The following is a 576,716-nucleotide window of genomic DNA, read 5'->3' on the forward strand; positions in this document are numbered from 1 at the left end:
ACCACCCCTTAATCCAACCCCCAAAGCAAAGCCTAAGGACTTTAAAAAACACTGCCATTAATAAACTTAGTCACTGTTTTGGGAAACACCATGTTAATTCATTTTAATTTCTTGGATAATTCTTCCAACAAATGCTTGTTGTGGGAGGTTGTCAAATGTAGGGCTGTAAAACATGACTGCTATGAAATATGGGTTTTTTTTCCCATTACTTTTGCTGCATTATTGACTACCAGTCAAGGAGAAGTGGTAGCCTAATTAAGAATAGTGATACAGGTTTAGACTTTGCTCTTATTGACATAAACATTGTGTCTTAGACAATTAATTACCTAATCTTGACAGAGTTTAAAGGAAATTGCATGTGTAAAATGGGTAAGTAGTGCTTTTTTTCTATCATGGTATGAAATAAGTCATAAAATAGCAAGGCTTTGGTTTTTTTATAAATTCAGCTTAGTGGCTGCATCGCTACAATGTACATCTAGTTATATATTTAGCTAAAGTAACAAACAAAGTAATTGGTGAGTGAAGATGAGTGCCCACATCTAACCACGCAGTAAGCCTTGTAAGCAAACATGAGATCTCAAGAGTTTTGGTGAAGCCCAGCAGTGGAGTGGCTGTAGGAGGGAGGCTGAGTGCATGCCCCAGTCATCCCACAGCGGAGAGGCAGCTGGTCAACACCATGATCTCGGGCAGGTCATCATCACTGCTGCACTTGGTCAACGCAATTTGCAACTTCCATGATCATAGACCCATTTAGGTTGGAAAAGACCTTAAAGATCATTGAGTCCAACCGTAAACCTAACACTGCCAAGTCCACCACTAAACAATGTCCCTGAGTGCCATATCTACACATCTTTTAAATACCTCCAGGGATGGTGATTCAGTCACTTCCCTGGGCAGCCTGTTCCAATGCTTGACAACCCTTTTGGTGAACAAATTTTTTCCTAATACCCAATCTAAACCTCCCCGGTGCAACTTGAGGCCGTTTTCTCTTGTCTTATCAGTTGGTACTTGGGAAAAGAGACCAACACCCACCTCGCTATGAACTCCTTTCTGGTAGTTTCAGGTAGAAAACAACGTTGATGTACTGTAGAAAAGCATGGTTATGGTTTTCCTGCATGGAAGGTCAGCAGTAAAAGAGGGAGCTGGCAGTTACGTATTTCTAACAATGTGAGAACAAAGGCTGGCCTCCACTGGGTGCTTGAATATAGAATGACCATGTTATACAGCCACAAAGCACCACAGAAAACGTCTTCCCTCGCAAACGAAAAACAGCCCCATATTGATAGATCAGCATGAAGATGCTTTGCTTGAAATAATGCCAGTGACAGTTGCATATTTTTTGGTTCATTTATCTCTAGAGACTCAGTTCTGCACCCTAAATTGTCTTCTCAAATTACTCCAATACTGCACAAGATATTAAACAGTCTATAAAGCACTCTGGGCATTCTTGCAGAAAAGAATCAATCAATCAATCAGAGTGAGAAACAACGTAACATTTATTACAGAAATCTGTTATTTGAATCCAGACTTCATTTGGAATTACCCATTGAGAGCTTCTGTTTATCTGTTATATGACATGCAGGTTTATTTATAACTCTAGATTTACGGAAGTCATGTATTTGTACATTTCTGTCACTTCTACTAATAGCTTTTTCACAAACCACACTGCAGTTGGTGCAGTTGTGCAGGCTCAGTGTAACATCTTCAAATTCTGGGAGAGGACAAAGATTCCCTAACAAGCGTCAATGGACTTGCCTACGGTGGCAGCTCATAAAGTGAAATAGCTGCAATATCCATACCTCTGCTATTGCTAATACTCATTTCCACAGGCTGCTTCTCTCCTCTGTGTCGCCCATTTATTTTGTGCAGTTTATACAGCTTGCGTCTCCTATGTCTTTGCTCAGTTTGCTCCCTGGTGTATTGTCTCATTTCACTCCTTGCATATGTATCTCACTTGGACCTTTTAAACCTTCTATCATTTTTTTTTTCCAATAAAAATAGCCTTTTTCCATTTCATTCCTCCCCCTTCTTCTTTTCTTTCTTTTTATTTTTGATTTTAGCCAGTAACATATAAATACTCAATTTAAAAATGAAATTTCAAATAATGACAATCTGTGTAACTCCAGATACAATGTAGTTTGTTCAGTGAATAAAACTAAAAGTAATGAATTTTTATACGGAGAATCAGTGTCGTCTTCAGTATTTTTATACTACTGAATAGTCCAGTCTACAGAATTCCCAGGAAATACTTTTAAGGCATGTTGAATCAAACATGTTATTGTAACCTGGGTTACAGGTGAAGGTGAAGAGAAATCAGTAAGTAGCTCTCAGTGCTTCCTTGTCTTTCAAACTATTTAGTGTAACATTGATATAGAAAATAATTACACTACATCTTGGTACTGGATTGGTCATTTATTTTGATGCATCTGAAATAATTTTGTTTCAGATGATAGAAGGCGGGACTTCTGGGCTAACATAATATCTAGTGTAAAAAACAGTGGTTTCTGATATGAGAAATAAAGCATGTGATTTTCCTTTAGTTATTTATTTAGACAGAAAGAGACTGAAAGAAACACCAACCCTTTGTGGATGGAAAGGAAATGAAGAATGACTTTATTTTTAAGACCTATTTAATACTTGATTTAAGACACCAGGGAAAAAAACCAAACAGTCCACACTACTAATGAACTAAGAATAAATGAGGAACAAATAATTATGTAGTAAAAGATGTTCAAATCTTAGATTGAAGTAGAGAAAGAATGGGGAATCCCTAGGTTTCCACTTTTTTTTTTCAGGCTTAGACAAGCTGTAACAGTTGAGATCAAGCACAAAAACATTATTGGGAAAATCCCACCTTGAATTCCAAGGCTAGCTTAAAAAATAAACATAGAGGGGTGAACTGCAAGAATGTGGTGGAATAGTTCTCATTTATAAAAGAAGTATTCAATACCAAATGTTTAAGAAGAATAAACAATTTCTTGACTACTCAGTAAAGAATCTTTAGTATATTTCTTAATTAATTTCTTATTGTAGTTTCTGTACAGTAATTATGTATTCCTTTATGAATAGGTTTAGATATAGATGTTTTGCCTCATCTGGAGGATGTTACAGTCATGGCACATGGTATTTTCCCTTACACATCAGAGTTAAAGACCTCACTGCATGTTCTGCTTACAAGACTTGCTCTCTCCTTGACTTTGGTCGGAGCATCTTACCTTTCTATATACATCACCTTACAGACAAAATAAGTAAATAACTTAGAAGAGAATGTACTGAAGAACCAGTAAACAATTTTTATGATTAAAAAATTACAAATGATGTTTTAAATCCAAAATAGTTGGGATGCTAATGAGAAATGTTGAAGACAAAACTCCCAGCTGGGCAATTGATACTTACGATGACTGAAATCTTTCTGCAGTGTCTGGTTTTCATGTTCCAGGAAGTCTGTCTCTTCTTACACGCTGGAAGCAATAAATATATTTCCTGCTTTGGGAACTCATGGCAAAGCAGCTTTGAGGCAAGCCAACGCACATTGATGGGCAGAATCCACTTATGGTCCTAAACTGGCAGGTGGTTTTGAGCACAGTTCATGAGGGATTTAGTTGTGTGGTGCAAAATGCAGCGTACAGGTCAATGATATTTGAATAAGCAGTGATTAATAGCTAATGGCCAATACTGCTATCCTTGTTTATGCCAGATAATGCCATTCATTTTGAGTTGTCCAACTGAAATCAATTAAAATACTTTCAGGTTGAAGACATGTTTGCTGTGAAGTAAAGGGATGATAAAATTGGCCTCGTACAATGAGTCAGATATTTCGGTCTTTTGTCAGGAAACAGTATCAGAACAAATGCACAATTACTAGGGGGACACCCCCCACCCACTGAAAACCCAACATCATAGTTTTTGAATGTGTTTTTAGATTTTCTATTATTTTCTAGAAATATTCTACTATGGTATATGGCTTGCTTCTGTTCCCACTGAAGTCAATAGCAAAATTGCTAGTGACTGATGGAAAAAGCCCATGAAAAATGTCTCAAAAGCATTGGTTTAATTTTGGTAAATTGAATTTGTTGGCCAAAAAATTAGATTTATAATTGTTTGCTTCAATCTTAGTTACAGAGAGACTGGCGTCTATTTACATACATTTCACTGCATTTATTCCTTCTAACATGCTCTAAACAAGATGTGTTACCCAAATTTTAAGCCAGAATTGGAAGATAAGCTCTTAGCAATATAGAGAATCAGAATCCAAATTCAATGTGCAAGAACAGTAACAAAAAGCTCAATGCTAGCTCTTGCTAGTTTGCATTAATATTTTTGTTGTGTTTACAGTGCTTGTTTTGTCAAATATCCCACTTACCTTTTTTTGAACTTTTAACCCTGAACTGTTTCTTGATCAGAAATTTCTATGTATAAGTGATACCAATTTTGTGTTGAAGTTATTTTTGCTGTTAAATAAGGCAAGAAGAAATGTTTTCTTCTTGTAGTGTGAAGGGGGGTGGTTTAGTTTTATATATCTTTTTTGGGAGACGGCTATCGATAAATCAGTGTGGTTTGAGCAAGTTGTTGGTTAGGATCAGCTCTTAATGCTTGGGCAATGCCACAGAACCACTGTGGAGTTTGGCTCAGGTGTAAGCCACTATTTTATTTTTTTTAAATACTTTTCAAAAGAAAAAGCCCGTACTTCACAGAATCTCAAACCTGGCAACTATTTACTGAACTGTTTTTCTTGTGTACCGCTTGCTAGCATTGTGTTTGCTTCTTACAACAGCACCTATGCTTCCCGAGAGCCTTAAAAACACACTTGAAGTGCCAGATCACTGTCCTCCTGTGCCAATATAATTTTTTCCACATAAGTCAACTGAGTGAAGATCAGATGTTTTAAAACTGATTTGATTTTCATTTGCCTGAAGGCTGCTCCGCTAAAAAAATTTCAGTGACGTCATAGCTGCAAGTGACTGAAAATTTGTCCTTTTAGCTATTAAATAACTCAACTGTGCTGCACAGCTTTGTGAACTAGGATTATAATTTTTATGTTCTAATTTTTGTGATTTGATTTTCGATTGATATGAGAATTGCATAGACCTGAAGATATCACTGTTGCCACACCTCTTTGGCTAAGATTTGCCTAATGCACTTCTAGGACATGAAAATGCTGTTAAACTAGATCAGCAGTCCCTGGTATGCTAGGATAGAAGGAAAAGCCTCTCTTTGGGTGCAACTTCATTATGTTTTCTCTCTGAAGTTCTGAAACAAATGTGCTGTGCAGCCTGTTTCTTTCTTCCTGCAACCTCTGTGTTGTTATAGCTGGCTCTAGCAGCTCCAGCATAACACATCTTCTTAGGCTTCTTCTAGCAGGAAGGTGTCTTCCTGAAAAGAATAGAGAATTCACCAAGATGTTCAGGCTATGTGGACAGCTTTTGCTGGTGGAACAGCCATGTCCTCCGGGTCATGCCACTGGGATGCTATGTGGGCTCTGTGGATATTAAGTGGGATCTGTAATTCTATGGGAGGCTCCTTGATGGAAGCTCATCCATAAGATACGGATGAGATTTGTACTTGCAAAAGTGCTGATAACTAATAAAGTGAAGTCATTCCAACATAGTACAGCAAGCAGAAAAGGTGTCTGTCACTTAGGAGTCATCACAGATCTTGGCTCCAGCAGGAAGGTGTTTGTTAGGGTGCAGTATCTGGAAGCTGGTGGCCGCAAGGCACAATGTAATTAATTGTTTAGCTGCCTCTGTGCGAGTATCTGGGTTCAGGGTGATATTCTTCCATGGATATCTGTTGTCATTGGAGAAGCTAGAGCTCTGTCTTCAATAAGTCATAATTTCTTGAGCCTGCAGTCATGTCTGAGTGTTAGTTAATGTATTTTTGTCCTGATCTCATTTAACATGGTGCAGGACAGCACCTTTCTCCACACTCATCTAAAGCTAGCTGTGTTGTGCTGACCCTTGGTGTGCTGTCATCACAATGCATGTGGAAGGGTGCTATTTCAAAATTAGAGAGAGGGTGGTGGAGAAGATAGATGTTAGCTTCAAGCAGACAATGTAGTTCAGGGAACAATTTTATCTAAGGTTAATGGAAGATCAGACACAGTATCTATCAGCTGAAGCAAGATCAAAAAGTAATCTGTTAAGCACTGAGACATAGAACTCTGTTCCTGAATTGTCATGATGTACTGGTGATGTACTTGCAACAATTTGGTAGTGTTTGACAAGTAGTGTTTGACTGTTTCTTGACACAAATATCCTCTGTGCTGCTCTAAGTATCTATTTTTCTGTTCTTGGATGGAAATTAAAGGTTTGGGTAGAGAGAAGTAAAGTGAGAGAAAGCATCTAATACTCGAAAGAGGTAGTACACATAGCAGTGGCTGAGTAAACAGGAAAAAGAACGGCCCCTGTAGCTGTGGTGGATTAGCCCTGGCCAGCAGCCAAATGCCCACCTGGCTGCTCACTCCCCCCTGCCTCAGTGGCATGGGGGGAGAAAGTAGGATGAGAAAGCTCGTGGGTTGAGGTAAAGACAGGGAGACTGCTTAGCAATTACTGTTGCAGGCAAAACTCAGCTTAGGGAAATTCAGTTTATTGCCAATTAAAATAGATTTGGGCAGTGAGAAATGAAAGACATTAAAACACCACCTTTACTCCCATTTTTCCCGGGTTCAGCTTCACTCCTTCATTCCTGACACCTCTCGTCTCCCCCTGCCCTGAGGGGCATGTGGGGTGGTGGTGTTTGTGGTCAGTACATAGCAGTTTTTCCTCACCACTCCTGCCTCCTCACAATTTTCCCCTGCTCTGATGTGGGTTCCCCACAGGCTGCAGTCCTTCAGAGAAAAGTCTGCTCAGCGTGGGTGCTCCGCGGGCCACAGTTCCTTCAGGACTATCCATCTCCTCCACGGGCTGCAGAGGCGTCTCTGCTCTGGCGCTTGGGGCACCTCTTCGCCCTCCTCCTTCTCTGACCCTGGTGTTCACAGGGTTCTTTGTCGCTTGTTTTGTTCCTCCTCTGCCTTTATGGTGTTCTCCGCCCTTTCTTAAATACCTTCTTGCTGGCAGGCTCAGCTGTGCTTTGCGGTGGGGCTGTTGTGGAGCCGGCTGAAACCGGCTGTGTCCAGCTCAGGGCAGCCCCAGCCTCTCCTCGCAGACCTGGGCACTGCACCCAACATGGCAGCCCGGAGTATCTGAGCTAGGCCCTGGGTAGCTCCTGCCTTCATCAACAATTTTTTTTTTTGTACCTGGGATTCAACAAATATACTGAAGTTTTTGTCCGCATGAAAAGATTAATACCCCCTGGCCACAGTCTTGTGGCTGAGAGTGTTTTCTGGTCAAAACATTTTGTATTGTCTTTCAGTCGTCTTTGAGAGCAAGACGTGAGCGTGTGGTGACCTCTGCACCCTCTGAAAGGTGCTGGTTTGTGAAACTGGGTTGTCCGCCCCTTCAGTGAGGCCACCATCTTTGAAAGAGGTGCTTTTAAAAACCAGCTTGCCAGCGTCCTTAATCTAACTGCAGGATTTTTAAGAAGTACTGATTATAATGGGGTGTTCAGTGGTATTTGTGTTGTACTGGAAGTCCTGAGGAGTTACATGATAATGTTATTATCCAAGATAGGATAATGACCACTTGTCAAGGATTTGTAAACTTTGCCTGAGAATTGCTGTGAATTCCTTAAGCCTTCCCATAGGGGTTTTTGCAATAATGCAATACCACTTTTATCTTTTGTGAGAATGCAGAACAATGTGTTTGTGTTTGTACTGGGTAGTTGTTAGGAAGAGAAGTAAAAAACTGGGAGATGTGTTGGATTAAATAGTGATTGTCAACAGATTTCTTTGCTGCAGAGCTACTTTGGAGCTAGGGTGTATTCATTCACTCTTTCTCTCACATTTTTCTTTATTAAGGTGCAGTTCAGCTGAGATTGGATTCCTCTTTGGTTGTCCATAAATTGTGAAACAGAAGGATGTAGAAGACTATTCCTTGCCTTTTTGTACATGAGTGATCAGAGCACAAGATCATTACTACAAGTTTTCTGCAAAGATGAGTTCAGAGGAGAAGAGTATATCTCCAGCTCACAAAACATCCACTCCATCACATAGAAGTGCCTCCTCTTCATCATCGTCTCAGAGGGACAGGAGGCAGGTAAGGAAAAGATGTAGACATTTGTAACATCTGGTGAAATGATTCATTTATTCCTGTAATGTGGCCACTTTCTAAAGTGGCTTGAAAAAGATTCAGAAACAACATGGACCCTATGGGTAGCGCTGGAGTGGGAAGGATATAATTACATCAACAAGTAGGAAACATGCTCTGAAGTATTTCGGGCAGTGGTTTCTTTGGCAGCATGAACTTACCGTTGCTTCAAACTGTTTTGTGTCCTCTGTGAATATCTCTTTTTGTAAAGCTAACCACAGAGATGTACTACCTTTTTACAAGGTGATATTTCAATTCAATTTAAACATCATATTGTTCATCCTTTATAGAAACACCTAACATTTTAAATATTATTTGGTTTACTACAAATTTACACTGATTGTCCCATGTCATATAGCTCTAGTCCGGTTATGTTAGACTTCCATTTTCAAGAGATCCTTGTCTATGTGGATGTAAAATGTCTTTTCTCCAGGATCCCTTTGAGCTGAGGGCTGTGTTATTTCCCCTCAAAACAACTTAGGCATTCCTGTGATTTTTTGAGGGCTGGATGTACAGTCTGGCCCCAGCATCAGTGGGAGCACTTCACAAAGTATCAGAGCTACCCACTAGATTTCAGATAGGTTGTTACATGTATAGTTACAAATGCAAATGTTGATACTGAAAATTTGATTAGAACAGAAACATACTTTAAAACTTCAATCCATGGAAACCTCGAACACTAAATCAGCCTCTGAGTTAGTTTGACATCATTATGTTTAAAAAAAGAAATGTAGAAAATGTAAGAATATAACAACTTTGTAATTTAAAATATTGTGAAAATATTTTCATAAATGCAATACTGGCTTCTTTTCAGCTTGACAAGGAAAAGAGGCAGGAAAAGAACTTAAATAGTTGTTTGCTGGGGTATGCATTTACTTGAATGGCTGTAGCTTAAGAACATTTTCCTAGCTACTTGTATGCCAGCTGTGACACTATTTTCTCAGCTGCTGAAGTAGTTTTTTTCCCTTACCTGACTTATAAAAATGTTGAAAACTGAGAATTTTGATGAAAATTGTAACATTTATAGTTCTGAATATAAATAGTCTCACCGTAAGGTATGTTTAAAATGTTAAACCAGGAGAACAATTCTGATGTGTGTTTGATAACAGGCAGGAAATGTGTCTGGAATTTTTTTAATCATTTCCATTGCTTTTCGGTGAAGCCAAAAATGATGTTCTCACAGGTGATAAATATTTTTCCTTTCATGCTGTACAGGATTTGGGATAGCTGTACTCAGTTAAGTCCTGAGTTAGCATATGATCTCCTCTTAATTTTTCATTAGTTCCATCTGGAGCAAGAATTTTGACATGTTTTGTTTAAAGCATCAGTATATTTTATCTCCTGCATTTAAACCTGAAGAAGGTGAATGCGAGACTGGTAGGAGCTGCTGAGCTCAGCTAAGAGCATATCCTCTGAGTTCTCTTTGTAATTAGGTGGTTTGGTATGATCATGCAAGTGAGAATGAAAAAAATTACCTTTAGGGAATATATTTTACCATAAATCTAATGACTACCATATCTGTTACCATAGCAACGGGGTAGAGCAAGGTATACCTCTATCATAATGAAATGGATGCTTAACTTTAAGTCCATATTTGGGCACTGAAACATGAAGCATGATTTTAAAATAATGCTGAAGAGGTTGATGGTGTGATGCATCCAGAGCTCTCTTGGATCCAATAATGTCTGATGATGCTTAACAAGTATATTTAGGCATGTAAATGTGGACTGGAAAGGCTACTGCTAGGCATTAATTTTTTTGCCTTAGTGCTTTCAGTGTTAAAGGCAGATAAATATCCAATATGCAATTTCTTCTGCAGTGAAACTGAACTACAGCATGCAACACATTGTGAGGTGCAGTGGTACTATATCCAGGGAAATAAATGTACAAATGTTTCCTTTGTGCATGTAGTCACAGTAAATCAACCAGCTTCATTGTACCATCTACTATAACAATTGTATTTCTAATTTCTTTCCTTACTTGTGGCATTATTTGTCTATGTTTTAGTTTTCATAGGCTTTCCCCCAAATGCAATGATAGCTAGGGGGTAGGGGATTTTGGTTTGGGGGCTGTTGGGTTTTACTTTCAAAAGGCTTGAAAATTCTCTCTTGCTGCCTCCTTGGACTCTTCATAGCAGCTAGAAGAAAAGCACCCTTCCTGAAGGGGTAATATGTATGGATATGGAAAGTGATGTGACTGGATGAGGTGTCAATGTAGCTTTCATTGTCGTGTGTGAGGGTAACACTTGATATTTCTAGATTCTTAATGACTGAAATCTTCTCATTGTATAATTCTTGTCAAAGTCATACCAGCAATTATGGAACCGTTTCCCAATAAACTAAGGCGCAGGAGGCTGAATGAGTGTGAACATGACTATGATAAATCATTTCAGGGAGAGTGGAAAATGTCGTGCTGTATATAATGCTGGCATTTTAATGTAGCTTCCTTATTTGTGCAATATACATCACCTAAGAGAATTAGCAGTCAGCAAAAGCTTTGACATTGCCAATTTGCAGGCTCTATGACTAAATAATTGATTAATGAACAGACTACTGAAGCCAGCAATAACAAAAAAACTGGGTTCAGATTTTCGTTGTTGTAGGAAATTTAGTGTCATTCATTTTCATCAAAATCGTGGTTAATTTCGACTATTAGATAGAAAAAGGCCCAGGACCAACCTTTTTTTTTAACCCCTGAGCTGAGCAGGGTGGCAGGGCAGTTGTGGTGTCCTTGATAAGGAATACTTTAGAATGGAGCAACAGCAGTTTCTCCTACTGTGGAGCTGTTGCAGAGCATAGAACCCCTGTCATTTCCACTGTCAGGGGATCTCCCTAAGAAAACTAAGAGTGTCCCCATACAAAGGTGAGCATAAAAACTGCAATTCTGACAGCCTTTTTTGTGGGCCATGCTGGAAAGGGAGGTTCTCGTTTTTCATCCCTCGTGAAACCCTGAAAAGGCTATTCATATTCTGTTGCACAACAGAAAGGAAGAAAACAAACACTGTTTTTAGAAAGTACAGCTGAATATGATAAAATCATATGTTGTGTATTCAGTTTGATGGGTATAAGTTCTTTATAAATTTTCCATATTTTATTTATTAGTAAGTATGCAAATCATACTGCAGACTGTAATATGTTATATATTCTCTGGAATGCATGGGTAGTAATATTGTGCTGAGAAGGCAGAAAGAAGTAAATACATTATATGGTTAACAATGTGCAGTTTGGTAAATTGGGGCCTGACCCCAGGATATTAAACAGAGGGAGTGATACAGAAGGAGAGTAATAATAATGAAACTGAACAAAGGAGAGATTTTGACTTTTCTGCCAACCATCTAAAGGATAGTTAATACATGATGTGAAGTGGATTTAGCAATGTCTGCTATTTTAAATGCGAGGATTTCTCTTCTAATGTCTCAATTTTGGTTTTGGTCTTCTAGGGGGGAGGGATGATCAGCTGTTATCTCCTCCTCTCTCTGTTTCTCTTTGTAAGATTGCTGTTTCCACAAGTCCTTGGTTCTTTTCCCACACAGCAAACACAAAAGGAGAAAAGCTTTTAGTCCTATTGCATTTAGCCTTGTGTGGTCACCTTTTTACTCGGAGAGTTCGCATATTTCAAATGACTATTGTCTTTCAGCCGTATTTAAAGAGTGAAAGATAGGGGCTTTGAAGGAAAAAGAAGAAAGATTTTCCAGAGCAGCAGTCATCTGCTTTTCAGATTTTAATGTGATTATTTTTTTCTTTCTGTAAGAGAAATATTGACTAATAGGAGAAGGGGTGTACTCAAGGCATGCAGAAGGGGCTCAGTTTGGGCTGAAGATGTTTACCTGGCCTTGAAATTCAGGAGCAGAGCGCGAGTCCAAAGTCAAGGCTCTGGTCTTGCCTAGAGGTTTGTGCTGGAAAATGCCTAGTTAGCTTTTTAAAACGACTATTTTTTAATTGTCAAAGTAGTCTCCTGAAAGCAGTATTTCCTAAGGTGGGTATCACCATTTTGTAGATATAAAGACTTTAATGATGATGGAAGGATTGAGTAATTTGTCTGCAGCAACTTTAACCAAACCTTAGTTTATAGAGTAATTGGAAGACTATAAAAAAGTTATTGCAAGGTGAATCTGGGGGTGAAATGCATGGTACCTGAAAAAAAGGACTAACAATTGTTATTTGGATATAAGAATGCAGTAGAAATCTAGGCCTCACAGTGCTATGCACTGTATTAAGCATGTAATAAAAGGCAGTTGCTAGCATAAAGTGCTGATTAGATGAGACAGACATAGATTGGGAGCAGAAAAAGAGAGAGGTGACTTGTCTGTTGTCTCTTTCATCAAGTAATGATAAAGCATAATGAGAAGAGATATGCATAACAGGAATAGATCATGGGTTCTATGTCATATCTAGAGTTTCATGCTTTCAGCTAACATTAAGAAGAGTAAAAGTAGAATTATGAAGGGAAGTCTCTTCGCTAAGAAAACTGTCATCAAGTTTTTCCCAGGAGTTAATGAGCTGCAAATATTTCATAGATGTACTACAGGGATCATCGGGTTCTGTGAAGCTGAGTTCACTTGGGCAATCTGCATGCCACAGCAAGTGGGTGGTGCGGGAGGGAGAAGTAACAAGTGCCAGGAATGGAGTGCTCAGCTGTGCAGTGTAGAAAGCAAAAGGTACTTGATTTAGAGAGTGAGACTCTCGGTCAGGAAATGAATAGGTGAAAGAAATGAGTAGGGGAGAGAGAACTGGGTGGGCCAAATACTTTGTGAGGTTGTAGAACATGAAACTAAGAAGCAAGGACTGGTTTGTAGGGAGAACAACAACTGCTGAAGAAGTAAGGGCAGAGTAGAGAGAAGGAACGCAAGGGGAGAGGTGTTTTTTTCATGACCAGGAGTATCTGGGAGAGCTGGTTGATGTGTAGAAGGAAAAAAAACAGTTGGAAACAATCTCATGTTCTAACTGCTTGATGTTTAAGAAGATCTTTTATGTGGTTATTCTAAGCAACAGCAGATTTACTTTTTATCTGTCCCATAGAAAAAGCGGTCTAGTATTTGAGACTGAAGCTACATAGTGCGAAATGCTGGGGCTTAACATGAGAGACCTGCTGTTGCTTTTGCTTTGACTCCTGTTGCTGCTACGCTTGTCCTGGCAGCTCAATGGGAAGTAGCAGAGCAATGGTAATGGGAAGGGTCATGGCAAGAGCCGCTGTGGTGGCAGCAGCTGTGGGATTTCAGCCACTAGTGCTTTTCCCTGGTAGGCTAGGTTGGCAGGGTAAGGTGCATCTTGCCTGCTGGAAATTGAAGTCCTTTGGGAGGGTCTCTCTCTTTTCATTATGCTATTTCATTAAGGAGTTTTGGTGCTTTTTCTGGGAGACTGAGAACAATTAGATGTGTAAGTGTTTGTGAAGGGGGTAGGAGGGAGTGTTCATGCTCATGTAGTTTAATTTTTTGATTTTAATATATTGAGATACCTCAAACTCAACTTTGTCTTTGTTTATGACCGGTTACAATCAGTGGCACAGTATCAAGGGCACTTTTGTGGCTTCATTATAGATTTCTGCCTCAAACAATGACAATATAATTGATTGGCATTTTTACTGTACCTGCCTATCTGTCCAGTGTACCTCAGACAGTGCTGCTTATACAAGATTGCAATATAATATAACGTAATATATTCCATCTGTAAGAGAAGTCTGAGCACATTTATATCCCTTCTTTATTCTTAAATTGAGTAGCAACCTACACGCTCGCTCACTGCTGTCAGCCTGATGTGACATCTGGGAAAAAATTCTTGGTTGTTACCTGTAAATTTCACTTGTTCCTGTCTCTCCGTGACTTTAAAAGGATTGCAGGCAAGGGTGGACAGTTGTCTAGTTAATATAGTACAGACCTGAGAACATGGAGCCTTATTCCTAGCTTTGCTCTGTAGCAAAGCATAGACCTTTAAGAGCATTTTTACTTCTCAGTAGTTTCTGAGAATTATTTCAATAATAATTATTAATATCTTTGAGAGTTTCAAACTGGAGATGCTACTAAATGCCAAGTACTGTTATTACAGTGATGTAATTCTCTTTTGCTCTCTTTCCAAATCAACTCTCTTAACATAATACAGCTGAAGCAGCATTAGAGCAGGAAGTGTTAAATAAGTAAGTACTTTAAAAGCAACAACTCACTGGAGCAAGCAAATGTTCGGAGGGAGCCGAAGAATGAAGTGGCAAAATTGTTAACGAAAACATGCAGTTATTCTTTAAATTGGTTAGCTGCTGCTACTCTACAATATTTTTTTTCCTGTGCCTTTAATAGAGTCTGAAAATGTTCCTTAGGTTCAGGAGATAGTGGGTCTTACTTCAGTATCTGAAAAAATGTCTGAAACTTATGAAGCTGTAGAACACCCACGTGACTGTTACATTAAGTTCAATGCCATAGCCCTTGTCTTAAATGAAATCATAAACCACAGGCCCATTAGATTCCTTTTTCATCACTCAAATGGATAACAGTGAACTACTTGATGAGTGAACATCTACACATGGCACAATCAGACCTTCAGAAGAAGGTAAAGACTTTCAAAGTGAAACTCTCTGGACTACAGATTTGTCCGGGGATGGGGTAGGAACCTGTGTAAGTGAGACTCAGAGGCAACTGGTGCAGATTGACCCCTGGGGTGAGGCAGGCCCCCCCCAAGCAACGATGCTGATGGATGCATTGAAAGTATGAGGCATTCCTGCTCCAGCACTGGGAATCCTTGGGGGCAGGGCTGCTGGCATACATTGGCAGCAACACATGCCCAGGAGCCCAGTTCAGGCTGAATGCATCAGGCTTGATGTCTGTATGTTGTGAAGCCAGCCTGCAGGCATGCAGCACATGTCCCTCGTCTTGCACCTGTGTTTCTGCCTAGAATTTACATGGTAGATACATGGCAACTAGAAGAAGTACATCTGTGTGTATGTGGACAGGATGGGCCGTGTCCAATCAATAGATACTTGGATCATGAGTGCCCCTGCCCTTGGTAATATCTGTAGTGGTTTGGAGACAAGATTTCCCAGAGTACAATCCTGGAGATTAATAGATGGAGATGCTGCCTCTTTCAAAGAAAGACTTGGCCATAAAGCTGTTAAAGAAATAAAATGGGCTGGAGCAATCAAGGAGATACAGATAGCCTGGTCTATAAGGCAAGCCAGCACAATGTCTGAAAGACCTGTGAGGAAATAAAAGGCTGTGCAGGAGACTTGGTTTGGTTCTTGGCAGTGATAGTGTGCATGCCAAGCTGTCCCACAGGGTCATGTGTACACGTTCTCTGAGCTTTATAAACATTGCTATCTGAGTTATCTTACCTCTAGGAGTGCTTTGCAGACAGCATGGAGAATGCTGAAGTTCAGATATGTGCTATGAAGAAGGATTTCTCTTTCTAAACTGTGTCAGTTTGATTAGAAATGGTATATGGAGCTATCTTCTATTACAAAACATGGGAAATTGCTCACATAAAAGCTTAATTACCGATGCAAATTATGACATGTAATTTTAAGTGGTGTTTTCAGAACATGGTCACTCTTGCATTCTTCCTGTCTCATTTTTTCCCCTCTACCATGCATGCATGTCCATACCTACATGAGCATGTCTCACTCTACTTGAGAATATAAACTAAAAGGTCAGCTTGTGCGTTTTAAAAAAATGAATATTCATACAATTCAAGTGTCCTCAAACATTGATTGATATTATCATAATATGCACTCGTTTTCTAACTGCAACTTCATCCAAAATGGGCTGTCTGGGATCAGTGAGGAATGTGTGTGAACACACACATGCACGCACTCAGAGGGAAGAAGTGCAACTCTTCTGAAGTGCCATTTAGGATTTCTGGGAAACAAATGGGGGAGAAGAAAGAGAATCATGATTTTATTTTCATTTCCTCAGAGGAGAGGAGACACAGAAGTCAAAAGTAGAGGGAGGGTAATGGCGTGTATGATATGAAGCCTTCTGTTTTCAAGCCACTTGTGCATGATTGGGATTAGCCACATTCAAGACATACAAATGTATTAGGCAGAATAAACGTGTGCCTTAGTAAAGCTATTTGCTGTTCTGACATCTCTCTTTTTCTGTTTTTATTAAATACTTTATCCTGGAATTGAAAATGAAGCTGTTACATCCATACTTATTTTTTTCCCAGTAGAATAAGATTTCATGTAAATAAAAAAACCCTGATAAAAATTTTTTCAACCCCCTTTTTTTCCTAGTTCCTGTATTTTTGTACTGCATATATGAAAGAGTATTGAGAAAGTCTAAGGTAGCTTACACAAGGATGTGAAAGAGAGCCCCAGGAAGAAAGGGCTATCTTTTTTTGAACCTATGCACTTTTTTAGGTGAATGTCTTACTTCTTTGTGTATGATTTGTGTTAACTTAGACTCCCTTGCAAACATTTATTAAAGTGAAGACTGCATATATTTTCTGAAGAAGGCCATTCGACATGTCTAGAATGCTTTTATTAGTTAACAAATTAACATGTCAAGGAATGGTTTTCTTTTGTGTATGTAATTTTATTTTCCCTCCTTTTTTTTGTAAACTGTATCAGCACTAATAAAAAGAATTGCTAGCCTGAGACTATTTAGCAAAATATCAATCCTTTTAATTGTGATTATTTGATAGTCATAAAAAAGCTTCATATCATTAGCAAACATTTGAATTCTCTCTGTCCGATCTTGTCAATTTATCTGTTTGCTCTGTTTTGAGGAAAGCGTGTCAAAATCTAAAGTGTGAAAGGAGAAGATTGTCATTAAAGACTCAGGCTGCGACTTAGTAGTCATTCTAAACCATCACTCTGGCAAAGAGAAGATTGCTGTTACAATGATAGCTCTTTTCTGCTTTATCTAGTTGTGCTAATACTTCCCTCCAAGAAGCTCTTCAGAGGAGCAAAAGCTTATTTCTCTTCAGAGTTTGTCAAAACGTATCTTGAAAAGCAAAGGTTTCTTTGCTTCCAGAGCCTAAAAACATTGATGTGAAGTGCTACGTACAACACAAAGCTGGAGTTCCGGTAAGGGCTGACAGAGAGCTCATGAGCTAACAAACCCTTGACATTCCTGTAACAAAAGAAGTATTTATTTTGCATATTCCAGGAAAGAAGTAGAGACATACATACCTGTATGTTATTAATATGCTACAGAACTGCTGCTTAGATATACTTGTCTTTCAGTAAAAAGGTTACAAAGAGAAAATGTTGCTCTTAAGCACATTTCTGTACAAGATGAGCATGTGCTGCAAGAAGGAAAAAGAAATTAACTACATGTGCTGTTCATAAAGTATTGTTAAGTTCCTTCATATCTTGATTGATAGCTGAGATTGTTGAAAACAGCTATGGAGCAGTGTCAATAGGAGAGACTGAGGATCAGAATAGGACCGTGATTGCTTTATACAAATTAAAAAAAAAAGTGCTAGAAGAAATAAAGGAGAAATACATTGATGGAGACATGATTTTGCTTTGCACCCACCCTTCTCTCACAATATTCAAGACTCTGTCTTTATTCCAACATCAACAGAAGGAAAGCCAGAGCTGACTGAGAAGCAGCCTAAGGTAAAAGCAAGTTTCAAGGTTATTCCGTTTGCAGATAATATTGCAGATTAACTCAGCATATATCACAGCTTTGTTTAAAAGGTAGTAAAAACTGGTATGTCTGCAGTCAAATCTGTATCTACCTTATTACTGCTGCTGTATTTCAGGTAACTGGAGAATGCTATGTTTTTAGTTGAGAGAAAGCAATTAAGCATTGCACTTCATACTAAATGGAATTCAAATAAGAACACAGGTCTGTGCAGGGGTAGCTGGGTTACAAAGAGAATGCCAGTGAATAGCAGATAATAAAAGATGCACTAGTTAGTCCTTTGGATTGAAAAAAAAACAACACAAAAAACCCAGAGAGAAAAGCTCTATTTTGAATTACTGTTGTAGAACAGTGTATGTCTAGGCCTCATGGTTATGGGTGTTGAAGACTGCTGAATGCTGCGAGCAAACAAAATGATGCACCAGGTCTTTTTCATTAATTAATTGTTAGCCACATGTTGTGTACATTTCTGAACTAAAGAGAGTCTGTGTCCAATGTGAGTGATAAATTCCTCACCAGCTTGTCTTTTTCTTGGAAATTAATAAATTATAAGTTAGAGAGAACTCATTGCGTTAAATATAATTAATTCCATTAAGTAATTAAGCAGTGAAGGAGAAAGGGGAGGCGTGAATGCCAGACTTGTCCTTCACTGGATTTCCTATCTCTACTTACCCAATATCTCTTTTCTTTCCTTGCCTTCCCTTTGAAAACAGTTGAATGTCTTTTCTTTTAATGGGAAGTCAGATTAAGTTAAGAAACGTTAGGGTCTTCAGCCTCTGGCCTGATGGAGACCAGATGCTCCATGTGCTAGTATTTGTTCTGGTGGATGAGGTAGTCACTGAACTCTTAAGTGAGAAACAAAGTTGGCAAGATATATAGAAAGATACTGTAAAATATGTTTTCCATTCTTCCCTCCAGAGAAAATGGAATATGAAACATCATCATATTGTTACTCTCTCCATCAGCTTCCTTCTCCCTCACATGTCTTTCGGAAGCAATGTGAAAAAATGCAGGGCAGAAGCAGCATTTGTGTTCCCCGTGTGTAGGCTTGGTAGAGGCATTTTGGGGCAAATGTGTGCTCACATATATAATGTATGTTGTGAATAATCTCAAAGCTGAAGGAAGGACTGTAGTTAGGACTAAGATTTAGCAATGGAATTACAGAGCAATTTCAGTTAAACTTGTAATCTTGTCGAATTAATTTCCAAGAGCACACAGAATTTGATGGTGCTGGCATTCTTCTCCAGGACAAGCCAGCTATAGTGCACGGTTAATCCTGAAGCATGAGGGAGGTCTGGAATGGAGCAATGCAGAGGTTGATTTTGTCTGCCTGTATTCTTGGGATGAGAGGAGCGAGAGTACCAAGTTGATTGATAGGCCTAGTTTAATAGATTGTTCATTTTTCTGTTCAATTATAAACAAAACCCAGAGGCTGTATCGATCTCCTTCCTTCTTCCTTTTCTTCTCATCAGCTTTTTTTAACTGCGCCCTTTACCAACTCTACTTTTCTTATTAAAACAAAAAACCCCTTCATAATAACATCAAGATCTAAATAATTTTTATTTCTGTGATGCTAAATAACTAAACTCCTGCATTATAAAAATAGCTGCTTTTCAAAATGTCAAATAATTGTGTAATTTCTAGCTGTAATTTTGCAGAAAAATAACATGCATTAATGGAAAACATTTTGCACCAAGTAATGTCTCTCAATATTATGCTAGAGACGTGTCACAAATTCAAAGAAGTGATTTTGTGTCAGTGTAATGGTGGTCATGACAGAAAAGAATTGGAAAGCAGACATTTACAGACAACAAGACAACACTTCTTGAAGTAAGGAACATAAAGAAGGCAATTTTATTTTAAAAGTGTTAATTTTCTTATTTCCAAACAAATAGTTGAATAAGCCAGCATTCATAAAAGTGCTGTTAGCTAATAATGTATTTCTCAGCTGAAGTGGAACTGTAATGACTGAGGGCTGCTTAAAAAAAAAAAAAAGGGACGAAATCGCCTTGCCTTAAAATCATGTGATTGAAAATGTCACTGGAAATCTGGCAAGCCAAGGGCTGTTGGGTTACTCCACTCTAAATATTGTACAAAATGAAATTGCAGTTATGTAACAACAAACTGCACTGGCTGCTACATATGAGACCTTCAGAACATCTGTGTTGGGCATTGCTCCATCTCAAGATGGAGGGATTCCTGCCTGCCAAACAAAACTGGCAAGAAAGTTGGGAATCGTCCTGATTATGCTAATCAAGTGACATTTAAATCTTCCTTGGAGGAACAGATTTACGTTTTCTTGTATATTGTTTAAATGTGATACTGTGTGCGTAAGTAGCATTTAATCTATGCAATGAGAAAACTTTATTATAGTTTATCATTAGTAACTTTGTGGTGCTCAGCTCAAACAAGCATATTAAATTATTTGACATGTAATGTAGGAACTTGTGCTACATAAATACAAACGTTTTTTCTCATCTGACTAGTAATAGACATTGGGCTAAGTAATAAGATTAGCCTTTCTTTGACAAAGCAGAAGATTTCAAATCATCGATGACAAAGCTTTTGCTGGGTGGCCCTGGGGAATGTGGCAGGTAACATAATACTGCTGCTCTTCCACACTCTTCACTGTAAAATTAAATTAAAAGTAACTGAAAATAAATGCCAATTATTGTTGTATGGTGGCAGGGGTGCTTATTAATCTTCACTGACAACAGAGACAACCCCTGTTATTTTCCTATTCTCATTCATAGTTGCAATTTGAAAGACAAGAGTGAAGGTCTGTGTGTTGCTCTGCAGCAAGATGTGGTCTGTGTTATATATGTATTTATATGAATAGCTGTGTTTATTTTCATTTAGTTGGGTTATGGTCCTTATGTACTTAGTTATCTGTATAAACAATAATATTTACTCTGCTGTTTGTATGTTTTTTTTGTATTCCCTGATTGTTTCTGCTGTCACTTGTACCTGTGTAATCTCTTCTTCAGTGAATGTAAAGAAGCTTAATTGTGAACAAAATTTAGTTGTCTTTTTCAGTTGAGAAAACCTTACCCTTCTCAGAGGGTAACTGCAATTGCAAGTTTGTCATTGTGCTACATGTCCTGGAAATGAAATAGTTTCATTTCATGCCAAAGAGATACTACTGACATGTTGTGGTAGAATTCTTACCAAATAATAATATGAGATGTAGCAAAATTTCACCAGAGAGCGAAATCCAAATCCAAGCAGGCAGAATGTGGTTATTTTCTCCTGTAGCAAAAATACTTTTTCTTTTACAAAATATGAATGAAACATTTCTGGAAAATGGGAAGACATTTTTAGATGTCTTTTTAAGAATAGCAGTTTTTTCAGGGCTAGTTGTGACATTATGTGTTTCATTTTTCTACCATGCTTCGAAGATACAAAGTGTTATAGTATTGTCATCCATAAAAATAGCTGTAATGGTTTAAGATCATTGTGTTTCGTAAATGCTCACCAGCAAGCCCGTCAGCTGAGACTCAGTAACTGATCTTGTAAATATCTGTAATCTATTAAAAGCACTCATGTAATGAGTTACTTCACCTCAGTTGAGAAGCCAATAACAAAATGCTAAGGTGTGATTATGAATATGTTAGAGGCAGTAATGTCTTACGTGCGATGGTTTGCTTCAGAAGTGAATGTAGGACAGTGCTGACTGCACGATATGTATACTCGGTGTCTTGTATCTTAGCAGAAAACATAATAGGTCTGGTTAGGAGCACTTTGCATCTCTGTGGGTGAGAACTGCATTATTTGTCTTTCCTGGCTTTTTTTAGTTCCCAGTCATTTCTAGGTTGAACAGAGTAATTAGTTTAAAAACCAATAATAAAAAAAGAAAAACAGGAAGGAGAGAGAGGTGTGTTGCTTCAGAAGACAAACTATTCGTTATGTCATGCATGGGTAGTACTTGGTACGTTTTGAGCCATGATGCTGATACTTTATGTAAGCAGGGTAATGATTGGTCATTCATTAGTTAATACATATTTTAAAAAGTAACATTGAATAATAAGCTGTTCCCTTTAATTACCTTTTTTTTTCTTTTCTTTAGAGCGCTCATATTTTAGAGCGGAAGGCTTCTTCGGGAAGCACAGACCTTTCTTTGAGCAAACAGTTCCTTGAAAGCGACCCTATCTCTCTATCCAAGGTAAGCAAAAGCATGGGCTGTAATCTGGGTGATGAGTTTCCCTCTGTAGTTACAAAGTAGTTTGACTAACAGCTTTGGGATATTGTTTTGTATGATTCTACCACTGAGTATATTGTGAGCCTGCCCTGGAGCCAGTAATCTTTAGTAGATGTTATATTAACAAAATTAAGGATTTGGATGGTGGCAGTGGTCTGGGGTTTTTTTGCCCATAGATGGCCCCCAGGAACAAGGGGACTTCGAGAAATGATCCAGTCCAATCCTTTTATTAAGGTAGAGCAAATCATATCTAAGTCCAAAAGCGCTGCTAATCAATGACATTATTAATTTAAAAAATATGTCCTAATGACATTCCTTGTAAGTAGTTTCTTAAGGTTTGAAATTTAAAATTTCTTTCTGAGACCTTCTTTCCTGAGGCAGAGAAATGGATAGAACTGTAGGGGTAACACCACCAGTTCCTCAGCAGCCTTGTGCAGCCTTGTATGTGGTGCTTGGCAGTCAACTTCTTTCTGGTGAATTCCTCAGTTTTGGACTCAGTTTTGGAATAACTGAGTCCAAATAAGTCTAATTCCACATAAAGAAGGCTTAATTTTAAGATACTTTATATGAAGAAGTAAGATTGTTACTGAAAAGGTGAGGATGCTGTGATGGAATATTTGGTGGAAAAGAAAAATTTGACATTAAATGTCTGTAAGTTCTGAAACAGAACTGTTAAAGCAAAATCAAAAGGAAACAGTCTATTCATCCAGGGAAAATGAAACGGTTCATTCTGTTTTATTTGGAAAAGAAATACTTTGCAGTCAAAAAGACTATGTTCAGAAAACTGTTGGTAGTGACTCCCTTACTCCCAATACCTGGGGCATATGCAGACCCAGGGACTGTAAGTTGTGCTTATGTTCCCCTGGTCCTGCTGCTTTGTGCAGAGCTGTTTCTCACATAGTACGTAGGGAATCTCAGAAGTCCTAAAATACTAACGCTGTACTTGAGAATCAGCACTGGATGCAGACCCTTCAAGCACATCTCTTTCACTCTGGTTTCCCCCCATTTCTGTCTGCTTTTGCATAATGTCCCTTGTATTGGGCATATCTCATCACACCAAACCTGTGGGTGAGGCACAGTTAGGATTGTTAGCATGGTTTTAAGAACAGCTTGTAGCACTGGTGCAGCAGAAGACCGGTATCCACACTGCACTGAATAATGGCTCATTTTTCCTTCTGTATCAGGCCTTTTGTTTAAATGAATAGCTATATGAGATTGTGTGATTTCTAGTTGAGAAGTAATCAATACTCATGTTATCTAGTAGATAAAAGACTTATGCCTGCAGCTGATCTTCTAAAGGAGAAATCAATATGGTGAAAAATCACTTGGCAGAGTTGTGGAGAGAGATTCTCTGCTCACCCCAGGGGACTAATAGTTTAATTTGCCCCCCTCAAGTGCCAAGTGGTTCTTTGTAGGGAAAAAATAATGCATATGTGCTTCCCTCTACAGTAGTGGAAATAAAATATCCAAGCAAAACACAGGGAAGTAAAAAACGTGGGTTTTGACTATGGCATTTACAGGCACTGGGATAGTTCCAGTTTGTAGTTATGCAGGGAAAACTAAACTGGGTAAACATTTCTATTAAAATTTACTGCAGTATATAATATTTGGCATAGAGCTTTTCATGCTTCTCAAAATAACAAGACCTTATTGAAAATTTTAGATTTTAAATTTGCTGTTACTTTTGAAATTGTATTTTCATAATAGTAATGTTAACGTTATCACAACAGTGTAACTTACTTGGAGGTGTTATGAAAGACTGACAGTGCTTGGCTTTGAACCGTTTTGTGGGAAATGGAGGAGGCAATTTTTTTCCCTTTAAATGTTTGATGCTGTATTACCTCCTTCTTCTCTCGATAACTTTTCATAACATTGCTGGGAGTTGTAAACTTGCATTTTCTTAGCTGATCTGTCATAACTTTGTAGGGTACAATTAGTAAAACAGAGTCTTAATGAGCAGGCTATAGGAGATTTTTAAATTGTAATCAACAAAATTTTGTACCAGTAGTAGCAAGAGGATAGAAATAAAGGCATGATGTTTTTTTCTCTTTAAAAATATTGTTCTTTAGCTGTTCACTGTGGTACATTTTAAGTCTGGCTTGAGTTGTACAAATTGTCATCCATAAGAAGTAGTATGTACAAGAAATATGCTTTAATTGGCTTCCTGAAAGGGGCATACAGCTGGTTATATCTGAAATGATACAGTTCCTATTCTTTTCTCCAGAAAGAAAATTAGTTAGCTTTCCTATAAATTTCTCTTAATACAGTGAAAATGAATGCAGGAAAATATTAAAAAAAAAATAAAATTCCTTTTTCAGATTTCTAAAAGCACAATTAGCCTGTGAAACTTTGTCACAAAATTCGTTTGAAGACAAGAGCTGGCTACATTCAAAACCAACAACAAATCAACCTCTTCTGCTTGTTTTTCTGATTTTAAGGAAAAATTAGATCAGGGAATACTACAAAGGGCACTGTTAGTATATGCCCATATATTTAACAGTATGGTTTCTTCCTCATTTTGTCTCACAATCCCATCTTTTTTTAGAGAAGGAATATTCTGAGTAAGGGTACATTTTTAACATGCAGATTCTGCCCATACCCCACTTGCAAAATCTCTTCAGTCCTTTTAGTTCTTACAGTGCAGTGCTAATTTGTGGGGTTCCTTCTGGATAGACGTAACAGGTGATCAGAGCCACCTGCACTTTCACACCGTTACCTCCAGTAGCAGGATCTGACCTTTCTTACACTTAGCTCAGCCACAATTGGATCCTGTTTTGATGTATTTATTTCATTGGGACGCAGTCCTTGTTGTGAACAAGACCACCCTCAGACTGTCGTTCAGTTACAGTGTCAGACTTTTTTAAAAGCTTCAACTTCCTTTTAGTTACCTGGTAAGGGTTAGACTTCCAAAAATACTCATATTCAGTAGTTTTAAATGAGATACAGCCGGACATAATACAGTGAGCATGTAGTTTGGTACCTAAATAGGCTGATTTAAAAGTCTAGCCCTCCTTTACTCTTTATCTTGCACTGGAGAATTTGTGCAATATAAGTGCCATTTTTCATCATGTGTGTGTGCAGTTAATTAATCAATGTGTCTTCATACTTTTTCACCAGGAACCTGACAGCTGGGAAATCATAGAGGGTCTGAAAATAGGCCAGACCAATGTCCAGAAGCCTGACAAACATGAAGGTTTCATGCTGAAAAAGAGAAAATGGCCTTTAAAAGGTTGGCACAAGGTAAACGTCTCATAAAACAGTCAAAAGATTATTACCTCATTTTATGAGTTGGGATTTTTTTGTCTAGAGGAAATTAGGATGTCAAATAAATGCCAGGACTTTAATGTATGACTTTTTCTTCAAACTGTGTAAAGAATTAGTTTGTTGCAGTGTCTGCTGCCTAACGTTGTATTCAAAATCCAGGCAGAAGTTGTAAATAATGCAGCAGATGCCTTGTGGTTTAAGAGGTTTAATCAATATCCCTTTCGTTCTTTCCAATATATTATTATAAAATGTAGCTGTGTACTGTAAGATTGCATTGAGTTTACATTAAAGTACACAGGACTTCATGATAGCAGAGGAGAACTAAGGGGCTTTTGCATGGACCCAAGGTGTTTGTATGGGAGAGCACTCCCCTTCAGGCGTGCTGACTGGGCAGATTTGCTCAGCTTTGTCCCTGAATTTTGTTTGTCTTCTTGATTGCAGTCTTCTGTGTGGGCCTGCAGTGGGAATATGCACTTCTGCCGTTAGATGTCTCAATTTAAAAAAAACAAAACAAACCACCCCAAAACTCAACCCCGAATCTCCTGTTTCTATTTAGTTAATTTGGAGGCATTTCTCCATGCGCAGTTCTACCTTGTTAGCCCTAAACCTGGTGTTTATAAACTCTTTTGTCTTTATTTTATACCATAATAATTACATTTTTCCCCTTTTTTTAGCTACAAGATGTGTGTGGTGTTGACACCTGTCTTTTCGTAGCTGAGGGTGCTTGAAGCAGGATAATTTTCTAGGACAGAATGCGTTTTACTGCAAAGGATGGTGAAACCATTTGTTATATATGGCGTTTTTTCTGGGAAAGCATTAACTTGCTTAGGTTTTTTTGCTAAACACTGTGGGACTTACTCAGGTCTGAGTCCAAATGCAGTCCATACCAGTATAAATGACACTTTTTTTCTAATTTCTCTGTTCTTTCTGAATGTTATACTAACTTATACACATGCCTGCCACCCTTTTTTGTGCATGCCTATCTACCTTAGATTTTTTGGTTTTCTTTTACTTAACTAGAGTTTGTAGTTTTGGCAACCAAATACATAAGCACTACTTGAATTTAGTCGAGGGGGATTAAAGGATTTCAAACTGATGTACCTGAAACACTGAAAGAACAGAAAAGGAGAGATTATTAAAAAAAAGGAAACACAAACAAGCACACTAAAAAACCCCCAAACAAACAAAACCCCGACAAACCATCCCCACCCCGTAAAAAACACAAAACAATTAATCAGATATGTAAGCATATATGGAATAATCCACTGCTTCCACTCCTTTAAAATACATTATGTTAATGTGTTGTTTCTTGGACAAGTGTCTGTTTTGGTAAGGAACTTTATAGGAGAGCATGGGGAATCCAGCTTTCACAGTTCTATAAAGGAGATCACTACTGATGATCTGTTTTTCATGCCGACTTTAGAACAGTGACCTGTGTAAATAATTTTTAGTGTGATTAAGAGCTTCACAGTTCAGCATCCCCCTCTACTCTGCCTTACATTTCACCTAAGGATCTATGCTGAACTTATGTTTCAGAACTGTGGAGTGCTTTATAAGTTTGTTGTGGTTTTTTTTTTCCCCCCAACTGCTGCCTCGATATCCTGCAGTTTCCATAACAATACTTTGTGCTGAGAGCCCAGTGAGGAATTCCAGAGAGTAATTGTAGCATGTGCTGTGTTAGTGTTCTGCTAGCAAAGCCATAGCATCCTCTGTCTATTGAATATGGCATGTCATATTCTGACAGTTCTGCATGTGCTTTAGTAGCATACCAGGTATAATGTGTACAGCTTGGAGTGTAGCTTATAATTTTCTGAAGTGCAGTATGCTTTGGAACGAAATATGAGGAAAAGCCATTTTCTTTTGTGTGTGTGGAACTTAGAGAGGCAGAGCAATATGAAATGAATATCATGTTCTTGTGAAGTCTATTAATGACCATAGCTAGTTAAAAAAAAACAGAACCCAAAACCCTCCTGTTGTTTTGACATCTTATTCAAGAAGTTACATCTCCAGGAAAGCACTGTTTTCTTGCCCTGCGTGAGATATTGGTACCATCTGTTGTGCGACTGACATAATTTCCAGAGCCATCTTCAGGAGGTATTTTCTGCCATCTAACTACTGACCCTGCTCATAGTGTTGATTTAACAGGTTCGCATCATGAAAACATTGTCCTTCCCTTCCATGTCAGACAGCTTAGAGAGTCTAGGATAATATTTTGCTGTGTTCTAGATTTTTAATATGGATTAGTGCTTTAGGTTAGACTCTAAAAATATGAACTAGTTTCTATTAATCAACATATTTTGAAAGTTACTAGTGGTAAACACAAGTTAGTGAACCTCATTTCAAGTCTAGATTTCCTGTTAGGCTGTATCTTTATGCTGTGCGCCGAAGTCTGTGATAACTTGTCCGCATTGCAGCTTGAGTGGTCTGGTACACACAAGCTAGGGCAACTTTAATTGCAGGAGAAACACATTGTGAATAGGGGATTCTGCTCTCTGCTGTAAGTAAGAGCCACTCAGCAAAATAAAGGTGTAGCAATGGCACAGATAGGCATTGTCAGGTTAGCCTAGCCCTGGTTACTATGTCAATGAAGATATAGTGGCTCACACCGTTTCAATGACTAACACCCAAAACATAAGTTCTCCCAGCACTTGGGTGTGTTGGTGGGAATGCTGTAATATTTACACTTGTACTAATACCTGTATTAGCTAAATTACAGCTATAAAAGATATAATCAGCACGAATTACAATTTCATCTTTACCTCACTGCATAGAGGTCTGCCATGAGGCACAAAGTTTTGGATGGTAGAGCAGTGTCTCACAGCCTGCATTTTTTTCCCAGCTGGAGATCAAGGAGACCACAAGAACATCCATATGTGGGTCTTCCTTTTGGGATGTAGACCTTGCACTAGGTAAAACTTTTCAGTTTCTGGATAGGGAAGGTAGGTTCTTAATTTGAAATGTGACCAGCTTCTGTGGGAAGAAAAACTGGAAGAAAATGAAGAAACAGACATAACTCTTTCAGCCTACAGTGTCTTTCCTATAGAGCTTATTGAGTTGACTGGAAAACTGAAAAAATACCCTTCATTATCAAGGTTTGTTAAGTTAAACCTAGAACATAATGTTGAAAATAGAGAATCTGTTTATTCTTGCTTAGAAGATAATTGTTGTCAAAACACAAGCAAGAAAATCATTCAATACTGTATTTATCCTCTCTTTCCAACCCACAAATATTCCTTAATTGCTGCAGAGTAATCCTTTTCTTTTGCAGATGAATTATTGTACACAGTTTAAATTGCATCTGCTCATTAAGAAAGATTTTTTTTTTCTTTCAGAGGTTTTTTATCCTGGATAATGGAATGTTGAAATATTCAAAGTCACCAGTTGATGTAAGTAAAGTTGAAGACCATTTGTATTGGAATTCAGCCTGCCATGGTGATGAAATCTCATATGCACTCTAGGCATATTTATGACAGCACACACATGAAAGTTGTTGATGGATTCAAAGAGAGATCTGTGTATGGAAAACATGTAAGGTTTTGGTTGAGTTCTGTCCTCAAGAAATCTACCATTTATTACTTCTATGAGAGATTAGCCTGACCATATATTTTTCTTTTTCAATTTTTATGTCAGTCAGAGCTGATTATTCTGAGATATGTGGATAGGACAGAGAACTGATTACAATGTACTCAAGAGATATAAAGGGTACCATTAAATTAGTTGGATCTGATACCAGTAACTATCAAGCGGTAGCAGCAGGGAGCTGAGTACTGTCTAGTTTTCTCTGCTTCACACTTACCTGTAGCTGTGTACTGGTGTGAACCAACAACTTTAACTTTGGAGTTGGCTCTGCACCAAGCACTTCTTGTGAGATGCTTTTCTCTGTCTATAAATATAATAAGTGGTTAGTCTGACTACAGGTTTTATTTTTTAAAATGGCTTTATATTAAAATGTTCATAAAATGGGAAAACATTTCAGCACCAGATATTTTTCTGTTAAATATAGTGAAGAAGTGCATGATACTACCAATTTCTTACCCTGCTTTTTGATTTTAGATACAGAAAGGCAAAGTCCATGGGAGCATTGATGTTGGTTTATCGGTTATGTCTATAAAAAAGAAGGCTCGTAGAATAGATCTTGACACAGAAGAACACATCTATCATCTGAAGGTAAACAGTGGTGCAAATACTTACTCTCTTTTCATCCACAGGGGAAATAAATAAAACTGTAAAAGAGGTGCAGAAAAGTAGCATTTTGAATGCTTTCTTGATGGTGAATTTGTTTCCAGGTGAAGTCCCAGGATTCATTTGATGCATGGGTTTCAAAATTACGCCACCACCGGTTGTACCGTCAGAATGAGATTGTGAGATCTCCGAGAGATGCTAGCTTTCATATATTTCCTTCAGCCTCTACTACAGAGTCTTCACCAGCTGCTAATGTGTTGGATGGAAAGGTATGTAGTGTTCTTTTGTTGAAAACTCATGCCCGCTGGGCTTGCTCATGGGCAGTTTCAGTGGGCTCTGCTTGTATTGCCAACAGAGAGGAGTTTCCACTGTGGGAACCAATAGCCAGCAAAAAGCTGTGAGTGTGTGCAAATGAAAGTGTCTAATTTAACCTTACTGCAGCCTTCATTAATGGGCTGCTGTAGAGATCTTGCAAAGAATTCACCATCCCCAGAACAATTCGCACTTGCCTTTGTCATCAGGGATAAATCTGCCTCTTTACTGTTTGATAATGTTCTTCCTCTTAAACAACAGCTTTTCTAACTGGTGGTTAGCAAACACAGTTTGCTTGTGAAGTTCTTGGTTTGGTTCTCCAACATGCTGTTCAGAAAAATCTGCATCTTGGGGAACTATATAGTCAAATCACAGATGTCACTGAAATCACAATGCATATTTTGTTTTCTTATTCTGAAGCAGTATGGACATTACACTGTCTGAGCAACATAGCAACAGTAAATGTAAGCATTTTTATTATGCCTTAGGTGCAACAGAATAGCTTCCCCTGGCAGTCTCCTATACCTTGCAGTAATAGCCTTCCTGCCACTTACACTACTGGTCAGAGTAAAGTAGCAGCCTGGTTGCAGGACTCTGAAGAGATGGACAGATGTGCAGAAGGTTAGTTTTTACCTTTTCATGCCTTGTTCTTTCAGCAAAACTTCTTGTTGATATAAAATAAGAAACAGTCAGTAAAGTGGTGAAGTTGCATCTTTACATGCAGGTAATTAGATACTTGATGGGAACTTCCCTTTCTGCATGTTTTGGGATGTTGCTTTTAAAATTTGTCTTAATAATCTATATTATCTTAATGGATATAACTGTTAAAATGTGATCAACCATTGAGGTCCAGACTTGTTGCTGACTCCCATAGAAATAACAAGTGCTCAACATCTCTAAAAATAAAGCTTTTACTTAGATGCCTTACTACTAGGGATTTGGACATTTAACTTCTATGATGCATTAAAGTGCCAATGACAGACATCATGGCAAAAAAAAAAAAAAGTCCAAACTGAAGCACCTGATGTATTTTTGTTTTATGTCTGTTAGATCTTGCTCATTGTCAGTCAAATCTTGTGGAACTCAGTAAACTTCTTCAAAATTTAGAAATACTACAGAGAACTCAGTCAGCACCAAATTTCACAGACATGCAGGTAAATATGTTTGAACATAAATCATCACACTGAAACATTTGTTCTTTGTGTTAAGGGAAATATAGAGATGTTGTGTGTTAACTCGGAATGATTTTCTGAAATCATAATAACTCTTGGATGAAAGGTTTATCTTACATGTTTATCTTAATCCTGTGTAATAATGTTTCATGTGTAAACAAATAATTAAGATGCCTTAATTTAAGTTAAATAGGATGAATCAAATGATTAAGTCATTTGCAAAGCAAAAATGAGAACTGTTACAATAGAAATACAATGTCAATGTATACATGTATTTAAGGAGTTTTTGTTGTGCTGAGTAAGATATCATTTTAAGTTTTTAAGGAGTGGTGACCCAAAGACCGTTAAAGATGAAGTTGCATGCTATAGAAAAGAGGGCATAATACAAAGGTCCCAAGGGTTAGACTGTTTCCCAGTTCAGGGTGAGTTTTCCTCTTGACGACAAGAAAGCAACAGCAGATCCTAAATACTTTCTTACTTTTTCACTCGGTCCCCTTGAGGACACAAATCTCCCAGTGGTGTTGGTGTGTTTGGAAGTCTAGTTCCAATGAGGTAATGAGATTTACCATTGATTTCAGGAAGAGGTGAACTCTGCATTTCTCTGAGTAGTACCAGAATAGAAATCCATGAGGATTTCAGTATCTGGTCCTAAATATTGTGCACTCATGAAGAAAGTGTACCAGTAGTTTTGCTAAATGAGCTGAATATACCATGTGTTTATAGAAGTGTATGGATAGCTACAGCTGATCACTGCTGTAGTTGCAGGCCCCGGCAGTGGCATTCTTCTCCTTACTTTCTAATTTGTAGATGTCTAATGCTACAATTCTTTACTAACTTGCTGTACTGTCTGTGTTGCTTGTGTCAACTTAATAGTACTTTGTCGCTTTTAACTATTTGTGTAATGTAGGCTAACTGTGTAGATATTTCAAAGAAAGACAAGCGGGTCACGAGACGATGGAGAACAAAAAGTGTCAGCAAAGATGCAAAAATTCAACTTCAGGTACTGAATGCACAATGTTTTACTTTTCACTGTACTTTTAGATTAACTTTTAAGCATGAAATGATATATTAGCAGAAAGTAGGAAGTCAATGTACTGTCTCTTACGTTCCTGATGAAGTAAATTAGATCTGCTTGTTGTTTAAAAACTGAGAGAAGATAGTGAGAAAAGTATCGATTTTACTTGCATTCATATGAAAACATTGCCATCTAGGGAAAGGAGGGGGATCTGAATACTAGTCAGTTAAGGTGCAAAAAAGGCAATGTGCATGAAGCATGCAGGGATACTGATGTTCTATCTCAGACTTGCCAAGAAGGGCAGTTGAACAGGTGACATCAAGCTAAAAGCAGAAAACATGAATGAAATACTAAACACACCAGTTGTCTTTGTCAAGGCCTATACTAGGAATGTTACAAATGAGAAGTATTTTTACAAGCCTTCTTTTATGGAAAAGGCTAGGAACACACTGAATAAATCAAAGACTAAATTATGTGAAGAAAGAATTTACTCCATCCTGCCTTAGAGCTGAAAAGTAAAAGCACAGAAGTAAGCATAATACACTTGTATTACTGCTAGATCCAGGGTGTCTTACTGTGTTTTGTCAGAAGTAGCTGTGTGTTTTAAGGCCTAATCCAAAACTTAATCTTTTTTATAATTGAACAACTGATAATGAAGACTATATTCAACTGACTTCAGGAGCTAACAATCACCACTGTGCTGTCTGCTACAGAATAAATAAATGTCAGCAACTTTTGATCCATTTAAATTCCTTGAAATTCATGCAAACTTTGAAAGCCTTTAATATGTCCCCTAGATGCATAATGAAGAGTTTTTTCTGTGACTCATTTAAGATGAATAATGTTAAGGAAAGAAGAAATTGTAGTTGCATCAGCTTTCTCATTGCAACTGTTGTAGGTGATTTTTCTTTTTACCTGTTATACTAGATAAATCACAATAGGTTGAACAATGAAGCATCTGTTAGGATTAAAAAAGTTTATTAACAAAGGAATTTTGGTGATTGATGTCATGTCCTATTACCTGCATTTGAAGGACCACTGTGTTTCCCTGCTACTGAATAACATAGGCAAATAAAAATGTTGGGAAACTGGATGCAAGTACTTGGTGCCTCTTAAGAGACAGAGTCAACACTGCATGTTCTTCTTTCATGCCACAGTGGTCTCAGAGAAATTCCTCTCCACAAAAATGATGAAAGCAGTCAATGTATGATGATCTAGGGTGGGTCATAAGGAATTACTGTGTTGCCTGCACTTTGCCAAAGTGACACTGATCTGGGCTTCCATAATTTTGTCACCTGACTCTCAAACTGCTGTTTGTGGCTTGGCAGGAGTTGTGCCTCAGCTCCTGAAATTCTCAAATATCGTCAGTTTGCAGGTTGCCCTGCGAGAGTTTGTGTGCATAGCACTGCTCTACATGGGTCTGTCACTTCTGGGTTGATAATGAACTCTGCCTAACCTGGGTCAGCATTAGCTCCTGGCAAGCTTAATGCTGGAAATGTGAAGCTTGTTTTGTTAGAGCAAAGCATTAAGTTGTTGATGACTGTTTTATAAATTAATTTGCAGTGAAACAGAAACAATAAAATTATTCTGAATTATATGGAAGATGAAGACTCCTTTTTGGCTGCTCCATTATCTTGCCTAGTTTGATGGGCTCAACACATTGTTTATTCTTCCAAGGGCAGTCCTGTCCCATGAATGGTCTAAAGCTGTGATCTGTGGAAGATGGCCTCACTCTGACTCATTGTGTTAATTCCGAATTTGCTCGTGTTGCCATTCCACTAGAATGTGGATTTCCTAGGTGCTTTTTAAGCTTACAGTCACATTTTGTTCTTCTGTTAGCCATTCCGTCTAGCTTTATTGATGTTCCTTATAGGTAATTTTTTCAAGACTACTCTAACTCTTTATAAACTGTTTATCAGGGCATCCACTGCTGAGAATCACTTTGTCTAATATGTGATCATTTCTTCATGGTGCCTACACATGATTTGCTTTTAAATGGTTGACATTTGGTACTAAGAAAACTTCTTTTGTCCTTTTCCTTTCCCCATGCCTCCATACATCTCACTAGTTTTAGGGGATAATGCTAATATTAACATGCTAACTTTAAGCTAGTTGTGCTATTAATTCCATCTGAAGTACTTGCATCTGTTTATTTTAGAATGAGCAGTCGTTAACTACCATCAAAAGACCCTCTGATAGTATGATGTTGAAAACCCTCCTTCTGGGGACCATAAAAATTAAGGAGCTCTATATAGAGCTGTCTCGTTCATGAGTAATGGGGAAGGAGGGTGTAATTTTTGCTAGCTCAGCATCTGCTGTGTAAGATGCAAGGAGAGAATTCTTCCATCCAGATTTTGTATTGTACTTGTTACCAGTTTTTTGTTAATAAGATAGCTTTTTTTGTATTCCTGCTAACACATTCTGCAATATGAATGCCAGGTCTATAATGTATTCAAAAAGTACTTTTTCTTTGCTTTGTTTCTTAGAAATACATACTTATGAATTAGCTATACTAGTTCTGTATGCAGTTAACTTTGCTCACACAGCTAATCCCAGTGACTAGAGTGGGGTCACTCCCCGAAGTAAAATTGAGCGTAGCATGTATATACACATTTGCAGGTTTGGGGGTTTAGCATTGCTAATTTGTTTAGAATTAAAAGCTTAATTTACAGGCCTTTACTCAAGAGTGAACTGCTTCTCTGAAGAAAGATTGCTTTTATGAAGGACGTTTATTTTGTTTTTAAAAAGGCTATTTAAAGTCTTATGAAAATGGCCTGCAACAACAGGTTAGTTGACCTGTATTCATTCATTTTACAAATGATGCTTTTGTATAAAAACTGAGTTATGGGGGTTTTTTTCCCCTTTGGGTAAAAGATCAATTTGTCATTCTCATGACAATCTAAAGATCTTCAAAAGAAGAAAAAAAAATATTACTGAAAAGCAATAAAATGAACCAATGTTGATTTCATTTCCCTCAAACGCTCAGAGTTGTGAAGTTCCAAGACTGATTTTTTTTTTCCTTTTTTTTTTTTTTTTTGGGGGTGGGGGGGGAGTAGTTTAATAGAGAACTATACAGTATGGAGCAACCTGAAAAGTCATCTTGTTCTACTGAGGCTTTCAGCTGAGAAATGAAACCAGACCCAAAGACTGGCTTATTACCTTTTTCCCTAAATACGTATTTATATCGTAAATCAGATTATGAGCTCATTTTCTATTGTACCTTTTCCCTTAAATATGTATTTATATCGTAAATCAGATTATGACCTCATTTTCTATTGTGTTGAGGGGGTGTGTGTGGTTCTGCAGACATCATTGTTCCCATTTTAATAATGTATGCCTGCATTCATAATCTTGCATAGATATATATTTGTGCATGTCTCTCTCTCTGTACATGTATCTATGTCCCTAGTAGTTAAACAAGAATATTCTTCCAAACTCTTATTCACTGGACAGACATACTTCTGTAGAGCACAAAGAGCTTTTCATTATGCATATGATGCATTCTCTGCTTTAGCAAATTTTGTACTCTGTGTTTTAGAGGTTATGTACATATTTTTTAACGTGAGAATTTTATAAAATATTACAAAGCAAGGCTTCTCTTGCTGTGATCATTAGACAACCTTTCCATTGTCAGTAGCACTGCCACTAGTATCAGCCAGAGGTTGAAGGGTATGGCCATTCTCAGATGCAGCAACCCTACCAGTGGGAATGTTACAGGAGCAAGACACTTCAGCTAATAGTTGAACTACAATCTCCTGTTCTTCAGCATGGTGTCCATGTATCCAATCTATATCATTGTTATTTATATGGCTCCCAGGCTGCTTTCAGAAAAAGGAAAAATGTATATACATTTAAAAATACTGAAGTGGCTATAGGTGAAGATATAGGGGAAGAAAAATGTAAAAGAATTGAAAATTGTGTTTCTAAAAGCAGAAAGGTGGCTTTTCTAGTCTTTAAAATCTTAAGGTGGCTTCAGAGTAATGACATTTTGATTAGACATTAAATAGAATGACTTTATGATAGGTGTGGAGCTCCTCTGCATTAGACAATTACTTGCTTGACTTTAATGTACCATGATGAATTTTCTTAAAAGTAAAATAAAAGTGAAATTAAGCAGGATGAGGCCACAAGTTAGGCATGCAGAAAAGGAAGTAGTTGGAATACTTAGTTTTCATTTGTGGTGCTTTACCTGAGTTTTTGCATTGCTTTGGAAGCCAAGCCTTCAGTAATGTATGGGAGAAGTAGTTGGAACTCAAAAAGTGGCGTGTAAAGAAAATGAACAAATAGGCTCAAGGTTGGACACAGAAATGCTAGAGCTGTGCACAGGAACGTTTACATAAGCAAGTTCACTATAACATATGCATTGAAAAGTTTTACCTTTGAGATGCATGCATCTTTAATGCCCACAGTTCATGCACTTCTACTAATGCAAAGTGATGTCTTTCAGAATTCATCTTCTAGATGGTCAAGTGACCCCCAGAAAGAGTTTGGGTTTTGTGTTTTCTGCCATGCCATAGCATCTTTTTTGGTTTTTTATTCCATAATTGCCTCATGACTCTGAATGGCAATGCTAATAGATTTTTTTTTTTTTGGTAGTCTTAGTGAGTGCACTGCAGTCCAACTCATCTGGAGATAATTTTAGTGAAGTATCTAGCTTTTTTATGTCTCTGGCATACACAACTGAAAACATGTGAAATGTCCTCAGAGTGTGTAGGCCATAAGAGTTAACAAAATTGAAATCCACTTAAAGACTCTCCCTCTCCCTTTTCTGATCACCTATCATGTTCCTGTGTCCCATCACCCCTTCCCTTCTCTTTCTCTACTTCCTTCTCTTCTTGCATTCACTGTCAGGAAGGGCCGGCACCGAAGGGCCAGTTCAGCACAACACGTCGCCGGCAGAGACTAGCAGCTGCAGTGGCTACAACAGTGAGTGGATTTAAAAATCAAGGGATAGCTCTAAAGATGGGAAGCTGTGTAACTTGAATATGTAATAAGCTTATGAAAATGTTTCTTGCACTTTTTGGAGGTGTCCATGCTACCCACTTTCATCTCAGTTTCTTAGAAGTGGTCAGGCCTGACACAAATGAATTCCATAAATGTGGGTTTGAGCTTGTTTACATGGTACATGTCCCCCCTCCTTTATGCAGGTGCAAGTGACAGTTAGACTCAGGCCCTGCACTATTTGAACGTGTCTTTGACATATTCTGCTATATACTGTACCAAATGGAAAGAAATGATCAAATTCTGTTAAAAGATTCTCATGATGGTCTATAGCAAGACAGCAGAACCAAGGAGATTTGTTACAAACAACCATGGAATTAAAAGATTTCCTGATTTTTTTTTTTTTTTTTAAAAAGTAGTGTAAGGTTAGCCTTTTTATTTGAGACACTTTCTGTTTACATTCCATAATCCCAAAAAGTCATATTACTACCTCTAGTGTCTGTATTTAGTTTTGCTAATTCTCTAAGTCTCTGATGCAAAATATGGAGCTATGAAATCAACACAGGGGCTGGGAATTGGGAGGGGGAATCACTGTTTGTGAAATCAAATTAGCGTCAAAAGGATATCTTCAGCTGCTGCTTTATCAGGGAAGAACTTACTAGGAATGCACAATATAGACGTTAATACTAATCCATCAACCGATTAGTACAACAGCTAGATAGGGAAGACTCTGTGCAGCCAAAGATTGAAGTGAGCTTTAAATGCATACCCCTTACCTAGCCCAAGCAGTGAATGTAATGTCTTCACCAGGCTGAAGTATTTCAGGGTCTGCTGCTCCAGCCATAGATGAAATCCCATAGATGAAATCCCATAGATCAGACATAGTTTCTGCTTCAGCCTGAATACCTTGAGTTCCTGCTCAAGTTCAGTTACTCTTAGGCCCTCCTAAAAAGCATGAGAGAAATCAGTGTTTCTGCAGTTCCTAAATTAACTTATCTAAATTTAATCCCGCGTAATCAGTTGATGCTGAATGCTGTGCTCAGTAATTGATTGATATTCTGACCTCATTGGTCTGCCTGCCTAACAGAGAAATCAACCCGCTTCTCAGTTTACGTGGCTGAGCAGTATCAGTGGGAGGCTCTAACCAATAGGTTCAGTAGTATTTAAACAGCATTGGCAAGAGCTGTACCAAGGAGTGCTTAAGTGGAGCAAACACAGCGGGACTTAGATTGCAAGGCAGTAGGAGTCCAGGGAATTACTGAGTTATTACCTGCAGCTGAAGTGAGGACCTGTTGAGGGAGGTCTTGGAGGGGCTGGAAAAAGCGCAGGAGGAAGGAAAACTAGAGGCACCAAAATGACTCTGCAGCTGTTGCAGTGGTCATTGGCAATGGCCCATTCTTCCCGGCTGATACAGCAAAGTGCTTGTCTCTCCCAGACAGTGAAGCTGTGTGTATAGACTGAGGGATAGAGAATTACATCAGTTAAATGCACAGCAGAAAGAGGAGGTTTTCCTTACAAGCCACTCTACCAGGAACAGTCTGTTCCTATGTGAACATGTAATTCTGAAGAAGGTGATGGATGAGTGGGTATTATGCCCTTGGCGTAAAGCAGAAGGTCAGGACAAGGTACATTAGAGGTCATGTCTACAAGAGTGTGTGTATGGAGGAAGCCAGAGTGATGCATAAAGAAGCTAAATATTTTTAAAAAAAACTCTAAAACAGCAACAAAAAACCCAACCAAAAAAAGAATGGATAATAAAGTCAGAATCAAGTCACCATGGATATAGAGAGAAAGCACAGCAGTGAAAGGGAAAAAAGGGAAGAGATGTATGTTGGCAGTGTTTCTTGGACTGTTGCCTATTCAAGAGAATGAAAGAGTTTGTTCAATGTGGATTTTTTCATCTGTTGTGGAAAGTAGCTTGGAAACTTTTCTAAAAGATTCATATGAGGAGAGTTCATGTTAGTCAACAGTTCAGTATTTTTGGTTCTTGTATTTAAAGCAGTCAGCAAAGCAGCTACTTGTCTCTGTCATGTGAATGTATATTTCTTGCAAGCAGTGTGACAGTATTTGTAGAACATGTAAATGCTGTTTCTAGGACATACTTTAAAATGTTATTTTTCCAATAAACCTCACCGCAGAAACATTGCTTTTCAGCCTGGCCAGCTGAGGTATGAGGCAGAAATGATGAATCTAAAGCAGGTCTCTTCAGCAAGGTTCATCACAAAGAGACTAAAGAGCTCCCCCAATGTGTGGGCAGCCTTCCTGCAGCTCTGCCAGTCTATGTGGGGCTGGGGCAACCTGCCCCATCACCACAGGCATGTGGGTCTGCGGGGACTCTCCCTCAAGCTCCTGCATTATAGGTGGGATCAGGTTTCTTTCCTGCCTTCTGGATGGGCTTGAGGGTTGGGTATGTGCTCCCTGCACACACAGCTATCATGTAGCCACCTACTCTGCCCTTCTGGAGCCGCCTGGAGCAACTGAACCTTTGCAGTGCTCCTAGTCAGAAAGTTCTGGGAACATGCTCTCCGATTTAAGAAGTGAAAATGTTTTGTAAAGGAAACTTGAAATTAACTTACATTTAGTCACATTAGTCAATTAACCTAGTTTTGTTGGGCTGTTGAGAGAGGCAGTCTGGTACTTGTGAAGAAGATAATGGGGTAAATATCCAGTAAGAACAGAGGAAATTTATTCTACATGTCCTGTTAATGAAGTCTTCTTGATATGAGGCTAAAATGAGGTCCAATAAAGAATACCTACTTTCTTGATATAGCTGGAAATCAAAATACATGAAAGAAGAGAATAAAGTTTATACTGGATGTGTGCCATAGACCTATTATTTTATGTGCTATATGTATCTGGAAATTGAGGAAGAACAGGATAGAAAATGGTATTTTGCAGAATATGCTCATGAGTCGAATGAGAGGTGATGAATAGATCCAACAGGATTTCGAGGGTTTCATTGAGGAATCAGAAACCTAAAACATATATTAATGACAACTTTTACGGAACGGATTGATAAAATAATTCCCTGATCTAATCACATAACAAGGTACCATTTTCAAATACTGGTGGTAGTATAGAACTTATCTGTTGATAAAAATTCTTAGTAATATGACTTTTTATGTTATCTGCTGCTCTTTATCATGCCTTGGAAGACACATTTTGTGTTTTGGCCCCATTTTTCGTATTTGAATAATTACATTAGGCTGCAGTGTGGAAATTCTTGATTTATACATTTGATCAATATAATGAAATAAATTAGATTTAATGTGTTCAATGTGTTTAACAGTGCTTAATATTTAAGTAACAAAATGTAGTTCTGCATGCCTTTCCTTTGCATTTAAATTTGAAAATTGGGTTCTTGGCCTGATTTTTATACAAATGTGTGTAAATCGTAAAATTAAAATAAAATACAACATATGCTCACACACATCACATATATAACAGTGGTAGCCATACACTGCGTATGTAGCATATAGGTAACTGTTCAGTACACATGATATATATGTGTATATAACTTACAAAGATTTGCATGTATATTTTTATTACTGTACCTGAAAAGTATAGAAGGAGAAAGGGAAGTGGAAATGATAATAAACTAATTTCTTTGATCCATCTTACTAAACCATATGTCTTTGCATTTATTTATGGTTCGTGTACTTTAAATGAAAATCAGGTGGAGTTTTGATTTTTTTTTTTTCTGGCTGTTGTTTATTTGTTTAGTTAGAAAGAATATACAAAGACTGTATGCTTTTTCCCTCTTCATTGCCATTACAGTGAGTTTCAACTCAAGATTTGCCAGGAGTTTTGAAAAACTTCAGTGATATATTTGATAACATTATATCCTATTTCTAGATCTGTGGAGGAACTTGCATACTTCAGATGTTGGTTTTATAACAACAGAGTCATACTACATGTACTTTCAAATGTCCAAATATAAAGCAGTATGTGTCATGGTTCAATTTTTCAGTCATCTTTTAAGCATTAGGAAATAGTCCATTTTTGTAAACGTTAGAATTGAAATGCTTCATTTTTAGTTGTTAGCTATGGATTTAGGCCTTCTTTTGTCTGTTTCAGTGAAAAATTTCAAGATAATTCTGCATCAGCTGTGCTGAGATTTAGGAGAGTAAAAAGTTACATGCTCACTCTTACCATGTTCTTCCCATTGTGAACTAAGTCTTTTGTTTTCAAAAGAAATTTGTGTTTTGCTTCAACAGAGTCAAAAGGTCGGTTGCACCTTATACAATATTTCTTCACTGTTTCTTGCTGTAGGTCCCTTTCAGTGCTACAATGTCACCTGTTCGATTGCATTCATCCAATCCCAACCTTTGTGCGGACATGGAGTTTCAGACTCCCCCAAGCCACGTAACGGACCCTCTGGAGTGCTCTACTGAGTATATGAAGCTTCAAGAAGAATTCTGCCTGATGGCACAAAAAGGTAACTGGAAATGTCAAGCCTTTCCTTTATTGTGCTTCTCTGTTGTGTTGCTGTATTGCCTTCACTTAGTTACGGCGAGGGCATTCATCTGCATTAGATGATATTGTAGAAGAATTTTTAGCTGGTCAGGTGGCTTACGTAAAGATGACATGTATTCTTACATTTTCCATGGATGTCATGAATATAGAGATAGGTAAACTCCATCTAATAAGATTTTTTTTAGAAGTCTTCTGAACTGCTTTTGGCATCTTGTAAATACGTGACTGAACTTGCAAACATTTTGTTTCTCAATAAAATGCTTATTTCTCCCCAAAGATGAATCAGAATGTCACTGCTACTTACAACGTTGTGCAATTAACTTTTGTGCAATGTTTTTTATGTCAGTGGAAACAACAGAAGAAGAGCTTATTACTAGAATGTACTTTAGAAATGCCATTTTATGGCCAATAAATGAATGGTCCTACAGACTGAAAAATACTATTTTTAAAAGGGTTTGTTATCAGTTTGCTATCTGTTATATAACATACGTAGGAAAAACGTGAGACTGATATCTTAAAAAATGTCCAAAACCTGCTTAAAGACCAAGTAATCCTCTTTATTAGTGCAATATTAAGTCTTAGCCAAACTGATTTTTTTATTACTCTGAAAAGAAGAATAAAAAAACAGAAAGAAAAGAACACACATTGGACACAGCTTTTCCAAATATGCACCTTTCCAGACGTTCAGCACCAGGAATATGCTCAGATGACATATGTTTGAACATACAATATGCACATTACAACCTCAAGCTCTAAGTGTTTGTACTTAATTTGGCATGGATTTTCTGAAGTTCAGATCCTTGTTTCAAATTTCCATAATTGTGGGATGGAAATCTCACTCTCTGTTGCTGAAATATTGTAATAGATGTCAATGTGCAGTTCTGTAGCTGAGAAAACACTTGTTTTCTTTTTTTCTTTTTGCTTAGTGCATTCTCTTTTGAAGTCTGCCTTTAACAGCATAGCTATAGAGAAGGAGAAGCTTAAGCAGATTGTTTCGGAGCAGGATCTTACAGGCCACAATGCTCAAATAGCACACCTCAGACAGTCCCTCTCTCAGGTATGTTCTTGATTTGATTTCAAGCACATCTAGCTTGCCAGATGCACTATTTCTTTTGTATTTTGGCCATTTCCTGAGGTGGAAGGAGCCAAGAAAAAGCCAAGTTCTTGACCAGACTATGACATATGCTCTGTTGTAACATAGGTCTAACTAATCTGGATGCATGTTGAGGTTAAGGATATAATTTGTTTGTGTAAGCATGTATCTGTTATGGTTTTCTAAAGTACAGAAAAAGGATCAAATGTTTTTATACAAATGCTAGATATCTCTCCTGGAGCTGTTTGCAGCACGGCCAAGGAGATATTCTTCTTTTCCTAATTAAGTTTTAAATTTTGACTGTATATTTTCAGATTTGTTTTATATGTCCATGTCTCTAACTGCAAAAGGAATCATGGGTTACAGGATAATCATGGGTAAATTGGATTTTCAGATACAAACCTGTTACTGTTCGATGTCTCTCCCACTTAAGCCAAAGGAAAAATTGTCATTGGCTTTAGTGGGGAAGAAGAGGTAAAGCGACAGTAAGTCCTCAGGTTGCAAAATAACTCAAATTTTTTAATTCATTGTCAAGGAAACATAAAAGCTTTTACTCTGAAGAATGGGTTGGTGTGGAGTACTGCATCTGCAAGAAATGTGAGCAGAGGTTTAAAGGCAAACAGAACTTCACCCAAATGTGTATATAATTTTATACACTGTTACTGGGTTGGAGGTACTTGCTATGAGATTAAAATTGATGCACAATGTTTTCATAGATACAGATGCATATCAGGTTACGCAGATTGATTACTGTGTGTTGTAATAAAGAAAGGTTAAGGGTGAGAGATAAGGGTAAGCATTTCTGGTTATTGGTACACATTTAACTAAGACCTGTGGAGACTTATTAGCAACTTGTATGAAATAGGGGATCATGTTTTCATCTTGTTCCCGGCCTCGAGTGTCAGTCTAAAAGTCACTGTCACACATTAGTTCATATTCTCAATATGGAATAAGTGGAAATTTGACCTTAGTCAGACAGCTGCATCTGACCAGTCTCATGACCAGGTTTGAGCAGTTTAAGAAGCTACTGCCAGGCTGCTGTTAGACATCACCTTCCCTTCCTGGTAGATGGCAACTGTGAATATGCCCGGACCATTTCAGAATAAAGCAAAATGGGGTAATTTAAACTGTTTAGTGACAGTTTAAGCTAACCTATTTTACTTTGGTCCTACAGTACATTCATGCAATCTATTGCTGAGTCTGCACTAAGGGGAGGCAGAAGACGACTCTTACTCCGTTATAACAGTCATTTTCTACTAAAACAGTATGTCTGTCTGTTGTTCTTTTCTATAATCCTCAGTGCTGGGGATATATTAGGGTTAAGTCAGTTCATGTTCTAGGTATGTAACATATTATACTTTTCCTGGATTTCAGAATCTTGCACGAGTCTTTCTAGATAACAGACAATATGTATATATGCACCCAAATTTATAATGTAGGTTGAGCTTTAAAAAAGGAGAAAAATCAGCAGATACCAGACACCAGTTGAATTCTATTGGTATTTGTGACACTCTAATGGATCAGTAGTTTGAAATGAGTATACACATGCAAATACATCTGGATGGGCAAACACCCAATGATACTAGCAATTATGTTGGTTTTGCTGGAAAGGAGGCAATTTCCTTTTGCAGGCTCTAAGTGCTGATAACCTTGGTTCAGAAAGGGCTGTATAGTCATAAACCAAGAATTGCCTCTTGGGCATTTTGCAGGTAGTTCCCGTTTGTTGTTCTGCAGTTTCATTCTTTCTTGCTGTATTCACTCCCTTTTTCCATAATGTACATAATCCACCAGTATACCTGCCAAAGAGCTATCTGAGGAATTAAGGTAGAATGCTACTGTTACATTGTGGGAGAATATCTGTCCGCCCTGCCCCCTGAAAATCACTGAAGGCAAACCAACCAAAAGATTAAATCATGTTAGGGAGGATCTTAGAATAGGTATCTCTGTAGAAAATGGAAGAAAGGAGGTTCTGTGATTTCTTAGGAAATTGCTGGGAAGAAGCTACCTTTTTTTTGCTGTTTAACGCTTACTTTTTAATTTTAAATGAAATGTGCAATTTTTATTTTAAGGCTCTCAACCAGAATGCTGAACTAAGGAGTCGCTTGAACAGAATACATTCAGAATCTGTTATTTGTGATCAGGTTGTCAGTGTAAATATTATCCCTAGTCCTGATGAGGTAAGACTTTGGCCTTTAACGGATTTAGAGTACAATCAAACCTTGCTAATTCTCACTAATAGCTGAAACACACCTGGCAAATTATAGAACTTTTCATATTGGCAAGTGTTCATTTATAGAAAAAGTCAGATTATATTTTTCCTACATAAAATAAAAGTTCTGTCTTTTATTTTGCATATGTCAGATCTCAGGAAAGAAATCCGTTTGGTTTCTGCAGACTCCAGTTTTGGATATTAATTGGTGGCTGTGGGAATTAGTGAGGTTTTACTGTATTTGAATGTAACGCACAGTAGCTAACCAGTTCTGTATCTTAGTTTTTTGCCAAATCAACAGGACAGTTTAGTATTTAATGGCCTGATCCTGCAAGTGCTTAAAGGGCCTGATCTTTAATATCTTGAGTGGCACTGCTGAAATCAAAAAGTTCAGTGTATGAAGCAAGCACTATACTAATATCATGTTTGCAACATCTAGTCTTCCATGTTTTGCTTTCTTTGGTCAACAGATTACTGAACATTTGTATTAATAACAAGTCAGCTTCCCTCATGAGAAGGACAGTCTGAATTTGTGAGCTGTAATATGTTATAAATAATGTGGTCACTTTGACAACTGTTCTGCTTGCATTTTACTAAAATATTTTTCATTTGTTATTTCCACTGTTTTTTTTCTATGCATATGCCATTTCAATTCACATACTCTTGTCTCCTAGTTATTTCTTCCAACAAGAAAGGAAGGTGAAAACGTGTTTCCAATTACTTTTGTTTATTTGCTTTTTGAAAATGTCCAAACAATTTTTCCAAGAGTCCAGCATGTTGGAGACTAGCAACAGAAGATAGAGGTGAAGTTGTGCCACAGCACAGCAAGCTGCAGTGAACTTCTGAGCAATGACCATCCCTTCTATTTTGTATTTTTTGTTGGTTAGCTGTTTCTTTTTCATATGTACATCATTATCTTGGTACAAGTGTGTCTGACTGACAGAGTTTTTCAAAGAGGTTCCCAGACCTCTCATTCACTTCTTTTTATTGCTTTATATATATAATCTCGTGGTGTGTGGATAATGCCTATATGAGCATCTTTTCAGGTAGGGGTATATGTATTTTTCCAAGTACCTCTAGGTTATACAAAACCTTAAAATTTTAATCACTTCCGGTAAAGATAACACTGAAATGAGCTTCTGATCCATTATAATTCACCAAACATCGTAAACCATCTACAAACTTACAAGCCCCAGTGAAAAAGGAATGGGTTTTGACCTCTTGGCTTGTTTATGATTTTTTTTTTTTTCTGTTAGTGCATTTTGAGGCAACTATATATAATAATTCTACAGGATTAAGATGTCAACAAAACCATTTGCAGGACTTCTGTAGTAAGACTAATGGGGGTGGAGTTGCAATCTGAAGAGTTAACTGTATTTAGAAGGGCTTCAGTAGTTTCATTTTATTATCTCCCAGAAGCAACATGCTGTATAAATTAAAGGATTAAGTCAGAAGCCTGTTTCCCTCCACAGCAGCAGCTCCTTTGGTGGAATGGTACAGGGAGAGAATCTTAATTTTTTTACCTCCTTCTTAAAGTGATAACCTGTAGAGTAACACGTTGAAACCTGGTGTTCCTCCCATCGATAGCAGGAAGAGGAAGATATGTTCCACTATTTAAATTAGCTTGCCCCCCTACTGATACACACATAACACAATTTTGAACCCTTGCCTTTGCTGTTAAATTCTCTTTATGATAAACCATAGAGAGTTCATTCCCTTTAGTAGTATTGAGCCAGTGTTAATGGCATAATTCAAATGAGATTTGGAGTACAAACGTGGGCTAAAAGCACGTAAATATATATTGTAGCCATCCTCCTGAATATTCAGACATTTCAAACGTTTGTTACTGAACTGGTTCGCAAACACAGTTATTTTCAAAGTAGCTTATAACTCCCTGACCTTATAAAGCTTTATATTTGAGTTTTGGTTGTATCACAGCTAGCTCCCAGTGATGTAATTTGTTATGACCAGGTGTCTTGTCATCTGAATTTAATGGTTGAACTTGTCTGACACAATCCAGCTATTGTCAACAAATCATTCCTTTGGATACAGAACTAGATCTGTGATTATTCGCGCTGCTAAAACTTAGCAGTTGATGCTGAGCGGGCCTCAAATGAAGACATGTATCTTGCTGCTCAAAATGCACTTTATTTTGTAATTGTCAAAGTCTCATCTGTTAGGTACACACAAAGCCCTACTAAAATGCTGTCTTTACTGTCTATGCTTATATTTGGCATAGAAGAATTATTCAGGTGATTTACCCCTTCTATGCATATTTCTTTTATATTGGAAATAATACTTTTATTTTTCTGTGCTTTATTTACAGACGGGTGAACAAATTCATGTCAGTTTGCCACTGTCTCAGCAAGTTTCTAATGAGAGCAGGCTGTCTATGTCTGAATCCGTTTCAGAGTTCTTTGATGCACAGGAAGTGCTTCTATCTGCCAGCTCGTCAGAAAACGAGGTAGGTTATGACAGCATGCTAGAGCTTTGCTGTTGGACAGATTCCAGTATTGCTACCACTAGTGAATGATTTTTTTTTTTTTAGTAATGCTACTTAGAATAAAAAGGTATCAGAACGTGTAAGGTGTAGGGAAATGAACCTGAGACTCCCTTGTGATAGGGTGCGCAAGTTCCCTGAAGTGTAAAATTGAGTTGAAAGTTGTTTGTATCGGTAGCTTATGTTCAGTACATGTCATTGCTAGACTATGGCAGTTTCAGATAAGGATGACATAGACAGGAGAAATTATGTCTGACTATGCAGTCAACTAATTTAGATTTTAAAATATTCTTTAAGAAAAAGTCTTCTAGTGTACATATATTCTGTGTAATCAGAGAAGTAGACAAAAGCCTGAAAAATGGGCTCACTCAAGCTTAAAGTTGAAGCAGTCAGATACAGTTCAGGCTCCTGAATCATGTTGCTGTCCACAGCTTTCCTGTGCTATCCTGAATAAATTCTTCAATTTTTAATTTATTTTTTTTTAAAGACCTTTTCGTAAAGCCACAGTAGTGCTGTGGTCTACCACAACTCTTCTGTAAGAGGAAATAAGTGTGCCACCATATTTTCTCTTTGACAAGGATTGCTCATGTGCCACGAGTAGGCACAACCACGGCTAGAGTTGTTCATCTAAAAAATGGAATCATTCCTTATCTTACTGCTTCTGGCTGGTGTGAAGTACATGTTATCTCAATAGTCTGGCTTGTCTATATCAGCATGGAAAATTGTTCTGTCTATATGGTATAAACAAAATGCAAACTTTACAAAATCACCCCCCGAATGGTATAGACCTTGTAACAAATACTCTGTCATCAGTAAATACTGCAAAATATTTTGAAAGTAGTAATTCTGCAAAAAAAAAAAAAAAATTGTTAAAAAAAATTCTTAAAAAAAATCTTAACACTGATGTAGTTCTTGTTTTGCAAAATGATAGGTCGATGTTTATATAATTTTTTGCTGAAACACAAGCTGCGTTTTATTGTTTGGCTCTTTATAAAGAGCACAAATCTGACTATCTCTTCTCACCTGCCATCCCCAGTGCGTTATGTTGTCAATTTTTTGTTCATCTCTGATCTCATTTGAAGTCACCCTTTTGCAAATTTAATGTCTGTATTTGGCTTCATAATAAGGAATTCAAAACATAAGGAGAGCATAGCATTTGTTTTGACACTTTTAGCATCAGTGTGGGCTGATTGAAACATCCAGTTGATTTAGTTAAAAGCTCTAACTGGATAGAGATTATTTCTTTGAATATTTGTGTTTCAATTAATTGTTTTTGTCTAATTTGTCAGTATATTTTATATGTATTTGACTTAATTGATACTTTATTTATATTATAGGCTTCTGATGATGAATCTTATATCAGTGATGTGAGTGATAACATATCTGAGGACAACACCAGTGTTGCAGACAACATTTCTCGGCAAAGTATACTGCTGTGTTTTAAACTTTGGGAAATTATGTTGGTTATGTTCATGTACCAGATTTACTGCATGTCTGTACGAGACCAACTCAGCTGAAATCAGTGAAGTTGGGCTTGCTTGTTCTGGTGGTGATTTGGCTCAGTGGATAACTCTTTTTCTTAATCTGGTGCTTTCATATGATAATAGTTTTCTCTCTTCCCAGTTCTTAATGGTGAGCTAACAGGAGGCGCATTCAGGAATGGACGGAGAACTTGTCTCCCAGCTCCCAGCCCTGACACCAGTAACATCAATCTGTGGAATATTTTGAGAAATAACATTGGCAAAGATCTTTCCAAAGTATCCATGCCAGTTGAGCTAAATGAACCTCTGAATACCTTGCAACATCTTTGTGAAGAGCTGGAATACAGTGAACTCTTGGACAAGGCTGCTGAAACAGATGATCCTTATGAACGCATGGTAATAAATCTAGAGTAGCACTTCTTATGTCTGTATTAAAAAGGGAGCTGTTGAGTGGAGGTCTGTGCAGGGTCCTCTCTTGCTCTTCCTGTTCACAGACAGCAGACCTCCCTGCTGTGTCAAATGAATGCTGTGAATAATTACAGGTGGTAGGTTTGATCTGAACAAGGCTGAGGGACTTTTCTTGACTTCAAACCAGGTCCTGCAATTGTGACTTATTGAGGTGAAGACTGATCTCACTCTCTAGGACTGTGTATGTAGGCATTGGCAGTTTCTAACCCTGCAGCATCCTTTCCTGGCTTTCAGTGATCAAGTCCAGCAGCCTCCAAGAGCTACTCAAGTCTGTGGATGGCTTATGATCAATGTAGGTATCAATAAGATGTCATCCTAGGCAATTTCTAATAGAGCAGTTCCAAAACACCAAAACAAAGTTTGCCTGAGCAGCCTGACTTCAGCTCCCCTAAGTATGTCTTTGGTTTTTTAACTGACAGCCAGCAGCCTGTGTTCAGCTCTCAGGGTGTTTTGATCTGTCATGTCTCCTTTTCCTCAGAAGAAACAGGGAAAGGCTGTTAGGGGAAAGTTGACAGTGTTGTTGCTGAACATATCTACTGTTCCCTGGTATGTGTTGGCAGCACTGTGGATAACTGGGAGAAGAGAGGTTGCCTGTGGCTGTCATATAGCCGCACGATCAGGTCCGTGAACTGTTATGTTCATGTGGCCTGCAGGAGAGCAAGGGGTCCTAAAACACTGGTATTTTTATCTTGCCACTGAAGAAGTTGGACCTGTCTTATGATAGGGGGTTGAATTACTTGTTACATGCTGTTTTCCCACAAGTCCCCTTATGTCCCTCACAAAAGGGAGATCCTTTAAGGACTGGGCAGGGTTGTACTGAGTAAAGCAGGCTGTTTGCCTGTAGGACTCTGCCTCCTTTGTTGAAAAGCTTGGAAGGTGAGTATTGAAGGAGTCAGGAGAGTTCAGGAAGGAAAATCCGCAGTGCAACCAAAAGCTTCCCTGGAAACATGGATTCAATCCCCTTCTCTGCTACGGATATCTAGTGCAATACTGGGGATACAAGCCAAACTTTTAACAAGCACCTTAAAAATGCAAATTGCACACCCAAACTGAGGCATGTGGGACTACATGGCAGAAGTGCTGAATACCCGAAGCATCAGTGGTAGCAGTGCTGAGAATATGTTACCTGGTTCTTCACCGTTCTCTGAAAAATCAGGACTTTGCATCCTGAAATAAGCATCCAAATGTAGTGGAAACTTTTTTCTTCTCATTCCTCTATATGTCATACAGATAGTAAAACCCCTTATTTCTCTGTAGTTTCTTATAGTTAAATTAATGCAAAAAGGTTTTGGAAGAATGAAGGTTTTTACTGTCGAAGAAAAACCTGTGAAAAGAGCGTTAATTCTGTTGATGCTGCATTTATGAATAATACAAAATTAATAGAGAATGAAGCACCCATTACACAGTGGGAAGAAAACAAAACATGTAAAAGCTCACGAGTGTTACGTCCTCACTAGCGTGAGGAGAGGGGGACCTGGTTAAGGTTGCAGAGAGGTGGGTGTTGGTCTCTTCTCCCAAGTGACAAATGATAGGACAAGAAGAAATGGCCTCAAGTTGCACCGGGGAGGTTCAGGCTGGATATTAGGAAAAATTTCTTTACTGAGAGAGTGGTGAGACATTGGAATAAGCTGCCCGGGGAAGTGGTTGAGTCACCATCACTGGAGGTGTTCAAGGAATGTGTGGATGAGGAATTGTGGGACATGGTTTAATGGGCATGGTGGTAGTAGTTGATGGTTGGACTTGATGATCTTACAGGTCTTTTCCAACCTTAGTGATTCTGTGATTCTGTGTGATTCGTCCCGCTGTTAGCAGATGATCTATAGCTGAGTGATTTTTATCCCTGTACTGCTTTTCTGAAGTTTTGTTTGGACTTCTGAGTGCCTGTTGCGGTGTTTTTTTTAACTCTGCTGAAGGGAGCTGTAATCTAAATTACCATGGCATGTCACTTAGCTTATTACTCCCATCTAGGCCTGGTTTAGACATTACTAAATTTTGGTTGTACATGTAGACAAGGGGGCTGATAAGGCCGCACATGTGTGGAGGATCCTGAGATAACTCAGATTAAGCACATCCTGAGTGAAAGCTGTTTATGTTTGGCACTAAATAAAATAGTTCCCATAGGAAAATGGTATGTGACGTTGTTACTAGAAGTTATCATATGATATTTATTCACAAGGATCATAGACTAGAGCTGGGTCTGTGTTTTAGATCATTAGTGATAAGCCTGGTCAAAGGTAGAAAAACAGTATCTTGTCCAGATTGTTACTGTAGGGGATTGTTGAAAGAGACTGGCTGAGGCCATGAAGGCCACAAATTATATTAACAAAAGACATACAGTTTATACTGGTTCTGGCTGGGATGTATGGCTTCAGTCTCAGACATGCTTCATTAATCCAGATTTCACTGTGAGTGGAGTGAGTTGTGTGATACCATGTAGTGATGACATATACGCAAGAGTCTCTGCCTGTTCTCACTTACATTCTTGTCTGTATTTCCACAGGTTCTCATAGCTGCTTTTGCAGCATCAGGCTATGCCTCTACATACTTTAGAGCAGGAAGCAAGCCATTTAACCCAGTGCTTGGTGAAACTTACGAATGTATTAGAGAAGACAAAGGATTTCGATTTTTCTCAGAGCAGGTAAAGCTTGTTTCTAGATAGACACTCCTGTTTAGATTTAGATTTTGGTGTCCTTGTTTTATAAAATAATCTTGATTTTTCTTTCTAGTTAGAATGGTTTGTTTTCTTAGTAGTAAAGAAAGGTTGTTAGTACAAGTGAATTTCATTAAATGCTAGAAGGTATATATTTTTATAGTAATCACAAGGAAGTGTTTTAAATACATAGTGTTTTAAGTACAAACTTAAGTTGTGTCTATCTTCATAGCAAAGATAATAAATAGTGTGGGCCATTTACTATTTTCATATTGCAGTAGCAATTGTGTTGTCTTAGAAATGAAAATTAATTGTTTTTAACTGAGCCAAACTGTTTTCCAGGTTAGCCACCATCCTCCCATTTCGGCCTGTCACTGTGAATCGAAGAACTTTGTGTTTTGGCAAGGTATGCTTTTTTAATTCAAAAGCATAAACTCCTTTTTTATTAGCAAGTAAAAACTTTGTACAAGCTGAGATTTGCATTTGGAACTTACTCAAAATTTCTGTACTTACTATTTTTGTAGTAACATATTACAAACTGATGCTCTGAATTATTTCACTCCAAATTCTCATTCTTAAGAGTGAGCAGACATGTTACAACTTCCCTTGTCACTGGCAGTTTGTTTATACTTTTCTGCTTAAAAGCTTTTAACTAAGAAAATTATTATTTCTTACAAACACAAGCAGTTCTTTTTACACAGTTGAACAAGCATCTCTTTCTTTCCTTGTATCTACTGGCATATACATTTAATTTGTACTGAATGTTTTCATGAGAGATTTGACAATAATGTAGCACAGGTGTGACTCCTAGAAGAAAATGAAACTTACTTTTAGTTTTTCTGACCTAATACAATTTTCTAGTTTTTTTTTTTTTCTTTTTGATTTTCATGGCAACCTCATACTGTCCTGTTTTAAACTGGATGGTCTAGCGTAGAACATCTCGTGTGCCACACAGATCACTGCAAGGGGGAGACTTTGGTCTTTTCAGTTTTGTAAATCTTTCGCTATTATATTCAGATATCAGGTGGAAAAACAAATTCTGGGGGAAATCAATGGAAATTCTGCCAGTTGGAACATTGAATGTGACACTTCCAAAGTAAGCTACTGTCCTATTTCCTTTTGTTTTCAGTCTTTGCTTCATTCTAATCTGTGCTGCCTTGTGAATGGATTGGGGGAAGTGTATGCAGACATCACATGAATTGTACTGGTGAGAGTTAGTGCCTAGCTCAAATCTCTCCTTAGTGTACAGGTGGGAATACTGAAGCATTTTTGAGCCTGAATATCCGTTTGGATTTTTGGAGGAAAAATATACAAACTCTCTAGAAAGCGATAGACAGAGGGGACAGAACCCAAGTTTTACATGTACAGTAGTGATCAACTGTTCAGAAAAAGGCTGCACTATAGGACTGTCAGCAGCTAGCACTGTCCTTACTAAGGCTCTCAATACTATGTGTTGCCTCAGAACAACCACTAGTAACAATGTAAGGTCATTTTTCAAAATGTAGATAACCCAAAACATGTTCTTCATATGCTGACAGAGTAGTGAGAATAAGAAGTTTCACCACAGGTAAGACTAGTTGCAAGTTGTAAATCCTGAGAATATGCAAGGAGAGGATACTTTAAACATGTCTGCTGGTTTTGCAGTACTATTCCTGCTCCTGTACATTGCAGCCAGCCTTTCTTTCTGCCTCTGACAGAATGGCATCACTCCACTTCACGTCTTTATCCATCTCATGAAATTGAAATAAATGCACTCAGGAGCATCTTTGTCTTCTGTTTTCATGCTTGCCCCTCAACTCTGAAGGAGAATATGCTTTGCACAATATAATTCCCTCATTTTATTCCCTTGTTTGACAATAGAGATGCTCTGACTCTGAGTAGTTGTTACAGAGGGAAAGGGGTGATGTGCCAGTCAGTTTGTGCTTCCTACTTCCCTTCTGTTATCTCCTTTCCATATTTATTTTGTTCTATTTGTAACTTAATTACATTGTCTGCTTATAGCCTCAATTCAGTGTTATGTTGATCTTTGGATCACTGTCCTGTCCCTAAAGGAATTCTGGCCAAAGCACTTAATGCTCTGAGGACAGTGAATATGCCGTCCAGGACTTCGGTGGTTCATAATGTCTTGATTTGTGGTTCACAGCACCATTCCTCAGTTCTCTGCACTAGAGCTTAGGTGAGCTCCTCCATGGAGGATTAGTAATGTACCCAGCAACAGTGCTTTAATAAAGTAAGCTATTGTTTCAAAAGTTTTTGAGGAATATACTCTTGTATTCATGATAATGGAGCTATGTTTTACTTTTTTTGTTCATAATGATCATGACTAATATATATTATCAACTACTTGTTAATCTGTTCTTAGGTATGGAGACTACTATGTCTGGAACAAAGTCACTACTTGCATACATAATATTCTTAGTGGAAGGAGGTGGATAGAACACTATGGAGAGATAACTATCAGAAACACAAAAAGCAGTGTTTGTATTTGTAAACTCACATTTGTCAAGGTAACATATGTATTCTAATACATATCGTATATTCATAAAACTGCATAGTTTAAGCATACATCAAGCTGTTTCTTTAGTATTCCTGAAATCCACATTCCACATTTTGTCTTATCAACATTTGTAAATATGTAAATTGTCAAATGAGACTGCTGTCAAGTAATATGACTCTATTCCATTTAACGTTTGATGTCGGTGTGTTGCATTGCTGTATAGCTGTGTGCTATACTGTTGTTGGTTTTAGGTTAAAAATGAAATGTCAAAATTTCTTTTCTATTACCACAATGAAAACACAAAGTCGCTGTAGACTTCTGTGCCATTTTACTTCTGCCTTTACTAGAATTTGGCAGTCAATATTTTATCTCTTTAGATTAAATAATGCTGCTTTGGTTCATAGTGTTTTAATATCAAGGCAAGGACCATATATAAAAACAGATCACTGTATAGCTATGTTACTATTAATTATTTTCCCTAACAATAAGCTTGTCTTCATATTGCAACAAAATACATCAATACCACTGCAGTGTTAGCAATGGTGCATTACTGTAAATCCGAAATTCATGTTTTGACGGATGTTCTGAGAATGGGCAACTGGCTCAGTAGGTGAAGGTGTAAGAAATAAATGTGTCTAAGAAAAGCAAAACAGAGAAGAGAAACAGAAAATAACAAATAACAATACTGGCTGCAGTCTTCCCTGCTGCAAACAGTAGTGTGCAGCGCCTGTCAAAGGATACCCTTACATGTACAGGTATATTCAGTATTTCTCCATACAGAAAGAAGAGAGTTGGCTGGCTCTGATCTTGCAACTTTCAAAGTGTCATTTTTGCTGAATTGTGTGTGATTTGGGTTAATGAACAAGACTATAGTTCCCAGATGTGCAGATAATTTAAATACCTGTATACCAAAACCACATATCAAATTATTCAGGGTTTCTCATATACTAAATCAATTAATATTCAGATCATCTGAATTTTGAATTCTGATATTCTTGTTTCCAGGTGAGCTGTTCGGATACAAAATTTGGACAGTCGGTGCCACGTATTAAGATTCATGCAGTATCTGTATTGGTACAATGGGTAATGTGAAAAATAGTTTCAACTACTAATTCTTTGTTAAACTTGCAGGTGAACTACTGGAATTCAAATGTAAATGAGGTCCAGGGCGTTGTGATAGATCAAGAAGGGAAGGTGGTTCATCGCCTTTTTGGAAAGTGGCATGAAGGCCTTTATTGTGGGGTTGCACCTTCAGCCAAATGCATATGGAGGCCAGGTAAGAAGTTTGTAATAAACTCTGGCAGGCACTGTAGTGTAATCGTAAACTATGTAAAGCTGTTTTAGCCATCATTTTAAATACGCAAAATACTACTGGAGAAATTAAATTTCTGGCTAGAAAAATAAACAAGAGATTACATGAGTTTATAATAATGGTAAATGGAAATGTTCTTACACGGCATAGTCTTCTACATTTCAGTCTGACTCCTGGTCAAATATTCTGGGGTCTTGGGGTCAACATAAGAATAAAATTAAGAAAAAAAATCAGATGTCTGGTCCTGCCTGCCTGCCTTCTCACAGAGAGCAGGGTAGCTTATTTGGATTCAACAAATAGGAGGTGCTGGTTTACTGAGTTTGTTGTCTTAATGCTTTATTAGCCCAAAGGATTGGTCTTCAGAGATGGCAAGCTCCTGTGATTTCAGGAACTGATTTCAACTTCCTTACTGCTTGCTTAGAGGCACTGAGGTTGAATTAGTCATCCTTTGCACCTATAGTCTCTTTCATACATGCAGAGTGATTATCCAGGAATTGTCATTATTGTTACTATTTTGAACCCTACTCCGTATTGATAGTTTTTTGAACCCTACTTTGCACCCTGCTCTCTGCAATGTCTGCTCTGACTGCCATTAGTGCTGAAGGTGTTGGACAGTACCGAATCAGTTTGCGAGTGAGCATTATGTTCCAAAATTAACTCTGAAGATCAGTTAAGGTTAGCTTTTATAAAGACATTTGATAAGCCCACTTTCTGGGGAACAGGAAACTGTTCAACTTGAAAGTCTTGAAAACAGTGATTTTTATTTAAAAAGGAAGGAAGATCATGAAAGTTTTGAATCTATTAGCATGTAATTACAACCTCTGCAGGATAAGCAGTTGAAATTAATATTTAGTGAATGTTGTTCCACCTAGGGAATAGCTTTAGATGCTTTTTAATTGTATGTAAGAGTAAAATATATGAATATGTTTGCTGTTATAATTTAACAAATAAATGAATCTCTCACATATTTAGAGTAATAGTTTAAAAAACTTTTTTCTTTCTCATACATATTCATACAGGCTCCATGCCAACCAATTATGAACGTTATTATGGCTTCACTAGGTTTGCTATTGAGCTCAATGAATTAGATCCTTTACTGAAAGATCTTCTTCCTACAACAGATGCGCGATTCAGGCCAGATCAAAGGCAAGAATGCTTATTTATACACTTAATATTTGGTGGTTTTAAGGCTGAGTTTGTCTGAGTGTTGAATTTTGTCTATGTCTTTACTTCAGTCTGAACTAAGCTTTAGAGGATTCTGCTAGCAGAGGAGATACTCAGTATTGCAGTCAAATTTCTGCTTTACCCAGTTGAGGGAAAGTAGAAAGCGTCTTGTTGGTATAGTAGACCTATAGTGCAATATTTGGGCAGAGGTAGGATTCCTCATAACAAACTGGAAATACAGGCTCTGAAATGTCATGCCCTCCTGCTGTGAATGGAAGCAGCATTAGTTCCCTCCTAATTCTCAGTTCGTAGTATTTCAATGTTTGTGATATGCTGAAGTTACTAAAGAAAGTGTATGCCTTAGGCTATAGATCAGGTACATGTAACTGGGGAGTCACATCTTGGTTATTCTTATTTTATGAGGTTATGCCTAGATCTGAAAGTGGGTACAACACAGACAACAGGCTTGGCTTCTGCTTGTCTTTTGTGATGATTGGTGCTAGAAAATCCCTTGTTCTAGACACTATGTGATTGCTGTAGGACCTGCTGTTATTCATACAGGCTTCTGGAGGAAGGAAATATAGAAGCGGCAGCATCTGAGAAACAAAGAATAGAGGAACTGCAGAGAGGTCGGAGGCGGTACATGGAAGAAAACAGCATTGAATATGTACCCAAATTTTTTAAGTGAGTTTATTCACTTCAGTAGTAAGTCTCTGTTTTCTATAGTGTGACTGGACAAAGTACTACAAGAATTACCACAAATGTAGTCTGTTAATTGTGAAAGCATGGAAAATGGCAATTGTAAGAAAAATAATCAGATACCTGATCTCTGCCTGAAGCAGTTTTTACGTAGTTTAAAGCTTCATAATTGAAAGATCATTTTCTCACAATGGGCAACAGCTATACAAGCCTGCTGCACCCCATGGCCAATGTTTTTTGAACTTTGAAGTGGAATAGAAGTATAATGTTAGGATCTAAGATTTAACTGTAATTGTTTTAGGTCATTGCATAAACAAAGTAATAAATAGTGACCCGAACAACAATATCATACATATATATAACTCTATAAAATGTATATATAAATGTAAATGTATACACTTAAATTACAATTTATTTCTTTTTGAGTGGAAGGGGTTTGTTTTGTTTGTTTTTGGTTTTAATTAAGCATTCTTCTGAAACAAGGGGTATTCATACCAAATAGCCTGATGTTTAGCATGGGGAATCAAAAGTGAAAATGCTGAACGTGCTTGATGCAGTTTTGTAGTGGAAGATGAGCAAAACGCAGAGGAGACAAACACTATAAATGGTAAAAGGCTTGCATTCTGCAATCTAGATCTCTTGGTTGATCCCCTGCATGTAATCAGAATCTGTAATGGCCAAAGAGGCTTTATGTGGCTCTAAGACCTGCTCACAAAGATCAGACAACAGATTTGCGATCTTGGCTGTTTTCTAAACCTTCCACTTTTGACACAGGTAGACGTTAATTTTTATTTTTAAATCCCTGACTGTTCTTGTGTCCTTTAGAAATATGAAATCAGGTTTAGTATTGGGTTAGATCAAAGAGTTATGGAATTTGATTTCATATTGCATAAGAGCAGAGATCTATGGTCAGAACTTTTTTTTCTCTCTCTCTCTCTTTTTTTTTTTTTCTTTTTTTTTCCTTTCTGCAGAAAGGTTATCGACGCTAATCAAAGAGAAGCCTGGGTTACCAATGACACCTACTGGGAACTGCGAAAGGATCCTGGCTTTAGTAAAGTAGAAATTCCCGTACTCTGGTAAACTGAGAATGTAGATCTAGTAAACATATCACTCTGAAGAAAAAAATAACTATGCACAATATGTTTCTTATAGCTAAGCGTGGTTTATGGGTCTACGGAAAAACCTATCATTCGCGTTTATATTCATCTTTATAACGGACTTTTGAAAGTGCATTAGACCAGGCCCCTGACCACTTCTGGATCTTTTTAATTTTGCAGCGGCCATTAAAAAAAAAAAAAGAAAAAAAAACAAAAACCAGAAACCTTTTAAAGTTTCATACACTGAAAATTCAGAACAAAAGAAGCAGATGAGTTATCCAAAGTCACTCGGAAGAGGTGGTAAATGCAAAACTGCAACCGGTGCTTTAAACAGACATTAAGAGTAATGTAATTTAAATTAAAAAAAAAAAAAAGGAAGAAAAAGAGAAAAAAATCCATTTTGTTTCAACTATTTTTGTTAAAAACTCTTGGGTCACAACACTGTCATTTCTGGCTTCAGGTTAGTCCTTTGGTGTGATGTGCTTGGACTGGCCTTTGTCAAAAAGATATGCTTTTCTGGAACCTGTTTCCATTCATATGCCATTGTTCATGCCTTAAACAAAATATGAAGATGTACAGTAAGTAATTTTAAAATATGTATGCTTAGGCTTGTGTGAAGGGCAGATTTTTAAAGCACTAGAATTTTATCATGATATAAATATCGGAGAACCTGCATTATTTAAAATCAAAAGACAACCAAACATCTAACTGTATTTCAGAGGAATAAGATCTACTGTACATGCTTTAGCTTTGGGAAGCTGACTGTATAATCAGACTGAAAAGAAACTGCTAAATGGTTGAATTTGAGACAATTTTGGTAAATGCATATGAATTGCTAGTCAGAAAGTTCATATTCTAAATGACTGATGCTGAGATGCAATCATCACTTTTACCACTGGCTGGACATAGTCTCACAGTGAGTCTCATTTCCCCATAACTGTTTATACAATTAGAGTTCCCTGAAGCTTTGCAAAAACATTAAAAGCACAGAAAGATTTCAGGGGAAGGTCTCTGGCTTCTCTCCAGAAGCTGGATAGTACTGTAAATGCAACTATTTTATGCCACACACACTGTTTACTTTACTGGTTCTGTTTTTCCCCCATCCATTTTTTTTATCTAAATTTGTATTTGAGAGTATGGCAGAGTCTCCCATGTGTTGTAGCTAACAACTACTACTTGTGTTGCCAAAATAGCTTTTGTGCAAAATTGTATTTTACAGTTTTTCATAAAGTGTTTCTATATTTTTTGATTAAGAACCAAGTCTCTTATGTGTTGCTAGGCCTCAGTTAATATATGTGGGAGAAGGCTTGGCACTTTCTATTTGAAAATCTCTGAAACATTAAACAGTAGGAGGGCGGATTTTAATAAAAGGAAAAAAAGTAATTTTATTAGGTAAAAACTGCATTCCATGTGGTATGATCTAGTCTTCCATTTATGCATGTATTCTATATCCAGGCACTGATGATAAGTTAGATTTCGTGCATATACACTGTATTTCTTTCTACACGTACACGGCATACATATTGCACTTGAATTTTTCTATTTAAGATTGATTCCAGTACTGACACCTAAAAAAAATTATTAGATAGGTATGTGATCCTGCCAGCAGAGCTGCTTGAACAGTTCTCAATAGATTACCACACATACCCAGCTCTCCACCTGCTTCTTCCTTTTGCAGTGTCAGGTCCCTACAGAACTGAGATTACTTTGATTATTTAATATGCATTTAGTTCTCCCCCTTGTTTGTATTGCAAAGCAACTGGCAGAGCAACTAGCTACTAATAAATTCCAGTTTCTCCACACAGTTCTGTTACCAGGAAGAACTATGAAAATCTAAAGAAAATATGAAGTAGACTTTTTAAGAATTCTGAATGGTCATGAATTGCTTGTGAATATTTGGTATAAAAAAACCTGTGCAGATTAACAGGATTTCTTCCAAAGGAAATTTTGAATTATTCAAAGAACGATATCTTTTTCTTTCCTAGTTGACCCTAGTCTGATTTTTTTTTCTTTTTTAGTTCTGCAATTGTTATTATAAGAAAATGAAAATATATCATTTTGGTTTTTTTAATCATATTTGGTTAACTTCATCCTACTTGCTTTAATGATGTTACAGTATGAATCTAATTGGTACATTGTGTGCAAAATAGCAGTTACTTTCCTTAAAAACAACATTATTAAACATTTGCCCACCTCCCGCTCCAGTCTTTGTGTGCAGTTCGCAATGATAGCATTATGTGCGTATGACTGCAAGTACATTTGAGAGACAGAAACTCTATGTCCTCAAATTTTTTTGAAAGTCGGTTTTTAATTTAAATACAGAGGTAAGGCCTTTAGTTTTACAGTGTTCTGCTAGTGCTTTGTGAATGCCATTATTTGCAATGCAAACTGAAACTTGGTGAACACTAAGGATGTTATCACTGATTTAATTATTTTTTACAATTGTTTATTTAACACTCATTGAAAGAAAAATAACATTAACATTTTTAGAATTAAAAAAAAATCTGTGATATGCTGTATCTTTCTATTGAAAGCACTTTTTAAGCCTGCTGAATGTTAAATTAGTTAATTAGTAAGTAGAGGAAACACAAAACAATGCATCACAAAATATTTGCAGTCTTTATCAGAAATTGAAAAGTGCTAGCAGATGTTCTGTAAAACAATTCTTATAGTGCAGAATTATATGGATTCTGTGCAAATTTTTATTAAATTTTTCCTGTAACCTTGGGGGACATCATGACATATTTTGTGCTGTTTCTGAAGAGAATGGGTTAACAGAGGATAGATCTGGGGGATTCTATCCAAATTATAATTTCTAGACAACCTGTGAAATTTCACCACTACTGAGTCACGGGGGATAGTGGGCTTTCCACATCCCCTGCCAGTGTAGCAGAGAATGGGGTTTCCCATGTTGCAATGAGAATGCACTGTTAGCCTCTTTGCAGCCTGGCACCCATTGTAAGTGCCTGCTGCCCTTTGGCAGGGCTGCTGCTTGACTATCGCTTCCCAGCCCATGGGATTTTCCTGCCCCGCGTGCAAACCTTTGCACTTCTTTTGAACCTCATGAAGTGTCTCCTGGCCCAGTCCTCAAGCTGAGCAATGTCTTGCTGATTGAAGCCCTGCCATTTGGCATGCTGTCTCATCCTCCTAATTTAATGTCATCTGCAAACTTGTTAGCATGTAGTCTATGTCCTTGCCCAGGTCACTGGTGAGATACTGACTGACATGGGCCACAAAATTGACCTCTGCAGGGCTGTCCTCGTTGCTGGCTGCCAGCAGGGTATAAGCCATTGATCAATACACTTCAAGCCTGGGAATTCTGGCAGTTTTCAGCCCACCTCACTCCATTCATCCAGCCAGTATTTCCTTTTGAAAGGCATGAAAAATACTTACCAACTCAATAGATTTAATTGCTATGGGTTTGGTATGTGATGAAAATTAGTGCAAATCATTTGACATTTAAAACCTTTTAAATAATTTAAGAAGTTCTAACTTTCACTACAGAGACATATCTTTTGCTTTTACATGTGTTGTCTCAAAACACTTATTTTTGTATAAAATACACAACCCTTATGCTTTAGTTTCACAATAGTGAACTGTACTTTCAATTAATATTTTAAAAGAGTACCTTAATTTGTTCCCTGTTCAGGTACTGCGGATATGAAAGGGTAATAATAGAGATTTTCATCAAATGTAATGTCTTATAAAGACTTAAATAGCTTCATTCCTATTTTAGATCTACATTAACAAGGTGGTAGATTTTTTGGCATATTAGAAATTGTTATCTCACTGGGAGGTACAATTTGAATATGAGTTGATTTTCGTACAGTATCATTGTGATTTGAATAGCACATGCTAGGCATATGTCGAGTATTGCAGTACGTATACATGCCACAGTTTTGAAAGATATTGCCCTTAATTCCCTACTGAACACTGTCAGAGCTTTGTGGAATCAAATTACACAAACCTTAAGGCATGCTAGGAGCCAGTGCTGGTCCTGCCCTCATGGGCACCTGGTGAGGACCTTGCATCTGGGCGATGCCCTCTGTTTCCCATGGAGTTAAGATGGGATTTTCTCACCTTCAAAGCAGGCAGAGTGGAGCCCAGCACAATCAAAGACAAAATCAAAGACAAAATCAAAGACAAGGACAAAAGTCTTGCTTGTAGAGTTTCTTTCAAAAAAATCTGAATTTTCAGAAATACCCTGGAAGGGAAGGGAGGTTCATTTGCACTTGCACAATAACCAAGAGGGCTGAATATGCCAATTCTCTGAGTTTTGCAAAACTTGCTTTCACTACCAAAGCTCTGTTAGTTAGGGAAGATTTCCTAGCTGTGGTCTCCTTGTTTTACAGGATTTTGAATATTGTCTGGTGCAGAGATAAACAGTAGCTGTCTAACATGCTGTTGGCTGCAGTCGTAATCTGAGGAATTAACTCTATTTTAGATGTCATTACTAATACTGGAGCTGCACAATGAAAGTAAAGAAGAGTTTTGAGATTAAATCCACCTGAGAAGAAAGGGTATTTGTATTCATATGCTAAAATGACAGGAGGGGTTAAGTTAGAGAGTTTGGCCCAGCTGGGGGAAAAAGATTAATATCGACAGAAGTGTGTAAGAAACACTGGAATGGCCTCACCGGTCACCCTGTGTTATACACAGACTGGGGAGAAAGATAATAAAGTTTACCATGTCATAACCACTTACCTTGGCAGCTACTGGGGCTGAAAATACTATCTTGGGTTTTTTCCCTGTTTGTCATAAAGTAACAGTCATGAAACTTGTATAAAACTTGAATTTGCTCTTTTAAGCATATATTGATAAAAGTCAAGGTACGCAGCGATACAGTGGCAACTAAGCTTTTTTGTTAATGTGCTCAAAATTGCAAAGGTATTATTTAGTATAAAAAGTAGTATAATTTTCTACTTTACCATCACTGGTTACGTTTATTATAATTCTGGTATCACTCAGAAGTAGTTTCATGGAGAAAGGTCTTTTGTGGGTTTATTTGGTTTTTTTTTAATTTTTATTTTAAACAGAAGAATCTAGACTAAGTGTGTTAATAAAGGGGGAGGATATCTCCCTGAGCTCCATTAGAACAGTGAATGGCACCCACAAGAATGTTGCAAATCTCAGTAAGCTCAGAGAAGTGGCTTATTTACACCGATTTATTTTATTTTTGTATTATGTATTGTAAGGAGTCTACTTACAAAAGCAAATACATTATTTGCTCTTTAAACTAGGGAATGTAAAACACCTCCATCCATTAGCTTTGGTGTAAACTATGTCTTTCTTCCACTAAACTGAAAAGCCTTTTTATAAATGGATTTCTATATGGTATCTTGCAGGTTTAAAAAGTTATAGCAATTGTAGGTTTTTTATATACCTATCTTAACCTTTGTCAAGTTTTGTGGTATTACAAACCCATCATATCTTTAATTTTTTTTCCCCTTCCTTGCGATCTTTGACAAACCTCAGAAAAGGGAGGGAGAGACTACAATGGAGAACAGTGAAACTAGTCACAGCAGCTCTGTTAGTGGCACAGCTGTAACAAAATAGAAAGTATTCTAACTTTTATGAATTAAAATGTCAGCAGAGCTGCTGAATCCGTTTCAGGCAGGTTATCTTAATACCATTTTTCTTTCCACGGATCCATGACACCATGAAAAAAGGGAAGTTTGGTGACATTTTCTCAGAATTAATTCTGAAGGTGAAGGGAAGTTTTTATTGCTTTTAAAAATAAAAATGACTGTAGCCAGCATTTGGCTGAAGGTGTATTGGTAATGTGGACAAAGAGAGTTACATGTTTTATAAATAAGGAAACCATAAAGTTGGAATATATAATCAGCAGTGTGTAATATATCTGTCTTGACCTATGAATATTTCATTGAAGTGTGGTAAAGCTACTTCTTCATTCTCCTGGAGCAATGATCCAGATGTTGTCTCCTATGAAACGCTAAAATATATTTCCATATTGACTGCTACTGTTAATAGTCTGCATTAATGAAAGAGGGATATGTTATGCTAATGTATAATGTTGCTGGCCCAGAACATTAGGGATGCAAAAAGGGAAGAGGTGAGGAGATTCCTTCAGAAAGTCAGAAGTGGGTAACTTATCTTAAACACCTTGAGCATCAAAATGATGTAAGTGCTATTCAAGAGCAGCACACACAGTGATAATTATTCAATCAGAAGTATTCTTCTTCATTGAGGTTCTCGCTCCTTGTGCCAGTCAGTATAGCCACCCATGCAACATCTATTTTTTAAGTTGCATAACTATTTATGGTTGTGCTTGTGGTCCAGGGGCTGATTTGTCAGGTCCACCGAGGACAATCAGTGTTAGAGTCAGGATTGCAAACTCAGATTTCTTTTCTAGTAGTCCTGTGCTGAATGCTCTCTCTCTCCCTTTGTTAAATTCACCTGAACAAGGAATATTACAGTAACATTAACAAAATTAATATAAGTTTAATCCTCAGGCAAAGGAAGATTCAGGATAGCTTCTGTAACTGAGTTGAACAAATATAGATGAGATCTTCAGTTATCTTTGTATTTGCTTAATATTTTATAAAATATTTTGAGATTAGATCACCAATAATAAAATGATACATAAATATATTAAACTTGCTTTTTCACTTATCTTGAAGTCAACATTGAAAATTATCGTTCCAATTTGAGGTTAGAAATTAGGTCTATTTAGTTCTTGAAATAAATGTTACTGGTATTCTTTAGTGGTTGAAATATATAATAACAAATTGAGATCACAAATTTTATTTTCAGCTGAGTTTCGAACAAGACCTGATTATGAGCTGAGAAATAAATGCTGATGAGTTTATTTTGGTATGCAGGCATAAATGCAAAAATGGCAACTTCTCCCTTAGTTAAGCTTTCACTCTAATTAGCAAAAGCACTGTTCTTGTTCCTTTATGATTATTTCTGAACTAATTATTTTCAAACGTTCCTTCCTCACTAAGAATTAATTACATGTGAGGTTTGAGTTTCAAAAATTAAACAATGTTTGGAACTCCACAGACGTGAAGAGTGGTGCTTCTGTCTTGCTCTTAATGCTCAGATCTTGCTAAATCTCCAGCTCTCAGAGCAGGGTGGACCTAGTGCTTGCTCACTAAAATTTCGACCTTGCACCAGAAAGAAATATCAGTGGGCTTTTCCAGATAGGATTCTTCTTTGTATATCGATTTGTGTCTGTTATTTACTACAAAATGCGTAAGAAATGAAGCTGCTAGCATCTGATGTCTGAAATCTTTTCCTTCACCAAAATGCATAGCAAACTTCTTGTTCTTTATCTGTTACTGCTAGATTGTCTGAAGCAGATACTTTATTTAGCATGTAAAAAGCCATCATAATATTAAACTACTGTGGTATCCAGAGAGATCATTATGATAGTTCTATATTAGATTATTAAGTATATTTTCTTTCTTGTAACCAGTAGCAAGACTCTTCTTTGGGTCTTCATCTACTTTCCTTTGTATAATTAACTGTTTGGTGAATTATAATTTCTCAGTATTTCAACAGCAAAGAATTCTATATTTTCCCTCATTTTTGCACAAGGTTAATATGAATTGGGAATAATGTCACACTTTTTTGGTGAGATTAGATCCCATACGCACATGTATGAAATGTAGTAAATTTTAGTATTTATACCTTGCTCAGACTCTGAGAATGCCATTAGAAGAGTAAGCTTTAGATTAGTTGTCGATTTTACATTGCCTTACTGAGCTTCTTTGCTTTTAATAGCCTTTAATTTCAGATGGGAAATAGCCCTGCACCAATTCTTTAGCAGGCCAAAATGTCAAAACGTAAATAGCTAAAAGAACATCCTTTGCTGATTGCCCATATCCCTGTGCTCATTCTACAGAAAAACCCCAAATCTGTTGATTTCTTGTCCACCTCTTTGTGTAGCATATTTGTAAAAGGAGGTCCTCAGAGTCTTTCCACTGTGATCATGCTATTATGTCAGCTAGAAAGGTATACAGAAACTTGCTTTGCAGTTTTTAAGATGAATTTTAAAGGCAAATAGTTGCTTTCTAGAAGCCTAACATATAAAGTCAGTACTACTTTTGAGTACTGGGTAGACAGTGTCTGTTTTGGAGGGAAATAACAGACTGTGACTAGAAAAGGTCTGTGTTCATAGATGCACCAGACAAAATCTTTTCTGTTGTTTGAAAGCAATAGAAAACTGTTACATAAGGGAAAGAAAGAAAATAGGAAGCATTTATGTACCCAGCTACCCAAATGTTGTAGAAGGCATTATTTTTGAGCACTGTAATGCTAAACCTCACCTGCAGCACCCTTAATTTTATGCTCTGAAGTTCCATGAGATGAAGAAGAAAAGGATACTGGAAAAATTTCAGTACCATAATTTCTAAATAGCTCAATAGAAAATTGATTTGCAAATATTTTGAAAACTGTATAAGCTACTTAAAGTATCGCAAATTTTAATCCTTCATAGTACATTCAGTAATTTAACATTTAAAAAAATAGTCTTGATTGATCTCGATTGCTTTCCTGCAAATGCATTCATTTGTGCTTGACTATTCACAAGTTTGGGATATCTTTCAGGATGATTCTTCTTTACATCTATTGCTTATGGTTACTAAGTATCAACAGCAGAGGAATAACATAGGTAGGATATAATTTCTATATTCCAAATCTATAGACTTTTATTTGACATGCAAGAGTTAATCAGCATTGTATGTCTCAGATTTTTTTTTCTGCTTCATCTGCTTGGACTCTGATCTTGCACAGTCATCAATAAGTACTTAGCATAAAGTGAGCTTCCAGGTGAGTGGATGATCTAGCTGCCCAAATCTATTTCAACTGTAGGCCTAACGGACAGTCAAGACTAGGTATTCAACAAGTTACACTAAGGCTTAATTTTGAACATGTGCACTGTCTTGTGGAAGATAAATGTGTGAAATACAGCTGGTTTGACTGGTTGCCAATCAGAGCAATATATTTGACTTTCCTTTGACTCTCTTGCATTTTGGGACCTTATTCTGGGGCTTGTAGTATTTAAAAACCAGTTAACTTCAGGTCTCTGAAAGGCTCAATTATGTATGACATTGGGGAGAAAGAACAGGAGATTAAATCAATGACAATTCATCATATTATGTCTTACTCTGGCAAACTTAGTTGTAAGAATATTTGCAATTCCTATCCCTGTTTCCCTGTACTTTCCCCAGGATGATGCCAGCCCAGAGTGAGGGTTGCTAGTACTGTATGCCAATGAAAAAAGGAGACTAATCTTTCTGATTTGCGAAGAATGGGGTGGCTAACTAAGAGCATGCTCCTAATCTCAGCCTGGAAAAGCATGAATGTGAGAAAGTGCCTCCCCTCTCTCCTTCTAGGCTTTAGCACATAAATAGAATTGATTTTTTTGGTATATCGAGTTCTCTGGCTGCTTCAGAGATTGAACCTAGCCAGGAAGGAGCAGTAAAAAAACAGTTTTAAGTTCTCACATAAAGCAGCTGCAACACTTATTCTGTGTCTTTGCACTCGTGAGTTGGTTTTGAACATACTGTTGTAGTAATCCGGGATGCAGATGAGGCCTCACGCTGACTACCTCTCATGCAATAAAAACCAGGCTCATATAATAGTTAATGTTGATTTATAGTCAAGCATCTTTTGGCCACATGATTCAGGGAGGTGGTAGTGGGAGGAATAGTAAACAAAATAAATTAATTTAATTAAGACTTTATTCTACTGAGGTATGTGGTATACACAATACCCATAATACCAACTCCAGCTGAGGGAGGTCCTACAGCTTCTGGTAGGAAATAAAGGTGAACTTGGCTATGCTATAGTTTATGTTGTGCTCTAAAATGTAACAAAAGATGTCATCTGTTTCCTTCAGGCTGGGCCGGATTTACCAGGTTATTGTGTCCAAAAAACACACACTCAATTCTAGTTTTTGAGGAAACATGATGCTCTTTTACCTGTTGCAATGTAATTGGATAATGCATGTACAAATGACTTGTTTAGCCTGCCAATGAATGTTGCTAATGCCTTACCAAAAAAAAAAGCATATTTTTTGTATTTTTTTCCTCAGAGGCAAATCCAAACAATGCTAGATTTGGGAAATTGTTTACTGAAAAGCATTTTCTAATAGATCTCTGAAGAAGTGCAATTGTATAATTATTATTGTTCAGTGCATACAGTACATTGTCTCCATCACTCTGTACACTGCTGCTATTAGTGCTTGTTCTAATAAATCTCAATGTACACTGTTTAAACTGCTGTCATCTGTGTTCTGATTTATTAACATAAGCAACACTTGAGATTATGGTTCTTGAATGAACTGTTTGTAACTAGTTAAGTGAATTGACTATTAATCATAAAAATCTTAATATATACTGTGCAGATTGATTTTGGAGAGATGGGTGCTAGTGGCAGCAATAGCACTGAAACAGCGGCTTCTTACTAGCATCATCCTGTTCCTTTCTAACCTTTTTCCATTGCAGGATTATTTTCATAAAATTTTTCCCATGTGACTCTGTGCAGTTCCTTTAAATTGGGCAGGAGCTACCAACTGCAGTCTCAAAGAAGATAGTTTTCTTTTTGGCAGTTCCTGGATTTATCTTCATGCTACAGCTGGTAAGAGCCTCTTTCTTTTTTTTTTTTTTCACTTCAGCTTGCTCTTTATGATTAAAGGGAGCTTGCAGTATGTTTCTCAAGTTTTGTGAGAGGGTGTAGGGAAGATGGTTCCTGATGTTCTCTAATAGAATTGAAAAAAAGGTGTGGAAATGAAAAAAAAAAAAGTACATTGCTTGACACCCACCCCTTCTGGCATCTTGGAAAAATAACAGTATGTGGGATTTTTCCATTATGTGTTCTTGTCAGTTGTTCAGCCCTTAAATCAATTACATTTTATTTAAAATGAAAGCATAATAGAAAACAAGAATTTGGTTGGGAAGAGAAATTAAGGTTTTTGTTGTTTCTTGGCATTGTAAAAAGAACGAGTGTTCAAACAGTCTGGAATGCTGCCTGAGTGGAAGCAAAAGCAAAGGAAAGGAAAACACTTTTTTCATGAATGGCAATGCTTTCTTTCCTGTGTCAGAGTACACACCTGATCTCATCCAAACTGATGCTCTGAGCCAGGTTGTACACTGGGAGCTTACTCCTGGTTAAACAATTCTATGAGTGAAATTCAGCTCTGGTTTCACATTTGTGTAGTTGGGATCCGTACTTTGCCTCTGAATGCTTTGCAAAACAAATCTAACGCTTTTTGATGACTGTTGCTCAGCAAAATTACTGTGCATAAGTGAAGTATGAAAAGCTACATGTCATTACTTAATTGATTAAAAAAACAACACAACAAACCTTTGGGAATAGATTAGAGTGCAAGAAGCCTGTGAGGCAGGACTACCAATCTGACATCTAATTTAGCATAAAAACTATTACTTAAGTATGGAAGTAAATTTTATATTTAAATTTAATCTAACCAAGAGACAGATGATAGTTCTTAACCGCAAACATGTAGGCGCTGTGGTGTGGTGAAGTGAGACAGTGTGGGAAGCTATTGACAAGATTTCATACTGACTCAGCTAAAGGAGTTGCCCACAGAAAGCTGTTCCAAGTTTCACTGCCAGTACAAAAATCTGTTCTGATGTGATGATACACAGCATTTTTGCCCAGCCAGCATATCAAGCCACATGGTTTTCCAAGTCCTTATTAGCTTATTAAGTATTTAAGTTGATCTAAATGTTAAAAACCACAAGTATGCAACATTGACTGTTCCTGCACCTGAATATGCAAAATTATTTTTCAAGTAAGTAATCATTACTAAATCAGATTAGAAGAAACTAACCTGAAATATCATTCAAAATGAATGAGGTACTGTGGGCTAGCTGAGGAGGTACTCTATAATTTATTTCGACTGAGTGGTTAGTGTAGTTTTACTCAAGGACAGTAAATAAAATGTCTTATATTTAGATTGTGCTTTGTATTTCTGAAAGCTATGTCTAAGATGTAACTATTAGGCAGAGTAGCTGAGAGACAGGCTAGGTTGTATATCCCACATCTATATCCCAAGCACATATTAATAATGGTAAATTTAAAAAGAATTCAGAACAAGTTAATAAAGTATGCATACATGCATGTTACAGACGTGAATCTAGTATGAAGACGTTTTTTACCTGTGATTAGATTACATTAGATTACATTTGTAATCACATGAAAAAGTTCCAACGTAAAATCAAATGTGTAGTTGCTTTTCTCACTGATGACTGGCTATATTTCCTTCAGCAAAGAAATGAAACTAATTACTAGCTCAAATGTCATGAATACCTCAGGTTTCTTGAGCAGGTTTTTTGACAAGTCAGTGTAGGAAAAAAGTGTAATTAAACATTTCCAAAAGGTTACACTTGTTGGACTGCAAGTGGACTACAAGTTCTGGTAAGGACATTGAGTTATTTTTTTTAACTGATAAAATTTAAGGTGTAGATTGTCTTTTAAGTTCCTCTTTAAGTAGGTTATTTTTCAGGGCCTGGCATTACATTTAGCAGTCAAAGAAATTGAGGTGATACAGCACAAGGGCACATCCATTCTTCAGTTCTAGTTCAAGAGCTGATTTCACTTAAACGCTGGATCAGCCAACCTAGTACAACCATATTAGGCTGCTTTTTATGTTTGGTGGCAATAATTTTTTATGTCACCTGTCTGTTAAAATGTTTAGTATCTGGAAACCGCTCAAGTATCTTCTTGTTTTATGCCTACACATGTGAAAAAAAAAAAAAAATTAGGAAACTAGATGAGGAAGTATTCTCGTAGCATGAAAAGGAAGAGCCTGAATAAACATAGAGGTGATTATGAAAGAGGATACTGAATTCTTGCATGCCCTACAAACACCTACTTTCTCTGTTTATAAATACTCTATATCCAAAGATCTGAGAGTACTTTATAATACTAGTCAGTTCTTTATTACCACAGCCACATACAGTAGGTTTCATGGACTGAGGTTAATTGCCCAGTATCACAGAACAGCTAGTGGCAATGCCTAAAATAAATCCAGTTCAAGCCTGCTGCTCAAATTAAAACACAAGGAAAAGAAGCAAGGAACAAGATATGTCTACTACTGAAGGAAGTATTGTATAGAGATAACTGTACCAGTGCCCATCAGATAAATTAGCATGGACAATGTGAATTATATCACAGTAGACAAATCCTTTGTTTTATAATCTTTCTTCAGACATAGTGGCACAGCAGCAGCAGCTACAGTTCTGCATCCTCATACAGTTGGATGTGCAAGCCCACAAATCTGTCCTCTAATACAGACACACCCACTCACAGATGCTGGAAAAAAAGGATTTAGGCATTTGTGCAGCATCCACCAAAGGAAAGGCAGCATTAAACCTACTTTAGGTCACACTGGCTTGTTTGTTTCCAGATTTGTCTTCACAAGCCAATAATGCTAGATGATTAAAGTAGCTTCATTGTATGCAGTAATGTTTATGTAACAAATGACCACTTCTTCTGGCTGAAAGATGTGCCAGCTTCTCATAGATAGTAAGTTTAAATCCAAACATACTATCTCAGCAAATCTCTCCCTGGAGGACTACTTTTGCATTTCTTACTAGTAAATGCTTCACAGCTAACACATCTATCTTCCCATTAAAAATACTGCCAATAATATTAAGGCAATTACAAAGAAGCAAAAGCTGGGGTATTTCATACATTTCAGCCAGTGATAGTTGTTTAATACCATATTATTTAAAGATGGACACAGGAAACACAGATTAAGTAGTCTGCACATCCATGAACAAAGGTCTGAAACCTGAAAGGTAAGTGTGTGGAAGAGCATATAAAACTATCACCAGAATGCATGCTCCTTAATCTCTTTTGTGTTTCCTTTTCATGATTAACATGGCTCTAGTGAGAAGGCAGTGAAGTGGTACAAAGGAGCCAACTGTGTAACACATTCCCTTTTCATCAAGTCAACAGATGTTGCTTGTATAAAGGTGAAAGGGGGATGATGTCAACCAAAAGCCATAGAGAACCCAGCTGAACTCCGTATCTTGTAGCCTTTCATTGATATAACGTTTACAGTACAGTGCAGTGCAGCTTTTAATACTTTGATTGCTGGGCAAGTGTCACGCTATAATACAGCACCTCCTAGCAGGGAATCTGCCTTTTATGTGTACTGTAGCACGGATTATGAATATGTATTATCTCAGTCTGTTCTGTGGCAGAGAATAGAAGAAGGTTCCAACAGAGTTTACTTGAGCTGTAAACCTGAAGAGTATTATATAGGAAACGTAGTGAGTGTGTGTATCTGTCTTCCAAATGGACTGTTAAAAGTGACCTTGAAAATAATTTAGAACAGCCCTAATGGTATGTTCCAGGTATCTGTGTAGAAAAGGACAACAGTGTTTCCTGCACCTTTTAAATTTTTTTTCAAAACCATTCTAATTGGTGAAGAAACTGTTCACACTCAAAAGTCCCATATAAATAAAACATAAAAGTCCATTAAAATACTTAGCTCTAGAAGCTTCTTATTAAAGTTTTCTCCTGAGACTACAGATAGTAGTGGAATATTCAAAAGGCTCTTGCTCCACAAGAAGTAAAACATACTTTAAATGTGGGGAACTTAAAACATTTTAGGACTAGGCTTCTGATGAGTTGCCTCCTTGAATTTCTGAGGTCTCTAATTTTGATATGGTCTGTTTAACATGCTGCCCAGAGAGGTTTCCATAAGGAACCAATTAAGTTTCAGATACACAAAAAGTGACTACATTTTTTTACCGCTTTACCAAATTGAGAGCTTAATAAAGTAAGTCTACACAAAATTAAAATATTGCCATAGCTAATTTAATTGTTTCCCTATATTGCATAATTAAAATAGCATTTGTGAACTGATTTAAAATTTTCACTGCACTTGAACTATATAATAAAGAAATCCAGCATGGGAGTATCTCTGCTGAAGCTAAGTCTGCTGAAAACCTTCATCTTGCTTCAACTTCCTTTTCTTCCCCCAATGGTCTCTAAATACAATGCTTTGTGAGCAGCCATCACTGAACATTATGCCAAGTGATCCCAATACCCCTGCAAACTGCTAGACCAGGAATTCAGCATTACAGTGGTACACTCTTCATACTCAGGAGCTCTGAAGTGATGTAAGTCAGGGTATTAAACGGACTGGTTTTGCTTATACAAGAGAATCTCTAGACAAGCTCCACCTTGCAAAAAAAAGTGCTGTTAAAACCACTTAGGTAGTAACCCCACAACATTTATGTAATAAGGACCATATTTGGTCCCATAAATTGTTATTTTTGTTAATTCTCGAAATATGAGAGGGTCTATATTGCACAGATCCTTGCTTTCTAGGGAAATATTCATGTCATCTGCTGGTAAGTTACGGAATTTAACAAGTAATTTTTTCAGTGGCATTTTATTTTGCTGGTTTTTAGGTGTTAAATTCTTGCAGTTGTACTTTTGTAAAGATCTGTCGGTAAATGTAATATAGTTCAAAGGCACTTAAGTTTGGTGGTCTGGCAACTGACAGCACCTTTTTGTATACTAAGAAGGTATTAAACAAAGTACCAGTGTAATTTGGAACTGATTATGTGGGTTTAACCCTTTCAAGTGAAACACAAACTCAATTTATCCAGTCAATTAACACTTAAGACTACTTTTCTCCCCTCAACTGACTGGTTAATCATACTCATTTTATGATATGGTTGACTGTGATAAAAAAAAATTAAAATCAGATCAGTTCATGTGGATTACAGAAACATCAAAATCATCTGCAGATGATTCTAGATTTCTGGATTGAAATTAGTGAGATAATTCCACATTTTCAGTTCCTTGGACAAGCCTCTAGCTTGCATGCACCTTAGGTCAGCCTATAAATGCATCTTTAGACACCCCATAATTACAGATATCCAACACTCCTGCGGGGATAATGTAGGATAACTATCTAATAATAAAACAAAAGTCATTATGGAGTTACCTAATAACTACAAAAAGGATTCTGCATCCTCAAAGGTTATGCGGAAAGCAGGACTGTCCTCCAGATTTTACTATTAAATCTCCAGGTTCATATCAATATGATGTAAGGAAAAAATACAGTATTTAAGGATCAATGTTCTCAGCTATATTTAGCTAATACTTGCCTGCTCTGTTACAACTCCATGGCTGAGACCCATTCTGAAGAAACAGAACTGATCTTGCATATGAAGTAAACTATCTTGCTATTCATTTCAGGTGAAGATCACAGAATCACTACACTTGGAAAAGACCTGTAAGATCATTAGGTCCAATCATCAACGAACACCACCATGCCCATTAAACCATGTCCCACAGTACCATGTCCACACGTTCCTTGAACACCTCCAGTGATGGTGACTCTACCACCTCCCTGGGCAGCTTGTTCCAGTGTTTCACCACTCTCTCAGTAAAGAAATTTTTCCTAAATATCCAGCCTGAACCTCCCCTGGCACAACTTGAGGCCATTTCTTCTTGTCCTGTCACTAGTCACTTGGGAGAAGAGACCAACACCCACCTCTCTGCAACCCCCTTTCAGGTAGTTGTAGAGAGCAATAAGGTCTCCCCTCAGCCTCCTCTTCTGCAGACTGAACAACCCCTGTTCCCTCAGCCGCTCCTCATAAGACTTGTGCTCCAGACCCCTCACCAGCTTTGTTGCTCTTCTCTGGACACGCTCCAGCACCTCAATGCCCTTCTTGTAGTGAGGGGCCCAAAGCTGAACACAGTATTTGAGTTGCGGCCTCACCAGCGCTGAGTACAGGGGCACGATCACCTCCCTAGTCCTGCTGGCCACACTATTTCTGATACAGGCCAAGATGCCATTGGCCTTCTTGGCCACCTGGGCACACTGCTGGCTCATATTCAGCTGGCTGTCAATCAGCCGGACCCCCAGGTCCTTTTCTGTGGCGGAGCTTTCCAGCCACTCTTCCCCAAGCCTGTAGTGTTGCATGGGGTTGTTGTGACCCAAGTGCAGCACTTGGCCTTGTTGAACCTCATACAGTTGGCCTGGGCCCATCGATCCAGCCTGTCCAGATCCCTCTGCAGAGCCTTCCTACCCTCCAGCAGATCAACACTCCCGCCCAACTTCGTGTCATCTGCAAACTTACTGAGGGTGCACTCAATCCCCTCATCCAGATCATCGATAAAGATATTAAACAAGACCGGTCCCAAAACTGAGCCCTGGGGGACTCCGCTTGTGACCGGCGACCAACTGGATTTCACTCCATTCACCACAACTCTCTGGGCTCAGCCGTCCAGCCAGTTTTTTACCCAGCGAAGAGTGCACCTGTCTAAGCCACGAGTCGCCAGCTTCTCCAGGAGAATACTGTGGGAGACAGTGTCAAAGGCTTTACTGAAGTCCAGGTAAACAATATCAACAGCCTTTCCCTCATCCACTAAGTGGGTCACCTCGTCATAGAAGGAGATCAGGTTGGTCAAGCAGGACCTGCCTTTCATGAACCCGTGCTGGCTGGGCCTGATCCCTTGGTTATCCTGCATGTGCCCTGTGAGCGCCCTCAAGATGAACCTCTCCATAATCTTCCCCGGCACCGAGGTCAGGCTGACAGGCCTGTAGTTCCCGGATCCTCCTTCCGGCCCTTCTTGTAGATGGGCATCACATTGGCAAGCCTCCAGTTGGCTGGGACCTCCCCTGTTAACCAGGACTGTTGATAAATGATGGAGAATGGCTTGGCAAACTCCTCCGCCAGCTCCCTTGGTACTCTTGGGTGGATGCCATCAGGTCCCATAGACTTGTGAGTGTCCAGGTGGCATAGCAGGTCATTAATTGCTTTCTATAGCAAAGAAACTGCAGAACACAGAGCTGAATAAGCTACCTTGAAACTGCTCCCCATGTTGAGGCTTGTGATGTCCGTAGGCAAACTTAGAAACACCTTCAGTCTGCCAGGGATGTACAACTCAAACAGAAGCGGAACAGAGTTTGGTAGTTTGGAGCAGAGAGCAGAGTTAAGCTAGAGTTATAGAGCCAGGAAAATCAATTAAAAAACCATAGAAGTAGAGTATTATATTTTACATCACTTCATATTTTTTTCTGCACAGAATTCCACCTTCCAACTATAGATGAACCCGCTCTGCAGATGAATCAGCAAATGAGGCTTCTGCCAGTAGGAATCTTTATTTATTTATTTATTTACAGGGATCGGAGGGTATATAATTAGAGAGAAAAGGGGTAACACAAAGAAAGTGTGTTCTCATGATCAAGAAAATGGGGAAACTGGAGGAATAATTTTGTCTCTGACACCAACAACAAGTCTGTATATGATTCAGGGGGGCTCACTTAAGAACAAAGGTCATCGTAGATGGATACTAGGCAATCGGAGAGGGGATTTTTTTTGTCATACTTTTTCATTTGGTTTTTTAAAAGGTGCCTGGGTCATGGTGAGGGTTCAAGTCTGGCCTCATTCCAGTAATGTATAAAGGTGGGCTAAGATCGGGCTAGAAAAGTCCTTTTGTTCTTCACTGAAGGATCCTGCGTAGTGAGGGCAGATGGGATGCCTTGTCACTATTGTTATGTGGCTCTGTGCTAAGGGTTACGGAAGGTTACAGCCCTGTCACTCTCCATGGCTAGCCTTGAACCTGCATGTGAGCAAGGATTTTCACCTGCACAACTTGGCGAGACAAGGCAAGATTTTTTTTTTTTCAGGTGCTGACTCAGGCACAACGTATATACAGCATGTTTTTCATTTATTGGTTGCCCAAAATGAGAGAGCGCCAGGGCTGGAGAAATGCTGAAAGTTCGGAAGTACACTCGGGTGCCAGGTACAAAAATGCCTAGTACTGGAGGGGCGGGGGAGGTATCTTAGGTTTCTTCACTTGGATGTGCAAAATTAGTGAATGTTTTCTGAACATGGCAATGTTAATGTAATTGCACTCCTGTTTTCTGACCTGTGGCATGAAGATGATACAAACAGCTGCTGCAGCATTTATGGTGGATTATAGGGTGTTAGAGTAACAGGAGTACCACATAACAAATAGTTTCATTTGATATGTTTATCAGAATTATTGCGAGGATCAGATTGAGTATGATCTATGACCACATACTAAGCAAGAGAAATACAAATACCTGTTGAATAAACAGTGCCAGCTAAGCTTAATAACCTGTAGAAAAATAGTATCCTGTCAAACAGTTATAAGACATTTACAGGATAAATCTCAATCAAGACTGAATGGGCAATTTTAATTCAAGAATTTCCTTAGCTTTTCCATCCCTTTAAAACCTTTTAAGTTCTGTTAATGTATTTTGATTGGGTAAATATGTACAGGTTTTTTTTGTTAGTGCAGTGTAATATGAATTAGTCAGACTGAATTGCAGCATTTCACATGATTTCAGTTCAAAGTCTACCTATAACCAGCTTCAATTTTTCAGCACCTCCTAGAGTAAGCAGAAAGCTCTGGCAGCCTTTCCTTTCATCTTAGATAGCTGAAGTAATATAGTCCTCTTTTTGCCTTTTTATTGGACTTCCTGATACTCTGAACATTTAAAAATAGTTATGGAAGTATTGGAAAGAACTAAATTGAAACATGTTACATTATTAAAGAAGTGATCATATTATAAAAACAGTCCTTAAAATGCTTTCCCATGAAAACCCTACTTCAGAAAAAAAGCCAACCAAACAAAAGCTTTTACCTGGCAACCAGGGATAATATTAATATTAAAGTGTAGCTTTACAAGCCCGTGGCTGATGTTTTACCTACTGTAACTGCAAAAGGAGTCTCTGGAAGATGTGCTACAAGGTTTAGCAGAGTATGCTCACCACTCTTGCAAGAAAATCAAGTTATCGTTAACATGAGGATGGGTTGGCTCCTCCTGCCTCCCTCATAGATCTTCCACAGTGCTGTCTGCTGACCCTTTTTTCCCTTTACAATTTTGTATCTTTTTACACTGGTGTTTTCCCTCTTGGATCCTTGAGCTGCTCCTTAATCCTGTATCAATAATCTCACTTCTGTCTGCAATTTTACTTTTATTATTTTGCATAATTCTCACAATTTAGCGAATTTCTCACTAGTCTGAGCCAAATACGTGCAGCTGGCCTGTCTCAAAACTAGTCCTTGGGTCACAGACAGCTGAGCCCATAGGAGAAGACTAACATATAATGAAAGCCCACCGCTGTTTCCCCCCTGCGCCCGGACATCTCTAATCTCATGCTTCAGCCCAGGTGTTTCCAAAGACCTCCACACCACTTACTCCCCAGCTGAGCTTTCACAGGTAGGTGTGCTGGTTTTGGCTGGGATAGAGTTAACTTTCTTCATAGCAGCTAGTATGGGGCTGTGTTTTGGATTTGGGCTGGAAACAGTGTTAATAAAGCAGGGGTGTTTTAGTTACTGCTGAGCAGTGCTTACACAGAGTCAAGGCCTTTTCTGCTCCTCACACCACCCCACCAGCGAGTGGGCTGGGGGTGCACGGGAAGTTGGGAGGGGACACAGCCGGAACAGCTGACCCCAACTGACCAAAGGGATATTCCATACCATATGATGTCATGCTCAGCATATAAACCTGGGGGAAGAAGAAGGAAAGGGGGGACATTGGGAGTAATGGCATTTGTCTACCTAAGCAACCGGTCCGCGTGATGGAGCCCTGCTTTCCTGCCGATGGGAAGTAGTGAATGAATTCCTTGTTTTGCTTTGCTTCCTTGTGCGGCTTTTGCTTTACCTATTAAACTGTCTTTATCTCAACCCACGAGTTTTCTCACTTTTACTCTTCCGATTCTCTCCCCCGTCCCACCTGGGGGGAGTGAACGAGCGGCTGTGTGGTGCTGAGTTGCCGGCTGGGACTAAACCATGACAGTAGGTTATGCAACTGCTGTTGAAAGGCAATACCGTCTCAGCAGACCTACCAACTTTCACGAATGCGTAATTCAGGCAGTCTCCTGGAGCGCGCCTGGGCTGCTTTGTTGATTGTTGGTAAAACATTAGAATTCTGCTGCAGCAAGGACCCAATAAACAGTAATACATCAATAACTCCGAATGGGAAGCTAAAGGTTGCAGAAGTTACTGTCTTCTCTTTCTAAGATCGTAAATTTTGTTTTCAAACAGTGGCATTAAACTGCCAAGAAAAGGGCAACCATTTCCCTATCAGTTTACACTGGTAATTCATTATTCATCATACAGAATTACAGAGCTTAGCTGAAGATCTTTGAGAGAAGCCTCGAGCAATACACCATAGAAGCTTGGCAGCTAAGATGCTGTTGATTCTTTCCAAGCAAAATATAACTTGATTTAAAAAAACAGTTTGACAGCTTTTTTTTTTTTTTTAACATGCTAATTTGTTTGAAAGAACATTGTAAAAAGAATTGAATATGGGCTTGACATCTGGAAGTTACACTTGAGCTTTTTATTATTATCATTACTAACGTCATAATATGTTTGCTGCTGCAACCAAAAACTTTGTTAAACAGGTTGGTGATGGAGGAAGATTAGTTCCAGTGCCCAGCCTCAGTGAAGCTGATAAATACCAACCTCTGAGCCTTGTGATTAAGAAAAGAAAATGTTTGCTCTCAAAAAAATCTAAATTTGCTGCAACACCTTTCACTTTAAAAGACATTCTTCAAGGGGAGAAAGAAATTTCTGCAGGTAAGATTTCTGTCTTTCTTCGAAGTGGAAAAATGCATGTTTTCTAGTAAATACAGGGTAGTAGACATAGTTTAAACTGTACAAGTAGTATGATGGTTCTTTAGTAGATGGATAATAAAATTTGTCTTCCTTAGTCATGTAATAAATATTTAAGAAAAAAGTACAAGTCAAACTGGTGAAAAAAAAAGAAAAAAGGACTTTCTGGAAAAAGAGTCTATAAAAAAAGTCAATTATACTAGAAAGCCTTGGTATTTTCTGAACTAATATGAAACAAATTCAGTTAAGCCTTGTGTTTTTTCAGAAATCACAGCAGATTCCTGATAGATGTATTGATGTATGTTGATGAATTGCTAATTAAAATTTGTTTTTAATGTTTACCTTTCTATGTATACTCGCTTTTAAGTATGTAAGAATGGCCTCAATTCTGCTGTTGTTCCATGCTAGTAATCCCTGGTGTTGAATTGGGCTCTGCACAGGCAGAAGCATTTGACAACAGCTATCTGACTGAAGTAATTGGATTTCTATAAGATTTTTCCACATTTGTAATCTTTTTTGTGTATTAAAAAAGCTTAACTGTGTTTAAATTGCCTTTGCTGTGCAATATCAGAAATTTTTGAGGCGATTCTATGAGAATTAGGAGGTGCAAAATTGAACTATACTGCCTATATTTTCCTGTACCTTCCTTTGAAAAGTCTGTGTAATTCTTGCCTACATGCTATGTTTTCTCAAAACAGTTTCATTGCTTTGGTTTTTTTTGAAAAAGGGTCCATTTTGACAAAAGTATTGATCACTTTAATTGCACAACAATAGCATTAAAAGACAAACCAGTATGAGCACAAGAAGACAGAAATACTGGTTGACTCCACAAAGGGGTGATTCCAGGATGCAAACATGATGAAAAAAAAAATTTGAATCTCACTAATCCTACTAGTCCTACATTCAGGACAAGTCAACTGGCTTGTCCTGAATGAAAAGAATTGAAAAATCTCATTTAAAAAGTCTGAGAAAAAGGTTGCAAAATCTCATTAAAAAGTCTCACAAAACCTTACTAGTCTTTTCTGTAAAGGTTAGATGTCTTGTGCAGAAAGTATTGTCCTTTAATGTATGCAAAGAACTTTGTAATTGAATTTCCTTTTTTATGTGACAAATACAAGCATTGCAATCTTTTTAGAATTATGAAAAATATATGAACCTTTTTTGGGGGTTAAAAATAAAGACAAACAGGATTTATACTAGGTGACTTCATAATGTCAGTTTATCCTAAAAGCTTCAAAGGATTAGAAAAAAAAGAGTAAAACCCAGACTCTCAAATGTATTTGGATGCCTAATCCCTGTGGTCTACCAATTTAATTCTCTTCTTGCTGTGTAAAAATACTGCGTTCAGACTTTTCATCACACAACGGTTATCTTCTTTTACTCAGGTGTCTCATCTTACCAGTTGCTCAACTATGAAGATAAATCAGATGTTTCGCTTAATGGTAGAAGAGGAAATCAGATAATGAATGATGTTGGTTTTGATGTTGCTGGATCAGATTCTGTTGCCTTTAAAGCTTCGTTTGGCATAGTGACCAAACATGAGGTTGAAGTACCAACATTACTTAAAGAACTTACTACAAGGTTATATATTTTGTTTTCTGGTTTGATATTTGTATTTTATACAGTTAGTTTGAACCTCTGAAATGGTTAGGTTTTGATTATTTTTAGCTAATCAATAGCAGTCACCATCTGATATTTTCCAAGAGTCTCAGGCTGGATCACTGGGATTAGATACATGACCTTCTGTGTAACACAGACTAGAATTTTTCTGAATTAATTCTTGTTTGAATTACAGCGCATCTTTCAGGGAAAAAAAAAAAAAAATCCAGAGAGGAAGAGGCCATCCAAGGTCCTATCTATGTTATTCCATACTATTGAAAATTTAAAATTTACTTCAAATGACATTACCCAACTTCAGGTTTGAGAAATAGGATGTCTTTGCCTTTGTCTGATGAACTAGAGAGCCATATGTATTATTGCCAATGTAAGTACTTGAAGGTTTTATGAGGTTATTATACAGCCTTTTCTTTGAAAAGCAAAGTAGGTTTATCTACTTGAATTTTTCATAACCTTCTGTGGCTCTTCTTTAAATGCAGTCGCCATTTTTCCAACTTCCTTGTTGAGCTGTGGACACGGAAACCTAACTTGGTGTTCCTGCAGTGCTAGCACAAATACCAAACACACAGAGATATGATGTGACTAATTCTAGGTGTAATTCTCTAGTTTATATTTCAAAGATTACCCCTCGGCCACAATGTCATCCCAGTGAATCCCAGTGTTGCATCCCAGTAAATTATTTACTATCCATGATGTGACATTTGATATTTTCAAATATATATTGTTTCCTTGTAGTTATTTACCAAGCAATGCATGTCATTTTGTATCCGTAACCTCTTTTGTACCTACCTGTTCCTGGTTTATTTGTATCCTCTAAACATTATCATGACTAATTGGGGGTGGGGTGGGGAAGAGGTCCTAGCCTCCTTATAAAAACATTCAGTGTTACACAACTAAGAGCCAAAGCCTGTAGAAATTCTTCTACAAAGACTTTTTTCATGATTGTTCCATGTTTATAAGTGATACAGTTTTTTTCACTTATAGTTGACACATATCAGTTAACCAGTTTTTAATCCATTCGGTATATGCCAGCTTGTATAGGCATCATTTAGGCTTCTAACCAAAACATTGCATCATCATAAGCTTTATAGAAGCCCAAACGTAGAGCATTACAGCTATTGCTTTTACTGTCTATTTCCACAAATTCTTACTGACTGACATTAATTATATGACTTAAAAAAAAATATTAATTAGGGTGTGTTGACAGTTCCTTACTGTCACTAAGAAGAGTGTCAGACGGACAGACTTGGAATTTTCCAGGATGTCCCACATATCCTCTCTAACATTTGTACATTACTGGCTTTCCTTGAATTTTTTAGTGCTTCTGTTCTCAAACACTGAAAATCAATATTAAGTTTCCAGAGACCTCCCCAGTCAGTTGTTTTACTGCTATGAGACAGAAGTTATGGTGATTTATTTACTGATTTAAAGTTGTTATTAGCTGCTTTGTAAATTGCGAATAATCTCTGAATTTCCTTCCTGCCTCCCTCTTAGAAAAATAAACTTTGATCATTGTCTAGTCCATCAATCAAGAAAAAGTAGGATGGAAATTTTGTGCGTGGTCATGGAAAGTATTAGAACTACAAGGCAGTGCTCATTAACTGTCCATACTGGAATGCGTGGAGAGACAATGAGGGTAAATATATTTGACAAAGTTCTGTAACTTAAATGAACAAAGATAAAAAGCTCATTTTTATAAATTTTTTGGTTGGATTTAATTGCAGAAAAAATCTGATGTAAATCAATATTATTGCACTGATGTAAACTGAATTAAAAGTTGGTCTTTTGTCAGAATTGCTTATGTGGCTGAGGGATGGGAAATGCATGAAAGGATGGCTAGACAATGAGCCATTGCTTTGGGTGAAGCCTCAGCAAAAATGTGGAATTTACCTCTTCTTAGTTTGAATCTCCAGTAAATGTATAACCTATCTTTCATTATTATATTAATCTTCTGTAACACACTGGAACTTCAGGTTATTATTTCAAAGGTCAGCATCTTACTCCCTGCCTTATGTTCTTCCTCCCTCTCTCACTTCAGTGTGTTTGAGTAATTGAACCTACAAATCTTCTGATGTTTGTCCATTACTAGTATTTATAAATCATTCACATAATTTTCAACGAGTGATGCAAGTTAAGTTACTATCTCTGTATCAAACTTCATTAAAATGCAAAGTTGTTAATATAAAATTCTTTAGTTGTGAAATTTGATCTTCAATTTCAAAGCTTCCTCCTGGCATTATAATTCTTAAGATATACAGTTAAGATATTATTTTGTTTATTTTTTCATTTGATGCTTTTCTAAATTATAGTTTCACATTATTGAAGATCAGAATTACAAAGGGCGGGACAAAGCCATTGTTTTTCCTGCGCATACAACTATTGCTTTTACTGTATTTGAACTTTATATTCATTTGGATGGTAATTTCGGTAAGTGATGTGCATTACTGTCATTAGTGCTATTGTTTGTAATGATCTGAGTTTTGAAAACAGTTGTCTTGCTCTTGATATACATAAGCCCCAATCCCATACAATGGCATGCTTTAACTTTATGCACATAAGTAATCTGACTTTCTAAGGGAAACAATTCTTGAAAAGATAAACAAGGCGGGTGCTAGAAAATAGTCTGTTACGGAAACATTTTTAAAAAGTTAAGTATGATTTTGTAATTTTTTTTAAATCCCACAGTTGCATGGAACAAAAAATCACTTCCGTATATTTCTAGCCTGTAAGGAACAGGCTTATGTGATCATCTGATCAGTTTTGCATAAAATAGGCAAGTAAAAATACCTAAGTGTGTAGAAATTCTAAACTAAGCTAACATTTTTTTCTGTTGGGTCTTTAATTTCAGTCTGATACATCATTACCACATATGGATATCTGAAGATATTTAGGAAGAAATAATCAGAATTACTAGAAACTAATAAAAAAAATTGCAGAGGTCCTGTAAGATTTTTCTCCTTTTGGGGAAAGGATAGCGCTTATGCATTTACATTATTTGTACTAATTAAAATGTAGCCTACAACATTATCAATGTTATCAACATTGTTTGTAATAAACCAGAAAGTCATTTTAGAATTTGATCTACTACTTGATAATATCAAATGCAAAACTCCCCATCAACTAGAGTAGATAAAGCTTTAACCACCAGATTCATGTGTACTTAAATAAAGGAACCTCTGTGAGAGTCACTCAACTGTTTCAGGAATTGCTTGACTCTCTATAACATTGTGGCTTTCTGTAAATAGCAAGATAAAAGACCTGGTTAGGGAATTAATCTCTATCTCTGCAGATCTGTACAGCACTATGTTTTGAAAGTTGCAAATAGCTCCATATCCTTTGGCATACACAGTATAAAACTTCCATGACAGGTACTCTGCATTGTAAAGCGCCTTTTTACTGAACTGTGAGATACCTTCACTCTTTTGTAAAAACTTTAAATATACTCCAAACCAGGCATAATTACTGGGTTGAAAGTAAAAAAGATAAAACAGTCTGTTAGTCCTTTATATTCACTTCCATAATGCTCAACATTAATTTCAGCTTTGGAAGTGTTTTAATTTTATTTTACCTTTATGCAATGGTAGGTACATGCAGTGTTTTTCCTAAAGTCATTATCAGTGAAATAATCAATGAAGCTGATATTCGTATTTGCATAATTCAACAGACTTCTCAATTGAGAAAGTTTAAAACATGTTTTTTCAGTTCCTTGTAATTGATTATCCTTATATTTCTCTTTAAAGGTTTTCTTTCAAGTTCTGGATAGAAACTTAGGTGATACTTATATTTATTTTAAAAAAAAAGTTTTAGTGGTTGATTTGGTGTTGGAAGAGATGACTACAGAACTCAAAGCCTTGCTTATTATTTTTCATTTTTAGTTTCAAATGAGATCATAGAAGTGCAGCTCCTTCAGAAGCAGGGCTCCCATTTATATATTGACTGTCTTAGTCCCTTAACATGGCCATAAATAGTGTATAACTGAAACAAACTCCGAGGATGTATGTTGAAAGCCACCAACGTTATAAAATTCCCATTGAATCTGTGTCACTTGATTCTATGGGCTATTACTGTGTGCAGACTTGTATTAAAAAGTGGTACTAGCCATTAAAAACATTAGCAAAGCTCAATTCAATCACTGTTAGCTTTATAGATTACAAAGCATATTAAACTCTGTTGTGCAATTATTGCTTTTATATTTTGTTCTTCTAAAACCTTATTTTTAATCTTTACAGAACTCTGTGTGACTCCTGTTTCAAAAGGAGGATTTGAAAAAGAGAAATCTGGATCATCTTCACTGACCAAATTAAGGAGGTTAAAGAGTAATCTGTTTCATCGAAGTATGACTTTTGATATTTATATCCAAATGTCTTAGTTAATGCACGAAGCGTGTATCTTTGTTTCTTTAATTTGTGTGCAAGATGAACGTTTAAAGTGGAAAATTTCGATGGAAAATGTACCCCTTTTAATTTCTTGTATATTGAAATTATTGTAAAGTTATTAAAATTTATATTTGAGAATCTTACTCTTTTACAAGTAACAAATTTATGGTATTGCTGTTCATTAAAACTCAAAGATCTTAAAAAAAATTATGGCTGATGATAAACTGGTATGGAGTGATTATACAACTAACTTCAGTTAACATTAAGCCTATTTCATGACCTTGCCATTTACAGCTCGTGTTATGCAATACAAGTTATAATCTATAAATAGTATTTCAGGGCGAACTCTTTAAATATCAAACAATATTAATTTAAATATTTGACTGTACTGTTTAGGCTATACATTCACATGGCAGGGACATGGGCAAGATACCATCACAGTTCTCTTTTCTCATTCTGATATGAACACAACATCCAACAAAACTGAATTATCACTGTATATAGTTGTATTTTCTTCAGAACAAGATGCTATACCTATCCTTGGTCTAAGTGTTTTGGAAATCTGCAAATCTGAGTGTGCAGATAAATGTTGAGCAGTAAACACATCCTTCTAAAGGCTGCTCTGTATAGGTGTCCTTGCTCCATTGTATCCCATTCTTGATCAAAGGGCTTTTATGGACCAAGCCTTCAGTGCTGCTCCAGTCCACACTAAGGGAATAAATCTTCAGTGGGTATGATACATCTCAGTAGCTGTAGCTGCCTAAAAGTTTGTCATCCCATCTAAACTAATCAATCCCCAAAGAGAGAAGAAAAAGGTAGGTAGTTCCAAAAGTGATTTCTTCCTGGGGTGTTTGGATGCTCAGGAATCAGCTAGGAGGTCAACATGGAGTCCTCCAAATTTTCTAAAGTTTTTAACTATTGGTGGTTTTTTTGTAAATAATAGGAAAAAAAGTGAATTTACAATTTTTAGAAAATAAAACTATAAATGCAAAAATAAAAATGGTTAAACAGAAAAGTATGCAGCTATGATTTGATTTGGCACCAATTTTTCAAAAGCTTGCCTCATGCCTATCTTTTAGGTGCATTTCTAAAAATATTATAATTATATAGGTCATACAAAAAAATTCTGGCTTTTGTCAGTGTCTTTTGTGAAATTAAAAATTTTCATCACACAGGGCTTTTGATGGGAAGTAATCTACAACGTGGCATGTTTAGAATGGTTTAATGAATCAGTTCTTACTTCTGTAATCAGATTGACAGGTTGTTTTGTAAACAGTTGATAATGTAATGACAAATCATTGCTTCTGGTTTTTGTGTGTTTTCAGATAAAAGAGTAGTGGATACCATTGCTAACTCTGATGCTTACTTGGAGGACCTTTTTACAGATTATTATGAAAAAGCTGCGAGCATGACTGATCTCTCTACAAGCTATCTCAGAGAAGGGTCTCATATCCGCATTAATTTACTTAATAACAACATCCCCAAAGGTCCCTGTGTCCTTTGTGGAATGGGAAGTTCTAAAAGGGAGACAGTCTACGGATGCCTAGAGTGCTCTTTTAATGGACAAAAGTACGTACGATTGCATGCTGTGCCTTGTTTTGACCTCTGGCATAAAAGAGTAAAGTAACTGAGCTAGGTAAGTGCCTGTTGTTGCAGACATGGGCCTAACTGTGCCACAAACTTTTCAGGATTAGTAAATATGACTCAAATTGTTGAAATGCAAAATAGTGAAAGTGCAAAACATCGTATTATGCTATTACCTTCACATTATTTGCTTCACAGTCAATGACCTTTTACTTGAAAATGCCCTCGTGCATTCTCTGACATTGCTTTTCTTCTTTCTAGAACCTTCTCCTTTCATTATCGTGATAATGAAAAATGTACTTTTAAACTGAATTTTCATAATGTCAAAATATATGCTAGAACTTACTTTAAGTTGTTTACACAAACTTGTTAAACCCCCAAATGCTGCCTTTATCTACACTGGCATATGATGGTAAAATGATAATATTTGTTAATAATTTAGTGTTCTCATGAATGTTTAATTGAAGTATCCCATTAAAACACATGCTAAAACTTAGCTCAGTCTAATGTTTCATTTACAAAAGGGAACAACTAAAACTAGGGATAGGCATTTTGTATTAGGATACCATTACTGTATGTCAACAGTTTGTTTAGATTACTAAAAAAAAGTACCAGCCAGCCCCCTTTCTGCATTTGGATTTTAGGTCACAGCTGCTCTTGACTTTCTTTTCTGTGTTCAGAAAAAATTGCTTAGCAGAAAACATTTTGGAAGCTTACAAAAACCACAGAACTACATCCTTCCAACAGGACTTCAGGGGAGAAGGTCTTTAACCGGTAGATCTCAACCACAGAAAATTAATTCTGTTGAGAATATAAACACCAGAGGGCACTACAGAATTGTGTCCAATACTGAGATAGGGAGTGCTGTTGGTTAGTATACTGTTGAAGCTCTCCCCATGCTATCTTAAACTGGGAAAACAATTACAAAATATTTTTCTACCTTTTAGAATTATTTTAAGGATAACCCAGGTATGGAAGCTTTTTTACTTGTGCTGCCACTTTCACTGCATATATCTGATTATTACATGTTGAAATAAAAACAGCCATTGCTTTTCACATGAGAAGAGTAAAGTATGTTACACAAGTATTATGAGGAACATAATACACAAGTATTATGAGAACAGTTAATAAGCCTGAAGTACTGTCTATTAACTATTGCTACTTCTTTGCATTTTTCTAAAGTGAGGGAAACCAGAATGATGCCCAAATAATTACTTATGTTTATATAGACTATCTCTCATCGTCTCCCACCTCCTCCAAGTAAATCATCATAGTGCAGATTTTTAAATTGGTGCTGCTGAATAAATCGGCTAACTTAGTAATTTTACTAAGTCAAAGTTTAAAAACCCACTTAAAATACTGCTTTTTCCTGAACACTAATTATTCATGTTAATATTACATCAAAGAGGTTATTTTAAGTTCCCTTTTTTTTTAATCTTGACACTTCATAGCCAGTGTTCATTTATTTTAAGGCCTTTTATAGTCAAATTTGCTGCAAACAGCAATTCTTTAAGAAGCTAGCCTAGAAGCCTGCAGAGGTTTAACAGTTACCTTCCTGGGATTCTGTTTTCCCCTTTTATTTTACAGGGGATTGAGAAGTTATGTTCTAACTATGTCAGCTGGATGGTACCGGAACCATTTTTGTGTGCTTGATAGCACAGAAATAATTATTTTCATCAGTATTTTACACAACGAGAAAGACTACTGAGCAATACTGTAGATTAGGACATGACGCAGGAACCACTAATAACAGATCATGGTGTTTTCCAATTTTATTTCTTTCTTTTGAAATATCTAACATATTTTATTAGTTGAATGTTAAAAGTAAGATTTTTACAGTCACCTTAAGAGATATAAAAAGATGCCTCTATAAAAAAAATACAAAAAATTCTGTGACAAAGTATTATTCCTTAAAATTCAGTGTCCAGAAAACAGCCACAGATTTTTTAAGATCTTTTTTTAGAGTTCATCATGCTGGTAGACATTGTACTCCTTTGCTGATATGAAACCATCTCCATCATGGTCATTCTTCTTAAATATATCAGCTAAGATTTCATCATGGACTGAGGGATGACGTTTTTTGCCATCTCTTGCAAATTCTTCTTTCAAATACTGGCTTATCTAGAAGAAAAGAAACAAGTCCAACCATTGTGGCTTTTACACCAGTACTGAAGAGCTATCTTCAAGGACACTTGGGGTATATGTGTAAGTTATTGTGGCTCCAGTGCAGGCACATTTAAAGTTTGTCTCCCAGCAAGTCTGAGACATACTAATGTATTAATCAAAGCAAATTTCAACGTTGCACAATGTAGTTTGTGTATGCATACAGAAGCTTTACATGATAAACTGCAGCAGAGGCAGGTCATGTAAAGATAACACTGATGCAAATATACTATAGTTTTTTAAATTATTTAATCCAAATTAGTTACATCATATTACCTCAAGTTCAGAGAGTTTCTTGTCACTGTCCTTGTCTATTTGATTAAATGCTTCAACACTGCGAGGTCCCTTATTCACTGCATAAAGTTCAATCTCAAAGATCAATGTTGCATTGGGTGGTATCTTGCCCTGTGCTATGAATAAAAGAAAAAAAAAAACATTTAAGAAATCAGACACTATGGTCAGGGATCACACATATGATAAATTTGCACATAAAGCATCTTTCTTTTTTTAATTACAAAAGGCTGTGTTAATATTCAGATTAAACTCTGAATTTAAATATTATACAGCTAGACAGGAAGATTGTTCAGATTGTGTTAGATAAATGATTTTGAGAGAGATTTGCAAATAATATACTTCCCTGAAACAAAATTATATTGCTTGTATCAATTCAGGTACTTTTAAAAATTAAGAGAAGGGTTTGTGTTATCATGAAAAACAAGTATTTCTGAAGTTCTCACTCTTTCACATACTGTCATATGATGGGGCTTATTGAGAGACTGATTCTAAGACATATGCCTTTTTAAAATACCTGCAATCTGATTTAAAAGATTACATTAATAGACCAATGCTTGTATGTATTTTCTGTCTGAAGAAACAAGTACGCAATATCAGGTTTTACCAAATTACTATGAATTATACCTATGGTTAAAGGACTTAATGTAAAATAGTGTTTAAAATATACATCTCATTAGAAAGAAGTAATAGAATGCAAGTAAGTCATCTGATTCACCAAAAACAGCCCCAAAACCCCTGGAATATTTTGTTTGGTCTCTGAAGAAAAAAAAAGAAAAAAATCATGTTAGACTTTATTATTCCTGTGTCAAAGCATTTTCTGATATCTGATGTAAAAACACCACTGCCTATAAACACAGGTCACTGTATCATGTATCTGGCAAAAAAAGGGGAACTGGAGAGAGACAGTAACAAACTAGCGAGGTCTAAAAGTAGCATCAAAAAAGCATTAAGAAATCATGCAATGTAAAATTAAAACGTAAACATGCAAATTGCTTCTATTCATAGCCAAAGCCAGTGAGCATGACATTGTAATGTCGGAATTTTGACAGACTTTTGAGCTTGTGCCTGTCCTTCGTAAACTGAAGAAAAACTAAACAATTTACTTTGTTTATAAACAGAAGGTAAAAAAAAACTATTACTCACACTACTCATCTAAAATGTCCATAGTAAAAATGACAGGTTTCAGAGTTCAAAAGATTTTAATCTTGCAAGCTTTAAAAATGTAGAAGTTTTAAATATCTGAATATATATCTGAATATAAATCATGGTTTATATACTACTTATGAGAGAAAGATACAATACTAGAATTCAGCACCAGTAGTTTACAAATATACATACCAACAAAGGCAAGATATGTAAAGATTTAGAAAGCTACATGCATCTTTTCTAATGCAAGATTAGGCAGGCATCTTCCCCAGCATGCAGGAATACGCTGAGACAGAGGACACGTATGCTGTAGGAAAATAATATTTTCTTGAAGTCCTACCTAGAACAAACAGTTAACACTAGCATTAGAGTTAAAGAACATGCTTTTATTTGTGTCAGTGGTTTTCACTGTTGTTATGAGACTTACTTATTAAACATTATGCTCAAAGGGAAAAAATTATTCCCAGTAAACGTCACTGGCTACTACGGAATTGTATGAAAGACAAAACTGGTGGATGGAATTCTGACATAATATCACTACCAAACAATTATTACAGAGCAGGAGCTACCTTTTCACAGAAACTACTACACCCAAGTCAGAGCTGAATTTAAGTTATCTACAATTATGAGTGCTGAAGCACTGCATAAAACTCTGACTGGAACTATTTTTCTTTGAAGTAGACTGCACAATTACGCATCATAAATTCAAATCAGATTTCATGCATTGTACTGCTGCAATTATGTGATGATAGCATTCATTAACTATCCAGAATGTAAGCAGTATTTTAAACAAATCATTTCTACTTAGATTAATTCTGTAGCATGTACTGGATTACATTCTATTTTGCTCAGAGGACGCAGAATATCATTAAAAGGCTAAGCAGGTAGGAGTCAAATAAGAGAAACTAAACATGAATAGAATATAATAGATTAAGACAAAAAATGCTGATATTAATCATGAAGATCTTCCTTTTGCTGCCAATTTTTCGTGTTATGGCAATACTTGGAAAAACACATCGGGTGCCATGTAATGAATTGTAATGCAAACTGCAAGGCCTGGGTGTGGGTTTATGATGAGGACGGACTACTTAAACTGCATAGGAATGAGCAGGATTAAGCTGCACAGCTGCAGTCATCACCTTCAATGCCTCCAAAAATAACAGGAGCACCAATCCTTACAATCATTTACAATACTGTATGTTTGAAAGGGTAAAACAGAGGAAAGACAAAGTTTAGGCTTAAAACTTCTTTTTTACCGTATCCTTGCTGTCCATATGCTAATGATGGAGGAATAATCACTTTCCGTTTTTCTCCAGGACACATATTCATCATAGCAATATCTAACCCTTTTATGACTTGTCCAACACCCAGGACGAACCATTTTGGATGACCTTCATTTTGCGTCCGACTATTAAAAAGAATTGTGAGTGGATAACAGTGAACTTAGTATTTTATTTTTTTTTTAATATTAAATAACATTAAATTAGCAGTCAGTAAAAACATACATTAGATTACTAGAACACAATAATATTTAGAGTGCAAGAATATAAAGTATCTTGAGATGTGTAAGGGGCAACCTCCTTTTGAAATCAGAAAACCAAGTAAAAAACCTAACTTCTTACAAAAACATCCTATCTTCCTGAGCATATACGCTGCATGCCAGAAACAAGGTGCCACCACAGGAATTCTGTGAGAAGAGGAGCGCTGGGAACAATTCACTGCTAGAAAGGGAAAATGTCTTCAGCAGTTCACATCACTGTAGGATGGGCTGGGACGGAGCATGCAGGGGTATGTTGGGGGAACCTGGCAATCCTGGCTACAGTACTGTGTGCTCACCCACCGCTCTGTTCAGTTTAGATATTCAGTGCTTGAGCCAGCTTCTGGCCATGAGAAGTCCCCAGGATGGGAGCTACCCTGAACAGGGACGACTGAGCAGCATGTAGCTCAAAAGTCAGAAGCCAGCACTGTTTGTGGCAAAATCAGTCACTTTCAACAGGCAAAAAAATGCAAGTAAAATGGTACTGTTAAATGTAGAATTACCCTACATTAATTTTTTCTTAAATGATACAAGTGGGGGGAATGAATCAAGATTTTGTAATAAACTAGGCTACTGTCTGCTCTGTCCAAATATGGGTAAGGAATGAGCCAGGTACCTGAAGGAAAGAAAAGACACTCCTCCATAGTTCTGCATAGATGAGCCCCGCCTCACTAGTAGGATGCACCACCATTAAAAGCAAGGCACTGTAAAAATACAGCTTTTGCACAACAGTTTCTGTGCAAAGCAAGCTAAACCAAGCTGAAGCAGCCTGAAGATAGATGGGACAAAGTGAAAACGCAAAAGCCTAAATGCTAACACTGGGGCAAAGAGGAAGGCAGCACAGATCAAGCAGGGAAGCAGCAACAGGGAAGGGGCCTAATGACTGCAAACCACCTGCACAATCCTAACTATGTAGAAGTACATGCTGTACTCAAGTTTCTGCCTAAAATAGTCAGTCTGCATCCCTACCAGGAGCTCCTCCTCCAAACCCGAATTTTTCTGCACAGATTACAGCACAGAACATGGCAAGTGATAACATGGTGGGGGTTTTTTTTGCCAAACCCAAAGGGGTTCTCCATGTGAGGTGTGGGCTACAGGCTCTCGGCGACCCTCTCAGCTGATCCCCTTCACGGGCGACTGCCGCCAGTCTCAGGCCTGGCTCTGGTTTCCAGCTTACCTCAGCGCTGGTCCCTCTTGACCCCTAGGTAAATCCTACATCCTTCAACACTGGGCTGAGAAAAAAATAAAGCCTGAGATGGGGGAAATTACTAACGCTAACGTGGTTAGCGTGGACCCCAAGCTGTGCCAGCGCTGGGAGAGCAGTGGGTCCCGCTGGGACCGGCCTCAGCCGGGTAAGCGGGACCTACTGCTTCTGGGGGCGGGCAGGCTGTGCCACACACACCGCCGGGCTAGGGCCTACCTTCCCTTCCACCCTACCCGGTGCCCTGGGGGCCCACCTGCAGTAAAACTTGGATCCGTCGCTGGCCAGGAAACCGTCGTAGTGCGCGTTCAGCAGATCCCCCTTCTTGCTCTTCGGGCTGCAGACCTCGGGGAGGTGCAGCACCTCTATTTGAACCTCCGCCGCCGCCGTGCCGCCTTCGGCCTGCGGCAGGGCCACCAGCAGGGCCAGTGGCAGGAGGAGAAGCGTCAGCCCGCGGCCCATGTCGCTCCGGGGAGGCCGCCGGCGTGGCACTGTCCCCGCTGGGCCGAGGGGCAGGGCTAAGCCTGCGCATCGGCGCTGTCTCAGCCTCTCCGGGCGCAGGGACGGGCCCGGCCCAGTCGGCCACGGGGCGGGCGATTCTTCGGGCCGGCCCCCTCCGTCCAGGAAGTGAGAGGGACGTCAGGAAACAAGCACGGGGGGTGGCGGGGGCCGGGGAGCGCGGCCGGGCGCGCATGGGAGATGCGGAGCGCCCCGCGGGGCGGGTGGCGCCGCCGCGGGCCGCCGCTGCCGCCGTGCCTGAGCTGAGCGGCTCCGCCTCCGCCTCCGCGCGCGCAGGGAGTAGTAGCGGCGGGGACGGGAGGTGAGCGATCATCCCCGTGGCGGCGGCGGCGGCGGTTGCCCTTTCCCCGCGGCGGAGCAGGAGGATGCGGCCCGGCGTCGGGCTTTGAGCGATGGAGGGGGTCCTGTACAAGTGGACCAACTACCTGGCGGGTAGGCGGCGGGGGCCGGGGCCTCGGGGCGGCGGTGGGGGCTGGGGCGGCCGGGGCCTGCGGCGCCGCGCGGGGGGGCGCTTGGCCTCGTCCGTGAGGCGCTGCCGCTGCCTCGGGGGTTCCCGGCGTCCCGCGGGCGGCCGGGAGCCGTTTTGAACGGGCTGGCTGGGAAATTGTTCGCCGTTTGCGTTCAGAGCCAAGCGGCTGGCGAGCGGCGGGGGCTGCCGGCGCCCCTGAGGCGGCTGGCGCGGCAGGCCGCCTGGAGCCAGCTCCGGGGGCTGGGCCGGGGGACGGTGCGTGACGGCGGTCGCCGGCGGTCGCCAGCGCTCCCCGCGCGCTTCCGCGTGTGTGGCGTGGGGTGGCGGCAGGCCTCTCCGCCGGGCCGAGCCCCTTCGCGCTTCCCTCGTAGCCAACGGCGTGGGCACCAACGCGGCCCCGACAGCCTCACTGCCAGGATGTGCCCGGTCCCCGTGGGAACTGGGTGGCAAGTACCTCTCGAGACCTGGATTGCGCCTTGCCAAGTTAGTCAGGGACTCGTAACAGGACAGGCTGCAGGGAAAGGCCGTCTGAAGTGTCTTACGCTAGCGGCCCAGCTACGGGGTTTTCCCCCCTTTCCTCTCAGAAGTAGCCTTAATTTGCAGCACACAAACTTTCAGGGTGCCCTTGCTTGCATTTAGGATTACATCTTTAAATCTTCAGTGCTAAATGTAGAAGTCTGAATTCTCTTTTAATTTGCTTTTGGATGGTAATTTTTTTTTTAATCTGAGCTCCTGTATCCTAACCTGTAAAACAGATAAAAAAACTTTAGTCCTAGGTGAAGTATTCACAAAATGTACTTTCAGAAGTGCTGCAGACAAAAATGCGCTGAACGCCTGCGTTTGCCGTCAAAGCTCTGGTTTTGTTTGTCTCATACTCTGTTGTAATAGAGATACCACCTGTCAAGGTGAAACAGATTTCTCTTCTGACACTGTAATAGGACTAACTGTCCCTCTAGAGCAGATCAGTGTTGGACCGTATACTGTGCTTAATCACGCCTCGTGTTTGACTGCTTTGGCAATATCTTCTTTGCCCTCTCCTTCTTCAGCACTTCACGTGTGCTGTTCTGCTTCAGCATATTCGGATTCTGAACGTGGAGTTCAATTCTGAGGGTTTATAAAATGTGGGACACGTTGCAAGAATTGTGCACGCTTGCTGTGAATTGAAGCGTACAGAGCATAATCTTGCATTTTTCAGAGCAAATGTGTGTTCGCGTATAGTGGCCTTGTGTTAAAAGAGAACAGTTGTACTGTAATTAAATACATATTTGATGAGATATTTTGGTCACTTCTTCACAGTGAATGTGGAGGAAAAACATATGGGAAAAATTGTGGTTATGAAAGAAATAATGAGTACAAGTTTCTTTTTGAAATAGAATGAAAAGTGTCACTCTCACTTACGTGACCAAAAATGTTACTGTAGCAAAAGGTAAAAAGTCACAGGTAATGAGCCGTTGTGGTGTTTGATACAAACTTCCCATTTGAAGTCTGTTATTTAATAAGTAAATATTCAACAATAACTGTGAATGCCATACACACAATAGACTGTTGTATCAACGTGCAGCTAACTTCTGCTAAAAGTCAATAGCTCTCTAAAATAGCAAACTGCCGAACCCTTCCTTCCATGTGTGCTGGCCGACTGAGAGCATCTGCTCCTCTTGCATTTCAAAATTACAGTGTGTCAGGAATTCCCTACAATTCCCAGAATATAGGAGGGCAGCAAATTAAAAAAAAAAAAAATCTAATCATATTACTGAAATTTTTAAATGTTATTACCAACTTTCTTGTTACTCTGCTATGTATTTTTGTAGCCAGAAATAGGCTGTAGTACTTGTTGTCATTAACAGTAGAAGCCAAGCAGCAAAGGAGCTTGTTATTGTTGCTGAAACATTGTGGAAAACATTTAGTTTCCTTCATTAAAAGCAAATTTTTAAATTAGTGTTAAAACTTGTAATGGCTTAATGTGAGTAGTATGAAGCCTTTAGCTGATTTTCAAGAGTCTGGTACCTGATTATACGGTGTTATAATACACGGTTGCTGGATGGCTGCAGCTTGCTCTGTTGGAATGGCAATTGGTAAACGCCATGGACCACACTGTTATATCGCCAAATACGCTGAGTTCTTGGATAATGCAGTTATTGCCGTTCCAAACCCTAAACCAAGCAGGAAGTTAAATTTTGGTGTTGAGTTGTAAAATAGAGGGATAATCCGCTCCTATTGTACAGCTGACCCAGACTGTAATGGGCCAGTGTAATTGTTATGCTCTACTGGAATATTTTAGTTCGATGTTATTTTTGGAAACAAAGGTATATTTGCATCTATGCATAAACTGCTCTGTTTTGTAGATGTAGTGAAGTCAGAAGTCATTACCAGCTTTGCATTAGCAAAATTATATGAAAACCTTAGTAGAGGAGCTGGTGTATGCTGTCCTCACAAATGGACCTGGGAATATAAGCCATGTCTCAGTTCCCCACACAATGCCTGACACTAAATTGTTGTTCAGTGATGGAGCTGGCCTACTTTCAGAGAAAATGGTGTGTCAGTAGTTAAGTGTGAAATATAGAAGTTTTCGCTGAAATACGGTAGGCAGAGAAGACCATAGCATAACGTTTTGTGACATCAGTCATTTATTCGTGTCTTACAAATAAGATCCTACAATCTTAGGAAAGTCTACCTGAAAAATAGGCTTGAATGAGAATGGTTTTTCAGAGATATGTAATTTATCAACCTTCAAAATAGGATTCCTTGGTGGCTAAATTAAAATTTAATTTTGCTCTAGAATGGAATATAGTGAAAACTGAAATACTGCTAATCTTGCATCCAAAAAGAATGGGAGTGAAATATCTGGACAGATATACTAGTTTGGTTTTAGAGCGGCTCTGGTCTTCAGACTGCGCAGATTGTTTACTTCCTGGTGTGTTACATGAGTAGTTTAATGTTTACATTTTTTTATAAAAGTTTCAACAGCCAAAGAACTGAATTTGATTTGCAATTGAGTAAATTAGACTAAACTTTCCTTTTCATGTTTTTTGGTATCGCTAGGTTGGCAGCCTCGGTGGTTTGTTTTAGACAATGGGATATTGTCATACTATGATTCACAGGATGATGTTTGCAAAGGCAGCAAAGGAAGTATAAAGATGGCTGTGTGTGAAATAAAAGGTAAGAGTTAATAGATTTCTGCTTGAGGAAATTTTAGCTGCCAGGGAAATAGAAACACACATTTTGCATCACAAGTTTTTCCTCCTCTATTTTTGTTTATCTATAGTCCAATGTGACTGCTTCATAGTTCACAAATAGTAATGAATGTGAATTATGAAATGGTGACAAAGAAAAATGTTTCTGACAGAGCTCTGTTTTGAGATTTAGAACCCACCATATATTCCTTTTTGTTTTAAATAGGTGTGTGCATGTGGCTTATGCTTGAAGTTACCTCGGCTAGTTACTTAATTGTACCGCTTATCCCTCTTAAGACCGGGGTAAGAGACTGTTTCATAAATGCTAGTTTTTCAGAACAGCAGCAGTGACCCAGAAGGGGAGATTCTTATAAACCAGAGATGTTTAGTCTTTTGTTTTTCTGTGTCATTTTTACTTTTGTCACTGTTAGCAGCTGCCCACATGCATAGGTGATGGGTGTATATGTTAGTAAGTGAACTGTTTTGTGTCAGACTGTGAGTTTAGGTTTTAGTGTGTTCTAAGCTGTAGGTCAACCTCCTTGGCTAATAGCAAGGCATTGTCTAACTCTCCATTTTTTTTTTCAATTCTTCACCTCTTTCCAGACACCACAGATGACTGGCCTTGTGATGTGGGTACTTGTATATTAAAAAGTGGGACTTCTTATTTTACATAGGCCTCAAAGTATTTTTCATGTGGTAACTCCTTTTTGTTACTGTTTCCTTGGTGTAGATGAAATCAGTGATGTGAAGTGGAAGATCCCATTTTTTGGCCATTTCAGTCATTCATTTTGCATGTCATCTTGTTCTTTTGGTGAAGGAAAGATAATAGTTGAAGTCTGGATTTGGTGCAGTCTCCTGCATCCGTGGCTAGTGGGGAGTGGGTCTGGAGGAACTGTGGTTGATAACTGAATAGTCTGCTGAGCTTCATGTTAATGATGTAGTATTGAATGTAATAGACTGTAAACAAAGTCCACCTCAGTTCTTGGTTCTAGGACTCTGTGACCTGAAGCCAGATTTCATTTAGAAAGGAGATTATTTCAGTTTTTAGCCTAGTCCTCCGTAAATACTTGTCCTTGCAACAAAACTATTCTGTTTGCCATGTTTAGACCAGGTTTGGAATCCAACAGTTATTACAGATTCATATGCAGTATATTGTTAATGCAGAAAGGGAACCCCATTGTACTTGAGTCTGGCTGCTGTTTGGTGTCTCGTGTTCCTACCTGTCGCTGGGGAGAAGGGTTGAGCACCTTTGGGCTTTTTGTTATTTAGCAGTGGTACATTGTGACTTACTGTATTACTATGGGATTGTAATAAACATTTTAAAATACTTTGATTTGTATTTAATAAATAATTGTTACTGAGTTGAGGTGGTTTTTTTCCAAAATTGTTTTTTTCTCCTCTATCATAAGTTCATGCAACAGACAACACAAGAATGGAGCTAATCATCCCAGGGGAACAGCATTTCTATATGAAAGCAGTTAATGCAGCTGAAAGGCAAAGGTGGCTGGTAGCATTGGGGAGTGCAAAAGCCTGTTTAGCAGATACCAGAACGAAAAAAGAAAAAGGTATGTGTGTTACCTAGAGCATATACAATCTTACCACTTTTTCAAATGGTTGTTTTCAGATAATGATAGTGCAAATATTGTGGTAGAAAGTCAGTATTATTGTCTTCAAATATAAATCGTAATTATTTCTAGTAATCTGTATGGTAAATTTCCCCTTGATGTTTGAATTAGAGGTCACCTCCATTGACCTCTTCTATCTTAAGAAGCTGAAATACTAGCAACCTATTGTCGTTACGAGAACAAACATGCTGTAGCTGTTGTGAAGCCGTTTAATTTCTGCTGTTTTGATTCTTTATGGTTACTATTGTTTTTTCCATAATTTTTTTTCTTGGATGGCCTAATGTAACCATTTCCAGCCACTCTGGTGGGTGTAAATTTCATCCACTAAATTTTTTCTACATTACATTGCAGCTAGGAAAGACTTCAACTTTATCTTTCCTAGTAATGTGCCTCTTTCTTAATGGTCATTAAATTAGCTGTTACTTTTGGATAGCTGATGCTATTATCTGCTTCGTGTGCAGTTCTTGACTCATTGTGGAATCCAATTTTCCTCAAAATTAAGTGAAAGTTTAAGTGAATTTTTAAATTGATATTTAAATGAAAAATGCTTAAAAATTAAAATGTGTACATACATTGTATGCAATAAATTGATATTTCCATTATTTTTTTATAGAAATAAGTGAGACCAATGAATCTCTTAAAACCAAAATGTCCGAACTTCGTCTCTACTGTGACCTTTTAATGCAGCAAGTTCATACAATACAAGAATTTGTTCACCGTGATGAGACTCACTCTCCTCCCAGCATTGAGGTACAGAATTTCTAGTATGCCGTTGGAGAACCTAATTATATAATACACTTGAAGTTTCTGTTGACATCTTACACCTTTTTCATCTCCCTAACGTTGGGAGATTTAACCTAAGGTCAATTTTTGAGTGCTTGTGCGTATATAATGCTGACAGTGATTACATGTGCATAAAGTACCTGGATGATTTAACAGTAATTGTAACATGCATTAGGAAGCAATTGTGTTACTGAGTCATTTGGTTAAAAGGCCAGAAGAGCTGCCATATGAGTTACACAATAATTTGTCTTGTTTCGCATATCTGTTACACGAACAATTTGTTTGTCCATTCTTTACTTCCTTGTGTAGGAGGGTATTCCATTTTGTTATCAGTGAAAGCTAGTGTTACAGGTATTGGAAACCTGCAGTGTAGATAAGTCTCTCTGAATACACACAAGTAAAATTGTTCTAGTGTTTCTGCTTTTGAATGAAAGTTAGTGCTGGAAATTATGAATGGCTTCATTCTTTACACTCTTGAGCAGTGTGTGGACAATATTGTTGTCCATTTAGGACAAAGCAAGGGATTGATGCTTAGTCACAGCACAGCAAATTGTTGTCGATTTACAGCACGGTGAAACTGACCTGCAGGCTCCTTGCACTGGAGCAATAAAGCTGTTTGCACATTCTGCTGCAATTCATTTGTTTCACTGAATGATCTTCTGATACCAGTTCATCACTCTGAGACAAGCTTTGCAGTAAAAACGTTATGGCATTGTTGGCTGATACCCTAAAGTAATTCAGATGTCAGAAAGAAACTACAATGCTGTCACATTTGTTTCCTTAAATTAACCTCATTGGAAGGTGTACATTTGATTAAATAAAATAAGAAATGGAAGTTCTTAGTGATAAGGAGGGAAGTTAGTTTGTGTGAGTGGTGGTGGGGGAGAGTTGTATTTGCATATTTTCATTTTTTTTCTTGCTTATGCTTGTATTTTCATTTATTTTCAGAACATGAATGAAGCCTCTTCCTTGCTTAGTGCCACATGTAATACATTTATCACAACACTTGAAGAATGTGTGAAGATCGCTAATGCCAAGTTTAAGCCAGAAATGTTCCAGCTGTCTCACCCTGATCCCTTAGTTTCTCCTGTGTCACCATCACCTGTCCAAATGGTTTAGACATTTTGAAATACTATTTTTTTCTAAGTGTCAAATTGTTGATTAGATTGGGGGGAGGAATGGTAGAAGACTATACTATTGCTATGTGCTATGATGTCAACAGTTGAAATCTTGACTTTGTTATGACCGGTACTGGTCCTAAATATAAATCAATAATTTTCCATTCCCACTCTTTGTTTTCTACCCTTTGCGTAATCAGAATAATTTATTGTATATGTCAAGACCCTGTAATGAGGTATCTTGTAAATGAATGAGGTTTAACTTTTCCTCAGTTCAGCTGTTTTTGTTTCTTAGAATGCTAGCTGTAGACTGACCTTAAAAAGTTTCATAATCTTGCCTCCTGTTTAAACAGATAAGTGCCTTGTGGCTTGAAACACTTCAGCAAGATAGCATGTTGTTCAGTATATATAATTCAAAATGTTTGTATTAATCTAACATGCCCTTATTTAACAACAAAAAGGTAAATAATGGTAAAGATATTACTTGCATAACTCTTCACTACTGATTATTTCCCTTAGAAGGGCAGTGTATTGTGGAATCATCTTAAATGTCTTCTCGATTATCAGTATAGATTCCAAGATGAGCTGTATTGTGGTATTTTGTTGTGGGAATCCTTTCTTTGCACTTGGATCTCTTGTCTCTTTATCCTTGATCAGTTTAATTACAAGGCTGATCATTATTGATTTAAATTAATAACTTTATTTGATATGCATAGAGATTTGACAGTGATATCAGAAGAACCACAAGGAATCAAGAGGCAGGATTGGCTTTATTGTGTAATAGGGAATTTAAGCTGGCATTTGGTAGAGGAAAAATGTCTTGATGTTTCTGTACATCATAGCAATTGACAAATAGCTCCATGAGGAACTTTGGAGCAAGAGAGAATGGATTCCATAGAAACTAGGTAGTATGCTTTGTAGTAAACTATTTCGTGTGTGAATGCTTTAAAACTTTTAATATTGATGGCAATCCATCTGTTTTCATGTAGTTAAATCAGATTTTTAACTGAGAATGGTTGCTTTTAATTAAAAAAACCCGATTGCCCTCCTTCTTTGTAGAGGGTAAATAAAGTAAAAATTAATGTAGGTATGCATATTATTCTTGTAAGTAGCTTGTGACATTTTTTATGTGGTTTGTTGTTTGTGGGTTTTTTGTTTTATTTGTTTTTTTTTCCTAGATGAAGCGTTCCATTAGCCACCCTGGTCCTTGCTATTCAGAAAGGTAATTTTCTATTTCATTAAGCTTTTTTTCTTATGTCTCAAAAAGCCTCCCTGAACCTGCTAGCATTAAAATCAAAATGTGAGAGGAATTGTTCGCTTGGGGAAAAAAATTAGACAGCATAAATTGATCTAATTTTGAAAATCAAGGGTGCAGATTATCAGTGTCGGTGGGAAGTAATGCAGCTGCTGTCTCTAATACACTATAAAAATTTCTTCATGCCGGAAACTTTATGTGAATGATCTATTCTGACAAGTTAATGAAATTAAACATAGAGCTTGAAATGCTAACATTCTTTTTGGGTCAGTATTTCAGATTCTCAAATTATTTTCTTCTGCATGCAAAGATAATATTACATTTTTATTTCCATTTTCAGGCTTTATAGTTGTGAAAATTAAGAATGTTTTCTTGACTGTGCCAGTTTTAGTTTAGTATAGTGAAAAACACTGATACTAACAGTTTAATCTAAGCACCAAAATGATTTTAAATTTGAAGTATATTAAGTTTGTGTGGGCTGTTACAGATTTTGCTTACTGATAGATATAATTTCTTTTGTAGGAATAATCACCCTGTAAAAGAACCAATTTCATCCCTTCACCGATTTTCACAGCGGCGCAGAAGAACATACTCGGATACAGAATCTTATAATGATACTCCCTTTGAAGATTCTCAGAGTAAGTTTGGAAGAGGAATGGTTTTCTTTTGTATCTTTCTGTACAATTTTTTACCCTGTTTACAGCAGCTGTTCTAGTGCTGATATCAGCATGAGGAAAAAAGTTTTCTTAGTTACGCAAAGTTTTGGTTGTAAGATTCCTCTATTATAAATCAAAGCACTTATGTAGTTTGTTATGTGGCTGACTTTTGCTGGCTTTCCTTCATATTGAAAAGGATCTTACAGCTGGAGTAGTTGTATTGCAATCAGTGAGACTACGGGCAAGATAAAACAGAGACATAACCAGAAAAGGGATGTTTGTACTAACAGAGTCTTACATGAACGATGTTCTGGTAGGTGATGTTGGAATACTGTTGTTTGCCACCTGCTTGTTATCACAAAACAAATTCTCCTTTCTGTGACCCCTGTGACTGGCGGGGGGTAATTTCCACCCAGTGCATTGTGGAAAGATGGTTCATTTCAGTGACTGATTGCCTTTTGTAGAGAACAGCACTGTTCTGAAAGAGCGCAGTCTTGCCAATAATAAATAAAAGCAACCCAAAAATTATGAAATGATGTCATGATCAGAATATTATTCCCTCCTGATTAGATGGGCCTACTGAGTTAGTAGCTAGTTCTTCTGTGTTACTTCTTTTTGAATCTTGCTGACATTTTGACTCCATCTTAACTCCTCTCAGGGAGACTTTAACTTGACTAGTTCTTCTTGACTAGTTCTGGTTTAGTCTTGCTTCCTTTTGGAGTGCCTAGTGCCTCACTTGGATTGAAAAAACCTGAGGCCTGTGCATTGCTGAAAGCCCACGTGAGCACAAAGAGGTACTAATGCTTTACATAAGAGCATGAAGCCAGTATTAGCACTTCCACACCATTTCCCTGGTTCTTTGATGCTTACATGTTGCAGGGTGACCACCTCTTTCACCTCACTCATCTGCTACCAGCATAGGGTATGCCAGCATGTATCCCAAGCTAATAAACTTAGTTTAGATCCTATTCTGTGTCTCATTGCTAATGTAGGTGCACATCAGTCTAGCTTCCTATAATGCAAGGCCTTTGTTATTACCATCTGGACCTTCTAGTGTTGGTTACCCAGTCTGACTCTTTTCAGGACTGCTGAGAAGAGTCTTTGTCTTGTGTGTTTCTGCTAATACCAGGCTTTTTTGGTTCCTGACTATGTAGCTCTAGTTTCTAGCTCAGTTTCTCTGTTTTTTTGTTTTCTTTTACTGTGTTAGAAGTTCCCTCTGCTGCCTTCCAGTTATCTTAGTTCTTTCTCTTCCTGTCAGGTAGCCTAGCAATACTCAACTTGCAGTGAGTTATCCATTTAATTTTAATAACAGAAAATGTTTTAATTAAATGCTTATCAATGCATCAGTTCTTTTAAAAAAAAGTTCATGTGTTCTTCCTTGTACAGAATATGTCTGCACCTCACGGATTACTGTTCTTCATGATGTAGAAATAATTTGTGTGTTTAAAAAAAAAATTTAAAAAATTACTTAATACTAGCTGAACATTCTTCATATCCATCATCCTTGGTCATGATATTGATTGAAATCTTTCAGGAAAAGTCCAGAGTGATTATGCTGCTGATTGCTTATGTATAGGAAATAGTTAGCAAATAGAATAACTGACAGATTGGATGAGGTTTTGAGCTTTTTGGGGTTGAAAATTAAATGCTTACTGATATCTTCATAGGATCTGCTCACTGTTCTAGAAGTGCTGCCAATGGAGATCTGGTATCATCAACCATTCCTGAAGAAAATAGATCTGTATCAAAGGAAAGATCTGAACTGGAAGAGACTCCCTCATCCTTTTCTTGAAGAAGCTGAAAGTATTCAATTTCCTATAAATAATGCTATGCAAAGGCTGCTGTAATTATACTGTTGTGATAAGAAGTAGTCATTTCCCTTTTTAGAAGGATTTCTCTGCACTTTATAGAATAACATAAAAACTCTTTTTGAAGTGTATTTTATCTTTATATAGTTTATTTGCAAGAGTATTTTCCTAATATTTCACAGTTTGAATGTGCATTTTTTTGGAACAAATGGTGGCTTAACAGATAAGCATCCATATTTGTAAATGTAGCTCTTTTTAAGAAGTGTGAAGGTCTGACTGATACATTAGTAAACCTGCAGGTTATAAACTTTGGCAAAAAGGTTGTGGGGTTTTTTTTGTGGTTTTGGGTTTTTTTTTTTTTTTTGAGAAATTGCAACTTGTGCCATGGGCCTCTTGGTCATTTGTACCAGGTCATCCACCAGGAGCTGTGATTAGCCCTGCAATGGCTTTTTTTGCCTGCGTAAGGGCTGTGGGAATGGGCACTAATGGGTCTACTCTAGCAGCTTGACTGTAATTAACATTGCCTTCTTTAAAAACTTAAGGATATACATAATCCGGTCCTTATTTTTAGCCAATGAAAGTAGAAATAGTTAGTGTATTTTTCTAAACAAATGTATAAAAATAACTTAATATGAAGCATTTGTACCAAACATTGGATATTTAATAATTTTTATTTATTCTTTTTTGCATCAAAAATTTCTACCTACTTTCACTTCTAAAGATCTACTAAAGGCTTCAAAATCTGCATAAATTATTTCTGGGGTGTGTAGCATCACAAATATCTACTGCAGCACTGTTAAGATTTACTCTACTCACGTAAGATGTGTTTTTTAGCAAGTATTATAGAAGCAAGTGCTGAAATATTAGACCATTAAGCTGCTGTTGTAATGAGTATTTGTATCTATACATATTTTATTTATGACATATTTATACAAATGGGAGCTTCTGTTTTTGCGACTCCTTTATATTATTTGAGGATGGTATACATCAGGAGATAGATTCTGCTCTCAGTTACATCAGTGTGAATTTGCATTAACTGTAAACGAGATCGGAGTCTGACTCTCTTAATAATTAATGAGTAATATAGTATAACAGTGCCTACTAGCACCTTGGTCCATAAGGTTGTTAGTGTTAGCATTGTAAGCTTTTGGGGATTTTTTGGGTATTCATTTAGCGATAAACTTGGTCTATAAAGTCTCAGCTGTAGAGCACTTTAAGCAAGCTATTTACTGTTTTTGATTTAAACAATTGTTAAATAAATGTACAGGGTTTTTTGCACTTAAGCACATACCAAAATCTGTTTTTATAATCAAATCTCCTTTAATTTGGTTTAACTAGTCTTCCTTTTGTGTATATGAATAATTTGGTGTTTTTGAAGCAGGCTGGAAAGGACAGATGGGAATGGAATGGAAGCTTTCCTTATAAATTTCTGGAATGTTGATTTATCTAAATCAAAATAGGTCCAAACATTGAGGAAAAACATATGAGCTGTTGTCCATGTATGAAATAGTAGTTTATAAACCATTATGTCAGCGTTGAATGGAATGGCTCCTACAAGTAAAGTTTTTTGTGGATACTAGCTCAGAGCTGTCATTTGTGCTCAGTTCTGTCAGTTTTCATGCAACTAGCATTTGCATATGCATATCAGCCACACACATGCTTGTACCTTTTTTCTGAATGTTTGCTTTAATGTATTCTGTATGACACTTATGACTTGTAAAAATAAGTATTAACTAAGATGTTCAGAGAAGTAAACTACATATTGCAATGAGAGTGTGTCTTGAGTCATACGCTGTCTTAGAGCTGCTTTTTGAAATTTCACTGAGGCTTCTGCCAGCTTGTACATGTCACATTAACAAATATCTTTTTCTGGCTTTCAACTGCTACAGAGAAAATAGTTTGGACTGCACATTGTGCAAAAAACTCTGAGACTGATCAGGGCATGTAGTAGTAAATAATTTTAAATACTGCCACAGGTAGGATTTTTTTTTTTAGACAAAAGTTGTAATGATTAGATTCAAGCACAAAATTTGCATATAACAACTTCAGTACTGTTTTGGGTTTCTGCATGTCACTAAAGCTGGACTCATGGCTTTGTATATATGTAATGTGTTCCTGCTAAGGTTAAATCTGCTCTTTTTATGTATACCTGTGCCAAACTCTGTGGCAAAAATCTTAAAATGTATTTCAATGAAATCAGTGAAGATGATATGCCATCATACTTCTGGTATCTGAGTCATTTCTGAAAATGATACTTAGCTGGTTGAATCACAATGATCCATGTGTAGTAAGACTTAAAAAAAAAATCTGGATGCTCTTACACTTTCATTTCCAAGTTTAGGCGAGAGCTTATCGGGAGTGTCTAATTGTATCATTATTCTTTCCAGTGGAGAATGGTAGCTGAACCTCAATGTAGAATGTTCTGATCTCAATTGCTTCTGAAGAGATAAACACTATTTAAAAAATTGAATTGGTTTCAGATTTATCTCATAAAGAATATGAGCATACTACATCAATTTAGGTGAAAAGCGATAGCTTCTAGTTACTGAGTTATATCTCTGAAATCTCTACCATCAGATAGTTAGAAATGGAATGTGCTTAAATGGCTTACCAGCTGGTACTATAAAGAATTAATGATCAGGCACGCAGTGATTTGAAGGTTTGTGAATACTGAGATTACAACATTCAGAGGCTTTAAACTTCTGAAAATTAATGTTTGTTTTTCTTTCCACTTAGTGTATGGTAAGTCAGCTTGATTGTTCTAATTTTTTTTTTTTCTCCCCAGAGAAAGCAATCTTTGGGTTAGGAATACTTCAGAGGTTGGTTATGCATAAAAAACAATGTACTTAATTTATTTAAAAATCAAAATCACAGCTATTTGTATTAAGTTTATTTTCACAAATTGTAAACTTCAGTTTTGCTTGTTATGCCACCATCAGTTTGAGTATTGTAGTGTAGCTGTTGTTCCTGCTGGTGTAAGTTAATAACTTTTTAAAGGGGTATAATACCTGAATGTAGGGGGTGTCTGTGTCTGAAAACTATTTTTTTTTTTCAGATGTTCTTCATTGTCCTGCTTTAAAAGAGTTAATGTGAAACCTGCCTGTTATGGGTGTTTCTTTACTGACTACTTTGAGGGCTGAACCTAAGAGTTTCAGATCCAGATCTGGAAGAGAATCTTACTGCTTAAAGGGGTTTTATGTAGAACCTGGGTGCCCAAATCACCAGTTGCCATCCTGAAAATCTCTGCTGTTTATGGTCCTTTGGTCTTTAATGTTATAGATTTTTATTTCACTGGTAAAGCTCCCCATGTGACTGTAACTGTATATACATCCTTGGAATTGCCACTGCCTTGGAAGGACTTGGCCCCTTAGCAGCTGACTTAAGCAGTGAACTAAGATTTGGAAACTAGGCATTCCTCTGCCCATACAGCAGGGGAACTGGGGCTTCACTATTTTGCAAAGGATGTCTAACACACTGACATGAACAAGCTTACTAGAAGATAGAGTAAGGGCCTGCACTTTAAAACATGCTAAAAGAAATGCTTTACCTCTGCTCTTCCCACTGTGTATGTACAGTAGTGATTAGAAGGTGTCATTTAGGAATTTAATTTACTTAGCATGTTGATAGTTGTTAAGTCTTGATGAACAATCCAGAATGTTGTTTGGCAAGTGATTACCGTAAGAAAATAGTCAGATTGTTTCCCAGCTCTGCTGTCTGGTGCCACCTTCTTCTTCATGGTAGGACATGATCATCGTGGCTGTTTATGCACCAATATACATAGGTATTGCCATAGCCATATCCTGACTGTTCTAACCAGCAAGCATATGGGAGAGAAGGCTGAAGATGAGAGCACAACTGTATCTTACAGATGTGTTTAAAAAAAGAAAAAAGAAAAAAGGCCTCCTTCAGCTTTTTCAAAGGGAAGGAGAAATGGGCATCTCCAAGACTGTCAGTTGTGGATGTCAAAGGTAATACTTTAAATCCTGGCAAGGGACAGGTTTTGAGAGTGTGTCCTCCTTTTCCCTGTGTTTCATATTCTTTTGTGATAAGTATTGCTTTGGCTACTTCTGTACCTTCCCTTTCTCAGTGCACTCTGTAGGCTGCCCAGGCATTTTCCACAAAGTTTGGGTTACAGTGGCAGAATCAGGTTGTAGTTACCTTACATGGGTCTGACTCTTATTTTTCTACAGCCTAGCTGTCATTTTCTGACATGTCAGTGTACCTTACTTTCTCTGTCATCCTTTCTCCTTTGTACTGCTGCTGTTAGTACTATGGCATGTTCTACTGTGGAAATAACTGAATGATTTATTTGTGACTGTGTTATGCTTTGGTGTTTGTTTTTTTTTCTTACGCATCAGGACCCAGGAAACATGAAGTCCAAATGCCTTCGCACACGTATCAGTGGTAGGATATTTTTCTGAACTTGGTCCTGTAGTGCAATAGATTTTTATCTTTTAAAGAGAGCAAATGTCAGTATGTACAGTTAAAAATCCCAATATTTGACCTGATTATAATAAGCAAATAATTTGAAATGGTCATTGCTCATTTTATGTTTGTTTTATGTTTATTTTTATCCAGAGACTGCTTTATTGTCATGAAAAATTTTACTGTTTAGGGATGTGTTCTGTGACACTGAATATTGAAGCTTTAGGTTGTGACTTTATCAGTGTCACTCTATATTAGCATTTGCTTAGCAGTCTTGTGAAAAAATACTGGCTCAGCAGGTTGGCATGTAAAGTTATCTATTAAAGCTGTGCTTCAGCAAAGTCTGTAAGTACTTTAAATCCTAGTTTTAGGCACGTGACTGACTCATCTGCTTAAAGTTAGATGTGCTTGCTTAAGTACTGTGCAGGGTTTGGCTAGAGAGGTACAGGCAGAATGAACTTGCTTACACTGCCACACCAGTGTGCTTTCCTCTTGATCAAGTAAATATGTCTAAAGTCAGTAGAGGCCACAGAAGGGTCTGCTTCTACTGGGAGTCTTTTTGGAATGGGTTTTTAAACATACTACCTGCTTTACTACTTCTGATGAATTTGAGCTTTTTTTTTTAGTAGTAGTAGTAGTAGTAGTAGTAGTAGTAGTAGTAGTAGTAGTACTAGTACCCTGGGAGGCATAGTGTTGCTAACTAATGCTCTTGCTCCAGGTAAGAGAATGTTACACCCCCTGAAGCAGTGTTGCATTTCTGTGAGTGTATTTGCTCTCAGGCTATTTCTGCTGACCAGAGTGAATTCTAGAAGCAGAGTTGCTCCTTTGACCTTGATACTCTTTTCCCATAGGTAACCAAAATTGTGACCTGGCTGCATGGGATTTGTGATTCCCCCCAGGAATGTAAAGACAGGCTTTGCTCTTACAGATATGTCAGCTGACGTAAGGGATGAAGTACTGATGGGTCATGGGCCCTTAATCACCCATGGGAGGTGAGAACTTGCAGGTCCAGGCAATTAAGGTCAACTAGTCTGTACTAGTGGCAGCTGCCAAAAAAAGGAGGTAATAGCCAGCTTTCCTGGAGGCAGTTTTTTAACCACTTTCAGCAGAGACAAGCTATAAAGAAGAGAGATTAGCGATTTATCCATATCGGGTGTAGTGGAAAGCCTGGAAATTAACTTAACAGAGGGATAATAAGAACAGTATAATGCTTAGGCATATGCTAGAATTTATCCTTTGTCAATGAAGAACCTATGAAGAAAACTTTTTTCTTTTTTTAAGTCTGACTTTTTTTAAAGGCTGACTTTCTGGTGGCCAGGCTGTTTCTGATAGATGGATGGATTTTCAACAGTTAGCTAGCTACCTGGTTTACATTGGAGAATTGCATTTCTAACCAGTCTTTTCTTTCAGCAGCTCTTTTCCTGTAGTGTAGTATGGGAACTGTAAAAACAGAGCGTGATAAATAACAAGGAGTCGCCGATTTTATGGTGCAGAAAGCATGCTTTATTTCAAGTGAACAATTCTATTTGAAGGAGGTTCAACAGCTAACAAGATTTATTACTACATTAGCAGAACTAAAGCAAATTGAAGTGCAGGGTGGTATTTGATGTTGCTACAACAGTTTGTTTTTAAACTGTGGTTCATTCCTTAGTTGCCTGGAAGTGACTACTGGATGTCTACTACTACCACACAAACTCAATCACTGCACCCTATGAACCTCCAAGAGGGGTACTGCTGCTGCACTTGAGTACCTAAATAGCTTTGTTGATTAAGGGGATGGCCAGGTGGTGTTACTTTTTTAAAGCTATTTAGGCAGTCAGTATGTCAGAAACAGTACACAGACACTGGGTGAACAAAGTGCTGGCCGCTTGCACTTTGTCCAAAAATTGTCAGTCAGGTATGAAAATTATGACGTAATCAGATCCAATGTAAAACATTAAAGCAATGCTTACAGGAGGGTAAATGCAAACATCACCAATGCCTTACATTTCTGATTCAACATAAATATTCGTGCATGTATGAAATACTATGCACAGTATCATCTCTTAGGTGTAGGTAATCTTCAACAGGGAGCCTCTCTACCTGTTGAGGCATTCTTAGACATCAACAACGAGTTGAGGCACAAAAATTAGTTAAATGTTGAGCAGGGTAGTCGTTTGCTAGGAAACTTTCTCCTACCAACCGTTAGTTCCAAAAGTTACATTTCAAAATGTCGTAAAATAAATGGTACAAAACTTCATAACCGTTAACTTCGGCTATATACAGTATGTACAAGTCAGTGAAAAAAGTGTTTAAAATTCTTAGGTCAATAATGACTATAAGTCATAATGTATAGCTCTGCACTTTGTCTCATTCAGGTAGGTACAAAAATATTTTTTTTTATATTTACAGATCAGATATTTCAGTCCATATATGAATCACTTGTAAAAAGACAAGTGTAAATAATACAGATCAAGCTCTCTAAATTGATCGAATATTAATATTCACAGTGGCAGAATCGGTACCAAATTCATTTCCTAAATTCAGGGTATAAAGTCCACTGTCGTTCTTCTGGACATCCATGATGATCAGGGTGGTTAGATCTTCACTGGTTTCAATGTGGAATCTACCTTGCTGCTCCTGACTGGTAATTTTTCTTCCTCTGCAGTACCATGTTATTTCGGGAGCAGGTTCACCCGAAAAGGCGCAAGATAGTGTGAGAACTTTTCCTTCATCAATGCTGATATCAGATGGGAGAGCTTCAATTTTGGGTGGTACTCCTTTACAAAACAGGAGAAGAAATACCAAGTTAGTCTGTTTCCACTAAGCCATGGGGCAGGTTTATTCTGAGGACTACTTTAGGATGTTTAGAAGCACTCACTCTACCAGTAATTGTGTTGCTCACCTCTCAGACCTGATTTAAGCATTTTACTAGTTGAACTCTCCAGTTGAGCCATACTAGATTTCCCCATAGTACTGCTGGAGCTCATCTCTACAAAGGATTCTTTCACGGAGGACATGCTTTTGGCAGACATGCTTGCAAATTTCATTTCAGTCATGCTGCTACTGCTGAAACTGCTGAATGAAGCCTCTTGTTTAGAAGAAGCCATTTGAAAGGACTGAGAAGAAAAACTTTCGTGCATGCTTGCGTCGCCACTTGTCTTCAATACTACCTCTTTTGGAGGTTCTTCTATTAGAGCTGAGGAGCATTGCAAACATAGAAGGAAAAACCAATAATGTCACATTAACGAACAAAGTCATGCAGTTCTAGATGGTTAATTTACAGAAATGAAGAGATGGCATAGTTTGCTTTCAATGGAAAGCTGCAGTGGAGTATAAAATTGTTTACACTCATTTGATTCACAATGTCCAAATCGCAAACAGTAATTTATAAATGAAACAAGTAGGAAACAGAACTGTTACTATTATATATGAGCTTGAAGGAAAAAAATACTTAAGAAGAAACAGGTCATCACACAGCGTTTGCTGTTAGAATCATTACTAGAATTAGACACTGAGAAATTGTGTGTTCAGTTCATGTTTGTAGAAGTTGTGCAATATTTTCAAGTTCTTACAAGCATGGTATAGGAAAGTCTGTATTTCACTGCATTGTTCTGTAGCTATAAAAGGCGACAGAAAAGCTCGATCACTGTAGCTTTCCTTTAAACCCAAGCACAGTCATAGAAGCAAATCATAGCAACCCCTTGATGCTAGGAACTGCAATATGGTACAGCCAATAAAATACTAAACCCAGGTCAGTTATGGCTAAGTTACCACAAAAAATTTTAACTGTGGAATTACTTTGTTTTATTGGAACAGATTTTGTTCCAATGAGGAAAGAGTAATTGCCAGCACCAAGGTCTTAACACAGTCATCCTAGAAGGAATGCTCATAGCCTTGCGTTAACATGCATCTATTGATGTAATAGAGCATTGGTGTGCTCCTCTTTGTGTGTTTTAAAGGTTTCTATGGCTATTTGAGTTCTGTATATATAATCTAAAAAAGAAATAGGAACTTGTTAAAATACCTAAATCAACATTACCAGTGGCTTCTATCGTAAGTCATTTTAGTAGACACACCACAGCAAAAAGTTGTGATTAGTCTGAACACAAGACCCAGAGAACAAACTTACGGAGTACAGTCAAAGATGCTGTAGCAGAGCACTGCCCGTGGTAATTTTTTGCTTTGACTGTGTATTTTCCAGTGTCACTCACTACTGCATTTTGAATCTCAAGAGAATATATGTTTTTAGAGCGTGTTACTCTGATATGCGATGAAACAGCAATCTGAGGAGAGGGAAAAAAAAAATCATTTCATTAGAATTATTCATAAAACTGATCTTAGTTTTCCAAGTAGATATATTAAATAAATACTTACAGGTTGATTATTCTTAAACCACTCAATTTCAGGAGAAGGATCCCCAGAAACTTCACAGGTGAACAATACATCTTGTCCTTCATTGACATTTTGAGACTTAGGCTGCATGATAAATGCTGGTTCTTTGGAGCGTTCTTTAGAAAAGGTCAGAACATACTGGCATTTAATAATGCCTTCATCAGTTTTACCCTCACAGGTGAGTATACCTTCATCTTTATTACTGGCCTTTTTGATAGTTAGTGTGTGATCACTTCCAGAAACACCGTATCTGTAATCATCTGAATTTCTCAGCTCCATTCCATTCAGCACCCATTTTACTTCAGAGGCACCAGGAATGTTGGCTTTCAACGTCACTTTCTGCCCTTCGGACACTGTCATTTTAGTTGAAGAAGTTTTAATTTCTGCTTTCAATTGTTTGATGTCTTCAGTAACAATTGACTTACTAATGACTTCTTCAACTGCTGCTTTTTCTTCAGTTGCCATTGCTGATTTCTTCTGGGTAGAAACTGTAAGCACCTCATCTTCTTTCTGAACTGATTTATGAGTTTCAGATACACCTCTTACCTGGGAATGGATATTTTTAAATACTTGGCCAGTAAACTGGAAGTTACTTTTTGAAACACCTCCTTCCCCAATAATTTCACAGGTGTATTCTCCTTTATCAGATTCCATGAGCTCATGGATTTTGAGCTCATAGGTGCCATCTGCTGCATAATGAAACTTGAAATGATGGTCGTCTTTCAGTTTTTTGCCATCCTTATACCAAGCCACTTCTCTGACGCTTAAAACACTGCTTTCAACTGCACAGGATAACTTTACCTTATCTCCAAGAGTTTCTGCTTTCAGATGCTGTTTTATCTTTGGTGGAGAAGGAGTTGGTAATTGTACTTTCTCTGCTGGTACTGTTTTGTCTCCAGGTGGTGACTTTGCTTTTGGGGGGCCGCTGATGGGTTCAGGAGATTTCACTCGTTTAGGAGACTTAACTGGCTCTGGAGACTTTACACGAGGCTCAGGAGATTTGATTGTTGGTGGTGATGTAATTGTTTTTTCAGGAATTTTTGTTCTTTGAATGGTCAAAGTAAAATGCGCTTCCTGTCTTCCTTCAGAGTTTTCCACCACAACAGTGTAACTTCCTTCATCTGACATCTGGACCAAAGAAATTTCAAAGGTAGACTTGTACTGTGTTCGTGTTACTTGGAAGCGCCTCGAAGAAACAATGGGTTGACCTGCACGGAACCATGTTATTGTTGGTGCTGGTTCACCATCAACATCACAGGAAAATCTTGCAGTCTCCCCTTCAGAAACTGTGATTGACCGTGGTTTTGTAAGGATTGTTGCTGGTAGAGTGCTTTTAAATGCCTTGTGTACAGTCCTTTCTTCCAATGATTTTTCTTCAGCTGCAGTGATTTTTTCTTCAGAAGAAGCATAGTGTTCATATGATAATAGTGATTCTCTTGTTGCTGACATTTCTGATTTGACCTCTCTTACTGAGGAACTTGCTTCTGTAGCAGATGCTTTCTTAAATGAGGAGACTGCATATGCCTCTGTTTTTGTCAAGTCAGGTAAAATTGACCTTGGTACTTCTTCATCTTTCCGCTGGGAAGAGTATGTAGTGTAATCTCCTCCAGTAACATCTAGTGTTGCATAATCAGAGCATTCCCCTTTGTAGTTTGTGCATACAGCCCGGTATGTTCCACTGTCATCAATGTGGCAGTCGAGAATCTCCAGAGTTAATACTCCGCTCGTATTAGTAAAATGTATCTTACTGCTCTCCTGGAGCTCAATACCATTATGGTACCACTTCACTTCAGCAGTTGGTTTTGACTGAACATTTAAAATGAACCTGGTATTATGGCCACATGGTACTCGGTGTGAGCGCATTCTCAGGGTAATGCGAGGAGCATGGTCAAGGGTGAAAGGCTGCTGAGTCAGAACTTCATATTTCCTTTCCATAGTTTTCTGAGTTTTCAAAGCAGATTTCATGGACTCATATCTGGAAAATATATCAAATCTTGCCATCCTCTCAAACCGAGAGAGTGATCTTTCACTAGAAACTGGGCTAGGTGAGCGTGGTCGAGTTCTCTCTGGTGTTGGGGATCTTCTCTCACTTTCTTCAGGAGGCCGTGATCGTGGTCGAATTAATTCAGATACAGGACGCATCAACTCAATGTAAGTTGGAGAAAGAGATCTTCTTCTCCCTAGTAATCTAGAGGGAGGTGAATATTCCCTGTGAACGTGTTGCACCATTTCTATTTCTTCTTCTTCTTCTGATGTGATCTCAGTTATTTCTCTTTCCCTCCTTCTCCTGAGTCTACTCTTTTCCTCCTCTGCCATGTATTCGAGTTCACTCCTGTATTCAGAGAGTCGTTGAGCAGTGCCCACAGGACGGAGCAATTCTTCATCCTCTCTTTCGTCCATTATTCTTTGCTTTTGTTTAGGTGGTCTGTAGGTAGCCCTGTCATGGCGTTGACGAAGCTCTGCATAGCTTGCACTGGTCTCAGCTTTAGTTGGGATGTGATAGGTTGAATACCTCAGCTCTCTTTTTCTTTCTTCCTCTGAACTGACCTGTGCTCCTGCAGTAGAATACCGAAGGGCAGACAGTTCAAAGCGTGGGGGGCTTCTACTTGGTGGGGAAGCAGAAAAGCCTAACTCCAGCTCTTCTTCAAGGCGCAGTCTTTCCTCTTCAGTTCTCTTCATGGCTAAATAGTCATCAATAGGCAGGAGTAATTCCTCATCAGACAAGTCACCAAGCGATCGCCTTCTTGGTCTATAGTAATATTCATAGTCTGGAGATGGGGTATGCCGACGTGCTGGTCTCACAATTTCAAGATCATCTTGTGTTAGCTTTGGTATGCGCCATTTAGGCTTATACTGATCAGAAATGCGTGGCAGTGGCATCACGTAGAATTGCTCCCACCTGGAAAGACGAATGCGTTTCTGGCGTTTCTGAACAGTTCTCTCAAGTTTTCCTGGCATTTCATACTGGTCTCGCAGCCTCTTGTACCACTTCATGTCTGACAGAGGCACGAAGTGTTTAATGTTCTGATCTTCCTCAAGAGTAGCGCGCACATGTTTGCGAGGCTCTGGGACCTCATACGGCATACGAAGTCTTCTTTCTTCCTTCTTTTCTTCTTTCTTAATTTCATATTCACCTTTGACGGTCTTAGTGCTAACAGCTGGTTTATATAAGATGGCAGCTTCTCTGAGAGCCTCTTGTGCAGTTTGTGTCAGTGGAACAGCTTCAACCCCAGAAAGGATTTCTGCCATTCGTAAAGTCTTGTCAATTTGTCTCTGTACATGCTTCTCCCGCTCTTCTTCAGTCTTGTACTCGCGCTTGACATATTTCAAACGTTCAACTTTTAGATAAGCCTGACAGCTTGTAGATCCAGCACTGTTTGTAGCAGTAACTCTGTAATAACCACTGTCTTCTGGTAAAGTGTCTCTGATATGCAAAGCATAGTAATCTAAACCTTCATGAATTATATCAAAGTTAGGACCAAAGGATAGAGGTTGACCATCTTTCTCCCACTTCAGTGTTGGTTTTGGTACACCAGATACCCTGATCTCAAAACTGACGTTTTGGCCTTCTTGACATTCAGCGTTTGCCAGCAGTCTTTTAAACATTGGCCTTAGAGTGGCATCTGCTGGAGGTGGATGCGGAATCACAGTCAGCTTAGCTTTGCAGCTGTCTTCACCATATTTATTGCGTGCCACAATACTGTATTCAGCATCGTCCTCTTCAGTGACATTATTGATGACGAGTTGATAAAGACCCTTGTCTGATTCGAAAGTGTACTTCTTATCATCATCACCAGGTTTGATTTTCTGGCCTGATTTGAACCATGTTAAGCGAGGTTCTGGGTGAACTGTTATAGTTACTCCGAACCTGACATTTTCTCCAACGTATGCAGTACGGTTATACAAAGGCAGAGTAAATTCTGGTGGACGCTCTAATAGTCTCATGGTATCAACCCGTCGTTTCACTTTCCTAACAGTTCTACATCTGTAGTGCTCAGAAATTTCTCTCACACCTTTAACAAAAAGTTCTGCATAAGAGCTGTCTTCACCATAGTCATTTACTACCTTGCATCTGTAGGTACCATCATCGGATTTAGAAACATCTTTGACATACATGGTTGTCACACCTTCTTCGTATTTGATTTCATATTTCTCATTGCTTTCTAATTGCCTCATACCAAAGTACCATGTGACTTGTGTGGACTGATCATAGTTTTCAATCCTACATACATATTTGGCATGCCCTCCTTCTTCTGTAACAGCATGCTTTATCTGCCCAGCAATGGGACCTATGTCTATTGGTGCAACTTTAACTTTAGCCACCGTTACGCCTTTCTGAGATCTAATCGCGCCTCCACAGGAAATGCGGGCTACTGACACAACTGTGTTCCACTCCTTCTTTACTAGAGTTTGGTAGTAACGCCTGTGCCTCAAGGTCTTGATGACTTTAGTGCTGGTCTTTTCTGTCTGCTGTTTTAGCCACACATGATTAAGCGCTTCAGCAGCTGTCATTCGAGCTTTTCTTTCCTTTACTAGTAGGCGATCAATGAAGTCCATGGCCTCAATGCTTATGTCTTTGAATGCTTCATCATCAAAGTTGTATTCAGCATTTAGAATATTTTCAATAACTTGTTGGTTTGTTTCAGCAATGAAAGGATTAATGCCACTGAGAAGTATATATGTTAGAGCACCAACTGACCACATGTCAGTAGCTGTGCTAACTAAGTCATGATGATGTACTTCAGGTGCATAATATTCAGGAGACGTGAACTGGAGTCTAAAGCTGTCTCCAGGCTTCAGTTGTCTGGCTTGACCAAATTCAACAATTTTAACTACAGAGCTTCTTCTTGTGAAGTAAATAATATTGTCTGGTTTAATATCAAAATGTCCGATGCTGTGACGATGTAAAAATTCTAATGCATCGCAGACCTGGCGTACGTAACTTACTATTTCTCTTTCATTTAGTTCAAATGAAGCTGTACTGATTCTTTCAAAGATGTCAACTCCAGAAATGAATTCAAAGATCATGACCAATTCTTCTAGGCTCTCAAATGATTCATGAAGATACAGGATATTTTGGTGCCTAGCAATGTTCAGAATGGAAATCTCTTTCTTTACCAAAACTTGGTCAGCACCCTTTACTTTGACAAACTTGGCCAGGTAAGTCTTTTTTGAAACTGCCTCAACACAGCGGTGTGCAATGCCAAACTGCCCACGTCCAAGCTCTTCTGCAATCATATATTTGTCATAGAGTTCCTTTGTAGAATAGTGAGCTGCTTTAACTGTGGTGACTTCTCTGGTCTCATCAACTTCTTCATCGTAGTTCATTACTCTGGTCTTATCTTCCTTTGTTATAATTGGATCAGTAGGTTCAGAAGGCTGGCTTTGGCCAAACTTGTTTTCTGCAATTACACGGAACTGGTAGGTGGTTTTGCCAAATAGGTTCACCACTGTGTATCGTGTATCACGAGCTTGTGCAACACGAATCCATCGCTCTGCTGTTGTAGCACGTTTCTCAATAATGTAGTTTATGATTCTGCTTCCACCATCAGTAGCTGGTTCATTCCAGGTTAAGTTGACAGAATCCCTTGAAACATCTGTTACCTTCAGACCTCTTGGTGGATCAGGCACATCAGCCACATCTAATTCAACTGTTTTTTGATCAATTCCAAATCTGTTTTTGGCACAAACAATGTAAAAACCTGCATCTTTTCTGTCAACACCATTTGGGAAAACAAGAGATGTGAATGATCGCGTAACAATGACTTGATAGTGTCCGTTAGTATCGATTAGGTCTTGTCCCTTCTGCCATGTGATCACAGGATGAGGCTTGCCACTAAACGGAATCTTGATGCTCACTACTTCCCCTCGGAGGGCATGAACAGCTCCCATGCCTTCCAGGTTTTTGGGCAAGTGAATCTTTGCAGGAACTGGAATAGAAAGAGGAAGAAAAAACAACACATGACTAAAAGCACATGAGAAGAGCACCAATCATCTAAATATTCAAAGTTTGAAAAGAATTTGTCTTAGGAATCAAGACCCTTCATTCACCTTCAACGTCCAAAGAGGCAGTGCCAGACACAGATCCTCCTTGGTTGGTAGCTCTAACTTGATATACTGTGGCATCATCATCTGTTACATTTGTGATGACCAGCTGATGATATCCACCCTTGAATTCCTGTATCTTGATCTTTTCACCATCTGGCATGATTTCTTTGCCCTGTCTGTACCACTTGACAACTGGTTTAGGATGACCGGTGACTTTACAGACAAATGTGGCATTAGCTTGAAATTTCACATTCAGATTCCTTAGTTCTTCCTTGAAATGTGGAGCTTGAATTGGTACATCAGATTTTGGAATGACTGGTTGTGATATCTCACTCCACTCGCTTTCACCACCAAGATTTTCACATTTTACACGGAACTCGTATTCAAGACCTTCAATAAGATCTTTCACAGAATAGACAGTTTCACGAATTTCATCTGTTGTTACAGAAATCCACTTGTTTTGTTTTTTCTCACGCTTCTCCAGATAATAAGTTCTAATCTTTGCACCGCCATCACTTGCAGGTGGCTTCCATGAGACAACACAAGAATCCTTTGTGACAGCACTTGCTACTGGCTGACCAGGTTGTCCTGGTTTTTCTGTAAAGAATAAAAAGGTTCAAAAACTGAAGTGAGCTTGCCTTAATAATTACAGGGGCGTACAGAAATTGGTATTTTGGCATCCACTTACCAAATGGAGGCTTCATAACAACAACTGATGAAACCTCCAGTGCTTCACTAATGCCATATGTATTCTGAGCAGAAACACGGAAATAATAGCCTGCATTTTCAGTTAGGTTAACAATCCTACAGGTTGTGCCTGAAATGCTTGAAGATACAAGTTGCCATTCTGCTCCTTCCTTGGCTTCACATTTCTCTATGATGTAATTGGTTATCATAGCACCTCCATCATCCTCTGGAGGTTTCCAGCTTATGACCACAGAATTCTTCAGTATAGACTCTATAATAATTGGTCCTACTGGTTTATCAGGCTTATCTGTAAAAGAAAAAGCACGATATTTTTAGTTCTTTTGCCGGTAAATATTTGAGAAAATATTCCACAAAAATAGTGAAAATAAATAAAATTAAGTACCTTGTATTTCCACATTAAGTACAGTGTCAACTGTTCCAAATGTGTTACTGAGTTGCACTTTGTACTTCCCAGCATGAGTCTTGTGCTGGACGTTCTTAATAGCAAGATGAGTATAATGCTCTGTGTTCTCAATAGTAACTGTTTCAGATCCTCTCAAAGGTTTGTTGCCGTGGAACCAAGTTATTGCTGGTACTGGTCGGCCAATATACACAATGTGAAGGCGGAGGGTGCCACCTGCACCTGCATAGTATTTCTCTTTCAATGGGAAGCCAGGATGGAACTGAGGAGGAGCCTGTAATAACAGCTTGCCACTAGTTTCAATTTCTCCGACATCATTGGTAGCCATACAAGTGTAGAGACCTTCATCCTCCTGTTCATCTGTTATTACTGTCAGTGCATGGTTGCGTCCATCAGACGACATCTTGTATTTTCGGCTTTGCACCAGTTCTTTGCCAAAGCGGTACCATTTAATATCAGGCAAAGGTCTCCCAACAATCTGGCATGTCAGCTGAGCTGCTTCACCCAGTTTAGTTGTAACATCCTGCATTTCTTTTTTTATGGCAGGTGCTTCTCCAGCTGTGACAAAGAAAATTCAAAAATAATGAAGATTACTATGAAATTTTCCTCTATTACTGTATTACTTGAAAGACTGTGCTTTAGGACAGTCATGTTGGCAAATAACATGTAAAACAAATAGGCAGCATGTTAAGTGCAGCACTGTAGTTTATGACACAACAAATCACAATAATATCACAGCAAATATGACAGTATATTTTTGCTTACATGTTAATTTAGTTTTCACTGCCATAGCAGTCCTTCGAGGTCTGCTGAGGCCAGTCTGATTTTCTGCAAAAACACGGAACTCGTATTCTGTAGCCTCTAGTAAACCTCCTGCGGTAAACTGCCTGTCCTTGATGCGTTCTTTATTGCATTTTTTCCAGGTGCTTTCTCCAGACTGGCGATATTCAACCCAATAGCCAAGGATTTCTTTGCCACCATCGCTTTCAGGTCGTTCCCATTCTAACGTAATGCTGTCCTTAAATATAGAAGTGATCTCAATTTCTCCAGGTTGGCTTGGTTTGTCTGAAAATTGAAATAGATACAGAAAATAAATTTCTCTCTAAATGCCAATAAGTTGCTCTTCAGAAGATCTGTTAATGCAAACATTTTCTTACCAAATGGATCCTTGCATACAACTGGTTCAGAAGCAGGACTTGCTTCACTTTCACCAATGTCATTTTGAGCAATGATACGGAATTGATATTCAGCATCTGGAACAAGTCCTGTGACTGTGTACATTGTAGTGGTAATCTGTGTCTTATTATGCCGGACCCATTTTTCTGTAGATGTCTCTTTACGTTCAATGTAGTAGCCAGTTACACGAGAACCACCGTCATCTTTAGGTCTGGACCAGGACAAGTTGACAGAACTCTTTGTAACATCAAGCACTTCAGGTGGGTTGTTTGGAGGTTCTGGAGGATCTGTTAATAATTATAATAACAAAAATAATAGAAATAATAGTGACGTAGCATTAAAACATTTGCATATACTATTGCACTTTTAGAACCATAATGTAGTAATTAAAATTATTTTTTTTAAAAAATCTAAAAGGGGACTTACTTAGAGGTGTCTTTGGTACTGCTGGTTCTTCAGATTTGAGAGATTTGCTAATACCGAAATGGTTTTCAGCAGAAACACGGAAGTGATATTCCACATTTTCTTTGAGCCCTTTCACCACTAGTGATGTCCCTTTCACTCTAGAGTCAACAGTGTACCAGGCAGTCTTCGGTACTTCTCGTCTCTCAACAATATAACCTAGGATATCTGCACCACCGTCATCTGTAGGAGGTCTCCAGCTTACTCTGACAGAACGAGCTTGTATATCATCATACTCAAGTGGCCCTTCTGGTGGATTTGGAATGCCAATCACTCTGACTTTAATATACACGGCTTTTTTGCCACACTTGTTTTCAAGTGCCAAATCATAGGTGCCTGAATCTTCTCTTTCTGCATCTTTGATCACAAGTTCTGTGTGAGTGTCAGAAGTCGCAATCATGGCCCTCTTGCTGATGTCATGACCTTCTTTCGTCCATTTGCATATTGGGATGGGCTTACCCTTAATGGGTATTGTAAGCCTGATAACTCCTCCTTGTCTCACCATGAGACCTTCCTGGTATTTTTCATCAAGTTCATAGTCAGGATATTCTGTAAACAAAATTAACATATCAAGCTATGTCTGTTTTACAGATAACATCATACCTGCTTTAGGCAAATACTTTTTTAGGACAACTTTCAATGAGAGTTAAGACTTGAAGTGTCTTACCAAGCATTTCTGTGATTTTGACTGTTCCTGGCACTTCAGCAGGTTCTCCTGGCCCACCAGCATTACAAGCTAGCACACGGAATCTGTACTCTGCGCCCTGGGGGAGATGTGTCAAGGTGTATTCACGAATCTTAGTTGGCGTGGTATTGCATTTGGTCCATTCAAATTGATCAACCTTCTGCATCTCAATTAAGTAGCCAGTAACTTTAGAACCACCTTCATCTTCTGGTGGACTCCAAGCCAGGGAGACAGATGTTCTTGTAGTATCAGTGACTCTTGGGTTCTGAGGTTTACCTGGAGGAGCTGGAAGACAAGGTCAGATGAGGGGGTGGGATCTTTTTTACGAATATTTAAAAGATGTAACAAATGCTAACTTGCAACGTATGATCTCTATTAAGTCTACAGGATTTATACAGAAAAACTTAGAATGAAAGCTTTTCACTAGTATTTTCTCTAATATATTCACTAATGTTTTCTCCAGTCAGAATCTCATTTGTTAATACACCCAGATAAATTTCCAGATTAGAAAAAAGAGTAAATTTTACTAGTATCATTCCCTTCTACCATAATGTGTTTAATCTATGTAGGAAATTACTTACCAATTGGATCCCTGGCGACAGCAGGCTTAGAAGGACGGCTGGGTTTCCCAGTGCCTCTGGCATTGATTGCTGTGACTCGGTGTTCATATTCTAATCCTTCAACCAACCCAGTGGAACGGTAACGAGTCATAGTGACTGGAACTTTATTTACACGGATCCATCTATCTGCTCTAACTTCTTTGCGTTCCACAATATAACCAGTAATCTGTGAGTCACCATCATCTTCTGGAGGATACCAAGTTAATGTCATACCATCTCGAGAGATGTCAAACACTTCTGGAGTGCCAGGAGGACCAGGAATACCTGTAAAAACATAACACAGCATTAGTGAAGAAAATGTCACATGATTCTACACATTAGTAATATGCAACATATTGTGTATGACAATGTAGTATCAACATCCTATCAAACTCTTTTTATCAGTAGATATCAAAGTACTTTACAAACTAGGTCAGTGAAATACTCCTGTTTTTGTAATGGGGTAAAGCAATTTTTAAGGCTACTGGTAGACCTGAGCAGAAAATCCAAGTTTACCATCTAGGTTCTGTGTAGTGCATCTATAATACCTATATAGATTTATAGATGGCATTTTTCTCCGGAAATATAACAAGACTACTGTGCACCATAATGTACCATTTTATTTGGTGAAAACAAGCAGTAACATCTAGAAAAATGTTATCTATGTGTGGATATAGAAGCCCATTTAAATATATATTTTTATTTTTAAAGGTAGAGAATAAGCAAAAATTCAGACTTACGGATTCTGCTCTTGCATTCTATAATTTCAGACTGCAGGTAAGATCCGATTCCAAAGCGGTTTGTAGCAGCCACACGGAACACGTATTCTGCACCTTCAACAAGCCTGGTGAACTTAAACATTGTCCTGGTTACTGACTCTGAAACTGGCAGCCATCCAGGACGGTGAGCATCGCGCTGTTCTACCACATAGCCGCTAAGGGTAGCTCCACCATCCAGCTCAGGTGGGTCCCAGGAGATGGTTACATAATTTGAATCAATTTCATCAATTCGGATAGGTCCAACAGGTGGTCCAGGTTTGTCTAGGAAAAAAAGAAAATTAAAAGACAAAAAAAAAATGTGGAGAAAAGGAATCATATTGCTGATGTTAGAAAGTTCAGATGGAGAAAGATCATGGACAATTATTTTCACAAATCCTTACCAAGGATTATAACCTTTATTGTATCAGTAACTGTTCCAGTTGAGTTCTTCAGTTCAAGCGTATACTCTCCAGTGTCATGTATGGTGGTCTCACGCACAGTTAATTTAGCCATTTTGGCAACAGTCTCCATTTTGATGCGTTCTGATTCTTTTAGTTTAGAACCAGCAAAGAACCAAGATGCAGCTGGAGGTGGTCGTCCTTCAATTGGAATAGCTAACTCAATGGGCTTGCCAGCAGGTACGTGAATTGTCTTCTGAGGTATTCCAGTGAAGTCAATTGTTGGTAGAACTAAGGAAAGCAAATCATTGATATTTTAAATATCCGTTTTATAAATATCACATTTATTTGGTGTAAGCGGCACCCTATTACTTTTAACAGTAGATACCTACCTTTTTGGTCTTGTACTGTCACTGCTGTGACAATCTCTCGTGGTTCTGACACGCCCTTCTGATTCTGTGCTCTGACCCTGAACAAGTACTGTTCACCTTCATTGAGAGAGATAATTGTATGCTCGTAAACGGTAGGCTTCAGTGTCACTACCTTCAACCATCTTTCTGTTCCAGCTTTGCTGGCCTCGATAACATAGCCAGTCAATCTGCTGCCACCATCATGTGGTGGTTTCTCCCATGCAAGAGTAACAGTTGATTTCGTGGTGTCAATCACTTCGAGTTTTTGTGGTACCATGGGGACATCAGATACTAATACTGCATCTGATGTTTCACAAGCTTCACCAATGCCGTAAATATTTTCTGGTAGTACTCTGAAATAATACAAAGCTCCTTCTAGAAGTCCAGTAATTCTATAAAATGTCTTGCTGCATTTGGTAGTGACAGTCTTGTAAGCTCTCATGGAAGCTTCACGTTTCTCAATTATATAATTGTTGACTGGGGCTCCACCGTCAATGGTTGGAATATCCCAAGTAAGTGTCACAGAATCTTTTGATACTTCCTTAATTCTCACTGCAGCTGGTGGACCAGGTGTATCTAAAACAAAAAAAAAGTGTTGTTTTTTTCCTTTTGGATCCTTTCCTTTTACAGTCAATGACTGCTTCTGCATAAAAAAAAAACAACACTGGGATTTGATTTATAAACTAGCACAGCTTTAGAAACTCTGTATTTTCCTTTGGATTAGATTGTTTCTCTGACTTCCCAAACATTCTCATGTTATTTAAACTGCAGACTTCCTTTGGAAATGAATTACTTTCTTATTCCTGAGCAATGTGCACTATGAGTGATGTAATGCCCATATACAATTGTAGCAGTACTTACCATACACTTTTACAGAAATAGTTGCAGATTTTTTTCCTGATTGATTTTCAGCCTCAATGACGTATTTTCCAGCATCGTACCGATTAACTTTATCCACAATAAGCAGAGTGTAGCTGTCTGTAGTATCAATAATCGCTCGACTTACAAGGTCAACACCCTGCTTGCTCCATGTGATCACAGGAGCAGGTCTGCCAGATACAGAGACCATTAGGCGCAGGGAACCACCAGCTCTGACTGTAACTGTCTTCTTCAGATCATCAGCAAGCTCAAGCTCAGGCATTTCTGATGAAGGGTGTGAGAAACATAGAATTAATTAATTTTTTAGTCGTTCTAAAGGAAAATATATAATTATTCCTTAAAATATACATTGTCTTCAAATTACCTATTCTTTCCACAGGTTCTATTTCTGCTGATGATTCACTAAATTCACTCATACCATTCACATTTGTAGCAGCAACTCTGAATTGGTATTTCTGGGTTGTTTTAAGACTAGTCACGGTGAACTCTGCATTCCTCAGAGTGGCAGTTGTATGTGGTCGATACCACTGTTCAGCACCTTCTTCTTTCATTTCGAGAACATAACCTAAGATGTCAGCACCACCATCATATGTGGGCTTTGACCATGCTAAACTTATACTGTGCTTAGTGGTATCCACAACTCTTGGAGCTGAAGGTGGTGCAGGAGTATCTTTGAAAAAGAAGAAAATGCATTTCACATTGGTGCAGGAAACATTTTACAGTTAAAAACAATTTCTAAACATGCTAATGCCAGGAGATGCATTTAAAATGAACTATAACTGCATTTAAGTTTATTCTAATTCTAGCTAGGTCAGTGAGATCATATGTGGTTTGGGGTATCTTAGTTGAAGTGTCAACGTGGGTTTATGCTCCATTATTATAAGTAAATATTAAAATATGTTTTAAATGTAGTAACTTACATGATGGTTCTTTACATAACATGTATTGTGAAGCTTCACTAGGCTCACTGTTCCCAGCAGCATTCACTGCAGTGACACGGAACTGGTACTGGCTGCCTTCCATGAGACCAGTGACTTTCAGTCTGGTATCATAAACAGTGTAATCTCTGTTCACTCGTGTCCAGCGCAGACTTTTCCTTTCACGTTTGTCCACAAGATAGTCTTTAATCTCACTGCCACCATCTGATTCTGGTTTTGTCCATTGAATAATGATATGTTCCTTGCCGACACTCACTTCTTCAGGAGCACCAGGCTGTGTTGGGATCGCTGTTTTTTTTAAAAGGTGAAAAAAAAAGTATTATTTGACAAATTGTTTATCTATGAGAAATATTGAATTCTGATGCAGAATGGAAGGCAGTAACACTCACTGAAAGCATTCCTGGCAATCACAGGTTCTGTTTCAAGTGGAACACCTGGTCCGTATTTGTTGACAGCTCTCACACGGAAGATGTATTCGTTATTTTTAATAAGTTTTGTTACCACACATGATAAAGTCTGGCATTCAGCCTCAACAATAACCCAGTGAAGCCTGCTGGTTTCACGCCTTTCTATGATATAGTGAGTGATTTGTGCACCTCCATCTTCCTCAGGAATGTTCCATGCCAGAGTACATTTCTCTTCCGTTACTCTGCTAACAGTGATTTTGCCTGCACATGGACCTGGTGAATCTGGGTAGAGAAGAAAACAAGTATTGTTATTAGCAGCTAAGGAAAAGCGTCTCACTCTTATTTGAAAGAATGTGGGGTTTTTAGTATACTAAGTGGGAATATTAATCATGGGATACATACCAAGCACTTTGACAAGAACAGAAATTTGTTTCATCCCACTGGCATTTTTAACTGTTAGAGTATATTTTCCACTATCACTTCTGTCACAGAACTTGATAATTGCAATGGCTCGTTTGCTGGTGTATTGCAGAGATATCTTTTCACATAGATCCAATTCCCTTTCACCTTTGGACCAGAAGACTTTTGGTTCTGGTTTCCCACCAACAGCCGCATCGAGAACAAGATCCGATCCAGCCCTAATTGTCACAATTTCTCCCTGCAGTCTGGCATCGAGTTCAGCTTTTGGTGGTGCTGTCATAAGGAAAAAGAGATTAAAAACAAATTACATGACAGTACTAAAAATAGAATATTATGTTTTTAATTGTTCCTGAATATTTCTTACAGTATTCATCTTTGCAAATGACAGCACCAGTCGATTCAGATCCTTTGCTAATCACACCAGCAGCATTCTTTGCTAGTACACGGAATTCGTATGCTTCATCTTCACTAAGAGCTGTCACAGTAAAAAAGTTTTCTGAGACAATGGTATAATTGCATTTCAGCCAGCGTCCGTCACCAGATTCATTATATGGTTTGCGCTCTATAATATATCCAATAATTTTACTTCCACCATCATAAAGGGGTGCTGACCAGCTCAGTGACACTGTAGATCTGGTGACATCTGTTACTTCTGGTCTTCCTGGTGGATCTGGAGGAATCAAACAAGAAAAATGAGAAATGCAATTCTATTTTAGCTTAAATAACAACATAACTCTAAAAGTAATACTTACCAACTGGATTTTGAGCCACTACAGGTCTGGAAGCTTCACTAGCTTTGCTAACACCTGCAGCATTTAGAGCATAGGTTCTGAATTGATATTCTAGGCCTTCCACCAATCCCATGACTTTGTAGCTGCATTCACAGCATGGCACTTTGTTTTCCTTCACCCAAAGGATAGTGTTGCGCTCCTTCTTTTCAACCCAATATCCAATGACTTTGCTGCCACCGTCATGATAGGGTTCCTCCCAGCGAATGGCCATGGCAGTTGCAGACACAGAATAGACTTCTGGCCTTGAAGGTGGGCTTGGTGGGACTAAACACAAAAAAGATGGGGAGGAAAATGTTAGTTATTAGAAATACCTCAGTCAGAGGAAAAGAACAAATTTTGAAAAGTGTTTCACTTACCGAATGGATGCTCAGCAACAATTGTTTTTGATTCAGTAGGTTTGCTGACACCAAATCTGTTTTCTGAGCTTACTCGGAAACTGTACTCCTGGTATTTTGTGAGACGAGTGACTGTGATCTGTGTACGTTTCACACTGGAATTTACCAGCTGCCATGCTGTTGTGCCAGATTCACGTTTCTCTACAATGTAGTTTGTAATGTCACTGCCACCATCATCTTCAGGTTCTTTCCAGGTCAACACACAGGATTCAGCAGAGACAGATGATATTTCAATTGGGCCAGTGACAGGACCTGGCCTTCCTATGACTACAACTGTGACAGTAAATGTTTTCACACCAGCAGAGTTTTCAAGTGTGAGGTAGTATTTACCAGAGTCACCTCTCATACTGTCCTTTACAGTCAGTGTGGTTCTGTCTTTTGTTGTCTTGATGGTCACTCTCTCAGTTTCCTTCAGCCTCATCTCCTCAAGTTTCCATGTCACTTTTGGAGCTGGGCGCCCACTAATTGGTATATCAATAGTAAAGGTGCTTCCAGCCTTGCATGTTATGAGCTGTCTGCTTATTTCACTGAGATCTGCTGTTGGTTCAATCTGTGGCTCCTTAATGATAACAGAAGAGAAAGCTTCTCTTGGCTCACTGTAGCCAGCATCATTCTTTGCCTTGACCCGGAACTCATATTCAGTGTTCTCCACAAGGCCTTCTACAGTGAAAGTAAGTTGTTTGGTTTGTCCAGCTTCAATCCAGGAGTCAGATCCTTTTTGTTTCATTTCAAGAAGGTATCCGGTAACACGGCTACCACCATCATGATCAGGTTTAAGCCAAGCTAAAACTACAGAAGATTTAGTTGTGTCAACAATATCTAGTCTCTTAGGTGGAGCAGGTTCTTCCGTGGCTACAACTGGTTCTGTTAATTCACAGGGTTCACCTACACCATATTCATTTTCTGCTGACACTCGGTAGTAATACGGCACACCTTCTGCCAGATCAGTGACCTTAAAGATTTGTCGAGTGCATTTTGAACTCACCACTTGCCAGCTACGACGGCTTGCTTCCCGTTTTTCCACAATGTAGTGATGGATACGTGAACCTCCATCCAGAACAGGAGCATCCCACATTAAAGTAATAGATCCTCGAGTAACATCTTTAAATGTAATAGGACCAGGTGGACCAGGCGTGTCTAAAACCTTGACAGTAAATGTGATAGCCTTACTCCCACTGTTGTTTTCCACAGTAAAGACATACTTGCCAGCATCATTTCTATTGCATTCCTCCACAGTCAACGTGCTGAATGAATCAGTTGTTTGAATGTCAGCACGCAAGCTAAGATTAGCATCTGCTTTGGACCACACAGCAGTAGGAACAGGTCTTCCAGAGAAGGCAATAAATAGACGAATGCTTGCACCTGCTCTTACAATATGAGTCTGCTTGAAGTTTGCATCAATATCAATTTCAGGTGCAGAAAGCCTGTCCACGGTTTGGACTGAAGCAGGAACTTCGCAACTTTCTCCTTTGCCAGCACCATTGACAGCACTAACTCTGAATTTATAGTGTTCTCCTGCCTCCAAATCAACAACGGTATATTTAGTAGCAAGAACAGTCTCTGCATTGACTTTCTGCCATGCTTCGAGATCAGCTTTGCACATCTCAATGATGTACCCAATTATTTCCATGCCTCCATCAAAAACTGGCTTGGTCCACTCTAAGCTTACACTAGTCTTTGATGTATCTGTCACCTTTACAACATTAGGAGCACTTGGTGGGCTGACTGGTTCTCTACATTTAATCAGCTTTGAAACGTCACTTGGAGGTCCAACTCCTGCAGCGTTTTCAGCCATGACATGGAATTCATACTCATTGCCTTCAATAAGGCCCGTTACTCTGTATCTGTTCTCAATAATGGGCCTCTTACTGGATACTTTAACCCAGCGCATACTCTTCTTTTCTCTCCTTTCTAGAATATACTCATTTATCTCGCTTCCGCCATCTGATTTTGGTCTTGCCCATGTGAGTGTGATACTGTCTCCTGTTACATTGGTAGGCTCTGGAGTTCCTGGTGCATCAGGGAGAGCTAAAAAAAGAAAAGCGTCATGAGAAAAACAAGATGGTAACTCCACAGTTCTTTCTACAGAATGAGGTGGAAACTTACTGTAAGGTATTTGTGCAGTAACTGGATCAGACTCCAATGGTCTGCCAACTCCAAATTTGTTCACTGCAGAGACACGGAACTGGTACTCATTGCCCTTAATTAATTTAAGTGCAGTGTAGCTGCAAGCTTCACATTTATCTTCAACTAATGCCCAAGCAATCCTGCTGGTTTCACGTTTTTCAATTATGTAGTGGGAAATAGAAGCACAACCATCGTTAGCCGGAGGCTCCCACCATAATGTGACTTTTTCTCCAGTAATGTTTGTGAATCGTATAGGTCCACCAACTTTTCCTGGTGTGTCTGCAATTTTAAAGGTTCAAAATTATAATTTGCTGGCACTTAGAATAAAATAGTATTTTAAAAGAGCATGCTGAAAGTGTTTGGTGCAGTACCTTGTACTCTGAAAGTAATATCTTCTCGTTTAGTGCCTGATGCATTTTTGGCTTCTACTGTGTACACTCCACGATGATCCCGGGTAGCATCTCTAATGAAGATTGTACTGTATCCAATAGCTGTAGTTATTTCTATATTCATTATTTTCTCAATCTCCTTACCATCCTTAAACCATGTCACTTTAGGTACTGGACGTCCTTTGATTAGAGCTTTCAGTCTAATGCTTTCTCCAGCTTTAACATTAAGGCCTTCAAAGTGCTCAGGGCCAAATTCAATTGTTGGAGCAACTAAAAATGGAAAATATAATTCAATTCCCATATAGCTAAGTGTTTTTTCCTGAAACTCTTTTTAATGTACTAATTATAAAAGCTTGTTATATATAGGATTATTTCACTTAGAAAATGGCATTCTCTAAAAAGCAGTTATTATATGAACTATAAACTTATTTTTTCTGTAAGCACACAGTGCAACATATTAACAATAGATGAAAGACACTATTAATATATGCTGTTACAGCATGCCAAGCTACCTGAGGCACATTTTCATTTCTAAATTATTCAGTGCATCAGAATATTACAGTTTATGACTTCTTTCCAACTTTGCTGCTGCTGCTTATCCAACACAAATGTAGAGTGCCATGCCTTTCAGCAATTGATTATGTACGTATGCCAGATTTGGGTCTTCAGTTTAGACCCTTCTACCTTGGAGTACAAACGGAAATGTTCTGAGTTGACTGGAAGTACCTCAGTCACACGTTCTTCCACCCTTGGCCTCCCATTTTCAATCAGTACAGCCAGAAGCTCTAGCTGGTTTCAGTACCCAAATACAAGCATATTAAGAAATAATTCTTACTGTTTTCATCTCTGGTCATGATATAGCCTGAAGATTGTGAAGGTGGGCTGATTGTACCAACAGCATTTCTTGCAAGCACTCTGAATTCATATCGGTCGCCTGAACTGAGTCCTGTAACTGTATATTGGCATTCACTGACATCAGTAAAGTTACATCTGAGCCAACGGTCTTCACTTCCTTGCCGTTTCTCAATGCTGTAGGCCACAATCTTACTGCCTCCATCACGCAGCGGGGGTGTCCATTTAAGGGTGACTGTTTCCCTGGTGACATCAATGTAATCAGGAGTACCAGGTGGGTCTGAAAGGAAAATAATTAAAATTTATTTTTATTGCTGCTCACCATAGTCCACAAGACTAGAATTTTCTTGGATGGGTGATTGATCATTCACTTACCCACTGGAGAGACTGCCAAAGTGAATTTGCTCGGCTCGCTAGCTCGGCTTAGACCTGCAGTGTTTTCAGCATATACTTGGAACTGGTATTCCAGGCCCTCAAGCAGTCCGGTAATCCTGTATTCTCTGTTAGATATTAATGCAACATTAACCTTCTGCCACAAAATACTGTTTCTTTCCTTCTTTTCAACGTGGTATCCAATAATCTCTGAACCACCATCATAAACGGGAGCATCCCAAGATATGGTCATTCCATCAGCAGTTATGTTGTATACAACAGGCTTGCCCGGGGCACCTGGTGGTCTAAACTGATGCTTTGCCACAACATCTGCTGAGACAAGAGGTGGGCTCACTCCATATCTGTTTTCCGCACGAACTCTAAACTGATATTCAGTGTCTTTAACAAGGTTTGGTACTCTGAAAGTTGTTCTGGAGGCACTCGAACACACCAGCTTCCAGTTCATTTGTGAAGTTTCTCTCTTCTCGATACTGTAGCCAGTAATTTCTCCTCCCCCATCATCTTCAGGAGATTCCCATGACAAAACTACACTATCTGCCTTGATTTCATCTAGTCTTAAAGGTCCTTTTGGCTTAGATGGAGGGCCAAGAGTGATGACAGTGATTGTGAATGTTTTTCTGCAAACTACATTATCAAGAATTAAAGTATATTTGCCACCATGCTCCTTTTTCACGTTCTTGATGCTTAAGCTTATCTTGTTTTCAGTTTTCTTGAAACGAAGATGTTCAGTTTCTTTAAGAGGAAGGTTGTCTTTGAGCCAGCTCATTGATGGCTTAGGTTTACCTTTATAGGGCAATTCTATGTGCAGGTTATGTCCAATTCTTACTGCAATTTGACCTCCAGGAATATCAGAAAGGTCAGCTTCAGGTGTTATTATATGTTCTTTCACTGTAATGGGTCCAACAGTAACACCGTCACTCATGCCTTTCTCATTTTTAGCAAAGACTCTGAATTCCATGACAGAAAGCTCTTTAAGTTTTTCAACTTCAAATTCACAGCTCTTGCTTGTGCCTGCATATGTCCATTCTTTTTCTTCCTGCAGTTTCTTTTCAATAACATAGTCTGATATAATGCTACCACCATCATAGTCAGGTTTGCTCCACTGTAATTTAACAGAAGTCTTTGTAGAATCTTTCATGGCTAGGTCTTTCACAGGTGCAGGTATGTCCGCAGCTTTCACTGGTTCAGATGTCTCACAAGGTTCACCCAGTCCAATTTCATTTTCAGCAAGAACACGGAAGAAGAATGCAGTCTTCTCTGACAGGTTAGTTAGCTTAAAGGTGGTATGAGAACACTTTGTTGTTACAGTTGACCAGGCCCTCTTTGTAGCATCTCTTTTTTCAACAACATAATTTGTTATTTCAGAACCACCATTAATGAGAGGTGGCTCCCATACCAGTGTAACTGTGCCACGAGAAACATGCTTAAGCTGCAGCTTCTGGCAGGCAGATGGCGTGTCAAGTACTTTTACATTCACAAATGATGACTTTGTTTCTCCAACTCCATTTTCAATTGTAAGAATGTATTTTCCTGTATCATTTCGGGTAACTTGAGGAATAGTAAGTAGTGTAGATGATTCTGTGTTCTGGATGATATATCTTTCATCAATCCCAAGGTTCTTGTCACCCTTTCTCCATGTGACTGTTGGAGGAGGTCTTCCTTTGAATGGAATCATTATTTGCACATCTTCACCTGCTTTAGCAACAATAGAGGTCCGGAGAGCAACATCCAGATCAATCTCTGGTGCCACTGTGGAAATAAGTAAAAATTAATATACATACTTGGAATGTAAAATAAGAAATGCTTTGAAAAAAATAAAACACAGAAAAATGATAAATCACTGAAAAGTATAGTACCAAGAACATCTTTAGCTTGAATGGGTTCCGTCATTTCAATAGGCTCTCCTTGTCCAGCACAATTTATAGCAGACACGCGGAAATAATAATTAACACTTGGCTGAAGGTGGGATACAACATACTCAGTTGTTCTCACTTCTCCCTTAGTACTGACTACAGTCCATTCTTGCTCTTCACCTTCCCTTTTCTCCACCACATAGTTGGTAATTGGACTTCCTCCATCATAAGCAGGTTTAATCCAGCCAAGGGTGACAGATGTCTTGGTTGTATCCACAACCTTCAGTTTTGTTGGCGAGCCTGGTTTATCTGTAAGTGATAGTTTACAGAGGTGGGGAAAAATCAGAAGCTGTATTTACAATTAATCATAAAGAGGAATAAAATCTGCCCTCAGTTACATTGATGCAATCCCATCCTAATTGCTCATTGTCCATTGATTTCTAACCAATTAGAAATACAGCATGCTGTATCTTACCAACAGGATCTGCGGCTTTGTAGAAGTCAGAAGCTTCAGAGAACGGACCTTGTCCAGCTGCATTGACAGCACAAACTCGGAAATGATATTCGCTGTTTTCAGTCAGACCAGTTACTTTCTGTCTGGTGTCCCGAATGGTTTCTTTAGTAACCTTGAACCAACTCAGACTCTTCTTGTCACGCTTCTCAAGAAAATATCCTGATATTTCACTGCCTCCATCAACAGTGGGCCTATTCCAGACAACAGTCATAGAATTCTTGGTTATCATTGTGACTTCTGGTACACTAGGTGGTCCAGGTGTAACTGAGTAAGAAAAATATATGTCAGTAGATCAGTACTATTTACGAATAATACAGAAGATGATTCAGTTGCATAAGTTATTCTATATGTTTCTTACCAAATGAATTTTTGGCTATAACAGGTTCGGACTCCAGTGAATCACCAACTCCAAACTTGTTCACACCACGGACACGGAACACATATTCATTTCCTTTGATGAGTTTTGTTGTAGTTATGATACATCCCTCCAGTTTTTCAGAAATTAACGACCATACAACCCGACTTGTCTCCCGCTTTTCAACAACATAGTGTGTTACAGGTGCACCACCATCATCTGCTGGTGGGTCCCACATTATTGTAATCTTTTCAGCAGTGACTGTCTTAAATTGTATAGGTCCACTTGGGGGTCCTGGCTTGTCTGTGGAAGGCAGAAGAAAGATGATGTTAAGTATTTATTACTGAACTATTGTTTAATAGTATAATGCAGTTGTATCTTAAGACATACCAAGTATCTGTACTCTAACATGGGCTGATGCTGAACCCATGGCGTTCTTCAATTTTAATTCATAGGTGCCACTGTTAAGTCGAGTTGCATCCTTGATGAGTATAGAGGCAAATTCTGTTGTGTTTTCAACAGACATTAGTGCACTGGTTTGTACCTCGTTGCCATTTTTGAGCCACTCAATTGTGGGTATAGGCTTGCCTGAGATGCCTAGTTTTAGCTTAACTGAAGATCCTGCTTTATATTTCACCACTTCTGTATATTCTGGTGGCACATCGATTTCAGGTGCACCTTCAGAAAAAATAAGAATAAGAACAAGTTAAAAACATAGTTATTTTAGGCTAGTATTTAATAAAACAAAAAATAATATTACTTTATTTAATCTAATAGTTACAGGCATTTTATTAATACAGATCAAAGTAAAGATAGCATATGTAACTTAAATCATAAACCTAGAACAAATTAGAAGTAATCCTACCAAAAAAAAGGCAACCATATGTATAAATATAACCACTTTGGCAGGGGCAGATTTCTGTTGCTCGAAGAATAAAGATACTGTAAGGCTTTAAAAATGCAGATACAGCCAAAGATGTTCATTACAACCATCCCCAAATAGCTCACAGTCATTCAAGCTTATTGAATCAATCACTGTAAGCTAGCCTTCCATATTTAAAAGACTATTGTTGTACAAAACAATGCTGCCTTTAAGCTTCCTAGTACCACAAAATGGTACCGTTATATCATTGCAAAACACTTACCATACGTATCAACACATGTGATAGGACCCACAACATCTGAGGGATTACTAATGGAACCAACGGCATTCTTAGCAAAGACCCGGAATTCATACCGGGAATTTTGTGTCAGACCAGATACTGTGAACTGAGTCTCAATAACATTGGTGAAGCTAGCTTTTGTCCATCTGCCATCCGGAAGATCACGTTTTTCTACGATGTATCCAGTGATCTTGCTACCACCATCAAATGCTGGCTTCTGCCATGACAGAGTGATTGCAGTCTTGGAAATATCTGAGACACGAACGTTTCTTGGTGGTTCTGCAGTAGGAAACATAAGAGTATTGCTAATGAATAACAGCTGTTTTGGATACTGGCTTACTGTACAGGACAGCATATCACAGGGGGAAAAAAATCCCAAACACTACTTAAACAGTTGGGCTTCTTTATTTTCTAGGGAATACATACCACAAGCATCAATTGCAAGGACTGGATCAGAAGGATGACTTGCTTTTCCAATGCCAGCTGCATTTTCTGCATAAACTCTAAATTCATAGATAAGGCCAGCGCTGATAGTGGTGACTTTGAAATGAGTTGTGCGAATGACGGTCTTGTTAGCCTTCTGCCATAATATGCTATTCCTGTCTTTCATTTCCAGGTGGTATCCAATGACTGCACTGCCACCATTAGTGACTGGTTCATGCCATCCAACAGTAATACTCTCTCGAGTGACATTCATGATCCATGGTGTGGAAGGAGGACCAGGGGTAGCTGATGATATCAAAAGAAGCGGTTAATTGTTAAGAAAATTATATTTTCAACATCAGAGCATTAAAACATTGACCTATAGTGTGAGAAGCATATTACTCACTGTAAGGAAGCTTGACAACCACACATTGTGAGTCTATGTGATCGCTGATGCCAAAGCGGTTCTCAGCTTTGATGCGGAATTGGTATTCTTCTCCTGTTGTGAGCTTCATAACTTTGATAACAGTTCTAGCAACGGTTGCAGACACTTCGGACCAAGCAGCAGTACTTGTTTCTCTTTTCAGTACAATATAGTTGGTAACTTGACTTCCACCATCATAAGCTGGTGGCTGCCATCTGAGTGTTACAGTCTCTTCGGTGATTTCACTAAGGACAACAGGACCAACAGGAGGACCTGGTCTATCCAGCACAACAATATTTACAAATGATTTTGTGGTGCCACTTGAGTTGGCAGCAGTAATGTCATATCTGCCAGCGTCAGCAGCCACACTTTCTTTAAGATTAATGATGAGACTTTCTGCAGTGGTTTCTGTGTGAAATCTCATGGTAGGTTTCAGTGGAACACCGTCTCTAGACAATGTCACCTTTGGCACTGGTTTTCCAGAAACTGGAATTTCAACTTTCAGGTTTGATCCCGCTCGAATGTATACAGTGTTATGAGGGAAGCCCTTCATGTCAACCTCAGGAGATTCTGAAAAAGAAAACATTTTCAAACCATTAAAAAATGTTCTCTCTTTTAAAATATGAATCCAGTTTAATGTGTATCAACTTCTGTCTCATTTCAGGAAGCATACCTAATTGTTCTTTAACTGTAACAGGGAGCAGTAATTCCTTAGGATCACTTAAACCAGCTTGGTTTTCTGCAGACACCCTGAAGAAATAGTCAACATTCTCCTTAAGACCATGGACAACATGATGAGTTGTCTTTACGACTGCACACTTAACCCATTTTTGCTGTCCTTTCTCAAGAGCTTCAACGAGGTAGCTCAAAATTCTGCTTCCACCATCATGTTCTGGTTTTAGCCATGAAAGAGAAACACTGTCCTTTGTGACATTTGTTACTCCAAGTTTTTCTGGTGGGCTGGGTTTTTCTGAGAAAAGAAGTGCAACAGGTTAAGCAATATAGCAAGTATTTACTTTTTGTATTAGCAATTGCACAGGAATGCCATCTACATTGAGAAAATGTGTTTTTGAGTGAATTTGTATATTACAAACATTTTAAGTAAAATGCAAGCAAAGCTTAAAATTCAAGCTATTGCTTAGCTCTTTTTCATTTGTAAAACCACAGATATACCTACCACAAAATTATCTTTTTTACTGTAAACGGATTTAACACTTTTTATAGTATTTTGAAGCAAACATTTTAAAACACATATTATTTTAAATATTAACAAATATTTTTCTTAGTAAAACATACCTGTTATTTTTGTTCCCTCCTTGGTCTCAGAAGGCACTCCAACACCATACTCATTTTCTCCAGAAACCCGGAAGTAGTAAATGGCACCTTCTTGCAAGCCAGTCACTTTGTAGGACAGGCGATGGCAATTGTTTGTCACAGTGACCCACGCTTTTTTGCTAGCTTCTCGTTTTTCAATAACATAGTTCTTTACAGGTGCTCCACCATCATTTTCAGGAACATCCCAGGATAACACAACAGATTCTTTAGTTACATCTTTCGCTGCAATATTAGATGGTGGGCCAGGAGTATCAAGAACTTTGACAATTAAAGTCAGGGTAGCAGTGTTCAAGATGTTTTGCAATGTTAATGTGTATTTTCCAGAATCGTTTCTTGTTGCTTTTTCAATAGTAAGAGATGTGCAATTATGTGAAGTATCAATGCTTGCTCGTGTACGGAGATCAGTGTCTGCTTTGTTCCACGTTACATTTGGGACTGGTTTGCCTCTGAAAGGAACAGTCATTGTGAATGATCCACCAGCCTTTACGATTAAAGTCTTCCGCATTTCACTGTCAATATCAAAGGCAGGTTCTTCTTCTCTTTCTTTTGCCACTTGAGGTTCTGAGACATCACTTGGCTCACTGACACCAATTTTGTTAATGGATTTCACTCTAAAGACGTACTCAGAGCCTGACACTAATCCAGTTATGGTGTATTCTGTGCCTCTTAAGTTCTGAATAGCAGTTGTCCAGTCAGTTTCATCAGTTTTTTTGTATTCAACTGTGTACCCCGTTACTTGAGCACCTCCATCAAACAGTGGCTTTGTCCACCCAATTGTGATATTTGACCTTGTAGAATCCATAATCTTAGGTTTAGATGGGGGAGATGGCAAGAAGATTGGATCTTCTGCTCGAATCAATGGTGTGGTTTCGCTCGGAAGACTGAGGCCAGCAGCATTTTCTGCATAAACCCGGAATTCATATTCACATCCTTCACGGAGACCAGATGATTTCACTCTTAAATCATAAACTGGCTTTTTGTTTACACGAATCCATCTTAGGCTAGTTTTCTCACGCCTTTCAATTACATAGCCAGAGATCTCATTGCCTCCATCAGATTCAGGTCTTGCCCAGCACAGAGTTATTGAATCTTTGCTCACACTGGTGATCTCTAAAGATGTAGGTGGACTTGGAACTGTAAATGGGTCTAGAGCTTTGACAGCAACACTTTCTAGAGGCTCACCAACACCATATTTGTTAACTCCCATCACTCTGAAAATATACTCATTACCCTTCAGTAGTTTTGTCACTTTACAGGATGTTGTTCTAAGCTCTCCTTCACAAAGTGTCCATGCAATTCTGCTGGTCTCACGCTTTTCTACAATATAATAATCAATATCTGCACCACCATTTTCTTGAGGGGGTCCCCATGATAAATGACACTTTTCAGCAGTAAGGCCATTTATTTCTAATGGGCCTGCAGGTGGGCCAGGTCTATCAAGTACTTTGCAATTAATTGCCAAAGATCTTGTTCCTGCAACGTTTTGTAATGTTAGCACATACTGTCCTGAATCACCTCGGATACAGTCCTTAATTGTTATTGCAGTAGTGTGATCTGTTGAGGCTATTTCAACTCTAGCTTTTCCTTCAAGCTCCTTGCCATCCTTTGTCCATGAAATCACTGGTATTGGCCGTCCTGCAATATCAGCATTGACTTTAAACACTTCTCCAGCCTTCACAACTACAACATCCCTGAATTTGGCATCCATCATAATTCTTGGAGCCTCTACATCATCTTTTACAGTCACAGGTCCAGTTGATTCAGATGGCTGACTGAAGAGTCCAGCAGCGTTCTTTGCAATCACACGGAATTCATATCGCTGGTCTTCTGTAAGTCCACCTACGTCAAAGTATGTTTCTTGCACATTAGTAAAATTACACTTTAGCCAACGACCGTCTGGTATCTCTCTGCGTTCAATAATATATCCTGTTACTTTAGCTCCACCATCATATTCTGGTTTAGTCCATTTCAGTGAGACACATGTTCTTGTAATATTAGTAACTTCTGGCTGACCAGGAGGATCACATGGATCTCTTGCAGCAACTGGTTCACATGATTTACTGCATTTGCCTATTCCGGCAATATTTTCAGCATACACACGATATTCATACAGCAGTCCTTCATCAAGCCCTGTAACTTTCATTTGCGTATCAGGTATAAGGCTCTTGTTGACTTTTGTCCAAAGAATGCTGCTTCTTTCTTTACGTTCCAAGTGATATCCTAGTACTCTGCTACCTCCATCATTAACTGGTACCTGCCAAGTTACAATCATGAAAACTTTAGTTGCATGTGCCACATGAGGAGTTCCAGGTGGTCCTGGAGGCTTAAATGGATACTCTGCCACAACAGAAGGAGAATTAGTGTAAGTGCTTTTCCCATAACGGTTTTCTGCACAAATACGGAACTGATATTCAGAGCCAGTGGTGAGTCGAGATACTTTAACTGATGTTCTTGCAACTGCTGCAGATACTACATCCCATGTTGTTGTGGTAGTTTCTCGCTTCTCCACAATGTAATTGCTAATATGACACCCACCATCATATGCTGGAGGTTTCCAAGACAGAGTTACACTATCAGCACTAACTTCATCAATATGCACATCAGTTGGTGGTCCTGGTCTGTCAAGGACAACTACAGTTAATGAAGCTGTTGTTGATCCAGCAGTATTTGAAAGGTGTAATTCATAATGTCCCAAATCTTCATTTGAAGCTTCCTTGATGGACAGTGAAGTTGAAGTCTTTGATGTCTGAACATTTACCCTGGTTGTCTCTTTTAAGGGATTCCCATCCTTCTTCCAGCTAACAGTTGGAAGAGGTCGCCCTCTGAATGGCACATCAATCTTAAGATCATCTCCAGCTTTCACAGTGAATGTGTTGAAAAGGAGCTCAGCAGATGGCTGGATTTCAATATCTTTTGCAATGACTGGGACACCAAGTTCTCTTGGATCACTTTTTCCTTTTTCATTAACAGCAATTACTCTGAAACTGTACTCTTCTCCCATACTTAAGCCTGTTACTGTTGCTTCTAATGTTTTCACCTGTGTACATGCACTCCATTTTATACTTCCTTTAGTTTGCATTTCTACTATATAACCAGTAATTTTACTACCACCATCACTCTCTGGCTTTTCCCATTTAATTGAAGCAGAGTTGCGAGTCACATCAACAAGAACAACCTTTGCAGGTGGAGCAGGTGGTTCAGAAACCTTAATTGGGTCTGGTGTTTCTGCTGGTAAGCCAACCCCATATTCATTTACAGCTAGAACACGGAAGTAATAACTACATCCTTCTTGCAGTTGAGTAATTTTGAAGGAATTCTTAGTGCAGTTGTTTGTAATTGTGGCATATGCCTTTCTTGTGGATTCTCGCTTTTCAACTACATAGTTGGTAATTTTAGCTCCACCATCAATAAGTGGCGGTTCCCAGGCTAATGTTACAAAATCTTTCTTCACTTCTCTGATTGTCAGGTTTATAGGTGCACTAGGTGTATCAAGCACTCTGACGTTAACAAAGGCTGATTTTTTGCCACTGTTGTTCTCTAAAGTAAGATTGTATCTACCACTATCAAATCTATTTACATTGTCAATGACCAGCATTGTATAGGAACTGGTGACTTCAATCTGAGCTCGCTCACTAATTATTCCTTCTGCTTTCTCCCATTTAACTTCAGGTTCTGGTCTTCCTCTGATGGTGACAAACAGGCGTAATGTACCACTAGCACGTACAGTGACTACTTTTCTGAGATCTGCATCAAGTTCAATTTCAGGAGGTTCAATCTTGTCTGCTGCTATGACTGTACCAGGTATAGTAGCAGGTTCTCCTACTCCTTCTGAGTTGATGGCACAGATGCGGAAGTTATACTGCTGGTTCTCTTTAAGTTTTGTTACAGTGAACTGTTTTGCTTGTAGACCTGTTGGTGGGGTGCAGGTAGTCCATTCGTCAGCAGCAGCTTCTTTTACTTCTACTACATATCCCTTAACCGGAGCACCGCCATCATAAATGGGCTTACTCCAGGCAAGGGAAACTGATGACTTGGATGTGTCTGTAACCTTTGGATTGCTTGGTGGACCTGGTGGATATAATACATCACAAGCACGATAGAAAATGGATGGCTCACTGGGTTCCCCTACCCCTGCAGCATTTTCAGCAGAAACTCTAAATTCATAGAAATGCCCATCTGTAAGACCTGTCACTCTGAATCGCAACTCTGTCAGACTTTTCTTATTGCATTTGGTCCACCGGATACCATCTTTGTCTCGTTTTTCAAGTATGTAACCTTCAATTTCAGCTCCCCCATTGTCTTCTGGGCGACCCCATGTTACCACCATAGAATCTTTCGTGATTGCTGAAACTTCAGGTGTTGAAGGAGGACCAGGGGGTTTGTATGGATTACGAGCCACAATTGGCTCAGATTCCAAGGGTTCTCCAGTTCCATATTTGTTCACTGCCATTACACGGAAAATGTATTCATTGCCAGCAAGTAGTCTGGTTACTTTGTGGTTAAGAGCCTGCACATCTGTTGCTACTTGTGTCCATGAAAGCCTGCTTGTCTCTCTCTTCTCAATGATATAATGTGAGATACTAGAACCACCGTCATGTAAAGGTGGAGCCCATGCCAAGTAGCATTTTTCTGCAGTGACACCTGTAACCTTCAAAGGTCCTTCCGGAGGTCCTGGCCTGTCAAGCACTTTTACAGTGATTGGTATAGATTTTGTGCCACCAACATTTCTGAGGTTAAGAGTATAGTGACCTCCATCTACTCTTATACAGTCTTTGACAGTAAGAGTTGTTTTCTGAATGGTAGATTTAATTTCCGTTCTTGCAGTTGTTTCTTCAAGGTCTTTACCATCTTTTGACCATGTAATGTCAGGAATAGGTTTGCCGTGGATATCAGCTTCAAGAACAAAGGTTTCTCCAGCATGAACAACAATGACATCTTTGTATTTAGGATCCAGTGAAGCCCCTGGTGCTTCAATTTCATCTCTGGCAGTAATGGGCCCTGTACTTTCAGATGGTTCACTCAAGCAACCTGCTGCATTTCTTGCAATTACTCTAAATTCATATCGTTGGTCTTCAACAAGACCGCTTACTGTAAATTCTGTTTCCAACACATTTGTAAAGCTGGCTTTCATCCAGCGACCATCTGGTAGTTCTTTCTTTTCTATGATATATCCAGTTATTTTGCTTCCACCATCATATTCTGGTTTTTTCCACTTCAATGTGATATTATTTCTTGTAACAACAATGGCCTCTGGGCGGCCAGGTGGGTCACAAGGATCTCGGGCAACATACAATTCTGATACCTTGCTGACTTTGCCAATACCAACAATGTTTTCAGCAGAAACTCTGAACTCATATTCAAGACCTTCTTCAAGGCCATCTGTTTTATATTTGGTGTCTGCAATGAGTGACTTGTTCTGTTTTGTCCAAAGAATGCTGTTCTTATCTTTACGTTCAAGATGGTAGCCAAGAACTTTGCTTCCTCCATCATTAACTGGTTCATGCCATTGTACGATCATATGGTCCTTGGAAGCTGCTGTTACAAATGGGGTTCCAGGTGGCCCAGGCACCTTGTAGGGGTATTGCACAATGACTGGTTTAGAATCCAAAGGAGAGCTCTTCCCATATCTGTTTTCAGCAGAAATCCTAAACTGGTATTCAGAACCAGTTTTAAGCTTTGTTGCTTTGATAGTTGTTCTTGCAACAGTTGCTGACACGATGCTCCACGTGGTAGTGCTTGTGTCACGCTTTTCTACTATATAGTTGCTTATCTGACAGCCACCAGCATAATTAGGTGGATCCCATGATAAAACAACAAAGTCTGCACTAACTTCGTCAAAACGGACGGGTCCTTGTGGTGGGCCAGGCTTTTCCAGTACAATTATGCTCAGGTGCTCTGTTGCTGTACCAGCTGTGTTTGTTGCTGTTACTGTATATTTACCGAAGTCTTCCTTGTTGCTTTCTTTAATATGTAAAGTAGTTGATGTTGATGTATCCTGAATATGTAATCTGGTTGTCTGTTTCAGTGGCTGCTCATCTTTTGTCCAAGTAATAGTAGGTTTGGGTCTACCTATAAATGGTACTTCTACCTTCAGATCTTCTCCAGCCTGTACACTGTATGTATTAAACATCAGTTTGAAACTTGGCTCAATTGTCAAGTCTTTAGCTATCACAGGAATTCCAAGTGCTCTGGGATCGCTTTTGCCTTTTTCATTGTAGGCAATCACATGAAATTGATATTCCTGTCCTGGACTCAAACCAGACACAACTGCGTTGCATGTTTTGGTCTCACTAACAACACTCCATTTTTCTGTTCCTTTAGGCAGCATTTCAACAATGTATCCCAAAATTCTGCTACCTCCATCATGTTCAGGTTTTTCCCATGCAAGTGACGCACTTCTCTGAGTCACATCGGTGAGTGTTACTTTCCCAGGAGGCAGAGGTGGTTCTGAGGCTTTGACAGCATCCGTGGTTTCAGCTGGAACACCAATTCCAAATTCATTTTCAGCCATAACTCTGAAGTAATAAATTGCTCCTTCTGTAAGATTTTCAACTTTAAAACTTGTCTTGCCACACTTAGCACTCACATTTGCAAATGCCTTCCTGGTTGACTCACGCTTGTCTATTACGTAGTTCTTTACCTTTGCACCACCATCGATAATGGGCGGTTCCCAAGATAATACAGCAGAATCCTTCTTTATCTCCTTTACCACTAAGTTTTGTGGTGGTCCTGGTGTGTCCAAGACTTTTACTGTAACAAATGCAGATTTAGAACCACTGCTGTTCTCCAACTTAAGAATGTACTTTCCAGCATCATTTCTATCACAGTTGTCAATTGAAAGTTGTGTGTAGTTTATGCCTTTATCAATCTGAACTTTTTCTGTGAATTCACCTTCTTCTCGAGACCACGTGATGTCAGGTGTTGGTCGTCCCCGGAATGGTATGTGAATTCTAGCAGACCCACCAGCTCTTACCACTATTCCTTTCCTTAGCTCTGAATCAATATCAAGTTCTGGAGCTTCAAGTTTATCTTCTGGTTTAATAGTACCAGGAACTGATGCAGCCTCTCCTACACCAACCTTGTTGAGGGCACACACTCGTAGTTTATATTCTTGATGCTCAGCAAGCTGTTTGATTTCAAATCGAGTGGCACGTACACCTGTCTGTGGAGTAGCAAGTGACCATTCATCTTCATCTGCTTTACAGATTTCTACAAGATATCCCTGGATTTCACAACCACCATCATAAATAGGTTTACTCCAACCAAGTGTAAGTGAACTTTTGGTGGTATCCACAACATGGGCATTTGTAGGTGGGCCAGGCTTAAACATGGGGTCACAAGCTCTAAAGTAAGGAGAAACTTGGCTTGGTTCACCCACTCCGGCAGCATTTTCAGCAGAAACTCTGAATTCATATTCATGATCCTCTGTTAATCCTGTAACTCTTAATCGCAAATCTGTAATTCGTCGTTTATTGCATTTTATCCATCTGATGCCCGCTCGGTCTCTCTTTTCTACAATGTAGCCTATAATTTCACTACCTCCATCACTATCTGGCCGGCTCCAGCAGACAGTCATAGAATCCTTTGTGATGTTGGTAATTTCCAAGGCCTTTGGTGGTCCAGGAACCACAAATGGATTTTTCATCATTACTGGCACAGATTCTAATGGCTCACCAACCCCATATTTGTTAACTGCCATAATACGGAAAACATATTCATTTCCTTCCAAGAGTTTTGTTACTTTCAGCATTGTAGGTAAAACTTCTGAAGCAACAACAGTCCATGCTAGGCGACTAGTTTCTCTCTTCTCTACAATGTAATGAGAAATATCACTGCCACCATCATGAAGAGGAGGAGCCCAGGCCAATGAACATTTTTCAGCTGTAACTCCTGTCACTTGGACTGGGCCCTCTGGAGGTCCTGGCCTGTCCAGGACTTTTACATTTACTGGTACTGTCTTTGTTCCTGCAACATTAGAGGCTTCTAAAATGTACTGTCCACCATCAACTCTAATAGCATCTTTTACAATTATTAATGCACTGAAATCTGTGTTCTTTATTTCATATCTAGCAGTTTCCTCAAGCTCTTTATCTCCTTTGTACCACTTAATGGTTGGTAGTGGCTTTCCGTGAACATCAGCCTCAAGTCTGAATGTTTCACCAGCATTTACAACAATTGTGTCTTTGTACTTTGGATCCATTGAAATTCGTGGAAGTTCAACTTCATCCCTTGCTGCTATTGGTCCTGTACTGTCAGATGGTTTGCTTATTGCACCTGCAGCATTCTTTGCAATTACTCTAAATTCGTATCTTTGGTCTTCAGTAAGCCCTGTTACAGTGAACTGAGTTTCAATGATATTTGTGAAGCTAGCTTTCATCCAGCGACCATCTGGTAAGTCACGTTTCTCTACAATATAACCAGTAATCTTACTTCCACCATCATATTCTGGTTTGGTCCACTGTAGAGTAATAGAGCTTCTTTTTATTATTATAGCTTCTGGGCGACCTGGAGGATCACATGGGTCGCGAGCTACATAGCACTCAGAAACTTTACTTGTTTTGCCTACACCAACAATATTTTCTGCAGAAACTCGAAACTCATATTCAATTCCTTCTTCAAGGTTAGTTGTCTTAAAACTTGTGTCCTGAATAATAGTCTTGTTCACTTTAGCCCATAAAATGCTGTTTTTCTCCTTTCTCTCAAGGTGGTAGCCCAACACTCTACTGCCTCCATCATTTATTGGTTCATGCCACTGTACGACCATGGATTCTTTTGTAACTGTTGTCACAAATGGTGTGCCAGGAGGTCCTGGTTCCTTGTAGGGGTACTGTGCTACAACTGGAGAAGATTCCAATGCAAAGCTCTGCCCATACCTGTTCTCAGCAAATATTCTGAACTGGTATTCTGAACCAGTTTTCAGTTTAGTCACCTTCAGTGTAGTTCTTGCAACAGTAGCAGAAACTGTTTCCCATACAGTGGTTGTTGTATCTCTCTTGTGAACAATGTAGTTGGTGATTTGACAGCCACCTGTGTACGCTGGGGGATTCCATGATAGGGTAATACTTTCTGCACTTATTTCATCAAACTTCACAGGTCCTACTGGAGGGTCAGGTTTGTCTAGAGTTATAATTTCAACAGAGGCAGACTTTTGCCCAACAACATTAGCCACAGTGATTTCATAAGTGCCACTGTCCTCTTTGCTAGTTTCTTTAATATTCAATATAGTGAGATCAGTCAAATCACTAACATTGACTCTTGTTGTCTGCCTTAATGGCTGGCCATCTTTTACCCAGGTAACAGTTGGTTTAGGTCGACCTGCAATTGGTACCTCTACTTTCAGATCTTGTCCCACTTGGATACTATAACTGTAAAATGCAGGTCTTACATCAGGTTCAATCACCAGGTCTTTGGCAACTACTGGAACTGCAAGTGCTCTAGGATCACTCTTACCCTTTTCATTTACAGCCATTACTCTAAAAAGGTACTCTTCCCCTTGAGTTAGATTAGTAATAACTGCTTCAAGTGTTTTTACATGAGCACACTCTGACCACTTCTCACTACCCTTTGCTTGCATTTCAACCACATATTGTATGATTTTGCTGCCACCATCATGTTCAGGTTTTGCCCAGCTTAGTGAGACACTGTTTCTTGTGACATCATCCACTGTTATTTTCCCAGGAGGCTGTGGAACTTCAGCAACTTTAATTGGGTCACTGGTTTCCGCAGGGAGGCCAATTCCATATTCATTCTCAGCAGAGATTCTAAAGAAGTAATAGCAGCCCTCCTGAAGTTGATCTACTTTCCATGAAGTCTTGTGGCAGTTTGTTACAACAGCTGCATATGCCTTTCTTGTTGCTTCACGCTTTTCAATAATGTAATTTTTTATTTTTGCTCCACCATCCAAGAGAGGAGGCTCCCATGAAAGTGAAACAGAGTCTTTAGTGACCTCTCTGATTTTTAAATTAACAGGTGCACTTGGGGTGTCCAGTACTCTTACACTGACAAAGGCAGACTTTGTTCCACTGCTGTTTTCTAAAGTCAGAGTATACTTTCCAGTATCAAATCTGTTAACATTGTCTAGAACAAGGGAAGTAAAGCTGCTAGTGGTATCAATAATAGCTGCCTCCCTGATGTCACCATCCATTTTACCCCATTTTACTTCAGGTGTTGGACGACCTCTGATGGGAACAAACAGTCTTAAGGAACCTCCTGCCCTCACATTTACAATCTTCCTTAATTCCATGTCAAGGTCAATGTCTGGTGCCTCCATCTTTTCTTCCACAATAACAGAACCAGGAACATCTGCATGCTCTCCAACTCCTGCTTTATTAACTGCACATATGCGGAATTTGTATTCATGTTTTTCCACTAATTTTTCTACTTCCATGTGAGTATTCTTAATTCCAGTTGGAGGGGTACAAATTGCCCATTCACTGTCACTTACATCACATTTTTCCACAATGTATCCCTGAATTTCAGCGCCACCATCATAGATAGGTTTACCCCATGAAAGGAAAACTGAAGATCTTGTAACATCCACAACTTTAGGATTATTGGGTGGACCTGGCTTGTAAATAGGATCACATGCTTTGTAGTAAGTGGAAGGTGGGCTTGGTTCACTAAGACCAGCAGCATTTTCAGCTGAAACTCTGTACTCATAATCGTGATTTTCTATAAGCCCAGTCACTCTGTATCGCAGTTCATTTATCAGGCGTTTGTTACATCTTGTCCAGCGAATACCTTCCTTATCTCGTTTTTCAAGGATGTAGCCTAAGATTTCACTACCGCCATCTGAGGCTGGCCTTTCCCATACAACTATCATAGAATCCTTGGTAACAGCTGTGACTTCTGGTGCCTTTGGTGGAAGTGGCACTACAAATGGGTTCTTTGCGAGTACTGGTTCAGACTCAAGAGGTTCACCAATGCCATATTTATTTACCGCCATGATGCGGAAAACATATTCATTTCCTTCTAAAAGTTTTGTAACTTTGCAGTTTAGGGTTTGCACATTTGATTCAACGATCGTCCACACCAAGCGACTGGTTTCCCTTTTTTCTACAACATAGTGAGAAATATCACTACCACCATCTTGTAGTGGAGGTTTCCATGACAGCATGCATTTTTCAGCAGTAACACCTGTAATGTCAACAGGTCCTTCTGGTGGTCCAGGTCTATCAAGAACTTTGATGTTAACAGGAACTTTCTTTTCACCTGCAACATTCTTTGCCAGTAGTACATACTGACCACTGTCAACTCTAATGGCTTCCTTCACACTAAGGCTTGTTGCAAAATCAGTACTTTTTATTTCCATACGAGCAGTGTTTGTCAGCTCACGATCACCTTTTAACCACTGAATGGAAGGTATCGGTTTGCCATGAACATCAGCATCCAGTTTGAATGACTCACCAGCATGCACTACAACAGTGTCTCTGTATTTTGGATCCATACTTATATGAGGTGGTTCTACTTCATCTCTTGCTGTAATTGCCCCTGAGCTCTCAGATGGTTCACTAAAAACACCTGCAGCATTTCGTGCTATAACACGGAACTCATACCTCTGGTTTTCAACTAGACCAGTTACTTCAAATTGGGTATCAATGACATTTGTAAAGCTTGCTTTCATCCAACGACCATCAGGAAGCTCCTTCTTTTCAACAACATAGCCTGTGATCTTACTTCCACCATCATATACAGGTTTCTTCCACTGAAGTGTTACTGAGCTTCTTGTGACAATTATAGGTTCTGGACGACCTGGAGGGTCGCATGGGTCATGTGCAGTATAGCATTCAGATGCTTTACTTGCCTTTCCAATGCCCACTATATTTTCTGCATAAACTCTGAACTCATATTCAAGACCTTCCTCAAGGCCAGTTGTCTTAAATTTGGTATCTGGAATAGGTGTTTTATTCAGTTTAGCCCACAGAATGCTGTTTCTTTCTTTGCGCTCCAAGTGATACCCAATGATCTTGCTACCACCATCATTGACCGGTTCATTCCATTGTACCACCATGCTGTCTTTTGAGACATTTGTTACAAAAGGTGTTCCAGGTGGACCAGGAACTTTAAATGGGTATTGCGCTATGATTGGCTCTGAAGTCAGATAGGTACTCTTCCCGTATCTGTTCTCAGCTGCAATTCTGAACTGATATTCACAGCCAGTCTTTAATCGACATGCTTTTATAGTTGTTCTTGCAACAGTAGCTGACACCGACTGCCAAGTGGTCGTGGAAGTGTCCCTTTTTTCTACAATGTAATTATTGATAGAGCTACCACCATCATACTTGGGTGGTTCCCAGGAAATAGTAATACTATCTGCTGTTACTTCATCTACTTTTACTGGTCCAGTTGGAGGTCCTGGTTTGTCAAGGACAACAATATTTAGGGTCTCAGTTGCTTCACCTGCAGAGTTTGTAAGTTTAACTAAATATGTCCCCACATCTTCTCTGCATGCTTCTTTTATTGTTAACACTGTGTTATTTTCTGAACTTTCTGCATTTACTCTTGTAGTCTGCTTCAATGCCACATTATCTTTATGCCAAAACACTGCTGGTTTGGGTCGACCAACAAAAGGAACATCAACCTTTAAGTCCTCGCCTGCTAAAACACTGAAAGTGGTAAACAGTAGTTTGAAAGCTGGTGGAATCACAAGATCCTTTGCAACAACCGGTATACCCAGGTGGCGAGGATCACTGATACCTTTCTCATTCTGAGCTGAAACACGGAAGGTATATTCTTCACCTTGGATCAATCCTGTGATAGTGGCTTCAGTAACTTTTACCGTAGCGCATGTTGACCATTTTTCACTGCCTTTGCTTTGCATTTCTACAATGTAGCCCAGAATTCTGCTACCACCATCATGTTCAGGTTTTTCCCAAGATAAGGATACACTGTTTCGTGTCACATCCAACAAAGTTATTTTCCCTGGTGGAAGTGGTCTTTCTGATACTTTTACAGATTCTGAAGTTTCAACTGGAAGGCCTATTCCATACTCATTTTCAGCTAGGACTCGGAAGTAGTAGTTGCAGCCTTCTTGCAGTGAATCAACTTTCCAGCTGGTCTTGTGGCAATTGGCATTAACAGTTGAATAAGCTTTTCTTGTTGATTCACGCTTTTCAACAATGTAATTTTTTATTTTAGAGCCACCATCTATGAGAGGAGGCTCCCATGCGAGTGTAACTGATGATTTTGTAACTTCTTTTATTTTCAAATCTTGAGGTGCCCCTGGGGTATCAAGAACTCTGACATTCACAAATGCTGACTTACTACCTGAGCTGTTTTCGATTGTCAGAATGTATTTGCCACTATCAAATCTATTTACGTTTTCAACAATAAGTAGAGTATAAGAGCTTGTTGATTCAATGCTCGCTCTATCCAAAGATTCCCCATGCTCTCTTGTCCATTTTACTTCAGGTGCTGGTCTTCCTTTAATTGGGACAAAGAGCCTTAGAGTACAGCAGGCTCTAATAGTGACAACTTTACGTAGTTCTGCATCAAGTTCAATCTCTGGAGGTAGCATTCTTTCTTCAGCTTTTGGAGTCCCAGGAACAAGAGCAGGTTCTCCGAGACCTTCAGAGTTCATAGCATATATCCGTATTTTATACTCTTGATTTTCTTTCAGGTCAGTGATGGTAAAAGAAGTGGCCTTTAGGCCTAGGGGTGGAGTTACAATCTTCCACTCGTCTTCTTCAGGTAGTGCGATCTCAACCATGTAACCTGTGATCTCTGAACCACCATCATATATTGGTTTGTTCCATGCTATTGTAATTGAGGACTTGCTGCTATCCAAAACACGAGGATTACCTGGGGGACCAGGCTTAAATACAGTATCACAAGCTTTATAGAAAGGACTGGTTGGGCTTGGCTCACTGACTCCGGCAGCATTTTCAGCCATGACTCTGTATTCATATTCGTGGCCTTCTGTCAGTCCAGACACTTTATAACGTAAGTCAGTAACAACCCGTTTGTTACATTTCACCCACCGTAGACCAGCCCTGTCTCGACGTTCCACAATATAGTTAGTTATTGGGCTCCCACCATCAGAATCAGGATGGCCCCAACAAACAACCATAGAATCTTTTGTAATTGCTGTAACTTCAGGTGTTTTAGGTGGATCAGGTGGCACATATGGATTTACTGCAAGAATGGGCTCTGATTCCAGAGGCTCACCAACTCCATATTTGTTAACAGCCATAACACGGAACACGTACTCATTGCCCTTCAACAGCTTAGTGACCTTCAATTTAGTTAATGGAACTTCTGTGGCTACAGCTGTCCATGCCAATCTACTGGTTTCACGTTTTTCAACCACATAATGGTCAATCTTTGCTCCTCCATCATCCAGTGGAGGTAGCCATGACAGCACACATTTTTCTGCAGTGACTTCAGACACAGCCAAAGGCCCTTCTGGGGGACCAGGTCTATCAAGAACTTTAACATTGAAGATATGCTTGGCAAAGCCACCAGGATTTGTTGCAGTAAGTGTATAGGCACCACCATCTCTTCTTGAAGAATCTTTATTGATAAGAACAGTAGAGAAATCTGCTATTTTTATTTCTAATTTTGCTGTGTCTTCCAGTTCTTTTTCTCCTTTTGTCCATGTCATAGTTGGTGGAGGGCGACCTGAAACATCAGCCTCAAGTCTGAAAACTTCACCTGCTTTCAGCACTAAGGTGTCTTTGTATTTAGCATCCACCCTTATCTTTGGTGCTTCAATGTCATCTCTACAAGTTATTGCATCGGATGGCTCAGAGGGCTGACTGACAGCACCACCAGCATTCCTAGCAATTACACGGAATTCATAGGCAGCATCTTCTGTCAAACCACTTACAGTGAATTCAGTCTCTAGTATATTGCTGAAATTAGCCTTCAGCCAACGGCCATTAGGAAGGTCTCTTTTTTCAACGGTGTAGCCAGTTATCTTAAAACCTCCATTATATTCTGGTTTAGTCCACTTCAGTGTAACTGCATGTCTTGTGATGTTCAGAGGTATCGGCTTGCCAGGTGGATCTATTGGGTCTAGGGCAAACACAGGCTCAGATGGCTTGCTTGGCTTACTCTTCCCAGCCAGATTTTCTGCTATAACACGGAATTCATATGCAATGCCATCGGTAAGTCCAGTTGATTTAAAGATATTGCCTGATACCATCATTTTACTTACAGTCTGCCAAAGAATGCTGTTTCGTTCTTTTCTTTCAACATGATATCCGAGAATTGGGCTTCCACCATCAGTAACTGGCTCATTCCAGCTAATGGTCATGGTTTCTTTGGTGACTGCAATCACCTGAGGAGTGCCAGGAGGCCCAGGTACCTTAAATGGGTAGTTGGCAACTACAGACTCTGAGGTAATGGCTGGACCAATTCCATATCTGTTTTGAGCTTTAACACGGAACTGGTACTCAACTCCAGTAGTAAGACGAGTGGCTTTAAACGTAGTACGTATCACTGTGGTTGCCAATTCAGTCCATGTGGTACTGTCAGTTTGACGCATTTCTACAACATAGTTACTTATTGGTACTCCACCATCATTCAAAGGAGGCTCCCATGAAAATGTTAGAAAGTCAGATGAAATTTCATCAAATTTTATTGGTCCAGTAGGAGGTCCAGGTATGTCATGAACCTGAACTATGATTACTTCACTAACTTCTCCAACAATATTTTTAGCTGACAGTGGATATTGACCACTATCACTTCGTTTACATTCATTGATGGTTAGTATGGTTGCAGTTGCAGTATTTTCATAATTTACCCTTTGTGTTTGCTTAAGTATCTGGTCTTCTTTCTTCCAAGTCACAGTAGGCCTTGGACGACCAAGCACAGGGATTTCAATCTTGATATTGTCACCAGCTTTGGCAATGACTGTTTTCTGGTAGATACCACGGAGGTCAAACTCTGGTAGCATCATTTGCTCCTTGATAATAACTGGCCTGCTTTCTCTTGGGGCACTTCTTCCAGCACTGTTAACTGCCATAACCTGGAAAGTATACTCTTCATTTTCAGTTAGATTCTTTACTACACAGTCCAATGTTTTTACAGTGGTGATGTGTGCCCACTGGTTGGTTCCTTTTCTCTGTGCTTCAATTACATACCCAGTGATCTTGCTGCCACCGTCATGTTCTGGTTTTGGCCAAGCCAGGCTAACTGAGTTCCGTGTTACATCCATAATAATAAGGCTCTCAGGAGGGGACGGTGCCTCAGAAGCTCTTACAGGTTCTGCAGTTTCAGCTGGTTCACCAATACCGTACTCATTTTCAGCCAGCACTCTGAAATAGTATTCACACCCCTCAGCCAAATTAGGAATCCTGAAGGAACACTTCTGGCAGTTGGTTGTGACTGTTGAATATGCTTTCCGAGTTGATTCACGTTTCTCGACAATATAGTTTGTTATACGTGAACCGCCATCTATCAGAGGCATATCCCATTGGAGGGTGATGCTGTCTTTAGTTATTTCTCTAGGCTTAAGGTTTATTGGTGGGCCTGGTGTATCCAAGACTTTTACATTTACAAAACCAGTCTTCTTACCAGCAGCATTTTCAAGAGTCATTACGTATTTTCCTGCATCGTATCTGGTGCACTCTGTGACAATCAAGAGCGTAAAAGAGTCTGTATTTTCAATACTGGCACGTCCTTTGAGTGAAACATCATCTTTTGTCCATGTAACTTCTGGAGTTGGACGTCCTTTAATTGGCACAAAAATCCGAATAGTTAATCCAGCTCTAACAACAAGTGTTCTTCTTAGCTCAGCATCTAATTCAAAGTCAGGAATCTCTTCCCGATCTTTGATTTCCACACTTGGAATTATTGCTGGTTCACCGACACCTGCAGCATTCATGGCAGAGATTCTGAAATTGTATTTGGCTCCTGTCTGCAGATGAGCAACAACAAACTGAGTGATTCTTAAAGCAGTCCCTGTTGTGTCTTTTACCCACTCCTCTTCTCCTTCCTTTTGATGCTCGACTATATAGCCAATGATGTCAAGACCACCATCATAGTGAGGCTTGCTCCAGGCTAAAGATGCACTTGTCTTTGTAGTATCAGTCACTCTTGGATTTGCAGGTGGACCTGGTGGGTCTGAAAAGTGAGAAAAAGATAAAACATTACATTACAGAGGAAGTCACTCTTATGCTGTCTGAATGTGCTCCCCACCCATCCTACCCACCCCCAAAAAAGAAAAGGCATGATACTAACATGCAACATCCTTGCATATGACTGAGTTTGAAGCATCACTTGGTGGTCCAACTCCTGCTCTATTTTCTGCACTGACACGGAATTCGTATTCATTTCCTTCCAGGAGACCAGTTACTTTACATCTAAGATCTGAAACTGGTTTCTTTGTTGCTCTGACCCATCTTAAACCTTTCTTTTCTCTTCGTTCCACATAGTAACCTGTGATTTCACTTCCACCATCATCTACTGGCCTTTTCCAGGTAACTGTGACAGTATTTTTAGTCACATTTGTTACTTCTGGTTTTCCAGGAGGACCTGGGGGACCTGGTAAGGAAGTAAAAAGTACAGTTAAAACAAAAATCATGGTTTCAAAGTTTAATAAAAACACACTGGAACTTCTTAGCTTGTTCTACATACCAAATCTATCCACCATCTTAACTGGTTCTGATTGTACTGGTTCACCCTTGCCATATTGATTTACTGCTGAGACACGGAAAACATATTCATTTCCTTGAATAAGCTTGCTAACAACATGCCTACAGCTTTCAATATTTTCAGCAACCAATGTCCAGAGTAGTCGGCTAGTTTCTCTCTTTTCAAGAACATATGATTTGACTGGTGATCCACCATCTTCTGCAGGAGGTGTCCATGTAAGAGTTGCTTTTTCTGCTGAAACATTGCTGATCTCAATAGGCCCCGGAGGTCCTGGAACATCTAAAACTTTCACATGTACGCTCTCCTGCTTAGTGCCAAAAGGATTGGTTGCAGTGATTGTGTATTCTCCAGAATCTTTTCTGGCTGCATATTTGACAGTTAGAGTAGAAGAAGTTGGTGTGGTTTCAATGTGCACAAGCTCTGAAGGTCTAAAATCTTTTCCAGCTTTTGACCATGCTGAAGTTGGAGGTGGTTTGCCACGGATACTAATAGCAGACACTGTAATGGTGTCTCCTGCTTTTACTGTTAAACCTTCCTTCAAAGTGGGATCAATAACAATGCTTGGTGCCTCTGTCAAAACAAACAGACAAAGAAACAAAAACAAACCCCCAAATGTTATAATAAGAACACAGAAAAAAAAAAAAAAAAGAAAGATGATTTGGTATTAATTATTCAAATAAAATTCTACATTTTTAATGCCATCTACATACCATACTCATCCTTGCATATTATGGTTCCTGTGGATTCAGATGGAGGACTGATAGCTCCAGCAGTGTTCTTTGCTCTAATTCTGAACTCATATTTGGAGCCTTCAGTGAGGTCAGTTACAGTAAATGCACAGTCTGGAACATTCACATGATTAGCTTTTGTCCAAGTCTTTGAGGGTAAATCACGCTTTTCAACAATATAGCCAGTTAACTTATGTCCACCATCATATTTTGGTTCTGTCCAAATGAGTGTTACTGAGTTCCTAGTTACATTGATAACTTCAGGTTTCCCAGGGGGATCTAGAAGAAAAAAATAATAAATAGTGGTCAAACAAAAGTTATTTCAAATTTCAGAATTTTCCTTTTTATTCTCCTGATGACTTACCAATAGGATCAAGTGCCACAACTGGTTCAGATGGCAGGCTTGGTTTACCTACTCCAGCCATATTGATTGCCATTACTCTGAATTCATATTCCAGACCTTCAGTCAGCCCTGTCACTCTGAAATCTTTCGTTCTTATTGGTGTTTTATTTGCTCTTTTCCACAAAAGACTATTTCTTTCTTTGACTTCAATGTGATAACCTAGAAGATAAATGGTGAGATGAAAATATGAGGGGTTTCCTAGAAGTCTTCATTTCTCATAGCATTGTGAAACATCATACAGCCTGTATGGCATGTCACATAGGCACTGTGCAAGAGGAACACTGAAAACCAGATTAAGAAATGGATGTGGACATACATCACAGATGTATGTAATTGCAATGATGAGGTGTTTGTAAATGCAAATTGCTAATTTTATAGACCCAAGTAATGTAACATATAGGTGAGTTTGTTTTTCTTTCTTTAGATATTTTGGCTGTGTGCAAAAATATTATTTCTCAGTTAGTCTTTTCCTGACTTTTAAGTTAAATTTTTTTAAAAATTCGTCACAGAGAAAGAGTAGGAAGTAAAACAGTGAAATCAATCAATCAATCAATCAATCAGTCAATTTAAAGCATAAACACCTGGTAGTTTTATCTTACCCTTTGACAGAGAGAGAGAACTATTAAGAACTGAAATACTAGGGAGGCTTTTGGGGATATACCTGTGATTGGTGAACCTCCAGTTCTTCTGGGATCAGTCCAAGTCAAAGCTACAGATTCATGCCGAACACCAACAATGTTGGGAGGTGGGGGAGCATCTGGCACATCTAAACAATATAAAAAAATGCAGTAACATTAATAATAAATATCCCCCTAAAACATTTTTTTCAATTTTGAAAATTGTAATGGATACTTACCAAATGGATGTTTTGCAATGACAGGGTCAGATTTAAGACCTTCGCCTACTCCGTATTTATTTTCAGCCCTGATCCTGAATGTATATTCATTTCCTTCATGAAGTCTTGTAACTCTGAACGTTGTTTTCTGGACTGCAGAGGCACAAGTCACCCACTTATTGTTTACATTATCTCTCTTCTCTAGGACATAGTTAGTGATTTCTGAACCACCATCATCTTTTGGAGGGCCCCATTTTAAGGTTATGGCATCAGCTGTGACTTCTTCAAATTTCACTGGACCTGTTGGTATGCCAGGTTTGCCAACAACTTTCACAGAAAGTGTGCCTTCCTTGCTGCCAACAACATTCTTCAGAGTTATTGTGTATTTTCCAGCATCAGCTTTCTGACAGTCATGTACTACAAGTGTGGTGTTAACTGCTGTAGATTCAAATGCAACTCTTCCACTCTCAGTAAGTGCCTGGTCTTCATCTTTCTTCCAGGTTACAGTTGGGACAGGCTTCCCTTTAATTGGGATTTTAAGACGGAAATTGCTACCCTCTTTAGCTATATAGCACAAATCAGGTAGATCTCTTAAATCAAGATCAGGTACCACTGTAAAAATAAAAGAAACCCATTATTCAACTATGCATAAATTCTGTGATAAAATTAAGATGCTGTTTTAAAGGCATCTGATTTGTATGTATGCATAGCAATGACAGTAAGCATAAAATAAAAGTAATTTGGGTAAGTGAAGCATTGAATTAATGATCGTAAGTTGCTTCTTACCAACATCATCTCTTGCCACAATTGTGAGCTCTGTTGGAGTTCCATATCCAGCATCATTTTGGGCTCTCACTCTGAAAGTGTATTCTTGTCCTTCTTTTAGATCTCTCATTGAATAATGGAGGTTCTTTGCCTGCATGACTTCTTGCCATTTATCTTCACCGATCAGGACCTCGACAACATATGCAAAAATACGGCTTCCACCATCACTGATAGGTTTTTTCCATACTAAATTGCATGATGATTTCGTTACAGCTGAAGCTTTTAGATCTACAACTGGCCCAGGTGTTTCTAGAAGGAAGAAAAGCATAGTAAGTGTCTATTCAAGCTAAAAATAAAAATTATTTGAATAGCAAAATAGGTAAACTGGATTAATTTTTCTTACCAGAAGCTTTAACAGCATCACGAGTTTCACAGGGGTCACCAATACCATATTCATTTTCAGCAAAGACCCTGAAGAAGTAAGATTTGCCTTCTTCTAAGTTAGTTATCCTGCAGCTTGTCTTTGGACATTCTGTTGTTACTGTGGACCATGACTTTCTTTCTGCATCACGTTTTTCAACGACATAATTTGTGATTGGACTGCCACCGTCTATTAGTGGAGGTTCCCATGTAATGAAGGCAGAATCCTTAGATGCTTCCTTTACAGTCAGGTTAATTGGAGGGCCTGGAGTATCTAGATAAACACAATAACCCCACATTTGATTTAGCTAACAAAATACAAAAAAAATCAGTTAAAAAGTTAACAAATGTATTATAATGGGGAAAACCCTGACACTTACCAAGTACTTTTACAACAATGGTGTATGCCTTTTTGCCACAGCTGTTCTCCAGACTGAGGACGTATTTTCCAGCATCATATTTGTTTACATTTTCACAACGCAGGAAGGTGTCAAAATCAGTTGACTTGATGTCTAATCCTTGTCTATCTCTTAGGTTGGCACCCACTTTAGACCATGTGATCTTTGGAGGTGGACGTCCTCTTACTGGCACGTAAAGTCTCATTGTGACTCCAGCACGCAACACAAGGACTTTCCTTAGTTCTGCATCAAGTTCTCCTTCAGGAGGAACTGTGTGTTTAACAAAACCCATGCAATTAAAACATCATCTTTAAGACTATCAGTAAAGTTACTGTGACAAAAATTCCCTCTTTACTGGCATTTCACTGGATTAAACAACTTGTTCTCATGCCTGTGATGATGTTAATGAGTTAGTGTCCTGACTTCCATTTCAAGATCATTTGCAAACTTGGCATTTTTTTTGCACTGATTTCACTTCCTTTTTTTCTGCCTTTTCCACCATTTACATTACTTATCATATGAAGAAGTCTCCTAGTTCCTCTAGAACTCAAAGGAGTTTCAAAACCTTCTGGACTGTACTACTTATCTTGAACCAAGACGGTTCTGTGAAGCAATGGTTTTGCAGATACAGTAAAATGCATACAGAAGCCAGCATAGCTTTTAAAGAATAAGTGTCATACAATTAAATAGTGTGCCACACAGATGCTTAGAATAATAATCTTGGCTTCAAGTTATTTAGAAGACATGAAGAAGACTGAAAGTTTTAAGAATGGAAAAGAGATCTGAAAAGTCTAATTTCAGGATTAGAGAAAGAAAAAGTTCTTGTAGACCCATAATAGGGGGCAGAAGAGTATCTAGCATATAAATGAAAAAAGCAGACACCAGTCAGATTCTACTCAGTTCCTAACTGCCCTATTCTTTTCCAAATTAGCCACTTTTAACCTACATTTTTTGAGAAATTACATATTCCAAATTAATCTGCTTCTGTGATCTGTGACAAACCCTATCTTTGGAACCCATCCCATGAATTAAAACAAAAGTCAACAAGGTAATTTGTTTTCAGTGAACATACTTAAAATGTCTTTGGCAGTGTGTTTATCGGGAACATCACTTGGATCACTGTATCCAATCTTATTGACAGCATAAACGCGGAACTGGTACTCTGTATCTTCTATCAGCCCTGTTACTACAAATCGCGTAGCCTGTAAGTTCTTGGGTAGATTGCATCTGACCCAGTTGTCTGTGTCAGCTCTTTTTGCTTCCACTAGATAACCAATAATAGGGCTTCCTCCATCATATGCTGGTTTGCTCCATGACAGGCTTATCGAATTACGAGTAGTATCAACCACTTTTGGGAAAGCAGGTGGGCCAGGAGGATCTGAGAATTAAAATTACATAAAGTTATCGTATCAAATGCTGTACAAACGTATTTGGAAATAATAATGGAAAATATCTGAGACTTTTGGCTTACATTGAGGATCACGAGCATACACTGCTTTAGATGGTGCGCTAGGCTTGCCAGGTCCAGCCTTATTCAATGCTATCACCCGGAACTCATATTCTGTTCCTTCTTGGAGTCCAGTAGCCTTAACAGTTCTTTCAATGACAGGCTTTCTGTTTACCTTTGTCCAGTTAAGAGCCTTAGTTTCACGCTTCTCAAGTATATAACCAGTTATTGGCGATCCACCATCACTAGCTGGTGGCTTCCAGCTAACAGTCATAAAGTCTTTCGTCACATTGCTAATTATTGGTGGATCACAAGGTCCAGGTACATCTGTGAAGATTTATTTGAAAGTTATGTTTACATTCATAAATGTACACAAAAAAACAGTGACTAATGAAGCTATCCTACAAAGCACTTACCATATGGATTCTTAGCAACTGCTGGTTCAGTCAAGATAGGGTCTCCAACACCATATTTGTTTTCAGCACATATGCGGAACTGATACTCATGTCCTTCTATTAGCTTCTCCACTGTGCAGCTTGTAATGGGTACATTGGCACTGACTTGGGCCCAGTTTGGTCTGCTTGTTTCACGCTTGTCTACAATGTAGTTAGTAATTTCTGAACCTCCATCTTCCAGAGGAGGCTCCCAAGAAAGCATTGCACGATCTGCATACATATGTTTGATTTTAACGGAGGCCGGTGGACCAGGCTTATCTAGAAGAATTAAGATCACATTGTTATAGCTCTATTTCTTGCTATATCATTTAACTATAAACACATTTATTAACAGTCTTTAGCTTACCAAGTACTTTAAGCTTAATGGTTGCCGACTTTGATCCACTTGCATTTTCAGCAGTAATAGTGTAGTCTCCTGTTTGTTTCCTGTTAACACTGAACAACTCAACTGTAGCAAGATTTCTCTTAGTGGTGATCTTAACACCTTCAGATGGCTTTAAAACTTCTCCTTCTTTCTTCCAGGTGACTGTTGGCATTGGCTTGCCATATACATTTGCCTCCAGACGCACATTAGTTCCAGCTTTTACTGTAAGCTGTGATTGCATAGACAGATCCAACTCTATTCTAGGGGGAACTGAAAGGAAAGAGCCCAAGAGTTAATCAACCTGGTAAGAGATAAACATCTCATTCTTCACATGAGCATTAGTTCAACAGGCATAGATTTTTATCAGAGTTCTCAAATGCTTTTATATTTCTTACCGTTTTCTGGATGAATGGTCACTGGATCAGAAGGTTCTGAAGGTCGGCTTATGTTGACTGCTGTCTTGGCAATTGCTCTAAATTGATATTGAGCATCTTCTTCCAAATCAGTAGCAATGTACTCTTCTAGGGGTATTTGATGTGGAGTTGTATTGCACCGAACCCACTTATCACCAGGTAATTTGCAAGCTTCAACAAAGTAGCCAATAAGCTTGCTACCACCATCATGCTTTGGTCTTGTCCATACAAGTGATACAGTACTCTTAGTGACATCAATAACTTCAGGTTTTCCAGGGGGATCTAAGGCAAATAAGATCATGTTATAGTCTGCTTTTCCAAAAAAGCTAACATATTAAAAAATGGCTTTAATAGTGCTGGATCCTATTTACAGCATACCAACACAGTGCACTCACAGTGCAGTCATGATAAACATGAAAATATAAACATAAGGGCAAACTGAAGATCATAAAGAGTTGCAGATATATTGAAAATGACCATAAAAACAGTAGTCTGTTGCAAATTATTGGTATATTTGGCTTACCAACTGGTGCTCTTGCTGTGACAAACTCAGTTGGTTTACTAGGTTTACTTGCTCCAGCTCTGTTCAATGCATAAATTCTGAAAGTATACTCAAGACCTTCGATGAGCCCCACACAAGGGTATTCTGTGGAGCGCACAGCTGTGTCATTAGCTTTCACCCACAGTAAACTGTTCCTTTCTTTGCGCTCAATGAGATAACCAGTGATTGGACTACCTCCATCACTGTCTGGTTTATCCCAGGCAACAAAAATGCAGTCCTTATTGACCTTGGTAATACGTGCATTCTTTGGTTCACTAGGAACATCTAGAAAGACATAGAAAGATGGATATCAATCACATGCTTTCTTGCTAGGAGGACTAAGAAGAGAAATGCTGCTATCAAAAACTGACATACCAAATGGGAACCTTGCAATCATCTTGCCAGAAGTAAGTGGCTCAGAAATCCCAAAACGATTTTCAGCACGAACGCGGAACATATACTCTTCTCCAGGAATCAGTTTTCCAATTCTGCAGCTTGTCTTTGTGACTGAAGCTAAAGCTGTTACCCAGTCTCCTCGGCTTACATCACATTTCTCAACTATATAGTTTGTAATGTTGCTGCCACCATCTTCGAGAGGTATATGCCACGCAAGAGTGCAAGCATCAGCATCTATTTCAGAAATATCAAATGGAGGCTGTGGTGGACCTGGTTTATCTGCACAAAAAAGTATATTAAGAAAAAAGGGATGAAAGAAAATGTCAACCACTGGAATATACTAAAACTAGTTTTGTCTAAAGCTGGGTTTAAAAATAATCAAATGGAACATACCCATGACTATCACTCTGATTTTCTGACTATCAGTACCAGAGCTATTTTCTGCAGTAAGAGTGTAAAAATCAGAATCTTTTCTAGTCACATCCTTAATGATAAGAACAGAAGACTTTTCTGCTTTATGCACAGCAAGGCGACTGGATGTAATTACGTCTTGATCTCCTTTCAACCATTTACAGACTGGCTGAGGCTTCCCATACACATGAGCTTCAATTCTCAGTTTCTTTCCAGCTTTAATGTGAACATGATCAGGCATCAGGATCTTAGGTGGGACTGAAAAAAAAAATCACACACAGTCACACAAATTCAACTTCTGTGACATAGTTATATACTTTTTCTTAAGTTTTCATGTCAAATTTCTCTGCTTCTCTCTCAAGTGGAATCACCATTAAGAATGACTTGATAACTTTAAATTTAGGTTTCACTTAAGGACAACTAGAGATTCTTCAGTGGGCAATATCTATTCCAGTCTTACTTTTACATTCTTGTACAGTTTATAAGGAAATATTTTTGAGTTTGGATTGCCTTCTTACATGTTTATGTAGAGACTTGTGCACTATTAATTCATGACACATAATTCCTCTTTATATCTGGAACTTGTCATTGCTCACTTATTGCTGACTTTCTACAGGACAAACATGAAGGAGGAGAAAAGACAGACTGAAGTTCTTGCTGAATTAAACCCATTTCCACAGTCAATCTTTTTATACTCTTGAATTATTCTTCAAGTAAAGCCCCTTCTCCTGCTTCTTGTTTTGCACAAAATCTTTCCGATTTCTTCCAAAAGAAACTTGGCAGTATGTTTGGTGCACTTTTCTTCCTGCCTTTGGCTAGTTTTCATTCTCTTTTGCTTCTGTACCTCTCTCTTCATCTTTCCATGTCACAAATGAAGAAGATTCTTCTCATCTGCTCCTTACCCCTACGTCTTCCCATGTTCTTAGGGAGCCTACTACCTTAATTAGGCCAACCTGTCCTCTTTGCCTTCTGTTTTACATTCTCAAACAACCCTACAATATAACCACTTGTTTTCTGTTATCTTAAAACAGCTCCCACTTTTGGCTCCATTTATCTCTCAAACTTCCACTCTGGCTCTTTTTCTCTTTCATTTTAAGTTCATTTAAGGTATTTATTATTTCTCCTTAGTTCCTACCTTCTGGTTCTAACTGAAACTATACCTGAGAATTCTTTAATAATTCTGAATTAGTGGTCAACTCTCATCCTTTCTGACCTGTCAAAAAATTCAATACTATTAACCATAATCCTCCAGATGACTTCATAAAGCATATGTCTTTCTGGGACTCACTCAAAGAACTAGAGTTCTTGCTCTTTTCATTATTAAAGCAGAATATTGCAACACAAGTAGTATTTAAATTGTTACTTACTGAGTTGTTCTTTAATTTCAAATACTCCTTCAGTTTCTCTTGGCAAACTTACTCCTACAGCATTTCTAGCTGCCACTCTAAACTTGTACTTCTTTCCTTCTTTAAGACCAGCTACAACAATGGAGAGATCTTTAACAACTGAATATTCTGTCCAGCGATCTGCTGGTTGATCATCTTCTTTATAGCTAACAATGTACCCATCAACTTTAGAGCCTCCATCACGCAGTGGTGGCAGCCAACCTAGAGTAGCACTATTCTTTGTAATTTCAGTAACTTCAAGTTTTCGTGGTGGATCAGGTTCACCTTTCAGGGGAAAAAAAGAAACACATTAAACATTGAATTTCCAAGATTTTCGACTATTGAATACTTGTTGAATTATTGGATGCTATCCATGCTAGTTCAACAAGGACAATATTGAAAAGAGCAAAATTCTTAATAATTGCAAAGCTACTATATTCATAGATTGTATTATTTTAAAGAAACTGACACAGAAATATTTAAGTTTATCATTGAGAAATTAGTAGCACTGCCCAATTTAGAAACATCAAGTTTCAAAAAATGCAAAACCTTATTAAAATTAGAGAAAAAACATAAAATGTGCATAAAGGCGTACTTACTTAGGGGATCTGTTGCTAGAACGGGTTTTGGTATGTCACTCGGAACACCTGACCCGTATTCATTTACTGCTGTTACTCTAAAGAAATATTCATTTCCAGGTACAAGGTTAGCTATTTGGAAACTAGTTTTCTTTAGTTCTGCAGTGACTGTTCCCCAGGTCTTCCTGTCAGCCTCACGTTTCTGTAGGATGTAATGAGTCACTGGGCTACCACCATCATTCTCTGGAGGGGCCCATGAAAGATGGCATGACATCTTGGTGACATCTGAAACCTTGAAGTCCGACACAGGTCCAGGAGTATCTGTAAAGAAATTTCAATTTATGCTAGTTTTCTCTTCTTTAATAAGTTAAAATTAAAGGGGGCTAACAGCTTCCTATGCAGGGGGAGTTAGTGTTAGCTGATACAGTTGTGCTCAAAAACTGTAGCACCTGGGGGTCATTAAAATTCCTGCAATGAACATTCATTATAGTTAAAAAATTGGCTAGAGGTATTTCTCTCATTACTTACCCAGGACTCTGACATTCACAAATACAGCCTTTTCTCCAGCTGCATTAACAAGTGTCAATGAGTATTTGCCTGAGTCATCACGTGTTGAATCGGGGATGACACAGAAGGCCATAGTATCAACCAGATCAATTTGTCCTTTTCTGATAACATTATCAACACCCATTCTCCTCCATGTGACTTTTGGTGCTGGGCGACCCCTAACAATGGCAAAAAGCCTAATAGGGCATCCTGCCCTGACAGTGACTAACTTTCTCATGCTTGCATCCAACTCAATCTCAGGAGGTTCTGAAAGACAAAATTAAAGAAATAAAATGCAAAGTTTAGCTCATAAAATAAAATAAAACCAGAGCAAATAAAGATTGTGTGCAAATATTCATAAAGTGAATGGAAAAACTCACCAAGTATTTCTTTGGGAGACACAGCTTCTTTCAGTTCAGCTGGTCGGCCAAGGCCAACCTGGTTTTGGGCAGAAACTCTGAACTCATATAATTGGTTCTCATCCAGGCTGGTGGCTGTAAATTCTGTGTGAATAACTTGGGCAGCAACATTGCATCGTTTCCATCCTGCTTCAGGATCAGCACCCTCAACTTTTGGTCTAATTTCCACAACATATCCAATAATTGGAGCACCACCATCATACACTGGTTTTCCCCAGCCAAGGGTTATGGAACTCTTTGTACTATCAACCACTCTTAAGTTTGTGGGAGGACCAGGTGGTTCTGAAAGACAGTAAAAATTACAGATAAGAACACAGTTGTGCAATTTAGCAATCTTTTATGTTAACATTAAACCAAAATATAGTAGAATACAGTGGTATAATACCTATTGGGTCTTTTGCTACTACAGGTCTTGATGGCAAGCTTGGTTCTCCAAGTCCAACTTCGTTTTCAGCACTGACGCGGAACTGATATTCATGACCAGGGATGAGATTAGTAACCTTCTTGCGTCTCTCTGGGATTGCAGTCTTAGTAACAGGAACCCATCTTAGTGATCGTTTCTCTTTCTTCTCTAAAATGTATCCTGTAATTGATTTTCCACCATCATATTCTGGTGGATTCCAAACTACAGTCATCTCTTCTTTGCTAACTCTTGTGACATCTGGAGGGTCGGGGCGTCCAGGTCTATCATATTTCGTTTTTGCAATAATTGGGTGTGTTTCTGTTGGTGGACCAGTGCCCATTTTATTTTCTGCACGAACTCTGAATATATATTCATTACCTTCAATGAGGCGTGTCACATTTGCATAGTTTGTTAGGACAGAGGAAGAGTATGTAGACCAAACCATACGCTTGCTTTCACATTTTTCCAGGATGTAGTTCTGTATTTCACAACCACCATCATCTTCTGGAGGGTCCCAAGTAACAGTACACCTATCACTTGAAATGTCAGTGACTTTCAAGTTTCTTACAGGACCTGGTTTATCCAAGACTATAACAGTAGCATATGCTACAAAACTACCAGCTGTGTTAGTTGCAGTAATCACATATTTCCCACCATCACTACGCCTTGATTTTGTGAGAACAAACTTAGAAGTGTCAGAAGTTGTTTCAATACTGACTCTTGGAGATCTGGTTAGATCTGTGGCATCTTTGTCTTTTGTCCATACAACTTCAGGCTGTGGTTTTCCTCTGACTCCAGCCTCAATTCTAATTGTGTCACCTGCTTTCACAGTTAGCACCCCACTTAACTTCAAGTCTAGCACCGGTTTCTGCAGATCTTCCTTCACAACAACTTCAGCTGTTTTTACCCAGTCACTTTCACCTGCTTCATTCTTGGTTTGAACTCGGAATTGGTAAATCTTATTTTCAACACATTTATCTACCATGTAGTGTGTTTCCTTAATGCTGCCTTTGTGAACCCTTTCCCACTCATCTGAATCTTTCAGTTTTCTCTCAACATGATAACTTAAATTGGGACTTCCACCATCATAATCTGGCCTTCTCCATTTCAGATATACAAATGTCTTTCCTTTCTCTGCAATGTGAAGATTTTCTGGCTCTCCAGGCTTGTCAATAGGATTGATGGCAAGGATGGGAGTCTTGGTCTCAATGCAAGGACCTGGACCTATTTTGTTTTCTGCGCAAACTCTGAAGAAGTATTCACGGTTCTCTATAAGATTTGCCTTTACTAATCGTTTAGTGATATCAGAAGAGACAATTGACCATCCCCTCTGGTTTGGTTGACGGTACTCTACTATGTAATTTGTAATTTCAGAGCCACCATTATCGACTGGACTCTCCCAAGCGATCATACAAGAATCTTTTGTGACATAGCTTATTTTCAGGTTCTGACATGGTCCAGGTCTGTCAAGTACATTAACAACAGCAAAAGCTTGTGCATGTCCACAGCTGTTCTTAGCTGCTATTATGTATTTGCCATGATCAGATCTTTTGGCTTCTTTCACTTGCAGTTCAACATTAGGTAGATCATGGACTATTTCAACACGCTTTTCTTGGACTAGTACTTTGCCATCTTTAGACCATGTTATGTCAGGATCTGGCCTGCCTTTTACTTTACCAGTAATACGGATTGTTTGGCCTACTCGGACAGTAATTAAGTCTCGACAGGTCACATCTAGGCTTACTTCTGGAGGAGAAAGAATATCCTTTGCAAGCACAGTTTCTGCCAGTTCTCGTGGTTCTCCCTCTCCCACAATGTTGACAGCTTTTATTCGGAATTTATATTCATTTCCTTCTATTAACCCAGGTACTCTGAAAGCACACTGTCTAATGAGTTCATCCTTATTAATCCTGTTCCACTGCGTAGTTCCAGTTTTCTGACATTCCACAATGTATCCCAGAATGGGGCTGCCACCATCTTTGAGGGGCTTTGTCCACACAAGATCAGCTGTTTCTTTGGTTTTGTCTTTTAATTTTGGATTTATAGGTGGTCCAGGAGGAGTGATAGGACGTGATGCTTTTATTGGATCAGAGCTTGGAGATGGTTTGCTTAAGCCCACCATGTTTTCTGCAAAAACTCTGAATTCATATGTGTTGCCTTCAAAAAGACCAGTGACTCTATATTTCATATCAAGTATTGGTGCCTTATTGACACGCACCCATTTACCAGATGCTTCCCGACGTTCAAGTATATAACCAGTTATTGGAGTTCCACCATCAGATTTTGGTAGGGTCCAAGACACTGTTGCAGCATTTTCTGTAATATCATAAACAGTTGGTTTGCCAGGTGGGGATGGTAGATCAAACATATGTTTAGCAACTGTTGGTTCTGAATCAAGGGGTGCACCAATGCCTATCTTATTTTCTGCCCGAACACGGAAAATATATTCACAGCCTTTCTGCAGTCGTGGAATCTTAATTTTTGTGTGACTTGTTCCAGAGCTAACCACGCCCCAAGTTTCTTTCTTTGATTGACGCTTCTCAACAATATAATTTATTATAGGACTCCCACCATCATCTTTAGGAGGGCGCCAAGAAATAACCATATGTTCTGGTGTTACTTCAAGAATATTAATAGGACCAGTTGGTGGGCCAGGAACATCCAAAACTGTAAGATGTAGAGCAACAGTTTTGCTGCCAGCTGCATTAGATACTGTAAGTAGATATTCTCCTGTATCTTTTCTTATACAGTCTTTGATGGTAAGTACAGTTGAATAATTGTCCGTCTCAATCTTGTGTCTGCCATCTGTTTTAATTTCAATGCCATCAGTAACCCATTTTGCAGTGGGAACTGGCACACCTCTCATAATCGCAGGAAGTCTCACTGTGGTGCCAGCTTTAACAACAAGACCTTCAATTAACTTCACATCTAGTTCCACAGATGGAGGTACTGAAATTAGAGAAAAATAGAAATCACCTTTTCAGGGGAAATGCTTAAAGAAAGAGAGAAAGAATCAGTGAAAACAACATGAAAAACTAAAAATTACCTAGTTTTTCTTGACACTCTATTGGTATAGTTGTATCTGGAAGGCTAAGACCAACAATATTCTGAGCTTTCACACGGAATTTGTATATTTTTCCTTTTTGTAGGCCTGTAACAACACAGTCTAGCATTGGGACTGTCTGGAACTTTGTCCACTCATCTGCACCATCTTCTTGATATTCCACCAAATATCCAGTTATCTCAGCACCACCGTCACGATCTGGTCGATTCCAAACAAGGGAAACTTCAGTCTTGTCAACATCTACATGATGCAGATTCTTTGGTGGCCCCGGAGGATCTTTTAAAATAGAAAAACAAAATGTTTCTAGGATGGCCAACCTATAGTAGCAGTGTACCATGTTCACATTAGTACTAACAAGATAATCTCAAAAATTACCAAGAAAGAACAATATGAACAAAACAGATCATATAACTGAAAAACACTTACGCAGTGGATCTATAGCTTTAATAGGCTTGAGTGTTTCCACATATGGACCTCTACCAAACTGATTCTCAGCTGCAACTCGGAAGAGATACTGAGTGCCTTCCATGAGATATTTAGCCATGTGACTGCGTTTCTTGGAGGATGATGAGATGGCTACCCACTGTGCAGAAGCTACATCTTTCCTTTCGACCACATAGTTGGTAATGACAGAGCCACCATCATCTTCTGGTTCCATCCAAGTGAGATAGCAAGAATCGCTTCTAACTTCACTGATTTGCAGATTTCTGGGTGGACCAGGCTTATCTAATATCAACAAAAATTGAATCTGGTTTTTATTTGATAACCAAAGCATTTTTTACAAAACTTAGTAAATTTCAAGAGATTAATATATTTCATGTAACTTTTAGTCCTTTTTCTACTGTGTATTTCTAATAACCCAGTTTATTGATATTTTCCAGACATTCCTTTATTTCTTAATCTCTAATTATAGAACAAAAACATGCACTATAAAAGGAACATCGAAAAGATTACCTAAGACAACAACTTTTACTGAAACAGTCTTTGAACCAGCTGGATTTTCAACTGTCAGGGAGTAAATTCCACCATCTTCATGGACAGTGTTACGAATTTCAAGCTTACTGCCAACTCCTGTAACCTCAATATCAGCTTTGGGTGAGACCTCATGATCTTCTTTCTTCCAAGAAACTTTTGGGAATGGAACACCTTTAATAACAGCACTAAGTCTCAGGGTATCACCAGCTTTTACATGCTGTTCTCGGGCCATATTAGCATCAAGTATCAGCTCAGGAGGTTCTGGAATCAAAATGATATGTTTTTAGAAAACGAGGAAAAAAAAATCTCTTAGGTAAACTTACTTGATTTTATTAAACTCACCAAGTCTGTCCTTTACTTCTACTGGATCAGGAACATAGGCTGGTTCAGATTCACCTGCTGCATTGACTGCCTTGACCCTGAACTTATAGGTCAAACCCTCAGTAAGGCCAGTGACTTTGTATTTTGTTTCCGGACAAGAATCTGCTGTAAGATTGGCCTTTTTCCATTCTTCATCTCCAACTTTCTGATACTCAACAAGGTAGCCAATTATCTTGCCATTACCATCATGGCGTGGTGGTTGCCAGGATAAATCAACTGAATTTTTAGTTTTATCTACTGCTTCCGGATTAACAGGTGGACTTGGTTTTGCTGTTAAAATGGCAAAAAAAGAAAGAAATGGGGAAAAAAGTAAATGATTAAAATGATTTTCTAACTGAAATGAAGAGTTCATTAAAATTTCAATGAGAAATGAAATTTAATACTTTACCGATTGGATCTCTAGCGAAAATTGGCTTTGATGGTGGACTAGGATCACCAACACCAATTTCATTTTCTGCTGAAACACGGAATTCATATTGACAGCCTTCAAGGAGATCAGGTACTTTGAACTGAGTACTGGGGAAAATCGGGTCTTTGGTAACTCTGACCCATCTTGTAGCCATTGTTTCCTTCTTTTCTACAATATAGTTTGTTATTGGCTTGCCTCCATCATATGGTTTGTTCCAAACCACTACTGCAGAGTCTTTGGTAACATCCTTAATGATTGGTTGCTCAGGTGCATCAGGAACACCTGGAGGGAAAAAAAAAGGGTTTATGAGCACTACAAACAGAGTAAAGATTACAGTACCAAAGTAAGATAGCAAATGAATAACATACGGAAACGGTCCTTGGCTTTCATCTCATCAGAGATGAGAGGATCACTTATGCCGTAAAGATTTTCAGCATAAATTCGAATTTGATATTCTCTTCCTTCAAGCAGCTTAGGAATTTTGCACGTTGTCTTAACTGTGGCAGATGTAACTGGCATCCACAGGTCTCTGTGTGCATCCTTCTTCTCAATAATGTAATTTGTAATTTCACTGCCTCCATCATCTAATGGAGGTTTCCAGGAAACTACCATATGATCTTTATGAACTTCATCAAATATAACTGGGCCTACTGGAGGTGATGGACGATCTGTTTAAGAAAAAATAAAGCATACTCATGCTTTTATATGAATTTCACATAATGACATAGACTAAACAGTGTCAATACAGTAAATATATTATGAAATTAGAAACCTGGCATCACAGTTTTAATAAGGAATCAATACCTCAAGACTATTCCTCTGTAATATGTGTTTGACTCACTGGACTTAATTCCTTAATGTTTGTAAGATATTTGGTGATTGACATATTCTACGTTGTTGACATTCTCCAAATGCATGTAGAGACATCAAATTATTCATGCTGAATAAACTAAGCCAGAATTAACTATGTACTCAAAATTGATAAATAGTATTTCAGTATAAATGAGAATGCAGCATTTACTGTAATAAGGAACACATTTTAATATTTACATTTTATATAATTCAATGAATTCTAATCACTACTAAAAACCACATACAATACTGTTGTTCAGTAAAACCTACCAACAACATTAACTTGACAAAATCCTTTTCTTGATCCTGTGCTGTTCTCTACAGTAACGCAATATTTGCCTGAGTCTTCACGGACAGATTTTAGTATCCCCAAGCAAAGAGTTGTAGGAGTTGTCTTGATCTTTGTACGGTCATCTTCTTTCACAACAATATCATCCTTTAGCCAAGTAACCTTTGGTGCAGGCTTGCCTGAGTAACGTCCAGTCAGGCTGAAAGCTTCACCAACCCGAACAATAAGCTTGTCTCTAAAGTCAAGGTCAAGTGTTGGAGGAGCTGAAAGACGATATTAAAAACCACAGTGCCCACAAATGTCAGCAATATTAATAAGAAAAAGCAAGGAATCAGTAAATGTAATCACTGTTTTCAAAAGACATATGAAAAAGATACATACCAATTTCATCTTTGCATGTGATTGGTTTTGTGCAAAACGATGGCTTGCCTTGCCCCACAATATTGCAAGCACTCACACGATACTCATAGGTGTCACCCTCTTTCAAGCCTTCTACAGTGTATTTCCTATCAAGCATTTTCTCCTTTGTAACTTTATGGAATTTCTCTTTTCCAATAAGACGGCTCTCTAGAACGTACATGGTGATATCCGAGCCTCCATTATATTTTGGAGGGTTCCAAGTTAATGTAACAGAGTTCTTCGTAACTGCTTTTACTTCCAGGTCTTCTGGACGGTCTGGAACAGCTGTGAATAAACAAAAGAATACAGTAAATGCATTTTTCTGCATATTAATCTCATATGACAGTAATCCAAACCTGAAAGTATACTTACTTATTGGATCTCTAATGACAATCTCTTTTGTTGTCTCTGTGAATGGACCCATGCCAATTATATTCTCAGCTGCAATTCGGAAAAAGTAGGCTTTCCCTTCAGTCAGTCCCTGAACAGTAGCATTCTGTCTTGTAACTGTGTAGCTTACTGGAGTCCAAGCTCTATGGTCAGATTCACGTTTTTCAATTATATAGTTTGTAATAGGAGAACCACCATCATCTTCCGGAGTAAACCATGTCAATTTACAAGAGTCACTAGTTAGGTTCTCAGTAAGGAATGGCATTCCAACTGGGCCTGGCACATCTGAAAGCAAAGAAGAAATGGAGTATTTAAGTATACATGATGAACTTTATGAAATTTTACTTTTTCACAACGGCTGAAGTTGCTATTTACCTAGCACATCAACAATAATAGTCTTCTTCCGCTCACCACCGGCATTTTTAGCAAGAAGAGTGTATATACCCTGATGGCTCCTTTTGCAATTTTTGATGACCAAAGAAGAACTAATAGCTGTTTCTTCAATTCTGGCTTCTTCTGGTAAAGCCTGGTCATCCCTGCTCCAAGTCACTGTTGGAGCTGGTTTTCCTGAGACATATGCTATGATCCGAATTACTCCTCCAGCATGAACAACAATTCTGTCCCTGACGCTTGCGTCCAAATTAATATCAGGAGCCACTGTGGGAGGTGAAAAAAAAAAATGCAATGATTTTTTTTCCTCATTTTTACTTAGAGGTACTAAAAATGTAACTGTAAATGATAAATACCAATTCTGTCCTTCATTTCAATAATGTCTGTAACTTCTCCAGGCTCTCCGATGCCAGCAGCATTCACTGCTCTAACTCTAAATTTGTAAAAACATCCTTCTTTTAATCCTGTCACAACGAACTTGGTTCCTCTAATTTCTTTATCTTTTACCTGGAAAAAAATATTATAACATCAGCTAACATCAAGGTATCATCAATTTCTTTGTGATGTTTGAAATAAAGCTTAAATCAAATGTTGTTTCAGATTTAAAAGCGCAAGACAGTCTTAAGCATATGTGGATCTAGCTCACATAGAATTCTTCAGAATCTCTGTGAAGAAATACAGGACATGGACATACAAGCTATTCTGAAGATTCACCTTTTTGATAATTCTAACAGAAAAGGATGGCACCGCAATTACAATAGTCTGTGGTCTCAGAAGAATTACATGTGTTATTGGACAAATAAACTCATATACGTGAGAGTGGCAAAAAAAAGGAATTCTTTGTTCTTTTTAAAGCCCAATACAAAGCCTGTTTACCTGGAAACAGTGCAGAAAATTTAGGTATTACTTAAAGTGCACCCAAATGTTTATGGAGATACAAAAAATAGCCAAGGTATGCATCAGTTAAATTGTCAGTAATGTATTATTGAAAAAAAAATTTCAGTAATGTGTTATTGAAAAAAAACTTTCAGTAATGCATTATTGAAAAAAAAAAATCAGTAATGTATTACTGAAAAAAATAGGAAAATGTAGGGACATAGTAGTTGCAAATGATTTGGCACAGTCTGATACCAGCGAGACTTACTTTTGTGGCAGTTCTGACTTGGTTTTGTTTTCTGTACTTTTATCACAAATTACCTACATATTTTCTCACACCTTTAAAAATAAATTTAAAAATTCTAAGTTTAGGAAACTGCAAAGTTAACTTGATGTTGTGGAGGGGCAATTACTGACTTTTACATTTGGTCTTATATTTTTAACATATGAAGATAATTATGGTGCAAAAATATGAACTTTTAGAAAATAACTTGCAGAGTGAAAATTTGTAAAAAAAATATATTTTCTGGAGGGGTTTCTTTTGGTAGACACACAGAGAGAAGAAACACATATTCTGTAATAGTTTTCTACCTACCTTTTCCCATTCTTCCTTTCCTTCCTCTTTATACTCAACAATGTAGCCAGTGACTCTAGAACCACCATCCTTTAGTGGTGGAGTCCACTCCAAGTCTACAGAAGACTTTGTCCAGTCAGTAACTTTTGGAATAGGAGGGCCAGGTGGGGCTGAAAAATATCATCATACAATTACAGCATAACATTATACTCTATGTTCTTATTTGAATATTTTAAAATTCAAAAATAGTAATCCGAATTATTTACCAATAGGATCTCTAGCAATTGCTGGATCAGATGGCATGCTCGGTGGACCAACACCAGCTGCATTGATAGCTGAAACACGGAACTGATATTCAGAGCCTTCAATAAGACCTGTAACTTTGTATGAAACCCCCAGTGTCATAGGTTTGATAGGATCACGGTTAACCCTGGTCCATCTCTTTCCAGTAGTTTCTTTGCGCTCCAACCAGTAACCAGTAATAGGAGAGCCACCATCATGTTCTGGTTCTTCCCAGTTTACAGTCATTGAGTCACGTGTTATACTGCTAACTGTTGGCTTGTCACAAGGTCCAGGAACAGCTGGGGGAAAAATTCACACGTAGCTTGTAAAAAAAAATGCTAAAGGAATACGGAGATAGCTAGAGTGCAAAACAGAGCTATGCACTCACATGGTCACAGTTGCATCAGGTAGTTACCTATCTGCACGAGACTCCTTCCCTTGTTCACCCTCCTATTCCTATTCAGGTACATATACTTCTGTGAAACATAAAATACCTTTCCTTCAAATAACAGTTGTCAAAAATGAGTTTTTCTCGCCTTCCTCGATCAGTGCCCAGCCTAATCTTGTAAGTTTTAAGAATGATTTTCTCTTGCCAGCCTAATATTGCTTCTACATCAGAGCTACTCTAATTTCTCTTTCAAAACTGAAGGCAGGAAATTGACTCTTCCTGATCTATAAGGTCAATAATGTCTCAAATACAACAGAATGACCTGAATCTTACCAGATAAACCTTTATTTGTATATTTAAACCTTAAAAAAGCTTGAGATTGTATTTTAATATATAGCAAGGAAGGAGAAAAGTATTTTTAAGTACTACATATGCTTTTAAGAACTAACTACTAATGCTAAAACTCTTCAAGCTGTTTTTGAAAATTTACGTACACAAAGAGAGAAAATTAGTAGTGGTATTTAACAGATGCTGTGCACATGCCAACGTACAAAAACAACTGACATAATTTGAAAGCATATTCCTACTTACTGAAAAGGTTTCGTGCTGTTTCTGGTTCACTATCCAAAGGTTCTCCAATACCATATTTGTTTTGTGCCATAATGCGAAACACATATTCATGGCCTTCCATCAGCTTGGGAACAGTGAATAAGCATTCCTTAGGTTCATTAGTAACGGGTACCCACGTCCTCCTATTTGCTTCTTTTTTCTCTATAACATAGTTTGTAATCTTAGAACCACCATCATCTAATGGAGGAAGCCATGATATTGTCATTTTATCAGCCAAAATCGATTCAAATTTAATAGGTCCTACTGGAGGTCCAGGACGACCTAGAAGATACATTTTTATAAAGAAGAATTAATTCAAATGCTATTAAAATAAAGTATCACATGAATGCTATCAATTTATGCAATGCATAAGGGTTCTTGATATCTACCCAGAACATTTAGTCTCATCTCCTTTGAAGCAGTTCCCAGATTATTTACAGCTGTTATAGTATATAAGCCTGTATCACTTCTGCGAGACTGTTGAATCAATAAAGTGCAAGTATCTTCACCAACGATCTTGTTGACATGTTGATCATACAGCACTGGTGTTTTGTCATCCGGTTTCTTTGGAGAAGCTTTTAGCCATGCTAATGTGGGGAAGGGTACACCCTTTATCTTGGCCACAATGTTAACATCTGTTCCTTCTTCAATCTCCATAAATTCTTTGAGTTCAATAGATGGTGGGCCTACAATGAAATGTTGAAAAGATGAACATACAAAAATACCTCATAATTTTAAAATGGAATTTGTATTTACTGGTATCAGTTAGTACTTACATGTCTGGTCTTTGACAACAAGTGGGCCAACGGTGGCTGAAGGCCTACTAGGACCTGCTATATTTACAGCTTTGACTCTGAATTCATATTCTCCACCTTCTACAAGATCCTCAACAGTAAACTTTGTTTCCTCCACGTCACGTCTGTTGCATTGCTTCCAAGTCTCTTTCACTTCTCCAGTACGATCCCAGCGGAGACATTCAACATTATAATGTGTAACAGGAGCTCCACCATCATTCTTTGGTGGTTTCCATGTCAAGCTCACCGTGTTCTTGGTTACAAGTCCAATCTTTAGTTTAATAGGTGGATCAGGAGGATCTTCACAAACAGAACAGAAATGTTAATAAATCCACTGTACAGTACTATCTGTTTTTAAAGAATTTGTTTGACTTTGATTTCACTTACGGATTGGATCCCTGGCTGTGGTCCGTTGGATGGTTTCTGCAGGAGGGCCAACACCAAAACGGTTTTCGGCACGTACCCGGAAGAAATACTCTTGGCCAGATATCAGATCAGGCACAACAAAGGAAGTACTTCCACAGTTTGCATTGACTTTGGTCCAGGCCTTCCCATCAATAGTTCTTTTCTCTATAACATAGCCTCTGATTCTATCTCCACCATCATCATCTGGCATCTTCCATGAAAGTTTACAACTACCTCTTGTGATGTCACTTACTTTTAGGTCTTTTGGTGGACCTGGGACATCTGTTAAGGTAAAAGCACAACAGAAAAAAATTTACGTAAGTATGTAGAAAAGTAAGATTAAAACCTAGTATTTGAGTACTTCAATATGTATAAGCCATACCAAGCACATTGACCCTGATATGCACAGTTTTTTGTCCTGCTTTGTTCTTTGCTGTAATACTGTATCGTCCAGAATGACTTCTGTTGCACTCAGGAATGGTAATCACTGAACGTGTATCAGTTGCTTCCACCTGTGTATTATAGAAAGAAAGAGAATTTATACATAAAATTTAAATACTTACGATTGAAAAATGCAACAATACTAAAGTTACAAAAGTTGTTTGCTTTACCTGAGCTTCTTCAGGTACATTATGACCTCCCTCCTATAAACAAAGGGAAATAATGTAAATATAGGAGATAGGCTTAAATGTCTAGAAACACATGTAGAAAAAAGCTTTTTCCTTTACTAACCTTGACTGTTGTCTTTGCTTTTCCTTCAAACTCCCAAAATGTTTTTGGAACTGGACGACCCTTGATAACAGCTGGGATTTTAATTGTTGTGCCCGCACGACAAGAGAGGAAATCCTGTGCTCCAATATCAAGGAAGATTTCTGGTTCCTCTGCAAAAATATTTTAATATATAAATTTTAAGAGCTTCTGAAAGTAAATTTCTGTTAGCACTGAGCTAAAACCCCACAGAAACATGCAGAATGCATGTTTATGTGAGAAAGGTTGGGTGTGCAAAAAGGAAGCTGGGAAGTATGCGACTAGCAAAATTTCTTGTAGTCATTTCTTCATAAACACACATTATTTCCTTAGTATGACTGTAAGTGGTCATCAGTTTTCTAATGCATCCTGCCCTGGTGATGATCATCATGACACTTTCACAAACGTGTGTCAATCTTTTGTTACATTTTTGCATAATTGTTTGCTCTGTTTTGACTTTGGCTCGCTTGGCATCCTGCTTGAACATTCACAGCAGTAGGTGGCATTTAGATGTAAACATCTAAATTAATTCCCAGAACACTTACCTAAAATATCTTGGACAGGTATTTCTGATGTTGCAGGACTTGGTTCTGATTCTCCAGCAGCATTTACAGCTTTCACCCTAAATCGGTATTTTCTGAGCTCTTTCAAGTTGGGAATAACACATTCACAAGTAGGAAAGAGTTTGTCTCCTTCATTCACCTTCTTCCAGTCAGTACTACCTTCGTCTTGCATTTCAACAATATATCCTTTTATAGGACTGCCACCATCCTTTTGTGGAGGCTTCCATGCAAGAGCTACAGATGATTTGGTTTTGTCTTTGACCTCTGGGCAAGATGGTGGACCAGGCACAACTTGTAAAACAAAAGCAAGTAAAAATTACCTGAGAGTTAGTGTCTGCCTGCATTTTTCTGAATAATTTCTGGAATTAGCAAGTATTTTCATTTTCTTCTGTCATACATAGAGTGTATAATCCTAGAACATGCATACTAATTACATATATTATATGTATTATTAAGGGATGCTTAAGGTACAAGGCATAAAGATTGAACTCTAACAATAAAGAAAAACAGTAATATAAAAATGTGATTCTGAACTGAAGTTTATTTGGCAATGTTTGCATTGGTGTAATCACAGTTTAAGGTTCATAAAAGAGGTAAAAAAATTAAAGCAAAGCTGCTTATTTTTAAAATAGTGAAAAACAGCAAATCAGGAAACTACTTTGTGTCAATATATTCTTTTTGGTTTAATGAAAAAACATTGGATTAATTGCACTAAATTCAATATAAATAATAGTAACACATTTTGGTTCTGGTGTGATACAGTCCTTAAAATTAGTCATACAAATTATATACTTACATATGGGATCTGCTGCTAAGGCAGGATCTGATGGTTCACTGGGAGGGCCAATTCCAGCAAGATTTTCAGCCATAACTCTAAACTGGTATTCAACACCTTCAGCCAAACGAAGCACATTGTACTCTAGACCTTTTACTGATGGTTTTGTCACAGGAGCCCTGTTAACACGTGACCAGTAGACACCTCCTACCTCTCTCTTCTCCAACCAATAGCCAGTTATTGGGCTACCACCATTATTCAAAGGAGGCTCCCAAGTCACCAGCATTGATGATCTGGTGCGATCTAAAATTTTTGGCTTTCCAGGAGGTCCAGGAAGGCCATAGGGATCCTTAATAACAACTTTTTCTGAGAGGCATTCATCACTTATTCCATATTTGTTTACAGCCCGGACTCTAAATTGATATTTTTCATTTGTTGCAAGATTCCATACCTGAAAAATAAGATTTAAATCAATACTTGGATACTTTCAGAATAAACTTATTTGAAGTTATGCAGCAGTTTTTGCTTTAAATTGTCTTGGAATCTCATTGACATACCTATGTTTATGTACTACACAGCTGTATGTAATGCCCTAGGGATATTCTTATTTCATGTGCATAAGACTGAACATAAATAAAAATGACATCATGTTTGTTTTTGAAGTTCACAGAATCACAGAATCACTATGGTTGGAAAAGACCTGTAAGATCATCAAGTCCAACCATCAACCAACACCACCATGCCCATTAAACCATGTCCCACAATGCCACGTCCACACGTTCCTTGAACACCTCCAGTGACGGTGACTCTACCACTTCCCTGGGCAGCTTATTCCAGTGTCTCACCACTCTCTCAGTAAAGAATTTTTTCCCTAATATCCAGCCTAAACCTCCCCTGGTGCAACGTGAGGCCATTTCCTCTTGTCCTGCTAAAGCTATGAATAGTGCTGGGAAATGGAAAGGAAGATGTCTTCTAAACTCAGCTGAGATTAACTAGCAAAATAGAACAATTTCTTTTGTTTTGTCACATGAGGAAAACATACGTACATAGATGGGCAACATTCATCCAGTGATTCTGGAGTGTAAATGGAGCACGAACACAGGTGTCTATACAAGTAGCAGTTTTCATTAGATGTGTACTATTGTTATTTTTTATGCGTACTAAAGTATGTAATAAAGAAAATTTATAAATTACCCCAAATCTTCTCTCAACAGCACTTTTGGAGACTTCTTCCCATTCAGATTTCTTCCTGCTAGCATCACGTTTCTCAATAATGTAATGGGTAATTTCACTACCACCATTATCAAGAGGCGCATCCCATGTTAAATAGCATGATTCTGCTTTAATATCAGAAACAGCAAGATTTCTTGGTGGAGAAGGACGATCTGTATGAAAGCAATAAAGCATAGAATTATATTAAGAAAAAGGCAAAAGCATTTTATTAGTTGCCATTTTATTAAAGTGTTGCATCCTTACCATACACTTCCACATGCACATTGCGAAATGCAGTGCCAAGACGATTGGAAGCTCTCACAGTGTAAGTGCCTTTATCATCCCTCACTGCTGCAGGCAGGATAAGTTCAGTTTTTGCCTCACTTCTAGATACCTCTTCCTTGGTTATCTTAAGTGCACTGGATGTTTGGTCAATTAAAACTTCATTCTTGTCCCATTCAATCTTTGGCATTGGCAGACCTGTCACATCAGCAGGAATATTAACTGGTTCTCCTGCCTTCACTTTGATAGTATCTCCTCTCACAGCCAAGCGTAATGTAACAGTTGGAGGTACTGAAAACAAGAAGAAAAATGACAGAGTGAAGATGGAGATGAAACAGAGAAATTTCTTTGCAGTGTTCTAGAGATATTTGTATGGATTTCTGTAAAGCAGCTATACCTTCATCATCCTGTATAACTACATTGAGGGGTAATGATGGTTCACTTTCTCCAATAGCATTGACAGCTTTGACACGGAATTCATACATATGAAGTTCATCAAGTTTTTCAACGAGAAGAGATGTTGTTGGACAGAGCCTTGCATTAACTCTTTCATAGTCTTTTGAATCATGTCTCCTTTTCTCAACAATATATCCTAAGACAGGACTGCCACCATCACTACGTGGAGGCTTCCAATCAAGTGTAATGGTTGACTTCGTCCTCTCTGTGTACATGAACCTCTCAGGTGCTGTTGGAGGACCTATTAACACAGATAAATCATAATTAAAAAAACATTAAAAAATTCAAGAATTTTTAATCTTATGAATACAGTAGCTCTGACTTTTTAAAGCCGTATCTTTTGCATACAAAGTATCTGAGTATGGTTATGGATAGTATAAAGTTTCTCATGCATGTGGATAAAAAGGTAACAAGCAGTATCTCAGCAGACATCAGTATTTTGTTACATAAAGAACGATAGTAGTTTATAGAACTGATTCAGAGATCTGGCTGAAGTAATTAATCTAAGGCAGATGCCTTATCCAGGTAGTAGAAAAGAAAATACACTTTCTGTATAGAAAGCAATCCACACAACAATACTGGTTTATTAACCTATAATTAAAAATTGTTTAAAAAAACCCCATAAAATTAGTCATCTTACCTAATGGATCAACTGCAAGAATGGGTCCTATTTCAACAGGTGGACCGGTACCAAACTTGTTCTTGGCACTAACACGGAATTTATATTCCTGCCCTTCAACTAGACCTGTAATATCACATTTAGATCTGTCTGTGTCTATAGCTAGTCTCCATGTATGCATTTTGGCATCCTTCCGTTCAACAATGAAGCCTATGATATCACTGCCACCATCATCTTCAGGATCAGACCAGTTAAGCAAACACATCTTTCTGTTTGTGACCACTGGCTTTAGGTCAAGGACTGGCCCAGGAACATCTGAAAAAAAAAATCAAACAAGTAGAATAAAGCCCAAAGATTATCTCACCAAAAGAAATGCTCAGTTGATTTCAGAAAATATTTTTCTTACCAAATACTTCTACTCTGGTTCCTGCAGATTTGGAACCACTGCTATTGGTAGCAGTAATTACATATCTTCCATGGTCTTTTCTCAATGCATTCTTAATTGTTAACTCAGATTTTGTGCCAACATTTTCAATAACAACTCGATCTTTGTCTAATTCACCCTCCTCCACAGCCCATGTAATGGTGGGAGTAGGACGCCCTGTCACAGTAGCAGGAATTTTAATAGTTTGCCCAGCCATGATCTGAATGCCTGCTTTGACAGAAACATCCAGCTCAACAGTGGGAGGCTCTGCAGAAGAGAGAGAAACAGTTCATTAGTTCAAGGGAGAGATTCAAAAACACCTTTTAGGCAGCTGAACATTGCTTGAAAATAATACAATTGCAATACCTTTAGGTTCTGCAACTGTTACAGGTTCGGTTTCACCAGGTGGTCCTTCACCAGCTGCATTAAGTGCAGTAACACGGAGTTTATAGTCTGCACCTTCTCTGACTTCTTTAACAGTATACTGTCGAACCTTAATGGGTTTCTCTGTGCAACGTGACCACTCTTTTACTCCTACCAGTTGTTTGTATACATGGTAACCAGTGATATCTCCACCACCATTATACGCAGGAGGTTCCCATTCTAACTCAATAGAAGTTGCGCTTGTATCAGCAACCCTTGGAATCGGTGGACCAGGTGGCACTATAAATAAATAGGTGTAAATCAAAGTTAAGGGCTATGAATCCTATTCTGTCACCCATCTGCTATTAGCTTCTGCTAAGCTACTTACTTATTGGGTCCTGTGCAGTTTTTGGATCTGATGGTGGACTAAATTTACCAGGCCCAGCTGCATTTTCAGCACATACTCTAAAGATGTAGGTTAATCCTTCCAACAGTCCTTCAACTTTTATTTCCAGAGCATTCACAAGGTTCCTGTTGACCCGAGCCCAATGAGTACTATTGATTTCACGTTTTTCAATCCAGTATCCTATGATTGGACTGCCATTGTCTTTTGGTTCATTCCATTTAACCACCATACTGTTGCTGGTAACATCTTGCACATCAGGCTTATTAGGTGGATCTGGTGGAGCTGAAAAAAAGAATTGTAATTCTGTCATCATTGCTGTCTTCTTCAGAGCTTACTTAAAGCTAAGAGAGAACTAAGATATGAGAAATGACTAATTTTAAGTCATTCATAGTTCTTCTACTCTCTTTCCTAGAAACTTTGATTCCTAACTGCAATCAGTAATCAAATGTGCAGTGGTTCTCTCTTTTGGTAAGAATATTAGTCTATTGAACACAGAGAATGTTACTATTCAGATGTTAAGTGTTTTAAGCGTGAAGATTTATGACAGTGATTGTCATTCTTATTTCTTTACTACTGAAATTAGAATGTTTTCAAAATTTCCCTTTATTTCAATGGTTTAAAATGTGCAATAAATAATAATTACATTGCTCAAGTTTCTTCTGGGAAACATTCACATAGATGAAGCTGAATGTTCTAAGAGTCTGTGTAGTTTTACACTGGTTTTCTGAAAAGATTGTATTTCAATATTAAAACTTACAGAAAGGATCTTTTGCTGTCATTGGTTTTGAAACACACGGTGGCCCTGATCCAACTCTATTTTCAGCAAATATACGGAAGAGATATTCTTTTCCTTCAATCAGTTTTGTTACATGGAATTTGCAATGCCTGAGTGTTGAACTGACAGTGACCCAGCCCATTTCAGCTTTTGTATTGTCTTTCTTTTCCAGCACATAGTTTAGGATTTCACTTCCACCATCATCAAGGGGAGGCTCCCACTTGCAAATGACAGAATTTTTCCTCACATCTTCAAATACAAAGTTGACTGGAGGCCCAGGTGTATCTGTTAATAAGGCAAGAAAAATGGTGAGTACTGATCTTGTGCACTTCTTAGCCAATACTCTGAACAACTAGGTGCTTTTGAGGACATTCATTACCTACCTAACACATTGACTTCACATGAGGCTTTTGCGACACCATGATCATTTTCCACTTTAATTGTAAATGTGCCATGGTCAGCTCTGATGGAGTCACGAATTGATAGTACAGACTCTCCTTCTTTATGGTTGTCAATACTCATACGCTCTGGCAGTGAGAGCTGGAAAGGTTGCTCTTCTTCAGCTTCACCCTTCTTCTTCCTTGTATATGTTGTTACTCTCTTTTTGATTTCCTCTGGTCTGACAACTTCATCATCCCTCAGCCAAGTGATAGATGGATAAGGTGACCCTGAAATATGTGCCTCAAGTATAATCTCATCACCTCTCTTCACCTCAAGGCCAGACTGTAGGTTTGCAGCAAGGAAGACTTTCGGAGCCTCTGTAATAACACAGAATGATAAAAGGAGAGTAGAATCTTCCAGTATGTTTGAGCATGTATGGCAATTACTACAAACAATCAAATGAGCAATTCATACCAGTAGGATCCACAGCTTTCACAAAAGGAGTAATCCGAGAAGGCTCACTAATGCCAGCAGCATTCTCGGCACGAACACGAAACTGATATTCCTTTCCTTCCTCAAGACCTTTCACTGGATAAGTTAATAGAGGTACCAGATAGTCATTGCATCTCTCCCACCTCTCCTTGCCCTTAGCGAGCTTTTCTATTATATAGCCCATAATCTTGCTTCCACCATCAAACAGGGGTGGTTTCCATGTAAGTGTTACTGATTTTGATGTTGGATTATGGACCTCAAGGTCAACAGGAGGATCTGGAGGCTCTGTGGAAGAGTAGCCAAAGAGGGATCATATGAGAAAAGAAAGTATGAAGATATTAGTTAAAATTCAATTTGCTAGATTATTTAGTAGTAAAAAAAACCTTACGTTTTGGGTCTTCTGCAATGATTGGGTTTCTTAGTTCAAGATATTCACCTCCTCCAATCTTATTGACAGCTTTAACACGGAAGTAGTATTCACTGTTTGGGATAAGATCTTTGACTTGCCATGAAAGCTTATTTTCACCAGACATGACTGGGATATATGTTCTACGACCAGCTTCTCTGCGTTCCAGAACATAATGCAGAATAGGAGTACCACCATCAAAGTCTGGAGGTTCCCAGGATACTTTGCAAGAATTCTTAGTTACTTCACTTGCCTTAATGTCTTTACACTGTCCAGGTGGACCTGTTTTAAATAAGAATAATAAAATTAGTTAACTAAATAGATGAGAAACTGTATTCCTACAAATATGAAATTATATTGCGTTTCTTTGCTTTGCAGAAAGCAGACCAAAACCGCAAATGTTGGCTACACAGCATATATATGAATTTATGTTCCTAAAGGTGAAAAATATTCATAATTCTTATAGGCTTTTTATATTTATATGATGACTATTCATAATAATTTGGCTTTGAGCAGCCGCTGACTAGTTAGACCAACTTGGGTTAAAGTTGTTTTTTTGTGGAATTTTGTAACATTAATGTCTGTATGGCAATCTGCATGTGTCTGAGTTGAAGTGATTCCTGCACATGGCAGAAAGGGATTTTTCTAGTCCTTTCTTCTGTCAGCTGCAGGGCTCAAGTGAGGATAAATATCTTTCTCAGAATGGAAGAAACCTGATTACCTATGACTTTGACGTTGACTGAGCCAGTTGTTGATGACAGCTTGTTCTCCAATGTGATAGTATAAACACCAGCATCAGCATGAACACTGTCTATGACTTCGAGCAATGCAGAGGTGTAGTCACTCTTCATTGTTGTTCTGTCACCAGCTTTCAACTCTTTGCCATCTTTGTGCCATGTAATAGTTGGGGATGGAACAGCTCTGAATGGTACAGTGATACCTAATTTCTGTCCTTTAACAACAACAATGTCACGAGTTTTTAGATCAATGGTTGGATTACCTGTAAAAGTAAGTGTAATATTACTAGAAAGTTGCCAAACACCATTCTTTTTTCAGTTATGCATATCTGAAAAAAAGGGATCTATTCTTACAGTCTGGGTCCTTGGCAACAACTTTTTCTGAGATGTCTGATGGCTCACTAGCTCCAACAGCATTTACGGCTCTGACCCTCAGCACATATTCCTTGTCTGGAACAACACCTTCCTCCACTTTAAATTTTAGATCTTTTATTGGACGAGAATTGATTCGCATCCATTTTTCTGTTCCTGCTTCGCACATCTCAACATTATACCCAATAATAGGGCTTCCACCATTCTTCTCAGGTGGTTTCCATGCAATGCAAATGTGCTTTCGACCTGCATCTGTGACATGTAAATCCTGAGGAGGTGAAGGAGGGCCTGCAGAAATGGAAAAGATTTGTGTAATCTTTCTCCCAGAATATCTGTTCTACACAGTACACTGCTTCCATAATCCATACACTGTACATTACACTACTACTTACTTGTTGGATCTTCAATATGAATGAGGTCAGTTGGTTCACTGGGATGACCGCACCCAGCTTCATTTTCTGCACGAACCTGGAACTGTACATCTGTACCTTCAATGACATCGGTCACTCTGAAATTGCAGTCTGGACCAGCTGTCTTGCCAGCTTTTACCCAGCGAGTGGCTAGTTTTTCTTTCTTTTCAATAACATATCTGAATAAATTGGGGAAAATACTATCAGGCACTTGAAACATTAACACTTCAGACTTCTTGCTCAATAAAATAGATAAAGAGAGATTAGAATAGGTTGGCCAATGGAAAACTAGAGAAAGTCATGGGTGGCAGATTCAATGAACACATCAGCCACTTAGTCCCAGTAGTCCTGATAGGTCTTGGGCATAATGGGGCTGACATTACTGACAGACCCAATTCTGAAAGCCAGTTTCTGAACTTCAGCTGTGTTCTCAGGTTTTAGAGAGCTGCAAAGGTAAAAGAACCTCCAAGCTATACTCGTATCTTTGCTAGTTTGGATCTCAGTGATTAGTCCACTGAGAATAGTTGTAGATGTTATCTGTGAGTTACTCAGCTGTCAAAATTGTGCCTATGATATGCTATGGGAAAGTAATGCAAATTAAGTGGCTTATGTTGATTCAGGCAGATCTCTGTAGTTGTTAAAGATACGCTTACTGTGATTGGAAAGGAGAAGAAGAATGAAAATATAAAGAAGAAAAATCTAACTGGCATTCAAGGTGAACTTCAGAGGACAGATACTTTAGAAACCAAAGAAAAGGACAAGTTAGAAACAACCCAAAGGAGTAAAACAGTCTGTTTGAAAAGTGTAATAAAGAAGAAAATGAACACAAAAGAGATGAGGCTTCATCTTAGCTGAGTGTATACAGTTTGAATGAGAAACTAAGGCAGAAGGAAAATCACAGAATCATAGAATCATTTAGGTTGGAAAAGACCTTTAAGATCATCAAGTCCAACCGTAAACCTAACACTGCTAAGTCCACTGCTAAACCATGTCCCTAAGTGCCTCATCCACATGCCTTTTAAATACCTCCGGGAATGGTGACACAACCACCTCCCTGGGCAGCCTGTTCCAATGTCTGACAACCTTTCAGTGAAGAAGTTTTTCCTAATATCCAATCTAAAGCTTCCCTGGTGCAACTTGAGGTCATTTCCCCTCATCCTACCACTTGTCGCTTGGGAGAAGAGACCAACACCCACTTCTCTGCAACTCCCTTTCAGGTAGTTGTAGAGAGCGATAAGGTCTCCCCTCAGCCTCCTCTTCTGCAGACTGAACAACCCCAGCTCCCTCAGCCGCTCCTCATAAGACTTGTGCTCCAGACCCCTCACCAGCTTCGTCGCCCTTCTCTGGACACGCTCCAGCGCCTCAATGTCCTTCTTGTAGTGAGGGGCCCAAAACTGAACACAGTAGTCGAGGTGCGGCCTCACCAGTGCTGAATACAGGGGCACGATCACCTCCCTACTGCTGCTGGCCACACTATTTCTGATACAGGCCAGGATGCCATTGGCCTTTTTGGCCACCTGGGCACACCGCTGGCTCATATTCAGCTGGATGTCGATCAACACCCCCAGGTCCTTTTCTGAGGGGGAGCTTTCCAGCCACTCGTCCCCAAGCCTGTAGAGTTGCCTGGGGTTGTTGTGACCCAAGTGTAGGACTCGGCAACTACTAATACTGTTACTAATGTAACTAATTGTAACTAATATAACAATATTATTTGGTAGATGGGTCTAGGTGGCTACTGCTCTGGAGGAACTGGAGACTATGGTTGCATTAATTTTTTAAATTTTATATATAGTTCAATTTAATCTGATTTGATTAGATGCTGTTTTGAAGGCGTTAACACATGTTCATTGTTCATGCACATTAGGTTATTCATATTTGCGTAATTTCCACATTTTAAAATCAAACCCTTAATTGCTTTGACCACATGGCTTCTCTTTTACATCCATACACCTCTTTTTCATATAAAAGTTGTCCATTTAAAATTTAAACATTTTGAGAGAAATGTCTTCATTCATGAAAAGATCTTCGTCTACAGGAAACACTACACAAACTTAAAATGACCTTACCTTTGAATTGGTCTGCCACCATCATTCTTAGGTGGTTCCCACTTCAAATCAACATGACCTTTTGTCACTTCAACTATTGTAAGAGCATAGGGAGGCCCAGGGGTTGCTAAAGAAAAAAATACACATATTAGAAGAATAGGAATCCATTACATATGAGCTGTTTCTACTGATCACTCGGTAAGCAAACCTGAAACTTACTGAAAGTATCTTTAGCAAGCACTGAATCTTCAATTTCACAATAGTCACTCTGTCCAATGGCATTTTCAGCAGCCACCCGGAACACATACAATGAGCCTTCAGTCAATGGGCTCACTGTGTACTTGGTATCTTTCACTGTCGTATCAACTGTCTGCCAGCCTTTTCGCCTTACATCTCTCTTTTCAACAATGTAGTTGGTAATTGGGGACCCCCCATCTTTTTCTGGTACCGTCCATTTAAGATCTGCTGTGTTTTTAGTAATATTAATAACTTCAAGCCACCGAGGTGGTGAAGGAGGATCTGTAAAATAGAAGAAGAAGGTAAAACAGGTTAGTGTATTTCCCGTCAAAGATCTTGGAAGACAGGGAATACACCAAAACTATTAAAAGTTTGTATTTTCTTAGCTGAAGCAGGGCAGATTCTAATATTTCATAAGCCTTCCAGGAGTTCATTTGGTACCTACAGAGACAGGCAGATGTGGAGCTTTTTTGAAGACAGAGACAATGTATTTGCAGTAGCAGCATGTTTTGAAACAATACTCACAAAGCCTCTCCTTGCACAGCACAGGGTCACTGGGTTCACTGGGCTCACTCTCACCAGCCTTGTTCACAGCTCTTACACGGAATGAATATTCTTGTTTCTCCATAAGCCCTTTGAGGAAATGTTCAGTTGTGGGAACTCCTTCAGCCACTCTCACCCACTCGTCTGTTCCAGTCTTTAATAGTTCAATAACGTAAGATTCAATCTTTGCCCCGCCATCATGTTCTGGCTTTGTCCAGTTCAGGAATAATGATGTCTTGCCAACATCTTTCACAGTTGGCTTTCCAGGAGGCCATGGTGGATCTAGACAGGAGTCCAATATTAATTGTGTAATTGAAAACAAAGAAATTTTTTGTTGTTGTTAAATTAAACCATTAAAAAGGTGTTTATTATACCAATTGGGTCTTTCACTAAGATTGGCTCTGTTTCCTTGCTTGGTTTTCCAGGTCCTGCAAGATTCTCTGCCAAGACACGGAACTTATATTTCTTCTTATTTGTAAGGCCTTTAACTCTGGAAATAGAAATCAAGTTTGATTAAACCTAATCCATGCATTAACTCATGCCTAAAATGTTATTCTCTCTACTCTTACTTGGAAAATCTGAAAATACCCAAATTACTGCTAATGATGTTTTATGAAATGGTGAACATTCAAAATAGGTATATTGTGAACAGTAAAATGGTGCACCATGACACAGAAACCAATGTTTTGAGAGCCATCTTGCATTTTTGCATGTTTCATTGTTGTTAGTTAATATGAGTATCAGGAGAAAAAAAATCCCTGGGTTTTGGCAAATTGATACTTGAGATGGCTAAGTCTGCTATTTTAGAATGTCTAAATAATTACATAGCACAGAATTTATTAAGCGTAACATTTAAAAAAAAAAAAAGAGATCATTCACTCTTCTGTAAAAACATTCTTCTTTAGAACTAATTATCAAAAAAAGTATGCTACCAGGTATTAGTTGGATCTAAACTTACGGAGGCAAGGAAAAAATAGGAAGAACAATGTAAAACTTGTTTAAAATGCTACTGTTACATTTCTATGTCTCTGCGACCTATTTCAGACTAAACTGACTATAGTCTTACTTGAGTGTTGTATCTTTCACTGGCATTTTATTGCATTTTATCCATTTATCTTGCTCAGGGTCATATCTTTCAACCCAGTAGCCAGTTATAGGGCTGCCACCATCTTCATCTGGTTCATTCCATGTTAAGGTGACTGAATCTTTAGTGATCTCTGTAGGCTTGAGACCAGTTGGAGGGCCTGGTGGATCTGTATAAATCAATAAATTAAAAAAAAATCCAAACAAACAAAACACAAAACCATCACAGATATGCTCCCCTCCCCGCCCCCCCCCCCCCCCGTTAAAATATTGTAAAAAATTAACATTAATTTAATTAACTAACCAAATGAATATTTTGCAATGATGGGGTTACACTGTACTGGCTCCCCAACACCATACATGTTCTCAGCACTGACTCGGAACACATATTCTTTATGAGGAGTTAAATTGGTAGCTCGGAATTTTGTATCCTTAATAGTTGATGATAACTTGTGCCATATTTCACTGTCTGTAGCTCTTTTCTCAAGGACATAGTTGGTAATTTTAGAACCCCCATCGTCTCGTGGAGGATTCCACGTCAGAAGGCAAGATTCATTTGTGATTTCAGATACATCAAATGCAGCTGGTGGACCAGGTTTATCTGTAGAGGACAAGATGTGAATGTTAAACTTTTGCTTGCATACCTCAGTACATTACTAATGATTTTTAGAAATAACATAAAATACATGCATACCAAGAACATTAACTTCAACAACAGCAGTAGCACGTCCACTGGAATTTACAGCTTCTATAATATATGTTCCACTGTCACTCCTCTTGCTGTCTGTAATAGTGACTGTGGAATGATTAGGTTTGGTTTCAATGGTGATTCTGTCATCAGGTCTCAAAATTTTGTCAGCCTTGGTCCAAGTAATCTGGGGCTCAGGCTTTCCAGTTACTTTAGCTGGCAGCTCGATTTTAGTTCCAGCTTTCACAGTAAGTCCAGCAAGAAGCTTCACATCTAAGAAAATTTCTGGAGCCTCTGATTTAGGAGAGAATAAAAATGTTGTTATAGAAACAGTATTTCAGAGACTGGTAAAAATAAAGCAGCTATTGTAATTCAGTGATTGAAGTAATTACCTTTTGCATCAATGGCCTGAATATCATCTGTTGGCTTACTTGGCTTGCTAGCTCCTATTCTGTTCAAAGCCTTAACCCGATATGCGTACCACTCTCCTTCCTTGAGTTTTGTTACTTCCATTCTGTTTGTTTAAAAAAAAAAAAAAAAAATTGAAGTGGTGAGGATGGCTCATTTAGTTGAAAGGATATACCTTCTGATGTTAATTTACTTACTTTGTTTCAACAACAGGCTCCCCACATGTCTCCCACTTGTCTGTGCCACGTTGGGATTTTTCTACCAGATAACCCTTAATGCGGGCGCCACCATCATATTTGGGAGGCTCCCATGTTAGGAAGATTCCTTTTGATGTTGGATTTCTCCATTTAACGTTCTCTGGTGGATCAGGCACCGCTATTAAAAATTAAAAACATATGGGGTCTTAGAAACCAGTCTAAGGAAGATTTTTTTTTACATCTTACTTTGAAGAAAATCAGCAAGATTTCAGAAACAGAAAATCATCAACCATGTGAAACAGTTGACTCACTTGCTGGTGCTGACATATTTACAGGTTCATCAATATATGCAGGTTCTCCTGGGCCACATTTATTGCATGCAGAAACTCTGAATAAATATTCTTTTCCTTGGATCAGGTCAGGTACAGTGAACTCTTGGTCAACAACATGATCCATAACCTAAAGAGAAGGAAGGTTCCAATGTGTTTCTAAAATTTATTTCCAAAGAGCAATTACCAAAATAAGACACAAAATTCAGTAACACATGTGGTAACAATATAGCAAATAGAAATTGAAATGAGAAAGAATGAACTTACTTTGTTCCATGTTTTCCGGCTTACTTCACGTTTTTCAATTATATAGCCAGTAACTGGACTTCCACCATCATCTTCTGGAGGTTCCCATGACAGCTGTACTGTGTTCTTGATTACGTCTAAAACTTTAAGCTCTCTTGGTGCACTTGGACGAGCTAGAAATCACAGAAATTGTGTTAATTATTTTGTAATCAGAGTTTGACAGATGATTTTTATGTAATCTGTCTGCCGGAAGACTTACTCTTCTTAGTCATTCTTCCTTAAACAGCAAAGTTGGATCTTGCAAACCAGAAAAGAGTTATATTTTATATAGTTATATTATATATATAGTTATATTTTAATATATTTGGTTTACTGAAAGTCATGTGATTTCACATTATTAACCTAATTAGGTTTTAGCAAGACAAATATAGACTGTTATTGCTAGAATATATAGATGCCTGCTTACCAATGACTTTAACATTAATTTCTCCTGAAACAGATGACACAGGGTTTTCTAGTGTTAAAGAATAAATTCCCTTGTCTGGACGTTCACTTGGAGTAATTACAAGTTCTGCAAAGGAGGCAGTGGTCTTCATTGTTACACGATCACCTTCTTCTAAGACTTGGTCACCGAAAGACCATGTGGCGTTTGGCACAGGGTAGCCAGTGATAGGAACACGGATCTTGATTGGCTCTGGAACAATAACTTCCAGCCCATCTTTAAATGCACTTAGGTCCATTGTAGGTCCAACTGGAAAAAGTGGAAAATGGATTCAATGAAATATTTTCAGATGTTCTGAATATGGCTAATGACAGCTGTGTTGAGAGGCCGATTCTGACTGTATCTCAGCCTGCAGGTTGGAGCTGTCTAGGCCTAGCTGTAGCTTATCACTCCCTACCACTCCTGGCTAAACATTTTTTAGAAATATTTGAGATGATAAGGCAGCTTAGCATTATCAAGTAGGAGATCTAATTTACCCTTTAATATAAAAACTCTGTCCTGTTTCGATTTTTTTTTTTTTTTTGGTCTTCTCTGCCTTTCTTTCCTTCTGTTACCTCCCACCTTCCACAAATCGAGGTCAGGAGACAAAAGGTCATGCCTTGCTCTTCAGTCAATCTAATAGGTCTCTACCTAATAGTAGAGCTAATTATCTGCAGAATTTGTAATGGAGGAGAAATAGCTCAGAATCTCAGAGCTCTAAGGCTCTTTATACTAGTTGGCATCACAATTATCTAGTGAAAAATATACATATTACCCACATAACCCACAAGATTCACTTTAATTCTGTGTCTTATCTGATTAATTATCTTTAATAAATAGCATACGGCTTACCAAAAGTATCATCTGCAGTTAATGGCCCAATAGCCTCTGCTGGGTCAGACACACCAGCTGCATTTTCTGCTGAGACTCTGTAGTAATAACTGGATCCTGGTTTCAATCCAGTTACCTAAAAAGCACAAATAATCACTTAGTAACTCATATTAAAGATGATCTACACATTTTGAGCACTTTGTTGATGAACAAAACATCTTACCTTGAAAGTAAGAGCAGGTACTAGTTTTGGGTTACAGCGAATCCACTTGTCTGTTCCTTCTTCTTGCCTTTCAACAATGTAGCCTAACACTGGACTTCCTCCATCTTTGAGAGGAGGTTCCCATGTGAGCTGCACTGATGACTTAGTTTGATCTGAATGATCAAGGTTGATGGGAGGACTTGGTCTCTCTGAAAATAATTTGAGAGAAATACATTTTCACAATTGATAAAGGAGTTGTTTATCAGCTGTCTATACCTTAAAGTACTCTTTTTAAAGCCTTTGCATAGCTCTTTCTAAACTAGTTTTTTAAATTGAGGTTGGATCTTAATTTCAAAGCAAAAATTTTTTGAGTTCTTACTGAACCAAACGGTAGCAAGGTAGTTCTGATATGTTTGAAGGACAAAAGTAGGAAAAATCTAACTGTATGTGGTATTTGCAGCACACATCATTCTCAATTGAACTTTCCTGTGCACATAATATATAAACTGCCAAAATGTTCCTGTCTCATAATGCAATCACAATCAGTGCTTGTGTACTCACCGATTGGGTCCATAATTTTTACTGCACGTGTAGCAGGACTTGGTTTGCCAACTCCAACCATGTTTTGAGCTCTTACTCTGAAGAAATATTCTTCATTTTCCACAACATCAGTCAGGACAGCTGACAGTTCATCAGCTCCAGTGGTCATAGTTGGCTCCCATTTGATGGAAGCTCTGTTACGCAGTTCAATAACGTAGCCAGTAATTGGAGATCCTCCATCATACTCAGGTGGTTCCCAGGTAAGCGTAGCCCCAAACCTGTTCACATCGGTAACTTCTACATTTTGAGGAGGACCAGGAACTTCTGAATTTTATTTTAGGGAGAAAAAGGAAAAACAAGGTATGTGGTTTTTAGCTATTGTTAGAGTTTGTACTGCTTTTCCCACACTGTCATCAAACACTGAGTTTTTCATAACTTCTGCTCACCAAATTTGCTCTTAGCTTCCACAGGTCTCTCTGTTTCCACTGGCTCACCAGTGCCCACTCTGTTCCGTGCACTAACACGGAAGAGGTACTCAACTCCTCCTTTTTGAAGTCCCGTAACAGTGTATTCACAATTTTCAGCATGATCAGTGACCATAATCCAGGTCTTACGCTTGATATCACGTCTTTCAATGACGTAGCCTATTATTTTACTTCCACCATCACTTTCTGGTTCTTGCCAGGCGAGGCCAACTTCACCATCATAAGTTTCAGTGACTTCCAAGTTTCTAACTGGACCTGGAACATCTAACAAAGATATGACAATATTTTAGGGCATTGCATTTTTTTTATTTTTCCCCCCTCTGGCTTAAATAAATGTAAGCTAGGTTTTAATTATGGGAGTACTTACCAATGACCTCTACATTGATGAATGCTTCTGCCTGGCCATGTTTGTTTCGAAGTATAACCTTGTACCTTCCCTTATCTGATTTCTTTGCTTCATAAATTTTGAAGGTAGTGCAGTCAGTTGTTGTATCAACAGTTGTTGTGGGCAGACCTTCCTCCCCTTTCAACCATTCAGCTTCTGCTCTTGGGTAGGCATCATATGGAACAGTCATAGTTAAAGGCTTCCCAACATCAACCACAAGGTTTTGATCACCAGTCTTGATTCTAGGTGCAGCTAAGGAAGATCAATGTGACAAGTAAGTACTTACATATAAAAAAAATTTGATAATATTTGTGTAGTCAACAAAGAAGCTAACACAGAAAAGTAAAAGGAGCTGTTGTGTGAATTCTAAGCAAATCCTTCATATACTCATTGTACTGCTCCAGAGAAAGAAAAGTAGGCTGTGTATATACTGTGTCCTCCTATAAAATCAGGGAAGAGGGATTTGCTTTTTGAGCATTAATTTAATAATGTGTTTTCTTGGTCTGATCCTGTAAAATAGACAAATTAGGAATTAAATGTCTTACATGACTGAAATGAGTAGGCCAAATAATTCTCACGTTTTAGATCTGCAGTGAACTAATGAGAAGGTTCTGTTTCCTTTAAGCTCAACTCATGCTCTTTGGAATAGACACTGAAAAGTGACCTATATTTTCCTCAACAGCTGAATCAGCATGGTAGAATAAAAAGTTTGTTGCCTGAATTATAATTCAAACAGTTTAACAGACTTGCACTTGTCTCAGCCTGATTGTGTATTCATTTTAATTCAACTCTCTGAAAGAACAAAAATCAATTTTTTTAAATAGTTAATTCACTAATCTAAAATTTTATAAAAGAAACACAAAGCAAGCAACTTACCAGCTAATTCAAGCTTAGCTTTAGCTTCCTTATCTTTGGCAATAAATCTGTATTCCCCTTGGTCACGGGGCTTTATCTCACACACCTGCAGCCTGTGCACCTTTCCTTCACTCATCATCTGATGTTTGTCACCTTGGACGATAATCATGTTGTTTCTCAACCACTTGACCTCCACACCATCTTTGTTCAGCTCAGCCGTGAAGATGACATCTGCACCAGGAGCTTCATAAATATCTTGTGGTGGTCGGATGATCTCAACAGGGATTTCTTAAATAAATGTCAATTCATTTGGTGTTATTTGTGTATTGTTTCTATTATTACTAAATAATGAAGAAATAAATCCTATTCGATTGTACTCATACCTTCAACAAAAAGTCTTGCCCTAGATTTCCTGTCATCCACTCCACAGGAATATTCACACTCATCATCCAGTCTACAGTCTTTTATGATTAATCTGTGCAGATTTCCATCCTTTTCAAACTGGTATCTTTATGGGGGAGAAAAGTAAGCAGTATTTTAGTTTCCAGACAAAACAACAAATTAAAGTTAATATGCTAAACATGCTTACAAGCATAATAAAATATACATACTTTTTTCCTTCTTTTATTTCTCTTCCATTTCTGTACCATCTTACACTGGCTTTCTCTTTGGAAAGCTGGCATGTAAAGACAGCATCATCAAATTCAGTAACGGTCTGGTCCCGGAGATGTTCAATGAAGTCTGCTGGTGCTTCTGTAATGAGAAGCTCTGCAACAGATTTGTCTTGTCCAGCAGTAACAGTGTATTCACCTTCATCTATAAACCCACAGTCTTTAATGATGAGTGAGTGTTTGTATTTATCAATTTTGTACAAAATGCGCTTGTTGAATGTGATCTCTTCACCATTCTTTGTCCATTTGAGGGTTGCATTAAGGCGATTGACTTTGCACCAGAACGTGACAGTTTTCTTTTCCATGGTCTCAATGTCTTCAAGGGGCTCAACAATTCTGAGATCCTCCTCTGTTAATACAAAATACCCAAACTGATTAATTTACATCCTCATGATCCTAATGTGATACTGAATGTAAGATGATGAAATAAATTTAATACAGTGCAAGTTATTTACCTAATACTGTTAAGGCAGCAGAGCTTTTGACGTGTTCACCTCTCTGGTTTGACAGTGAGATGGTATAGGTAGCTTGATCTTTCAACTGTGCATCTCTGATTCTGAGAGTGTAAACTAAATCCTTCTGGACAATAATGTATTTTGCACTATCAAATATTGCCTCATCGTTTTTGTACCATTTCTCTTTGGCACCTTCTTTATTGACTTCACAGTTGAAGATAATTTCTTGACCCTCATTAACTTCTTGGTCCTTAAGGGGAGTTATAATCCTGAGTTTTTCTGAAATTGAGAAAATAAACGAAATAGGACATCATGTAGTATAAGGAATGCAACAAAATATGCACCTGCACATTGATAAAATAAAGCTTACCAATCACTGTTAAGCGTGCTGTAGCTTTAGCTTCACCAACCATGACAGTATACTTTCCTGCATCTCCTAGAATAGAGTTTTTAACCACAAGTATTCTCTTTTTGCCATCTGAAATGATGTCATACTTATCACCAGGCTCCATGACTGTGTCACCCCGCAGCCACTGTACTGTAATTGCCTCTTTGGATACTGAACAGACAAATTCAGCTTTGTCTCCTTCGAGCACCTCAAGATTTTGTGGTCTGGTAAGAAATTCTGCTGCAAGTTCTGAAAGAAAACATTTTTGTAGATATGTATGATTTTACTTCATTTTTTACTTATGAAGAGAATAAACCAAATTGTGTATTCTTGCTGATTTTTAAATTTTTTTATTTTTTAATTTTTTTCCAGAAAACAAGGCCACCAAAGTAACTCTCTTACCATGTACTGTAAGTTTTCCTGTTGTGCTAGAGCTTGGGAGCTTGCAAGTGTATTTGCCAGCATCTTCAGGATGAGCATTACGTATGAGAAGAATTCTCTTTCGGCCATCAGAAATGTGTTCAAATCTACCACCATCAGGCACCTCCTCATCTCCTTTAAACCAAGTAACTTCGGCATTAGGCTTTGAAACTTCACAGATCAATTTTACAGTGTCATTTTCATTTGCTTCAAGATCAGGAAGATTTTTTGTGAAAACAGCCTCTTCCTCTGCAACAAGAATTTAGAAAGATGATTAAAGTCCTTCATCAACAACACATTTTTTCTTGTTCATAGATTAGATTCTAAAACACTCTGTTTACCTATCACCGTAAGTAGGCCTGAAGTTCGAGCTGTTTTTGCTTCACAGGCATATTCAGCTTCATCGTCGAAGACACATTTACTGATAACAAGGATGCGTTCTGCACCTTTGGAAATTATGTCATACTTTTTGCCTTTTCTAATTTCAATGCCATCCTTAAACCACTTCACCTGTTTTAGAACAAATCAACATGGTTATTAATATTAACATACTCATCATAGATTTCAGTTGTGTGTTCTTTTGTAACAACCAATAAAGTTGTCAATTTAAAAAAAATCTCTAGTTGAAGAGTTACTCAGATTGAAAAGTATTACTATTGACCTTGACACCTGGACGAGAAATTTCACATTCAAACCGAGCAGATTCTTTTTCTTTAACTTCAAGGTCAGTTAGGGGTTTCAGGAACTCAACACGAATAGCTATAAGAGAAAAGAAAATTTTTAGTAGAGTGAAGTCTCCAGTAGAGAAGAATAAATTGCTGACATTGATATTATTGCCATTCATAAACACTACTACATAGCATTTATAGCACTTAGACATTTTGTAGAAAATTGTAAATGACTCACGTTCTACATTGAGAAAACATGATGTCTTAAAATCCTTAGCATCACAGGTATATGTTTTTGCATCATCCAGTGTGCAGCCATGGATAATAAGTTTTCTGACCCTGCCATCAGAAATGATATCATACTTCTTGGTTTTGTGAATTTCTTCTCCATTTTTGAACCATTTAACTTTTGCATTTTCCCTGGAAACTTCACATTCCAGTATTGCAGTGGCCTCCTCTTCAACAGTCTGATCCTCAAGTGGTTTAGTAAATTCAACTGGGGGTTCTAAATGAAACATAGATTTTTGTTAGAAAAGATCATATAGCCAGTATAGCCAGCTCTCTGCTAGTGCAGAACTGTCCCATACTGTTTACTAATTTTCCTTGACTGAATAATTAAAAAGGCTCTTAGATGGCTCTGCTGAAGGTTTTTTTTTTTTTATTTTTTACTTTTAATGCCCAGACATCTTCAGTTAATTCAGCTAATTTTCTCATTTTCAGCCTACTGTAAGATTAGACTGAATGATTTCCTTGTCCATGGGGTTTTTACTCACAAATCATCACAAAGCCTTGCAACTCAGTTTGTTTAGCTGAACTATACACATGTGATCTCAGTGACTCTGAAGTTATACTCTTAACGTAAGGAATGATTTTTAAAATTTTTCCTTGAATTACTAAATCAGTTAGAACTGTGTGCAGTTTTTTGACTTCTTAGCCATACACAGCTTGCAAGCAGTGCAAGTGGGTATACAGCTAATGTTATGTCACTTGACTGATGGTGTAGTTGTGCTCTCATAGGTTTCTGGATACTCCAAAGAACAGAAAAAAAACATTGGGAGCCATAAAGGCCAGTACTTGCAGGTCATCTTGGGGCGAATTGAGTGTTCAAGTCTGCAATGAAGCCCTGGAAATCCTAATGAACTGATTCATCTCCCATGTCTGACACGTTTCCAGTATTTTCCCCTTTCCTCAGCTCTTCTGTGAAGCATAAAGATTTTAAGTAAATGGCTTTTTTTAATCAGGAAAGTTATTTACCGGTCCAATATTGTATGTATGATCCTACTAACTTGATATATGGTGTATATTAACATCCTATTCCAGGGTGAATCATGAATGGACCATTAACACTGACTACTGTATAATTAAAATGACTGACTTACCTTTCACAAAAAGATTTGCTTGAGTTCTGAAATCTTTTGCTGTCAGCGATACCTCTCCCGCATCTGTTAACTTGACGTCTCTAAGAATAAGTGTGTGAACTCTCCCTTCTGCACGTGTCATGACCTTATAAAGGACATAAAAAAACCCTTTGTAAATATCTGCAACAAATATATAAGAAATATTTAATGAAATAGCATTGCTATTTATTGTTATCTGTGGAGTTTTGTTGTTTATTTTAATACAAAATTTCAATAATTTCCTTTCGTATATACTAGATATAACTCAAGACACAAATGCTTTGAGGATTTTGAGAATCACTTCTGTTTTGTCCTTTCACTTACAAGAAATAGTAATTTTAAGTTTTCCCATGTTTTAAGGTATTTGTGTCCTTGTATTAGAAAACCTGTGTCTACTATGAAAGTTCAAAATGAGGCCGACTTGAGATCATGTTTATTTTGAACAGGTACTAATAAATAGCGAAGTAAGTAAATTTATGGGGAAAAGTTGGTATTACTCCTGGCTACATCTAAAGTAAAAACTTTTAGAGAGATATAAAGATGTGCTGCTCCTCATACACTCTTCTGTAAATGCCAATTTGACTTTCTATTGTTAAATTTTGGTTAAAAATTCTGCCTAAAAAAATTTCTGTGCTGATCTATTGCTGAAACTACTTTGCAATCATGAGTTTGACTTGGGCTACTCCTACACAAACATCCCTTTTCTCTAGGAGTGGACCTGGGAGATTCAAGGATACATCCTGCGTTGCAACCATTAAGAGGTCTGTTACTCATTCATGCCGTAAATTTTAACATAGCTCTTGAAGAATTCTGTTTATTTATTTTCAGAGAAGTATGTGATCAAGTAGTAGATGCTGGTTTAGAAAAATAAAGGAGAAAAGCAAACTTCTGCTAAGGAAGAAGCATAAAAGATTAAGTAACTTTTGAGAAGGCAGTCCCTTTTGCTTCAGAGGGAAGGAAGGAACTAAGAGGCTGTCCTTCCTCCCAAATGGTCATTGTGTCCCTGAAAACTACCTCTAGTGAATGCTCATCTGAAAGACATTGAGATGAAGCCAAATATATATTTGATGAAGATCAGCAGTAAAGATAAACAAAGTTGTCACTTCAATAAAGTTTATATGTGTACAGCTGAATGCCGGCCACAGAGGTAAAATAATAAAAACAGCTGAAATGAAACACTTGTATAATTAGGTTGATTCTTGAAGACAGTAGTAGAAGTGTTTCAAGGGGCTATTTTAAATGGGCAGAAAGTGATGCATCAAGGAAATATATGGTTTACTCTGAATTTCTTCTTGATAAAATGTCAACTGAAGTCAAATGACAGTTTTGACTGTATATGTAAACTGAATGAAAATCTACATTTTCTTTTTCATGTAATTAAAATGATAGCTCAGACAGATAAGAACAAAATAATGTTCCATCATGCAGGATATTGAACATACAATATTTTTCTTGCCAGGCAGTATTGACTATCAAGCCACTGCACTGATCAATATCTTTCCATATTTTTATTCCTAGATTCAGAAGTGATTACCTTGATTTATTACATGTCTCATCTGCTGAGTTTCAATTTCATTTATCTGTCCTTAAATACTGTAATAGGGTCACCTATCGCCACGATCATTTTTTCTTTTCCTATTTCTATATTCTATTTTTTTGTGAAATAGTTTTTATTTAGGCAAATTTGGTGAAGCTCAGAAAGAGCTAGTAAAACCTGAAAATAATATGTTAAAAATTGTATTTAGAAGAAAAAAAATCTGTACCAAAGTATTATTAACAGCATTATTACAGGTTCTGAAACTTTGCTAGGTCATGTAATGCCTTGAAAGTCTGCAGTTTTCAATTTGTATTTTCATTTGCATTATTTCCCTTAGGCCTAGTGTGTGAAAAAGAAGTCTTAAAAGCAGTGATATTCATTTATCTTTTATGTTTCTTAATGTATTTCTTTGTGTTTCTTTATGTATTTCCCCTACCATTAACTTTAAATATTAAACTGACTGCATTCCAGGCTGCTCAGATCTCAGAGTTAAGAGCCAGCACTTGATGAAGGGTTAAAAATAGCTCGTGAGAAGTGCTTGACAAGCAAATCTGCCCAGAAAGTTATCTGGAGAGCCAGAGCAAATGCCTGAAATGGAATTTGAATCCTCTTAATCCCCTTATATGCAGGATTAGACTGCAATTCAGCATTCAGGAGAAAAAAAGCATTTCCTGATAGCACCTTTCAAAACCCTCTCACTGTAACTACAATTAACCAGAGAAAAGAATCATTCAGCACCCCTGTGGCTGAGTCTCCAACAGAATCAGGCACAAAATCAGTGTTGTAATGATTGATATTTCGGATCCTTAGTTTCCCTTTGTATGATAAACACTTGCAGTATTCCAGAATACTGGAATTTCTGTGGAAAAAAATGCTATCTCTGATTTAGTGAGGATTTACCATTCGGCACAGCAGCACTACTGTATTGCTGTGCCTTAGTACTTCTATTGGCAGAGAGTAAATGAGAAATAAAGAAGGGGAAGAGACTTGAAAGAGAGGAAAAAGGAGGAAACATGAGGAAAAAGAAAGTTTTGTTTCTTTACCTTATCACTGGGCTCCAGTTTCTTTCCTTGCAGGAACCACTCTACGGGGATTCCCTCATAAGAGAGTTCGCAGTCGAAGGTTGCTGATTCCCCAGCTGTCACTGTTACATCCTTGAGGGGTCTCAGCAAGCCAATTACTCGAGCTTGGTAAGGAGAAGACATCACTTTCAGATTAGTCACTTCTATCCAGGAGAGAGCTGCTGCCCTTATGTACTAATCTCCATGGTGGCTTCCCTCAAGAGAGACAGACATCGCAATGCTGCTCTTTAAATTCCCTAAATAGAAGAGGCCACCCTGGGTTTTTAGGGGGAGGGCTGGTCACCTAGAATTTCCTATTTGCAGACCGTGTTTCTTTAAATTGAACAAGGTCAGCGGGAAAGTTGCTGTGCATCTGTCTCCCTGCCAAGCCTTGCATGCCTCTTGCTAGATAAGGCATGTGTTTTCCAAAATAGCGAGGGCTAGGATTGGAGTGGGAAACAAGTGGTCTTCAACTGTGTGGTCTGTCTCTGTCCATCAAGCTCTTCACCCTATCCCCAGATATCACTGTCATCCCATCCTCTCAGGTTAACATGATACTCTAATGCAGTAAAGCCTTTGCTTGTAATACTTTGATTTCTTAACAACATATGATGCCAGGCCATGAAGCAACCTTCAAGGCCATCTCCTTATTTTTATTTCTCCTATATGAATATTTTTATTTCTCCTATATGAACAAACATAGACATTCCTTAACTAAAAGATTAAGATGGCCTGAGTAATTAATCCTTGAGTTGCTGTTCTAGAATGAATTGCTGTAGATTCAATACAGTATAGAGATTTGTCCACCCGTTCCAAAGAGGCAATGGATACCTTGCTTTCACTTAATTAATCAATTTCAGTTTAAAAGACACTTACGTTTCACTCGAAGGTGAGCACCAGATTTGGCATTTGCTGCTTGGAAATCTACTCCACCAGCTTGATCTAAGCGTACATTGTAGAGTGTAAGGAAGTGCTTTTTGCCTTCCTCCTTGATTTCACATTCCTGCAAAAAGAGAATTGAAACAATTTTTCAGTATCTTTTTTTGTGCCTCTCACCACATGAGCCCCTACTTCTCCTCATACCATGCATCTGTTATCTCCTCCTGCATTCACAACACTTAGGCCCACTGCCACCTACAATACACCTTACAAACTTTCATTCATAGGCCTTTCCTTTCAAAATCTCTTCCTAATATAGTCTGCTTCCTTTTAGAAAGAAAGGGCAAGAAGCAACACATTCGTGTTTTCTCTTATCCAGACACTGATTTTCATGGAACTTCTGATCTTTGTGTATTAATCACATTGGTACCGTTACAGCAAAGATTTGCCAAATTATTGCCAGTCATGATTGTATTGTTTCTTAATTTTCCAGAACCTTCCAGCAAAGAATTAAGAATATTTGATTAAGCCTTATACCATTTTAAACCAATTTTAGCTGTCATAGTAATGGAAAAGAGTTTGAAAATGTGATCTACATCTATTTAAACCAAACATAACTCAAAAAACAAAGGTAAATGCAGACATTCCAAAGTTTGTATTTTTAAATGCCATTATGCTTAAGTGAATTCCATGAGGTCTTTGCACTTTGGATACATGATTGTTAGGGACTAGCAATACAGAATGTACTTATTTATGTAAAATCATTTATTATTTAGCTATTTTATATAATATTTTGGGCTAAGTTTATACTACATTTTAAAAGTTATTTATGAAAAAACAGTATTTTTATTATAGTGACCTTTATTGAAAGCAGAAAGAGATTTGATTTAGTTTCTGCAGCCACCTTTTTCTGCCTCACACCCTACCTCCCCTCAGATTGTTGAGACACACATAAGAAACATCCAGAAATATTTGCTTACAGCTGATTCAGTCAGAGGTTCTCCTTTTAGCTTCCAATTGCCATGGACACCTTCCTCAGAGATTTCAATATCAAAACGGGCAGTCTCTGTCTCAATCACCTCCACACTGTATAGTGGACGTATAATCTCAATATCCCGGTCTGGGGAGAAAAAAAAAAGACGTAATTAATTCCCTCAATCTCTAACAGACCCCAAAAGACCTCTACTACAGAGCAGCCCAGTAAAATAACTATACCTTCAATATTGAGTTTAGCAGAGGTTTGATCAGTACCACAGTCACAAGTGTACTGTCCAATGTCTTTCTTCAAAGCTTTCTTGAGGATAAGGATTCTCTTTTTACCATCAGCCTTAATAACAACATTCTTTGATGGAGTAATTGGTTTGCCATCCTTCATCCATTTCACTGGGGCATCTGCTTTGCTGATTTCACATTGTAAGATTACTTCATCTTTTTCTACAGCAGTGTAATCCTGCAGCTTCCCAGTGAAGTAAGGGTCTCCCTCTGCAAGCAAAAGTTAAGATATGTTTCCGTCTGAAGTTTTAGTCTTTCAGAAAGAAAAATTAGTTCTTACCATAAAATACATTTGTTGTTTATGCCCTGCAAGAAGGGTTAAATACAGTCCTTATAAATATTACACAGTTCTGTTGCAAAAAGAGAAAACAACAAATATCTAAGAAATGATTCAGCATATTACTAATATTACTGACAACATTGTTTTGGTGCTCTAGGAGTTTCAGAGCACCATTTAAGTATCTAATAGCTAATTTTTCAACAGTTGCATGAAATTTTAAAGTTACTTTAATTATCCTTTGTGAATGGGGAGATGGAGACCCAAAGAAGACAAACAAATTGTAAAATTGTCAAAAATCACAATGTAGATTTAGGCCAAACCAAAAAAAACCACCAAAGCAAACCAAAACTAACCCCAAGACTTTCTGATCATCATTTTTCATTGATAAGACTCTTCTGATAATATACATCATGTAAATTCTTTTGGGTGTTCTTACCAAGAACGGTGAGTTTAGCTTCTGAGGATTTCCCCATAGCTTCCACTCTAATCTGAGAAGTATCATCAATATTAAGATCTTTGATTGTGAGTGTATGGAATTTGCCATCATCTGTCATTGAAACCACTTTGCTGGTATGTAATCGCTGGTCATTCTTGAACCAGACAACAGGGATATTTTCATGGGAGAGTTCCACAGTGAATACTGCAGTTTCTCGCTCCTTTTTTGTTACGTCCTTGAGAGGAGTAATGAATTTCAGGCGGATACCTATAACAACATAACATTTCATTAATAGTAATGTTATCAATAAAAACTATTCAAGAACTATGGTGCAAATCTTTCCTAGAAAGGCAAAGTCAGACAAACCTTCAATAATTAGCTTGGCACTTGTTCTCTTATCCTCAGCTTCAAACATGTATTTAGCTTCATCCTCAAACAAAACAGATTTAATAATCAAAGCATGCTTTGTTCCATCTGAAATAATTTCAAATCTTTCATCAGGAGTGATCTCTTGTGTTCCTTTCAACCAGCGGAAAGTCTTGGGTTCTCTGGACACCTCGCATTCAAACTTGGCTTCATCCTTCTCAAAGACCTTCACATCGCTTAGTGGAGTGATAAAGATGAGAGGCAATTCTGAAATCAGAAGAGCACTTTCAGTTCAGTGAATTTCTTCTAATGCCCTGAGATACACGTGGAAATGTTGGTAAAGTGCAGACTATACCTTTCACTTTCAGATTAGCAGCACTTTTAGCATTAGCAGCTTGGAAAGACACTTCTCCAGTCATATCAAGTTTGCAGTTATGAAGGACAAGAGTATGCTTCTTCCCGTCTTCAATGATTTCACAGTCCTGGTGATAAAGAAACAGCCCCCCACCCCAAATATGAATATTCTAAGAAACCACTCAGAAGACATTATTATTGAATATGTTTTTTTCTAGTTTAAATTAGGGTCTAAAAATAAAGAAGCAGCCTTACAGGTGAAGGTGTTAGGGTTTCCCCCTTTAGCTTCCATATAGGATGGACATCAGGCTCAGAAATTTCAATTTCAAAACGTGCTGTTTCACCAACAAATACTTCCACTCCATACAGTGGGCGCTCCACTTTAATTAAGCGAGCTAAAATAAAAAAACCCAAAAGTTCACATCTGTTTACTCACTCATTCTATACCACAGAAATGTAGTACTGGCAAGGTTCTCAACTCTCTCCCTATCCCTTCTTTAGGGCATTCAAATGTTATCACTGATAAATTTTTATCTAACCTCTTTTTAAAAAGCTGCAAGTTTGGGCAATCTACAGCCCCCTTCTATAACATGTCTGAAAGTTTAGTTATTTTTAGTAAGAATATTTTTCCTCACAATTAACCCAGATATTGGTTACAGTGAATTAAACTAACTGCTTTTTTTCCTGACTGTAAATAGACATAGAGAATAATCGAACACCACTGTCTTTACAACAGCCATTTATGTATCTTAAGATATGTTGTCTCTTGTAAATATTTTTAATAATTGTAAATCTAGATATTTTAGCTATTCCTCATAACAGCATGTTTTCTAAAGGTACAATTTTTGGTGTCTGTCTACACCATTTTACAAAGGTTTCAGTACTTTCCCTTAGCCAAAACATGATAACTTACGCTCAACGCTGACATTAGCGCTTGTCTTGTCGGTTCCACAGTCACACTCATAAACACCCTTATCACTCTCTGCAGCCTTCTTGATCTTCAGGATATGGCGCAAGCCATCTGTTTTTATGGAAATTCTGTTGGAAGCTACTAGTTCTTCACCATCTTTGTACCATTTTACTGGCACATCTTTGCTAAGTTCGCACTCCAGAATAATATCATCTTTCTCCACAGCACTGTAGTCTTGTAATTTCACAGTGAAATATGGATCAGCTTCTACAAAAGGCATAGTGGATATGAAATGGTAAATTAGTAATATAAATTTATCAAAACACCAATATTTTGTCACTTTCTACTTATAAATATATAGCATATTTTAAATTATTTATATAATTACCTAAGACTTTGAGGTTTGCTTGTGTGTTCAAGTCCTTGACTACGGCCTTTATTTCTGAGATATCATCAAGTGTTACTTCTCTCATTTCTAGTTTATGAACTTTGCCTTCTGAAGTAATAAAAACTGTTCTGCTTGTGTGGAGTCTCTTGTCATTTTTGTACCATTTCACTGGCATGTCTTCATGAGAAAGCTCAAACTGAAAGTGAGCTGTTTCCCCTTCTTTCACTGTTTGATCCTGTAGAGGTGAGATGAACTTCAGCCTTACACCTGTAATGTAGACACATAAGTACCATCAGAAAAAGGCTAATGTGCTTCTAAAAGATACATTCTTTATCCATTTTTTATTGTTTTCTTCATAAGAAGATACTTGCCTTCCACAAACAGTCTTGCTGTGCTTTTCTTGCCATCAACTTCAGCAGTGTATTCTCCCTCATCATCAAACTGAGAATCATTGATTACAAGAATATGCTTCTTTCCATCTGCAATGATGTCAAATTTTTCTCCAATCTTAAGTATATCAGTGCCCTTAGACCATATAACATTGGCTTCTCTGGTAAGGACACATTCAAACCTTGCTTGGCGCCTCTCGGGGACAGTAACATCTTTTAGGGGCACAGCAAAGTCCAGTTCAATTTCTGGAAGCAAAACAGAACACATCATTTGTAATGTGCTCCATGTGAACTCTGTTTAAATTGGTGTCATACTCCATGCTGTGTCGTACCTTTCACTGTCAGGATAGCTGTAGTAACTGCATTAAGTGCTTGGTAAAGGACTTCACCAGCTTGCTCTAACTTGACTTTGTGCAAGGTTAGGAAGCGTTTTCCTCCTTCAGCTTTGATTTCACATGTCTGGAGAGATGACAGACTTTGGTAAATACAATGCCAATGCCTTACTGCTACGTATTTTTAATAAAGGGATTCTATAAATATTTTATAGACGGTAAAGAGTCAGCTAGAAAGATTGGAATTGTTTTTCAAGGAAAGTTAACGCTTTTACTCAATAATAAAAATATGGAGTGCATTTCTCCAGCATTCCACACGTCTATTAAATGTCAGCATCATTCCTAGTAATGTATGTAGGATATTTTTATTATTGTCTGAATAATGTGCTGTATGAAATTAAGCCCTTCAAAACTTAGCTCTTATGGCATATAATTCTTACTTAGAGAACAAGTGCTTTTTGATCACCATAATGCTTAGCCTTTCTACATTCTGGACTGAGTAGCGATGACAGACCTGCAAAGATCTTACCATAATGATGCAAGGGAACCTATTCACAGTGTTTAAATTTAAATAAATTGTGTTGTAAAATTCAAGGATGCTTACAGGCGAGGGTCTCAGGATTTCTCCTTTCAGCTTCCATTCACCAGGAATATCATCCTCAGATATTTCTGTATCAAAGTTTGCTGTTTCTTTCTCATAAACCGTAACATCCTCTAATGGCTTCAATAGTTCAACTTCACGTTCTAGAACGCACAAATGAACACATATATAATTAGGTCAAGTTTTGACAGAGCTTTATAATAATTCAGGTTACCTTTTTTGTTTGTTTCTTTAGAGGTTTTTGAACATTGGCCTATGAGCTGATTAAACAATAGAAATAAAAGCTTCCTTACCACCAAGGGTCAGTTTAGCTGGGTATCTGCGACCTTCAACTTCCACTGAATATTCCCCAACATCAGCAGGGCCAGCATTCTTGATTTTCAGGAAAATTTTATTTCCTTCTTTCAAGATTTCTGTCTTGTCAGTTGGTTCAGCAGGGATTTCCTCATCTCCTTTAAACCATTTAAAGTTTGGTGTATCCTTGACAATGTCACAGGTGAAAGTAGCTGTTCCTTTTGGTTTCACATGTTGGTCTCTTATGGGTTTTACTAACCAGTCTCTTATCACTTCTGCATGACAAAAAGTTATATAAAAATATAGCTTAGCAGACTTTTACTACAAATGGATGGGTCATAACTAGAAGAAATAGAAATAACAGATTTTGTATTACAAGTTTTTAATAGCTGAAAAAATCTTATCTGTCCATTTATATTGTAATACTATAAGAAAAAGCTTTCCTAATTTTAAAACAGTCCAAATGTCCTACAGAGAAAGGAGAACACGATTTTGACTGCTTACCTACTACCTTAACACAAGATGAGCATGACAGCTCAGAGTCTTCCACGGTAACAGTGTAAGTGCCAGCATCAGCATCATCTGAACCAGTGATTGTGAGGGAATGTGACAAACCAATAATGCCCAGAGCAAATTTCCCAGGCTTGTCTTTGATGATCTTCCCATCCTTCTTCCACACCACACTTCTTTCTTTGTTAAGCTCACACGTCAAGTACAGTGGCTGGCCTTTAATCACAGTGACTTCTTCTTCAAGAGTTTTCACAAACCGCACTGGGAGTTCTGTGGGAAAAACAACATTTTGATTTGTCTCATTTATATACAGAAGGTGTGATGCAGAAATGTCTTACATATTAAATCAATATGTGTAGTGATTGATGGAAACAAAAGGATGCATCTACCAACCACTGTAAATTCACAAAGCGCCAGTGTTTCTGGCTTGAGGAGTAGCTAGCCTTTAAATTATTGATAAACTTGAAACAGGGAATACCTTCAACAATGAGTTTGGCTGTAGAGGTCTTCTCTTTGTTCCCCAGTTTTAATACACAAGTATATTCACCAGCATCTGATAGCTGGACATCAATAATATGCAGCTTCCTATCTTTGCCGTCAGCAATAAACTTGTGTTTTGGGCTCTCTCGGATGTTACTTCCGTCTTTCATCCAGCTGGTAATCGCAGTGGATGGTGAAATAAGGACTTCAAAGATTGCAGAAGACCCAACAGATTCAGCTTCTGTTAGCACTATATCTTTCATCTCCTTGACAAACTTCAGTGGTACAGCCTTGAGTTGGTAAGTGAATGGAGGTTCTTCAGGAGGTTTTTCACCACCACTGCCTGGCCTGAGTTTCCTTCTTTCTGCATCTGCTGGTGAAGGTGTCTTCTTGGCTGCATTTCAGATTCAGAAATTAATAAACTAATCCTGATTTATTGCTTTTGCTTGTACGTATTGACTTGTAGTATCCTACCTTTGACTGGACTGATACCCTTCGGAGTTTCTTCCTTTGGTGGCTTGGCCTCTGAAGCAGAACAGCAATGTTATTAGGAATGTAGTTAAATAAACTTACATACTAAAATTAAGACAAACATTTCTTTTACAAACCAGATTTTCTCTTCCTTTAGCTATATAGACATAGAAGGGGAGGAAGATATAAACATATGTATACATTTATACAACTTATATTATCTGTATCTCAATGGTATATTCAATATCTTGAAACATGGGAAAGACACGTATTTAGCAGTGGGGACTGAAAGGCAGCTTAGGAGCTCCTAGTTACTCAATTTACTATTTTGCCCATTATTCTGCCCATTATTTTGTAAAATTCTGCTATTCCCTAACACTTTACTCACAATTAGGCCCTTGATCAATACCTACCTGTCAACCAAAATAGCTTAAGTACCTATTACAAATTATATGGATTTTTTTAGAAAAAGCACACACTTTTACTAATGAAGACAACAAAAATATAAGTTGTATAAATTAAATACATGTTTCAGGACAATGTGATATTCTTCACAAGTGAGGAATGTTCTGTTAGTTGCCCAACTTGTGATGAATCATCTCAGACTTTTGAAAATATTTCCCATGTTATGCTGCTTCTCATCATAATTTTGTGAAAGGAAATATAAAAGATACTTTTAATGGAAGAATGATATGAATGAAATGCAGGACAGATTTTATTACAGTGGATGGAAAAATGAATACTAGAAAAAATGTGTGAGATTTTCTGAGAAGATAATGGCACACAACATGGTTTATGCAGTCTTATAAAAGTGTAAGACTAAGACAATGAACATTGATCACACAGATGTATGTACAAACAGGTAAGACAAACATGTCAAGAGTGGCTGAATGCCAATACAGCCAGCTAACAGGCTAGGTGGGAATGTGAACAGTGTTAAAGAATGAAAACATACATCGCAATGGCAAATGGTATTCTTCTGAAGCAAATAGGACAAGCACTTTGTGGAAGAATTTGGCAGTGGTCTTCCTCACCTCGCTTTGCATGAGACTTTGCAGGAACATCCAGAACTTCACATGATTCTCCAGGTGCATCCAAATTCCTGTTCTCACTCGAAAGTCTACTGGCCTGCTCAATCATGCGAGTAGGTTCTGATTTCTGGTATTCTTTCTCTCCTGCTTTCTTGGGAGTTATTATCTTACCTATGCTTGAGGAGTCAGTAACTTCTCCATTTGCAGGGATTCCTTTGCTTGATGGTATTTTGTCTGAAAGCTTTCCCTTCTCTTTTCGCATGGAAACAGATGCGCTTTTTGCAATGCCCTGTTTAGCTGATGTTTTTTCATCTGATGTACCTTCTGTCACTGGAAGTTCATTTCCCGAAAGCTTCATTTCTTCCATAGTCAAAGAAGATTTCTTTTCTTCAGTTTTATCTTTGCTGCTTTTGTGAGCTGGAGTTTCTTTACGTTCATCCTGAATGGTATGAACTTCTTGAAATTGTTTTTTATCTTGACTCCCTGGTGGCTGAATGGGAACTTTCTTTACTGACTCAGATCTATCATCTATTTCATCTTTGACTCCCTTTTCATGTTCTTCTATGGCAACTTCACCTTCCATTCCTTCTCCTGTAATCACTGTGTCAAAGTCATCTTTTTCCATAGCCAGCTTTTCAGGGGCATGTGACTGTCTAATTTTGTCTTTTTTTAAGTGGGTGCTGAAGGTAGTTTCCTCTTCCTTCTCTGGTATAACCTTTTTGCCTGGTTTTTTATCACTTGGGAGTGCTTTCTCAGTCAACAATTGTCCTGAACCCTCCTCATAATGAACTTCTTCCTCTGCAGAATATTTTCCTCTTGCTTTCCTTTCCACTACTTCTGTCTTAAGAACGGACGGTTTAAAGATTATGTAAGCTTTTTCTCTGGGAACCTTCTCATCCTCAGTGCGGTGTTCTAGGTCAAAATCTTTTCTCAATGCTGGTTCAGTCTCCTCAAACAGGTCTAAGGAATGTAGTTCTGCTGATGTAAAGTCCAGATTCTCATCTTTCTCATCATCTTGAATAACTTCCATTTTCTTTGCTTCTTTATTAAGAATCTTATCTATAGGAATTTCAGCTACTGTGGTACCAGATTTCTTCATCCACTGAGTTTTATTTTGTATGTCATGCTCCTTCATGGATTCTCCAAGAGGAACTTCAGATTTCTCTAGAGTAAAACCTCCTCTTTCTTCTTCACTTCTAAGCAGAGGAGTTTCAGCTATTCCTGACTCTGTGATATCCTTTACAAATGAAATTTTACCCTTAATGGGAAATTCTTCAGGTTGCAAACTGATTTTTGATTTTCTCTCTTTTCCTAGAAGTCTTTTCTGGTCCCTGGGTTCATATGGCTCTCTGGGTATATGCTTAGGCACATAAGTTGACTCAATTTCCTCTTCTTTTTCATGCACAGGAATCTTTTCTTCATGAAGAACACTAAACTTGTCAAAGACTTTCTCAGCACCTTCCCTATGAACAACCAATTTAATTTCACCCCCCTTTTCTTCTCCAGAATCTCTTTCCTCATGTTCAGATGCTATAGAAATCAATTTCAATTCCTCATCAGGTAGTGGTGGTTGATCCTTTGCAGAAGTAATGTGATCTATTGCAACTTCTACTTTCTCACCTGTAAGGGTAATCTTTCTTGAAACTGTAGGTGTAATTTCTGGCTCCTCTTCTTCAGGAGCCAAGGTAAAATATTTAAGATCCACTTTCTCTGGCTCATCTCTCTCTGGCTTCAGTATTCCATCAGCTGTTTCCAGTGCAATTTTAAACTCAAGTGGCTCTACTCTCTGTATGTCCAGAACTGTCTCCTTAGGACTTACTCTCTCTTTTTCATGCAAGTGCTTCTCAACCAAAATCTTCTTTAACACAATTGACTTGGGCTTTTCTTCTTCCACTGAGAGCATTTTATCTCTGTGCTTTAATACAGATGGTGCATCAGGCTTTTCTGCAGCTACAAAGGTTTCACAGGTAATTTAGAGAGTTAAAATCCATCAGAATAAGCATCAGAAAAAAAAGTATTTTAAGACAAAATTTCCAGCTATACCTGAAATAAAATGAACATAGAGCACTTTTTCTCCACAGAGCAGAAAACTTACAACACAATCACAAAACAAAAGAAAGATAAGAATGGCACACACAAACAGTACAGAAGACCTAAGTAAACCACTGTTATGGTACAGAGCGTTGTCCCACTAGTTTGCCAATTTAAATCCAGTCTATGTTAAAAGTAGCAGAAAATGACAGCTTTCTAAGGTCTGTCTGGCCACCTATATAAAATGGGTTAGTTATGCAACTGCAGGCTTGGCTACATCACCAAATCAATGGCCAAGAGACGTTCATGATTAGGCATCTCAGGTGCCCAAGATCTGAGCTCTACTGTGACATGAGGCCCTTTGAACTATGGGTGAGCAGCATGTACATCAGCTCTACTGATGGACCTCAGGCTCAGAGTGCTTCAGAGGAACTGGAATCTTCACAGTTTTTTTTTCACAGAGGGTATGATTCAGGGTCCTAAGTGTATCAAATGTAAGTAGCAATACTATAGTTCTTCAACTCCACCGCCACTTTTCCTCAGGACTTCAATAACAAATTAAAAGCAGAAAACCAAACAACACAAGAATTGTTTAGAAACATATGTAACCTTTCTTTTGCTATACAGAAAATACAAGATGCAGTTCACAAGACATACATCAGGACATAAACAACATCAAGGAATCAACAGAATACACAAATTTCATAGTAGGACAATAAATAAAGGCACACATATCACCATCCAGACACAAGAGCACAGATCCATCTCTATGGTATATCAGAGACACTTGCCTTTTAGATTAGGTGACAGTACCTAGAATAACAAGATCCTTGAATAGGACCTTCCTGTAATGAATGAGTTATATGATTGTACAGCTCTTCATTCTCTTTATCTTGAAAGTATTTAGGTATCTCAGAGAGAAAACCCTATACATAACATAGAATAAACATAAATACCTGCTTTCTTTCCAACCACTGGGACTGTCACTGGAGTAGTAACAGCTGGTGCTGGTTCTGCTGCTGGTTTTGGAGATTTTAGAGCTGTAGGAAAAAAAAAAAAAGACTTCTCATATATTTGTTTTAATAAATAATTTTGTTTTAAGTACGACTTTCTTTAAAATGTTCTGTTGATTGTATGAAAGTTCCAGTCTTAGTAATACTAAAGACATTTGTTTAATATCCTTTTAGCCAGAAATCTCTGAATGGAAAATACTAGATGCACAAGAAAGGCTGAACTGGTATTCATGACTAAAGAATTCTTACCTACTGCAGGTTTAGGTTCAGGCCCAGGAAGTGGGATAGCTGCTTGCTTAGGTTCTGGCATTTCAAACACAACAATTACAGATAGATTAATTTACACGTTTTGTAATCCCGTTGTACATTAAAGTTAGAAGCAACAATACAGAGAGAGTTAATCGAAGACAGATTTTATTGTTTTATGTTTTATTTAGCCAGAAAGCAAGAAATTAAGTTTAGATGAACACTTGTAAAGCAAGATACAATGGAAAAAAGATGAATTTTTCAAGCTCTGGAGAATTAAAGACAACAAGAAATCCAGAAGAATGCAAAGTGGTTAATCATGATACAAGTCATGGAGAGACTGGATGATAGTAATGCATTAGGTTAATATAGCATGATATTCAGCAATGAATACCATTTAGTTGCTGCAATAAGGAAAAAGACCACCACATGTCTGTACCTTTTGGTGGCTCAGGCACATGTTTCTCCTCTTTTTTTATGACAGGTATCTCAGTTTTCTTCTTAGGAACTTCTGGGACTTTAAAATATTATTTTTATTTTGTAAGATATATTGTGAAACACCTTGAATCCCCAAATACAATTATCTCCAATGTATTTAAAAGTTTTCATTCTTTTTAGACATAAACAGTTTCAGATGTTCATAAGGTTTAGGCACACATATTTATGAGTGAGATTTGAATAAATTAGAAACACTAAATGGACAAAAGGATAAATGTTTGCAAAATGTTAACTAAAATAATGCTTGAATTAACTGTTTCCCTGTATTTATGTTTTTATCAGTATTATAAAATATTTGTAAAGTTCTCTTCTATACACAGTGAAGACTGAGAAAAAATCCCAAAATGCAGATTTCAGACCCAAATGTGGATGTCAAATTTGGCTATGCTTTCAGCAAAGCTTTAATTTACACAATTAGGTTAATGCAAACCATCTTTTAAAATCTCACTTTCATTCCTGAATTTCAGAGAATACTAGTTAAAAGTGGGATTTTTTTCTTTTTTAAATTTTACTTTACCAGATAGATTTGAATGTAATCTAGTACCTTCAGGTTTCTTAATTTTTTCTACTGGTGTAGGTACCGGTTTAACTTCTGGTTTAGGTTCTTTTTCTGGTTTAGGTTCTTCCTCTTCTGATTTCTTTTTAAGAACTTTAAAAGAAAAGGAATTTCAGTTTTTAAAGCACAGGTAAACAAAGGAATAAGACGGTGAACAACTCAAAAGATTAAAAATATATCAACAACCATAAAGACACAGGAATGTAAAATATATAGTTCAATATAAATGGAAGATTTTGTGTAACTAGTCAAGATGCTAATCTGAAAGCCTTTTAAAAATCAAAGTCACCTAGAGCAAAAAGGTGCTTTTATTAAGAGCAGTTCATCTGAGAGGAAAGACGTGAATGTTAACTGTCTATGATAGAATAACATTTCTTATAATGTATTTTTGATCACATTTAAATGATGACTTACTCTACATAATTATGCATTAATAACTGCAGTTACAGATGATTTTCAGGGACAAAATGTAGGATTATGGATTAAACTTCTATTGACTTTAGTGAGAGAACAAGACTGAATCTTCAAGAGTTATATTTGGAGAGCTCAAATTTATATAATATTTGGCTTTCATTTTACTTATTTAACTTATTTTTGTGCTGTCAGATATCGGTCTTGACTATCTAATGAAACTGTCATCTGAAAAACTGAATATCTGTATTTTATTATGTTGTCTGAAATTTTAAGGTCAGCTGCAAGGTACATGGGCATGAGTCATCCCACTGTGGTATGTCAAAGAGAATTGGAATTAGTGCTCCAGACTTTGCAGAAAAGGGGACTGATGTCCAATAGTACCACGGGGTTCTGCGATCTGTGCAGTACTTCTAAGAAAACCATAAAAGAGAATACAGATGCTACACATGTGACTTTAATAACATTTACACTGTCACTGGAAAATATTTAGGTGTCCAGAAGCTGAAGATGGTGGAAATATGTCAACTCTAGTTTAGGCTTTACAGAGATTAAGAAAACAGAAGAGAGGTACAGGGAACCAGATTTTCAGTGTTCTGCTCTGTTTTCATCACAGATCCTTTTGATCTGACAGATTTTCAGGATATCCCCACTTCATCCCTGCAACTATAAAAGCTTTCCCCAAGAAACGGACATCAAATAGTACTTTGTGTAATTTTCCATACCACACACATAAAACAATGCTACTTAGGGCAATACAGCAAATAATGTTAATATGCTGTTTTTTTTAAAACAGAGCCAAGTTACTATACCTCTTTTCAAAACAACTTCTTCTTTTGGTGGAGGAGTAACTTCAGGAATTACTCTGCGAGGTTTCTTTACAAGTCCAGGCACTTAAAAGAATATTATTCCAGATTTTATCATGGGTTCATAACAGTAGTAAGAGCTAACCAACCACTAACCATTCCAAATACACAAATCAAATGCTGGTCCACTACTGAATATTAAAAGCAAAGGTAAAACTGCTGAGATTGAAGTTGATAGTTTTAATACTTTTTTAATATTATTTGCATACAGTCATCTTCTAGGCTTATGCATAAGAGGAAATTTTCATACAAATCAACAAAAGAGAAGTATGGTTTGACAAAACTATAAAGGTTATGTATTCAAAGAGACTTATCACAGTAACATTTTTATCTCCTTTTCCTCTCACATTACAGGCTTATGTTACATATCTATTCATCTGAACTGTCTATCTATGATGCTCATAAGGATCCAGTTAGTTTAATTTCTAAGCTTGGAACAGCATTAAGAGGAGATGTTGACTGCTTAGCTGCTTAGCTTGTCTTAAGCTCCAGTACATATGAAAAATATAAGGGACTACTTGTAAAGTGGCTTGCTCATTTGTTATTCATCTCCATCTCTGGAAAGTGTCCTCTCACAAAAATAAGTTACATTTCAGACTAAGAAACTGAGTATGTTTGAACAGTGCTATATATATTTAAACAGTATATTATTTTTTATTTCTCCCTAAGCAGAGAATTAAAGTGAGCATCTACACAAGTGACAAAACTCATAAAAACTGTCTCCCTCTTCTGTGATTCTGTCTCTTGCATCTCATGAATTGCATGATGGGAGATTAAAGTGGACATAAATATAACATGAACATATACATCCAAGACTGGAGACCACTGTTGAGCATAAGATAACACAGACAGCTTTAATATTTCTGAGCAAATTAAAGAAGATTCTGAGAACTAGAATTCTGGGCTCTTGAGAGGCTTAATTTAAGTAAGATTCTTATATGAGCTAGATACCTTTAGCAGGTGGGGGTTCCAGTTTTGGAGGCTCACCAGGTTTTGCAGTCACAACTTTCTTCCTTGATTCAGGAGCTTTAAAGAAAATTATTCGAATTTTACCACACACATCATTAGATTCAAAAAAGAAAAGAACTTCCAAAAAAATCCAAACAACTGATTAATGCTATTGACATAACAGAAAGACAAGAGCTACAAAGCTAAGATTCTGGCTGATTAACTGTTTAGAAGAAGTCAGATGATCTGTGGGATGCACAGTTGATCTGAAACCCATGTTCATATAGTAACACCAGCAAGTTATTGCTGGGGATTCTTTTCATTTGTAAGAACATGTTAAAGATAGAAGGATTATGTTAAGGATAGAAGAATGTGTTAACTTGGTTAAGATTATTTTTTAATAAATTGATTTTTTCCATAACTATTGAAAAGAATCCATGTAAACTGACTTGGCGTAGCACTGGTAAAAAAATCATAAGGAATTGAGCATTAGTAAGGTGCATCATTAGAGAGATAGTAAATTAGAGAAGAAAAAAAAAAAAGATCCAAAGTGATAGGTTTAAAAGCATGCTTTTCAAGATTCATCAGTATAATTTAAAAGGATTATATGTTTGAGTTCCCACTGTTAATTGTGGCTTCAGATGATTATACCTTTAAGTAGTTCTTTTGCCAATTTAATATCTTCTGTTGGTGGAGTAGGTGGTGGTGGTTTTCGCTTTTCAGGGATCTTCTTTTCAGGTTCCAGTGCTTTAAATAACATTAGGTAGATTTAGTATAAACTTACTACCACAGTAGTTATGTGAAGAGTAATATACAAATGTAAAGATGGTAATTTTCCATTTCCAATGAAGCCAGTGAAAAAATCTCGTTGAATTAAATGGGAGTATGAAAGAGCCTTAGGCTATTGCTTTGTAGCATGCACACAATACAAATATCCAAGCATGTTAATAACATGAGAACAAAGGTGGGAAACCAAATGACGGGAAGACTTTTGTTGACAAGAAACAAAGTGAAAGCATTTAAAATAATTTTTATGTTGTACTTAGAATTAAGAGATCAGAACTCATTTCCAAAGCATAACAACAGAGGAAGAATTACTCAGAGACCTACGACATAAAGGTACATGTGGGAAGAATGATAGAGCAAGAAAAAAACTGCACAGTAATGAAAGAAAGGTGTCCAGCAGCCTCTAGGTAGGTACTTTGTATACCTGCAACTGGTAAAGCTTCTTCTACTTCTGCAACTTGAATTTCTTCTGCTTCTTCAGGCTCTGTCTCCTTTATGATTCCATGTTCTTTAAAGAATATTGACAACTGGTATAAGTTTCCAGTGATAAGATTGTTTCACATGAACAATTATGTAGCTATCACTAAAAAGAAAGCTACTCCAATAGACACAGACAAATACATGTTAGGATAAGTAATGACTCAGTATCTGTTACCTTTGCAGTTAATGCATGCTTTTGAAAAACTACTCTCTTTCTATGTGAGAATGAATCAGGGCTGTGTGAAGAATAGTATTTTTTATGTGTACCATATAAAGTAAACATTAAATTTGTGGACGAGTTATTGTAACTGGAAAGAATAAAATCTTCAAAGCTCTCAATCAATTTAAGATTATAACAGCAATATAAATACTAGGTTTTAAGAGACTCAAATTTAGTGGGAATTGATTATTATTTTAAAAAGAGACACACTTTGTTAGGAATATCCTGTGTTGGAGCATATGTCACTTGAGAATATTTAACTTTGAAAGTGATATTTTACTTCCAAATATGAAAATACAATATTAGACACACAAAACAGACTGGTATCATCTAAAATATGAAGTGAACAATTTACAAACATTACAATGGGAAAAAAAGGATAACATCTATTTTAAAGCTTATGTTTGGAAGAACAGGACAAAGAACTGTCCTTACAGTAATAGGATTGATGGCATATACCTTCACTTGGTAGTGGTTCAGGTATTTTAGGAACAGCAACAGGTACTTTCTCCTCTGGGACAGGTTTCTTAGGCACCTCAGGCACTTTAAAAAATATTAGTTCCTTTTATTTGCATGTATATAAATGTACATATGAAACAGAAAAAAGACAGACACCTAGCACACAGAAAATCACAGTGAGTAACAGTGTCCATAACCCTGAAAGACTGTTTGTGCTCCAAACAGTCTTTCCCAAGATAGTCTGCATACAAATGACACATTTTATATACTCAGATATGAACAAAGAAAAGAGATAAGAATAGAAAAAACATTTCTTCTCAGGACATGCCTCCTGGCAATATATACCTTTTGTTGGAAGAGGCTCTGGTTTTTTAAATTCTGTCTTTTTAGGTGTTGTAAGAGGCACCTCCTCTTCTGGGACAGTTCTCTCTGGCACTTCAGGTGCTTTAAAGATATTAGTAAATTTTCATTTTTGTGAACATTGAGATACATATGTACATACAATAGTGAAAAAAGCAATGACTAAAAAGAGTAAGGCATTCAAAACATGAAGAATAAAATTTTAAGTGACAAATAATTGACTCAGATACCTAAGCACTGTGTACATAAGTGAAACAGGTAAAAAGTACTCAGAGAACAGAGAAAAGGAAAGGATCAGTCACTGATGTATGTACCTTTAACTAAAGGAACTTTATGTTTTTTAAGGACAGGCACAGGCTCTGGTATTTTTGGCACAGCCACAGGCTCTGGTTTCTTGGGCACAGCCACAGGTTTCTTTGGTACAGCCACAGGTTTCTTGGGCACAGCCACAGGTTTCTTGGGCACAGCCACAGGCTTTGGGGGAACGACCACTGGCACCTCCTCTTCTGGCTCTTCCTCCTCGGCCACCTCAGGTACTTTAAAGATATTAGTTCCTTTTACTTGACTGAGCTAAAGGTCAGGCACATACAGACACGACACAACACAACACAACCAAATGCCACGCTCATCCCTCCCCACAGAAGGCAGAGGGGCAAAGAGCACTCAGTACTGCGTCAGCCCAGAGGGCACGGCAGGTTCTTTCAGAACACCACCATATACCTTCAGCTGGAGGAGCTTCTGGCTCTCCAGGCTCAGCAACTGGTGCCACCTCTTCTGGTGCTTCCTCCTCCTCTTTCTCTTCTGGGACCTCTGCCTCAGGCATCTCGGGCACTTCAAAGATTTTAGTGCATTTCATTTTACATTGGTGAAAACACGTGCCAAGTAGGAACAAAATCCAGGGCAACACAGACACAGAACAACAGCCAGCTCAAAACCTCACACACACGTGCAGCACCGTTTACCCAGCATGCACAACCTTGAGAGTCTCAGATAGGAAACAGAGACAGGCCAAGAGAGGGTAGGACAACGCTTAAGAGAAGAAGATTAAGTATCTTCTTTGTTAAGCTATCCATGAAGACAGGTACCTCTGTGTACTGGAAGCTCTGGTGCTTTGGCAATGGCCACAGGTACTTTTTCCTCACGAGCAGCCTTCCTGGGCACCTCAGGTGCTTCAAAGATATTAGTAACAGTCACTTTTATACATTAGAGAGGAAGATAAACAATGAAATGTAGACTAGAGGTATGCTCATGAAAGTAACTAAACTGGGCTCACGTATCAACCCGTGTCTCTTTCACTCACTCACATACACGCGAAACCACACACGGGCACAGGCAGAGAGTGGTGATGCCAAATAGGTTCTGTGAGAAAACTGTAGGCTATGTTTAGGTACAGCTTGAGGTTGAAGTGTGAATTAGGGTACCCTGCTCGGCACTCAGCAGCCTTCCTCCCTGGGAGGGGAGACTGTCATTCTCAGGCCCGCTGGGATCTGACTTTTCCCTGGGAGCAACCTCAGCTGATGTCTTATCTGTTGCCATTCCTCATGAAGCTGCCTGTGCTTTGCATTCAGGAGTGTGGGCAGTGACAGAGTGAGGAACCCAGTATTTCTCCTTTGTCCATATTTCTGTCCTCCTCCATTTCCGTTCTTTGTTTATGCTCTTTGTTTTATTGGCTTATTTTCTTATCCTAAGTAGCTTTCTTGCCTCAATTTTCTTTTCACTGTGGCAACTTCCACAGCCTGTATGGTTCACGGGATTTTATAGCCATTCCTTCTTCATTATTAACTCTACAATTGTCAGCATTTTTTTAATACACTTTATACTCTGTCAGTTCTTCTCACTGCCCTCATATGTGCATTTCTGAGAAAAAATTGGTTCTTCATTTTGAAAGATTTGTATCTATCATATACACTAACTGAGACTGCCAAAAGAGTCATGGAGACATTCACAGTGTCAGTTTTAGATAACAAAATTGGGTGGTAATCTGAAAAACTTATGATCAAGTTTTAAGATATAACATTTTAGTATCTGCTGATTCAGAATATGAAAACAAAACAGTAAATTCAAAATATTATTTGGGTTGTTTATACAAAACACTAGATAATTGAATTCCTAACTGATACACAGCACAGAACATAGAAATTTCAGGTAATCACAAACAGACAGGATAACAGACATCAGAAGTAACATGTGAGACAGTAAGAAAAAGTCTCATTCAGGCTGATGCGCAGGGTGACAGGTACCTCGAACTGGTGCAGGTTCTGGCTTTTTTGGCACAGTTACGGGTATGGGCTCCTCCGGAACACCTTTCTTGGGCACGCTGGGCACTTCAAAGATATTAGTATATTTTAGTTTTGTGGGCACTACAGATGTATATGAAACAACAAGACAGTCAATAATACATGCACGCAGTCTGCTTTGAGAACGTGCTGTGGTTACATTCAGTCATCAGTTATGCTTTGCTTCAAACAGGTGGAAAGACCAGGGTGTCAAACACATCACACAGGAGATGGGAATTCTGTGTTTAGTTTCCTTTTCTGAGTCAACGTGGCAATGTAGAAAACATATGACCTCTTTGTAACAGCTGATCAGAGACTTACTTATGGAATCCTACTGTATTTGAGTATCAGTCATGTATCATTCATGACTACTTTGTCATTGTAACACAATTTTTTTTAGGAAAGTAACATTTGCTTTATCATTATAACTTTTTTTCTATCAATTATTTCCATTCTTACACATCCTGTTCATTTTCAATTTTCCACAGTTCCTGTCTTTTAGATTTTATTGTTTACAGAAATAAATACTTCACCTCCTTTGTTTTGGATTATATTAATAACCCTTCCATGCGCTAATATGATCTTCAGTAAATATACCCAGTCTTTTGCTAGCAAATCTACCTCATGTATACTGGCATTAAGTTACTTCTAAAGAGGTAGAGAACTTATACTGCTGCTGTCATCCAACAATACAGTCTATTAGAAAATTCAGGGATGCAACATTATGTTCTTTAAACTGAAGACTTATTTGCAGGCTCTTCTTCAGAACAACCTGTTATTTAGTTTAAACTAAGCATTCAGTAAATGTTAATTCTTGAACTATAAAAAGTTTTGAAAGCTGCAGATATCAAGGAATTGAATCTACTTTTTCTGTCACGTTTTTGACACTCCACAGTGCACTTCATGTTTCTTACGCACCTATCTCCGATAGGTCGTCACCAGAAACATTAGTTCAACTTAAGTCCAGAAGAGCATGATGTTTCTTTGTAATGATGATACTAATAGGGATGACATGTACCTTTGGCTGATGGTGGTTCTGGTTTTTTGGGTACAGCAACAGGCATTTTTTCTTGTGGGACAGCTTTCTTGGGCACCTTGAGCACTTTAAAGATATTATTTCCTCTTAATATCACAGTTAAAACAATAACAGATCAAAACATTTACAATAAAATCAAAGAGTTTAAATATTTCTAACACTGTAACATTCCGCTAGTGAATAGTTGATTAGTAATGTATGCAAAGATAGGCACAGAAGGGGCTAGGGGTAGAGGACACATAACAAATCTTACACAAAAAAAGGGATAACAAATGAAAATAGTAATTAATACACTAAGATTAAAAGCAACTCCCACCAGAATATATACCTTTAGCTTGTGGAGCATCTGGTTTCTTGGGCACAGCCACAGGTTTCTTGGGCACAGCCACAGGCTTTGGGGGAACGACCACTGGCACCTCCTCTTCTGGCTCTTCCTCCTCGGCCACCTCAGGTACTTTAAAGATATTAGTTCCTTTTACTTGACTGAGCTAAAGGTCAGGCACATACAGACACGACACAACACAACACAACCAAATGCCACGCTCATCCCTCCCCACAGAAGGCAGAGGGGCAAAGAGCACTCAGTACTGCGTCAGCCCAGAGGGCACGGCAGGTTCTTTCAGAACACCACCATATACCTTCAGCTGGAGGAGCTTCTGGCTCTCCAGGCTCAGCAACTGGTGCCACCTCTTCTGGTGCTTCCTCCTCCTCTTTCTCTTCTGGGACCTCTGCCTCAGGCATCTCGGGCACTTCAAAGATTTTAGTGCATTTCATTTTACATTGGTGAAAACACGTGCCAAGTAGGAACAAAATCCAGGGCAACACAGACACAGAACAACAGCCAGCTCAAAACCTCACACACACGTGCAGCACCGTTTACCCAGCATGCACAACCTTGAGAGTCTCAGATAGGAAACAGAGACAGGCCAAGAGAGGGTAGGACAACGCTTAAGAGAAGAAGATTAAGTATCTTCTTTGTTAAGCTATCCATGAAGACAGGTACCTCTGTGTACTGGAAGCTCTGGTGCTTTGGCAATGGCCACAGGTACTTTTTCCTCACGAGCAGCCTTCCTGGGCACCTCAGGTGCTTCAAAGATATTAGTAACAGTCACTTTTATACATTAGAGAGGAAGATAAACAATGAAATGTAGACTAGAGGTATGCTCATGAAAGTAACTAAACTGGGCTCACGTATCAACCCGTGTCTCTTTCACTCACTCACATACACGCGAAACCACACACGGGCACAGGCAGAGAGTGGTGATGCCAAATAGGTTCTGTGAGAAAACTGTAGGCTATGTTTAGGTACAGCTTGAGGTTGAAGTGTGAATTAGGGTACCCTGCTCGGCACTCAGCAGCCTTCCTCCCTGGGAGGGGAGACTGTCATTCTCAGGCCCGCTGGGATCTGACTTTTCCCTGGGAGCAACCTCAGCTGATGTCTTATCTGTTGCCATTCCTCATGAAGCTGCCTGTGCTTTGCATTCAGGAGTGTGGGCAGTGACAGAGTGAGGAACCCAGTATTTCTCCTTTGTCCATATTTCTGTCCTCCTCCATTTCCGTTCTTTGTTTATGCTCTTTGTTTTATTGGCTTATTTTCTTATCCTAAGTAGCTTTCTTGCCTCAATTTTCTTTTCACTGTGGCAACTTCCACAGCCTGTATGGTTCACGGGATTTTATAGCCATTCCTTCTTCATTATTAACTCTACAATTGTCAGCATTTTTTTAATACACTTTATACTCTGTCAGTTCTTCTCACTGCCCTCATATGTGCATTTCTGAGAAAAAATTGGTTCTTCATTTTGAAAGATTTGTATCTATCATATACACTAACTGAGACTGCCAAAAGAGTCATGGAGACATTCACAGTGTCAGTTTTAGATAACAAAATTGGGTGGTAATCTGAAAAACTTATGATCAAGTTTTAAGATATAACATTTTAGTATCTGCTGATTCAGAATATGAAAACAAAACAGTAAATTCAAAATATTATTTGGGTTGTTTATACAAAACACTAGATAATTGAATTCCTAACTGATACACAGCACAGAACATAGAAATTTCAGGTAATCACAAACAGACAGGATAACAGACATCAGAAGTAACATGTGAGACAGTAAGAAAAAGTCTCATTCAGGCTGATGCGCAGGGTGACAGGTACCTCGAACTGGTGCAGGTTCTGGCTTTTTTGGCACAGTTACGGGTATGGGCTCCTCCGGAACACCTTTCTTGGGCACGCTGGGCACTTCAAAGATATTAGTATATTTTAGTTTTGTGGGCACTACAGATGTATATGAAACAACAAGACAGTCAATAATACATGCACGCAGTCTGCTTTGAGAACGTGCTGTGGTTACATTCAGTCATCAGTTATGCTTTGCTTCAAACAGGTGGAAAGACCAGGGTGTCAAACACATCACACAGGAGATGGGAATTCTGTGTTTAGTTTCCTTTTCTGAGTCAACGTGGCAATGTAGAAAACATATGACCTCTTTGTAACAGCTGATCAGAGACTTACTTATGGAATCCTACTGTATTTGAGTATCAGTCATGTATCATTCATGACTGTGTGGTCTGTGCTGGTTTTGGCAGTTGCTGTCATCTTTTTACTTGTCACTTGGATATTATCACTATTTTTATCCTTCAAGTTGACTTCACCTTTTTCCGTCTTTGTATATTTCCTCTCATTTTTCGCTTTGCACTTTCTTTCCTGTAACAGTTCTGGCTTCAATTCTAATCCCTAGTTGCTGCTTTTTCCTCTTACACTAATTTAAATTATTTAAATGCTTTAAATATCATCACTTTGAGGTGGTACTTCACTTGAGGAATGTCACTGTATTTCAGAAGGAGAGAATCTGGTGGCAGAGGGAATGTTTACTTCTCTGGCCAGTGCTTGACACTTTCTAAAGGAAATGAAATTATGCAGCACTGCATCAGTCTATGGTGTGTACAGTTTTAGAGTATCTTAAGTAATTTTTTAGTATTTCAATTATGAAGTCTCTCATCCTGATTAATCTGAGAAAATAAATCCCTTTTACAAGGCTCAGTGAATTAGGTATTCACAGGAACTTCATTGTTCTTCAGTCCTATTCATACAGTGTAAAAACTTCGCAAATCAGAGTGGAGAATGCTGGCATATGACCAAAATACAGGAAAATTATAATTAACAGTTTAAAGAAAAGATTCTGCTCCATGATGCTACCCATGAAACACAGGTACATAGAGATATTTGCGATTATTTTGCTCTATGTACAGAAACGACTACACTCTGCTGAAACCTTCTGGTTATTTTGTCCTTTCTCATAGAATCATAGAAACATTTAGGCTAGGCGAGACCTTTAAGATTATCGAGTCCAACTGCTAACCTAACACTGCCAAGTCCCACTAAACCATGTACTAAACCCTGCCTTCTAATAGTGTGAACAACAGTTTATGCATTCATTCTCTTATTAGCATCCATAAAGTTTTGGCATTTATTGGTAGACAGGAGTTCATCATACCTGTTTGATTTATTGCTATAGCCTAAGAAATCAAATCTTGCCTCTTGAACTTTTTGAATATGCCATAAAAACAGTACAACAAAAATGTGGATGGTTTAATTGAGGAAACATTTGACACCCCTGCACAGCAATTAATATTTGGTACATCTCTCTCACATTTTAGATATGAGCGTATATAGTGAAAGATCAATTCAAAATGAGGTTCATTTAAAAAGAAAACCAAAAGCCTTCCTTATGATGATAATCATGGTGGCATGTACCTTTTGCAAGTGGAGCTCCTGTGTTTTTAGGTACAGCAAAGGGCACTTTCTCCTCTGGCACAGCCCTCTCGGGCATCTCAGGCATTTCAAAGGTATTAGTGCATTTCATTTTACAATTACAATACAAATGAACATAAGTACAGAGACTGAAACACAGAGGACAGTAGAAATGTTCTGAAGTAACAATTTGGCACACACTCATAGTCAGTGTGATTTGTTTAGCAAGCATCATTTAAAACCTCAGATTTGAAATGACAGACAGAACAAAAGAGGTTAAGATAATACTTAAGAGGAGAAGATTAGGTGGGTTTATCATGTATTCATGATAAAATGTACCTCTGGTTGATGGAGGTTCTGTTTTTTCAGGAACAGCTACCAGAATTTTTTCTTCTGGGACAGCCTTTTCAGGCATTGCAGGCTCTTTAAAGATATTAGTATCTTTTAGTTATGTGTATTAAGCATTAAATCGAGCAGTGAAACGTAGCATACTCAAGAGAAGGAAAAGAGATCCTATTCATAAGAGGTACCTTTATACCGTGGAGCTGCTTGTTTTTTAGGTATAGCAACACTCTCTTGCTTTTCGGCCAGCTTGGCTGGTGGTGGTTCCTCATGTTCCAAAACAGGCTCTGGTTCTTCGGATGTCACTTCAGGCTTTGGTTTTCGAAGTGCCCTAGAAGGCTCTAGTTTTTGTGGTGCTAAAATTGATTCTGGTTCCTCAGGCACCACAACAGGTTCTGGCTTGCAGGGTGCTGCAACAGGCTTTGATTTTCTGGACACTGCAATAGGCATTGATTTTTGGAAAACTGCAGCAAACTCTGTTTCTTCCAGTGCTACAACAGTCTCTTTTTTTTGGGGTGGCACAAAAGGTTTTGTTCTGGGAGGCACCACAACACACTCTGATTTTTGGGTTGATGCAACTGTCTCTGACTCCTCAGGTGTCACAGTAAGCTCATGCACCTCAGGGGCCATGAATAGTTCTGGTTTTTGGGGTTCCACAACAGGCTTTTGTTTTGGGGGCATCACACCATACTTTAGTTTTTGGGATGCCACATCAGGCTTGGGTTCCTCAAGTACGACAACAAACTCTGGTTTCTCAGGCACCAAAACGCGCTTTGTATTTTGGGATGCCACAAGTGATTCTGGTTTTTGGGGTGCCAAAACAGTCTCAGGCTCCTCAGATACCACAATGCGCTCTAGTTTTTGGGGTGCCGCAACAGGCTTTTGTTTTAGGGCCACTCTAGCAGGTTCTGGTTCTTGAGGTTCTACCACTTCAGGCTTTGGTTTTCGGGGTCCTGCAATGGGCTTTGGTTTTTGGGAAACTGGAGTAGGTACTTTCTTTTCTGGAAAAGTTGTCTTGGCCACTTCATGTACATAAAAGATATTAGTTCTAAATTTAACAACTGCACAGATTCACACCAAATTTAAGCAAATCATAAAACATAAAACCACAATTGTAATGAATGCATTAAAAATATATCAGGTATCAATCATTTATGTTGGCCTTTTTAAGGATGAATATATCACATTTTGGCTTTTCTCCCAAATGTATGCCCCCGCCTGCCCGTTCCCCCCCAGCCCTGCCCCACAAGCCTCATGCCCCCATACGAAAGTGCACACATGCACTGATAGTGTAACTTAAACTGTAGGTAAAATCCATGACAAGTATAAAGAGAATGGACAGGACAAAAGATATTAATAAAATTGCAGGTAATAAGCTGAAGAACCTTTCAAGACTTAGCAGTGATGGCATCTAGTTTTTCTAGTTGGAGCTTCTGGTATTTCAATTACATTGATATCTTCTGCTTTTAGTTACTAGAATGGGTACTTTTTTTCTTCTACTGTTATCACTTTAAAGATATTAGTTGTGGTTGTTTTCATAAACCCAAGTGGGTAGAATAGTAAGAATAATCCAAAATAGTAAGAAGAATTGAAGTATAAAATACAGGCAATTCAGACATCCAAGATTTGTCTCTATTCTTAGAAGAGACTCACATATGTCTGTTTCACACACATATGCAGATACATAGAACAAGTATAATTTAGAATCTCAGAAAACACAAGGCCTGGAAAATCACAGTGTTAAAGAAAAGAGGAAAAATATTGCTTTTGTTATTTTATTAGTGTTGAGATTTACCTTTCTCTGGTAGAGATTCTGGTTCTTCAGGTACAGCCTCTGGTTCTGGGACAACCACAGGTTCTGGTTCTTTAGGCACAATCTCAGCTTCTGGTATTTTAGGCACAGGTATTTTCTTTTCTGGAACAACTTTCTTCGGCACCTCAGGTTCTTTAAAGATATTTATTTGTTTTACTTTTGGGAATTTGAAGAGTAGGAATTAAAAAGGTGACAATAGCTCCAGGGTGAAAATTTCAAACAGCATCAGAAAAAAAAATACCCCTTACAAATAGTCTGTGTTTTTTTTAATCTTGCTTGATGCACACCATTAATAGCTACTGTTGCTTACTGGGAGCTATTCACAAATGAAGAAGACAACACAATTTGTAACATTTATAAATATCAGAATATAAAAAAAGAGGATAACACAAACTTAAAAAATATAATATTTAGAGAAAGGGATTAAAATGTCTGTGCAATTTTATCAGTATTGAACATGTACCTTTAGGTGGCAGAGGTTCTGGCTTTTTAGGAACTTCAATGTATACTTTTTCTTCTGAAACCACTTTCTTGGGCACCTCAGGCACTTTAAAGAAAGTAATTAATTTTATTTGTGTGAAATTCAAACATATGTCTGCAGCGTTAAGACACTAAGAAAAAGTAAAACTCAGGGACATCAAAAGTTTTGGATGTGAATATCAACTTTTTTCTTTGCTTACAGAAAATTCTCCCTGATGTCTCACTGAGGTACAGATGCAAAAGCTACAATTTAAACAATAAAAATATTGTATAGAACATTTATAGTCAAAGTAATTTACTGATATGTTACAATGGTACCCTAGATAATGAAGGCTTTTTCTTTCATTGGTTCTGTACAGCAGTTACCTTTAGTTGGTGGAGGTTCTGGTTTCTTTGGTACTTTAACTGAAACCTCTTCTGGGACCACTTTCTTTGGTACTTCAGGCACTTGAAAAATATTAATAACTTTTACTATAAGAATTTAATAAACGACATTAAAGCATAACAGCAGAACAGTATTTGTGAGAATACTAATTACCAAGATCTATTTTTTTCATACAATACATTTGCTCACTTGAAAAAACTTTGACAACAGAAGAAAATTCTAAGAGAGGTCTTGGGTACTGTCTTCTATAGTGTTAAAACAATAAAAGAGTGATGATTTTGATTCTGTTAATTTTGTCATAATGACAAGTACCTTTAGCTGGTGGAACTGCTGGTTTTTTAGGCTCCGCAACTGGTTTTTTCTCATCCGGGACTTTCTTGGGCAGTTCTGGCACTTTAAAATTAATGATTATGTCAATACTAAGAATTTAAAGAAATTTTAATAGCATTAAAGTGGAAAAAGAAACAAACAAAAGGATACCAGGTAACATCAATTAAACATAAAACCCTTTACCAAATAGGCTTTTTGCTCTCAATATTCAATGAGAGCCATTTGAGAGGAGTAAAGAGGCTGCTCCCAAAAATGAAATACAAAAATCATAGTTTATAAGATAGAAGGATGGGGAAATAGTATCAAAAAGGTCTTATCAGTGAAAGTAAGACAAATTATTGCCATGGTTTTATTAATGACAAGTACCTTTAGCTGGTGGTACTTTGGGCTTTTTAGGCACAGCAATTTTGATTTTCTCTTCTACAACTACTTCCTTGGGTGCTTCAGGCACTTTAAGGAAAGAGAGTATTTTCAGTAATTACATGGAATTTATAGCTATGTTTAAAATTTTTCAGTAGAAATTGCAAAGTAGGGAGGTTCTTAATGGAGCTATGGATATGACTTGTTTATTGACTTAAGGTTCTTTTAAAGAACTGTAAAGTCTGAGGAAACACCTCAGAGTTTTGGAGTTTCTTTCCTTCTACTTTACATTATTTTTCCATTTTATACAACCATCTCCTGAATCTCCGTTTGACTAAGGCTGCCATTGTCCATTCTGTATTCCTTGCCACATTTTTCTATGCTTCTATGCTTCTTGCTATCAGTTTTTCATCTATGCACGGAAGGTTTTTGCCTGTGTTAGACATCTGTATCACTCATTCTATACTTTGAAATTATTAAACTCTTTTGGGGCTTATTTTTCACTGTCAGTTGGGAGTATTTCAGATCACAGAAGCTCTGTTTTCTCTTTAAGATTTCTGCTGTGGTTCTCAAGTATCATTCTCATCTCTGCCTAGCCACATCAGTATTTCTAACATACCGGTACAGTGACTACAGCTATGATTCAAAAAGAAGAATTTTCAAAACAGTAGCATATATAGATATGTGGGCACAGAAAATAAAAGTAATAGGACAACACAAACAAACAATCAAAAATACAATCTGCACAATCAAGGCAGAGTTTTTTTTCTCTTCCAAATTTTAGTTATCTGTAGTGCAACATACCTTTGGCTGGTGGTGGTTCTGGTTTTCTAGGCACAGCAATGGGTACTTTCTCTTCTGGAATTTTCTTGGGCACCTCTGACACTTTAAAGGAAACAGCATTCATTTTCATTATATTTAAGGCATTTAAAATATGTAAATTATTAAGAAGAAAGAGTGTCACAAGAATCATATCAGAAAGAAACATAAGATCAGATAGAAAAAGAGATATGTCATGCAAAAAATGTTGTATACTATTACATTTTTTTATAATGAGAAATAAAGGTGTCCTGGTTTTGGCTGGGATGGGGTTAATTTTCTTCATAGTAGCTAGTATGAGGCTATGTTTCGGATTTGTGCTGAAAAAAGTGTTGGTAATACCGGGATGTTTTCATTATTGCTGAGCAGTGCTTACACAGAGTCAAGGCCTTTTCTGCTTCTCACCCCACCCCACCAGCGAGTAGGCTGGGGGTGCACAAGAAGTTGGGAGGGGACACAGCCAGAAAAGCTGACCCCAACTGACCAAAGGGATATTCCATACCATATGTCATCATGCTTAGCATATAAAAAAGTAATTTTTTCTTTTACTGTAAATCCTACTGCCCAAGATGAAAAAGAAATGTCCTCCTCAGAGAGTCACCATTATTGACATATAAGCTTTAGCTGGTGTTACTCTTGGCTTTTTAGGCACAGCAACATTTACCTTCTCTTCTGAGACAGATTTCTTAGGTACCTTGGACACTTTAAAGATATTAGTCTACTTTTCAGAATTCCAAAAATAAAACATGCAATACAGAGAAATAAGACAAAATAAGCAGATGTATAAGGATACTCTGACAACAGTTACATGTTCTGAAAAAGCCTTCATGGTTCTATCCCTCTGGCAAATAACAGTTTTAAGCGATTTTGCTAGGGATCTTTTGTCATGCAGTGGTGACATGCCGCACAAACCGCTTGTTCAGACAGACTGCTAAAGTATCTGAATGAGTTGTAACAACTGCTTTCTGTGCCTAATGCTATTTCCATTCAAAATTAAATCAATTGACCCCTAAGTTTAACATGAGCAATGTGAAAAAGGAAGTGTATATACTTCTTGTTTGAGTATTGATAGAATTTCTGAGGCTGTTTACAGTACCTGTAAACATGCATGAAGTGAAAATGTTTGTTCTGTAGATCTCACTGTGTGTTGACTCAGCTAGAGTTTTCCTTATTTTTAGTCCCTTTGACTAGTTTCTGATAAAATTTCTGTGCCATCACAATGGATTACTCTTGGGTAAAAGAAACAGACAAACTCAACTAATTTTTAATGATTTAACAACAACAAAACAAGGGACAGAAGGGGAAGGAAAGGGTATGTTGACCTATACCTTTGGCAGGTGGAGCTTCTGGCTTTTTAGGCAGAGGGACAGGCTTCTCTTCAAGAATATTTATCTTGGGCAATTCAGGCACTTGAAAGTTATTTACTGATTTTGATTTTAATTTTAAGTTTATGACTTAAAGACAAGTTGAGAAAGAGGAAAAGGGACATATACAACATAAATGCCACAAATCTGACACAAGTGGGTCATGAAATATTAAATCAGAAACGATGTAAGAAACAGAAAAGATGTTGTCAGCAAAAGACCTCAGTTCTATTAGGCTGTCAAAGTACCTTTAGATGGTGGAGATTCTGGTCTCTTAGACACAGCAGTAGGTTCTGGTTTTTTAGGCACAGAAATAGGCACTTTTTCTTCTGGAACAGCTTTCTTAATGACTGTGGGCACTTTAAAGATATTAGTTCATTTTAAGAATTTATATAGAATAGAAAGACAAGTCACAAAAATCCCAAGTTGTAATGTAAGTAAGGTACTAAAAGAATGAACACAAATATTAATTACATTGAACAAGAACTAAACCATGAACATGTATAATTTAATTTTTCTGGAGTTCATGGCGTTGCAAATTGCAGGAAGAGATGATGAAGAAGATATATACCTCTAGGTGCTGGAGCCTCCTCTTTTCTATGAAGTGTAGAAATTTCTTCTTCTATGTACATCTCCTCATAAACTTCATGTACTTGAAAGATATTAGTTAAAATACTTAACTTAGAACATCTTCAGAAAACAAGACAATGTGAAAGACAAAGAACAAATACAATCAAATATTCAAGCTTATCTTAAGATACACAGGTCTATTTTATATCTACCCTCAAAATTAGGATTCTTTCAAATGAATGAAGAAAAAAATCTCATATTCTACCCTGATCTGACCTCTTCAGCCTGCGAGAAGAAAGATGTGTGATATGTCCTAAAATCAACTACTTCCTTGAGTGCAAAGAGATAGGCCCTGTCTATCTAAGCTCCGTCACTTTTTCTATCCCCCCCCCCCCCCCCCCCCCCCCCCCTTCGGACTGATCTCAATAGCAGAGTCCCTTGCAATTGCCTCTTTTGCACATAAAGCTTATTTTGCCCTTAAGAACAACTACAGGTGATATAATTTTTTTTTTAATTAACTTTATACTGTTGCAGCTAACTAAAGCTGCTCACTAAACTCTAGTTTATGGTAGACAGAATGTTTTCAAAATAAGTAAAGATTTATGTATGAAAACATATTTTTTATCCTTCAAAATCTACTCAAAATTTCTTGTACCTTTAAGGTGTGAAGCTTCTTCTTTAGGTAGAGCAGGAGGTATTTTTTCTTTGCGGACAGCTTTCTTTGGTACTTCAGGAACTTAAAAATATTGTTTTATTTTAGAAATTTGCACTAGGAAATAAGTAGTACAGTTTTGTAAAACAATAAAAATTTCTATTAAACCAATATGAAAATACATGGTATTAACCTGTGAATAAAACTCAAAACCTTCTCTTTCTGGAGTTCACTGTTTTTCTAACTCCTAGCACCTACAGGTCTGAATTTGCCCTTCTCTGAAAAGATAGTGGTTAGGGTTTTTTTTCCTATCAAACAATCTTTAGGAATTTTGGCAATGTAAAGGGGTTTATTTTTTTCAATTTCAAAATTACCTATAAAAGCAAGGCAAAACTCCAGTGCAATTAACTAAATATTATGTTTCAAACATGTATAGAGTTCTTCAGCACTGGTATTTTATTACAAAACTATGTTTCTATCAAAAAATTTTTGTGGCTTTGTATTTTGTCCTGATTTAAAGTCTTACCTTAATCCTGACTTTATTAAAGCCCCTGACATGACTGCAAAGAGTGCTTCTGCAAACAAGCTTATGCCACAACCTTTTAGATTTGGTTTTTAATATATTGTCAAAGACAGTATTTTGGGAAATAAAACATGAGACAAGAAGTCAAAAAAATGCAAGGCTAATACCTGGCCCTGCTATGAATTTCCTGTCTACTAAATTTCTTTGTGTTTGTCTAATTTTGCCTTTTTAAATTTTAAATTCTTGATGCAGAATGTATCAATCTGTTTGAGGAGCTGCTAACACAAGACAAAAATAAGAATTCATAGAAAATGTTCCTTGAATTTATTTCCCCGAATGATGAATTATTCTGTCTTAATAATTGTTCATTAGTTTAACATAGGAACAAAGATGCTGAAATATCTTTGGAATTCTTTGTAAACGATTGCAAAATGATTATGTTTTTAATCTCTGATCTCCCCGTATGTATGTTCTCTTTCTAAGATAAAACCAACCAAACAGACAAAATTTACTCTTACAGCTAGAGATCAAATTGAAGAAAACATTGTATATAGCACCTGGTCATGTTGTTCAAGAAAAACAAGCTTGTTGGGTTTCTCACTTGGTACCTCACTTTTGAAAGAGGCTAGAGAAAATCCATTTGGAGGTCATGTACCTTTAGCTGGAGGGGCCTCTTCTGTAGGTACAGCAGCAGGTGTTTTCTTCAGAGGGACAGTTTTCTTTGTCACTGCAGGTACTTCAAAGATATTACATTTTTAAAGAACATTGTAATATACAAATTGTAAGTAACGAAGCAATGACAGACACATAGCATCTAAGGAAACATTAGAATGAACACATTAAATAACAGATTAGCATATGGATGGAACTATGAAGATGAATAACTAATTTGTAGGGAATGTATTGCTTTATAGATTGCTTGAATAGTTGGTGTACCTTTAGCTGCTGGAGTTTCTGGTTCACTAGGAATAATAACAAACACTTTTTCTTCTGTTGGAACTTCTCCGTCAACTTCAGGCTCTAAAGATATTAGTTTATTTTACATATTTTAATATTATTTACAAGACAAGGTTAGAAAGACAACTTATAAAGCAAAAATTCAGACATGTATACGGACAAAGAGTTTTTTGAACATAAATTAATTAAATATTTCATTTCAGCCTGATCATTTACCCACTATTGCTAGAAGTGACCATTCCCAATTAGTAAAATACAAGTTTACAGAAATATTTAATTTTATTTTCTAGTTACTAAGTTCTGTCTATTAGATAGAAATTGTAATTGAATTTCACATGTACTCGTCTGACATTAATTATCTATATCCCAGCTCAAAAATTAATTCTTACTCATGATGGCTCTTAAACCAGCATTTACTCAAGTTCATTTCTTTGGTCCAATGTGGCTAAAGTGCTTTCCTGGATCAGGAACTTAGTTTCTCTCTTATTTATGTTTCTTTCTCCCATTAGTAGAGGAGAAAAGAACATTTAAAGAATGCTAAACTATAACTAAATTTGTGGGGGATAGGGTCTCAAAGACATGGATTGAAGTTACTTTTAAATAATTAAAAAAAAGAATTGAAAATGTCTCATATTTCACAGAACAATCTAGAACATGAATTGATATATTCTCTGCAATTTACTGCTTGGTAGATGTGTCATTGATGTACCTTCATACAAAGGAGGCTCCTCTTCTTGAGGAATAATGGTAGGTACTTTCTCTTCAAGGACAGCTCTCTTACGAAACTCAGGAACTTCAAAGATAGTAGCTTTCTTTTAGTAACCCCAAAATAATTTTCAACTTTTAAAATCCCAAACAGAAATAAACTCAGAAAACTAAGTTCTTTTGAGATCCCAAATACTGTGCCTTTTTGAAAATGAGATATTATACAGTTCTAGAACTATCTTGCTGGAACAGTTAATTATGTGAATAAATTTATAGTTTCTGCTCTCAAAGAGCGTAAGCCATTTGCTTTCCTCACTATTGTCATGCTTTTCCTTCTGATATGTGCAACAGCTTTAATGGTTTTAACTTACTAGCTCTTGCCCTACCACTTCTCCACCAGTATCACGACCAATGTATTGGCTTCAAAACCCCAGTGTAAAATAAATTCACAACTATATTACAAATACAAAAGCACTGAGGGTTTACATACTGGTAGTATAAGTAGCGATACCTCCTCAGCATGTTTTCATTCATAAATCAATGTATTTACTGTTTAGCATGTCTGAAATGTTTGCCTCGGTTTTCAGTTTTATCACTGAGAGCTGAATCTGTACGTAAAGACTAGATACTCTTGCCATGATGTAAAGAACATGAGGATCATTTTAGAAGATGTTAGTTGGGAAAAACGACACAAATATTTCCTTTCCATAAAATCTCATATCAAAGGTTCCTTTACCTTTCATTGGTGGAACTTCTATTTCAGGTATATGTGTAGGTTTCTTTTCTTCAGGGACAGTTTCTTTGAGAAGAGCTGGCCCTTTAAGATATAATTTACTTTTAGGGCTTTCAAAGTTATTTGGAAGAAGCTAGAAAGAAGAGCAAATCTAACAAGGAAGATTCATGAAACAACAAAGGATTAAATGCTTCCTGAAAGAACATCTATGTTAATTTTTAAGATTAGACAGAAGAATAACATATTAAAAAATATACTTGAAAGATGGCCATACATTTGGATGGCAGAATCTCCTTCCTTTTTAGAAGAAACAAAAATATTCTTTCTTTCTGAACTACTTTCAGATGTAGCTTAATGACAGAACACACATTTTTTAAAGCGACTCTCACATATTTTCAACAAATGACTTGAAACCAACAGGCAAAAAAAGACTCAGTCACAAACAGTTGCAAAAAAGACTGTGGGGACATAAAACATATGCACACCTTTCTCAAGAAATAATGAAGACAAAAGACTGAAATCAGAGTTCATGATTCATGAGGACAATGCAGAGGAAGTATACCTTTAGCTGGCGGAGTAATTTCCTTTTTAGGAACAGCAGATAGTACTTTTTCTTTTGGAACAGGTTTCTTCGGAGCTGCTGGCACTTTAAAGACATTGGTGGTTTTTTAAGAACTTTTGCAGTATGAATATTATGTAAGAACAGAAGTTAAACAAAAAGCAAACAATGCAAGAATCAGAAAATTTAGAAAAATACAAAATACAGTGTCCTCAACTGCTATTGAGTGGTGACCTTGCAGGCCACCCATCTGGACTATTTACTTGGACTCACATAGCTAGAGTCTTCGGTATTCACTGAAAGAAAAACCCAGCTCTTGCTGGGTGAATTTTTGACTGGGATAAGCCTTAACAATTAGATTTCATGAACTATCAGCTCTAATTAATGCCAGCTGGGAATATGTTAAGGTTTTAATTTCCTATCAACTAACTCCAAGTCTTTATGCAAAAAACCCTCCCTTTCCCACTGATTTCATTCTGATAATTCGTATGAGAAACAGCCATAAAAGTTAGCACAAAATGAATTTCTGGCAAGTTAACTGCTCTGAACAGAAAATTACAGAACTCCAAACTAGTACAGAAACTCTACTAGCATCCACTGACAATTGCTATTCATGACACTTATCTTTTGTAACGCTTGATACACAGAACACCTATTAAGATTATATGCACTCCAGCACATCATTAGGTTGAAGAAGGTCCTAGTGTTTTAGGATTTGTAGGAAACTACAGTTTCACTGATATGGCACTATAGCTCAATAGACTTATATTAATTTACTCATCTGCTTGTTTTCAATGATTAGCTATAAAATGTCATGAATTTTGTGATGGCAAAAATTCAGTCTTGAAGGTCCTGCCTGCACTTCCTTTGTCCTCAGAAAGTAATTTGTCTCAGGTTTGATTTGTTAAAGAAATATCATTTTTGTCATATCTTAATCCCTGTCTTTGACTGTACTGTGAAAGAAAGTTAAGGGTCTAGCAGTCAAATCAGAATAGGTAAAGTACTGGATTTGGGGATTCAGAGATAGGCAGAAGGCTGTGTTTTTGAATTTGTCAGGTAGCTGATGTACCTTTAGCTGGTGGAGCTTCTTTTTTAGGAACAGGAACAGGTACTTTTTCTTCTGGCAGAAGTCGTTTAGGCACCTCAGGCACTTTAAAAAAATATTTCATTGTGGATTTTAAGTTATTTATGAGGAATTACAACGGATACAAAGACAGCAAGCAGAGCAATCACCCATTCGTAGAGGAATCATCTTATCATTTATGCAGAGACAAGCAAACAGCCACTCATCTCAGAGTTCTTGAGCAATGAAAGCTAAGCAGTATCAGCATACATCTTTGTGGTACATTTTAGAAACACTTTCTGTTTGGCATGAGGGATCCTACGATCACAAATTTAAATGATGAGAAGGAAGATCCTACATGAGTTTTAACATGTCTGTAACTCACAGGAGCTAAACTGGGCAAAAGAAACAAATATTGACACATAAAAATACTTAATTCAGGCTGAAGCTGAACTGCATCAGAAAATTATCATTTACTTTGTTTGTGTCATATCTACACTAGCTCACTCTTGGGCAGGCAGATGGGTAATCCTCCCATTCCACTCTGAAGGGAAGAATTACGTAGGAAGGAGTAGAAGAGAAACAACCTTTGAATGGATTTATCATTACAAGCAACAGACACACGTCAGACTACAAATGGGAAAAAATAGAAATAAACACAAAAAGGAGGCTTAAGCAGTAGCTGGGAACTCAACAAACTATAACAATAAAGAAATCATGACTTGATGTACCTATAGCTGGTTGGATTTCATAAGCCTCCGCATATACCTCCTCATATTTCTCATAGATTTCTTCCTTCTCCTTAAACTCATACTTTTCATAGACATCTTCTTTCTCCTCAGCCTCCTCTTCATATTCCTGTTCCTGAATTTCCTTATATCTCTCAGGTTCTTCAGGTTCCTCATATGCCTCAATTTCTTCAGTTTCCTGAACCTTCTCAAACTCTTCAATACTTTCGTATGTCTCATACTTCTCATACTCTTCATATGTATACTCATACTTCTCCACCACAGGAGCAGGAGCAGGGACTTCTTTCCGGAAAAATTTCTTGGATACTTCGGGCACTTTAGAAACAGTATTATTGTTACTACCTGACAAATATTTAATCTTTTTTTCTTACAGTTAGTCAAGATGATCCACATAGAACAGAAAATGTACATGATAACCACAAGCTTAAGTTACATTAAAATATAAGAACATGCTCCTGAAACAGTATATATATTATAAAAGATTTTAGGAATGAGGAAGACAAACAAAACTTTGGGAGGAATAAGAAATATATATGTACCTTTAGTTGGTGTTGTTTCTTTGGGTTTGGGCACAACAGCTGTAATTTTCTCTTCTGCAACAGCTCTTTTACGCACCTCAGGGACTTTAAAGATATGGATTTCTTTTAGGAATTTAAAAAAAAAGACCTTAAAGCAGTATAAGTAAAAAAGCACAAGAAACAGAGCTTTATGGTTCTACAATGTGAACATTGATAATGAAGAGTTTTAACATAAAGTCAAGCAGAAACCTCATACAACAAAGACAAAAGTTAGAAAGAAGGTCAAGAGTATTTTAAGCATAAATATTAATTGTAATCAGGAGTACATATACCTTTTGCAGCTGGAACCTCCACTTCTTTGGGGGGCGTGACAGGTACCTTCTCTTCAGGAGCAACCTTCTTAGGCATCTTCGGTACTTTAAAGATATGACCTAACTTCAGTGTTCTTTTGTACAATTTTTAAATAGACACAAACCCAGAAGCTTACGAACAGCAGAACAGAAACTTGCAAACAAACAAATAGTGTAGTGACAAATATAATACAGGACAGACATACTAAAATGTCCCTTGCTAAACTCAGCTTGTATGAAGAACGTTATCTATTAATGATAACAGCATTTACAGACTGCAATACCTTTGGCTGGTAGAGGTGGCACCTTTTTAGGAACAGGTTCTTTCTCTTCAGGAACAGGTTTCTTAGGCATCTCAGGCACTTAAAAGACATTATTTTATTTTAAAATGTCATCCATCAGTAATATGAGAAAGACAACAGAAAACATATACAAACAGACATAATGAAATAAGAGCTGATCTGCAGTATATATTTTAAATATTTTAAAGATGAAACAGTAATAAAAACAAAAGACATTTTATATCCACAGGCAGACTTCTTGAACAAGTCAAACAATTTCAGAACTTATATTTTGCTAGGAATTTGACAGGGTCTGTGAGACATCAATACAGGAAGACAGCAGTGACACAAAACTAACTTAAATAACAAACAAAATAAAATAAGTAGAGACACTGAGTGAGAATAATAACACATTGTTTTCCTAGATATTAATTTATGTACCTTTTGCTGGAGGAAGCTCCAGTTTCTCAGGAGTGGGTACAGGTATTTTTCCTTTTGGGACAGGTTTCTTAGAAATCTCTGGCTCTTTAAAGATATTATTTTGCAAACACATATTAAAATTACTTTCAGAGCATTAAAAATGTGAAAAAATATGAAACAAGATCACAAGATCCCCAAAAAGGTCATTAAGATTTACATACAACTTAAAACAAGAAATAAAGATGAATTTTAATGAACCCAAAAGATCTCATGAGTAACTTGCAAGAAAAGATCATGTACCTTTTGCGAGTACAGTTTCCCGTGGAGTAGCTTCCTCTTCTTCCTCAGGAAGAAAAATGGCCACCTTTTCTTCAGGTGCAACTTTCTTTGCCACCTCAGGCACTTTAAAGATATTATTTTTCAGAACTTTACTTTCACAGCATCACAAAGAAAAATTTATAACATAAAACACAAGGACACCAATGTTAAAGTAACAATAGTAATAAAAATAAGGGAAATTCTGTTAGTTATTTTTCAATCCCTGAAACCAGCAAAATGCAATTGGGTTTTAAGGATTATATGAGGATTAGGTCTTTTGCCCAATTCTTAATTACAGAGCATCATTGCCAATGGAAAACAGCAAGATATGCTACAAACGAGAGGTTGTAGAAGATTATTAGCATCTAATTTTTTACATAAAAAACTTTCAGTGTCTGCTTTTCGATTTTTTTCTAAAAGCTCAGCTGCTGAGGTAGAAATGGTCAGCACCAAAGGATGGCCTCTGCAATAGTCTGCCTCCACTTTGAATTTCACATTTAGGGTACATCTTCCAGTTATTTGTATGGTCACTTGTGATTGGATTTTATTTTTATGTAAGTTTAGCTAAAAGGCTTGAGGTTTTAGCATACTCTCAAAGTACATGTCAGAATGATCTCCCTGAATGGAAGAATTTCCAGGTAAAGGCCCATAAAATATTATTCCAGGTATTTTGTTTAAACAAAATTTAAATTAATTTAAACATTAGTTCTGGATAATGATATCATAATGAATTATTTCATTCGCGGCAATCACTTAAAATGGAAAACAAGCAGATCATTCAAGGCCTGATTCTCAGCCCGCTGAAGTCAATAACAAAACAGACACTGAAGCCCTGCCTGAGCCCTAGCACTGCTCACTACAGGGGAGCAGCAGGGTGCTAGAACCAAGGATCTGACTTTACAGAGTATAAATTGATTTTTAAAATGAGGTTCCACCGAAATATGAAAATGTAAGGGACAGGAATTATCTGCATACACCACAATGTGATATACCTTTAGCTGGTGGAATTTTCTTTACTTTAGGAACTGCAACAGGTACTTTTTCTTCTGGGATAGGTCTCTTGGGCACCTCTGGCACTTTAAAGATATTGTTTTGATAAGAAATATTCAATTACTTTTAGAGCATCAAAACTACTAAAACCACAGAACAAAGTCACAAAGACCAATAAGATGAAGAAAACTCCTCTCAGAAAGATAATTAAGGTTTACATCCAGCTTAAAACAATCAATAGAGATGAAGATCTTTTAATGAACTGAACAAAGCTCTCTGATCATTTTCAAGAAGGAATGGCGTACCTTCTGCTGCTATCTCTGGAACAGCTTCCTCTTCCTCTTCTTCAGGAACAAAAATAGGTACCTCTTCAGGGGGAGGTCTTGGTATTTCTGGCACTTCAAAGATAGTATTTAATTGTAGAAAACTTAGACACAACATCAGAAACTGAGAGACAATTTACACAGAAGCTAAAGAGTATTAATTAGCTAGTACATTTGTCACAAACTGCTATGATACTTCAGTTAAATTCCAATAACAAACATCATACAGAAACAATAAGAAGCATCATCCACATGTTTAATTATAAGAAGAGATACCTTTGGCTGGTGGAGGTTCTTGCTTTTTATGTACAGGGACAGGTACTTTCTTCTCTGGAACTTTCTTGGGCACTTCAGGAACTTTAAAGACATTTTTGTTTAAGAAATTAATTTTCGATGTAACATAAAACATAGTAAAATGATAACTGGATAACTGATATTATGACAGCTACACAAATATGGTAAAATTTAATTGTGTATGAAAGATAACATTGATTATATCCACAAATTTATGCACAGATGTAAAGATACAAACATACAGACTACAGCGTCACAAATTGGCGTAATAAAGCTAAGGGGGAAGTCTGGCTGTTTAGATACATTGTTTATCTTTTGGAGCATCTGTTTTTGAAACAGTAATTTAAAATAATTTAGATATATAAGATCCAAAAGACAGAGACAATACAAGAGGCAAACACAGAAATTTTCAAAGTGTAGAATAAGCATAGCACTCATGACTAACAGAAACAGCCACAATACAATGTCCTGATCAAACACAGGTTGGTTCAGTATCAAACACACTGGGACGAGGAATGGGATTGTTACTTGCAGTCTTCTAAAGCTGAAAAAACAAAACTAGAATTACGCAGTTGAAACAGAAACTGGTGTACCTTTGGCTGGTGGAGGTTCTTCCACTTTTTTAGGCACTGGGACAAGAACCTTCTCTTCTGGCACAGGTTTCTTTGGTGCTTCAGGCACTTTAAAGATATTATTGTAATTTAAGAATTTCATTTTTGAACCGTAAGGTGAAGAAGAATGATATGAATCAATAAAGTGGAACGATAAAGAACTGTCAAGAATAGAAAACTCTCTTCACTCTACATTACATTTAAGAGGAAAAGTGAAAGACGACTGATTTTTTAAATATTTCTTTTAACACATTCAGTCAAGAGCTGATATACCTTTGGCTGGTGGAACTTCCTTCTTTTTTGGTACAGGAACAGGAACCTTCTCTTCTGGTATGGGTTTCTTTGGCACTTCTGGAACTTAGTAAGATATTATTGTAAATTGAGCTTGGCATAAGAATCTGAACTACCATGACGTACAAGCCAGTGACACTAAACAACTGAACACAAACACAAAGAACCACACTTCCTAAGAGCAACAATCCTTTTACTATCCTAGTGCTTAACACAAGTGAGAAGATAAATGAAGCCATTTTCTGATCACAGCTAATTACAAGTTTGTATACCTTTAGCTGGGGGAGCTTCCTTCTTCGGCACTTGGACTTTCTTTTCAGGTACAGGTTTCTTTGGCACCTCAGGCACTTCAAAAACATTGTTTTGGTTAAAAAATAATCCACAAGCTATTCAAAACAGAAATGAAACAAAAAAGACAGCAGCACAAACATTTCATATAAAGAACCCCCTCCAAAAAGAACAGAAAAAAGTAATGATCAGGTAAGGCATCTGAAAAATACTGTGAATTACATATTCAGAGGATGTCTGCTAACATAAAGAGATGATATATACCTTTTGCTGGAGGAGCTTCTTTTTTCTTCAGAATAGGTATTTTTTCCTCTGGAACAGGCTTCTTGGGAACCTCAGGCACTTGAAAGATACCATTAATGTTTTAGGTATTTACTTCTAAAACAACAGGAACATAAAGTGCAAGCAGCATCACAAATACATACCCAAAACATACAGCTATGATTTAACATGGTTTGATCATTAAGACAAAATAAAATAGCAAACAGATTATATTAACTGCTATTATGTTCATTCTCTCTGCTCAGCCATTGAGGCCGCCAATAAATTTATTTTAACTTCAAGGGCTTATTTGCTGATCAAAATTGATTGAGTTCAGACAGAGTTTGACTTTTTAGAACCAGCTATTAAAGAGGATTAAGAAGTGTCATGGTGGAGAAGCTTGCAAAAATACAGTTTTATTTTTTCCTCCAATTTTTGGATGTTTATTACAAACATTGTAATAAGCAACTATTTAATTGCTGTATTAGATATTAGTGGTTTTACTACTTCTTATTTTTCCCTAGAGCTATGATCCTAACGCTTCTCAGGCATGAAATAGGTTGCATCTGATCATGATGAATAAGCCAATTTTGTATATATATTTAATATATATTGCTGATTACATTTTCTTCTTCAGAAATTTCCAAGCGCTTTCTACATGTAAAAAGCAAGAACATCAAGTTTGTCAATTCATTTACTTCAAACATAGAACTATGGACACATTGTAAGTACCCAACAGTTTATACCACAAGTTGTTGGGTAATGGCAATGTTTATGAGAGTTTTACTTAGATTAAAAAAAAGTCCTGACTCTGCTGAAATTAACAGATTTTCCCTTTAACTGCAGTGAGACAAAGGTTTCAACTAAAATGGATCTTAATGTTTTTTGTACTCCAAAACCCAGAAATATCCATACAAGTTTTATGATGATAGGAGAGTAACGGTAATGACTCTGAGCATACTGAAGAAAGTTTGGAGCACATATGAATTAAACTTAACTACTATGATAGAGTCAAAGGAAATTTTATCTAACCCTAATCTTCCTGTTCAGGATTAACCTGGCTTTTGCAGTATACAGCCTGGCCTTTTCTTTACTAGCAAAAATGTGCTAATCAATATGTCAAAATTCTACTGCAAACAATGTTAAATATAGTTTTGGCATTCATTAATTAGTCGAAAGAAATTCTGAACTTCTTTTTGGGGAAGAGACACTGTGGAATGATTTGAATCAGGACTGGAAAATCCACATTTTTAAGTACTCTTAGATGATTATGTAATTTTGGAAAAGTGGATATAGTTAGTCTATATCTTTATATTACGAAATAGAAAGGCTTTGTTACCAAGATCTTGTTGTGAATTAGTTGTCCTCTCTAAGTAGTGAATAGTGTGTTCATCCTGTACTAACAATGTTGAAAATTTACACCAGTACCATTAAAATTATTCCTAAGGAAAACACCTAAAACTAACAGTATTTAAATATGGCAATTTAATAGAACTTTTATATCTTTGCTTTCCATGAAAATATGTTATTCCCTTCAGGAAATAAATAAACAACAACTATAGGGTTTTCAAAGATTTCTGAGGAAGTCAATGCAACTTGTGTTCCTAAATCACTTATTTTCAAGTACTCTACCTATTTTCTAGAGAAACATATTTTTTGTCTGTGATTGCAGAATTCTCATAAACACTTCTAAGTATTTCCAGCACAGTCTGATATAGCAAAATTGAACCCCAGACAAGGATGAAATAAAGCTCAGTTAAATTTTCTTAATGGGTTATACAGACTTCATATGAAAGAGGAATGAACATGTATGACATGGAACATTTAAATTTTATAGAGGTAGTAGTAAAGAGTAGACATACAACCATCGCACATTTGCTACACTATATACTAATCATTAAACATCTTGGAAAAAGGCACACTTTAAAGCACACTGGAACATATTAAAACAAAACTTTGGTACATTAACAGAATGAAAAGATACTACTTTTTCTCACACAGATGCTAAAATTGAAGTATACCTCTAACTGGTGGGGGAGCCTCCTCTTCATACTGGGGAACTTCTGACTCTTCCTCCTCATATTCAGGAACTTCCTCTTCATAATAAGCAGCTTCTTCTTCATAATGGGTGACTTCTTCCTCTTCATATTGAGGAACTTCTTCATACTGAGGAACTTCCTCCTCATAGTGACTAACTTCTTCATAATGGTGGACTTCTTCCTTGTAATGGATTACTTCCTTCTCATATCTGGTGGCTTCTTCCTCTTTGTATTTTGGAATCTCTTCTTCCTCTTCATACTGAGGAACTTCAACATACACTTTCTCTTTTCGGACAACTGTCTTGTGTACTTCAGGCACTTAAAAAGATATCAATTAAAAGAATCTTAAAATTTAGCACATAGATCTTACTAATAATAAGGATCACAAGGCATTGTCAAATAAGAATTAAACCAAAGGAAGAACATTCCATAGAAAACAAACCAGTATTCACTATACATGGAACATACAGGACACAAAAACATTTATGCCACATTTCAATACTCTGTCCAGTATACCTTTGGCTGGTGGTCTTGCCATTTTTTTAGGAGGATAAATTGGTACTCTTTCTTCAATGATAGACCTCTCTGGTACATCAGGCACTTAAAAGATACAGCACATTTACATTTAAGAATTTTTAAAAGCGTTGTTTAAAAGCAAAAATATTCTTGGCAAGAAACACAAAAAGGTGTCTTACAAATACATGGCTGATATGTAAAAGACAAGTGTGCTTACTGACACTGGACATGTAATTATGGAAGCCATTAGGCTGCTATTCAATTAAGTAACAATAAACATTTCAAGATCCCAATATAAGCAACTGATATGACTCCTGCTTCATCCATTGCTGCCAGCAGTGAATTTAAGCTTGCTAATGGGCAGAACTCAAAATCCAAATTCAACTAATTACAAAATCACCTCTCCACAGCAGTGACACTTTGCACTACCTAAGTAATAGATCAAGAGTCCTCAATCACTAGTAACAAAATATTTGCATAGGAAACTCTAGATGAAGATGAGGGAGCACATAGAGAAAACCTTTGTGAGTGACTGACAATGGATAGGAGCTCTGGTCTAGTTAAAGGCAAAAGAATTAATTGCTCTGTGAGGAAGGTATTTTTCCTCTCCTGTACATTGCTTTACAAATTGGCTTGTTTGTTCAGGCATGGCAACGAGCCATTCTCTATAAGAGCAGGAAAATTTCCAAAAGATTAAGGTGTGAATATGTTAAGTTTTTAAAATTTATTCAGGAAAGAACACACGCTATGTTTAAGCAGCATATTCTCTTTTTCATAACAGCAGTGCGTGGATCTTATCTTCTGAGGCAGGTGTCTTGGGAAATTTTTTACCAATGTAACTGTAAACTGCACAGAAAATTACCCTAGGATTTTAACATCTGGGAGACTACCAGACTTGCCAAGTTAGAGAATAACTTTGGCATTTTCTTGATAGATTGGGGATCTTTTTTGATCTTCTGAAGAGAGAGAATCCATTCTGTCAGTGATAGATTTGATAATTTCTACATGCTTTCTTCATGACAAGCTACAGTGAGCGTAGATGAGTGGCTGCCACAAGTCTTGATGCTTGATAAGTGGATGGTTTTTTGGGGGCAATGTGAAGACTGACCAGCTCTTTAAACATTTTTCTGGCAGAGCCCTGCTTGATATTTAATTGTAAGTGCCAGGTACATCTGCATTTGAAATATTAAACTAAAACTGGTTGGAACAGGTAACTTTGGTTGATTTGATAACAAAAACTGCATTGTGCATGACTGCCTTCACCAGGAAGCTCAGGTTCCTTTGGAGTCTTTTTTCCTAGCTACAATCTCTCTATTTGGTATCTCGTGGGAGAACTGTTGCATTTAATGTCCTTCTGCTTTGACCCTTTTTTCTTTCCAGACCGGGAGGCATATTACCCCTGCCTTACAGAAAGCCAAAGATCTTCCATCTTCCTCTTAGTAGTCATGATCTGCCTGTCCCCACATCATTCTCCAACAGAGAGGCTACATAGATTATTTAACTTCACACTGATGTGATTGTATTAATCTTTCATTATATGAATATGATAATGATGTTTATCCACAGCAGCAGATCTGAAAGTAGTAAGTATGAGGCGTCTTGTGGCTTATTTTTCACAAATCAGTAGACTGCCTTCCAAAGTGATAAAGCAATGAATTTTCTTTCAAAGCTTTGGACTTTGTTCAAAGCCCTTGAGCTGACAGGTCCAATATATGGGATTGTGCTAAGTGTCTCAGCCAGGCAGGCAACAGCAGAGGTAAAGGTTTTTTCTTTGACCTTCAGATTTAGGTGAGGAATTGCTGTCACAGAACATGAAAGGACAGGCTTGCTTTTTAGAAGAGGAAAGCATGTTAATATAAATGAAGCAAAAGGCTGCCCTGTTTCCCCTCAAAGGTCAGACAGGTGGCAAGACTTGCAAAGGAGGACCTAGTGAAATGGTTGGGTTTCCACTATGACAACAGCAGTAAGCCAGGAGGACAGATTTAAGCCTTTTGTGAGAATGGAATACTGTCCTTTGTTACTTACAAGCTTCACTTTCAGGATAAACTGGCAATTTGCACAGGACACGAAATAGTGTTTTGTTGTCTTTTTTTGTTTTCTTTTTCAGTAGATGACAAGATTTGGACATAGAATCTTTTTAATTTGTTCATACCTGTGTATGAAATCTCCTTTTCTGTGTGAAGAGAAATGGATACTTCCTCTGACATAGCCCAGTGTTCTTCTTCTGTTGGTACTTCAAAGACAGAGTCTAACATTAATACTTTTCTCTGGTGCAATATCATGTACAATATTAAATATCCCATTTGGGGTTTCTTAGAAAGCTAATCTTATTTCGTGACACCTCCCACACCTGGAGTAATTGGGAAAAATATGTCTCTAGTGTTTCTCAAAGGCTCTGTCAAGGTTCCCTTGGGACTATGGTGGAACATGGTGGTGGACTTGGTAGTGTTAGGTTAACGGTTGGACTCGATGATCTTAAGGATCTTTTCCAACCTAAATGATTCTATGATTCTAACATTAGAACTTCAAGAAAGGTGCCAGACCAGCAGGCTTGAAAGTCTGATGGTGTTGCATGAGGACAGTCTGATCATAGATTAATCCATGGGCAGGAGTACCTTCTGGTGGTGGAGACACTTTTCTTTTTGGAACAGCAATGGATACTCTTTCTTCTCTGGCAATTTTCTCCAGTGCTTCTGGCACTTTAAAGATAGTAATTGTAAGAATACTAAATTCTAAAAGGAATCACACACTTTCTGAAGTTCATATGAAAGAATTACGGACAAACAATTACAGGGAAATAGTACACATTTGCGTAGCAAAGATACTTAGAATAAACACAACAATCACACCAGACATAAAAACATAAAGACATTTAAATTAACAGAGAAAATGACCAGCTGAAGCTTTAATGCATAGTAGCTAGATATGCATTAAGGATTTTGAAGACTACCATTTTGGGGGGTTCCAGAAATAAATTCCCCAGATAAATTAGACACTTTGAAACACTGTGCAATTTTAGTAACAGCAGAAACATAGTTAAATATTAAAATAAAATATAGTTAAATATTAAAATAATGTCTACTGAATAATATATATAATATTAGAATAATAGCTATATGGACCAAAACACATCAAAAAGCAAACAGCATATTCACACATCATGAAGTGAGATGGAATGATTGTGATGAAAGTAAGATATAAATAATTTGCCTCTAGGCTCTTCAGAAACATAATTAAACCACAGAACACCACATATACAGGATAGATAGCAAAATGACTTTTCAAACACAAGAAAATCACAGAAACAGAGGGCATATTTGTAAGTTTGAAACCCTTCACTGAATATTGACAATGTTATAAAACATTGATAGTTTTTTTTCTAAATATGTTCATATTTATTTAACTTCTTCACTGAGTAGATGTCTTCACTCAGCTTCCCAAAGCTCTTAAGCAGCCAGAGTGATCAATGAAGTTAAATAGTGGCTAGAAAATGCAAGGAATGCAGATGTGTGACTGTTCTCTGTCACCTTCTGCATTCTTTTGCAGGGGAGAAGACAAAGGTCCTTTTAATTGATAATCAAGTCAGAAGAGACTGGGATTTGATTAACCAGGCAGATGGTGAGTATGATGCACACGGACATCTGATATTTAGAAGCCTTCTCTACTTTCAAAAGACTACCTTTAGCCGGTGGAGCTGCCGCTTTCCATGAAATCGGAACAGGTACTTTCTCTTCTGGCACAGGCTTCTTGGGCACTGCTGGCATTTTTTAAGAAAAAGTTTGTTTTAAAAGATTTATAAAAATAAATAAATAAATAAATAAATAAATACAGGCATCAAACACTGAACATTACAGCTTGTGTTAGACAATTAGACTTTATAAATATATATCAGTATTCTGAAACAAGATTTCTCTTTTGTAGCTCTGAAAAATTATATACCTCTTTTTGGTGGAGCCTCCTCTTTTTTAGCAACTGCAACTTTTTCTTCGGTGATAATTTTCCTGTGCACTTCAGTCACTTAAAAATAGTAAGTGTAAGAATACTTAATTGCAATATTTGAAATGCAGACATATGTAAGTTTTTTCCACTTAATATGATTTTTTTTAAAAAGAAAATTCTAAGTAAACTTCAACAGCAACAAAAATGAGACACTACAGAAGAGTGTACTTTACAGCCATAGCACAAAGATGAATAGTCAAAAGAAAGGGGAAATCCAGACAGAGGTTACAGATACTAACAACCAAAAATTTATTTAAGTAAAATGCCTAAACACAAATACTGCAAGGCCAAACAAAAATCATCACGATAATAATACTCTCAGTTTGTTTACCTTTGGTCGATGGAGGTTCTTCAACTTCTATCTCAAAAGTGGGCACCTGTTCTTCTGCAGGTTCTTAAAAAAGATTGTGCAACTTTAGAAAATTTGATTGAGTTCACCAACAGGCATAAGATAAAAGATTAAATAACACATAAATCTCATCAAGACAACACAGGGCACATTATAGACAAATGGACATAAGTACATATTTAATGTTGAAGAAATTTGATATATGAGATAAATTCTTTATCAACATGCATGTATTTTAAAGATGGAATGCAGCAAAAAAAGCATTTTTTGCAACAGGAACAAACCACTGATATACCTCTTGCTGGTGGAGCCTCCATTTTTTTAGGCAGAGGGACAGGTACTTTCTCTTTAGGAACTGCTTTCTTATGAACTTCAGGAACTTTAGAAAAATGGGTAAGATGAGAAGGAAGATGAGAAAGAATATTAAGGTGTAATATTTGTAATTGTCTACTACATCACAATGTGCTTTACTGAGTTAATGCAAACAATACTTTTCATAATACAGGATGGAATATGATACAACCATTCATCACCGGAAGCAGATGCTACCCACGTCAACATGTACAAACAAGACAGTAAGACAAACATTAATTCCCTTTAAGATACATCACCCAGATGAGGAACTGGTTTATACCTTTAACTCCTGGAGCTTCCTTAGGGGCGGCCAGAACTTTTGGTTCAGGGACAACTCGCCTATGCTTCTCAGGCACTTTAAAAGATTACAATACATAGTTTTACAAAGAGGAGTAGTATGACTATAACATGCACACAGTTCCTTAATACAAAAAAACACAAATGGAGATAAACATACAGTGGCAACATAACGCTCAAAATGATGAAACAACAAATATCTTATAATGAAAAGAATGTATACCTTTAGTGGGTGGGGCTTCCTCTCTTTTAGGAACAGTTACCCTCTCCTCTATGTAGTAAGACTCTTCTTCAGTCACTTAAAAAGAGTAAAATAAAAAAATACTTGAGTTTAAGTATTTGACATTTATTACTTCCTTTATGTCCCTGGTAAGCAACAGAATATTTGTAAGACAAGAATAAGCAGTGTGCTTTACTAACAGATACCTCTGATGCTACAACATCTACATTCAAGCATCCTGCTCCCTCTGAAGCCAATGGAAAAACTCCAAGCAACTTAAATGGAACTGAGATTGAGCTCTCATCTTGAGGAATTTGAAAATGCTCAGCATTTGAAGTACTACATCAGCACTTTCCATTCCTCTGTCCACTAGCTCACTAATGTTGTAATTTGCTCACTTTGAGAAAACCTCTCTCCCAGATACCGAGAAAATCCCTTGACTAAAGCCATCCCTTGAAAATACTTTCTACAGTGTCACTTGTAATGGAAATTGAGTCAATCAGTGTATATTACCATCCTTCACAGCATTATGTTACCACCAGTAAACTTACAGGTGGAAACAATTTAGTCATTTTACAATGAAATGATCTGAGGAAACAGACTGCACCATGATATTCTGAAGGACCTTTACTTCATCCAGGCAACCTGCTGGAAAAGGAACTTCCAATAGAGAATTTTTGTAAAAAAAAAGAAGGGCTGATAATTCTCACCATCCAAGAGATACCTCATTATTTTCACTGTATCAAAACGGGATTAACTACTACACTTTCCAAAAGCAAGTACTAGAAATTGTAGACATTCTTAGCATTAAAGTTTATAAGATATGAAATGTATTTATATAGTAGTAAATTTTTCTTTATTAATAGAGTAGATATTAATCCACACTACTTTTGGTACAAAACAAAAATTACTTTTTGCTTTTGCCTAGTATTCCTGAATTGTGGGCGTACCTTTGGAAATCTCTTCTCTGTGAATGGAAATAGACACTTCCTCCATTTCTTCTTCACCCCATTCTTCAACTCCTGGTTCTTTAAAGAAAATTATTAGTTTTAGTATTTTGGGGGAATGAATGGATGGAGGGAGGGAGGGATCGATGGATGGAGAAGATGAAGACCAATTCTTACAAGTTCTATATGTCAATGACAGATATGCATAGAATACAGAAAGTCCTGTGCATACACATATGTATGATTTGCTCTAAATCATGTGTTTTGTCCATGTCCCATATACCCTATCATGTGCTGTTGTATCTCTCAAATATCCTTCACTGGTCAACTGTCAGTCCATTAGAATACCTTAGCTCCCCAAACTTCCCCATCACAACAGCTGAGGGGGGGGAAACAACAGTCAGAGTTAGAGGCTGCTCCTTGATCCAGATACATGAAAGTAAGAAAGACAGGAACAAGATGAGAAGGGTAGGTCAAGAATTGAAAGGAAAGTCTGGCATGTGCACATCTACAAATATGACTGTATCAGGGAAAACATCAACTTGTTCTAGGGTAAAAAGTTAATTTGCAGGCGACAAAGAGAATTTAACACTGCACGTATCCACATGAAAATATATTTGCATGTTCATATTTTAGATAGATAACTTCCATATCTACTTTTAAAAACTAATTTGTGCTTTTTAATAGAATATGTAAATTGTCTTGACTGGCTAGTTATTAATGGGATATAAAATGGTCAAAATCTTGATTTCAGCTATCTTGAAGCAGATATTTTGTAGAATTATACTAACTTAAACAACTGATCTCAACCTTCTCTGACTATGAGAATGTGAACTAAAAGAGCTGGCGAGAAGCTAACACTGCAGAGAGAAATAGTATTGTTATCTGCAGGGATATAGAGACCTTTGTAGGGAGTATGACAAATGGATGGTTACAGTCCTAATTAGCGGAATCTAATCTCAACACTAAACGTCCATACTTCTTACTATGATTTCATGAGAGCCTGATCCCAAGATCATGGTAATTCAGTGGTAGAGTTTCCATTCATGTCAATGGGGTGGGATCCTGGCATTCAAGACTGAAAGGATAAATGGCACTCAGGAGGCTCTTAACTGCCTGCAAGTCTGTAAAATGTTCAACACAAAACTTACACAAGATAACTAACACAAAATTTTTGTGTATTTTGATTTTAGTCTTTTTTAGTCTTAGAACAACAGACTTGTAGACAAAGCACAAGTTTCTCACTATTGTCTGTTTATAGTGTACCTTCAGGTGGAGGGATTTCCTCTGGAATGGCAACAGATATTCTTTCTTCTGTAATAAGTACTCTTTCTTCAAAAGTGGCTTTCTTCTGCACTTCAGGAACTTTGAAAGATAACAATATTAAATGTATGCTTTTCCAATTCCATTGTGAAAGCAATGTTGCAAAATGCTAAATCCAGGTTTCCAAAGAATTGCTTAAGGGTACTGAGCACATAACACATAACAGAGGTTCAATATTTAGAAATAATATTTTTATAAGTATTGCACAACACATACAACATACTGTAATGATTCATTGTTACTAAATCAGAACAGCAGAATTCACAGGGGAAGCACAAATCCATGACTGATAACAATACAGAACACACAAACAGAAGCTGAGAAGCAGCATGTTCTTTCATTCTACTGGAAAGCATACCTTTAGCTGGAGGAGCCTCGGCTTTTTTAGGAACAGGAGGAGATACTTTTTCTTTAGGTAAAGGTTTCTTAGGAACTGCAGGCACTTAAAAAAAAAGTGTTTTGTTTTAGGACCTATAAAGTGCAAAACTGGCAAAAGCATCACGTAACAGAAATGTATCATTCAAAAAGATTACACATGGACATATTTTGCTTACAAAACAAAATAGCTGAGCAAGCTGAGACAAACACAATGTTCCTAAAGACTACAATAAACTATATTGCAGTGAACAATATTGTACCTTTTGCAGGTGGAGCTTCTTCTACTTTAGGAACATATGTTATTTTTTCTTCTGGAGCTGGTTTCTTAGGTACTTCTGGCACTTCAGAGATATGAATTATGGTAATATTAAGTAACTAAAATTACAGGTGTTTTAAGACTGCATCTATAGCACAGTTATCCACAAAACTGACACAGAATTTACATAGCTAATGTAACTGAAGTACAACTAAACCCAGATTCACTTAACAATAAAACCCAAAATTGGACATAAACAAGATGCTTAAGATAACAAGAAAAGAATGTTATTTATTTAAGTGTACCTTTAGGTGGTGGAGCTTCCTCTCTTTTTGGAACAGCAATTTTTTTCTCTGGGGGAGCTCTCTTAGGCACCTCTGGCACTTAAAAAAGATAAAATGTAAGATAACTGAGTTATATATTTCAAAGATTTATTGGAGTATTATAGAATTTCATTAATCCATTTATAAGAATATCAAGACATACTGCATGACACGTTCATACACTTAACATAGAAAGGGATGAGAAAAGATTTGGGGGGGGGGAATCAAACCAGACTCTGGAAACCTATCAAGTGCTTTAAGACTGATTTCTTAACTGAAGGAAGAGCTGCTCAAGTATGTTACCTGGCCTTAAAAACTGTTATATATGCACAGAGAATTATACATTAAAAATTAATTTCTAACACAAACATGTTTACATACAGGCTAAAAAAAAAAAAAATTTAAAAAGATATTCAACAGGTACATGTACACTCCATCACTAAGTATACCTTTGGCACGTGGAGGTTCTTCTTTGGGAACAGGAACATGTACTTTTTCTTCAGGCACAGGTTTTTTAGGCACTTCAGGAACTTTAAAGGTATTAAAATTTGTTTAAGTAATCTTTCTAAGGCTTTTGAGTTTGTCTTAGATGAGAACAGACACACAACATAACACACAAAGCCAATACTTATTATATGCATATATTGAGAAGTGAATAGTAGTTAGGAAAACAGCACAACAGTACAGGACTGATTAATGCCCACATTCAAAAGATGCTGTACCTTTTTCTGGGGAAGCCACCTCCTTTTTAGCGACAGCAACTTTCTTTTCTGGGACGGGTTTCTTAGGGACTTCAGGAACTTTGGAAAACATTGTCAAAGTGAGAGAGCTTTAGTTTTTGGACCGCTTATCCAGATTTCAGTAATCCAAGATTGCTTTATAGAACATAGTGCCTGGACAAGGACCTGAGCACTGCAACACAATACAATGTACAACCTTTTGGACATACACTGGACTATATGGGAAAGACATTATGATACAGTATAAAATTCCAATGTTAACATTTCTTCACCTTTCATGGCACTCTCTTGAAGTAAAAACACCCTACCCTTGCCTGCAAAAGCCACACAACCTAAATACAAACACCAATCACAAGATTGTTAGGAAAGAGAAGGGCCAGAGCTGAGAGAAATGCAAGCTGTAAGCTAAGTTATAGCACAAATGAAAAAGTGAAAGAGATAATGCGAAATAAAATAATGCATATGGAGATAATGCAAAACCAAAGCCACATAGAGAGTAAGTTCATAAATATATTCAAGAAAACATGAAAAATAATATAATGAAAGACAATTTGTTTGGGGTTTGGGTTTTGTTTTTTTACTAGGGCAGTAAAAATACCTTTAACTGGTGGAGCTTCTTTCTTAGGGACAGGAACAGGCTTTCTTTCTTCTGGAACATGCCTCTCTGGTATCTCAGGCACTTTAAAGAGATAGGTGGTGAACACTTAGGATGCAGTAAAAATATTTGGTAAATCACAGTAGGCTACTTTCAATACCCTGGATAATCAAACACTATATGTCAAAAAATATGCTGTTTTATCAAACAGACACAATATGCTCAGCCCAAAAAAAGCTATTCAAAGAATTATTTAAAGCAGTGATAAAGTAGAATTAGATTTAGAAATGCAATAGGACTTGAACTTTTGAGAGTAGAGCCATAGAGAGATGGAAAGATCTCAGTTCTGATATGCTGTCCTTTGGTAAAGAGTGGTACAGGCAGATAACGTGAAAGTTCAGAAAAAAGGAGTGCATGATGATATAAAGATTTTATTCACCTTCAGTGTGAGGGATCTCCAGTTCTGTAGAAATGACGACTTCTTCTTCTTCTTCTTCCTCCTCTTCAACTTCCTTATGTGCTATAATAGGAATTTTAAAGATATTAAATTTGGAGATAGGAAATAACAAGGTCTGTAGTAAATCTGAAAAGCTTTTAAGAAGACATGTGTGTCCAGTACACAAAGGTCACTGAAACACATGTGCTAGTTTGTAAAAAAATTTCATCCAGAAAACCAGCAGCATGTGAAAATCTCACAATGAGTTTTGAGTAACTACAAATTCAAATTGTTTTTAAAATCTTAAATATTGATTAGCCTCTCATTCTTAATTAATCTACCTTCAATTGGGTAAACAGCTTCAAAGAATCTTTCTTCAACTGTTTTCTCATGCTCTGTTGGCTCTTCAAAGAAAAGCATTTAAACAATGTTAAGATAAAATAGTTGAAATCTTGACATCTATTAATGTAAAAAAAATTGAGGCTATGTAACGCAATGAACAAAAAGAAGCAATGCATATTGAAAGACAGATATATGATGTGTCTAAATATGTAATTTGCCATACATAAAAATAGATTAAAAGAAAATCTAGTTGGATTGAAAGATTGTTTTGATTTGGGTGCACAGATTTTTGGTTTTGTACATACCTGTGACATATGAATACTCTTCTTCTCTGTGAACAGAAACCGACATCTTTTCTTCTAAAACAGTCCATGTTTCTACTGTCGGTACTTTAAAGATAGGATTTTGTTTTAGTATTTTATATTCTAGATCCACATTAGTGGTAGTCAGCATGTGAGTTTTTATCAAATCTGTATCTGTGTTGCACATTTAAGTCATAGACATATTTAGACAGTCAGTATTCATATTATGAAATACTGAACACAAAACTACCATACAAGTATAATATTAAGTATCTGTTAAAGACTTTAACACAAAAATTTAAAATAAATGCATGCACAGGCTTTTGGAAACAGGATATCAGAAGAATTCCAAAGGCAGTTCTTCAAAGAAATTTTGGGGCACTGGGCCATCATCATGTAAGCATAGGCCAGCAGGCAGAATAGATGAAGAAAAAGCTAAATCACACTGCAATATCCTGTAGGCTGTTTAAACAAGAATCAAAAGGCTAGCCACAAACATGTTAAAAACAGACTTTATGAAAGATAAAAGCATGGTACACATAATATTTAAACACTGAGAGTAGTCACAGCATGACTAGTACAGTAGATTCAGGTACATACACACAGGCCCACATATCCACAAGAAGCACAAGAACACACAGGGTGCTGGAAGAAATGTAAACTGCAATTGAAAGATGCTGATCTGTACCTTCCTTTTTCAGAACTTTTTCCTCAATGATCATTGGTGTAGGTTTTGGTGGTAGAACTTTCTTGGTAACTGTTGGCATGAAAATTCTGTTACTCAGTCATGTATTTAATAAAGAGATCAAAATAAGTCTGCAGCTATCTAGTAATGATGTTGAAAAAACAACAAACAAGACAAACATAATCTAACTCGGTAGCTAAGTCAGGCTCCTTGGAACCATGCAAAGCAACAGAAGGTATGTGTTTGCTTCTTTTTATTGCTACCTTCTAAAGGGGCTTGGTAACTCAGGGTGTTTAGTACACAGGTCATATCCTGACCATATTGAATCCTGAGCATATTGAATTGCAGGCAGCAGACTCCTGCTGCAGAATGGGAAATGTTATACAAGGGGAGGTGGTTAGCAAGAGCATAAGGATGCATCTTTATTTCACAACCGAACAATTAACCAAGACATCCTGGTAGACAGGTCAAGATGGAAATCTGAGGAAGATGGAGATTTCACATCTTCAGCTTAGAGTGAAACATACTGTTTCACCTAGTGCAAATTAACATGCACTTCCTTTCTTAAAGCATTGGTAGTTAGCATCTGCATTATATATTTTCCCCTAAAATGCGTTTCATCTTCCTTTTATACAATTCAGTAGAAGCTTTTATTAGATGTTTCAAAGACTGAAAAATTGATCAGACCCATGTTAGATGAAGACAAAGCAAATCCGGATCAGCTAAGTAACAACAGCCACTATTTTCATGTAAAGATGACATTAAGGTAGTTAAACAGTAGTTACCCTCAGCCTGTTTGACTTTTTCTTCTGCAACCCTCTGAGTGGTTATCTCCACTTTTTCATCGACAGGTTTCTTGACAACTGTAAGTGATTCAGATATATTTATTGTTTAAATCATCTTGCAAATTATTTTCCAGACACAAACCAGGTAGAACTGGCTATTTTCTTGTTTAGGATGTTATAACCTTTGTGCATCCTGTGCATTGTTCAGCACATTGTTCACTGGTGGTGAACCGTGGTGGTAAAGGCACTTGTGAAACAGGTGGTCAGGCCCACCCTCCCCTGAGAGATATGCACTGATCTAAATGGAGGATACCTCTCAGAAGTGCAGTGTTCACTGGTTCAAATGCACCACCCGTGCCCAAAGCTAATATACCATGAGAAGGAAAGATAACTGAAAGCTCAGTTTGATTTTGCCGGCAATTTTTGGTTTGCTTCAACCACCATTGCCACTATTCTCTCTCTGATTGAAAATATGAGGTGGGAGAAGAGGAAGGGTTGCCATAATCCTTGCTCATGTCACTGTCCAACATAAAGAGAATTGTCTCCTTTTCAAGGAAATGTGAGTAACCACCACAGTTCAGCTTGAAGAAGATGCATGAGAGATCTTAATCTGCATATTCCTGTTAGTTTTGCAGGAAAGTCATACCTTTACGAACTGTTACTTCTTTCTTTTCCTTCTTTTCAGCTGTAATTGCTGGTTGTTTTCGCTCAGGCATAGGCTTCTTAGGAACTTCAACCACTTTAAAAATAATAACATCGGCTATTGATGAAAAATGCGTTGTCTGAAGGCTTGATATACACAAAAGTTATTAATTATACCATTATAAGTTTATGAAGTTGAAAAACACACAGAGAGCTTTGGAGATCCAATTGTTGCAGTAAAATTTTCTGCTTATTTCCAAATTTGACGTTTTCTCATCAGAGCCAAATTCTGTTCCTAGAGGCATACATGGTACTACTACCCAAGACAGTTAAAGCATGCAAGGAATTGCCAAATACAGCTATTAACATCAAGCAATTAATGTGTGAAATGTTTAACCTAAATCAAGTTTATCTAGAATACATGAAAATGTTAGAAGAAATATCCAAAACAACTAAAAATGACACATATCCTTACAAACTACTAACTCTTATTAGGTTTTAAAGATGTCCCAATCTGCAAAGTCCATCGGCAACCAAATTATAATGTATCAATTTCTATTTGCATCTATACCTTGTCATACTAGACCCCTTGTCTTATCATGAAGTGCCAGTTAAAACTTGGCAGCATATTAAGGTTCAAGTTATTGTAAGAAAAAAAATTTTAAAAAATGCTGCCTGGCTCAAAATTTTTGGGCCTTAATAATAAATATGAGAAAAGAGAAGAAATAAAATGGTATGATAATTAAAATACCTTCTTCATGAATGACTCTTTTTTCTTCATAAGTCACTTCTCTTTTCTCATAAGCTTCTTCCCATTCCTCTTCCCCTTCATCATAGCCTTCTTCCTTGACATAATAATCATGGTCTTCTCCATAATCTTCTTCCCATTCTTCATAAATTTCTTTGGGCTTTTCATATATTTCCTTCTTTTCTTCATGAATCTCTTCTCTCCTTGCCATGGATGTTATTTTGATCTCTTTGGGCTTCTCTGGCAGCACCTCAGGAACTTAAAAAAAAAAAAAATTGATTATTCATACCACAGCCTGGAATTTGCAAGGTGTATTGGATGTTCTCAGTTAATGAAATTATTTCACCCTCACAGATGGTTTAAAGTGACTGTTTCTTAAGCAGTCCTAATCAGCTTGGATTTTGAATGTATACGTTTTTAACATAAAGATAAAAATCAAACAGATTTGTTTGATTCAAGGTAATTTGAAACAAGCTGCCTTGTTTCCACAAGATAATTTTACTATTTTTTAAAAAGTTAAAAAAAAAAGGAAAAAAGTTACCTTTAGGTGGTGGGACTTCTTCAGGACCTTTTTTAACCACCTTTTTGGAGACTTTCTTTACTGGAACCTTTTTTTCTGCTTAAAAAGAATATATTTTGAAATTTAAATAAAAAAACCCCAAACCAACAGTCATAATGAAACATGTACACGCTCTCCAAATACTTTAAGTATTCTTACCTGGCTTTTTCTCCTCTGGTTGTGGAACAAGAGGCAGAAGAATAGGAATAGGGGCAGCTTGTAGGAAAAATGAAATATTTAGAATAAAACACGAGTATGAGGTTTTCTTGTAAATGAAGAAAAATCCTAATGCATTTGGAAAATAGATGAGTATGATTTTATTGCAGCTGCACAATAAGAGCAAACACGGTGCTCATTCTGACAGTTTACTGTAGTTGGAAGAATATATTTTGAGTGGGAACTCCCAGTTACTTTTGTTTGAACCCTGACCCTTTTCAGCTTTATTTTCTTTACTGCCATCACTCTGCTATCTTTGCTGATAGTAATTGATCTAAATAACAAATCTTTCCCCTCCTGCTGCCACTGCAAGCATTTACCAAATTATCCTGGAAATGAAACCAGGAAGACTGAGCTTCTAAGGTTCTTAGTAAACTATTAAATGTAACAGAAATATATGTAATGTTTGTAGTCTGTAGTCCAATACCAGAGCAATAAACATGCAATCTCTTGTATGGTTTTAAAAGAATATTTGTATTTTATTTTCCCTTTTTTTTTTTTTCCCTGAAGGGTAGTAATTCAGACAGCTGGTTTAAAAGATATTTCTGTGGTGAAAAGGAGGAAAATTGAAAATAAAGAATGATCAGAAAAGGAAAATGGAAATAAAAGGAAGATTGAATGAACAAGAGACTGATAAGAAAATAAGATGGAAAGGACAAACTCTTTTTAAGAGAAAAGGTTTCATTCTTACCACTACCTGTGTATAGTTTTCACCTTCCACACAGCAAAACAAGCCTATCCAAACCAAGCCTTGCCCTTATCATATTTGTATAGAGACAATTAACTAGATCCTATCACTGAGCTGTCTAAGATTTTTTCTCTGAGGTTCCTGCCAGCCTGCTGCTACAGTGCTGATATAAAACAGCACTCTGGAACAAGTACGGTTTGTTACCCTACCTTCAGCTGGTTTTTGAGGTGGAACTGCAACCTTGGCATCAGGAACGTCTAGAAAATCAAAATGTTTAATTGACTTAATAAAAAAAGATAGATTTGTATATGCTGCCCCCAAGAATATAGTAGTTCATGGTGCTTTAATCTTTCTGTTCTAGCATACAAGGATTGTAGCTTGCTCATCAAGAATAAGCTAGCTGACCAATAGATAACTAATTACATTAATCTTTTAGTCTGGCCAGACTCTACACTGTTTAATTTTATTTCTAAATAATTCTTGCATCATTTTGGAGTAGGCTTTTAAAAACATTCAGAAAATGAGATAATTGTACATCAATAGGAGATGATTGCTACGCATTTTGCCGCCTTGGTTATCTTTTTTCAGTTGTGCAGAGGACATTGAATCTATTCATTGGTACCTCTTCATTGTTCTATTCCTCAGTCATTCAAACAAAAATAAACTTTTTTGTTTTAGAGAATGTGACTTCCCATATTGTACAAAATAGGACCCCAGACACATTAATATCACTGATTTTGGAGTTATCGCAGTATTCATTGCCACTATTTATGAGAATGTTGGCACTATTTATGAGAATAAATAGTTCCTCATATCTATGGATGAGGAATATTTTTTCAGGGTGTAGGTTTGACTTAGTATAACCAGGAAAAAAGGATTTGAAAATTAAAAGTAAAGCAGAGAAATGGACTAAATCTATGACAGAGTATAGACATGATATTGTGCCAGTCTTGCTTATGATCTTTACCTGGTGGCTTCAACTCCAGTTTGATTTCTGCAAAAGAATATTAGATTTCTTTTAGGGCTATTTATTTTTCCAGAATCATGTTTCAAACTCACAAATTTGCAGATGGCTATGATCACAAATTTGTTTAGCATATTCACTAACCTTTGGTTACTAGATAGAGCTCTGCAGTGCTTCTTGCTTCTCCTCTTGGTTCAAGACGAGCAATTACAGAATATACACCTGCAATAGCCAAGAATGTTGATATTTATATGCCTTTAAAGGTTGATATTTGTATGCCTTTATCATTAAAAAACCAGACAACAAAATCAGATAAAAGAATGGCATCAGCACAAATATTCCAAGCATTTTTACCTTCATCTTCTGCAGTAACATTGTGAATAGTCATATAATGACAGCGACCTTCACTTCTGAAGCTGTACTTGGGACTTTCTCTCAGTTCAGTGGGGCCTTTATACCATGTCACAACTGCATCATCAAAAGACACCTCGCACTCAAAGGTTGCAGACTGGTGTTCACTCACTACAATGTTCTGTATGCTCTTTGTGAACTGAATTGGTTCCGCTGTTTTTAGAAACAAAAAATATATAAATTGTTATGCACCACCAGGCCATTTAGCTTATCTAATTCCTTCTCATTGTTTTCATTATAATAGCTACTTTATAATAAAAGATAATAACAATAGATCTTGAAAAAGTAGGGTAAAAAAAAGGGATTCCATCTTCTATGAAGTTTTCTATGTAAGAATGAAGATTAGAAGACGTAAGAGTACAACTATAATAAGATTGCTGTGCAGATAAATTATATAAGAAAAGCCATTAAGGAAATTAAAGATAAAGAATAATTAAGAAAAAGAGGAAATCCAAGGAAAATATAAGAGTATCAGAAAAATAAAATAAAAGCAAGTATGACTCAGACTGTTTGAGGGCCAGGGGACATTAGTAATGATGGTTTAGCTAAAAGTACTAACTTACACAAGTATGTCACATATTGTTCAAAGAGAAAGGACAGCAAAATTTCTTGTTTAGTCCATTTCCAAGTTTGGGAATATCTCTTTAAGGAATTCCTTTTATTTTCATTTGTTCTGTTAATGGAACATCCAGAAACTGTTTATCACTACTGTAATAAAGAGTTTCTATATCTGTTTACAAACCTTCAATGGCCAGATCTGCAGTTGTTTCTAGATTGTCAAGCTTGCAGGTATACTGTCCCTGGTCTTCTGTTCTAACATCCTTGATGATGAGTTTGTGTACTTTGTCAGAGATTTGTGTTGAATATCTCCCTCCTATCTTAATGGGTCTCCCATTTCTATACCACTGAGACTTGGCATTTGGGATAGAGAACTGGCAAGAGAGCGTGCATGTGTTTCCTTCCTTGAAAGTAGTGTCATGAAGATGCCGTTCAACTGCAGGTTCTATTAGCATGTTAAAACATACATTTTTAGCAGACATCAGGCAGTGGAATAATTAAAGTGTAAATTAATTCAAATACATACTTCAAAAGTACACTTACCGATCACAGTTAGCCTGGCACTGGCAATGTGTGGTCCACACACTATTCTGAAATTTCCCTGATCTTCAAGTTGGCAGTTCCTGATTCTCAGTATGTGGTGATCACCTTCAACTCTAATTTCATATTTGTCATTGGAGTCCAGTTTCTGGGTTCCCTTGTACCATGAAAGTTTAATTTCTGGATAGTTAATTTTAATCTCACATTCAAAGATAGCATCCTCATCTGTTAAAACCGTCTGATTTTCAATGTCTCTGATCAGAGTAATAGGCTGAAAAAATATTACTTTAAATTAGTTTCAAGTTCCCTGTTATGGGTTTGAATATTTCACAAATCCGTCCAAAAATATGTTACCTCCGTCTGTGAGAGTCGTTGCTGAATAAAAGCTACAAGTTCATCAAACTCCTGATCTTCTCTTCGAGCTTTTTCTGTTAGCTCAATTTCCTGTAAAAAGGCAGAATATACTCAAAGATTGAAGGATACTAAATGTCAAGCTGTCATGTTTATCCAATATAGAATTAGTTCCTACATCAAATTTTCTGTAACTGTACTGTAATTAGCCTATCTTCCCATCTTAAAAATTGCAGCCAAGTTGTGAAGACAGAACATACTTGGCCAGAAGGCCCATTCTTTCTTCCTGGGCTTGAGCATGCAAGAAATTGAGAACTGTCAGTAAAAGATCTAAAGAGGAACGAGAAATTCCTGCACACACAGTAACATCAGAGCATGGACACCAAGTCTGTTCAATGAAACAGTATTACTCCTAAGAAAGCCAATGCTGCAGTCATGCTGTGTCTTACCAATCTATGGCTTTCTTCTGCTCGGGTTTGCTTTAGTAACTCAAAGGCTTGCAGGAGGCCACGGAAATCTGTAATTCCATACATGCGAGCATATTTCTCGTATTCTTTGGGATCTACGTTTTTGAGAAGTTCCAAGATATCAATATGTTGTTCTTCTTCTTCCTTCCTTTTTGTTGGAGTGCTAATCAAATCAATGACATAAATTAAATATACAATGCTTCATTCCTAGAAAGTTGTTCACTGAAAAAATAAATCAACTTAGAGCTGCCCTGCGCAACAGAATCCTTAGTTTCATCTAGTCAATCCTTAATAATTTTTAGTACAGTTATTCATAATTAAAAGATATTTAAAAATTATATCTTGATCTCAGATATGTAATAAAAAATGTTTCTTCTGTGTTGATGGCAAATTAATCTATAAAACCTTTCCATATACCTTTTTAGTTTTGCCCTGAGATCCCCTTCAACAACTTCTTTCTTTCTTTCTTCAACTTGTAGGTTTACACTCCTCTCAATTTCACCATGTTTGTTAAAAGCTACACATTTGTACATGCCAGAATCAGTTTTTATTGCATCCTTTATTTCTAGTTTGGCTTCGTCTCCTCTCTGCTGGATTATAATGCGACCTCCCTGGTTGAGTTGCCTCCATTTTCCCTTCATCCATTTAACATTTGGAATTGGGTCTCCTCCAACTTTTGCAATAAATGTTGCCACAGTCTCTGCGGAAAGATGCAAATGAGGAAGCTAAGTCTTTCCAGTTGTCTATGACAGCAGGACATAATCTCAAACAAAAGGTATAGGCAAATAGAAGACAATGTACTTTTTTGAAAAGAGTTCTTACTTTCCATGACTTTGATACTCTGAGGCTCTGACACAAAATAAAGTTTTCCTTCCACTTCTGCTTTCTTAGCTGCTGGTGCAGCTGCTGTTTTTTCTAGGAAACAGAGTCAATCAATTAAAAGAGATAGTTTCATGTAATAGCTTATGTTCATGCATGATAATGTTTCCAAAGGAATTGTAAAAATTGAATTAATTACAGAGATGGAACAAAATATTATGCAAGAGATAACTGTGGGCCATATTGTGTTGTTCATTAACTTCAGTCAGGTCATCTATTTTCTGCATAGATGCAAATTCATAGATGGACATGCAAATAAGAAGTCTCATTTTCTATAATGGATCAGTTTTTAGTGAGGTATTCTCTTTTCTGTCTATTTCTGGAAATTTCACCCTCAGAGTTACCAGCATTCTTTTATCAGTGATCTGTTAAATTGTTTTTTTTTTTCTTTTGCATAGTTCTTAGTCTTGCAGCTACTGATGTAGTGAAAAAGATACTATTTCTACATATTACTGAATTATGTCTTTTATGCAATGGTAAGGCCAGACCCTCATGGAAGGACTCATGCTTATTTAATTTCAGCTAAAAGGTTAATATGTCTTAGAGTTGTAACAGTCCTGAAGCAATTAGCCTCTAAAGTCACATGCTCAGTCAAATTCCTTTTGTGTTTTCCTTTAAGAAACACCACTGTTCCCATCCTTTCCATAAAATATGCATATCCAGGTAATTTCACTCATTTAACTTGCATTTTTCTTAGATTAGGTGCTTGGATTTAGAAACTAAATTCTTAATTTTTTTTATAAGAATATACTATTGATTTGACACTGATCTCCCACTGTTTATGTTGCTATTTATATATAAATTATTGTTAAATATACTGTCTTCACAGATTGTACAGTTTTGCAAAAAAATAGAAGATACTAATTGTTTGCTACTAGATTATTAACGTTTTTGTTCCACAGAAAACAAAGCAGGATGGAATTTTATTTTAAATTTCCATCATATGCCTTGATTTTCTCCATGTTACTGTACCTTTAACTATCACTTTAGATTTGCAAGTATCAGTGCCAGCTGCATTTGAAGCTTTGCATACATATTCTCCTGAATCGGATTTGGTAACTGCAGCAAGTTCCAGAAGAGCTACTCCCTTAGCAAAGCTGAAGTTGCATCTGTCTGAAGCTCTTATTTCTCTCCCTGCCTTCAGCCACTGAATCCGGATTGGCTGTGATCCTTGGACATGGCAGCTGAGCTGTAGGGTATCACCTTCCTCTGCTGCTGCTGGCTGAAGAGGTTGGTCAAAAACTGGAGGCTTTTTAGGTTCTGCAATATGAAAATGCTTGAGTGAATACTCAAGGAAGGAGAGTATGATTAAGAATGTAAGAGAAAAAAAGATACATGTGATTCTTAGGAAGACAATAGCAAGGAATGAAGGAGGATAAACAGAAGTCTGATAATGTTAATCATAGTTTTAGAAAATGGAATAAATATCAAGAGAGTATGCTTTCTGTGCAAACATTCAAGAAATATCTTTTCTCCACACAGCAAGAACATTCACATGCAAAAAATTGTGTAAGAACTAAAGCACTGCTATTAGGCTGCAAATCTGTATAAGCACCTTTAAAGAAACAAATATGCAATCTCCTGCAAGAGCATTATGATGAAGTGCCATGCTGCCACAACACACTGTGAAGGCTGCCCAAGCTTAGATGTAATGGCACAGAAAAACTGCTCTTCCATGAAAAGAGAGTGACTAAAAATTCAACACAAGTGTCACATAAACATTTCAATGTTCACTTTAGATCAGTCATAGCAAATAGTGAAAAAGTAAAGAAGCCCCTCCCTGAAAAAGATTGTCTTATTTTAAACACAAAATTAAAAGAATTCCTTGATTTTGTGGTTTAACTCAGTTTTATCTTGTCCATCTCGACAAATTAATGCTGTTGAGCTAAATAAAACCAGCTCATAAGATAGAAGCTCTATATTTGCAGCTAATATACAACAAAGAAAAGTAAGAAGCAAAGAAAAATAAGACTTCAACTAACCTCTGATAACAACAGAAGATGTACACAACACGCTTCCTGCTTCATTGGACACTTTACAGGTATATAAACCAGCATCTGATTGCTCTACGCTCTTTATATGCAAAAGTAAGGTATTGTTTTTGAAAGCTATTTCACAGTAAGGGCTTGAATGAACTTCCTGATTGTTTTTATACCAAGCAACATTCAAAGGCTGAGAGCCGGAAACACGGCCCTCAAGTTTAAGTTCATTCCCTTCTGTTTCTTCTACTGCCTCGGACAGTTTCTTAGTAAAAGTAGGTGGAGTTTTTCGTTCTGTAAAAAAAAGAACATATTATTCAAATTCTATGAATCAAACCTGAAATTAAAAATTCTAAAGAAAATGTTTCAAGAAAAATTTGAATATTGGGGAATTGATATTTACTCTCATTTAAATAGGATATTTTTTTTTAAGTGAAAGTATCTCAAGTTAAACAGCAGGTGTCTTGCTCTTACAGTCACTGTCATAGTTGATTTTCCTGTTTGAAAAAAAATCCTCTTACATTGATTTAAGTCAAATGCCATTTAAAAAAAACCCAGATTTTTGTCAAGTTCTTGAGAAAGAAATAGGCCAAAGCCTATAAAGAAACCAGTATGAAGAAAATATTCTTTTATTTCACCTCCCATTGTTGTTAGTGACCTTTCCTATTCCCTTAAAAGACCCGTGGGTATCTCCAGGTAGGTACTTTCAAGCTATATCTCAAAAGTTTTTCTCCAACTTATCTTGCAACAATAGGCTAGTTTCCTCTACAATTAAAGGAAGAAAAATGTACACAGAACATATTATCTATTCAGTACCTTTAACAGTCAGTGGAGCTGTGCAAGAGTCCTTTCCAACTTCATTGCTAGCATAGCATGTATACTTTCCAGAGTCCCCCCTGTCAACTCTCAAGATGGTCAAGTGAGCTGTGTTGTCTACATAACTGATCTGGTAGTTTCTTCCTGTTCTAATCTCTTGGTTATCTTTTGCCCAAGTGACTCTAATAGGCTGTGTTCCAGAAATGTGACACTCAAAGTCAGCACTTTCTCCAATAATACCATCCACAGGTGTAATTGGGATATCAAAGAATGGAGGAGTCTTCCCTTCTGAAGAGTGAAAGAAATAAAAAAGCATCACTTTAAAATCTTGATTTGCTTTAAAACTCTGTGAAATAAATATTATTTGTACAATATTAAATCCATATTAAAGCAAAAGTAAGTTTTAAGATATTTCCATTAAATGCTTCACAGCCCACCGACCTGTAAGGACAAGCCTGCCACTAGAAGAAGCAGTCCCAATCGCATTGGTAGCTGTGCAGGTATATTGCCCAATGAAGCTCCTATCTGTCTTCAAAATCCGGAGAGTTGCTACATTATCTATGAAGGATGTGTGAACATTGTAGTCCTCTTTTACATGTACACTGTCTTTAAACCAAGATACTTCAATAGGTTCTGAACCAGCAATGCCGCAATCAAATGTAACTGGTAAGCCAACAGTTTCATGGACATCTCTTAATTTTCGTGTAAAAGAAGGAGGAAGTTTACGCTCTGTAATAAAACAGATATTGTACAATGAGGGCTTTCAGAAGATATGCACCTATTGCTGTACTCACCAATAATCACTGCCTAATATACTGCAGAGTATGCTGGATTTTTGCTCGTAACTTCTGATTAAAAATGTTATTCAGCATATCCTGTATTTCGAACCTGATGTGAAAAGAGCACTATGCATATGGTTACAGGAAAATATATAACCATTCTGCCCTCAGCTACACACAGTGAGCCTATTTAACCCTCAGAACTGCTAATGGTGGTAATAATCAAAGCAGTACCCTCAATGGGAAAGGAAGATGCAGAAGCTTGTATCCCTACAGAAGTGTTGTGGTTTTTTGATTAGCTTTACTGTTATGCCTTTGTTAATAGAAGGCAGTGCCACAGGGTATCTTACATGTCAAGAAACAGGAAAGTGTTTAACAAGGAAAAGGTAATATCTGTTTTTCGAAATAGCTAAATATACTCAAGAAAAATAGGCCATTTTCCTATTTTTTAAAATGAAATATTCACCTTGAACTGTCAGCAAAGATGATGAAGCAGCCTCCCCAACAGTGTTTTCTACTTTGCAGATGTACTCCCCACTGTCACTACTGTCTACCTGGCTGAAAACCAGAGTGGCAACTTGGTTCTTAAAGTGCATTTTCACAGTAGCAGTGCCTCTCAGCTTTGTATCGCCTTTGTACCACGATACAATCATTTCTGGTGTTCCAGCAACCTGGCACTGTAAGGATGCAGAATCCCCAACAGTCACCTGCACTGGCTCCAAGGGTGTAATGAAGTAAGGTGGTTCTGAAGAACAAACACACACCATTAGCATAAAAAAGTATTGCACAATGACCATTAGTAGTTCAAATAACACTTGATGTAGTGATGACGCACCTAGTATTGTGATTGCACCATGACAATTGTCTTGTCCAGAATCATTTTCAATATGACAAGAATATTGCCCCTCATCTTCTAGTTTGCTACTAGGGATTTCCAGTATGGCAGATGTTTCTGTAGTGGTGATGATACGCTTTTCAGAGTGCATTAGTTTTACTCCATTTTTCTTCCATGTCACTGAAATTGGTGGAGTACCCATATATGTGCATTCCAAGATTAAATTTTTGCCTTTCTCTACACTTAAATCATTCACCTTCTTCACAAATTTGGCTGGTTCTATAATGAACAATGGGAAGAAAACATTAAATAAAGCCAAGAGATCATTTTTAGAAGCATAAGAAGCATACGAAACAGTAGTCTGGACAAACCTTTGACAAAAAGATGTGTTGTGCAAGAAATCTTTCCTGCCTCATTAGAGACCTGGCAGGTGTAGTCTCCACTCTGAAGCGGATGTACATCGAACAGCTCCAGTTCTGCAATTGAATCTTGCAAGGTGATATTGCAGCTGTGTCCTGGTACTAGCTCAACACTACCTCTAAACCATTTAACTTCCAATGGAGAGGAGCCTTTTATGATACTGGTAAAGCTTATGTTTGCCCCAGATAAAACATTCAGTGGTTCAGGTTTCTTTACAAAAGATGGTGGTTCTAAGCATGCAAATAAAACAGAAAAGAAGAAAAGAAGTACATTTGAATTTCTGATGAAGAGCATAGTAATCAGAAATATGTAACAAAGCAAAGAATGAAGTCTTTTCGAAAATAAATTTGTGCCCTCTGACTCTGGCTTCTTATTGATACTGACCTCTAACACTCAAAAATGCGCTGCATTCATCAGACCCAGCTACATTAGTAGCTGTGCACAAATAAGTTCCCATATCAGATTCCTGAAGTCCATTCACTTTCAGAGAACAGGTATTGTCTGTAAGGGTAGCCTGATACTTGTCTCCACTGGTAATCTCCTGTCCATCGTGAAACCAGGAAACCAGAATAGGTGGTGACCCATAAACTTTGCACTCCAGTACTGCAGAAGTACCCAGCTGACCATATGTTTCTTTCAGTTTTCTTGTGAAAGAAGGAGGTATAATACGATCTGCATTTGTTTAAAAAAATAATAAAAATTACCATACAGGAGCTTAAAATGTAAAAATTTCCCTATGCAGAATAAAAGCAGTTAACTTTCTTTTGATATATCTGCTTTAGCACTTTGCTCCTACACATCTAAGTCACTGAAAAATAGATAGTTGATGATTAAGGATATGCTGGAGCTTTTATTCACACTTTTTGAAGGACACTTTTTATTTTTGCCTTTCTTTTTCATAAGCAACAATATTGCACCAGCTGTCCAAGAAGACATGTAGATTAAAGCTGAAGAAATCAACAACTCCTGCCCCTGAGAGGTTAGGTAGGCATCTATTCTTGATGCCTGTCAAAGTGGCATGCCAAGTACTCCTAAGATTATCCAAGCAATGAGTCTCTCAGGAGAGAGTTATGAGAAAGAGTTTGACATCTGAAGGCTTTGTAAAGGAACTAGAGGATCAGATGTGACTCAAAAAGAGTAATCAACTAACCTGAAACATGCACGGAAGCTGTGCAGCTGCTTTTACCGACACTGTTTTTCACCTCAAAAGTATATTCCCCACTGTCTTCTAGTCCTGCATTGAGGATCTTAAGCCCAGATACTTTGTTGAAGAAACTGATTTTATATTTATGGTCGGTGGACAGTTCATTCCCATCCTTAAACCATCTAGCAGTAAGCTCTGGTGTGCCGTCTACTGTGCATTCCAGAGTACAAGAGTCTCCAGCTGTAACTTTGACTGGGCCTGGCTTCTCTACAATGACTGCAGGTTCTGCAATGAGATGCAAGTCACAACATTTTTAAAAACAACAATGCAATAGTTATTAGTATAATAAAAATTGAAATTTTAAAGCATCTTAAAACACACTGTGTTTTTTATCCCATGCTACCAACCTAGCACGCTCAGAGTGGCAAAGCATTCCTGAACTCCAGCATCATTTTTTATCTGACAAATGTATTTCCCAGCATTGGCTGGTTCTGCATTTCCAATCCGCATAGTTGCAATGTTTTCTGAATAGGAGATCCAAAGATTATCACTTTCTCTAATGATTTCCCCTTTGTCTTTTAACCACAGAACAGAAATGGGCTGTGATCCTTCTACTGCAGCCTGCAGTTCAATCGACTCCCCAGCTACAACAGTGACATCACTCAGCTTCTTCACAAAGGTCGGCGGTGCTATTTAAGAGAAGACATTTAACAGTAAAAAACCACGCCAGGACCGGAAAAGTAGGAGGAGAATGACAGGAACAATGAAATGCCAAGAAGGTGCCAAGCTTTATACAAACCTCGTAGTGTTACAGAGCCAATACAGGAGTCACTTCCCACATCATTTACAGCTTTACAGTGATATTCACCAACATCTGCAGTATCCACACTGAGAATGTGAATACTAGCTAGGTAGTTCTCGGACATGACCTTATACTTCTTGCTGCTCCGAATTTCTCTTTTGTCTTTATACCATGAAATCTTGAATGGAGGAGTGCCCTGAAGCTCACATTCCAGGTGAATATCAGACCCTTTCAAGGTCTGGACTGGATGGGGCTTCTTGGTAAAAATGGGGGGTGCTGAAAAAAAAAGGGGTTAAAGTTTGTGTTATTTGAGCAAAGGAGATTAAAGAGGACAGACTATTCAAGCAGCTGTTCGGATGCTGAACAGCAAAGACAAACAATAAATAAGAAAGATCTCCCATAGCATAACAACCAGGCAAGAGATTTGGCACCTGTTCAGACAGGTTTTGGCCTCTCTGACTAAAGAAAGTGGGATTTAACAGCTTTTCCACAAAGGAGGACTCATACAGATAGAAAGGTAAGGAAAGAACTGGGATTCTGACCTTTTACTTTCAGTGAGGTACTGGTGCTTGCACTACCCGCTGGGTTCTGAGCTTCGCAAGTGTAGTCACCGCTGTCTTCAACACTGAGGTTGTGCATTTCGATGACTGCCACTGAATCCACAAAGGACATTCTGTATTTTTCACTGGGATGGATCTCGGTTTCACCTTTGTACCAGGTGACTTTGATTTCTGGAGATCCACCTATTTTGCATTCATACTTAGTGGAATCATGCTGTTTAACAACTCTTGATGAGTCTAGTTTCTTAATAAACCTTGGTGGTTCTGGAAAGCCAAAAAGGGGAGATGATGCTTTAAACTGCACTGATTCTTTGAATAAGCAGGGAAATATGTAACAGAAAATGTAAACTTTAGGGATTCATACAAACATTCTAATTTTGCAATTGCTATGAATTTTTTTTTTTTATGATTTCAAGTTGGTCCAAAATCTAGATTAGGAAGCAAAAAAATTCTCTATCTGCATTTCAGTTAGTTTCTCCTTACTTTATTGTCCCACTCTACTTCTCCTTCTATGTATTCAGTACAGATCAACTGACATGTGTGGTTTTCTTTAAGTAATATTATCTTGCAATACCTGAGTAATCAAAATGCCCGACAGAAATGCAAGAATCCAAACTGTTCAGCCAAGAAATATTATTAAGAGCATTTATGCTGAGCATTATAGCAACTGCTTTGTATCTTAGCGTGTCATTATCAATTGATGTAGTCAACAAACATATCTGCATTGTAACCCTTCACACATTTATTGCAACGCCAAACATAAAGGTGCATATAAGGAAAAAAAGTCAAGGAGCTTAGGTAGCAAAAAAAAGAGGTTCAAAATAATCATGCTGGGAAGAATTATGAGATGGCTGGTATTACAGAAATTGGTGTTAAAGGTCCCGTGACTGCAAAGTAAACAGGATGGTTTACATTTTGTTCTGTAAGGAGAGAAAGGAGTGGAGGTTTGACACTTCTCATCAAAAGTACCATACGGATGATTCAGAATCACAAGGCTGAATGCTCATAGATCAAAGATATAACTAGTAAAACCAAGAGGTGGTCATGTGGGCACAACAAACAAATCTCTCTGTAAAACAGGATGCAGTGCCTCTTTGTGCATCTGTCTGTAAATTGCAGGAAGAATATCTATCTTATTGTGGGTTACCCCAACCTGTCGGACATTTGCAGAACATCCTATGTTGTTAGTAACAAAACTTCCTTAGAGTTTCTAAAAATAAAAATGATGGCTTGTTAACACAAGAAGTCTTGGAACCTTAGTAATTTCCTATCAGATTTCACTTTGACAAAGAGTTGATTATCTGTCTGCATACTAACAGTTGCTGAGTAATCACACACTAATTCCATTCCAAAAATGAGGATATCCAAGTTAGTAAGGTATATACTTAGAATGTAAAGCAGTTTCTAGAACGTAAAGCAATTGTTCAAACTACAGATTGGGAACACTAGATATTAAAGTGGGAAAGTTAATAAAAAAATGGGTGAATTTCAAGATCAATCGAACAAAACATCTTAATTCTAAAAATAAAAGGTTGTGTGTCATAGAAGTGAGACAACATCTGCTCAAATTAAACACATGCAAATCAATGCACGCAAAGAGCTTGCCCTTTCATGTTCTATAGAAACTGGCTGACAAACAATGAACATGATTAATTTTACAGCCCTGGGGAAACTGTACAAATTCTAAAGGACTGAAGTGAGTGCCAGTGTAGGTTCAGGATCAAAAAAGAAAATAATAATCCTGGGAAAAAAAAATAATTTCAGGATTTTATGAACAAAGAGTTGAAGAATAAGAAAATAAATAAGGTCAGTCAGGATCATGTTATGAACGGTAACTCCAGTCAAATAAACCTATTAGTAATGTTATCATTAATAATAATCAGAATTGTGATTCTGGTGGAAACAAACTTTAAACCTTTTAAAGAGGTTAGATTTCTTGCTACAATTTTTCAATGCTTTTTGTAAGTCAGGTTACATAATAACAGCATCCCTACTTGCCACTGAATCCACAGGCAATTCAGTCTGCCACACTCTTCCCACCCCCAACAAGAAAAATCCCTATAGATAGAATATACTCTAGATACATATAATATATTTGACAAGCAATAATTACAAAATCTTACTAGTGGTAGTTCAGCTTCTTGTGTTATTTTTCTTAGAGAGTAAAAGTCATAGTATTTACTCTTCAAATGTCTTTGTTTTATCCCCCCAAATTCATACAGAGGGAAAAAAAAAAGAAAGCACTAAACCAATAGGGACATTTGAACTCATGCATAATTTAAGTAGTGTATTTTACATTTGTTCTTTTATAAAATCAGTAAGAATGAGATATCCGGAACAGCTATAAATAAATCCAATGTTCCCACCTACACTGAGGAAATTACACTAATATACAAGTGTCACTTGTACCAAGACAGTTTGAGCCAGTCATAAATTTAGATCATTGAAACGTGTAAGATCCACACACTATGTGGAGAAGCAAAGTGTTGGCGGAATGGATATTTGTCACCAAGTCTGCCCTCAGATCCTCCAATTTTGCTGTCTAGAACAGCAGTTTGCAATGTTTTCAGCCTGTGATAGAGTAAAACTATTTGCAGTAGTTGCACATGCAGTAAAAATGCATTTAAGTCTCATAAGTAAAACTGAGTTTCTCTCAGTTACCTTTCCATCCTGTGGACAACTTAGTAAATGTCGCTGCTGGAGAAAAGCTTTAAGGAAGACAAATTTTGCTGGCCAACAGGGCCATTCATAAAGGCACAACAGAGCACTAAGTCAGAGCTAACATTTGAATGGAAGAATCCTTTTGATAAGACAAATCATGCACTATACCAGACCAGAAGAAAGATGAATAAGTTTTACAATAATATTTAAATGAAATAAGACATCTCAGTGTAGCCCAGTACAAGGCTGTTAGTCTCACACATGTCTGCATTCAGGGCTTTGTCTTCTGGGTGTGTGCCTTGCAAAGAAAAGCCTCATGAATACTAAAGCTCAAAGCAATACCTTGTACAGCCAGCTGAGCTGTGCATGAGTCTTTTCCAACACTGTTGCTGGCAGTACATGTGTAGAGTCCAGCATCCCCTTTACCAACTTTTAGGACCATCAAGCTGGCTGTGTTTTCCACCAGTGTCATCTTGTAGTTGCCACCTGGGCGGATCTCTCTGTTGTCTCTGGTCCAAGTAATCCTCATGGGAGCAGAGCCAGTCATATGGCACTTAAAGGTTGCACTTTCCCCTAGCGCCACATCGATAGACAGTGGCTTGATGTCGAAGAAGGGAGGCTGTAGATGTTCTGCAAAGAGGAAAGCATGGCAGAGCTCACCACCAAGCCCTCCACACCACACACCTCGTCATGCCATGCCCATGTTCCCTGGCAACCATATAATGGGCACAGTGGGGAAAAGGGTGAAGAAATAAAAGAGCAAAGACATACAAAAAAATCTTTGTTTAAGCGTGAGCTACAAACCTGTGAGGAGAAGTTTGGCACTGGAAGATGCAGTCCCCAGAGCATTTTGGGCTGAGCAAGTATATTGGCCACAGTAAGCCATACTAGTTTGCAAGATCTGGAGTGTCGCAACATTATTTAAGAAGGCTGATTGCATATTATCACTGTTGCTTAAGAGAACCCCATCCTTGTACCAAGACACCTGGATAGGCTCTGAGCCATTTATGCGGCAATCAAATGTCACTGGGGCACCAACCACCTCCTGAATATCTTTCAGTTTTCTGGTGAATGCAGGGGGAAGTTGATGTTCTGCAAAACAATAATAATCACCACTATAAGTAGGAAGCCACCTTGTCAATCTAGAATTAATTAATTCTGAAATTAATAAGAACCCCTTTCTGTAGACAACAAAGAGTTCCTACAAACTACCCCAGGAAAGAGTGGCCCTTGGCCTATCACCTTTAACAACAAGCAAAGCTTTGGAGGTGGCGAAGCCAACGCTATTTTCTGCTTTGCAGACATATTCTCCAATGTCACTATCCTCCACGGTGGAGAATGCCAGCGTTGCCACATTATTCTTGAAGTGCATTTTGTAAGCCTGTGTTGATCTGAGCTTGGTGTCGTCTTTGTACCAGGACACCTTGATTTCTGGCGCACCACCAATCTGGCATTTTAAGATCAAGGGCTTGCCAATCTTCACCTCCACACGGTCCAGGTGCGTGACAAAATAAGGTGGTTCTAGGGAAGGAGAGAGCATGGTGAGCAGAGGCAGAGCATCACTGGGATGCCTTTGGGGGGTCAGGGGTGATGCATACCTAAGATGGATACTAGGCTGTGACAAACATCCCCACCCGCTTCATTTGCCACCTCACAGGTATATTCGCCTTCATCGCTCTTGGTGCTGTTGAAGATTTCAAGAATGCCAGACTTGTCAGTAGTTGTAACACTGCAGCGTGGAGACTGAGCAATGGGCATGCCATTTCTTTTCCAGGTGACAGAGATGGGAGGGGTGCCTATGTAGCTGCTTTCCAGAACAATGGACTTCCCCTGCTCCACACTGAAATCACTTAATTTCTTCACGAAGACTGCAGGCTCTGTGGGGAGGCATAGATCAATAGTGAGAGGGACATATGTGGCAGGGCTGCAGGCAGAGCTTGAAGGGAGATACCTGTGTGTACACACACACACACACACACACACACAAACAAACCTTTCACAAAGAGTTGGGTTGTGCATGAGGCACTGCCAGCATCATTTGTGACCACGCAGGCATAGTCCCCGCTGTGGCCTGGCTCCACTTTGTACAGCTGCAGCTGTGCCACAGACTCATCCAGAGAGATGGAACAGTTGCTGTCCGGCACCAGCTCTCTGATGCCTCGGAACCAGGTCACTTTGAAAGGAGTACTGCCCTTGATGTAGCTGGTTAATGTCACACTTGATCCGGGCAAAACTTCTTGGGGATCAGGTGTCTTCACAAAAGAAGGTGGTTCTAAGGATCATACAAAGAAGTGAAGAGGGAGAAAGATGTTAATAGGAGAGTCTCTGTGGAGGAGGAAAACTGGAGCATGTTTGAGTCAAAAAAAGAGACAGACAGAGGGACAAAACCAGAAAAAAAACATGAAAAAGAAACCATGGGAAACCAGAAGGAAGGAAGAGAAGAAGGAAGAAAAATTTTGTTGAAGGGGCTGTAATATCCTTCCACTGACCTTGTACAGTCAAGAAGGCTCTGCATTCATCAGATCCAGCCACATTGGCTGCCACACAGGTATATGACCCTGTATCTGTGACATCCAGAGCATTCAGCTTCAAAGCACAAACGTTATCCAAGAATGAGATTTCATATTTTTCTCCACTAACAATCTCATTCCCATCCTGAAACCAGGCCACCGATATGGGGGAGGTACCAGACACCTTGCACTCCAGAAGCACTGAGGATCCCAGCACCCCATTTGTTTCCTTTAGTTTTCTCGAGAATGAAGGAGGAACAAGACGATCTAAGTAGGACAGAGCAGAAGAATAGGAAGAAAAGCGTTGGGTTTTTTTCAGGTGAAAGGAAAGGGGGGGGGGGAAAAAAGCTTCCTTTAAAGACAAGTGTGAACATCAAAGACGTAGAGCTGACCTGAAACATCAACTGAAGAAGTGCAGCTGCTGTCCCCCACCTCATTGTGCACCTCAAAAGTATACAAGCCCCTGTCTCCCCTGTCAGCAGAAAAGACTTTCAAAGTGGATATATTGTTGAAAAAGGTAATTTGGTATTTGCGGTCGCTCCTTAGTTCTCTGCCATCTTTGTACCACTTGGTGATAAGTTCAGGTGTTCCTCCTACTTTGCACTCCAAGGTAAAAGGATTGCCAGCCATTACTGTGATCGGCTCCGTCTTCTCTAAGATGACTGCTGGTTCTGAAATAGGAAGCGAGGGGTCAGTGTATCACCAGGAAATCTACCCACAAACTGGTGAGCACAGGATATTAGCAGAAAGCAAAGACTGGTAGAGGCAATTGTGCAAGCTGTAAGGTATAGTACCTGTGAAGCAGGCTATACCCACCTAGGACTTGTAAAAAGGCAGAGCACTCCCGCATGCCAGCATCATTTTTGATCTGGCAGATATACTTCCCAACATCAGCTCCCTCTGCACTGGCAATCTCAAGAGTTGCAATGTTGTCCATAAACCACATTTGGACATTTTCACTCTCCCTGATAACTTCACCCTTGTCCTTGAGCCAGACAACAGAAATTGGTGGGGATCCTTCCACCACTGCCTGCAGGGCTGTTGGCTCCCCGATGAAGATTGCAGTGTCACTCAGCTTCTTGGCAAAGCGTGGGGGTTCTGATGGCAAAAACAAGGAGGCAGAGGAGGGTTAATCGTGCATGCTTGCTTGGAATAGGGACAGCCAGGACATCAAGAAAAGGGGGTGGTGATGCTGTTGATCCTTTAGCATACAAACCTTTGAATTTCACCGGGCAGGTGCAAGTGTCGCTTCCCACCTCATTCATAGCTTTGCATTGATATTCTCCAGTATCTTGAGATTCCAGATTGAGAATATGAAGACTGGCAAGGGAGTGCTTTGCTGTCACCTTGAACTTCTTGCTGCTCCTGACCTGCCTCCGGTCCTTGAACCAAGCCACCTCAAAGGGTGGAGTTCCTGCTATCTCACACTGGAGGATAACATCTGAGCCTTTAAGTGTGTCCACAGGGCTTGCCACCTTGCTAAAAACAGGTGGTTCTATAAAAAAAGAATCACATCATAATGTGTGAGCCTGCCTCCCTGGGTCGGTTTCTGGATAGTAGCAGGAGGCAACATATTCAGGAAGGGGGCCTACACTTATTCTTATAAACCCATATTTAGCTTCCAAATATGTGGCCTCACCTCTAAAAAATGCTGAGCCCCCAGCATCTCCCAGCAAGCCGTCCCAGCACTTAGCATCCCAAGGGCGGAAAACGTGACACTTCTGCACCTGTTGGGAGTCAGTGCTCCGTGCCCCTCCCCTAAAGCCTCTCTCCCCTCTCTCCAGGACCACATTCCAGCTCTCCCCACCTCTTTCCAGTCATGAAAGCTACTATCACTGAGGGTCAGCAGCACAGCCTCCTCTTCCGTCTAAAGTTTCATTCCTGCCAGGATCACTGTGTATAAAGAGGAGGCAGAGGGATGGCTACAAAGTATGCCCAGCTCCCTCACCATGGCTAGTGCTCCAGCTAGCCCACGCTTTCCTTGTGACCTGACAAGCTTGCCTTATTTAGCTTGCAACTGACTTAAATGGGGAGACAAGGGAATGGCTGCACAGTGCTGAACACCCACCACTATTTCCCGCATGCTCTCCGCTGCTTAAACACAGCAGCGTTTGACTGTGAGAGCAGCTGGAGAGACACTGCCCCAGCAGCCACCAACTGCCATAGCAGCAGCTCCCAGTCTGGGGGATGTGCAGCTGGAGCAGGCCCGGAAGCCAGGGATTCTGATGCGTGGAGCCATGCTGCTAACCTTTCACTGCGACTGAAGTGCTGCAGCTGGCTGTGCCGGCAGAGTTATGGGCTTCACATATATAATCACCGGCATCTTCAGTGTTGGCACCCAAGATGGTTAGCATCGCCACGGAGTCTACAAAGGACATGTGGAGCCTGTCGCTCGCCTGGAGTGCCTGATCATTTTTGTACCACATGGTTTTGATCTCTGCTGTGCCACTGATTTTGCATTCAAGTTGAACTGTGTCCCCCTGCTTCACGAACCGCAAAGCTTCAGGCTTCTTGATGAACTTGGGAGGTTCTGCAGAACAGAATAAGTATGTAGAGTGACAGTATACCTGTTTTCCATGTGAAATCTACAGTGCTGAGCAAGAGTTATGGGGAGCACAAGAGTATTGGGGCACAACAAAGTGAGCTTGCTACAGTGAGCTGGCTGTATCCCCAACCAGAGTTTCCTCTCAAGGGAAGATGCAAGACAGAGAAAAAAAGGCAAAGACAACAACCAAAACTATGTTCTGACAACTCTGGAGCCTGCTGCATCATACAGCTGGAGCTGTAAAAAACACACGAAGTATGATTACTCCACCGAAGGGAAATTTTGCTGTTACCTTTGAGGTGTGAAAATATCCCCACGCCAGTATGAAAGATTTGAAAAGCCCTTCACCCCCAGGAGCAGCAGAAACACGGTAGGGACAGTTTCACTTGCTTTAAAGCATATTTCTGCATGAAGAACTTAAGTGATTCATAGTCTAGATTAAATCAGCTATTCAGAACTCCAACTGAAATCATTAGCAAATTTGAGTCACCAATGCTGGCCTACAAATGCAAGGTAGTTGTATTTACTGTATCACTGTTTTCCATATAGTAATTGCTATGTGTGAATACCACTGTGACTGTAGATTAAGCACTAATGACAAAGTAAAAAGCAGGGTGAGTGCAACTCTCCATACAAACAGCTTCACAAGGGGACCTTTCCCCTTGGAGATTTTGCAGGCACACAAGGCTTCTACTGTCATGCAGTATGATAGAAGGTATAGGTCTGCTTTGTGGAAAGCAACTTTCTATGTATTTCCAAACTGGAAAGGGTGGAAGATGAGACTCAGTAACAAAGAGGTCTTTTTGCCCAAGAAAAAGAAAACACTCAAACAAAGATGACAATCTAATACCTTTGACACTGAGTTGGGCTGAGCAAAAGTCTTTCCCAGCTTCATTACTAGCTTGGCAAGTGTATTGGCCAGAGTCTCCTTTACCCACTCTGAGCACTCGAAGGTGAGCTGTGTTGGCTACAAATGTAATATTGACGTTTCCTCCAGTTCGGATCTCCCGACCATCCTTGGACCAGGTGATGTGTATTGGGTGGGCTCCAGTAACATGGCACTCAAAGTCAGCACTTTCTCCAAAAGGCACGTCAATAGATTCTGGTTTTGTGTCAAAGACAGGTGCTTGCTTGGGTTCTAGAAACACAAGAAAATGGTATAAAACTCATACCTCATGAAAAAGCTAATCCAACACACAGATACCATCACATGCATGAAATGGGAAGGGGGAGCCTGTGATCCAGGCAGAAGTTTTGTAAGCCAACACACCTGCCACTGTAAGCCTAGCACTTGAGGTGGCAGTGCCCACAGCGTTGGTGGCTGTACAGGAGTACTGCCCGGTATGATTCATCTCAGTTCGCACCAGTTGCAGCACTGCAACATTATCTACAAAGGATGTGTGCACATTGTGGTCATCACTTAGCAGTACACCGTCTTTATGCCAAGTCACATTAATGGGTTCTGAGCCATTGAGCCGACACATAAGTTTAAGAGGCAAACCAACAGGGTGCTCGATGTCCTTTAATTTTCTTGCAAAGGAAGGTGGTCGTTTGCGCTCTAGAAGAAAGCAAGTAAAGGATAAATATGCCCCAAGGAGCAAGTTTTTATAGTTTTGCAAGAGCAAAAGAATTTGTAGCAAGTTAATATAGAATCATTACCTTGAATCGTTAAGAGAGCCTTTGTAGATGCAGTTCCTACACTGTTTTCTGCCTTGCAGATATATTCTCCGCTGTCATTGCTAACCACTTTGTTGAAAATAAGCGTAGCAACATTGTCTTTAAAGAACACTTTGTACTCAGGAGTAGACCTGAGTTTTGTATCTCCTTTGTACCAAGACACAGTGATTTCTGGTGTTCCAGCAACACGGCATTGCAACGTTGTATAATCCCCAACTGACACCTCAAGAGGTTCCAAGTGTGTAAGAAAATAGGGAGGTTCTAAAAAAAAAGGAGTAATTAGATAGGCTCATTATAGTGCCAGGCCTTGGAAAGCATACACTTGAAAGAACAGACAAGAAAAAGAAGCAAAGGGAGGACACACCTAGAGTAGAGACTACAGCCTCACAAACATCTCTTCCTGCCTCATTTTCAACATGGCAAGTGTATTCTCCTGCATCTTCTTTGGTGCTGTCAAGTATTTCCAGGATGCAGGATTTCTCTGTGGTGGTGATGCTACACTTCTGAGATTGAGTGATCGTGTGGCCGTTCTTCTTCCATGTCACAGAGATGGGCAGGCTGCCTGTGTAAGTGCCCTCCAGGATGATGGGCTTGCCAGGCTCCACATACTGATCACTCAGTTTCTTTACAAAGACAGCCGGTTCTAAAGAAGGGTAGGAAGTCATAAATGTTGAGCACAACAGGACAAATGGAGGGAAGGAGACAATATTTTAAGGTAAACAGAGAGACGCAATCTTTACAAACCTTTTACTGTGAGGTGTGTTGTACAATTTGCCCTGCCAGCATCATTAGTCACTAGGCAAGTGTACTCTCCGCTTTGGAGAGGAGTTACATCAAATAACTCAAGCTCCACAATGGAGTCCTCCAAGTAGATATTGCATTTGTCCCCTGGCACAAGCTCATTGGCCCCTCTAAACCAGTTCACCTTAAAAGGAGGGGTTCCTCTGATAACACATGTAAAAGTGATGCTTGTACCCGGCAAGATATCCAGAGGCTCGGGTGTCCTCTCAAAAGAAGGTGGTTCTAAACACACAAGAAAGAGAGATAAGACAGGTTGCTACAGCATAATCCTGGCGTTGTCACACACCTACTGAAGATAAAGAACAAAATCTTTATTTTCCAGTTAATAATTTCCCCCGAGAATATTTACAAAAGACCACAGGCAATTTCAAGAGAGAAAGAGAAAAGAATAGCTCAGAGAGCTTCCTGACCATCATATATACTGACCTTGTACGGTCAATATAGCACTGCATTCATCTGAACCAGCTATGTTGGTAGCTTTGCAGGTGTACGTGCCAGTATCTGAGTCACTCAGTGAATTCACTTCTAAAATACATAGGTTATCTGAAAAGGAGATTTGATGTTTTTCCCCATTGACTAACTTAAGTCCATTTTGGAACCAGGCAACAGAAATAGGAGGTGAACCCGAGACTTTGCATTCCAGCAATGCTGAGGAACCCAGGACACAGGGAGTTTCCTTTAGTTTTCTTGTGAAAGAAGGAGGAATGATTCGATCTGCGTAAGAAAACATAATAAATCCATGGTTAGAGAGAAAAGGAGGGAAGGAATAGAGGAAAGGAAAGAGAACATGATCGAAAGGAAGTTTTTGTAAAAGATAGAAGACAAGCAATCCAACCAACCTAAAACATCAACAGATGCTGTGCAACTGCTTTTCCCCACGTCGTTCTGCACTGCAAAAGTGTACAATCCACCATCTTCCTTTTCTGCATCCATAATTTTAAGTGTAGATACTTTATTGATGAAAGTAATTCTGTATTTTTGGCTGCTGGTCAGCTCTTTGCCATCCTTGAACCACCCAGTGGAAAGCTCTGGTGTGCCTGCCACTTTGCATTCCAAAGTACAGGCATCTCCTATAGTAACTTTCATCGGCTCTGCTTTCTCTACTATGACCGCAGGCTCTGGAAGGAGAGACGGGTAACATGTGTGGTGAAAGCAGGTTTTGATTAATACTAACTGTAATTATAATAGCACTATAAGAGGGGGCCTACACATTTGATACTAAGAATATCTCAGTTTGTTGGGCTGGGGAATTTTTTCAGCTCTGTTTTTTCCACCCTTTATTCTACCCTAAACTGGAGATTTCAGATGCTCTCCAAAATTAAATAAAAATATTTTTAAGCACCTAGGAGAGAAATGCAACTGTCTCTCCACCTCCAAGCAGGCACGAGCAGAAGACATGACTTAGAAATCCAGTCAACTGGATCCCACCACAGTGTAGAGGCCTGTGGTTCCTTTCAGCCCTATCCCTGGACAACTGGAAATAAGGAACCTGACTACTGCTTGTTGGGGACACAAGGATTCTCTGTTTTGATTGTTTTGAACTCAGGGGAATAAGCAAAGCATACAGCTGACACTAACTAGCCAAGTTTCTGACTTTAGAAAAATATTCTATGAACTTGTGCTTTTTACCAACCTAGAATAGTTAAGGTAGCCATGCACTCGCGACTTCCAGCATCATTTCTGATCTGACAGATGTATTTTCCAGCATTGCTTGTCTCTGTGCGCACAAGCTGTAAAGTTGCAATATTTTCGATAAATGTGATCTTTGTGTTTTCACTTTCTCTAATAATTTCCTCTTTGTCTTTAAGCCACTGCACAGAAATCGGCTGGGAGCCCTCCACTCTTGCTTGTAACTCTGCAGGTTCACCAACCACAACAGTCATGCTGTTTATTTTAGTTAAGAATTTTGGTGGTTCTAAGGAAGAAATATGCAGTTATAGTAAATACTCACAGTGTCTACGTAAAGAAGAGCAATGCAGTGCCATTGGGAGCACTGCAGAAGGCATACGTGCCAATACTTTACCTTTCAGCTTCACAGTGCAAAAAGAAGTGTCACTTCCTACGTCGTTCTGTGCTTTGCACTGATATTCACCAACATCTGCAGCTTCAACATTAAGAATGCGAACGCTTGTATGGTAGTTTTTGGCTGTAACCTTATACTTTTTACTACTGCGGATTTGTCTCCTGTCCTTGTACCAGGTAACGTCAAATGGTGGTGTTCCTGAAATCTCACATTCCAGGCTAACCTCGGTTCCTTTGAGCATGTCTACTGGAGAGGGCTTCCTGCTAAAGACAGGCGGTTCTAACAAGGGAGGAAAGGAACATTTTTAGAAAGGAGTCTGGAGCTATTTGACCAACAAACAGTTTACTGATACCAGCTTCTATACGAAACTGCTGAGAAAATCAACAGAATGGGCAAGGACTTTCCTCATTTTCTGGGCACATTATGAAATGATCTTGCAGGTAGATGAGCAGTCAGAGTTCTTAGCTTCTCTGTAGGAAAGGTAAACAGAGAGGTGACCCTTGACAGAGAGGGTACAGGCTTCATTTAACTGGTAGTAGTCTCAAATACAGGGTGTAAAACTGACACTGATCAGTTTGGGTCTGTTCTTTTTCTTCATATTTCAGCTCCTTGATATAACAGTTCCCACTATGATCTGTCTTGGGCATTGACAGTCATTGAACTGGGAAACACCTAGCTTAGGACTCATCTGTATTAAGAACAACATCTCTTTTGTTCAGGCCCTGGCAGAGGGGGCGAGGGGGCATCAAGAAACAAATATGACATGAAGAAAAAGGCAGTCCTGTAATAAGAAATTGATCTCATGTTCCTGTGGATTTCCAAGAGATAAAAACACTAGGAAAAAATAGGAAGTAGTCAGAGAACAAGAGGACAGCTAACCTTTCACTGTGACTTTGGTGCTACAGCTGGCCTTGCCGGCGGGGTTGTGAGCTTCACAGATGTAGTCACCGCTCTCATCAGTACTGAGATGATTCATTTCAAGCACAGCCACAGAGTCAATGAATGATGTCCGGAATTTTTCGCTGGCAACAATTTCATGGTCATTTCTGAACCACACTACTTTCATCTCTGGAGATCCACTTACTTTGCACTCAAGCCGGGCTGAGTCACCCTGCTTGACTACTTTTGCCGCCTCTAGCTTCTTAGCAAACTTGGGTGGTTCTAAAAAAACCAGAAAAGCGGGGTCAGGAAGGTCTGAATTAATACTGGAAAGAAAAGAGGAGGGAAAAGAGCCAAACAATTGTGGCTTGCAAACACAGGGTAGGGAATTCACTTGGCAGTGTACCGAAGATCACTGAGGTGGGCTTGGCAAAAAGGAAAAAAAAAGAAATAGACGGAAAGACTGCAACACAACAAGAAAGAGTGCACACCTGTTACCATCAATGTTGTAGTGCAAGAGTCACTGCCAACGTCATTTGAAACGTGGCAAGTGTAATGCCCACTCCTAGAAGTATCCACTGAATAGAGGGTTAAGAACCCAGTTGACCCTTCAATCCCAATGAAACAAGTTGGACCAGATACAAGTTCTAAGTCTTCTTTGAACCACTTTACTGTAAAGGGTGGTGTTCCTTTTAGTGTGGCCTTAAACTCCACTGTGGAATCTGGGATGGCTTGCTGGCTTTCAGGTTTTACTAAGAAGCTTGGTGGCTCTGCAGTTTTTAAGAAAAAAAAATATTCAGTTACATCAGAAAACTCTAAGAATGAAGAAAATTAGTGAGGTAAGCATGGAAACCAAGTTTTCAGCATTAATATTAAGAGGTATAAGAGTGTTATGTCAGCATAAGATTTAAGGTATTTTCCCAGTATCTATCACAAATAAGAAGTAGTAAAAGAGTTTCAAACCTTTCACAGTCAGGACAGCACTGCAAGAATCGTTCCCGGCAACATTAGAGACACTGCATGTGTAATTTGCACTGTCTGCCAGCTCTAAATTAGCAATCTCGAGTGACACACTGTTCTCATGGCACAGGCTTCTATATTTTGCACTGTCAGTTATCTCTTTTCCATCCTTAAACCATTTTGCAGTAATGGGGAGTGACCCAGAAACTTTGCATTCCATTTGGATAGAAGATCCCAGAACGGTATCCTTTTTGGTTAGCTTTTTGATAAATGCAGGAGGAATTGATTGATCTGCCCAACACAAAAAAATGGCAAAAACACACTGGTTACCTTCTTGCCTATCTTTCACAAACAGAGACTCTTATTTTTTCATTCCCTCCCTGCTGGATTGGTGAACTTGCCAAATGACAATACAAACCTAGCACAGTGAGAACAGCTTCACAGGTGCTACTTCCGAAGTCATTTTCAACCTTAAAACTGTAGGTACCACTATCCTCCTTTGATACAGGTTCAATCCTGAAACTGGCCACATTGTTTTCAAAGCTCATTGTGTAGTATCTACTGGGCAAGAGCTGTTTGCCGTCTTTGTACCATCTTATTCGGAGCTCCGGTGTCCCAGCCACAGTACATTCCAAAGTCACGGGGTCTCTTTCAGTGACTTTAAGTGATTTAGCCTTTTCTATGATCCGTGCAGGCTCTGAGGTATAAAGTGTATAAAAATGGCAGTTAGCTACACAGATAGGGGACTGACTTTCCAAGTACTCATCAAAGATGAGCTTGAAGGGTCACACCTTGTACACACCTTGTACAAAAAGCAAAGCAAAACACTTCTCCACGCCAGACTCGTTCTTTGCCTGGCAGGTGTATCTCCCTCTGTGGCTGAGGTCAACATTGGTAAGTTTCAGTGTGGCCACACTGTTCTCAAAGGTAATATGGTGGTGCTCATCCTCTTCTAGGATTTTCTCATCTTTTATCCATGACACAGATAAGGGTTGAGCGCCTGCTATGACGCACTGGAAGAATGCGGTACCTTTCAAAATGCTAGTAATGTTCTCCAGCTTCTTGACGAAGGATGGTGGTTCTGTGGTGTGTGGTTTTATTTGTTGTTTGGAAGAGAAGACGTGGAAAGGGAAGAGGGGAAAGAGAGATCATATAAAGTCATTCTAGTCACTACAGTTTAGCTAGGGGATGTAATGTTTGGGGTATGCTTCCTGGAGGACTGACCTTTCAAGCTGAGCCTTGTGCTGCAAGAACAGCTCCCACCTTCATTTGATATAATACACTGATATTCACCAACATCTGAGACATCACAGTTAGTCACATTAAGAGTAAATACTGATTCTTTGGTTGAGATGGCATATTTCTTGCTGCTGAACATCTCCTTATTGTTCTTCAGCCACTTCACCTCAAATGGAGGAGTACCAGTCACCTCACACTCGAGTGTGGCCTCCAAACCCTTCACTACCTCGGTGGGTCTCAACTCCCGAACAAATCTTGGAGGCTCTACAAAGAGGAATGAGGGGAAAGTAGATAGTAACCCTGAATGGTTTTGAGGGGAGAAGTCTCCCCTACTCCATCACCCCAGCTATGTGGCATAGCTGGATGATGACAAGATGTTCAAAACCAACCTTTTACTTTCAGCTCGACGCTGCAGCTCTCACTACCTGCATCATTGTGGGCTTCACAAACATAAATCCCACTATCTGACACTCTGGCTTGAGTTAGTTTCAAAGTGGCTAAACCATCTGTGAAGGACATGCCGTACTTAGCTTGGTCAGTCACTTCATTCCCGTCCAGGTACCATGTGATGTGGATCTCTGGCGTGCCTACTACCTGGCACTCGAAAGTGGTGGACTGTCCTTCACGCAAAGCTACTACAGAAGTTGGCATCTGAATAAATCTGGGGGGCTCTAGAAAATGGACAGAAAAGGTGAGGCTTTATAATATTCAAGGTGGTTTAAAGAAATACAAGGGTTTTCTACCCCCTCCCCCCATATTGCACAGAAAAATCAGAAACACAAAGATGAGAAGAACATTGGGTTGCACACCTTTTACAAACAGAGCTGCTTTGCAAGTTGCAGTCCCCACATCATTGCTTATCTGACAAGTGTAGTTCCCGGAGTCAGATGTCCTAGCTGAGAAGAGCTCCAGTACGCTAGACGTGTCGTCCTTCCAGACAGATCGATTGGCTCCAGTGAGGAGCTCCTGGCTGTCTTTAAACCACTTTATCTGCAGAGGAGTAGAGCCTTTCACCAGTGCTTTGAAATGAACCCTAGCATTAGGCACAACCTCTTGGGACTGGGGTTTTTCCACAAAATATGGCGGTTCTATAACATGTAAAAAGGAAGAAAGAGGATTACTCTGAGACAGAGGAATTCAAAAATTATGAATGAGAGACCTAACACAAGACAAAGAGGGAGCTCAAACCTTTGACTGTTAAGAACCCACTGCATTGGTTGCTTCCTGCCTCATTTGTTGCTTCACAGGTGTAAGAGCCACTGTCTGTGCCTTCCAGTTTATTGATTTCTAGAAATGCAGTATTATCATGGAAAGAGTATTTGTGCTTTTCACTTGCTGTTATTTCTTGGCCGTCCTTGTACCACTGGATACTTATGGGATGTGAACCAGACACTATGCACTCCAGGTGGACAAAAGACCCCTTAATGCTGTCCATTTTCTTGAGCTTTTTGGTGAATTTAGGTGGTATAATGAGATCTATTCAAGACAGAGTAAAAAGACAGAGCACGAAATTCAACTTTGATGGTGGCATATGTCAGCTCAGGAGAAAAGATTTTGTATGTAAAAACAATGATGAAAGAGAGCCCATACACACCTAGGACGTTAATGCTGGCAGAACAGCTACTGCTTCCAACGTCATTGTGAACCTCAAAAATGTATTCTCCACTATCTTTCTTTTCTGCATGAAGCACTTTTAGGACTGAGACAGTATCCGTAACACTGATCTTATATTTTGGGCCTAACGTCAGTTCCTTGCCACCTTTGAACCATTTGGCTGTAATATCTTTCGTTCCAGAAAATTTACACTGCAAGGTTGCTGGGTCTCCCTCAGTCACATCTATTGACACGGCCTTGTCCACGATTGTGGCAGGTTCTGTTTTAAACAGAGATAGAGTGTTAAGGGCATCTGTAAAAATCACAAGGGAACCATCTGAGATCACTGCAAGCCCTCAGGGTAGGACCAACCTTTGACAGTGAGCAGAGCAGAACACCTCTGAATTCCAGCCTCATTTTTAGCCTGACAGAAATATTTGCCATCATGTTTCAGTTCAATAGACCTCACCAGAAGAGTGGCAACATTGTTCACAAAGGTCATTTTGATATTGTTGTCTTCAATTACTTCATCATTGTCTTTCAGCCAGGACACAGTAATGGGCAATGAGCCTTTAATAGCAGCCTGAAACACGACTGTGCCCCCTCGAAGGGAACTAATGTTTTCTATCCTCTTCAAGAACTGTGGGGGCTCTGGCAGGAAGAAAGGGGCTATGTAAGTACAGGTCTAGCGCATGACAGTGTGGCATGGAAACCACACTGGGATATAAGCATGCTAATGTCATTCTGCACCTTGCACTAACCTTTCAGTGTGACCTCTGAACTGCAGAGGCAGCTCCCAACATCGTTTGTTACTCTACACTGATACTCGCCAACATCAGAAGCATCAAACCTGAAAACGTGGAGGCTAATCAAAGATTTCTCAATGCTTATTCTGTGCTTCTTACTGCTCCGCACGGGTTTATCATCTTTCACCCAAAACACTTCAAAGGGAGGTGTGCCAAGCACCTCACACTCCAAAACCACATCAGAATCCTTCAAGACTTCCATGGATTGAAACTCCTTGCTAAAATAAGGTGACTCTACAGCGCAAAAGAGAGAGAGCAGCTTGTATTAATCATACTTTCGAAGCCTGTAAAATTGCACTGAGTTTAAAGAGACAAACTGGGTGGCTGGATGTCACACACACCTTTGATTGTAACAACGCTACTGCAAATATCTTTTCCAGCATCATTTTTAGCCTCACAAAGGTATTCCCCACTGTCTTCAGTCTCAACATCTGTAAGATGGAGTATTGCCAAGGATTTTGCAAAAGACATCCTATATTTGTCACTCTCTTTTAGCTCTCTGTCATCCTTGAACCATGTGATTTTAATCTCAGGAGTACCAGTAACTTCACAGGTCAGCTCAGCATATCCACCTTTCTTTACCAGATGGGTTGGCTCTAGCTTCTCCTTGAAGACAGCAGGTTCTGTGGATTTAAGAAGAGTGTTCAGGACAAAGAAGGCAAGAAAGAGTGCCACTGGGTCAATCCAGCAGCTGAAAGTTTAAAAGAGAGTAAGAATGCAAACCTTTTACAAACAGGTTTGCACTGCATGTTACTGAACCAGCTACATTGGAGACTTTGCAGGTGTATTTTCCGGAGTCTGTTGGTTTGACCGCGTAAAGCTCCAAGTAACTTGCTAATGCTTCTGTCATAATGTAGCAGGCTCCTCCTGTCACCAGCTCAGTATCACCTTTAAACCATTTCACTGTCAGTGGTGTTGTGCCTTTAAATGTGCCTTTGAAACGTACCGTTGATGCAGGCAGTACATCTTGGGACTCTGGTTCTACAGTGAAGCTGGGTGGCTCTAGATTGCGTTGAAAGGAAACAATTGTCAAGAGTAAGACACATGGCCTGCACTTTGGGGAAGAAAAGTATTATCACCCGAAAAGTAAAACTCTAAGAAATGTGAAACAAATTGCCAAACCTTTTATAAACAAAGTGCTACTGCTGTCTTTGCTGCCAGCAGAGTTTGTGGCTCTGCAAATGTAGACTCCAGCATCGCTTGCAACTAGGTGTTTTATTTCCAAAGATGCAGAGCCTTCTGCAAAGTGTACTGTGTACTTGGCACTTGAAGTGATCTCGGTGTCCTGCTTAAACCAAGAGACGGTCATTGGAAGAGAACCTGAAATTTTGCAGTCTAGGCGGCACGAGGTGCTAATGATGCTGTCAATATTCTTCAGCGGTTTAGTAAAGAAGGGAGGGAGAGTGCGATCTGTTGAGAGTGACAAAAATGAAAGAAACCAACACATGAGCAGAGCAAAACAGGCATGCAGTTCTGCTTCTGGTTCTGTTGGGCTCAAAGCAGAGTAGTAGGGTTCTTTGCAAAGAGTCAGTACCAACCTAGCACAGTGAAGCTGGTAGTACAAGAGCTGATGCCCACATCATTGGATATCTCAAAGGTGTACTCGCCACTGTCCTGCATTTCAGTGGCATAAAACTTGAGCTGGGCAATGTTATTTTTAAAGCTGATCCTATATTTTTTGCTGGCAGGTAGTGGCCTTCCATCTTTGAACCACTTGGTTTTTAGCTCTGGAGTGCCTGTGACAGTGTACTCCAAAATGGCTGGTTCCCCTGCTGTTACCTGGATGATTTCGGATTTTTCAATGATTTTGGCAGGTTCTACAACAGAATTAAACAACTGGTGTTAAGGACAAAAGGAAATTGGTCTTCCTCTCAGGTGGGAGACAATGCGGGGATCACAGAACTACTCCACTGACCTTTCACTGCTAGTTCACCAAAGCAGGACTGACTTCCTGCATCATTCTCAGCCACACAGGTGTATTTGCCACCAGAGCTCAGCTGGACACCGGTAATTTGCAGCGTTGCTAGACCATGTTCAAATGTCACTCTCACTTTGTTATCATCTTGAATAGTGTCTTTGCCCTTCATCCACATCACAGAAATAGGCTCTGACCCTTTCACCACAGCCTGTAATGTAATACTATCTCCAGCCAGAGCTGTCACATTTTCAATTTTCTTAACAAAAGATGGTGGTTCTAGTTCAAAGAAAAGAGACAAGAAGAAATACTCATCTACTACCACAAGATCCCATGAAATCTGCTGCTTAAAGACAGTTTTGAGACAGTATGTGCTGTACGTGGCGCAATTCAGCTAAAGAGCAGGCAAGGAGAAGGGCTGCATTCCCCAGCTGGGAGCTAATGCATAGCCCTTTAAGCTCAACGTCCTTCAAATTCACAGGTTTGACGCTAGGTAAGACTTAAGATATACACAGAATTTTAAGAGAAGAAGATACTCTCCCTCCCCACCCTCCCTAGCCACCCACAAATCCAAAAAAAGACATTTCAAGAAATGAGAGGTTCTTGCCAATCCCTTCAGTAAGTGGAGTTTTCTCTCTCCCACTGACCTTTCAAGATGTATGTTGCACTGCATATGCACTTCCCAACTTCGTTAGCTATCACACATTCGTATTCACCGACATCCGCACTATTAAATGAAGACACCTCCAGAGAAATAACAGCTTTCTGAGAGGTCAACCTGTATTTTTTACTACTGCGAATCTGTTTCTTGTCTTTGTACCAGCTAATCTCAAATGGTCCAGTGCCAGCAACCTCACACTGAAGGACGGTGTTTGTTCCCTTTACTACCTCTGCTGGTTCAAGTGTTCGGATGAAAGATGGAGGCTCTATAAAAGCAGCAAGAAAGAATTAGTCACCCATGCAAAAAAAAAAAAAAAAAAAAAGAAGGGAAGGTTTTTCTCCAGAATGGACTGGCAGCAGCAAGAACAGACCTTTGACAACTACTTCGGTGGTGCAGCTGTCACTTCCAACCTCATTTACAGCTTCACATGAGTAGCTCCCACTGTCATCAACTTTCATCTCCAAAATATCTAATACAGCCACAGAATTGACAAAGGACATTCTGTGTGTGTTGCTTTCACGGATCTCCTTATTGTTCTTGAACCAAGTAACCTGGATTTCAGGAGACCCTTTGATTTTGCATTGAAGGCGTGCAGAGTCACCTGGGGTCAGTAAATAAGATGGATCGACCTTCTTCACAAAGGATGGTGGTTCTAAAAATGGGAAAAAAAGAAAAAGGAAGAAAAAGGAAAAGGAAAAGAGAAAAAAGAAAGAAGAGTGAAATACAAAGCTTTGAAAGACTAGTTCCTAGCACAAGAACAAAACATGACTTCAGAAAAGATCAGCATAATCTTTGCTGAGCTGCTGTTTATGTGGTTTCTCTTGCCCTCTCTGTCCATCTCTCCCCTGCACGCAGGAGTAATTCTTGGATCTGGGTGGTGAAAGAAATATTGAAGCAACACAGTGCACTGGAAGGCAGCAGGGGAAATGAGAAAGAGGTGAATGGACCTGATGGTAGATCTGAGAATAGTTCACAGCATGATTTCAGCACAAAAAAGTCTTTTGCCTGCAAAAGAAGAAATGGGGAACCCAAGAAGAGCAAAGGTAAAGGGGGTGTAGGACTATCTTACCTCTGACTGTGACGCTGGCAGAAGAGGAGCTGCTTCCCGCCTCATTTGAGGCAGTGCACACATAATGGCCTGAATCCTTGAGCTTAGCCAGAGGAATCTCAAGCAAGGCTATTTTGTCTTCAAAGTAAATCTTATAATCTTTGCCTGGAGGGATTTTGTTTCCATCCTTTGTCCACCCTACTGTTACTTTCCTGTCTTCATCTACCTGACATTCAAGACGTACTTTTTTATTGACTGCTGACTGCACTGACTGCAAAACTTTAATGAAGTGAGGCTTGTCTATAACGACCATTTCAGCCTGGCAAATGTCAGCCCCAAACTTGTTGGAAGCTTTGCAAGTGTAAACCCCTCTGTCACTGGTGGTGAGAAGGGAAATTTCTAACATATGTTTATTTTCCACTTTGGAGATCTTGTGGTGGTCCGAAGGTGAAATGGTCGTGCCATCTTTCTGCCAGGCAACGTCGATGACTGGAGTGCCCGAAACAGTACACAGGAACTTGACACTTTTGCCCACAAAAGTAGTGACAGATTCAGGTCTGGTAAGAAACGTTGGTGGAAATGCTTCTGCAAAACAAAGAGTTTCAATGTTATCCAGAGCAGAGGACCAGAGCTTATGCTCTTTCTCCACATTTGCCAGGGACAGACAGCAAGAGAGGCCAGTTTGTCACTGGACACTCTTTTGCTTAAGAGCCAGCAGTGAAGGAGATAAGAGGTGCTAAAGATGATGAATTTTGGCTTTTGGTTTTGTACTTCTTGGGTCTGTATATTGTTCCAGAGCTTGAAAGCATTTTGAATCTCTAGAGCAATGTACAAACTAAAGGAAAATAAACCAAAACCAGAACTTCTTCCCCCAAGACTGATATGTTTGTGCACCATTCCCTCAAGATGGGCATGTTTGCATGCATTTCACAGTTTGTGCATCTTTCTTCAGTCTCGAGCATCTGGCATTTAGCAAAGACCACATAAAGACTCCTCCCACAAAGAGAAAAGTCAGAGTAAAAAAAAATCACCATGCACTAAAAGTCCAAAAGATGGTGGGTTTTTTTTTTTAAAGAAAAAAAAAAAAGAAGAGGACAATTGTATAGCTCTCGATAGATAAAAAAGTTTGCAAATTGAAACAGCTTTAAACCCTCTTTTGTTTGTTTAAGAAGGTCTGTTTCCCCAATCACACCGAGTTCCCCTCTGGCCATGGCACACAGATGTTCACGTACACATAGCTACATAGCCTGCCTCGCAAGTATAGCTGCAGGATAAACATAAGTTGCTAGGATAATCGCACAGTGATTATTACACGAAAGAAATCAGATTTAAAAGCGTATGTTTTCTTGTTGTCTGGAAGTTAAATAAACCTTCTTCAAGAATGTATTCACAAACCAATCTCAGTCCATTCACGACCTAGTTTCTCCTGCTCTCTCTTTCCCCCTTCTTTCTTCCCTTCTGAAACTTTTCACGCTGATTCCTTTTCTAGGTACAGAACGCACCTAAAAGCAGTGTTCTTAAAAATTATTTCTTCTCTATGCTTGTGCCTGACAAAATCAGGTATGGATTATGTATAACAATGGCAATCAAGAGTCCTACTATAAACATTTGTAAGTATAGCAGTGAAAGCATTACACTATACCAAGATATTTTATGGAGAAGGAGAAGTGCTTGGAAGTCTGTACTTACCAGTTACTGTTAAAAGGGCTGTAGAGCTTACACTGCCATGCTGGTTGGAAGCCTTACAGCTATACTCTCCATAGTCAACAACCTGAGGCCTCGGGATCTCCAGCGTGGAGAGGTAGTTGGAGGTGCGAATGGAGTATTTGTCCCCATCATATATCTCTCGGCCAGCTTTGTACCACTGGAACCTGACATTGGGAGCAGTCTCCACCTCACAGGTAAACTTGGCCACGTGATTTACAGCTACCTCCAGAGATTCGAGCCTTCTCCTCAGAATTGGTGCAACTGAAATCAGAAGCAGAGAGTAACTCAAAACCCTGCCTGCTGACATTCTAGAAAGTAACAGTGAAAAAAAAAAAAAGAAAAAAAAAAGGTGATTTACTTGCAATCTGCATAAAGTGACTGTAAAAGAAAAAATTATCTGTCAGAAATGAAAGCAGTACCATGCTCAATGGACAGACAGTGTTACAGTGCATAATGACATCAGGAAACACAGTGGTGATACTGGAAAAACAATGTGCAGTAGCAATTCACAATAACAATGTGATGCAAACATACACTACACTGTCCTGGAGCTGTGAGAAATTATGGTGTGAATGAGAAATTGTGTTAAAGCTGTGCAATGACTCTAAAGACTGAGAGAGGATGCAGCAGTGAGAAAAGTGGGAAGAGCAGGTCCACTTCAGAGGCAACAATGGGAAGAAGTGGTTGGGACTGAAATACAGCTTGTCCTGACCATGCTTGTGTGATGAGAACAGGAAGCAACAAAGTTCCTGACCAAAGACTGGGGTGAGGGAAGTGAAAGACTTTGCAATGTGGTAAAAGGAGACCATAAATCCAGAGAAAAAGGAGGCCCTCTGATTAGTGGCATGATGGTATTAATGTTGTATCCGTATCCAAAGATACAGACACATAGTAGGGCAGTTTCATTAGTAGAACAGTGTATTAGAAAGGCAGTATTTTATATCCCCATAATCCAACCTCTTTTAACAACTGTGAGTTTTGCTGCTGTTGCTCTTTTTCCACCTTGATTCAGCGCCTCACAGGTGTACTCTCCTTGGTGAATCTCCCAGCACACTTTGCTTATTACTAGTGTGTATGTGTCTTGATCTTGCAAACACTTGAATTTGTCGCCTGAAGACACCAGTTTACCCTCAAAGTACCATTTCACTTCTCTGACATTTGTTATGATGGTCACCAGACTGACGGTCTCCCCTTCCTCCACAACAGTGTCAACCAGTTTGCTGTGTATGATGGGATAACTCTCTTTGCCCAGCTCATCCTCTAGCTTCCCAGCTCTAGTTTCCAGACCCTCTCTGCCCTCTTCCTCACATATTTCTTCCCTTTTCTCTTTCCTTTTCAGTATTTCTGTGGGTGTCTCAGTGGGAACATCTGTGGAGGCTACACCAGCAGTGTCTGCAGCTGCACCCACGTCCTGGATTTGACCATGCCCAGTTACAGTGTTGATTACTTCTGCAGACAAAGGCTGCTCCAGGGGTATTTCTGCCTCCATAGTCCTCTCAGCCTCCTGGGGCTGCAGCTCGGAGGTTTCATCACAGGACTTTCCTGAGAGAAGTGGACTGGGATGGACTGGCAATGCTTTGGAGTTTTCACCTGTCAAGAGATGTTTTTCTTCACAAATAAGAGAATAGAAAGCCTCCTTCAAGACTGTTTTCTGGTCAGCTGTCTGAATGTTGACTTCTCCCAAGGAGACTGGAATTTCTATGGGACTAAGTCCTTCTGTGGTCACAATGTAGGTGCATAGGGTGTGTTTATGTTCCTTGGTGATGTTTATTGTCTGTACTTCAACATTTTCTTTATCAGCCAACCATTCTGAAAACAAGAGGTTTTGCTCACTTACCACTGCAGCTTTCAATGCATTTCTAATTTGAGACTTTATGTCTAAGTTGCAGCTCTTGGGAACCTGAGCAGTGAGCTGTCTCTCTTTGTTAAGGACTTGGCTTGGCTGGAGCTGGTGAGTGTACATTGTTTCATGGGGTTGTCTCCCTGCCCTTGGACACTGCCTAAGTGGGCTGGCAAGATCGACGACATGTTCCTCCTCCAGGGGCTGGTTTTCTTCTAGCAGCAAGGGAAATCTCACAGCCTGTCCCTCATGGATTCTTGCAGCAAAATCTTCCTCTGTTTCTTCCAGGGAAGAAGTGTTCTCCAGGGGGACAGCTTGGCCCGCAGTGAAGGCCAATTCAGAGGCAAATCTGGGTTCAGCCTTCAGCTCACCTTGCATTGCCTGGAAGCCCTCCAGGACCTGGGTGTGGTCACCATCTATGGCACAGCTCTCAGTGGTGCTTGACACCTGTAGAAGGACTTGGGAAACCTCTGTCGTCAGAGCAGCCATTTGCTCTGCTGCCTTGGGGATGACTTGCTCTTTGGGCAAGAGTATCTGTGCAGCTACAGTCCCAAGGTAGCCTGGCAGTTGTGTCTCCGTCGCTGCTGCAGGCACCACAGCCTGGAGGCCAGCAGGGAGGGTTTGCAGTGGCTCTGCCAGAAGCCTGCTGCTCTCTTGTGTTGTGGCCACCTGGGTGAGCATCTCTTCAACGCCCTGTGCAGCCAGGCAGGCCAGTGGCAGGCCAGGCAAGATGTCCTCCCTGGGCAGCACGTGCTCTGCCTGGCTCGTCTGGAGCTGAAGGAGGGCCAGGGGCTCCCTCATGGCCTCAAGGCTGAGCATTCCTTCCATGGCAGGAATCTCGCCAGCCTCCTCGTAGGAGAGGGGACTTTGGTCCTCTGCCACTGCAGAGTGCTGCAAGGCCGGGCTCTGCCTGCATAGAGCATGATCCTTGGGCAGCACAAGGAGCTCAGCAGAGCATGTGGCCTCGCCCAGGGCACTCACCGCCCTGCATGTGTAGAGCCCGGCATCCTTCTCCATGCACTCCTGCACTGTCAGGGAGCCTGAGCCATCAGGGTGGTGAGCAATAGAACGACGCACATCGGAGAAGAGCTGCTCGCTCCCCTTGAACCACCGCACATCAGGGCATGGCTCCCCAGCCACGGTGTACTCAAAGATCGCGGTGAAGCCCGGTGCACACTGCACGCTGTCCGGCACCCTGGTAAAGCAAGGAATCCCTGGCATCCGCTGCTGCACGTGGAGGTGGGCGCTGCATGTGGTCTCACCGTGTACATTGCTGGCCACGCACGTGTATTCACCCTCATCCTGCACACCCACATATGGGAGGATGAGGCTGTGGTCATTACCAGCAAACACGAACTTACAGTCCATGGATGGGGTTAGCTTCATACTGTTGAAAAACCACTGGATTTTGGGTGTGGGGCTGCCAGTGACAGTAACAGAGAGCCTAGCTACATCTCCCTGCCAGACTTCAACATTTGACAACTGTTTGAGGAACACAGGGGCTTTGTCCCCCCCCTCCATTTTCATCTTTGCTTTGCTAGAATAAACTGGTTTTTCAGGCTCAAATTCAAGTGCTTTCTCTCTATCAGGCAACTGAAGGCTGCTGCTGTAGCCTTCACTTCTTCCTTCCTCAGAAGACACAGTAAGAGAGCTAGCGATGTCTGTATGGAAAAAAATTGTTTAGTTTTACTACAATGTTTAAGAGAACACTTGTAGATAGCAATAACCAGTGTTAGTGCAACTACTTTTGTATATCTGGAGGCTTTCTCAATACTGTATGGCAGTTAGCAATGCACATGGGGTCCTCTTGCTGTCAAATACACACCTGCCAAAACTAGCAAGACATGCTGTGCTGTCAGGTTACTTATGAACTTCCCATCTGGATCAACATGGGTGTTTAAACCTGACATCACAGTATGGGTTAGGCATACCCCCAGGATGTACAGTGCAAGTAACAGTCAAGCAACATTGGTGCATTTCACAAATACAATTAAAGCGGTATGTACCATATATATTTGTATGTACAGTCATACAAGCAAGTACAGCAGAGCAGTGCTAAGACCCTGGTTTAATTCAAAACACCAAGAAAAAGCAGAATGACAGAATTAGGATTGGAAAAATAACACAACTTTTCAGCGTACGACCTTTCTTCTGGTGCAGTTAGTTCATCTCTTTCAACTTTATCTTTTTTCTAATACACTAAGATATTACCTCTCCCTTACCAGATTTGTCCTGTTTTTGTAATTAGACCCTCATGCTTACAACACCATTATTACTAAAATCACGTTTGCACCCTTGATTTAATGTCATTGATTTAGATCTCTGCTTTTAAACTCCTCCCTGTCACAATGTTGCATATTAAAATTCCCATGATACTAGAGAAAAAGAGAACAGAACACTCTATGGTTTTTCTTTTTCTTGCCTTTGTGAATTTAGACATTTATATGTTGGACCACTTTGTTCTAACGGTTGTTTAAAAATGAGAGGAAGCAGACATCAAGAACACGTCATTCTCTGCAGACACTTGACACTGGAAACATCAGTGAAATCTGAGGAACTGAACAAGCCACCCATGAAAAGCATGGTGCAAAGAAAACATTTGGAAATCAAATCCTGTTGTCCTCACTGAGTCAAGTTTGCTCAGTTAAGGCCCATAATATTTGATGCTGCAAAGATATGAAAGTTGTTAAAAAAAATAAAAGAAGTGTGAGTGGATAAATGTCTCCAGGCACTCTAATTGTGAGCCTTGATAAATCTCTCAATTACAGTGTCTTAAATTCCAAAACTTATTGTGAGATAATAATTTTTGCTGCACTCCAGTAATAACTATGAAAAACAACAGAATATGCCATACCCAATTCTTTCTCATTGTTTTTAGCAATCATTAATCTTGCCACAAATACTATAATATACATGACATAGCACAGTGCACACAGTGATTTGCAGAAAAGAGATGCTTCAGTTAAAAAAAAAAAAAAATTACACCAGTCCTTCAGTATTACCTACCAGCCTTGTTAATACAGTAGGGCAGTTTCCCCAGAAGTACAATGTGCTAGTGGATTTGAGAATGGGTGGCAGAATTGGGCCGGTAATAAAGCACAAAAATTGCAGAATGGAACATATGCTAACACACATGAGAATGCTTTATATACAGGAGTGTGGCAAAAATCAATGCACTTTTGTGTGTTCCTGGATATTTATGACAGAAAAACTATACAGATACTTTTTCATATTTTAGCTATGTCTGTGAAATGAATAAAGTACAAGAAGCGATGGACTTAAATAATTTACATATTTATTTCAGAAATTAACCGTACATGTTAACATTCAATACACATTGATGACAAACAAACATAATTCATCCTTTTTTTAAGATATTTGGTTTGTAGAAATGAAGATAACATGAAACCTGATAATGAAATCGTGAATTTTGTAATTCCTATGAAAGCACAAAATTTTGAAGAGAGATGGTCAATCATGGCTCTAAGCTATACAAGTTGCTCCAGAGTAAGTTTATCCAAAACTAAAATTACTCCAGATTTATATCATTGTAGCTTAGGTGAAACTTTGTCTCTCCATAAGCACATGATAGTGCTCCTAGGTAATATATGAAAGTTAAACCAAGACTTTTAAATTTACAGAAACCACAAGCACTACTACACAGATAGAGATAAAGATGCTTGGCCTTATATTTCAGATGTGAACATGAACTTGGACCTGTTTGGCTTATGGTTTCAGAAACAAGTTATGGGCCTGTTTCTATTAAAAATTTCAGTTCATTTACGTGCAAATGAAACACACATCATAATTGCTTAGGACCCAACCAAAGGGCCTCTGACCTCTTTGGCTTTGGACCTGAAAGACCCCTCATGTCACAGCTGACGTATAACATCAGACAATCCATGCCAACTTCCCTAGGGACATGTGCTCTTTAATAAATCATTTAGTGCTACACATCTACACAAGGAATGGATTAAGGACACATCATGAAACAGCACAATGTTGGGTCAGACACTCATGCTTCTCTTTCCTACCACCATTACCTATGAGAAATCACAATTATCTCTGCCTTTTAACAACGTACAAATCTTAAATATTTATCACGGGGTCATGACTGGGAAGAAACTGAAGTGACACATTGATATTAGCCTAACCACTCCAGTCATTCTCCACATGTACAGGGTCATTGGAACTTGCCACTCCTGACTTTAAGTTTATATTGGGCAACACAGTAGGGCAAAGTGAATCTTTTGATCAAAAATTACTATCCTAGGTGAGTGATGGGACAGTCTTAAAGATTATTGAGCTTTTGAGGCATGCTGACCCCAGTGTGAGGACACATCAAACTCAGAAATAAGAACATGCATGAACATAACTGAATGTACTATAGGAATAGTTCTTTTATGCTTAAAATCACCATGCTCTTTAAAGCAGTTTGCAAGGCAACTGACAGCAATTTGTAAATAACTGGAAGAACCTCATGAACAGGTCATCAAAGTAAAAATAATTTTTGCTTAGGGTTGTTGAACTCAAGGTTTCACCTTGGCATATAGGTAACTGGAAATCTGGCACATACATCAGAGTTATATAACTTCTGATAAACATTAATTAATAACTTTCATACTTTTAACATATTTTCTTAATCAATTTATCATTGTTTATTTAAGATAGATTTAGTTCTGATTTAATTATGTCAGCTACTGCTGATTCCTCCTCCTAAATATTAACATTATTTTAAATACAAAAATATATACTCACATTGAGAACATTAATGTAAAAATCTCTTCTGATGAGAAAATGCCACGCAACAATTGAATGTATTCTACTTATTTCTGGTCATCTTGACACATAGCACACTTTTAACTGTTACTAATTTAAAAAAAGAAAAAAGGAATATGTAGAGATTTACTTCTAATGTGAAACAAGAATACTGCATAAAAATCACTTTTTTACTACTATGTATTTTTTTTTATGAATGACACTGGAATATGGGGACAACCTAAATTATTTTAATGAATTTACAGTTACATGATTGATTTATTATGCTCCCTCCCCTTTCCGTTTAACTTCTAAAGATACAGTACAAAATATTTTTTCATGTTTATTACTTGGTAATAGAGAAAAAAATCCTGTCCAGTCTCTACTAATGCAAAACTTTCATTTTCTTCCCATTGTGTTGCTTTTCTTTGCAACAGCATAATTCCATTGACTTTAAAAAAAGTCATTTAATTCCATGAGTCAGTAGAATGAGGCCCACGGATGCAAGAATTTTGCAGTGATAGAAACTGTAATAACAGGATTTGAATCAGCGAGACTCACGTGTTCTGACACAACATTGTGAGAAGGGGGAATACCAATTTAAGGAGTTCTTTCACAGAACTATATCCAAACTAAACAGCAAGCGTAAGTTAGTATTCCATACCTTTAGATTACAAGGAAATGGTGGTTTCTACATTTTCAGGTGATTTCTAGCCTACATAAAACAATGATTGCACTGTTACAGACACACAGGAATATGTACACTATATGAAAAAATTAGTCCTACATAAATGAATGTAAATTAAAATATCTTTACAAGAATGAGTAAGGAGCTTGGAAGGAGCCTGAAATATACCTCGGTGCAGAAAGTGTGCACAAGACCTATGCACGGATTAAATCTCACTTAAATTCCCCAACAAAGGCAAATTTTAAGTGAGACAGAAATATGCTCACCTAGAGTGGTTTTCATCCTTAAAGAGACGAAAAACAATGCCCCTAAAATGAGTGCTGCATTTTTACCTGCAGTGAACAACAGCATAAAAACATTTAGTGTTTCAAAAGAGACTCTGAAATAAATTATGGAAATTTAGTATAATGTTAACACAGCACAAGTCTCAGCAGTTCCTGCCCTGTTAGTAGCTATACATTTGTACTGCCCACTGTCACTTTGCACCAAGTTTTCAATAGTAAAGCTATGAGACCCGCCCTGCTCTTCCTGCGCACGGTACCTGTCCCCTTCCAACAACACCCCATCCTTGTACCAGCGGACACTTGGGTGGGGGAAACCAGTCACAAGACACTGGAAGCATGCTGAGGCACCTACAAATGTACTGTAGTCAGAAATGAGCCTCAGAAATCTGGGAGGGGCGTCTGTGACCTGGAACTCAAAGCTGCAGCTCTCCGAGTCCTCTGCCCTAAAGTCAACCCGTTCCTCTTGGGACGGCTCTGCAAACACATCAAAACTGATGTTGACACACTTCTCCCCTTCCACTTCCTGCTCTTGTTGAGTCACAGCAAGCAGTCGGATCGCTTTCTCTGAGTCGTCTACGTGCGGCTCGAACTCAAATTCCAGCTCTATTTCTGACTGTTCACCCGGGCTCACAGTCTTACTCAAAAGCAAGTCACACTTCTGGGGCCTGTGTGGTTCACTGCCTGTGATTGTCTCACTACTTGCCTTAGCACTTGCTCCCTGCTGAGCCATGACTACAAGGGAGCCTTTGCACATTGCTTCTCCCAGCCTATTGATTGCCTGACAGTGATACCAGCCACCATCAGAAGGACCTACATTTTGGACCTTCAGACTGTGAAGTCCCTCCTTCTGACTCACAACGTACTTCCCTGTGGCAGGTGTCACACAGGTGTTGCCTTTGAACCACTGCACTACTGGGACAGGAGTACCTGTTACCACACACTCAAACACTGCCTCCAAGCCTTCTGACACCTCAACATCTGCAAAGGGTACGGCAAAGCGGGGAGGCATTTCAGTTACTTGGAAATCGATTTTTACATCCTCGTTCTCCTCTGCGGCTAAGCCTGCAGTTTGCTCCAACAAGGCAAGTGGAAGGACATCCAGGGAAACCACCATGCTCTTCTTATCTGGGCTAAACTCAGGACTGGTTATAATTTTGACCTGCTTCTCAAACTCCTTCACTTCGTTTTCATCCAGCTCCACTTCCAGGAGGATTTCCTGTGGTGAAGGTGACCTTGAAGATGTGTTTTGCTCCAGGTCAAAGTGTATAACATGCTGGTGAGTGACAGGGGGTGGCAGTGCTAGTGACCGCCCATCTTCAGACAAAACTTCCACCTGCGCGATACTTCTAGCTTCCCCGACAATGTTCACTGCATGGCACAGATATTGTCCTCCATCAGCTTTCTGGACGTTAGTGATCTCCAGCATGCATTTGTCCCCATCCTTCTCTATCCGCACTCTCTCATCCAGCTCCAGCAGAGATTTATTATGATACCACTTCACCCCTGGCTTGGGCACACCCAGCACCTCAGCCACAAATCTCAGCGTGCTACCTTCATACAGCCTCCTCCTGCTCAATGCCTTGAGGAATGCAGGTGGCATCTCCCTGCCTGATGGCTCCAGGGCTTCACAGGGGGTCCTAAACACCTCAGCCTGTGGCTGGTCTGGAGGCTGCTGCCTCCTCTCACAGAGGGGGAGCATGGCCAGGGCATCCAAATACTCTCCAGTGGGTGTCCGGTAGCGCTCTGGTGGCGTGCTGTCCCCTGATGCAGAGCAGTGTCCCTCAAAGGGTGTGAAGTAGCGCTCTGAGGGTGTGTTACATTTTGAACCCTCGGAGGGTGTGGAGTAGTGCTCAGGTGGTATGCTGTACACTGAGCCCTCGGATGGTGTGGAGTAGCGCTCGGGTGGTGTGCTGTACCCTGAGCCCTCGGAGGGTGTGGAGTGGCGCTCGGGTGGTGTGCTGTACCCTGAGCCCTCAGATGGTGTGGAGTAGTGCTCGGGTGGCGTGCTGTACCCTGAGCCTTCAGACGGTGTGGAGTAGCGCTCAGGTGGTGTGCTGTATCCTGAGCCCTCAGACGGTGTGGAGTAGCGCTCAGGTGTGCTGAGCGGTGTGTGGTAGGATGCTGATGAAGCAGTTTCAAAGATCTCCACTGAGGAGGGAGGTGTGTAGAAGCGGTCTGAATCAGGTGACTCCTCTCCACTCCCGCTCTCCAGCTCTATAGACATTTCCGACTCAGGAGAGAAGGGCCGGGCAAGTTCCTGCTGGTTGTTGTAATAGTTGTAAACCATGCTGAAGGTAACCTCCTCCACTTCCAGTGAAGCGATGGTCTCTCGCTGCTCCTTCTGAACTGTCTTTTTGAGATCTGGAGTTTCCTGCATCCCAGCTGACCTTAAATACTTGGCCAGAGACAAGTTAGGCTCCAGCTCTGAGGTTTGAACAACACTGGGCTCTGGATCTGCAGAAACATCCTCCCACAGTCCTTCTCCACCCAGGCTATTCTCAGAGGCTTCCTCAGTGGGAGTCCTGTTCTTGCCCCAAGACTCCTTCCTTTGCTCCTTCTGTGCCACAGGATCATCCATTATTAAACCAAGTAAGAGTTGACCAAAAGAGAAGCCCTTGGTTGTGTTTGGTTCCTGTTGGGTGTCCTTGAGCATCTCCTCAGGGGAATTTGTGCTTTCTGTCTCACAGGTGGAGCTGCTCATTCCTGTCTCAAAGACCTTTTCTATCCCAGAACCTTCTTCCTCTTCAGCCTGATGCCCAACCTGGGGTTTCTTTTCACGTGCAGCTTTTTTCAAGTCGATGATGAAGCTATCACTCTGGGAGTCTGTGGTCTCCAATTGTTCCCCACTCTCCCACACATGTGGTTCCTGCACTCCTCTTTGGAAATCTGCTGTGTACTCCACCAGAAAACTATGAATTTTTCCCCCAAGTGAATCCTCCCCACAGACACTCACCTCTGACTCATGAATTTCTTCAGCAGAAGATCCATTTTCAGCAGATATCATGATGCTGCCAAGGTCCCCATTAGGGATTTGCAAATCAGCCCTTCTGACTTCTCTTGGCTGTGCCTCTTCCTGGACACTGACCTCCTCCTGCTGCATCCCGTAGCTCTGACACAGCTCCTCACCCAGAGACATCTCTTCCACAAGCACATCTTGTTGGTGCACAGGGGAGATGAGCCCAGTCACTCCTACCTCCACACTCCCCAGAGCTGTGGGGGTTTGTGCCTGTTCTGTGTCCACAGTCTCTGCAGCTGGGAAAGGCTCCACAAACTTCTTCAGATCAAATGCAACATTGGTCTCATCAGTCTCAGATGGCAACAACTGCTCTTTGAAATGCATTTCTTCTAGGTGAACCTCAGCTTCCTCAGTAAAATCCTGCCCTGAGTTTTCTATGGCAGGAGGAGTGTGGATTAGATCCAAAGAAGAGTTGCCTGCATCAGACTCCATTTCTTGCAGCATTTGCCCATCATTGTGCATTTCCCAGTGTGCAGCATCCCCAGCATCAATAATTTCTTCTTTACAAAGATGATCATCAACCTCGATGTCCTGTTCAATGTCAACTGATCTCTCTTGCTCCTTGGTCTGTTCCTCCTCCTGCTCTTCTGTACAGAAGTCATAAAAACCAAACTGGTCCTTTGTGGGTGTGCTTGCAATGTTGTCCTGCAGGTGGGGCACATTTGGCTCTTCTACAAGAGGCACATCAGGAGACATTGCCTCCCAGGCAGGGGCATCACTCTTCTCCATGTAAACATCACTCCTTTTTTGCACCACAGGTGATATAGGAATGAAAAATTGTGAATCCTCACACTCCCTTGCCAGAGCAGACTGCTCAGAGGCATGTGTTTGCCCTTTCACTTCCATAAACGGTGACTTCAAGATGTCCCAGGACAGATTATCTGTGTGTGGTACCACCTTGTCTCCTTCAGCCTCCAGCTCCTCTGAAAAGTGACCTGAGTCCTTGGCCACCAGTTCATGCTCTTCCTTGGACGTGCTGGGGTGCAGCTCAGTGGCATCAATTGCAAAGCTGTGTTCCTCCGTGACAGCTTTTCCCCTGTGCTGCCTCATCTCAGAAATACCATCTGTATCCCTCACAGTTTCTTCTGTATAACCCATTTCTTGCCTTGCATAAACTTCCATGATATCCAGCACCATCGTTTCCTCCATCTCACTTTCCCTGAAGTGAGGAGTTTTCTCACACTCTTCCAGCTGATCACCAGGAGATGGAGACAGCCTCGGGGACCAGGGTAGGTGGGCTTCCTTGGAGCATGTGATCTGTTCCTCTTCATCTTTCCCAAGTGTGCTGAGGCCTTCAAGGTGCAGAACATGGTCCATGGCAGGCAGTTCCTCAGTGCCTCCATCCTTGCTATACAACCTGGGTGCACTGGGCTGCACTGTCAGCTCAGAGGCAGTCTGCACTGTTCCAGCCACATTCTTGGCCACACAACAATACAGCCCAGAATCTGAAACAGAGACCCTTCGGATGTGTAAGCGGTATGTGCCATTCTTGCCTTCCTCAAACCTCAGCCTCTCGCTGGCAGAGAGGCTCCGGCCATTCAGGGACCAGGTCACAGCTGGTGGGGGCTGCCCAGACACAGCACACTCCACCACCACAGCCTCCCCTTCATGGCAATGAATGCATGCTGGGGCTTCTGCCACAATTTGGGGTGGCTCATTTCCCACATCAAATGAAAACTTGAACTTGTGCTTTATGGTAGGAGCAGCCTGGTCTGGAGAGGTCCGTGTGGGCTCCCTCATCTCTGTGTCCTGCTCTGGTGTTGGAGTCGGGGCAGTGATTTTGATTTCCACAGGCAGCGACAGCAAGTCTGAGTCTGGAACTGCACTTGGAAGTCCCTGCTCTGCTGCGAAGGCCAGGCCAACTTCCTCCTCCTCCTCCTCCACTTTCTCCTCCTCCTCCACTTTCTCCTCCTCCTCCACTTTCTCCTCCTCCTCCACTTTCTCCTCCTCCTCCTCCTCCACTTTCTCCTCCTCCTCCTCCTCCACTTTCTCCTCCTCCTCCTTCTCTTTCTCCCCTTCTTCCTCCTTCACTTTCTCCTCCTCTTCCTCCTCCTTTTCTTTCTTCCCTTCCTCCCCTTCTTCTTCCACCTTCACCTTCTCCTCCTCTTCCTCCTTTTTCTTCCCTTCCTCTTCCTCCTTCTTCATGGCCTCATAGACTGGCATCCGCCGCCTCACGTGGAGTGCAGCTGAGGTGCTGACTGTGCCCAGCGGGTTGAAGAGCACGCAGGTAACGGTGCCACCATGCTGCGGGAGCAGGGATGGGAAGGTCAATGTGGAGCGGCACTCTGTGGTGTGAACGGCGGTGCCCCGGATGCGCCCCACAGGCTTGGTGTTGTTGTACCAAGTGACTGTGGGCTGTGGGTGGCCATGGAAAAGGCAGGAGAAGGTGCATCTGTGCCCCTCAACAGCCTCCTGGGGCTTGACCTCCTGGACAAAGAGGGGTGGGCAGGGCTCCAGGAGCCCACCTGGTGTCTGCCATCTCTCCCCCGCAGCCTTGGGCCTGCGGTACCCCTTCACTACTTGCACTGCAAGGGGTTCTGAGCCATCCATCGTGGCAGCTGCCTCGGGTGGGCTGCGCTTCCCAGGAGGGTCCCCCTGGGGCATGGCCATGAGGGATTCCTGCTTCTTTTTTAGCGCTGCCCTTTTTGCCTCCCGCAGCCGCTGCAGCTTCCAACGGATCTCCTCATCCAGCAGCTCCTCACCATCTGCCACTGTGCCACTGTGCTCCCTACCACATACCAGCCCTGGACGGTGAGGCCCCACCAGTGGCAGCCTCTGGAAATGGATGGTTCGTACCATGCCCTGAGCTGGCGAGATGTCCCCAAGCAACTGCTCGGCCTCCTGCCTCTTGTCGAAGGGTGAGCCAGTGCAGCGGAGCATGACCCGCAGCCGGTCCTCCCGCCGCTGCTGCAGCAGGCACTCCCAGCTCTCCCGCATCCACTCTGCTTTCCCTGAGAAACCCAAGCCCTGCTGCTCCCCACTGCGTGCCACCAGCAGCGAGGCAGTGGACTCAGCTGAGCCCTCGCTGTTAATGGCAAATACCCTGTAGCTGCCAGCATCATGCTCTCCCACATCCCGCACCTCCAGGCTGGCATGGTGCGTGTGCTCCTCACTCTCAGTGCGGATCACCTTGCGGCAGTCCTGGTGGACTGGCCGGTTGTTGTGAAACCAGGCCATGTGGGGTGCCGGGCATGCTACCAGCTTGCACTGGAAGAGTGCAGGGTCCCCCTCCAAGACAGACCTACACTTCAGGCCCTGTGTGAAGGTGGGTTTACAGTTCTGGGTACGAGCCAGCACCGCCGCTGTCCCAGGTCCCTCGAGGTTCGCCTTGCTGTGCTGCTCTGCAAGAGAAGGAGACTGGGTTACAAGATACCACACTGCCTACCGTCTGATTGAAAAAAATGAAATAGCAATATATTGAAATAAAAAATGGGCATGCAACAGATTTCATCACACACCCAGGAAAAAAAAGTAATTCACTCACCATATTTGTTCGAATAAACGCAACGCCTTGCTCTGTTTTAAAGATTGACACGAAAATCGTTCGCTGTCTGTTCTTTCTTCAGACTGTGGAAATTTCTTCTTGAACAAGCAAAAATGAATTTCAAAATAACATGTTCTTCTGCTTGTATGTTTTTGCTGCCTGGAAAAGCTGTATGTCTTTGGGTGGCAAAGAAGAAAATCTTACCTGACTTGCAGACAGTAGAATAAACGCCCTTTCTGACCCTTCTGTTTGTAGATTAAATGTTCAAACAATTGAGAAAAAAATATTTTGAAAGATATTAAAAAAAAAGTAAGTAATTAGCTAACATGAAATGAGAAGGCGTTTATTCGAACTAATACAGCCACTAACTTCACAGTGTTATGCACAGGGAAAAAAGCAAGCAACATGAACCACGTATGCTATCTGCAAGCCAGGGTAAGAGATGTATAATGATGAATTAACGTATGTAAAAAAAGTGCAAGGAATCAATGGGAATGTGTAGCTTTCACATAACCTAAAAAACAAATGCTTTCTAGTATACGTCATCCACCCATCCAATAGTGTCCATTGAACTGATCAATGTTAGGTTGCTAACTTCTTTAAAAATAATATGATTAAGATTTGTATAACTTCCTTCCATGCATTCAAAAGGAAATTGAACAAACAAAAGCTCTGTGAACAGCTGCAAAGCATGAAGTAAAACTTAAGAATATGGCTGCAAAATTATAAATTTGAAGTTTTAAACATATTTTAAAACTTAAATAACCTTATAATGCAGGTAACCCTTTGCATATCAAACCAAACATGCAACGTGTTCCAATATGCTTTGAAGTGTGTCTTTCTTTCCCCATCAGACACTACATGTAAGCAGATAAAAGCTTTTCACAATGTTACTAATTACTGGTACTAATTATTCAGTGTAACATCATTGGTGACTGTACCTTTCACTTCCATTTCAATTGCTTCCTCTAGCTTCTCATGAATAATTTTTTCAGGAGCTAGAATAAAAAACCAAAGATTTTTGAGCTACAGTTGCTAAATGTGCCAATCAATACTTTATGTAGTAAAAACATCCAATCTCTCTTGCAAATATACAGAAATTCACACATACATACACATAAATGCATGCTAAACAATTCAAACATTTGACAAATTTTGAGAACAAAGTAATCAAATGCTTTCAAACTTCTTTGCAATGTACACTTTTCTATAAGATTTGCTTTCTTTTTTGCAGGGTGGGGGAAAGTTTCTAATGTAACATGCCTTTATCATGCCTTAAATCCCTGAAGAAAACATTCAACAATCCACAGACTAATGAGATGCTTCTCATTCTTTATCATCTCCCAGAGAATGAATGTACTGCAATGCAATGATGCTATGCACGAGGAATTGATACTTGGAAGGAACATGCAGTTGCCAACCTGTCACTCTCAGATGGGTGCTGCACTCGGCTTGTCCTGCAGGATTAACTATTCTGCACTTGTATATACCCTTGTGGTTCTGACCAACTTTTAACAATCTTAAACTGCACAGTGGCCCATCATGTTTTATGGAACACAATGCAGATTCCTCAACTATTAGCTGATTGCACAGCCAGACCACACAAGGTGTAGGCACACCCTTCGTTATACAAAAGAGTAACACATCATCTCCTTCTTTTACAGTGGTTTCTGAAGGCAGAGTTTCAAGAAACTCTGGTGCTTCGGCATCAGTTTCTGTGCTGTCTTCACATGGCCCAACTTCAGGATAGTAGACTCTGTTTCTTTGCTTCCCAGTTTCATACGGTCTTTGGGATGTAGATATAAACAAGCTCGAGGTTTTCTTGGAAGATTCTTGCTTAACTTCAGATGTTTTAAACTGACAATCTTTGGCTGCTTTAAAGCTTTTAGTGTCTGATTCAAGGGTAATTTTTGTTACTGCTTTGGCTTGTGCTTCTTTTGCTAGGTAAGAATAAAGTTAGGAAAAGGATTAGGTCAGCTGTTTTGCAGGAATAAAAAATATCCTTAGGGGGAAAAAACCCCAATAATTAGTATTGAAAGAATGTCCAGCATATTAGCACTACAACAACACTATTAAACATGAGTGATTACACATTTAAGAGCTCTGTTTCTGCTGGGCTAATTCTAGGTGCCAGTTAAGCCTATGGGACTTTCATGAGACCAAGACTTGGTCTGTAATGCCTAATACAAGCACATCTTTACTTTTAATTGAGAGCCTCCATTTAGAAAGTAGCAGCACAAGATTATGTAAAGCCCTTTGCACAGCTCAAGAGTGAAGAAAGAAACTTCAATATATAAAAGTCAAATCAACAGGGTCAATGGCTTCCTCATTATTCATCTTGGTTTTCTGCTCTTGATTCCTTTGAGCTCAGCAGAAATACTATCACCTGTCCAGTGTGGTGATAATACACTTTTGGGTCTTCACTAGTGATAACACTACTAACATTTTAATATGCTGATTTCAGGAAGAAGTGGAAGGAGTCTTAGCAAAAATAAATACTTATATCTCAGGGAGAGTGAAGGGTAGAAGACAACTTGTTAGTGCAGTAACACAATACTTGCACCCATTAATCCTTTCAAATATATTGACCTATATTACCAACCTTGGAATTGGAACCTTTGATTTACTGGAAACAAGTTGGACCCAGAGAGTTTGAAATAACCAGGTATCTAGTTCAACATTGCTTATCTGACATTCTTATCTTCCTTAAACTCCAGCTTCAGGAGTTCTCAAAATGTAAGAATTCCTACCAGCCTGTTTTGCTTTACATCTCATTGCATATCATGAAGGATATGAGGAATAAAAAGCCTCAGACATCTGTGACTTGCTGGGAAGAGGCATGAAGTTACAACACCAACTTCCTGGTACTGCGCATGTCACTTATGAATAGAGCTGTAAATGTGGAAGAAAAACCCCAAAGCATTATTACTAGAGCTTTCTCAGTTAAATACTGATAATAAAGGAAATATGAGTGAGCTGTAGGCAGTGATAATGAAGTTGCAAAAGGTAAGTCAGAATGTTAAAAGTCAGAACGTTAAAAGTCAGATAACCACCTTTGACCGTTAGTATTGCAGCAGTTGTTGTCCCTCCATAATCATTATATACAGTACAAGTGTACAGTCCTTGATCTGCCAGCTGGGCATTTAGGATTGTGAGCAGTAGGACACTTCCATTTTGTGATATCTTCAATTTTTCAGACACTTCTATCCTTTCACCTTCATGGGCCCAAAGATACTCAGAGAAGAATTCATTTTCTAAGCCACATACGAACTGAGCAGTGTCATCACATTTCACAGTTAGGTCTCTGAGCTGCAAAAGAATCTTTGGAGGAACATCCTTCATTTCCCGAGCAGTGGCCACAGAGATCCTGGTGCTCTGAGGTGTTTGGGAAAGGATTGTTGTGTGCATGGCTTCCATTTCTTCAAATGTTGTAGCCTTCATGATCAAACTTTCCAATACGCTTTCAAAAACCTGTACACTGAATTCCTGTGATGGTTGTTGCACTGATTTAAATTCTTTTTGATAAGTTTTAATGTTCTTCTTTGTGAGAGGAGCAACATGAAGTTCTGATATAGCCTGTGACTGGATAGACTGTTTTACATCTTTCCCAGAACTTTGCCTATCTAGGGCTTGCACTGTGTAATTAAGTAACAAAAATAACAACAATATTAGTATCTAAAGAACTTTACTGGGCCATGCTCTGAACAAAATCAAACAGCATAGAGGATGAAAATGAATGATCTTCATTTGAAAACAGCATGCCAGATGTACTACGCTCTTGACACAAAGATTATCCATTCACATATATAAACGACAAGGATGCCTAAGCTAGTCATGCAGTTGATACACAGTTAATGCTTGTCTCTTCTTTCACTGAAGTTGTCCATTTTAGTATTGGAAACTTATTATGGAACTTTTTAAGGAGGTATTTCCTTTTTCTTTCCCTACAGGCTAGTGCAAAATTTCTCAGTCAATGTTATAAACATCACTTAATTACTTGTGTTAAAAATCTGAATGCTTTCAGTAAAATGATTCTATTCCTTGATCTATATCAAGATACAAATTTGCAAATTTCCGAATGTTACACACTAAACAGAAGAAATGAGAGTGGCTGGGTTACAGAGGGTAGGTACTAACAACATTAGCTGGTGAAAAAAAAGGTGTGAAACAAGGAAAGAGGAATGTTAGTAGCAGCATAAAAGTGTGGTATACAACAAATTGAATCCCTCTGAAGTAAAAATGGGGCTTTACCTTCCGCAGTCACTGTAAGTGTAGCTGTACAAGTTGTTTCTCCAGCACTATTTCTTGCCTTGCAAGAGTATTGGCCAGCATGCTCTAAGAAAGCATCTACTATTATCAGTATAGCTGTGCCTGTAGACTCATCAAAGTGGAAAACTAAGTCTTTTGTTGGCAACATGAGTTGTTGATTATGAAACCACTGGATTTTTGGTTTGGGCATGCCAGAGACTCTAGCTTGAAATCTGACTGATTCCCCGCTGCATACCCTGCAGCTTGAAATAGGCTGGATAAAGGTGGGCCTTTGGCCAATAGACTCCTCCTTAAGTGAGACAGATGAAACATGCCAATGGGACTCTGATGTAACTTCTTCAACCTTTTTAAATCCTGAAAAGAAGCATGCCAACTTTTAATTTCTTACCCTACACTACGATAAATTTTCTCTCTCATTCAAGACTTTTTTTTCTAACTTGCAACTTAACAGCATGAATTATTCTAATTCATCCTTTATAAAATCTGTTGCAAAAAGAAACCAAAATATTTATGGTTAAATAATATCAAGGACAACATAGAACTTAAATAGCAAATTCTCCAGACAATACTTCTGCTCTAAAACTTTGGTCAATGTTTTGTCAGTTCATATGAATGTCAACTATTTCTTTTCAGCTGCCCGAGTACCTGGTACACACCTCTATTTAACATGTTTTCCAATACTTTCAAAGTAGTTTATTTTACACAAAAACTCTTACTAGATTCTCCTCACAGTCAAATCAAAGAATGTGTAAGCAAAGCATTTCCATTAGAAAGAAGGTTTCTAGCATGTTTGGTGCATGACAGATTCTAACACTAGAGAGAATGAAAAGGTGAGGTGCATGGATCATTGAAAAATTGTGAAATAAGTTTTCCTGTGCATGACCTATATTTTGGAGACATAAATGTATGCTGTGGACATTGTAAATGGTAGCAATTAATTGAGTTAAAAGACAACATGACAGACAATGACTCACAGATAATCATCGGTGTATATTAAGATTAGTATTAGAACATGAGGTAAACAAGACATCGTCTTTAATTGCACACTGTACCTTCTAACTTCAAGACAGCAGTGCTTGTCACTTGGCCTACAGAATTACTAGCCACAAAGGTATAGATTCCTTCATCCTCTGGATAAGCTTCAGCAATCTCCAGCTGGTAAGTGTCTTCAAACTGAGTCATTCTAAAAAACCGTGATGGCTTGATCTCTCTCTCTTTGCTGTACCAAGAGACTTTCAGATCTGCTCAAGCGACAGAAAGAAGAAAAAAAGTGTAAGTTATGATATTAGACTAGTAAGTAAACACTATTTTTATATTTATATCTGTCAGAAATCTTAATCTCAAGTATCTTTTTTAAGTTTAAATGTGCCTTGTATTACTTTAGCAACGTACGATCAGTGAAAAGTGGCCTACTTTTTGCTTTAAGTTTTGATTTCTGCATTGAAAATATTCATATGGGTAAACTGATTCTGGTGCTGCTATATTCCTGAGTAAAAATAGTTTTTCTTTTCCCCTCTTAATGTATAAATTTAAAAATATTTTGCTACTACTGAAATCAGAGAAAGTCTCATATTTCAAAAGGGATTCTGCTACAATTCCCTGATTAAACAGGCTATAAAATCACTAGGTTGAACTGAACAAGTTAAAGAAATTAAAATGGAATATCCTTTTGCTAAGGACAGTACCTTGCCTCTTTGTGTTGCAAATATTACAAGTTTTACACCTCATATTTCTCAAGAAAGATCCTGTCTTTGTACCTGTGTAAAATTCCTATATAAAATATTGTGTTACTTGACTTGTATAGATTCTTGTAGACTTGGGAAAGTAGAGGACTGAAGCAGACTTTAACCTTGCCTCTCCACCTGGCACTGTATTACATCATGAATCAAATGTTTTCACACAAATATTGTGCTACTACTGTCATCAGAAGAAAGAGACAGTGTTTTCAATAGCCAGCTGCATAGTGTGTAAACAACTGTATTTGCAATCATGTATTATCTAACCCAATATAAAAGGTTTTCACAACGCAAGTGAGAGGCATGCAAACCCATTTGGATACAGTATTCAATAAAGGAAATTTTCAATAGGAAAAATTTCTTCACCAAAAGGGTTATCAAGCATTGGAACAGGCTGCTCTGGGAAGTGGTTGAGTCACCATCCCTGGAGGTATTTGTAAGATGTGTAGATGTGGGACTTAGGGACGTGGTTTAGTGGTGGACTTGGTAGTGTTAGGTTTACGGTTGGACTCAATGATCTTAAAGGTCTTTTCCAACCTAAACAATTCTATGATTCTATGAAAGGGGACGTAGATGAAAGGATCCTTATGCTCTGTGCTGTAAATGCAGCTTCCCAGTCACATAAACACAGTTATATTAGCATGCTTTGCACAGAGGGCAAGCCAGTCTTTCCAACATACATTTTCAGAGTTTTACCAGCACTTCTAAAGCAGAATCAGATTTGTTGTAAAGCTTTAAAAAAAAAAAAAAATTGGAATTTGATTTCAAGTGATTATTCAAGTGATTATTTCAAATTATATATATTTGCATATATATGTATATTACCAATTTTATGTAGATTTTTACACAGCTATCACTCAGGATTATTTTTAAATTTGGAGTTTTATTTATCTTTAAATAATTGTAAATTCTTTGGGATTGGAAGTGGAACCTATTCTGCAGTTTACCATGTGAATATTTTATTACTAGTCATACTCAAGGCCATTTATTGAAGTGAAGAAAGGTAGTTTTATTTGGTTTTGTGTTAACTTGGAAAGAATTATTTTAATTGTAGAATGATATTCTATGTAACTAGAACTAGGAAAATTATTTAAGGAAAATTTACACTTAAAAAGACAATGAACAAACACCTTATTGTGCTAGGAAAAAGAATGCAATTGCAGTTTACTGTTTGCAGAGTGATATGAGACACTTATGAATATTAGGATAAAGGTAGAGGCACAGTTTCAGTCTGTTTGTTTAGTTAATTGACATGACATTGTGCGTCATCAGAAACTTTGTCATGTTCATTTAACATGATAATGCTTTTCCACCATGATACTCTATGTTTTGAAACTCTGCATTTTACTCACTGACACAGTTTTCCAACAACCGTTGGCATTTGAAATGCTGGGAAGTTGCCAAGGACAATTTTTTTGAAACAGATCTTCTTTTTGGAAATGCTTAATGTTTATGACAGTTTATAACTTCCATGCTTGATGCCATCTTTGACATATGACGTGCCTAACTGATAGTTATCAGTGAATAACACTTTGCTGTGTGCGTATATCAACTAACTGCACTTCTAGGGAAAGACTGATCCCAGCACATACAATGTTGCATTTTTTCTGAGTTCAAGATGAAAAATTCTGCGAGATGAAAAGATGTACAGGATTTCATTAAACCCACCTGTCCCTGTAACTCTGCACTGAAAACAAGCAGACTGTCCCTCAGATGTAACAGCATCACGTAGTGGTATTACAACAGCAGGTGGATACACTGGCACTTCTAGCTCAGGAGAAACAACTTCTGGGACTGAAAGATAAGAAAAAGAAGTCATTTTTAAAGATTAAGAAGATGACACACATGTTGACAATCTCATTTCACAGATGCTGTTATGAGCACAGGAAACTCACTTTCCACTGAAAGTGAAGCTGACGTTGTAGCAACTCCATAGTCATTTTTTGCTTCACAGGTGTACACTGCTGCATCTTCAGGGAAAGTTTCAATCAGTAATAGAGTATATTCTTGTGCATCATGAAGAAATTTGCACTTGAAACCTGGAGAAAGCTTTTGATCATCTTTGTACCAGGAAATTTTGGGCTGGGGTTTGCCTGATATCATGGCACAGAAGCGGGCAGGTTTGCCAGACTCCACAGTGGTTGGCTCTAGCTCCTGAATAATCTGGGGTGGCTCTGGAGCTGCAAATTGGGAGGAGGAGTGGGGGGAAGGTGAGGGGAGAAACAAGGAGAGAGAAAAGTCTCATTATTGATCTTTATCAAGGCTTCAAAAAATATTAGCAAGGAATTTATTTTTAAAAAAAATCTTATTATTCCCAATCTTGCATGCCCATGAAAATCTGCCCTTTTCCTTGATACAGGGGGAATGATCTAGCAGCAAGTGCCTTAACGTAGTAAGCGGTGTTGGCGTAAGTGTCTTCTGGCAAAATGTGTCCAAGAATTGTTAGGCTGATCCCTCTGGCAAGACGTATTTGTCCATATGAACAAATTAGTTTTATATGGACTTGAGAATTTCCTGGTCTAAATAAATGCAGTGAGGAAAAGAACTGCTATAGCATTTTCATCAGCTAGCCAGCTATTTCAGTAGAGTAAGAAACATCCGTGACATGAGGATTTGGTAGTGTTGCAGACATAAGATTGTCTTTGGATTATTTTTTTTCCACTTTCAGAGTTAGAATTCCAGAAAAGCTATATAGAAATCAAGAAAACACAGGGTAATAAATACAGTCAAAGCATTGTTTGCGGGGACACATACCATTCACATAGAGAACAACAGAGCTCCTATTCCGCCCTGCAACAAAAGTGTATTCTCCAGCATCAGAGTAAGTGGTTTCAAAGATGCTCATTCGATGAACTCTCCTTTCCACCACATAACTGTATCTTTCCTCATATTGGAAGTTGATCTCAATACCATCCTTGTACCACTGTGGTTCAATGTCATCTTCATTGACTTCAAATTCGATTTCAGCTCTTTGTCTCTGAATGACCTTTGAACAAGTAAAATAAATGTTAGAAATAGCATTTGTTTTTACAGATGGTCCCACATTTCAGTTTCCTAGAAGAAGGCCCTGATCTTATGATTACAGATTTTTGTGTTAGGACTCTTGCTGGTTAGACAGTGCTGCTCTTCCTCTGTGTTATTCTTTGAGTGACAAAGTTATGAAACATTTATTCTTCTTTATAGGCCATACCTGAATATCTTTATGGATGCTTCTGATACGAATGTCACGACCTTCCACTATCAAATTGGCACTGGATGTGTTTCCACCTGCTACTACAGTGTACTGACCAGCATCAGACATTCTTGTGGAAGGAATGATGAGACGATGGACATATTTCTCCCTCTGAATTTTCATCCTAAGGACATCAGAAAAGAAAATGAGCAAGTTATTTCCTGGGGGAAAATACATAATAAAAGTTGACAAGGCATAGAAGAAATAATTTACCTGTCACCAATCTGGAGTTCTTGTCCATCCTTCATCCACTGGACCTGAATGTCAGGTTCTGAAACTTCACATTCAAAAATAGCCCTCTTCTTCTCCACAACCTTGATGTCTTTAATATGCTTCCTAAATTCAATGTGACGAGCTAGGACAGAAAAAAAAGTAGAATGAGTGTCATGATGCTATCTAAGCCACTAGAAGTCACTAAATATACAAATCAAGAGGGTAAATACCTTCTACATATAAAGTGGCTGATGAAGCTGCTTTTCCAGCAAGAAAAGTGTATTCTGCAGCATCACCAAAATGCACATTCCTTATGGAGAGGGAGTGTGTGAGCTTCTTTGTTCGTATCTGGCATTTATCAGTCGATTTTATTTCTACACCATTCTTCAGCCATTTATATGAGATACCTTCATAGTTAACAGTAACTTCAAATGTTATTGTATCTTTCTCTTCAGCATTGATGTCTTTTAGCATGGAGGTAATTAAGATGGCTAAAAGAAAAGAAATGGATATGGTTTGGGGTTTTTTGTTCTGTTTTGCTTTATTTTAAACACATGTTAACTGGATCAGAGATGTTTAAAATTCTTTAAGACAGATTCTGGTTATTGGTAATATTAAAAGGAAGGTTCTGTGTCCAGAATCAATACTACAATTAAATTTCCGAAAACTTCTGAATGACATAGGAATCCAAATTCTGTCTCCTATGATGACTTGGCATTTAGGTATATTGGCCTAATCAGAAGAATCCAGGATACGACTTTCAAGTTCACAGCTTCTAGATCACTTTTAAAAATGTAGTTGAGGCTGTTTAAGGTTATTTGAAAATACAGCTACAACAGTGCTGGTATTGTCTGAATTGCACCAAGTGCATGTATTAACACAAACTCTATTATTAGTAAATGTAAAATATTCTGGTTAATTTCATTTTTACGTACGTTTTACGGTCAGAGTTGCACTGACTCTGTCATTTCCACAGACAAATGTGTATTCTGCAGAATCTTCACTGCTTGTGTTCATGATATTGAGCTGATGGAGTTTCCCCTGAACCACTATTTTGAACTTTTCACTCATTTCAATCTCCACACCATTTTTCAACCAGACAGCAGGCACATTGAAATGAGAAACTTCACACTGAAAAGAGGCAGTTTTGGTCTCAGGGATCTCAATATTTTTCATGGTCTTTGTGATGTGTATGGCTAAAAGGGGGGGTGGGGAGAGGGGAGAGACAAAAGAAAAGAAAGGATTTTTTAGAAGTCAGTATGTGTGGAAGACTGCAAAAAACCAAGGGTAACAGGCTATGAAGTGTCAGGCCAAGTTGTTCAATACGGGTTGGTGTAGCAATTCATGCAATTACTTTCTTACAAAATTACAATACTTACTTTCCACAAACAGTTTTGCTTTACACTCAATTTGCCCGACAAGAGCTGTGTATTCCCCAGCATCAGCAGGAGATATGTTATGCAGCATAAGCTTGTGAACTTTCCTTTGAGATATCATCTTGTGTTTATCACTTTGTTTAAGCTCAACATTTTTGTGGAACCATCGGACTGGTACAGTATCATGGGATACACTCAGTTCAAAGGAGACAACAGCATTTTCCAAAGCAGTGACATCCTTTGGCTTTTTGATGATCTTGACAGCTTGAGGAAAAAAGTTAGGAAGATTCAGCAGTGTGTTTGATTTGAATTTCAAACCACACAGTAAAGCAAATATTCAAACCAGATTGACTTACTTTCCACATGAAGTCTGGCATTTGCTCCTATCTTTCCAAGCTTAAAGCTATAAACAGACTCATCAGTGACAACACAGTGTTTGATTTTCAGTGTGTGAACAGTTCCTTTCACTGAAATTTCATATTTGTCATTTGATTCAAGTTCAACACCGTTTTTAATCCACAGAGCTCCTTTCACATCAGCGTGGGTCAGTTCTACACTGAAAACTGCCTCCTGTGTTTCTGTCACAGTCAAGTTCTTTAGTGTCTTCTTTATCTTAACAGCTATGAAAAAAAAAGAAAAGAAAACTTGACAAAACAGACCAAAATTTAACATTATAGTAAATATAATAATTTAACAAAACTGAATCATGGTGCTTCATTTTAAAATCTAGTCTGTATATATTGATTTATACAGTTTCAACTGAAGTGGTGTGCTTGGAACACAAAAAGGAACATTTACTTGTAGCATCCATGAGAAACAGGTTTTTTTTATTTGATATGTTTACTAGACAACTAGCAAAGAGTGAATTTCCTGCTAGCCAGTACCTTGAACAAAATGTGTTTTTATTAAAATACCATGCTAAATTCCAAACACGGAGACTCCAAAATACAGTAAGTTTGCTACCTCAGAAAGCGCATAATAATATAAAAATATTTTCAAATAATGAAGCAAAATATGTTTGTATCTTAGGGCCTGATCCAAGCCACAGCAAGTGATGCTGGACTGAGTCTTAAAGACATCAGTTAGTTATAAAAAATACTGACCTTCGACCTTCAGTTTGGCAGATGTCTTTGAGCTTGCTATTTCATAGCTATATTCTCCCATATCATCCAGTTTCGTGACAGGGATATTGAGCCTTCTCTTTACACCATCAGATTCAGCACGGTACTGATCTGTCATAGGTAATGGTCTACCATTTTTTAGCCACTGGCCATCTGATTCAGGATTTGCCACCTCACATTCAAAAACAGCTGTCTGGGACTCAGCCACAGTAAGGTCAGTGAGAGGCTTTGAAATGGCACCACCTGTTGGGAAGCAAAAGCACATGTTTTTGTTGTGTTGCTGTTCAACTTTCCCCCGTAGGGAAATGCAATCACGTCAAAAGTTGATGTTGGAATTCTTTGCCCTCATTTGCAGCATGCCCATAGACATTCTGAGCTCTGTGAAAAATCAAGAATACAATGTGACCTGAATATCACAAAAAGTTTCTTACTTCTATGCTAGTTATTCTCATTTATTGTTTTCATTATCAGCACAGGTATACTGAACACTCAAGACAAAAAAACTTCTTTTTTACATTAATTACATCAAAAGAACACTACAGCATTCCGTACTATGGCTCTGATACAGCAAAACATATAAGCACTTACTTAAAAACTTCGTTGAATGCAAACTATACCAATCACAAAAGATAAGGGGAAGAGCAAGGAGAACATAGAAAAAAAAGATGAATTAAAGACAAAAAAAAGTACAGAAACAGCACAATTGCTACAACTAAAAACCACAGTACATTGAGCATTGTTTTTAAATCACTGTGAAATAAAAATCTTGGACTTTAACCCTACTAACCTGCTACTATAAGCTTTCCAGATGTTTTCTTCTCTCCAGCATAAAATACATATTCTCCTTCATCATCTTTCATCATCTTCACCACTGTCAATTTATATCTTTTGCCATGTGCTTCAATTTTATATTTTTGACCAGCCTTGATCTCTTGGCCTTTAAAATGCCAAATTACATCAATCCCTGAATGGGAGAGCTCAACCTCAAAAGTTACATTCTGTGTTTCAGTGCAGGTGATGTCGTGAAGACCTCTAATAATCTGAATTTCTATAAAAAGAATACATTACAAATACATTAGTTTCTTCCACAGTTTTGCATTTAAAGAAATAATTTCACAAAGAACTGTGAATCTTAAAGGAAACCTACTTTCAACTGTGACATTGCAACTTGTTTCAACTTTGCCAACCATTAGCTTATAATGCCCTTCATCTGATGCATAGGTTCTGGTAAGCACTAGCCTCTGTTTAGTGCCTTTACATACAGCTTGTACACGTTCATCACGCTTTATCTGATGATCATTTAGGTACCATTTGGAGGAAGACACATCAGGTGCTGAAACTTTGCATTCGAGGATAGCTTTTGTTCCTTCAACTACGTGAACATCTTTTAGAGGCACCACTATTTCCACACCTGTCAAGTTACAAAAATATTCATAATGAAAAAAACTATGTCTTTAAGAAGTAATCCTAAAGGACCCAAAAATCAAACACACCTTCAAAATCATAATTACTTACTGTACACTGTGATCTGTCCAGTGGTTGACAGTCCAAGACCAGGAACACTAAAAGAGTAAGTTCCACTATCTTCCTTTGTTGCATCTTCTATCAGCAACATGTGTGACTGTTTATCCAACACAATGTGAATACGATCACTTGATTGAATTTCATGACCATTTTTCATCCAGACACCTTCCACATTTTCTAGGGAGACTTTAACTTCAAGTTGTACAATATCTCCCTCACAGATTTTTTGATCAGTAAGTCCTTGAAGAATAACCATGGGACGAGCTGTGGAATGAAATGAAGTTAATTAATCCTCATAACAGATAAGCAGAATATTGAATATTAAGGCAGTATGGGATATAGTGATATAGCTATAACACATGCTGTAATATAGGAATTCGGTAATATAGAGACAATGTAAGTATTAGAATTACTTACGCTTCATCTTCAGTTTGCAGTAAGTCCTTTTTCCATCAACAACAAAGCTATACTCTCCTTGATCATCTTTATTAACATCTTTAATAGTGAGGATTTGGCGACCACGGCGGGATGCAATCACATATTTATGATTAGAAGTGAGTTCAACATCACCATGATACCATTTCCCCTCCACGTCTTCTGGGGAAACCTCACATTCAAGTTCACCTGAGAAGGATTCTGGTACTTCAACATCCTCAAGTTCTTTAATAAACTCAACAATAGCACCTGCAGGCAAAAATAATTACATTCATGAATAAACTTGATTAGATACCCCGATGAAAACATTTCTTATTAAATGAGCCTAAGGAAATTAACATATATATGGTGTAACCAGTTTACATAAATATATAGCCAAATTTTCATACTGGATTCCGAGAATATGAAAGCAGCTGGAACAATTCTTAGTGCATTAGACATCAGTTTAAATTGTTTTATTTCTTTCTGAAGGTGATTTCACTTTAACAGTACTGCATGGTACTGAGCTGTGTGCTTCTTACCTTCAACAGAAAGCTTTGCAGTAGTTTTTATGGATTCGTTTTCTACCAGTGCACAGCTGTAGTCATCAGCATCAGACATTTCAATTGCTAGTACAGAAAGAAAATGAGCCTTTCTGTCTGAGTGCATTCTGTATTTGTCTCCAGAATGAATCTCAATTCCATCCTTAAACCATTTCACTTTGACAAAGGGTTCTGATGTCTCACATTCAAATGTTGCCATGGAGTCTCTCTCTTTAGCAACAACATCTTGTAACTTCTGGGTGAAGCTGATTAACTGCTTGGCTGCAAAAACAATATGCAATGAATCAACAGTGCACTGGCCATATAGACTTAACACACTACGATAAGCAGTAGGATAAAAGTAAGAGAATTTAAATTACCTTGTACTAACAGGAAAGCATGGCTAGAAGTTTCACCAGCTATATTAACTGCTTTCACCATGATGCTGGCAGAATCATCCGAAGTCACATCTCTGATGACTAATTCGCAAACATTGTCTTCAGGCCAGTACCAATACACACGATCAGTCCTTTCAATCTGCACACCATTTTTGAACCACTGGCATTCAGGGTCTGGTTTTCCCACTACTCTCACACGGAAGTGTGCATCTGTCCCCTGGGCTACAGTCTGGCTTTGAATTCGTTCAAATATCTTGGGAGCCTCCATGCTTGGACTAAGCTCAACCTTCTCTGGTTTGAATGTTGGAATGGTGATTTTGCCTTCCGGAAGAAGTGCTTTCTTCTCTTCCTCTGGAATCTCTTTGGTCCAGTGAAGAAGTTCTTCTTTTGTCTTTTTTAACATTTCTTCATATGATTCATCTTTTTTGCGAGACTTCAGTTCCACAGCAGTGATGGCTTCATAATAGCCCTCTTCTGTCCTGCGCTTGAATTTACTACGCAGCTCTTCAGATTCCTCTGAAAGCTTCTCATGAGTGATTCTTTCAGCCCTTTTCAGTTTCACCACTTCTTTGGTTGTTGCCTCTGAAGGTTTGTCTACCTTCTGTACCTCAAAGAGAAGTTTTCCAGGTTCTGTCACTACAGGCTCATGTTTGGGTTCAGGAGCACGACGAAGAACAGATCTGAAGTCTTCCCTCTGCTGGATCTCAAGTCTCACCTTATGTTCAATAAAGCCTTCTGGATTCTCTGCAGTGACTTTCACCTCTCCTGTGTCATACGATTTGCAGTCCACAATATCCAGGTAGTAGATTCCATCATAACGGAGTCTAAATCTTTTGCTCTTACGGATGAGCTGTCCGTTGAGGTACCAGTTGACCTTGGGCAAAGGATAGCCAGTCACACGGCAGCGGAATCGCGCTGTTTCACCTTCCAGGACTCTTGCAGGTTCAGGAACCAAAACAATTTCTGGTTTTTGTTTTTCCTTTTGGTCCACTGCAACTGCAGGAAGAGCACCCTCATGGGCCATTCTTTCTAACTCTTCAATTCGCTGCAGTCCCTTTCTGCCTTCTGGCAACTGGGATTCTTCCACAAGACTTTTCTCATCCTTCACAATCAGAGTAGCAGATGTATGGTCTGTCCCATATTTGTTAGTTGCCCTGCAAGTGATCACTCCACTATCTCTGGAATAGGCTACTCCGTAATCCAGGCTACAGTACCCAAATTCATTGATCATGCGGAGTCTATTAGCTGCTTCCAAGGGTTTGCCATCATGCAACCACTCCACCACCATGGTTGGGTCACCAATTGGTGTAAGCCTGCACTCAAAGTGTGCTGGTCCAAATTGCTTGAGCCTTAAAGATGTGAGCTTCTTCTTAAAAAATGGTTTCTGTTGCTTTTCTTTGTCATAGAGATCTCCTTCCTCCCATTGCTCTTGACCATAACGCAAATGGAGAGGCTCTAACTCTGGTGCTGCAATCTCCTTGGCTTTGTAAGTTCCTTTCGGAATGATTAATCTCCTTTCCGGTTCAGGTTCTGCATGTTCAACTTCAACATTTACTTTGCACCGAGTAGTGTCCCGCCCAGCTTTATTGATAGCAGTAGCAGTATACCATGCAGCATCTTGCCTGGCAGTAGATTCAATTTTAAGGGCAGCTGCCCCTTTGGTTCCCTCAATCCTGAAATATTAAAAAAAATTTTTTTTAAAGTTTTTTGCAAATCTGTTATTAATTTTTGCCCTTTTCCAAAATGAGGTCAAAACCTTTCCAAAGGCAACTCTCTGAATGAATTAGACATGTTGTTTATGTTTATTCATGTTTATGAGTGCAGTGCCTAAGAATCAAGCAGGTAAGGATAATAAAAACCAGCCTCAAATTCAATGGCAGTTTTGCCTGCAGAGGACTTCAAAATCAGAGACAGATAAAGGTTCCCTAAATCTCTGTTGTAAAAGCATTGGCTTTGCAGAATACAAAATACACAAATACACAAGCTGGAAAAAAATGGAGCAAGTCCTACAAGATATTTTATATCTCTTAGCCTTGCTGCAATGCTAAAGCTGTTAGTAGCTTCAGTAGCCATTGGACTAAGCCCTTAGTGAATCTCTTCTATGGAAGCAATGGTATTCAGCACGCTGTAGGAGGCATTTTGTAGGATGGTAATTTTTAACTCCTTTACTATTTAAACAAAATAAAAATGCTTACTTTATTTTGGGGTATTTATGAGGTACAATGATGTCACTGTTTTTCAGCCATACAATGTCAGGATTAGGGTTACCAGTAGCTTTCACTGCCATCTCCAGTCTAGAGCCCTCCTTTACACTAACATTCTTCAGCCTTTCCACAAAGTGTGGTCTGACTAGGTCTTCCTTAGCTGAAAGAGCAAGGGTAAGTTATCACAAGAGGAAATAACAGAACCATGATTTTTAATAACACTCCTCAGCCTCCTAAAAGTAGCATGCACAGTAGATACCTTCCACAGTCAGTGTCATTGAGACTGAAGCTTTGCCTGCCCTATTCTGAGCAATTACAGCCCATTCTCCAGAGTCATCAGGCATAGCAGGAACAATGATCAATGACTGGGTGCCATCTTCTTTAATCACTATTTTATGGGTGTAGTCATTAACCACTTGTTGACCTGCAGATACACATGAAAAAAAAAAAAGTTGCACTCAAAACAGTGTATCAACAATATGTAAAATGTACATAAGAATGTTTTTTAAGATTATATGTTGATGAAAATGAGGCTGATGTACCATTATGGAACCAGTAGGTCTCTGGCATAGGTCTGCCAACAACTTTTAAGTCAAATCTTGCTGTTTGCCCCTGTAAACATTTAAATGATGTAGGTTTCAGCACAAAAACTGGCTTATATAGTCTCTCTAGTTGTCCTTCATCAGTTTCTTCTAATCTGCGGGCAGGAGAACGAGAAGGAGAACTGCGGGCAGGAGAACGGCTTGGAGAGCGTGGAGAAATAGACCTGGAAGGAAAAGATAAGACAGAAGTGTATGACAACTTTTGCCTTTAGCATAGTTTATTTTAAAGAGGTTAACCAATTTATCTATGTGAGAAATTGTGACAAAAATAATTTTTATTTGTAGTCAATTTTCTTTTTGTTTTTAACAGTAATTTGTATAGCTGAATAGTATTAGGACACACCACAGCCAGGGAAATTTTTGGGTTTTGGATACTGTACAGATATGGATGTCATCCTGTGTACATCTGTGCACGTGTTTGTATGTATATGGAGACAGAACACAATACATGGCTACACTGGACTTTTTCTGTCATAGAAATACAGCTATTTCAAGGGTGGGAAGTAAGAGTTGCACACAACACTAAAACTCCAAATGCAGAAGAATTTTTTTTTCCCAAAACGTAAGTACTTTAACAAATACATACGGTTGCTGAGGTTGTAAATCTGATACTGTGGCTGGATTTGCATGTGCATGATCATATTCTGGGAACTGCATTGCTCATTAAGAAGGCAAATCAGACAAAGAGTTGGCACATAAATCAATATAAGCCATGAAAACAGCGTTAAGAACTTCTCTAGAGGTAGGCAAATTCCAGTAACTCAAGCTGTTTAGCGCTGTGTAATGAGTTTTTGGACTGTCTATCACAGCAGATTGAAGTGTCATGAAATTTATGTCTTACTGTGTACCTACCTATATCGTCTCATAACTTCTGGTCCTGGCATATAACCTGAAGCTGCTGTGGGTGCAACTGGCTCAATGTAGAGTTTTGCTGAGCAAATGGCATTTCCTTTCATATTACTGGCAAAGACAGTATAAATTCCTTCATCTTCAGGTAAAACAACAGGCAAACGCAGACTGGCACTGCCGTCTTGCAGAACTTCCATGTGGTAGCGCTCTCCATGCCTTATGCGCTTACCATCTTTGTACCATGCAATCTGCATGGAAAGAAACAGTGGAATGGTATGTGAGCTCACCTAAAGACAAAGATCCAGTAATGACCCATGCATACAACATATTACGACTTCTTGTTTTTCAGCAGGTGCATTGTCACAGCCCATGTGTATGTGTTAACATTAACATTTTTACTTGAAATAAGTAAGACTAAAGTAACATGCTTTCACAGTACCCTGAAACATGAGTTTTGGAGCTAGAAATGGATATAAAGCCCATTTTGATGAAGAGCAAAGTGACCTGGACCGGACTTGCTACTGTGTTCCCCACTTGTGTGGCTAACTCAGAGATACTCAGAAGCAAGACCAATTTAACTGACAAATCTAACTTACCTCTGAACTGGCTAACCAACCTAACACTATTCTATTAAGGGAAAAAAGGAAAATTCAGCTTGATATCAAAACAAAAGACTGGATTTCCTTTGAGATTTGCTGTTTTCTATGCAGAATGTAGAATGTGTGACAATGAGATGTTAAGGGATTTTTCAAGTAGAGCATCAGTTGTTTTTTTAAATAGATTAATGTCATACAGGTTTGGGGTACCTTTGGCAATGGATATCCAGTCGTCTTGCAATGGAAAGTAACTCCCGTCCCTTCAAAGGTTCTGTAATTCTTTAATCTTAAATCAAATCCTGCTTCTATAGCTTCAGATTCAGAAATATCAACCATCATCTCCTCTCCATCTTCTTCGAGAAGTTCATCTAAGGTGGTCTTAATAATTCTGAGTTCAATTTCCTTGATAAGTCTTTCTTCAAAAGAAGAAATATGGAATTCCTGTACAGAAAAGCAAGACCATTAGTACTGTGTGTCAGATAATGACCTTGTAAAGAAATTATTTGTACTGATTAATGTCAGTGTACAAAATGAGCATGGAGTGGTAGACATACCTCATCTTCAACAAAAGTTCTGACCATCACTGTATCTTTTGCCATTTTCTTCCTAATTAGGGCTTGTTCTTTTTCATATTCTTTTTCAAAGTCACCATATGAAATAGCTGGGGCTACCTCAGCCACTTTAGGTTCCTGTACATATGCAGTCACCTGAGTTTGGTACATCATTTCTTGTTGCGATTTTATGTAGGCTTCATAATCAGCTAAGAGTTAAGAACACATTAATTTTGATAAGATTTGGTGGTTTTCACTGGACTGAATAGAGAAAACAAGTACAAACTTATTTTACTGTTTTTGGTGATTCAAGCAGAATTTCTGTCTGTTTAGCCAATAAAATACAAACAGCAATAAAATGCAAAGACTGATGCCCTCAGATGAGCTTTGTAAACAGGTAAAAGTTTTATTGTGCTAGTTCTCAAAGTGGAAGCACCTGTAAAGTCTATTTTACAAATTCTTCACTGCAGCTCTGTCTCCTGCAAACTTTCATGCATTTTTACAAGGACAGTTGGAAAAAAAAAAAGTTAGCTTTTTTCCCCTGTAATAGAACAACCTATTACCTGATTAACCTTCTTTCCCCACATCACTCTCTGAATGTCTTATGTTATGTAGACTGTTATGGATGTCAACAGAAGAAGGTTCCTATAGCTACACGTTCCAGGAATGAACGTAAGTCCTTTAAGAACCTGATGTCAAATACTCTGTCTTGCAGAGACAGACCAACCAGATCTCCCTTTATGTTTCTTGAATTGACCAAAGTAAGCTGCAAAGAACTTGCAGAACAATTCAAAATCTTTTTCCCATTTAAAGCTAATTTTAAGAAATATTTTTCCCATTTAATCTACAATGTACCTTCTTCTAGTAAGGAGACCGTTGCAGAAGCTTCTCCATGTTTATTACGAACAACAATAGTGTATTCTCCGGCATCGTCGGCAAAAGTCATGGAAATTTCAAGTTTGCATTCCCCGGTTTCTCTTTTGTAACTCACTTTGTATCTATAGAAAACACAAAAGTACAAGCTCTCTATAATTCTGATGAACAGACTTTTTAGTGAATTTGGTTTTAGTTATAAAATTAATCAGAATCACGCCTAACGTACAAGACAACAAGAGAGAAACTTGGAGGCAATTCTCAGTCAATGTATCTGCAGAACAGCGTAGGAAAATTAACCATGCTGAAACTAGAGTAGAGGTCTACTTTCTTTCTGTTGTCACTAAAAAAAATGGGATGCAAACAGCAGTACTGAAATATCGGAGATCTAGTTATCAGACACAGTAAAATGGTATATGCAGAGTGCACATAGTTTGTCCTAATATGGGTCATTATACAATGACATATTTCAAGAATGCTAGGAAGTGTGTTGCCTTCTATAGACAACATTTGCATAGACAGAATGCAAACATTGCATAGACAGAATAAAGCAAATGCAAAACTTCCTCCTGATTTATTTTTAAGGATATATAGCATTTCTCATTTTATGGTCTTTTAAATATTTGTATCTTAAAACTTAGCAGCCTTCTAAAGTCTCACATTAAGACATGATACTATGATTTTTCCATTTAAAAAATAAAATTTCACATAAATCAGTGATGTTATTTGGCTCAGCCTCAGTAAGGGAATCAAAATTATGGTACTGTTAATTAAATATTCTTAAAAATTATGTTTAAATAGGTTTTGTGCATTGTATTCAAAGTACCTGTAGCCAGTCGTTAGAGGAACTCCACCTTTTTTCCAGTAGACATGTGGCTTTGGGTTGCCCCCTACTTGGCATTCAAAAATAATGCTCCCACCTTCAATTAATTTATGTACTATGGGTTTTCTTATGAAGAAAGGAGGTATGGGTTCTCCCGATACTTCCTCTGCTGCAGCAGAGACATCCTCCATTACAATGTCCTTTGTCTCCACATAGCTGAAATAAGATTCCAGTGCAGGTAAGTGAGCTGGTGTCTGAAGCTCTCGTAAACAGAGTGCAAGAAACTAATGACCACAGTAGGAGCAGTCTGTTTAGGAAAGTAACTTTACCGTTTCTCGTCTGTAACAGCCTTCTCAGAAATGGTTTCTCGAGTCTCAATTTCTTCTGAAACTGCAAGGCAAATATGATATAGTGGATTTTAAAATACTTTAATAGTGCTTAAGCAGTGAGTTTAGTTGACACACAGAGAAAGAAGGTTAAGTAGTTAGTTGGCTCAGAGGGCCAGGTACTTCCACTGAGGAAGCAGGTCAAGAGCCTCCATCAGCCTATAATTGGCCTTTTCCTCATATTCTTACAGCCCTATTACTTAACAGCTCTGGAATACAATTCAAGGCACATGCTCTACTTGGGAGCTGACAAAATGTCTAAGTTACATTACAAGTAATATGCAGTTAAGAAAATTATAATCTTCCTGCAGTGATAAATACACTCACCTTTCACGTATAAGTGGCAAGATGTGCTGACACTCCCAGCCTTATTGGTAGCAGTGCAGGTAAATCTTCCACTGTCTTCTGCAAAGGCTTCACGAATCACAAGGCGAGCAAGTCCTGCTTTGAAAGTGATCTGGAAGTCCATTGAACTCTCAATCTTGTAGTCTTCCCTGTACCATGTCACAGTAGGCTGAGGATGACCGGAGATATGGCACTCCAGAGTGACAGACTCACCTTCAGTAACAGTCTTATTTTTGAGGCCCTGTATGACAAAAAATAAGTAGCACAGTCAGTATATATTTTCACTACTAAACAGCTATTTAAATAACTAAACCCTATTTGAATGGAAAACTTAATGCCTACTTCAAAACAGTGTTCTGTTCAGCAGTGTATCCAGGAAAAAAGAGGCATTTTCCAAAGGGAAGTATCTGAAACTGGATTTGGGATGTCTGAACATTACTGTTATTAACAAGAAAATGAAAAGGTAGGTTGATGTTTATGCGGATCATGGTAAGGAACTATTTCACTGCAGCAAAATTCAACCTACTATGTGACATAATTGTGAAGAATCACCCCCATGACAGACATTCAGAATAGTTTGTATTAGACATAAATTGTATGGCTAAGTAAGTCTAATACAGAGTTAAAAAGATTAAATAAAGCCAAATTTTCATGGTCAGGTTTTCGAAGATAGAAGTTAGAATACAAAATGGGTGAAAACATAGAGTGACTCCCCTAATCTACATACAAATTTCTTACCGAGACTAAGGTAGGTGGAGTAGCAGGGATTTCTGCAGGCACAGGAACTCTGGCGGTTTCTGTCACCTAGGTTGTTTAAAGCACAGTTAATAAACACCTAACAAAGCCAAAGACATAAACAGCAGAATTTAGATAAGAAAAGAAATTAGGTAAAGAGAACTCTTTCCTTGTCATAGGTAAATACTAGGTCCTTAGAAGAATTTGTGTAAAACAACAAAGATGAAAGTCAGCAGAATGCTGTAGAAGTGGAAAATTGGAATGAGAAAACAGCAAGCAAGAGAGGCTATGCTACATTTTTAAGATGAAAGTCAAAGTGATGAAAATTTGCTTAGTAACATACCTTTGCTTCACCTTCTTTCTGTAACACCAAGTGTTCTTCCCGCACTGCTTCACCTTTAATGCTTACAGCTGTCTCTTTTTTAGTCTCAACATCATAGTGACTTTTATAGGTCTCAGCAGCCTCTCCAAAGGGAAACTGTGGAGACGCAACTGGCTCTGCTTTTATCCTGACGTCATGTGGCTTTAGCTGAGGTGGTTTCACGGGCTTGGTGATCTTTTGCACAGCAGAAGTAGCTGATAACTCTTTTTCCAGAGTAGCCATGGCAGATCCAGCTATTGAAACCTAGGGAACAGATGAGAAAGAGTTACAGCTTTGTTGTTCCCTTATTTTCAAAGGAGACCATGTATTTCTTGAGCAGATTGCACATACACCAGTAGCTTCCCTAGTTATTTATTTGTTGACACTGAAAAAGTTATCTATACGAAACTGACTTCTAGTTTGGATTGCAGTAGTAGAATACCAGAGTTATAATATCCTTGTATTATTTTTGATATGCCTAACATTCAAGTACTTTCTCTTTTTTTACTTTAGAATCTGATCTTTAAATGGACAAGCTGCTCTTCAGTGCAGCATGAGAAATGTCCTGTAAATTTATTCACTTGAGGCCTTAGCTGTCCATTTAATCGGTCTGATACTGCAATGAACAATACTACTAATTACATAACTGTCAGTGATTAAAATAACTGAAGATATTTCAAAATGTTTTTGTAGGTGTAACAACTTCGGAAAACATACATAAATCTTTAGAGAGAAAAATATTTTAGGTAATTTTTACAGTGTTTAATTATGTTTGAGGGAAAAACGAGTTAATTTTTAAAGTCCAGATGAAGAGAGAAAGAATGCTTGAATGAGAAAATTAATTAAATGGGAACTTATAATATTATGTGAAGGAGTTGAACAGAAGAATGGAAAAAATAACATTAAAAATGGATGGTGTCATATTATGCAGTCTGGATTTTTTCTGTTTCAAAAATTAGCTTAGTATTTAGTAATCTGCAAAGAAGAAAGAAGCACTGTTTCAAATGTGCTAGTGAACTGATGCACATAATAAGATTGAAGAGAGACACTTCTCTTTAAAAAGCGTAAGTTGCATGACAAATGTTTACGATTTCACTGTATGACGTAGTATTGAAGCTGCATCCTTAAACAGATGAAAAGCTTGTTTAAATAACTAATAATTACAAATCACATTTTAGCAGTTCGTGTGTCTGTTTACAGCACTGCTCTTTATTAGTCAAACAAGCCAACAAAAACAACTGTAGAGAGCATACAACTCTTCTTCTAGGGAAAGCACCATACTGGAGGGGGAGGAAAAGCCTAACGGAATGGGTGACCTACTGGTTATGATAAATGAGCATGCTGTTCTTCTTGGATTCAGTTTTCACTTCTTACCTCATACGTATGATCTGGTTTAGGAACAGCAATTTTGGAGACTGTGAAGTGAGGGCTTGCTGTGCGGGGTCGCGGGTGTTCAACATGAATTGTTTTCTCAGTCTTAGTTTCTGTTGCTCTTTTTATCTACACAAAGCAAATGAAAAAAGTTGTTGAGAATGTGATGCTGTTCTCCAAACTGAAGGAGATTTCACTGGGACATAGCTTTTGGAAAAGAATGCAATGTAAACTGAGTCTAACCTCTGTTGATACATGAACTTCCTTCTTTTCAGCAGCTGAGATATGTTTCTCAGGAGGAACATAGACAGTTTTAACTTCTTTAGTAACAACATGACGTTCTGCTGGGGCCTCAGCAACCTGGTCTGTTACAGCGTGCTCTTTATAGCCATATGCCAAAGTTTTCTGCTTTACATAAGCTTCATCTGCTTGTTCTGGTTCCCAGGGTGATCGAACACGTGCCTGATCAACTGCTGCAACAACTGTAGCTACAGCTTCAGCCCTTTTTCCAGCATCACTCTAAAGGTAACATTGGCAGAATTATACAAATATTCATCATTATATTAAAGGCTTGCATATCTGGCAAATACTTATAATGCTTAGTAAAGTATATTCCAGAGAGAAAGGGGATAGATATGCAAAAGTAATAATGTAAACATCAAAAGTGTTCATCCATAAATACACTTCAGAGTCAGTAGATTTCAAATATAGGCATTTTTTCTAAGCTCTGTCTATGCATATTCAGAACATATCTATGCTTGTGTGCTTTATACATATCAATGTTTATATGCAAGCCCACTTTGAATACTTTATAGTCACATTTATGGCTAGTTGTCTAAGGGTATGGCAGGTATGTAAAGGTGCACATGATTTTAAAGTCTGTATGCTCATCAGCTCCATATAGCTGTCAGATGCTACTAAAAATGTAGAGATGTGTCTAGCATCTGATGTGAATGTATTTACTAAGAAATATAGCCATAAAAATTTTTACTGCAGGCATATCTGTTAATTCAGTCCTAATCTATTTTAAATGATTTTACAAAAGAAGGAAAACTGAGCTTTCTGAGAAATTGGAAATAATGCATTTGTACCAGGACTTGTATTTGTTTCTAATAACTGATAAATACCGTCAACTTCTACGTTATCAGAGTCCAAATTTCTGCCCAGTCAGCCAACAGTAGGTAATAGGATGATTACTACTAGTGTTTATTATTACTGTCATAACTGATCTGGATGTAGCAATAGAGCATATGAAATGTATGCTTTGTAGATGGGGAAAAACCTAATAGATAGTTTCATGCTGATTTTAAAATCATTATCACCTTAAACTAAAATAACTTAAGCAAGGCCAAAATGCGATTGTTTACAGAGATTTCGTTATATTATTACAGTAGTGTTTAGGTAGCAGGGACCTCTTATTCAGTATGATTGCTGATTTTAAAATCATTGTTTATACCAACATGAATTTGGCCCTAGATTTACATCAGCTGACAAGTAACTGTAATCACTTAGCAGTCTGACTCCTCTGAGTGAGTTTAATATGCTATGCTCTTTTAATTATTTTTTATAAAAGTATTTTATGAATGTACCATGCTGTTTCTAACAAAGTAGATGACAGACTTTAAATAAAAGCTCTTGGCAACTATGCTATTCTTCCACATATGAGGGTTCCTGGCTATATTATAATAGAAAAGCTTTTCTACAGTCAGAGTCTTAATGGAACAAAGCAATGTCAACAAGTGTCCGATGGTCAGAAGTAATAAACTGGACAGACTTGAATGGATGTTAAAGTTTGTATTGTACAAAGAACAATACAATTCAAACCTTAATAGAGAGAGGTTATTCCATCTGACAACCATAAAATTGCAAAGAATCATCTTGTAGAAAAAAAGATTGCAGAGTCAGAAATCTGAATAAGTAAACATTACTTGAAAGTCATTGGTAGGGAGTAGGCTTTCACAGTGAAATCTGACTGTAGTATTAAAAGTGGCGTTTCCTAACAGGGTGAGACATAAATCTCTATCACTAGAAACTTAATCACACTGACTGTTACTTGACAATCATCCACTTAACGGGTATGTTATCAGGAATTAATTTGAGGGCATTTTTTTGTATCCAAGTAGCTCTTAAAAGGTGAGGTTTGCAGATAAATTGTAACAGTGCATTTCACATCTGCGACCGCTATATTCAGCTGATCATAAGCTAGGTGAATTTTTTCTTGCTTGGCTGTAATTTCTTCTCTAGTTCTGGACACTGTGACTGGTGCTTCTGTTTTATCAGTGGCAATTATTTTTGGAACTACAGTAGTTTTCTTAACTTCCTTATAGCAGAAATAAAAGTTTCAGTTACATATGGTCTTGAAAGATATTTGAACAATAGGAAAGCATTTTGGAATGGGAACAGGGAAGGACAATTAAGGGGTTATATCCTTGTGCACTGCACACAGCTCTGCATTATATGTATACTGATAAGTATTGTTACAACCTGACAACCTATTTAAATAAAAGTTATGATTTAAAAAAAAAAATGTTAAAATGCATTTCAGGAGTCAGTCAGTCCATTCCAAAGGTCAGTCAGAAGAGAATTATGGGCACCCTATTAATGAAAACAGTTAGGAGAGAAAGATAGAGGTGGAATACTATAGTCTAATTAACAGTGGTTCTAAAAGTTTGTAAGTGGAATAAATCTTAGAAAAAATGAGCTGGAAATGTGTAGTTAGTATTTTCTGAGGGACACGAAGTCGGTAAAGAAAAGAGGATAAAAAACCAAATATGGTTGTAATAGTGTTATTCACCTTTTCATGGGTTATGCTCACGTGTTCTTGTTTGGTAGCAATTCCTTCTTTACTTTTCGATATTATGACCGGTGGTTTAGGTTTATCAGTGGTAATTACTACCTTAGGTACAGAAGGTTTCATATCTTCCTTTCTTATCTAGTTTTTATGGTAAAGAAAAATAATAGTAATCAATTATGCCTGTTGTCAATATTACACAGGTTTCCAGGAAAGTGGGATAAGATTTCAGAATGTATATCAGTAAGAGAAAAACATCACCTGAGAAATGAAATAATTCCTTTGTACAGACCAAATTACAGCCTGTAGTCTTATATACTAGCTGAATGGAGTGCATTCAAAGTCATTAACATATTGCATGGATCTGTGTGTGAATTAGAGAAGAATCTTCCCACTTCATAGGTAATTGTGATATATCATTGTTATGTTTTGTAGAAAATGTTTGCACAAAAATGAGTATTACTGACTTAATATTTACTCCCATCGGTAGATGGAACTATTTCATCGGGTACTCCAACAAACAGTGGTTCCACAATATGGTCAGGCAGATGCATTCAGTCCTCACACAAACATGAATTTCATTAAATCAAACTCCACATGTAAATAACATCTCATGAGAGATAACCTTTACAATTTATCTTCAGAAATCTACCTTCAAACAAAAAGCAAAGGTCATTAAGCATCAGATGAAATTCTGAGTACCCTGGCAATAAAAGCCATAATGCTCAAAGGATCTGTAGGAAGGGCAGGTGCACTCTTTCTCTGTAGACAGAGCTGCTATGAGGTCAGTAGAACTGGACCTGCAGTGCTGGGCCTATGTCTGCTTTATAAAGTTTTCATTTTGTAATCTTCTCTTCATAAAGAAGCAGAGCAAAGATACTTAGCACGTTTGACACACTTGACAAAGAATGAGGTTTTATAAACTTCTTAGAGTATAACAATGAGCTAAACTTCTGTAACATTTATTTACCTTTTCATGACCAATGTGCACTTGCTCATGTCTGGTAGATAGTTCTTCTCTAGCTCTTGATAGTCTTTCTTGTTCTTTGACTTTGTCTGTGGCAATTATTACTGTGGGTACTGGAGTTTTCTCTGGTTCTTTTCTTACCTGGATGTTTACAAATAAAAAAGTTTAAATAATATATTGTTTAAAAAGAAACTGTATGTGATTTTCGATACATTTGGAGAAGAGGATACAAATGAAAGGGAGGAAAAATGTCAAACGCTGAATTTCAAAATCATCTAGTCTGGAAACAATAATAACAACATAAACAGACTTTTTATAAAATGTATATAAATTTAGCATTAAAATAATAAAACATTCCACAAATGCTTGCTTTGCTACTGAAAGCAGTCATAAAAAAAAATCGGATCAGAGAAACACTGTCCTGCATCATAAACAGTTTGAGAAAGCATAGGATATTAAAAATGAGTTTTAGGTTAACTTTCACTTTGCCAAGAAGTTCAGATGTAATCTGCACATAAACATGTAATTTTTTGCTCAGGTGGATTTCTGTTTCTCAGTACTTTAAAGATAGGTTATACTTTCTTCCTCACGCATTTCATCTAGAAGGCAAACGTAACATTTCATTATAAAAGCTGGTCTTCCATTATATCACATTTGTGTGATAAAACACATGGTAAAATAATCTGAATTCCAATCACTCATCAGTATTTTCAAAACTGATTTCAATGCAGAATGATTTTTTTCCTCCTTTTTCTGACCCACTGTGCTGTCAACAAACAAAGCAGGCTACAAATAGCAAGCTTAGAAACAAAATCAGAAAAAAAATAGGAAAATTTAAGAGGTATTTCCTACATGTCAATTCTTTAAATGATTGAGAATGCTGTCTAGTAAATCACCATACAATATATAAAAAATAGACTTTTTTCTAAGTTAATGTTTTGCAAGTTTATCTATGACATTCTTAGGTATTAATAATGGAAGTGAAATAAAAAAGGAAATACAGTCATCATCAAGGAGAGATAGGATAATGATAGCAATGTAAACTAGAAAAGTGAACATATATAAAAGAAAAAAATAATATTACAGTATGTCATTTGTCTTGTTCATAGGCTTGTCTTTTTGATGAGATATTAGATTCCTGAACAAGGTAGGGTATGGCAATCATAGGTAACATCTGTATTCACCTTTTCATGAGAGATGTGCCTTTGTTCTTGTGAAGTAACAATTCCTTCTCTAGTTCTCGATATTACTGTTTGTTTTGTGGCTTTATCACTGGTAACTACTACTGTTGCCTCCTTTCTCATCTGATTTTTATAGCAAAAAAACAAAAAAATAAAGCCTTAAAATTCATTTTAACAAATTGATCATCAAAAGAAAAGAAGAAGGAAAAATAAGAGAGGAATGCAAGTGAAGGAAAAATACTAAGGCAGAATTATTTTATTCCTAGTGGGGAAGTTATAAATAAGATATTAGAGGGAAAACTTCATCAGTGTGAGAATAATGTTAGCGAATAAGTGACAAGGGAGAATACAGGATCACTTTCATACAAGGCATTCTTAAACTTAAAACCAGTTTAAGAATAATTAGCTCAATCCTGCTATGATGGAAAGCAATAGAATAAGTGATCCACGAGCATTCCTTTACAGTCCAGATGCTCTATACGAGTATGCATGCTTTCATGGTGCACTGGGTAATATCCTGTTAATTCCTCACAGTGAATCATGCCTTGTTTGCATGTTGGATGAAGGAATAAATGGGAAACTATTCAATGTCTGTGCTCTATCTCTACCTTCTCCTGAACAGGTTGAACGTGGACTGCAGTCATTGCTGTCCTTTTAGCAGTTTGCTCTACAGCACCTGGAGCTGGTTCTCTCACCATGGCTTGATCCACAGCAGCAACAACCGTAGCAACAGCTGCTGTTTTTTCACTGTCCTTTCTCACCTATATTAGTCACATCAAAAGACATTTTTTCATGATTTGCATACATTCAGAGGAAGCACAAAACAAGTACAGAGACAGAATATTGCAAAGAAGCATTTAAATATTTGCAGCAGAACTCTCTCAACAGCAGATGCACACACGTTTTTATACACAGCCTCTCAGTTTCCATTTAGCAGATCTGTTCGGCAGTGGTGAGTCCACAAATAACGCAAAACCATTGCTCTTTCCAAAAATAGACTTTACCTCTCTAGCACCAGCCACAACTTCACCAGCAGTAGCACCACTGATGGTAACTTGTTCTTGGACCCCGTATCTCCCCTCCCATCTTTCTTCGGTTCGTATTTGGGTAGTGCTTGTAGATACTCTTGTTTCCTTCATCTGGGCTTCTGTGGTTGCAGCATATCCTTCCTGCTTCCAAGGAGGAAGGACTTCGGCCCCAGCTGTTGTCACTACACGTGTTTTACAGATCGGAGATGGAGATTTCACTGGTCTAATAGGTGAGGTGGAGATTCTTCCAGCAGGAGAAACTGATCTAAAAAAAAAAAAGTATCAATATAATTAATGTAGTGTCATACAGTGACAACTATATAAAACAACTTCAGCCTGAGCTTGAATTCACTCCCCATTTAGGGTATCTTCAGTACTTTGTAGTTTGATTTTAAAGAAGCTTTTGAGGTGTTCTACTTGTAAATTACACTTACCTGTTTTTAACATCATGCCTAATGTGAGTTTTTGTCATACTCATAACTGTAACACTTCTTTGTAGTAGCTTAGTTAGATTTCCAAAAAGAAATAAGGGCAAATGTGAAGGGCATTTCACTCAAGCACATATATTTAAAGTATAAAAATACGTAATTAGTTTCCATTTGCTCTATCTTAATTCTCCTAGTAGGAATAATATAAAAGGCTTACAGGCTGTGAGTATTACATATGATATTTGTGGTCTAGTCTCTGTAAAGAGACAAAATGATTAGTGCAACCGCTCTTTGTAAAAATATCATGTGGCAGCCACCTAGCAATAACATAACTGTATCTAGTCCTGCACCACATCTCATTTCCATGTGTCATCCATACATGTGTTCAGAATCCAGGCAAGCTTCTGATCAGGGCCTATATTTTTCCGCATACTAACATCTACAAATCTCGACCACAATAATTGGTCACCACTTGGAAAGTGCCAGTTTCTAAATTTTGATATTCCAAAAAGTCAATCCCAGTCCTAGCAGATAGTTTTAAAGCATTTTTTCAAAATGCTTTAACAGGCTTTCTAACTTAGATTTTCTTTGAGAGGAATTTTTTGTGTGCTGTATTTCCCAGCATACACTAACAAATTGCAGCAGTAGAGGGCAGCAGCTTTATATTAATTTTCAGCTTTATTTTCTAATGTGTTGTAGGTCTAAAAGTGGTTTGACTAGCAGGGGAGCACAAACTTCTAGTTCCATATGCACTCTAGGTGGCACTACTGAATTATTCTTTCATCTATGCAGTTTGTTAGTTATTGCTGGTTACTATCAATCCACTTCTTCCTGTCCTTGCAAGTTATTCTCAGTGGGGCAAAATTCACCAGCTTACCTAGCTCTGGCAATTTAAATGGGGTTCTTCTGAGCACTCAGCTTGGAGACATTCTTTTCATGATGCTGGTGCTTCAGGATGCTGAAACTGCAGGACTTCCAAAGCAATTTTCTCTTTACCTGCCTCTCAGCACAGACCTCCTGGGGTCTCCCAGACCATGAGCCCTGCTCTTCAAATCCCTCACTTTCCCTTTCAAGGCCCTTTATGCAGCAGAGCTAAACTTCATTTTTCCATAACCATATTTACCTTGCCTACCTTCAAAACGTTATTTCTGCAGTCATTACCAGTACACACAGAGAACATGTGTTCACATTTTTTTACATATCCTTTCATTCTGTTGGCCACTCATCAGAGTGGCATTGCTCTTTTCTCTGTTCATCTAAATTAATCAAGGGCCAACTGCTCTACTGTTTTCTTCTCTTTCATTGTGAACTTGGAGCTTTGAGTGCTACTTCAGTTGTATGTAGAGCAATCAAATGGGATTTATTCTCTGAAGGATTTTCTTCCATACGGGATAGAAAATTTACATAAGAGGCACACACTTTTATAGCAGTGGCAAATACGGCACATTATAGCTCACAGTCAGAATCAACTCAGTCAGTATTAAGTCAGTGCATTGTTCTGTTTTGTACTATGCTCTCATCCTACAGCATTACTGTTATATGTGAAAGTGATTCCAAAAGCGATCTTGTTTGAAAGAATAATAAGTTTACCTTACTGGTGAGGGTGTTGGTGCTCTGACATGTCTTACAGGTGATGGTGATTGTCTAACAGGTGATGGTGATTGCTGTCGTGCCATTTGTGCTTTTGCAGCAACTATTGGTGGGGTTGGTGATTTTGATGTAGGTCTAGGAGGCATTCGTGGAGGTGCTTTGTGTGGGAGCTGTTGGGCTGTCGCACCTTCTGTGACCGTTTCAACACTTGTAAGTGATCTGGCATCAAAGTGGGCTTCAATCTTCTACAATGTAATCAAGAAAACAAGTCTGAGATACTGTGGAAGTAATCATCCACATTTTAGCCTTACCTGCTTTGTTTTTGAAAAATATACCTTTTCAATTCTGGCTTGTCTTGTTTGTGAAATCTGAGCAGTCGAAACAATTGTCTTTGTCTTTTTAGCAGGAACGGCTTCTTCCTCACCTTTTAGAATAGAAAACATGGTCAGGAGAATTGCATATGGCAACAAACAATAAGCACTTGCAGAAATAAATGAATGGTCAATTCCATTTATATACAAATATATATAAAAAAAACAGAGAAAGAACTAAGCAACCATCTGTTTTTCCTGCAGTATCTATAGACAGATAATTGTGAAAACAGTTGAAATGATATTTCTGCATTTTTCTGTCATTAGAAAAAAAACCCAAACAAACCAAACCAAAACACATTTATTGTAGATTCTTCAGAATCAGTCCTAGATCTCAAATGACTACCCAGTCTGGAAGCCTGACTGAGGTGAAATCTAAGCAAGACTGCTCTGGGTAGAATGATTCACTGCTACAATTCTCCTCTATTTAAGAACTGAATTCATCCTTACCAGTCTTATTTACAAGACCATGTACAGTTGTGCAGTCTAATATATGTATTCTATCAAAGCCAGCTTACAAATACAACTTTGAGAAATCTACAGAACAAAATGAGAACAACTGAAAGTATTCCCCACTTTTTTCTGTCTACTGTAGCCTCAGTTTAAAGAGGACTGATTCCAGAGAAAAGGTCCTTTTAAATTCTCAGACAAAAATCTTCGGCAAATTTCACCAAAGACACTGCTTTTTCACAGCAAGTTAATAACTCTTGAGGAGGAAGTTGTAAATGAACTTATTGATATAACTTTGACGAAGTGGTGCATTTTGTACCATTACAACAATGAATGCTCTCTTATTTTCACAGGTTGCAACTTCAATTCCCTTACCTTGAATTAGCAATTCAGCTGTTGAAGTAGCACGTCCCACATTATTTGTGGCATTTACTGAATATGTACCGGAGTCTTCAGGGTATGCTTCTGCAATTATTAAGCTGTAAAGGTCTCCTTCTTGTAAAATTTGAAAATCGGGGGAGCTTTGGATTTCTACTCCATCCCGATAGAACTTCACCACAGGTGTAGGGATTCCAGTCACTCTCACGTCAAGTCGAACTTGACTTCCCTGCCTTGCAGTCATGCTCTGTAGTCGTTGTGAGAAGTTTGGTGGTGCTGTTCCAGCTGCAGTTTTATTGAAGAAATAAATAGAAAAACAATAATGTCTGCTAAAAAGAACGGTAAGGGCTAGATATTTTCATTACTAGATGTGCACGAGGTCTATTTCTCCTTCACATGCTGCTGACAGATGACGCTACCTTCTCAAACATTCAAAACATGAAGAGTTGATTTGCCAAAATGCAAACACCCTTAACTTTTTTTCATGTGTTTAAAATTTCTGATAATTCTAATTATGCCCACAATTACAAATGTTTCTAGAATTAGAGATACATTGATTATAACCATAGGTAGTAAGCGTAGTCTCTTGGGTATGGCCCTTTACATGAGTTATTCTGTTAAATATCATATATATCATTAAATGTCATTAAGGACTCCATCCTGCAGAACTTTATCCTTTCTTTTATGTGTAGTTTGCATGTAGCCAGTGTGACAGATCACATGAGCAGAAGTATACAGGGCTAAGCCAAAATTTTATAATTGTGATTAAGAGTTTATAAGATCAAGATTAAGCTTTATACAGTGAAGGTGTAAAGGTCAGTGCTAGAAATTACTGGTGAGATTATATGCTGAATTCTAGACTGCTTTAGGAAAAGGAATTTGGTTTTCTACTTCTGTGCTAATCATGTACTTCAAATCCAAACTTTTTTCATTATCTGTGACACTTCTGCTATCGCTCTTTTTCCAACATTGCTAGCAGAGGGAGCTGCCTTTCTTTAGCTGCTTGATACCTGTGACAAGTAGCTCAGCAGTACTAGTTGCTTGCCCAGATCCATTGGTGGCTTGTACGGTGTATCTTCCACTGTTTGCTTCTGTCACGGTGGGGATCACCAGTTTAGCGCGGCCATCACTAAACGAGATCTGCACACCGGGCAAAGTTGCAGCAGAGAGAACCTGGCCATCCCGATACCAGCTCACCTCAGGAACTGGGAAACCTAAAGAAAAAGGAAGACAAAGGGAAATTAAGATGCTATGAAATGCCAGATATCCAAAACTACCATAATACTCACTCATGCATATGCACTTATAGTGGAGTGTAAGGGCATAGGCACAGCTCTATGATTATACATCCAGTGACACAGTGATAAAGGAGTTTCTTTTTAGAAAGGTCTTTAAAATACACAGAGCAATAGCACAACTGCACAGGCTACTGCATTTAGGAAATCACTTGAATAATGAGTGGACTGTAGCATTTGGCAATCCTATTGAGGAATAAAAGATCATCACAATTATGTGGGGGATGAATTGATGCACATGAGGTGGTTTGGTTTTTTATTTGTTTGCTAGTCTCTAAGTAGTATTGCTAACAAAATTATCTAGTCCAATAGTTTGGAGACAAAGTAAAAATCAGAACTTCCAACCAAGTTAAGTAGTTGTCCTAACACTAAATGAGTTTAGAAAATGAAGTGACAGAAAAAGTGGCTGTTGCAGACATTAACATCAAGTGCTATTAATGTTTTGGATTTTTCTTTCTTTTTTCTGGAGTGAATTCTCTGAGTTTGGTGGAAAGCAGTCAGCTTGAATCAGCTGATCTTTTGTTGTTCAAATATATTATTCTTTTGTTGTCAGGGTCATGAGCAAGATTCTTGTGGTCAGAAGAGTTTCACCTATATCTATAATTGTTTATTTAGCTATAAATGGTGATTCTAGAGTCCTAATGGAAATTCTCTTCTCAGTGTTCTACTCAGCCAACTTTATTGAGCTACTGAAATCCATTTGACAACAGGTGAAATTTTTATGTGAGCCACATAAGGAGAACAGCTATTTTAAGGACACAGTTCCAGCTCAAAGTCTTTTTTATAGCCCTAGAACACCATTTCTCCAAAATGAAAATCACTGCAAATTTACTTCAGGTACTTCTCCACTCAAGCCAAATCACCAATTGTACTGCACAGGGGCTCAGGAATGAGATCCAAAGTGCGCTGACTACAGCTGCTCTAATTTTCCCAGTTCCACTCTCTGTGGTTTGGAAAACCCCAGGACCACAGAATTCTGTTTCCTTTCTAGAGTATCCCTCCTATAAACTCATTGAATTATTTGTGCTTTTAATGTGCCAGGAATATGACTGTGTGAGACGAAAATGAAGGAGAAGCTAAGATACGTAGATTGAAGCTTTTACTGGTTGTCTGCAGTCACACCAGACTTGGTTAAGAAAGTTTTAAATTTTACTCATAGCTGAAAACCTGATTTTTAGATATATGTAAAATAGAAACACACACACACAGAAAGAGAATGTGGCCAGTTTTAGAGAGGATTAGAAATCAAAAGGGTAAAAGTACATTTAAGCATTGATATCACAGATGAAAGTTATCAAACAGCCCTCATGGGGCTGGTATAGTTCAATTTTGTACTGCTGGTATAGGACAACTTGGGCATTATCACCATAAACTTAGAGTGCCAAGCAGATCCCACTGATTTCATCTAGAGCTATGTGTCTTTAACATTTGTGCAAATGTTTCAAAATGTTTTAAGTTAGGCAACCAAAAATCATGTTGTCAATAGTGAATTTCTTGAAACATTGCCAAAATGTTTTATTTTCTTCGTGCATCATCATATGATGATTAGCAAACATGGGGGTTTGTGTGGTAGGTTGAACAAGACCTACATTTTTAAAAATTGAGTCTATTTTGATGTCGCAAACTGGTATGTTCAAGGGATCCAAAGTTAGAAGCCATTTTGAAAATCTGAGCCCAAATTCATATTAAAAGAAACTCAACTTCACAAATTTACTAGCGCTCTGCTAGTCCCTTGCCGCAGAGCCGGGGACTAAAAGGTAAGGTCTACCTCAGATTATAGATATTTTTGCCTGGACTATATGGAGTAGGGACCTACTTTTATATGTGCCAAATTGCACTATGATTTTGAATATTAATTATTAGGACTTTTTTTTTCATTTTAAAACTGTCCTTGAGTTTTTTTGAGCTTCATTGCCAAAAAGAAGAAACTGAACCTGAAGTGCCTCAACTTCACTGCTTAAGTAATTGAATTCCATGAGGTTGTCCTGGCAATGACGTAAGTGACAGGAATGGCCAACCTGTGTACAATCTGTGTTCTGCTCTCAACAATATGCAGACTGTAAAGGCTGCCTTGCATTGGGTAATACCTGAAAATATCGGTTCAAAGAAAGGTAAGTGGAGTACAGATTAGTTCTTTATGAACAAATTCAATACTTGAGCAGTACTGTGGAGACATGACGTTGGGCATGGTTCTAATGCCAGCAGCACTGCAGACTCTTTTGACAGTGATGTGCTGTCTCATGTCCCCTCACAGTCACTGCTCACCCAGGAGGGCTCCCCCTGTGATGTTGCCCTAGCTGCTCTGGCATTTACTGCTTTTAATCACAACGTTTGCTTATTCTGCGCTTTCTGAGCGTAGGGGGAGGTACTGGGTATTTTTGTCTGATATCAAACCTTTGTAATGTGGCGCTTAATTCACCATCTGATACAACAGTACAATTTATTTGTTCTAGTTTACAGACTGCAAAATTGCATCTCAGGTGGTTGCTAAGCTCTTCTTGGTACTCTTAGATTAACTGGGCTCTTCACGTTTGAATTGTAGCTCTGTATTAATACTTGACTTGTATATAAAAGGGCAATGTTATCAGAGGTAAACAGAAAGTCTAAATTTCAAATTCACAATAATTCATGACAGATAGGAAGGGCAGATAATGTAGCAGAATAAAGCTGTGTAGTCCATTATTTATGCAATTAGTTCAAGAAATAAAACTTTCATATTTTTTATACATTAGAAAAACTAAATGCCAAGCTGCTGTCAGATCTGTCAATCCTGGTGGATGTTTTTGGGGCAGGAAAGATATTCCAGAATCCCACAATGTGAATAAAAGCTAACAGGAGATTGCCTCACATGATATTTGGGACTAAAATACAAATATGTTATACACTATGAGAAAAACGGCTGTATCTCCTCTTAGTAAGAAAACAAGTTCCCCTCCCAAGTAACTCCGTGATATCACACAAATGAAAATAGCCAAAATCACACATTTAGCCATAATATTAGCATCCTACCTTGTTCTGATGATATATTTATATATTTGCAATAATAATAAGTATTGTAATCATCAGCGGAAAGAAACTTTTCACAGAAAATTTAGTGTACAGACAACAAGAGAAGGTCAGGGCAATTAACTGAAGAGTAGCGGGCCAAATAAAAAAATAAGGCATGAAAATTCTTCATGGATGTAGACTACAGGACATCTTCAAACACCTTGCGTGAACCTTGTGCGAGCCAGTGTTATCCAAAGGGACCAAGGGATGAACCACAATGGACTGTAGATGTCGGAGATCTTTATAGTTGGACAGATCATCACAGAGCATCTGGGTGATGTTTTACGGTATGTGGATCATCACATTGCTAATGCTTGTAAGACAATATAATTCCATCAGCAGGAACACGTGTCATTTCTCCTTAGTCACTGCTGAGGTCAGTGGCACTCTTAGAACAGAGTGTTGGTTATCTGGTAAAGTTATCTCTGGGGTTTTCATGGGATTTTTTACAAGATAGAGTGTTTTCATAGTGTGTAGACTGGCAAAATGAAGTATCCTTTAAAATCATGTGGCATCTTTAAATTGCATCAACAAATTATATTAATCCAGCCTTGTACTACCATCATGATCACCATACACATCTCCTATCTAGCAAACTAGGGTTTTCTACCCTCTTCAGTGGCCACGCGGACCTAGATTTTGTGCTTTTAAACCCCCTGACAGAACTCTGGAATTAAGTAAACTCAAGGGCACAGAAGTAGAAACACAGCTTAGTCAGAGTAAGGCTTAGCACTAGGTCAATGAAGAATTAGCATATGCCTTGCCTTTTGTACCTTGACTTCTCATTCTGTCTGATCATCATCTAAACAAGATTACTCTCTCTGCTCTCATATGAAGTTCCCTTATTAGCACAGTATGTATTTTTATGTATATACTTTTAGTGCTATTTCCCCCCAGTTTTGATGATTCTAACATACATCAGTTTTGATGATTCTAACATACATGAGAATTAGACACCAGTCTCATTGGCAGGATGATTGGCTGTTGCCTGGGAAGCCTTGTAACTTTATGCAGTATGCTTGTGGATATCTGACAGCACCTCACAGTGCTGATCAGTACCGTATAATGTGGATATATATTCACATTTCAGCACTGATCTTTACCCATTCAGATCAGATTATGATCTATGAAAAGTGTTACCATTTGTCTTAGCATAAACATTACCAAAAAAAATAATAAAAAATAATCAATCTTGCAAGAATGAATCAAAACCTTACCACTAATATGAGCCTCAAAGGTTGCGGCACTACCCTCCAGTGCCACAACACTTTGTAATGGCTGCGTAAATGTTGGTGCTTTTGTCGTCATCTTTACAGGCACTCTGAAAACAACAAAAACATAATTAGATATCAATGCGAAATTGTTATTATACACACATCCTTCTTGCTAGATTTTAGGAATATTTGTAATTATTTTTATAGCAATTTACTCTTCTCAGTTTTAAATCACATTGACCTGGTGAAATGTGAAGAATGTAGGTTTTGACAAAGTTGTATGGCACATTACTTTTAGCTCACACTTGGCTGAGTTGGATGTGAAACTGTTATATTTAGTGAAGCTGTGATTTGGCATTACAAGTACGCAGCAGGAGACAAAGTTCTACTTGACTCATTGCATGACCTTGTGCGGGTCATCTAGCCTCTATTTGTCCATTGATCTCCTTTACCTAAAGATAAATTATCTCTGTGTAAAAATTTTTTTGAACGATTTGAAAATGTTTTGTTATTGCAAAGCATTTGCATTCTCCAATGGGAAGACAACTAGGTCACTAAATAGCAACTGAAAAAAATGTGAAGGTCTACAATCTATTTGACTTTTAATAATTAAAAAAAATGTCAGGAGGCTCTCCTTTAAAGGCAGGCTGTAAGTAGTGAATAATTTCATTTTACACAGAAGCATATTGGCATTAAAGATGCACATAAAAGTCTACTCTTTCTTAGAGAGTATCTCAGTGGAATTTTGAATATGGAAAGACAGCCACCTTTGAAATGTGAGCTAGGATATAAGGTAGCCACTGACACTGATGGTTTGAACAACTGCAGATCCATGTGAAATCTGAAAGAAAAATAGTTTGCTTTCTCTTCCTATGCTACAAAGATCCTACTTTGACATAGCACACTGCCAGTAGAAAAACTTCTCTATCAGGGGTATTTTATATTTGCATGAACACATTTTTTACTGATTGTAACACTGTTTTACTGATGATGTGCAGGTTTTTAAAATGTAGCTAGTATCTTCTTAATAGTATCAAACATCTATTAAAGTTATAATTTTTCTCATTAAAAAATTCCCCTGAGAGCATATCATGTCTTACTAAACAAGGGTTAAGCCCATAATCTTTTCAAGTCAATCTCACTCCCACATTTACTGTTGTTTACTTCGGCTTTTGTGCCTGATTTTGTGACAATCCCAGGCTTAACTTAAAAATTAATGAGAAAGTGAAGTTTCTTTCACTATGAGCCGAACTTATGCTACCTTTGAAAGGGGTGAAAATTCTTCATGACATGAGTTCCTTCATTGAAATCAGTGCCTACATACAGTAAGTGCACAAGGGCAGAACTGGATATTGTATTGGGATTTTTGAGCTGCTTTTTATTGCCTTTACTGGTTATCTGGATACTTGTTCCAGCTTGACAGAGGAACAGCCTTTATCAAAGCTTTTCAGCTTCGAGGGTGGCAGAAAATGAGTTCAAATTAGAAAGAAATGACCAAAATTTCATCCTAACACAACACTAGTTTTCTGAAAGGAAGATGAAGATGAGTATCTGTCACATGTAATTCACTAAGATCTACTTCAGTTATAACTACGTTTTGAAGATCAGCTAAAGTATATGGAAATAATCTTACAATATAATTAAACATTATGAAAGCTGTTATATATATGTAATTTCCTGACTCAAGAATAGATTGGAAATCATTTAATTAAGTAGAATTGTCACTGAGTTCACACAAAGTTTATATATTTCACTGTCTAGGCAAATTTCAGTAATGAAGATCTGATCTTATAAGGCTTTTTGTATAATTAGAATTGAAAGTATGCATCTGAAATGTCATGTTCCAGAAATAACCTTCCCAGCTGTGAATGACAGCAGACAAGTGTTCCAGAGCTGCCATGTAATTGATACCTTCGCAGTTGATTCCCTTAAAAAGTCATCAGCGCTTAGCTGATACCATATGCATTTTATCAGAGCTATTCTTGGAGCTTCTCAGTTTATCTCTCAGTAGCATAACCTTGAACATTCCCACCAGAAAGGAGTTTTTCAGTTAAGCAGATATTTCCATGCACTTCTCAAATCTTAATTTATATAATCTTTATCAATAAATATACTGGAATAACTTTTTGCTGAGTGTTATCAAAATTTACTCCCAGAAATTTAAGACATAATCTTGCCAGAGAATGTCTATACTCTGAAACTATACCCCTTGTGAGCAAATTTATAAATAATAGATCATATCAGGATTATTTATAACTGATAAAATACTCATTACACTAGCAGAAACATGCTACTAACCTGATCTCTCAAAGTGCCTGTAAGAGTGGGCTAAGCCCAACGAAATCTTCTTGAACGACGTCCTTATCCAGAGTAAGATTTTTTAGACAATCCCAGCATGAGAATTGTAGAGCCTCTAATCATAAAAACAAAACTACACAGTCTTGACAGTGTAGTTTTGTTTTTTGCAATCCCTACACCCGAGGCGAGGCGGGGAATGCACGACTGCTCAGAAGTGCTAACATAGTTGTTTTGCTTTATATACTCCAGCTCTGTTGACAGGTCTGCCTCATCATGTCAGTGCCAGTTCTGATTGGTCTCCTAAAAGAAAGTATCTTGTGAGACGGGATCCACTCCGTGTAACCATACACCACCTGTTGGTGTGATTGACAACGCTAATTTTGGAAGCATGAAAGGGATTCACTGAGGAAACATCATCTGTTACAAAGATTTTGATTTATAATTCAATTTTGTTTATAAAGTGCAGTTTACTAGCTGTTGCAAATTTCCTAAGTCATAAGCACAAGATGAAGAAAGTCAAAAAGGAGCGTTTTAGCAGAGGAAACGGACAAGTCAGAAGTAGTCATTCAGTGAGAATGCTACCAAATGCATCTGTCAGTCACCAGACTAAATAAGTAAGCTGAGCTCAGACATGTGGCTGCACACTATTAGAATACACTGTTTAAATTATTTTTTTCCGTAACTTTGAATTCTAAAATTGCATTTGGTAATATATAGGTTTGGCACTCTGCTTTTCTTTTTGTTTTCTTCACAATTTTTCTGTTGGATGTTCCAAGCAGTTAAGCTTAACAAACAATAGCATACAAAGTGCAGAAATATAAATCCTATGAAAGCAAATTAACGCAGACAGCTACTGTAATTTCTAAAAAAGCAGATTTTCAGTCTAACGGCTTTTTTCTAGACCTGTGGAGGCCTTGTGCAGACGACAGAGTTAATCATCCATGGAATAGCATATTAGTTTGTGAACTTCCACTAGCCCAGCTTCGTCAGTCTAGGCAGCTAATTGTACCATTAGATTGGTTGCCTCCGAAACAGAGGTCAGAGTTAGAAGACTACTCTCATCTATAGCCGGAATGGGAGGTGTTTTGCCACAACACCACATCTGCCTGTTTCCATTGTTGCCTTCTTATTCAAAAATCCTTTCCCTTTCCTATGAAGTGGAATATATATAATGCATATCTAGCAAACTCTTTAAGCACCTAACTGGCTCATAAGACTACTTACGTGCTTAAAGTCAAGCATGTGCTTAGCTGTTTTGCTAAGTAGAGGACTTCAGACTGCTGTTACCAAGATCCACATTGAAGAGGATCTCCCAGAGGATACCTAGAGAAGTAAACTGGAGTTTTGTACTATCAGCTGCACTTGTGTTTGAAAACAACCTGAAGGAAACCTCCAGTGGGAGCTCCAGAAAATGACGAGGAGAGGGAATACCACTGCCATGATTTCTGCAAGGGGGTATTATACTGTAGTTTGCAGATCTGAAAGAAACAAGAAAGGACATATTGCTGTGTTCTCATAAAATAACTTCAGAAGTTTGATCTGCCCTTTAATTTATCCATCCCATAAGGTGTCAACCTTATGGCTACTCTTGGCATGCAGCAGTAACAACAGAAACTGGAGGAATAGTCTCTACACTGGTAGTATCTGGACTCTCAGAGAGGTTGAAAGTCACAGTACTATGGCTCATTTTTAACTTTTTGTTGCAAACAGATGTGAGAGAGGCTAATCTCTCTGTATAAGACTTCGTATGATAACAAATGCAACTGTACGCATTAGTGGGGAGGACAAGTTAGCTTCTACTAAAAGACACAAAACGTCCAAAGATATCTGTGTAAAGGTTACCTAATTTCTGATTCTAAATAGTGACTTGCTAAATTAGCAGATGGCCATTTTTCTCTGTAGTTGAACACTTAAATATTAATTGAAAAATAAACTTAGAGAAAGAACACAGGCTAGTATCTGCAAACTTAATAAACGCAGCCAGCTTAATGATGATGTCTAAGTCAAATAAACAATGAAATAGTTTATGAACATGTGATAATTTCTAAATGACAGAAATGTGCAAACTGTCACTTTTGAAGTTATGAGATGGCCAGGTCTTCAAATTTTTCTATTATTTCAATCAAGTCAACAACAATTCATGACAATAATAGAAAGTTACAAAGAAAAAAATTTGCTGCATTCAAATACATAAGCCAAATATATTGTATTTTTAAAATAAGTTCCTTCCCACTTATTTTTTTCTGAAGTTTTAAATTTGCTTTTGATGACTATTAAATCTATTTCCATTTCAACAAAAGCTTGTACCCTTTCAACTTTTTACTTTTGCTGGTGAATTAAGAAACGAAATTGAACAGTGAAATAATTTCTCTCATGCTTTCAAGGAAATATGAATTATTTATATCACATGCTTCTGTTAACAGAATAACTATCAGCCCAGTGTGATTTCTACATGTTTAGTGTCTCATAGTATATCCACAATACAAAGCAGAAGGATGACTTCAGTCTTACTATTGTGTAGCAAAGACACTGCTGGTAAAAACATTATTTCTTTACTCCAAGATCGAACAGAAGTCAGATCCAGATAATGACAAAGACCTTTTTTTCAGGCAGACATACAAATTGGGGAGTGTTATGAAAATTTCAGCATTTGCTTCAGTCTGCTACTGTTTTAAGTATAAACTATATATTGCTGATGCTACTATGGTATACATATTTCATTGTAGGCCAACAGTACGTTTAAGAAATAGCAGGTAATCTTCAACACAATGAAACAATGTGGTGTGGATACCAGCAACCTCTTTGTATGTGATTCACTCTGATTAATTCTAATAATCCTATTGACTTGATGAGTGGAGCTGCACAAAAGGAACTGTTACTTTAGTAGGCCCCCATGAAGGTGCCCTGAAAGCTGAAGACTCTAGTCAGAACTTAAAGACAAATTAATTCTTTCTTGGACACTGAAAGCTTCAAACTGCCGCTTAGGCAAGTTTTCAATGTGCTTTTTTGAAGTGGAATTTCCTAATTTGTTTTTTAAAAAAATCACAACCTTTCCTTTTCTTCATTATTTGTCAAACAGTAGTAGTGTACTATGTGCTGTAGCTGCACAACCAATAAAGCATAAACCCTGCTTTCTTTCCTAGTCCCTTAATCTAGCTACACACGCTAATTTGCAAACTGCATAAAAAGAATCAGTATCTTTCCAATTTTCTTCTCTACTTCCATTTTCCCTCACACCCTTCATTCTTTGTCCTGTTCTTTTCTACACCATGTCTGTTATATCTCCTTTCATACGCTATTTTCATTTCACTCTGCCCCCCAACCAAATATGCAGAACCAAGGGAGTCATGAAATAAATCACTTGGTCATTTTAAATAAGACTTCTCACTGACAATATGCTGTCCTAAATCCTTATAGAACTGACAAAGCACAACCCAAAATGTATTTAGATATTATATCCTTGCTGAATTTCTAGTTTTCTGAAGTCTACTTTTGAAAAAAAATGTTGCTTTCCCTCCTCCCACCCACCTTCTTTCTTTAAACTTAGAAATAACTAAAAAAATTCTTCTCTTAACTGTTAAACCATTAAATCCTGATCTGATATCAAAATGCGTTTTCACAACATTCAACTCCCCTTCCCCTGCAAATGCTATAAACAGTACTTTCTAATGACACATTTAGAACCTTAAATAAAGGCTATAAAATGCATTATATTCACAAGAATATCCACGTTTGTGTGCTGCAGGCAGCTTCTAAAAAGCTGCAGCATTTTCAGATGCTAACGTCTCTTATCTGAGCTGTTGTAATTGATTATGCAAGATATATTAATCTTTTTCAATACAAACTAAAACTTCCTTGCAGAAAATTGTTTTACTTCTTACTGAAGAAGGCACTGTCAGTTGCTCCCAAAGCAGAAATGACAACTAAGGCACTAAGCAATTTTTGAAACTACTTTAGCTATTTCACATGTGAACAGCTTACTAGGAACTGTAACTAGATTTGAATGGGTATGGAGTAGTTATCAGGGTCCATATTCACTAACTTCATGTTGATAGTTGTCACTCATCTCATCCTCTTGCTAATATCCAAGGAGGACATTTACAGACATCACTTTTCCCAAGTTTTCCTTGTATATTATTTCTTTATATATCATCCCCACACATTTATGTACACGGAACAAGGAAGGAATAAAAACATTACTTACTCAGCACCTCACCTTAGAAAGCAGGGCCCTACTAACAAAACCTGAGACCCTGAGTAAATAATATATTTACTAACTGTTCCACTTTCTTCCACAAAACAATAATTAAAATCATAATACTGGGGACAAATTTTAACTAACATAAAGATAATCCTTAGAATTTAATCGATACATACATCCTGTCAAATTTCACAGCCCTTTTAACAAATTCATGGGCATCTATGATTTATAAAATGAAAAGAAACAAACACACTTACCATGTTTCATAATGGATCCATTCCCCGGGAACACTTGGAGTAATAGCTGTGTTCCTCATTAGCAAAAGAAGGCTGCTGGGTTTTTTGTTTATTTGTTTATAGACACCACTTTCTACTATTTTGTAAGAAAACCATAGGCAAGAACAGATATACAGATCTCTGGTTTGCCTCATGTATTTTTTAGAACAGCATTAACACTTTTTTTTTTTCTTTAAAGTCGTGTTTCGTAAATCAAAGGGGAAAAAACCCCACCTCAGATGTTAAAGTTCAAGTTGTTCTTGGAAGCTAACAATCAAGAGGAAAGGCAAGAAGAACCCAATGCCTTAAATTTGCTGAGGAATCAAGATTAGCAGGCACTGAATTCTACACTTCCATTTTTACAGAATAGATTTTCCATTTTTACAGAATAGATTTTTAAATAGGAAATCTTATATGCCATACTTATGGATTCCAGCTGATAAAAGAACATACATTTTATGGTTTTTAAATTTTTTTTTGAATGTCTGCTATGTACTTTGCCAGTCCTCCGAATGTGACTGCAGTTAGAAACGCAGTATTTTCTGTGAAATCTTTAAATCTAAACAATGTGCAGAGGAGGGGCTTAGTTGGCAGAGAAGTAATTGTATGGGATCCACAAGATATTTGATATTTGTCTCCATTCCATTTTGGAAAAAACTGTTTGTGAAAGATACAGGGCAAATAAAGAGAGCAAGAACCTCAGTCCTCAGCTACTATATTTACGTGCACATATACATAGCCTTGTGACTTCTGTGGGCAGGGTGCCATTGACTTTTCCATAATGTCAAGCAAGTGATTTATGTGATCAAGTGAAGACATGTACGTGATATTTTTTTCAGCTCATTTCCTTTCTATCCCTGTACTTTAATTTGGAGAGAAATTTAAGTTTCTACCATCCAACCTGCACTTTGTTGGAGACAAATGTTTAATGTTTTGGAATTACGATTTAAGGAACTCTCAAAAATGTTATTTCAGTCCTGATTTTGCACAGATGACGTCTACCTGGATGAAGCACAACAATGCTGCACTGCTTAAATCCCTATCTGCTCTCTGTGAGAAGTGTGAGTGCATTGCTGTGGTATACAAACCCAGTGCAGGCCTAATCAGTGTTTATTTAAAGAACGACAAAATGTCTCACAACAGGCAGTTGCACAATACACATGTACCTGCGGTATTGGCCAAGCCATATGCAGTGCACTGAAGCAGAAATCTGAGTAGCATGAATCATTTGCTGCGTAGGACTTTGAAAATCTGAATCAGAAGGACAAAGCTGAAGAACAGTTATTCCCAAGTCTGTCTAGATGTTCTGTTGGTTATTATGCCAGTTAAAAAGCCTTCCAAAAATGCGACGTTTTCTGAACTACTTTTTTCAATGCTGCAAATGGATGACACTACGGAAGTCCTCCTCTTTCTCTGCAAGGAGCTTTACAGTGAAGTGAAAAAGACGCCCAGACTCTGGATTCCAGAGATGGAGACAAAAATTTCATCATGCTAATGACTGTCCTATAATCCAAAAGGTTCAATTTCAGTTCAGATTTTCTTTATACCCTGAATGGATGCTGTAGGTCTTGAGGGATTCTATCATAGGGAAGTCCTTGGCTAAACTAAGGATGTGCTTTGAAACTAGAACAGGTATCATCACTTCATAGTCCACTCCTTTGGACTGTAATGACATGCATCAACTGGAAATGGACTGCTTTGTCACAGTAGTCCAGTCCTGAAAGCAGAAGCAATATAGTGGAAGACTTCTCCATTATGCTGCCTTAAAGAGACTCTCTCTTCCCTGAAGACATTCTTGGTACCAAGCATGCATTAGACAGGTTTGCTATTATCAGTAACCACTCCTTTTGGTGCCCAGCCTCCTCAAAATGTTCCAAAGCTGTTAGAAATAAGGTAATGAACACTGTATTTAATAAACCAGAGAATTCTGTAGTTATAAAATAACTTAGTTTTAAGTCCTCGTTTGTTTGTGTCTGAATTCGCTATACAAGCTAGTGGGAAGAACTATTGATGGAATTGATGGCATTGATGGAATTTGTAGAAGAATAAAACAGTAGGTACTGACGAATCATCAAGGAGATCTGTAATTTTGAAGACTAATGTCTCTTTTTTCCATCATCATCTTCTGGTAGATTTGTCCAACAAACCAGAACAAAACCACAAGAAATTAGAAATCACTAATAAATGCTGTGCACAGGTGAATTTTATTAATGTTTTATTTATAAAGAAACCAAATACAAATTGTAACCTAGATATAAAGCAAATAGCACTGAAAGATTCCTTTTCTCCTCACCCATGGCCAATATCTACTAATGGGCACAGCAAACAATATGAACACCTTCATGAATCAGGCATCTTGCAGTTCAGTCCATCTTCTGATCCTCTGCAGCAGGCAGCAGCAGAACAGGATCATGTTCCAAATTGAAGCTAATCTCTTGTGGCCTCTCAAATTCAAGATACACTCCTTGAAGCCAGAGTTTCTCTTTAAACCTGTTTAAAAAAGGTCAGTTAATATTGCCTGTATTTTTAATGGTGGCAGCTGCAGCATTCCCTTTCATAAGCAACACTGTGGTGGTTGGCATAGACTGTTCTCTGTGGTGTTGAGCCAATACAAGATTAGAGATCAAATAAAGAGTGATTCCAGACAAAACAAGAAATATCCTAAAACTCATCTTACTGACAATCACAAATAACCAGAAGGCACTTTAGCTATAAAGAACAGAAAAGATGAGAAAAATGAGGAGAAATTTCACCTTTCTGTATGATCTACATGTTTTAATCATACTGAATTCTCTATGTACCCTAAGTAAAATTAACATGATCTTGCATTTGATTTTTTTGCTTTGGAATATCTGCCATCTCACAGCAATACAGAAAAAACCTGAACAAAATATATGTATCAATGCTTGACCAGCTGGACATGGGGGAAATTGTGCAGGCAGCTTATGATGAAATGAGAGCAGCTTTTGAATCAACACATGCAATAATTTTCCTTTCTTTTTATGTGTTGCTCTACATCTAGATAGACAAGCCTCAGGAACTTAAAGACAAAAGAACACTGCTCTTTTTTTTTTTTTCTATGGCTTTTTGCCATAGAATTCACTTTGTATGAAAAGTTCAGAAAAAATTCAGACACTTTTAGGCAACAAATGCATATTTATCTGACCAGTGTAAACTTAACATTTTGAGCAGACTGTGAAAGACTAGCCTGACAGCAATACCACAGATTCTCAACTACTTTTCCAAATCACATTAACCATCACTTCTTTAAAGCCATGAGACTCCTGAAGCCTCTTTTCCACCACATTGCTCCACATACCTTCTAGAAAGAAAGCGATTTTACTGTATCATCATGAAACCAGCTTTTCACTGTAAAACAGTCTTACCAGTTTCAGAGTTGTGTAATAAACATTATCAATAGAATTGTTCAGGTATTTTCTATTGAAAACCTCTGACAGCAAGTCTTATTTTTATGTGCACAATCTTTTCCTAACTCCCACCTACATCCCTTTGTTACCTCATCTTATCTGATGTTTCCAGTGAAACAGTGAACTAATAGTAGAGTAAACCAGATTAATAACGGTCACAGGGTATAAAAACTCTCTCATCCCCAAATACATTACTCAAAAGACAGGCAGTTCTAGCACCATAAACCTCAGTGGGCTACCAGAGCCTAAATTCAGGAGGCAAGATTTAACCTTGTGCAAGAAGTCACCGCAAGGACTATTGACCTCATGTATCTCATTTCACCTTCTGAAATTACACAGTTGGAAGTTTTGTCATCTTTAATCAATTAATGTACGATGACTGTTCCTGTGCTATTAGGACTGCTACTTATTCTTCTAAATAAGATGCTTACCTTGTAGAAAACATTGTTTACACATTCTGTTATTGAAACTTCATGTTCATGTAGTTGTCTCAGTTTGAACTTCTGGAATACTTTGTATCTTTGAGCTGTTCAATCTTACATTAATATCTAGACTAAGATACTGAGATTTTAAAAAAATATTTCACTAAACTAAATACCTTATTGCACAAACTCCATTTTCTGTCATATTAGGAGGTCTTTCATATAACAGAACTGCGTATGTTTTGATGAACAATTAAGTGTAAAAGGCAATCATGTATTATGCACTTCATTTACGTTATGCAAAAATTCATAGGACTAGGAAGAGTGTTTGATGTGCGCTTTGACAATTAAGGTCCTTGGACCTTGAAGTATTACAAGATGTAGCACAGAGTAAGCTGCAAGTTACCTTACTGGAAGATGTTTAGTCATTGGCCTTTGATCTTGCACACAACATGTGTTCCGGGCTTGTACCAGCTCAGTTGTGGTGACATTCATTTCTTCTGAAAAGTATCCACCTTCCCACTCTGATTTAGCCTGAGTTCCAGTGGAAATTTCTGGGTTTTTATTTTTCTCTGAAACAAAACATGTACATTAGTAACTGGAAACAAGATGCTCATTTAATATGGCAACAACATGCCTAAAAAAATGCAGCAGGCAGGATGAATCACCTATCACTGTTACGAAAGCAGAACATTGTGCCTTTCCAATTTCATTGCTGGCAACACAGATATATTTCCCAGTATCAGCAAGGACTACATTTCTTTTTAAAAGGTAATAGGTATCTCCTAATTTCTCAATCTGTAAAACAATAGAATGCACATAGGATATTATTAGTAGCATAAAGCAAAATATATTCTTTCTCCCAATAAATATTTCAAGAACATTAGAACATACGCTGACGTCTCCAGATACCATTTGGATATCATCCTTTGTCCAGCAGACATGTGGTTTGGGCTTTCCATGTATAGTGCAATGCAGGATTAAGTCTTCTCCTTCTTGTAGAGTTGTATGTCCAAATTTTTGTATGAAGTTTGGCTGTTTTCCTTGTACTGAAAAAAAAATTAATCACTGTATTTTAAAAGGCACAACTAAAGCAACTGAAGAAAAAATCCGTTCTCATAATTATAGAGTTCACCACATTGCATGACAAAGAGAGCCCTTATTGATGCCTGGAAATCAGGATAACTTGTTTGCAAAACAGTTAGTAGGCCGACATTTATCTATATAGCATAAAGTTCGTTGAAACACATGGATATTAAGCACGCAAGGATTTCATGCATAGGCATAGTGATATTAGTTCCATGGTAATGCTGAAGAATTATATTCTTTGCATAGGTAGTAGGCAAATCTATATGGATTATTGTGTTTCAGTGAAGGTGGAAGAGTAAACATTCCACACAAATTTAAAGTGACAAAGTCAAGAGAGCAAACTTTTGCATTTAGTGCATCATTGTGCATCTTGCTCTTTCTTCACTTTTTTTCCCTATTCTTCTAAACAAAAAATTGTTATTGAAAAAAACAAAAAAATATTGATCTATATTTGCAACAATGGTGAGGGCCAGAATGTGGCCTCTGTATCACTTTGATCAAGATCAGTATTTTGACCATCATTAATACTGAAACCATGGACTACCAGATCATCCAGTACAAATCTGATTCAGATGAAGGATGGGCAAATAATTGCATTTCTGTTGCAATAACCAGAGTACACAGGATTGAGTTTGTGCTGGATTCATGCCAGCTGTGGGAGAACAGATGATACCTGAGCCAGTACAAACTAACCCGTCAAAATAGAAGAAATTTCAATCAGCATCAGTTTGTACTGAATCACAGCATTGCTTCATGTGACATGTCACCTAACAAGCTGTAAACCTGGATTTACTGGATCACTGTACTACTACCTGAGGTTCCACTTACATTTTGCCACCAGGACCACAGTAAAAAAGACGACGATCTCAGAACTCAGACTAAGTATTCTTGACATAGGGAATCCAAAGCAGCAGATGTTAACACACAGAAGCACACACAAAGACATATACTACAACAAAAATGAACATTTTGTATTTCTATCACATAAAGAATGTCTTCTTGATCCTCTTTACTATCAATTGTACCACGTGTCCATAATACTTGACAAAAGTAATCACCAGCCTTCTCAGAAACTGAAAGTTACTGAAATGTGTGATAAATAACAGAGCTTGCTACTCCCCCCATTATGCCAACATTACTCCACTGCTTTAGGACGATTTCTTTTTCTTTATGCTATTGTGAAAGAAAAATCAGCCTATCCCACAAAGATGCCCAGCAACTTCTAAACCCAAATATATTGGATCCATGGCTATTTTTGCCAAATGTGGGACTGTCAGCCTGGTGAGGCAGGCATTTTCACCCACTGTATTGATAAATCTACTGCTTAGGTGAGCTCTTAGTTGCAATAAGTTTTCGAGCTTAGCTGCTTTTACATTCTTCCCATTACTGTAGGACTGAGGCCACAATATAGAGCAGAAGTATCTGAGTTTTACTCTCTCATACTCTTGCTAACCTAAGGTCTGTATCAGACAGTCCCAGCAGCTCAAACAACTCACTTTTTAGCTGTTGAAAGTTAGCATGCGCAAGCTGCTGCCACCATTGTATTGCATGCACCCGAATGACAGAAATTTGGGATCTGCAGCTTCACTTCAAGCAAGAGAACCAAGCTTACACCCCTGCCTCCTCTTTGCAGCCAGCTGGCAGTAAGTCACAAACAGTGCATGATTAGTATGTATTCCAGTGGAAAACGTTGAGTGGGCACCAACCACTCCTTGTGATATTTTTGGCTGGATTCCATTACTTATGTGGTTTGTATTACCTTGTGAAGTCAGGCTGCATCTCATACCAGGATGTTTTTTATAATTAAAAAAAAAAAAAAAAAAAAAAATCAGAGTGGAATGGTGATAATGATCAGACCTCATCTTGATTTTGTATCAGTAAGTCAGAAGAACATAAAAACTAAAATGACCAGTTTCTAGACAGCAAAAGGGAAAAAATTATGTGCAAAGAAAACCATGAAGTGACAGTTACTACAACTCTTTAAGGCACAGGCTCAATAGGGAAACAAAGTCTGCTGTAAAAGAAGAGTTCATCTTCTGACAGCAACCTTCAAGTTAGAATGGATGGTTATATTTCACCAATGGCTTTCCCATGATATCATAATGAAATTTCAGAATAAGCTAAGACAACTTGTCAATGAAAAATTATTTCTTGGCTGGACATCCCATGAAGCACAAAAGTTAGAAGGAACAGATCTTTTTTCCTGCATTGTGGAGGGAAAACATTTCAGGTAGTCAGTGGTACTGAAATCCCACTCTGATGGCTTCAGATAAGTAGTATGTCAAATATTAAATATTACATAAGTTATTTGTAGGAACCAGTAGAGTTCTGCTGCAAATTGGGGAACCAGTAAGGAAAACTCAACAGTCGGGAGCAATGCAAAAACTGCAGATGGAGACAAGACCTGCATCTGGCTTTATCACGTAGCTTTCACCCCTGCCTGAAGTCTCTCTCACACACAGGTAGTACCAGGTCAAGCCAAATTCTTTTCAGCAGGCATTTTTTTATTACTTTGCTTCACAGTTATTCTTAATCTTTTTACTCCAGGCATATAATTTCCAATCTCTGATGTCTTGAAATGTAATACTAGCAAGTTTATCAGCTTCCCTCTATCTTCTCTAAAAATTTAGGCTAGACTGAGATTCACACCATGCTGCTCAGAGACTTTGGATTCACTCAGCGTTGCTCTAAATGAAGACACTGCACTTTATTGTTTAGAGCTTTTGTATCAGTCAATCTCCTAATGCAATCAGAAGGAATTTTATTAAGGAATACCAAGGGGGTCTCATGACCCAATTGATCTGAAATATCCATAATCCAGAGCTCCAGTCTCCTTGAATACTGTGGTGTAGCCTCATTAAAGGAAGTCTGAGCAGCAATTTTTAAAGACACAGCTTCTCTGAGCCACAAAAGATATACACACATACAAATTACTAACTTACCCTAGCAAAGTCTCCAGAGAAAGGTCCAGAAATAGGCGTACCTTACCTTAGGAGAGGAAGCCACCTTCTCCGTTGCAGCTCCAGCCATATCTGATCCAAAGCCAACCAGGGGAATGCCTCATCCTCCCCTTGCCTACTGACTCACACCTGGACCCTCAGACAGGATGCTTCTTTTGAAAAATGAAAATAATTAATCCCTTTCCCCTCCAAATTTATGCACCTTGTGTAAATACCCCTTCACACAATGCCACAACTTGTAGTCAAGCAATCTCATTCACCACTTTCTTTTTTAATGGGTGTCTACATATGGGGAAGGAAGAAGGAAGGTTAGGTTGGTAATATGCCTAAGTGTAATATTTTTGTTGTAAAGCTAGAGAGATTGAGATTTAAATCTGCTCTTTAAGAGAGCAATCAGGAAGATGTAAACATTTTTGGGGTCTTGAAGTAACTATGGGTTCAAAACTTACTGTGATGAGGGGAACTCAGCACCATAAAACAAGAAAGTAGCAGAACCAGAACAATATAAACCACCTAGATGTATTCCCTGCTTCTACAGTATGGTTAAAAGAAGGAAGAAGTGAAGCATGCACAACATGAGCTATTAAAAAAAAGGGTGGGGAGGAAGCATTAAGTTGAAATTATTGCTGAAACAGAATGAGTGTGGTTTTCTTTCAGAGAAGTATTAATGTGTCATGAGACTACATCACTGTCACTCTTTTTTAAATTATTATCTGAACAGAAAACAGCAGGAATTTTCCAGCAAAATCCTTTGGGCATTCATTAAAGCCCATAAATAAAGAGTATTTAAACCCAGACTGCCAATACAGCAGTAATCAGCACTGATTACACCTTTGTTTACAAAGCAAAGCATTAAAACCAGGAGAGTTTCAGCATCCTGCTGTGTATCTGGTATATCTAATGTCTTTTTTTTTTTTTAAATCTTGTTTCTTGCAGGAATTAAAAATGTGGCTAGTATCCATATACCCATTAAAAACTGCTCATTTAAAACTATTCCTGTTTTAAAGTAGATGCAATACCATACCCACAAAATAAAGTTCTGTTAATCTAAAATTCACAGAAATGTCCAAATTCTCAGAGGAAATGTTTAAGGAACAAAGGGATTACGTACTTCTACAATGATTTATTAAGATCTACAGAAGTGCTAAGACAATTTCTGGCCTTACATTTATACCTTTTTGCATTTAATAGCTGTAATACCTGACTATGCAAAAATGACAACATTCTCAGAAGTGACAACGTGTTTGTTTTGAGCTTTTATTATTTCACAGTGTCTGTTATATAGCAATAGCATGAATGCCATACTTGCATGTACTCTTGAAAATAATAGTGTACTTTTAGATTTCAAAAGTTGGATTCTTTTGCATCTCACTTTCTTCTCACAAATCAAACTTGAAAGATCTTATTTAACATTTAAATAGGAACTCAATTTCAGGATTTAATCCAGTAGTAAGAAGCTTACTTTTCACAGATAACATGTTTGAGTAAAAATGAAATTGGATGTGTTGGCACAGGCGCAGATCATAAGCCACTTCAGATGCTTTTGAACTGAATAGCAAAACTGAGGCTCACTTTCATGAGAAAGGCAGCTGGCTCCCCTAGGTGACAGGTAATCTATTGGGATCTTCTATATAAGCTTTAGACCCGTATAGTTTTAATCAGGGTGTACAAAGAACTCTGCATTAATCTACCTTTCCCCAGTGGAATAATTTTGTTTCATCTTGGCATAGTTGGAGACAAGATTACCCTTGACACCTTTTTTCTGTGAGGCTCTGTTGAAATCTGGGCCACCTAATTTGTCAGTTACAACAGCCATTTATGGTTCAAGCTGGAGAATGAGTGATAAGCTCACGAAGTGCGGCATTTCACTACTATTCTACTTTTGTAGTTTTGAGGGCAGAGGGCAGCTTTCCTTTAGTGACTTTCTAGATAGAAGTGGCTTAAAAATGTCCTTCTCCAAACAACAAAATACAGCACAGGTGCTGTTTCAACCCCACATCACAGCAGTGAACAGTTAGAGAGGCATCACGTCAATACAGCTTCCTCATATGGAAAGCCTTCCTGGAGCATATAATCCCAAATCAAGTCTTAAATAGCAATGCCTTGAAAAAGCCCATTAAGATGATAAACTACTTTTATGTCTTGTTCAGTACATGAACTACCAATAGTACTTTCAAAATATGATTAAAAAAAGAGAAAAATAAATAAGGAAAATACAAACTTTAGCAACTAGGGTAATTTCATGAACTATTTAAACCATAATTCAGAAAAAAAAAAAGAAATCAGCATTGGATTGATTTTAAATGTTTTTCTGCTAAGGGGGCAAAACATAAGTATACTCAATTAGACATATGCAGCATGATACATACTCAGTATTTTATTAAAGGAAGAATATGCTTGTTCATAGGCATAGGCAGCACAGATTTGTAAATGTTGGAATAAAATTTACTCTCTCTCCAAGGCTTTTCTTTAATTCCTCCCCTCTTAGAGGAAAGATGCCAGTCCTCCTTGTTATGCTTGGAACTGGGTGTGTAAGCCAAACTCCAATAAAAGGCCAGATCACTGGCTAGTTTCTAAATAATATTAATAAAAAGATGGAATAAATCCCACCTGGATTCAAAGCTGCATCTCTTACTCTCCCACAATTTTGTAAACTGGTCTTGTATTCTGGCTGTCAAATCTCAGGTAAAGCAAGTAACGGAGATCTCTCCCACTTGTTCTAAAGCCTATTAAATGAAGTTAACAGAAACAGAATTAATGCAAATATGTATGAGGGAGGTGGTCTGCATGCCTGCTCCCTTGTAATACCCTAGGAGCCTGGAAGTTCATCAGGAAGTGTTACGAGGGAGGGGAAAGAATTTGTTCCCATAATCTGTGCACACTTGTCCAGTAGTTCTGTGTCTGTTTGTTACCTTTTTAACATGTAGAGCTGATTATCATAAATAGTGAGCAGTCTTTCTGTAAGAGCCAGCAAGCAATCAGATCCAACTACAAGTCTAGATCCAATCTACCTCCAATTCCTGCCCTGTGACATGATGAAAAGTTCACGTATTTTTCTCCTGCTTTGATAGAACTACAAGTGAGTTTGGGACAAATTTTTCCAACAGGGCTGGAATCCTAGCTCTAGCCTTGCTTTCTGAAGGACAGAGACTCAACTCGCAGTGTTGTTTTGCTCAACAAATGGCTTTCTTCCAACCAAAAAGGTCAAATGCGTATCTCTGAACTCTCACACATTGGCCATATAAAAAAGGCAGAACAATGATCATTCTAGCAATGAACTTCCTGTAGTTTTCAAGATGAAGGATCCACAAGTTAAAACAGAGACGCAGCTTTGAGCCCAGCATCTACAGAGCTACAATGAGTCTTTCTGTCACAAGCCTGATGACAGTTAATGCTTAATTTAAAGGCCCAAATCTGGCAGAGGCAAGGCAGAAGAAGAAAGAGAACATTTTTGCTTTCACTCCTGGTTTTTTTGTGTGCATATACTTAGCCTCAATACTGAAGGCAAAAATGCCTGGAAAAGTGACCTGAGTATTATATAGAGTTACTTAGAAAAGCAGAAAACAAGTCAAAAGAACATCCATGATTACTTTTAATTTTTGAATGATGGCAACTCTCAGTAAAAACAGAGAACTGAAGGGCAGCCATCAGCTAGAAGACTCATTTTCAAATAGAAAAATTTTCAAATAGAAAATGAGTGTTATGAACAGGATAAAGTTATCAAGCATTGGCAGCTCTGCAGCAGGCAAAACTTTACGGCACGTAGGAGAGGCATTTTGGTTTCTTCTTACCACAATATTGCTTAATGTACCACTTATGAAAGTCAGCTTGCTCACATAGGTTCTTTGCTGTATAATAACCATGCATAAAGTCACAAGGGCACAAAACCACAAAACTGAATTTTACTTTTATGAAAATGGAAACATTCAAAATCATACTAATTATTAAAATTAGCTTTATTATGAAATGGAAAGTACACTTTAGGCAAATAGGTGATTTTTATACCTGAGAGAATTCTTATGAATCATCATTTTTGGGAGATGACTGAACTTAGAAAGTTATTCATTAAGGATAATACCAATTCTAGTTAGAATTTACTTTGTTCCCCCATCTGCTTATCACCTCCTCCTGTTCCCTCTCTTATTGCTGTGAGGTTATATTCCCTTGAGAACTTCTCTTGTTTCAAAGTTACAGAAATTTTAATGAAGTTGCAGTCACTGGTCCAAAATATCTAAATGTCAGTCTAAATCTCACTGACCCCTGGCAATTTGCAATATATATTTTGCTCATAGCACGCTGCACAGTAAAAGGCTTACTTCATTTCTGCCAATTTTGCAAGAGAAAGTAAATATTTCCTCTCTATAAATTTTCCACACCAACACAGTTGTAATATGAAAGCTGCAAATCAAAGATGCAGGAAAAATCATGTAGCTGTCAATCATTTTTACTGTACAAATACAACAAGTACTGGAGCTAAAGAATGAAGTTACATTTGAGGATTTATAGACAAAATCTTCCACTGGCACAGTTATGTCATTGTTATAAAATATTTAAACAAATTACTACCTTAATAAAAAATAGTATTTGTGGTTGTCCTTGTCAAGAATGAAATGCAATATGTAGGTGAACAAAGTTCTAGTTTGGATTTACTGCTCTGAAGTTATAGGAGAATTCTCTTTGACTGAAATAAAACAAATTTTTTTGTGTGTGAATACACTTTTCAGTATTTCCCCAATTTGGTTGATTCTGTTTGAAATCAGGGTGTTAAAAATTTTAAACATGCAAAATCCTCACTTCATAAACTATTATCTTTTTTGTCTTATACTAACAATTTAGTGGATTATTAGAAATATTTATATCTTTACTTTCGTAAGAAGGCAAAGAAAGTATCACAAGCATCTACCTAAGCAGACTGGTATGTTGGAATGATGCATTTTGTAAACATTTGAGGTTTTTGGTCTACTATGTGCTAGGTGCCACTTACACAAATCCTGATGATTCTGGGTCAAATCTTTGTAATGCAGACAATCACAACTCTATTGGAACTACTGCAGCTTTCATTTGTGAAGACTATCTGCTGGGCTGAAACAGATTTAAAACTGATCTATGCCAGTGCAATCATGAACGGGATGATTTCTTTACTAAGAAGCTTTCTCCTAAAAATAAAAATTTTCAAAAAGTATTTGAGAAAAATGTGGTTGGAAATAATACATTTGATGTTTAAAAAAAAAACCATTTCAACACCCTCCACACTCTCTCCCCAAAAAAGTCATATCATAAAATATACATTGATTTGAGCACTCTACCTGGGTGTATCTTCACATTTAATACCTATAACTATTAAAACTGTTTCCAACACTTTGTAATGTCAACATTTTTAGAAAGCAAAACTCTGCCTCAGATTCTAGAAAATCTTTGTAATGTTTTTATCTCAACATGACTATGAGAAAGGAAAATAAGCACATAATACTGGTATTAAAGAAACAAGCAATATATCAAGTGTGACATAAAAGTGGTTTGGTACAGACTGTGACAGATGCAGTGTGAGAAAACAAATCTAATTTTGTCTTAGCATGTGAGAATTAAGTCTAGTGCAGTCAATATTGTACTTATTTTGTGAATAGCCAGTACATCAGTGATATGCTAATATAGATGACACACAGCATTATCCAGTCTATTCTTGTAATAGGTGGCCTGTTACCTTTCACGTGGAGAATGGCACTTGATGAGATAGTGCCATTCAAATTTTTAGCCCGAACAACATAAAGGCCAGCATCTTTATCAGACACCTTCTGAATGAACAAAGTATGCTTTGTCTCCTTTTGTAAAAGCTTTACGTGCTCATCTGCAGTCAGTTTCTGGCCCTTCTTGTACCTGAAGCAGAGAGTCAGTTTTCAAGTCAGATTTATATCACCATATGCCAAGCAGTACTTCACAAATTCAGACAACCTCTGCAACACTACATTGAGAGCAAGACAGAGCTCATGGTTGTGCTCTCATTCCTCAGTTTAAAGGTATATGTAAATATGGATGACTATTTAAACAATTCAAATTGCTTGATAACACATTCTTAATACTAGAAAATGTGCTTCTGAAAATTGTTTTCAATGGACAAGTCACAGTTATATCACTGCAGTATTGTAGAGAGTAGCATTAAGGTCTGGGTCCTCAGTTTTGTGCTGAAACATTTTTGCTAGTAAGGTGTTGAGTCAAGCTACATTCAGCTCATGAATAGGCTCTTAAGATGCATAAGCAACGTACAAACTTTCTGAACTTGTGCCTTCAGTATAAAGAACAGTCAAGGATCTGTTCCTTCCCCCAGCCCACTTAACATTTACTTAGTTCACATCATCAAACAGGATAGAACACTGCATCAGGAGTTATTTGAGAGAACTGGTGTCATATTCTAACACTTGAAGATCTGTCACTATGTATTGGTATGGACTCTTGATTTACATGCTGGAAGTGAGGGAAAATTCTGGCTCTTCTTGCCTCATGACATTTCAGCATAAGCTACACTTAGCCTAGCACAAACATAGAACTGCTTTTCCATATGTATATCAAATAAAATGTCTACATCAGTACAAAATACATGGTATTGGTGAATTTTTAATTACAAAAACACACATTTTTTTCTGTTTTCATAAATTTCTAATTTGCAAAATGCTTTCAGTTAAATGTTATTTTTGAAAGACTGTATAATCAACCATGTATATATTTTTAGCTAAACTAATGTTTTCTTATCATAAAATAAAACTGAAGATACCTCTTGTTTCACCAACAATACTCCTCAAAGCATAGAACACTGGGGTTTAAAACAAAGTAACTTTATTGATACCAACACAGTATAGCACCAAGGTTGCAGTGTCCAGTATTTTTACCAGTGCCATAGAAGAAAATTCAGCTTACAAAAAGTTTATGGTTTGCCTAATACTTTACATGTGTAATAATAAACTTAACATCAAAACGCTTCCAGTAAGAGGCTTATCTAATTTTAATACATTAAAAGAAAGGCCTCTATTGTGAAAGTTTAATGGAATAAGTGGAGAAATGGCAAATTAGGTAAAATTTTAGGAAAATATGCCAACACATAGAGGACTACTACCGAAATCTTGAAATCCTGCCCCTCTTTCAGTCCCTATTCCCTTTGGCAGGGAATTTCTAAAAAGTCATCTTAAAAGATGTTTATATTACATCATCTGTATTTCTCACAAATGCAGTATAAAGCAATCTAATTAGACATACAGCAATTCACAGAGAGCTAGAGAGTGCCCATAATTATATAATACAAAACCGGTTCTCTTAGTTTAGACATTTACAGGATTTTTTTTAACCTGTAACCTCTCTCCAGTTTTTGACAACTGACTCTTAAGTATATATACATGAGTGTCTCTATGTATACGTAGTGGTTATATAAATGTTTTAGTGTGCACGCATGTGTATGTGTCTGTCTGTCCATATATAGTGCCAAGATCCTGAGAAAATTCAGGTGAATTTACTTATGGTAAATCTGGAATTTAAGTAGCTATTGAACAAGTAGAAAGTTACATTGTAGAATATAAAAACTATATGATATATTTGCTTAAAAAACATTGGATATGCTTGCAGTAGTTTGATGCTGTCATTCTTAAAATTAAGTACAGAGAGATTATTTCAAGTAGGTTAATTGTCAAATGCAATTTTGAAGGTGGGAATCATGCAGAAGTGTGGAGTAGAAAGTATACAAGCCATTTATTCTAGTCTATAGATTAATTAATTTGATTATAATTGGTTCAGATTGTCTTGCTAATAGGTATATTTACTAATTCTCATTATAAGCTACCCACCATGTCAGTGTAGGCTCTGGGAATCCCGTTACTTCTACTTCCAAAGTTACCGGAGAACCTTCCATGACGGTTTTGTTAGACAGAAGCTGGGAGAAGTTAGGCGCCTGTCCAGTTAGGCTGGCCATGCTGTTCTTTTCTGATGAACTTCTAATCTCTTCTCGGGTGACCATCTGCCTCTGACAGCTTCTGGTGGCGTCTGATTGAAACACGAAACCTGAGAATGCATCAGGCAAAGCATGCAGCCTGTCCTGGGTTTTAGTACAGTTATTCAAGTCATGCAATTGTACTTGTGTTTCTGCCATGCTTTTATGAAGTTCAAGGTGTTGCAAATGTGTTTTGGACATTCCACTCATCATGCTATATACTGGTTTGGCATTTATAGTGCAGGAAACAGTGCTAGCTTCAGATATTCCTTGTAAGCTACAAGTCAAAGGACATACTACTCTGCCTTTTGGACCAGAATCTGTTGAAGAGATACAAAACTTCTCAAACTGATCTGATGGGTTTTCCATTCTATTATTTGTAGCATCAGCATAAGCAGAATTTGTTAAGAGGTCAGATGCTTCCATCACTTTTTTAATACTAGTGGTTTTCTGCATTTGCAAGCTATAGGAACTGACATGCAGACTACGAGAACTACAACAGCACTGCTCTTCTAGCTCTGTTTCAGAATGTAAGAGGTTGGATTCTGGTGTCTCCGAAAGTGGTGGCAAAGAGATATCATCAGATGATATACACTCATATTCGTCTCCGGAGGGTATTTCTTCTGCCAGGAATTCAGTCTGTAAACTATCCTCTTTGGCTGAAGATGACAGCTCTGTATCCTGTGAAAAAAGATCCTCACCAGCTGGACAGATAATTGGAATATCAGCCAATTTATTCCTCTCCTTAAATTAGGAGGGGAAAGAAGGGAAGGGAAAGAAGAAGAAAAAGAAAAACAGAGAGAGAGAATGAGTTATCATTCTATGCATCCCCTTTTCATGGAGAAGCTAGCAACAATATTTGAAATATTTCTTCTAATTAAGCTTTAATGTATTCTGAGAAGCAGGAGGAAACATGTGGAAAAGGATAATTCCTCAGAAAATTTTGCAGCAGCTAAGTGGAATTTCAAACTGTTTGGATAGATTCTAGCAGATATTATGATAATTATATATAAGCATTTACTATAACATCAACAATAAAAGAAAAAGTACCTTTTTTCTATAAGCAAAGGACAACCTGTGGATTTCCTGTAGGTACTGTTTATAAGAGCATTTGCAAGGGGAAGGTGGAGGAGGAGGTGGCCTAATTACATCTAAATGGGAAACAGTTACATAGCAATAAAAATATATTAACAGACAAGTTACTGAACTTCGATTCTTTGAGAGTCACAGATCATGTTCAAGATTTACAGAATTAAACCAACATCTTCAAAATATTTTCCAATCATTTTATATTTCCCTCATTTTTTTGCCAGCTGTTTCAAGATCTTGTCCAAACATTAACAGAAAACAATGTTAAAATTATTTTTATATTACCTTGGATGCAGAATAAAAAAAATCCCTCTCACCACGCTTCAAAAAGAATTGGATGTAGCACAAGTGCATTAATTTTAATCACAAAGCATCAGACTTTATCTGATTTATTAATTACTTCTCTGCCTCTTGATTTTTATATAAATGTGTAAACACATATTTAGGCCTAATCACATATTCACTCCCAAAGGTGTTCATAATGCTTTCTTATGCTATTCTTTCATTGTTGAGTCCTATATGAAAATATGTAATCTACTAAGCAATGCTTCCATCCCCTATAAACTGTGCACTCAAATCAATTGGGTGATACACTGGATGTCATTGCTTTCCAATCAGGTCTTTTTAGCAGTATCCAGTACAAAAGTGCAGGGGCACATTCGTTTTGGCTTTCCTTTTTTCTTTATTGCTCTAGATATAACCTAATCATCAGTGTACAAAATTAACAAAATAAAAGTAAAAAGAAGTAATATAACCTCACATGTGCCCCAGTCCTGTAGATATGGTAATTTTAATATAGATGTTTTTCCAAGTTAATATATTTGTTATTTCAAAGCCATGAGATTCATGCCAGATCCATGAATGAATGACTGGAATAAAGTTGGGATTTTACTGTGTCTATTTTATTAAACAATTCAATTCAGTTGTAAGATGAAGCTCAAGTTTGGCTATTAAACGTGTTTTCCACAAGCATTCCCTGATGAACTCTGACCCCCAAAGTGTCTCAGTATGAATATATCATGGATATAAACATGATAAATTATAATTGACTTTCCAATTTGGTGAAATGTGTCAATTTTTCCCCTTTCCAATTACTCAGAAAACAATAAATATTGAGTTACTTCTTCCTTCTGCATATATTCAATTTTTTATAGGGGTTTTAACTGATTGAAAACTATTCGTAAGAAATTGTTATTTTTAGGTATTAATTCCAACACACTCATACAATATATTTTTTCTAAGGTTTGCAAATTTGACTGTCACCCAGCTCTTTTAACCTTATCAGCATTGTTCTAAGTAACTCTCTAGGTTTTTAGCCTGACCAAATTTGCAAGTCTTTCTTAAATGAAGCTTTAATAGGCACTTCAGTAGCAAATTCTGGCTGTTTTGGTCTGACTTGCACTTACAAATGTAATAAACCAAATCTGATTAAATATTAAGAAGTCGAAAAATTCTTTAGAAAGTTAAATTCTGAGCAGGAATACTTAAAAAACATAAGTCAAAATTTCTGAATAGCCAGTCTCTACTGTCTGAATGAAATCAATGGTCCAGATTCATTCTGTCTATTGAGGAGTCTACGCACACGTACATACAGGAAGGCCACGACAATGTAGGAATCTTCCAGTGACTAATCTAGGATCTTAGTGCAGGGATGTGCTGTCAGTTTCATGGTCACATTGTCTGGAGATCACAGAATTGAACAGAGTTACTTCAGACATTGCTGAAAAATAACCCTGGGGCAAATGCTGGGGAGAAGAATGACAGGTGGGCAGTGAGTGAGCAAGCTGTCAGACAGGCTTTGGCAGCATGAGGACTTTCAGACCTGGTGTACCACCTGGGATCAAAGAAGCATGAGGATGAATGTGCCATGAGAAGGTTTAGGCCACTTTTTAGAGGGTGATGTTTATTACTGAGGCAAACTAATACTGCAAAACTATCTTGCAGAAATGTAGACAAAATTAGAGATTGCTGGCCCACTAGACAAGAGGCTGGGGATGGGCCAGGTCTTTCCTCGGAAAGGATCGAAATTGAAGACAGAAAAGCTCTAGTGAGAAGAACCTGCTACTTCTTTAAGTGAAGTATGGGGTGATGAAAAGGGTGGAGGTATCACAGTTGCCATACTTCACATCTGATACTTGCTTTCGCATACCCTTAACTTCTCCCCTTGGCAGCTGAGGCACAGTCTGACAAGGACTGACAAAGCTATGGCCTATCAAAATAGGAAACAGGGCTATGGACATCTGCTGGGTGAGGTGATTCTCCTGACAGTGGCTCTTTAGAACAGTCACAAAATTTTGAGTGAAATCTGGGCTCCAAGTTAATGGTGAAACTCCCATTGACTTGGAATCAAGGTAACAAAATGAATTAGGCTCAATCTTGGCTCGTCAGCAGATTACAGAACATTCTGTATTGAACTGAAGGGAATGTTAATATTACTTGGCTTTTTACAAAACATCACAATTTAATGTCTTGTAATATTGGTCTATGCTTGCAAAATGGAAATTTTAGAGTTCTAAATCAATGACCAATGTATCCTACCTTTCTAAAGACTTACATATATTACCACCCACTCCAATTTACCAGAATATTTCACATAGTAAATTATTTACATCCAGGATCCCAAGGCTTCAAAATATTCTTTAAGCTAAAGGAATTAATCTCATAAAATGTAGGTCTAGTTTTGTATTGCCTGTGTTTCTAAGACTACATTTATTCATTGAAATTTTGGAACCTTTTGTATTAATTCACTGTATATCCATGAACAAAACATGCCTGTCTGCTAGGATTATTATAATTCTAAATGCATATTCAGTCTCTCACTATCTAATTTTCTTTTGTGCATTGTCCTCAACATGCAGTCCATACCTTGGAACTTACTTATGATCTCTGCTGCACAGAATTTTGGCAATACAATGTAACCTAAGTGTTTTGAGGTGAGGGTGAAGATGACTATTTAATGCTGAGTTCAGTTTATTTATTTGATGTACAGTGTTGTCATACTGAACTGCTGACAGCTGTAGTTGTGTTCCATCATGTTTTTGCATGACTACTTTCCTGTTATTCACACTGTTGCAAGAGTGACGCAATTCTGTTCTTGTTTTACATCATTTTTTTGTAATACCTTAAATAAGAAGACAATCAAAGCCCACCAATCTGTAACAATATCCATCACATTTGAGAAGCAACGAATTCAGAAGTAAAATTTCTTTGACAGTATGCAACAATGCCCATCAATTTGATTTAAAAAAAAAAAAAAAATCAACATGAACAGCAGATACCTGTTTAGTGTTAGTAGGAGACAGAGTATTGTTTCTCTTCTCAGTAATGCTTTCTGAATTTGTAAGCAATTCACCTGATGTCATCTGAAAGAAAAATGTTTAAAAAACACTTTTTTTCCTGATGAAGACCTTAATGATTCAACAAAACATCATAATATCCACTGTTACCTAGTTCAAATTCTGAGGTATGAGGCTTCTCTCATAGCACATTACTTATAAATTGAATACTTTCTTAGCTTGTCTCTAGGCTTTATAGGAATATTAGGCCTCTGGGAAATACTAACAGCAGCCTCCTCTATTACTTCCTATATTCCCTTAAGTCTTATTGTAAAGGAGAGAGCAGAATGTGTTTTCCCTTGAGGAAGGAGGAATGGTCATAAAGAGGATGCCTGCATTAAGAATACTGTGGCAATAGGACCAAAGGAAAATTGCTAAAAGATTATGAAAATAATATTATTCTAGAAAAGAAAAATATATACATAAGCAAGTAAAAAGAAGGCTAAAAGAATAAAGTTCTTAGGGAAGAATATGTGGATAGGATAGAAGGTGAAAGGGTAACTGAAAAAAATTTGAAAAAGACATGACCAAGACTCCATTGATAACACCCATCTTAAGGGAGGCTTCAGGACTGAAAAGCAATAACTTTCCAGCAATACACAAAGCCTTTTAAGAAACAGAGTTCTAGTTTAAAAAAAAAAAATAAAAAACAATCTAACTAACCTGCTGCTTTTGTTCCTCTGCTTTGTCTTTAATAACATCCTCACATGCTTCTTGACCATTTCTTTCTTCTTTTTGAACAGTAACCAACTCTTCATAAAACTCATCCTTCTGCCATGTGAAAAGAAAATTAAGTAAGCTTACACACAATAGAAGGTAGCAATTGCTAACTACACAGTGACTTATGCTCTGTACAACAGAGTAGAAAAAATAATTGAAATCTTATCTAAAAGATGTCAGCAGCACTGGTGTAAATGGCTTATGGCAAAAATAGGCAGCAAAACCCGATTCCTTCATTCCTGGACAAGCAAAGACAACATTTTTCAAAGATGAGGGGATCTTTTCTGAGGCAGGGAAAGTATAGGACACCAAAGACTGAAGAACTCAAGTGGTTGGTCAGGAATCTGAGGAATATTAACCAATTTGTACCCAGCATAAGTAAGGGAAAATAAAGGATTAAGAAAGTGACACTCTTAGGAAAAAAAGGATAAACAACAAATCAAGAAAAAACATCAGGATTTCAGGAAAATAGTTCTAGGGAGGAAAGAAACATTTGTGAGTCTCTAGAATGTTCTAATTTGTCTAAAAGGTGGAAAGGGGTGAATGTGTTCTAAGCATAAAACATAACCAGGCAGAATTTGCATTTGTTCTTGTTTTCCTCCCTCCTTCAACTTCCCATCTGGACAGGCCGTAACCACTCTGAATGTAGTTAACTGTACTTTAGATCAGCTACTTTTACCATTCTTTTTGGCTAATACTTATTTCTAACTTAAGCCTCAAAGACTGCACAACTGGTTACAAGGTACTTGCATAACAAAAATATGGACAACCATACTGTATTTTACGAATACTTCATGAATCCTTTAAAATTGTCATAGAAGAAATCTACAGGTTTCAAAGAACATCACAGTGGCACAATATAAGGAAAACCAAAAGTTACGGTTTTGTGTATTTCACATCTTTAGCTGTCCAGCCAAAAGTTACAGTCCTAAGTAAGTTCTTATAAGGAAGTGCTGAATTATTAATTTTCCATTCTAGCATTAAACAAGTGAAAAATTCTGTGTGAGCTGTTCAATCTCTTTTTTTCTGAAGAAAAAGTAGTCTTTAATTTTGCACTTGAAAAATCCAAGAGTTGTTTTCTTCTGACATTCAACAGCCATGTAAAATCAGGAAAGATTGCACAATACAACATTTCCCCTTAATTTCTTATGCTTTAAAAATGACAGGAAGTGAAACTGAATTCATAGTCATGGCATTCCGTACTCACAGCACCTATTTGTGTATATAAATTTCTGAATTATTTATTCTTCATAAGATACAGACATCGACTATTGAGATATTCTGGAAATGTTCAATAACAATGTTAGTTTTAAAATCTCAGAATACTGCGTATCATAAAAAAATAACTTCCATTTGAAAAAAGTGGCAGAACTACTTTTTATTGCAGAAAATTAATCTTTTATAATATTCCTTTTGACTGACTTTTCTTGAAGAATTATCTAAATTAAAGGTTAAAGTAATGAGTCAATAGTTTATGAATGGTTCTGTGTAAAAAGAAGTGTTCTCCAAACAATTCTATAAGAGAAAGATAACTTTACAATTAGCAACACTAGTCAAAGTAAATTATTACAATTACTTTGAAATGCCACTTCTCTTGAAAGATCCATATTATATTAAGCTAGCAAAAAGGGGCTACTGTCCTGCACACAACAGCATTTATGTAACACATGGATTGGAAGGAGAACTTTGAAAAAACTAATTGGCATTTATATTGAAGATTCTTTATGGTCACAGTGCAAGGCAAAGTCTTCTTTCCATTCGTCTAACAACTTTTGGAACTAATTTGTATTTTTAGCATCTCTCATTGTTTTTAAGTGTATTAATGGATAATTTGAGTGTTCATCAGTTTTTATAGTATAATTCCATCAAAGAGAAGTGAAACAACATTCAACATCAACAAGAGCAGGATATTTAAGCATCTTAACTCATGAACTCCACAGAAGAATGAACCCATCAGCTATTGCTGCATGTGGGAGATTTTTGATGTATTACTTTGAGAGTGGGGGGTGAAGTACTTGGAGTCTTTATTACAGAAAACTAGCCCTCTCAGTCTTCCATAATTCCTCCTCAGTTTATATGTTATACTTAATTAAAGAAGCTTATCAGAATATGAAACTAAATATGTTGTTGTTCTCATTAATATTCATGTTATAAGCCATGCTTTTCTAATTTAAAGTAATTTGGTTTTAACACAACTTGGTGTTTTGGGATGATTTTCCCAATAGAGAGCCAAGCTACGTATTTTATAGATCTAGCAGTTACCTGTATTCCAGTACCAAGGGAAGAAGAAATATGAAAACAAGTATTTGTCTAGATAGTCAAAGAAATTGTGACATTTTCCTCTAAAAGTTACTTGAAAGCAGTAACAGTTCTGAAAGAAGTTGAGAAAAAAAACATAGGAGGAATGTTTAGTGCATAAACAAGTAGCCCTTAATTAATTATGATCGTTACCTAAGGTAATGGAAAAGTGAATAATTAAGAAATGCTTCATACTACCATAGATAATCCTCAGTTTAAAGTACTGATTCAGGCACTGAGACTGATAAGTTGATGCAGATGTAATATATTCTCCAGACTAAAAAAAAAAAAAATACCTTAATGTCCTTAAGTTCTCTCAGAGATCTACACAACTCATCAACAGAATTAATGATTTCTTTGTGCTTTGATACGGCTTTTTCAACATACTTCTTTCCTTCTTCTATACCTACAAAGGTAAAACAACATGAAAGTAGAACAGAATGCCTCAAACAGATGTGTATCAATGTACTTTGCAACCCCAATATACAACAATTAAATTTTTCTGTGTTTTGTTTTGCTGAAGGAGTTCTGTGATTCACAGCAGTGTGCTTTCCTACCTCTTACTAGTTTACTTGAGGTGGGCCCTCATAGTTGCTGCAGGTCTTCTGCTAGGCTTCTCCTTGAACAAAATTACTTCTATCTGGTTAATGATACTGCTTTAAAAGATGCTGACCTCAAAGTGTCTCCTAAACTAGTTGCCTTATTATACAGCTAGGAGGCACTTAGATCCCTATTATAAGAAATACAAAACAAAGGCAGGATGGAGAAGCTTTTTGCCATGTAATGACATAAAAAAACCACAAAGCAGCTTCCTTCTCCCAGTGTTCCTAATCAGCTGGTGTCAAGAATCTGTTCTGTCAGCTCCTTTCCTACAAATAGGAATGTTTATAATATTGAGAAGGTTAAAAAAAAAAGAGAGAGGGGAAAAAAAGTGATCTGTGCTCTCTAAATAGACTTTTCAACACCAAATTAGAGGAATTCAAAAGCACAGTTTGACTCTGTTGAAATTTTTTCAGATTTACTACTTGAGTTGATAGGCTACACAGTATCTTTGCACATTTGGATAGTCATCTTATCTTTGGATAAAACAACTTCAACAAGTATATAAACATTACAAGTGGGAGAAAAAAAGCAAAACCTGAAGCTTGTTGACCTTCAGTCTTTTGGGTCAACAATGTTCCAAATTAATACAATTGCAAATACAGTATTTACATAACAATCTACATTTTTTGCAAATAAAATGCTTAAGAAAGTTGGCAATCAAATACCACTAGTTATTCACAGTGTTAATGTAAAAAATTCACTCAGCACTAAGGTATATAGGTATACACTCTAATGTACTTTGACTTCAAAGGCTTGCCTGTTATGAGATAGCATAAGCCATGAAGTCTCAATTGCAAGCTCATAAATATTATTACAAGGACATTCACACTTTGATTTCAAGGTGAACTCAGGCTGTATACAGAAAACCAAGTAGCTACCAGACTGTTGAGTACTTTAATGTTCTTATTTTTTAAATATTTGTTCTGAAATCCTTCACCTCTTCCAGTCAATACTTTTAAAACAACATTTGTTTTTTAAACTTCATGGGATTTTCTTCTTAAATGAAGAAATCTAGGAATCTGCTTCCTCCTAATTTATTGTATTTTTTTCCCCCGACAGTACATTAGCAGACAGCTCCTCACCATATAACTGTTTAGCGAGGTCAAGAATCTGCTGAATTTTTTCTTCTTGCTCAGGAATTGTAGGCTCAATAAACTTATGGAATTGCTTGTAGAGAGTCTCTATTGCTTCTCTTGTTTTGCATTCTGCAGAATACTTGCCAACTCTAACGACTGTTGCACTCACATCTTCAAACCAAAATTGACACTGAGGAATAAAAACACTGCATTATAATGAATTATTATCAGTGTTTCAAGCTTTTGTAGAATAGACTGGACTATTCTTAGGCTTTCCATTATCAGTGTGATACTGTATGTCTTAAAATTTCCAATTTTAATTTAACCTGAAAAAACATTTGTTCATTACCAATGCTGCTTCAAATACTAATAGCTGTTTCATTTTCTTCAAACACTAGATCCATGCTCATCTTACAAGCATGATGAGGTTATTAGTCAATGAATCTGCAAACATATGTTTTATTTCTGAGTTCTTTCCACCTTGTATATCAACTGACTAATTTCACAAACTTCATGGCCACATACCTCTGTAAGGGCAGCAAGGTTGCTTAGATTTAGTCTACTAGCAAACAAGGTTTTTGGTCTCAGCAACTACTAAAGTTGCTAGGAATCTTTCTACTGACAAGAATGGGCTTTAGAACATACCCTTAATGAACATTTTTGGTTAACAGTACTCAGAGGAGGACAGAATCTGGTGTCATCCGTATTGCATCCGTATTGCACTATTACAGCACGCAGCTAATAATCACTGTTTTTAACTGCCATTAAAGTCAGTATTTAAGACTGTGCCTATTTGCTGAAAGAAAACTGTTGACTAAAAGGTGATACTTTACACTGACTAGTAAAAAGCAATCTTAAATTTTGGCTCTAGCAAATATTTTACTTCCCTCAAAGTAAGGGAGGAGTTTAAAAATGTAAAAGCACAACAAATGGTAACAGATTGCTTTGTTAACTATATATGAAATGACACACTGATCAGACCACTGGACACTGAAAACATCTTTTAAACAAAACTTTAGTATTGTGTCCCATCATTAAGGGAATTTGTTTGTCATGCATTTAGATCACTTTGGAGATATGAACAATCTTATTTCTAAAAATAAACAATGATGACAGGAATGTGCTTCCCTCACAGCAGATGCACCAACACAATGTGGCAAGAGGGAAAATGCTGTTACAAAAATTATTTTTCTTTTAAAAAAAGGCAGTGAATGAGGCAGTCCTCACACATTAAAATAAAGTTCCAGAACTCTCCAAAAAGACTTGGACTGCAGTTCAGGAAAAAACCATACATACACTTAATTCTTAAGTCTACAAAAAAAAAGGTATGCTGCTTTTAAGGAACTGAATATTTTACATTTCAGTTCCAGAATTACATGCCACACAGACAGCTCTTCCTGACAACCAACAAAGTGGGTATTGTGATAACCTGGCTCTTGTGATTTGACAGCTATCAAGGAGGGCCTTGTGTCACTTCCTGTGTTGCCTCAGAATATTCTTAGAGAAAATGAGATCCTAAGTATGATCATAGATATGGTGAATCACTATGCAAGTTATATGGAGGTGGAGACCCCAGTCGTATGCACATAAGTGCAAGAATATGGTCACATTGCATGTTTTTTTCTCCCGTTCTCCACAAAGTTACAAAGAAAAAATAGAAAAAAATATAGATTTTTAACAATCTACTACTTTCAGAAGCCACAGATTTTGCCTGAAGTAGTTATAAACACTTTTATCTATCCCAGTCCTGGATCATTATTACAGCCACAGTGGGGATCTCAGGTTTACTAGTACCTCTTCCATCATCTGTTGCAGATGCTCCATGAGATCCAGATTTTGCTTGTAATCCTTCACAACTCTGCTAAAGTTATTCAGCTGGTTTTGTAAGTCACTGATTGACCCCAAGAGGACTCTAACTTTAGCATTAGGTTCATTTGCTACTGAGCCAATGAGTTTCTTCTCTAAATTATCCATCTTCTTTTTAAGAATCTGTTTAAAAGATGTAGCAGTGTTAAATACCGCAACAAAAATGTTTCTATTTTTACAAATAAAAAGTAAAAAACATGGGAAAAACCACGCAAATCTATTTCTTGTCCTGTGTTTTAAAAATTGCAAGTACAAGTTGCTTTTTCAAAAAACAAAGGAAACTGGAGGGCCTCTACAATGCTGATTAAAATCAATGTAAATTATATTTATTAAAGGTGGAATTGAGTTACATTTTTCCGCTTAAAAATAAACAAATCTGTAGTAATAAAACATGGGCTCTCGAACAAAATAACTTTCATTGAATCTGGAAAGGAAAAAAAAATACTACTAAGCCTTTGGAGTCTTTGACCAAATACAAGTCAATTTAAGCATCACAGTTATTTATGTCCCAGAATATTAACATATTGCTTAAGAATCTGATGTAAGCAACATCAGTGATAATCTAGCATAATCCCAAAGACCAAGGGGAACAAGTATTCATACTAGTACTTTATGATGTCTGGTATAAACATAACCTGCAAGTTTTAGGATAGGATGGTATAGATACATACATTTATCTGTTTTATATCCTGGGAACACTGGTCTTGACAGTTGATCAAGACTTCGTTGTGCTAGCTGTTTTACAAGTGATGCAAAAAGACAGGTCCTTGATTTTTGTTTGGAAAGAAAAGGATTGGTTTAAAATAGGAAAGTGTTTCATGGACTGTCCACATATACACTTGTAAGAATATACACTGGTAGGAATAGTGCTGCCAGCAGGTCAAAGGAGGTGATGACTCCCTTCTATGTAGCATTAGTGAAGCTACATCTGGAGTCCTGTGTCCACTTCAGGCTCCCCAGTACAAGAAATACCTGTACATACTGGAGAAAATCTGGAAAGGGGCCACAAAGATGACTGAGTGACTGAGCATGGGTCATACAAGGACAGAGAGAGCTGGGATTTTTTAGCCTGGAGAAGAGAAGGCTCAAGATGGATCTTATCAAGGTGTATAAAAACATCATAGGAGGGAGTAAAGAAAACAGAGTCAGACTTATCTCAGTGGTGTCCAGTGAAAAGACAGGAGGCAATGGACCCAAACTGAAATACAGGAAATTCTGTTTAAGCAAAAAACAAAACAAAAAAAACCCTACTTTTTTACTCTGAAGGTGGAACTGCTTGCCCACAGAGGTTGTGGAGTCTCCATCCCTGGAGATATTAAAACCCCAACTGGACATGACATAGAGCAACCTTTTGCAGTTGACCCTGCTCTGAGGAAGGAATTTCAACTAGATGATCTCCAGAGGTCCCTTCCAACCTCAATGATTCTGTGATTTGAATTTGCATTTGTAGATGAAATTGCCAAGAAAGGAAAGAATAAAGGTTGTAAAAGGAATAGTCAATGACAGCAAAAGAAATAGCAACAATAAATCATAGAAGCTACTGAAAATTTCAAGTAAAAAAGTTGTGAAAGAAGAGACTGCCAGGGCAAGCGAAACAAAAGTGCTAGTTCTGATTGACAACTAAAAAGGTCATTGGAGGCTTTGGAAGAAGAGTTTCTGGTGAATGCAAAGAATGGGTGAGGCTAGCAGGGTTCTAAGGTGCAAATGAGCATGATCAACTCCAGGCAATGGATACAGAAAAAGGTTCTGAAGACTTAAATGATGAAATGAGAAAGACAAGAATGTAGCTGGATGCAAGAGGGAATATGTGGGCATTTATTGTTGATTTGTTGATTTTGATGGGGTATTTGTTTTGGTTTTTTATGGAGAGGGAAGACTAGGTCACACACATTGTGAAGGAACAGAGGCAAGAAGAATAAAAGATTAAATAGAAAAATAATGGAGGATAAAAGGAGTGAACATAGAGAAGTCAGGAATTGAGATAAGATCATTTCACTGAAGGAAATGGAAGAATAAAAGGAACAGAAAAATGAAAAAAGTCTCAGCCAGTAACTGAGACAGGGGAAGGATATAAAGCCGAGTAGCTGGGAAGCTCACAATACATTTTACATCTCCTCTGATCTGCTTGACACAGGCCACAACAATTCAACCAGTGAAGCCTTCACTAAGACTAAAATTTCTAATATTACCTGTATTTTCTCTGCATATGTGTCAGCTTGCTGAATCTGTATTTTAAGTACTTTCAGATTTCGAGCTTTTTCAGTTTTCTTTGTATAGTTAAACTTCAAATTGTTGAATTTCTTTTTGAGATCCTTAAATGATTCTCTGAGCTGAAACAGAGTATGCATATTTGTTAGTAAAAAAATAAACCAGCACATTTCAACTTAGGTTTTTTTCAAGAGCTATTTAACAGACCACAATCTGAACACAGAAAGTTTAATACATAAATTAATAATATTATGCCATCTCATAAAGCATCCTTATTTCCTCAGAATTTCTTTCCAGTAGTGGAAACTCCTAATCTGTCTAAATGAACATTTTTGCATTCTGAATGCTGAGTATTGTTTCCAGAATAGCTGGGGCAAAAAAAGGATTGGTGCAAAGGATGAGATCATTGTTCAATCTATGAAAAAATCCTGTCCGAGAGCTTTCATAGATTTTAGAGGCAGATGTCCTTCACATACTCTAGTCCATTTAGTGGAAATGGTATCCATGTAAATGTATACCCATGCTTAGTTTCCAGAAAAACACAGTTTTACTGGGCTTGGGCAAGTAAATTTGTATTTATTCATAGTACTTTTCTCCTACAATACAACACTTAGTTTACATCAGGTTGGGGTTTTTTTCCGGTGTTTTTTCCCCCCTCCTTTTTCAGAAGCCCTGTTTCTGAAAGGAAGTTACATAGGGGCTTAATTTTATACACTGTGCTAGTCCAAATATCTTAGTACAATTATTAAAAGCATACAAAGATGAATCCAGCTCTTTGCAGGATCAAGATGTAGACTATGTGAGCACCTGCCTTTCAAATAATTATTCTGTGAGTATGGTAACAGAGAGATTCTGCCTAACAGATACCCAAAGAAAGCCTTGCCTAACTACAGCTAAATAGATTTGGTACCACGTGAGAGTATTATTACCAGTTAGCACTGACTTGGTGCAGCAAGATCAACATTAGGGAAAATGATTCTTATAATAATATAAATTAAGATAAACTAGTAGCTCTGACTGTGAGGCATCCGTGCCTTTCAAGACTTTAAACTACTTTATCTTTAAACTACTAAGATTTTTTTAAGGATAACATTTTATTTTTTCAATTTTCTTCTCTGAAAGCTAAGTAATTTTCAATTTTATTTACAACTGCAAAAAATCCTTTTAGATATAACAGTTACTTTTAAATGCCTTTAAGCAACAGATTTGAGAACAAGACAAGTAAAAAATCTGCCTAAAATATGCTTCTGGTACCTTATAAAAGGTACTAGTTTAATTTTATTGCAATTCTATGATCACATTTTCAAATTATTTATAATTAATTCATGAAATTTTAAATGGAAGAATATAAAAACAACTGAATTTTTTTTCTGAGAATTTCACATCCTTTGGGTTGACAATCTTTTGCTTTTAGGAGAATGTAGAATAAATTATGTAAAATGGTATTTATCTAAAGGAACTGATATAGAAGAAATGCAGCAGTTCTAATGCTTCAGGGTCTGTTCCTCCAGACACACAAATGAAAAGAATTTAACTTCCTTGATTAGTGTTAACAAGTTCAGGTCACATCCACAATTTGATATTTGGTTAACATACTTGAGGCTTTTTTTTATATTAAAAAGTCCTACGGACTTCCCTCTGCCACCCTCCCCGCCAAGGAATCCAGGGAGTAATGAATGCTCATTTTGCAGCTACTGTTATTGGAACAGCTAGTAATCAATCATTATTATTATTACATACTAATGTTAATCCATCAAGGGATATATTTTTCATTTTCATTTCATCTAGTGGGCTGTTGCCACATTATTTCTGCAGTGAAAAGACAGATGGTGTTCACTCAGTGTAATGGAAAGGAAGGGAATTCTATCACCCGCACTGTGATCTCCAATTAGTTTAAGCACTTTATCCCACCTAAAGTACACAGAATAATAAAAATCTATCTAAAAGCCCTCTCCTAATAAAACCACTTCTGCAGAACAATATTTTGTATTCAGAACACAAGAGCCTTATTTGCTGGTTTAATTTTGAGGAAAAGAAGAGATGAGCAAGAGTTTATTTTAGTTTATTTCACTGGCTTATGCACATACATAGGCTAGTGATCATTTATAAAGCCAGAGGCTCTCCTCATAGCAGTATGTGAAATTAGATCGCCTTGTTTCAGATATGATGGCTCATGTGTCAAAGGTCTGCAGCTGCTGTCACTCTTCTCTTTTAGCCTCAGTGGAAAAAGCGAATTCAGTGCAGACTTGTACATCACCCCCTCAGAGTACACGTACACAACTGCTGTTATCATAAGCAAGTCTACCAAAGATGATAAACAGCTGTCAATGTTTAGAAATCTAAATGTATCTCAGTTTTCTACTATTTTCTGCAAAATTAAATGAGAAATACTAAAGGAACTATACACCCTAATACGCTTCAGTGACTTCAGCCCACAAGTTTAATGGAACTTTGTAACTTGTCCATTGTGTCATAGTCGTTAATCAGGCAGCTGTTCCTAGCTATAGTTGGCCTGTCATGGGTGGAAAATGATAGTGGAGGAGAGGGCTTTAGGTGCCAATTGTGCCAATTTATCACACAACTACAAAACAAATGGAAAAAGCAAGTTATAAAGCTGCTTTAAACAGTTTTTTCTTAACAGTACAGTTCCAGTAAAATGCTTTGATTCCTGTGTAAGCCACTCTAGGAGGTACTTCAGTGTTGTTAGCCGCTTACCCTTCCCTTTTATTCATACATAAAACTTTTAGTAGCACTAATAATCAAAATAGCCCATGAAAGCAGGTTGCTGAAAACACATTTTCAAAGTGGCAAAGATTAAAGAACAGACAGAAGCAAAGCCAGCTAGAAAGTGGGAAGAAAGAAAAGGTGCTGTTCAAGTCATTAATGATTACTTTAAATCTGGGACCACAATCAAAATAAATTACAAGGTGAAAAATGTGCTAAGAAGAGTCCATTCCTACTGATTTGTGAACATATAGGTCATTATCCTTTATGGTTAAAATCCACGTTTTCAGTCATAACTTTCCATAAGTGTATAAATAATGACATGATGAAGAGGAAGGATGTGAGATGACTGGAGAGAGCTGAGAACCTATTTCAGGATGTTACTCCTCTGTTGCAAGTTTTGTGCAGACATGCATAAATGTTATTTTTAAAGCGATCACCTAAAGAAAAGGCTTTTTCATTGCAAAAGTTATGTACGTAGATAACTGTGTCACTTATAATCCCATGAACAGAATCAGTGTAATATTAAGCTACAGTTACCTGAGGCTTGACTCAGCTCTATTGCAAATTATTACAGTGTAATGCAGTGGAGTTGCAGCTCTTTGAAGGCTGCTACCCAAGCTAGTTAGTGAAGCAGGAAGCCCAAACTGACAAATACAGATCTCAAAGGTCATATGAACTTTCCTTATACTTTTCAGTGATGTAGAGGGCATAAATCCTTTTTTTGGCCTTTGCAAACTCTTTAAATCAGAGAAGGCACATAAAAAGAATGCATTTTACTCTCCTGTCGTCCAAGACTGTACCCTTGGCTATAAATTTAAGTATTTGTTTCCTTGATTCTTACAGAAGCACTAATATGTTACAAACACAGGGAGCTAGCCAAGTCCTCCAAGTATGATATTTTCAAACACCAGTGAGTCCTAATCACCAAGGCTGCTTGCTCACGTGCTTTATTTACACATTTAAATTCACCACATTAAATGCAAATTAATTTAAGTATTTACAACAGAATTCCAAATATTTTCAGTCAATTTTAAAGTCTCCTCTGTACACTGGTAAATCACGACTAAATTATCTGGTTGGCTGTTTACTATGTGACAGTCATGAACAGCTGCTGCTTGCTGCTGGCACATGAAATATTTATTTGCTTAGACATAGTGGATGGTAAAGAAATTGTTATTTCAGACAGGTCTGCTAGATGCTAGCAATACTCAGACTAATTTCTGATGTTAAAATCAACAGAATTTAAAATACTGAAGTGAATACTCTAACATTCTTGAAGTAGTTCAGTGTCTGGTTTCTTGATCCCTAAACAGAATTAGTTATAAATACTTAATGAAAAAAATGAAGAAAAATGGAAGTGGATTAATGCAGATGCATTAATTAATTAAAGGTACATTAGCCAAGTATTTGTTTAGGAAATATTGTCTATGCTAACCTCTAATAGAAAAGGAATCTAAAGAAAAAGTTATCCATATGCCAAATTAGTATATTTCAGTTAGTTTAAATTCGGATTCAATTAGGTCTGGGGATGACAGGTTTTAACTTAGCAGCCAACATGGCTTTCCCAACTTAAAATGGAAAAAAAAAAATCCATAATTAACACTGTAATTCAAAATATGCTATGCAATTATTTTGCAGAGGGTATCCATTAAGTATGAGAAAGTAAAATGTTACATTTTGCAATATAAGCCATGTGGTGAGTAATACATGTCACTGACACACTTTTCATTGAAATTTGAGAGAGACAGAAAATTGCTTTTTTCCTCTATTGCTGTCACTGGAAGTCTAACAAGTAATAAAAATAGAAAAATAATTCTTCTTAGAAAGGAGTCATATTTGCCTACCCTCATTATATAATCCCAGAAGCAAAGGACAGAAACAAGAGATTCATTCAATATAACAGCATGTCTTTGAATATGGCCAGACTTACATGCAAGCTGATCAGTGAACACTTCCTTTTCTTCAGCAGATTTGAGGGGTTTTCAGTAAAAACCTAGAACACTTTAGTTCAAACTTCAAATATTCTGATTCTGCCATGCCACAGCAAAGCATAATGGGACTTCTTGTTTAGGTACTTCATGCTTTCATTTTCTTCTACAGCATGGTCCCCTCTGCCAGAGTGCTTCTCCTATATCACTTGCTGTTCCCATTGCCTCCTACCATTGGCCAAGAAGTTACATCACAGGAGACTGATGCACAGATCAGAGAGTGAAACACACTCAGCTTATAACTGACAAGGGACTAGAACTGTAACTGAGACTGAAAAAACCTTTTTCTGATGCACATTTTCTTTCAATTTCAAAATACCTTTTTGTGAAAATGAATACTTTTCACAAACACACAAAATATTTTGTAAAAGAAAAGAAAATCCAAACTATTTTTCTCATTAAAAATAGTTGGGACAGAAATCTCAGTCACCTCTACTTTGGTGATTTCGAGAAAATACAGTCTTTCTTTATTCAGGTGTGGAATTACTTAGCAAAAGGTATCACCGGGTCCTGTGTTTCCACTACCTATGCTTCACAATATGGGGAACATTAGCGCGAAATCCTTCCAGGTAAGAATCCAGTTTCTGTACATCACGGGTGCACAGAAGTGCAATATACAGAACTTCAACTGCAGAGGCCATCAGCCTTTTTTTTAAAGAACTGAGAAAATTTGTTCTATGGAATGTTTTTCCTAAATTAATTTTTGCTGAGACATCTATCCGATACAACCAGCTAAGCTGTGAGTGGATTTGTATTTGGCCTACTAAGATGCTAAATTAATAATCATATTAACTAAGTAATTTTTCCTAATCTAAGTTCCATAATACTAAATTCTAATATCTTGTGCCAAGGAACATTTCCTTTTCTTCTAGCAATTTTTTAAGTATCATACCTTGGGTTTCTGAAAAAATGTTAAGTACTAAATTATTCTGAAATTTTCACTAAAAGACTGAAAGTTCTTTCTAATAGCCTTACAACTGCACTATATGTAAATTCTACTTTTGTTTGAAACTTTGGCTTCATAAAAAAGAAATCTGAAGACTCAGATATTTCAGATGGGGCTGACAGAATTGAAAGTCAAAAAATATAGCTGCTCTATTACCAGTCCTCTTGGAACAGTGAAAGCACTTTATTGCCAGCCCAACAACTTGATATAATCCTGAACTGCAGAGGTATGGACCATAGATTATTACTGCTGCTGCATGGATCAAAGGTTGCTGGTAAGATGAAATCAGCTTTTCTGTATACGTATGAAGCATCTAGGGGAATGGTAAACAGTAACATATATTACAGAACACAACAGCCCTTTTAACAGTCATTTAATGTGTTGGGATTTATCTCATTTACCTCATTTATCTCCTCTTGAGTGGTGCAGTATTGGAAATGCTGTGATAGTTCTTCCTCATGTTTATCGGCTTTGGAGCTCCAGTTAATGCTATCATAGTCAAATCTAGCAAGTTCTTGCTTCAGATTCTTTACAGAAACATTCAAGCAATTCTAAACAGGCAACAGACAAAGAAACTTATGAAACTCAGGGAATTTATTGATTTAACCAATCTAAAATGAAAATCATTTTGAAACAGAACATGCATAGTCAGCCACAATGGGCTAGAGTAAACTATCAAACCTCCACTGTATTGAGAGTAAGTACATAGCAGTTTCAATCACTAGTAGTCTGAGGAGTAGTTTTGGGTCAAAGTCACAACTCGCACATGGTGTCTTCTCTGAGCAAAGAGGACATGGCCTGCTCTAGTCCTTTACCACCTGGAGACTAGGTCCTTTCAGCTGTCAATAAATTTATGGAGTCTGAAGAGCAGACTGGCAATGTGGATAAACTAGGCAGGTCATAAGGGAATGTCTTGCTTCCTCCCTAGTAAATGAATACAGGGCAATGACAAGCCTGCCCTGAAAACTAACTCTTTTCTAAAATTATATCCATTTTGCCATGAAAATCAGTCTGGAATCCACTAATAAGGTAACACTGTTACTCTATTTCCTTTTTGTTCTTTTGTCATCCTTTCTTTATAGGAGAATAAATATGCAAAGCAACCTTTACAAAGTAGCAGGAGTCTAATATACAGATGTGACATTCAAGAAAACACCAACAGGGCCTTGAACTGCACAAAGAATACTAGAGAACAGAAAGTCATGCTTCTTTTTCCCAAGCACTGATATTTTAAGATTCATTTCCTCCACATTTCAAATCTATGTCAATGTTTTCCAGAGTAAGATCTGTTCACAGACAATTAAAAAATTAAAACAAGATTTCAAGGAGATTAATTTTTCTTTTCTCTTGACAAAAGCAATTTGTAATGTGAGTAACTACTGAAGAATAAGTTTCATCATTCCTGGGTGTTTCATTTAATTTGATGTCTGTATATCTGCAAACTCTAAAAGTAGAAATCTAAAAATTATCAACTGTTTTACATTTTTGTTTTGCTTTCTTTTAAAAGTATCTTAAAGCTCTGTATTTATTTTTCTTAGTATATTAATACATTTTTGTACATCTAAAAGTCAGTCACATAGCTCCAATAATCTTCTTTCATATTTATCCTGGATTTCACAAATCATTCTAATTCTACTCACAGGTTGCTGCACTGCAGACAAGATATCCGCTCCCTGGGTAATAAGCAGTTTATATAGGTGTCTGATATGTGCATGTTTCTCCTGAGCATTCACAAGGCAGGCTTTAGCACAGTGCACATTTTCAGGGTCCTCCCATATTTCAGGAATATCCAGTTCTCCTGATTTTGATAGACATTCCAGCTGGAATACATTAAAATGAAAATCAGTGTATGTTTAAAATTATGTGAAAGGAAGCTTACAATTCCTTCCTTACCCATAATGTGTTACCCTAAACTTTCTTGATGTGGGTTTAAGTAATTAAATTTCGGTTTTTAAATTCTCCAAATTTTATGCAGTTTTAGATCCAAGATTTTAATTCTCATCACCAGGCAGGTTAATGCTGTTTGTTTGGGGGAAAAAAAAGAAAGACGACAGGCACCAAAACGAGTTTAACTGCAACGGGAAGAAGGTATATCTTAAAAGATTATACTCACTTCTTTTTTAATGTGATGGAATTTGACTGTCTTGTTGAAAATCTCATCATATGCTGTCATTGTGTCCTTTACCATTTGATGGAGATGAATAAGCTCACTTATTCTCTCAGAATTCTCCTTCACAGGAAATCCTTTCTGGCTTGGCAATTCTAATAATTTTATCAGGTACTCAAACTCAGCATTCAGTTGCTAGCAAAAAAGCAGAAGTTACTCAAATTACACAAATATATTTGCAAGTTTTCCCTTGCACTTGATGAAATAGCAACCTAACAATGGTAAATTGCCTTTGGGAAAAATCAGTGCCATGTTCTTTAAAACACGTTCCACACACTTTTTGCTAAACATGAATCTCAACTATCACCCAGAAACAGCCTTGGATCAAAACAAGTCAAACTGACTTGTAGAGGAATGTCAGACTGAATTGCTAAAACTCAGAGACAGTATTCAGAGGAGACAGGAAGCTCAGTATGACATACCTCAGCCTCTGACCAGCTCTAACTCAAAAGGACGAAGCTGGTATTCTCTCCTTGTATTTCCACCACCCCAATGCTTGTGTATTACTTTAATATGCAGCTAACACCACTCAAGACATTCTCTGGACACTAAAGGTAAAACGTCTTCTCCCTTACCTTATAAACACACACAAACCCTTCCTTCTGGAAAAGTAATGTAAAACATAAAACACTGCGACCCCAGACACTCTGTCTGGGGTCAATGCAAATCTTTACTGTACCAAAAAGAGCTTTTGATCCACCATGCACTTCACTAGCTTGGTTTCTCACCTGATACTGTGGTTTCATTTGGTTAAGCTTTTTTTGTAGTTCCAAAACAATAAAAAAGTCACTTCCAAGGTCAACTGTTGCTGAAAGATGTAGTGCCTCTTGAAGAATCTCTAATCCATGGGTAGTCTAAAACATAATCAAACAGTTCAGTGTTTCTGTCTGTAGTAAACAATAAAAAATTTAAACTCACATCTAAATTTGTAACAAGAACCTTCCCCCAAACCAGACACCCAAATGCTGTCAAGTACATTTCATTGAGATTACCAGTAAAAAAAAAAAAAAAGAAAAAACAAGAAAAAAAGAGAGAGATTCTAAAGTTAAAATGACTGATCTATTTTTTTTTTTAAACTATAAACCTCTCTGTCTCAAACCCTCTGACTGACAAGAGTGACAGGAAATCTTTAAGACAGTGTACAAAAATGATTCAGACACTGAGATCAAATGACCCATACACACAGTGTATTTTCTGTCGTAACAGATGTCGTGGTTTACTGATAAGTTGCACTAGAAAAACAGCAGCTACAAACCTCTGGTTCTGCTACTAGCCTAGCTAGTGTTGCTTCTAGGGAACACTGCACACTGTCTCTGTGCCAAGGAGGTTTTAATCCTCTTTCCTTATGAACATGGTTGGACTGGAGTTTAGTAACTGTTAGGACAGAGTTTAGTTTAGTAACTATTAAGTCACAACAAAATGGTTCCTTTAAAAAAAAAAAAACCCCACAACACAAAACCAAATAAAAAACTAAAGCACTGCTGGTATAGTATATGAACTTGATTAAATACTAAAATTCGAAGTGGGGACGTGGACTTGTATGTGGTTGAATAAAGGCAAGAAAGATCAAAAACATTTCATGTTTCTTCGTGAATATCTAAATGGCAGAATAAACTATAAAGTATCTTAGTGATCATGTCTCTTTCTTAAATGATACCTGTAATAGTTGATGAGAGAGTCACAGACAAACTAATAACAATCTAGAAATGTTTGCCACAGTTTCTTTCTTCCTAGCTATTTTACTTACAGTTTTTAGTTGTTCTTTAAATAACCAGCACTGTTGCTTGACAGGTTTTACTTGAGTAATTTCAAAATTCCGGATTGCCCAAAGATCAGTCAGCTCTTTCTTTTCTTTACTCAGATTAAGAATGATATCTTCTGTTACTCGTACAGATTTTTCTACTTTTAATGTTAAACTGTCATTTACCTGGCAAATAAAGAGACACCTTTTTTTCCACGTTTTTATAAAATACAATTAAAACCTCATAATATTAAAGTCTCAACAAAGTTTAATAAAAAAAACTATTCTAGGGTAACTTCTTTGAAAATTTCTGGTACTCTAGGTGTCTTTAAATACACTGTTCTCTTAGAAATAGGCATAGATCAACAGAATTTATACACTGTGGACATGGCTAACATTAAATTTTACAACAGGTCAGTAATGACTGAATTATTGCCATCTGTTTAACATTCATATGAAATAAAGTAATTTCTGAATAGACAGAACTACCCAAAATGGCCTTTTGGGGAATAGCAACTGGAAAGTGGACAAAGAAAAAGCCACTCCTTTGTGCTGATAACCAAAGCAGCACCAAAGCATGGAAGGGATAAAGTGTTCAGCATTTGAACATTTGGTGTTTTTTCCTCTTTTTAACAGACCCCATATCAGAAACACCAGAAAACTGGGTAATGCTGTTTCTGCTTTTCTCATTTCAGAATTTTTCTTTTAAGAAAAGTTTTGTTTGTAAATTACTTGTATGATCCTTATCTTCCAGATACTTAAAAGCTACAACCTAAAAATATAATGGGAACAGAGTAGCAGAAAATACGGTGGCAACACACTTCCAGGTCTCTAGAGAGATAATATCTGAAGATATGTTTAGACTTTAAGTGACTGCAGTGCAACCTCATATTCACACATATTCAGTTTGCCTTTACACCAACTATCTTATCTGTGCCTGGCTGCATCCAGCTGTGACAGCACTCACTTTAGCCCACACTAACTGCCTAAGCACTTTCCCTCCTTAAGTAGGTTTTTCCAGTTCATCCTGCATGCTGCTGTATGTTATCAACACCAAGTCCCGCTTCTCACCCTAATGTAACAGCTCCCTAGTCTGTCCTATAAAAACAGAAAGAACAGCTGGGTATCCAGGCTGTCTACATTAATTGGGATTACTTTAGGAGGAGTGGCTTAGGGAATGATTGCACATCTCAAATGACCATCTCATGAAGGGGTGCTGTAAAATTAGTTAGGGATGCCTAAGCAGTGCCGCTGAACCAAAGACAGAATGTAAAGACACCAGGAAAGATTATCTATAAGGAAGTAGGTCTAGCACCCATTTCTTTAGAACTTCATACACTCAATTAGTAAATACTGCCTCTTAGTGGAAGTAAAATAAACTTAATACTCTACTTGCACATATGCTGCTTTCTAACATGAACAAAACAGATATAAGCATGTATTATATTTGTATGCATGTACTGGATCATTTATTAAGGGCTCTGTCATCGTTAATCGCAAAAATTTTTATATTACTTATAATGCCATTAGCATTCAAATAATACTTTCATATTTTAAAAGTATGTAGCAGCATTAGTCCCTTTAAAACTAGGTACTGGAGACATCACAATCCATCAGTCACAGAACCAGGATTAGACCTCATCACAGGCAAACATCAAATATTCAATACGGTTTATCAGATTATACTCACCATATTTACTAAATTAAGAAAATTGCAACCCATATTTTCAGTGGAAAAAATCTTCTTTATAGCCTTTTGCCACTGAGTATTAGCTGATTCCATTGCAATTTTATTTTCAGCCTCTCTGTTTGTTTGTAGTGGTTCTGATTTATAGAATTCCTTCAGATTTTGAATATCATCATTCACCTACAGAAAGACATAAAATAAGCATAAAAAAACAAATCAAAAATTGAACTGCTATAATCAGAATATTTACAGACATGATAAAATTGAACAGCAGCCTCTGAATCTTTTCCGCATTTCCAGATCTATCATCCCCCCTAAAATCTATACAAATACTAAATAATAAAAAAGTTTTAAATAACCTGTAAACCAGTAGATGGCAAGCAGACAGGTGGCAGCAATTTGTTCAATTTCTGTCACATATCATTACATGGATATTATATACCAGTGTATCAATGCAATGATTTTCACAGATCTGTTTAATATGAAGTAACAAGTTGGCAACAACCGGAAGTAGATTTTTTTGAAGTTTACCTTCAAATGAATAAATCCTATGACTAATTTTATCTGATAGGTTCCATTCCACCCTCAATTTCTTTCTAAATATAAAAGGACAACAGTGTTGTAGAATCTTAAAACAAGAATTACATCAAAATGAAAATTAACTGCCCTGGGCATCATCAGCACAGCTACCAAAATTATGTTGGTATTGCATTGATTATGATTTCAGCTAGAGCTGGGTTATATTTAATTTTTAAAGCCCTTCAGATGAATTAGCACTTCATTGGAAGTAGTGCAAGACAGCGATAAATATCTATATCAACATATGTGAAATATTTTAAAAATCATATGAAGCAAAATCAGTAAATTTAGGAGTCAGAGTACATACACATAAGCATTTTTATTATGTATATAATGAGAGAGTGCATGTGTGCAGGAGAAAAAGTAAAAATTCAATTATAATACTTCCTACAATGGTGATTTAAATCAGTAGAAAATCTGTGAATAGACTAGTCATTATGTTGATGCAAGTTCAATGATCAGGGCTGCTTGCCCTAATGGAACAGATCTCCTTTAAAGCAGATAGGAGCTTACAAAGATTTACAGTGCTTTCATGGCACAGCATCTACAGGATTTGTCTTAGCTAGCTAAAAGCACATTTTTCACTTGTAAGATTTTCACAGTCTAGTCAGAGAATAAATAAGTAATCTGTACCTCCATCGCTGACTTTAAAAAGGCCACATAAGTTTCTAGAATTTCTAGTTTTGAACTAGTATTTTTTTCAATTTTTTTCAGTTCTTCATTCAGAAAGCCAGTTCTGCTAGAAAAAGCTGCCACCTGCTCAGGTTCAAACTCTTCCGTATCTTTGATGATTTTCTCAGCTGCTTCCAGTTCATGTGAAGTTTCCTTTGAGGGTACAAGCATAGAACAGTATGTATAATGACTGAAAAGGACTTGTGAATATTGATATCACATTGTTAATTTTCACTAGTATTACTTTCGTATGTATAATTCAATTACTTAGTTGAAGAAGCACTCATAATGGACATTATATGCTGAAAATAACCATTTCTTTCCTGTAACATTTTGACACTAAAAACTACGGATGTAGTTATTAAAATTGCTACTTTTTTTTCCATTCAAAATAGCTATCTCAGTATTCAGATTAAGTAAATCACTTCTCAGTGTAAGAACGAAAACAAAAGAAGCATTCCATATATCGATAATATCCATAATATTGATAGCCAGAAGTCATACAATTCCTTTAATAAACAGTATAGCCAAATTTTCTGAACTGATTCTCTTGAGTCTAAATGTCTTTTAGCTGCTTGTCTGATACTCAATTCTTGAAGAACTCCTCAGCGCCCACTCTAGAGCAAGACTCCAGAAGCACTAGGTCTTCATAAGGCTATTGCTGTAATTGTTTTAAGGCCTACCCTTGTAGCACTTTGTCTGATGAATCTTAGTTCCACTCATGCCTTCATTCTTGAATCAATAATTGCTTCCTAGCTCCAGACTAGTCCCTAGCCATCAAGTTAGACTGCCCTGCATTTCAACTCAAACCAATGTTCTTGCATGTAGCAAATCTGCAGAAAGCAGACGGAGATCAAATAGTGGGTCACATCTGTTACTGCATCAACTGCTCAGACCCAGAAGAAAGTCACAGTATGCTGTCTGAGCAAGAGCTGAGTTACTAACATTTTCCATGATTCAGATGGGATTCTGGTTTTCAGATTCACTGTCTTACACTCATAGCTTCATATACCTATGTCTATGTGCTTATCTACTTTTATATACTTAACTCAATACCACTTAGCATATCTACCTCTGGCATTCAGTCAAGAGTGCAAACTCCAGCATATCACAATCCACAGAAAGAATAGGTAGAAGAGGTTACTTTTGTCAGGGCAGATTGTACACTGCAACAAAGGTAACAGCCTGGCATGCAAAAATTTGGGAGAAAAGACACTAAAAACTGTTACACAGTCTTGTAGAACAAAAAGGGGCTCTTGCTAATCTGCTGAACTTTTTGTATTCTTACTATGTGCTCTCCACAATTTCTTTAAAGTGAATTTTATTTCCACAGACACTATACAGATCCAGCTCTTAGGTTCCATAAACCATTGCCTGAAACAAAAAAGAACTTCATAGGAGTCATGGAGTTTAAGAACTCCTAAAACATAAGGTACTCCTAAAATATCTACTGCCATGTTGTTCAGCTCAGCCATGAAACATGCACCTGTGTCAAGACCATGGAGGGGATTAAACTGGTTTTAAGCCACTTTCAGATACTGCAGTACTGCTGTGGGAGTTGGAAAGGCCCTGGATGTGACTTAAAAATAGCCTCCTCTGTGTTACAGAGCTGAGTGCTGCAGTGCTTTCATACTGTGGCTGCATTCCCAACATGACCAAGGGATATCTGATGGCAACTTTACAGCCCCCTCCAAAGTTTCTCCACCTGGGAACTATTTTTTTCTTTTTCGCTGATTGACCCCTTTTATTTGGCATAATAAACCACAAGAAGAGTTTTCTGTGCCTCTGTCTAGACAATTTTTAAACTTGGTGCCTCAGGTAGGAGTAGCAATCCACATTGAAGAGTCTTTCCTATCAAGGGTTGATACTGGGATCCTGAGGTAGTAACAAATAACATGATGAGATAGACAAGACGGGGATATCCAATGATAATAAGGACTGACTTGTAATGTTATCTGTGGTTTTGTTCATTAACTACAGTTTTAAACTAAACTACAGATCATTTTTCTTTCCAAGAATATATAAGAAACTCTCAGCCTCTCAATTTAGAATTACATACAACATGCATTTGTTTCTAGAAGTACTTAACATTGTTAAAGTTTCTTTTTTTTTTTTTTACCTTTGTTTGTTTAGCCAGCTCAAGGTGTTTGTTCAAAATTCTTTCTGACTCAGGCATATATGAACCAATCTCCATACCAACTGCAAGCATTGGGGTGATTTTGTTAACTGACTGCGATACCTTTATTTGAAAGCATTATTTATACAGTAAATTTATACAAGTTGACAGTATAAAAAGAGTATAAAACATCACTTTATATATAAAAAAAAGTGAGTAACATTTGTCTCTTGGTGTTTAGATTTGTATAATCAGAGAAATTCAGAAATGAAAATATAAAGGAGGAAAATTCTATTTCTCCTAAGAAAATTCAAACAGGTATGGTCAGAATTTGAGGAAAAAACCCTCCTGTTTGCTTTCACTTTGTTGATAGTGCTTTCCTTTATCCTAAGTATCCCAGGCTTGTTATTTCAATAGGGCACAACTGCATTCCAATCTAGATATTATAACCTTGGCAGAAATACTTTTAATATGCTCCAGGTTTTTTTCAGAAAGTACATTTAAAGCTTCTCTGCCAAGCTGAGACCTATTTTTGTGCAGATACATGTACACAACTCCATTTCATTGTCACTGTAAGATGTTACATATGCATGATGATAACAGAACAGATTATGAAGAGCAGAGGCAAATGATACCATAGTATGTATAGTTATTATTAGACATGTGAATTCACATGTACCATATATTTTTAGAAGCGGCTGCCGATTGAGGTTCAAACTTTATTAAATGAAGCTCAGGGGTAGTTGAATTTAGCACCAGATTCTTTGGGATACTTGGCATTAGCAGAAAGTTGGAACAAAAAGTGTTTTGCTTGGTAGGAATATAACAATAAGGACTGTTCACTGTAATGAAAGATCATGTATTATGACTCAAATCTTCAAAATGTTCTCTAATTCAAGACTGGAAAAAGAAGTGATTAGAACAAACTGCAGAATGAAAGTGTATGTCAAAATTGGGGTCTACATTTTGAGTAAAAATTACCTTCATAATTGAAGTTTTAGGTAAAGATTCACAATACGCTAGTGACATCATTTCTACAAGACCAACAGCAGCTCTTAAGAAATCTTTTCTTTTCAGCTAAACTACAATATTTTCACTGTGTTCTAATACCACAAGGCCTCTTCTACATAAACTATGCAAAGGGACCAATTTATGGCAAATTTACTTCCCATTTGATTCAGAATAGTTCATTATAAACATCATGCAAATACTACAAAATATCAGATTACAGACTTAATTATTCAGTCATTAAATTTGATTTACTTTTTTGGTCTACACTCTGGGATTTCCTTCGTATGACCCTTGTTAAAAGAGTATATTTTTTAATTTGAATTTACACATGGAGCCTTATTTAGGACCCATGTGTCTATTCCATCTCTGACAAGTCATTAAAAAGGTCTGCAGTACTACAGAACATTCAACAGCTTAAAGGAGGCTGTCATGTCCTTCGTGCATCAGTATCTTGATGAATAAAGGGAATTTTTGTAGCGAACAGAATCTACTCTCCTTCAGCTTTACTGAAAACTTGCTGTGGTTCACAGTCACCACACTTATTAACCCTCAATTTTACCACACTTGTATTTTTATCCTCTGCTAAATGAAACAGAAGACACAGAAACAGTATAGGAAACCTGCATGCAGGTCACTGTCCTGATTGCTCACTTCTTTTCCAAAAGAACAAATTATAATAGCTCATTATCTAACCAAATCCATGCTTTATTGAAGATCACTGGTAAACTGTTCTCATGGAAACAGCTGCATTTTTCAGAACAGCTTTAGGTTCATTTATGTTGATAATAGCATTCGGTGTTCTAATTACAACTATGTGCTCTCTAACAAACCAATATGTTATTTGTTATTATTTGAGTCAACTTTGATATTCACATAGCTAAATTATGGAAATGCAATGCACTGTTCATGAATGCATTAAGAAGAAGATGTGTTATGATGTACCTTATTTAGATGATCTTCAAGTGAGGCAGTCCATTGTAGTTTCTTCAAAGTAAGTTCTTTATAATCTAGATGTTGTCTGATTAATCGATCTACTTTTTTTTGAACATATTCCATCATTTCCTGAATGCCTGTCACCCAAAAGCTAAAATGGAAAAGTAGAACTGTTGTTATTTCTCATTTTTGCTCAACAATCTGGATGATACTGATAAAAAAATGAACACCTTTTCTGTTGATTTGTATGACAAGTAACTTCCAAATTTTAAACTGTGACCCTTAAAAGAAAAATAACCAAGAGAATTATTAAAATGAATCCAAATAAAATCGATAATGAGTGGAACACAGGAATGACATTTCCAAACAGATCATTTATCACCAGTGCTTAAGTTAGATTCACATGCCAGATATCCTGATTCCCTGAGAAATACCTCATTTCACAAATAACTTTGACTTTAGTTATACTATTTAAAGATTAAAACCACAAATGGAACAGCCTGAAAGAGTGGAAAATATATGGCATATCACTTCTACTTTAAAAAGAATGTTTTCTTTGGACTTTCAAATATTTCAGTGTTTTTACAATAGCTGAAAAAAGAATGTCACATGCAATCTAAGTCAACATTTCTCTAAAGATGCTGTTTTAACAGGAGAAAAGACAACATCAATGTGCAAAACAATGGCTTGTCTTATAACTTAAAACATTTAATATCAGTGAATTCACAATCTGAATACTTGATGCTGTCATCTTCAAATTGTGAAGAAGTTACCACATACAATTAAGATCTGAAGTTTTGATATAAAAAACCAGAAACCCACATATCAATTGATTGACTACTGAAATTTATTCATCATAAGAATTTTTCTAAGACAAACATGTTCAAAATAAGTTTTTCATTACTTTAGTGTCATCAGAAACTTATGTTAATACAGATACTTATTCAAGGTTTCCGCCTTTATCCTCTAAAATTAAAGGAAATTCTCTCTTCACTTCAGATCAGGCTCAGACTTAAATTCTGCAATCTTAAAGATAACCCTTATTCTATACTACTAACATGAATTATAGTATTAATAGACCATTCTGTTTGAATCTGATCCAAGAATTGGTCACAAAGAAACCAAATTTTAAGTCCTTTTTAGGGAGTAGTTGGTTTTAAATTTTGTAAATTACTTTTTCAAAAATTAGCAACCTGTTAGTTTGTGCTTTATCCTTAAATTCTAAAAATGTTACTCTTCTATTTCAGTACTCCTTAAAAAGAGGTATGTTTAAAAACTTCTGCTATCACCACTTCTTTAAAAAAAGCAATAAGAGAACAAGATTTATAGTTTTTGAAAATGATAATTTAGATCTAATAAAATCTTTGAAAGTATCATTGGTTAGTCATGAGTTAACACAATAAATTTATAACAGCAGTAAAATAAAGACAGTTCTTGCACTCATAGGCAAGCTAATTGACTGGCAAAGTAGCAAGGGTTCTCTTAATGGACAAAACTTTCTCACTGTATAATATTTTTAGAATTAATACCTGTAAATTTTTGCTCCTTCTGTTTTTCTAGCTGGTTTTAATTTAAAAATATGAGAGCTCAAAAATCAGACTTACCAATATTGTAATTTTGAAACACTCTAGGATTACAAGAACAAACTGCCTTCTGTCACTTTTCTATAATCTATTCCTCTTCCAATGTGAACATTTTCAGCATTTTCATTTATTTGGGCTATCTTTTGGTATAAGGTTGCAATATGCCTCAAGAAGATTTGAAAGTAGGACAGAATTAACATCATATTTCTCCATTTTTACTGTGAGTTGGATTTCCAATTATGCCACTGAAGTAATTGTCACTAGCCTTAAACATAGTCCTCCCTCAATGTGAGGGTATCAGTATTAGATTTGTAAATCATAAACTACTAGAGCTGTCTTATCATATGCATACAAACTGCCTGGCTTATTTTTGGGTACTCTAAAAATTAAAATAACAAAACAATGTGGATACAGAAACCCATCTACATTTTAATTTTCTTAATGTTCAAGTACTGTATCTTCTCTTGGTGCATTTAAACCAGTACTACTCATACCAGACACTTCGATATTGCATTTTTTTCCAGTATCCTCATTCAGAAGATACAGTGCAATTCAGAGGATCATCTCATCAAAATCAACAAAGCGTCACCCAACCTGAGCAAGGTCAGATGATTCCTTCTCTTTATTAATAAATATATTGTCTGAAAAACCACAGAATCTAGCTTCTTTTTTAAAACTAGTAAAGTCATGCAAGTAGCAGAGCATGCAATACTTTCTCTATCACAAATGATGAAGGAATTCTAAAATTACTGTGCTCCAACTACCCCTTCAGGGAGCTGGCAGCTATTTTCAAATTCCATGCCAATTTCTACTTGCTGCCAGCTGGTTCAAGAATCCTACCAGACTGCAAACACTTAACAACTATGTATCTCATTGTCAGATTATACTTTCTTGTCTGTCTTATGGCAAAGCAGCTTTTTGAAAAGATACCTAAACTTTTTCAGATCCATACCCTTCACGGCCTTCAAATGGTGACTGCCCATGTCCCTCAGGGTTTCCAGTCTGGTTAGATAAAGGAAATGGGAAGTCTGTGAGGGCAGTTAAGACTACCAATGAATTGTGCAATAAGGGGAACAAAATAGCAATCAGGATTCAGTCTTGATAGGAGTTCTGTTTTCTGTCCAAATCCTCCTCCTTTCACCCTCAGCTGTTCATACAAATCTTGTTGTCCCATGTGGGTTAATCAGTGGCTAAATACTGGTGGCATTTAAGGATAGCACAGTGGCTTATACATGACAAAGAGAGGCCTCTCTCTTTCGTCTTTCAAAACATGAGTGTTTCCGGGGGAAATCAGTTTTCTGGAATGTAACACCTTACCACATTTGCTGACAGAACTCACTGTGTCACCATTACTAGGCTTATGAGCTGGCTGGGAGCATTCTGGGTATCTCCTAAAGCCAAGGGTTAGGCAAAAGAAAACAGACTTGTCTTGGTGTACAAAAAGTGTTGAATATGAGTCAGGATCATCCTTGTGGCATTGAAGACTAGCCTCGTGCTGAGTTGCATCTGGAAGAGGCTAGCCAGCAGGTTACTCCCCTCTGTTAAGGGCTTGTGAAATTGCATCTGGAGACCAGTTTGTCCACAAGTTGTCTTGTGGCTTGTGAAATTGCACCTGGAGAGCAGCTCTCCTCACAGCACAAGACAGATAGGCAAGCTGAAGAGAATTAAGCAGAGGCCACCAAGATCATTGGAGGCTGGAACACATGATGTACAAGGGGGTGCTGATAGAACTCTGTTCAGAGTGTGAAGAGGTGATCTAATTGCTGTCTTTCATTAGCTATGACAAAGTGAGATTATACAAAAGACAGGATCAGAGTCTTTTCAGAGGTGTACAGCCAAAGGGCAAGAGGCAATGCTCACAAGTTGCAGCAACAGAAATTTTGGCTAGATATAAGAAAAATATGTTTCAAGAGGAGAGTGCTTAAGCACTAGAACAGGTTGCCCAGAAAGGCTATGGAATCTCCATCCTTAGAGATATTAAAAATTTAGCCCTGAGCAACCTAATCTAACTGACAGGTTTTGAGCAAGGGATTGTGCCAGATGACCTCCAGAGTTCCTTGCCAGTTTAAATTATTCCATGATTATAATCCTCAAGCCCATGCCTAGGAATATAAAGTGTTCCACCTGCACAAAAGTACTAGCACTACTCATTGAAACATATGGCAAATTCATTACATTCAGGCAATGAGGCCTGAAGTCAGCAGGGAAAAATGAAAAGCCATAATATTCTGTGTTTACTTTCTTAGAAAGGGACTTATTTGCTTTTATGATGCAAGTAGACATTTAAAATATTTGAGAGCCTGGGATTTTTCACTGTTCTTTAGAAACAGCAAAACACATTTCTAGTGAGGCTGGCTATTGATACTGTTTTAAGTTTCACCTTCATTCTCTAAATCACTGTTGCTTCAGCTGTAATACTTCGCCATTTTTAAATTATAATGCCTTCTAGGCAGAAATCTTACCTTCTTTATTTATTTATAGGAGAACTTGAGCAGCGCTTTGGCATGCAGGAGATCTGCCTGTGGCATTACCTGTTTTTATTGAATTTTACCAGAAATGAATGATAGGTTTATTTTGACAAGTTCATTCCATTCTTCTTGAAGTGTACTGATGATATCTTACTATCCCACTGATGATTTGGACTGTTTAAACATTTTTTAAAAACTCTTAATAAGGAAGAAAGAAAATTAATGACTTGTTATTTTAGGGATTTATTCTATCATGATCTTTAGCGTTCTTAACATTAATCAATGCTGTGCAGACATAATTTGAAACACAACATCTGCTTCTGTTGAGGTAACGTCTAGCAAGCAGAACATCAAGTCCTAGAGAACAGCAGCATGTGTTCTGGAATTATGGCTGGTTTAGGAATAAAAGTCAAAGTTTCACTGAGGAAAACCCCTTTCCTTTCTGTTTAATGAAAATATCAGGAGATGCCGAAGTAGTAAAAATAGCTATAAAGCCAGCTGCATGTGTTCCCAAAACAACTTTATATTTTAATTTTCTATTTCATTCCTTTGCCAATTACATCTGGGGTGACAGGTGAAGGTGCTTTAGGTAAAATTTTTTTGTAAGGTCATGAGATGAATTGAAAATCCTATCTAGACTTTCAGTTGCTGTGTTAAAGTAAAGCTATTCAAAGTTCAGGAATAATTAAGGACATAAGCATGTAATGGGAAGGTAGAGCTAAGCTAACCACTAGCCAACCATCAGCTATGGTCATCTGCTCTGCCTTTGAAGTAGAACTCATTAGTATAAATGGTCTTCATTCTTACTACGCCAACCTCCTACTAAGACCTGAAAAATAGGAGATACTGAGCTACTAGGACTGATTCTAAACTAAGTCATGCTTTACATCAGTGTAAAATTCATAACTGTGGAGTACATCATCACTGTAATTAACAAAATCGTTGGGAAAAAAGTTATTTCATTCATGAATTAAAACTACTAAGAAATGGAGAAACTTCCATATTTTCTGCACTTGGCTTAACACCTGTATTTGTCTTGCATCGAATCACATTATAATTGTTATAATGATGACTTTCAAAAAGGTCTAAAAGGATTACATTATGCAGCAGGGAGTGTTCATAGCCATTGATATTTCAATTTTCATTTACATATACTTACTTTTCCAAAATGTTAACTAACCCATTGTTTCTGAACACTACCCTAACATACCAATTCCACTGTTTGACACCACTCTCATAAGTAGCATGCAGTATTCCTAAAGATTTTTGTTAAAGAGATTGGTTTGTATAAATACCAACAGATAAATATGGCAGAAACTTTGAGTTTCAGATCATTCAAATGCACACCTACTTACTTAACTATGCTGGCTCTAAATGCAGTCTTATTCTAATTAGTTGAGTTATAAAGCAACAGGTACATATAGAGAAATGCAGCAGATATGCAAAAACGGAGAGAATACCTGTGATAATCTGCTTTATTAACTAAAGTTTGTCCCTTTTGCAAGGTACTCGCTGTGCAACCTTTAATTGCTTCCCGTAATTTCTCATACTTCATTGTCAAGATGGGCAAATGTAAGACTTCTGAATTAAAGATTTTAAGGTAATTCTCAATACCTTCAAGACCATCAAGTACCTGCAAAAAAAAAAAAAAAAGAGCTGTTGTCAATATTTCTATTTAAAATGTGCATGTATATTCTTTTACGTAAATAGATGATCAATGGACATTTAATATTTGACATTTCTTCAGAAATGAAAAGCAGTATTTTAATTTAGGGTCTGATATTGACTTTGCAGGTCACAGAAGAACACAGGTATAATTCAACAAAAGTTAATATAAGTATGGGCATGCAAAATCATGATTACTCTTTGAATTTAAAACTATTGCATTTTTTCAGTAATAGTCAGGTCAGTTTGACATACTGAAGCAAAATCAAAATAATAAGAGTAATACAACGCATGAGCACTCAAAGTTTTATTGAAGCACACTTCTAAAGAGTTTTACCACAATTATTCTTCTTTTTAATGTTTTAAATGTATCAAATGTACATCCAACAAGTAAATTATAATTAAATGTAATTTTATTAAAAAGGTAGGCTTTGATTTTGCACAGATGCAGCTTTGGTTTTGTTATACCTATTCTCTGTCTTCCCTTAGTGCAAGCACAAGTTTCTCATTCAAATACCAGAAGAAAGTGACAGAAGTACTCTAAAAAGACTCCTGTCTTTTTAGACAGAGTAAGGACAACGTTGCAATACTCCATTATTAAAGTTAGTAAATGCTAATATTAGTAAAATAGAAACCTGCCCAAACCTACTGTGCATAATTAGCAACACAGCAGTAGAACCATATTCTCTTACACATATTTTTTTGGTTGCTCTAAATACCAGAAAAAACATGAAATCTAAATAGTAGACAATGTCTAATAACATTAATTTCTCATTGAACATACACATTTATGTAACAAATTAAAAATACAGTGACTATAACATGGACTACTCCGTATACATATTTTTAAAAGAAAATCAACTGTCTGTAAAACACCAATCAAACTTGTGTTCTGACTTTGCAATCTCTAAGCTTTAGTTCAGTGAATAATTTTGCAGACTTACAGTCAGAAAATACATTGCTCTCGAAGCCTCAGTTCATCACCGAGAAGAATTCTGAGAGACAACAAAACTAAATACATGCTAAAATACTATCCTTAATTATGTCAACTTTAAAATTACTACATCAGAAGAACAAAAGAACTTTAAGGCAGACTGAATTTGACTTTAAAGACTTTTGCAAGGTTTTACAGTCATAAAAAGTTGAAAAGTGAAAATTCAATGAGATTCTCAGGGGACAATATGATCCAGCTTGCTACAGCATATTACCTATGAATCAAGAACTCAGCAGCTGAGAACAAACCCTATATTGCTGACTCAAAATGGCAAGAAGAGATGCCTGAACCCTCTCAAACATCTGAAAGCTATGCAAAAGAAATGAAGGCAAACAAAGAAAAGAGGATGAGCAAAAGTAATTCAACTTCTACACATAATGGATTAAAATAGGACATGCATACTATTTTATTGCCTCTGCCAGGTTATTCTTTGCAGAATAAAGGATTCAGCATTTTTTTTTTAAAAAAAAAAAGATATCCTGACTATACAAAGAAAATTTTCTAAGAACAAGAACACTCCCTTCAGAGGAGGGGGGTAACTGAAGGTACCCAGGAAGGACTCCTCCTAAAACATGAAATCTTTTTAATCATCACTAAGTATAAAAAAGGGCATAAACTTCAGATCAAGACAGGAATTGCAATCATTTTTGGAAACTCATAGATTCATGGGCCTATGCAAATCTCAAAGATTTTTTTTTTCTGTAAATAGAGGCCATTCACATGACCTCAGGAACTAAGTGAAGTTTATTTATTTTGTGTAATAGGTTATGTATAATGAATTCCAGTCTTAAGGACCATACTTAAGAATATTAAAGAGTCATATAGGAAAGTTATAAAGTGTTTGAGAATGATTATGGATTTATAAGCATTTCAGAAGGAGTTAACCACTCAGACAGACTTCTTATAAGTATTACTAGTTAGCATATTCAACTAGGTAAGCAGCAAATGGAAGAACGTGTTTTGAGCCTTGCTAAAAATCAATAGGGAAGTTTAAAATTAATAAATCAAAAAGGTGTATATTATTGCCATTGCTACATTTTTCAGAAAGCAACATGAGCAGAATGGCAACTGGACAAGAGACTATTTAGAAGAGAACCAGGAATGGGGGGGGGGGGGGGGGGGCGGAAATCAGATGTTCTCTGCAGCTTCTCTTCCTAAACATATCTGAGTGCCCTGCATGTTCACCAGTCTACACCTTCAGGGATGACAGACAACTTTATTGGCTTGCATTGCCTGCATTCGCAGTGCTGTTGCTACTTCAACCAACTAAGGCTGCTACCACGACCAAAGATTTATCTTTCCTCATGTTCAATTTCAGTTGCAAGTAGGAAGCCTGGGTACAGCAAGATATTATCTGGATTGACTTTTTCCCCAGCAGCCGCTGCAGTCATTTCTAGTTCTATACCCATCCTATTCTGCTCAGAATAGCACCATCAGGCCCTAAACTCAAACTTTCAAGAGCTCAACCAAATCAACATTAAACAATACACACAAAGCCAGCCTCCTACTATCTCAAACTCAATTGGCATATATGTATATCTCTGATCTCTTTTTTATCGCATAAGCATTGTATGGCATAGACAGCAGAATATGAGGAGGAAAGCATCATGTCTACATGCAACTGTGGTACCAGAGCATAAATTAAATGATATGGTTTTAGAAATTGTGTCACTTGATCTATCAGCTGATAACACAAAAATACTTTGCAACTTGTATATTCACAAGTTGAAGATGCAGAAGAGTTATAATTAGTGATCTAAATGCTTAACACTAATGACAGGGCCTTTTTTCATTTCAGCATGGAAGATTAGTAGGGAAAAACAATAGTTATGCTAGCAAAAATGACAAAAACCTTACAAGCTGTAATTCAAATGAACACCAACATGCTGAAGATAACATGGGCATAACTTCTATGAGCAGAAATAATATCCCTCTTTCCTGAGCCATTCTGGGCATTTTCTGCTATTAAAAAAACACTTTGTAATAAATCCAAATGTCATTAAAAAAGGATCTTAATATTTCTTTCTAAATTCCCTTATTAATGGTTACCTTGACCATTCTTTATGATTGGGATCCATTATAAGTAACGGACAAAAAAGCAACAAAAATAATGCAATTCACTTTTCCCAGTCTCCAGTTTTGTGGTTGTATATGTATAGAACATGAATGGTGAATTTTGTTGTGTTGGGGTTTTTTTTCCACTTTAATTCTTTGATTTTGCTTTAGTTTTATTTTAGTTCAGTCTGTCTTCCTCATCCATTTATCATAGTTTTGAGATCTTTTCAAGGAAATAAAGGATATAATCCCTCTGTAAATCCTCTGCTTCTCTACTGTCATCTGGCTCCATATAGCTGTCTTGCTTTCAAAGTCCTCTGCCTGTTCAACTGTTTCTCTGTAGTTCCTTATGCTTTACTAATTACCAAGATCAAAAGAAAGTAAAAGATTTTTTAGCAAGACTTCTACTCAGCAACATGGACCTCTATTTATGTATTTATTTATTTTTACCAATACTGAATGTTATCATCACAAAATCATTGACTAACAACATATACAAACCTGAAAATTCCATTAACAAGGAAAAAGAGAGTCAGGAAGGTTAAACAAAATAAGTTTCACTGAATCATGCAGAGATCTGTATTCCAATCCCCACAGCTCCATGCTGAGAATGCTCCACCTCTAAGTCCCTCCTGTATGTTCACTTTAGAGCTATACTATTTTACTATGGCACATAGGAGGAACAAACCCCCAGCATCCAAAGTAGTTAGACGAAAGTATGTATGTCCTAGAGTTCAAAATCAAAAGGTGAATTTAAGTAACTTATGTGCCAAAGTAAGGATACTCCATAGCTAACTAAAAATGTGAATCTGCAAACGTACTGTACGCAGTAAAAGCCTTATTTATTTAATTAAAGCTATCCAAGTGAATGTTTTCAAGTTTTTGCCGTACCAAAGTAATCTCAGATTATTCCATGTATCATTTCCCAAGTATTCTCAGAGGATAGCTACACAGAGATCCCCCTGCAGAAAGTCAAACTGAAGGTAACTACATAGACACAGAAATGGATTGATATTTAAAGGAAAGCTTAGCAACGAATGTACATGGTTACAGAAGAGCCAAGGAGCCAAAAGAGCCAAGAAGCTTGCAAACATGCAGAAAAATATTGCTTAATGCAGCCAAATATACAACAGAATGCAGCCAAATGTACACCAGAACTTAAGAACACAAACACAATGCAAGTGCTATACTTCTGTGGTTTTATTTTCCTGAATTCATTAAAAATTAAAATGCCAATGAGATACGCAAGATCTAAAAGGAGTTCTCTTCGAGTTAGTTCCAAACAACTAATACTCTATTTTGCTCATTTTCCCTTACATGTAAATAGAGTCCAGAGGTTCAGGTATACCCTGAGACAACTGAAAATGTCTCTCTTCTGAACTATAGTAACTATAGTATTTTGTTCACTCTTACACAGAACAGATGTGACAGCATACTGTGGAGACACACCTGAGCTAGTGCTTTCTTCAGCAGGCACTTCCACAAAGCACAGCCCTGTATTCTGAAAAGATGCTACCTTTGCTCTCAAAGCAAAAGACTTATATTTGCATAGCTCCTTGTCCAAACCAGAAGGGGGTTGACTATCAGCAACAGTTTTAACACTGTTTCCATCAGCCCATCTCAGATTCCTCACTATAAATGAAATCAAGAAAGATCAGACTTATTGGGGCAAAAGATCTATCTCACTTGAAGGGTCTGTAAACAATTTCAACACCAACTATTGTTTACATGTTGTTAAAAAAATACCGAAGGACCATAGTACAGGTTAAAGACAAATGTGATTACAGCCCCACCTGGTGCTCAAAACAAAAATTAGTGCAGCCAAAGCCTTAAGGTTGTTTTTTCAGCACATTTAATAGAGCTATGAAGATTGTTGTTGGAGCTATCCTTGGAAATTATCTGTTTTGAAGGCTTCTGTAAACGATCTGCAAACAACATGCTTAAAAAAAATACAAAAAGACTGGTCTTTGGACACCTTAAAATATAAACTTTTCAAACTAGTCTTCTAACTAGAAAGTTGGGGAAAAAAGTTTGTGTTACTAATACTACTTGATGTATGTGACCTTGAAGGACAGGCTTGTTGTAAAACGGAAACAGAGAGATTTCACGTTAAGCTTGGTCTTTAATGTTGAGGTCCTTCTTTTCAGTGGAAAATTTTCAGATGTAACACCTGATTTTCAAAATTATCAAAGACTTAAAACTCAATGGGACACCTTCAGATAGCGGAGTCTAAGCGCTTAGTATTTCCAAAAAGCACATAAACCCTTGTTTTCTTTAACTTCAGTGTAACAGGCAGTTGGTCAGCACCACCAGCTAAAGACCTACTGTTTCAAAAGCTTTGTGCACCAAATCAAGACAACAAAATTGAGAACCCATTTTTTAAAACATAGCGCTCTGATCTGATAGCACGTACCTGGAAAAGGGTTGAATAAATTCTCTACTGACATGAAGGATGGATGAGATAGAGGGTTTTTTGCTTAATCCTTCTGCTCTAACACAAATAAATTTCCTTTAACAAATCATTGTGTATTAATTCTAGAACTTAATAACAGAACTTACTTTTATTATATGGTAAGTCAAACAAATTACTAAATTACTTCTTGCTTTAACTAAAGAATATCATCCAGTTTCCAGTCATGAAAAATCTAATACAACTGTGGTAAATTGTTCCAATAGCTCATTTCTCCACTGTTTAAAAAATATGCTCTATTACTAGTTGGAATTTGGCAAAGTTTGACATCTGTCTGTTGATTTTGTTGTCTGCTGGATAGAAAAATCATGTTATTAAACTTTCCTTGCCTATATAGGTACTTATAGATTGCCTGTCTTCATTATCTACTACTCTTACATAAATTATAAATATTTTAAGCAGGAAAATACCAGCAATCAATCCACAGTACTGCACTGGAAGCTCATCTGCTGATAAAAATCTCTACTTGTTTTCCCATTTTAACGCTTAAAACAGATTTGGCTCTGAATGGGCTTAAAGTGGCTTGAGGATTTTGTATTATTCACTTTCGCCATCAGCACGTGAAAGAGCAGGAATTTAACGTTACAGAAGTCTGTTATAATACTATTTCCACCTTTATTGATCCTTATTTGGTCTTCTTATAAAAACCTATTGTTAACCTGACACATATCAATGGATTTGAACTGATGTTATTAAGGTCCCTCAATTCTTTATTAATCGACTCTTGTATCAGCTGTTCCCATGAGTTTGCCCAACCTTGATTTTAGGTTGAAAACTTTTAAATTAACTGTGCCATCCTCTTCCCACCTCAACATTCTAACATTTTTGGAAGAAATTGGAAGTTTAAGATTCTACAGCACTACTTCTTACTCAACTTATTTTTCACCTCTCTGATGAGTTTCTAGAAGACAGTACAAGTTAGTGCCGAATTAGCATCCAAACAGGATTTTGATTTTTATTATATGGGCACACATCTGGATTATAATAATTTATAATCATTATACAAACTGGATTATAATAATTTTGCTTATACCAAGAAAAAGTGTTCAGAGGATCATTTAATTTTTGGAAAGACTAATTCCAAATTCAGTCTAGTCTCTCAAAAGAGAAAGGTTCAGAAGCAATACAAGTGAATACACTTTCAGTATCCAGCCTATAAATATTTTAGATTTAACTGAGAGCATTTTACAGCAAAGAATAGACCCTGGATTCCTGCAGACTCATTTTGTTTCCACATAAATGCACACTTTTACCATTTTAATTCTACTTGACTCAATGTGGCTGAATCTCAAATCATTTCTATTATGCCTATTATTCCATTATGATTTTACTCCTTTCTACATGCATTTCCTTGACTGTATTGTACTCCTATATAATGACTTTTTTTTCCCAGTCTTTTTGTTTTTCTTATTTCAGGGGGGTTTTTTTGTTTATTTGAATAATAAGTTTTACATTTGTTTACTGAAGACCGATTAAAATTCCCCCTTGAATCAGTTTAATTTAAAAATTCATTAAATATTTTTAACTGTTATTAAGTGCTACCCTGTAATATCATAGCATTTGAAAAAGAATTTTAAGATCTTAGGCCTTGAGCCAGTAAGACTATCAAAAGTAATCTCACCCACATAAGACTACATGATGACTGGTCTAAAACAACTTCAGAAGATGACTGAAGAAAAAAAAAATCTGATATTTTTGTTTTGGGATATGGATTTGAAGAGAAAGTCGACAAGAATATTCTTTTCATGCTCACATAAGAGTCAATGAAAAACCAAAAAGAAATTATGAACAGAACTCTTGAAAGTGTATTAACATATTTAAGTATGATAAACATCTTATATTATAGAGGGAAAAAGTATTATAAATAGGAAGTAACAAATTAATGACCAAATTTATGAAAATTTTCATACAAGTAGTTATTACTGGACTTGATATTTGAGAAAGTAAAAATGTAGTTTTAAAATATTCTTGTTTTTTGGTCATCAATGACTTACCCATTTTCATCACATAAGATTAGGAAGAGACAGAAAATTAAACAGACATACTAGTCAAGGCTCCTTGTACCTATATACAATCCCCACAAAACAAGTGTTGTATAGAAGTCAGTAGACAGGTAGGTCCCTCTTAACCTTCTCCTGTGAGATCTGCAAGAATCTAATTCTGGAATCTGAATCACTGCTTCTCCACATGAGCACATCAGTGATGGAAATTATTGGCTACACATTATCTTGCTGACCTCAGTATAGGTGTGGACCTTAATTCATCATTTGTGCTGAGAATAAGGGAGTTTTGTGCTTTTTTAACTGGCCACTTTGGTGTTACATGATGTCTAGACCGTGTAGTATATGATGTGCCTGGTATGATGAATTGTATATTGTCCTTGATTTGTCTCATGTCTGATTATTAATTAGCCCCTGTGGAGACCACTGCAAGTATAGACATTGTTTCTGGTATCCATACGAGCCTGTAACTGTTTGGGTATTTTAGAGCAGCTCCTGTATCTTCACACAGCATTATGCCATCATGACAGAGCCCATGATCTTAAAGTCCAATTTTTGGCAGATAATATTTCCAAATGCCTTATTTTGGAAACTGAGTGTTCTTCTCAATATACTTTTTTAAAAAAGTTAAAATGCATTTGCCATTTTGGATAGAAGTTTGAGGCAAAAAGTCATGTTAAAGGGTAATCAGATTTCTAATTTTCCACTCCAAATTGTTTGGCAAACTCTGCATAATCCCATGTAGATCAGCTTTCAAGAGCACACTGACAGTTGTAGTATCAGGTTATTGTTACAGACTTGGCTTCTTACAAACCTTGCCAGCAGTATGAAAAAAGTCATTGGCCTCTTGTAGCAGGGCTTTCCTTTCTTCCATATGCAAGCACACTTCTTCTCGCAACAGACAGATTTTCTGATTTGAAAGCTTTAGATGTTCTTTTTCTGTATAGTCCTCCGAAAGCAAGATCTTAAGTGCTTCAGCTTCCAGCTGCTCCACAGTGGAATTCCATTCCTAACAGGAAGAAATCCAGTTTAATCAACTACACATAGAGAAGTAATATACCTGCACAATAATAATATAAATGCTGGAAAGCATGTATCACATTTGTAAGCCTGAAAGTTTAAAACAGTATTTCTACTAGGAGGGATTTCTCAGCAAATTATGGTTTTAGTGACAGAGTTTTCAGTGGTGGCATTCTACATTCTTTGACATGTTTCACGGGCAGAAGTAGCAGTTACTAGTGTGTCTGCTGGGAAAAATGGTCTGGAAAACATAAAGACAAGAAACTTCTACTGGGTAAGACCACACCCCTGTAACAAACAGCCCCTTAAGTCCAACTACTTAACCACGAACAAATTAAAATTATGCCTAGATAATAGCTGCTTCCAGTGAGACAATTTCTGCTGAGAGCTGTCTGGTAATCAATTAAATCAAATGACTCTCCCTTACAGTAATGTGTGCTATCATCCTTGGCACTCTCCATTGTACATTTTCCCTGATTCCCTACACAAAATGACAAGTCAGTTCAAACCACATCTCTGCCTTGTCTGACCATGAACCTTCCTAGTGGCAGCGACAGATTGAAGAGATGCTTTAAAAAGAAAGATCATACTTCAGATTTTCAAGCCACAAAGTCAGAAACATTACTGACACTTAATTGAGCTAGGTACTTTAAAACTAAGGTGCTTTAAAATGGATTCAGTTGAATCACTACAAGTTTGCAGATAGGTATTTTGTCCACATTGCACTGCTTGGAAGCATATATAGCTAATCACAACTGATTGTATATTTGAATCCTATTTCTTTTTTCAACTATTCATACTGAACTGACTTGTGCTTCTAGTGTACTGACCCAAATTATACATCATATTTAGGGATTAAACCTTCATGAACAGAACATGTTTTTTCCAACATTTTTTACCTGTGATAAATGCTATTACAGTATTCAGTCCCACTATCTTCTTTAGGTTATAAAGAGGTATTGAAAGGCATATCAGACTAGATAGCCCAAATGGAAAGGAGTTTTACTTTAAGAGAGTCAAGAGAAAACAACATTTCATCTCTTCCTGTCTTGCAGCTACTGCTTTGGTATTTAGTTGTTTCTTTGTTTTTGCTGTGTTTTTATAGAGAAAACTATAAAATATTAAAACTGTTGCGCAGCGTACTTTATCCCTGCTGTGCTTGTCAACACTTAAAATCGGTGCCTTATTATGCTGTTCAAGACAAAAGGAGCGTCTGATACTATACTGCAGTTTCCCATGCCTTAGGTAGCATATTTCCTCCCCTTTTTCTGGTAATGAATTAAATAAGAGAACCTTTTTGAAATTCATTTAGCATTTCCTTCCATAGATTTGTACCAAATGTCTGGTAAAGCAGACAGAAAAATATTTAAAAATAAGACAGAAATTTTTTAATGAAAACACTCCAAAGTGTGCATATGGCACAAGAAGATTACAGGGTAGGTTCTTTTATTTTCAGGATGCTTAAAGAACGTCAGCCTCACATTTGTTATTCCTTTTTAGTGAAATTATTGCTAGTGAAAGACACTGGTTTTGAAGTTTTCTGGCTATTCACAGATCTTTCACAAACAGCAGCAATTCTAATTCCCTCACAGTGTCACACCATGCTGCTTTATCCTTCTTTGACGTACAGTAAGCAGGAGTAGACCTATTTTGGATTGTGTAGTTCAGTGCATTCCTTTTCTTACATTGTCCATTGTTGTGACAACAACTGGTATGGTAAAAACACTTGGTCAAAAAGGTCAGCAACTTATTTTACATAGACTTCTCCACCAGATGCAATTATCTCTCCCTCTCTATTGGTATGGACTAGATCTGGACCAACCACTAACAAGTGAGAGACACCCCACAATTCCCAGCATACCCATTGCCCAACATAGCCGAGCTTAAATAGTACATGGCAAATCCAACGGAAAGGGCTAATTTCCTTGCTGCATTCTAGATTAATTTGAACAATTCAGGAAAAAGATCTAACATTACTCACAGGTCAGTGAAAAATACACCTCAAAATGGAAAACATGCATTCAAACCATGCCTGTATGTTTTTGTCTTGAACTTTGGATTCATTTCTGCAGCTTCACAGCACACGAACTAAAGCTGAAACAGAGGGTATTGACATGGGGTAACAAAAGTAATTTAAAAATATGAACAAATCCATGGGAATAAGGATTATGACATCCAGTGTGATGTCAATACATAGCAATGCAATAGTCTCAAGATCAAGAATGATATAAAAATACCTTTAATTTCTCTCAAAAATCATCTACCAAGGTACATTAAGTGATGAACCTTTCAGTGTGAATTAGTCTGTGGTACTAACTGTTGCAGGTTATAACAGAGAGAAATATTTCAGCAAAGTTGAGGAAAAAAAGGATGCACATTTTATATGATAAAAGAGATTCTAAACAAGATTTTAACAAGAAAATTTTTATTAAACTAAAACCAATTTAAAAGGATATTAAAGCTTATTTAGGTATCGAGTAAGCTTCTTGAGGAGGAAAAAATTTAAAAAAGACTTCATGCTAATAAACAGAAAAGGACTGCTAACACCTTCACCAAAGTAGTAGAAATGTCTCAGATAACAGACTTATTTGAACAGTATCTTATTTCTGTGCAATGCAACATATTCCTTCATCTTGAAAATCTGATGAATAGGAAAAGGAAAATTATTACAGTCCTGCTGAGTTTGTAAGTAATTTTTCCACTGTGGTGAATACTCTTCATCTTTCTGCCATGGAAGACCTAAGCAGCTATAAAAATCGATAGAACTGCATTAATGCCTTATTTAGCTTTTTCATGTTAAATCTACTTTTGCTTTTAACTTCTATTATAGTATTACCAATAAATAAATAAAAAAAGCCAGCATAAAATAATTCAATAGCATTAAAATGTTTCTACCAGATTCTAAGTGGTTTGGCAAGAAAGCTAATTCCACATATTTCAATAAATTTAGCTTTGTTTCATTTTGAAGAAGAAAGGTGTGTCAAAATCCCAGAATTCCATCGAGAACTGAGTTCTGGTTATGCTTCAATATACCTGCACTGTATGCCTACAAAGATGCAAACCTGTCTCACTCATGTTAACCCTTCCTTCCTTCCATAAGGGAACCTTATGAAAAGCCTTCTCAGAGATTTTTCAGGTTTGGCTTTTCCACCAACAAGCACGTGAAGGCCAAATGCTGCCCATTATATTTCCTTGTATGCTTGTAAAAAATATTGCTGTTTTGGAATATCCTGCAATGAAATTGTACCACTTTGCAAGAAAACACTCAGAAAAAAACCCCATATAAAGTATTCTTCAAGGACTTGAACTGGACACTTCCAGCTTCCTAGTGAAATTAAGAGAGATTAATCTGGGGCAAAATAAAGGCAATTTTTTTTTTCATTTTGTCTATTACTGATAAACAGCTATAGCAAAATCTTTCTTGGTTTTTTTGTTTTATTTTTCTTTCAAATTAAAACCACTTCTAAGATCTGGATGCAATAATCTTCAGCCTGTACTTTTAATTAAGTGAAACCCTGCACTGTATTATTTAAATGCACAATTCCCCTTTCATAAAGTCCTGTCTTTTTCTCTCTGCCCTAAGTAATACTCAGTAAGAATGAGGATTTTGAGGATAATTACAGTCTGCTGTGCTGTATTTGTTCCTTTTTACCTGAAGAATTTATCTTGGGAAAAAATAGTAAGGAGGCTTTTCCCTACACACAGCTTAATTGGCCTATGTATGAATAAGGTGTGGACTCCTGACAACCAATTGTATCAGCACAACAATGTCATCATTTTCCAATACTTGCAGCTGGAATGACTGGTACCAAATGCATTCCATGGTCAGATTCTAACCAAAATTTCACTTACATTTAAACATATAGATCTTAATGAGAATTAGAAAACAGCACTGAAGTTGGGAGCTTTTAACTGGGACTAATAATAATAATAAACCGAAAAAAGGCAAAGGAAGTGCAGTTGAATATGTGCATCATCATTTGGTTATTGTATGCTATTTGTATAATAATTAAAAATAATATTTTATGCAAGAATGAAAAATTCATATTTTAATGTAACAGGAAAGAATAATCTCTATAGTTAGTTTAGAAGCAGATACAGAAAACCAAAAAACTTCTAAATTTTTTCAGTGTATCACAATGTGTAAATTAGAATTACAGCAGGCAAGGCTAATTATAAGAAAATGACTCAACTTGTCATGAAATTATTTCTGATAAGAGGATTTCACTGTAACAACATTCATAAATCTGTTTGGTACCAGGTGCCCAACAGCAGCTTTTAGCTTAAAGCACAGGTTAAACTCTGCCTTGTTTATTCTCAGGCATCCTTCTTCTCCAACCTTTCACAGAAGCTCAAAAAACCAATTTATTATAATAATTTATAGTTTACAATATTCCATGAACACTACAACCATGCACACTCTCTGAGGGTATTAAATGGAGTTAGACTCATTTGCTACACTATTTGTTCATTACTCAAAATTGGTTCAATTTTCTGTAAAATAGCTAGCGACAATTTCATTTTCAGATTTCTATTTATAAGAAAATGTTTCTACACATAAAAAGCCTATACATTCCATCAACAGGACATACAAACTCTGTGGAAAAATCTTTGTCATTTTTTCCTGTCCTTCAGCCTTCTACAGGTTAAATTCATAAAAATCTGTCAGTCAGCACTAAAATGTTTGTTACTCATTCTCCCTTAAAGTAACACAAAGCCTACTATTACCTTGACTTTTCAATTTGTCAAGAAATGCTTGTGAATTCCTCTGACCTATTAAAGACACATTGCATTGTACGTGCCTATTCTCAATGTGTCTCCTTAGCTCATGTCACTATTCTTACTTTTCCTCACAGTAGTAAGTCTTTTAAACTCTTGCTTTCACTGCTCCATTTGGCAAGGAAAACGAGCTCTTTCTAGGTTCCTTGATTAATCAGGTATTTTTCAAGAGTGTTAAAACTGATGAAGTAAAATTATTGTGGCTTTAAGTAAAAGTTCTGAACATTATCTGCCTTCAAAAATATCCAGCACAAGCCTGGGAAAAAAGAAAAGTAGAAATACCTACAACTTTATCTTGTTATTAAACAACTATTGTGGGACAAATGGGCTTTTTTGGTCTATACCATAAACATTTCTTACTTAAAAATTCTAACTTTGGATTAAAACCTGAGAAGTTGTGTAAAACTGTCTTCACTGGAATATTCTAGGGTTAAGCTGAGAAAACCTGGAAACACACCTATTTGACTTCAGATCATGATCCATATAGTAGATAAAGTAGGATTTAAACCACAAGCCAATTAAGTACAAAAATATGTATCTTTCAGAATATACGATAAATTAGCCCCTTCTGTCATACTGCAAAAATGTTCACAACTGAACTTTTTCTGAGCCTAACTTCTGCTTGTAATTGATTCATTGGATACATTGGTACATTGATAATTTAGCCCCTGTGAATATCTGAAAGGCTTTTACCTGCAATAACTACATTGCAGTATAACTACCAATATAACCATATAATTCCCTCAAATTACAAATAAAACAGTGTGCGCTAGTACAACTGCAAAGGATTGTGACCTGCTATGACAATTACCATAAGATCTGTCTGTTGGAAAGTTCAGTGGATGGCTATATCAATGTATTTAACAGTGAGTTGTTAGAATCAACAGACAGAAAGAGGAAAAATTAATTCAAAGTCATTTACCTCCCAGAAAATTGTAGAGAGATGTTAAGAGATAATGCCAGGACAGAGAGGGACCTACCAAAAAAGCAAAAACAGCAACAAAAAAAACCCAACCCAAATCATTAACAGAAAAATAATCGATAGAAAAGGAGCACTCTCCCAAGGCAGTGAGGTGGCACTACAGGAAAATCAGACAGTGAGAAGAACCTGACAGATGAATGTAAATTTGGATCTGCTGCATGTGAAAGATGAATGTTTAGGTAATATGTGACAATTTTGTCACATATTGCAAGTTATATAATGACCCTTGATTTGAGGAAGTTAGTTAATCTTTGCAGAAAAATCTCATATGACAAAAGTCAAACAAACAGAAAATAATTCTGATGACTGTACCACAGAAGTGCCCAGCAAATATCCAAATATGTGGTGATCACATGCATGTGTATAAAATATATGCCAACCTAGAGCTCCAAAAAGCAGAATATGTTGCATGTTTTTATAGCAGATTGTGTTACAAGGTACTCACTGTCATTTTACAGTGATACCGTCTGCAAAATACGTTAGGTTACACAGATGTAGCAGAGTTGTTATACATCACAATATTCTTTTGGTCTGGATGCAGCCTGAAAACATATTTTGGGAATAATAGATGTTTGCTTTACAGAAAGTGAGATAAATTGCTAGTATTGTATTTTTTAAATCATTCTGTTCCTAAACATGTTCTTGCTCCATTATATTTAAGAACTTCACAGGTGATTTGGAAGAAAATATAAAATCATTGATTAATAAAGTTTCTAAATGCACAAAGTAGCAGAGTGCTATGTAATAATTAGGAAAGGTCAGTTATAGAGATTGAGTACAACCTTTTTTTAAAGTAGGCTCATTTGAACAAAACAGCTAACTGTAATTTCAGACTTATCAGGAATTTGTGTCATTACTGGGATGAAAGATTGTATCCTAGAAAGTCGTGACCCTGGACAATAGTATCATGTTGTATGACGAACTGAAATGAAAATTTTACAGGAAAAGTGGCTTAAGGGAATTTTGTGCAATCATGTATGGGAATACAGAGGAAATAATATTTCTGTTTCCAGGACTAGTAAAATAACTTTTTTAATATTGTATCTATTTCTTCACTGGCTTTCCCTGAACTTCTGCATGAAATTGGTCAACAGCTTCTCAGACTGAGTAATTCACACAACAGCACTGCAGTTCCAAAATACATACGAAGTCAAAATACTTCAGATCAGCAATCAGATGCTGAAGGCCTGTGAGATGCCGAATATTTAGGGAATTTCATGTTCAGACACGATATATCTTATAAGCCTGGTTTTGCTTGGTCTGTGAGCAAAGATGCCAAGTTCATTTCTAGGTTGTTTTGTATTTCAGTGTATTCCAACCATACGGGTAAAACACTACTTTGTGCAGTGATGACATCTAATATTAATCTCTGGTATCTAATATTTACTGGAATACACATTTGACTAGTATACTTTATATGAATTTTAAAATCAAGATGCCAGGCTCCTCCTTTATTCTGGTCTCAACATCTGCAATTCAGAGCTGTAAAAACTAATGCACACAGGCCCATAACTCAGCTTTCTGAAATATGTTTGCAGTATGCAGTTCAACCTGGCCACTCTTCTTGCACTTCATTAGCACAACCAACATGTTCAGTAACATCCACTTAAAGAATTTCAGTGCCCTCTGCTAGAACATGCTGCTAGTAAGAACAGCAGAAGGCTAAAGGTAAGATGTTCTAAATCATAATTCACATGGATGTGTAACAAAAAAATCTTAAAGCTAAACACTTTTAAATTACCTTAAGGAAAAAAAAGCAATTCAGTAAGATAATATGGATGATCTATTACATAATCTATGGCAGAAGAATTGTTAGGTGAAACTGTAATAATAAGTGTTATTGTTTAAGTTAGTTTCTGGATGCTCAATATGAAAAGGATTATTATATAAAATGAAAATGCATATTGTTCTCCTTTCTGCACTTACAGTATCATTTCTAATTCAGACAGCAAATTACAAGAAGAGCCTTTCAACACTGAACGTGGAGAAGATTAATGAACATTTGGCTAGTTCCAAAATTCAGCAACACTTTAGGACACCTCAAATATTTGTGTGGGTCCCTATTTCTCTGGGAACACCCCACAGCTTACTCGTTTACTGTTTATCTTCTGCTTTTCTTGTGCCAAAGGTCTGTTCAGGCTTTGCAGCAGAATTTAGCTTTTCATACTCATCTTCCCTAGATGAGGAAAACGTGTTTTCTGACATGCTGCTTAGAGAAGCGTTAGAAATACTATTGTATTCTGCTTACATGACAACCCTGAAGCAGTTAACTGTAAATTATGCAAACAGGCAAACACGTGACATTTAACTACAAAGCTTACAAGGAAACATAACTGTGAACAATCAAAAACCTGTTAGTTGCCATCAACACAATAGCCTTTAAAAAGACATTTATTTCTATTGGAATGTTTTTTGGATGAAAAAGGCCTGCTTGGTCACCTGGCTTATCCAAATACAATTACTTGAAAATGATACAGTGAGGAATGATCCTGACCCAGCAACAGCACTTACCTGATGATAGCACAATTGAAGTATCTAAAAAAACGTTCTAAATATATGCAATTTACACCATACAAATATCCTTTTTTTTAATATATCAACATCATCTTTAATCCCATCTTGCTTTTATGAGTGATGGTAACAGATTTATTCTCTGGAAAACTGATATTCACAATGAAAACAGTATTTTCAATTACTTTTATTCCCAATAAATAAATGGGCAAATACCTCTTCCAATCATGTACACAGTTCAGTGACAATTAATTATGGTAGAAGTGACTGGATTTTGATCCTTTATGAACATTAAACTTTGGTAATATTCTAATAAAATTGCTTTTCTTTACTTTTTGCAACATGGTTTAATATGTAAACTACCACTCTGGAACTTGGTTTTTCAATTTAGTCATCAACTAAACAACATCAAGGATTATTCTTCTCTTACCTTATCAATAGCTTTTAAAGTTTTAAATAAGAAAAACATTGAGAAACATGGAGGCCTGCTTTAAAAGAAGTAAAATGAAAAAATTCTCATTTAGACATATAGAATAATATATCTTATCTACACAGACCACGTATCTACTCCTATATGTGCTTATTAAATGCCCAAGTTCATGTTTTGCTACTAATTTTTAAAACTGCTTCACCGATCAGTTATATTTCTTACTTTCACTTTGACTTCCATTTCTTCAAGCTCTTGAAGTAATTCTTCATTTTCCAATAGAGATGAGCCTAAGTGTTGCTTGTGAAAATAATCTCTGATGTTTTTCTTGTACCAAGATGTTACCTAAATAAATAATAAAAAGAATTCTGTCAGTGAAAAATTTGAGAAGCAACTGTTCATTTTTTTAAAAATATGTACAAGACAGTTTCATCTACAAAAGAAGGCCTAATTTTAATTCCTTTCATTTTTCATACCTAATGTTCATGCTTATATTCAAATGTTTGCATTTGTATTATTTAAATGTTAATAAATGCAGAAGGAAAGGATTGTGGTCAAAACAGACGCATACTGGAATATATATAACAACACAGACAAAAATGTATTCATCAAGTATGACCAATTTATAAATTAATACAGTAAAAGAAAAATCAAGTTGTAGTCACCCATAGAATAAATGCATGTTTTGTAACACGATAGTTATCGCACATTTTCCTTAGAATCACATTAACTTAAAAATATCCCTTTGCCTACAGTAAAAGACTATAAATCTGAGTACTTTTGCAAGAACACAAAAAACCCCCAAAAAAACAGACTAAATGGGCCATATGACCTAATAGAAACTCTCCATCCCTGGCTTGAAAAATCCAGTTAAGCTATTGAGATAATACCATGTGGAATAATCTTTAGTAGCTTAAAAAAAAAAAAATTACATCTTACTAGACTTCCTTCAGCAAGTATATGCAGCAAACATAGGCAGTATATGAGTACATCTTCTAAATTGCACAGAATTACCCGCATTTATTTGTTTGATTCACAGTAGGTACCTCTCACTTTCTTTGTAAACAACACATGGCAAGAATTCCTGAGTGAAGCTTTGCCTTTTCGAATAGTAGTCAGAATAAGTTATTAGTATATCAAGGAGACTTCCTCTAATCTTTTCAGTCTGGGAAATCACCACTATATTTAAATCATATATGGCATATTAAGAATTACTTTGTACTCTAGGTACTACAGTTTTCAATAACACACTACAAATTATTTTTCTTATCTGCTCATGTAGAAGTTATTTTTAATAAATTTGAACAATTCTAAAAGTGAAAGAACCTTTAAAATGTTGGAATATTGGAAATATTTTCAGTTACAAATAAAAAATTGGGCACATTATCTCAGGAGTTCAACAGTGTTAGGAAAGTAAACAAATTATTTTACTACCAAGCCTTCATTTCTTGAGCATATCCTCCAGATATGTACTTACTGATTGAAACATTTCTCCTGGAAGCACATTTTCACAGAACATTTACTATGGGTCCACCAAAATACAGATGAATGGAATGGACAATAAAAACTATGCTAAAAGGGAAAGAAAAATTTATCTGCAAATTAGGACTGTTCTCTGGGTCATGTAGCTGCTTAGCAAAACAAACTAGTATTTCTGTAATGCTAGGCAGGGGAAAAAGTAATTCTTTAACCCTGTTATAATAAAGTGTTTACCCCTTTACCACTTGACAGTATTTCTTTCCATTACAGCAAGTTTAATCAGTTGGCTTCCACTACAGCTGATACCGCTGAGTGATTTCAGTTGTGCCAGCCTAGCTCTTAAGCAACAGCTGGGAATATGTAGCTGCTTTTTAAGAAAGAAACCCACAGAACCTTACTTTCAGTGCTTTTGGTGGAGGGATGGGAAAGGAGAGAAGGTTCATATATCTGTTTGAAAAAGACAGTTTTTTCTTGGTTGGTTGAAATCTAAAATCACTTCTGTTCTTCAAAAATTAGATTTTATCATTCATTTACAATAATTATCTGCTCTGTTTGCGATGAATAATCCATATCAGAAATCAAAGCCTCTTCACCATTTTTCTCAGATTGCTAAACTGCTCATTTTGCACTGATTATGGTCCAGGTGATTTCAATGCTTATATATAGTATTCCCTTGCCTTCCTACATTTCCCACTGTCAATTCAGGAGCAGCTAGTTTTTCAACAAGTAACTGGGGCAGGGGGGGAGGGGGAGACACTGAACCAACAACATAGCTTAGGTTGTTGTGGTAGGTTGGCCTTGGCCAGCTGCCAGACACCCACCCAGCCACTCTCTCACTCCTCTTTTACAGAACAGGGGAAGAAAATAAAATGAAAAAGCTCGTGGGTTGAGATAAAGACAAGGAAATCACTTACCAGTTACCATCACAGGTGAAACAGATTCAACTTGGGGAAAATTAAATTAATTTATTGCCAATTATAGATTTGGTGAGAAACAAAGACAAAAACTAAACCACCTTCCTCCTACACAGCCCTTTTCTTCAGGCTCAATTTCACTCCTTCACAGCCAACTCCTTTACCTACCCCCTCTCACCAAGTGGCACAGGGGGATGGGGAATAAGGGTTTATGGTACATAACAGTTCCTTTCTGTCACTCCTGCGTCCTCACACTTTTCCCCTAGTCCAGCATGGGTCCTCCAGGGACTGCAGTTCCTGTCAGGGCACCCTGCTCCAGCATGGGCTCTGTATGGCCACAGTTCCTTCAGGGAATATCCAGCTGTTCCAGTGTAGACTCCTCCATGAACTGCAGTGTAGATATCTGCTCCGATGCAGTCGTCTCCACAGGCTGCGGCGAAATGCCTGCTGTGGTGTGGTCTCTTCCAAAATTCCCACAGGCTGTGGGGGAATACCGGCTCCAGCACCTCCTCCCTCTCCTTCTTCACTGACCTCGGCATTCACAGCATGGTTTCCGGCTCTTTTTTTCTTTCCCCTCGCTCCTCACTATGTCTGTGCAGTGTTTTACCCCTTCTTGAATAAGTTGGAACAGAGGCACCACCAGCTTCACTGCGGGGCTCAGCTGCGCCCTGCGGTGGGGCCGTTGGGAGCCAGCTGGAACGGGCTGTGTCCCGCATGAGGCCGCCCACCCCTGTAGCTCCCAGCTGCCAAACCTGAACACTGCCACCGATATACTTGTGTAGCCAGGGATATTTTCAGAAGGAGGGGAAGTCTCGCACGCATCAATTCAAAGCTCATACACACATATGTTGTCCTGGGCTCTACCAAACCTCTTGAACAATATGACGCTAACATGGGACTACAAAGAGAAGGAGCAAATACAGCAGAGAACAGAAATGAAGAAGTAACACACTTTTCTTTCTGGGAATTATTCCCACTAGGAAAAACCATGTTTTTTCACTCTCTTTCTTCCTGCATGTATTAAAACACACATACTTACATGCCGTAAATTAAATCTGACCTTACCTCAGGCAGTTTGAACTTAAGCAGACTACACTATGTATTTTGATATACCTACTCTGAACTACAGGATGAGCTATTCTCAAATAATTTCTGCAGTGCATGCACAGTAAGCTGACTTTTGTTAATTTGGTACTACATATAGGACTATGGCTGGATATATCCTCACTAGAAATGGGTTTTTTTCATCATAATCATCACTGTATTTGAGTGACTGATGCTTTACTTACTATCTTAAATGATATTTTTATCATTAGTATGTGAAGGCATCATCATGACAATACAGATATGTCTGGATTCATCTTGGGGACATTTCAGTCTCTTCATAAAAATACTACCTAAACCCTTCCCTAATCCTCAATGCATTTATCTTCATAATACTGCTAGTGAAGCATCCTTGTATAATTTCATAAATAACAAATTAGGGCAAAATGGGACCACAGACACATTTTTAAAGAAAAATGCAGCACTTCAGCTTGAAGCCTTTATGAAGTCTAATATTTTTAATGTAGCGAAAGGATCATTTTTCTAGATGAAACAGCACATATTTCCAATATAGTGAGTTAGACTGATACAGAAAATTCAGTTGTAGCTGTTGTAAATTTATCAGAATACATTATATTGAAACAACATTTCTTTTTGAGGATCTTTCTTTTATGGTATAGCTATGTGGTGATACTGAAAAAACATCAAAAACCGTAACAGCAACAATAATATGTATCTCTAAGCAAGCACTAGATGGTTTCTAATGATTTGCATAGAAATGGATAGAGCCTGCTATACTGTACTTCTTGTTTTTCAGTATTTTTGTCAGCTATTATTTTATAACTACATACTGAGATTACGACACTTGTGTAAGACCCTAGTATTTTTTTCTGGGTTTTTTTTCTATCTAATCATTAAATAAGTAATTCTTGCTCTGTTTCTGGCAGCTACTGGTATTGAGTGCTCCAGAAATAAGGCTGTCATCTTGCTTGTCTACCTCAACAATTTTGTTGTCTCTATGCAAAATTACAGAGTTGTGCTTGTTGAATAGGTGCTTCTCATCTTAAACAATCTCACAGGCAAAGGTAATGCCTGCAGAACAGACTACTGCTAACAGTTTCTAACATTTTCCACTGATACAGGGGAACTTTATTTTAAAGGCAAAGAAGGAACCGTGCAGAAGTATCACAATCGGGACTGTACTGTCAGAGGTCCATACAAAATTTTAGCCTATTTACAAAACACTGAAAATTACTCAGCTTTAGTCTTGTTAGACTTTGGCAGTTAAATTTGCATGGGCTCCTCCTTCTCAGCACACTTAATATCCAAAAAGGTGGAGCAGGACTCTCCCTGTATCTTTTTTCTGACAGGTTGGTGAAGTTATGTCATGTTTCTTAAGGAAAATGAGAGGAGAGAGTCTTACACTGCCGAAGTTTCTCTGATAATGCGGAGCACAAAGAGAGAAAAGCTTTCTGATCTGAATACTGGAAGATGAGGAATGAAAAGGAAAAAGAATGGTAGACTGGAAAGAGGAAGAAGAAGAACAAGACTTAAATGTACCTAAGCTCTGAAAGTAAGGTACAAAAGCAAGCTGTATTTGAGAAATTCAGTAAGAGATGGGAGCTAAACTGGGAGAAAGAAGAGATAACCAGGTTGCAGGTATGGAAAACCTGCAATCACTACAGTATCCTAAAGAATTTTGATTTCACTCCAAGAACAAAATACTCCTCTGCTTTCAGACACACCAACTGGCTAAGTAGGCTGTATCTTCTCTTTAACTGACTAGTCCAGAAACAGCCTGCTGCAACTGTAATTGCTATTACCAGTTACTGTTATCGCTCATGTGGCTAGAGGTTTGTTTGTGCTGGGAACGCAATTTGAAGGGAATCTAGTTTGGTTTGAAGCACCACATTTGATAACTTACAGGAGGGATCCACATCATGGAAATAGTGCTTTTCAAGACATTAAAGTTATATTAAAATAAATTATGAAGGTGTTATAGTTACAAAGTCAAATATTCAAAAGTTAGGATCTCATCAAACAGCAGTAGCCCAGGGGTATTGGTCTAATAAATGTATTTAAGCTCCTTTTCTGTAATAGTCTGTACTGTAAACCAGTTGCTAGATGTTTTTTGTAATGTGGCTTCTCTTAAATTATATGTCATACCTGGTTCTCTTGTTGGTGCCACAAACAAATTTGCAGAACCTGCTCTAGTCCTTGGCGCTGATGTTTAAGAAATCTGTCCAGTTGACGTCTCCTGTCTTGTAGCATTTCAAGGAGATTGTCAATTTTCAAGCAGCTGTTGTGGGCTCCCTGAATCAGCTCCGGATTTGCATTTGGCCCCTCACATTTGAATTCTTCTATGAATTCAGTTAGCTCTTGGCTTTTGTTTAGAAGTGCAAGTGACTTTTCCAAAAGCTCTGTAAGAATAGAATTTCATAGGAAAGATACTAGTGTGATTTGTAATTCTAGTAGCATATTTCAAATATTATTCAACTATTTTTAAAACTACCTATTTGCATACATGAGTGTAATGTGTTTCACACATTGCATGAACAGGTTATAAATACTTACTTTAGAAGGTATATATCCTAAGATATTTCAATATGGACAGTTATTACATAAACTTACAAAGGTATAACGATGTATACACATACATATATGCACCTATAATGGTAAATATAATATAATGTATATACACATATAATGGTGTACCGAGAGCCACTGAGACAAAACCCAGAAGTGTTTTCTCAAAATGGAGTTCTTTTTGATGGTTTCCCAATCTTCAGGTAAGCTGCAGTGGAATTTCCTACCCTGCTTTCTGTGTAGGTTGGTAGCATCTGTAGTTTTGAATCAGTGATGCAAGCAAAGTTTAGGTCTTTATCTCCCTCACAGAAGTTGAAAGAAAAAGTTCTCCTGTCTGGGGGCTGTTACAACCTTATGACTAAATAAGTCATGAATATCAGGAGCTCTTACCTTCTTTCCGTAACCTCTACCTAGATACATTCAGGGTTAAAATTAAGTGGACTAGTAAACTACTAGTCACGTGACTGTCTTTGTTCCAGCTCCTTAAAGCCACATAGTACAAAATCTATCGAACAGACAATAATCAGTATTTATAGGTCTTTCAAATGAAAAGGGAAAATCTTTAGGAAGAAGGGGAGGCAAGCCAGAATAAAAGGCAAGGTAGGCATGAAGAAAAGTATAAGAAAGTAACATTTGCAAGGAGCTGTTAGTGAAGCAACCATCTACAAGCAGCAAACAGCTGAAACATTCACCTGCCCAGCTGAATACATGTACTAGTAACTCAAGGCAAAGCACCCTAAATTTCCACCTTTCATATGGACCACATAGGGAAGATGCAGAAGTAGAATGTCTCCACTTCTCCAGCCACCAAGGGCTATCAAGAGAGTTCAGTTTCCATGAGCTCACTGCAACAAGCCTGTCCATTTTACTTCTTATCATCCAGAAAGGTGGTATTAATCAGAAATGTTCCATTTCAGTCGATCCAAAATGGAATAAATATAAAAATGGATAAATGAGGATAATTCATATATTTTACTTTTTTTTAATTCTGATTTGAAATGCATTTGTTTCAAAACTTTTTTTCGTGATAAACATTTGTGATAAACTACTCATCACATACTGGTAGAGCCAATACTTTGCAAAGGTTGTATTTTCAGCCACCTTACTTCGGTGGGTAAATAGTATCCTTCTCTCAGAAAGCAATATGAACACTGTTTTTCTATCACTGTCAGTTTTCCAAATTTTATGTGGTTAAGATAGATTAAGAAGCCAATCAATTGCAACCACTTTACTCCATCTGAGGAAAGGGTTATCGCAGTCAAAGAAGTCTTTCTCTGGCAAAATATTTCATTTGATTCTTACAGTTATAGACCCTCTTTTCAGCAATAAATTACTGCCAGATACTTCAGGTTGAAATTGCTATACAGGGAGCATTTTGCTCCCATGAAGATTGAATTGGAAGCCCCAAAACCCATATTAGAGTTACCTGAGTTCAATTCTCTATTCAGTCTCCTGAAAAGAATACCTGGCACTCAAAGTAGCTAAAAATATTTAAGCTTGTACTCCACTAGTGAATAATAAAATATAATTGATATTCTGCCAGTTGTTAGTAAACTTACAGCAAAATTTGGTTCAAATGACAAAGACGGAGTCTTAAGTCTTATAAAAAATACAGAACCATATGGAATTGCAAAGGTGTCTGAAGTAGCCACACAATGAGATTGGTTTTGAGAAAATAGTTTTTTGCCCTTTTTGAATTAAGAGTACCACAACGTGGTAGAAGAAAATTTGAAAGAACAAAAAAGTCACATGGAAGAATTTTTCTAGGCAAACATGTGAGCAGGAAAGTTGTGTTAGAAGGGGAGACAGCACCTTTTTTTCAAGAGTGTTACAGTTCCAGCTGCAGAACCTCTTGGAACAGATCAAATAACTCAATGGAGAAGTGAAACACAGCCCCACTCCTCAAAGGCAGAAGCAAAATGCAGGGAACCACTGTAGACAAATAGATTCTGAAGCTGGCTAGTTGCCACCTCTATCTCATAGCTCCCACCCTCACTTCACCACTTCTGCTTCAAACCCCATCCCTAGGCAAAGGAAAGCAAAGGGCAGACTTCTCCCTTGGCCACTCTCAAGATACTGTAGGACTTTGTAGGGGATTGTTACTAGAGCTGATTGGATATTTTCTAATGGAAAGTTTTCCACAGGAAAGTGCTAATTCATTCACAACTATGATAACTTTGATGAATTTTCCTATCAAATAGAAGGATGGTTTTAGAACTTGCTTGCCAAGCAGCACTGAAAGTCATGTTGGGCTCACCTGACCTGGACTGCCTTGAAATCAGACTACAAGCTTACCACTAGCTGATCTGCAGCAACAAAGACAGAACCATGAGAGAGCTAGCTCAAAACCAGGAGTTTTACATCCTTCAGGAGGCCTGCTAAAGAGTTGTTTCACCTTTATATTTTTTCAAATAGAACATTTTCATATTTGTTCTAAGATTATTATTTTTTTAAAATACGCACAGGAAGAGTAAAATCATCCTTCAAAGAGTCAGCGCACGATCACACACCATCAGGAGTGTAATACTGTTGTACCTTTTGTATGATGCTCTTGTTGCAGAAGGAGTTCTCTCAAAGAGTCAATATTGTCAAACTCTTGGGCATTTTTCAGGAAATCCTCAACTTGGTCAATTTTGACAGCAAACTGCATTAAGAAAACAAAGGGTGGGAAGAAGCACAGTATAATTTTCTGTTGCAGAACTCCATCATAATCTCTGTATTATAGGGAAAGTTCATGAGAATTTGTAAATTCTTAGAAAAAGGCATTTTTAGTGACTGCTAGATACAGATGCTTTGTGGCCTATATGCACCATCTGTTTTTTTGAGGTTTTCATTGATTGAGGGAGCCCAAATTTCAGTTGACATACTCTGTAACTACAATTTGTCACTTTATGAATCATCTTTCCCACATAGCCTCAAACCCACTGAAAATAAATTCTTATGGAAGAATCGGTTAATTTCAAAGCCTTCAGTAAAATAATTTAATATGAATGAAGCCCTTAACTTAGGTCTCCTTCCCAGAACTGCTTTCTAATGTTGAAGTATTGAAGGAAAAAAACATTTAAGGGCAACATCAGACAGGAATACAATCTTCAATGCAATCTTTTGAAGGCAGAAATGAGTAGCAAATTTAAGCTAACAAATATTATGGTAAACACAGTAATTAATTATAGTGGGGAAACAGCATCTCTGTAATGAAGACTGAAGTTACATTACTTTTTTACAGCCCATTTTTCCATGGGTTCCATATTTTAAGTATTGAAACATGCTGCGTTTCAGGGAGATCTGGAGCAGATTTGGTAATCTGCTGAGATTGCTAAACTAAGATTGGAATTCTTTATTTGGCTTCCACCTTTGCAGGTACAATTCCAAGTATGAGTTGTTCAGAGAGATTTGAGACACGTATTCTTCAACTTAGCCAATCTTTATCAATTCTATCGCTTCATTTCAAGAATGAAGAAACCAGTATAATTCAAACCTATGTTTCAGTGTAAGCAAAGATCTTGAAACCCATGGTGAAATTAAGGAAGATTGAAAGTAAGCACTCTGCTTTTTCTGTCTTTTCTATTCCACATTTTTCTCCCTCTTGATCTGCATGCTGTAAAAGAAATCCAACATTTGGTTGGTATCAACATTTGAGATTTGAGATTCTCACTAAAGATTATTCTTGAGATACCTTTTGTGTTTTATTGTGATAAAACAAAGATTTCCATAATCACAAGCTATCATTTAAAGAAAAGCCTTTTCATATTAAGTTTCAGCAACTCCTATTTAAGTCGATATCGCATTTCTTCTTCCCTTCTATATATGATGGGTGTGATTTGTGCTGTGCTCCAGCTGCTGCATTTTGTTTTAATGATATAAGCCTGTTGTGGGGTGCAATTCAGCTAGCCCCTTAAGGATTTAGTCTGCACTACATCAGCCTTTGGTAGTACAGGATTTATCATAGTTATGCTTATGCCAACTCTGTACCAATTTCTTTGTATAATACACATTGCCAGGACAAAATACTTAGTAGATTGTTGATCTTGGAGTTCTTAGGACAGTTAGCAGCAGAATGGTTGCTTCTGTAATTTATAGGCAGCACTGGGCTACTGTAGAAACAAAGTTATCAGGGAGAATTATTAAAATCTTTAAAGCTCCAGGGATGTAGGGAGAATTGAATGTGAGGCGACACAGAATGAGCATGGAATCCTTCGCTGCTTTAGCTCCCTGTGTATCAGCAAATTAGGATAAGAGATACAGAGAAATGGGTAAACAGGGAAAGACAACACTGAAATCTGTCCCTGGGCTCACACAATTGTCCTTTTGTGCACATCTGCACATGGAAGTCTCAGGTAAAGGACTGGCAAGTTATACTAATGTTTAGTTTGCATAATTACAGTAGCTGTAGGGATATTTCAGCATAAAACCTTCAGTGGCCAAACTTCAATAAACATTAGCGAAGGCATCTGAGAATTTAGTTCTTTCAACACCAAATAATTTGAATCATAAGGAATGAAAGATATTCTGCAGAATGTCCATAGCCACTGAATTACATGTTTTAGGTTTTGGTCCAGTTCCATTTTTCACTGTCATTTTTCTTTCAAGTACAAGTTTTTGAGACATCATGACTAAGATATTTCTTAAAGTCTACATGGTTTTTTGTTCAGTTTCATCATAAACTATCCAGAAGGTGGAAAAGGAAGGATGCATCTAGAGATTTTTATTTTGTTAATTGCTTGAACCTTTAGGAATGCAATGAACATATGTAACAGAGTAAAATTACAGTGAACAGAGTACCTGTAAGATGTGGGAGGTTTCAAATTAAGAGTAATTTGATTTAAATACAAACCTCCAGAGCATTTTCAAAGAACACTGAAGTAAGTTCCAGAAGTGCCTGCCGCTTCTCTAACATAAAGATGAGGGCATTCCATGCATCCCCAAGGGTCTCTGCCATGGCATCATAAACCTGACTCTTTTCTTTGTTCTCCTCTGCAGCTTTGTCAGCTTCATGCAGCAGGTCCCATACCTGGTCTTCCAAAGCCTAAGAAGAAAAAGAAAATACGAAGAAATCTATAAACAGAATCCAAAACACTGCGCTAATACTGGTGTCAAGATACTTTTTCAGTGGGTCTGATAAACTACCCACAAGTCTCCTACTCTTTCTTTATTTCCAGTTTCTAGTGATAGGAGTATAGCTGTTTCTGCATGTTTCATAGCAAGCTTCTGAATTTCATCTGCACTTAAGAGGCAATATTTTTACAAAATTTCATTTAAAAACAAGTGTTAAGAAAATTTATCATTCTATCTCTAATATTTAGATTCAAATAAGTTTAGATCTCCTTAAACACAGATCGTCCTGGAAGTGGTAGCAATGCAGATATTTTGGATCTTCTTTCATATGCCATTATATTACATTACCTGACATTACAAGCTTTACAGTTTGTAAGGTAACTTAGTCATAAGTCTCTGATGACTTCAACACAATCCAGGTAAGAGTAGCTTAAACATACGCACATATTCTCCAGAAACACCAAATTTATGCAATGTTTCAAGTTCAGTTCGCCACATTGCTCAAGCTGGCCGCCAAATAATAATACTCTATCGTCAAGAAGATCATTCTGATGTGTTTCATTCCCTTTACTAATCTCACCATGAGAAAGATAACTGCTGAGCCATTTCCAGCTTATGTTAAAAATCTTCAGTGTGTCAGAAAAATTGATTAGCATTTGTTCTATATACTTCCCCCCCCCCCCCAATCTCGGGTTTTATTATGAGCACAAATTAATAAAGTGCCAATTTCTGCTGTTATTACAGGTGCTATCACATGAATATGTAATGGGAAAAGAAATCTGTATTAAGCAAATTAAAATCTATGATAACTCATTCTCATGACACAGACTCTAATAAAGGTTAAAGAATTTGAAAACTTGAAATTCTCCTGACAGAGCCAACTGAAAAGAGGAAATTGCAGAAAACTTTATTGTTCTAAACACAGAACCATAAACTCCAGTCCTCCCTAGACCTGGTATACTGCACAAAGATTGAATTGAAGATGCTCATCAGTTCTCTCTAAAAGCAGTAGTGTGAGAACAGTATAAGCAGCTGTGGAACTTTTATTCTTTCTTTGAAAAAAATAGAATGAAATTATTTTAACTTAAGTTTACAGATAGCCAATTATGAAAACAAACTGGTAAATTAACAGCCATAAAAGCAGCTCCAACAAACCCATCTTTTTCTACAGTATATAGAAAAGTCATTATCAGCAACATGAATGCATGCTTATTGTTTGGTGAGAAACCCATCAAAAAGAGTATCTGAACAAAAGCCAGGGTTCTAGAGAACAATACATACTCCATTTTATTTTCTGAATACCAGGAATGGGAACTGCTGCTTTCTAATCCTTCTGTAAAACCAATTCTTTTTGTTCTGTTGAATCCCCATCCTGATTGCCTCATAAATTAGAAGGAAAGCTCAAATCCCCTAAGTGCTACCTATTTTGTATTTAAGTAGAAATCTAATTAACATTTATTTAAAATGATGCTTTGACTTTAAATGAGATCATTTACATGGAGTAGATACTGTCACTCTGATGTAACTATTGATAGCAACTGTTTTATATCTCCGTTATACCATAATGAGACAAGAATCAGATCAGGAAAAGCAGCTGGCCTTGGGACTCTAATCAAAAGTACTCTAGTCAACTTTTATTCAAGAATGTTTATCTAGCTGACAAAGTAACTAAGGGTTGCTGCAGGTGTTTTTCTAGTTTTACATGCAGCACTCAGAATCCTCGTTGTTAGAAATAAAAAAAGAGCAGCACTGACTCATGGTAACTTTTAAAGGCCAGAGATTATATGCTTGTACAATTAATAAAATTTAAAACCCAGCTTCATCAAAACAATGATAATGGTAAGTTAATGAACCGAGCTCATGAAAATTTTAAATGAAAATCCATCTTTCTCTGCAACCTTTAACACAGTTATTTTAACTCTTTCTTGGTTTTTCTTTTATTGGTTTGCATCACTATTTCTCAATTATTTTTATACTGTCAAAGCTAGAAAAGTTATTTTCTTCACTTAATACTGGATTTTCCTAAATATATGCACAATGTCTTCAGAGCCAACAAAGCCTTGGTTCTTTGTTCAATCTCAAAATAAGGCTAAACTCCAAGTACTAACTGCCAAATGCTACCTGTGTTGGATGAATCCTGGCTAACAGATCTAAAGGAAGTTTGTTTTGTTTCCTAGCACCTAGAAGAGAAGATCTTGTGAAAGTCTTGTGGAAGCTTTAAGGCCAAAGCGTAGAATGAAAGAAATGATGGAAGATGAATGAATGAAATACACAAGGTGACTTCATTGCCCTGTGATGGCAGGGTAGGATGAGGTCAGTGTAGACATATTTCAGAGTGCTTACTAGATAGAGCTGAAAATGCTTTACCAATATTTTTGATGTAAAATCATTTTCAAACTTCTTTATGCCAAGCATTTGCTTTTAGCAGATAAGTTTGACTTCATTTGAAAAAGTGAATGCCATAAGGTAAAAAATAAAAACACGGAAAATTCTGCTGTCATGACTCCATTCATTATGTCCACTTTCCTTTATTTATTGGGTTTCCTTATCAGGACACTTCTTTCAGACCTCACAGCAGTTCAGCAAAAGGAGAATCTGTCATCTTATTGGACAAACAATCCTGTAAGGAATATTGGCTTTTAGTGGAGAAGGAATTTATGAGACACCTGAAATAGATATTCCGTAAAATTACATCAGAATTTTAACTGTTCAGTCAAAATCATTCTGCTGAAAATAAAAAGCTCACTTTAAGGCTAAGTGATAGCTAGAAATCTGGAGATTTAATATGCTAGCAGTCATTGTTTTCAGTTAAAAATGACAAAAAGTCAGGGATTATTTTCCCTGGTATTTATCAAGGAACTGGGAAATTAGCAAAAGAATCATATATAGTATTCCTGCCTCTCTTAAAAAACAGATTACTATTTACTGAAAATAATGAAGGTTTGGGTGTTTTTCCCCACTGGTAATTACCTTCAGAAGTAACCTACAGGCACGATGGCTGCATAATCAAGCACATCTTTTTCTACATTGTTCACTTGTTTGAGAACACTGCATTTTAGATGGGGTCTTGAACTCTCCAATGGTCAATACAATACTAACAGGAAGAAGGAAGTAACTTCATCTGGAAGACCAGTTTACCCATCTTTTCAGGCCCCATCCTCTATTTTCCACTTTTCCCTTGTTGGTTAACTTCAGACACATGGGATTTTCACAATAAAAACAGATCAAGCACATCAAAGGCAAACCTGCATTAATAATGCAGTCACATTTCTATTGTGTTGTATAATGCTATAGTAAAATTGATAGTTAGACTTGTGCTATTTCAGTCTCATCTTACTAATTATGCCACTAGATTTGTTTCTAAGCTTTTGCACAAGGAATACTAATGAACAATTTCTTTAATTGAATCCATTTGCCAATAGGTAAATGAGCACACATAACTATAATATGCTTCAAATAATCTATACATTCAATAAATACATCTTAGTCTTCCAATTTATTTCTTATGCCCGCTGTTCCTATTATCATTCATTACATTTCACAGACAACATGAAGGCAAGAAATTACTTTTACATTCCTTCAAAACAGACCTAGATATTGATTCTCAAAATCTATTCTGAAAACACAGCCAGACTGCTTGCAAGATTATTTTAAAAGGCTACCCCAATAAAAACACAGTATAAAACAATATTTTTGTTACCATGAAGACACAGTCAAGGATAATTTGACTAGCTTTTCAGATACATAAGAGAGGAATTTATTACTAATTTTCCATGTCACACTGTTTTGTTCTCTGTCCAGTTTCATCAAAATAATCAATATTTTCTAACTATATATGGTATCATAACATGAAATGCCTAGAGCTCTGCTTGTCTACGGGACACAAAAGATGTTTCACTCTTTTCTAACAGCTCAGCTTACTCAAAGCAATAGCACTCAAGACTCAAATTCAACATTAAATGCAATTTTACATTTAGAAAAACAATATTCTAGAAGAATCATGAATCAGGAAATAAGAGATGAATTTTTAAAAAGCTATAAAAATGGAAAATAAATAAGGTTTCTGGTTTTCATTCATTTTTTCCGTAGCTTAACTACTGATAAACGAAGGCCTATGATGAGACCATGAAAGGGAAAACAAAACAACAAACAAAGGTTTCATGTGCAGGCTGGGTCATTCTCCATTCTTGTCATTTATCACCCAACACTAGGAAACAGCTGTTATGTCATAAAGTTGGTTTTAAAATAGACCTAAAATTTAGGGCTATGCCCTACAAAAAATTACCTCAATGTGGCTTTTTGATTCTTTGATTTTGATTGACTTGTACAGTCTTTTAGTAGGAAGTGCAAGTTCATGTCAGAGTTCAAGTACTAAATGTCAATTCTCTTTTATGCAGTGTTAAAAGTTTCATCATTTGGATTGTTCTAAAATTTGGTGAGAAGACTGGAAACTGGTGAGGATGCTTGCTTCTCTGGGCAGCTACCTACCCTCAACAGGCAAGGGATAAACCAAACACACAGTTTTAACAACCATACCATGGGTGAGACTCTTGTCCCTTCACTTTCCAGCCACTTCAAGGAGCTTGTAGAGAGTTAGAGTCCCTGAAAGCTCTCAATTTATTTCCAACCTGCAAAGCGTGGCTCCAGTGAAGAGGGAAACCATGAGATTTTTTCTTGAAGCAGTCATTTGCCAGGTGAGGACAGAAACATAAAGCAGTGTGGAGATTACAGACCACTCGGCCTCAGAGATAGTTATTACTGAAAAAGCCTTTTGTCCTCTGTTTTTTTTGTCCCCTCTGCATTTTGTTCAAGGTCAGTTCAGCAGATGTCAACCCTGGGCTGGAAGGCTGGAACATAACCCAAAGACAGCTTATTGCTTCCCAAACTACTTCCCTCTTTGCTATGAGTGCTGTGATTCATCACAGATCCTTACCCTGAAAGGTTCTAAAGAATGTGAAAGGTCATGTGATTTATTTTTTTTTTAGCTACTAGTTAAAATTATTTCATGTTAAAACACACAGTTTACCTTCTTATTTATAGGTAGGCATTTTTAGTTATAGTCTATAGGCTACAAAGTTGCTTTCAAACATGCTGAGATACTTGTATATATCTGCCACTATAGAATTATCTCATTTCAACATTATCTATAAAATGATATGTAGCTAAGATTAGCTTTAGGGGAAAAAAAAAAAAAAGATACTTACTACTGCAAGGAGCATACCAAGACATGAACTATTCACAATATTTCTAAATCTTACGTAGAGCTGCAAAAAGTTGCACTGAAACATGTGCATCTGATCTTCCAATTTCATTTCAGTGTAATCTTCAATAGGAAAGCTACTGAATTTATGGATTTTAAACTACTCAAGCCAGTTTACATAGCAATAAAAAAAAAAAAGACAAAACCCAAAAATCTCTTATAGCCTGATCAAGCCTGAAAAGTCAAGTCAAACTTGCTCCATAGTCAAATATTCTGGAACTGCTTCGACTACAGGAAAATCCTGTCAGCGGTACATAGAAAATGGCATTTCTCTGTGCATTGTAAACATCTGTTCACTTTTACTACTGGCTGTATATAATCCCACCTGAGAAAAGGAAAGAGGAAGGAGGAGCCAGACAGGAAAACCTGGGTGAGAAGAAATGCATTTCTGAGCCAGCAACACCTGGAGCAGGTGCAAGATGTTCCCCTCCAATTATCTCACTACAAAACTGGATCGAAGTGATGAGTTAACAGTATGTTGAATACCACTGCTCATAAAGATTTACTGCTCATTGTTTTTAAACTTTTTTTTCTTAAAAGTCAATATAGATCACCAAGATCTCATTGTATTGTATTAAATTGAAATCAACACCTCTCTTCACTTGGAAAGTTTACTCCCAAAGAATCATTTGTAAAAAAAATTACCAGGCGGAAAAGCTCTGAGATACTTGACAAAATTGTACCACAACAATTCATGAAGTGTTTGGAACTCATGGCACTGTGCAAGAATCATACTTTTGTATAAGAATATATATTGCAAGAACTGTATTTACTGCAACAATAATAAACACACCTAAGGTAAAATTTAAGTGACTCATTCAGTTCACTGCAGTGTCAGTAGCCTAGAACTCAGTGCTAGTGCAGTATTTACTTCTCAAGTTGTTTTTACTGCTTTCACTGAGGTTCTATCTTCACTAAAAGCTGGGGCCAAGCATTTCTGCCATCTGCACTGTAAACCCTTCAGTGCAATGCAGCTCAAAAAAGATCTGAGAACAATCCTATTGTAACTTAGCACTTCTTGCCACAGGATGCTTGGAACTTAACTAAGCATTAGAGGGCTTTGAGCACAAGAAATGCACCAGTTGCAAATGAACAAACTCTGTTCTTGATGGACATAGAATGATTCCTAGAAAGGTTTCTAAAGGGATACAAGTAAAGTTTGGCACTCAATTTTAGTGGAAGCAGCAGGTAATTGTGGTTCATGCTACTGCTGCTACACTACTAGCTATGTCTGAGCTAGTTGATTTAAAGTTAGTTCACAGATGTCTCCACAAGGTGTAAGCATAAGATAAGCCTGCTGTCAGAACTCAAAATATAACATTCAGAACAGAAACAACATAGGTTTCTAATAACCCAATTACTACATTACCTATATGCAGCAAAGTACCCAGAAGTTTTTCATTACCATACACAATACTGTTTAACTTCTTCAGACACCTGTCAATTGCTCCCTTACCTTATCATTTCTGGTTGAATAGTCTCATGGTTCCACCTTCATTCACTTACATACAGAAGAAATTATTAAGTACTGAATCCAATCAGAGTTTTGGCATTGTCTTGAGCTTCCAAAACTGTTCATTGCTCACAATCACATGCAAATATACAAGAATATCTAAATTTACTGGCATAGTTAAAGAAGTATAATTGTAGCATAAACAGCTAGAATTGATACACTTATTTGACCTAATCCTGCTCTATTTAAGTGTAATTGGATTTACTTATTTATGCTTTCAGTGCAATTTGAATTTTAATTCATGAACTTTAATTTCTAAAATTTAATGTAGCTAAAAAAACCCTCCAAAATATAGTGTAGGAAATAGAGTTATTCTGCAGTTCTTACCAAATCCCTACTCATTCCACACCAGATGAGACGTTTTTCAAGCAGTATATATTATTCATAAAAGAAAAAACTGCTTCCTTGGCTCTGGGGCCAAGGAACTGCTTTTCTTTAACTTTTGCACAGCATGTTTAAGAAATACCTAAAACATGTCAAAGCAAGTAAAGCTGTGGGGGAAAAAACCCCCAAAAAATGCATTTTTAAGCTATATTTTTGTTACTCTATAATTTTATGTAATCTTTATAGGTTTTGGTTTCCTTTTTGCTATATGAAAAACCTGTCTTTCAGTAAAACCGCTAATGTTCAATTCAATCATATTTTTATGTACAGTTTAACTTGAACAGCTCTTTAAAAATGTATAGCAGTTTCTCCCAAACCTATAAAGATTTCCTGTATAATAAAAAAGGTGTGCAGTGAGTGGCATTTTACCCTTCCTGGCCAATGAAAACACATTGATCATTTCTGCTTTTCTTGAGATAGCATAATTTCACACTAGGTCTGACTTTCAATAGCTTCAAAAAAGCACCAAGTGCTGGATGAACAGGCAGAATAAATCACTGCCTTCTTGCATTGGCAACTCAGAAACAGTGCTAAAACAACAACAGCAGAGTCATTTGGGTAGCTCATGCAAGGCTGCTCCTGGGCATCTCTTTTATAGATATAAACTGCTTGTAGTAGACTCTGCACAAATAATTACTTTTCTAACAAATGCTTGGAGGCATTTATTAGGAGGATAGTCAGTGAATCTCTCAAATTAAGCAACCATTATGGGGTGCTGTATCTTCAAATACTTTTAATGTTGTTTACACTAGCTAATTGATAAATAAAAATTACTTTAAAAAAAAACACTTCCCATCATAATTGTTGTAACCATTCACAGAAAATTCCGATTTGAAATTTGGTCAATAGTTAGCTGAAAATCACTGTTTGCGTATATAGCTCCATGGTCCTTACAGGTTTTTTTCAGACTTAAGCGTAGTATTTTTATTTTGCAGAACATGGCCAAATAACAATGTTACTAGCATATGCAAATCCACTCTCCTACCTCTACATCCTAATATATAGCAATTCCATTTGCACTCTAAAGCATAAACATTGATCCTTAGGGTGCAAAGCAATCAATGCTGCTTTAGCTCTTTTGGTCTCTCCTCTGACTTCCAAAGAGGCTAGATCAGGCTAACACCTTGATGCATTTAACCAGCTTGTGATGTGCTTAGTTTCTTAAGTTTATTACTTTTATCAAAAGTTTTACTGCAAATTTACTCAGGTTGGTTCAAGGAGACACAAAATTAATTTTCTGTTAGACCACAACCAGCACTTAAAAAAAAAAACCCACACACCCAAAAACCAAACAAACCCCCAGCAGTAGGTAGATGGAATTTATGCTGCCCTTTGACAGGCTATTTTAAAGGAAAGAGGACTAAAGATAACTTTTAACTGTGTCTAGGCTTTGGAAGATCCATGTTGCTAGACCCTGCTGAGGAAATTCCCTGGGAAAGGTGACATCCTACAGACCTGTCCCATCACACTATTCAAGACCCAGGATCTGAATTTACTTCATCAGGAATAGCTATGACTCTAAACTGAATTTGGTCCTCAGTGTTTTTCCACACGCCAGTAAAAGCAATTAAATTACTTTCACACTCATGATGGATGTTTAAATCACCAGAAAAAAACATACTGAGAAGCTAGTTCATGAAACAAGTAAAGGGAGACTTTGTAGAACATTTTTATCTTTTTGGGTATCTGTACACTTGCCACTAATATACCACATCTCCAAGATAAGATATTGACAGCCCCTGTTTAATAGAATTAACATAACAGAGAAGCAATTAAATTATCGCTTCTGTCCATAAATTAAGATATATATATAGAGGTGTCATTTCTTATGCAGCATGAAACACTTGTATTTCCTTCCAGAGAATTTCAAGTGCAGTAACAAGCATTTAATCTTATTTTGTCTGTGATTAGCATTGGCATGAAAGGGCAGAGAATGGGTTGAGAGAGCAGCTGTCAAATATTATCAATATGTCTAAAAAATAAATGCTACTTGTAAAACAGCCATTTTAATACCACTGGATAAAAAGTTGATGAAGTAAAGCACTAAGAGAATACATTATTATGTCTCTTTCTTACTGAGGCATAAAATGGTTGCATGCACAACAACTCTATAAAAGTAGTGGTATTCATTAATTATCCAGCATGAGATTTTCGTAACATTCTGGATCAGCTCTGTAAGTAATATAATATAACAGGAATTAAACGAGTATGTGATACTGATAGTCTCTTTACTAATTCAACATTTTATTATTAATGTATGAAAAGAATTAATTGTCATTATTTAATACTGACATTAAAAAAAAAGTTAAAATATTTTCAGAACTTCACACACAGATTGCTTGTCACTAGTAGGTTAATATCCCCCAGATTATCATACCACTTTCACAGCTGTCCTGAATACACTGTGTAAAAACAGTTGGCATCTGAGGCAGCTGCATCTGGAATTTCTTGGCAAAGTCTAACTTTTTAAAGACCTGACTATTTTATATTTTGAAATAAAACTAGACATGCATTTATCCTAATACCACATCAGCTTCAACGTATTAAAAAGACATTTCGAATGTTAAATCTTTCCTAACTACTCAGGATGGACACTGTAAAATTGGTATAGGGCCCAGAAGTAGATTTCCTTTTTTTAGACCCCTTTTTTCTGAACATGTTGTTAATTAACATTTGTACCTGACCAGTATGCTATTACTAGCTGATTAGCTGTGAGTCACATAATCTGTAGGACACAGAGAAAACTGGGATAACTTTTGAAAACTATAAATCATGCTTCATGTTTTTATTTTTTTTATTCAATTACTGTGTGATGAATTCAAACCCAGAGAAAATTTGAAAGTAAAAGCAAACTAAACTGCCATATTTAATGAAAGCAGTGTGCATAAAATTACAAAAAAGAATTAGAAAATTATTTATGTGTAATAACTTTTTTTTTATAACTGATTCATGGAAACTTTGAAATACGGACTTAATACTAGTTTTTTCTTTAATGTCTATTGAAAATAGGTCACATAAAAAAAATACACAGCTCTTAAATAAGTAATAGTTCCTGTACTACTACAAAACCCTAATATAGTATCAAAACAGTTGTCATTTTTTCTGTTACCCCAGTAACAGAACACAGCTGCATTTTGAGAAGACTAGTTAGAAAAAGAGAAATATTTTACAGGAATCTTTTCTTTGTTGAGGAAGAGTTCAAATATATAAGATGGTCTTCGGAGTGATATTAAGGTTTTATTGCCATGAGTTTGAAATTATGCTTCCCACAACTGTCAAAGCCATTAGTTACTGTGAACTTTTCAAATATTTATCCTCAACTATTTTAGTTTCTATATGCTACATATGGGAATAGTTTATTTTTAAATGGAGTAGACTGATATTACTAGTTTTATACTTTTCATCTTTGAAATATGAACTTTTTATCAACACAGAATCATAGAATAATTGAGGTTGGAAGGGACTCTGCAGGTCACCTGCCCAACCGCTTGCTCAGGTTACTCAAGGACCTATCCTGTGAAGTCTTCAATGTCTCCAGCAATGGAAATTCCAGAAGTTTTCTGGGTAACCCGTTGCAGAATTTAACCACCTTCATGGACAAACCTTTTTTTCTTAATATCTAATTGGAATTTCCTTTTTTCCAACTTGTGTCTTTTGTCCTAGAAGCAAACTTAGCAAGAGGAAAAAAAGTATATTCCCATCAAATAATTATAACACATGGAAAGTAAAATATTTCACAGCAACCTGAATTTTGGTGAGGTTTTTTTTTAATTGAATTAACTTAATAGAGCTTTCCAGTAAAGCCTCACTTTATTTCAATCATTTTAGAATTGGATGTTTCAATTTTCTGTTTTGGCGAGATTTCTCAATTAATACATTAAAAAATGTATTTATTTGTTTCAATGGAGCAAAAACAAATTTGGAAGGTTATTGTTTCCTAGAAAAGTCTGGTTTTGTGTTTATTTTATTTTTACAGTTTGAATGGGGGAAAGAAAAGAAATGCATCCAGCTCTGAGTATGTGGTGCTGTTATTTCTCAAATTAACAATTATGTGATATGAACATATCTAGAGTACTTTTCACTTCATGTGATATTTGTTTCTTTTTATGAACTTTCACTCCCTGTGAACACAAAAAAATAGAATGGTACATTTCTCTTTGGGCTCTGAGGAGCTGGCATGAAGCTTGACAATATGAGGAATGCCTGCCAGGTAGTCAAAAAGGAGTTTGTACAACTTCTCAGTAAAACCAGTAAAACTTGTCTCAGTAAAATCATGTCAGAACAGCATTCTTTTAAAAACTACAGGCCAATTTCAATTTCTATGTGAGATGCTATTTTTTCTTTCCACTTCCACACCACTGTATTCACTACACCAAAAAAGAACACTGGTAGCTTAAAGAGAACAACGGTCTGGTTAAGATCTACTGAGAGGAAACTAACAGGGGTACAATCCCAGGCCTGTGGCATGCATGCTCACTGTCTGGTAATGCAGCAGTTGTGCAGCCACACAACTCTCCCCCCACTCATTTTCAGGGCACATTTGGGTCTGCTATTGTAGCAAAGACAGAATGTGAATAGCTGAAGGTCTAGAAACATCTTTTTATGTAAGCTGTGATGGATAGTATAGCTTTCATATTCATTTGTTCACAGCCCATTATTTGGGTACTTCATGTTCTGTTAAAAGAGCGTGGAAAGAGAGGAGAAGACTGTCTTTTGCCTTTCCTGATTGTTGTACACTAAGCAACCCCTTCTCTCTGGAGGGAAACAAAATTTGGCCTTCTAGAGTACACATTTAAGTACATTCTTACCGTGTATTCAGAAAGCTTCTGGAATGCAAAGCAAAGCAGACAGAGGAAAATACCTAGCAATCAGGGAGCTTGAAGCGCTGTCAGAGACTGGCAAACTCCTGAGGAAAGTAAGGACTAGATACAAATAGGACTTAAGCTTCCTAGAGGCCTAGAAGAGATAGCATACAGTATGTTGCAACCCAAAAAGCCACATGGAGCTGCTAACATCAGGACAAAACTAAAGGAAAAGACAAGATTTATGAAGACACCGTTTAGAGAAAGGTTGACTTACAAGTGCTATAAGGTTACAATAAAACACAGCTCTATAGAACCCTCCTGGTGGTGTTGGCATGTTTGCTTGAAGGAAAAATTCAAAGTCATGATATTTCAGCATTAGTTCATAGAATCCTAATGCAGATTGCAAGGCCTAAAATTATGGTTCTCTTTCATTATAAGACTCTGTTGCTTGTGAATTTGCCAAAGCAGAATGAAACTTTATGTAACAGGATCTGTGCGATACTGGATTTCTCTGGAAAGTTTCAACTAAAACATAAAAACTTATCATTTCTAAAAATAAGAGGAAGGAAGAATACGTCATTACAAGGTATAAGTTTTGATGAGGCGCTCTAGCACACACAATCTGCAGCAAGGGGCTTCAGAGGCTGGAAGACCCTGTGGACTGAGGGAGCACAGAATTAAAATTGTCACTTTTTCGGTTCTGAGTGCTTGTGTTTGTAGTCTTGGTATAGTTTTTACTGCAGTAAAAAAATGTAGCCATAATTGAGAATATATTTAATTCAGTATATTGTTTACGTCTTTGTTTAGTTACTGCAGTGCTAAGGAACACTGGAGCCACTGTATTTTGGTAAAAAATTACTATACTTTTATACTCTACGCCTAGACAAAATGAGGAACACAAATATAGCATACCACAGAATTATAATTAGCATATCACAGAACTGAAACAAAGAGTATAAGAAGAAAATATATAAATTAAAAATAGGTGAAATTCTGCACTTTGACTCTAAATTTTCATGAGTGGCAGACATCTGCAAAACTTAATTCTACCAGTCTCATTACAAAAAGAATGTATCCCTGTTCACATTAAAAAATTCTCAAATTATTTTGAAAATGAAAAATGCAAATATTTTAGGTACAGTCATAATTTTGTAGGTAGAATTGATTTCAGTCTTCCTGAACTTCTTTACTGATTTGCCTCTCAAAAAAACAAAAATTGCATATCAGTAAAGTTTTTACCTTTTGCTTCCTGAATCCAGCCATCATAAAATATGCTTTTCCCTCTGAAATACTATCTAATATTTCTTCTTAAACAGGCAGCAGCTCCTGAATCAATCTAATTTGTAACTAAAATTCACAATCTTCAGTAGTTTATGCCAACTCGAAAAACATACTTAAATTATTAGCTATAGTAAAATCAAGATCTCAGAAGTTAACAACTTCAATAAAACAAAGATCCATGAATTTTCATCCTCTGTTAAGATTACACAACACCTGGGTCATCAAGTTCAGGTCCCTGGGTCTTAGAAACAATAATTTCAGATAGTCTTTTTCACAAATATTTCTTATTGCCAGTCAGAATTACCTAGGATTTTTGCCCCTTTTATTCCCATTGGAAAAAAAATAGATTTTGAGACGTTGCTCTGACAGTTAGAAACCTTTTCGAGCCTATCTCTGTTAATGATCTCCATGTGCTATATATATTCCTATGCCAGCAATGGCCTTCAACTTAAGCAGTTGCTGTCCTGTGGTGTTCACCCATGCAATATATTTATGAGAATCTCAGTCTTCCTGCTAATCCAAACAAAACATTTTCTTAGTCCAGTCTAAGAAATCACAGAATCACTAAGGTTGGAAAAGACCTGAAAGATCATCAAGTCCAACCATCAACTAACACCACCATGCACACTAAACCATGTCCCACAATGTCTCGCCCACACGTTCCTTGAACACCTCCAGCGATGGTGACTCCACCACCTCCCTGGGCAGCTTATTCCAGTGTCTCACCACTCCCTCAGTAAAGAAATTATTCCTAATATCCACCCTGAACCTCCCCTGGCACAACTTGAGGCCATTTCCTCTTGTCCTGTCGCCAGTCACTTGGGAGAAGAGACCAACACCCACCTCCCTGCAACCCCCTTTCAGGTAATTGTAGAGAGCGATAAGGTCTCCCCTCAGCCTCCTCTTCTGCAGACTAAACAACCCCAGTTCCCTCAGCCACTCCTCATAAGACTTGTGCTCCAGACACCTCACCAGCTTTTTCGCCCTTCTCTGGACACGCTCCAGCACCTCAATGTCCTTCTTGTAGTGAGGGGCAAATAAGATGATACTCTTCCCTTTGAAATCCCTGCTAGGCACCTACCTTCAGTTTGAGTCCGCTTTTCTTAGTATAGATGACCAGAATCCTAAATTTCCACTCATACTTCCAAATTCTCTTCAGAATAGTTGCAAGTATCGGATCCTATACTGTTTCCACAGCCATAGTGGTTAATAGCTGTTCCACAATCAAGTAGTAAACTTAAGGCCGCAACAAAAACTCTTGCTATTCACTTTAACTGTACAACCTGGGTTGTTGGTTTTTTGGATTGTTGAACTTTATAATATTTCTGTTATTATACTACTGAAGTTCATCTGCTTCCTCCTGAACCTTTTCCTTTCATGATCAGCTTCATTTCAGGTTCACCATTTCACGATGAGTTTCATGATCAGATTGCTCCCAATGAGCAGTATTCTCATCAGAACTAGATATGGGATTGCTCTGGAAGGAGACAACTTTGGAAAACTGTCTGCCTTTTATTCCTTTTTCCATCTGTTTCTGTCTGTTATTGTTATTTCCTGAAAAACAGGTAGGGCTTGTCAAACTGTTTGAGCAGACTCACATGTGCAGCCGACTGGATCACGCATTTCTCTCATAATTATGGAATTATACCTAGTTTATTTTTAAACCTGATCCTGCTCAGTGGTTTCTTTCTTTCTTCCTTCCCTGTATTTCTTTTCATTATTATTTTGGGCCAGATTTAACACTTCAGCTCATATTTTACATAGTATAAAGGTCCATTTTCAGATTCTTACCAGGAATATTATCACTTGGAATTTTCGGAGTTGTAAACTGTCCTCCTCACTGAGATGCTGCCAAAATTGATCTTTATTTATAGGTAGTGCTGAAATTATACCACACAAATAGTTATTAACTTGAAGCTCATAAAACTATTTTGAGACAAATATTATTTCAGTGGCAATTTTGTTTATGCAAATATTGAAACTGGTGAGTGAGCTGAACTAACATTAAAAAAATATATATTAAATCTTACTTTTCCCCTTCTTTTTTTCCAAATCACTTGCAAAAATCAGCTCTGCTTTATGATGAAAATGCAGCTGAACTTTGCTGCTAATTGTACTGGTGGGTACCTTAATAATTAATTGTAAATAATTCAGGAAATATCAACAAATAATTTGTTCCACAACAAATTTACTGAAAAATAAGCATTATGAACATATTTTTACTTGAAATAACTGAAAGACTTATTTAAAAGATATCAAATACAAAAAATGAGCATATTGTGTTATTGCTTTTTGAAGAATGCAATTTTCTAATTTGTTTCTCTTTGATATTAGCATGTAAATTACTATTTTGCAATTTATGCTCTGTGAATTGAAGTAAATAAAATAATTAGGAGCAATCTTCAGGTTCATGAGCCAAATTAATAACAGTGTTGGTTTTAAACTTAAGTTTATAGGCTAGATTTATTTGTTTTGTAGCAGTTCTGCCACAGTCTCTTTCATGATAAAAAACAGAACTTCGGAAGCAAACCAAGAATGCCGCTGTTTGTCTTAGTGGGGTTTTTAACATTGTCATAGCCAAAAGCATGGCAATACATGCACACACGGAGTCTTTTTTTTTTTTTTTTTTTTTTTAAATGATCCAGAAAGCATTAATATTGGGAGATTCAAACACTAAGACAGCATGTTTTCTCCAGATAGGGCTTCTGTTGGAAACAACTTAATTACAGAGAGCAGAAGAAAGGCAGAGAAATGTGTGTGCACATTGCAATCAATATCATTTTACCTGCTGGAAGCTTTGTATCTGAAGTTTTTCTGGTTTTGATTCTTCTCACATTTTATTGAAAGTGTAAAGAATGAGATCTCAAAACATATATATGCACATATATTTACATTTCCAGAACATATAAACCTGCTGAAAGTCATCTAAACAATGATGAGGCAAATGGAAGGAGATCTGCATGAAATAACAGAAGTTGATGTTTTCAACAAAACTGTTACTGCTGATATGGTCTAATTTAACAAAACAGAAACAGAATATATTGGTTTAGAATCAGAACATATTAGTTGAGACTACTGAAGGGTCAAATCACAAAGAGAAAGGCCTATGATTCCAAACCTGAAAACATTTACGTTTAATTCTTAACCATGTTCAAAAGAAACATTTTATTTCAATTCATGGAACCTGCAACAATGAATACATATAAGTGTTGGCAGCATCGAGACCTGTCAAACAAATTCATCAATTACAAAAGAATATGTAATTCTTTAACACTTACAAACACCAAATTTATGTCCAAAGGAAAACAAATCTATAATGCCTGGAACAAGTGACAAGCATATACAAATTTTCCTGATTAATTAGGCATCATTGAACAAAATTAAGAAATTGAACTATAGTTTACCTCTTAAATCACTGTTGCTAAACAAGTTTCATTAATCTTCTAGGCTACTAGTAGTCAGTATGACAATCCAACAAAAACAAATACAATAATTTCTGCTATAAAGACCTGAATATTAAACATACGAATGAAATTTCAAGAGCACTGAAGGGAATTTTAACTAGATGTTGTAGACATCATGTACATGTTTTTTGTTTAGTCTCAGTTTTACGATTTCCTGTTCAGCATTTATTCTTTCAATTCTATTAACAATAACATGTCTGTTTCCTAATTCATAAACATTTGAAATAGGGACCTTTTCAAAAGTTGTATTCTGTTTTTTATTGAAATAGTAGGGTGTTCCCAATTCCAAATTCAATGGAACAAATATAAATGAGTAATGAGTATGATAGAGTACATTCTATCAAAGGAAACTATTCTGGATGTTTTTTTCCTAATGCCCTAAAGTACACCAGTTTTTGTCACACTAATTCTGAACATTAAAAGCAGTAAAGAACTGTTCTAAAAATTACTGCTTTCTCATTCAACAAGTCTGTTACTATTACCCTTTAAAGTACCATCCACCTTATTGAGTGTCAAACTGTTTTTTTAGGTTTTTTTAACTCCTGTTAACATTGCTAAGTCAAAAACAATTCCCTGGAATAGTGAGCTGGATTACATTCCTTTTCGTCTAGCATCAGAAGTACTATAAACTGATCACTGGTCACTGTGCCAAATTTTGTCCTTACTTACACCTATGAATCCTCAATGTATGAAGTCGATGAAAGAACTCGGCCTGAATATTTTGATTACTGATTGAACTAATCACAAAGTTAAGCATATATGTATCCAGTATTGGTATCTGTCAGGAAACATTATTTATTTTGCATTTATTTTATACAACAATAAAAGAGAAATAGAAAAACAATTCAAAGGTGCCTCACTGTTGTACTTCAAATTCAGGTGACTGAAAAATTCCACAATATGAAAAATTCCACAATATAAAAATATTGTATCCACTTGATTGCCCAGGAAATGGATAAATGCTTAATTACACTATCTTCTACCTGTAAACCACTTCTAGCTCTAAAATTAAAAACCATAAGGATTCCATCCTCCTTTCTTTTTAATGAAGCACAGTAGGAAAAAAAACCACAAACTTTTTTCCTCTTGCTGTAATGTAACTTTCTAATCTTCTTACTTTGAAAAGTTACAGACTGATAAAAACAAATGAAGCTAATATGGCATTTAGCAACTTCTCAAATTCATACAAGTTTAATCATTGAAGCAATTCAGATTACTAAATGTAATAAATATTTTGAATTAAAATATCTTTTTTATGGATATTCATAACTTATTTTAGAGAAGCCTTCATTTTCATAAATGTGCTGTTCTAACAAGATTTCTGATTTTCTATATGCCGTATTAGCATTACTACAGTTGCATATAAGTGTTTTAAAAAGATATGTATACCTGAGATAAAATACCACAATGTTGCCACATAACTGGAACAAGTTTTACTTGAGCACAAGATCTTCATCTTTACCTTTTTTTAGACTATTTATAATGCATTCTAAGTGACAAGATCTAATTAAGAGCAAAAATAAATATGTTATAAGCTGCCATAGACTGTCATTAATAGAGTCAGTTGGAACAAGATAGTCAAAAATAGTAACTTGCAGCCAATATGGAAGAATTAAAAACTGTACCGGATAAGACTGCAGCTGGGAAAATTTTCATGTGTTTGTAAAATTAGTTATTGTTAAAATTTACAAAATTATGTTGCTCACTAAGGGTAAAAAAAGGGTAATAGAATTGCGTATACTGGACACCATCAAAACAAGGACCATCTAACAACTGCAATTTTGTGTCATCCTTTCAATCCCTCTCCTGCCCACATTTCTAAGTTCTTTTTTATCCTCTCATAAGTAAAAAAATCTTTATGTCCATAAGTGTTGAAGACTGAAACATTACTACTTCTTTATCCATCTTCACATAACTAATGCATAATTCATGAACAAATGCTAAGTGGAAAAGATTACTATAATCAATACTTCAAAGACTGAGAATCATTCTTGTAAAAACTTTCGATGAGTGGAGTTAGTAACTTAAGACTGAATAATTACTGAGAAGTGTTAACAGCTTACTATAAGATGGAAAGAGTCATGTTTGAAAAATGCACAGTCAGTATAAATTATAATGACATTGTAGTCCTATATTATTGCAGCTCTTAAATTATTGAGAAAAAAGATAGTAATTTTGAACTTAATCCTTTTATAGAATGTTCATTAATCAATGTTGAATTTTGTAAGGACGGCAGGTATAAAACATGAAATAATCACAGAATCACTAAGGTTGGAAAAGACCTGAAAGATCATCAAGTCCAACCATCAACTAACACCACCATGCCTATTAAACCACGTCCCACAATGCCACGTCCACACGTTCCTTGAACACCTCCAGTGATGGTGACTCCACCACCTCCCTGGGCAGCCTGTTCCAGTGTTTCACCACTCTCTCAGTAAAGAAATTTTTCCTAAATATCCAGCCTGAACCTCCCCTGGCACAACTTGAGGCCATTTCCTCTTGTCCTGTCACCAGTCACTTGGGAGAAGAGACCAACACCCACCTCTCTGCAACCCCCTTACAGGTAATTGTAGAGAGCGATAAGGTCTCCCCTCAGCCTCCTCTTCTGCAGACTGAACAACCCCAGTTCCCTCAGCCACTCCTCATAAGACTTGTCCTCCAGACCCCTCACCAGCTTTTTCGCCCTTCTCTGGACACGCTCCAGCACCTCAATGTCCTTCTTGGAGTGAGGGGCCCAAAACTGAACACAGTATTCGAGGTGCGGCCTCACCAGAGCCAAGTACAGGGGCAATGAGTATTTGTTCCTGTTATATTTGGATGACAAGCATTCTTTAACAGTTTATGCATAATAAATTTTCTGATCTAGTATAATCTATTAAGCTTTGGGGATCCAAATAAGGATCAGTCATCTGGGTTCAAGCAATCAGTCACAAGACTTCACAAATAGGAATGAAAAATTTTAGCATTTTCATCAATACTGAATAAAATACTTGTGATTATTTTACTATTTATTGTGAGCAGAAAACAAGGTAAACACTGCTAAATGAAAAATGAACTTCGGGTTCCATGCATCTAGATTAATAGGAATAGAAAGTCAAACATATGAATGAACATCAGAGAGCATGAAATGCTTTTGGATTATTTAATTTTTTTCACTATTTAAGTAATTTTTTAATGAAGAGAAACATAACCAAAACTTAATTTTAGTTTAAAGGATTTAAAACAAAAATGGAATAGCAACTTGCGGATGCATCTAGAGATTTCATCGATCACGGGCGGGGGGTGGGGGTTGGGGTTTGTTTTTTTTTTTCCTTTCTGTTTTCTTTAATACAGTGATTTCAAGTTGGAGTCTATGGAGAGAACCTTATTGTTTTACTGTCTTTATTCATGTCCTTACAAGTTTTCAGTAACACCTACAAGCTTTCTCTTAGAACAATATTTATTTTATTTTCTTCCCCTTAGCACACAACATTTAATATAAATATATAACAATTCAAGGTTTGATTTGATGGTAAAATGTTATTTGACCCTTTGTTTTTCTTTTAAAGTTTGGAATTACTATATTTTCTTTTTCCACTTTAAAATTTGTTTGTGACAATTAGGAACAAAACTCAGATTCTTCCTGTTGTCAGTCTGTAAGAACTCAGCTAATTCTGAATTGTTCAAACAGGATACAGCAGCTTGTTACAAGAATGCCTGAGCGTAGCACTGATGGCAATAAAGATGAGGCACTTGCATAAGCAAAGATAACAGTACCACCCTCTTGGGGTTTTGGGTGTTTTTTTGTTTTAGTGTTGTTTTGTGTTTTATTTTTTGTAATGCTATTCTTCATACTATTCAAAATCCACACTTTGCACCATATTAGTTTACCGTCTCTATATACTGTATTAAATTAACTCACATACATTTGAGATTTATGACTGGGAAAGCACGTAGTCACTAGTATTAAATCAAGTGCACTTGATCCTACCCTGATCATGTTTGCTCTTTCAGATCTGAATTTTATGTAATCTCAAAAAAATAAAATAGATGGAATGTATTAAGATAAGTTGCTGTGCACAGCTCCATGATTTTAGAGGAATTTATTTGTCTGCAGGTATAAAGTCAATCTGCCCTATCAAAACATAAAAATAAACTTTCTTCTTAGGTGCCTTTAGCCTCTTCTCAGTGTCAAACATCCACTTTTAAAATAATTCAGCTTTTTCAAGTGAACATGTCACTCTGTGTCCAAATATCACTGTTGTTATAATCTGTTCTCAAGAATGCTAAAATCTGATTTTAGGTCTGTTACTTAGCTAAAATCTTCCTAACTGAAGTCAAGTAATATTTAATGTTATGATATAATTATTACCATAACTTACATCAATTAATATTCAATAAATATGTGCCTGAAATATCTACTTCACACTTACAAAGAACTTGCTTGTGTTTACAGCTGTTATACTCTAATCAAACTTTTCATAACATTGGAGAATATAAAAAAAATTTGACATTCCATTATATTTAACAGTTACTAAGGGCTATAGGAATTTTTCACTTGACTTGACAGTAAAGTATAAAGTGGAAAAAACAGTGCATCTTTACTGCTGTTGTCAGAAAACAGTAGTTAACATTAAGCATATTTTTCCAGTGCAGAGGCCTAACTTTGATCTGCTACACTGACAAAGGCTGAACATATTTTTTTCTACGTGGAGTTTAACCTAACCACCACATTGCAACAGGAGGCTCAGGCAGCTGTGTTAACAGTTGTACCTGAACTATAATGACTAGATGTATTTCTGCGTGATCTCATCACATCTTACCTTAAGTTTAGCTAGGAGGGATTCATGATCTTGCAGTAGTTTTTTAGTCTCATCTTGATTGCTGCCAATTTCTAATAAATTTGGTGTTGATTCAGCCAGCTGAAGCTTCACCCATTTTCCACACTGTAATGAGTAAACAATTACAGCCTTCAGAAAACACAAGCTTTCCTTCATTTGTTTACTCACACAGACTCTCAGATCACACATACTTTCCATGGTCATAGGAGCGCGGAGACCCATAAAAATGTATTCAGTTGCAGAACGAAGACACAGAGGATACAATATAAACTTCACTTCATTTGAAACAGGTATCAAAACCCCAGATGCTAGCCTTATCCAATAGCTACTGCGATTTTGGTTTTGCCTGTGAAGAGTAAGATCATCACAATGAGCCAAAAAGGTTTCTCCAACTCATCTCCCCTTTCAGCTGAAGATTGCACAGTTAAGGAAACTTGGGGGGGGGGGGGGGGTGTACAATTATATTACAGTAGATACAAAAACCATAACCCCAAATCTTATTTATGCCACTCAGATCCAACATACCTGTATACTGAATATAGAGAGAGAGAGATTGCACAGCTAGCAGCAGGGACACTTAATAGCCTTTGGAATAGGAACCCAAACAGCAATCTCCCATTGTGTCCTGGAGGATACACAAAGAAAGGAAGCTTTGACAGCTAATTCTTTCCTACTACAGTCTGAGAAGTATAACCCGGAGAGGATGGTGATAAGGAATGTGATGTCACTGGAGGCTAGCATGGTTCCCACAGCACACAGGGGAAAAAGAAATGTCTTCGCCCTAAACTTAAGCCTCCTTGCAACAAAATTGCTCCCCCGCGGCAGCAGCCTGTCTCCTAGGAAGGGTGAGAGCTGATAGGAGAGAACCTTCCCACTGGCACAACTGAGGTAACCCCATCCTGAATAATCACCCTAGATCAGTGACAGCCCAAAGCATTATCACTTCACTCTGCATTACAGGCAAACTCTAGTGGCTGAGGCTAGCATGTTTTCCAAGCTGCTTGGAGAATGAAGAATCAAACTGCCAATAAATTCCAACTGGGATTCAGTACCTAGGCATCCAGCTTTGCCAAATTTTGTGCAAGCTGAAAGTGCAGATTCCAGCTCACAGAACAGGCCTTTAGGTGCTTATAAGCACAACTATATACATACAAGGGCTTCTACTAAAACACATGGGAATATGAATTCAAAGCTTTCAAAAATAACCACTCTTTATCAGACTTAGGCTTTTTTTTTCCCCCAGCAAACACTTCAAAAAAAAGACACACTATCTGCATTTATGGAGTTGGTAGACTACTAATTTATGTAGAACTATTGCTGAGCATAGTTTAAAAATAACTCTTGAGGAGTCTTAACTGCGATTAAAGGTAACATCATGCTTATTAACACATTTTCATGGCACTCTGCATTTATCTCTTACTTTTTAAAGAGAGTAAGAGGAATTCCTTGCCTCTAAGAGCCTACATATTTTGGCTAAATTGTTTATTCTATTAAAAAAAACCCCACCACAAACAGAAATTGTGAATAGAAACAAGTGTTACCTTCTAATGAAGCTCTATTAGACATTAACTGATTAAATTACCTTGCCTTATCATTTTATGCTAACTATTCATTTGCATAGAACATTCAAAAGAAGTAGTAATGACTGAGTAGCAGAAAGCCAAGAATAGACATGCTAGCAGTTGCTGCCTTACCTTAAGTACAGCTATAACAATACTGGCATCCCCAGCCTGAACAGCAACTGAACTGACTGTTGTTGTAGAAGGCTTTTGCTCCGAACTGGCTTCGTTTGACATGGTGCTTCAAAATGGGACTGCATACATTAAAGCAGACTTGAAATGCTCTTGCAAGGTCCGCTCTTCAATTCAGAAAGCAACAGATCTGCTTGGATTCATTCAGTGAAACAGCTCAGCTAACACTGATTAGTCTGCCAAAAGGAAAGAACAGGAGGTTAAAAATAGACAACTCCATTGAGTTTATCATTCTTGAGAGAGATTTGACACACCCCTAGTTTGGTAACATTAAGCTGCCTGTTCTTTTTTGTCACCATCTGAAGTGTGAAGGGCTTCTTCCATGAAGATCACCTGATGCTGGCTAACCAAAGGAAAAAAGATTCTCAAATTAAAGCAGCTAGAAAAAATTTCACTATTGAGTCTACACAGACAAACCCAGTGTTTTGAGCTTTCAAAACATGCAACTATACAATCTACATTTTCACTTTCTACAAGTAAAATATTTTCTCATTTTCTAGTTACTGAATATATTTGCTCAACATAACTCTTCCACTGTTCATCCAAACAAGATGAACATATGTATACAAGTCAGATGCTGAATCAAAACAGACAAGGGATTTTAGTCCAAAAATATTTAAAAGTATAGTGACCATAACAACCAGATAAGGAAACCAAGTACTTTGTGTGAATTCTTAAGGATTGTTTTACTCATGCCTAAAATTATCTACCTACTTTTCAATTTAATCATAAATTGTTTCTATTGTCTTCATTTTGTTCTAAATGAGCATAAGGAAGACCTCGCTAATAATTGTTTAAACTGCACTTAAGTTTTTTATTCAGTGCAGGGAAATTAATAGACACATTTAAATCACAGTATTGGTTTGGCATATTAATTCTATTACCAGAAGCCCAGAGCATGCCACAAGTAGCCTACAGTACGCAACAGCACCTGCTAAGTTTCCTTCCACAGAACAGCTGAGAAAGTGACACTGGTGTTTCAGTTTGCAGGTCACTCTGGAAACACAATTCCACCCAAGAAACTACAGGCATAACTCTCCTCTAAGCATCTATTTGCTTAGTTTAAAAATATGTAATATTTAGATACATTTTTATATAAACTAGATTTGCTAATTGCAAACTAGAACAGACACACCTGCAGTGAAATCAAGATCTGGAATCAAATGCTAAAATATTTTGGACTGGAAGAAACTTAGGATAGTTACAGGGAATTTGGATGGATGTGTCAAGGTCTGGGATTTTTTCTTTGTTAATATTCTGCACACACACCCAACTGTTGGCAGATTATAATCTTAATCTGATCACCACCTTCAAACCATGAGTTTCAAATGGGGTATCCAGAAGCACGTTAGTAGTAGTTTGTGCTGAACTAAATGGGCTTGGCAAATCAAAACAACAATTTTCCCATCCCTTGTGCCAAAACAGAACCATGAACCCTCAAGCTGCCAACAAGGGAACAAATATCACGTAGTTTTCCAAACCTCCTTGTGACACCTGTGAGAGGCCACTGAAACATTATATAGGTATTTATGAGACTCATGTGTGTATTTGTGTAATAGATATGGCAAAACAAAATGCTTGACTTTTAATGGACACACAAAAGCTGGAAGGTAGAAGTCCTGAAGAAAACCTCAAAACTGAAACAGAAGGGAGCACCCTATTTTGGTCTGAATAGAAGACAGATTCCATTTTACAAAACTTGCTAAATACTCAAGATTTCCAAAAAACATACCAGGAGGCAAGCGACTTCGGATTTTTCACCCTGCAGGCAGGACTGAGAACAAACAGGACTTGACTGCTGGAAAAACTGGTTGGAAAAAACCAGCCTGACCTCCTGTTAGTCTTAATAAAAGGAGTTACAAACCAATTTTGGTACTATGTCAAGGTGTGTTCTTGAGTCTTTGTTCTCTTAGGAACACATTTTAAGTGTATTTTTTCATAGCACAAGTTGGGCCAATCCATCATCTCACTACGGTAGCCGGACATGAGAGTGTTTTTCACTCAGGTTAAATGAGGAATCATTTTTCATAGTGCTGACAGCTGGAAATCATGGAAAAACACCACACTCAAGAAGCTGACCATAAGCAAGTTTGGCAGAGGCTGAGTCAAGTGATTCAAAATGTCTGATAACAAATGCATGGATATTGTATTTATTTGATTTATGCTGAGCATACAAGATAGAGACAGAGAAACATCAGAGCAGCAGGCAGAGAAAAGGTAGCAAAGAATCAGAAAAGATCTTTTACCACAACCCTGGGAGAAAAAGCTGAGGATTTTGGCATTGCATGATGATCTATTTCAGCTGTGTCCAGGGAAATGAAATTTAACAAGCATACCTTTCTCTGTCTTGTTTACTTACCTCTCTGTCATCTGTTTCTTGGTCTGAAACAAACAAGCAAAAATCCTGCTAGAAGCCAGAAACAGACAGGCTGTCTGTGTCAGTAGAGAGAGATATTTTCCCTTTGCTACTGCTGTATGAAAGACGAGAGTAAGAATGACAAGAGGAAAATAGCATTCACCAGCTGTCCACAAGAAACAACGAAACTGAACAAATGAACAAAGGAAACAACCTCAGGAACACAGAAAAAAAAGATCAAGCCTCTCTAGTGTAAATAATGTCAGATATTATCTGTAACAGCCATATGTAAAAAGGATTTGAGCTAAACGTGATAAAACCCGTTTCATTTTCAACATGGAGCATGTCTTATCAGCAGCTTTTTCTCACTTGTGGCAAGGGAAGTGCACTAATTACAGTTTTGACAGTTATGCATAGGAAAAGGGCCTATCTTTCTTGGACATAAGATGTTTTTTGTTCAGAGCTTTGGAACTGCCAATGCACTATGAAAATGCCTCTGGGAGAGACAAAGTTCACTCCCTACAGCCTCAAAGATGTGAGGTCCTTCACTTTGACTGGTTTGTAAAGGTAATGGGTCTCCGCTTCTTTCCTTGTCTCACGCCTGGGAGAACAGGGAGGGAAGGAGAACAAGGGAAGGAAGCATCCTTCAAACTGATGGGTTTCGTGTGGCTTGGAAAAAGGTACATAAACACTGCTTCCCTCTGGGAACAAAGAGGGACAAAGATGTCAGACCTCTCCAAGTCTGTGGTTTCTGCTTTTTGCTGGCTCCTACCATCTTACCTTTTGAGTAGGCGCCATTTTCAGGTATCGTCAGTAATGACGGCATGAGGGCATGAAAGCAAGCAGAGGGTTGAGCTGGAGGAGGTAGGTGTTTCTCCTGGAAGAGGCTCCTTTTTACCTTACACCGGCTGAGTAGGTTTTTAGGATGACAAACTGGTTGAAATCCTAACCAAGTTTTTTTCATTCCTAAAAACCAAACCCAAGTATGATAAAAACCATCCCAGCAGATGTAGCAGTCAGGGGAGGAAGGCGGGAAACAGAGACGCCTCCTCCCAGAGGTCAAAAAGTATGTGAACAGCATGTGGGGAACACTAACTTGTAACACCACCTCTTTCTTAACACTTAATTAGAAAGAAGTGTTTCTTGCAGAGAACCACACTATGAAGGCTGCCAGAAAACAGAAGGAAACTGAGACACTTACAGACATTACCCTTTTACTCAGGGCCAGAGAGGCAGGATGAGTGGGGGCCAGGCACAAACTGACTTCCCAGCACCCAGAGGCAGAGCAAGGAATAGTGCAGGCTGCCCCCCTGCCTCCAGCAGGGCTATGAGATTCCGACACAGGCCACAGCTGAGGGAAGTCTGTCCTCTCACGACCCCCGGACCACCCAAGGGTGAAGGGCAGCCCGGCCCAGCCCGCCCTCACTCCCCTGACGACAGTGAGGAGTTTCTGCCGCCAAAATTACTGAGGCAGGACAGGTGCACCAAGGGGGGAGGAAACTCTCCCCGCTCCCAAGAGCAAGGTTATTATTACCTGCAAGAGGGAGGGAAAGGGCCAGCCAGGGTAAATGAGATTAACTTCCGGTAGGTAACAGCTAAAGCACAGGCAGAAGCCATTTCTCTGTCACGTTAGCGTCCATGAGCTTGAGAAAAGGCAGCCCTAAAATAGCCTGGGACCCTGGTGGCCCCAAAAAGGGTGTTGTGCCGTCCTTGTCACCATGAAAGAGAAGGCACAGAAGTCTCAGTAAAGGGCTAGGAAACAGCTGTGAAAGAGAGCCTGAGGGGTGAAAGACACCCTGCTCCACACAACCCCCCCAAAACCGCACCCACCCCCCACCCCCCCACCCCCCGAAAAAAATGGTAAGAACAAACCATGGTCTGTGTTGCCTGGATTATTGATAGTTCCCAGATTCGTTTTACTTAAGAACATACAAGTATAACTAAGCATTATAGCTTGTATCTTCCCATTCTTCCTGTGCATCACCCTAACAAAAACCCTTCTACTCTTGCTCCTTCATCACCAGTCCTGAAGACACTTTCTACCACCCCAAGAAAACAGTATGAGGAGAAAAAGCTACCCAGAAAGCATCATTGCACGAAGCAGAGAAAAGACCAAAAGCAAAGGTATCCTGGTTCATCCCTGTCACGCTGAACATGTCTCCGTGAAACACTGCTAACTATAAAACCAACAGTGTATGGGAGATCAAGAAACCAGCAAACAGTTTAACATTGCTAATTCAGTGCAATAGTAAAAGCAAAATCACTATTTGTTTGCTTCCAAGGACAACAACATTTAAAAAAACCCATACAGTAAACAGACCTGGGAAGCAATGACAGCTGATGCATTTCAGTTCACTGGTCATTAATTTTCCAAGTCCCATTCTTTCATCCCAAAGCATTCTTTTCCCTATATCCCTCTTTTTGGATCCTAGAGGATTTCCACAGAGTATACATGCTATTTGTACCTAGCACTTGTCAAAATAGTACCTAAATCCCTACTACTTATTACATGATAGAAGAAATCCACCAGATTTAACTACGGCTTACAACCACGTTATATCACTTCAGCCTCCACTCTTATTTTAAGAAAGCTCATATAGGCTTTAAATTTAGAACTCCAGCTTCTAAATGTTATATAAAAAAAGACCATTCTTTCTAGCATCTGTTATTTTAAAAACTGTCTTCCTTTTCTTTACCTGGCTTATATACAGGGTAAAGAGGAATGCTGACATATAGGGACTGCTTACATTTTTATTCACTAGGCATCATGCTACTTGAATTCCTGAAGAATGTACAATTACCCTGATTGTTTTCAAATATACAGAAATAATAAACCCAGCTTGGTGGTAACCTGCTCATCTGATCTGCTTTCTTCTTATCTTGTTATCTTAGCACATGACTCAAGATGGGCAGCATAGAAAACTGGGGTGTTGGGATCTCCACTCAAGAACCCCTGCAGCAAAACAAATTTCTTGTTCTGAGAATGCATTAAACCATTAGTGCTTTCAAAAAGAATCTCCTTTCCTTGTTAAACGTAACATCGTGCAAAAAAAAGTTATATCTTTAGGTTCTTTACTCACAGATAAGCTTGAGGAGGCTTCATACAACAATAAACTGGAGAAAGAGGACAAAAAGCATCTCAGGGAAAGGAAGAAAAAGAGAGGGAGAGAGGAACACAGTTCCCCCATGATAATTCTGAAGCCATTGGCAGCTCTGATTAACAGCTGTACTGTTAATCCAACTCATCTGAACAGATGTCTCCAAATCCGAACACATTAATTACTTGGTATCATGTTTCTTCGCAAGTTTAATTTTATTTTGTTGTCACAGCCAATAAAAAACACAAGTTGGATTTATACATTTTCTTAAAGTGACCACTACAGGAAAGACTGAAAGAAAAAAGTGACTTAAGGACTATTCAAATGTAAATATAATGACAAAATATAAACAATGAAAATTTTAACTGTTGAATGGGGTGAAAAGATTAAACAACACAGAAAACAACACATAAGCGTGAAGTGCAAAGTGATCACATCTCATTCTCTCTCGCATCTCAGGTGAAGAGACTAACATGTCCTCTCAAGTTTACTGAAGAAATGGCAGGCAGGCTACCTCCACACTTCAGTTTCCTCAGAATCAGCTGGAGAGTGGACTTACCCCATCAGCATGCCAAGGAAGCTCAACTTTTCTGTCTCACGGGGTGTTGTCCAAAACAAATGCTGCACAGCCTATGGAGCTGTACTCTGATGAATACAAAAGTGAAGCAGTTTTAATAGCTCACAGGTGGCACGTACACTAGTCAACCCAATTGCAAGCTTGTCAACAGAGAAAATGGTGGCCCACTGTATTCAACTCTGTCAGGAGAATGAAAAGACATTAGATAGCTCATTAATCCGTTGTTCAGGCTCCAGCAGCAGAAAGAGAACACTTTATTACACAAGATTAGTACGTTCCCTCACCCATGCATGTAAGGAAAGAGAGCAGGACTTTTGTTGCTAAATTCCTTGGGAGCATTTGAAATTCCTTCCTGATGTGGTGTGTTAGCACAGTGGAGTATGCGCTCTGCACCAAATATAGATGTGAGACAGGCTACGCTTTCTCCCTGTTAAGAAGGAAGATTAAGATGCAGATTGTAACCAACATCTAAGTCTCAAGGCAGCTGCAAATTGTCCCACTAATAAGGTAACTACAATGACAGTTTTGCACCATTTCACTAATTTCTGTGATTAACTTAGATTTACAATTTAACTCTATTAAAAGACTGTTTCTCTTCAATTATTTTTCAGTTTATACATGAATACAGATGTCTGCATTAAACCTGTGAAATAAAAACATCAGTTAAAAATCACACAGACTGTTCAGAGACTGTTACATCAGTGTAACTGGGTTCTTAGGACCACTTTTAAGAGTGAAACATCTCTGTTCAATCTTATTAAAAGTAATCACCGAGCAATAACACAAAAATATCAGTATGAGTCATTCGTTTAACAGGAGACTAATTAAATAGATACAACTATACTAACCATGCCAAAACATTAAAGCCATATTGTTGCTATTGTTTGGAAGAGTTGATTTAAATGGACACAAATTTTAGAAAGCTAAATTTAGAACAAGTACAGAAATATGTTACACAGCCACACTTCTAATAGCACATTACTTTAGACATCTGATATTGGGGAGGGTTTATCTAGAAAAGAAAAATTCAACAGGGGATTTGAATTTTAAGTGTTAAAGAGCCACGAGGCTTTAGAATTCTTAAAAAGTAATTTATCAGTGGAGTTATAAATAGCAGTGCTTTACTTTGTTTTAAAAAGATAACTCCATCTTGTATAACTCTGCTACTTGAAGGTTCACACTGCTGAGCATTCTTCTGCATATTCTAGTAACACATTTCCCTCTTCCAGATCATGGTACCTCAAACAGCAAGCATGTACCAGGTCCTGCCTGTCCCTTTCATGTAAGTGCTGAATTGTGTGACATACTTAGAAGAGGTTAAAAAGCAGGAAGTATTGAAATCTTCCCCTCACCGCTTATTTGTCTGGAACGGGGTTGTTAAACAGATGTGTGCTCACTGCTGACACCCAATGTAACAGGGGTGTGACTACAGGATATGAGGATACTCCTCACTGTTCCCAGTTTAAGTGATCCTCCAAGCTCTACAAAGGATGCCATATACCACTTCAGAATTCAAGTCCCACAAATTTAGGAAGCATTGCCTGTAATTAAAAAAAAAACCAAAACAACTCCCCCCCCCCCCCCCAGTACTCTTTCAACCCTAACTGAACAGCAGTTAAGTTGGATTTACATGCTTCAGAGCCATTGTTTGCCATCCATAGCAAAAACTCCAGCTGCTGTACAATCACCAGGAACAGGTCATTTGTTCCTTGTTCTAGGCCTGGGTGCTAAAACTTCCTTTGATCTGAATGCTGCTGTCTGCAGTACCAGGTGGTTCAGTGCAACAGTAGAGGTTCAGTGGACAGAAATTTGGTACCAAGACTCTTTATATATATCGCTGTTCTTCATACTGCTTCCAAGTGACACCATGAAGACCAAGCTGTCTGTATGGCAATGTGTACTACAAGACACCACAGTGGGAAGCAGTAGACGTAATCCTGTGGGGAGATCATCTTGAATGAATGTATGCTTATCCTGGTGGACATCTTTTGAGGAAAAACAGAGCAAAATGTTTTCTCTGGTACTCATTTCTACTGGAGTGGCTTTTCTTGTGGTCTACCATGCAAAAAAAGCTCTAGGCTTGGGAAACTGAGTGCAGGCTGGTGACATTGTATCATCCTTGGGACAGCATTACCTTTCCTGTGTCTTAGCTGGTCGTTTTGATTTCTTCTTCCAGAACCTGAAAAGTGGTTTTTCCTCCCTTCTTCTGAGGGGTTGCCCTTTCTCATGAGAAGACCAAATCGTCCATGGACCAGGACCATAAGTAATAGAGAGCTGTGTTATCTTGGTGTTCTGCACATTTGGCTCACCTGGGCACCAGGACCAGGTATCGCACACAGGGTAGAACCTAGGCAAGTGCTGTGCAACAGAGAGCTGCTACAGGAAGATTTCTGTCACAGCTCAAGGTCCTGAAGGAATCAATTTCAAAAGCATAGCAGCCCATGCTGTCAAACCAGAGATAGGTGTCACTTTTCCATACCACTGCACCCAGTGCTATAATATCACCAGAAGTCTCCCTTACCCCAGAGGTCTGTATAGAAAATCAGTATCTTTACCTGGCTGTAGTAGGGAAAAACAAAAAGCAGTCTGTCAGCATGTCCTCGTTGGATCTGACTGCAGATTCCAGGGACAAGGACCCTGGATCAGCTATGGAGGATGCACACTCCTTTGGAGTCTCCCTCATTGTCATCCCAGGATAAGACCACCTTGGCTGTGCTTTCCCATCTGACAGTCTCTTCAGGCTCTTTATACAGAGTATGTGGCTGCAATGTTGTGCCCAAGGTACAATCATTGTTTCAAGTCTTCAAGAACACTGCTTTCACTCCCTTGACTTCAACACAGCATTCCTTCTCTCCTATGCCCAACAGCAGTCATGAAAGTGGCAAACTCTCAGGAGACCCACTGAATTGTTCTGCTGTCTGCTCCAAGCAGTTTCTGGTTCTTCCACCACACAGATTAACGATCAGCCATCTCGGGACCTCAGGTTTCTCCTCTTGAAATTCAGCAGGAGGGAGAAGATGTAGCTTTCACCATGGTAAAATAGTGTAAAATGAGAGAAAGGACAATTTAAAAAAGGATGATAAGAAAAAGAAGGAATTCAAACAGGGAGATGGAAGACAAAAGACTGGACAAAATTTTGAACCAGGAGAAGTCTAGATGAATGACGAAGAAGCAGCTGAGAGTTGCAAGAATGAGTTAGGCACTGACAATCAACAGCAAATGCAAAGGCACACATGGCACTTAGCCCTTCGTAGCAAGAGAACCATGTCAGGGTATTAAGAGAGCTCTGCATTGTTCAAGATCTTGCTACTGATATGTCTGCCTTAGGTATAAGCTGAAAGAGCTTGTGGGAAGGTGGCACACATATTGGTCAAGAACCTAATGTCACATTAAGTGTTGGGTCAATTTAAATCACATTTGGATCTAAGCTTCCAGATTAGTTTTATTCTAAAGACTAAATTGTATGTAATAAAACAGTGCTTTGAGAGCTTAACTAATACGCAGTGCATGAACACTGTCAGGAGTTCACTTTAAAACTGCAGTATCGCTGCAAAACAAATCACTAAATTGACCATCTGTGACCTTCCTGACGGTGTTAGACTTGCAAGGTGTAAGTTCTATTTGTGACCCTTTTACAGATACACATTTACCATAGGCCATCAGCATCAGTGCTGATCACGCAAACAAACCAGTTGCTCAAATGTGTCTTTTCCAAAAGCTTTATCTGTCACAGAGCATCCAGTAACATGTCCAGGATCCTTTTGCTAGGACAAAAGTCTTTTCCAGTGAATCATGGAATAATTTACTTTTTGATCACTTTTTCCAATTTCTCAAGCTAGCTTCTTCTGAAGTATCAGTCCTCTAGCGAACCCTGCAGTCAGCTGCTTTGATTAAGGATCCACATTGCTTAATTACCTCAAATTTCACGCTTGAAAATAGGTTTGCCCAGGACAATAATCACCATCTTTGTTTGAAAAAGGATACAAATTGAAGTTTAATGATATGGCGGATACAAGATTTTCTGGTATAACCTCCTCTGATCTTCCTCACAGTGTGGAGACAAAAGGCACGCAAGCACTAGAGTTTAAATTTGCAGTCAGACACAAAGCTGCACTGGGGACCCTCTGTATGTAATGGGTTTGGGGGAGGGGGGAGAAAGGAAATACCAAATCAAGTACAGCTGTAAGCTTCTTCCATTTTTAAAATTGCACAGAGGTTCTTGTTTTGTTTTTAACCTTAACACAATTTCAATATTAGAATGCTTGAGGCAGAGTCCTGCGGGATACGTTCTCAGACATCACATTAATTTGCCTGAATGTTATGCCCTGAGAACAGTACTGTGTCCTCACTGGCAACAACAACACTGCTGGAATGCTGAAGTAAAATTCATATAATGCAAAATAACTTTCAAATTAAAGTTTTGACTGGTTACATTAAAAATACACTGACATTTTTACAGGAGGTTTAGAGAAGATATCATGGCGTCACTGGCTGTGCAGTAGGTTTTGCTCCAGTCTGTTCCTATCTAATCTGCAAATGACCATAAATCAGGGTGTTACTCGAGGCATCTTGTCAGGCCCTGAGGTGAAAGTGATGTATGTCAAGTAAATTAAAAATAATAATAATGCTAATGTATTTGCAAATCCTTAATGTTTCATATTCATCTATTTTTGGACTGTTGCTTTAAAATAATGCAATATGTTTTCCAGTACTCTTCAGATTTAAAAAAAAAAATCTTAAATAATCCTCTTAAGTTGCAAGATGGAATATTAGATTTAGATTTTTTTTTCCAGTTATACAATTACTGTGGGCTTTCTATTTCTTTAGCTAAATCATGAGAAAGTTTAAAATATAAACTATTTTACTGCCTCCATTTTTTAACTCACAGAGCTTGAATGCAACGTAAGCGGTTCCAGGAGACAGTTGAAAGATTAAAAACCACATTTCAATGAGGAATCCCAGAACTTGGCCTAAATTAATAGAAACTTTTGAGGAGTCCTCTGTCATCCTTTCATTACACTGAAGTCTTTTCAGAAGGCAGAGATAGATGATGTACCTTAAGTCATCCCTTGTCAATGCAGCAGGATCTGCAGTAACTATGTTTTAGAACCTTACTTTCAGTGTTCCAGGCATAAAAATAGCCTGAGTACTTCATGGGCTGCATAGCTTTTTTTCGCTTGCTATGATATTTAGGTAAATATTCTGTAATTAAACCCCTGTCTCTGAGTTACTCATTCTCCCTATGCTAACTTTTCTTCTGTTTGCAGGGTATTCGATTAAATGCCTTCAAAGGGTGAGTTTCATCTTCCCAAACTTCCTTACAGCCTAGCTGTTGACACCACATTATTTTTATAAATATTTTCATCGTAAATTAAACTATTACAATTCACCAAATGGTTTTATTACACTTCCTTGGTTTTCTCTCCTTTCTTTTTGCTGACTACTGATCTTCAGGTCTCACTGCCATATATAGGAAAAAAAACCCATCACCTCACTGTTCTAAGATGTAAATTATTTGAGCTGTGCTTTTTATATCCTCTGGGTGTGTGCATGATTTCCATGACTAGAACATCTCACCCACTCCCAAATATTAATGAGGTTTCCTTCCTAGCAACCCTGTGAAGCAGGGAATGCAACTGTCATCCCCTCCCAACACATACACACTGGCAGTAGCAACCATTTCATCCTGAAAGTAAATTTTTCTTTGAAAACAATGAAGGAACTCTTTAAAATGTCTGTTGGATCGCTTGCAAAGTCTTTGACAAAATTGTTAGTAGAGAAGACAGTTTAGCGGTAGCCATGTGGACATATTTATGTCCACATAAGATATCTTGCGCCCACATAAGATATGTCCACATGTGGACATATCTTATGTGGGAAGTGGTAGAGTCAACATCACTGGAGGTGTTCAAGGAATGTGTGGACGAGGCATTGTGGGACATGGTTTAATGGGCATGGTGGTGTTAGATGATGGTTGGACTTGATGATCTTACAGGTCTTTTCCAACCTTAGTGATTCTGTGATATCTCTGATAAGGTCCAGAAGACAAAGCAGTACCTAGAGAAGAGGTAACAGCTAACAGTGAATAGCAAAAAGAACTCCAATAGTTCATGTTTCTGTCACCTGCAGGAGCAAATGCCCTGGCTTCTTCATGAATGACTGGTTCTGCAGCGGTAATGCACCATGAAATGATGCCTGCAAATGGCAGCTACCTAATGAAATGGCCATATACGATGGGTGGAAATAAAAACCTTACAAGGCTCATTGAGCATGTGGCTCACCGCAGCTTTTTGATGCTGTTTCAAGCAAAGCATTAATAAAAACCCTGGCTACAGCTGACCACATTACTGTGTTTCTTTGGATACATTTGTCTTGGAGAGGAGAAAGGCCATGCTCTGAGAGGCAGTGAGTGATATAAAGCAGACAGTGGGGCATCGCATTCACATCATCACCACAGATACGTGGAGTAGCAGTCAAATGTGTTGAATACATTGTACAATCTTCACCCTGCTGAGACTAGCTTGCAGTTATCTGTCATCCAATAGAGGCATGCAGAGCTGCATACAAGGGTTCAGAAACAGAACAGTCTGCACTTAGTACCAGTTTAGAATATGGCTTGTTCCCAAGTTTCTAAAAGTCAGACTCACATCACATAATCATAATAAATATCAAATAACCATGATGTATACTTGCCTGTGGAAATGGTTAAGACACCGTGAAAGCTACTCTCTTTCCTAGTAGTCTAAAAACCTTAAGAGGAGAACGGAATCTTAAGACACTTATCACTTAGCCAAGACTTAAAAAAAAAATTCCTGGCGTAATACTTTAAGAAACGTCCTGCTGGAGCTCTCCAGCCCACTGGAACTCTGCAACCTCTGATCCTGTGAGGCAAAGGCATCATGAGCAATCCAGGCATGCCTGGCAAGTCAGCAATGACAGTGGGAATGTGCTGTCACTTACCCAGCATCTGCAACTCTTGCTGAGAAAATGAACATGGGAAGCAGAAACCCCAAAATTGAGATGGCAATCCATACACTGCAAACCAAGCATAACACAGTGAACCATGTCTGAAAATTATACCACTGAAATTAACACATTGACTGCCTCTGCCAAAATGGAGAAGAGTAACAAATAAAAAACAGGGGTTTTGAGAGGTATTTGTTTATGCTTTGTTCTGATGTAAAATGTCTCAAGTAACAGGTCTTCCATGAGTTCCTCTGAAAGGCAGTTCTTACAGCTAAGATAAGCTTCACTCTCCATTTTATTTCCATAATTTATAAGTGATTAATGTTTGGTGTAAGATCTAGGAAAGGCCTCAGTAAAGTTTAAGGTGCAACCTATAAGCATACTGTTTGGGAAGCATTTATATCCATTCAAATAGAGCCAGTGATTGTCAGGACTTCACAGAAGTCTCAGGGCTCTTCTGTCTTGAAGTGTCACAGCCTTATTCTCTGCGCAATACATACCTACACAGAACTGCCCAAGCATCTTACTTTGTGTTTTTTAGGACCCACAGCTACCATGAGACCTCCTTTTCATTATTTTCTAATCTACTTAACGTACATGTTGCCTTCTGACAGTGACAGTATTGTAGCAGAATAGACAGAACAAAACAGGGATATGTAATGTCAGGATCCTTAGAAGACCCAAGTGTATTTATACAGTCGTAAGTAGAAACCATGTTTGAGCTGGCTGTGCAAAACAGTCATATAGGTCATTTTGGTCACATGCAGTCAGTGGCATGTTTTGCTATAGAAGTTTGACAGATAATCCGTGGCTAAATCAGCCTTCCCAAAGAAAGACTATTATTACACACTGAGTATTAGAAACTAGGGATAGTTACGTTGGGTCTACTCAGACATTTTAAGCACAGATGTTTGAGCTTAATAAACCAACAAGACATTTTACATAGCCTATAGTATTCCTCCCCTTTACCTACAAATCCAAAGTGCTTTAGAGGTTTCCCGAGACAGAAGCTTGCATCAGTGGAGTCTGACAGTAATCAATGGCTAGCTGTTTCTGGAACAGCTAAAAGGGTTGCTAATATGTAAAATAAATATTTAAAATTGTAGAACTATAAAAAAAAACATGCTTAACAATTTTAAATTGCTTTAAGCTTTTAAGCACACTTTGCATGCTAGTTACTTGTGCACAAAAAGGTAGTTTTTCCTGTAGCATTAGGTAGTCACAACACATGTGACATTTCAATGCTGTCATTAAACTGCCAACAAAGCAGCATTATTAAAAACCTATGGTTTATCTGCAATAAAAGTCTGATGTTGCCATTTCTGTTCATTACTAAAGTAAATTATCTGCACAACTCTTGCTAACTCAACCAATTGTTTCCACTTAACAACCTACTCAATAAGAAATTCCAAAATGTTAAACTTAAGATCAATTAAACTTTCCTTTGCTTTTCTTTGTGCTTCAGAAGTTTGAAATGTTAGTCTAGCTCTTTGCTCTCCAGCTTATAAACTGTAAATATCACTAGTATCTGGAAAATTAGCTGAACTTTAACTGAAGTTAAATTAAAAAATTGATTTTCACTTTGCTTTTTTATGTTTTCCAACCTATTTCCTTAGCATATTTGACATTTTAAGAAAGTATATTTTTTTTCTCCTCTCCATTCAAAACAGGAATTTATATCCTGACTCAGTCTTTCTCTTATCTCTGTATTATATTCCCATAATCTTTGCCGTAATAGAGACCTATGTAAACTAAAGTCAACTCTGACAGGAAAAGAGAAAGCTGTTGCCTTAATTTTCATTGCTGTTTTGAGCTTAAGTGTATCATTAATGCTTTACATGTGCTAAATACTTTTTAATATATCCTGTCTCTGTACATTCTTGTATTAGCATAACGAAAATTTTACAGTCACATAAGTATCTTTTTTTTAATACCTTTGATATTTGATTAACATGTTGTCTTCCAATTTGACAGAATCAGAGGTGTTCTCACAAATTTCTTTAATGATTCACTATAATAATTCACCAAAATAACCTTGACATCACAGAAAAATGGTCCTAAACTACCATGTGTTTCAGAGAACTGTACAAAGGGACCCATTAGAAGCAGGAAACCAAACTCATTTTTGTGTGGTTATTTAGTCTTACCTGTATTTCCACACAGTAAATCTCCACAACAAAACTACCTCCATTGAACATTAGATGAAAAATATCTTGAACTCCTTGACTCCATATCCTTGCAAAAGGCATGCAATTAGTCAGTTTTTAATAGAATTTTCAATTAAGATGCAGTCTTGACAGACATTAGTACTCTAACGATGGGACTATCTAAGTAGAGGAAACAAAAGGGGGCTGACTGTGGGAAACAGTGATTTTAAAACGATAGCCCAGCGTACTTTTCTAACACCTGATTTCAATTCCCCAGAAGTAACTCTACAATAGCCTGCACTTTAGTTCTTACATATTAAGAAATTGTGGAAATGTCACACTACAGAAAAGACTCAGTCTACCGAGATTCAAAATGAATGTGCAAGTTGGAACCAGAAGTAATATAACTGCTTGACTATTTGCCTTTGTATCTTATTTCAGAGTATACCACTTTTCCACAAACCTGAAAAAGACAACCGATATCTCTCCAAAGAGATCGTGAATTACCTTGTTGGAACGATGTTACGTAAATTCCAGACACTTGAACATTTTTTGGCCCTGCAGTTCACATTCAGGCACTTTCGCAGCTATTACATATGTATGGGTTGAGATCCTGTATGCTTAGACCAACCTTCTGATTATTTTCTTTAAATTAGAACAGAAGTCTAACGTAACAAAGCATTTTTACAGTGCTGACTCCCTTTTTACTGTTGCAAGAGTCTAGAGAGATATGAGGGATAGAATTCAGAAGTTAGGAATCACCAAAACTTTGCTTTCATCCCTGTCTCTCAGCATTTAGCACATAACGTGAGGTCCAGAGTTATTACAGAATTTCACCTGTAGCTCCAAAATCTTCCTTTCTTCCTAATAATCTCATTATACAAAGTAAAATTATACTGTAGAAAGAATTCAGGAAACTGAAGGTTAACATAACATCATTACGCATCATTACTGGTGTTGAAAGCCCATGACAACCTCTCCTTGAGATAATGACCTACTGATAATTTTACTTTTTTTTTTTACTGGGATAGAAAAATCTTCCCCCTATCTTTTTGTTATCTGGCACTGATGTCCTTAGGCTAGCGTGATGGTATAAGAAGTGCTAGAAAATCCCACTGCACACAGAACACTTCTCCATCCACTGCTGTACCTCCAGAGTAACTCTGAAGTCAGTCACACAAACTACACAAGTCTCCATGGTCCAAACCTGTTTTTTCTAAGAAAAAATTAACCCCATTAGTCCTACTAACAACAAAGTCAAGTAGTAAACAGAATCAAACGTTTTTATGGAAACTAATACAAATGCTCACACACCTTTCACAATTAAAAGAGTGTATAGGCATTTTATATGACTGCCAGTCTATCCAACTGATGCCTTACTAAAAATGGATGACACCTACTGAGTTGATCACTATTCCAATGCTGCTCACTGTTCACTGCCACAAAAAACACACTCAGAATTACATTACCAGAAAGAGTAACAAAATGCTTACCATATTTTGAAACATTTCAAATACATCCAAACTTGGCTAACAGGAACTTAAAAATTCTTGTTATTGATGTCATTACCATGGAACAGGGTTGACACCATCCCTTCCAAGTCATTGGTCATAATATACTTAGGAGTATAATAACTGCAATCCTTACAATCAATCCTTCCCTATTCTATTGGTATCTCCCCATCTTACATGTAGCACTGTATCCCTCACTGCAGGTGATTTATGTTTAAAACCCCTATATTTTGGAATCCATTATTTGAATCATTTTTGCTGCCAAAAAGCACAGAGCAAGAGCCACAGGTAGAGCCACCACTACTGCTTGCAGTAGTATCTGCACAGACAAGTAACAACAGATTACTTGAGCAGTTTTGCCTTTTAGCATGTCTCTATATCTCTCATTGACTTTGTAGGCTATTAAGGGTTGTACATTTCTAAAGGTTCAGCAGCAAGTAAAACCATAGATGGTAGATTGACTAAGAGAAGACCAGCACAAAAATATCTCTCAATTAGTTACATTCAACAGTATTCTTAACAGATGGTGTTTATTCCATTCTTTCAGTAAGATAGGAAGTCTCAGAGTTCATAGGGAGGATTCAGAACTATCTGGCAGACTCATGCAACATGACTTAGAAAACTACTGCCATCATTGCTGGTACATAGAAAATGGCCAAATTGCAAAGTGCTGGTAAATAGCACCTTACCAGCCACTTGACTTCCCTAAAGGCAAGGAACTCCAGAGAGGAAGGGGAAGGGAGCAGAGAGAGAAAGAGAGAGGAAAAGCTGGCATAGCCCAAGGCATTATATCAGAGACTCAATTAGAGACAATAGGATGAAAGTCAGAATCCACTGGCCTCTGGGAATGCTGGACCACAGATAAGAACAGCCTCAGGACTGGACTTCAATCATGGAGCCAAAATTAATGTTGGGGTTATTAGGGTGAATGGTCATCAGTTCAAGTTGTTCACACAGCTGACACATGAATGAGTTCGGAGCTTCTGATAGTGCTCTGGTTTTGCATATGTTATTGAGCCCCTAAACAGAATAAAAATAGAATAAAAATTAAAATAAAAACCTGCAAATAATCTTAGTGTTTATAACATGCACTTACTGTAAACTAATATTTTAATGGGATTTTATACTGCAGACCATTATTTACTGTAAGTAGATTCAATTTACAAATGCTGCAGAATTGGAGACACAGTGCTTATTAATGACTATAATCTTCATTTCTTTTGTGCTTGTGCTTTGTATTAAATATGTGTAGAGTTTTCATGTTTGCATTCTTTCTAAATTTATTTATCTCATCCAAATATTAGCCACAGTAACAGCAGCTTTCTTAAATGGAATTGGAACAACTAAGTTAAATTTTATAAAGAGACTTTTTCAATATAATCTTTTAAATAAGGTCTGTGAAACTTCAGTTGTTTTTAAACTAGTATTAATGTAATATTGTACCATTGCATCAAATAATTGGATTTCCTCTGCCAAAATACCCTTAGAGGGGAAAAAACCCCCACCACCTTTATCACTGAAGTTAGAGAAGCCAATAATTTTGAATTATTATTTATAGAGAAATTGCTTTATTTGACACATCACTTTCCCGTGGAGAAAATGTGGAAAAACTGAGACAAATAAGTCAATAATATTTGAATGACTGATCCATCAAGAAAACCTACAGAGTAATAACAACAACTGCAGGAAGAGAGCATTATCTTTACTGTGAGCAAAATATAGTGAGATAACATAAGGTACATAGACCTACAGTTGTTCATTTCACACAGTATTCTAAAATGGTCAGATACCACACCATCTTCCAATAAATATAATACTGAATTTATCCAGATTAAATCCTGAAGAGTAAGTAGTTAACCAAATTATGCACACAGCTGATTTTGTTTCAATCCAATTCCCTTCTCTTAATAAATTTCATTTTGTTACTAATCTCAGGTTTTAATTTGTTTATGAACTTCATGTTAATCATTTTTCATTAGATGAAAAACTTTAACCTCCAAGGTACTACACCAGGGATATTCACATTATTCAAGATTCTCCATTCAAAGGGAAACAAGACTTAGAAATAAAGCACAAGATATGCGTACCAGTCTTACATGGGAAGAAAACTATTATAAATACAACACTGACTTATGCACATACTACCTTACTTTTGTAAGTAAAAAAAACCCAACATACTCTCACTCCTATTAATAATAGTTCAAGACCAGTTCCCTTTATAGCTACAGTGTGTTAAAGAATATTTCATGAGAAAAATTGTAGAGATTTTGTAAATATATTGTGGGAGTGATGATTTTTACTACCATTTATCACAAATATAAAACAAATGACATTTGGGAATACAGACCAGAACAAATTTATATTAGATTTTAAAAAGATGATTTTTATTAAGCACAAACAGCTTTTAATACATTATCAATACAAATAGGAAAACATCTGTTTAATGAATTTGATATATCAAAGATTTGATGGGCAGGTTGCATACTGGCACAATAAAAATGATCTTTTTTAAAAAAAAGTATTTCAAATTAAGATTATAGGGTCACCACTGTCTACACCGCAGGAACTTTACCTACAGTCTAAAATTACTACATCACCTGGGCATAGGGAGAAGCAAAGAACTACAATTTCATAATATGGAACTCCTTTCATTAGCACCATTCAAAGCTTGCATCAGCTGTTCAACTAAGAAGCAGCTGACAGGTCAGGTAAAGCTTTACAGCAAATTTCAGTGCAAAGTTTACAGTTCCTTTTCATAAGATACTTGGAATCTATGGTTTCATAGCATGTTAAATAATTATGGCTTGATAGATGTACAGTGTTAAGATGCTGAGAACATTTACTTGAAAAAAGTTGAGACTTGTAACAGCTGTGAAATGCATTTTAATATATTATGCCAAATTCTGTAATATGCAAACAACATGCTGGATTACAAACTGAAGTTCTATTACGAATTCATAGACAAGGGTCAGTATTAGCTCTCTGGGGTAGTGGCTTCTGGTTGTCTCAGCTGCTGCTTTTTCAGGCTAACTAGCTTCATCTTCTCTCTAATGTGTTCTGCTGCAGAAGCCATATCACTCGGGCTCCCAAAGTACTGCTCAGACCTAAAAAAAAAGCCCAAAGAGTTATCACTGATAAGTAAGACAGTGCATGAATATAGACATGAATGGCACTAGAAAACATAAAGCAGGTAAGAAAAATAGGCACTTTTACCTCTTGAAATTTAAAAGCCACCTTTAAAAGGCTTCGGAGACTCAGTGATTAGACTTGACAGCAGATGTTGATGAAATTATTACCACTACTAATGACCCTTTTATACCCAAAAGATTCTCTCAAAAGCAGGGTGCTCTTCTACAAGCACAACTAGATACTTCCTAACACTATTTTTTAGCGCCATTCTCTAGCTACCCCCCAAGTCAGTCTAGCAGTTTTGAGTACTATGACAATCGAGGAAATCTGTCTATACATGAATTCTGAGGCTATACAATTGCTGCATTATTGAAGGACTCTGTGTATGTGATGTCAGCCACATGCTGTCAAATTATATTATATCTCTCTCAAACTGAAAAGAACCCATGGCTGTGTAAGCTGATTCCTCCTATTCAAATACAACAAAAGAACAGCTATAACGTTAGGGAAACCACTAACCAAGCTGCCAGCAAAAGGAGGATTTGAACAGAATACATGTTTCAGAAGAAGAACAGGTATCAAGTCAAGGTTACAACGGTTATCAAGGTTACAAAGCACAGACATTGAAGACTTCAGAAATGGTGGGAGGACAAAGGACTTCGGACAGAGTGGGGGGACAGGCATAAGTGGACAGAAAAGTTATTTCATGCAGGAGTGGGCTAGTTTGACTAGGGAACTCCAAAGACAGATTGCACAACTGCACAGAGTCACAGTATACATATCTATAGGAGCATTGTGTTAGGACTCAAACCTCGAAGTGTGGCAAGCATCTTCTTTCACAGGGAGTTTTCCCAGGTTCTAATGTTTGTTTTCACTTTAATAGTCTATCAGTAAATTACACAGTTTAAGAATAAATAACAGTTGCTACTTTTACCAGGTCACTAAAATCTGCTATACAAGAGTTATACCAAAATACTTCAACAAACATAACACACTTCTTGGGTGGTTTTTTTTCTGACAGCTATAAAATCCTCCACTATTTTCAAATACACTACTGAAAGTGCAGTAAAAATCACTACAAGTTCAGGCCTGGGTCCATCTTCATGGGTAGCACTCCTTACTAAAGGAAACTATACTGCATAAGGAGCATATTTTGGAAATAAAATGACAGGAAATTAATTTTCATGACCAGCTTACTGTAACTGTATTTTTCAGATCGATTTCAGGTAACCCATAATGCAGTTGCCTGATACCACCTCATAAGGTTTCAGCCTCTAATTAAAAAAATTGATTTCAGATCTCATTCACTAGGGTGTGTAGGATCCTACACACCCAGAGGCTAGTTCCAAGGCTTGGTTATAATCAGGTATAAGAAATTAACTACAAGCTCAGCACCACAATAGACAAGTGTATTTTACTTAACAGAGAACTGAGTTTTATTATGGCTGAGATTCCAAATTCAATTTGCTTTTGTAGTTCAAGACAGCCACCAATTTTAAATTAGTATGAATAGCTCACAAGGGAAGTACTGTTTTATTTGCTGAATAAATCAAATGTAAATTTAATCTTCAAGGCACTGGCTTAAGACTTCAGATAGAATTGTGAATAAATTAATCAAAATACTACGATTCAAATCTGATATCTTTTTTCAGAGAGAAAAGATTGGGACTGGTCATTCTTCTGTGACTTCTACATACTTTGCTGGTATAAAGGCTGCATAAATCTAAAAATTACTGAGTGTGACAAAGTCACTACTTTGAAAAGGTGGGCACATTGTCTTTGAAAAGCTTGAAATTGGACCTGCCTGCTTTCTGTGAAAAGAATTTTTTGAGTATTAGTGCACTGTCTTTTTAATTTCAGCAATAAGCATTCAGGATTCTTCTGCATATGAGACTATTACAAAGCTTTCCCAAAAGCATATTCAGTAGGCATTAGAAAAACTTTTTGCATACCCATCGGGATAAACTACAGGCACTGTTAGTCTGTCCAACAGCGATTTCCCAACTGCTTCAATTTCATCAAATTGCTCGATTTCATTAAAAGCTTCAGGCTGCTCTGGACATTCTTGCAAAATCTGTTGAAAATAAATACAGAAATGCAAAATAAAGTAGACAAGGGATAGTATGTAGTTTTTTAAGTGCCATTAACTGGCAGAGTGAATGCTCTTTCAAGCATCTTCACTGCCACATTTACATGAGATCAATTGAAAAATTCATATAATTCAAGAAAGGAAAATATCAGTTAAGCTACATTGAGAAGATAGTTCAGGGCTACCACTGTTCTGTACTAGAACATTTTACATTACTTCTAAGAGGGGATGAAAAAGAAAAAATAGTCTTGCTAGACAATATTCCAGCAACAAATATAAAATGCATAAAAAAAAGAAGGGCGACGAAGCTGGTGAGGGGTCTGGAGGACAAGTCTTATGAGGAGCGGCTGAGGGAGCTGGGGTTGTTCAGTCTGGAGAAGAGGAGGCTGAGGGGAGACCTTATCGCTCTCTACAACTACCTGAAAGGAGGTTGCAGAGAGGTGGGTGTTGGTCTCTTCTCCCAAGCGACTAGTGACAGGACTAGAGGAAATGGCCTCAAGTTGTGCCAGGGGAGGTTCAGGCTAGATATTAGGAAAAAGTTCTTTACTGAAAGAGTAGTGAAACATTGGAATAGGCTGCCCAGGGAGGTGGTAGAGTCACCCTCCCTGGAGGTATTCAAGGAGCATGTGGATGTGGCATTGTGGCATGTAGCTTGATGGACATGGTGCTCTGTGGTGTTGGGTGGGTTGGTTTTTAGTGTGTGTTTGGGTTTGGTGGTGTGTTTTTTTTTTTTTAGGTTGGACTTGATGATCTTACAGGTCTTTTCCAACCTTCGTGATTCTGTGATTTTCTTCCACTTTTCCCTCTGTCACTTCTCACTTTTTTCCAAAGCAGCATGGATATTAACAGCATTTTCCTCAGACTCATTAATATGTCACAATAGTGCTACGAGAATTATGTTTTTCAGCAAGAGCATTATTTTTTCAGCTACCCATTTACTTTTTTTAAACTTATGATTGCTTGAAAACATAGCAATTAACTGCTGCAATAATGAAAGAATGCTCGTAATATGGACTTAGACAACTTTTTTAGGAGTTTATGAACAGCCGAATTCTAATTTGGTATCAGGTAAAACTTTTTTCAGCCAACCGTGGCAGCATAGATGATGTATTTCTGCTTTTGTGAACCTCCAGTAACTCTCAATGCCTACAAATTAAAAGAAACTTAGTATCTTCCGTTAATACAAACAAGAAATGAACAAAAGCAAGGAGCATATGAATTCACTTTGCATCCATACCCTCCTTCAATGACAGAACAAATTAATTTTCTTTTACCATGTGCAAGGTTGGCTTTTTTACAGTTATATACAATTTTATTGTCAATATTAGAGATACATACTCTAAATTGCTTTTCTAAAATTTATCACTTCACAGAAAGAATGGTTCCTGCACAAAAAAGCCCTACCTCTCATGATCTACTTTAACGGACATTGTCTCAAATTCAGACATTTGAAAACTCTCAACATTCCCCCCTTCATCAAGCTGTTACTGAGTAGCAGCTATCCCTCCTAACATCGTTGTTGATTCCTCATCCTCCTCTGTGGCTTCTAGCATCATCCAACCGGGCAGAGTGGTAACATACTCTGTTACAGGGGTTTGAAAACCATATCAAGGCAGAGGTGTGTTTTGAAGAAAGCATGTCCAAAACCCTTCAAGTGCAAAATACAAGATGCAGCAACACAGCATGCATGGAAACTAAACTGGTGAGTGTTTCATTCATTTACACAGTTAATGAGAAGACTATCGCATTCAAAATGCACACAGCTTAAAAGACAATACTCATTTTAACTCTCCAAAGATCTTAAATGACCCTGTAGCTTTGTATTATAACTTGCACAAAACACAAATCAGGAAGTGTTCCCTGCCTTTAAGAATTACAGTCTAAAACACAAAGAAATGCTTTATGATCAACATCAGAGTTCCCCTCTGAAGAGTTAAAAAAAAATTCCTCCCAGCCCCAATTCAATGCACCTGAATTTCAGGGCTGCTGTTCTTTTTGTTAAGCAGGCCCTATATCAATATAGGTATGCAAGCAATAATTGCATTAAGCATTGACATTAACAATTAGAAAGATAGCTTAAATTCTTCTTTCTGTTTGGGTGGTTTTGGTTGTTTTTTTTTTTAATATGTAGAAAGGAAAAAAATACACTGACAACTTCATTTTTCTTACATTTTGTTTGCCTAAATTCTGATAAGAAATTTTTCTTCTTAAAAACACAACACTCACCTTTTCAGCACTTGAATGAAATGCAACAGCCATTTCCAGCCGGTGCACTCTTTCTTCAGAAGTTATTGTAAACTGTTTCCACACTCTGTTCAGTCTTGGAAGCGTGTCCCCTGAGGACCTTGAAGTGCATCGCAGGGACTGGCACAGGACAACAGTCGCCTGCAGTAACTGTCTCCCATAATCGTAAGTACTCTAAAAGTTGGAGGGGATGGGAAAGTACATGTAAAAACTCTGCATTTAACATAGGAGCTAATTAGCATCTTAAAACAACAGCAGACAAGTTTATGTAACCTCCTCAATTTAGGTCCACAAAGTATATTGAACTAATCTGGTCTACTAGAAAACGCTGCTGAAGTATGAATAAAATTGTAATGACCAAACAGTGCTTTTGCTCTTTAAAAAAAAAATCCCCTGTTGTCTAGTGTTCACACTGGCAAAAGAACAGATCTTCCTGAAAATATCGAATATCCAGGTGCGTTGTGGCACATCATTATAACAGCAAGCTACCCTCTTGTCATCAGTTCTAATTCATCAAAAGAGAAAATCAGTTCCAGTGTAACAGGTGCAATTTGAGAACATCACATCTGTTAATTGGCAAGTCTGAATTAGACATTCCTAAAAGCAGTATACATATGAAAAAGCACCTGAAAAAGGCCCAGCTTGTAGACTTTCTATTCTTAAGTTAATTCTTTCACATGTACCCAGCATCTGTTTGCATATTCAAGATTTGCAAATAGGCATGCAAACATGCCCTATGGCTTCGGTGAATTTCAGTAGACTCTTGTACAGCAGGATTCATTAGCTGGCTGCTACTGTCAAGAATTCAAGCGGTCAGTTCTGTTCAACCACTAACTCTGCCAGTGTCAAAATTCCTTGTACAAGCAGGACCATCATACACCAACAGTCAACTCTATGTGGAAAACCAATAAAAAGACAGGCTCTGTTTCATGAAGTACAGCACAAAATGGACTGAAACCAAGCGGCTCATTCATATTTCACTATTTTGATTGCAGTCCTTAAAGTCATTATAACGACTGAAATATACACCTTTTAAAGAAAGTCAACGTGAACTTCATGTTTTGTGGTTTGCACTGCTTATGTGAAGCAGAATAAACTAAGGTATTAAACTTCATGTTTTGTGGTTTGCACTGCTTATGTGAAGCAAAATAAACTAAGGTATTAAAAGGTATTATTATACCTTAGTTTATTCTGCTTATGTGAAGCAGAATAAACTAAGGTATTAAACTGCAGTGTCACTATTGTTGATGGAACTTCAAAATGGCATTAGGCTCATCACCAATACCAGCAATCACAATTTCTTCATTCAAGCATTGAGACAAACCATTAAGACTAGTAACAGCTGTTCCACGATTGTCCACACAGGTACCAATTCTATTTAGGAGATCTTCTGAAACTGTACAAAACTCATATTGCTAAAAAAGTAATTCATTTCACCTGTGCAACATCAACAAATTTTCGATGTTTCTCCAGTAAAACTTTTGTTTCTTGAGCATCATCTCCCAATCGGATGTGTGTCTTCAGCAGAGCATCCAGCAGTTCACTTAACCATTCTACTGCCTTAAAAACAGAAGTTAAAAGCATAAAATCTAGTAAATTAAAAAAATTAATCCAGAAGGGTGAATTAACTTCAGTACTAGCATATATTTTTGATATGGAAAAAAGTTAAGAGATATCAAACTGGTAGATCATGCATGCAATCACCAAATACACAATTTTCAGTCATTGCTATATCCTTTATTTTCACTGTACAAATTCACTAAATAAAACTACATTTGAAAGTGAGAAAAATACTACTGTACAACTATAAATCCTCGTAAGTTTAGCCAGTGGACTATAAAGACCAGAATGATGAAATTCTGTAAACATTTCCATACCTGAGCAGCATCCTCTTCACATTTAAATAACTGTACCATCTGAAGCATCTTCAGTCGCCGCACGTCCACCATATCCTCACACCTTAAACAGTAGCACAGACAGACTCACCAACACATGCATAGCAGACGCAATACACTCTGAGCTTGACACCGATGTTTTCAGTGAGTGACATTAAGATGCAAGTGTTCATGAAAAGCTGATTAAAGCATTTTCATGCTGCTTAGCTTGGCCAAAATATCTAATGCCTCACATAACAATAAGAAACATGCAATAAATAGAACTGAGCACTACAACCCACTGAAATCATGATCCTCAAGACTCCCAATATGGCTACACTATAGATAGTAATAGCATCAGTAGCTACAAGGTCTTCCAGCTGCATTGCAGGTTCCTTACTTTGTTGCACTGGTAAGATTTGCAGGCCACACAGAGGCTTACATGGCTAAGACAAACTTTCCCCTACTGATGTCTAGGTGGAAGCTGCCTTAAGCCTGGCATAATTCTGAATTGCACTGTGAGCTGGTGGCAAAGGTTTCTTGGTGAATAAAATGAGGACTGTTTAATAGGCATTAATACATCTTTCCATTTTTCTTTTTGTCTAACTAACGATTATAATAATTGAACCCTTATATGATTTTACCCTTTGCTATAACTTGTCAGGAAGCATTTCAAAATCTAATTCATAAAAAACCTAGTTTTAATTATCTTGTTCTGAATTAAGCACATTTTGCAGTTCTTTCTCTAGTTAGAATTAAAAAAAATTACTGAAAGTTCTTTTCTTTCCATAGTGAGAGCTAAGCTAATACATTTAGCAGAACGGCCTTTCCACTTCAATTTCAGAGCCTACTAAGTAGACAGCAAGATTCAGACTCCTGTCCAGTGCAAATGAATTAGAAATGTCAACAACAGTTAACACTAAGTGAATGCAAAAGACTGTATGCATGGATCTGTTTTTTCAAACTGCTTACACAAGAACTTCCAAAGAACAGTTCATTAGCATGCTGCGTTTTTTTACATGTCCTGAAGGGCTGTGATGCTTACAGAAAGGAAATTTATTGCTCTAATAATGCAGGAAAACAGTTTATGGGTTCCAAAAGCATAACTAAAGCAGCAAAATGCCTCTAGAAATAAACATTATACTACAGGTGTATATAAATGAGAAACATTCAACAGAATTTGAAAATAAAATAAAAAGAGAATGAAGTGTCACAAAAATTACTATTAAATGCTATGAGATATAGTAGTCCTTATTGTACTTTGTCTCTCATCCAGGCTGAAGAACCTTGTTTAGTCATTCATCATCTGGAAGCTGCTTCATACCTTTGTCTGAACATTTTATTGACTTTTTGATCCTCTAATTGACTTCCCACAATTCTATGCCCTGAAAATAGCAACCAGAATTCTTAACACTTAAAACACAAATGGACTACAAATCTAGACAGTGACACAATGACATTTTCCTTTTAGTTTTCTATTCCTTCCCTAGTAAACTGTAGTGTTCTACTTGCTTCTCACAGTATGATTGAACATTAAAGCATTTTTTGCAAAAGTTTTCCAGTGTTTATTCTTGAATTAACAGCTGGTTCATACTCCATTACCCATGTGCATTTCTCTTCTCAGTACTGAATTCCAACTGCCATTTTGTTGCACAGTGACACATGGTCCTCTATAGCTCTTTACAGTTGGCCCTCTAAATACACGTGCTGCTCAAGTAAATAGGATTCAGAGGACATACTTAAAACAATACCTTCCCCAAGCATTATCAAAACACATGCTTTCTTACGCTAGGCTCCCTAAGAACACAATTTGTGGGTGGTAGAATTAATTCCTAGAAGGAGCAACTTGATGCTCATTAGACCTTGTTGTTCCCTAGAGGCACCCCTTTTTTCAGCCATTGCCCTCAAAAATTCAGGCACTTTCTATGGAGAGTACTTTATCATGTCAGGGATTCCAGCAGTAATAATGAGCAACATCTTCTGATTCTTTCACACTGTTGAATAGAAAAAGAAGGCAGTAGTATAGCTAATCTAGTACTACTACATCTTTAAGAAAAAATAATCAATGAATCTTAGAGGAAGAGGATGATGGCAAAATCCATCTTGCAAATTCAACTCTCCCCAGCATTTTTCCCTACTACAACTTCATTCCCCACCCTATCTTTTTCCAAAACTCACAAAAAATGTATTTTGAAAACTGAACTCTGCCTTCATTTTATACCCTGTCCCCCTGAAACGAGCTCATCTTTCTTCCTATCTTCAAGAGTGAAAATGCCACACTGAAAGGGTAGAGGCTGTGAAAAAGAAGATAAGCAATTCTGTACATAATTAATACATAATTTTAGAGCCATCATCACTACTATAGTCTTAATATACCTTCCATCTCAAACTGCTAACATATAAAAGATGCCTCTTGCATCCATTCCATAACTCCATATAAAAGGAATGTGTAATTCCTGAGTACTTACAAGTGCAGGAAAGCACTCAAACACTCCATCCAGTACCAAAATACAAAAGGTGTTTGGATCTAGGAATATGCTACAACAGATTAGGCAGGGAAGCTTCTGTCCCATTTAAATATACCACAATATAAGTTACAGTTATACTACATCCCTTAACTGAAGATAAAGCAAAATGCGCTCTCTCTCTATGTGTGTATGTATATATATATACACACACACACACATACATAAATGACCTATCAGCACACGAAAATCTTAATGACTAGAACTGTTGTTATTACCTTTGTTTTCTAAGCTGCATATCTTCCATCACTCCTTGGATATGGTCCACATTTTCTTTGTTTTCAATGGTTACATCTTTTCCATAGGCCCAGGATGCCTGATTAGATATCTGATCAAGAAGACTTTGACCTTTCTCACGCAAGCCTTGCAAGCCTAAGTCTAAAGAAAAAAAGAAAAAGAAAGAAAAAAAAGTCAATGATCACTCTTACAATCCCTTCCCCACCCAAAAAAAAAGGAGAGAGATGAAATGCAATGGAATCTAAGATGGAAGGCTGGAAAGTGAAAAGGATGTTACTATCTGTCTTTCACTTCCCTTTCCAACTTTTAAGTTTGAGTGAGCATTTGTCTATATTAATGAAGAGCTAAGACTTTGCTATTTTATGACGTAGCAGATAACAAGAAAAGGAATAAAAGCTGACGGTGAGTATTAACTCTTCAGCATATAAATTAACGTTTTTCATCCACACAGTTGCACAATACCTAAAATATTTATCACTGCTAAGCAGTTGTAGCCTAAATGTTCTTCCATAGCTGGCAGAAGTTACTACTTTATAATACATATGACATGGCTGATACATTTTTCTATACTGAAATATGCCAGCCCTTAGAATCTGCTGTTACATCTATTATTTGGCAGCTCTACTGTTTTCCTAAAGGAATATCAGTTTATGCATCAAACTGTTATATTCCAAGCATAGCTACTTCTACCATATATGATTCTGCTTCAAAGCTCTTTCTCCTACAACATTTTGGACTAGATAATCATTGTAGGTTCCTTCCAACTGAAATATTCTATTCTATATATTTGACAGTGTAACAACCTTAAATGTGCCATTTATTAACATACATTCAAAGCTACTGCAAAATACTCAGTACCTGCATTCTAAAACTGAGTGGATAACAATCTTTATCATCAAGGTGTCAGTTCTAGAGATAAAAAGATCATCTAAACACTATATTCCCAAGATGTTAAGGATGATTAGTGGGGAAAAAAGTTTGTCTACAGATGAAATACATTATAATGGTATATAACAAATACATATTACATGTAAAACATTTAAAAGACAACAATTCCAAATCATTTTCCCAGATAGAATTACTATGCAGTAGATAGCATAAGCAAGTCAAAGGTAGTTAGGTAGAGCATTACTTAGCTAGGAATGAGAAGAGATTTTTTTTCTGTTTTTTGTTTGTTTGTTTTTAAAAAAAGGGGTGGTGGGATTACTGGTTTTTTTCCTATAATGCATTCATTAGAATGTGCATATCTGAAATGCAGAAATATTTTGCTTACCAACACTTTTCAATTTCTCTTCCAGTAGTTTTAAAGTTTGTTGAATTGATGCTCCATCTGCTGGTGCTACATCTACACACAACATTCCTAGTAAGCCATCCAATTGCTGAGACAACTAAAATGAAAACCAACATAAATATTGATATTTAAAAAGAAGTTTCAGATGGTTGGGTCTGCAATCTTCTTCTAAATGTTTGGAAATCTGTCATTTTAGAAGTTTCTCTTTGCATCTATAGGAAATGAAAGTCAAGATAAAGACAAACAAACCATCTGCCTATAAAATTCCAAAAGCATACATCCCTAGACAGGGACAGAGGGGGAAGCCAAGATTTTTGAGACGTACACTAAATTGCAGATCAATTAATGCATATGCCTCTAATTTAACAAAAAAAAAAAAAGAGGGGGGGAGAAAAAGCAACTTTTTAACTAGTAACCATTTTGTTTCAAATACTATTGAAATGTGAGACATATTACAAAGCACCTCCCTCCTAGGAAAGGGGAAATATGTCTTCTCAGTGTCTCAATTGTAGTAAATGAAGACATACTGCATTTTCTAAGTGACATTCTATTCCCCGCCCCCCCCCCCCCCCCAAATTTTTTCCAATGTAGTCAACATTTATAATACTAAGGCAAAAATATATTGACAGGTGAGCCTGTGAAAAATTCAGATGAAAAGCTTACATCCTGGGCAACACTGTGGAATTCAAGTGCTGCTTGTAATAGATTCTGCCTGAATTCCAACTGACTGGCCTGCCGGTAACACACATCACTCAGCTGTTGCTGCAACGCTTTCAATTCCACAAGGTCCTCCTCATCCCCTGCATTTAGAAGAGCTGCTATCTGCTGATTAAGCTCAACATAAACAGCAAACCACTCCTACAAAGACAAGAAAATTAAGCATTAAAATAATACCAAACATAATTCTATTTCTCTTAAAAATGGCATACACCTAACTGCAGACTAATCAATAATGAGATTAAAAAGGAACTTATTACATCTTACACTAAAATTATGAAATCTCACACAGGAGAAAAAACATTTCTAATTTCAAATCAAGAAGTGCTTAGTACATTTTAATATATATACACTGTAGTATTAAAAAAATGGTGCAGAAAGATGGGAAGATTACAAAGCATGGCTACTAGCTCCCAGCACAAACTCTCACTCAAAATCTTTTACTGAACCAACAGAGGAATTCCACCATTTTTAAACAAATTTCTAATGCTTACACGTCTATAGTGCTCTACTGAAACAAAAGACCTTTTGCAAAATGTAAGGTACTACAGAAAGCTGTTCATAAGACTAGGTGTTACTTTCAGTGACATGATTGAAACCAGCAATAATTTTCTTAAAACATTTAGAAAAAATACTACTATTGACAAAGCAGAAGTAATTTGTATCTTCTGAATAAAACAGAGTATCCATGTACAGAAACTTCAGAATGATCCTTGTTTCTTATTTAAGGAAAGCTTTATACTACTCAGTTCAAAACATGTAGATTTGATTACTGAATACATACATAGAAGTTAGTTATGTTGTCATGGTGGTGTATTTGCAAAAGAAAATAGTTAAAATATTTAACAGTTCTGGGGGATTTAAAAATGACTTGATACATCAAGATCACATTCACATCTTGCATGATCAAGATGCCTGTAAAGCAAAATATGTTTGCTCAACAGCTTTTATTTTGGCCTACAGTAAAGTCACCTTCAAATGCCCTATCCATTTCTAATGCTATGGAATAGCACCATCTATTGGCCTAACATACCTGATTTAATTAGTATTCTTGTCACACTCCTATTGGGATGTTTGCAATTTTTTTTTAAATTATGCCTTCAGCTTTTGCATCATTTATTTACAAAGCATGCAAAAATATAGAGTATAAACATCCATATTCCAACATTTTTTTTCTTTTTACCCAAAGCCGCCTCTACCATCTGGTCACAGGAAGAAACAGAGCATAAAAAGATGCAAGGAGTGAGAAAAAAGTAATGAAAAAGTTAAATTAGCAATCAGCCAAAAGTTTAAGAGCAGAATAAGTCTCTCATCTACCCCAAAAGGGGCAACTAAGATGACATAATACAGAAACATCTTCCATTGTCACACACGTACTATAGATATATAGGTTCAATAAACTCAGTTTACACATCATAACATACCTTTAGACAGTGAACATAAAAATCAAGCTTATTGAGTGTGACAAATCAACTATAATATGAGAAGTCAAACCAAAAATCTAGATTAATAATTCTTAGTTTTTAGTTTTAGTATTGAAGTAATTAAAATAGATGCAGTAAGTCACAGAATCACTACGGTTGGAAAAGACCTGAAAGGTCATCAAGTCCAACCATCAACTAACACCACCATGCCCATTAAGCCATGTCCCACAATGCCTCGTCCCCACACTCCTTGAACACCTCCAGTGAGAGTGACTCCACCACCTCCCTGGGCAGCTTGTTCCAGTGTCTCACCACCCTCTCAGAAAAAAAATTTTTCCTAAATATCCAGCCTGAGCCTCCCCTGGTGCAACCTGAGGCCATTTCCTCTCATCCTGTTGCTAGTCACTTGGGAGAAGAGACCAACACCCACCTCTCTGCAACCCCCTTTCAGGTAATTGTAGAGAGCAGTAAGGTCTCCCCTCAGCCTCCTCTTCTCCAGACTAAACAACCCCAGTTCCCTCAGCCACTCCTCATAAGACTTGTCCTCCAGACCCCTCACCAGCTTTTTCGCCCTTCTCTGGACACGCTCCAGCACCTCAATGTCCTTCTTGTAGTGAGGGGCCCAAAACTGAACATGGTATTCAAGGCGTGGCCATACCAGCGCCAAGTACAGGGGCACAATCACCTCCCTACTGCTGCTGGCCATACTGTTTCTGATACAGGCCAGGATGCTGTTGGCCTTCTTGGCCACCTGGGCACACTGCTGGCTCATATTCAGACAGCTGTCAATCAACACCCCCAGGTCCTTTTCTGCAGGGCAGCTTTCCAGCCACTCGTCCCCAAGCCTGCAGAGTTGCATGGGGTTGTTGTGACTCAAGTGCAGGACCCAGCACTTGGCCTTGTTGAACCTCATACAGTTGGCCTTGGCCCATCGATCTAGCCTGTCCAGATCCCTCTGCAGAGCCTTCCTACCCTCAAGCAGATCAGCACTCCCGCCCAACTTGGTGTCATCTGCAAACTTGCTGAGGGAGCACTCAATCCCCTCATCCAGATCATTGATGAAGGTATTAAACAAGACCGGTCCCAAAACTGAGCCCTGGGGGACTCCACTTGTGACTGGCCACCAACTGGATTTCACTCCATTCACCATGACTCTCTGGGCTCGGCCGTCCATCCAGTTTTTTACCCAGCGAAGAGTGCACCTGTTTAAGCCACAATTCGCCAGCTTCTCCAGGAGAATACTGTGGGAGACAGTGTCAAAGGCTTTACTGAAGTCCAGGTAAACAATATCCACAGCCTTTCCCTCATCCACTAGGTGGGTCACCTGGTCATAGAAGAAGATCAGGTTGGTCATAGAAGGACCTGCCTTTCATGAACCCGTGCTGGCTGGGCCTCACCCCTTGGTTATCCTGCACGTGCCCTGTGAGTGCCCTCAAGATGAACCTGTCCATAATCTTCCCTGGCACCGAGGTCAGGCTGACAGGCCTGTAGTTCCCCGGATCCTCCTTCTGGCCCTTCTTATAGATGGGCGCCACATTGGCAAGCCTCCAGTTGTCTGGGACCTCCCCTGTTAACCAGGACTGTTGATAAATTATGGAGAGTGGCTTGGCAAGTGGCTCGCTCATAAATAAAACAGTCAGAAAAATGAAAACCCAAAAAATCAAATACCCCCTCCCCCAAAAAAAAAACACAAACAAGAAAAAAAACAAAACAAAAAAACACCCTAGGAAAATTATTTTTTCACTTCAGAAAATTGAGGTAAAAAAGCCTCTCCCTAAACCAAATCGAACATTTTTGCAAGTGTCTTCAAACAGAAGTAATATAATCAACAATAGGGGAAGGTGAAAGAAAGCAAGCATACAAGCTGTCAATTCAATTATTAGGAGAGAAAAAAATAGGAAAATAATGAAAAGAGGAAGAATACATTCAGATATTATAGATGTTTAAACATCAAAAAAGGGAAAAGCACATTTTTCCAGTGCTGTTGTCAAAAAATGGTTTTAATTTATAAACAGGCATCTAAATTTAAGGTAGGCCAGTGGTTTCCCAGTTACTTCTTTTAGTATGAAACTAAAAATACTTTTTCCAACTGTTGTTTCTACAAACTCCTGCCAGCACCTGAGAAGCAAGCAGCATTCTATCTTGTCAGTGCTTTAGTGATGAGCAAACTGCAGGACAGCCTGCAAACTTCAGAGGGATTTCAATGATTTCAGGGACTGTATTTAGCCCCAACTAAAGCTTAGTTCTCTGTTATAGATATCCAAGTGAGCACAAAGTATATTAAATCTTGTTTTCTCTTTTCAGTTTGAAGTGCTAATATGACTGAAAGATATTAAAATTATATTTGTCAATGAAGTAAGCAGGGGATTTTTTTCTCCTTTCTTTCCAATTAGGATTTTAACTGTAAGATGTTTTATACTTTAGAAGGTACTGGTTTTCAGAGTAGAACATTGCTTTAAGAGCTTAAAGCAACAAGAAGACAGAGGAGATGGGATTCACTTGACCAAACACAGACACTTACACAACACACACTTCTGCATCTGAGCAAGGAAACCATACTCAGAGTTGTAGTCAACAGAACCACTGTAGTCTAGGGGCACAGTGTTTCTCAAACTAAACTTTTGGGTTGGTTGGGTTTTTTTGCTAAATTAGGTCAGAAAAGCTATAACCCAGTGACTATTTTCTTTGCCATAACTGTAAAGGAGACTTAGGAAAAGCGGACAGAATTGCCCATGTCAAGAATTGTCAATGTCATCAAGAAAAGTCAGAAAAGAAGAAAAACACTGTGAGCAACACCCCCTTTGGAAACACTGAGTATTCATGTGCCACTTATAGTTAACCATCTGATGGAAAGACAAAATTCTAATGAACCTTAGGAAGTCTTCAAAAGTAGAAGCAAAGGCATCAAGTCAATACAGTTACAAAGCAGTCTCTTCAAGATTTCATTATGAACATAAACTATATCTTAAGTCTTGATTAATGAAAGTGTTAAGCCAGTTACAGCTACTGGTAAATGTAGTTTAATAAAGACAAAAATATTAACTTATTTACCTGAGAAGTACAGGACTTAGCCATTTTGGCAGGGAGGAAAGAGGAAATTTACTCCTCCTACTCAACATGAAAATGTAAGAACTACTGTAATGTAATAAAAACAAGAAAAATCGTAGATATAAAGCAGTAGTTTTCTACACTGGAAAACAAAATAATATGGTCATTATACGTACATGCTAAGTTCTTAAACTAGTCAGGTACTTTCCCCTGTAACCCATAAAATCATGCACTATGCAAAATTCCTGGATGCTCATAACCAAAACACATTGCTCATAACTGCATATACTTATTTTTCTACTTGAAAAGTGTATGGGAAGTGTCTCACACTGTGCTGACTCTCAATCTCTTCATGTTTCTGTTGCAAAGCTTGTGAAGCTCTGATTGAATCACCTATTCCCCACTGGGTTCTTAGCTGTTCTGATCCAGGTCCTTCAAGCCAATTGACTACCTGTCAATAAAATAAAGATGACAAAAATAAAGTAGCAAATAAATTACACAAAAACTCTTATAAAAACGATTATGTAACATAAGCAGAAATATTTCAAAGTAAATATAAATTTATCAAAAAAAAAATCTTTTTAGGATCTGTAGAGGTCTTGTTGGTGAATCCATCCACATCTTTAAAAGGTTTACGTAGAAACTACTTTTCATTTACCTTAGCCTGTCAGCTCCACGAAAGCAGGTGGCAGCTAGCAAAATATTTGTCACATACCTACTTGTCATTTCATATCTCTGTCAATAAAAGAGCTTAAACCACAATTTTCTTGATAATGGACCTCTCATGTTCAAACAAGAATTTTTGTTGCTTAAGTGAATTACAATGGACAGCTGTATTCAACCTCACACCTGAGAGTTTTCTTCTTATATTGTTGAATATATTAACACTCAAGCACAGGATACGTACTTATTCCAAAATTAAATTTACACAACAGTTTAGTATTTGATATATTTATGTCTTTTCAACTTGCTCTATTCAAATAACAGAAGCCTTTTACAGAGTCTTAATGGCCACATCTCATGGGATCTGCCTTTGCACAAATCTTTGCAGGGTCAAGGCAATACAGTTTTGGACCACAATATTGGATTTCTTTTATTATTATGAAGATGAAACTATTTCATTTGATGTTAATATTATTCAAAGCAAAGTATCTCAAATTTTAGTTTCCTTATACACATTTGAATTATCATATTATATCTATGGCAAAATTTTATGATAAATTTTTAAATATCTAGGAAACAGAGAGACAGCCGTGATGAAACTAGTGCAAAAGTCACTTACTACTGGAGTCCTGAAGTAAAGAAATGCAGCAATACTCTCACATTTGGAACCTTAATGAAAAAGCACAGGAAGCCAGCTTCCTCTCATTAAGTTAACTTTGTTTAAACAAAGTTGACAGAACAGCTTCACACAGTTTTTCAGGAAATATAACACAATACACAATGTAACACCATAACTGTGAAGACAAATGAAAAATGGGCTAATTGGACCATTTTTCTAGTGCTGCTAGGCTGCACTGCAACAGTAATCAGGAATGACCATCACCATTACAGAAGGTCACTCAATTCACCCCACCTTTTAGTCATCATGTCTATGTCTTCCCACCCCCTCTTTTCACTCCCCCCAGCTCCGCCCCCCATAAGAAGCACTGTTTCAGAGCATATATTCTTTGCTCCAAAAACATCTTGGGTCTTCCTTACTTTTATAATTTCTAGGGCAAATTAAGACTCTACAGTTCTAGGTTCTTTTTGTTTAAAGGGAAACTTCCTGTTGTGCTCAGCACTCCTGCACAGCTGTCTCTGGTTAAATACAAAATGGACCTAGAAGTGAAGGCACCCAGATATCCCCCTGTAACCTCAGTGTGGCCTGGAAAACTCACACATGGAAACAATCGTTTTCATGCAAGTCTGAAAAAGTGTGCAAGACTACTGCTTAGCAGTGCCCTCTCTGACCAAGACCACCTCCCTGACACAAGTTTCCAGCAACTATTGCATTGCCTCTGAGATTGCTTAGCTTAGCACATGGCCATTCTTGTGTGACAGATACTTGACCTGAGGAAAGAAGAGTCACTGGGGGACCTGGAGAAAGCAGCAATGTTATTCTCATTAAAATACATTTCTAAGTGGTTAATGACTAGACTACTGCAAGGCCTGGCATTAATTTTTGTGAACTGAGATCAGAAAAATAATAATTAACATCTCTGCCTAAGGAGGGACAATGCTAGGATTTATCATAACAGAGTTGCTCATCAGCAGACTGTTTAGTAGAACCACTCATCAGAAAACATCTGGAAGTCATCAGCATCTTTACACTGCAGAATGAAAGACAAAGGAAAGGGGAACAAAACAAAGGAATAGAAGGAAGAGTGGTGGTTAAAAAGAGAGGGTAAGATATTGAAGGCACAAGGGAAGAGCAGTGGTTATGGATAAGAGGGCTTAGACAGGAGTAAGAACTAAGCAGTTCAGAGTAAGCAGAAGCAGCAAATAGTGAAAATGAAACAGGAACACAAAAGCAAGTCAGGAGTGGTTAGCAATATAAGCAGCTTTACAAATAATGAAATAGGAATGTAATTGTAATGAAAGCTAACAGTAAATTAAAACACTAAAAAAAAAAAATCAGCAACACAAGGGGAAAAATTTCAATGTACATACTCATTCCAACTGCAAATACTGTAAGCATGTTATACTGCAACTTCTGTTTGATTTGGCAAAATAAATTCCGTGGCACTTTGCCTGTATCTGTTTCCTCCAGTCCATCATTATCTTCTTACTTTTCTCTGTTAGGCTAATTTTCACCCATAAACCAAAAGGAAACTAAATCAATTTCTAGATTTGGTAAGTTTTTCCCCATAAATTCACATGCCATTCAGAGAGCTTTTAAATGCACTTTATAAAACTTATTAGCTCAGTAAAACATGTTTTCCTGTGTACTGAGACTCAGTTCACTTACTATGCAGCATCCATAGTGTAGACAGAGCAAACAAAAAACTATTTCTAATATAAATATTGCAAAATGAGGGATGCCCCAGTAAACAAGTCTATTTAAATGCATTAACAGTGTTAGTTTGCCAAAGTATATTATAAATATAATTTCAATCAGCACATCTTGTTCAACCACTATAACTTTAACACAGAAAAAAAAAATCTCACCTGATTATACCCACAGCCGTGGTAATATGTTCTATACAGTATTCTTTTCATCTCTTATATTTTTATTATTTCCAGCTCAAAATATCAAAAGACGACGTTTGCCTTTTTTGTATTTTTATAATAATCTGAATTACTACATAAGGGAAAATTATTTCCTCAGTAGATTTATATTTTCACTGCTAGAAATAACAAGACTGATTAGCTTTTATCTTTACCCATACCTGGAACACTGTGAAGTGCAAGTACTTGATTTGCACTCTTCATGCATTAGAAATGTCAGTGTTGAAAGGTTAAAAGCAATATCCATTCTATTTTATGCATATTCAAACTACACAGAAGCTTAAACACATAAATCTAATTTCAAATTATAAACACAAGAGGAATAAATTAATTCCATTTCCTTGATATTCTCTACTGAGACTCTGATGAGAAAATGTTGAAAGTGCTAATTACATGCCTGTTTCCAAAGGACCAAACCAATTCATTATGACCTTTAACACACGATTGATTAGGAAGATATGTATTCATTCTGGTCAGGGTAGCCTTGAAATACAGAGAGTTTAAGCACTTTTACTGAGTTAAAACACCAAGCATTAGACAAATAAAGGAATAAATAATGGCTTATCTTCAGTAACAGGAACTTAAAACATGGGCAGGTGAAGGTTTCCAATTCTCAAGCAAAATTACAGTCAAATGTATCTCATTTGTGAATGTTCTTCTCTTTGCTAACAGGTCAGGCATTTGACCCTCTGACAACATAGAGGTACACTGCCACAGTATGCAACAAATGGACAACGTGAAGGTTCTTCATTGTGATGGCAAAAGAGCACGTTTCTAATCACCTCCACGTATCAGAACAACCTTCAGAAAGTCATTGTGTTAGCCACTATGCAAAGCATCAAGTGACACTAGCACTCTGCAGTTTGCAGAGTGAAAGGAAGCATAAAACTTTCACCTCTGATCTTAAGTTTTGCAGGAAATGCAGGCTGGGACTTGAGCTCAAACCTCTGCCTCACAGTATTCTAAAGGAACTCCAAGCTTACCTGCATTACCTTCTGCTGAATCTCCTCTAGTTGTGTGCGCTTGCTACGCTGTCTGCAAACTTCCTGGTAGCGGGTGTATTGCTCTCTGAGTGAGTCTAGTAGCTTCATGACCTGTGGCTGAGCAAGGAGTTCATCATCCATTGGAGACCAGGATACCCCTCCATCTGAACCATTGAATCGACGCTGTTGTAACTCAGATAGTAACTCATGACCTTTAAGAATACATAATGGTGTGGTTAATTTAGATTAAAAAAAGAGCACAAAAATTATTAGTAAGCATTCCTGCTTTTAGACCATCCCGTGGTACATCTTTGCAGCTAATGATCTTTCATGCATTGGGCACATTTAATGATACAATGAACTGGCCACAGTTTGTGGGGTTGTATCAGTCATAAAACAGGGTAGAAATCATGTGATATACTTTAGACATATAAAAGAGATACTGTGACTTTAACATTCATATTGGTAATAGTATTGATTAATATAAAGAAACAATTGCAAAGCACAATCTTGAGTCTGAAACAACTGTAAGTATTCTGGTTTACTTCAAAATACTGTGTAGCATCCAAAGTATTTCTCTCAAACAATTCATATTCTTAGATTAAATGAATGATCTAGAAGCACTAACAATCTGAGCTTATAATTTCTCTGTTACCTTCCAGGATTTTTATAACACTTACAAAACTTTCATAGAAAGTGTAGAGCTGAATACTAAGTATTTTCATCAATAATTTTTTTCTCACTTTTCTCACCTTTTCCTTTGTGCTCTTAAGCACCATACCAGGGTACAGACTCTCCAGAGTGTAACGACTTTCATATATACAAAAATAGCATGTCTTGACTATTTAATCCTCAGTTTAAACTGTTCAAAGAATGTTATTGTTAAGTTCTGGTGAAGTTTTCAGGACCTAAACACCATACTACTGATAAACCCAGATCATCAATTTGTTCCCCAAAAGCTCAATGAACAAATTAGCAAATAAAACAGTGATTGGGCACTAAAGAGATGTTGGTGTAAAAGTGAAAATCTGCCAATTCCACATCATCAGTTCTGCAGGTCTTAAAATGGTAACTATCTAGTTCACTAAAAGAAAAAAAAAATGATCACCTCAAGGAAAATGCAGAAAAATAGACTCTAGACAATCAAAATGCCAAGGGCTTTGGAGAGTACAGCAAGCAACTTTAAATTACTCAGCATATATTATTGTGAAATGAACTATCTTAAGAATTCGAATACATTTTGCCATACTATGGAATTAAACATCTTGGATTTCGTCTTTTGTAATACTACAAGTCAGGCACAGATAGCTGCTGGGCAGACAAACTTAAAGGCTTTTACAAGTCATAGTTCTACTGGGATAATTTTGAAATTTTATTGTGTTGTTTCAGCAGTAAAGAATTGACATTTTCAAGGTAAAAACTTTTTTTTTAAACTAGATTCTTATCAAATTCTAAGAACTATACTTTATATGTGGATTTGGAACTTGTGAAAGCAACAGTACTTGTAACTATGGAAGACAGAAACCTGTTATCTAAAGCCTTAGTTTGTTCATATTTAGCCTTAAGAGATAGGAAAGTTTAATTGGGGAGCGTTTAATTGTTTATTCTCAAACTTCTGATACAGTGACTCTAACAAAGAGAAAGGTTGACTCATAGGAACTCCCATGATTTAATGAAAGTTATTAAACTTCATAGCTAAAAAAATTCATTATGCCGTAATTTAGAAAACAGAGAATGCACATAAATTAACATTCTTGGGAGCCATCTACTTACACAAAATTGAAGTGTTGTTTTGTCCAAAAAAATCTTACCATCAGAGGAGGATACACAATTAGACTAAAATCTAATAATGACAGTGTCTACAGACACTTCATATTTTAAAAACTTTAAAGACCACAGCAAGGAACAGTTGTTTCACCTTTTAAGTCAAACAATATCATCCCACATCTTAATAAGCTAAAGTTTTCCCACAGAGGGCAGGTAAAGCCAGCAGTTCTTTATAGCAAACATTACATGTGATCCACGCATTAGTTTGCAGGAGGCTATAAGAAGGATTCTGAGCACTCAGACTCTGATCACCATCTTAACACTATGCATTACTTCCTATTCTACAAAGGCACAAACCTTTAAGCAAGTTTCCAGCCCAAATCAACAGTGCTATTATACTTTATTGCCAATAGGAAATTCACCCTAAAATAACCTACTTCAATCAAAGTTCCCCAAAATGTTTAATACTCACGGGAGAGTCTAAGCAGCAAAGGGTCAGAAGACTGTATGCTTCCTTTTTACAGATGGTCAGCTCAGAACTAGGCTGATGCAAATGATCAGAATTGCATAGGAAAATGCTATCTGTATTGTACTCATTTGGTGGTTACTGAGACAAATTAATTCCATAAGGCCAAGATATTGACATCATCTAGAAACAGTGTATTCTCAAAATTAAATGTGTATTCTCAAAATTAAATGTAATAATTACGGTAATACTGTAAAGATGTTATCAGGATTATTAAAAACTATTTTTAAAAAGACACGTTTGGAGTTCTTCCATTTATTTGTTAACATCACTTTTTTTTTAACCCAGAGATGACATTAATTGATAAGCTTGTAACATTGTGATGATGGCTAAGGTAACTATTGTGCCTTCTGTGCTTTCACTTGGTCAATAAATTAACATTATTCCTTTTTAAGCCCCAACATTATCATTTTTCGACTTACTATACCTGTCTGCAATACCGTCTCAGGATCAACGGATGGAAGGAAGTTCAAATCTATTGATCTTGAATAAAGTAACAAACACATTGTTAATAATAAACTTAAAAATAAAGTAACAAGCACATTATGAATAATTTGTATTACAGTAGCACTAAAAACTTCAACTAAGGCCAGAGCTACCTGATGCTGTTAAGAGACTGTATGTTTCTTTCCTCACTCAGTAAAGTCCTCAATTTTTCAACTCATTGTATCAAAACAGAAGTGCAGCTGCATTAAATCAATAGCTAAATGAGCATCCATCAACACACACACTAATGAATTTTGTAGCCTACGTTATGAACTTTCAGAATTTATTTACACACTTCAAAATATGTAAGGCACATTATATTTTCAATATTGTTTGGATTTCCAATGAAATTTTATAATCCAAAAGCATTTATTTCAAAAAGCAAACCACACACCTCTCTTTTTCTTGTTGAGTTCCTTTATCACTTCCATTGTTAATTAGAGCAAGCTCATCCAGTAAGGATGTTGATTCTTTCGTGAATTTTTCAAATACCTAAATAAGAGGCAGGTTTTAATTTAAGAAATGAAAATTATATAAGTGACAGTATAGAAGGCATCAGTGCAAATTTATCCACTAGTTCTGTTAGTATACTTTCAATCTTTACACAGTGTAATTATTTTCCAACATTCAGATGGTAAGGTAAAAAGAGTAGAATATAAAGTTATGTTCAGGGAACACTTAAGAGCACTAAGATTCCTTAGGGAGATAGTAAACGTTATACTGAATGTAACAAAGATGGACTGAATTCTGAAATACTGAAAAATTCTGAAATTTCTGCAAAACCTGTAAGTTCTAATGGACATATTTATTCTACATCTTCATTTAAGCCTTTAAGTAAATCTTAAGAATAATGCTAAAGAATGAAGGCTTGTTACACAAGCATCTGACAGCTCACTTAAATGGATTAAAATAATCAACTTTGTGATGATTCCAGCTTTTAATCCCTACTAATATGGACTATATGGTAATGAATAACTGAGATGCATTATATATAAAGAAATGCCCTCATCAGTTTCTTTGAATATAGGGGCTTCTGATCTCAGATAACAAGGCCTGTAGAGTCAGACACTGGGCACTTTTCAGATGATTTTTCTGTACCTGACTTCTGAGGGTTGTTTTTTTTGTTTATTGGTTTTGTTTTTAACAGAACTGAACATGATTAGGTGCCATAAGTGACATGCGCAGTAACTTTCAGGTCTTTTTGGTGTTAGCAAATTATTAATCAATAGCCTGCAGATGAACCTTCCTTAACTTACCTAGGACTACGTAAATTTCAGAGAAAACCAAAAAGGACATGAGGTGGACAGCTCTTATAAGAGAGTGGTTTATAAAATACAAGCTAAATTCAGTTGTTACAAGTGGGAAAAAAAAAAAAATCAATAGAATTAAAATGTATAAGCAGTTGTAAACTATTTTTCGACCAGTACCTTAAACAACCTCTCTGCCCTCCTATCTAGTTTCAGAATTCAGGAGTTGCAATGGATGAAGTTCTTCATTAATATACAAAACAAGTGAAACAAGGCAAGAGAGGAGAGACAGGAGAAAAATTTTCAGTTGTAGTCTGAACCAAATATAAAGCAAGAGTCTCAGCTAGAGTGGAAGTACTGTCCTTATGAATTTTATGAATGCAGGAATAAGTGATTAAAAGTCAGATTTGTATATATACCAGACAAAAGTGAAGGGCAATGAAAATACTAGATTTCCCTTCCCCCCACCCAAGGCCAGGCGCTCTCAGTTTCAGGCAGAGAAGAAACAGGCTGCTTTGCCCTAATCCACGCACACAAAGGCCATGCAAAGACCAGTAGAAAAAAAAAATCTGCACAGCAGATGCTCTTTCTGCCCTTGGGTCTGAACACACAATCTGCCAAGATTCAGCAAAACAGAAACATGGTACACATGGTGTAAGCCCTCAGATTTCTTGAGGGGGGGAGTACTGCTGTGAGATTGGCTGCAGGATATGTTTGAAGGCATTGGGCAGCTGTGGTTGGGACACACTGTGGAGTATTCCTTGTCCAGGATCCCACCTGGAGATCCTAGATGGAGATGCACATTTTAAGAATAGATTGCACGGGAAAGGAGCACACTGTTTCATTAAAGATTAAGTATTGTTTTGAAAATTCAATTTAAGTAACTGAAAAACAACTGTCAATGAAGAACAGATTAAAAGCATTGTGGAGTGCTATGCATACCAACAGTTGCTAAAAAATTTATGTCTATTAATGATTAAGAGTGTATTTGCTCCTAGGTGTTTACTGCATCTCTATATCTACTGGGGAAACTGCACTGAGAGAGGTTTTAATGTAGGACAGGTTAAAACCTGGCTCTCAGTCCACAGAAACCAAGGCTTAAGAGAAAACCTCAGAAGATCTGCAGAGTCCAAATATTTCCTCCTTCTTTTGGATTTCTCTTACCAGGAGCCAAACAATTTCCCTTTGTAGTGACTATACCATACACTCAGGCTCTTCTAGAGTGAGGATCTACAAGTGAGCTTCGTTAAGGAACTTGTTGGTTCAACTAATTGAATACATTAGCTTTATCATCCCTTGAGCAAATCCAGTGTTATTTATCATCATAAGACTATTCATGCATTTGAACTGCACTACTACACATGACAATTTCTACACACTTTGCAGTTCCTACAGAAGTAAAGATTCATGGATCAAGAATGAGACATTTGAAAAAAAAACAGAAAACTAACCAGCCTCTTATTCAACCAATCCATGTGATCATAGGTGAGAGTCCCTCCAAAATCTTCTGTTAGTTGGCACGGTTCTATATATCGAGTCAGCTTGTTAGCAGATACTAAAATAACCTGCAACAACAAAAGAAATTTTAGGTACACTTGTAAGTAATGCTTATACTTTTCCTTAAGTACCTGAGAAGTTGTGTTAAGTGTGTCCAGAGGTACTGAACAGATCTTTCTGCGATTCAAAGAAAGTGACCCTTGTACTGCTAAATGTTTAAATGAAGTATGGCTGGTTGCAATTAATTTGGGCCTAAAACAGACAGGTAATTTTGATATGCAGTGTGTATCTCACGCATAATCCTGTAACAGCATCACCTGTACTGCCTTGTCTATTTACAATAGAAAAAGAAATATGTTTCTTAGATATCTGTTTTCTTGGTGGTAAATGATGCTTCTTGATTAAGTCATACACCACACTATCTATTTTTAGTGACTATATTAGCAGGATATCCTACTGCAAAGCACTTAGTATTTTTATCACTCTCTTGCAATACTTCCGGTCCCAGAGGTGAGTTTGTGCCATAAAAGTTAAGTGCCGGCATTTACTATGCAAATATGCTCAGCAAGAGTTGGATCAACCATACTCTTTCCATGAGTAGTCAAATTCAAGTCTCAGTATGCTTAAAAGCCCAAGTCATTCACCCAGGAGACAAATCTAGTTCATCAACTACTTCAGGAAATAAAGGGAAACACAGGTCCACTGCTAGTCAGAAGACTAAATTCTTCCCTTCATTTCTGCATTCTAGAGGCTCCTGGCTGAGCCTTATTCATATAAACCTAAACCAAAAGTTGGCAGCACAGGCTGCTTTGATGCATGATATGCTAAGCCTGGAAACTTTTTTCCACTCCTGCAGAAAAAAAGCTATGAAAGCAGACATACTGGCAATATATAGCCAAAAAAACCCAACACACACCCTGGAGACAATTTTGAGAACCCATCAGATCATGCACATATTCTTGCAGGGGACAAGAATATGTGGAAAGAGCCTACTGGAAAAAGGCTTCTACTTCTAGTCCAGCTCCATGTTCCTGCAGACACTGGAAGACAGAGAACCCATCCTAAACTTACATGTTTTCTCCCTAAGATTACCTCAAGGGTTTTGTCTTCCACTACGTCAGGATAGTTTCATCAAATCATTGATGAAAATATTATGTTTCTGAGATGTGTTTTGAGATCAAAAGCCATTCAAATCAACAACCTCTGGTCATCTTTAAAAACTGAAAGTAGAGGTTAGGCAGTCTCCATCCCTGGAAGATTTTCAAGGCCCAAATGGATAAAGCCCTGAGTAACCTGGTCTAATCTCATAGATGATCCTGCTTTGAGCAAGAAGTTGGACTAGAGACCTCCTGAGGACCCTTCCAAATGGAATTACTCTGATTTTTCAATTCTTACAACTAAAGAATCCAGAGTAGTTCCAAACAAATGGTCTAATATTTAATATACAGGAACACCTTCCAGCAACATTCAGCAAATATAGTCTATTCTCCTGTATTCTTACTAGTATGTAGCTGCTGTAAATGGAATTAGCTTGTAGTTTCTTTAAGTAATGCCAGTAACCAGCCCAAACCCCAGATGACTCCAGGTCCAAGAAAAATAAAGCCTTTGTTCTTCCTTCTTCAGGTACACATTTATATTTTAGGTCATTTTTTTCCTCCTGCAAAGCAAAACCTGCCTCTAACAAATATATTAGCTATATGAAAAAATAATCCTCTGACAAAAAAGTCGATTAAAATAAATTTCTTCTGCACCTTATTAGAAAAATTTTGAAAAAGAAAAAACCTTCCACCTCAATAGTAAGCCTTGTTGTAACTTAAGACATTGCTCCAAAACCCATTCATTCTCTAGCTTTCTTTTTGTTAAAAAACTGTTTCTTTCTTAAACTGTTTATTGACTGTTCACTGGGATAACTGCAGAAATCCTGTCAGAAGACTTCAAGAAGTAAACAAACATTTGAATTTTTGACAAGGTGGTGGCAGAAGGGAGGTTCCTGAACAGAGTTTAGCTCTTGTTCTAGACCTAGACTAGTGGCAGTGCTAATGTAACACCCTCCATATGCTTTAAACTAGTAACTTTGATATTTCTAGGTGTGGAATTATTGCTGGAGGTGACTTAGAAATTAAATCTATATTCACATTTTTAGGAAGGGTACAGCATTGAAGAAACTTTCAGGGTGGAGTGTGATGGTCATGCAAGAGTTCCATCCCATAAAAGTTCCCTAGGCAACCTTAGGTGTTGGCAATGCCAGGGGAGCTTGGTCTGCTGACTCTAAGAGAAACTATATGGAGGGCGGAGCAGAATGCAGACACCACGGCCAGGCTCTGTGATGAGATGAGAATTGGAAGGCACTATGGAACAATGAGATGGAGGCTCACCCTGATAACTAGGATACGTACCTGGTCAAAGACAATGCTATTGTACAAAGATACTATAACCCATTTAGTGTGTGTAATGCTATGTAGTGGAGTACCTGGGAATGGGCCCACAATCTGTCACCTTTTGACAAAATACTCATTATAATCTCATTATAATACTAAAAAAACACACCTCCATCCCAAAGCTATCCACCTCCAAGGTGTGACCACCCCTCATTGAGCTTGCGCTCTGAATTTTTCTTCGTCTATAACTTTAAAGGCAAAGTGAGAAACTTTTACACCAATTACAACAAAGAAATATATGACTAGAGTCACTCAAGCTCCACCTGTAAAGTAAAAATAGTATAAAAATGCTTAAGAGAGGAGGGATGTTAGGGAAGATACCATCACAGACCTGCTCTGACATCTGGGATCAGTTGACAGGCTGAACCTCTCTTCCCCCCCAATAGGGACACCTTTGGGTGAGATTTGGACACTTGGCTATACCAAGTGTCCCCCCGTGAGATTTAGCAACCTCTACAGGGTTGTTTTGTGATTTAATGCACTTGTATCCAGCTATATTTCTCATATTAACACTTGGCTATACCAAGGATTTCCCCAGGAGATTTAGGAACCTCTATAGAGTTGTTTTGTGATCTAGCACACTTGCAGCCAGGCTATATTATTCATATTCTTGCTATTTGTACCATCTTTGTGGGCAGTAGTTTTATCACCGGCAATCCAAAAGAACTTGTGCATCTGTTGCTTTAATAAACTACACTATTCATTAATCTAGCTATAAGATGTTCTCATTGAACGTGACTAAATTCCTTAAGAGGGGCCATGATAGTTCATGCAACACGGCTGGACTGAAAGCATATGGAGTTACAAGTGCATCTGTAATCATCAGGATTCTATATATATATATATGTGTATATATATTGAACACAATCGGACTTCTAATACAGGAAATTGGGCATCACTCAGAATCTAAGCCTAGCCGCCCCCAGCCCCTCTGATATCTGAGGACAAGCTGGAATGCAAGGGGGTTTATTTTCTGCCAAATTGCTCAGTCCTTTAACGCGACACTAGGTGTCGAAAGTGCAATTGGCTTCTCTGAAGCTTCTGAAATACTGTTTTAATCAGCTACTACAGATGAACAGTCTGTAAGAACATACACTGAGAGCCAAAAAAAAAAAAATGTTGAAAAACAGTAGGTGTGATGTTGCACAGGGAGAATATAAGACACTTCTCTTTTAAAGATATGAACTCTACACTAAGTTCAGCACCTATAGCATGCAAACTTTTGCTGTCAGAGATTCCTAAAACTCTTCAAAATCCAATCACAGTAATTGTCTTCAATCTTTTGTGAAAATAAATGTCAAATTACCACATCCTGAAAAAAGTTTTCCTTTACGAATTAGCATTCCACATTTGCATTTGAATTTCACACTTCAACATATTGTGCTTCACAAAGCTTTTAGTCACATGGGCTCTTCAAAATCCTCAATAGTTTAATACTTTTTTAATGGCATACTTAAAATTATTTGTCATCCTTCAGTCAAAAATTATAATTACCAAACTGCACTAGACCACTAACCACAGAGAACATCTTTAGTTTCTCCTCCCTCTGTGAAGAGAATGATGATGGCTTTCTATTGCTTGACCAGCTCTCAATACTCCTGGATAAGATACAGGTACAAATGAAGACCATTTACAGTTATAAAAACAGAAATATCCCACTGTTCGCCTGCAACTGGATTGATTTTTTTCTTTTTTTCAAAGTCATCTTATTACATTGATTCCAGGAAAAAAGTTTTCTTAATACAAAGTAAAAGCCTTTAACATCCAACTGTAGTTTGATGTCCAAAGTGAACAGCTTAAATTCCCTAAGGGAGAAATTAATGGATCCGGACAGATGGTAAGACAGAAAAAAAAGTATAAATAATTGAATCCTTAAATCTTTGCTTCCCTTCCCACTTGATCCACCCACTTCTGACAACAGTGACAGCTAATAAGGTGACAGTGGTAGTAGGTTTCAAATATGTCCTGTTTGCTACCGACCAGAGTCCCTATCGCCATCATCTGTACTCAGTTCTTTTTAAAACCTCAAGAGTGGTAGCAGCTCTCACCATTGCTGTACTCTAACCAGCAGACTTGCTTTGTACAACATTGGCCTGCTAAAACATTGCGAAAGCCTTTGCAGAAATAACTCAGAACGGTACTTTGGGAGAAGTAAAAGTGCTGAATTTTTGAATAAAAGTCAAACCAACCTTTTTAAAAACTGCCAAACAAAACAAAAAAACCCCATGTACTGTAGTCTTGTGCTTCAACTGAAAAATTCCCTTATTTCTCAGGGGTGAGACTATAGTTATTTTTTCTAGTAACATGATTTTGACCCATGCAACAGTGTCACTAACACTGATCTGTCATAATAAAAGGGCTTTGAATACCGTTTGTACAAAGCTGACCCCTCTCTCTACATCACTTGCTGGTTTTTGCGATTATATTCATTGATCATCTGCAACGAGATGAGGCAGATGTCAAGATCAGAGGGGAAGTCTGGATATTCAATAGGACATGTAAAAGTGCGCCCAAAATGTTAAAAACATCCATCTGACCTTCTTTCTTGAGGAAAGAAATGAAAAAGCTCTTTAATACAAATGTCACAGCGTCAAACCCAGGAGCTACTGGAAGACAGCATAGTGTAAAATTTCAGTAACAAGGCATTTTTTTAAGCGTGTAATATCACAGCAGCCACACTACTGAATCTAAGAAGGAGCAGTTACTTTCCAAAATAACACATGTCCCTTAAGAATACAAAATTTAAACAAGTGAAATCTAAGCATATGATCTTCTGAGATATTATACACGGTATTAGCTATTTGATGTTATGTAAAAGTGATAGAAATGCAACTAATGGCAAGAATATTTATGCATACAATATATTATATGTTTAAATTATCTGTTCAGAGTTGTTACTTTGTGATGTAACTGACTACAAATGTAGCTACTCTAAGAGAATATTAAATTATTTACTCAATGTGAATAGACCATCACTGCCTTGTTTACTAATTTTAAAAAACTACCATCAAAATATTTAATACTTTTTTCATTTATTTACTGGAACATAAGAATCTGTTATTCTTAAAATACTTCTTTTTTAAAAGAACATTAACGCATGCTAGAAGCTGATCATACTCATCTGGTCACTGGTTGGTAATTTTGAAGAAATTTCATTCAAACATGCATAAGTAGAGGGCTTTTTGTTAATTTCCCAAAAATTCTGCCAAGAAATACTGGGAAGCCAAGATAGCTCTTCCCCTCTCACAGCTTGGCTGATAGGTATAAAATGCTGAATTTTGATTAAGTACTTTGGGCTCAATATTAAAGCTGTTTTCTCAGTGGATTGATGCTTGATGATTTGTTACACTAGCAGCTTACATATCCAAACAACTTGGAAAAATACAGGGAAAGCTTCAATGAACAAGGCAGAGATTTTGCGAGAATAACTTTGCACTCCAGCCTGTGCAGAAATCCAAACCGAAGAATACCTGTGTTCATTTTTCACACTACACTGAAAGCAGCTTTTGTATAAAAAACCAGCAACTTTTTTTTTTAATTAAGTGTGAATCCTAATTGTTTTCTAAAGCACCATCAGGTTCATCTTTGGCATTTGTGTTTTTTGAAAGTTAGCTGTGCTTATTCTCCAGCAAACTCAGCTACTAGAAAGACTTAAATATGGCCTCAACTATTTTCCCAGTGATTTTTCAAGAATAACTATGGCACTTTTAACAGACAAAACATACCTGCCCGTGTATCTTGTCTGACAGTGATTCACTGCCATGGAATTGTAAAGCGAAGTCTTCGTCTTCTCGAGGAGAAGAATCCTATCGCTTGATGACAAATATTATTTCAATTAATTTTTTGAAACACTATTTGATTAAAAACTGAGTAGGATAGGGTGACATTTTTTAATATGGAACACTAATCTATACAATGATCATTTGCCTTAACATTACACTGAGAAACACAAGTTAAATATTTATCTGGCCAGTATCACACAGAAATCTGGCATATTAGAAACCAAAGAGCAGCTAGCAGAATCTAAATATACACTAGATTAACTGTCAACTCCACTCCCAGTAACTGTCTCCTTCACTTTCAAGCACTCATGGTTTTGCCCACTCGTTCACCTTCCCCTCCAGGGCTCATGATAATAATTAGCACACTATCTTTTTTCCATCCCGGAGAAGAGACTAATAAGCATACACAAGCTGGTATTTTCCAACACACCCTTCTTTAGCACTGAATTTAGAATATGATGTAAATGCAGACTTACATACTCCAGCTCCACAGGGACAATTCCCTGATTTGGCCCAGGTTTTTATAAGAAAAGAAAGGACCCATTGCCTCCGGTGTTAAAATGGCAGCAACAAAGATACATCCAGATGAAGAGATGAATTTAAATAAACATCATTTTGATAAAAAATTGGAACTCCTATACACGTTTTTGGGAAAGTCCATGAAAGCTGAAAATCTTGGTGCCTCAGTATTAAAACAGTGGACCAGAAGATCTGATACAAAAATTAGAGATTTCCTACAAAGTGTTATTTATTCTTCATGCTGTGGAGCAATACTCTGCTTACTGGTGTTATTCTTAAAAGATAAATTGGGGATGATTGTGCTACAATTAATTTCCAACTAGAATACTGAGAGCTAAAATAAAAAGATACAGGCAGTAACAATAGTTAATTTCAAAATACAAGAACAGTATAAAAACCTCTTGTAGTAACAGAGCAGAAAGTTCTGGACCACAGTGTGTTTTCAATGGCACCAAAAAAAGCACACAAAAATGTTTGAGGTGGAGATTTTAGCATTTTGGAACATTAAGGATTGCTATAACCACATAGCAGGCATTTAATTACTTTCAGAATAAAGATTGTTAGTCTAGAGAAGGTAAGGATCTACTTAGGTATGTACCACTGACTTAGGTAGAGAGAGAATTGCTTTACTTGAATTGGGGACTGATATGAAAAACTGTGGTCTAATCACATTGGATTTAGCCTTTCCAGTAGTTTTCTTGAACAGTTCCTAAACTTTTAAACAAATGACAAGATCTCACTAGCTATTTTTCAGCTACATAACACGTTAAAAGAGAAGTCAGCTAGCTAATACTTCTTTCAAAACAATTCTGATATGCAAGCATAGGGACCATAAACAGGTTGATATGCAGGAAGTTTCCTGTACTCCTCTGTATATTGATGACTTGACATTAGAGACTTGAGATTTTCCAGAGTAGATTTTACTGATATACAATCATAAGAAATTTCTGACACTATTACTAAAGACTTAGAGTTGCTAGCTGCTACAGTGCAAGTGTGAAGCATTTAGAACTACTGACTATGAACTTCAGGACTTTCAGGGTCCTTCTCCTATGTACTCTAAGGTTTGATTTTTCCAACTAGTTCCCAGTAGTTTACCACCTTTTTTTCCTTCCTCTTATGTTCCTTTTTTAAAATCCCCCTAGCCCTTGATTTCTTATCTCACAATCCTAAGCGAACTTTTAAATTTTGCTTCATGATTTCCACAAGGATAGGAACAGCAAGCACACTTTCCTCCTCCCTGCTTTCCACACAAACAGATTTTCAAAGGACTAATCTAATATCTAAACCAGGCTCAGAGATTATTTTTCCTCCCATTCCCCTAAATGAATGGCATACGCAAAAAAAACCCCACCAGTCTGTAGGCAATTTTTCATTGCGTACAAACTGCAACATATACAGAACTTGTACATTTCTTCTACTTTCATGGTACACATTTTCCTCCAGCTATCCTAGTTATCTTCATATGAAAAGCTCACAACCAAATACAACACACTACAGCTGCTAACAAAGAGTGATTTGTTTCACATCACTATGTAGAGTACATTAATAAAAAAAGCAAAAAGCAACACCTCCAAAACACAGTTAGAAATTTCTATATTCAAACCCTGTTCTTTACTCATTTAAAAACTGTTAACAGTATTAAGTATTACACTGTAACATATGCAATATTTCAGCTGAAAGGTACCCTTGGAACAATTGTTAAGACAACTCCCCTGTTATGAAGCACGGGCACAGGACCAGAAAAAACTGCTTCAATGAACACGTGAACTGGTTGCTAATAAGCATTTTATGGAGGAATAAAGGGACAGAGAACAGCTCTGGTGGAGGATGAATGGGAATTGACCTGATACAAGTCCAAAACCAACACTAATACTAACCAGGAATAAGGATACGCACTTTTTACTCGGCTGAATTAGCCCACCTCTTTATACTTATCCACCCAGTAGCCTTTTGATCTCAGTTCCCACATTTACTTTTAGTGCTTTACAACTCATCATCACCACATCTCACTCTGAAGCAAAGGATCTCTGCCTTCGAACAGAAAGGGAGGCAAAGTGATTAATGGCTTCGTATGGCAATTTTAAGCAAGGTATTAAAAACAGATCAGGTAGCAGGAAATAAGAGGTAGATGTGATGCCCCATTAAAAGTCACAGTTAAATAGCATCTACTTCAAATAAAATTAGATTACACTCAAGTGAACAAAAAGATCTCACACTTTCATTTAGATTTTTAGATCATATTTATTTCACTGGTGCAAAAGCAATCTTGGATTTTCCTAGTAGTTATGCAAATCTAACCTGTGATCCAAAACACAAGTTGGGTGTTGTTTTGTTTTTACTGCCAGTAATACAGAATTATACAGCTGTAGATTTGTGCATGAGTTAGAGGCTTCCATGGCTTTATCAGTGCTCTGCACTCATATCGGGAATAAAGCAAACACATACTACTATCTCTAACACAAATATTTGGAGCACAGAGAAGGTGGGTCATTTATACTGAGCCAGTTTTCCTAATCACAACCAAGTAACAGATAGCCAAGAGTTAATGAATGGTGAAGAACAAAGGCTTGCCTAACACCAAGGGTGATTCTTCATTATCTGGGAAATCACAAGATTTTTCCTACTGTTCTCTCAGCTTTTCCTGTCCTTTGATGAAGGATGCAATTTAAGAATATGAGTTATTGCACAGAAAAAAAAAGACAAAAAACCCAAGAAAGTGCAAGAAACAAGCAAAAGCCATGAGCTAAGATAGTATCACACAGTCTTTTTAAAAACATCTATAGCAAGTCTATATCAACAGCTGCTCATTATCCAACCTCAGATAATAACTGCTCCAAAGCTGATGGTAGCCTCTTGTACAAGCAAGCAATCTCACCCTGTTTTCAGTGCTTCTAAATTAGGTGGAAAGGAAACTCAAGAGCAAAGACCTATCAACCAAAATGAGAATTCAGCAGCTGCCTGTTATTATTCTCCACTCATACAAACTTCTGATCTGCCTATGCATACAGGGACCCATTAGGGAACAAATCTGAAGTTTTCCTCCCGCCTAGGAAGTAGCTGTTGTGTTTTAATGCTATGATTATTTTTCTTGTAAAATGATAGATAAGTGACTACTTTTCTTACAACTGACACATTTTGATATATGTTTGCATGAAATGATCTCTAATACTTTAATTTTTTTCTTCTTCCTAAAACTTTAGAACTATTAATTTAAGAGAATCTTAGATCAAAATTTCCGGTCAGGGAGAAAAGTTTATGGTTCAGTAATGAAAAAAGTAGTGCGGAAACAGAAACCAAAAGGTGTAGTAACACAACTCCAATGGTCTATGTCAACATCATCATTGGCACAGAACATGCTTCATAAAATTACTAAGCTTACTAAATATCATTACAGAATTATCATTTACTGACTGTTAGCCAATCCTTACAATCAAACAAAAAATCCCTTTATCATAGCCATGCAAAATTATCCCTGCTTCGTTAACATATTTTCTGTAGGCTTTCTGCTTATTTGTCTAGAAATAGATTCTAGCCGAGTCATATTAAAATAAAAAAAAAAATCCAAGAAGAATCTACTCTAGAGGATTAATTTCCAAACTGGCAATACCATGATGTATACAGTAACAACCACTGTATAAAATTCTTTTATACCACAACTTCAAAAGCTTCCTGAACTTGTCCAAGGACCATATTTACAGGTGTGCAGATGGGATAAGAGTGCCTAAATCAGACAGTAGGGACTGCTAAAGAGGGAGGTTCACCTTTATTACTGCCAGTCTCTAGACTTTGGTGTTTATCTTGCATCCTGAAAGCATCTGTGTGAAACTGAGTATTGCAAACGTAAGTCACTTTCTAAACACAAGCTCTTAAATCATCCTTTTGAATACAGATAGTTGGTTCAGCCTCTTTTTTAATTCTCATCTTGGATGTGTTCCAAACAATAGGCTAGTTTATGAAAGATGGACACCACCATATCTTTCTCTTTTGATAATCACGTTTTTGATTAAAGAAGCTATGAGTGAGCTGCTACATGCTGAACTTCAGGATAGAAATATACTTTGACCACACCTCCTTGCCAGTCCCCTCAAGGAATTCAGATGAAGGGACAGAGACACATCTGTGAAACCCAAGAGAATTTAACTGTAATGCAAGTCACAAGAATATCATAGTTGGAACCACTTCCAGTAGCAAAATTTCAGGCACTTTACTACCTTTATTAGTGAATATCTTGCTGGCTGCAGACTTTCAAATACACAAGTGGCTGTTCAGGGATTCTTTGGATGGCTCTATTGAACACGGGTTACTTTTCAAATCTCTTTTTGAAGAGCTACTCAGAAAATATGATCTTCATCTGTAAGATGAAGAACCTGAAGGCAAACGTGCAGGATTTCCTTACTTATAAGACTCTAAAGCAGATTACAAAAAGAATGATGTAATAAAAGGAATCTTAAAGCATATTTAAAAAAAAAAAAGAAAAAAGACAAACACGAAAACAGTTTGGTCATCTGATTGAAAATAGGAATCTTACCCCCACGTTCCTTCAGAGCACTTCAACATGCAGGAATTGCTTCCCAAAAATGAAACCACCTATTCTAGGTAAAGTCTGATACAAGACTTAACAGGACAAAATTCGTATGAATTAACAGCATTATATCTGGATGACAGAGTCTTTAGGTTTATATTATTTAGCAGTTACATAACCTTTCAGCTGCCACCTTCCAATTCCCATTTTCTCTGAACTAAGTTTTCTACAGGACTATTCAAGAATGTTATAATCTTACTATCAGAAAGAATTACACAGCATTAGACAAGGCTGCAAAACACTTTTCTATTCAATCTCTTTCATGAAAAAGATGCTCCAAGAGTTTTGTTGTACAAAACAAGTAGACATTTTAGTATTTGGTGAGCACAGCAAGCCTGTTATAGTCCAAAAAAGATTAGCCTCAAAAATTATTGGAAAGGTTGAAGATACAGATAATTTTCTAAAAATAGGGAAAACTGAGGTTTCTATTAACCTCACAAAAAGATGAAAGAATGGAACTGCTAACATGGTGTGTAATCTCTTGTATACACTCTGCCTCACGAGGCAAGAACACTATCATCTTATGTTCGGCAAACTGAAGGGATCTATAACCTTTGTTACTAACGTCCAAGAACTCAAAAACGAAGAACATACATGCAACAGCAACAAGATGTTCTTCAAAATGGTCCCTACTGATGTAGTGACACCATACAACATGCATGTCTACAGTCTATTATAGACAAGTCATGAAAAAAAATTTACACTAAGCCTGTACAACAGTTTCTTATTCAAAACATTCACAATATGCAGACAGCTTTAGCCTCTTGCTGAGCAAAGAATTAAACGCCACATTTTAATTTGACAGCTACTTAATTTAATATTCTTATTAAAGAGGGAAAAATTAAAAGGCCACAGTGGTTTGTTAAAGATATCCACAAAGCATCTGCAATATAACTATTTTTAAAGAGACATTAATTTTCATCCAATTACTCTAGTATTCCAGAAACGGTATTTTTTGACTGAAGCAGACAAAAGTTCTACATACCTCAAAGCCAAGTCTATCTTTTTCTTTCCAAAAACAGAAATGCGTAACCTTCTTGTCCCAAAATTCATCTGGCTTTACTACACAAACAAGTGACACCTCAGCTGGAACAACATTCTGTAAAACAAATTAAAAAAATATGTAAAACATTCAATATTAAACCTTCATTTACCACAGATCTGAATTCTACTTACATATCATCTATTTATGAACTTAAAATTTACAGACAGAAATTAAACTAAGTCTGCTGCATCTACATCACATGTTGGCTCCATTCAACTTTGTAGCAGACTGCACTAAATTTCATAGCAAAATCGTGTCAGAACTGAAAAGAAAATCTAACCTCTTTACTACCGGTTCTGAGGCCTAACCATTAGTCCACGCTACATCAGTATAGGAAAACATGAATTATTGTCTAGACTTAATTTTATTTATGGCATTTCATTAACAAAAAACCGTTAAGGGCAACAAAGCTTTTACCAGTGTCATTTACTATGTAGAATGAAACAGTAATCATAAAGTTAGAAAATAATTGTATACTTTGTTATTAAATCACATCAAGATTATATCCTATACTTATCTAGTACATATTGCTTAGACTAGAATGAAAGGGCTCAATATTAACATTTCGGCATATTAAGTCATAAAAGTATTACCATGAAAACATTCCTCAGCCTAAAACAGTAATTTTATCTACCAAGTTTATTTTATGTTGTCGCACTGAATGTAGACCAAGGAAAAGAAACTCTTGATTACTCCCAGGTCATCGGCTATAGCAATAAGCAACAGTTAGATAATCACAGTACTGACATAAAGGTGACACAGTGCATGGGATTTCTCTTCAAATACCTTGTTTTATTTATAAAAATATAATTCTGAAGAAGTTATATACATCTAGCTCAGAAAGCATACCCCAAAAAAAAAGATATTTCATTCTTGCACCATTTTAATGAATATACAAAAACTATTTAAAAGTAGAAAATATTTTTAACACAGAACTGCCTCTTTGATGACCAACCAGCACCTTTGAGAACTACAGGTGTTCAGACAGAAATCTCAAGCGGTCTGCAGAAGTGATTATTCTACATATGAAAATCTTCCTTACTGCTTCCTTCTCAGATTAAAGATACAGATGTGCAACTTATGTTTCTGCAGGCTTCACACTGGCAGGAAATGTGCTGACAGGAAGCCACTGAAATCTGAGCATGGGCAAATAGGTACCTTCCACACTAGCTGAAGTTCCCACTCAATGTCACAACTGCACATTAGCTGAAGTGAAAGCTCAGTCAAGATCATCATCAGAACATAATGGATCCAATTACTGTAATTAATAGGAATGCCATCTTAGTCAAGAACAGGTGAAAGACACCTTGAAAGAGACTAAAAAACCCAGGAGCATCAATGAGCCAGCAATACAACAAAATCGTATTATTTATATTTGACACACTTTCTGAGGCTTCATCTGAGAGGAAAACTGCTCTGATAAAGAGAAGTCATCTGTGCAGTAAGAAAGGCAGTAGTCCAAGTTATCTAATCTATTCAGAGTGCTGTATCTTGCATTTTCTTTGACCACTGAGACCAGAAAATAACCTATACTATTTAGCAGAAATAAGACTTTATTTTAACCCCACAGTTCTGAAAAGCTAAAATAATAAATTTCTATTAATTTCTTGAATTGGGAATTGGCACCTTTTTTTTTCTTCTACTGCTTTTTATAGCATCTAGAATGTTATTTGTGATTGGGACTATTATACACAACAAAATCAACAATAGCCAATTCCAATGGAAACCAAGTAGTACAGCATATTACATCAGAACCTGCTTAGCTGCACTACCATTGTGAACTGTTCCCCTGCAGACATTCCTACTACTCACAGTTGATGACGCCAGGAGCATATTTCTGCATTTTAACTAAAACTCTGTTTCAGAGAAAGGTCTACAATCACATGTTCTCAGCATGCAATGGATTTGTCCATCACTTGAGTGAGTCCTATCATGTGCTTTTCAGACTGACAGAGCTCTGTGCAGGAGGAAACACAGAACCCCATTTTATGATTTTAAAAGACCATAAACTGTCTACTTCTCAATAAAGAAATTACTGCCTCTACAATAACACAGCTATTGGGTTCACATCTATAAAACTAATCAGTCAATTATGAATGTATAAATATTTATTTACCTGTAGCATTAACACAACTGTCTTCACCACGTTCCATTGAGATTTTCTGCCATCCACTATCACAGTAAATCCTCTAGCTTTACATTTCTCACTAAAAGAAGAAAAAAACACTTAGAAAAAAATAAAATTCGTGAACCAGTGTCATATTACAGTGACTTTGTATTTCAACTCTACTGAAAAATACAACTACATAGTTTTTTACATATAAAAATACTGTCTTAAAAACCTTGTTTACTCATTTAGAAATAACTTTCAATTTTAATGTTCAAGCATATTAATAGATACTCCAAATTACATTTCTTAGTAGCACTGAAGTGTATTTCATAATACAAACATTTATTTAAACTTTAGCAACTCTGAAAAGGTTTCATAACCATAAACTTCAAAACACCCTCAGAAAGAAGAGGTCAAATGACAGTTTCGTAAGGAAGACAAAGGGATGTCAGTTTTCACAAGGTTACTTGTGAACTGGCACAGATTTGAGGATACAGCCTCATATCACTTGATGCATATCCAACCAGGAAACCATCTAAACATGCTTGAATTTCTTTCCTGAACAAATGGACTAGAAATTGCAGTGCACAAAAATCCTCTACAAGGACAGAGGCTTTGTTTATGGATCTACAAGAGTATTTTAGACTGGCATAATCTTTTTCTTCTAATAAGGTTTGAGTCTGTATGCACTACAAAAAACCTGCTGTAAACAGTTAGCTGCAAAGCCAAAAATTCAAAGATACTTCTGCTCAAGTACCAAATGGTGTGCATTCCCACAAAGACCTCTCCAGCTCATTTCTAACTGAAGCTGGCAACAAGATGCTCACAACAAGAGCTGGGCAGAGTTTGCAATGGTGGCAGCAACTTCTGGATGTCACCAACAGCTGGGAAGTGTTACCTTCTCACAACCAGCACAGCAGCAGCCAGAAGAGGACATAGAATTGAGCCCATAATTTCAGCATTAGTTACCACATTACATATTACGTCTCAGGTTAAACTTTGCTGGACACAAAAATTTCAAGCAACTAAAACCCATGACATTTACATGCTGTAGAAAAGCATTATGTAATCTTTAGCACCCAAATCTGCAATTACAAAACAAAGCCATTTCTGAGATCTCCTTCGCTTACAAAACCCAAAGCAACTTGCATGTAACAGTAGGCATGTAATATTATGTTACTTGTTACTTGCATGTAACATTATGTTTCCCATTAAGAAATTTAACTATTAATTATTTCACATTTAAGCCGAGCTTCATCAGGTATGGGTGGAAGACAAAATTATCTTGGAATTTATAAAAGGGAAAAAGGCACCTTACTAGTCTAGTTAGGAAAAAATAATGACAAAGTTGGCTGCCAACCCATACATACTTTTGGTTTTAAGGAACCTCTAAAATCACACACATGATTTTTCTGGAAGCACTCAGAACATTCAAGGCTTTGTGCGTTCAATGTTTAATCGGAATGAACTCACAAGGCGCACTAGCACTACTTTTGAGAACAAGATGAATAGTGTCACAATAGCATCTTGAGACATGGCTTCCTTAGGCTCACTGGAATCTAGCAGTATCAGCATCTGCTCTTCTCTACTACTAGACCTGTTTAAAAAAAATAATTAAAAAAAAAACCCAGAAAACCCAAACAACCAAATCCAAAAGTGAGCTACAACTTCTGAAAAGTTCAGCCAACACTCAAACATAAATGTTTGTATGAAAGTTAAAAAAACAAAAAACACACCACTTGGTGATTTGAGCCACAATACAGAGAATGCAACAGAGGAAGCAAACTTCAGTATGCACAGACAATAACATAACATTGCCGCTCTTTTTTTTTTTCTTGGATTCTGAAGACACCTTCAGAATCCCAGAAAATCATCAAATAGCAAAGAAAGGTGTAACAGTGGACTTAAACACTAGGAATAAGTTGTCTGAAGTTTGAGGAAAGCTTTACACACACACTTCCCCCACAAACCCCCCAAAGAAATATTACTCAAGACACTATAGACAGTTATGCCTCTCAAATTTTGGACACAGCTATCCATCAACACTAGAATGCATATTTCAAAACAGTTATAGTTACAACATATGGCATGCACAACTGAACTAAAAAGTTAAACGTATTAGGTTATCTTACACATAGAACCTGGGGAAAAAAGTAACATTAATTTTTCTTGGACTGCTATCTGGGTTTGGGGCAACAACCCTCCCCAAACCCCTCCTTCTCCCCCCCCCCCCCCCCCAAACACTGTTCAGCAAGTCTTTCCAGAATGAAAAAAAGGCAAGTGCTTAGGCCAAAAAGTTTGCATTTCCCACTAAAAAACAACATGCAAACAAAAATGACAATGATTTTTCCGCACTGCCACCATAGAAGAGAGATCATTTTCTCCACGACTGACAAACAGAAGATTAGATGTGGGAACACTGAATTTTGCTTTCAAATAGATTTCCCAGTTTGTACAAAGTACAAAGAGTACTTTGGTTGAATTTTCAGATAGTTATTTTTACAGTAATATATGTAAAAATGTACATCAGGATAAGACTGTGGAATAATTAATTCTTGCTAGAACAACAAGGCAGTATTTGTGGAACACAAGCAGGCAAAGTGCTTAAGTCAATGAGATGACTTGCACAGGTGATCATTTGGGATTTTTATCACTTTACAAAAGACAACAAGCTGTCTGAAACACCCTAAAACTTCCACAACTAAAACGTTGTGCAATATACTCATATACCTATTGATGCTTCACTTGTAAGCAACAAGTTATTGTATTTATTCTTTATTATTTATTCTTTGCTTCTCTCTCCCCAATCAGATCATTTGTGTTTTTAAAACATTTATAACATAGATGTTTCACATTTAACATAACTAAACAGTCTTTAGTTATGCCATTGTTCGTCTATTTCCAGAAGAGGAACTTAAAGGGATACAAAAGCAAGCTTTTTTTTTTTTTTTTGGGGGGGGGAGGGGAGCACGCTTCTTTCCTTTTTAAATCAATGGCACAAGAGAATAAACCAAAGCTATGATAAAGATCAATCTCTGGATCTTAAGAAAAAAATGCAGTTAACTAAGCTAGGACCAGTAACTGTCATTATAAACTTGCAGGGTTACATGCGCAGAACTTAATCAACAATGATCTTACAGCATGGTCTGGATGACAGGATAGTCAAGTTGTCATTCGGCACGTTTAAGCAGTATCTTAACTTTAAACATTTGAGTTGCTCACCAACTTGAGTAATACTTCATATATTTTTAGACTCAGTGCAAACTTAAGCACTACAAGCTACAAAGATTAGGCACATAGCAAAGAAAGAAAGAAAGAAAGAGTATAAAGCTTTTTTACTTTGGGCAATGCTACCTTTGTAAGCTTAGGAGTTTCATTAGAATGGCTCATTAATTTACATAGCAATTTAAGTGCACTGTCACTAAAAAGAAATTACCAAAGATATCCCAAGAAAAGAGTGAGGAAATACACAAGGCAAAAAAACCTAAAGCCAGATATAAAGAATAAAAGGACACGTGTAAGCCTTAGTAGATATCCCTTAGTTTATTGGGATGTATATTTCTAATTCAGTCAGACAGTATCCCATTTTAAACAAACATTTATGGAAAATTCGTTTGGTATTGAAAAGCAAATAAAAAGAAAAAACAATAAAAAGATCCCTTCCACCACTGGAAAAGAAGGCAGCCCTCAACAGAATGCCTTTGAAATCACCTTGGGATGCTTAGAAGGTAGTCTAGTGTGACACTCAGCTCGTCCATACTTGTCTGTTCAAGGCATAATGGAATTGTCAGAATGAGGCCACTTCTTCTGTCCTTACCTCCTATTTCGGGGAGGAAAAGTCATTAGAAAGGTATTGTGATGGCTTTAAGATAAAAGAAATACTTTTTAGTTACATGGTCTCAAAATACATCATAAAAGTAATCTTCAAAGTTGCTGTGATAATCACAACCGACATTTCACCTCTCAGTTGTGAGGATTCATTTACCATATTGATATTTAAGGCATCACCAAGGCTTCAGAGCACAGACCACATCAGTAGCTGTCACAGTCTTTCACCTAGTACTTTCAATATAAACAACACAAATCAAGTTTTCCAGAAGCATTATTTTTGCATATCTACATTGCATTTTTAATAAGAATCTCCTAGGCCTTCTACACTACCAGCCTGTCAGAAACCTGGTAAGCATGTACCTAGCAGCTCCCACTGGGGCACAATATCTCCTAGAAACATTGACTACACAAAGGAGGATCTTGTACCACAAAGGCTGCCCACAGCACATACTCTAAATTGGTAGGTCATTCATTAAACACATAATATTTCCAGACCTGTTTACAAACAAATAACAGTCACCTCACAATTAAGATAAATATTTCCAACCAGCTGCTTTAATCTTCATATGCATTTTCAAACCCTTCTGGTAAAAGTTATACAAGGCATACCAGCAACAAAAATATTGAAAGAGCTGGCCTCACATTTATATGTCCATTATGAGATCCAGTAAGACCAAGTGTTAGGTGATGCTGATGCGCTGCATTTAAGTAACTGTTCTACAACTGTGTTTTGGGTTGTTTTCGTCTACACAGACTCTCAAGAAACTCTCTGGAAAGGTACAGTTTAAAAAAAACAAACAAAAAAGTGAATCTTTAAAAGAAAGCTCAAATTTTTGTCTTCTAGTCTTTCTTCTAAAGAAAGACTTCTGAGTCACACAGGTATGAACCAGTAACCAAAATGGATTTGGACTAGGTTCTTACTCATAGCTTATATTGGAACTGAAGCCAAATCCACTGATTACAACAGGATCACATGAAAAATAAAAACTGACACAACTCCCTGAAAGGGTAGACTGAAGGAAATCAGGTGTGCAGCTGACTATTATTACCGTATCTCCAAGTACAGGGGCATCACTGGTGATCTTTTGAAGGCAGAAGACCTTGAGACCAAAACATTTGCCCCTAAATAGCTGTTAACTCAGAGGATTAAGTAAAAAGGGCAAAGGTAGCTGTGACACATCTTTCAACTTAATTTGGAGCAACTCATCTAGTTCATGTATTCACCAGTTTGAGCAAACCAGCTTACCTAATTTTTTCCCCTCTCTGCCCTTGAATCTTTTAATGTCTATAACCAGCAAAAAGAAAAGTCATCTTAATTTCAAAATCCAATCAAATATTTTGGTGGGCTTTTTTGGTGGGGGCAACAGGAGGGGAAGTATGAGAAGAGACATGGAGAGGGGAATTTGCAAATGAAGTGAAGAACATTAATAAATCCAAATATACTCCAGAAGGACATAGTGCTTGAGTTTATAGCTTATTAAACCACAACTTCAGTCATCTTAATGTTTGGGGGTGCTTTTTTAATCTTTGATTATTTTTTTAAACTAATATCCATCTCTATATTAAACCAGTTTCAAAGTAAGTTATCCACAATCTGGAGTAGCTGAAGGCCTTTTCCATTTTATTCAACATTGCTTTTTAGAATACGTTTTAGTATATTGCTATTTTATTCAAAAAATACCATGGACCCATTTGAGTACATGTAGAAGGCAGTTAGTAAAGAATTTTCTCCATATTTTAAGAAAACTGTACAAAGATAACAATTACCTCAGCTTTATTTGGGGTGAAACAGAAGCAAAGTAAATTTCTATAACCTGAGAAAGAACACCTTTATTCTCAAATTAAGTGTTATTCACATGGTTAAAGCCATTAAATCATGCTTTTGCTTCATTAAGTAACCTAATATTGGTAGAACTGAAGTTCTATCTAATCAATAAGAACAACTTTTTATGGAATAGTAACAGGTGTACAGAATTAAGACAAAGCACACAAGCACAGCACAGTAATGCTTGCAGATGCATACGCGTACATTGATGTAATTCGGTAAGAATTCCCCCCATCCGTTAGAGATGCAAGAGAGATAATGAAAAAACACTGTTTGTTTACACAACATATGTTGGCATCTTAATTGCAATAGGTTTTTTCCTTGTTTCCAAAGCTGTGCAAACTCCCAAAAAAGTATTAAAGATCCACTGATACACATGTGTTTTCCACATTGTCATAAAGGACCTACTGCTTTAAGTGGTGCATTGTAATGGTTGTGTTCCCCTCCCTTTCTCTTCTTTGGGGGAGAATTGTTGCTGGAAAACAGCAATGCACATTTTAATAACTATATTTCTAATCAGAAGATTTAAAGAGTAGTGCTATATGAGAAAGGACAAACTGATCAATCCTTTCCACAGAAACCAAGAGGGAGTCACAGTTTAAAAACAAGAATTTTTTACAGATTGTCCACCGTTCTCTGTTTCTGAATGGCAGAAAGCCTGAGAATTGGAGTGGGGAAGCAGGAGAAAAAGGAAGGAAAAATACCCCAATGCTTTAAGAACTGGACATTTGTTCTCATCTGTACACTTGGGGTGAAAAAAGAATTTCTCTCTGCTTGCTACACTGCTTAGTGAGCACACATTAAAATCCAACAAATAAGATGAAAACGGTAAGTTTGTGGAAGTAAAATAATACTTCAGAAGCCATATTGATTCAATGGTAGCTTGTTAGCTACTATCTCTCAACAAGAATAAAACATTATAATTAATAAAGAAGCCTTTCTTTAAGTGTTCAGACATCATTTGGTCTTTCCTTATCCATAAGGAAAATCTCAGAAAAGGGAGGGTAGCAGTTTTCAGGAATATAGAAAATAAATTTGTTCAAAGTAAAATTTGCAACAGCCAAGTTCAAAAATGGGTTACACATTGTAAAATGTGGGAACTATAAAAAAAATTACTGGAGCAGAAAAGAAAGTACTGTCACAAGTATTACTAAGAATCAAAAACACAGACTGAACAGAACTTGGTGATCAAACTGAGTGAGCCTGCAATAGGAAAAGTAAAAACACAAGAGGTTATGAAGCTATTTCTACAGGGAACCAACTTCAGGGTCCAAAGCTCCATGAGCCATGGCAGCTTCTCAGGACTCCATTAGATAATATATTTGTAAGAACTGTACCTAATACTCCCTCTCCTCCCCTACCATGAACTCATGAGCGGAGCATTAAAGTTGTTCATTTAATGTTCATTTAACATAGCTGGGGAAGGAAGGGTCTGCAGAAAAACACATTTTCTTCTTGTATCTGTAGCAAGTTAGTCTTACCATAGCTGATTCATAACTTGGAGGGACTTGTTCCGTTCATAGTTACTTCTGGATTCGTGAGACAGATGAACACCAACCCCCACAAAAGTAGTTAACTATTAATAGTAGCTCATGTTTTGTTTACACAGACTTGAAAGACTCCAGTGTTGAACAGGGTCTAACTAATGAAAGTTTAGAATTGGCACTTGAAGCCCACTCATGCAAAATACTAGACACACAGAAATTCTCACTTTTATACCTGGATTTAAACGGCACTGTTGAACTGTCTAAAAAACCACAAACCAAACCCAAAAACTATAATCTCTTGACATTTCCCAAAAAGACTGCAATAATTATGTAAATTATTCAGTTTCATGGCAAGTCATCTTGTGTAACAACTGACAGGTTTTTCCAACCCCACTTGTAAACACTACTAGAAAAGATTCAAACATCTGTACTCTGCCTGCACTGTGATTTTTGTGCAGCTTTCTTGCACTGAAGTATCTACAGATCAGGTAAATATTCTGTCAACCTGCCATAGCACAAAAAGAGAACAAGGTAAGAGTTATCACCAATTCTTTTCCTCAGTGAAAAATGATGGCCATTCATCTAAAAGATAACTGGTATATCTTTATCCATCTAAGAATCATTTTAACTCAAAATTGTATTTTTAAAGGAAATACTGAAAAACTTGAATGGGGCTTTAAAGAAATTACCTAAAGTTATCAGTTAAGAAGTGATAGCTATCATGGCTGTAGTCTAATATTTCCCAATACTAACACACTAAACAATAAGAATTATTTAATTAAACAGTAAACCAAGTTGTTCTTTGATCTTGGCTGTATGATTTGTAACTCCTTTCTAAAAATTAAAGATGTATAAATATTTACCACCACCTTCAGAGTACAATATTTAGTGAGATAAACCCAATCACGTTGTGATTTTAGGTGTGGCAAACAACACCTCCTTGTCTTACAGAAAAGCACTATACTCAGACTATTTGAGTCTTTAGGCTTAGAATTAAACCTGAAAAATAAAACCAAGGGAAATTGACTTGTGTGTTATAACTCAGAAGAAGTGGTGTAGTTAATAAACTGAAAATATGTTTCAGTTAAGGAAAGTAACTAAGAGAATCAAAAAAAAAGAACTTTTTTAATTCATTTTGCACCAAAGTAGTTGCTCAAGCTTTTTGCCAAGTCAGTAGTTTGCCTTTTTTACCCTGCTATTTGTAATGACTTACCAACATGGAAGCTACACAGCCATGGATTTCAAATCTGAGGAGATACTGCTCTATTAGAAACCACTCTGTTTTGCTTCCAGAAAAAGAAGGCAGGGCCAACATTATTTGTATAAATTTAACTCAAAAATTACAAGAGACTTCAACATAAAAACACTGGAGAATATTTTCCCCAAAATATTATTTTTCTGACTATTTGTTTTCAATCATTAATATGTTTTTATTTATGAAACTATATGGAATAAAAGTGCTTTAAAGAGACATAATTAACTGATTTCTCTGTCAGGTTCCTTTACTTACACTGAAGAACACTTAAAAGAACTACTGCATGAATCTTTACCATTCATTAAATTAAAGCATCCATTAATACTACACAATTCCAAAAAGATCAAAGCTGCTACAAATACCTAGGTTCAAAAAAGGTTCCTAGCATTTAAACTGCCACTCAGTAAAGTACTTTCCACTAAGAACATCTACATTTTGAAATGGATCAGGCAGCTTTAATAGCAAATTGAAAATGCACTCTAGTTAATGAGAACTTCTCCTTGCGGTGTAACGCTGAACAACAAACCTACTATGCATCTGCTATTACTATGGAAGCAATTGCCCCCTGTCCCAGGCTTTAATGTAAGTTGAGTTTTGGGGGTTTTGTTTGTTTGTTTTTAAACAGTAATTGTTTGATTTGCAATTGCTGGGGACAGTGGACAAATTCAAAGCAAAGCAAATTCTATTAACAAAGGGAACAGTTTTCACTTCTCAAGTGACTGGAGCAGGCTAAACTAGATAGCTAAAATAAACCAAACCAGGAAAATATTTATTTATGGCAACACTTATCAATTTGTGAAGTTGAGAAGTGCTCTGCAAGTTACCTACCTACCCTAGAATAGGCAATCAAACACCAAGAAGTAACACAGCTATCTATGACAGCAGTGAAATCAGCAAGAGAACTTCATTCATCATTTTAAGTATTCCCTTTTGTTTTTCTCTGGCATGGGGAGGAGAGAAAGTTATCTTCAACCCAAGATTCAAGAAGTTTTAATAAGTACAACGATAATTCCAGCCTTGCCTGAATTAACTACTTGGCAATAACCAAAATGTTGCAGCGCGTGGCTAATTCTTCTTCCACCCATTTCCATGTTGGAGAAAAGAGAGGTGAAAAGGAAGGAAAGATTTTGTAAAGAAAAATCCTGAAAATATTCACTCTGTATTTCTAAAACCACAGAAAAAAAACCAGAAAGGATTATTCTTGGATGTGTGCTAAATCATCATTCTTTTATATATTGACTGAAACCTCATGACACCAACTCTGTGGGTTGATTTACAGACTGCAGTGAACACAAGAGCTAAATGCCAACAGCAATAGCTTGGCTACTAGATTAAAAGTTTCAGAGATCCTTTTGAAATATTACAAAGCACTAACCAACAATATATTTCTGTTAAATACCTCCAGCAAATACAAGTAACCAACCTAGAAACCCCATCCAAATTATGCAGGGAGGAACCAATTGAGGAAAACAGAAACCGTACCTGAAAGAAAAGCCAATTTTTTCTTCAGAATGGGTAATATTACTGAAGCTTCCATTCTATTTCAGATAATTTTCACAGCTCTGAAACACAGGAAGTTAAAGTTGTCAAGAATGGGAAATCAATTACAATGCTTCACTAGAATGAGCACTGGCCAAAACACTTTCATACTCTTCTGAAGGAAGCACAGAACACCGTAACCAAAATCCAAACTATTGTAAATACTGAAGAAAAACACATTATCATATGCATTTTTTTATGTAAATCTTTAATTAGTGATTTTTTTCTCCTCTTCATAAAAGAAAAAATCAAAGCAGAATCTCAGCCAAGGATACTGAGATAATTTATATAAAAGTCCTATTTCCCAACCCCATTAAACTACAATTCATTTACAGGCAGATCATCTGTTTTCTCGGTCATTCAGACATAAAATAAGTGTAAATACAATTCCACTTTCACATAGTCTGTCCCATATTACCAGGAATATAATCGTTATTTAATTATGTTATGCTGCTTTTATGTCAGGACACTACCGTTACCCTGCAGGGGTAGGTCTTCAATCAGAGAAAAAGATCCAACAGCCAGAATAAGCATGTCTAACCTATAGCTGGGAATGCTTCTGCTCCCCGCTTTGTCTCCAAAACCCTTCTTACCCCATCCCATTTTTATTGCGTTATAACTGCAATTCACTATGATTAAGCTTCTGTGTTTCATTGACAATCAACAGGATGCTTGAACTCCAACCTCCTCTTCTAGACTACACAAAGTAGCAACTGGCATCTGCTTGTCAGTTTTTCTGAGTTCATACTTGCACAAATCAATCCATATAATAAAAAACCCTAATTCTGCACAGAAATACATAATTCAAGATATGCACCAGTATTTAGTCCAAATAAAAAACAGATTGAAAATATTTTTTCTCTTCAATTCCAGGCACAGGGTTTCAGACTGCAACCTGGAGTTGGATAATTCAGCATTCATGCACACAATTTTTTTTTTTCCTGAGGGGGTGGAAGTTAACTGAATCAAAACTATAAATGATCTAGGAGAAAGAAGAAAAAAAAAAACCAAAGAACTCCAAATAGAGAGCCTGAAGTAAAACAGAATAGTTATTCCTTTTCTTGTTAAAACAATGAGCTTCATTACAAACAAAAAAGCAGAATTATTATTTTATTATGAAACAGAAATAACATTTCAACAGCTTTTTACTGTCCCTCCCTATTCCAATATGTAACACTTCACAATGTTCATTCCCAGCCCTTATCCCAAAATCTCCATATTTAAGTGTCATTTTTGTCAATTATATACTATACACATTTCCCATATTACAGAAGGAAATAAACAAGTTTCAGTTTGTTCAGGAAACTGAGTCCCAAGACAGCTTGCACTTCAAGGAATTACTCAAATAAGTATCCTATTGAAGCTTCCTGTATGCCTCAGACAAAATTCAAGAATGACTGAGGCAGTCATTTTTATCCCTCAAACACCACACTCAAACACACCCTATTTAACTTTGGCAGTATTCCTTTTTTCTTAAGGTGTGGAACGTGTATGTGGTAACGATTTTCCCCCTCTCCTCCCCAAGCTATATTTCAAAATTATTACAAATGGTTCTTTATTATAATCAATGAAGAAAGCCCAAACCTACACACACACTTCATTATCTTCATACTTTCACATAGAACAGAAGTTTACGTCAACTTATTGACTCTAGGGAGCATGTTTCTTTGCTGTTCTGAAAAGACTAATTTATTTAATATGAAAGCACTGCCTGGCTTTCTGCCACAGTAGTGGCACTGATCATGGATCAAAATAGTTGTTCTTTTCAGTATTTCCTGAAACAAGAGGAAGCATTCTGTTCATTCAGAGTGGAGGGAGGTGAGTCATAACAATTGCCAATAATTTCAAACACCTAGCCCTTGTTCCAGAAACTCCTGAATTTTCAATTACTTCTCTTCTGTGAGAGCTTTGATGTGCTCCATCTAGAATAAAACTCTCACCAGAGCAGGCTATCAGAACACACCAAAAAAAAAATCTTCAGGTTTAAAAATAAGGTTTAACATCCCTTTCTATCTTAACACTCCAGAGAATCTCAGGATGAATTAAACTAAATGTCTTTTTTTAATATTGGAAAGTGAAACAATTTCAAGAGAGTTGCTGTCTACTTTCCATTGGGAGCTGTCAAAGGTGTTTTAAAAAGGTACACTGCTAAAAAGCAGCTAAGTATATTTAGACCTACAAATAAAATGTAAAGTCTTTAACTTGTTCAGAGAAAGACAAACCAACTGACTCTTAAACTGGCCATCAAGCTCCAATTTAGAATGAGAGAAGAGTGATGTGTTGCTCAATATCGTACCACTATTCAGCTGAAAGAAACAGATCCAGTGTTTATTCATCAATAAAAAAGGCATTTGGACTCATTAAATATAAAAAAGCTACAGAAGAAAAACAAGATCACTGAAGAGAACAGATTTCACTTGAGGAAAGTGAAATACTTCAAGAAGCTACATTTTATCACTTCCAAAACAAAAAAGACAAACTTTTATATGCTCAAATTTTACAGATATGAAACAAGTTAAAAGAGGTTAAATCTGTTCGCTGAATTTCAGAAACAATCTAGGGTGCTGCATGCCCACCTGCAATCTACTTTGCCAATTAAAATACCATATGCCAAATTGTAAAACTTCTGTACACAGGAAACATGCTAAATAAAAGAACTATATTGAAGAACCTTACTGAACTTGTTTGGAATGACACAGGCTTTCAGGTTTTTAAATTAATACAGCAATGTTAATCTCCAACAATGTATTCATTCTTTTGAAGATTTCCACAGAAAAAAGTGGCAAGACTAAATCCACATAATATTTTTATTTAAAACCTAAATACTTGAAAGGTGTTCCAGTGAAATAGAAAACTCTTCCAACCCCCTCACCAAGCAGAAACTGATACTACTTGTGGAGAAAATTCTTTTAAATACAAACTTAAATGAAACAGGTATACATTAAGGAGAGAATGAGAGGCTGGGGAAAGAGTAAACAAATAGTAAAAAAAAATTACAGAACAGAAAAATGCAAACAGTATTTCAGGCTGCACTCCAATGTGAAATCAAATCATGACTTGGTAGGCTGCATCCCCTATCATATCCAGGCTCTGGAAAGACTGTAAATACATTGCTTTACCCAACAGAGTTTTAAAATTCTAGAAATTCTTTCAAAAAAAACCCAAAAGCCACAAAACCCATACACAATATAAACTATGTGTAATTCAGCATTAAAGTGCGTAATTTCTGATGAAGAATATCACCTGCCTTTTCTGCTACATATCTTCAGTCTCATCTAATTAAAAAAAATAAATAAGAACCAATGTCCAGACACCGTTTAAAAATCATTAAAAGTTTGTTAAAGAGAGAGGGCAGAGGGAGAAGTTGACAGACTTGCATTGACTAGATGACTGGAAGTAAGATGCCCTGAAGATGTTAGGGAGAAGCTGCTCTGCAATTAACAGGTGGGTTTTTTTCTAAGCAACCCAGTGAGAACCACTGGTCAAACACATTAACAATCAAAAAGAACTCAGGCTCAATGAGAATTAATATAAACATGTTTACCCAAATTCATTAGATTAAAAACATTTAATACATTCAGTACATGGTGCAAGGTCTTTAAATGGGTTAGCCTGTTCACAAGCATCTATTGCAAGTTTCAAAGCTGGTCTGTTAAACACAAGACTAAAAGTCAGGGGAAGAAAATCTGGTTTCTATTCATTGTTCTGCTATGAAATATACACATGGCTTTCACCAAGTCATTTATCCCTTTTAGTCTTCATTCAGTCCCTCCATCTGTAAAATCGAGATGTTATATATTAATTCTCTTTTTACAAGAGTATTGTGATGTTTAATTCATTAATGTTTTTGAAGACTTGAGAGATTAGAACTCCATAGATCTGCCTGTAAATAACCAAGAAGCAGATGGGCAGCTACATTCAAAACCATAGCAGCTTGCAAGTTCAGGCACAAACAATAGCACAAATAACAGACATTCTGAAGTACTGGGGGGGGGGGGGAAGAGATAAAAGCCTCAATCATATAGGATGAAATTCTTTTTTTCTTTTAAAATCAACTTCTGAATTGCAGACCTTCAAAACTAACAGCCTCATTCCCTGAAGCCCACAAAGAATTACCCCATGCTTTCCCTGGATCAGCTTAAAAAAAAAAGTTCATCTGTCCCACACAGAAATAAAATCCATGTGTAAAAGACAGAAAGAAAGCTGAATATCACAATTATTGATTATGTTGATTATTATTTCACTGTCCTTTATAGCTACATTAAAGCTGTGAGAGAGGTGACATCCTAAGTGGCATAAAGGGAGAACACGAATGAAGGTGTCTCCAGTGCTGATACCCCAGGGTAATTTGAGAAGCACACCAAACCTGCCCAAAAAATAGAAGAAGGCTGTAAGCATTCATTCATTAATGCTGTCTTCAATTAAAGAGCACATGGAACTGGGTTACTCAGCTGGACAGTTTCAAAATAACAATAAAACCTGACAGATGAACATCAGCTTAGGTATTCAAATGCAGTGTTTAGTTTTACTCTTTAACATATTATGAGCAGCATTAATAAATTTTTAATGTTAAAGCCCTTTAAGACCTCAGGAGAAGAGGTAACTCCACATATTTAGGAAAGATCAAATGAAGGTTTTCACTTTTTCAACCATTTTGTTCAGTTACGACCATTTACTTTTTGACTATCTGTAAAAACTATCCATAAAAAAGGGCATACTGAAGTTTTATATTGTGCCTGATTTTCAAGTTGCACACGAAAATAGTCCTGATCTTCCATAACCTGTTTATGCACACTAAGGAATTAAGAAAATAATAACCATAGACTCAGTAGATTTCATCAGTATGTAAGCTTGTTTAACTGTAAAGCAAAACACAACCATACGATATCAGTTCCATGACACATACACAGTTAGTACTCTAACTCAGCAACTTGTGACAGCAAATGAATGGACAGATTGAAAACATGCTCTACTTTTGGTTAAACCTAGGGTTAACAGTTTGCTAGGCCATGATCCAAAAGCAGATTTTCACAGCCATACCAAATTTAAGCTTGGAAAAACTCCATTTCTTCTGCCCATTTTCACCTGCAGGTTCAAGGCTTACCTTGTACACTTTGTCTAACTATAGTTAATAATAGAATTTAGAAGAGCTGTTAGAAGAGCTGTGTGTTAAATACTTCCTCTATTTAATCCACCTTCCATATTCGTTTCCCCACCCTTTTCCCCCCGCCTCAGCATTTTGCGAGAAGTGAAGTAAAAGATGAGTGGCGAGAAGTGAAGTAAAAGATGAGTGGCGAGAAGTGAAGTAAAAGATGAGTGGCGAGAAGTGAAGTAAAAGATGAGTGGCGAGAAGTGAAGAGCAATATAATGAATCGCAAACCAGCAAATAGAGAACAAGTGAATAAGAGAGGTTATGCCACCCAAGAAGAAAAAGACATTGTGCTCGTAAGTTTTAACTTTGATCTCAGTCAACTATTCATTTCACAGAATGGTAGAGCTTTTCCTCAGACTTGGAGCAAGTGTCAGAGGGAAAGAAAAGAAGGAAGAGTACCAAGCACAGAAATAATATAACTAAAGGATACACAATAAGATCTGTGTGTACAGCTGTGAAACACAATACCGACACCTTAGTCTTTTCATACAAGAAGGGCAAGGACAGGATACTGTGCAACAATTAAATCTCTCTACAAAATCCAAAGCATTTCTTTGGATTCAAAGGCCATGGCAACAGACAGAAGTCTTGCTCCAACCCAAAGGAACACATGCAGAAGTTCGTAATGATGCTGTAACACATGACATACAAGATGAGCTTACTAGTTTCCTACCCTTTCCAGCCTCAGGCCAAGCCGAACACATATGGTGTATGTTAAATTACAGCAGTTTTCAGGCTTCTTTAATCTAGAATAGTAGAGAAAATAAGTCACAGATTTTGGATGCATCTCCACATTTCCTTTTCTGCCACATTTACAGAGAGATACCTCTATGTTTACCTTCCTGCAAAACTCTATAGCTTGCCCTTGTAGGATGTTACCACAGGCAACAGAAGGCTCTGATCTACCTTATACTCTCCCTCACAACAGGCAGCCAAAACAGTAGAAGCTGCAGTCATCTGGTATAGTCCCAACTCACTTCACAGCATCAAGTAACCACAGAATACACAAAATGATGCAATTTGAGAGGTTGCTTCTTCCACTCCTTTCTACATAGCAATAGGTCAATTGAAATGCTATGTTCAAAGCATAGCACAGACTTTTTCTCTTCCTTGTCACACTTCTGTAAGACCCCTAAAAAAATAAATCTCAGGTTCAGCTCTTAAAATTTTACTTAGTCAGAGATTATGTGGAAATAAGACAGAAATCACACAGACTGTAAATTCTCCCATAGAAATAGCTTTTGAGTCACAGGTTGGGGGGAAGAAAAATGAGTAGTAGAATAAAATTACATACTCTTCTTCTAGCTCCCTCTACTAAAAGAAAAAACCCAAACAAGTCATAAAAGCTTGCAAAAATGAGCTGGAGGAAATTAGTACCTTATCACTGGTTCTTTAAGGAACTGTCCAAAACCGGTTTGTGATTAAAGATCACAGAGGGCTCTTATGCCTTCAGTACTTCATAAAAACTAAGACAGTGGGAGGAAAGTAATTGGACAATTCCAGGCCATAAGCAGCCGAGCCAAAAGACAAAGTCAAAAGACAAACGCCGCACTGATGAGTGCAACTGTTGGCAGTCTGGAGCAAACTTCCTCTGGGGTGCAAGATTAGGACTTCTTGTTCCTTTTGTAGCATTTATATAATAAAACAATCTACAACCTCATAACAATACACATACTTGGCATTGGTTACAAGTGCTTTGTGTCTCAGGCCCTTGGAATTAGTTCTCAGCCCAGTAGAGTGACACTGCAACCAGCAAAAAGGAGCAAAAAGAAATGCTTTTCTAAACTGAAAGCCATGTAGAGTGACACTGCAACCAGCGAAAAGGAGCAAAAAGAAATGCTTTTCTAAACTGAAAGCCATGTAGAGTGGCAGGCAGTATGAAAGGGCAAGGGACTGTTTGAGAGGAAAAGTAGGGTGGGGTGTGTAGACATAAGCATAGCAGACACAAAAGCAGTCATCCTTTTTTAGGTGGAGAAAACTGACCCAAAACAAGAAGAAAACAAATGAGAGGCTAATAAAAAGACTGTTTACAGATTTCTAAAACTTTGTGTTTGATACCTGACCAAAAAAGCTCCCAGCTCAAGAGTAAGATTTTGCATGGACCTTGAAACATCCTGAACAATTTCGTCTGCATTTTTTAAGAACTTTTACGGTAGTGGCTTTCCCCACCTTACTGCACAACACACAAGGTAGACACAATGAGGATAACGATAAAAATCCCTTCATAAGGAATAAATAAGTAATTTGAGAACTTTGCTAATCTTAACCAAACATGAAAGTAGAGGAGATTGAAATACGCCAGATCTGGTACATAAATACCTTGTTCATTAAAATTTTTAAGTTTCAAAATATTTCAGAATTACACTAATTCATTGCTATACAAAATAAAAAATTATCTATGCTGCCTTTGAATTACTGTGTGCAAGAGAAAAATCTTTCCTTAGCTTGCACAGATGTCTTCAGTTTTTGTGCTAATGTTAACAATTCTGAACATTTCAGCTGCAAACCGTGAATTAAATTGGCCACAGCAACCACCTGCAGTACCAACAGCACCTCTCCCTCTCTCCCACACCCTCAAAACAAAACACATAGCATTCCGCTATCATAAATAAATGGTCACATGCTTCAGAGAATATAAAAATCAAGCTCTCTAAACTGCTACCTGGAGCACCTTGCATAAATGTAACACTCATACATTTTCCACTGATACATTTTCTAGGTCCAAATTAGAATGTAACATGAGAGAATTAGTAAACGCTATGCTAGCAGGGAGAAAATGGAAAACCCACATTGAGGGTATACTGATTAGAAAGAAACCATCACTTTTACCAACAGCTAAAAGTAGATAAGCCATGGCACCTTTCATCTACGTATTATGTGTCCATCCTGACCCTTTCCCTCAAGAAGGGCCATTTATTTTTTCAAGTTCAGCCGTACATATTATTTAGTGACCAAAACATCAAATTAACATCAAATCCATTTATCTTATTCTTCCAACACCTTTTATTTTTTTGGCCTTATTTGATCTGGTCAACATTTATCCTTCATGGTATCTCTCTAAGAACACATCTCAAATTCAACTCTGACAACACCGTAGGAGTTTAGCTTGGGCTCTGAATTCTTATGTGCCTACTACATCTATCTCCCTTGAATCATTGATTCTGCGAAGCCCTAAGTCATACCTTCATGTCCTCTTAACTATTGTAACTTCCTTTTTAATGGGTTCTTTATGTCCCAGCGTCCCAAACTTCAGCTTGTCCAAAACGCAGCAGCTCATCTTCTCACCTAGAAACAGGAAAACAACACTCCATATTGATTTTCACTTGCTTCCTTGTCAAGTTTAGAGTCTGCTATAAGGATATCCTCACTTCAAAATCTCTCACTCTTACTTAGTCTAAAGAGTAAAAAGTTTTGCCAGTGCATCTTTCTATTTGCTCACTCAAGGTGCTCAAGTATCTCACTTCTCTTCTGTGCACAAGCTTATCAACCCCAGAGCAGCAACAATCTACCTCAATGCTTTTAAAACTTCTTTCCTTCCTCTCACCCACAGCCATAGCTCCCTCTTTAAATTAGAATTCACATATCTCCAGTCTTGGGCTTAAACACCCTGTAATACATTTGCAAACACTACTCTTTGTGTGAGACTAATTAGCACTATGTGAGACACTGTAACACAAGCTGCACTATTTTATAGTATCTAAGTTAACTTTAGTATCAGAAGCTCTGGTTATGTTACGTAGTTACGTTATAGCACCTTATAAGATTTTTTAAAAGTCACAAGGTGAGAACAAAGTAAAGCAGGCAAGTTAAAGCAGGCATGAGTTACAGTCTAAATAAATTTGCGCAAAACCAATTACATAGATATTGTTCTATGCAGTGTATTCGACAATGTCAAAGCTTTATAAGAACCAAATATATTGCACAAAAATTTTAAAGATCTTATTTTTGGAAGAGATTGACCTTACTTACCATTGGTACTGGAATGCAACACTGTCTGTTAGGGATACAAGTTAGAGCTCCGGATCCTGGATTCTGCAAATTTAAAGTATTTGACAATATTTTTAGATGTTAATACTCAATCTAAAACTTTATTTCTTTGGAGGCTGAAAACAAGGGTTTATTACAAAGCTACATGATAGGCAAGTCAACATTTTCATTATATATTCACAAATATTTGTAAGCTAGACATTTGAGTTGAGTGGGACAGCAAGAATCCCGTATTTTTTTACCAAAACATATGGTAGACATCAACATTGTTTATAATTAGCAGGCAATGCTCCTGAGGCAGCACCGGAAGCAGTGTGAAAGTAACAAGAACCAGAATCCTTGTAGTATGTTTTCAGTCAGAGGTGATCTACACAGAGTTTTAGGCAAAATTTAAAATAGAACAGTGTCAATGTTTTTTGTGAAAAGAGGAAGAAGGTATTCCTACAACCTAAGTTAATCACTGCTATAAAATTAAAAAAGCAAATTACAACTTGAATTTAAAAATGTAAATAGTCCCTATTTGTATTAGAAGATGCAGAATTAAGAGATAAGCATCAAACTTAAAGCCTCAGCAAACGCTTTAAGACTTGCATGAAACCTTGTAACTGACCAAATTCCACCCACCAACGAAACCCAAAACCGCGAAATTAGTGTATACTGTGTTACAGGCAAAGCCAAGATGCTAAACACATTTCATAGGTCTTACAGTTACTCAGATACAGCAATCATTATAGTAATATGTCTCACAACAAGTTTTAAATTAAAAAAACCCTTACATTTCCAGAAGTTTTCTAGTCAGGCAAATAAACTAGTGGCCTCAAAAAGATGGAAAGAAGGCAAGAGTACACATTCATAAATCAGGAACAAGAATATCAATAGCAAGTGCTCAAAACAGCTTGAACAGAGATGCGGTGGAAGTCCTGCAACATAATTTCTTATCCCTACAAGACCCTAGGGTAGGCTTTGCCTATTTATCAGAAGCTACCTATTGAAGGTGTTCTGTATTTCTGCAACCACTCATAGTCACTGGGGAATAAAGGTGTTTCTCTTCATACTCTATTCCTAAGGACTCTTGACAGTTATGTAGCATTGTATTAAAGTTCACCATCAATGATGTATCTAGTCTCTTCCACGAGTATCTCCAGTTCCTCTCCCTACTACCACTCCCAAGCAGCTGCCAACTGTAACTGAGCTGAACTTCACCCAACTCCGTCATTCTGCTGCTGGAAAATAACAAACCCAATTACATTTCCCATTTACGTAAGCTTTACTGAGAAATGTAATTCCACAGCCAATTTAGGATTATAGCCTACAACTCCAAGAGACATCATGGCACTATTTCTCGTAAGAAAATTAAAAATACATATATTTTCTTCTCTTAACTTTTGTTTCTCAGAAAACTGATGTTATAGGTCATCTAAACTGCAAATAAAATATCATCTATTAGCATACTAGTTTAGAAAAAACAGGTGGCTGCGGTCATTTTATAGGATTCTTCCAGCAGCAATCTATGATGTAAAGAATTGTGCAAAATCCTAAAATCCATCGCTAAAAGAACATTGTAAATCGCTCCTAGTTTTGGTGAGGTTTTCTGTTTTGTTTTTTTCCCCCCTTATCAAGCAAAGCATGATCAGCACCTTACCAGCAAGCAGTAGGCCTCTCTGACCAAGCTCCAGGTCTATTCTGCAGTCCACCTTCCCCCTTTTCTCCTTCTTAAGTTTCTGCTTGATATAGACAACAGGACTAGGACTATAAAATCCTCACATTCAGAAAAATGAGAACCCTTATTAGCATGGAAGTTCATCACCATCAACGTTGCTATAACGTAATGACTGTATTCATTATTTACTATACACTGAATCTTAGCAGACGATGTCACAGAATGGGGAAAAGGGGAAAAAACCTGGTACTTCCTCATCACAGTGAATTTTAATGTGTGAACAAAGTCAACATCCCATCATTAGGACAAAGCAGACACTGCAACAGTAAAAATGCAGAGGACCGGTATTCCCTTTGAAATGAAGAAAGATGAAAGAACAACTGACAAAAGCATCTACTAATACCCATCCATGTAAGCCTTACCAATTTTGCTCATTAAAAATACTACAAAAACTCAAAAAACAAAGAACCGTTCTCCACTAGCCGTCTCCACTCTTTAATAGTCGCTTCCATACAGTTGTATAAAGTCTTTAAGAAAAAGGGTGCTTTAAAGCATCTCGTTGCTACAACTGCCTGGCTAAAAAGCTCTGTTACAGGGTAGCAAGGGACGCTATAGTTATGGGGAGAAAGGCAAAACTGCTAGACAATGGAGCTGTCAAAGATCAAAGAAATGGCAACCGTGGCTCTGAGCAACCACTGCTTCAGCAGTGAATCAGCTTCCCGACCAGGCAGCGCTTCCAGAAGCCCAGGAGTGCCCGACGCCGAGGCAGTGACACGGCCGTGACTCGTCCCCACCAGCCCGCCGCCGCACTGACCAGCGGCGATGCGCCGGGAAACTCCCCCCGAGAAGCCGGGCGGATCGGCGACCCGGCTCCCGCCCCCATCTCCCTCCGGGAAGCTCCCCCTTGCCCCGAGCCCTCTCCTTCCTTCCTTCCTTCCCAAGCCTGCCGTGACACCTGCGGGGCGGCCGCGGCGGGGTCCGGCGGGAGAGGCCGCCGCCCTCCCGCGCCCGCCGCCCGCACAAAGGCAGGCCCCGGCGAGGCGGCAGCGGCCACCCAGGAGCCCCCCCGCCACCGCGGCCACGTACGTTGCGGCAGCACGAACAATACCCAAACCTGTTGCGCGGGTTCCCCTGGGCTGTGCCGACCTGCCGTGCCCCCGGCCCGGGAACAGCCGGCGGGACCCACAACGGGGCAGGGAAGCGGCGGGGGCTGGGGAGGAAGAGGCGGCGAGCCCCGCCGCCAGCCGCCAGGTACCCCGTTAGCCCGCCTGCCTGCCGCGAGGACGCGGCGCCGGCCAGGGAGGCCGGGTGCGGGAGGGCTGCCCCGCCGCAAGGCCGGGCCACCACCGCCCCCCGGGAGGGCCGGGAGCCAGCCACCGCCCGGCGGAGCGGAGCGCCCCACAGCTCCAACGCCGCCGCCCGGGGAACAAAGCGCAGCCAGGCCGCAGGGCCTGCGCTGGGCCCGGGGCCGCCCCTCCGCCGGGCTGGAGCGAGGGAAGAGCCCCTCCGGACGCGGCTACTCACCCGGCTGCGGCGCTCCGGCTACCCGGGCTAGGAGGACGCCGGCGGCAGGGCGGGCGGGCGCGGGGCGGAGCCTGGATCCACCCGCTCCGGCCAGGCTGCGGCGGCTGCCCTCAGCCGCCTCGTAGCGCCTCGCTGGCCCGGCGGCAGCCCCCGTGGACGGGGGCGGCTCCGACCCCTCCCCCGTCGGCAAGGAGACAGCGAGCACCGGGCGCTGCCGGGCCCGCCTCCGCTCCGCTGCCCTCGCCTCAGCTCCCCCCGCCTGCGGGGCGCAGAGCCGCGGTACCGCCCGCCCCTCCCGCGGAGCCGCCGCGGCAGCTGCGCGGGACCCGGCCCGGCCGAGAGACAACACGAAGCCCCACCCCAGCGGGAGACAATGCGCCGCCGCCGCCCCGCTAGGGGGTGCCGAGCGCTGCGCCCCGCAGGCCTCGGCCCCGCCAGGCCCCCTTCCCGCCGCCCCGGCCTCCTGTCAGCAACCCAGGGGCCGTTGTAAATACCCAGCGTAGGACAGGCTGGAGCCTGACGGACGACGGGGTTTTTTTCACTAGCAGTCCTGTTAAGGTAACAGCAGTCGGGCTTTACTATTTGGAGATACATGTGCGTGAGTGTGGCTCGCATGCAGGTGAAATTGATCACAGGTGAAAACTGGTCGTTGATAGTGCCTCAGGCAGATGTCGGCTTCCACCTGCGGCCCTTTGCCATCAGTGTTTCGGTAATCACAACACTAACGCGTATTTTGTTCCCCCCAGATTGCTGCTAATAACCTGTCGTCTTCCAGGCTCCTGGACAAACATCCTGAAACTCTGTCATGCCAAGACTAAAATAATACAAGCAAAAATGTGGAAAGAAATGCTGTGAAGATAGGCAGCCAGGACACTTGTCTTGCTTTGAGTCTAACTGCCCTAGGTCAAGTTGTTGTCAGTCTCTGCTGAACACATCATTTTTAGGCTACATAATCGGTCTTAAAAAAAAAAAAATGGCCTCTGCAGACTCTATCTTAACAGTAATTTTACTCTTGTTATTTGCAGAGCAACTGAATATCATTTGCTATATCTCATTCCAAATAGGAAAACTGTCTCACATAGACTGCAACTGCTTGGTTTCTTCCCTCAAAACACAGTTTGCAAAACCACCACTGTTTGCCCCCTTTCCTGGTGGCTGCCTGTCAACATCTGCTGTAGCAATCGCCCTCAGCATCACCATCAGAGCACGCCTGTGGTACTGTCCTCATCCCTAGCCTCTGGTGACTCAGAAAGCTGTCCCTCTCTCAGCAACACAACCCATTGGACATGCAAGAGCTGAAGACAAAGAATTGTCATTCAAATTTTCAGAGGAGGCCTGTCAGCCTCGAGAACATATCTTCTCTGTTGGGCCTTTCCTTCCTGGAAAAACACTTACAACAGTAGCAGCAAAAGAAGAGGAAGAGCAAAAAAAACTTCCCTAACAACCTGTAGAGATAAGCAGAGATAAGTGATCTTCATCAGCTTCCCACCAAAAGTAATTGCTGTAGAGAACCATACAAATTATTTTTTACTTTATTAAAAGCGGAAAATTTTATCAATATTTTAAGCGTGTGCACTAATGGTTTAAGAATGTGCCAGATACAACTTTTACGTCACTCTTCTACATTTACGCTTATTTATTGCATACTTGTGGTCAGAAGCTAAGACAATAGAAAGAAGCTTTCACTGTTCATCAACATTTACTTAAGATCCCATGGGCTGTATCTTTGTAATCTCTGACTGTAGGACAAATAGTATTTCAGAACACTAGATAAGTGGATGCCCAGCACCAATGTCCAGCACAAGTGAAAACTCAGTGGAAGTCACTGACACATATATCTTTCATCTTTAAAAGGAGCAAAACTAAAATCAGCAAAGGGAAAACTACAGCTGACTGCCATACTGAGTTTTAGTTTGTTATTTCACACTTCTAAAAGCCTCTGTAGTGTAGACATTACATTCTGCATACATTCCTACCATATCGCCTATACAATAAATGAAAGTACATTTATTTATGACAAGATTATGCACTTTTGGTTTGGCTTGTGGATCTCAAACTTTTCAGTATGCATGAACTAATTAATCCTAATAAAATTTCTCATAGTTACTTTTGAGAGCAGAGAAATTTAGGCCAAAAGGACATAGACCCAACTTCTCCTTCTATGTTTTCCTGGTCACAGCTGGAATCTCTTCTCAAACGACTGAACAAGGCTTCTCCTTCAGAGAGGAGGGGCAGAACTCTTGCAGCAGCTTCCAACACTCTAAGACAGAGCAACCCAAAAAGTCGCTCTCATTTGTACTCTGGCTAGAGCTGTGCTAGTTTGAGTATCAAGATATTTTAACAGGTTTTCTGACTTTCCTTTTCTGTGTATACTCTGCTGAGTGATTTGCCAGGACAGAATCTGAGATGATTAATTTTGTTTAAGGTCATACTGGCAGTACAGAGTTGTAGTTAATTGCCTTTGCCATGCAAACTGCCAGTAAAAAGAAATCACAGTACATTTTTGTATCAAGGATCCATTTGATTAAAGTGGGCCTTAATATACACTATTATTGTCCAGCAGCCATGCCAGATTAACTCAAATACGAATAAAAGTAAATAGGCTGAAAACATCCTGAGCTTTGGGTGCTGTGCTGCGTGCCAACACAACAGAGCCTTTGTTACAGGCAGAGCAGCGCTCTCACAATAAGAGTTACTGCTTCCAGGTTCAGTTGCTGCAATTCCAGAAAAATCAGCTTTCAATGAAAAACAAACCAAACCCCCACACACTTCTAGTGGACACCAGTTCATCACCATGACACTGGTCCCAGGGGCCACCAGGTGTGACAGTGGCCATCCTGTGCAGCACCCCATAGGCCTGTTACGCACTTTCGCTCTTGCTCCACTTGCCACTGGGTGCAGGGAGATGCTGCCGGGCACAGCCTTGCACTGGGCAGGCTGGAAACCCTCCACCTGGAGTGATTTACTCTGCTGCCTTTCTTGTTATGTGCTTCCACATCTCCGTGCAACAGATAGACCATTGTTTTTACCTGTAGCACAAAAATGAATGTGAGGAGTTAAATTACTGTAAGCTACCACTATCCAGTGTAAGTGGCTACAGATGTATCTTGCAGACCACTGCAATTCATAAAAGGTATACACAGTAAATAAGCAAATAACTATAGAATCATAGAATCATAGAATTGTTTAGGTTGGAAAAGATCTTTGAGATCATCAAGTCCAACTGTAAACCTAACACTGCCAAGTCCACTGCTAAACCGTGTCCCTAAGCGCCTCATCCACATGCCTTTTAAATACCTCCAGGGATGGTGACTCAGCCACCTCCCCGGGCAGCCTGTTCCAATGTCTGACAACCTTTCAGTGAAGAAGTTTTCTCTAACATCCAATCTAAACCTTCCCTGGCACAACTTGCCATTTCCTCTTGTCCTATCAGTTGTCACTTGGGAGAAGAGACCAGCACCCACCTCTCTGCAGCTTCCTTTCAGGTAGTTGTAGAGAGCAGTAAGGTCTCCCCTCAGCCTCCTCTTCTCCATGCTAAACATATGCAGTGGGATTAGTGTAGGCTGGCAGTGATGAATTGTAAATAAAAACTGGAGAATGTTTTGTATGTGGAACTTTAAGATCATAACAAGATGGTATCATCGTATTCACAGGTAAGCAGCAGAGACATCTACTACTTTCAAGCCTTATGTATTTGTCATACAGCCAGATACATGTTGTCAAAGCAGTGGGAAAAGTCCCTTCTATGTTGATAAACAGTATCAGGAAGTGACAGAAAAATATAACCATTCAGTGCACATTCAAAACATCACAGAAACAAACAAAAGATCTTCTACAGTATGTGAGCTACCATTCACAGGCTTCTGAAGGTAGCCACATTCACCTGTTATTAGCATAAAAATTTGAAATGTCCTTACAAACACAAATACTAGTTTTTAATCCTGAACTGAGGAGTGATTGTTTCTTTTGAAAAAATTAGCAACAAAGCCTTAAATCATGCTCTTAATAGAGTCTGAAACTCGAGTCCCAGATAGCCCAAACCCGTGAGACTGCATTTACTGATTAGCACAAGCTGAAAGCCTGGCACTCTGCGTAGGCAGCGCCTAGCAGGTTTTGAAGGATCTATGGTTTATTATATTCATACTTATCAAAGGATGTATAAAACAATCTTTTAAATAGCTATCTCATGTTGGCAATAATTTTGAAGTTCTTCAGTTAAATTATAAAAAAAAAAAGGAAGATAAAGTCTTTGTTTTATAAAGGTCTTTGCATGAGTGACATGTCTGTAATGAGAGACACCAGTATAAATCTTTGCAAGATTCTGAAGAAACCGGGGTGGGGTTGTGTCTTTTTTTCATATGCTTCTTAGTGCTCAGGTAGAAACAATAAAGCATACCCTGATCTCATCATATCCTTGCAAGTACTAGAGGCTGTTGGATTGTATGTCCTGCAGCAAACTCTGCAGTGACTTTTATTACTTTAATTACTTTTTATTTTCTATAAAATACAATCTTCATAACTCGTCCTTTCCTTCCTACTGAGAAAATAAGGGCTTTTTTGTAAAAACTAAAATAAAATAGAAGCCTAAATGCTGCATAGCCTGAGTAGCTACCTGAGAAATGTTTCATGGGAAGCAAAGCTATCTGTGGTCAGTATCTTGCTGCCTGGGTTTCTTAAACATGAACACGGTTTCCTCACAGATTTATTTAATCTTATGAAGGAGAAATGGTTTCTGGCTGGCAGTAGACCCCGAGCCTCCATAATACAGGGGGAATGCCTTCCCTTCCACACAGGAAATTGGTCCATGTGGTCTGGCCTGAGTCTCGTGTGCAATAACAAGGGTATGGAACTTGATCCCATCTCTGTAGCTTCAGTCAGAAGGCACACAACAGCAGAATGGAGATGGGCATGTCTCAGGTCACATTTGTGGCTGCAGGGGAAGGAGATGAGAACCAACTTACCTGTCATGTTAGGTGCTTGTGCCATACCATTGAGCAGGTTTGGTGGGATGTCTACAGCGTACTCTGTTGCCTGATGGCTCAATCTGATCAGGGATTACTGCTGTCGTGCTTGCTGAAGAAAAGGAACAACTGTATTTACCATACTAGCTACCACATGAGGCATAACAGCTCTGAAAAAACATGACTCTGAAATGCTGACTATAGAAGAACAGAGAGAGTGCTGATAGTCAGTGACATTTTGAATGACTCCTGTACAAAGCACTTAATGTTCTGCTGGAACCATATTTGCAACGCCATGTTGCTTTCTTCTGCTTGCACCAAAAAAAAAGAAAGAACAGGGATTTTTCTAATGAGACTTGATTACTTACTGTCTCCCTGCAATTTGCTCGCTCTTTGGCCATAGGGTTTATTAGCATGAGCCTGTAGAAGATGCTGCATTCGGTACCACCATCATTTTTGCTTACATTAGATTCACATTTCATTTCCAGCTTCAGAATTACTATTAGCAAAATGTTAACAGCATAAAGGAGGTTAGATGACAATGTACATCAGAGAACAAGGTGTCCTATACTGTAACTGTTACTTTGTGCGGTCTTAGAAAAGGGGAAGACGAAGACAGCTCTACACTTTTTGTGTGCATTCCCCATATTGGGTGATTGTAGATTCTAGCGCAGTTCTGACCAGGAGGTGTTAATGAGCACGTTCTTGAGAAAAAAATTCTGTGGCTTTTTTTCTGGGAGTCAGAAGGGGCATCATTTGCACAGAGAATAAATTGAAAGGAATTTCCCAATAACTTTTTTTTCTGTATGTTTGAATAGTAAACCTTTCTGTGTTAACAAGAATCGTCAGTTATGGATTTTAAATACATTCTCTGTATAGGTTCCTCTTCATATGGCTTGGATTTCTAACTTTACAAACAGCAGCTGGCTTCCAGTGTATATACTGACACTAATTGAAACAGGCTGCCCAGGGAGGTAGTGGAGTCACCCTCACTGGAGGCGTTCAAGGAACGTGTGGACGTGGCATTGTGGGATATGGTTTAGTGGGCATGGTGGTTGGACTTGATGATCTTATAGGTCTTTTCCAACCTTAGTGATCTGTGATTCTGTAATCACAATCATTGTAAGCGACAGTGAATTGAAAGAGGATAAGAAATATGAGCTATTTTTAGAGGCAATAAGCCAGAGCTCTTCACTCTCAGAGAAAAGCCATTTTTAGGAGTAAGTGGCTGAGCTGGTTAAAATTCATCACTGTGTCTGCTAGTCTATGGATGTCCTTAAAGCTTCCTGACTTTATAGTTTATTACGTTTATTAAGCATTTTGGAGCTTTACATTGTAACCTTTGGCGTAGAACAGTGCTGATTTTATAGAGATTCAGTGTTACTTGATGTTCAGTTACTCCGTATTCAGTGTTCACCCTTCATGTCAGAAATCCTCTTCAAGAAAGAGAGAATGTCATGTCTAAAAACCCAACTATTTTACCAAAGAAAGGAATTACATCTGTAATTATAATTAAAAAGTAAAACATTTTGGGATGTGTGGAGATAAGTTCTCATTGCTTTATCAAAACTGTTGTGTACAAACTTTACTTTAATGCATTTTGAAAGAGTAGTCTGAAATATAATTAATTGTGTTTATCCTTAACTTAAAATATTTTTGAAATCTTGGTCAGAATGACCAGGATTTTCGAACCCATTCAAAAGCCCTAGGAGCCTGGTCATGGGACACGTTTCTAATTCACAGAGGTGTTTTAAAATCCCACTCATTGGTCCTTGTTTTGTTGTTGTCATGCATAGTTCACAAGTAGTTTGTAAACCTCTTCCTATATCACTTTTCTGCACACATACATCAGAAGTCATGGACAATCAGGCTGCAATACTGATCTTACTCACGGAGATCACACACATTACAAATAGGTTGTTAAAGCCATTCAGGCCACCTTGAGAATAAGGTACCATTTAAATGGAATATGAATAATACTGTCTAATCCAAAGTGCTGATAATTTTCTAGTCTGAGGCAAGGATTTCTTGAGCTTTTCGTCTTTACAGTATTTGGTGTTATACAACAACTGAAATTTGGATCTAACTGTTGAGTACTAAATTAGGTACTTGGCACTTTGTCTTCTAGTACATGAACATAATTTCAGAACAGCTCATACTGAGAGATAGGAAAAATAGGGCAGCGATGAACGAAATCACGCAACAATTTTTACTTAATAAGGTAATACTAAAAAGCTTTCTTAAAACAAATATTATTGATGAATGTTATCATGCACTGAGTTACTGTATGTAACAAAATTTTACAAAACATGAAAATTTACATTTCTAGATGTAAAAAAAAAAAACAACCAACCTTCCCATACAGACTCATTGCAAATTTTACTTCAGCAAATGATCCTTTCTAAAGAAAAGATCATTAAAACCCCTCATATTCTTCCCATGAGCCAGTGAGTGTGTTGAAAACCCAGTGTACTGTGAATTAAACTTTCAGTACTACAAACTATAAGGAAACTTATCAGATGCACACAGATAAAAGGAAAGGAATCTCAAGGAGCACAGCCAGAGGCAGCTCAAGTACATTTGTGCAACTCCACTTTTAGTGCATAGCATGGGGAGAAAACATTTCTGTACTTGCATTAGGTAAGAAATTCAAAATTAGTCATTTTGATTGTATACATGCTGATTTCTTATACTGTAACAAATATTACAGAATCACAGAATCACTAAGGTTGGAAGAGACCCGTAAGATCATCAAGTCCAACCATCAACTAACACCACCATGCCCATTAAACCATGTCCCACAATGCCACGTCCACGTGTTCCTTGAACACCTCCAGTGAGGGTGACTCCACCACCTCCCTGGGCAGCCTGTTCCAGTGTCTCACCACCCTCTCAGAAAAGAAATTTTTCCTAATATCCAGCCTGAACCTCCCCTGGCGCAACTTGAGGCCATTTCTTCTTGTCCTGTTGCTAGTCATTTGGGAGAAGAGACCAACACCCACCTCTCTGCAACCCCCTTTCAGGTAGTTGTAGAGAGCGATAAGGTCTCCCCTCAGCCTCCTCTTCTCCAGACTGAACAACCCCAGCTCGCTCAGCCGCTCCTAATAAGGCTTGTGCTCCAGACCCCTCACCAGCTTCATCGCCCTTCTCTGGACACGCTCCAGCACCTCAATGTCCTTCTTGTAGTGAGGGGCCCAAAACTGAACACAGTAGTCGAGGGGCGGCCTCACCAGCGCTGAGTACAGGGGCACGATCACCTCCCTACTGCTGCTGGCCACACTACTTCTGATACAGGCCAGGATGCCGTTGGCCTTCTTGGCCACCTGGGCACACTGATGAGTACCTTATTGCTTCAATAAGTACTCATTGCTTCAATGAGTACCTTATTGCTTCAATAGTATCTATCTTGTAATGGTAATAAAGGTGCTTCAATCTACTTCATTTTTCAGCATTAAGAGCTAAAGTTTAGTTATTTCTTAATATTTAACTGGTTTAACTTCAGAGAGGCAGGAGTTGGGTGGACTCTTTCCCGCAGTCTGGTGCAGGGTCTGCAGCAGCTGACTCACAACTATCACGATAGCCTGTCTATACCTACCCATCAAATCCAGCCAGTGGATCTGTGCGGTTTGTAGATCCTTTTACGGTGAGCTATTCAAGCTGCTATGTTTGTTCTCAGACTCTACAAAAAAGGAACAGCTATTTGCAACATCATACACTTGTGTCTTTCAGCAAAACTGTGGTGGTTCTATTCCTTTTCAGGTTTTGCAGAATTGTGTTTTGAGCTGGAGGAAGACGAAGCATTTGCACCTAATGAAATGGACATCTGGAGCGGGGGCTTTTCAAGTTCTGTGCTTCTTTAGTGGATGTATTGCTTGCTAAGAGTTTGATACTATTACTGACTTTTCTTGCTTATTTCTATACAGGCTCGCATTTCAGCATTTTTGAAATGTTTTGTTTAACTGAATCAGATATATATTTGGAATGTCAACATATTTGAAACAATGCAATAAATGCAGAGCTGCGAGATTGTTTTGCTTAAGCATATTGCAACGACTCTGCTAGTTTCACATGATTTTATGAAATAATTGGTTTTCATTCATTCTTCTCCTAAACATGTTTTCATAACTGACAGTGGCTATCTTTCATACTTTTTCCATAAGTAAAACATGCGTGTCCTCTAGTTATAATCAGCAACTGGAACCAGACTACTGTTTGCTTTTTTATCCTAAAAGTAAATATTTTGCTTATAATTTGCTGTCCTGTATTTATGAATGTCTGTATGATAAGAAACTGGAATAAAATAGGGGAAAAAAACCTATAGAAAGTTAGAATTCTCAGGACTGGCAAGAAACCTGTGAGTTTTCCACATCTTGACATTGCAACAAATTGTCCTAATGAACCTTCCTGCTTAAAATTCATGAGGATACTAAGCACGTGCAGTCAGAAGCAGCATGCTTTTAAACCTTCCTTGGGATAAACAGACCCCATCTGTTTTCATTGGCTTCTGTACCATCCAGGCCATCTATTACCCCTTCACAGAAACATGTCCTCATGCCCATCGGTTGTTGTCTCCAGTGCTAGTGCCAACTCTTTCCCTATAGCTTCCTCACTAGCTCAAGTGAAGTCCTTTTCTGAACTCCAAACTTGCTGGCCTGTTTAGTGCCTAGAGTTTATCACTTCAGTGTCATGCCATAAGGGAAGTAAACAGCTTTCTCAGCTTTGCCTTCAGCTAACAGTAGAAAATTTGTTATGCATTTCTCTGTTTTGGTTTCCTCCCTGCTCTAAACCTGTTTTGTGTTTAGCTCAAAATTCCCTCACTGCGTGCGCACTGCCTGTCTACCCGTGCCTCTGTCACCTGGAAGACAAGTGTCTCTCCATCCTCCCACCTACAGGCCAGCTCTCCTCCGTGGCTGGTCATCTCAGGCCAGAGTTTGATAAGCCCTAACTTCATTTGCACCTGCCCCTCTCGCCACTGCAATTTCATTGTGCGTTTTAATTTCTGCAGCTACACAGTGAGCCAGGCGGGAGAACTGACTAAGATCAAAACCAGCTTCTTTCCCTCCCTGCAAAGTTGATCCAGACAGTACTTCCACCGAAGGAAGTATCAAACTCTACCTTGAGTTAAAAAGTAAATAAATCCCCCCTGTTAAGCAGCACATGCCCTTCCCTCTGAGTACTCGATCAGTCCTTTGTGCCTTTCCTGGTATCACTCCTTGACTTCACTAGTCCTCTCTTCAAACATTTTGCTGTTGTCCCACAAATCTGACTAGCCTGGGTTTTCTAAGTTGCTACTGTGCCATTCTTCAAGTGGCTTCCACTTGAGTGCAACTAGCCAAGTTCAGGGGCCCTCCAATATTCCAGTTTTTGAACATGTGTCAACCTCTGGCAGCACGTGGCAGGTTACACATACACTGTGATATTTAGTAATACAGAAATGTTTTGAGATCAATCAGAATTTGTAAGCTGCACAGAGATTCTCCAGGCGGTTACATATGACTTCTTCCTTCATCCTTTTTAATTTTCAACCCAGTGTGAGAAATTAAACCATTTTTGATAGAATGGGAAGAAAAGCCTTTTAATAATTCTTGTTCCAGTCCTGCTAAGCCTCATCAATATAATTAGTGCTCTTGTATTTATAATTCAAGGTGACTACTCATGTATATGAAGTTGCTTGTTTCAGTAAAATATCTGCAGAATTAGACATATTTTTTGCACTGGAGTGCAAATCTTGTAATCGGATCTGTATAGGTAGCCACTACAGACAAGAAGCCCTATTCATTTCAAACATTTCTGTACCTCCAGTGGCAGGACTGTGGACTGGACTTTAGATCACCTATAAACCAGTAAGTCTATGAGTGATATAAAAGATTTAAAATCAGATTTCTAATTACCAGAAGTCTTTTGGAATAGCACAATGAGCTTTTAGCTGCATGAAAGATGAGTCAAACTGACAAGCCTGTCTTTGGATATTTCTGTTCTGTAAAGCAGGTATTAAAGGCCAGACCCAAGCTGCTCTTAACAAAAGCATTTTACCTCCCAGAGCTAGAGTGTACGGGATACATCGCAGATCATAACTGAAAATGCACAGCATTTCTTTGCTTCTTACAGGGAGCAGGACAGAGATACACAGTTTTAAACATTTGCAGCAGCTAATCAGCAGCAAAGAAAAACAGAAAGCAAACAAAACCCTAAAGTCTTTCTGTTGTTGTAGTTGGTAAATAAAACATTGTATTTGCATTTAATCCAGATTATGCCTCAAAACTTTCACCCTTGAATAGATTTCAAGTTTTTCTATTCTGCATATTCATTAATAACCTTATTTTTATCAGTGGCCACCATGCATTTTTTTTCAATTACATTTTTAGGCTTCCCTGGCAGAGCATGCCTTCAAAAGTCACTAATAGACTACAGTATCCTGAGTGCTGAGCCACTATACATTCTTTTAAAAATATAATCTGCATTTCTTTTTTCAGGTTTAAATGTAAAAGGAAAGATTTTTCTCTTTGCTTTGCAAAAATCTCTTTAAGGCTCTCCATTTAAAGAATCAAAAATAAATTTTCTAAAATGTGCAAAATGTTTACTGTTTGTTGCAGTAAAAGGATTGTACTTTTTTAATACAATCATATTATCATTTTCATTTATTATTTTATTAACAATAAACACCAGCAATAATAAATTTTATACATCTAGTAGTTAGGTATAACAAGGTTACATCCAATCATAAGGAAACCAAACAACATAATAAAGGCATGTGATTATTTTTACATTATTAAATCAATAAATAAGCTCTGCTTATTGGTAATGGAAACAGGTTGCATGCAATTATTTTCCAAACAATTATAATACAGGAATCATACTTCCATTTTTATTCTATTTACACATAACAAAACAGAACATGCATTTGCTTGCCAACGAATTTCACATCTATTTTACTGGGGAGGGAAATTATTTCATAGTGGTTTTGAAAGCTTAAATGTCTATAAGCCATTCCAGTGAATATTCACTTTCTTTTTATTGATCTAGAGGTTTTCAGTTGTTCAGAAAAAGCAGGAGGCTGCAAAAATGTTAGCACAAGAAGAAAGGGAAACAGCAGTTATGGTCACATTATTTATGAGTTGCATAATAAAATAAGCCTGATGTTGGCTCAACTTTCATTTTGGCATTTATTAAACATAGCTGTAAATGACTACTGCAGAAGCATCATGTAGGTTTTGTTGTTGGGTTTTTTTTAAAAGAAGAATAAAAAAATAAGTAGCTTTACAGTAGGAACGCTGCAGCGGAGGAACCTTGTGCACAGGAGAGAGGAAGGTGTGCTGATCAGCTTCATGTTGTGTGCTCAGATCCCTGATAGAGCAGCAAAGTGGTAATCCTTTCCTATGCAGCACAGGAAGATATCACTTTCAATCTGGACCTCAATACGAGAAGTATAATGACAATTCAGAGCCTGGCGCTGATAATTAGGAAGCTAGAGGGACTGATTTATGAGGAAATGGCATTGATTAAAATTTGCATTTAGAGCACTTTCTCACAGAGGATCACAACTGCTGTATTAGTGTTAGACCAGCATTTTCAAAAACAAGAATTAATGGGCTGCTGTACTCCCATGGCCTCCGGTACTCAGCAGATTTTCTAAGCAGGTGTTTAACAAAGCCTTCTGAACACCCTTGTGCTAAATACTCCATGAGCAAGTGGTGGGGATTTAGCTGGAGCAATAGACACATTACTTTTATTTGTGAAAACACTCAGACAGCCACTTCCCTTTGTTTCCAGCCAGGTGCCCCTGATTTAAACAGCTCAAAGGCATAAATAAATTGACAGGAGTGAGGGATGTTAGGATTGTATAGACACTACCAGTAATTCAGCGAACCACGTACCTTGGAACCTCTAACAGAAAAACAAAACAAAACAAGCTCTCTGCCACGACTTCCCAAAAATCTCAGCCAAAAAAATTAAATAAACTTCGTCTGCATATGAATGGCACAGCAATAGATGAAAACATGCAGAAAGAAAGAAGTGGCTATTGAGAGGTTTGGGTGAAACTGGAGGGAATTGCAATTCAAAGGGTAGTTGCATCAGCCACTGGCTGAAGAATCACATCCACCAACTAAAGGTACATGATGCAACCGAAAAGAAGGATATTGCAGAAAGGGGAGATGCAGGTATGTGATTAGATATAAGATACATCCACACCCTCAAAATGGGGAGTGAAAGCCAGAGAGAACTTTCCATGATTTTGCCAAAAACTATTGGGAAGAGAAACTTATCTACAAAAATGATGAACTTGAGAAGGGCCTGAGGAAAATCTGTAGACAGAGACGTGATTTGGGAGTCCTAATAGCGTCACCATAACACTGTGTACACTAATTAACCACCAAAACTTAAAAACAAAAAAAAAAAAAAGGAAAAAATGACTCATTTAGGGAGCAGCCAGCCAGGCTTCTGACAGTACATGTCATGCTCCCATGGTTTCTCCTAAACTTGCTCTCTTCCCCCCACCAACAAATACCTCCAGTTCCCCCCCCCCCCCCCCCCGCCCCCCCGTGTTCCTACCCTTGTTATGCAGAGAGTTGTAGTAGAAATGTTAAGATTGGGGTGAGTGAATAATGAATGGGAGTGCCTGGAACAAAGGGCAGGAGAGGATATAAGGGCCCACGTGTTGATGGCACCTAGATTAGCAGGTCATCAGGATCCCAGCAGATCTATGTGCAGCTTCTAAGCATATCCAAGTTAGGAGACAAAGGAGACTGAGTAAATCCCCATGGGATGGGGCAGGATGGAGAGGCTGATGACTGTCAGCTCCTGAAGGGTGTATAAAAGGCATATCCAAAATCAGCACATGGAACTCATTGAGAAGAGTGGAGAAACTGCAAAAAACCTCAGCATGCTAATCAGCTCAGCTAACAGAAGCAAGGCATACTCAGTATCAGCTACAAAAATTAAAAGGGATTATAGAGCCTTTACATTGTTTTCCATAGCTTATTCTGTGGAATAAGTAATTTGCATTAGTGGAAATGAAGACATTGCAAAGCATTATGAAGTAACCTTGGAGAAGTAGAACAGCCTCAGCACACAAGTAGTTCTTTGCAGTGAGATGGGTGTTTATGCCTTGATGTAGGACCAGGGGCAGCTGTAAGTGACTAAGGCATAAGAACATATATCAGAAGATCTAGCACACACAAAGAATTTGTGCTGCTGCTGCTGGTGAATACAGATTGCTTTTATCTTGAAGCAGATTCATATAGGTCATTGCTCCAGTGAAATACATACTTCAGTAATAATTTTCAAATCTCTCAGGTTCTCATAATTTAACCATTGTTAATTATTTAGCAATTATGCTGATGAAAGGTTAAAAATTATCACAGAGGCATTTCTTCAGTCAGGGGAAGGAGAAATGGTTTAAAATTAAATCCTTGCAGTTGGTGCTTAATGGTAATGACATGCTATTTTTATATTACTTGAAGTAACAGATGATTACTTAGAAACTTTGACACTGGAAAATGGGCTAGAAAAGTGTGGTGATCTAAATAACAGTCAAGCATTCTCTGCTGTGAGATTAGTACATGGTAGAGGCCTTTACAGAAATACAGCTTTACAAATGAGTATCTTGATGACCACTGAAAACCACAGTGAGGTGTATATGTCAGGGTCCAAATGTAAAGTAGGCAGAGACTACAGTCAGAAGTGTTAAGAGAAACTTTGCCTTTCTAAGAACAAACAAGGTATATTTTCACATATTAATAATATGGTAAGTCATACGTATTTAAATGAAAAATAAAAGCAAGTTAAATCAATAGTGGGTGCAGTATCTTTTTAAAATTATACCTGGACTACCAGTAACTTCTGTTAAGTTGCAAATTTTTTTCTCCTATTTTCTGAAATTTAGAGTAGTTTAAAGAACTTAACTACCACATCCTAATGTCCCATCAGCCATTTCAGACTGCAAAAATGCAATCTATTTTATTTGTCCCACAAGCAATAGCTGGTATCCAGGGTAGACACAGGAGCCTGTATTTCATGCTATATTCCCCTCTTTAAAGGAAAGATGGAACAAATGAGCCAAGCCTTATGCCTAAAAATGAGTAACTCTTGAGTATTTCAGAGCAAAAGCAAGAAAGCATCTCAAAGCCGTCAGGGGTCCCTGTGAAGATATCCTGCCAAGCACCCACACTTAGGCTGAGGAAGGCATATTATGAGCACCTCTACGAATTGCATCCCTGACCCCACAGGGAGAGAGGTGGGAGGAATACAGCCTGCTCATACAAATTGATCTCAGGTTGCCAATCACTTGGTGTCTTTCTGATGCCTCCTTCTAGACATTATAAAGTCTTCACTGAAAGATGAGCCACTCTTGAGTATGGCAGAGGCATTTAACATAATGCTGGGTGCTGTAAACAACTGTGAGGCAATTGATTACCTTATATTTGTTAGAAATAGCTAGAGCATTCAAGCTGTAATAAGAAGAGAAGCACATATAATTTAAATGAGAACAAATTTGAAGATTCAGTGATGCCCTGCAGTATATGGAAGTACACAGCAGCATATGGAACTTCTCACACTTTTCTGAGTATTTATTAGAGCTTAATATCCAAATGTTAACTGCAAAGTATTTCAGGAAATACCATTTTTATGAGGATGGGGGAATACAACCCTTCTGTCAGGCTTTTACTGACAGCAAAAAAGGGCTGGGTTCAAACTTCAGGAGTTTCTATTAAACACCAGCTTAAATATATACCCTGAAACTTGGAAATGTACAACTAAATGAGCTAATTATTCCCACTTGTAAATGACAGATGAACTCAAATATTAGAACAGTATTTCAATGAAAGGGAGGGAGGAATCGGTAACAGGGAGATAGGGTAGTATATAATACATAACCACTCCTTTCCAGAAGTGCAAGTACATAATACATAGTCCTTCTCTTTCATCTCGTGCTGGTCTCGTGGCTGTTTTTCTCATCCTGTAACAATACCTCAGTTTTGCAGGTTATGGCTGTTGGGTTGGGGGCATGTGTTGCCCACAGTGCTGAGGAGCAAGGCCTCCAGCTCCTGAAGCTCCGCAGGTCCAAGCTGGTCATCATTTGCTGTCTCTGCTGGTGCCTCCAGGCACTTGCCTCCGCTGCCCTGTTGCTCCAAAGGGCCTTTGCAGCTCCAAGGTCATGTGAGTAATCGCTGCAGCTCTGCTAAGGGCGCCTGCTCCTCTGTTCTCTCTGCCCTCCATCAAGAGCGTGAGTAACACACGGGTCTGCACACATGTCTTTGCTACTCAAAGGAGACTTATTAAATAGGCTTTCTATCCTGCCTTGTCAGTCTACAACTTTTGCACCTCAAATCACATTTACGTGAGCTGATTTGACTAGACTTGCACTCAGTATTGCAACTACACAATTTCACTCACATTATGACATGTCTGCTTATTACAAAGAGAAATATCTCACCTATAACACCGGCAGCAAACTGTGTGTCTCAGGGCTGATCCTTTGTTCTTCTCCCATCGCCAGATGTCAACAGAGTCCTCCTCTTCTGGTGGGAGGGCAGCTCTTTCCTTCAGGGCACAGCCATCAGGGTTACATTTGTCTAAAATGAGTGAAAATTTTAGCCGACCTTCCTAGTTCTTTCTTGCAACAGCAAAAGAAGAGAAACCATTCCTACTTGTGACTTTTTTTTTTTTGGCATGGTTTGTTTGGTTTCTTTGAGACATGATATCTCTAGAATGGGAGCAATTTCCCATTATCTGGGAAATGTTATACATTCATAGTGGCTTGTAAGTAGCACTGTTCTTCTGGGATCATCTAAAGCACATACAGCTGCACGCAGCCACTTCTACTGAGGTTTTTACATTACTGAATTTATCTGCGTAAATCTGTGGTAGAAGTCATCTTCCAAACAACAAACCAGCAGTACCTGCTGAGAGGCTTCAAGGGTGAGATAACATACCTAAAATGAACCCCACTTATAAGAGCATAGAAATGAATGAGCCCATAAGTCAGGGAAAAATAACCCTGTTGAGTCAAGTCACTCCCCACACTCTCATACTCTTCTCAGCTAGGTAGGAGCAGATCTGAAAGTATCCTCTCAGCCCCAAATTACTGTCTAAACACAAACTGCTAGCCAGCACTTTTTGAAAAGGATGCTGGGTGCTGAGAGTGGCTTTTAATCTATTTCTCTCTCCTCACACACTCTATTGAAACAACATTTTCTACTTGTCTCATAACACATAAAGCTTGGCAGTCTTCACAGTGTAGTGTGGGGCTGAACTATTTCAAATGCCCATAGGACTTCAATTATCCTTGCTCTTCTGCAATGGTTAATGCTTTTGAAAACAGAGTTGCACTGGTATGGCTGGAGCAGGCGTGCACATACTCATGTGTCTGCAGACAGCTGTAAGCAAAGGCAGAAGCAGAATCACCAATGCTCTGCTGACCGCAGTGCCCAATCAATAATCCATGGCAAAAGCATCACAAGCTATACAATATATGAAGTAGGCTGACAGCTGGCAAGTGACATTACTAGCAGCAGGATGTTTCTACGCAAATCCGATTTTGGAGAATTTGGAATATTTGGGGTTTTGTTTTTCAAAGCACCTACTCTGTATCCCACAATGAAAATTAGAAAGAGAATTTGTTGGATGCAGTCATTTGTATTGCTCCATGTCCATAAAACTGTGTTTTTCTCAAAAGGAGAAACTATGGAAATTGTGCCCAGTGACAGGACAAGAGGTAATGGGCACAAACCTGGTCATAGGAAGTTCCATCTAAACATGAGGAGCAACTTCTTTACTTTGAGGGTGGCAGAGCACTGGAACAAGCTGCCCAGAGAGGTTGTGGAGTCTCCTTCTCTGGAGATATTCAAAACTCGCCTGGACGCATTCCTGTGTGATCTGCTCTAGGTGAACCTGCTCTGGTGGGGGGGTTGGACTAGATGATCTCCAGAGGTCCCTTCCAACCCCTATCATTATGTGATTCTGTGAAATTATGTCTAGTTGAAAATAAACATGAACATATATTTCAATGTCATTAAAAGGATTAAAACGATACATACGTTTTTCCTACAAGCTACAAGGAGTAAAACCATACATGCCAGAAGACTTGTTAAACTGTATCTGCTAAACAAAAGTATGAATTACAGAGATGTAGTTATTTTGTAAGTGTCCTTCAGACTTATACATTCATTACAAATCTGTGATTTACTAGCAGCCAAAGACAGATGGAAGAGAGAGAGAAATGCTTTTGGGGGCATCTAAAAGGTAGCTTTGCACCCTCAAGCTGCATTTGGGGATCACAACATGGCAACATGCCTGCTTGTAGGCAAAGCATTTTTCAGTTTGGTTACATGCAGCCTCATCTTACAAAGATCCACATCACTGTGTGTCAATGGCACATCAAGGCTTCATGGTTTACGATAATATAGTTTCACCGGAAAGCCTAAGACAAATAGTATGAAACATTCACTGAGCACAGTGTTAGGTATGGCTTTTATTTATTCCATAATTCTAGTTTGTTTATAATTTGTTTTTATTTTCTCATTTTCACATTTTTCTCTTATTTTAGTCTCTTTTCACATACCATTCTCTATTTGTCCTCTGCATAACTATATTTGTCTCTCTATGATCCAAACTTTTCCTCTGTTGCACAATCATTCTTTCTTTCTCTCCTATTCCTCTTTCTTTCTACATCTTTTCTCAAATTTCTTCCTTTATTGTTTCCACATCTCTTCTTCCCTTATCCTATGTTTTTTCTCCTTTGTTTTTTTTTCTGCTTCCTAAGTCTCATAGAGTTGTATGCCTACTTCTTGAGTCCCTTTAAAAGTATTTCCTTTGCCAGATATCTTTCTGCATTGGCCTCACCTAAATCTCATTGCTTAGATGGTAATTCATTGTTAGGTTGTAGAGAGGTCAAGCAAACTGGTAAGTTGAACTCACACATGCAAACAAAGAAAGCTCTGATTAGATTCTTTAGCTCTAACTGATAAATTAACACCCACACTGATTAGATTTTAAGGACAGACTCCAGATAAGCACAAGGAGTCCTCATGGACATCTCTTCTATCAGTTACCATTTGCTTGTAGTCTCCCTACAGTGCTCACAAATTTTTTCTGGTAAGTGCATCATCTCTCTGAGACTACCGGCATTTCTACCAATACATTTGGTCGTGGAATGACAGCCGCAAGCAATTCAGATAACACTCAATTAGCAGGAGACTGCAAATAATGTGCTTGTCAGACACCTCCCAGTCCCACTCCCTTTCTCTGAATGTTCAGGCCAGGGAATATGTTTTTTCCTCCTCTACTTTTCTGTGATTTGCATTTTCATTTGCTAAGAGTATTACAATGTCCTATTTATCTTGGACTGCAGCATCAAGATCTTTGTGCATCTTATTCCCTCCAGGAATTTGCCAGGCAAGTATTTCCCCAGTGTACCTATTTGTTAAACAAAGACAAAAGATTTCTCTAATGCAAAAAAGCAGAGACTATCCAAAATCCTTCTGAAGAATAATTAATTTTCTGGATACAATTCAACAGAATGCTATTGTGTGTGTGAACACGTTTTAGCAAGCAATAAAAGCTTCAAATCATATAAGTTCTTTTCTAGCTGATTGGAATAATCAGAAAAAGACCAGTTCAATGTATTCGGGGGTTCTTAGCATATACCTTTAGTTCAAGCCCTCAGCCAGAATTTCTAGAACCACTATGTATAGATAAATATATATCCCCTTCCAAACACTGGATTCTTGGGGGTGGGAAGAGAGAGTATCATTATCAGAGAAACATAGCTTCAACCTGAACACTGCCCCCAGCAATGTGCTTATGATGACAGATAATATATTCCCTTGAGCTAGTTTTAGAAGTAGTTCATTACTTTGACTCCACTCACTGGAAAGAGCATGCAGCAGGCATGTATGCTGTTAGCCACCACTACTCTGGCTTGTCTATGGTTTTCGTTGTGTGGTACCGTCCAAGAGGGCTCACGCAGAGGCTTCAGCCCCTTGGGAACACTGCCTGACCCTGCCTTTCAGTTCAGCTAACAGTGGCCATTTCAGTTCTGTTTGGCTCTGGGAAAAAGGAGGCCCTCATGGAGCTAATCCAAATTTGCTATCACTCTCTTCAGCTTGTGGAAGAACCTTCAGTTTGTTTGGAGACTCCTTCTGAAGAAGGACTCCAAACTGAACTCTATGTTAAGTTCAGCTTCACTATCCAAACCAGTTTTTAATTTGCTTCCTGTTATGATGGCTCAAAAGCATCAGTGGGGAAGTGCTGAGTTGAAAGTTGATGCAAATGAAGCTTTCTGATGGCTGATTTTTCCCTGTGTGCCAATAACTAAGAGCAGAGAGCACTTTATTCTCTGTGGTTTTACCCCATCAAGAGTTCTGGGTAAATAGTTTATGCAGATGAGTTAGGTCTCTGCCCATCATTCTCCCTTTCACCAAGAGATGAGAGTCCTGAAGATTCGGGGCATGGGGCTTAAATGAGGTTTTATGAAATAATATTTTTCTATTTTAGAATAATACCTGTCAGAAGGAAAAACAAACAAAAAAATTACAGGAGTTAAGATTCCCACAGCCACATCCAAGTATTTTTAAAAATCTCATTATCCCTCCAGACTTGCCACAGTGTTGACGATACTGTGTAGAAGTGCAAAGTTCTTCAGCTGAATCACTCTGTTATCAGATGCTATCTGCTCTATGAAAACAAAGAAGTTTCTGTTGATTCAAGGTCAGGCAAGTTCCATTAATACTTATATCTTACTGACTGGTCCAGAAAGTGCCTCTAAGATTTAAAATGGTCTACCACAGTTACATCTGAGTGTGTTCTCTTCAATTTCTTCAAACATAAAGAAGTGCTTACTTTCCTTCCCACTCTCGTCCTTCCTTACTTTCCTTCCTTACTCTCATCTCCCATTGCTTTGCACCTTTTAGTGGCATGCCTGTGAACAGTGTTCTCCACATTTCTTTAGGGAAAAAATATGGTGATTCTGCTTAGTGTCCTTCTGTGCCATATGATTCTCTTTTAGGTCCTTTCCACCCTTATTTTTTCTAATCCAGTTTTGACTCTATGGCTTCTGCCCACAACGTAAGGAATGAGCTTTTAATTGCAAGTGTGTCTTAACCCCACTTGGTGTAGGAATTTTCTACCAGGGCACAAAGTCTTTTTTCAGCTGTTACACTGCGTACGTTCTCTTTCCCTCTTTACAAAAATACTGAGATTACCAGTTGTTTTGTCTAATCTTATCTTTTCCAAGCCACTAACTCTGTAATCAAAGGTATTTGAGAAACAACTGGACAGACTCCAGAAGTAGGGTATATTTGATTGGGGCTTGCACTATGCAAATAGAGCTGCACTCATTCTGGACCAGATCCAGACTGAGTCTTGTGGATTTACAGGCTCAGTTCAGCCTGGTGATGTTTGTACCATATTGTCTTGCACAATATATAGACATATCCTCCCTCACCTAGGCAGTACTGCAAATAGAGCTGTGCATAGCAGCCCTTTACTTGGACAGTAGACTCTTCCCCATGCTCCAGTTTGAGTTGCTTTTCTGTCGTGGTGTCAATATGGTAGCCATCTCCATTTTTCTTTTAAAATTTGGACTGACTGTTAGCTCTATATCTGGGAGCATTTCCTTCAGGCGACTCCTAGCCCAGCTTTCTGGTCTTTGCTGCTGTGCTCCCTTCCTGCACAGGGCAAGTGCTGCACGAGCTGGGACAGTCAGTGCCTCTTCCAGATGCAGCTGCATAGCTCCTGCTGGGCTCCCTGACTGCCGCCTGGTTCTTACTCTACTGTCAGCAATAGGGGATGATTTTCCTTGGAAATACTCTTCACTGAATTTATTAAAAATGTTGGCTACCACTAGCTATTAGTCATGGCAGAAAGATGTACCTACACACTAATCTGAGCCATAGGAATTAATGAGAATGAGTCCCCTGCTTAGCAGATTTATCATAATGGGAGCAATTTTAATCCCTCTTGAGCAAAACTGGATTTAAGCCAGTTTAACCGATACACAAAAGACACTGTAGCTAATTAGCAGGTCTTTGTAGTATCCGGACCCCAATAAATATTAATGTGATGTCCTAAAGAATGGGTTTTATGTTCCTAAATCATACATTTATTAAGTCAAGATTTGACCTTTTTGGAGATTACACAGGCAAACTCCTTCACTCTCTGCAAACACAGGCAAAAATCAATCTCCTGCAAGCATACCTTAAAAGAATTCAAATGCCACATCCTACACTTAATGGACGCATTTGATTAAACTGAATACAAAACCCAAAATAAATGGAACCCTCCTAACCTAGCTACAATAAATTAAATATTAACACAATATCCACATCTTTAAAATGCCATCTATTAATTTTGAATAATGTCAACAATTACAACTCTTCTGTTCCTCCCACACTAAAAGGAGAGTCTATCTCCTTTATAATTACATATTTTTTTATATATATATCTATAATTACTGCTAAAAATCTATATTAAAATCCTGCTGTGGGTACAAAGTCAAACACACCCAAATTAGTAAATGCTAAAATGAAATCTATCAATAGAGCAATCATTCATATGCATTCTGGTATTTTCCTCCCAAATTAGTGATCGATAGGATTTTAACTCTCATACTTTATGCCCATCAGCGCAGTTCTCTTAACACAGAGGAGCAACTGATAACGGAGATATGTGTTAGCCCTCACATGGACCAGTCAGTGAATAATTGCATGCCACCCCATGTGCCAAGAAGTGATGTGAAATGGGGGAGGATCTTGCTTGGTGTGAGGATTCCTGACTTCCAAGAGGCCAAGGGGATCTGCAGTGCTTAGGGAAATGAATTCAGAAGGGACAACTGAGACATTCAAATAATGTATGCGCTACCTGCGAGGAGCCATGTAAATGAGTCAAGAGATTTCATTTTGCCATGATAGCCACCTGCATTATGTTCCCATTATACTTTGGCTGAAGCTCTGGAGCACTGTACTGACAAAAGCAAAGGTAGACTTGTCAGCCTCCTTGGGCAGAAATACTACATCTTGGCCAGTGATAGGAGACTTGATCTACCTAGAAATGTTTGCGGAAACTGATAAATATCAGAGTCCACAATCTTGCAACTTCTGGCCTACTCTATTTTAGTATGAGTATGCTGTGAAGAAAGTCTATACTACCTCAGACGCAGCCAGGTGTGACAAGACTGCCTGTATGTCATATCTGATGTATGTATAAATCTTTGGGGAGAGGTGTTCCTGTAGTGGTTGATGCTACTAAAATAACCCATTCAAGAATAATCCACTCCTCCCAAAAACTATTTCTACTATCAGCTGATGTAATGTATACATGGCTGCAAACATTTGGGATAACGAAAAACATCTTTTATCAGGCCATTGTTACTTTCAAAATCATGTTTATTTTGGTTAAAGATTTTTTTACTTAAAAAATAAAGACCACCATAGTAAGCAGATATGCCTATCACACATCTGCAGCAATACTGCTACAGTTACTTAGCAACCAGTAAGATTTTCCTTTCCTGACAGAGTTCAAAAAAAAAAAAAAATGCAAAGGAAGAGAAAAATTGGAAGCAAATTGAGTTGAATAAAGAAAAACAAATACCATATTAACATTCAATGGGCATAATAACATGGGGATGTCTTTGCTGTAGGCACCAGCAACTGTTGCACAGCATTAAGTCAGCTTCTGCTATTAAAATCAAAGATCAACCTAACTTAAATTTTCCTACCATTAAGATGTGTTATCTATCATCTTATGACTATATCCTCTTCTCTGTTTCATATTACAGGTAGAAAGAGGCAACAAAATGAAAAATACTGTGTTGACTTAAAGTTTCTGTAGGTGAGTACTATCCCTCGTGCTGAGAAGGGAAAGCAACCTCAGCCGGAAGAATTTACATGGAGCAAAATTCTGCTCCCCATATTCAGTAAGAATAACCACAAATGTTCATGGACCTTCTGCAGAATCAGAAACTGGGCTGCTGCAGAAGAAAGCACAGAGACATGCCTGTGCTCCCTGTTCTAGCTGGCCAGCGAGTTTAATGCACACTGTTAAAATCTGCTCAGATGGACGGGCGGACATATCTCCCCCTTCTCCCTTGACTGGATTGCTCTCCTTCCTCACTGCTCCCTACCAGCTCAGGCAGAATTTAGAAGTTTCGCTGATTCACTTTAAAAGGTGAAGATTTAATGTACATTCTGGCATGGAGCAAACATAATGAAATTTCTATACGTTGACCAATCAAATACAACTTTTTGGCCTGACTTTTATGATTTAGGAAGGAACGAATCATATTCTGAAGGAAATTATCGACTTAATTACTAAAAGTAATGATGCTATGAATAAACACTTAGATTCTCAGCAGGAGGTAATTACGTTTATGGTAATTCGGAAAATTTAGCACTGCGGTTTTCTGTATAAGACAACAGTGTTTCATCAGGATGCCATAATATATATTACCTTCCAAGGCAACAAGAGACTTAAGTATAAAATACCAGAGACCAACATTCACTTCCATACTTAATTATTACATTATTTTTTATGTTACATTACAGCAAAGGTACTGGCAGTTATTGAGCATTTTCTGTGGAATCAAATGGATCAAAATGAAAAAAAAAAATAATAGTGTTTTATTTTGTGTTTTCCACGGAAATACTCTTTTGCCAATAAAACCTACAAACTTATTCAGCTTTGTTTCATATTTGTTTGCAGGTAAAAACATTTCAGGACAAAACATCCCACAAAAACTTTCTATTAATATAATTATTTTTTTTCAAAACCTTGGAACAAAAAAACAAAGGGCTTTTCCACAGTGTTTGATGTGGCACAGATCTGCCACAATTGTATTCTGCAGTTCTGTAAAACAATTTTTTGTGTCAAATGCAAGAGAGAAATAAAAGGGTCTTTCTCAAGTATCAAAGAGAGAGAAAAGTAAAGTCAAAAAGTGATTGTGAGCTGGGGTTTTGTTGATCTGAAACTTCAGTTAGGCATCAACCATTTTAAAGGGAAGCATGTCCCCACAGGAAAGCTACAGTGGGTGGTGGCATCACGAATACAATTGCTGTGCCTCATTACTGAAGCCTGTTTTCCCCTTATTTCTTGTATTTGATATCCATTTGCTTGTACAGCAAAGTGTTTCATTGTACAACATTTTTGTGTGTGTGTGTGGTGTTTGAAGTTTCTCAAGGGGACCAATTCCCTTTTAAAACACAATAGATGCAGTTGTTGTTAGTGTGAGTAATGCTGGTTTCAGGAGACCCGTAAAGACCATAGGCTTTGTGAAGGGCATGGGGGCATCGTTAGGAGAAGACGAAGTATTGGAGCTATGTCTTTGCCCTGACTGCTAAGTGAGGCAACTGATCTGAAGGACACTTATTCTACAGGGTATGATCTCTCCCTTTCTTGTTTCCAAGCATTCCAAAGTAAGGAAATATTTTATTTTGGCTGATGCTGAATGGTGTAAGAGCTAGCTTAATCTCAGCTCTGTGCAACCAGTCTGATCTGTGTGATCGTTTGCACTTGGCAGAAGGAACCCTCTGCACTTAGAAGCACCCAGCATCAATGTCTGCTTGCTGCTCTTATCCCAGTCTGTCACTGCCAGAAGAGTCTCTCATTGCCTTTGTACTTTAAAAATGACAGATTCCTCCACAGTTTGTCCTGGAGAGCAGGGAATGCCATACAAAGTTTCAGTGAGGTGGAAACTTCTGATTTAGAGTAAGCAGAGGAGTGGAACGGGACTGCAAAAGCTTAGATGAAGATATGAGCATTTTAAGAGGCTCAAATGAGGAGTATCAATGCATATCCACCTCTTTATTCAGTCTTTTGAACACTGCAGGAATTGTCACTGTGGCAGTGTAGGTCTGAAAAGCTGCCTGCATGTTCTCTGTAGCAATGGCAAACACGAAAGTATTACTGTCAGACTGAACAGGGCAGGTCGAGTCCTTCACAATAGGCAGAGCAGCTGACAGATTGACTTTCAGTGATGATCTTAGTCCCATAAACCTCTAGCTACTTGAGAGGGAGATCTTTCTTATGATTGTGTCTTTATTGATATCATACATTTGTTATCCTTCCTACATCATCATACCAAGGTTTTTACAAAATTTTTATTTTCCCTTTTGTTACTTGCAGCTGAATTAATGTTTTATATAAATCCTGGAAGGCCTGAAATTCAATTGTATGTAATTCCGAGAAAATAGAAATAGGCCTCCATATAAACACGTAAATAAAGTACCAGCATCCTAGTGGGAACCAGGTGCTCTCCCTGGACTGTTGAAGCATGGAGGAGGGTTTGAGTTCCAGGCTGGTATTCTGCCAGTCATGTTTAAAGCCAAGACTATCCGCAGCTGGTTTTCCTCCCCCCCTTTAAAAAGAGAAGTTCATTATCTCTTCTTTGCTTCTACATACCTCACTCCAAACCTTTAATTAAGGGAAGGATACGATAGATTGTTAAACTTCCCTACTTTTGACTTGCCTCTTTCCCTTCAGTGATTCATCGCACTAGTGAGACTTGCGTATACAACACATAACTCAGAGAGCAGCTTTTCTGTGCAATTAGCTAAGCAGACTGACTTCTGTCATCATGAAGGGATGTAAATGACCTTTAAAACAGCAGGCCAGATTCACAGTTACTTATGGCCGTGCTGAGGTGGCTATGCCATACTGCAGCGAATACAGGACAAAGTGTGGGTCCTCCTTTGCTGAACAGGGCCGGTGGAGGGACCATCTGTACTAACTCCTGCTTGGTAGGAAACTTGTTGCCTGTGAACCTGGCAACCTCTGATGGTGCTCAGAATTGCAGGATGGCAAGAAAGCAAACTGAACAGCGAAACCTCTACTGACTTATTTGGGCCCCTCTGGAAAAATGCCCTGTGGGGCCCTCAGGAGGAAGACAGACCTTCAAGCCTATTACCCAGGCAAACTTCCGTAGGCAAGTAGCAGCCAAAGCTATTTTCTAGACTGGCACCAAAACAGTCTCCCTCAGTCAAGCCAATCTATTTTTGTGCTACTCATTTCTGAAGCCAAAAAAGGCAAGATAAACAAATGATACTACAGCTCGGTAAGTAAGTGCTAGTTACCAACTACACGTATAAAAATTCAGTAGAGCTTTGCTACTCAGGAAGTATATACATTCAACAACAATGATGTGATTACAACTTCATTAAATCAAGAAAAGGGAAATTGCATGTGAATTATCACAATGAGAGATGTGTCCAAACAGCTTGACTTGGACCAAAACCCAGACAATAGCTGGTGAGACTACTTCCCAAAGAACCAGCATAAGGACACGTAAGCAGTATTATCAGATGTCTTGTTTTATTTCTAACTAGCCCTGATTACACTTCAAGGCAGAAGAGTCTACAGGAATGGACTTTTCCTGTGGCACAGGCTCAGACAGGGTTCCATCCACAGAAATGCCCATTTTAAGTTTTAGTCTGCAAAAATTCTTTAGGACAAGAATCACTTCTTCCTCTTTATATTGAGCTGACACCAAACCAGACAAGTCAACACCGATAAAAAAATAACAAGTCAATAAAGTCCTGCTTTTTAACCCTCTGTTCAAATGATCTTTGTAGTAAATATTATTGCTACTTCTGCACATTTTCAGTCTGATCATGGTCAGAGTGAATAATACTCTCAAAGATGAAATGAAAGCACCTGAAATTGGAGGGTTGATTAGGCAGGGTTATTTTCTCTCCTCAGACCTGAGTGATAGCTTTCCTGCTTTCCTACAGCAGTGCCACGAGATAAAAACCACAAAAAGCAAACTGTCAACATACCATTACTATCTATGAAAGACAAGATACTGATCAAACCATTATTCTGCCACAGGCAATGAGCCTGGGTAAAATGCTAGAGATCTCATGTCAGTTCAAGGCAAAGAAGAAAAACTCATTCAACTACTCATCAAATATGCACTATACAAATGGGGAAGCTCCACCTTGCTTAGTAAAGATCCAGCTTTAGAGGTAATAATGTTCTTGATGGAAAACTATTCCACTGTGGTACCAGTAAATGAAGGCTCCTATCTGTAAGTGAAGGGCCATTTGGAGAGGTAGCAAGGGAACAGAAGAGGATCTGGTCTTCATAAAATCAGTTATTGAGATCAACCTGATTTTGAAGCCTAATCCCAGTCTTGAAAGGTGAAAGAGCCTCTTCAGAACTGAAAAAAATAAAGAAAATTGTAAATGCTAAAAATGGTTCCCAGATTCAGAGTGAGAAAGACACATCTTGGGACAAGTGAGTGAGGATTCACAAGGAGGGCATGACATTGGAGGTAGAATTCTTTACTATTTTGTATCTTATAAAGCACAATGCTGGAAAGCTTTGTGAGAGGGCTTTGTAAGCAAGTGAATGTAAGGTGCTGAGTCAGACAAAAAAAATCTACCCAGGCTGAGGACCAGCAGGAGTGCTGTGTGTTAAGGTAACCTGAACAATTATGGAAAAAGACCAGGAGTGAATGACAATTAAGAGCAAGAAGCACCAATTTCAACTAAGGGAAAACGGTGATAAGATTTGATTACTCCAGAAGCTGTAGGAAGGACACATCTCCAAAAGCTGGATGGGCAAAAGCAGGTAGGTCTTTCTGTGGGAGAAGAATGCAGTCATGGTACAGTAATTACATGGCGTACCGTTTCTATTATTATCTATTATCCTCTATTCATTTGTCTAATTCATTTCCCTCCAGAGGCCCCAAAAGGAGTTTCTTACATCAATTTATTTGTCATGTGCCTAAGCTGTAGGCTTTCTGGGGCAAGATCACCTTTTCTGTGTGCAACCAGTAATGAGCACAGTGGAGGCCTGATTGCTGACTTAAGATCACTTGAAATACAAATACTAGTATACAAATACTGGAAATGCAAATACTGGGGTGCGGAAAATTGAGGAATGATCTAGCCTAGTGTATAAAAGCTGATAATGGATGCTTGAGCTTCACACAGAAATTTTGCTTTCCCAACACTGTATATTAAAAGCAAGAAAGCTTGCTAGGTTGCCATCTAAACTATTTTCAACCATTTTCTTATGTTGTTTGTGTTTAACTTAAGACACGGCATTTCTTGTCTGTTTAAGATTGGTTCACGTCAGTAGATCCAAAGTAGCAGTTTTTTGACCTTGGAGGAGAGGCTGAAATGCTTTGTTACAGGTACACGGAGACATCTTACCTGAAGGTATTTTACCTGCAATCATTGCCCATGAAGAGGAGAGTTGCAGAGCTAGAGACTCATAAGGTTAGGTTCTGATGGCCAGATATGAATATGTCTCTTCAAAGTTAAATTGCATGAAAAATATGCACCTGGGGTTTCAAAAAAGTGAAGAGTCAGGCAAAGGATGTTTTTAATCGACTGTCAACTCCTCTTGCCTAGAACAACAACTTTTACTGTATCTGTGACAGATGCTGTATTTTGCAAAGCATAAGTGACTTGTGGAAACCCTTTGGTATACGGTTAGGTGGGGATCGCTGCTGAGCCCCATGCTCATCTTAGAAATATGTCAACTCCAGTAGCTACTCTTCTAGTGTCATTTATTCTAAGCGTTGCTGTTGGGATTCAAGGGATGGTTAGTAAGTCCCCTGCGTTCAAGACAGACTTTTTGGTCAATGCAAGAACTGCGTAACAAATTTCTTTTCTTTGCAAGACTGACACTTATAAAGACTTCATAATTTAGTTCAGAACCATTCCATTTAGTGGACTGATGATTTAATAGCATATTAAATCCTTCCATAGCAGATGAATCATAAATGCTGAAACCTAGCTCAGTTTTACTTTTACTGTTGTTACAGGCATCTGCTCTGAACAATCTATAAATAAAAGAATCTGAGCAACCATACTTCATAAATATTTATTTCCCAATTTATATTTCCCTATCCATCAGACAGACCTGGGACTGAGGCTGAAAAGCATATTTGTGACAAACCCTTCTAGCAGCTGCAAAATGAGCGATGGGGACATCTTGGGGTCTTTATTAACTTAAAGGTAGTGGAAAAGTGGGACTGAGTTTCTTAAAACTGTGCCCCGGCGGCTTTCCTGACACGTTTCACAACATGAGCTAGACAGCTGTTCTCATCTTCTCTGGAGAAAAAATAAAGATAATAAGCTGTCCCTCTAAGTCAGGAGCTGCCTTCGGTGGTCACTGTCTGTAACCCCACATCAATTCTGCGCTACCAGGTGCGTGGCAGGAAAAGAAACAGAACGGCTGCAAGAGGTTGATGGCCCTGGCAGATTGCTAGACTGTTTGGCTGGGGAAAGCATTTCACAGCTGTTAATATTAACTCAGGTACTCTGAAGTCTTGAATTACTAGGATTTTCCAGGAAAAAGTGAATCCTTGATGGAAATGCATTGACCTAACAGGAAGGCCACAAGCCCTCGTTGTTATGTGAGCAGTTGATACTGTAATAGCTTTCACGCTGGAGCCTTCTGGGGAAGCAGCAGCAAATATTTCACTTGTTGCTCTTAGTTTCTACTTTTTGCTGCAGTGTATTTTTAACAGCGTTAATTATTGTTTGGCACATGTACTGAAGTGTTCTCTGTGAGTCAGGCTAAGTTAACGCACATGAAATAATAATACAGAAGCAGCCAATTAGTAACAATGCATCAAAGCACTCTGTAATGCAACCATACTAGCAGCTGATATAGGACTTTTGATGTAATTACTGGGGCTAAGATGTCAAATGATTGAACAAACCAGCAAATCAATGAACTGTGCATATACAGACTATCAAAATCTAGAGTGGCAAGGGATCTTAAGGTATCAGTCAACACATTACTCTGCAGTGAGTCATTTTTGGCAAAAGTTTGCTGAGAGGTTGTGAAATCTCCTCTGTTGTAGGTTTTAAGAACAAAGCCTAGGCAATCTATGCCAATGCTTACTCACCCAAACCATGAGAATTTATTTCGAACATCTAATTTAAATCTTCCTTCCTCAAATTTAAGCTTGTTGCCTCTTCTGCTAGCCTCAGCAAACACAAAGAACACGTTGTTTTGTTCTTTTCTGCTGCAGCCTTTCACAGACTTGACATACAAGCAGATGTTGCATAGGGTCTGGTGAGGGCTGCACGCTTCCCTTCCTCGTACTGTGCAAACCGCTGGTCTTACAGCTCCTGTAGTGAGCGGCAGTAGATCTGCATGGGGGGCTGCACCACTTCCAGGGGTGTAAATAGCTAGTTCAAGCCTGAGGGCCAATGTATCTTTGCATATCCTATCACTGATATCTCAGCCAAGACAGGGGCTCTCATTTATCCCATAGAAGAGGGCGCTAAAATCCAGGATTTCTGTCATTGAGCCTTGATAAGGTATTAGCCTTATATATAACTTTTTAAAGTTGGAAATACATACTTAATTCTCTCCTTACTTGTAAGCACAGATAACGAGCTCTTGCTTTAGCTAGAGCTCGAACACAGACTTCACTTTCATATTGTGAGAATACTGGTATTTTATTTCTTCCTTACCAGTTTTTTTTTTTTTGTTGTTGTTGTTGGAACTATTTAAATCATATAATTAGAAAAAAAACACATAAGCAGGACTGATGTGTTCTTCAACCTTGGGAAACAATTTAAATGAGACAAAAAAGCTCCAAGCTGGGCTTTTAAAGTTTGGGATACTGTCTGAACAGGAGAAAAATTACTGAGAGGTTGTTGGAGGAAGAAAGTTTCCTGCTTGCTTTCTTTTCTAGCTTAGAGTCCTGAAACTGAAGTAGTTGCTGACCTCTAACTGATATTACAAAGTGAAAATGAGGACATTCTGATAGGAAAATGGAACAGTGTGTGTCACTCTGTGCAAATCATTAATAGTGATGCCCTCAGATAATTGAATATTTCAACTCAGAGACACATAATTTAGAAGAAGAGTCTTTATCTTCTAAAAAAAGCCAAAACAAATCAGCCCAACATACAAATTAAGGTAACAGAAAATATGGAATGGGGAAAGAGGAGCCAGCCATGACATTTTCAGAGATTTAAAACAAAGATAAAAACAACCATTTAATTTCATCTCTTCTCCACAAAGTATAAGTTATTACATATTTAAAATGAATGTTCAATTGACTGAGGAATTCAGTTGTGCCCTCAGCAGTAACTGCGGCAGGCTGAATGCAACCCCTGTGCTTCCATTATGTGGCACATAGAAGATGAGGAGAATAACACTATCAGCAGGGTTACAATAGCCTCCCTTTCTGTGCACACATCTCCCTGTCTATACCATCTATTAGCAGACATCACATGGGAAACAGAAGCTGAACTGAAACTCCTTAGGTGATTACAGGGTTGTTTTCATAAAGCAAACAGAAGATAGCACACAAACGTAACATGCGACACAATCCAGCTAAAGCAAGGTGCCAAAAACCTTTAGAGTGAAAGAAATTATCATGTGAGGTAGGGTAGAGATCTGGAGTATTTTGCAAGTCTGTAACAGTGGTGGCAGACTTCCCTAAGGAACTCATCTGCAAGGTACAGGAAGAGTACGTTTGAAGAATGAAACAAAACAAAAAGCATTAAAACCTTTCTTTGTTGAAAAGGCTTTCTCGGGGGTCGTACCTGAGAACAGAGATGCTGGCGTTTCACTTTATTAGTCTCACAGATCCAGCTTGGCAATAGAAGTAATATATGGGTAACATTCTCGAACAGCCTACCCACAGCTCACTGAAGCTACCTGCAAAGGCTTGTGGCTTCTTCACCCACCGCTGCGGCAGGTCCCAGACAGTGCTGGGCTGGGGAACACTGCCCTGAGCAGGCTCCCTCCTCTGCCCCCTTCCCCTCACCTGCTGCAAGGTGTTTAAAGGCAAACCTCAAAGCTTCTGCTCTGAAA

The 576,716-nt window shown here is 37.8% G+C and overlaps 7 protein-coding genes and 1 long non-coding RNA gene across 14 annotated transcripts; 4 read left to right on the forward strand and 4 right to left on the reverse strand.

The window, feature by feature from the left end:
- Positions 1–8,027: 8,027 nt before the first annotated feature.
- On the forward strand, positions 8,028–58,818 carry OSBPL6 (oxysterol binding protein like 6). 4 transcript variants are annotated; one of them, XM_059820080.1, is made up of 24 exons: positions 8,028–8,132; positions 21,824–21,919; positions 25,073–25,195; positions 28,552–28,605; positions 29,273–29,386; positions 29,506–29,670; positions 30,202–30,334; positions 30,764–30,867; positions 31,793–31,885; positions 36,752–36,826; positions 41,114–41,279; positions 42,244–42,374; positions 44,480–44,587; positions 46,946–47,083; positions 48,457–48,544; positions 48,743–48,996; positions 51,569–51,706; positions 52,061–52,124; positions 52,736–52,814; positions 54,081–54,225; positions 55,347–55,491; positions 56,547–56,673; positions 57,253–57,375; positions 58,362–58,818. In XM_059820080.1, exons 1-24 carry the CDS (start codon positions 8,031–8,033, stop codon positions 58,468–58,470), a joined length of 2,874 nt encoding a protein of 957 aa, XP_059676063.1. In that variant the 5' UTR covers positions 8,028–8,030; the 3' UTR covers positions 58,471–58,818. The 4 variants fall into 4 exon arrangements, with proteins under 4 accessions (XP_059676063.1, XP_059676060.1, XP_059676062.1 ...); XM_059820077.1 differs by lacking the exon at positions 36,752–36,826 and having other exon boundaries at positions 8,031–8,132; XM_059820079.1 differs by lacking the exons at positions 36,752–36,826; positions 44,480–44,587 and having other exon boundaries at positions 8,031–8,132.
- Positions 58,819–79,858: 21,040 nt separating this feature from the next.
- On the forward strand, positions 79,859–87,725 carry PJVK (pejvakin). The gene is made up of 6 exons (XM_009814983.1): positions 79,859–80,069; positions 81,491–81,686; positions 83,217–83,358; positions 84,032–84,149; positions 85,952–86,056; positions 87,424–87,725. Exons 1-6 carry the CDS (start codon positions 79,859–79,861, stop codon positions 87,723–87,725), a joined length of 1,074 nt encoding a protein of 357 aa, XP_009813285.1.
- Positions 87,726–89,462: 1,737 nt separating this feature from the next.
- On the reverse strand, positions 89,463–94,485 carry FKBP7 (FKBP prolyl isomerase 7). Its single transcript, XM_059820440.1, has 4 exons — positions 94,280–94,485; positions 92,542–92,693; positions 90,122–90,255; positions 89,463–89,803 (listed from the first exon to the last, which is right to left on the reverse strand). The coding sequence occupies exons 1-4, from the start codon at positions 94,483–94,485 to the stop codon at positions 89,642–89,644; spliced, it is 654 nt and encodes a 217-aa protein (XP_059676423.1). The 3' UTR covers positions 89,463–89,641.
- A 446-nt stretch (positions 94,486–94,931) lies between these two features.
- On the forward strand, positions 94,932–105,917 carry PLEKHA3 (pleckstrin homology domain containing A3). Of its 2 annotated transcripts, none has more exons than XM_059820346.1 (8): positions 94,932–94,974; positions 98,051–98,167; positions 99,591–99,746; positions 100,420–100,556; positions 101,538–101,702; positions 102,886–102,929; positions 103,485–103,600; positions 105,305–105,917. In XM_059820346.1, exons 1-8 carry the CDS (start codon positions 94,935–94,937, stop codon positions 105,463–105,465), a joined length of 936 nt encoding a protein of 311 aa, XP_059676329.1. In that variant the 5' UTR covers positions 94,932–94,934; the 3' UTR covers positions 105,466–105,917. The 2 variants fall into 2 exon arrangements, with proteins under 2 accessions (XP_059676329.1, XP_059676330.1); XM_059820347.1 differs by having other exon boundaries at positions 105,286–105,447.
- A 5,420-nt stretch (positions 105,918–111,337) lies between these two features.
- TTN (titin) lies at positions 111,338–355,045 on the reverse strand. Its single transcript, XM_059820083.1, has 257 exons — positions 354,863–355,045; positions 352,568–352,671; positions 348,018–348,221; positions 347,005–347,292; positions 346,144–346,232; positions 345,809–346,053; positions 343,767–344,055; positions 343,371–343,523; positions 342,766–342,885; positions 341,585–341,722; positions 340,614–340,755; positions 340,003–340,148; positions 338,067–338,342; positions 337,827–337,952; positions 336,435–336,716; positions 336,095–336,160; positions 335,339–335,597; positions 334,955–335,015; positions 334,629–334,841; positions 333,785–333,927; positions 332,933–333,138; positions 332,589–332,819; positions 331,786–332,030; positions 330,874–331,097; positions 330,591–330,755; positions 330,323–330,491; positions 328,110–329,800; positions 327,730–328,011; positions 327,191–327,457; positions 326,765–327,037; positions 326,397–326,660; positions 326,037–326,297; positions 325,232–325,492; positions 324,485–324,748; positions 324,132–324,392; positions 323,688–323,948; positions 322,983–323,243; positions 322,753–322,894; positions 322,498–322,663; positions 322,062–322,293; positions 321,203–321,487; positions 320,976–321,101; positions 318,624–318,812; positions 317,554–317,925; positions 316,353–316,937; positions 314,244–314,300; positions 300,190–302,733; positions 299,215–299,493; positions 297,547–298,110; positions 296,848–297,129; positions 296,464–296,742; positions 295,817–296,095; positions 295,440–295,718; positions 295,024–295,311; positions 294,625–294,903; positions 294,243–294,524; positions 293,857–294,135; positions 293,468–293,746; positions 293,097–293,375; positions 292,691–292,978; positions 292,312–292,590; positions 291,892–292,173; positions 291,488–291,766; positions 291,066–291,344; positions 290,682–290,960; positions 290,267–290,554; positions 289,795–290,073; positions 289,304–289,585; positions 288,425–288,703; positions 288,035–288,316; positions 287,241–287,519; positions 286,828–287,115; positions 286,345–286,623; positions 285,965–286,243; positions 285,583–285,861; positions 285,194–285,481; positions 284,774–285,061; positions 283,627–283,908; positions 282,595–282,873; positions 282,195–282,476; positions 281,771–282,049; positions 281,358–281,645; positions 280,862–281,140; positions 280,467–280,745; positions 280,111–280,389; positions 279,673–279,960; positions 279,211–279,498; positions 276,190–276,471; positions 275,645–275,923; positions 275,253–275,534; positions 274,852–275,130; positions 274,086–274,373; positions 273,653–273,931; positions 273,282–273,560; positions 272,913–273,191; positions 272,109–272,396; positions 271,668–271,955; positions 270,855–271,145; positions 269,845–270,132; positions 268,816–268,908; positions 268,411–268,693; positions 267,976–268,156; positions 267,530–267,619; positions 267,179–267,446; positions 266,820–267,080; positions 266,021–266,230; positions 265,811–265,888; positions 265,670–265,696; positions 264,912–264,959; positions 263,958–264,014; positions 263,781–263,858; positions 263,243–263,497; positions 262,496–262,588; positions 261,850–261,927; positions 261,068–261,136; positions 260,383–260,466; positions 259,739–259,819; positions 259,303–259,383; positions 216,662–216,745; positions 212,633–212,697; positions 212,171–212,561; positions 211,687–211,962; positions 211,182–211,457; positions 210,892–211,031; positions 210,288–210,414; positions 209,938–210,201; positions 209,567–209,833; positions 209,182–209,445; positions 208,524–208,663; positions 208,270–208,396; positions 207,915–208,181; positions 207,549–207,815; positions 206,776–207,042; positions 206,541–206,680; positions 205,558–205,684; positions 204,664–204,806; positions 202,066–202,189; positions 200,925–201,191; positions 200,680–200,777; positions 200,360–200,528; positions 200,001–200,267; positions 199,581–199,847; positions 199,211–199,489; positions 198,696–199,104; positions 198,468–198,592; positions 198,106–198,372; positions 197,212–197,481; positions 196,806–197,108; positions 196,381–196,683; positions 195,841–196,028; positions 195,639–195,753; positions 194,772–195,056; positions 194,327–194,478; positions 194,042–194,189; positions 193,731–193,908; positions 193,518–193,639; positions 193,132–193,419; positions 192,742–193,038; positions 192,421–192,607; positions 191,729–191,844; positions 191,337–191,636; positions 190,794–191,093; positions 190,596–190,701; positions 188,512–188,708; positions 188,102–188,407; positions 187,732–188,010; positions 186,993–187,292; positions 186,587–186,889; positions 186,115–186,489; positions 185,714–186,016; positions 184,939–185,238; positions 184,554–184,850; positions 184,170–184,454; positions 183,785–184,078; positions 183,086–183,385; positions 182,671–182,979; positions 182,389–182,579; positions 181,216–181,645; positions 180,402–180,710; positions 179,842–179,990; positions 179,721–179,753; positions 179,492–179,621; positions 179,092–179,391; positions 178,687–179,004; positions 178,300–178,596; positions 177,893–178,192; positions 176,898–177,212; positions 176,653–176,801; positions 175,538–175,688; positions 175,167–175,448; positions 174,774–175,076; positions 174,384–174,686; positions 173,984–174,265; positions 173,230–173,529; positions 172,841–173,143; positions 172,414–172,722; positions 172,051–172,332; positions 171,523–171,822; positions 171,079–171,372; positions 168,015–170,981; positions 167,591–167,911; positions 167,193–167,477; positions 166,686–166,985; positions 166,069–166,371; positions 164,684–164,959; positions 164,270–164,569; positions 163,877–164,179; positions 163,336–163,635; positions 162,923–163,210; positions 162,538–162,834; positions 162,146–162,448; positions 161,747–162,052; positions 160,657–160,944; positions 160,260–160,550; positions 159,878–160,165; positions 159,113–159,703; positions 158,918–159,022; positions 158,218–158,415; positions 157,836–158,132; positions 157,108–157,695; positions 156,712–157,014; positions 139,489–156,594; positions 138,866–139,162; positions 138,175–138,762; positions 137,772–138,074; positions 137,328–137,624; positions 136,573–136,860; positions 136,186–136,485; positions 135,789–136,091; positions 135,317–135,622; positions 133,443–135,209; positions 133,051–133,347; positions 132,198–132,485; positions 131,806–132,105; positions 129,661–131,727; positions 129,266–129,568; positions 128,878–129,183; positions 128,496–128,786; positions 128,076–128,375; positions 127,669–127,974; positions 127,113–127,418; positions 126,731–127,012; positions 125,852–126,445; positions 125,463–125,750; positions 125,044–125,343; positions 124,286–124,588; positions 123,687–123,989; positions 122,984–123,568; positions 122,539–122,844; positions 122,147–122,446; positions 121,364–121,939; positions 120,962–121,267; positions 120,277–120,870; positions 114,208–120,155; positions 113,963–114,116; positions 112,736–113,029; positions 111,338–112,610 (listed from the first exon to the last, which is right to left on the reverse strand). The coding sequence occupies exons 2-257, from the start codon at positions 352,656–352,658 to the stop codon at positions 112,312–112,314; spliced, it is 97,668 nt and encodes a 32,555-aa protein (XP_059676066.1). The 5' UTR covers positions 352,659–352,671; positions 354,863–355,045; the 3' UTR covers positions 111,338–112,311.
- Positions 355,046–361,523: 6,478 nt separating this feature from the next.
- Positions 361,524–468,651, reverse strand: CCDC141 (coiled-coil domain containing 141). 2 transcript variants are annotated; one of them, XM_059820175.1, is made up of 31 exons: positions 468,597–468,651; positions 468,295–468,491; positions 462,225–462,457; positions 460,513–460,635; positions 438,780–438,971; positions 436,481–436,589; positions 433,526–433,779; positions 428,148–428,267; positions 419,018–419,212; positions 410,480–410,652; positions 404,978–405,119; positions 403,028–403,147; positions 400,870–401,061; positions 399,661–399,837; positions 397,977–398,156; positions 396,958–397,083; positions 396,176–396,364; positions 395,703–395,882; positions 394,464–394,613; positions 388,383–388,523; positions 386,122–386,316; positions 384,334–384,517; positions 382,945–383,054; positions 380,294–380,401; positions 379,574–379,657; positions 375,064–375,950; positions 372,939–373,111; positions 364,083–364,237; positions 363,857–363,986; positions 363,595–363,760; positions 361,524–361,828 (listed from the first exon to the last, which is right to left on the reverse strand). In XM_059820175.1, the coding sequence occupies exons 3-31, from the start codon at positions 462,324–462,326 to the stop codon at positions 361,702–361,704; spliced, it is 5,184 nt and encodes a 1,727-aa protein (XP_059676158.1). In that variant the 5' UTR covers positions 462,327–462,457; positions 468,295–468,491; positions 468,597–468,651; the 3' UTR covers positions 361,524–361,701. The 2 variants fall into 2 exon arrangements, with proteins under 2 accessions (XP_059676158.1, XP_059676159.1); XM_059820176.1 differs by lacking the exon at positions 403,028–403,147 and having other exon boundaries at positions 468,597–468,648.
- Positions 468,652–468,737: 86 nt separating this feature from the next.
- LOC132317380 (uncharacterized) lies at positions 468,738–474,656 on the forward strand. Its single transcript, XR_009484070.1, has 4 exons — positions 468,738–468,819; positions 469,542–469,594; positions 473,580–473,605; positions 474,442–474,656. It is a non-coding gene; the product is annotated as an uncharacterized LOC132317380 (long non-coding RNA).
- Positions 474,657–481,304: 6,648 nt separating this feature from the next.
- SESTD1 (SEC14 and spectrin domain containing 1) lies at positions 481,305–544,007 on the reverse strand. 2 transcript variants are annotated; one of them, XM_059820097.1, is made up of 20 exons: positions 543,970–544,007; positions 540,768–540,830; positions 539,981–540,083; positions 531,590–531,669; positions 525,421–525,529; positions 521,716–521,806; positions 519,540–519,653; positions 507,185–507,298; positions 504,881–504,978; positions 504,428–504,483; positions 501,717–501,919; positions 497,843–497,965; positions 492,989–493,183; positions 492,308–492,422; positions 491,016–491,175; positions 488,276–488,357; positions 487,836–487,958; positions 486,381–486,572; positions 484,018–484,139; positions 481,305–482,040 (listed from the first exon to the last, which is right to left on the reverse strand). In XM_059820097.1, exons 4-20 carry the CDS (start codon positions 531,642–531,644, stop codon positions 481,911–481,913), a joined length of 2,082 nt encoding a protein of 693 aa, XP_059676080.1. In that variant the 5' UTR covers positions 531,645–531,669; positions 539,981–540,083; positions 540,768–540,830; positions 543,970–544,007; the 3' UTR covers positions 481,305–481,910. The 2 variants fall into 2 exon arrangements, with proteins under 2 accessions (XP_059676080.1, XP_059676079.1); XM_059820096.1 differs by having other exon boundaries at positions 501,708–501,919.
- Between the last annotated feature and the right edge of the window lie 32,709 nt (positions 544,008–576,716).

Source organism: Gavia stellata, chromosome 8 (assembly GCF_030936135.1).
Source record: "Gavia stellata isolate bGavSte3 chromosome 8, bGavSte3.hap2, whole genome shotgun sequence".
NCBI lineage: Eukaryota > Metazoa > Chordata > Aves > Gaviiformes > Gaviidae > Gavia > Gavia stellata.

Coding starts and splice junctions, on each gene's coding strand:
- OSBPL6 (XM_059820080.1), top strand. CDS start 8,031: ATGAGTTCAGAGGAGAAGAGTATATCTCCAGCTCACAAAACATCCACT. Junction 36,827..41,113: donor CAGCTGCAGTGGCTACAACA/GTGAGTGGATTT, acceptor TTCTTGCTGTAG/GTCCCTTTCAGTGCTACAAT. Junction 41,280..42,243: donor CTGCCTGATGGCACAAAAAG/GTAACTGGAAAT, acceptor CTTTTTGCTTAG/TGCATTCTCTTTTGAAGTCT.
- PJVK (XM_009814983.1), top strand. CDS start 79,859: ATGTTTGCTGCTGCAACCAAAAACTTTGTTAAACAGGTTGGTGATGGA. Junction 83,359..84,031: donor TGCGTGGAGAGACAATGAGG/GTAAATATATTT, acceptor TCTAAATTATAG/TTTCACATTATTGAAGATCA. Junction 86,057..87,423: donor GAGTAATCTGTTTCATCGAA/GTATGACTTTTG, acceptor GTGTGTTTTCAG/ATAAAAGAGTAGTGGATACC.
- FKBP7 (XM_059820440.1), bottom strand. CDS start 94,485: ATGGGCCGCGGGCTGACGCTTCTCCTCCTGCCACTGGCCCTGCTGGTG. Junction 92,694..94,279: donor GGATCCAAGTTTTACTGCAG/GTGGGCCCCCAG, acceptor TCTTTTTAATAG/TCGGACGCAAAATGAAGGTC. Junction 90,256..92,541: donor ATATGGACAGCAAGGATACG/GTAAAAAAGAAG, acceptor TTTTATTCATAG/CACAGGGCAAGATACCACCC.
- PLEKHA3 (XM_059820346.1), top strand. CDS start 94,935: ATGGAGGGGGTCCTGTACAAGTGGACCAACTACCTGGCGG. Junction 102,930..103,484: donor GGTCCTTGCTATTCAGAAAG/GTAATTTTCTAT, acceptor TTTCTTTTGTAG/GAATAATCACCCTGTAAAAG. Junction 103,601..105,304: donor TCCCTTTGAAGATTCTCAGA/GTAAGTTTGGAA, acceptor TCACTGTTCTAG/AAGTGCTGCCAATGGAGATC.
- TTN (XM_059820083.1), bottom strand. CDS start 352,658: ATGACGACAAAAGCACCAACATTTACGCAGCCATTACAAAGTGTTGTG. Junction 164,960..166,068: donor TGAAATTAAAGAACAACTCA/GTAAGTAACAAT, acceptor TTTTTTTTTCAG/TCCCACCTAAGATCCTGATG. Junction 136,486..136,572: donor TGTTAGAGTACAGATACTTG/GTATGTCTTAAG, acceptor TGCCTTCCACAG/ACAAGCCAGGACCCCCAAGT.
- CCDC141 (XM_059820175.1), bottom strand. CDS start 462,326: ATGTCAAACGAAGCCAGTTCGGAGCAAAAGCCTTCTACAACAACAGTC. Junction 396,365..396,957: donor AAATGAAACCACAGTATCAG/GTGAGAAACCAA, acceptor CTTTTTTGCTAG/CAACTGAATGCTGAGTTTGA. Junction 395,883..396,175: donor TCCATCACATTAAAAAAGAA/GTGAGTATAATC, acceptor AATGTATTCCAG/CTGGAATGTCTATCAAAATC.
- SESTD1 (XM_059820096.1), bottom strand. CDS start 531,644: ATGGAAGCTTCAGTAATATTACCCATTCTGAAGAAAAAATTGGCTTTT. Junction 501,920..504,427: donor TGAGACGGTATTGCAGACAG/GTATAGTAAGTC, acceptor GTATTCTTAAAG/GTCATGAGTTACTATCTGAG. Junction 493,184..497,842: donor AGATTGAGAGTCAGCACAGT/GTGAGACACTTC, acceptor TTGTCTTTGTAG/GAGTGGTTTGCTGTTTATGT.